This window comes from Bos indicus, chromosome 9 (genome assembly GCF_029378745.1).
Source record: "Bos indicus isolate NIAB-ARS_2022 breed Sahiwal x Tharparkar chromosome 9, NIAB-ARS_B.indTharparkar_mat_pri_1.0, whole genome shotgun sequence".
NCBI lineage: Eukaryota > Metazoa > Chordata > Mammalia > Artiodactyla > Bovidae > Bos > Bos indicus.
In genome coordinates, this window is record NC_091768.1 from 94391187 (window position 1) to 94903149 (window position 511963).

Below are 511963 nucleotides of genomic sequence, written 5' to 3' on the forward strand. Positions count from 1 at the left end.
GTGCTCTGGTATTACCATCTCTTTAAGAATTTTCCATTGTTTGTCGTGATCCACACAATCAAAGACTTTAATGTAGTCAGTGAAGCAGAAGTAGATGTTTTTCTGGAATTCCCTTGCTTTTTCTATGATCCAACAGATGTTGGCGATTTGATCCGTGGTTCCTCTGCCTTTTCTAAATTCAGCTTGTACAACTGGAATTTCTTGGTTCATGTGCTGTTGAAGCCTAGCTTGAAGGGTTTTCAGCATTACCTTACTAGCATGTGAAATGAGCTCAATTGTGCAGTAGTTTGAACATTCTTTGGCATTGCGTTTCTTTGGGATTGGAAGGAAAACTGACATTTTCCAGTCCTGTGGCCACTGCTGAGTTTTCTGAATTTGCTGACATACTGAGTGCTGCACTTTCACAGAATCATCTTTTAAGATTTGAAATAGCTCAGCTGGAATTCCATCACCTCCACTAGCTTTGTTCATAGTGATGCTTCCTAAGGCCCACTTGACTTCACACCCCAGGAAGTCTGGTTCTAGGAGAGTGATCACAGCATCATGGTTATCCGGGTCATTAAGACTTTGTTTGAGGGGGGAGGGTAGGGGCACCCACAGTGGGGATGAGGGGGTGCCCTGGGGGCTTGGGGGGCAGAGGGAGCCTGCAGATAAGGAATGGGAGCACGCCGGGGTGCACGGGTTCTGGATGCAGCTGGAGGCCTGGTCCTGGGGAAGAAGACCCTACACGACTTTGAGGACCACGCCTTCGGGGACTGTCAGCCGCCTGGGATGGGGTGGGGGTGGGGGCGCGCGTGTGACCATGTGGCTCTGGCCACGCGTCTAGGACGCGGGTCTGAGCCGGGCCGCCTGGGTCCCGGAGGCCCAATGGCCCAGGGTCAGGGAGTCGACGCAGAAGGGGAGGAGGAAGCAGCAGTTGGGGACCGAGCAAGCGAGGGAGGCCCGGGGACACGAGGTGGGCTGGTGCCCGTCCTCCAGGTAGAACGAGCCCGAGTCCTGGTCACCGTGTCCCGAGATGAGAGTCTCAGCTCCGCCGCCCCACCCTGCGCGGGCCGGGCCCCCCGACAGCGCCGGGGTGTCCCCGCGGCCGGTCCCCGCGCCCGCAGACCTCGCGGCGGCGGCGGGGCCGGAGCTCGGCCGCCCTCTGCTGGGAGAAGTGTGAAGTGCAGCCTCAGGTCGGGAGGGCCCCTCCCCACGGTCCCATCCAGCTTGCAATCTGCGCGGAGTCACTGAAAACACAAACGCGGCAAGACTGGGACAGGGGGTGTAGGCGGGTCTTCGGAGGAATGGCCCTCGTGGGAGAGCGGGAGAGCGGGAGAAGCTGAGATATCCTGAGACGGGGACGTTTGTCCAGTATGTGCAGCGTGCTGGGTGCAGGGAGGGCGTGGGAGGCAGAGGAGCAGACGTGGGCCCGGCTCCCCTAGGAGCCGACGCATCCTGAGATGCGACCAGGGAGGCCGCAAGCCTGGGGTGGGAGCAGCCCGGTGGGATGGGGACGGTAGCGCATGGGGCTTCAGGCTATGGGACGCGTGTCAGTGCGGAGCATACAGGCCTTGTATCTGTTTCTGGCGTCAGCTTCGAACGAAAGAAATTTATTCTCTCAGAGGAAATTTATTCTGGAGGCCAGAAGTTCAAAATCCAGGTGTCCGGAGTGTCACTAGGCTCCTTCTGAAGGCTTCGGGGGAGAATCTGCCTCCTAGGCTCTGGGGTTCCCTGAAATCTTTGGCGTCTTGACTTGTAGAGACATGGCTCCAATCTCTGCCCCCACCCCCCACCCCCCGCAAATCTGGTCACATGGCCATCTTCCCCACATCTGTGTCCCTTCTCCTAGTCTTATAAGGACACAAGTCATATTTGATTATATCTACAAAGTTGCTGTTTTCAAATAAAGTCACCTTCATGGGTACTGAGGTTAGGACTTGGATTTACCTTGGGGGCAGGGGTTACTGTACCTGATTCATCCACATGGGGCATATCAGGCAGGCAGGAGGGAGCCTGGGCTGCACTGCAGAGGCAGAGAGGATGTGGGGAGATCTAATCTAATCCTAGAGGTGCTGGGCAGGCAGGAGCCAGGCTTGAAGACAGGCTTTGGGAGGTGGGGGCTCTGATTCTAGAAAGGGCATCAGGGCATTTCTGCTTCCCCTCCTGGGAACTGGACTGGAGAACTTTCGGGGGGTTTGATCAACCTATTTATTTTTAATTGATTGATTGCTTTACAATATTCATTTCTGCCAGACATCAACATGAATTAGCCGTAGGTGTATATATGTCCCCTCCCTCCCACCTCCCGCCCGTTCCCACGCCTCTGGGTTGTTGCAGAGCCCTGGTTTAAGTTCCCAGAGTCATACAGCAAATTCCCACTGGCTGCCTATTTTCCGTGTGGTAGTGTACATGCTTCCACGCTCCTTCTCCATTCATCTCACCGCCTCCTTCCTCGCCCCCACCCTAGTCTGTTCTCTGGGTCTGCGTCTCCAGTGCTGCCCTGCGAATAGGTTCACAGGGCAACGTTTTTTTATTCTCAGTACTTTTTTTTTTTTTTAAAGCTCCACTTTTGATCTAGTTAGAAGAGTAATTCACGGTCACTGGGGAAAAAAAAAATCAGTGCTGTATAGGGTAAAAAAGATTTTCAAAATCACAGGAACCTCAGCACCCAGTAAGAACTGCATGTAAATAGATGCATATGTTTGTATGTAAATACTTGTGATGACGTTGTTTATGGTGAGACTCATGCCACATAGCCGACCTTTCTGCAGCTGAGACTTCTGCCAGCACTTTATAAATTTTAGTGCTATAGATTCTTTTTAAGAAGGCTATTCCTAGCTCAAACTTTGATCCACAGTTAGCATCAGTGTTGCCCCTGCAAGTGGCAGGTGCTTTGCTTACGTGCCCCCGAAGATGAGGAAGGTCCCATCTCACCAGGGGAGCCCAGGTGGGTGTTGGGGGAGGCCACAGAGAGGAGACCCAACGAGGCCAAATAAGAAGAACCATTCCTGGAAGGAACCTGTGGCTCAGGGAGGGGGTGATATTAATACTTCAAGTGCAATGTGCCTAGAGAGACAGGGATATTCAGGCTAGCTAAGAATAATCCCCCGATTTCAGATTTGGGTGAGGTGCTGCACGCAGTCAATACAGGAAGTAATGATGCTTACAAACCAGTTTCTCTTGAAAAGTTCCCAGTTGTGAGTCCAGGATTATAGCAGCCCAGGGTCTTTCATAGAAATAGAAATTTTAGAACTTGTCAGTGCACCAGACATCTTCCGTTGAATTTATCACAGACTCCAAGTCAGGCCTTCAGATAGTCCAGAAATAAGAAAGCAACAATGGGAAGATTTCAGCAATGTTAATTTTTATAACTTACATCCTATCGGCTTCTGAAAAGGGTTTGAGGCTGCTCCCAATAAAAGACATGGAAGCACAATAAGGTCGCTAAGATGGAAATAGAAAGCTGGAAACTCATGCAGGAGGAAGAAGGTGATAACATTGCTATGACTCAAGGTTGAACTTGGTGCCGAGCATCCGGGCAGCTAAAGCAAAGATGGAAACACGCAGCCTGGCGGAAGTTTCATTGTCTGGGTGGAGAAAATAAAGTCGCAGTTGGTGTATTAGTTCTCAAAGGGACACAAGAGCATCTCCAGTCCTGTGTTCATTTGGTGACAGCGACAAGGGCCTCTGCAGCCTGAGGGCAGAGGGTGACTTCAGCGCTCGGCTCCAGGAGGGCCTGGCTTGGAGGGGGGCCCACCTGGCCCTGGGTCGTTCTCTGGGTCTTCCCAGAGAAGCCTGCCCCACAGGTATTCATGCCCCTGGGGCTAGTAGGGTGCCGGGTGTCGTCTGGTTGTCCACACACGTGTGCAAGCAAGGCCCTGGCAGTGCAAGGTGAGGCCAGGGCTGAGCGGAGAGCAGGAGCCGCCCTGGGTCAGGCCAAGGTCTCTTCCTCCATCCATCCTCCATGGTCGAAAGAGCCATCTCCTCCACCACCACCCGCCCCCCAAGTAAACCGGCAGTACTCAAAGGCGGGGCTCTTTATTTAATCACCATCGTGTCCCCCAGGACCTACCAGGCACTTAATGATTGTGCTTCATGTGAACGAACGATTGAAAGGAAATGCCAGTTTCAGAACGTCCCAAACTCCGAAAACCCCACAGACACCCCATTGCTTAGAGGTGGTATCCCAGCTTCTCAGGGGTCAGCCAAGGCCTTTTATAAGCAGACTTACTTCCCTCTCGGCCAGGCCTTCCCCAAGTCCGCCTTCCTGGGTCCTCCTTACCCAGCTTACAGCACCCCCCACCCCTTCCAGGCTGTTCTCCCAGGTCTGTGGGGGAAGGACTCAGGTCAGGCTGACATTACTGTGACCTTGTCTCCCTCTCCAGGAAACAGCTTGGGGGCTGAGATGGGTCAGACATGTCCAGGTGCCCACTGTCCATTTCTGAAGGACTCCCTTGCGTTTGTGGGGGTCTGTGTCCCCCGGGGGCAGGGAGCGGAGGTGCCCGTCCCACGCCTGCTGCCTGGGCGAGAGCCAAGGTCCTGCCTGGGAAGTGAATCGGTGGTGACGAGAGAGGCGGGGAGACACAGGGTGGGCCTCGGATGGTGACTGCCCAGGTGACGGGTTTTTTTCAGTCGGGTGAAAGCTGAGTCAGGGGTGCCCGAGAAGGTTGTTTAGCAAAGATGCTCTCCTGTGACAGACACCTTTTGTCCCCAGCGCCATCCTCAGAGGTAGACACTAACAGGGCCATGGTTCTCAGGTGGTGGTCCCCGAACCAGTGGGGTCAGCGACCCCGGGAACTTGTTAGAAAAGGCAGATTCTCGGCCCACCCCGCACCAGCCATGGACACCCAACCTGTGGTTTCTCAGTGATCGGGTGCTTCTCGTGCGGGGCTGATGGAGGTTTGAGAACCAGGGTGCCCGCAGAGCTCTGAGGGGCAGGAGCCCTCCTTTCCGCAGGGTCCCTGGGGTGAACCTGGGGTGTCGCGTCTCCTCTGTCCCCCGCTTAGAGGCCTGGTGGTCTGAGCGCTCAGGGATGCGCCGGGGTGAAGGGGACCATCCCCTGCAGTGTCTGGCTCACCAGCAGGTGTGGCCTCCAAAGGCCAGGCCCGAGGGGCCCCACGAGGTGCACAGGGTCAGGAGGCCCAGGGCTCGGGAGCAGCCTGCATATGGTGGGGTGCAGAGGGGTGCGTGGGGAGCGGGGAGGCGGAGCTCACAACTGACACAGATCTTCTGGCTGCCTCCACAGCACGGGCGGGGTGCTCCAGGCCGGATCGCCGCCTCAAGCATTTAACCCTCCCAACATGGACGGGGGAGTTTCTCTACCCGCTTTAGAGGTGGAGACAGCGGGCCTCGGCGTGTCATTTGCTTACAGTCATCCCAGCTGTCAGTGGAGGGCCTGGGTTTGGGGTTAAGGCCAGGGAGGCTAGGGGAGCCTGGGAGGGTGGGGAGGAGAAGGAAGGGACTCAGACCTCCCCTTCCCGCTCCGAGTGCGATGTGAAGACATCTATAAAGGTTTATAATGAGGTTTGCTGCAGAGATGTTCGCTGGCCCGTCACGGTACTGCAGACACGCTCCCTAACTGACCCTGCACAGGGACTTGGGTTGGGAACTGATCCCCCAGGCCAGGAAGGCCGCTCGCAGCTGGGGAAAGAGCACTGGGCTGAGCTCATGGCCTTGCCAGGGTCAAGGGCACAGGCCTTAGGAGAGCAGGCCGCTGAGGACAAATCAAGCCCTCTTCAGACAGAAGAGAAGGTGCTGGCAGACTGTTACAGGAGCCACTTGAGAAGAGGTGACAACCGAGCAGATCCCTGGGCCACAGGTCCTTGTTCAGGGAGAGGAAAGGGCTAGGGCTGGGGCTGGCGTGAGGCGCCTGGGAAGCTCGCCGAGTCTCCCAGGGAGAACCCGGCTGCTCCCGGACTGAAGCACCCAGAGAAACTTCCTCAGAACCCCCAGAACTAGGGACACCCACCCCCAGCCTTGACCTTCTGCCAGCCACGAGGTCAGGAGGACTCCCCCGGTTGGAGTGAGTGCTCCTCCAGTTTTGGGGAGGAGGACCTGGAAGGCCAGCAGCTGGAGAAGGTGTTGGGGCATCAGAAGACGGAGGCCAAGAGGGACTGGGGGAGGAGAAGGGCGGCTTGGGCGCTGCTGCGGAGCTGGAGGCGCTTCGTCTTTATCGGGAGCACCTCACGTTACCAGGTGCTGTTTAGGAACGTCTCCCGCGGCAGACCACACACACACGGGCGCTCAGAGCTCCCTGCCTCCTCCTCCTGTTTGTTCGCTTTCGGCTGCACTGGGCCTGAGTTGCTTGGCTCAGGCTTTCTCTAGTGGTATATTTGAACAAATGAATATATGACCAAGATGTGCTGGTCATATATTGTGCTGGTGAATGCTTTTCTCTCGTGAAAAAGTGCCCTGTTCTGTAGTGCTGACTGATACTTGTGATATTAATACTCTCAGCATGGCTGATTTCAGCTACCAGTCTGATGGTAATTAAACTTTGGAGTTAGAGAGACATACCCACCGGCCTCACTTTGCAGGCCAGCTCCAGCAGAGCACTGATGGGTAATTTCACAACCCAGTTCGTTAAATTTATTGGTTATTAGGTGATTGTATGCAGTATTTGAAGAGCCTTTGTGTTGTTAACTTAGCATTTGAACACTAGTTTACTTAGGGCTTCCCTGGTGGCTCAGACAGTAAAGAAGCCACCTGCAATGCGGGAGACCTGGGTTCAATCCCTGGGTGGGGAAGATCCTCTGGAGAAGGGCATGGCAACCCACTCCAGCACTCTTGCCTAGAGAATCCCATAGCCAGGGGAACCTGGCCATCTACAGTCCATGGGGTCACAAAGAGTCGGACACGACTGAACGACTAAACGTAATCTCTAGTTGCAGGGAGCGGGAGCTGCTCTCTAGTTCCTGCGTGCGGGCTTTTCACTGCAGTGACTTCTTTTGTTTTGGGGCATGAGCTCTGGGTGAGTGGGCTCAGTAGTTGTGGCACACAGGCTTAGTTACTCCGAGGCATGTGGGATCTTCCCGGACCAGGGATCGAACCCATGTTGCCGGCGTTGGCAGGCGGGTTCTTAACCACTGAACCACCAGGGAAACCTTGCCTCCACTTAGCTCAGGGATGCTGCCACCCAGCCCTGGGCCTGCCCTGTCACTGATCACCACTGGATGTGACCGATGACCAGAGCGGGTGGCATAGTTCCTGGGGTACTAAGAGCAGGTGATTTAGAAGTTTGGAACCACAGAGAATAATGTCATTGCATGCGGCCAGAACAGTTCAGGGCCCGTAATACTGTCAGCCTGTGGTGGATTTGAGAGAATGGTTTTTAATCTTAGTCCTTAAAGCCCAGGCACGGAGTGCGACATGACACGCTGATGCCGGAAGGGCTGATATTAACCTGCCAGCCCGAACCTGTCTAACATGCCCCGCACCTCTGTCACACACAACCCAGGGAGACCAGCTGACCCGCGGGCTTGCCATGCTGGCTAATTAGCGTGTGATGGCCCACGGCTCAGAACGATTTAGCGACAAGTGTAAAAGTCAGGTGAACTGCCGAAGCTTACATCAGAGGCGCAAGTTGGGTGGATTAGGGAGAATTACTGGACCCCTTTCCAGGGCACACCAGGCTCACAGGGAGATGGGCGGTGGGCTGGTTTCTGCCCAGCTGCTTCAGTGGGCAGTGCTGCGCTTGTGTCCAAGCCCACGTTGCTCTGTGCCCTTCCTGCTCTCAGGACTCTCAGAACTTGCCCTCGGGCTCTGGCTGCAAAATAAAATTCTCTGCCCCAGACAGGAGGAAGGCGCCTTGTTTCTAGATGACGTTGCCAGCGAACGGGAAGAGTGAGGCTTCTAAAGTGAAGTGAGAAGTCACAGGGATCTTTTTGCTTTTGAGATGGTTTGTCTTCAGGGAGAATGCTCCCCAGTCACACCTCTGGGAGCCTGACCAGGTGCTACCCAGCCAGACTGGACACGAGGTCACCCCGAGTGACACTTGGGCTTCCAGGCCTTTCTTCCTCTGTCCCTTCCTGCAATTCAGAGCTGGTGAAGACATTAGTATCTTGCTTTTTAATTTTTCATCTCTGGACTGTCTCGTCCTAGGACTGGGAGTTGGAAACCCCAGCAAGGGCCCAGGATCTGCTTCAGAAACTGGTTGGTCGTCAGTTTCTGAGGTGCTCGTCTTTTCTCATGTTGGTGGCTGAGTAAATGTGGATGAGAAGGCAGGTGTCCGCTTCTTCGGGAGCTGGACCTGTAGGCCCTGGACTCGTGGGCCCCCTTCCGGGCGAGGAAGGCCTCCTCCTCCCCGCCTCTCTCTCTGCTTCATCCCGGCCTCCGTCTTTCCCCTACTTCCTTCCTCTTTGCTTCCTGCCTTTGCTTCCTTTCTCCCACTTCCTCCTTCCCTCACATCCTATATTCACTAAGGGCTTAAGAAACTCCACAAGGATGAATACATGCCTTGCTATCAGGGATATAAATGTCTCTCCAGTGTCCCCTGACCCTGTGTTTTTTAACTAGCCTTTCCCTCCCTGCTCCTTCGGTCATAACCTGGACCGTTGAGAAGTTGAAGCAGATGCTCCCCTGTAAAGATTCTGGACGCTACCCACAACTCATTATCAGTAGACGTATCAGAGACATCACACCTGGACAGGTCCCATTCTCTGCACAAGGTATGTGTGGAGGCACAGGGGAACCTGGGCTCTGTTGAGTTAGAGCCCGACCTGCAGGGCGACGTGCCACCCGCCTCCAACTCGAGATGAGCCCGGATAAAACTTGTGGGGTGCTTCCTTCTAGATTCACAAAAACATGGCCTTTGGTAATTAATCCTGGTGACGCCAACACAGGGATCCCGCCTGCCCTGCATTCTTAGCCCCCATGGTGGAGCCTGTCTCATCCTTTAGTGTCGAAGAAAAGTCTCCCTTTAAACAGGGAGTTGGAAGACTTGCTAAAGTGCTGTTTCTACAGATATTTTACTACCATCATGCGTAGTGAGACTATGAAAAAGAGAATCACGGCTGGCGTAAGAGAAGCTCAGAGTGCAGGGTTTCCTCACTTATTTTTTGACAAGGTCTGATTTTACCTTTGTATGAGATTTACTACTAGAATTTGGGCTTCCCTAGTGGCTCAGATGGCAGAGAATCTGCTTGCAAGGCAGGAGGTCCGGGTTTGACCCCTGATCAGGAAGATCCCCTGGAGAAGGAAATGGCAACCCACTCCAGTATTCTTACCTGGAGAATTCCATGGATAGAGGAGCCTGGTGGACTACAGTCCATAGGGTTATAATTCTTATTTTTGTGACAAGGTCTTATTTTTCCCTTTGCATGAGATTTACTACTAGAATTTAGTTTTTTAACCTCTATCCCAGCCGAAGGATCTCTAATTAGCTGTGGCCACTGCGACTGAAGGGCAATGAAAGGATACAGGGAAAGGTGGTGGCGGCGGTGCTGGCCTGTCACTGCTCAGTAGTGTCCCGGTGGTCCAGGTGAGGCTGTCCACCCTTCGGGTTTCCCTCAGCGTAGCAAGCAGAGGCAAACAGACCCGACAAGGACAGCTGGAGAAGGCAACGGTAGGAATAGAAGGAAACACCTCCCATCACCCAGGTTGGCAGAGCCAAGGGGACTCTGCAGAGTTTGGCAGAGCACGTTAAACCCAAGCTTTCACGCTAGTTTTGTCCACTTGTTCTTCTCACGCGGTGGGCCCTCGTGCCGGAGCTCCCGGCAGCGCCCCGGCTGTGTCCTCTGGCGTTGTGTTCTCTGTCAGGCTGCAGACCTACATTCCCCTTCAGCCCCAGTGTCGGGCGGCATGAAGGTGAATTTGGAGGGTTTTCAGGTAAGCGGGTAGAAGGTGTTCTACAACATGTTAAGCTTCCTCAGTCTGCCTGATGTAGGTTCTTAGAGGAGTCTTATTGAAAATGGCTTTTACCCTTCTGTCAAAGAACATTTATATAGAATTTTTTTTTTTTTTTTTACTATGGTTTTCTTTTTTAGTTAAGTGATCTTGCCTCACCAAAGGCAAAAGGTGTCACCTAGCTTATGTAAAAATAGAAATTAAGGTCCTGAATCACTCCGATACTTGGGCAGAAAAGTTGAACTCTGTGTGCGTCCTGGTAACTGTACTATTATAATTTTCTCCAAAACTGAGTTATCTGCCCGCAGATGAAATCTGCCATCAGCCTCACTCGCTGTTACAGATTAATGTCACTGCTTGTGGGAGACGCTGCCTTCCCTTCCAGATTCACAGAAGCACAGCTTTGATAATTAATCCTGATAACACCAATACAGAGACCGACATACCTGACATCGTACTCAAGTGACTCGCAGAAAGGAAAAACGTCTCACTTGAACATGGTAAAATACTATGAAAATGTATATTTTGCTAGCTTTCATGGGAGAAAATTTGTATTTTCCCTGGCTGATTTTCATTTGGACTTAAGTGTTTGTTTTGAAGGCCATACAGAAGTGAACCTGGGAGAGATTAAATTTTGCCCCCAGTGAAGTCACTAAATTCAGTGGATTTTAATTACTTCTGTCCCCCTGGGCTTTCCCCACCCCACTTCATTTCTCAGACGTTCCCTGTAGGTTGCAAGGATTAATTTGCAAGCCGGGTCCCACACTATCCATGAGACGAAGCAGAATGTACGACAGGCGAGGTGATCGGGGGCCGCCCTTTGAGCGCCTGAGGTAGGTTTTTCCCCATGCCAGCCTGTGTTGGTGCAGATGGAGTGGGGTCACCCGCGGCCACGCCTCAGCTCCGCGGGGCCCAGGCGGCGGCGGCTCACTCGCTCTGCTGTTTCTTATAGAACCCAGCCGCTGGGCAGCCTGTGAGGCAGGGCCTGTGACCCATTTTTCATTCCCAGTTTGTTCACAAACCACATTTTCTTGACTCTGAAAACAACAGCAGCCCATGGATATGTCTTTACAAGGCAGCTAGAACTTACCAGAATACGTGTTTTTTTTTTATCCTGGCACGAATCCCGAGGTCTTGGAAGCCGCCCCTCCCTGCCTGTCGCATTTTCCTCTGTATGTTCTGCACTGCTTTCTCTAATAGCTCTTTTGGCGCGCAGGGTCTAAATGTAAAGCTTAACGCTCAAGCAGGGTGCGCAGCACTCTTAACGGGAGCCGCCTTAACGCTGGCTTGCACGTGAAATGGAAATGGCTGGTGTTACCCACCCTTTACAGAGTTTCTAGTGCTCAGCCTCCATGAAATGGATTGCTTATGGGGAGATAATGTCTGTTCTATTCCTTTTTAAGTCTGTGAAAAATGTCATCCTGGTTAATAGGGTGATTAAAACTCTTTATGCTCCGGGAGATAAATGTGATTATGTTTGTCATACTCTACCCGAGACACAGACAGCAGAGGAGGCACACTTGAAATTCCATAACATTTCCTCTCTTCCATATCCAGGAACATTCAGAACTCAGTACACAGATGGTACTTCACATAAAGAATAACATTATCTGTTAAACATTTTTCCTTTCCATTAACCAATTTAACAATATGCCTCTGGTATAAATGGAATAGACAAATGACTACATCTTCTGATATCTGAGTTCTGACTGCAGGAGAAAACCACTTTACTCATACTGCTTCCTTTTAACTTTCGTCTCTGTTACTTTATTTTTACTTTGAAGATGCAGCTGGAGCCTCTTGGTGCCTGTCCCCATCAGCCTCTCTGCAGCAGGTGATTCACCATCACCTATGGGAGTCCCCCGCTACCTCTCGTATGGGAAGGGCTGTGTAAACGCAGGCATGTAAATGTTGGTTCCTTTAGGCCTCCGCGCGCGCCCACCAGCCACCCAGGCTGAGACTCTCAAAAGGGACAAAACCTGCTCAGTTTTCCTCCCGTCTTTGCTTCCTTCATTTCATTCAAAGACTAGAGGTATTTTGTTGCAGAGATTTAGTTAAAAATGAAAGGTGGGTGAAGAGTTTTTGCTACTTTACATACCCTGATAAATTTCACAATCCTTTTTAAAAAAGTCTTGGATTTTAAACAGGTTACATATGAATCCCAGACGCTGATTACACCTGTTTAATTAACAATACTGCAATTTTAACAGGGTAAGATAGTCCAGAGAAAAATGTTAATTATGTACTTGACATTTAAACTTTTTCTTAAAACTAAAGGTTTCATTATAAGAGATAAATTTCAAATGTACTTTATTAAACTGATTGCTAATTAGAGCCTAAGCAATTATAAAGAAAATACACAATGATATTCAACCAGAGGTTATTTTTCTGGACATACTGACATAGTAAACGTTTCTTTAAAAAATTTTAATTCACCTGGAGACTCAATACTCAGGCAGGTACATTTCTGGTTAAAAATAGTTGTTAAGATAGGTTATAATTGGTCTATTTTAATATTGACAACTGAGATAAAACTACAAACTGCCAGGCAGTGTTTAGGGGCCCAGAATCAACTTGTCAAAAAAGGACATTTTATACACAGAGTATCATTGTTTTTGCATGATTATCCTTTCAGGTTATCACAATCTGTTACTGGCGGCTTATCTAAGAAGGTACAGGTTTACAGGGCCTTAAAGTGATACCTAGCGCACACACCACAGCGCGCGTTCAGGGCAGCAGCGCCACGCCACTGCCTGAAGGGCGGGACTCTTCCAGGAGCGAGTCCTCCGCGCTCTGACAGCCACATGCTGACAAGCAAGTCTGCTAAAACTTATTAACTAGACACACTGAGGTACCACTTTCTGTTTATAAAGATTTTCCATCATACATAATTATTTTCTTCAGGTAGAAAACGTGGCTTTCAACTTTTACAGGCATGGAAGTATTTCCCCTGGGATTTCCTTCACCTAGAGAAGGTACCCATGTGGTTATTTTTAAAGAGTCTTCCTAACTTTTCAAACTTTGCTAACCCTAACCCCCTCCCCCTCCTGTGAACATAACCAGATCAGCTGTAAAGGAGCAGCACCCAGTCATGACGGCAGGCTTCTGTGAGGACGCTGAACGCCGTCCATCCCAGAGGCTCAGTCAGCAACTGCGTGTTCCTGAGGAGAGCTGACTCAAGTCCCTTCGGGGCTGCGGCAGCTCCAAAGCCAGCCTTCCCCGAAGCACTCGTCCAGACTTCATCCACCATGCTCCTCTCATTTGGATCTCAGTGCTTCCTCCCACTCAACGGCCGACTCAGAGTTCTTGGGAATTGCTGGAAATATCGACTGCATTTTATTTCGAAAGTCTTTCATCTGAAAGATGAAAACAAATCAGTCATCAAATGTTAAAAGATGGGGAAAAGAGCAAAAATTAGAGATGGACCCCGTTGCTGACTGACTGATACGCCATTGCTGTGGGTACCAAGCAAAAGAAGACCAACAAAAGGAAAGACTGTCCTTGCTGCCTTGGAAGACAGCGAGACAGACCTCATTTCTTCCTAGTATAAGTCTGCTGCTGCTGCTAAGTCGCTTCAGTCGTGTCTGACTCTGTGCGACCCCATCCAGGCTCCCCCGTCCCTGGATTCTCCAGGCAAGAACACTGGAGCGGGTTGCCATTTCCTCCTCCAATGCATGAAAGTGAAAAGTCAAAGTGAAGTCGCTCAGTCGTGTCGGACTCTTAGCGACCCCATGGACTGCAGCCTACCAGGCTCCTCCATCCACGGGATTTTCCAGGCGAGAGTACTGGAGTGGGGTGCCAAGTCTACTGGGACTTAAATAACAAAACTCTAAGTCTGAAAGGTAACATGCTCTCTATCATCAACCCTCAATGACATTTACTTCCTACCAGAAGACAGCCTATGTTGTTGACCTTCATATGTAAAGATGCACTTGAGAATGGGATGTCCATCTAAATACATGAATCTACTGAGGCTATGCAAACCTAGAAGAATTTGGGGGTCAGAAGGAAGGAGTGGGGAGAGGAAACTTCAGTCGCTCAGTCGTTTCTGACTTTGCAACCCCATGAATCGCAGCATGCCAGGCCTCCCTGTCCATCACCAACTCCCAGAGTTCACCCAAACTCACGTCTGTCGAGTCAGTGATGCCATCCAGCCATCTCATCCTCTGTCGTCTCCTTCTCCTCCTGCCCCCAATCCCTCCCAGCGTCAGGGTCTTTTCCAATGAATCAACGCTTCGCATGAGGTGGCCAAAGTATTGGAGTTTCAGCTTTAGCATCAGTCCTTCCAGTGAACACCCAGGACTGATCTCCTTTAGGATGGACTGGTTGGATCTCCTTGCAGTCCAAGGGACTCTCAAGAGTCTTCTCCAACACCACAGTTCAAAAGCATCAATTCTTCGGCGCTCAGCTTTCTTCACAGTCGAATTCTCACATCCATACGTGACCACTGGAAAAAGCATAGCCTTGACTAGACTTGACTAGATGGACCTTTGTTGGCAAAGTAACGTCTCTGCTTTTGAATATGCTATCTAGGTTGGTCATAACTTTCCTTCCAAGGAGTAAGCGTCTTTTAATTTCATGGCTGCAGTCACCATTTGCAGTGATTTTGGAGCCCAAAAAAATAAAGTCTGACACTGTTTCCATGTTTCCCCATCTATTTCCCATGAAGTGGTGGGACCAGATGCCATGATCTTAGTTTTCTGAATGTTGAGCTTTAAGCCTTTTTCACTCTTACTTTCTTCAAGAGGCTCCTTAGTTCCTCTTCACTTTCTGCCATAAGGGTTAAGGAGGAATCAATGAACGGCAGATAGAGTAGAATGTTCTTATGCACCAACAGTGTTGAGGAATCTACGTAAAGGTGTTCCCGGCAGACAGTAACCTGGAATCGCACACCTGGAGCAGGAGTTTGGGGGATCCTGACATGCAGGGTCAAGTCCACCTCTGCACACGGCCCGAGGGCAGGGACACTAATTTACAGGAGGTGGGTAGTCTTTACCATAGGTGACGCTAGCTCCACACCTATTCATTCTTCACACCTAGCTGGTCCTGTTCTGAAGACACTACTCCAGAAGCACGGGAGCACAGAGCTGCAGTCTTCCTGTCAGCCACACCCCAACTGGGCTTCCCCAGTGGCTAGGCAGCAAAGATCCTGTTTGCAATGCAAGAGACTCTAGTTCGATTCCTGGGTCAGGAAGATCCCCTGGAGAAGAAAACGGCTATCCACTCCAGTATTCTTGCCTGGAGGACCCCATGGACAGAGGAGCCTGGCGTGCTACAGTCCATGGGGTCACAAAGAGTCAGACACGGCTGAGCAACTGAACAACAACTCAACCATTATTTCTCGAGGATACAGATCTCCTCAAACTGAAGCAGCCTGGATTCACAGCAACATGTGAGTCATTTCTTGGAGTGACTGTTTGAGAGTCAGCTAGTATTTTTTTCCGTTAATGTTGATGCTTACTTAATTTCAATCAGAAGCTGAACCCTTGTGCTGTTTCCCAATTCAGGAGGTGCATCCCCTTCGGGACTTGTCAATTCCAAGGCATTTACTCCAGTCATGGTAGCACCGCCGTTAGCACAGACCCTGGTATCAAGTAGACCTCTCTGTTCAAAGCCCAACTCACCTGCTTGGGGAGCCTGCTTACTCTCGCTAAGGGGCAGATTTCATGTGTGCAGGATGGAGATACTCGCCGGCTTACAGAGTTGAGAGGACTGAGGTAACGCACAGAAAGGCACAGCTGGTGGTGCTCAGTGTACCTTAGCTGTTGTCACTGCAGCAGCTTCAAAATACGGTGTTCCAGGAACAGAGCTCATGTGGATGTAAGCATTATGGTATGTTTGTCAAAAGCATTAATTTACAGTCACATCATGGTTTAAGTATTCTGATACCTGAAGACACATAAGGTTATCTATCATAAGAGGTCTGTAGGTCCAGGACCGCCCTCTCCACGTCTGGGTCCCAGACACCAGTCTTGACACACACACCCCATGGTATTTATGTCTCCCCCCAACCCCCTCTTCCATGCAGCTCTCTAGTTTGTACTGTGATGAACCCTGCATGAAAGGTTTCCAGCTAAAGGCAGTACTCTGTCCCTGGGCGTCGGGGGGACGACTGGAAGAAGTTCTCTAAATAGAGAGTCCTGACAGTCGGGCCGTCAGAGTCACAGGGGATCACCGTTGGGCTGGGGGCAGGGATGCTAAATGTCTAGGGTGGCCCACAAAAAGAGCTGCTTTGTCCAGAACGCCCAAGAGTGCCCCCTTGAAGGGCCTTGCAGACTTTCTCGGTGGAAAGGCACCTCTGGCCAGGGTTTGCAATGTGCTGCTTGGTTTTTTCCTGTCGCCTCTCTCGTGGAACATCTGTTACAGCCAAGCGTAATGACAGGGTTTTTTGGTGGGGTATCAGCCACCAAGACATGAACAGAATCATCTACCGTCCCGCCTTCTCGGGGAGATGGAAGGAGGTCAGTCGCTGCGAAGGCGGAGGCAGGAATGTGGTTAGGGTTAGGTTGTGCTCCCATTTCCTCTTCTTGGCCCATTCTTTTTTCTTTGATCTGATTTCCCAAGGATGATTTACTTGTTCCCAGGATCGTAAGTGAGTAACTGAACCATTAGAAGGAATCATATCTGAAAAACAGCCAACTAGGAACAGACAGGCTTCCAAGCCCAGTGAAGGGAGGGAGACAAGTGGGATACAGAGCACCATGTGGCCCTGTATTTACAGCCGTGGAGGAGTCCAGCCAACACAGCGGAGCAGAAAGACCTGAGCACACCTCCCAGGAGCACACCAGTGTCACAACTACCTCCAGAACCAGCACCGATGAAAAGACTGGAACTGCCAGAGAAGACCTGTTACCACAAAAGACGTGAAGAAGGGCCCACAACAGGACGCGGGGGAATGGTGGACCGGTAATACAGTTAAGCCTCACATCCCCAGGTGGGTGACCCACAGAACCAATACTCTGCACAGGCTCTCCCAGAGAAGCGGGAGTTCTGGCCCCATGCCAGGTTCTGTAGCCTGGGGGTCCTTCACCAGAAGGCAAGTCCCCAGGGAATCTGGCTTTGAAGGCCAGTGGGGCTTCATTTCAGGCATCCCAGAGGACTGGGGAAATAGAGACTTCATTCCTAAAGGATGTACACAGCATCTCACAGACTCCAGGATCCAGGACAAAAGCAGTCATTTGACAGGAGCCTGGTCAGCCTAGCTGCTGGTCTTGGAGCATCCCCTGGAGAGCTAGGAGGCCACTGCGGCTCACAGTGGGGCACAGACACGGGGCAGCCATTCTTGGGAGCTCCCTCTACCACTAGACACTGGTACTGGTGGTGCCAGCGTGGGACCCTCCCTGTAGCTCCGCAGCGCCAAGACCTGACCCACTGCTGGGATACCTCAGGCCAGGCGAGCCCCAACCCCCGGCAGGCAGGCTGCCTTAAGACCTCTGGAGCCCAGTCGCCTCATTTAGACACAGCCCTGTCTACCAGAGGGTCCAGGACCCCGCTCCACCCATCAGTGGGCAGGCACCGGCCCCTGAGTCCCCTGGACCCGGCCCTGCCGTCCAGGAAGCCTGATCTTGCCTCCAGACCAGCCGCCTCCACCAGGGGCAGGCACCAGATGCAGGAACACTACAGTCGCGCAGCCTGTGGAGCCCGTCTCCCCAGCACTAGGCCAGCCCAACTGAGTCAGGAACCGTCTCCCCTGCCTCCCCAACCCGCCCAGGGACCCAACAGCAGCCCTGAGACCCATAATCAGACCCAGGGCCAGTTCCGCCTGCCAGCAGAGCAAGCACTGAGTCAGGAACCGTCTCCCCTGCCTCCCCCACCCCACCAGGGGTCTGACAGCAGCCCTGAGACCCTCGGCCCTGTAACCAGACTCCAGGGCTGGCTCCGCCTGCCAGCAGAGCGAGCACTGAGTCAGGAACCGTCTCCCCTGCCTCCCCGACCCCACCAGGGGTCTGACAGCAGCCCTGAGACCCCCGCCTGCCGGCAGAGCGAGCACTAAGTCCAGGACCTGGTTTCACCCTGCAATGGGCAGACAGCAGCCCCAGAATCTTCTAGACTCTGACTCCACACGCCAGTACTAGCCCCAGGGCCCCCTGAGGTTCTGCAGTCAGCTGCCTCGTGACCCGGCCCAGCAGCTGGCAGCTTCCACACAAGGGTCTGGCAACCAACTGGACCGGAGGCCAACCAAAACAGTACAGTACTGACACAAAAACAGACACGCAGATACTGGGACAGAAGAGCCTAGAGAGACACCCATGCAACGGTCACTCAATCTGCAACACAGGAGGCGAAAACAGAATGGAGAAAAGACAGCCTCTTCAGTAAGTGCTGCTGGGAAAAACCGGACAAGTGAAAGAATGAAATTAGAACATTCTCTAACACCATACACAAAAACTTAAAAATGGGTTAAAGACCTAAATGTAAGATTGGAAACTATAAAACTCCTAGAGGAAAACATAAGCAGAACATTCTTTGACATAAATCACAGCAATACATTTTTAAACCTGTCTCCTAAAGCAAAGGAAATGAAAGCAAAAATAAATGAGACCTAATTAAACTTAAAAGGTTTTGTACAACAAAGGAAACAATCAACAAATAAAAAGACAACCTACTGAATGGGAGAAATGATATGACTGACGCAGGGTTAATATCCAACAAATATAAACAGCTCATACAGCTCATAATTTACAAAATCAAACAACCCAATTAAACATGGACAGACGACATGAATAGACATTTTTTCAGAGAGGACATGCAGATGGCCAACAGGCTCATGAAAAGATGCTCAAGACCCCTGATCATCAGGGAAATGCAGATCAAAACTACACTGAGGTAACAACTCAGACCTGTCAGAATGGCTGTCTTCAAAAAGAACAGACATAACCAATGTTGGCGAGAATGTGGAGGAAAGGGAACAGCTGTACACTGCTGGTGTAATCCGGCAAACTGGGGTAGGCACTGGGGTAGGCACTGAGGTAGGCACTGTGGGACACAGTATGGAGGCTCCTCAGAAAACTGAGAACAGAACTACTGTCGACTCAGCAACTCCACTCCTGGGAATGTATCCAAAAAGCACTAATTCAAACATACAGACAGCCCAGTGCTCGTTTAGCAGCATTATTTACGATTGCCAAGATATGGAAGCAACCTAAGTCTCCATCAACAGATGATCGGATGAAGACAATGTGGTATGTATACACTGTGATCAGCCGTAAAAAGGAATGAAAGTTTGCCACTTGCAACAACGTGGACGGACTTGGGGGGTCTTATGCTAAGTGAAATAAATCGAACAGGGAAAGACAAATACTGTACAATCTCACTTACGTGTGGAATCTAAAAATATACAACAGACTAGTGAATATAACAACAACAAAAGAAAACAGACTCAAAGATACAGAGAACAAACCAGCGGTTACCACTGGGATAAGGGAAGAGGGAGGGGCAATATAAGGGTAAGGGATTAAGACATACAAACTACTGGTATAAAATAAGCTACAAGGATATACTGTACAACATGGTATTTGGTCAGTATTTTATAACTATAAATGGAGTATAACCTTTCAAATTATGAGCCACTATTTTGTACTCCTGTTACTTATATAATAGGGTGTATCACCTACACTTCACTGAAAAAGCCTTTTAAATTTTAACAGCTGTGGAAATGGAAACCCAGCATCTCCTTATAATCAGGGCCTCAAGTCACTTTCAGCAGAAAGGCTCACAGAAAGTTTCTAAGCTTGTACTATTCAACTATTTAACTATGGATAGTTAAATGAAGACCTTTAGTTTTTTCCGCCTGTTTCAATTTCTGATATGCAGATCAGAGGTGTCGGTCCTCTCTGTGATACTCTATCACAGGTCAACAGAACATTCCTCTGCTTAAAAATGTGCTTGACAAAAGACTTAGGGACTGAGTACATTTAAGCAAATTATAAAGTAAATATACTGAGTTCCAAGATAATAATTACAGCTATTGCCACAAAACCATCTCCTACCCTAACACCAGAGAAGTCTGGCGAAGGCAGGGCATGTTGGGGACCTGAGTGTCCATCCAGCAACTCAGTCTCACTCCGAAGCATTTTCTAGACTCTGGGATTCTTCCTGCAGTCCTCCTTATCCCTCTTCCTCTCTGACCAAGAATAATTTCTCTCTGGTTACAGACCACAAGCCTACCCTTCTAAACAGGGCCACACTGCATACTGCCCAACTCCAGGATGCTCTCCTCAAAGACTGGGACACGAATGGCACTGCTGGGCAGTGAGCCCACTCCTCCAAGAACCTCATCCTTGAGTCCCAGTGTTTGTGTCCAACAGTGCTAGGCTGTAATATCATCAGAAAGTAGCAATCTCTTCAACAGTACGTGAACTGTGAACTTCTAGATGTTCAAGCTAGATTTAGAAAAGGCAGAGGAACCAGAGATCAAATTGCCAACATCTGTTGGATCATGGAAAAAGCAAGAGAGTTCCAGAAAAATGTTTACTTCTGCTTTATTAACTATGCCAAAGCCTTTGACTGTATGGACCACAACAAACTCTGGAAAATTCTTAAAGAGACGGGAATACCAGACCACCTGACCTGCCTCCTGAAAAATCTGTATGCAGGTCAGGAAGCAAAAGTTAGAACTGGACATGGAACAATAGACTGGTTCCAAATAGGGAAAAGAGTACATCAAGGCTGTATATTGTCACCCTGCTTATTTAACTTATATGCAGAGTATATCATGAGAAATGCTGGGCTGGAAGAAGCACAAGCTGGAATCAAGATCGCTGGAGAAATATCAATAACCTCAGATATCCAGATGACACCACCCTTATGGCAGAAAGTGAAGAAGAACTGAAGAGCCTCTTGATGAAAGTCAAAGAGGGGAGTGAAAAAGCTGACTTAAAACTCAACATTCAGAAAACTAAGATCATGGCATCTGGTCCCATCACTTCATGGCAAATAGATGGGGAAACAGTGGCAGACTTTATTTTGGGGGGCTCCAAAATAACTGCAGATTGTGACTGCAGCCATGAAATTAAAAGATGCTTGTTTCTTGGAAGAAAAGCTATGACCAACCTAGACAGAATATTAAAAAGCAGAGACATTACTTTGCCAACAAAGGTCTATCTAGTCAAATCTACAGTTTTTCCAGTAGTCATGTATGGATGTGAGAGTTGGATTATAAAGAAAGCTGAGCACCAAAGAACTGATGCTTTTGAACTATGGTGCTGGAGAAGACTCTTGAGAGTCCCTTGGACTGCAAGGAGATCCAACCAGTCCATCCTAAAGGAGATCAGTCCTGAATATTCATTGGAAGGACTGATGCTGAAGCTGAAACTCCAATACTCTGGCCACCTGATGTGAACAACTGACTCATTGAAAAAGACCTTGATGCTGGGAAAGACTGAAGGCGGGAGGAGAAGAGGACAATAGAGGACAAGATGGTTGGATGGTATCACTGACTCAATGGACATGAGTTTAAGTAAACTCCAGAAGTTGGTGATGGACAGGGAGGCCTGGCGTGCTGCAGTCCATGGGGTTGCAAAGACTCGGACATGACTAAGCGACTGAATTGAGTAGTCTTTAAGGCAGCAGTTCTCAGAGTATTATGACAATAGGAAAATGATTACAAGGAATTTGTCACTAATATGGATTTTCTGATTGATATTCTAGGTTTAGAATAGATTCAAGATTATGCCTCCAATAATGTTACTACTCACACTCACACTGCAACAGCTTTTTGGAAGGGCGATGTAGCCAGTATGCCAGGAATGAACCATGGGATATTACTACACATTTACCGTGTCTGTCTTGGCAAGGAAAAGAACAACATGAAAACTTTTGGTGTTACATATAGTGTGCTGAAAAATTACTTAAAAGCTGAGGCTATGTCCCCAATTTAATGAATCTGAGAAAACCCTTACAGCATCTAATAAATAGATAGCTAGTGGAATTAAGCGCTCCAAGTTCTAAAATGTCTTTGCCACTGTATAGCTCATTTAGCTTCAATTTTCTCACTTGCAGGTACAGGATGGCTGCCAGCCTCGGTGCTAAGGTTAAAATAATGAAGCTTTATAGGACCAACTGATGAGAAAGCCTTTGGATATATCAATAATTACAGTGCCAACAGGAATTCTGAAGAACCTGGAAATTCAGCTTCTTCATAAAACCAAGTAAGACTATAAATGTTGCCTGAACAACAATAATGTCTGCCATTCAAGATCACCTATGTGCCAGACTCACCAAGCAGGAGGCTTTTATGTAGCCTTCACAATTCTGGCAGAAATGAAGACCACCACTTTATATATGAGAAACCAGAGGTCAAAGAGGTTAACCCACCCATGGTGATCTGATTTGTAAGTACAACTGCCTCACTGACATCCAGGCTCTTTCCCCATACCACTCTAGTTCTGCGACCTGGAAAGACCTCTACAACTTCTACTCATGTGCCCGCTTTCCCTAAAAATGACTTAGCTTGAAATATGTACTTCTTGCAGTGGTGACCATGTTATACAGAATGCTAAGATGATGCTGTGAAAGTGCTGCACTCGATATGCCAGCAAATTTGGAAAACTCAGCACTGGTCACAGGACTGGAAAAGGTCAGTTTTTATTCCAATCCCAAAGAAGGGCAATACCAAAGAATGCTCAAACTACCACACAATTGCATTCATTTTACATGCTAGCAAGGTAATGCTCAAAATCCGTCAAACTAGGCTTCAGCAGTACATGGACTAAGAACTTCAAGATGTACAAGCTGGATTTAAAAGTGCAGAGAACTGGATGGGAGGGGAGTATGGGGGAAACTGGATACATGTGTATGTATGGCTAAGTCCCTTCACTGTTCACCTGAAATTATCACAACATTGTTAATTGGCTATACCCCAATACATAATGTTTTTGGTGTTAATAATAATAAAAATTCCCGTGGCATTTTTCAAAAAAGAAAAAAAGAGCAGAGGAACCAGAGATCAAATTGCCAACATCCGCTGGATCATAGAAAAAACAAAGGAATTCCAGAAAAACATTTACTTCTGCTTCATTGATTACACTAAAGCCTTTGACTCTGTTGGATCACAACAAACTGTGGAAAATTCTTAAAGAGATGGGAATACCAGATCGCCTTACCTACCTCGTGAAAAACCTGTATGCAGGTCAAGAACCAACAGTCAGAACCAGACATGAACAATGGACTGGTTCAAAATTGGGAAAGGAGTATATCAAGGCTGTATATTGTCACCCTGCTTGTTTAACTTACACGTAGAGTACATCATTCAAAATGCTGGGATGGATGAATCACAAGCTGAAAGGAATCAAGATTGCTGGGAGAAATATTAGTAACCTCAGATATGCAGATGATACCACCCTAATGACAGAATATGAAGAGGAACTAAAGAGCCTCATGATGGAAGTGAAGGAGGAGAGTGAAAAAGCTGGCTTAAAACTCAACATTCAAAACACTAAGATCATGCGTGGCATCTGGTCCCATCACTTCATGGCAAATAGGTGAGGAAACAGTGGCAGACTTTTTTTGGGGGAGGCTCCAACATCACTGCAGGTGGTCACTGCAGCCGTGAAATTAAAAGACGCTTGCTCCTTGGAAAAAAAGGCTATGATAAACCTAGACACCATATTAAAAAGCAGAGACATCACTTTGCTGACAAAGGTCTGTCGTCAAAGCTATGGTTTTTCCAGTAGTCATGTATGGATGTGAGAGTAGGGCCATAAAGAAAGCTGAGCACTGAAGAATTGATGCTTTTGAACTGTGGTGCTGCAGAAGACTCTTGAGAGTCCCTTGGACAGCAAGGAGATCAAACCAGTCAATCCTAAAGGAAATCAATCCTGAATATTCATTGGAAGGACTGAAGCTGAAGCTCCAATACTGTGACCACTTGATGGGAAGAGCCAACTCACTGGAAAAGACCCTGATGCTGGGAAAGGTTGAGGGCAGGAAAAGAGGTCAACAGAGGATGAGAATGGCTAGACGGCATCACCAACTCAATGGACATGAGTTTGAGCAAATTTTGGGAGATAGTGAAGGACAGGGAAGCCTGGCGTGCTGCAGTCTCTGCAGTCTCAAAGAGTCAGACATGACTGAGTGAGTGAATAATACTTCTCTACCCTCTTGAAGTTAGGCAACTATGTGACTCATTCTGGCTAATGAAATATGAGTAAAAGAAATCTGGGCCACTTCCAAGGTGAAGCATATTATTTCAAGTGTTCCAGCCTCCCGGCCTCTCTTCCTTTTCCATAGCAATCAGGGAACCTGTGTGCTGCAGTGGTGCCTCAAGATGAAAGAAACTTGAGGTATGAAGCCATCCTGTGGAGGACAGGTTCCCTAGAGAGTTGCATAAACCCAGTGAATTTTAGGAAAGAAATAAACCTTGAAGCCACACAGTTGGGGATTATTCTTTTACTGTAGTATAACCCAGCCTATCCTGACTGACATAGCTGGTGAAGAGAAATCACAGAACAGACCTAAGGCAGGCTCTGATGTCCTTCACTATTATGTTAAATTTGGCTTAAACATGGGAGAATAAAAACTTAAGGGTTGGACAAAGGGAAAGAGAAACCTGGTGTTAATTAAGCTTAAATAGGTTTTACAATCACCTGGAAAAACCAAACCACCACTCTTCCCTTCAGAGAGCTCAGCACATTGGTTAATCCCATTATATGACACACCTTCTGAGGAAATCAGAACATTTTGATATTTTCAATGAACTAGTGTGGGAGTTCTGATCAGCTTGGTTAAGTGAAGAGTTAGTTTTTTGGGGGTGGATTATAGTCCTATGTCTACTTAATAAAACTGGACTAAGCAGGACTAGGCTTAATTTAGAGAGTAGCTGCTGGTATATTTCAATTTTTGATTAGGCCTGTTGATACCCATATAAATCTGAGAATGTCTGAACATACCATGTAAAATTACATGGTATGTTCAATATTCAAAATGAATTCAATATTCATTTGCATTAGGAAGGCTAAGATTCTCGTTTTCTAAGTTATTAGTCCCATTATTTAGGTAAAGGTCAGACAAGCATCTTTCTCCTAAACCTTCACCGTATCACATCCATATAGTCTAAAATTTGTAGTAAAGTCAATTGATTTAGAAATAAAAAGTGAACATGTAACTTTCTGAGCAATACAATCCCTGAAGTACTCATTAAAAAATGGTCAATTATTATGACAATGATTAACAACAGGGCACAATTCAAAAGCAAAAGCTTTCTGTTAATGTGCAGTAAACTGAGCAACAGGGATGACCCTAGAGTGTCTTAGGGCCAGGGCATGCTCTGCAGCTAAGACTCAGCCCAATAAGAACAATTTATAACATGCTTCTTGATTTAAGGTGCTAACAGGTCAGGTTCTCAGCAGCAGTTCTAAAACTATTTCAATCAGGCTTTATTTTTAGTAACTGAACCACCTTTGACTGTCAGGCCTCTTCCTAAAAGCTTTATATTTTACTGCACTAAATAATAAAAAAATTATGACATTTTGACTCCACTTGTTTGACTTCATATGACTAGAATGCTAGATTTCTAATTTTAAAAGATATGCAGCAAGCAACAAAGATTTATTGTATAGTACAGGGAACTATAGTATCTTGTAATAACCTATAACAGAAAATCTGAATAACATATATATATATATATATAAAACTGAATGACCTTGCTGTATACCTGAAACACTGTCAACTATACTTCAATTATATATATATATATATATATATATATTAAGAAATACTTTATAATAGTTACCAACCAAATCACTACCATTTTCACATTTTACCTAATGATCCTGCTTCACTGGCACACATAGATGAGCATGCACAAACACAGAACACATAGGACCTGCTTGCACTCCCACTTTATGATGCTTTTTTTTTAAAGCCTGGGTGATAGATTGTCATAGGGGAATGAAGATACTGATGGCTCAATAACAGAGCTTCCATGTATACGTTTATTTTCACACTGCATAGGAAGTTACTTATAAGTGAACATAGGTATAAGGCACTCAGAACAAAAGAATGAACATGTACTTAAAAGAATCAGAATTTCTGTAACACAACAAACACCTGCATCCCACATTTTTTTTTTTTTAACAATTGGCAACTCTACATGCACACACACACATAAAGCAAGGACTGGTAAATCACTGGTATAATGACTGGTACAGTTGGTACAATCATTAGCACCTTATTTGATGCTGTCACTTAGGAACTGTTAAGTATAACCTAGCATCTGGATGCTAAATAAAAGTGGGGGAGGGGGGAGGCTAAATAGGGGAGTCACTCTACCCGTTTCCAAATTTTAGGAATTCAAGTTTATTCAAAAACTAGAATACACAAGACCATAACCACTATCTTTCTTCAGTAACTTCAGAATGGTAGGTAGTTTTAAACAACTTTAAAACTTAAGCTCCTTTTGAATATCCCAAAGTGTTTTTGCACTCTTCTGCAGACGAGCCTCTTCTTCAGGGGCCAACTTTACTTTTATAAGGTCAGTAATACCACTCTCCCCCAGGATACAAGGAACACTGAGGAATACTTCTTCATTTATTCCATAGAGACCCTTAATTCTGGTGGAAACTGGATGCACTCTCCTAAGATTCTTCAAAATACTTTCTGTTAGGTCAGCTACAGACAGGCCAATGGCCCAAGAAGTATAACCTTTCATTTTAATAATCTCATAGGCACTAGCAACCACATCTTTGTGAACATTTTTCCACTGCTCCGGATCTTTATCAGTTCCTATATCTAAGTTCAGTTCCTTCAGAGGGACACCTGCGATGTTCACTCCACTCCACACAGGAACACTTGAGTCTCCGTGCTCTCCAAGGATCCACCCATGACAGCTTTCAGAATGGATACTAAGCCTTTGCCCAATCAAGAAACGGAAACGGGCAGTGTCCAGATTACAACCACTTCCAATAACACGGTTTTGGGGAAAGGCACTCAACTTCCAGGCTACGTACGTCAAGATATCCACCGGATTGGAAACCACAATCAGTTTGCAGCGCGGACTGTACTGAACAATACTGGACATCATTAATTTAAAGATGGCCACATTTCGCTGGACTAAATTAAGGCGTGTTTCTCCTTTTTCCTGGCGTGCACCTGCCGTGATAATCACGAGGTTGGAGTTTGCAGTGACAACGTAATCTCTGCTGGAAACAATGTTTGGCATTTTCACGAAAAGGCTGCCATGCTGAAGATCCATTGTCTCACCCTTCAGTCGGCCTTCATCAACATCCACCAGGGCGAGTTCATCGCTCAAGCCTTTTAACAGGATGCTGACGGCACAGGCCATGCCAACCGATCCGGTTCCTACGATAGAGATCTTACTGTTGCGAACAGGCTCCTCTGAGGTGAAATTCTTCATCAGCTCACACTTGACCGTCGCCATCTTGGACGCGGGGGCCACGGCCCAGGCGCCCCCGAGGGGGGTGGCTGCCGGCGGGCAGGGGCTTGGGGCCATTCCCAGGCACAGGAAATTCGCCCTCACAGTGCCCGCTCTCTGGCTGGCCCGCAGGATTCCCACAGTCCAGCTCATGGCTATTCACTTGAGAAGTGAAGGCAGAAAGCAGCAGGTGCCCTTAGAAGCTCCAAAGGAGAGAGCTGTGACCGTTGGCCAGTTCTCAGCCCGCTATGCGGCTGCGCAAAGCCGAGGCCTCGCGACAGCCCCTCCAGCTCGCTACTGCGGCTGCGCAAGGCGGGCTCAGCGCGCGTGGCCTCTAAAGGGCCTCTATAAAATATCAAGAGGGGAGGCTATTTCTAGCAAATGAATTCTGGAGTTAGAAGTTTTAGAAACCCATCAATTCTCTAATGCATTGGAGATAGAATTACACATACTTAGTATGTGTAATGAGCCAACCCAGATCCTTGGGATTACTTTTCTGTTTTTACGACATATTCCAATAAAAATATTTCCATTAAATACACATGAAAATACAGTTAAATGTTCTTAACGATATTCCTGCCAAGGATCAACCAGGTGCGAATCCTTTGTCTCCCAATGGCCTCCTGCACCATTTTCCTGCATCTGCGGGAAAAGCAGGCCTTCTGTTTCCCGTTGTACCCATTTCAAGAACCTTCTATTTGGAAAGACTTCCGCTGCCCTTATGCCTATTAGGACCATAACTGTGGGGGAGTCACAAGATCCTGACGACAGAGGGAAGGAGCCCACTGTGAGCCAAACAGTAAGAACTCGGAGGGTTACTTATCTCTCATGAAAAGGAAAGCTCCTGGTCAAGAGTCCCGATGACAAATGACTTCTCAAGTAAAAAGATGATGCTGCAGCTGCTAAGTCGCTTCAGTCATGTCTGACTCTGTGTGACCCCATAGATGGCAGCCCACCAGGCTCCCCTGTCCCTGGGCTTCTCCAGGCAAGAACACTGGAGTGGGTTGCCATTTCCTTCTCCAATGCATGAAAGTGAAAAGTGAAAGTGAAGTCGCCCAGTCGTGTCGGACTCTTAGCAACCCCATGGACTGCAGCCTACCAGGCTCCTCCACCCATGGGATTTTCCAGGCAAGAGTACTGGAGTGGGGTGCCAAAGATGATGATAATATATCTTAAATGTCTTTAAAATGGCAAATTTTGACCCAGGCACAAATCAAATTGTGGATTAAAGTAGTTAGTGCAACATGGCATCAGTATATCTTACATTCCTCTGCATATCTCTGGTCAGTCTTATGAACTTCCTTTCACATTTCTAACAAAATAAAAAATTTACATTTGATGAAACAGTGTACATATATTTGTATACACATACATACACACACACCCTTAAGCCCAATAAACTATGTAAATCCAAACAAAAATAATGGTACTTTCTCCTCACTTATATAAACAAAAGTCTGACCATGTAATGATTTCTCAAAGCTTTCCTGTCATATAAGAAAGTGGTATGCTCTCCCCTAATGGAGCTCTTGGGCTTCCCTGGTGGCTCAGTGGTAAAGAATCCACCTGCCAAGCAGGAGATGTGGGTTCAGTCCCTGGGTCGGGAAGACTCTCTCTCGAGGAAATGGCAACCCCCTCAAGTATTCTTTGCCTGGGAAATCCCATGGACAGAGGAGCCTGGCGGGTTGCTGTCCACGGGGTCACAGAAGAGTTGGACACATGGAGCAACTAAAGAGCAACGACAAATGGAGCTCTTGGATATGCAGGCTCCTCACAGGGGAGAAAAACCACCTGTGTGTATGTACAGAAAAATACCGTGTTTGATGACATGGCTCGATGGCATCACCGACTCGATGGACATGAGTTTGAGTGAACTCCGGGAGTTGGTGATGGACAGGGAGGCCTGGCGTGCTGCGATTCATGGGGTTGCAAAGAGTCGGACACGACTGAACAACTGAACTAAACTGATACATACATACATTCCATTTTAGAATACTAAATCTTGAAAAAATGAGTATTTTATATTCAGACTTGAAAACCTATTCTCACTCTTCCTGCCACTGAGCTGCAGTCCAGGAAGAGAGGAACAACAAGCAAAGGAGTTGCTGCTGCTGCTGCTAAGTCGCTTCAGTCACGTCCGACTCTGCGCGACCCCACAGACGGCAGCCCACCAGGCTCCCCCGGCCCTGGGAGTCGGTGAGGGGTGAGAAAAGTGTGGTAATTAGCAGAGCTCCTGCATCATATTTCAGGATGACTTGCTGGCACCCTGTTTAGACAGTACAGCATAAGCTTCATGATACACAAAATGGTAACAGCACCACATATATGAATTCTCTTCACCCTGGTGGTCAGATATATGGTAACCATTTGTCAAATTAAAAAGCGGAATCCTTTAAATGATCTTCATTTAACGGTGGCTGACATCTTAAAGGAATCCTCTTAAAACACCAACTTCTGATACCTACTGTTTCTTTTATCTGAGTCATAGCTTAAAATGTTTTAATCTAATGCCTGCTCCCACCTTCTCCCTACAATGACTCCTTTCACCAGTCATTTTCCTTATAAGTGTTCTTGAGGATGAAATTCAAGGACATAAAGACTTAGTTAGATGGCTTCTTCTATATTAATTTTCTTCCTAGAATTTGAACCTGTGTAGAAATACAATCACTATGACAGCTGCCTCTTCAGTTTTTCCCCTTAGCCACAACTAAATCAATTTTGAAAAAAAATAACACTCTATAAAAGTATCTCAAATGCAGCCATTTATAATAAGTCTTGAGATAAGAAGGAAAGAACTAAAAAAGATGAGATGACTTCAGTTCAGTCACTCAGTCGTGTCCGACTCTTTGCAACCCCATGAATTGCAGCATGCCAGGCCTCCCTGTCCACCACCAACTCCCGGAGTTCACTCAAACTCATGTCCATCAAGTTGGTGATGCCATCCAGCCATCTCATCCTCTGTCGTCCCCTTCTCCTCCGGCCCCCAATCCCTCCCAGCATCAGAGTCTTTTCCAATGAGTCAACTCTTAGCATGAGGTGGCCGAAGTATTGGAGTTTCAGCTTTAGCATCAGTCCTTCCAATGAACACCCAGGACTGACTTCCTTTAGAATGGACTGGCTGGATCTCCTTGCAGTCCAAGGGACGGACTCCCCAAAAATGGAGAAAGTCAGCTACAGTTAACCAGCTCCCTAATGACCTTCTATCTTAGGTGGCTCATTATTCCTTTTGAATGGAAAATCTAACTCAAATTATCTATTCCAAATTCACTTTAATATTACAGCTGATGGCAGGATTATGCCATAATACTATTGGTTACAGCACTTAGGAGGGAGGAAGCAGGAAATAAAGATGACCAGCGAGCAGCTGAACCAAGAATGGTTGTAAACTAAGTCACCTGGACTTTCATCCCTAGCTCTCGATGCCCTTTTTCTCTCTAGGAATCCAGTTCAAATATTCTACCCTCTCCTAAGTCTTTTACAGTCTCCCAGGAAGTAACTTTTTAAAAATCTGCCACCACTGTGTACCTCTCTCCATTACAGGATTTATCACACACAAACGTAATTACTTATGAAATTGTCACTCGTCAAAGGGAACACCTTTTATTTAACAGCATATCTTTATCCTCTAGCACAGAGCTTGGTACATGAACAGGGATTTAGTCACTGTTCATGGTAGAAAAGAATGAGGAAATAACTACAGAACTGAGGCAAGTAAGGCTCTGGGGGCTAACAGGTGAGAATAAGATGGAAAGGCAGGGCTGGAGAATCCACCTGGTGTGGAGTTTTGAATAAAGGGGTAAGGAAAATGGTGCCTATTTGGGGTTTTTTAGCAAGGTTGATACAATAAGTTTCAGATAAAGCTATGAGTAAACTAAAAGATTTCTTAATCCCTTTCAAAACTAGTATCTACCTTTACCAAATTAGAACATAAAATTAAAAAAGAGTCTACAGTGCTAGAAACACAGTAAAATAAATATGCAATGGCAGAAGGAATATTTTTATCCTTTGAAGTTATTTAAAATATTCTGTTCTGTGGAAAGTTTTAAAAAAATAATCCATGTGCAAATGGATTTGAAAAAGAAAAAAAAGATGCAACGAGGCTTGTGTTAATTTTACAAGCTACAAACTCACCAGCATGCAAGCGGAGCGTTATATAAACACAATTATTTTTTAAAATCTTGTGATTTAAAAATCCTAACAGGCAAATTGTAGTTTTTAAAAAATTAGTGGGCTGTGATTCTATTGCTCATAAATAACTTTGTAATCCTCATGTGGGGGTCTTTACAAACCACAGAACCTGAAAGTGTTTTCTTTCATCAGCAATAGTGGGACGGCTCGGGGAAGGACAAAAGCAGGGCCACAAAGCTCTGTCCCATGAATAGAACAAAGGTAGAATGTCAATTCAAAAAAACCCAGGGACCAACTTCCTACTTATGGTATTCAGATACCGTAATATCAACTGGCAAGCTGCTCGTATTAATCATTAAAAAGGACAACATGAAAACATGGCACAAAGAAACTAAAATTCATTAATGTGTGTTTAAACACACTAAATCATATCTAAAAAGTGAGAAAGAGCCCATGGTCAAAAAATTAAACCGCATAGGTGCTGTTTACTAAGTCAGCTCATTTATTCTCTGCAATTGGACTAACAATACACATAATACTGTAGTCCTCAGTAACAATAGCTTTACCCATCCCCCCAAAAAAAAAGACAGACACAAGAATGTTTGTGTATGGAAGTTACTTTCAATTTGAGGTAGAAACTTAAGTTATCTTTATAAAAAAACTCCAAACTGCCAAAACAAATTTAATTTCATGTTGTAAAGGTTAAAGCTTAATTTGCCTCCATCAAGGCCATGAACAGGGTCAACAGCAGCTGGGAACAGTAAAGAGGGGAAGGGGTGTTCCAGGTGGGCAATTAGCAAGGACAAGGCTCAAGAACATGACCTTTCAGCAGGCGTAGACCTCTGACCATGACAAAGGATAAGAGGAACAGCTAGACTCTCAACTGTGGCACTCCTGACATTTCGGACTAGACTATTCTTTGTGGCCTGTCCTATGCACTGTGGGATGTTTAGCAGCAGCCTGCAACGCAGGAGATGGGGGTTCGATCCCTGGGTCGGGAAGATCCCCTGGAAGAGGAAATGGCACCCCACTCCGGTATTCTTGTCTGAGAAATCCCATGGACAGAGGAGCCTGGCAGGTACAGTCCATGGGGTCCCAAGAGTCGGACAGGACTTGCAACTAAACCACCACTGACCTCCATCAGTTATGATGGCCGAAAGGACCTCCAGACACTGCCAGCTCTCTCTCATGGCTGGGGGTGGGACCCAGCAAAACTGCCACCCACACCTCCCCCACCCCCAGCTGAGACTCAACGGGTTAAAGCATAAGCAGGGGCCGGGTCAGAGAGGGACTCATAAATCGCATCAGGGAACCTGGAACGTACTCTCAAGGGAAGAGGGAGCCACTGAAACAACAAGGCGGCGTGGTCAGATTCCCCCCCGCAGGGCACCTCCTCCACACAAGGCTCTGGTGGGTGCCGAGGACACAGCAGGGAACAAGGGAAATGAGGGTGCCACCCTCTTAGAATTTAGGGGTTTTTTTGCAAAGACAGAAACAGTTTTTAAGTGGTTAGTGTTACTTCATTTTGCAACAAGCATTATGAGGAAAAGAAAATAGGGCAACACCAGAGAGGAACTGAGTGGAGGGAGTGAAGAGGCTCTTGCATTTGGACAATTAATTAGATAGTCTGGGGAAGCATCTCTGAGGAGGGGAAATAAATCTGGGTTGAAACCCTGGATGGCCACGTGGAACCAGCCGTGCAAAGACCCAGGGAAGGAGTGTCCTGGGCAAAGCCAGAAAGGCTCTATGCAGAAACAGGCTGGTGTGCTGAAGGAACAAGAAGGCCCAGGGCCAGGTGAGTGTAGGGCATGGGAGGGGTCCTTGTGGGGGCTCAGGTGAGGTCAGCGAGGTTGGTGGGGCTACATCCTATAAGATTTCCTCAACAGGAGATGCTGAAGGGTTTCTAGATAAGTGAGTGACATGATTTGACTTACATGCGGGAAAAAATTCTAGGGAAAGTGAAGCTGAGATACGAGATAAGAAACCATTTCAATATACCAGGCAAAAATGGAGGTGGAGAGAGATGAAAGAGCTGGGCTATGTTTAGCAGCAGAGCTAACAAACACTCATGGTTTAGATGAAGGGAAAAGATGGGAAATGAGAAAATCTAAGATGATTCTCTGCTGGGTTTTTGGCTTGAACTACTGGGGAGATGGGAGTGGCACTCACTGAAATGGAAGAGACTGAGGGAGGAGCAAGTTGGGGAGAAGGTGAGGAAACCCAAGAGTTCTGGTTAGGACCTGGGGCTTTGACATGCCGTGAGACACAAGAGATGGACCACGTGTGGTTTCAAGGCCAATCTGAAGGTCAGGCTGAACTGTATATGTGGACACTGTCAAACTGTAGATTGCTTTTAATCACCAGCACCAAGGGCTGAGTTCAGATGGAGAACAGGGGCCCAAGTACGAAGCCACCGGACACGCCAATGCTTCAGGGTCTGCAGGGGAGGAGCCGGCAAAGGAGACACACACAGGGCGAAGTGAAAGGCGCAGAAGCCGAGAGACAGCGTCCACGGAGGGGAGAAGGCTCACTTGTGTCAAATGTTGCTGAGAGATCAAGTAACAGAAGAGTAAAGACAAGACCTGGACCCGGCAACACACAGGGCACCGGAGCCCTGACACCAGCAGTTTCAGGGGTGCCAGGAAGGAAACTGGACTGAGGATAAACGGGGCAGGAAGTGGAGACAGGGATCACAGGCAACTCTTTCAGGAAATCTCTTCTATGACAGGAAGCAGGCAAATGGGCTGGTAGCCAGAGGAGAAGAGAAGAGTTTTAGATGGGAGAGACTAGAACGCGTCTCTACACACTGCAGCAGAGAGAAAGCCGTTGATCAGCAAAGGTTGGGGATAATTACGGGAGCGAGATCCTTGGGCAGAGGCAGGTGGGAGGAGGTCGAATGCCCTCGTGGGGGTGGGGCTTTGCAGCAGCATCTCTTGGGTCTCACAGGCATGTCAAAAGGCCCACCATACCCATGGAGAGAGATGAAAGAGCTGGGCTATGTTTAGCAGCAGAGCTAACAAGCACTCATGGTTTAGATGAGGGGAAAGATGGGAAATGAGAAAATCTAAGATGATTCTCTGCTGGGTTTACATCCAGGTCTTGTCTTTACTCTTCTGTCACTTGATCTCTCAGCAACATTTGACACAAGTGAGCCTTCTCCCCTCCGTGGACGCTGTCTCTCGGCTTCTGTGCCTTTCATGGTACGGCTATAGGCGGAGGTGACTGGTGCAGCCTACCTCAGCTGCAGGCAGGTGTGGGGAAGATGAAGCCCAGCATGTCCTAGCCGCATGTGGAGAAACACCATGGCAGGGCCAGTTGGGAGGCAGGCAGAACCACCGTTAGCTATAAGACGTGTAGGGCAGGAAGGTGCCCCCAACCCCAGGACTGTGGGGGTGGAGTAGCAGCAAGACTTGGTGACACATCAGTCTGAGGGGGGAGAAAGAGTGTGGTCATGAATGAAATCCAGCTTTTCAGTCTAGGCAGCACTGCTGGATGATGGACGCTGCTGCCATTCACCAGGAGTGATGCTGGGAGTAGGCTGGAGGGTGAAATGGGAAGTAAAGGACAGTTCGAGGGGAACTACACCTGACCCCAGCGGACGTCCAAGATCAGTGTCCAGTCAAATGCGCCCACGAGCTAGGAGTTCAGGGCTCTGGCTGGAGATGCAGTCCTGGCAGCTGTCTGCATGTGGAGGAAGCCACTGGGATGACCAGAACCATGGAGAAAATACAAGGGCAAAGGAGGAAACAACAGGAAACAGGATGGTGGGAAGTGGAAAACAACAGCCCAAGCAGGACCATGAACAAGTACAAAAAGAACAAGAGCTCTGAAAGCCCCAAGAGTCTTGTCACAGCTAACACTGGTTAAAATTGTTCGAAGTATTTCAGTCAGGAAAACTAGAGAGAATATTTCATATTCTGATCGATGAACTGAAAGTCAAAGTGTTAGTCGCTCAGTCGTGTCCAACTCTTTGTGACCCCATGGACGACAGCCCGCCAGCCTCCTCTATCCATGGCATTTTCCAGGCAAGGACACTGGAGCAGGTTGCCATTTCCTTCTCCAGGGGATCTCCCCAACCCAGGGATCAAACTCGGGTCTCCTGCATTGCAGGCAGATTCTTTACTGTCTGAGTCACCAGTGAAGCCCAATTGATATATTTTTTTTCATAGTTTTAGATATTTGTAAGTGACTAACCAATAATAGGTTGGAGTAGGAAACGGCAACCCACTCCAGTATTCCTGCCTGGAGAATCCCATGGACAGAGCAGCCTGGTGGGCTACAGCCCATGGGGTCGCCGAGAGTCAGAGGTGACTGAACACAGCATAGCAGTCAGGAGTAGGTACCTCTGAAAAGAAAGCTTAAGGGGCAAGCGTGCGCTCTCAGGTCTTCACTCCACAGGCTCTGGCTAGAGATCAGCTCACGTGAGCCCAGTTTTCCACGCTCAGTGTAAGAAGTAAGGACAAAGGAAAAGACAACATGTGACATCAAGGCTGCCAGACCTCCAGTGGCATTAAGACTGAGAATGTTCTTGAGATAATTAGGCCTGATTTGTGTCAGGCGTGGAACAAGAAGGCTTCTAAGGCAGGGCTTATCTTCCCTGGTAACTGTTGCACATTCTTACTGTATAAAATGCTGGGGGCCCTATTTTACTTATAAAAGGAAACTGATGGGTTTTTAAAAGAAGAATCTTGGCAATATGCCAAAACAGCTGAATCCCTTCTTCCCTCCTCCCTTGGCTTTAAAAAAGAAAAAGAAAAAAGAAAGTACATCAGTCATTATCTCCCATTTTAAGCTGAGCAAGCCCCTTTGACTCGGTCTCCCTGTCACCAAACTGCTTCTCCACGTTCACAGAGTGCTTCTCACCACCAGGAGGCCAAGCCCATTAGAGCTGCACTGGGGATGGGAAGTAAGGCGTACAGAGATGTTCTTGTCACCTCAGACCGGAGTTTAACCCGTGCCAGTGCCACTTCCAATTAATTTAAAAATTATTCCAGGAAAAACATTCCTCAATACTTAAGCTGTTTGAAGGCCCGAGAGCGTGACAGATGGAGTCATTTCTGCAAGGTCATGATGACGTGTTCTAAGTGGTCAAGGAGGTACCATCAGGAAGAGGAAGCCATGATGGGGCTGCTGACAGGCGGTAAGCAGAATAAGAAACTGAAGCTCTCTTCCTGGAGGCAGAAGCTGGTAGAAATCTCTGGAAGCACTGAAACTAGATCAGGCGAGGACGTAGAAAAATGTTTTAGCCTCTTTTCAGACTTCCCCTGCAGACCACTCAGAAGTGGCTACCAAGAAACCATTTGCCAGAAGACTCCGATTTGTTTTTAATCTTTGACCTAAACCAATGAATAGTATAGAGCATGAAGGCTGCTTCCTTCTTAGATATCTTAGAAGTGGAAAACCCTAAAGCTTTCCCTTAGTTTTATTTTACGTATGGCGGTGGAGCATTCACCCTACAATGCTGCTTTCATCTGAAATAAGTGAACATAGTGCAAGAACAAATGCACTTAATACGAGATACACCAGAATGCTGGTAAAAACTGAAATTAGCAGAGTCGAGAGATTTGACTGTAATTAACAAAAGCCCTCAAGTTGGTCATAAGGTAATTAAGAAGTGGGCCTAAATATTAATATAAAAGTATTCCTAACAACAGCTACCAAAAAGAGACTGGAGAAAATAAGTTTTATTTGCGTACACCCAATATTGTCCCAGGGATGAGGTGTTATAGTCCTTCCTGTAAAAGATCTTTCTTAGAATACATTCAGATGGCCAACAGGCACATGAAAAGATGCTCACCACCACTCATTACTAAAGAAACACAAATTAAAACTACAATGAGGTACTACCTCACACCAGTCAGAAAGGCCATCATCAAAAAGTCTACAAATAACAAATGCTGGAAAGGGTGTGGAGAAAAGGGAACTCTCCCACAGTGCTGGTGGCAATGTAAATTGGTCCAGCCACTATGGAGAACAGTATGGAGGGTCCTCAGAAAACTAAAAAACAGAGTTGCCATTACGATCCAGTAATCCCACTCCTGGGAATATATTAACAGAAAACTGTAGTTCAGAAAGAGACACGCACCCCTGTATTCACAACAGCACTATTTACAACAACCAAGACATGGAGACAACCTAAACACCCAGCAACAGATGAGTGCATAAAGATACGGTGCACACGTGCACAACACACTATTACTCAGCCAGAAAAAAGGACAAAACAGTGCCACTGGCAGCAACACGGACAGACCTCAGTCAGTTCAGTTCAGTCGCTCAGTCGTGTCCGACTCTTTGCGACCCCATGAATTACAGCACGCCAGGCCTCCCTGTCCATCACCAACTCCCGGAGTTCACCCAAACTCACGTCCATCGAGTCGGTGATGCCATTCAGCCATCTCATCCTCTGTCGTCCCCTTCTCCTCCTGCCCCCAATCCCTCCCAGCATCAGAGTCTTTTCCAATGAGTCAACTCTTCACATCAGGTGGCCAAAGTACTGGAGTTTCAGCTTTAGCATCAGTCCTTCCAAAGAACATCCAGGACTGATTTCCTTTAGGATGGACTGGTTGGATCTCCTTGCAGTCCAAGGGACTCTCAAGAGTCTTCTCCAACACCACAGCTCAAAAGCATCAATTCTTCGGCACTCAGCTTTCTTCATAGTCCAACTTTCACATCCATATGTGATCACTGGAAAAACCATAGCCTTGACTAGATGGACCTTTGTTGGCAAAGTAATGTCTCTGCTTTTGAATATGCTATCTACATTGGTCATAACTTTCCTTCCAAGGAGTAAGCGTTTTAGACATAGAGGTTATCATATTAATACTAAATGAAGGAAGTCAGAAAGACAAATACCAAAGGATATCGCTTATATGTGGAATCTAAACTATGACACACATGAACTTATCTACAAATTAGACAAAGGGAGCCGACTTGCAGTTGCAGGGGGCAGGGAGGGCTGGCTTGGGAATCTGGGACTAGCAGGTGCAAACTAATATACAGAGAATGGATAGACAAGGTCCTACTGTAGAGCACAGGGAACTACATTCAATATCCTGTAATAAGCCATAATGGAAAAGAACTTTTAAATAAGATCTTCCTTAGAACAGGAAAGGGCTGCCCTGATAGCTCAGTTGGTAAAGAATCCGTCTGCAATGCAGGAGACCCTGGTTCGATTCCTGGGTCGGGAAGATCCCCTGGAGAAGAGATAGGCTACCCACTCCAGTATTCCTGGGCTTTCCTGGTGGCTCAGCTGATAAAGAACCCACCCGCAACGCGGGAGACCTGGGTTCAATCCCTGGATTGGAAAGATCCCCTGCTGAAGAGAAAGGCAACCCTCTCCAGTATTCTGGTCTGGAGAATCCCATGGACTATAATAATCCATGGGGTCGCAAAGAGTTGGACACGACTGAGCGATTTTCACTTTCACTTAGAACAGGAAAAATCAAATGACAACTTTTAGAGAGATGTTTAAAATATGTTTGTTTTAACATGTTTAACTTTTAGTTTTTTAAAGAAAAAGAGGTCTGGGCTTTTGAGAAAAAAGCAACCTATATTAAATAAGGAGGAAGACTGGGGCTGTAGAGTATGCACGACCCCAATCACAGATTATTCCCATAAAGGCCTGTACAGCAGCAGGGTCTTCAGAGAGACAGGTAAAGGAAGACATTTTCCATATGTCAGACTGGCAAAAATTTCAGAGTAACAAAAGCTACTAATGGCAAGGATGCTAGGAAACTTGTATACATTGTTGATATCTTCTAAATTTTATATATTTTCCTGGGGGGACATTTAACAACAGATATCAAAAACATTTTTTAAAAAATACACTTCGATTCAACAATAACATCTTGTCTTTAGAACACATTTCTTGACGAAACACAGTACAAAAAGATGTATGCCTACAGAGGTTTACCATGGTGTCTGACAGTAAAAAATTACAGTCTAAATGCTGCTGCTAATTAAGTAAATTATAACTTACAATTGAGCCCCACATAGCCATTAAAGTAATGGAGAGTCACATACTCTACTATGCAAAGATGTTCCTATGACTATTCAGTGAAAAAAAGTTCTAGAGTAGTACAACAGAAAAATATTTTACAATTATATGAACATGCCTATACAAGGTCTAAATGGATGTTTCTACTATAACAAGTGATTACAACTCAGAGATTTCTGGTGATTTTTTTTTTTAACTTTTCTACAATGACTTTTTAAGCAATGTGTACATATTTTTTTTACAAAACACAAAACCATCTTTGTTTAAAAAAAGATAGGCCCTAAATATTTTTCTTTAAAAATAAATACCAATATATATAAATAAAAACAAATACTTCTTATTCCATGGTTAATAAAAAACTCCATTTATAAGTTGATTTTTAAAATAAAATCTTGGGACAACTTAAAGTATTTCACAATAAATGAAAATGTTTCCATTCATGGTTTTATTACTATCAAGGTTTTAGCTCCTGTGAAGACAACTGCAATTGACTTGTAAATTTTAACTATACCAAGTACCATGAATATATTCTATACAAACTACAATAAATGTTAGCAGTGGGTGATTCTGACCAGTATTTTGAGATAACCTCACCTCAAATAAATGTAGAACACAGGTCCATTAGGCATGAAAAGCTATAACGATTTCGATCATATTAATCTGGAATTTTTTATACACCTAATGCTTTTCTTTCAAAGGGAAGAAAAAAAAAAAAAACCAAGACAGTCTAACCACAAATATGCTCAACCTCTCAGTCTATACCGACTATAAACAATAAAGGTAAAAAAGTTAACATTTAAATAACTGCAGGTGGCATGGTTTTTCTTTTGACAATTGAGGGGTCACCAGTTAGTATCACTAATGCCCTTATTTACTGCCTGAAAAGCATTTAATCTCCACAAGTCTCTAAACTTAACATGAACCCATACTAAATGTTCATTCTTTTCACAGTTCAGATGCTGTGATAAAATAATCACATGATAAAATACCATAATTCAAAGTAAATGATGAGCCCATTCTGAGCAATCAGGCCATGCCCACAGCTGGTGAGCAGGGTGGAATTGGTGTGGTGATGCCAGGCTGGACCTGCACTGATTCTGACTTGAAGGTAGGCAGGGGCCCCACTTTAAACCCTGGACACCCTGATCTGCTTCAGCTGGCTGACAAGATAGCTTCCACTAGCTCTCTCCTTTTTTAGAATCTCTTCTTAAATGATCTACCATTGTGTAAATTAAAATTTTTTCTTTATATCTGATACATTAAACATGTTCCTCGTGAAATGAACTTCTACACTAACTCTGAATAAACAACGAGTAAATCAAAAATGTTTCTAAGAAACTGAAGAGCTTTGCTTTAGGGCTTCCCTGGCCACTCAGTGGTAAAGAATCACCTGCCAATGCAGGAGACACCGGGTTCGACCCCAGACCCAGGAAGATCCCACAGGCTGTGGAGTAATTAAGCCCGTGGGCCACAACTATTGAGCCCACCTGCCCAAACCACCGAGTCCATGTGCCGCAACTACTGAGGTTTTCATGTCCTAGAGGCCGAGCTCCCCACTAGAGAAGCCACCACAATGAGAAGCCTCTGTGCCGGGAAGGCAGTGCACCACAGAGAGTAGCACCCGCTCACCGAAACCACAGAAAGGCCCACGCAGCAACCAAGACCAGCACAGCCAAAAATAAAAATCAGTAAATAAAAATTTTTAAAAAGCTTTGCTTTAAGCATTTTCAACATGGTCCCTTTAAGGCCAGCAGATGGAGCTGTGAATTACAACAGGGAACGCGAGCTACTCTAGGTCAGCCACTAGAGGGCACCCTTTTTTATGGAACTGGTTTATACCAGAGATTTATTTACAATTTAACTATCTGAAGCAGGAATTGATTCTGATTTATATGTGTTTATCTAGAATGACCATCTCAATACTAAGTAAATGCAAAGGCTGGGACCATTTTTGCTCAACGTTTTTTGACTAAAACTTTTCCTTCCTCACAGAAGAATATTTCCTAGTTCAGTTCAATCACTGTCGTATCCGACTCTTTGTGACCCCATGAATTGCAACACCCCAGGCCTCCCTGTCCATAACCAACTCCTGGAGTTCACCCAAACTCATGTCCATCAAGTCGGTGATGCCATCCAGCCATCTCATCCTCTGTCGTCCCCTTCTCCTCTTGCCCCCAATCCCTCCCAGCATCAGGGTCTTTTCCGATGAGTCAACTCTTCACATCAGGTGGCCAAAGTACTGGAGTTTCAGCCTCAGCATCATTCCTTCCAAAGAAATCCCAGGGCTGATCTCCTTTAGAATGGACTGGTTGGATCTCCTTGCAGTCCGAGGGACTCTCAAGAGTCTTCTCCAACACCACAGTTCAAAAGCATTGATTCTTCGGTGCTCAGCTTTCTTCACAGTCCAACTCTCACATCCATACATGACCACTGGAAAAGCCATAGCCTTGACTAGACGGACCTTTGTTGGCAAAGTAATGTCTCTGCTTTTTAATATGCTATCTAGGTTGGTCATAATTTCCTAGTAAGAGGCAGTAAATAGTAATAAAAGTTCATCCCTGGAATCAGGGCAACCTCACAGTTATCATCAAAACTCTCTAAATGCAGAACTGAAATATACCATACTGCTCTCCATAAGCCTCAGAGCAGAGCCATCCAACAAGAATTTCCTTGGAAAATCACCCATACTGTCTACAGGGGAGCTCTGTCTTAGCTCAGTGCCAGGCTGAGGGAAGGCCCACATTTGTCTTTTGAATAAACAAATTAATAAACACCGTGGCTTTTAAGAGATGTATCCTAAAAAATTACCAGTGGGTTCACTTTTCTGTGAGACTTCTCAGACACGGCAAAAGTGCCCATCTAAAGAATCAATAGTGCCAATCAGAAAAGAATTCTGCCCCTCAGATATTTTATTTGGGTAATAATCTCTCATCAGTGCCATAAAACAAAGTCCACATTCTAGACACTAAATAGCACAGCTGGGGGACACGTGTGCCCCTGCGGCTGAGTCATGTCAATGTATGGCAAAGCAACACAATACTGTAATTAGCCTCCAATTAAAATAAGTAAATAAATTTTTAAAAATAGCACAGTCTAGCCCATAAAGCCCAAGTTCTCAAGCATATAATGTAGAGCCTAATTTTGTTGGTCTATGAAAATCTGGATTGATTCTTTATGACTCTTCTAAACCAGACTGTTCATATTTTTAAATACCTTAAAACTTCACTACTTGATTTATGACCTACGCTGCACTCTAGAAACATTATCAGTTCCATGCACTCAATGTGATGGCTAACAGACTGCCATTTTCGTAGAAATCAAAAACTTAATAACGACTCTTATTTGCATCCCCCCCGCCACACACACAGAGTTCATGTGTGGTCAAGGAGGCTTTGTGAACTCCCCAGCAGTTGTGCTTTATAGTCAGCATAAATTAATAAAACCTAGGACTATTTTTTAAAAGCAGTATTACTGTTAAAGCAATACATATTTAAGAGTTACAAAGAAAAGTAAAATAAGAAATCGACCCACACACCCATAATTCATTCACATATTATCACCAGACATATTTCCTCCCAATCTTTTCCATTTGTTTTCAAATAACGGCTCTCATATTATAGGAGGAAAGAACGGCCCGTCCTATACCAGACTGAGGTCAATTATAATGTTAGGAGATGAGGTTCACATTGAAGATACCCAGTAAAATCTGTCAAGTTATCAAGACTGTGGATCACGCCACAATCAAAAACTAAATTCACTCCCTCCGTCCCCTGCCCTGGCCCCTCTGACCTCCTCCTTTATTGTCCATCTTAGCTAAGGGAGGTAAAACTGGAAACGGGCTAGGTTCTGCAGACCATCGGATATGCCTTCAAATCTTGACTCTGCCAATTACAAGCTGTGTAATCTTGGGCAAGTGACTGACCTGAGTCCTCATTTCCTAATTTATAACATGGGAGATATTAATACCTGCTTCATAGTTACTGAGAGGATTAAATAATCTGCTATGTCTGAAATGTCTGGTACAATGCCTGAAATGAAGAGATTTTATACTGATCAAAAGGAAAACTGAGGTGTCTAAAAATCATCAAAAAATCTTCCATCACAAGTTCTCTAACTTTTTCAATCAATCCCTATTTTATTGGTATAATGACTACTGATTGAGCAGTTACTTTAAATATAAAGATTAGCCTAGGAAAAAAGCAATGTCTATTTGCTAACGTCTATTTGTCTATCAGTATATTTTAAGTCAAAAGTACACTAATGCCTATGTAGTTATGATTAAACCAAATGTGAACAATTTAACAATAACACCTGTTACTCCAACAACTCCCGCACAACCCTTGCATTAATTTCTCCATGCCTATCAGCACACACTATTGTCAACCCGCAATCTGGGAGACCTGGGTTCGATCCCTGGGTCGGAAAGATCCCCTGGAGAAGGAAATGGCAACCCACTCCAGTACTCTTGCCTAGAAAATTCCATGGATGGAGGAGCCTGGTAGGCTACAGTCCATGGGGTCACAGAGAGTCAGACACGACTGAGTGACTTCACTTTATCAGCACACACACATGCTGTTAATTCAACCAATTTAAAAAACAAACACTCTCTTGATCCCATCCCCCCTTATAGCTACGACTCCATTTCTTCCTTTCCCTTTCGAGCCAAACTCAAGACTTGCCCATACTTGGCCTCCAATCTCTCTCCTCCATTCTCCTTCGCATCCACTCCACTCAGGTTTACCCACCAACGACGCCACATCGCCAACTCAGCAAATGATCAGTTCTCATCTAATGTGAAGTGTACCCGGCATCCACCTTTTTTCACCTGGATCCAGGTCGCCATTCTCCTGGGTTTCTCTACCTCTTTGGTAGCGAAACCTCCTCAATATTCCTCAACCGCTAAACCTTAGAAACGCCCAGGAGCTCCTTCCTCAGACCTTTTCTCTTTCTGCTCTGCATTCACTGCCTTTGTGAGCTTATGTGATCTCTTGTTACAGAAAAATCCCAACGAACTTTTTGGCCAACTCAATACTAGCCACATACTGATGAGTCTTTAATTTATACCTTCACCTTGACCTCTCCCCTGAATTCTATATCTAACTGCTTACTTGACTCTCCACCTGGCTCCTGGCTATCTAAAAGCTCTCCCAAACTCACAAGCTCCAGACTGGGCTCCTCACATGATCCTCTAGCATCTGTTCCACTCACACTGGTCCCGTCCGTTTCCTAGTTGCTCAGACCAAACCCTGGAGACATCCTTGACTTGACTTTCACCTCCAACATTCAATTTATAACAAATCCTTATTGCCCCTACCTTTGAAACACTGATATATCTGGAACTTCTTTTCATTAACTCTGCTGCGGGCACCCATTCTAAACCACAACCAACTCTCATCTGTCATAAAGAGCCTGGTCCATAGAACTTCCCATTATTCTGAATGTACAGCTCTTTAGCTTGGAGTATAAATTACACACACACAGGCACTAAGTCTTTTTCCAATAATGTGTAAACACATTAATAATTGAAATAACAATTTTAAAATGCTTTAACTATTCTACAACGATGTTTATAAATATGGATGTCAAACAGCATAGAAAGCTATTCCAAATTAAATAATTTTCCTGAACAAGTAGCTCTCGCCAATTTATACAGAACGACCATTTGCTATGAATTAGTCATTACTTTAATTATATTTGAAGCTTTACCACCTTCAAATATTTAAATTATTTATATGATTTACTAGTAATGACAAGCTGCCTAGTTATTAGCAAGAATTGAGGCGATTCTGTCATCACTTCCCAAGACAGTAAATAAACTATATATAAATTTGAAAATCTGGATGATTTAGGCAGGACAAAATAGAATCAACATTCCAGATACCAACTATAAGATTGTAGTTACTTACACTGTGCACTCCTAAAGCCTTCCAGACTGCGAAGCTGATCACACCGACCCCACACCAGGCATAAAGTGAGCCCCATCCCAGGGCTCGCAAGGCCAGGGAAGACCCGCTCTCTGGTAAGGCAGCTGTGGCCATACTTCCCTGCAATGAAGACAGAAAGGTTGAGGTAAAAATCATCACTTTGAAAGAATAAATATTTGGAGAGTGTTTGAAATTAATGACTCTCTGGTAAGCACCATGATCACTGGGACACTGGACCAATCCAAGTTCAAATTCCAGCTCTGCTACTTAGTAACTGCATAACTTAAATCACAATTTCTCTGACAAACATCTGAGTGTGCAAGGCACCGTGCCAGAAGTCAAGCTAGGTACACAGAGCAACTTCTCTCTGACGAAACACTTCGGTCCCGGGTGGGGCTGGGGGAGCAGCCACCTAGAAGTTATGACCGAAACGGAGAGGGCAACAGCAGCACTGCGTGTACGAGCAGGGCGCTACGGATCCAGAGGCGGCGGCCACCAATCCACCTGTGGGAAAGGGAAGTCCTACTGAGTGTGGTTAGCTACTCCCAGATCTCCTGTTTTATGAATAAGCTGCACAAGTGGTATTCATACACTAAACGTTTCTTTTCACTACTGATACCAATGATTAAATCAGACTGATCAGAAGGACCAAAGCCACATTTTTCCTTATACCGTTAAATGACCGTGAATCCTATTTCTAAATGAGATTAATTTTCTATAAGATTGCAGGACTGCAATCTCCCAGGGATCCTGTATTTCCAAATACTACATAACAGTTAACAATTATATATGAAAAGAAAAGTGAAAAGTGTTAGTTGCTCAGTTGTCTCTGACTCTTTGCAACTTCATGGACTATAGCCCGCCACAGTCCTGTCCATGGAATTCTCCAGGCAAGAATGTTGGAATGGGTTGCCATTCCCTTCTCCAGGGGATCTTGCTGACTCAGGGATCGAACCCAGGTCTCTTGCACTGCATCAGATTCTTTGCCATCTGAGCCACCAGGAAAGCCCCAACAATTATATATAGCTTTATATATATATATAGACAGGTAGATATATGTATATATGGCTTATATTGCTCCCTTACTATATGACAAGCACTGTTTAAAGCATTTTGCATGTATTAATTCACTCAGCCTCACTTACTATGATCCTCATTTCACTAAAGACCAAACTAAGGCAGAGAGAGATTACATAACTTGTTCAAGGTTTCACAGCTTATAAAAGCTAGAGCACTTCAGCAGTCTGGCTTTATAGACTAACAGGAATTTGCCATTCAGTCATTTCTCACTTCTGATTCTAAATACAACACAACACAAAATGTAAATGAAAGTATCTTTTTAAGTGGAAACAAATCCACAGTGTAAATTAGAATAAAAACTATCATTACTTAGGGTAATTTAAATATTCACACTGCTGAAATAGACAAAGATGTGATGATACTTATGGGTCTACTTGAAACCAACTATGGCACATTCCCACAGTTTGAACTGAATATGAAATACAATTTATCCTTTGAAAAAATCTTAAAGGAAACGGTAGAATTTAGGAAATATTAAGAATTTATTATTTTTCTCCATGCGCCTGTCTGCTAAAACACATTAAACGTCAACAAACAAAAATAAAAATTTTAACTTCCTCAAAAGCTGAATCTTACTTTTTTCTGATTATATAATCACTGAGGAAAATTTGGTATGTATAAAAAATAGGATGAATAAAAAAAACTTCCATCTTATTATCCAGTAAACTATGGTAAATATTTTGACATTTTAAAAACAACTTAACACCACTAAAATGTTTTTAATCTTCAACTTTCATCTTCTCATAGTGTCAAGAACTCAAATATTTTTAAAGATTACACCGCACTGACACCATAATTTACTTAGCCATCAATTATTAATATATACTAGTTTCAGGTTTTTATATTAATTTTTTTGTATTAAAAACTTCCTTGTGCCTAAACACTTATCTACATTTCTGATAAAGTCCTTGGGGAAAATTCCTCAAAACAGAATTACTAAGTGGGGGAAGCATGAATATTTTATAAGCTGATAGACATACAAAGTATTTTTCAAAAGGTTGTACTAAGTTACAATGCTGTTTCACGAGGACCATTTCAAGCTAGCCAGCATCAGATGGTCTCAGGAAGACTAAAAACACAAAAAAGAAAGACTATTTATATTTCTATTGTTACTGAGAATGAGTATTTGTCCAAGTTATGAGCCAACGTTTATGCCTTATGAATTGTATATTCATGTTATATACTTAAAGTCTTCTAATTTGTATATTCTTTCTATATTAATGTACTCAGAAGCCCTATCATATGTGCTGTAATATTTCCCTAGTTTGTTTTTTTTAATGATGGGCTCTTACTTTCTTGACCAAGGATGGAACCCACACCCCCTGCAGTGGAAGCGCAGTCTTAACCACTGGACTATCAGGGAAGTCCCGGGTTAGTTTAATCTTTTTATTTTGCTTGTTTGTTTTTGGTCAAAGATGCATTCTAAAGATTTTAAGCTAACTGGCCTCATCCAAGTGACAGTCATTTCTCTTTCCTTTTAGCTATACTTTTGTTTAAAAAACTTCTTTACCCCCAGCTTTTTCGTTCATCTGATATTTACTTTAGTCCTGTTGGAAGCTGGTAACTAAAGGGAGTTCACTTCCCCAACAGTTTAGCAACTACCCCAGCACCATTCTATGAATTAATCCTTCTCCTCTTAAACTTTTTTGAGAAAATTACATACAGAGGTTTGTTTCTAAGCTATTTTCATACTATGAATTTTATACCAGAATCACATAGATGTAATTACAGAATCAGAAAAAGTCTGAATATTCAGAAAGTGTTTACATCATGCACATTACTTTTTGTCAAGTATTTCTTAAGTTTTTACCTATTCATTCTTCCAGAAAAACCCTAGAACATTTTGTCAAGAGTCCTTCCAACTCCCACTCACCTCATTCACTGACATTTTCATTAGAATGACATCAAACATTAGCTAACTGGTAAGAGAAAATCTGTAACATCCTTTCATCTGGAAATATATTTTCATTTATTCAAGTCTTTTTTTTTTTAGAAAATTGTCTTTATATTGCTCAACCCATTTATTTTTTATTCAATCCATTCTTAAAGGTTTTGTATTTTTTTAGGCATCTATTTATGATTGAGAATGCTATTCACAGTACATAGAAACATTTTGTTTATCTGTATCCCTATGCCTAAAACCTAACAGATTCTATCTAAAGACATACTTTTTGCAGAAATAGCCTTGTCCCAACCAGATTCTCAAGAGATTTTCCTTAGCCATTTTCTATGATGAAAACAATATACTCTCTTATCTTATTCCTTTTCTCAGGCTGCTATAATTTCAGTGGTTCCCTAGACACTACAGACCTCACATAAATACACCAACTTCTAACTGGCTTATTTCCATCCAGAAGCAGTATCATTAACCAAATATTATTACACCAGGCTCAGTTTAGGTGCTCTGGCTTAAGTTTTATTTTTGAAACTTAAATTAAAAATTTTGTATTTCCCTGAGGACAAAAACTATATATGTTATAGATATACATAAATCTTTTTTAAAGTCTACATAAATCCACATGTTTTGCTAAGTAAAAAAGGTAACGATGGGTTATAAACACAACCCTTAATAACACAGCAATACTTCCAACAAAATCTTAGGTTTGCTAAACTTTCAGATTTTTTAAAAGGTACATGCTCTATTTGTCTGTCAGTCTCAGAAACTGACTGTGAGGGAAGTGAATTATTATCAGCTACTGTCTATATACTCTAAAACTAATTTTAGTTGAAGTGATGTTAAAAATTGATTTGTTCTTAAGTTTTTAAAGCTCTAGTCACCAAGCTTTACCCACTGGAGTTACATGTCACATGGCCTTCATACAGCCTGCTCAGAGTTTTAAAAATGATCACTCACTGACTGGCAGCAGCAAAGACTGACTTGCCAAAAAATGATGTTGCTCTTTAGATATAACTACATGCGCTAGTCACATATGTATAAATCAAAGCTGTATTTTTCTTCAGTGCCACGTTGTTTATTCTTTTCATTTAACTTAAAATGAAGGCGTGTACGCATGGAAGTTGATTTTAGCAAATCACAATGCAGTTACGATCCTTAAAACCTAAAATAGAAGAACTGTTTTCTATTATTTTGTATATTTATAATACCTCTTATGCTTAAATGCACGGTGCCTTTTATATTCTATGTATTCTTAAGAAGATTTAATCTATTATTCACAGATACAGAAACTATCAAGAACAAATCGTTCAGTTGGTCAGAAAGTCAACTGCTTCCCTAAGAATAAGGTTCATGTTTTTGGTTTTTTTCTTTTTCAGTTTAATCTTGGGATGAATCTGATATAAATCAAATTCTGATATTTAAAAAGAATGTTCAATCTAGCTATTTCTCCCGCAGAGCATTCTTAGCTGATATATTTTGCTATATTCTTTACATCATAGAAAGAGCTGTGTTGCATTATACCAAAGTAAACATTTGTTCTTACAATTTCTCAGAAGTTATAGCTGTATCAGAAAGATGATGACTCACCCTTTCTGTCTGTTCATTACCTAAATGGGTCTTGAAATAACTCAGTTATTTGAAGAATATTTAACTTCCAAAAGAGGATGTGCTCAAATTTCCTGATCTCAGGATCCATTTATACTTGGATTCCAAAGATTTCTGATTATGTGAATTAAAATAACCATCCTACAAAACATTTAGCACAAAAAGAGGCAATGTTTTACATTTTTGCTAATCTTTTAAATGTCTGGTTTAACAAAAGAGCTTTATTTTCACACATGCATCTATCTATATTCAATCTGTTGAAATGTTTTTTGGTTGAAGTACACAAATACTCAAGGTGGTAAAGAATCCGCCTGCAATCTAGGAGACCCAGGTTCAATCCTCAGGTTGGGAAGATCCCCTGGAGAAGGGAATGGCTACCCCCTCCAATCTTCTTGCCTGGAGAATTCCACGGACAGAGGAGCTTGGTCGGGTACAGTCCATGGGGTCACAAAGAGTTGGACACAACTGAGCGACTAACACTTTCACTTTTTTTTTTATACAAATAGAATCTATCCTCACACAAGTATGTGGTTGGAAAAAGGAGTATCTTAATAGCCTTTCTTTGATATATACCCAAACTTGACAAATAGTTTCTTAAAAATGATCTGCAATATGGAATAAAAAATCGTATCAATAAATTGTTGTACTTTGTTACATTAAAATCCATTGGTCTATTTTGCATTTTGAATGGAACTTTCATTCACGCATCATGATCACTGAGAAAATAACTGACTTGCCAGAAGAAGTTATCTTTCAAACTCCTGACATCATTTATTAAATATTAAAATCACATCATTAATATCACTACCAATCTCAGAAAAAAGCTTCAAGTGTTTAAGCAGCTGGCAAGTTCACAATGGCAGATATAAGTTTTCTAAATACAATTTTTACCTATAAAGGGTAGAATTTTATTAGTGGTGATACATACTAACAATTGCTCGCTTGAAGAGAAGGTTCATTTTGAAGAAACGTCTACCTACTTCTGAATAACTACAGTTTGTCAGTTGCTCTTTCAAGTGAAAACAATATATCATGAAAAAAAGTGGCTAGTTCAGACTGTAACTCAATCACACAAGTGCTTTATTTGAGAAAAACATATTACTTTGGTATAATGCAAAGTGCTTTATGTGTACTTCCCATTTCTTCACACAGACCTTACAAAGAGGTTATGTTCAAGGGTCAAGATAGTAAAAATAATTTTACTGCTTCAACAAGGATATTCTTCTGCAAAGATGGCATTAACCACAGGTGCGCAAAAGGAAGACCACACTGCCTGCCAGTACACCTGGGGCCACTGCCTCAACTACAGCACGGCACAGCACTTCTATCCTTTACTGCTTCTGTACCATTGGCGCAAGTGTCTTAACAGGACCACAACAGTAACTGACTTTACAGACCCCCCAAAGGGTCTCAAGAATCCCCAGGGTGCTGTGGGCCTCAGTTTGAAAATCACTGTGTTAGATCATAAAGGCCATATCAAGATATTTGATATCAAAGGTATTAAATCTTAGAACTGCAAAACAGAATGCAAAGTTGTGAACATGTGTTGTTTTTTTTGTTTTTTTTTTTTGAGAGAGAGAATTGCTAGCTTTCATCAGATTCTCAAAAGATCTGTGAACCAAAGGTTATCATGTTAACTTGGATTTAGAAATCAACCAAAACTCCACTATTAAAGCATCATTATCACTCAGGTTTCACTGATTTCTGCCTCAAGATACATATTTCTGCTCGGAAAATATTCTGTAACATAGGGAGGAAATGACCATGAAGTTCCTAACAGTGATTTGGAAAACTCCCTATGAACCCTGAGAATATTCAGAGGAGAAACCAAATGCACTTATAATGTGGTCTCCCACCATTCTTAGGGCTTAAATATAATTATAAGATTATTAAAGATAAATACAAGTCAAAAAGGAATTCAACTGGTTTATGATTTTTCACATAGCACTTTTTCCAAAGAAAATATCAAATTGTAATTATAGTTACTTGTGTGATTATTTATATAACATCTGTCTCCCACACCAGACCTAGCTTCCTGAGGGGTACATGTTCTGTTCATTTTTGTATCTCTTATACCTAGCTAGCACAGTGCCTGCACATAAAAGATCCCAAATAAACATTTATTTTATTTATTAAACATTTAAATTTATTGAAGAAATAAGTTAATGGATAAATAAACCATAAGATGTAGGTAGGGTAGAGACAGGACAATGCAGAAAAACAACCACAATGGGAAGAAAATTACTCAACTTGTCCATGACAGGTGACTGCTCAAATTCGCTCACGGAATTAGGGTCTTCTGCCCTCAGTTGGTTATACTCATTCAACCAAAATTTATTGAACACATACTACGGGCTAAGGGCTTCCCTGGTGGCTCAGTGGTAAAGAATCCACCTGCCAACGCAGAAGTGGGTTCGATCCCTGGGCGGGGCAGATCTGTGAAGGAAGAAATGGCAATGCACTCTAGTATTCTTGCCTGGGAAATCCAATGGATAGAGGAGCCTGATGGGCTACAGTCCACGGGGTGGCAAAAGAGCTGCACACAACTTAAGTGACTCAACAACAACTACACAACAGACAACTTTCTAGGGAGCGGGGCTGCTGTACTGCACAAACGTGCATGGTGTCCAGGTTCAAAGAGCCGGCCTGTTTCTCACCTATACCAAGATGCACTATATTCCAACATTTTAACATCTCTGAGCCAGAAATAACTACTGTAGTGCTGTCTCAAGAATAATATTGGCGCTTTTTTGGGTGTGTGTGCTACATACAATATGGGGCCTCTTACAACCGAGAACAATTTACCTAGATTTAGCTTTAAGGTCATGTTGTGAATAGGAAATGTATTGGATGAGCTTTCAAAGTCTTGCTCTGCTAACAGTTTAAAAAGCACATAATTACTTCTTTTAAATGAAAATAAAGACAGTTGATTAATCTGTACCCTTCTTGAATCTACGAAGTCCACACTGGTTTACTTCTTAAAGTAATACGAAAGGCCATCAACACTTTCTATTCAAAACAGCTGCCACTGATTTGTAAACAGTAATTGTGCTACCAACGGATTTTTATGTCACAAACCTTATTGAACCACTCAGGACTTTTCTTTTTAGCCAAAGACAATGTTGTGGCAAATCCAGCTAGCATTCCTGCTGCAGCAGCAGAACCAAGGAAAATTCCACCTGTCAAGAGTTTTGGCGGCAGGAAGAAAAAACAAAACACCTGAAGTTAAAAAGATGGACACAAATAAGTTTCAGATACTATTTAAAAATCAATTTCGAAATTCGAGAAACGATAGCTAAGAAGCTCCTGGCAAAGGTAAATGATAGCGGCTGTGAAACCTGCGTGGCCGCACGACCCCTGGTTCCTGAGGCCATTCTAGTGTAAGTGTCCCAAGAGTACAGAATAGGCACAGGGTCTCTTACCCTCTTTCTCCCGAGGACGAAAAAAGAGACATTGGGAGTTAGAAAGGGGAGGTGCTGTGGGCGGGGGGGAGACATGAGAGAAACTACAGAGGGAACGGGGTAAATGCAGCCTATACAGAACAGCCACTAAACTCAGGGCACTCAAACCAAGGTCTCCCCCGGCAGCGTGTGCGTGGGAACGCCCGCTCCAGCGCAGGCTAGCGCCCCGGGTGAGCCTGACCTGACACCCGCACCTCGCCACACCACACCTTTAACCAGGAAAAGCCGGTCATCGGCAGACACCGAGGCCTCCGGCTGAGAGGACGGTTCAGCCGGCCCTGCGTCCCCCGCCTCCATGTTTCTGAGCTTTCGCTACTGCGTCCGCCGCCAACTGGACCCGGGTAGAAACGAGCGCGAGATCGAAAAGAAAGGTTCCGCTGCCACCTCCCTCTGTGCAACCCGAATACCGGTCCGGAGAACGACCTCTGCACGCAAACCTTCTCTGCTGCCCTCGGGGCCCGGGCGAAGATGCTGTAGCTTGCACCCTGGGGGGCAGTGTCTTCCACGACTGTCTAACCCGGGAGGATCATTTGCCCGCTCCAAGGTGATGATCGCTGCGCTTCAATACCGTACCTACTTGAAACACTGCTAGGCTCTGACTCTAGGAGGCAGTGAGGGGTCGCAGATTGCGCCAGGAGCCTAGTCTCAGCCTGGTTAGAGACCCCGCAGCTCGGTTTCACGATCGGCTTCACACTGTATCCAGGGAGTTGGCTCAGTCTTTCCTCCGTACTTTGCTGGGAAATTTCGTAACCGTAAAGCTGTCACTTTAGATGTAAGTGACAGGGTGAATATATGCTTTCATTTCTTTGGGGGAAATACCTAGAGGTGGAATTGCTGAGTCAGAGAACAGACATATACTTAGTTTTATAAGAACTGACTCATTTGAAAAGACCCTGATGCTGGGAAAGGTTGAGGGCAGAAGGAGAAGGGGACGGCAGAGGATGAGATGGCTGGATGGCATCAACGACTCAATTGACATGAGTTTGAATAAACTCCGGAAGTTGGTGATGGACAGGGAGGCCTGGTGTGCTGCAGTCCATGGGGTCGCAAAGAGTCGGACATGGCTGAGCAACTGAACTGATAGGTTTTATGCTTGTAAGACTGCCAGCCAGCCCGGTAGAGATGCGCTTCCTACCCCCAAGGTTTGATTGATCGGCCATCCGAGGGGATTGGATGCTAACTGAAGTGAATGGCATAACCCCCGCGGGGAGAGCAAAGGACCACCCTAAGGAGTTGCTAACTCGGAACTTCAAGGCAGCCCTAGAACGCTCACCATCTGCGGCCAGCAGACAGACCTGATCTTCAGACTCCGGGGCTTGTTTGCAGACACTGGTGGATTCATTAAATGGCCACTGAGAGGAGGAAGCTGGAAGCCATGGAAAATCTTTTCAACCTCTCAAACACAGACACCTGACGTCATCCTTGGAAAAATGAGGCAATCTGTCATTCTTGTTAGTTCTGAGCAACAACAAAAGCCATGAACTTCTTGAGGATGGGAATGGAGATCTCTGTTCATTTTTACATGCCCCGGGTCTTAGGGTATTACCTGGTCATGTAAAATAAATTTGGGGTGAATGAGTAAGGGAATGCATCAGTTAAAATGCAACTAATAGCCCAAACCTGGGCTTAGGTCCTCAATTGCTTCTAAGCTCTGTGAACTTGATTGAGTCTCAGGTACCTCAGTTTCCCCACCTGCAAAATACAGAAACCGATAGTACCCACCTCACAGTATTGCTGTAAGAATTAGATGAAGCAAGGTAAGTAAAGTGCCTGGCCCAGACACTCAGCGTATCTCAGGTCTAATTATTATCCCCCTCAATTCCAGTAGCTGTTTGCAGCATTGATGCCCAGGTCCTATCACTGAAGATGGCGGCTCTGAAGGTCCAAGCAGGACAGATTACAAGCTCAACAGGGCTTCTGACAACGAGCCAGGTTGAGCACTCCTGCTCTGTTTAAGTTTCTGACTGGGAGAAATCTCAAAGAATTTAAACTTTGGATTCTTTGGAAGCACAGCGTCAGCATCTGAAAGAGCTCTTTAAGTTGGCAAATGCTAAGCTAATTTGTTTAAGGTCAAAAACTCTGGGATTGGGGACTAGCAATTGGCTGTCAACAAACCCACACAGAAGAAGGGCTTCCCCTTATACACAGTGACCATAGCAGCTACTAATAACATTTATTTAGTGTTTTCTGTGCCTCTGACATTGCCCTAAGTGCCTCAAATGAATTATCTCATTTGATCTTCTCCATTGTGGACCCCCCAAAAAATATTGCCTGGTGTTTCAGTAAACAAAGAATATTGCCCTCCATCCAGCCATCAGCCACTGCAACTGCCCCAACGGTGCACCCTGAGGTGAATTCGGATGGAGAAAAACAGGATACTAGCCTGAGATAGTTAAGGTGCATATCAAAGGAATGATTTCAATGAGCCAGTCTCTTGCGTCTTCTCATACAAAGAAAAGCACTAAAATCAACTTGAGATGTCTTGTTTTTTTGTGATTACCAGTAATCTTTTGATGTTCCACTACTTATTTGTTTTTCAGCAAAAGCTCCTCAATATCCTGGCTCCTCCCTTACTTCTTTTGTAACAGTTCCTCAGAGCTATCTAAAAGGCTGACTTCCAGGCTATTTAGTCCTTAGTAAGGTCCTTAAGAGAAGGCAATGGCAACCCACTCCAGTACTCTTGCCTGGAAAATCCAATGGACAGAGGAGCCTAGTAGGCTGCAGTCCATGTGGTCACTAAGAGTCGGACACGACTGAGCGACTTCACTTTCACTTTTCACTTTAATGCATTGGAGGAGGAAATGGCAACCCGATCCGGTGTTCTTGCCTGGAGAATCCCAGGGACGGGGAGCCTGGTGGGCTGCCGTCTATGGGGTCGCACAGAGTCGAACACGACTGAAGTGACTTAGTAGCAGCAGTAGCAGCAAGGTCCTTAAGACATAATTCAACTTTTCGGTTATGTGTTTTCAGTCAACACCATAAACTTTGAAAAACTAACTTGCTCAACACATATAGCTGTTAAGCAGCAGAGCCAGGATTTTAAAGCAGCCCCACCAAGTCTTTATCCACTGCCGAGGGGCCCTCAAGCTTGGGGTTGATAACTGGAAGCACCTGGAAGGGCTTGCTGGGCTGTACTCAGTCGCTCAGTTGCATTGGACTCTTTGCGACCCCATGGAATGTAGCCCACCAGGTTCCTCTGTCCATGGAATTTTCCAGGCAAGAATACTGGAATAGGCTGTCATTTCCTGCATTAGGGGATCTTCCTAATCTAGGGATTTTCAAACCTGCGTCTCTTTCATCTCTTGCATTGGCAGGTGGATTCTTCACCACTGGCCTCACCTAGGAAGCCCTATCTCTGCCTTACTTACAGTTCACATCTTTAAAATCCATATGAACAGACCATTGAACAGTACTGAAATTGATTCAGAAATTTTAAAACTCCCAACAAACAAAAATGCAGGACTGCTTTAACACTTGAAATTCTCTTCTCGCAAAACTAGAGAGGAAAAATGCTGGTTCCTCAACTCTCCCCATTCTTTGATGTCCCCTGACCAAAAGCATAGACATTTTTTTATTTTAAGGATTATATTACTATTTACCATAAGAAACGGAAGAGAGGTAAAACATCTTTAAAAGTTACAGCGTCCGGGGCTCTGGAGCCTGTGTCTATTTTGAGATGGCAACCTCAGACCCTGTGGGCATCTGTCTGTCCTGATTCCTGAGGACGCGGTTCACAAACTCCTCCCTTCTTTCTAACTCCTAAACGTAGAGGACAACTTTCCTCCTTCCTACATGAAAGCTCGTTTTCCTGGTAAAGAGAAGGTGGAGGGGCAATTCAAGCAAACAGCCAGATACTCTGCCTTAGAGAGCAATTTGCATTTTGAGGATTCTTGTCAGACACACACTTTGGAGAGGAGGGACCGAGACCTACTTGGACAAGGCGAGCTTTCGAGGGAATTACAACCCCATTCCTCACTGGCCCCAGCTTCCTGTGCCTTGTTCTCTCCCAGGCCTGGCAAACATGCCTGATACAAGGGTGGAGAGTCCCTGGCCCAGAGATTAGGCATCCCAGGCACCACAAGTTAGAAAGCTTAAAGACTGTTACCCAAGGTCTCATATTTTTACAGGGCCCACAATTGGGTATTTCAGGTGCAATCTGAATAATTGGTCTGTTCTAGGATCCCTGAAATCTCATCTAGACTGGTTTCTATGGAAATGCTGGATACAAGCTCCAAACAGGAGACTTGCAAACATCTGGAGCATAGTGTGTTTATAAGACAGGGACTCTAGTTCTAAAAGAGCCAGACAGAGCATTTCCAAGTGGAAACCAGTGATCAGAAAGTTCCTAAATGGTGCACCATGCAATTCAAGCGGGGCTGCCTTTTCAACGGAAGTATGAGTCCCTTTCAGAAAAATGTAATAGAACGGTCTGGCAAGCAAAAGAGGCTGCTGGGAAAACAAGTTCATCCAAGACAGACTCTGTTGCTATTTTGGTGTTAGTTTTTAGTCAGCTCAGAGTCCATACCAGTGATGCCTCTCATCACATTCTTATTTCAAACCTCTTGGCCCCTGTAGGTTCTATTTCAAATTTTGACATCTAGGAACCTGTTAGCATTGCAGTTCCCAGAATTTGGGTAGCCCTAGCTCCAGCTAGTTCCAAACACTGATGGGCTTTCCCCTCCAGCTATTTAAAAAAAATATTTCTTGAGAACTTCAGTTTTGCCCTATTTAAAGTATGAGGTTGAATTCTTTTTAAAATCTGATAAGGATCACATATTGGCCATGCTTCTTGCTGCTTCTTGATTTAAGGTAGCTGTCAAAAATGTAGTGCAGAGATCTTTAAAAATTATTGCCTAAGTAAGTGTCTGCATTCCCAGGTGGCACAGTGGTAAAGAACCTGCCTGCCAATGCAGAAGATACAAGAGATGCAGGTTTAATCCCTGCATGGGGAAGATCCCCTGAAGTAGGAAATGGCCATCTACTCCAGTATTCTTGCCTGGAAAATTTCATGGTCAGAGCAGTCTGGTAGACTACAGTCTATGGGGTCACAAAGTCACTCAGGCACAACCGAGTGACTGAACACAGCACACAGAAGAAAAGATCCATTGGATCTTACACAAATCTATTAATGGAGGTCACCTTGAGGAAAGGGCGGGGTGAAAATTTTTTAATTGTATGTCTTTTACTTTCTACCTTAATAAGTAAAATGACTAAAGTAAAAGTGAAAGTCGCTCAGTCATGTTCGATTCTTTGCAACCCCAAGCACTATAGCCTGCCAGGCTTTTCTATCCATGGAATTCTCTGGGCAAGAATACTGGAGTGGGAAGCCATTCTCTTCTCCAGGGGATCTTCCCAACCCAGGGATTGAACCCAGGTCTCCCGTCTTGCAGGCGGATTCTTTACCGTCTGAGCCACCAGGGAAGCCCCAGGGAATCAACATTTTTATGTATTTCTATAATGTTAAATCATTTTCAACAAGGGACTTGTTACTTTTATGTAAAGGGGGAAAAAGGAAAGAAAACAGTAAAAACGTTTTAAAACATATCACCTATTTAAAAGACGAATTTTCTATTTAAGTAGAAATATTATGTAGGTTTCCAGAATAACTCACCAGACTCTGCAGTGGGCTATCAAGTGACAACTCTTGGAAATCATGGAAGCAAGAGTGAGAAGCATGTGTCAGAAGGAGACTCTAGGCTAGTTGGGAACCCTGCCTAGAATCTGCATCCTACAATAAACTACCAGAGCCTCTTAAACTCTTCCCAGTACCTGCTCTGGATTCCCAAAATTACAGCTATTTGGAAGGGCACGGCAATCAATATCATGCAATCTAAATGATAAGTATGGTAATAATTCCTCTTCAATGAGCTGAAACTAGACTTCCAAAGTTTGAGTCTCATTACTCACTTTGGGCATCTCATTCCTTCGTCTCAGAATTGTAGTCTATAACCACAGTTCGTAACTGTTGAATAATATGTCTGTCTTCATCAGGATAAATGAAAGTTGCCATTATAGGTTCTTTCCTTTCATTGTTTCTTTATTACAGAGAGTATCCTATCTATCTTTTCTCTATGCTATCAGTTGAGTTGTTATTGTTAATGATAGACCAGAAATCTTTTTGAAAGCTCTTATATTTCACTCTCCACTAGATATTTTCCTATGAAAGAGTCATGCGCATGATTTCTTTAACTATGTTCCTCGACTTCCTTGTGAGGATCAAATATGATCACATTTGTTCAAGCATTTTGTAAATTGTCAAGTAGTCTGGCAACATGAAGCAGGATTATTTTTAGTCCCGTGTGTGTATCCCAGTCATAGAAAACCCTCTAACATTGCCAAAAGTAAAATAGCTTTCCATTTATGCCAGCATTATTCACTGCTTCACAACCCATTTTGAACTAGAATAAGAAAAATGCTCGAATTTGCTTTTTGTCTAACATCATTTCCATAGTTGAAGACAAATGTAAACAGCAAGTAACGTCATTAGCAAAAAAATAAATAAATAAAGTGAGAAATGTGCAGCAGAATGTGTTCCAGTATCAAACGCAAAGTTCAGCAATGCCAAACGGCAATTACTTTTGCACCAACCTAATATTTCGCATACGGCCCCACGTTTCCTTCATGTTTACTAAGATCCATGATATCAACCACCAGTGTCATTGTAAGGTCCTCAAATAAGACAGAATTCAACTTTTAGGTTAGGCGTTTTTTCAGTTGACACCATAAACACTGAGAAACTAAGTTTCTCAACGCACACAGCTGTTAAGGGACAGAGCCAGGATTTTAAAGCAGCTTCATCAAGTCCTTATCCACTGCGGAGGGATCCTCAAGCTTGAGGCTGATAACTGGAATCACCTGGAAGGGCTTGTTGACAACCAATTGCTGTGCTGTGCTCAGTCCCTGCAGAGAAGGCGATGGCACCCCACTCCAGTACTCTTGCCTGGAAAATCCCATGCACGGAGGAGCCTGGTGGGCTGCAGTCCATGGGGTCCTTAAGAGTCAGACACAACTGAGTGACTTCACTTTCACTTTTCACTTTCATACATTGGAGAAGGAAATGGCAACGCACTCCAGTATTCTTGCCTGGAGAATCCCAGGGATGGGGGAGCCTGGTAGGCTGCCGTCTATGGGGTCGCACAGAGTTGGACACGACTGAAGCGACTTAGCAGCAGCAGCAGCTCAGTCACTCAGTGGTCTCTGACTCTTTGCAACCCCATGGACTATAGCCCCCCAGGCTCCTATGTCCATGGAATTTTCCAGGCAAGAATACTGGAGTGGGTTTCCACTTCCTCCTCCAGGGGAACTTTGTGACCCAAGGATCCGACCTGCGTTTCCTGCATTGGTAGATGGATTCTTTACCACGGAGCCACCTGGGCAGCCCAACTAGTATCATTTGTGCTTATTATGTGTATTGTGTTTATTTTTATTAACTATCCCTCTTATTCTGATGTATTAAAGATAATTAACTACAAAATGACTGAAAAACAAGTTCTCACATGTATGATAAAAGAGTGACTATATGAACTAGAACAAGAAAACTTTCTGGACTAAGTGAGATGTTTAGATTGATTTTAGTTTCACTCATTCAGCAAGTATTATGAGCACCTATTATGGTCTTGGCCCTGGCTTTACTGTGGTGGAGTCAAAAGGCACAACCTTTGGTTTATTGGAGCTTGTAGTTCCCTGGCCCTCACTTTTCTAAGTGAGAATTTCATCAAAGCACTTTTTTGCTTCAACCTTTGTGATTGATTTTCTTTCTAGCTGTATTTTTTCTATGTTATGCCTCAAAAAGTAAAATATGGACTGAAGGGAAATTTTTATTTCTTGCTTTTGAAATCCACACTGCTCAAAATCACCCCTCTAAATAGTAACTATCATTGCACACGTGGTTATAGAGAGCCTAGAAGATCGGTCACCATCTGTCCTGGACTGTGCGAGCGTGCATCCTAAGTCACTTCAGTCGTGTCCAGCTCTTTGTGACCCTGTGAACTGTAGCCTGCCAGGCTCCTCTGTCCATGGGATTCTCCAGGCAAGAATACTGGATTAAATACTGGTTGCATGCTCTCCTCCAGGGTATCTTCCCTACTCAGGGACTGAACCTGTGTCTCTTATGTCTTCCGCATTGGCAGGCAGGTTTTGCTACTAAGCCTGTGCTGGGATCTTGGAATTCAGAGCAGGGCTTGTGGAGAATGGGCTGCCTCCTAGAAATATGCTCAGCAACTAAGACCCCAACAAATGATTCAGTAGCAAGCAGGCTTGTTCTGGGGGACAAAGCACATGCCTAAGGAGTCATAGGAAGAAAGGCCTTCACTCCAGGTGGTCTAGTTGTGAGATGAAGCAGGAGGAATTCTAAGTCATTAGTATGGCATCATGAGATGCAGGGCAGGGGAGAGAGTCAGAAGTTCAGACAGGAAGGTTGGCATCAACAAGACACCTGCTCATGGAGAAGTCCTGACCTTGGGCAGAACGAAAGACCCAGAGATGGTGACTGATCATTGCAAGGCACAGATCCAGTTAAAAGAGCAAGGGCATTTTTAAAAAGAGCCCGTGGTCAGGAGCCCTGTTGTCAGATCCTGAGCCCTGAGCATCAGCAGGACTCTGTAAGTCACAGGATGAGTTGAGAGGCCCATAGTGTGTAGACAGAACCTGATCAGGTCAGGGTGAAGGCCTGGGTGGTCAGGTCAGGTCAGATCAGGCGTGGAGGGCTGGAGGAGAGGAAGGGAAGCAGAAAAGACCTTTGCTTTGTTCAACTTGTTCATTTTCAGGAGGGCCTCCATCCAGGGGTCAGGTGAGACTGGAGTTCAGTCTGCAGTTCACTCACCAAGACTGGTGCCCTCGTGCAGGGGCACAGTTGCTCTCGGGAAGGGGCGCTTTCTCTGGTTCATGAAACAGTATCACAGGAGTCAGGACTGGCTTTGGAAACATATTTGAAAACTTGATTTTCAGAAGCTAGGAACCAATTTAAAATATCCCTCCTGATTGGGGTATATCCCTTACCTGAAGTGTGTGTGTGCGAGGTAAGTCATTTCAGTCGTGTCAGACTCTTTGCAACCCCATGCACTGTAGCCTTCCAGGCTTCTCTGTCCATGGGATTTCCCAAACAAGAATACTGGAGTGGGTTGCCATTTACTTCTCTAGTGGATCTTCCTGACCCAGGGATGGAATCTGTGTCTCTGCATTGGCAGGTGTGTTCTTTACCACTAGTGCCAGTTGGGAAGCTCTACCTTAAGTGTCAGTTCAGTCGCTCAGTCGTGTCTGACTCTTTTGACCCCATGGACTGCAGCACGCCAGGCCTCCCTGTCCATCACCAACTCCCAGAGCTTACTCAAACTCACGTCCATCGAGTCGGTAATGCCATCCAACCATCTCATCCTCTGTCGTCCCCTTCTGCCTTCAATCTTTCCCAGCATCAGGGTCTTTTCCAATGAGTCAGTTCTTTGCATCAGGTGGCCAAAGTATTGGAGTTTCAGCTTTAGCATCAGCCCTTTCAATGAATATTCAGGACTGATCTCCTTTAGAATGGACTGGTTGGATCTCCTTGCAGTCCAAGGGACTCTCAAGAGTCTTCTCCAACACTACAGTTCAAAAGTATCAGTTCTTCGGTGCTCAGCTTTCTTTATAGTCCAGCTCTCACATCCATACATGACTACTGGAAAAACCATAGCTTTGACTAGATCGACTTTTGTTGGTAAAGAAGAGAAGCCTGGTGGGCTACACTCCATGGGGTCCCAAAGAGTTGGACATGACTAAGTGACTAACATGCATGCCAGAAATGACAAATGCCTTAAGTGTATTTAGGCAGAATAAAAAAAAAATCTTAAGAAAGATTTCAAAGTATCTAGAACTAGATCGCATAAATAATTGCATGACTCGAGAAGTGCTAAAATGCATATAGATTCACAAAGTGTCCAGAGGTGAAGTCTGGTGGGGGGGTGTTGTTCTTGTTTTTCAAAACTTCCCAGATAACTCTGATCAGCCTGGTTTGGAGACCATTGCTGGAGAATGAGGTGAAGATGCAGAGACCCATTCCTTCCCTATGAAACAATTCTGGGCTTCTGTCATCTCTGTTAGTTCTCCAGGTGATTTTGACAAACACCAAACTTTGAAAACCACTGTCTTAAGAGAGATCAGAAGCCAAATATCAGAACCTTCGGTGGGTTGTTTGATTTTAATGAGGATTGCTATCGATTTTGCACGATCTTTTGAGACCTTCGAGTTCTCTTTTGTATTACTCTTGCCAGGTAAGGTTTTCATCACAATGATTCTGAAAATAATAGTAGAATATCAAGTTCTCTGTGAAAAGAAAACTGATTTTTATTCACTGGTTTGAACCCCTGCAAAAATCACAAATAAATAGGAAATAAGTATTGTAAAAAAAAATGCATATAAATTCAAAATGCATTTTCAGAAAGTAAGTCAGAAAAATGTTGCTTCCAAAGAATGCTCAAACTACTTGAATTTGCACAATTTGAAAAAATATACATGTGACCTTTGGACAACTTTTTATAATTTTGGTTCACCAACTATTGCACTCTGTATTTAAAAGAACAGTCTATGATTACTTCTCACTGGGCCATATGTTTTCATTTTCGTGACATATTTTATTGAGATGTCTTTCTGATTTACTCTTTTATTTAAATTAATAACCTTCTAGAATGGGATTATATAGCATGATAAAATATTTCACTATATAGTAAATTATATGCAATTTAAAAGAGAATGTTTTATCCAGGTCAGCTGTACAAGGCCCAATGCCCTTTTAGAAACATTCAGCACATTTGATGGATTCATTGCTGAGTGCACTATAAATAAATACCGCCTCAAATTCCAGACAATGAAAATGTACTAGGGGATACATCAAAGCTACCACCATTAATGACACTTCTTTCAAGGTGAGAGAAAGAGCCTGGACTAGTTGTCTGGAAGCCAGGTCAATTTCCCATCCCTGCCAGGCATGGGGGATGACTGTCTCTATGTCTCTTCATTCGGGCCTCATTGTCCTCTGTAAAATGAGGAAAGGAGTGAATAGATCAGCACTATTTAAAGTGTGTTCCATGTCATGTCAGTTCCCAAAGCTGTTACTTTCTATCTAGACAAAAAGGGGGAATGTGTTCAGATAAGACTGGCAAACAAAATGTAACCGATTGCTTTGCTTTAGGGATTCCCAGAGTCTCCAAGTCTTCAAGAATTGATGCTTTTGAACTGTGGTGTTGGTACTCTTGCCTGGAAAATCCACGGACGGAGGAGCCTGGTAGGCTGCAGTCCATGGGGCTGCTAAGAGTCGGACAGGACTGAGCGACTTCACTTTCACTTTTTACTTTCATGCATTGGAGAAGGAAATGGCAACCCACTCCAGTGTTCTTGCCTGGAGAATCCCAGGGACAGAGGAGCCTAATGGGCTGCTGTCTATGGTGTCTAACAGAGTCGGACACGACTGGAGCGACTTAGCAGCAGCAGCAGCAACTGTGGTGTTGGAGAAGACTCTTGAGAGTCCCTTGGACTGCAAGGAGATCCAACCAGTCCATTCTAAAGGAAATCAGTCCTGGGTGTTCATTGGAAGCACTGATGCTAAAGCTGCAACTCCAATACTTTGGCCACCTCATGCGAAGAGTTGGCTCATTGGAAAAGACTCTGATGCTGGGAGGGATTGGGGGCTGGAGGAGAAAGGGACGACAGAGGATGAGATGGCTGGATGGCATCACCGACTTGATGGACATGAGTCTGAGTGAACTCTGGGAGTTGGTGATGGACAGGAAGGCCTGGCATGCTGCAATTCATGGGATCGCAAAGAGTCAGATACGACTGAGCGACTGATCTGATCTGAACTGAGAGTCTCCAAGTAGAGAAGGCAGTAGGCAGACATTGTGTAGGGAGCCTGACCACAGAACCCTTTGTTTGGGAGCATCATGTACACTATAGTTTGAGAAACTGTGAACTAATTGATCACTAGGATTGTTTCTGCTGTCTCCCTCCGAACTTTATGATTGTAGTAAGGTTTGGAGACATGAGGCTATTCCATTTAGGGAGCAGAGAGCAATGCTTCCCCTTCTTACAGCTCAAGGTCAGATCTAAAATGTAATGTGTCCACCCTTCAATTAGTCTGAACCCAAAGGGTGGTTGGGTTAGTAAAGACCAGATTTCACTCAGGAGTGGAAGTTTTAATTCTACTTGAGCCAAAAATAATATCTCACTTTCCCATGTCAAGTTTAGAGCTATGCTTCACATTCTAAGAGAGAAGAAATAGAACTGTTTGTTGGAGGGGTCAGGGGAAGGGGAAATCCAAAAAGGTCATGAATAATCTTATCATTCCAATCAATTAGGAAGAAAAATGCAGTCCCCAAAGCACATTCTGAATTCGTACAGTTGAGAAACCAAAATAGACTGACTTACAGTAGAATTAGATTTACTATTTCAAGCCCTGCTATATATTTATCCTTATTTGGTTGCATTTCATGGAGTTTCATGACTATGAAAATAAGAGTGACCTTATGAGATCATGGGGTGGACTATCTTATATCCAGGAAGGATTTTACTGAAATTCTCCTAATTACAGCTGCAGGTCCATCTTGACTCCTGGTTGTAGAGCAACCAGTTGGCTCAGACCCATTCTACATTCTACATAATTTCTCTTAAAGGATTACCATGTGCTGCAGTTATAGGAGTGGCACATACTGGAAAAATCCAATGGTGTGTTGTTATAGGCTGATCACAGCCTCAGCTTCTGGGGGACACTTGCAGAGGTTTATAGGTTTCCTGTCGCACAATCATGTGACCCAGTTGCCCTGGCCAAAGCAAACTGGGCCAGGATCACCACCAGACCCAAAGACCACGTCATCTGTAGGCCAGCAACTCTGCCCCACAGGAGCCCCGTTTATTGCATGGTTCCCTGGATCTGCAACACATACGAAAGCCGTGATCCGACTACTCCCCACTCCTGAAACCCTGCGGGTCTCTGTCCTCAAGTCCTGAAGCTGTCCCCCAAGGTCTCCTATTCAGCTCCTCTTCCTCTGGCATCCACCATGTGCTGGCATGCTTATGTGTGACGCTGTCCCTAGCCCTTATGGCCTCGTGGCTAAAATTGGGAAAACTAACTCCTCTCTAACATAAAATTCTTTTGCATCAGTAGATCATTGAAGAGCTGCACACCTGTGCCCCACACTTCCCCACTCAACACACCCTCTGGAAGCCAGGGCCCACCCAGCTGCCAGGAGCTGAGCGGCTTGCTGTGTTTCCGATTATTACCAGCAGTGGGTTCTCGTACCCCACACTCCACCTTCAGTCCATCATGCGTGTCCCTCCAGGAGTCACATCTTATTCCAGGCGCTGGCTTTCTCCTTGTGTGCTGTGTTCCACTGAAGCACATCACGGATGGGTCAAAGGGGATCATTAATCACTGTGGATTACTAGTATACTGTTTTATTTCTGTAGACTTTTGACAAAGTCCTTTCTTTCATAACTCTATCAATAAGATGGCTTGTATTTTTAAATTTTTTTGTGTTTGTATTTTACTTGGCTGTGTTGATCTCAGTTGTGCCACTTAGGACCTTCGGGCTTCGTTGCAGCATGTGGGATCTTCAGTTGCGGCAGGTGGGATCTAGTTCCCTGACCAGGGGTCGAACCTGGGGCCCTCTGCATTGGGAGCATGGAGTCTTAGCCACTGACCACTAGAGAAGTCCCAGTCAGGTTGGTCATATTTGAAGCTGGTGAGCACCGATTCCCAGAGAGTACTGATTTATGTCCCACTTGGAAGGAAACAGGGCTTCCCTAGTAGCTCAGTTGGTAAAGAATCTGCCTACAATGCAGGAGACCTGGGTTTGTTTCCTGGGTCAGGAAGATCCCCTGGAGAAGGGAATGGCAACCCACTGCAGTACTCTCGCTTGGAGAATTCCATGGACAGAGGACTTGGTGTGCTACAGTCCATGGGATCGCAAAGAGTCAGACACTATGCGACTAACTTTCCTTTCCTTTCCTTTTCCTGGAAGGAAACACCTGAAGCCATGCTGTGGATCTCTCTCCTCAGCTCTGGCTGTTTCAATGTATTTGTAGATAACTTGAGCCTAGACCTAAAGGGCATGCTTGTTACATTTTACAGAACGCACACAACAGGGGTGCACCTGCTTGCGAGGGGTCTGCCAGTCAGCTCTGGCATCTCTGATCCATCTCTATGGGAACATCCTCAGAGAGTAGGGCAGATGCAGGGGATGTAACTGGGATGAAGGGAAAGCTTAACCATGTCATCTAAGAAAAGAGTTCAGGGAAAGTGCTAAAGGAGGAAGGGGACTATCCCAGAAAACATGGGGAAAAGGGTGAGCACGTAGATTAGGTTTCATCACTGTAAGTAAGAACCTTCTGAAAATGTGAAACGTCCCCTAAATGGATTTAAGAGCCTTGAATTTTACTGTTTCCTTGTCCCTAGGGCTTTCTGAGCAGAAGTAGGATTAATATCTGATGGCAACGAGCTAGAAGAAATTCTTGCCCTCGTGACAGGTTAGAATATCCCAGAAGGCTTATGTCACAGGACACGGGCCAGCTCAGCTCTGCTCGTCTCTGCAACTTGGTTTTGTCAGCAGAGCAAGAACAGATTTGTCTCTCAGGGAAGAATCACATTAATCAGGCTCATGAGTCCAAATGCCAACTTAATACTGTATAATGAGAAATATAGTAAGAACCATAACAGGAAGGCAGATAACAATCAGAAGCTTGTGTTGACACCGCCGCCCGCCCCCCGCCACCCCGCCGACTTTTTCAGGCTGTGGCAGATCAAGGAGCCAAAAAACAAGGTAAGGAAAACTTGTAGAAAGAAATGAGGGTTCAGTAAGGTGGACGGCTGTAAAATCAATCTTAGAAAAATCTTTCATCTTTCCTATATATTAGGTACAGCTGATTAAAATACAAGCCAGAGAAAAAAGATCCCACTCTGTGTTGATCACAAAACTTTACTAACACACGAGAAACTTGGAATATACCATAGCTCTGGTTCAAAAAACTTAACCTGTAACGAGCTGTCAATTCTTAAAACTTGACAAAATGATTCAAAATTCATCTCAATAATAAACATTCAAGAAGGGCCAAGAAATTTTTGAAAAAGCAATATCACCAGGGAACTTTCCCTGAAATGTTAGAATGCATGGTAATAAATTTAAACTACCAACAATACAGGGGTGACTAACTAGATCTGTGGAACTAAATAGAGTGTATTAATAGCTTACTAAACAATGAAGATATTTCACATCAGTGGAGAAAGTCCAAAAAATGGTTTTGGGACAACTGTCTGATTATCTGGGGGGAAAAAAAAAGTTTAATTTCTATTGCATGTTACAATGAAACTATAAAAGTAAGGAAAGAAAATATAGATGACTATCTACTGGAATGCAGCTTTGAGTTGGAGAAGAACTTTCTAAGTGTGAAACCAAAGAAATAGATATAGACCAATTTGACTATTTGTGTCTTAAAACTGCTCTATAGTAGAGAGTGCAAACATGCCTGCTTAATCCCATCTCCCCTTTGTTTTTGCTGCTGGCAGTACCCATGGGACCACTTCTGTCCAACGGGCATAAGTAAGAGTCAGCTGGTATTGTCTCTTCCTCTACTCTTTTTCCTCTGCTTGAAACAGAAACTTGACGACAATGACACCCCACTCCAGTACTCTTGCCTGGAAAATCCCATGCACGGAGGAGCCTGGAAGGCTGCAGTCCATGGGGTCGCTAAGAGTCAGACAGGACTGAGCGACTTCACTTTCACTTTTCACTTTCATGCATTGGAGAAGGAAATGGCAACCCACTCCAGTGTTCTTGCCTGGAGAATCCCAGGGACAGGGGAGCCTGGTGGGCTGCTGTCTATGGTATCGCACAGAGTCGGACACAACTGAAGCAACTCAGCAGCAGCAGCAGCAGCTGCAGCAGCCATTTAGTAACCATAAGATGACAAGCAGGAGGAGGCCAAAAGAGGGCAAAGATGTGAGCCGTCACATTGTCAACCCTTTGAACCAGTTCCAACAGCTTGCTGTCTATACGGTGCTTGTTGTGTGAGAGAATAAGTCTTTGTTTAAGCCAGTGGAGTTGGTTTCTTTGCTACTTAAAATTCATTCCTGAGTCTGAGCTTAAGGCAAAATATCATATTTCAGTAAAAGTCAAATAACAAACTGGGAAAAGTATCTGTAATATATGTCTAAAAGTTAATATTCCTATTGCTATAAAGAGCTCTATAATAAATGAGATAAATGAAAAATGGGAAAGAAAATGAAAAGGGGCGTTAAAAAGTTCAAATGTCTAATAAATGAATGAAAAATTCAACTTCACTAGTAATCAGAAAAATATGTTAAAATAGTAACCTAATCTATAAAAATTGGTGAACACTGGAACAATTATAATATTTTTTGGAAAGCAATCTGGCAAAATATATCAAATGTCTTGGAGTGTCCATGCCCTTTGGGAAACTGCAGAGAAATGGCTCAAGAGGCCCAAAGATGTGCTGTGTTTGCTGCAGTTCTGTTGCTAATTGCAAAATGATGGAAATGGCAAAACTGTGCAATAACACAGCTCTGGATAAGTAAATTATAGAATTGCCCATCTTAAAAATTATGTATCCATATAATCTGCTGTATTAGAGGTATATTTGTTGACACACAAAAATGTTCACTATTCATTATTAAGTGAAGAGGAAGATGAAAAACACCTCAATAAGGATGAAAGATTTCTAAGTTTATCAATATGTATGTTTGTGTATTTATGTGTGTGAAAACGGCATGGAGGAAAATGTATTGAGACATTAGCATTATCCCTGGGCTTGGCCCACATTTTCAGATTATTTCCCTAATAAACATGTATTGCTTTTAAAATAAGAAAATCATTACTGTAAGAATATTTCTTGGTGAGTGCAGAGTTGAAACACAGGGAATTAGGATTGATTATTTAATGGTATCTGGCTGAGATTAACTGAGGTGTTTGTCTCATTATAAGGCTATCAGAACATTTTGAGTTATTCAAGCTTTTTCCCCTGCAAAGTAATTCGTTGGACACAGCTGAAGCTTTTGAACTGTGGTGTTGGAGAAGACTCTTGAAAGTCCCTTGAACTGTAAGGAGATCCAACCAGTCCATCCTAAAGGAGATCAGTCCTGGGTGTTCATTGGAAAGACTGATGTTGAGGCTGAAACTCCAATACTTTGGCCACCTGATTCGAAGAGCTGACTCAATGGAAAAGATCCTGATGCTGGGGAAGATTGAGGGCAGGAGGAGAAGGGGACGACAGAGGATGAGATGGTTGGATGGCATCACCAACTCGATGCACGAGTTTAGATAAACTCCAGGAGTTGGTGATGGACCAGGGAGGCCTGAAAAGCTGCGATTCATGGGGTCGCAAAGAGTCGAACACGACTGAGTGACTGAACTGAACTGATGTTTGTTTCTGTGATTCTCCTTTGACTGACCATATGCTGGCTTTAGATCGTTTAATGTTTCCAGGCCAGCTAAGCTAAGCCGTATAGGTCTAAGGGTCCTTCTGCTTTTATTTTTTTATTTTTTATTTTTCTCTCTCATTATCACTCTGCACCAGGATGTTTCTCCCTACTCTGGGGACCCCTCACCCTTAGTGTGGGAGTTATGTTTAATTGCTATTAAAGCAGCTACCTATATATCTTAGTAGCTAATATGTTGTTCACCATGTCACATAAGCAAAATGAATTTGTAGGGCTTCTCTGGTGGCTCAGTGGAGAAAGAATCTGCCTGCCAATGCAGGAGACTTGGGTTCGATCCCTGGTCTAGGCAGATCCCACAGGCCACAGAACAACTAAGCCCATGCCCCATAACTATTGGAGCCACAATTACTGAGCCCACGTGCTGTAACTACTGAAGCCCGTGGACACTACAGCCTGTGCTCCTCAACAGCAGAAGCCACTACGATGAGAAGCCCACGCACCACAACTAGAGAGGAGCTCCCCGCTCACCGCAATAGAGAGGAGCTCCTGCTCACCACAATAGAGAGGAGCTCCCGCTCACCGCAATAGAGAGGAGCTCCCGCTCACCGAAATAGAGAGGAGCTCCCGCTCACCGCAATAGAGAGGAGCTCCTGCTCACCATAATAGAGAAAAGCCCGTGCATCAGCGAAGACCCAGAGCAGCCAAAAGCAAATAATTGAAAAAAAAAGTATTTGTGAAAGAAGAGCCTAAGGGTCTTTCTGCTTTTAAAGGAACTTCATTTCTCTGTTCTGACCCAATCCAAGGGAGTTAAAGTTGAATTCTTTGATATGCAGAGTCTAAAAAGAAATGATACAAATGAACTTATTTACAAAACAGAAACAGACTTAGAGAGTGAACTTGTGGTTGTCTTGGGGGAAGGTTGGAGGTTAGATAGGGAGTTTTGCATCAACACGTACACACTGCTATATTTAAAATGGATAACCAACAAGGACCTACTGTGTAGCACACGGAACTCTGCTCAGTGTTATGTGGCAGCCTGGATGGGAGGGTGGATACATGTATGTTTATGACTGAGTCCCTTTGTTCTCCATCTGGAACTATCACCACATTGTTAATCAGCTGTACCCCAATATAAAATTAAACTTTTTTTTTTTAAATTGAACTCTCTGAAAGTAATCTTATTTCCCTGGTTTTCAAGATTTGGGGGAAGGGAAATGAGGGTAAGCTTCATGGGGTAGCCCCTAAATATTATCTGAGGGGCAGATATTGGAATCCTATACAAAGATAATTAGTACTTTGCCTTAAAGTGGGAACGCAAATGAGAAATGATCAAATGATCTTTTGATAACTCAATTCTGTGAATTCCTGTTCCGACATCTAATTTCCCATTTATCACATTTCTTAAGACATCAAGCCATGAGCATAGATGGTATTTCCTTGACTGCATTTCTCAATCTCGTTTCCAAGCAATACTAAAAATGACTATTTCCCTTAAGGCAATTATTATTATGACCTTGCAAAAGCTGCATGTGCCAGTTGGAGATTCTCCAGAATTTCTTTTTTAATGATGGAAAATATTTTATTAAACTAAGAGCATGACTGATAGGGAAGTAGGTTGCATGGGAAAATATTGAAATGTATTATAATTGCATATATCAACCAGGGTCCCAGAGGAGATAGAAAACTTCTCAGGTGGTTCAACAGAAGATTCCTTAACGAAGGGACTGGACAGTGGAGTGGGCAGGGTAAGAGAGTTCGGAGCACCAGAAATGAAAACAGCGGGAAGCTGTGATAGACGCTGGCCTGGTAGGAAGTGGAGGGCCCGGTGAGAGCTGGACTCAGACAGGAGGTGCTCGCGCTGGCAGAAGGTGTGTCACGGGGACACGTTGCCACTTGCTGAGCCAGACAATGAAGCGTGAAGGGAACAGGGGAACACTGCCTGCTTCCTGCCTCCATTGCCCTCTGCTGCCAGATCCTATCAGTTCAGTTCAGTTCAGTCGATCACTCGTGTCCGAATCTTTGCAACCCCATGAACCACAGCACGCCAGGCCTCCCTGTCCATCACTAACTCCCGGAGTCTACCCAAATTCATGTCCATCGAGTCGGTGAAGCCATCCTGTCAGAAACCCACCAAAAGGGATCCCATGAGAGCTCCTCGGAGCATGGAGAAAGGCAGGGAGGGTGAGGAAGGGATCAGAGGGCACAAGTAGAGAAGGACCCTCTCCCACTTAAAGGACATTCTGTTCTTTGCAGGAGATAACGCTTCAAGGACAACTTTGGCCATGCTCAGCTATGCTTCCTCAAGTTTTATCTAGGTATGTTTTAAAAAATGTGTCATTTGCAAGAGATTCTTAAAAAATAATCCAGCCCACCAGAGTCTCAGACAAATACACTGTTATGGACTGTAAGTTTGTATCCCCCTTCCCTCCCCACCGCTCAAATTCATAGCTTGGAATCCTAACCTCCTGCGTGAGGCTACTTAGAGGTGAAGCTTCTGGGAGGTCATTAGGTTTGGAAGAGATCATGAGAACGGGACTCATGGGACTAATGTCCTTGTAAGAAGAGGTGGAGACCTAAACTCACTCTCTCTCTCTCTCCACGTGGGGAGAGGGTGGCTGTCTGCAAGCCAGGGAGAGAGTCCACATCAGAACCCAACCAGGCTGGCACTTTGATCTGAGACCTCCAGATCCCCAGAACCATGAGAGTTAAGTTTCTGATGTTAAACCATGGCATTCTATCATAGCAACCTGAGCTAAGGAAGACACATATCTAAAATGAAAAACACAAATATTGAAGATGGTGGTTGCTTGTTCAATCGTGTTGAACTCTTTTGTGACCCCATGGACTGCCCCCACCAGACAAACTCCTCTGTCCTTGGGGTTTCCTAGCAAGAATACCAGAGTGAGTTGCCATTTCCTCCTCCACGGGATCTTCCCAACCCGGGGACTGAACCCACGTCTCTTACATTGGCAGGCAGATTCTTTACTGCTGAGCCACCAGGCAAGCACTGAAGATAGTGATAGCTATCGTTTATCAAGCACATGCTCAGTGCCAGGCACTGCCAAGTGCTTTGCCTGAATGAGCTCCTTTAATCCCCATTTGACATAGGAGGAAACTGTTGTCTAAGGAATTTCTCCTCTCTTGCTCCAGATCACGCAGCTAGCCAGAGTGGAAGCTTCTATCACTGGAGGGCAGACTTGTTGGAACCAGAGCAGGTGCTGCCAAAAAACAGCAGACAGGAGGTGCCAAAGTGCCCAGGATGCAGGGATGGGTGTAGTGGTTCTCAGCCACAGGAAGCTGTGTGCATCTGAGGGACCACTGGGGAGTTCTGGTAGGGTCGGTCCATCACCAGCTGCACGCTCCCCAGCACACCGTGGTGGGTGGTTTAGTCGCTCAGTGGTGTCCGACTCCTTTCGACCCCATGGACTGTAGCCCACCAGACTCCTCTGCCCATGGGATTTCCCAAGCAAGAATACTGGAGTGGGTTCGCATTTCCATCTCCAGGGGATCTTCCTGACCCAGGGAATGAACCTGGGTCTCCTTCCTTACAGACAGATTCGTTACCGACTGAGCCACCAGGGAAGCCCTCGAGCACACAATAGCTGCTCTAATGAATTTAATACATGACCAGCACCTGAATGAATCGTGACATTCTTTCACTCAGTCACCTCGTGGTCCCTTTAATCAACAGGAAGTCTACCTAAATGTTTTTAGATCAGTGGTTTGGAGGTGTGTCTGAACACAGAGAAAGGTTGCCACTTTGGGTCTGGATTACTCAGGTCAGTAGCCCACTAGATGGCCCCACCAGAACAAGGTGCAGCTGGGCCAGTATCGTTAGCCTGATAACAGAGTCAGGTTTAGATCAGTGGTTTGGAGGTGTGTCTGAACACAGAGAAAGGTTGCCACTTTGGGTCTGGATTACTCAGGTCAGTAGCCCACTAGATGGCCCCACCAGAACAAGGTGCAGCTGGGCCAGTATCGTTAGCCTGATAACAGAGTCAGGTGGCGGCAGGACTTCAGCAAAACCAACCAGACGTAATTTCAATGTCTGGAAGAGGTGTGGCCTGGCCACAGCGGGGAATCAAAAGAATTCAAATTCCAACAGGCAGTGAGGAGTTAGAGAAGGTTAACTGAAACCTTAACGCAGACGCAGGTTTCCATCACCCCATCAGGCAGTCGTGCTGAACGAAGATTTGGAAGATTAGGTCATGCTACCCCTCAAGCCCAGGCTGGCCAGATCTTCAAGATCAACATCGCCTGTGAATAAAGGACTTGAAGTCCCTCAGTGTCTGACTACAAAAGCTCACAGGTCCACCATGGCTGCAGGTATGATTGTCTCGGTTAAATGCAGGCTCTGACAAATGTAGGCTCCTCTGGGACTCGCTGCCAGGACAATAGCTGCTGTGTAGTTAGTTGCTCAGTCGTATCTGACTCTTTGTGACCCTATGGACTGTAGCCCAACAGGCTCCTCTGTTCATGGAATTCTCCAGGCAAGAGTACTGGAATGAGTTGCTGTTTCCTTCTCCAGTGGATCTTCCTGACCCAGGGATTGAACACAGGTCTCCTGCACTGGCAGGTGAATTTTTTTTTTTTTTACTGCTGAGCCACCAGGAAAGAGAATAAGTGATTTCAACACCTTGAGAAGACAACCCAGGTTTTGGGGAATGATGAAATTGTTCCCTCAATGGGTAAACTGTATTTCTAGTCCTAGGAAAGTTTAGAATTAAGCATGGAATTGTTAAAGTCAATCAAAACATCATATTCATACTTTTTTTGTAGTTTAGGAATACATTTAAAATCCCTGAGGAACTCTCCTTGTGCCTGGCTTTGACTGTAATGAGGGGATTGGATGTGTGAGCACAAAGACAGGCTAGCCTTGTGACTTCAATTTTAAATGTGTAATTAAGTAATTGACTTTAGACTTGTGATTTAAATTAAGTACAAAAATTTGATTAAATTTATAAACAGTATTGGAATGTTTAAGTGAACTGAGAATCACACTATTTATAGGTTTAATTTATTAGATTTATTACAGTTGTTTTAAGTACTTGGAAAGGCTTTGCTGTTTAGGATAGGCATTTGAAGCAGTTCAAAAGAAAATGGAATACATTAAATTTATAACTGCAGTTTTACATATTTGAAGGAATTTAATTAACCAAGATGTAGATGAGAGTGATTTCTAAAAGTTTAGTCTCTTTAACTTAATATAATTGGTCATCAGTGAAAGAAAAAGTGAAATTAATTATTCTTGTTTTACCAGATGTATAAATAGCCCAAGAGTTGTAATTTGAACTTGGAGGTGCAAGGAAAACTCAGTGTGAAATTCGGGCATGGCTTCCTCCTTTCCAAGCCCCTTACATCTTTGTCCAAGAGGCTCGGGGTCCCTGTGGCTTTATGAGGCTTTATGAGATTAGTGGAGAGGCTGCCCAGGCAGGGAAATGTGCAGTCACCTCTCCTGAAGGGACGGGGGACTTAAACTGCTTACAACGTCAGAAGGAGATCTGGCTTTGTCTCTGGGGAAAGCCCAGTTACTGTTCCTAAAAGAAATCTCAGAGACAGGGGCCAGCACGGGATACAGCCAGACTACCCCTGAGAGAGCTCAGGACACCTCACCCACCCAACACGTACCCACTTTACACTTCTAAAAAATATATATTTATTTGACTGTGGCGGGTCTTAGCTGCAGCATGTGGGATCTAGTTCCCTAACCAGGGATCGAACCCAGGCTCCCTGCATTGGGAGCCTGGAGCCTTAGTCACTGGTCCACCAGGGAAGTCCATACTTTACACTTTTGCCTAGATCAGAACTCTAGTCCTCGAGAAATATTAGCTACTACTATTTGTCCAGACACTGTCGCCGCTTACCTCTGCCTCAAGTTCATTTGGTAGCTGGTCTAAAGGAATTATAATTTGTATTTTAAAGACAATGAATACTACTCAGCTTTTAATAAGGCATGGATCTGTGGCCTGACACGATATAGCAGAAGGTACACTCATCTAACTGGCGAGAATTAGAAATGGAGTGACGTATTTTGAGCCAAGAAATTAAACAGCCCCCAAAGGAAAGAGTTGGTACTGTAAGACTGACACACCAGTTATATCTGAGTCATTCACTGGAATCTCCAGCTAACACTCACACCTGGGTGCATAAATATACAGCATCATCCCCAAATATACACCATGAGTCACAGAAGGACAAGGATGACGTCAATGTGACGGGTACCAGATAAACACCTATTGACAAGGCTGGACACACAGGGGTTACATCTAGGGTCTCATAGCTGGTTATGATAAAGCAAGTTTCGGTTAAGATAAAATCTAAATTATGTGGATTCCAGTTAAATGGGACAGGGACTTAGTAAAAGATACGTTTCTCCACCAACAGTAAAGGTACTTTTCTCCTCCAACACTGATAGTTTATTTTAGACCCCAAATTGAAGTGGTATAATTAATATGCATCTGCATAGACTTACTAAGACATGCTAACATCCTTTAGAAGCACCACCTTGCTGTAACTGATATAGAACATATCTGTAATTTTCCAAGGCAATCAAAGGATTTCCAGTTGTTAGCTTACTTTCTTAAAAATGTACTGACAGTAAAAAAAAAAAGAATCTATTGGTAAGACCAGCTTTTCCATCTATCAGTTAGATGCATTTTCCTTGATCAGAAAGTGAAATGGGGGCCATCTCTTCCATGTTGGCTGTTGCTGCTGGCAAACAAAGTTATGCATAGATTTAGTTTATTCTGAAATGTCCAGTCACTAGTGTTACAAGTTTTGAGTGTTTTTGTGAGATGGCTGGCTGGCTTCCGGATATCTGGACTGCCACTGTGATGGGATATTTCTGAACTCAGCACTTTCTTGATGGCCTCCTGCAGCCTACTTGCCTGATCGTGGCTGAAGTAGAACTCTCCAGGAGACCCACTTTGTTGGTCTTGCTGTGGGGAGGGTCATTCCTGGAGGGTCATTCCTGGAGGTCAGCCTGAAGAAAGCTCCTCCATCCTTTCAATAATTCTTTTGTTTTTTAAAATTATTTGGCCACACCGTGGGGCATGTGGGATCTTAGTTCCCTGACCCGGGATCAAACCCGTATCTCCTGCATTGAAAGTGTAGAGTTTTAAGCACTGCACCACCAAGGAAGCCTTACCTCTCAACAACTCTTTAAGTCTGAGTTCCTTGTATCGCATCCTTTTCTGCCGAAGATAACTGGAGTGGTTTCTGTCTCCTGGCTCTGAACTCCGACACAGTGGAAAGGAGAAAAGGAGACAATTGGAGGAAAATCCAAAGAAATTATTGATGGGACTTGACGAGAAGTGGAGACAAGGCAAAGAGAGGTGCCTGAGAAGGTACTTGGAAATGAGGAGCACTGTGAACCCACATATATGGGGGAGGTGAGGCTCGTTCCATCTTAGACTCTGCATTTGTCACGTTAATGGACCAGGAAGGACAGATGGCTACAGAAGGACTGGAGAGTGACAGGCCCTGGGGACAGAGATTTAAGTTATCAGCAAAAATCCAGTAACTGAAAGTGTGTAACGAAACTCTTTGCAGAAAACATTGTAGAGAAAAGAACCAAGAATAATTCTTTATAGTTTTATATTTTCATACTTTTAAAATAGGGCATCCCTTGGTGGTCCAGTGAGCAGGACTTGACGCTTTCACTGCTACAGCACAGGTTCGATCCTTAGTTCAATCTTTGGTCAGGGAACTAAGACCCTGCACGGTGTGTGGCATGGTCAAAAAAAAAAGTTTGCTTAACATAGAAGTATAACAAAAAAGCACACATCTTGGGTACTCAATTCAAGGAATTTTCACAGAGTAAACAAAATTGAGCAAATAAAGATATAAACCATTACTGTCACCCAGAAACCTCCCTTGTGCTTCCTGCCAGCCCAAAATCCTTCCAAAGGTAATCGTTATTCTGATTGCTATCACTGCATATTTTTTCCTAGCTTCTGAGTTTTATAAATGAAATCATGCAGTATGTAGCTTCCCTGGTGGCTCAGGCGTAAAGAATCTTCCTGCAAACCAGGAGACCGGATTCGATCTCTGGGTTGGGAAGATCCCTTGGAGAAGGAAATAGCAACCCACTTCAGTATTCTTGCCTGGAAAAATCCCAAGGAGATGGAGGAGCCTGGTGGACTACAGTCCATGGGGTCGATTGCAAGGAGTCGAACATGACTGTGACTAACACTTTCATATAGTGTGTATTCTCTTGTATCTGCATTTGTTTTTGTTTTTGTTTTAACTCAACATAATATTTGTGGGATTCATCCATGCTGAACATTTACCAATAGTCTGTTAATTTTTGTTGCCATGTTGTATTCCATTGCATGCCTATCCCATAATATAGTTATGCATTCTACTCTTGCTGGATGTTTGTGTTATTTTCAGTTTGGGCTATTGTGAATAGTGTTACAAAAAACATTCTTCTTGTACACGTCTTTTGATGCATTTCTGTTGGGTATGTAACTAGGAGTGGAAATGTTGAGGAGCAGGGTATTCTGCCAAACGATTTTCCAATATGGCTTTTTTAGTTAACTTTTACTGCATCACAGACCACCTGGAAATGTAATGACTTAATAGCTCATTGTTCTTTTGCATCAGTGTAATGGAATGAACTCATCCGAGATAGCTTGTTCTGTGTGTGTCTTCTGGACACGGTACTGCATTAGCAGTCAGCTGGTGGCCTCAGACCCCTCTCTGGCAGTTGGCTGGTTGTCTGTGGGAGGGGCGGAGCTAACTGGACAGCGAGTCACCCGTCATACAGCAAGCCACCCTGGGCTCATTCATTGGCGGGTGGTAGCAGAGTTGCCGGAGAAGGCAATGGCACCCCACTCCAGTACTCCTGCCTGGAAAATCCCATGGACGGAGGAGCCTAGTAGGCTGTAGTCCATGGGGTTGCTGCGAGTCGGATACGACTGAGCAACTTCACTTTCACTTTTCACTTTCCTGCATTGGAGAAGGAAATGGCAACCCACTCTAGTGTTCTTGCCTGGAGAATCCCAGGGACGGGGGAGCCTGGTGGGCTGCCGTCTATGGGGTCACACAGAGTCGGACACGACTGAAGTGACTTAGCAGCAGCAGCAGCAGTAGCAGAGTTGCCAAGAGCAGCAGAAGAGAGCAAACTCCAACACACTAGCTCTTTTCAAGCCTCTCCAGGTATCACATTTGGTAATGTCCCATCAGCCAAAGCATGTCCCACAGCCAGGCCCCATTTCAAGGAACCTTCATAGACCTTTTGGAGGCATAAACAGCAAAGTCAGTTGCAAATTGTATGTGTCGATTGCAAATGCACACACAGATGGGAAGGATTTGTGGCCATTTAAAAATCTGCGAAAGGATTTGTTCCAATTTACACCCCTAACCAGCAGTGATCAGAGGTCAATTACCCATGTCCTCACCAATCCTGGGTTTTACCAATCTTTTTCATTTTAGCCATTCTGCTGGGTGGGTGGTAGCACCTTATTGTGTTTTTAATTTCCACTTTCCTGGTGACAAAGGCTATCAAACACTTTTCATGTGCTGATTATCTACTTGAATATACTTTTTTGGGAAGAGCCTATTCAAGTCTTTGGTCCATTTTTAATGGAATTATCTGTCTTCTCAACTATTTATAGGACTCACACATATACAGACATATATATTCATGATTTATGTATTCTCACAGCTTGTTGCTTGCCTTTTCATTATTTTAATGGTACTTCTGATAAATAGTTCTTTCCAATTTTCATCTCCTACTTTACATTTAGTGTTTGGGATTCCTATTTAAGAACTCTTTGCGTAACCAAGCGATGAGGATATTGTTATTTTCTAGAAGCTGTATTGTTTTGCCTTTCCCAGTTAGATCTATGATCCATCTGGAATTGATTTGGGGGTACATGCAGAGGATTAGGGTTAATCTTTTCCCATATTGATCCACCACCATTTGTTGAAAAGACTACCTTATTTTTTTCTGAGCTCTCTGGTTTATTCCAGTGACCTATTTTATTTCCTTTCACCAATACCACAGTTATTGAATTCAGCTTTCTAATAAATCTTGATGTCTGGTAGTGGAAGGTTTCCAAGTTTTCTTTCTTCATCAACATTGTTTCCACTTTTCTTGGTCCTTTGCATTTCCACATAAATTTTAAAATCAATTTGTCAATTTCCAACTTCTCAGTCACCTACAGGCATTTTTTGGGGTGGGCGGGGGAGGGGGGGGTGGGTTGCAATGATTGATTGCAATACTGATTGCTTTGGATAGAATTAACCCTTAAAAATGAGTCTTCTAATCTTTGAATTTGGTATATTCTTTCATTTATTTAGGTCTATTTACAATTCTCTTAGGAATGTTTTGTAGTGTTCAGTGAAGAAACCTTGTGCATTTGATTTATTTCTATCAATTTGATGATTTTGCTGTTAAAAGGGCATTGTTTGTTAAAGTCCTTTTTTTTTTTTTTCTGTCATAAAGAAATAGTGTTTCCTCAAAGCTGTTTTATTGCTGCTTCTTTGTATTTTTTCCCTCTATTTTCTCTATTTAGGATTTTTTCTCTTTCAACTCCAGCAATCTTACTATGACATGCCTAAGTGTGGTTTGCTTTTGTATTTTCTGGCTTAGAGGTCACAGAACTTCTTGAATCTGTGGCTTGATGTCTTTTGTCAGTTAAGGGAAATAGTTTCTGCCCCATTCCTTCCCCTCTCCTGGAATTTTAATTACATGTATGTCAGAATTTTCCACCATGTCCCATGCATCTCTCACACTCTATTCACTATTTTCCTGTCTTTTTTTCCCTTCTCTGTGCTTCAGTCTGGATTTTTGAACTGACCTATCTGCCAGTTTGTGAATTCTTTCTTCTGCTTTTAATCTATAATTAAATCTAATTTTTGAATTCTCAATTAAGTTACTGTATTTTTCAATTCTAGAACTGCCATTTAATACTTTTTAAATAGACTCCAGTTCTTGGTGAAACTCTGTATTTTTAATAAGTTTCCATGACTATTTCAATCATAGTTATTTTCAAGCCTGGGTCTGAGAACCTCAATGTCTGGATCACACGTGATTCTCTATTGTTTTTTTCTTTTTTCTCTTGAATTTTGCTTATTCATCATATTTTCTGGCATGCCTGGTCATTTGGATTGAATGATGAACATTTTGTATAAACAACATAGAGACTCAAGATGCGGATTACCTTCCCACAGAGAAGATTTACTTTAAGTTGACAAGCACATCACCTTGGTCTGGTCTGAGCTGACCAGAGGTGAGTTTTAGGTTTTGTAAGAGCTGTTTTCATCTCTGAGTTACCATACCCTTCCTCTCCGGGTAGGACTCTTCAGGGGTCTGAACTGAAAGTTTATAGAGTATGTGCCTTCGTTTTTGGAAGGTTCTGAACTGCAAGTCTTGTCTTCCTAGCACCAGCAAACCACTTAGACCATGATGATTCTTTTAGCCTGAGAAGCTGCCTGTTGGGTGGTTGCTTGGGTTTTTCCTTCTTGGACTGTGCCTGCTTTGTTTGGGAATAGGTCAAAGCCTGAGGGAAAATGCAAAGGGAAGGAGGAGAGCATTTCTCTAGAATGCTGTCTCCTCAAATCCTTTCAGTTTGATAGCCCTGACTTTCACTTTTTGTCTCCCCAGCCCAGTGAGGCTCCTGCAGCACGAGATTATCTATCTATTCTCTGCTGCTGCTGCTAAGTCACTTCAGTTGTGTCCGACTCTGTGTGACCCCATAGACGGCAGCCCACCAGGCTCCCCCGTCCCTGGGATTCTCCAGGCAAGAACACTGGAGTGGGTTGCCATTTCCTTCTCCAGTGCATGAAAGTGAAAAGTGAAAGTGAAGTCGCTCGGTCATGTCCGACTCTTAGCGACCCCATGGACTGCAGCCCACCAGGCTCCTCTATCCATGGGATTTTCCAGGCAAGAGTACTGGAGTGGTGTGCCATTGCCTTTTCCACACCTCAGCAAATTCCCTGAGGAAAAGCATAGTGACAACCATCTGACTCACCACAATGTTCTTTTTTTTTCTCTCTCCAAGATGACGCTTATTCCTTGGAAGGAATGTTATGACCAACCTAGACAGCATATTAAAAAGCAGAGACATTACTTTGCCAACAAAGGTCCGTCTAGTCAAAGCTATGGTTTTTCCAGTGGTCATGTATGGATGTGAGAGTTGGACCATAAAGAAAGCTGCTGCTGCTGCTGCTAAGTCACTTGATGCTTTTGAACTGTGGTGTTGGAGAAGACTCTAGAGAGTCCCTTGGACTGCAAGGAGATCAAACCAGTCAATCTGAAAGGAATCAATCCTGAATATTTATTGGAAGGACTGATGCTGAAGCTGAAGCTCCAATACTTTGGCTACCTGATGTGAAGAGCTGACTCACTGGAAAAGACCCTGATGCTGGGAAAGATTGAGGGCAGGAGAAGGGGACGACAGAGGATGAGATGGTTGGATGGCATCACTGATTCAATGAAAATGAGTTTGAGTAGGCTCCGGGAGTTGGTGATGGACAGAGAGGCCTGGCATGCTGTGGTCCATGGGATTGGGAAGAGTTGGACACGACTGAGCGACTGAACTGAACTGAAGATATTGACCTTTTCAGTTCTGGCAAGCTTTGGTTATTCTCTGTTGTTTTAAGTTTGTTTTTATTTGGAGGGTGTGTTTTTTATAGCTGCTTTAATGAGAGAGTTGGACTTTCCAGGGGGCACAGTGGTAAAGAATCTACCTGCCAGTGCAGAAGACGTGGGTTCGATTTCTGGACTAGGAAGATCCCCTGCAGAAGGAAATGGCAATCCACTCCAGTATTCTTGTTGGAAGATCCCATGCACAGAGGAGCCTATCGGGCTACAGGCCATGGGGTCGCAAGAGTTGGATAGGACTGAGCTACTGAGCAAGCGTGTGTGCGTACACACACACACACACACACACACACACAATGGAGAGCTAGCTTGTTACAAGCTACTCATTTATAGATGTGATAAGCTTCTCATTTCTTAATGTTTAAAAAAGAGTATTATGCAAAGGGAAACTTATGTTGCCCTTGTGCAAACATCACTCAGTTCTTTCGCTCCCGTGTGAGCCTTCTTGACATGCTTCTGTGTCTTCTGAGCCTGATTGCATTATTTGACATTTGGCCTCAAGCAGATCTGGAAGAGTTCTGACAATTTGGTCACAGCTTTTGTAAATTTCCATTAGCCGCTGGGGACCTGAAGTTCCCCAAACTGATCTCCAGGGAGCAGACTGGCTTCCGTGGCTGGGAGAGTGACTCTGGAAAGTTAGACGTTTCTTCAAGAGTGGGTAGGGGTGGTCCTTGCAAAATCTATGGGGATAAAATATGGGTTCATGTCACCCAAAATTTAACAAGGGCAACTGGCTTAAATAAATAATTCCCTATTAAGATATGGCTGTTGCTGTGTTGAGGGAAACGGTTTCCATAGGAAACAATAATAAAAATAGCATTATTTTTAAACTGAGAAGAAATGACACTTTGGCATCCAGATTTTAAAATAACACAGAAAAACAGAGGAAATGTTTGAAGATTAAGCTATTTTGGTTTTACAGCATCCTTGCTGTACTCTTTAGATTACATTACCTGGAACCACAAATTGGATGGTAATCCAGGATTCATGTAATGAATTCTGGGGATGCTGGAAACAAGGGTTGTGAGGGGGTGGTGGTCTACCCCACTCTTAGGGACAATTAAAGTTGCAATCATTTTAATGTCTTATTTTATAATCATAATTTAGAAATAAGGATTTTTTTCAAATTATGTAATCTTCACTGTTTTCAAAATTAAATTCCTCTGAAGAGATGGAGAAGAGGTCATCCTTATAACAAGGAATATGCTTGAAAGAGGTATTGAAACATCTTCAGCCTTTCCTGCAGGTCAAAAATATAAAACTGACCCTAGAATCAAGGGGTCAGGGAACTAAGATCCTGCACGCCCTGCAGCTTGGCCAGAAAAAAAAGAAAATCTTTGTGCACTCTTTGAGACTTCCTTGATAGTCCAGCGGCTAAGACTCTGTGCTCCTAGTACATGGAGCTCAGGTTCAGTTCCTGATTGGGGAACTAGATCCCACATGCCGCCACTAAGAGTTAGCATGCAACTGAAGAAAGATCCTGTATGCTGCAACTGGGATGTGGTGCAGCCAAATAAAATTTAATTAAATTAAAAAAAAGAATAAATGAGCTCACTTTGTGCCCTTTGGAGATCCAGAAATGACCTTAAATCAAGTAATCTGTGTAATCTCAAGCAAATAACATAGCTTTTCTTCATCTCAGTTTTCTCTGATATTAGTTATCCCTAATAAAAAGGGAAATTAAGTACTCACCTGACTGAAATTTGGGGATTGCATAAAAATTAAATAAAAAATTAAGTAATGTGTGTAATATGCTTCTTGGCGCATGATTCTCAGATACATGTATTGTTTTATATGTATTATGTTATATATGTAATCAAACATATATGATTGCCATGCATTGATGATATGCCATTCCAGGGCCACCTGGAATGAAAGGAGAAAGAGCCGTGCCTCACACACTTTCTAAACACATACCCTCTCCCTCTATCTCTCTCTTTCTCTTTTAGTCTATTTAGCTGTTTTTTTAATTAATAAGCTTTACTTTAAAAAATAATTTTATTTCTATATTTATTAGTTTTGGCTGTGCTGGGCCTTCACCACCGTAAGGATTTTTCTCTAGTTGCAGCGAGCAGGGGCCTCTCTCGAGTTGTGGTGCTCGGGCTTCTCATTGTAGTGGCTTCTCTTGTTGCAGAGCATGGGCTCGAGGACTTCAGCAGTTTCGGTATGTGGGCTCCAGGCACAGGCCCAATAGTTGTGGTTCAAGGGCTTAGTGGCTGCAGAGCATGTAGGATCTTCCCAGAACACGGATCAAACCTGTATCTCCTGCACTGGCAGGTGGATTCTTCACCACTGAGCCATCAGGGAAACCCCGGTCTATTGAGTTTAATTGTGTCTTCATCCCAAGGGAACCTGGCTAATAGGTAGGGAAACTAGACAAGAAAGCATGTCCCTTGGTAGTCACGTAAGCTTATAAACACTTTCCTGTGACATCATGGAGCCTTTCTAATAACAGACCTTGCTGCTTGCTGTCAGCCCCTGTGCCATTCTAGAGAGGCTACAAAGTGATCTCATTGTCAAGGCCTTTGGGTTATAGAAACACCTTTCCCATTCATCAGAGAGTACAGGCTAACTGACAATACACACGAGAATGGGTCCCTAAACATCTCAGGTGCCATGCAGGATAGAGAGGTTTGGTACATGTTGCTAAGGTACTCTTCTCTGGGTTTCTAGGGTAACAGGCATCTCAACATCCCCAGGTTTGGATTCAGGCTGTTCCTAGTATGATGATGATGACAGTCTGCTGCAGTACCTGAAGATCTGTAATTTTTAATACCTCTTCACACTTTGCTGTGTTCCTTCCTCACTGCCCATTCTTTCCACAAACTGGCCCCACCACTTCTTCAAAGCGTTCTCAGAAGCCAGAGTGACGTCCTAATTTCCACGTGCAACATCCTCCTGCTAGACTGGGCAGCCTTTCTCTGTGACATTTCACACGGGGTAGTGCCCTGTTCCTTCTAGAAGTCTGCCCTTCATTGGCTTCTTCAGAATTATCCTCCAAGACTTTTTCCTCTCTGGATAAGCTTTCTTTGTTGCCTTGCTCGCTCTCATCTTCTGTCCCTTAAATATCAGCATTCCCCAAGGTTCTGCCCTGTGCTACATTCTCTCCTTGCTCTATATATTTATTCCCACATGAATCCATCACTCACATGCTTATTAAAATAATGAACCAGTGCAGAAAAGCCTAATGGAGAAAGTAAAAAAAAAAAAATCACACAAAACTTTAGAGACAACATTTGTCACCTGTCAAACTATATTTAAGCATTATAGTGCAGTATTTTTATCAGAATTGGATCACTCTATGCATGTGTTCCATAGCCTGCTTTTTCAAACTAGATACTGTGGTTTGATATCATTGGTCAACACAGGATTTTTGCCATAATTTTAAGTGTACCATATTGTATCAGTTGTTTGGTAGGGCGGACATGACAAAGTATCACAGACCAGGGGACTTAAACAATAGACATTTACTTCCCCACAAACCTGGAAGCTAGAAGCCTGAGGTCAAGGTGTCAGCAGGGTTGGTTTCTTAGAAGCCTGAGGTCAAGGTGTCAGCAGGGTTGGTTTCTTCTGAGGGCTCTCTCCTTGGCTTGCAGATGCATCTTCTCTCTGTGCCATCCCGTGATCCTCTTCTGTGTGTGTTTCTGAAGAAGGATCAGGGCCCAGCATCTTTAAAGTCTGCATCTCCAAATACAGTCATGTTTTGAGGAACTGCTGAGGAGGGTTTCAACTATGAATTTGGGTGGGAGGGGACACACTTCAGACCAGAGCACGTAATAGTTTTTTGAAAATAATTCTTCATTCATACCATTGTTTTCCCCAAGTATTTAAACAATGAGAGTTGTCTCTTTTTTGTCATTGCTATTCAGTTGCTAAGTATGTTGACTCTCTGCAACCCCACGGGCTGCAGCACAGCAGGCTCCTTTGTCCACCTCTACTCCAAGAGTTTGCTCAAATTTGTGTCATTTGGTTGAGCTGGTGAATCTATCTAACCATCTTATCCTCTGCTGCCCACTTCTCCTCTTGCTTTCAATTTTTGCCAGCATCAGGGTCTTTTCCAATGAGCTGGCTCTTCGCATCAGGTGGCCAAAATATTGGATCTTCAGCTTCAACATCAGTCCTTCCAATGAATATTCAGGGTTGGTTTCCTTTAGGATTGACTGGTTGAAACTCCTTGCAGTCCAAGGGACTCTCAAGAGTCTTCCCCAGCACCGCAGTTCAAGAACATCAATTCTTTGGTGCTCAGTCTTCCTTATGGTTCACATCCATACATGACCACTGGAAAAGCCACAGCTTTGACTATATGCACCTTTGTCAGCAAAGTGATATCCCTGCTTTTTAATACACTGTCTAGTTTTTTCATATTAATAGCTTTCCTTCCATGGAGCAAGTGTCTTGGAATTCTGTGGCTACAGCCACTGTCTGCAGTGATCTTGAAGCACAAGAAAGTGAAATATGTCACTGCTTCCACTTTTTTATTTTATTGATAAATAAAATTGCATATATTTAAAGTGAACAATGTGATGATTTGATAAATGTATACACTGTAAGATGATTACCAAAACCAACCTAATTAAACCATCCATGACTTCATATACTTGCCATTTTAGGGTTGATAATGATCCTGAGTAAATTTCAAGTATTAACACAGTATTGTTAGCTTATAGTATAATCATAGTGGTGTGGAAGAGATCTCCAGAATTTACATCTTAATTGAAGATGTACACCTGATACCTCTTCACAAACAGGAAATGCTGGTTTTAATCTCAGAACCAGTCCTTTTCCCCAACCAGGAAGGGAAGAGTCCTGGATTCTGGGTCCCCCTGCCCCAACTTCAGTATCTCCCGGAGCTCCCTGTGACTGAGCTCTTTCTGCAAGTGGTGTAGCTGTGCCTTTCCTGTGCCCTTCACAGCATTAATTTAAGGGCACCTGAGGTCACGCAGGAGAAGGTGGGTTTGTGGTGACGGCACGTGTAGCGCAAGGAGAGTTGTCTTTCTTCCTTGATTTTGGAATTTTCTTTTCTTGCCTTTGATTCAGGGTGAGTACAGGTCCAGATCGAATGTCAGATCCCGTGTGAGTCACGGTATCCACCTGTGGCCCCTCGCTCCATCGTGTGCACCATCACTGTTGAGAGTGTCCTGAGTTGCCTTCCGGATGCGACATTTAATGCCAGAAACTCGTTCTCACCTGTCTCTGCAGTCCCATAGTCTGCAGCACATGCTTGGGACTCTGATGGGTAAGACACAGTTCAACAACATCACTCAAATTTATCTTGGGAACCCAAAGTTTTTAAAGTTCAGGCCTTAAATTCTTCATATCAGTTAGACTCCTCTTGTCTCCTTTTTCTTCTCCATTCTCCTCTTCTATAGTCTTTTTTTCTTTTTTTAGCCTACAAGAGATTTTTCAAAGCGTTGCTATAAGCTCACTGAATATCTGCGAGATATCAAAGCTTAACAAAATGGAACTTTTGTTACCTACTTTCCCATTTGCCAGAAGGATGATAAATGTTTATCAGACAAAAGCTTGTTGAGATCATGGTAAGCTTTTCTTGTGCTGATGGATTTACACGTGGACAGAGTTATCATGGGGGCTTGACAATATTCACGTTCAACTTAGCACTTTAACCTATTTCCATTTTTCTACTAAACTAAATATATCTGGAAAAGACTCTGATGCTGGGAGGGATTGGGGGCAAGAGGAGAAGGGGACAACAGAGGATGAGATGGCTGGATGGCATCACTGACTCGATGGACGTGAGTCTCAGTGAACTCCGGGAGTTGGTGATGGACAGAGAGGCCTGGCGTGCTGCGATTCATGGGGTCGCAAAGAGTCGGACACGACTGAGCGACTGATCTGATCTGAAACATATCTTTCTTCTGTTTCAGGTATTCCTTCTTACAAAACGCCCATATTTTGCCTAAACATCAGCAATCAACCTTGCTAATAAAGCGTTGCTCTGTATCTGAGTATCTGGATGTCCCTCATCAGTAGAGGACAAAGCCAGAAAGAGACTCACTAATAACAGAATAGGAAATGTCAAAAGAGAAAGTCCCTTACCTTTGGTGGTTTCTGGAGGATAGATTTTTAACTGAAAAACATATTGTTTGCAAATTCTTGTATTCATTGCAAAACAAATTGGGGTATAGAAATACAAAGGTAATCTCTGTTCTTCCAAAAAATATTAAGAAATACTGCAGGAATACAAAAAGGTTAGATAATAATATATTAAAGATATAAAAACTCCCTCTTATAATCATACAGGTTTCCTAGGTGGCTCAGTGGAAAAGAATCCACATACAATGCAGGAGACGTGGGATCTATCGATGCATTGGGAAGATTCCCTGAAGGAGGAAATGGCAACCCTTTCCAGTATTCTTGACGGGGAAATTCCATGGACAGAGGAGCCTGGGGGGCTACAGTCCATGGGGTTGCAAGGAGTCAGACAGGACTGAGCAATGAACACTTTGACTTTCTACTAGTGGACGTACAGTTCTTCTAAGTTTTAATTTTTTTTTTACTATTAACAGCAACAACAACGTTTCAGTGAAACAGGACAATGCTGGTGAGGAAATAAAAGGTGAAAAACAATCCTAGTTTATTAAAACACACACACACACAAACACAAAAACCTTGGAACCTATGTCATTCCAGAGAGGATGTAAGATAAACTTAACAGTTTGAAATAATTTTAAACCCAGAAATAAGCCTGTACTAGAATAAATTAAACTGTTTCTGAAGGTGAAATATAACTATAGGAACAATATAAAGTTATAAAAATGAAAACTTCCTGAAAATATATTAGAACAGCTATAAGTAAGAATTGGAGAAGGAAATGGCAACCCACTCCAGTGTTCTTGCCTGGAGAATCCCAGGGACTGGGGAGCCTGGTGGGCTGCCGTCTCTGGGGTCACACAGAGTCGGACACGACTGAAGCGACTTAGCATGAGTAAGAATATTCTGGATATTTTATACCCAAAGCAGGGATAACCTTTAGATTTCATTAGTGTACAGTTATGCACGTGTCTGTAGAAGAATAAGGACCCACTGGTTTTCTGAATTAGCAATCAGGTTAATGACCCCCCAAAGAAATCCTTCCGAGTGAGCGGACATGTGTATATAATTCTCAACTTCCTTTTGAAAGAAAATGATAGAAATAGTGAAAACTAATGAGAGAAGGAAAAATAATAAGAATACAAGTAATACCTGCTTGTGAACTCACTATTGATGAGCACTTTCACATGTTTGTTTGATCTCACAACCAACACTTGAGGTGGGCTGAGTTCAGTTATTCATTCCGATGAGGTTTTTATTTCCCACAAATGCCAAGGATGCCAAGAAAAGTTTGTTCTTGGACTTGGTTTCCATGTATTCAGAAAATAAATAGAAGTCAAACAAGCCGTTTTACTGACTAGCTTTAGTTCAGAAATAGCATTAAACATTTCTCAAAAGCCATTCTTTACAGAGGAGACAAGACATTTTTGAAATCCACTTTGGATTCTTTTGAAATTCTTTCTAAGTAGCATTTCTAGTTAAGAGAGTGTTTCTTTGTTCTGCTCACATCCTTTGAGGAGCAAATGGGTATCGACTGTCCAGATGTAGGTGTTTTGAAAACCAGGCTGTGCTCTCACCATTGTAACCAGAGTTGCAGAACTCAAGAGCTTTAGTCATCCGTGTCTTCCTGCGAGGGTTAAATCTGAGGCGTGGTAGAACTGTTTCTCATTGCCCTGAGGAAGCTTCTTTTTTCCCCATTTTATTACTGGTTACTGTTCTTTTGCATATTTTATAAGTAACCAACAAAATTGTTTTGGAACCTTTGTACTTCATAATTTTTTTGCTTCTTTAAAATGCTGAGCCCATACATTTTTGCTTCTCAGTTCATAAGTGCCTGTACTTTGGGGTGTCAGTTTAGCCTTGGGCTGGAGGCACATCTGGCTTTATCCTGCACCTGCAGCTGAAAGCAGCATGAACATGTTTCTTTGAAATTCTGTGAGGAACTGCAGGCCCAGAAGCAGCAGCAGGTGTCACCCAGACAGATATCTTGTAGTTTCTGCAACATCACCTTCATGCCCATGGCTGAAATCTGATGAGAGCCCCGACGTGGATTATACTGTGAAGAAACACCAGACAAACCCCAAATGGACTGACATCGTACAAAATTAGTGGTCTGGTTGTGGTTTAGTTGCTAAGTCATGTCTCACTCTTTGCGATCCTATGGACTGTAGCCCACCAGGCTCCTACGTCCATGGTATTTCTCAGGCAAGAATACTGGAGTGGGTTGCCATTTACTTCTCCAGGGGAGCTTCCCGACCCAGGAATTGAACCCAGGTCTACCTACATTGCAGGCAAATTCTTTACCGACTGAGCTACGAGGGAATCCCAAAACGTCAAGATCAAGAAATTAAAAGGAGGTGAAATTGTTTCATATTGAAGGAGTAACTGCTAGATATGAACCTGGGCTGGATCTCGAACTAGGGAAGATCAACTATAAAGAGCATCATTCAGACATTTGATGAAATTGGATTATGGTCTGCATATACATGTGCATGCATGTGTGCATGCTATGTCGATTCGGTCGTGTCCGACTCTGTGAGACTCTATGGACTGCAGCCCGCCAGGCTCCTCTGTCCATGGGATTCTCCAGGCAAGATTACAGGAGTGGGTTGCCATGCCCTCCTCCAGATCTTCCTGACCCAGGGATTGAACCCACATCTCTTAACGCCTACCTGCATTGGCAGGCAGGTTCTTTACCACTAGAGCCACTTGGGAAGCCCCATATATGTTTGCCTATAATTATATGAACCTCAGGAAAGATATATACTAAGTTGTTAACATTGGTTACTTGGGAAAGAGTGGGGATTGAGGATGAAAGGGAAAAATACCACACTTCAAAAAAGCAGAAAGGATGAATAGCACGCGTGACTTGATTCCATTTTTGTTAAGTAATAGATATGTGTATGTGTGTGCATAAAATGAATTTCATGAGGATGGTCAACAAAGCCTTAATGACTGTTATCTTAAGGTGATCAGAATTTGAGCAACTTTTACATTTTTCATATTTATGTGTAAGATAATGTTTTTTAACACAATGGTTTCCAATGCATGTTTATTGCTTTTATTAAAATCTGAAAAAGTAATTTTCTTAGCATTCGAAGAGCCAAGAAACAGTCACTGGGGAAATTATAAGAACATTTTGGATTAAATTTTTTCTGCCTCATCCAATTTTCTCTTGCAGTGCTGAGTTTATTACTTTAAACATCTTACATGTTTTGACATAAGATGTTCCCAGATGTGTGGAGTACATGTAAAAATCCGAGCAAACTCTCTGGCTTGGAAGGAAATAGGTTGCCTGATTGATGTTCTGAGGAATTTTGTTTGGTATAGGAGCTTCAGCAATCACTTCCTAAGCTAAATATCAGTTGCTCAGTTGTGTCTGACTCTTTGTGACCCCATGGACTGTAGCCTGCCAGGCTCCTCTGTCCATGGGATTCTCCAGGCAAGAATGTTAGAGTGGGTTGCTATTTTCTTCTCCAGGGGATCTTCCTGACCCAGGGGAGAGATCTTCTCGAACCCAGATCTCCTGCACTGCAGGCAGATTCTTTACCATCTGAGCCACCAATTACTTCCTGCCATCCCTGAACTCTCGGAAGAAATCCTCTGGCATTCTCAAAGTTCTTCAAGGACCTGGTCCCTTTGACTTGGGCACTTCCACCACCCAGGTGCACTCCTCCTGTCCTCCAAAGGTATACAAATCATTGCTGGGGGATCCCAATGTCCTCCCTCTTCACTGTGGAGACCACACCTTCTCCTGACTGGAGGGATTCTAAGAATGACTGACGTGGGTTTGTGGACTGCTTTGAACAGGACTGGCCACCCACTCCAGTATGCTTGCCTGGAAAGTTCCACGAATAGAGGAGCTGGGCAGGCTACAGTGCATGGGGTTGCCAAGAGCCGGACACGACTGAGCAACTAACACACTTTGAGCTGCTCAGATGAAAGTAACAAAGCTCTAATTTTGTGAGTAACATAACCTGTGTTGTCAGTAGACTCACTGAGGCAGATGAGACAAGGGAAAGACCTGCCGGAATTAAAGATGCACTAGCATTCCAGGGAGGGCCAGCTTGGAGCTCTCTGGGCTCAGGGTGGTGATGGCCATGGTAGCTCTAGGAGGGCGGTCCCGTGTAACCAAGATGAAGAGTGAATGTCCCTGGGAGTTCTCAGCTAATAACAAAGCTCAGCTTCCTCTCCCCTCAGGAGGGGAAACAGAAGGGCAGGTTCTGTGCCACTTCCCACAGTGGCTTGGAGGGTCTGAGCTCCAGCTGCCCACAGTGGGAGCTTCTCGGGGCGAGCCTCACAGGCTCCTCCTTCCCTAGCTCACTTCCCGATTATCTCAGCAGTGTTTTCTGGAATCTTCTCCCAAGTAAACTACTTGCCCTTGAATCCTTGTCGATTTCACTCTAATTGGAAACATCGTGTGTTTTCCCACCCTTCCCATTTCCTTGAGAGCCTAACCCCTTTCAGATCAGACTCTTTGTGACCCCATGAATCGCAGCACACCAGGCTTCCCTGTCCATCACCAACTCCCGGAGTTCACTGAGACTCACGTCCATCAAGTCAGTGATGCCATCAAGCCATCTCATCCTCTGTCGTCCCCTTTTCCTCTTGCCCCCAATCCCTCCCAGCATCAGAGTCTTTTCCAATGAGTCAACTCTTCGAATGAGGTGGCCAAAGTACTGGAGTTTCAGCTTCAGCATCATTCCCTCCAAAGAAATCCCAGGGCTGATCTCCTTCAGAATGGACTGCTTGGATCTCCTTGCAGTCCAAGGGACTCTCAAGAGTCTTCTCCAACACCACAGTTCAAAAGCATCAATTCTTTGGCGCTCAGCCTTCTTCACAGTCCAACTCTCACATCCATACATGACCACAGGAAAAACCATAGCCTTGACTGGACGAAACTTCGTTGGCAAAGTAATGTCTCTGCTTTTGAATATGCTATCTAGGTTGGTCATAACTTTCCTTCCAAGGAGTAAGCGTCTTTTAATTTCATGGCTGCAGTCACCATCTGCAGTGATTTTGGAGCCCAGAAAAATAAAGTCTGACACTGTTTCCGCTGTTTCCCCATCTACTTCTCCTAACCCCTTTAGTCCTATCAAATTCTGAGTCCCGGAGTCCCACTTTGCTACAGTCTAGGTCTCAGAGATCTCTCTTTTGGCTGAAATCAAGATATTCTTCCCTCCTCAGTTGGCAGTCAGCCACGTATACTCTTCCATTGTGCAGTGGAATCAGACATGCAAACCTAGCCACCAATCCTGACTCTGTTACTTACCAGCTGTGAAACCTTGGACCAATGACCTAACTTCTCTGATCTTTGGTATTATCCTCCGGGAAAGAAGATAATAATCCTTACCTCATCAGGTTGAAAGTGAAACTCGCTCAGTCGTGTCCGACTCTTTGCGACCCTATGGATTATACAGTCCATGGAATTATCCAGGCCAGAATACTGGAGAGGGTAGCCTTTCCCTTCTCCAGAGGATCTTCCCAATCCAGGGATCGAACCCAGGTCTGCCACATTGCGGGCAGATTCTTTACCAGCTGAACCACCAGGGAAGCCCAAGAACCCTGGAGTGGGTAGCCTATCCCTTCTCCAGCAGGTCTTCCTGACCCAGAAATCAAACCGGGGTCTCCTGCATTGCAGGCGGATTCTTTACCAACTGAGCTGAGGGAATTGCCTCTTGATTTGATAAGCTAAATGTATAGCGAACCAGGACACTGCCTAATACAAGAAGGTATTCCAGAAATAATAGTGATCTTATTATGTAATTTTCTTTCATTATTTACTTTCTCATGTGTCTCCATCTTGTTTTCCCAACCAGACTATAGCTTCTCTGCCCTATTCAGCTTCTTTTATCATACTGCTTGCAAGTGACAGGCACTAAATAATCACTAGTTATCAGTTTTCTAAAGCTTTAAATCAAATAACACACTCTTTCAATTCAAGGTTCGTTTATAAATTGCTATTCTGAGGCATTTTCAAGGAATTTTTTGCAGGTAACACCTTTTCTGGACCTCAATCTTCTCACACACAAAACAAATGTTTGGTCTCTAATTTCAGACGTACTGGGTCTTTATAGCATTAAAATATGGAATCTATATTTTTTAAAATTTATTATATTGAAGCATAGTTGATTTAGCCTTCAGAACCGTAAGATGTTACATTTGTGTGTGGGTGCTAAGCAGCTTCAGTCATGTTGGACTCTTTCTGACCCTATGGACTGTAGCTCATCAGGCTCCTTTGTCCATGGGATTCTCCAGGCAAGAGTATTGGAAGGGGTTGCCATGCCCTTCTCCAGGGAATCTTCCTGACCCAGGGTTGGAACCCTCTTTTCTGTGTCTCCTGCATTGGCAGGAGTTCTTTACCACTAGCGCCACCTGGGAAGATAATTGATATACAATGCTGTAGTAATTTCTACTGTACAGCAAAGTGATTCAGTTATACATTCTTTTTCATATTTTTTATTTATTAATTGGGGGAAAACTGCTTTACAATGTTGTGTTGGTTTCTGCCATACAACAATGCAAATTAACCATAATTATACATACATCACCTACTTTTTGAGCCTCCCTCCCCTTCCCCCAACCCACCTTAGTAGCTAGGCTCCTGGACAGGGGCCTCTCCACGTGCCTGCCTACCTCCCTGCCCCACCCTCAGCCCCGACCCTGACCTGGCTTTGCAGCAAAGGTGGGGAATTTGGGGTCCCCCATCACGTGAAAGGAAAGGGTGTGCTGTGAGTGTTAGGTTGCTTCAGTCATGTCCAATTCTTTGTGACCCCACAGACTGTATGCAGCCTGCCAGGCTCTTCTGTCCATGGGATTCTCCAGGCAAGACTACTGGAGTGGACTGTCATGCCCTCCTCCAGGGATGGAACCCAAGGCTCCTGTCACCTGCATTGGCAGGAGGGTTCGTTAGCACCAATGCCACCTGGGAAGACCAGTTAATAGCCATGGTGGTGGTTTAGCCGCCATTGTTGTTATTCAGTCACTCAGTTGTGTCTGATTCTTTGCGACCCCATGGACTGCAGCACACAAGGCTTCTCTATCCTTTACTGTCTCCTGGAGTTTGCTCAAACTCATGTCCATTGAAACCCTGATACCATCCAACCATCTCATCCTCTGGGTCCCCTTCTTTTCCTGCCTTCAATCTATCCCGTAAGTTTGAGCAAATATGGAATAGGAAGAAGCAAGGAATTCCTAGGAAGACAACTGCAAACAATCATATCAACTTATCTAGAAACTTGCTTGCAATGGGAAATTTAGAGATAATTTTTAAAGAGAGAGTTTGTTATCCTCCAACTAAAAAATAACTAAAATAAAAAATAAAAGTATAACCAAGACTCCAAAAAAAATTAGATCTTAATTGAGAACAAGAATAGTCATCTTTTTTTAAAGCCACAAAGTCAATGGATTTAGTATATTAACTGGACACCTGGAGAAAATGTGTTTGCAATAAGTCAGATAACATCCCATTGATCCCATGAGCTAAAGGAAAGGAAAGCATGGGAGAGTTTTCATTTGAAATGTCTGAGGCTTGCCATGTTTCTCTAAAATAGTACAGCCAGAGTACTTCTCTCTTTAATGTGCTCATTGGTCAAACCAGTCGAACCTATTTCTAACCAAGATCCTACCCATCCTCCAATATGCTTCAGAATGGACCCTTGTAAATATTTTTTATTCATGACTCCTAATTTCATTTCATATTCTAATTGCCATTCCCGCCACTTTTTCCTCATTACAGGAAGCTCTTCCAACTGGCCCCAGTTCTTTTTCTCTCTTGATTAAACCAAATCTCATCTCCCTTTGAAAACTGCTCACCTAGGCAGTGTTTAAGGGAAATTCTCTGGGCTCTGGGTTCGATCCCATCTCTGCCACCCGGCGCTTCGAGACTTCTGGCAAGTAGCTGCGCGTTCTCTTAAGCCGGATACAACAGTGTCTCGCAGGGTTGTCGTGAAGATTAGATAAAGAACGTGTGTCATGCGGAAAGCGCCCCAGCACAGGAAAGGGGCAGCCATCCACACCGTTCCCTTTGTTGGTTTCCATCTCCAACGGAGAGCACCGGCACGCTCTGTACCGCGCCTCTCCCGCCCTCGTTGCGGAGCATGCAGGGATTTGTAGTTTTTTGGTCCCCTAGTTGCGGTTTCTCTCGGAGCAGCGGCGCGAGAGGAAGAACTACACGTCCCACTGGGCCGTGAAAGGAAAGTGGGGCGCGGAAAACCGAGCGTCCCCGCCCGGCAGGCTTCGCTCCTGCGGCCCACCGGCTATGCCTGCGGCGGGAGGGCTCAGACCCCGCGGCAAACCTGGGGCCGAGCGCCGGCGCCGATCCGCGGGGACCGCCCGGCTGGGGCGGGAGACCAGAACTGGCCCTGCCACCGTGGGAGCGCGCGGGGGTCAGGGGGAGAGAAATAAAGCGAGCAAATTGTGGGCGCCCATGGGGGAGAAGAAGTGAGAAAGGGCAGGGGAGGCAGCAACCCACGCAGAACCGGCTGCCACCGGGGGCTCGTCCTCCGGAAGGGAGTCGAGGGCCGGAGGGGGACCGAGACCGATTTCGCTGCCCCCTCCTCCCCGTGGAAACCTGGAAACCCTGCTTGGAAGCCGGCGGGGAGGCGGAGATCCCCCCGCCCTCAGCTCCCATCCTGGATTCTGGCCCGCCTTGGCACGCCCCTACCCACCCTGTCGCCCGGGCGCCCCCATCGCCTTCCCGGGCAGCATTAGAGACCCCCCCTCCCCCGCTTCCCAACACCGCGACCGGACCACGCGCCCCGCCGGGGAGGGTCACGCCTCCGCGCCGGTTCCTCGGGCCCCCGGGACTCGCAAGAATGGGTTTGCGTGTTGCTGCGTAAATGTGTGTCCCCGAGGCGGCTGCGACCGCGGGAATAAACCGGGAGGAGAAGCGGGGAAGCGGACAGAAATCTGTGGGAGAGCGATCAGCGGGTATCCGGCTGGAGCGGCCCTGGGGCGATGGTGGAGGGAGCCCAGTGCCCACCCCTGCCCCGACACTGGCCTCGCCGGGCCCGCTGGTGGGGACCGGGGCGGGGGCGCGGCAGTGCCCGTGCGGACTTCGCGGGGCGAGAAGGAGGGGCCGGAGGAGGAGCCCGGCGGGCGAGGCGCGGGCCACCGCCCACCGGGCGGGGAGGAGAAGGCGGACCCGTTCGGAGCTCGGCGCGCGCGCCGGGGCTCAGCCTTGCAAACAAGTGTCTGTGGCGCTCGCCCCGCGGCCCGGACACAAGCGCTTCGCCGCCCCCCGGCGGCCCTCCTTGTGCCGGGCCTGGCTCCTATGGGGCAGGACCGACCCAGCCAGCCCCTGGGCGCGCAGTCCTCCACCCGCCGCCGCCGCCGCGACCCTCGGGCCGGGCGGCCCCGGCAGCTTCAAGCGGGGGCCGCGGACTCCGCTCGGCTGCCAGGCGCGCCGGCGCGGGGTCGCCGCGCGATCAGCGGCGCCCAGGCTGTCGCCGAGCCCGCTCCCGACAGAATAACGTGCTTGGTTTCCCCACCCACCCCTGGGAGGGGTTGCTGGGGCCGCGAGCGGCCTCCCAGTTTCCATCGCTCTCTCCTGGGGAGGATCCGCCGCCGGGAGGAAGGATTAGAATAAACCTGAACCGCGGCGCAGAAGTGGCTCCCGGGGAAGCCGGCGCCGGGGCCGCCGCCTCGTGTCCCCTCGGGGCGCAGCGCTCGGGGGTCGGCGGGCCGGAGCCCAGGCGCGGCCCGCGGGCCGGGGGCAGCGGGACCGAGCGAGCGGCCGCGCGAGGGGGCGGGCGCGCGGCCCACCGGGGGGCGGCCGGGCAGCCCCCTGCACCCCGCGGGGGCCCCGAGCCCCGGCACGCGGGCTGGACGCGAGCGAGGACCGCCGCCGCGGGCTGCGGGCGAGCCCCGTCCCTCTCGGCAGGGGATCGGGCTATGACAGCTGGGCGCCCCAAAGGGTTAACCTGGGTGTCCTCGGCAAAGTTGTCGCCGAGCCGGGAGCCCGCGTAGGGGCCGCGGCACCAAGGCTCGGGGGGCGGCCGGGCGGCCGGCGGCGGTCGTGGCTCGGCGGGGCCCGCGCGGCCGGGGGGCTGCTGGGGGTGTGCGCCCCCAGCCGGCTGCCCTCGTGGATGCCTCCCGGCGGCGGCGGGCCCATGAAAGACTGCGAGTACAGTCAGATCAGCACCCACAGCTCCTCCCCCATGGAGTCGCCCCACAAGAAGAAGAAAATCGCGGCCCGGAGGAAATGGGAGGTTTTCCCGGGAAGAAACAAGTTCTTCTGCAACGGGAGGATCATGATGGCCCGGCAGACGGGCGTCTTCTACCTGACCCTCGTCCTCATCCTGGTCACTAGCGGACTCTTCTTCGCCTTCGAGTAAGTGGCGGCGAAAGCTTCCCCGACGCCTGCACCCCCTCGATCCCTGACCCTCCCCTCGATACTTTCGTTTTCTAGAAGCCTTATCTGTTGTATATCGTTATATAATACAGACACCCCCCCACCACCACCTTTTTTTTTTTCTTTTCTTTTCTTTCAAAGGTCTGTTTGCTGGTCCGTCCCTAGAGATAATGTAGCTCTGGCTCGGGCTCTAGAAGTGGAGGACAGGGCAGAGGGGGACACTTGGAAGGTGTATCTGCCTTGTTGCTCCCGAGGGTTGAGTGGCACTTTGGCAGGTGGCTGATTCTTGGCGCTAGCCCGATTCCTGGAGTTTGGGGAATAGCAGTCCAGCCCAGATGTAGCCTTCTGTAGGAAGCGGGAAGGAGGTAGATCCATAGAGGGGATCCACAGAGTTGGCTTCCGTTCCTATTCAAGAGCTGTAAGGGCATCATGTTAAACTCGGCTTCCTAAATCTTCTAAACGTCTTTGCTGAATATCGAGAAATCTTGGTTGGTTGAGGTCTCAGAGTGTAGGCCACCCCATGTGGCCTGGAAGGATAATTTCATTTTTCATTCCCCTTTAGATGTTCACTCTTGGTCAACAGTTTCTGATTTACTATCAGGTTTCTAAACGCTTCACTGTTTTTAAAAAAGTTTCAATAAAAAAATGTTCCAAGCAAACATTTTTCCCACCCCTTCCTGATATTTGCAAACAGGTTAAAAAGGAGACTGTAGGCCTGTTTTCAGGAAGAGTATGACACTGCATGGTAACTTCTGACTCCAGAAACAACACTTGGGGACTTTAGAGCTTTAACTGGAAAAAAAAAAAAAAAAAAGTACATGCATGTCTTCTCTGTTTTCAGGAAAATCAGATTGGCTGGTAGCAACTATCCTCCTGCCAACTAATGAGGGATCTTCTTACTTATTAATAGTATTAGATAAAGTAGTTTAACCACATTCCAGAATCAATTTCAGTTGCTCTTATTGGGTCCAACATTTGCAATGCAACTTCTTATGTAATTCTTGGTATCTGATGTTCAATGAAACTTGTAGCTACTACTCCCCACCACCATTTAAAAAAAAGCAATATATTTATTGGGGGTTCTTTGCTTTTGCTGTATCCTGGTTATTATGGGGCATGATAATGCTTCCTGCTTCTGTTGGGTAGGGTTCATTAAAACTTTCTGTGTGTATTTACTTTTGTCTCTGATAAGTATTAATAGGCTCTGATTTTTTGCCTGATGTTTGATATTCCAAATGCTGTCTCAGTCAGAAATGGATGACAGTGTAATACTATTCACTTAAAGCCCTCTGACTCTGAGGGGAAGCATTTTGCATCTGAACATTGAGCCACGATGAACAATTTTAACAGGATTGAGTTAGAACAGGTGAGGAGAGAGAGCTCAGATGTAAGCCTCCGCCTCCCCCAGCCTTTCTTTCAGACAGCCCCTCCATTTCTGACTATGCAAAATGCTCAGGTCTCTCCCAGAGGTTTTAACTTTGGTGCACCTTTGAGACTAGCTGGTGGAGTCTGTCGAGGGGACAGAGGGCTGGAAGGTCAGGGTGTGGAGAGGCTTTCCGAATGACCCGAGAAATGCCCTGTTGTTGCTGCTTCTGTTCTCCTTGCCTTCATCCAGAGTCATCCTCTGGTCCTTACAGACCTGGGCAACTGGAGCGAGGGACCATAGTTTGCAGCAGAGTCGTAACACATTTCGGCACTGACTTGATGATTCCATATGGCTGAACAGAAACGCCATTCTTCTAATGGCGGCTTTCATTACAGGGGGTCCCCTAGACAGTGTTCACTGTGTTCCTAATGTTAACAAAGTTTTCAGTGGATCTGTATTGCCATCTTTGCTCTTTTTAGTAAGGTTAAGAGTGCAGAAAGTGGATGAACTTTGTGATTGCATTGCACAGCTTCAGCCACAAGTGTGTTACATGTAGAATCATGAATATTTCATCTTCTCTAACACAAATCCCCACAGGATGGTTAGGGGTCCCCTCCAGTTATTACTCACCATCTTTTATTTTCTTCTTTTCACACACTGCTTTTTACTAAACCATCATAAATTCATTTCTACTTCTTCATCTCTCTGTGTGTTTCTTCCAAGAGTTCCCCAAAGTCCTCACTAGCAGGTTGTTAGGGATTTTTTTTTCTGCGTCAGTGTTAATGGATGGCTGTAGGAATAAACATGTGCACTGGGATTTTGTTAGCTACTGTCAGCAGCTTCATTTTTAGATTGGCTCTACGTGTATGTGTATCTTTGGTGTCCATGAGCGTCACTTCAATTAGGTGATTTCAGATTTCAAGGAAAGAAGGCTCATCGCAGCACGAAACCTCGGTTGCGAAAAATCATAGGGCCATTCAAACTATAGAATATTATGCTTTGGCAAGAATATTTGTCCCTGTATTGCTTTTAAGTTCATTACCGTTGGTAATGCCAGAGTGAAATTAATTGACAGAGTCTCAGAGAACCAATTAGTCACATGCTTGGGAAATGAAATGCCAGTAGACTAACAGAGATCAAGACAGAATGCCAGTTTTGTTTTGCTCATTGTCTGCCCTCCTTCTGCCGTTCCTCAGTTATTTATTGAGCATATACTATGTGGTTGCCTGTTTTGGTGAATTTCATGTCTGGATAACTTTAATATTAGCAGAGTTCCATTTTTAAACATTAGACTCTGTGCTTCTCCATTCTGTCACACGAAGGCAAATATGAAATTTGAAAATAAGACATATAACTTCTAAACTCAGTTTTAGACCTCCTTTTCCTGCAACTCTTCTCCACCCCACCTCTCCTTTCTAACCTTTAGCAGATGGACAGGGAAGTGGACTTCCTGGAATGCAGCAATAGGTATTGATACTGTCTTCAACCCTGGAAGAAAGGCCGGGTAGAATGTTATTCCCAACTTGACGATGAAGTGACAGAGGCTTGGAAAGCAACTGCCTAAGGTCACACACTAATTAGTGGTGGGGCTTCAGGCAGCAAAGCCTGTGACCCTTCTGATGGTCTGGGCTGCTCCTCTTCCATGTGTAGAATAGTGGTTACAGGTGTGTGTGCATATTGGCCAGACAGATCCCAAGATTCTGCCCAGAAGTATGACCCTAGACACATAATTTGACTCTCCTAAGCCTTAGTTTCCCAGTCTGTTAAATGGGATTAATAATATCGACCGTTAAATGTTGTGAAGATTAAAAGAAGTATATTTAGTACAGCATCTGATATGTACCATCTACTCATTAGATGGTACCTATTATTAGAGAAGGGCTTCCCAGGTGACATTAGTGGTAAAGAACCCACCTGCCAATTCAGGAGACGTAAGAGATGTTGGTTTGATCCCTGGGGAAGATCCCCTGGAGGAAGACATGGCAATCCACTCCAGTATTCTTGCCTGGAGAATCCCATGGACAGAGGATCCTGGTGGGCTATAGTCCATAGATTCAGAAAGAGTCTGACATGACTGAAGCAACTTAGCATGCATTATTAGAGCAATAGCCTCCCAGGGACACTGGTCCCCCTTTCTGAGAACCTGTGAAGGAAGAAGTATGGGGGTTATGAAGCAAGCATGACAGGGATAGCATATTAGGGCTGAAAAAATGTGGAACCATGCAGCCTGCGGTTGAAACAGAGGAGCAGCTTTGCCCCCGCCCCTTTTATCCAGACCCTGAGCAAGAACAGGGGAAACCTCCAAGAAGCAGGGACTGGATTTCATTTCCATTTTTGGAGCTACCATCTCAGAATGGAGAAGACAGAAAGAAAGCAACTAGAAGTCCACCTAAAGCAGCTCTCCAGTCTTTGCCAGTTAGGGCAGGGCTGTTTACCTTTGGGCATCTTTTATTTGACTTATAGAGGGCTGGTCCAAAGTGACAGCATTCCATGGGTGTTTAAGAGGGAAGGGAGGAGGTTGGTTGCAGTGCTATTGAGATGTCTCTCTATTCCTTGCACTTATTGAGGGCTGGCTCATCAGAGACTCTCTGCAGCGTCCTCAGACTCACACCCCCAGAATAGTCATTTGAAAAGATCAGTGAACATTATCAATTTCTTTCTCTCTGACATACACACACAGAGCCCACTTTAGACTTGAAAATTTGAAGGGAAAAAAAGCAAAAGTCTTTGGTCCTAAAGTATTGACCTTTCATAGTCTCTTGATCACCAGGGCAGAAAGGAGGAGATGAACTGGGGTGCACATGATGTTCTTGTTTCCAGGAGCACCCCTTGAGACCAGGGGAGCAATGCTCAGATCTTGGAGTTGACCGTCCCCTGCTCCTGTGCTGTCACCACGGACAGTTTGGAGATGTTACTAGAGCTGAAGCTGAGGTTGCGTTAGCGTTCTTAAATTTCTCCTCACTGAGAAGTCTGTTGTTGATTCTTTAAAAAAAAGTCATGTTTTCTTCTCTCTTGTCGTCCCCTTGCCTTCCTTCCCTTCGTTACTTCCTCTTCCTCCTTCTCCTCCTTTTTTTCTTTCTTTGGCTCCTCCCCTCTGAAATAACTGGTAAATAATTGGTAGTCATTGGAACTGGAGTCCTGTTTGCCTTGAGGATGGAACAAGAGACTGTCCCCCATAAACAAAAGTGTGATTTCCAATAATAATGTCTCCCTTTTAGATTGGAAATCCTTTATTATCTAGTAGAGGGTACTGCCTTATAATATCTAAAGATAACCCATTCATTTTGCGTGATTAACACGTGGAGAAGGAAATGGCAACGCGCTCCAGTACTGTTGCCTGGAGAATCCCATGGACGGAGGAGCCTGGCGGGCCATGGTCCGTGGGGTCGCAGAGAGTGGGACACGACTGAAGTGACTGAGCACGCACGCGACACATAAATTCCGTGGGGATAGGGACTCTGTCTTGTTCACTCGTACTCCCCCAGAATTTATAGTAGCACCTTGTGCATAGCAGGCTCTCAGTAAATATTTATCATTTAATGAAATAATGGTAAAATTGAAACACACTGAAAAACAACTTCTGTGTGCTTTGGTTTTTCATTTTGTAAAGTTGGGAACTTTAATAAAATGTAGAATTAATAATATCTTATAGAACATTTGCCTCAGAAACATTGATTATAATGTAATTCAGAATCAAATATCATCCTTTTTCAAATGCATCAGTTGAAACAGAAGAAATCAAAGATTTTCTTGGTTACTTAGAAACTAATGACAGAGTTGGGATGTTCTCTTCACTAACCAAGATTTCTATTTTTTTTTTTCTGTAGGTTTTAACTAAACGCTTTAAACAAACAAAGCACTCTGTGATATATATGAAGGTTACCCAACAACCAGCAGCACCTAGAATAATTTTACGTTTTACAGGGTCTTGACTTTGGATACTTGAATTTATATAATAGGATTCTTAAGAATTCTATCGCCTCCTTATATTTCACTGTTTTCTCTTAGCTAGTGACACCACGTTATGCAAAAAGGACTCCTGTAGGTTCCTATGATAGGGTGATGATCGTCAGTTATTTAATGGGCTGTATCTACATGCATGCTTGCTTGCTCAGTTGTGAACGACTCCTGTGACCCCGTGGACGGTAGCCCACCAGGCTCCTCTGTCCATGGGATTCTCCAGGCAAGAATACTGGAGTGGGTTGTTGTTTTCCTCCTTCAGGAGATCTTCCCAACCCAGGGATCAAACCCACGGCATCTCCTGTGTCTCCTGCATTGCAAGTGGATCCTTTACTCCGCTGAGTCATCAGGGAAGCCTGTGTCTACATAACCTGGAGACTTTTCTTTTGCAGTACAATGCTGCTCATAATTTATTCAAAGCAGAGTTATTATTTCTTAGCAAGGGAACTTAAATTCAGGGTTTCAAGGAAATGTGCTCCTTGTTTTGTAGATGAGGTTGTTAGGAAAGGGAAAATGGTGGTGGTCAATAGATGCTTATGGTCTTCCCAGTGGCTCAGTGGTAAAGAATCCACCTGGCAATGCAGGAGACACAGGAGGTTCGGGTTCGATCCCTGGGTCAGGAAGATGCACTGGAGGAAGAAATGGCAACCCATTCCAGAATTCTTGCCTGGAAAATCCTATGGACAGAGGAGCCTCGTGGGTTATAGTTCATCGCATTACAAAGGGTTGGACATGACTGAGCCCCAAATCAATAGATGCTTTAATTAGATACACCCAGAAATTTGAATCTGATAAAATGTCAGTTGGTTCAAGTAAGAGCTGGGGACCTTCTTAATGCTTTTATTTAGTTCTTCACTAAATATAAAAGTTGGTCCCAATTCAAACTAATTTTTATAAACTGGATGGTCTTTCTTCTGTTTACCCCCTGTTTAAAAAATGTAGTATTAGATTGATACAGAAGATTGTATGTAACACACCTGCAAATTTGAAATAAAATATTATAAAGAGCACCCATGAAACTGCCACTCACTCAAGAACCACATTAATATCAGGGCTTCTGAGTATTACATCCTCTGGGTTTCAGCCCAGGGCCATAAATTCCCTGAGGTCATCAGTACCTGAGCTAGTCATTATTAATGCCTTGCCTTTTTACCCTCAAGCTTGTTGAATGTATGCATTCCCCAATAATAGATTGTTTCAGTTCAGTTCAGTTCAGTTCAGTCGCTCAGTCGTGTCCGACTCTTTGTGACCCCATGAATTGCAGCACATCAGGCCTCCCTGTCCATCACCAACTCCCGGAGTTCACCCAGACCCACGTCCATCGAGTCAGTGATGCCATCCAGCCATCTCATCCTCTGTCGTCCCCTTCTCCTCCTGCCCCCAATCCCTCCCAGCCTCAGAGTCTTTTCCAATGAGTCAACTCTTCGCATGAGGTGGCCAAAGTACTGGAGTTTCAGCTTTAGCATCATTCCTTCCAAATAACACCGAGGACTGATTTCCTTTAGGATGGACTGGTTGGATCTCCTTGCAGTCCAAGGGACTCTCAAGAGTCTTCTCCAACACCACAGGTCAAAAGCATCAATTCTTCAGCACTCAGCTTTCTTCACAGTCCAACTCTCACATCCATACATGACTACTGGAAAAACCATAGCCTTGACTAGACGGACCTTTGTTGGCAAAGTAATGTCTCTGCTTTTGAATATGCTCCCTAGGTTGGTCATAACTTTACTTCCAAGGAGTAAGCGTGTTTTAATTTCATGGCTGCAGTCACCATCTGCAGTGATTTTGGAGCCCCAAAAAATAAAGTCTGACTGTTTCCACTGTTTCCCCATTTATTTCCCATGAAGTGATGGGACCAGATGCCATGATCTTCATTTTCTGAATGTTGAGCTTTAAGCCATCTTTTTCACTCTCCTCTTTCACCTTCATCAAGAGGCTTTTTAGTTCCTCTTCACTTTCTGCCATAAGGGTGGTGTCATCTGCATATCTGAGGTTATTGATATTTCTCCCGGCAATCTTGATTCCAGCTTGTGCTTCTTCCAGCCCAGCATTTCTCATGATGTACTCTGCATATAAGTTAAATAAGCAGGGTGACAATATACAGTCATGACGTAATCCTTTTCCTATTTGGAACCAGTCTGTTGTTCCATGTCCAGTTCTAACTGTTGCTTCCTGACCTGCATTTAGTTTGGCTTATTTTTCTATATAAAAATTTTGAAGGGACTCCCCTGGTGGTCTGGTGGCTAAGGCTCCATGGTCCCAATGCAGCGGGCTCAGGTTCAGTCTCTGAATAGGGAACTAGATTTGCATGTTGCAACTTAGAGTTAGCCTGCTACAACTAAAGATCCTGAATGCTGCAACTAAGACCTGAGACAGCCAAATAAATAAACATAAATATTTAAAAAATGCATATAAATAAAATTTTCTTATATATAGAAAAGTAATGAAAATCTTTTATTTAAAAAAACTCTCCCTCCCTCCTCTCTCCTTCCCTTTTCTGACCTGTTGAAGAGTAAGTTTCAGATGTCATGCTTTTTATATCCATATTTTTCTGCATGTAATTCTTACAAGAAAGGATATTCTCTTATACACACACAGTATTAGTATCCATTTCAGGAAATTTAATATGGGTATGATAGTCTACATTCAAACTTTGCCTCTATCCTAGGACCAGTGGTTAAAGTTTATCATCGTGATATTTGTTTTCTATTTATCTGTTTTTTTCTCTTTTCTTCCTTCTTGCCTCCTTTTAGATGAATTGCCTATTTTTAGCATTCTATTTTATTTCCTTTAAAAAATGTGGGCTGTATTTCTTTGTATTTTTTTTTAGTCGTTGTTTGAGAAATTAGAATATGCATCTTTACTCTTTAATAGTCTGCCTCCAAATAGTAATGTTGAACTTCAAAACTAATATGCGAAACTTATTATAGTTCCACTTCTTTCACCCTTTGACTCTTATTCTCATATAGTTTATATCTGTGTATGATACAAACCCAATAATGTGATTATTTAAAAGCGGTCAGTAGTATTTAAAAGAAACATAAATGTAAATAAATATATATATATAAAATGAATAGACTTTAAAACAAAACCTGTACACGTATATAAAATCTAAAAGACACATACACTTGTACATATATGAAAAAGCGAGAATTTTAAGTAGAATTTTGTATTTATTCTCACATATGTACCATTTCTGGTACTGTTTATTTCTTTAAATGCATTATTTCTCTTGGGCCAAAGCGCGTTTTAGCAGTTCTTGTGTGCAGGTCTGCTGGTGACAAGTTCTCTTAGCTTTTGTTTTGACGGTGGTTCTGCCTTCATTTTGAAAGGATGTTTTCACTGGATGTAGAATTCTAGTTTGACAGTTTCTTTTTTTCCTACCAGGACTTTGAAGATGTTAGCCCATTTTCTTCTGGCCTCTTTAATTTCTAAGATAAGTTAGTTTTTATATTTTCTATTTCCCCCTGTATGTAATGGGTGATTTTTTTTTTTTTCCAGCTGACTTTCTTTTTTCTTTTTTCAACAGTTGAATGAAGACATACTGAGGTGTGGTTTTTCTTATAGGGATCCTGCTTTAGATTTACTAAAGTTTCTTGGATCTGTAGATTGATATCTTTAAGTTTTGGTAACTTTCCGTCCATTGTTTCTTCAAAAATTTTTTGTCCTATTCTCTCTCCTTGCCTGGATCTTCGTTAATTTATGCATGATACCATATTATATAGTCCCATACATCTTGGATTTTTATAATTGTTTTACTTTTTTTTTCTCTTTGTGTTTCAGTTTGAATAATTCCTGCTGGTCTGTCTTCAAGTTTACTGATGTTTTTCTCTGCTGTGTCCTGTCTATGATGAGCCCTCTTTGATACCTTACTTTTTGTTCTGAGCATTTCTGTGTTTGAAAAACTAGTTTTTAAACACGAGTTAAGAAGAACAGTTTCCATTCTTCTGCTAAAAATTTCTGTTTGTGTCCATAATTTCTACTGGATCCTTTAACACATTTTTTGTTTTTTGGTAGTTATTTTAGAGTCCTTGCCTTACGATGCAGTATATCATCTCTGGATCCACTTCTTTTGGCTGTTTCTTCTCTTGACTGGGGCTTACAGTTTCTCCCTTCTTTGTGTTCCTCATAATTTTTGATTGCATGCTAGATATTTTGTGTAAAAGAATTGCAGAGGCTTCAGTAACTTAAAAGGGCATGGACTTCTTTCAGGCCAGCAGTGTGTGGGCTGAGTCAGTCTCATTTGTAATTGAAATGGGTGTGACCTTTGGTGAAGCTTTAGTTACATTCATGTAATCACTGACTTCAGATATTTTGAGGGAAGAATAAGAACTTTCCCTTTAGCAGGGACTGGGATCTGAATCCTGATAAAAACTCTTAATGCTCCACAGCTCAGCACCAGCTTACTGAGCTGTGGGAGATTTGTTTTTCAGGCAAAATGCCAGCTTTTTGGGTTACTGGAGAGCTTTCTTTGTAGTCCTGTCCCTGCGTCTGTACCTAGGACATCTCTTTCTGCCCAGCTGTTTGCTCTCAGCTTTTGAGTGGCTGCTACAGTGCCCTGGGTAAAGGCGTGAAGTGCCTGAGAGAAATTCTTCTCATTTTTCTACGCTCTGACCCCTGCCCTATCCTTGGGAAAGGTCCCATAAGTGTCAGGGCAGATCTTTCGTAAGTGTCCTGCCCCATCCCAAGCTTTTGGTGTAGTCTTGCCTGTATTCGGTGATGATCCACAGGGAAGAGTTGGCTGGTGGTACAGACCTACTCTGTGGCTGAGTCTCCTTGGAATTCGAATCCATATAGCAGTCCACATGTGGCCATTAGCCTGGTTAAAATTTTGCTGGTTTTTCCTTAACTCCTGTTTATGGTGGATTCCTGTTCTCCCTGCCATTTGGTAGGAATGAAAGCTACTCTTGGCCTTTTTTTTCTTTGGGGATGGGCTTGACACATTTATACTTCTTTGCATCCTCAGCTCCCTGATATATTTTAAAAACTGTGCTTTTGTAGCTAATCTGGCTTACTCTCATTGACAGAGTGGGAGTGATTGCTCTTACAACTTTCAACTTGTGATTTTTTTTTTAACGTAATGTTGTGTTTCTCAGATTCATTTATGTTGTTGTACATCTATGTAATTAGTTTTTATTGCTTAAATATTTGGTTTGTATACATATGCTCAATTTATTCATCATACTCTTTCTAATATTTCTTTGACTTCTCACTGGTTCTTGGCATTTACTTTCACTTTATAGAATATGCAAGACTGCCTCCGCATAGGCTTTGATTTCTTCTGAAGGGTGTCCTGGCACTGCCTGTGATATCTAGACCCAAATGTTTAGGTCTGGGTAACAGAGAGTTTAGCATGGGGTGCATTCTGTTATGCTTCTACATGATGATATTAATAAAATATTTATAAAAGTGATAAATCATGACTATCAATTAACCATTGAAGTTGTATACAATTAAGAGCAAGGTTTAAAGAAATAGACATCCTTACTATTTGACCTAAGTAGTGCAGTGGTAAAGAATCTGCCTGCTAATGCAGGAGACACAAAAGAGGTGGGTTCAATCCCTGGGCTGGGAAGATCCCCTATTGTAGGAGATGGCTACCCAGTATTTTTGCCTGGAAAATTCCATGGACAGAGGAGCCTGGTGGGCTGCAGTCCATGGGGTTGCAAAGAGTCAGATATGATTGAGTATACAGGTATATGATGAGTGAGGTACTTTATCACAGATTTTATCTTCATCATAGTTTGATGCTAGTTTTTAATAGATTTCAAGAGAAAGCTTTAGGTTTTCCCCCCTCATTTACAACACTCTAGGTTTGGAAGCTCTTCCCTGATCTCATGCCTGACTTAGACACAGCCCCTCAGAGGACTTGTAGTTAAGATTCTGTTATTGACCTCTTCTCATGTAGCTGCTTTTCTTTGACAGTCCTGATAGAAGGATTTCTGACTGAACCTGCCAGCCCTCCCTGCTCTTATAGACTCTTTGGTCTCCCTGCTCTACTTGAAAGAGAAAAGTCTTTTCCCCTTTCGTGATCGGCCCAGAATGAAGGGAAACGTGATGGCTGTGTGTGTGTGTGTGTGTGTGTGTGTCTCCTTTTCTCTGGACTCCATTTCTCCAGGCGGTAGAGGTTGTCCTCTCCTTCATTTAGGCTTGTTTTGATCCCTTCCTCCTTTACCCTTCCTCTGAGAGCTGTCCTGCCATTCAAATGGACTTCCCCGTGGCCCCTAGAGAGTTTGGAAGTCGACTTGCTTTCAAGGGAGACTGTTTTATTTTAGAACATTTTAAACATGTTTGACCAGAACCAACTATTAAGAAATGTGAATTTCCATACATCTTCAAACTGGGCTTTCAGAACTTCTGACTTCAGAGGCCAACTGCCTGGTCTTTCTTCTGAGAACCATCAGAAGGTGACCAGGCTGGGCAGGGTGGCTGATAGAGGAGGGTGTAGCCAACGGTCTCGGGGGCTGGATGTGGTCTGCCTGGAGATAGTCTTATCAGTGGGGGAGTGGCTGGCTGTCCCTCTCATTTGGGAAAGAGCTTAAGCTTTAGAGTCTGCTCTCTTTTGGTAGCTTTCAGGTGCTTCTGATGAAAACAGAGGAATAGCTTATTTTAACACAAAACACTGGAGTCTGTGAGAGGCGTTAGTTCCACTTGCTGTGATGGAAAATTACTGCGTCTCCTTGTACAGATAGCAGAAATAGGTTGGGTCCCCACAGTGTGTGTTCCTGGCTATTTCCTTGACAAAATCCAGTGTCCTTCCTCCCCGCGCCACCCTCCCCCCTCCCCCGCCGGCCAGTTTTTCTTTTTCTTTTTCTCTCAGTGGTATAAGAGTGTGTGACTATTTTTTTTTTCTCTCTCTCCTTTTTTTTTTTAAAAAACTTTTATTTATTTATTTTTGGCTGGGCTGGGTCTGCATGCTGCGTGGGCTTTGCTCTAACTGCGGTACGTGGGTTTCCCATCGCAGCAGTTCTCTTACTGTGAAGCACAGGCGTGTCTCGGGCGTGCAGGCTTCAGCAGTTGCAGCTCCTGGACTCTGGAGAGCAGCCTCAATAGTTATGGCGTGAGGGCTCCGTTGGCATGTGGCATCTTCCCGGATCAGGTATTGAATCCGTGTCTCCCGCATTGGCAGGCGAATTCTTTACCACTGAGCCACCAGGGAAGCCCAGTGATCTGATCTTTCAGCTTATATAATCAATGGCACTTGTTGTCTTGAATGGTACTGTTTTGGGGTTTTTAATGCTGTGAATTTCCCATCCATCCCTTCTTGATGGCAGATAAGGGCATACTTGAACATATAAGCCAAAGTGAGGTTAAATTCTGCAGCTCTATATAGTCTGTTGGTCTTTCTACCCAGGGAGAAGAATTCTGTACTCAGGTTGTCTCACACCTATCAACTTGATATAAATTTCCCTGCTCCTTTTTAAGATAGTGAGCCATGCAAATTAAACTCCAGAATGGTCCCAACACACACATTCAAATGATGATTTCTACTCTGTTCAGGAGAGCTGCTGAGTTCATGTTTATGTACCTATTCCATTAGCTTTAAGCATATTTTGCATAGAATATTTCAAAAGGTATGCTCTTGTCTTTTAAAAAATAAATAGATACTGAAAGACAACTCTGTCACAAAATTATTATTTAGTCAGGATTAACACTGAATAACATTGTGTAACAAGAACCTCTTTGGCTCAAAATAAAAAAATGGTAAAAACTATTACTTAGAATTATTAATTATGCCTTTATGGAAATAGGAAGCTATTATATTATATATTTATATATATATTTTTTAATGTGGGCCATTTTTAAAGTTTTTATTGAATTTGTCACAATATTGCTTCTGTTGTTTATGTTCTGGTTTTTTGACCTTGAAGCATGTGGGACCCTACCTCCTCCACCAAGCGACTGAAAACACCCCCCCTGCATTCTATTTTCATTTAGAAGTTGAAGTGACAGCCAAACAGAGTCCCACTCATTTATAACTAAACTCTTCCGCCTCTTGGCTGTGGATAGTTAGGATTGATCGATCGGGCTAATGTCGTCTCCTAGAACGTGAGAATAATATTCTCCTTTCTAAAGAAGGTGTGAAGTTGTTGATTTTAGACTGTTGTATGGGTTTGTTCCTGCCACCCAGTGTTGACCCTAGTTATTTTCAAGAAAAATACGAAACGTTCCTGAGTGGGAGCCTGAATCAGCACACAGGGGAGAGCTGCAGCTTGGAAACAAGTGAAGACGCCTTTTCCTTTCTCCTGAGTCTCTCTTTCTCCCGTATGAGTTTTCTCTTGCTGTCGCAGCAAATCACCAGACACTCAGTGGCTTAAAATGACCCAGATTTATTATCCAACAATTTTGTAGGTTAGAAGTCCAACACGGGTCCCCCTGGACTGAAGCCTAAGTGTCCGCAGGGCATTCTCTTCTGAAAGTCCTTGGGTGGTGTCCACGCTGGCGCCTTTTCTAGCTTCTGAAGCTAATGTGCAAGCCCCTCTCTGCCTGTAGAGCCATCAGTGTCCCCTCTCTGGCTGCTTTCCTTCTGTAATCACACCTCCCTCTGACCACAGCCAGGAAAGGCCCTCCACTCTTACGAGCAGACTTCCCTGGTGGTCCAGTGGCTGAGTCTCTGTGCTCCCAGTGCAGGAGACCTGGCTTTGATCCCTGGTCCGGTAACTAGATCTCACGTGCTGCAACTAAAAGATCCCCCATACCACAGTAAAGATCTGATACAGCCAATTAATTAATTAATTAATAATAAAAAGAAGAACTCATGTGATTAGATTGGGCCTATACCCAGTATAATGCCCCAACTCAAAGCCTTTAATCACAGCAGCAGTCTCTTTGGTGATGTTAGGTAACACATTCACAAGTACCAGGGTTAAGACTTGAAGGTCTTTGCTGCTGCTGCTGCCAGGTCGCTTCAGTCGTGTCCAACTCTGTGTGACCCCACGGACTGCAGCCTACCAGGCTTCTCCATCCATGGGATTCTCTAGGCAAGGTCTTTGGGTGGCTGTAATTCTGTCTGCTACACCCCCAACCCTTATCATTTCCATATTAAACTGGACTTGAAATGCTGAAGACTTTTATACAGCCTCAAAGAAGGGCTTGTTAATTAGACATCATAAAATGGGTACACAAAGTGGGCCCCTTGATTATTTGCAGAATTCCACAGAATTCCAAATGAGATGAGGCAGAGTATCTCAGGGACGGACTGAAATTGACTCACCTGGTTAACATCACAGGTAGGGTCCCCAGGGAAGCCGACTCTAGGACAGATTTGCCTGTAGAGCATTTAGCAGGGAGCACTCTCGGATCAGCACCTGTAAGGGGGCAAAGGGAGCTGCACCGGGTAGACAAAGTCACTGTCAAGTCTGTGGCCCATCTTTCTGGCCGAGGGAACAGACTTTTATACCCCTGCATTGAAGGCAGGAGGAGAAGGGGACGGCAGAGGATGAGATGGTGGGATGGCATCACTGACTCAATGGACATGAGTTTGAGCAAACTCTGGGAGATAGTGAAGGACAGGGAAGCCTGGCCTGCTGCAGTCCATGGGGTCTCAAAGAGTTGGACACGACTGAGTGACTGAACAACAACAATTAACCAGTGTTAGATGTTGACTGCCCCAGGAAGGGGACACGACCTCCGGTGGTTTCTGAGATAGACTGTCTTGAAGCTGGCATATGCCAACATCCCCAGCAGCTGGGGGCATGGGTGCTTCTTTCCTGAAAGAATAGGTGGTGGGGTGGGAGCGGGAGGGGAGGACGATTATCTGTCTGCCTGATGACAGCATCCACTACAGTTAGGCACAACTGAGTCCTGCAGGTAGCTCAGCCGCCCGGAGGGATGACCCAGGCTTTGTGGACAAACCAGCCGCAGGGAGAAAGAGGGAATCCAGCCTAACAGGCGGAGAAGGCGATGGCAACCCGCTCCAGTACTCTTGCCTGGAAAATCCCATGGACAGAGGAGCCTGGTAGGCTGCAGTCCATGGGGTCGCTAAGAGTTGGACACAACTGAGCGACTTCACTTTCACTTTTCACTTTCATGCACTGGGGAAGGAAATGGCAATCCACTCCAGTGTTCTTGCCTGGAGAATCCCAGGGACGGGGAGCCTGGTGGGCTGCCGTCTATTGGGTTGCACAGAGTCGGACAGAACTGAAGTGACTTAGCAGCAGCAGCAGCCCAACAGGCAGCAGGCAGGATCAGGGTGGCCCAGAGATTCAATCTTGTTTGGAGACAGAGAGGTGTGTCAGTGGAGGGCAGGGTCTTAGGCTCAAAGGCTGAGGTTCAGTAAGAAGTTTGATGCCCGGGGGGCTGGATGGGGCTCTAAGTGCCAGGAGAGGCTCTTGTTCTTGAGGATTCGAGAACAGAGAACCTGACAAGACCAAGGTGGGGATGTGTTTCTAGGACTGGACATGGTGTCAGAGTAGAGTCGCAGCCTCCTGGCAGAGGGAAGCGCCCCCAAAGGCGGGGCTTCTCTGGGTTTGCGTCTAAGGGCCAGCCTGGGTTTGGGGATAGAAAAGAGTAATGATGCTAGAAACCAGGCTGAACTTATAACTCAGTTTCTTTCTGAGTGCATCAAAGACCTGTCTCCCCCAAAGAAGATTTTTAAATATTCCATTGTTTTCCTCCCCTCGGTCTACCTAAGACAGGATAATGGAAGTAATTAGTGATGCTCTAGAAAAAGACTGGGAAGAAGTACTGTCTGTTCTGAGTCAGGAAGACTGGAATTTTTTATAGGAACACAGTACATTGTATCCAGTGAAACTATTTCTTCTTTAGAACAAATATCGCCATTCTTATTTAGTTTCCATTTTTTTCTATTTGTTTAGAGAAAGGCATTTTGTAGTTAGAGTGATTCCATTGTCAATAAGGCCGCTGTTTGCATCTCCATGGACCAGCACAAGGGAAGAGAGGCAGAGCTTTGCCTGTGTATCTGTGTGATTAACATAAAGTTTGACAAATAGCCTGCTCACTTTCTCAGTAGCCACAGGTTAATTCAGGCTCCAGAGAAAAAAATGGCTTTACTTGAAGTGTCTGGTCTAAAACACTGATCAACATAATGACACTTAAGGAACCTGTATGATTTTCTGGAGAGAGCCTCGTCCTGGAGAGTGGTGGGGCGGAGCCCGACACAGCACAGCCCTGCAGGCCTCCCTGGGCTCCCCAGCTCCTTGTCTTCTGTTCTGCTGCCCCCCGCCGTGCGCCCACCCACCGCGGTGGTGGGGGTGGGGGCCTGAGTGTTCCCTCTGCACCCAACATTCCAAACTGCGGCTTTTTCAGTCTTTAGGAGGGTGACCTACACCGAACACTACATCCCTGATATCCAGGACACAGTCCCAAGAAGAGATGAAAATTGTACAAAGCTGCCCTTCTCTAACCGTGCGCAGGGAGCCTTATTCTATTCTACCCTATTGTTTTATTCTAGGATATTTCACATAAAAATGCCTCTTGAGCCACTGAATAGATTTCATGACCCGTAGCCTAGCACCCTCCACATGCTGTCCCCAGGCCTCCTGTCTTCACCCCCAACTGTACTCTCCATCTGACCTCCTCCCACTTGCAACCTTGCCCGGGTGAGGCCACCCGCAACCCATCTTTCCTGCTCTTACTCCTGCCCACGTGCCTCCCCAGGCCTTCCCGACGCCCCGGATGGTGATTCTTCCCGCGTGTCTGGCAGGCAAGGTGCTCCCTTCCTCTCCGAGGACCGTGGGCTGGATGAGCACTCAACCTGGCCCGATGGCAGTCCCTCTGTTCCCGTGCCTCTGGACTGCTGGGAGGCACAGGCAGGCACCAAGTCAGTGCCTCCGGAGCTGCATGAAAACGATAATGTCCTTGGGTGACGGGCCAGCTGAAACCTGCCTTTCCAAGGTTCTGACATCTGTTTCCAGGTTCCCATCCAGGCGTGGAGTGTTGGCGTCAAACGCCTTCATTATTGATGTGTCAGATGCTGAAGACTTTCTGCAAGAGGCACTGCAGGAACACCAATAACCCAGCATTTAGACGTAGAGGTCAAAGATAGAAAGCTGGTGTTTCAAGTAATGGACTTCTAAAAACTATTTTTAGAAGCACAGAAATATGTAAACACAAGTAGTTATCAAAATAATGCTTTTCCCATGATTCATGTTGACTCTGGTCAATCTCTTGGCAAACCGTGTTCTAGAATTTTACTCGCTGCATCTGGGAATCCTTTTCTTTTACTTCTGATTTTGTAATAGTAGAACTGTTTTTGTTTTTTTTTTTTTAATCTCCCCATTTTGCAGATGAGAAAACTAAGGCCTGGGAGACTAGATGACTCATTCAAGGTAACACAGAGGCCTAACAGCAGAGGCAGGGTGAGAATGTATGTCTTCTGATTGCCAACCTAGGCCTCCCCTGCCCATCATCCCTTCTTGAGGTAAGGGAGGTAGTGAGAGGAAGTGTGATTTTTCTCCATCCTTGTAACTGTCAACAGATCTTGTCTTCAAGATGAAATCCTTTTGAAAATTAAAACAATTTTTTTTTATGTGGACCATTTTTTAAAGTCTTTATTTAATTTATTACAATATCGCTGGTGTTTTTGGCCATGAGGCATGTGGGAATCTTAGCTCCCTGACTGGGGTGCGAACCTGCACTCCCTGCATTGGAAGGAGAAGTCTTAACCACTGGATCGCCAGTGAAGTCCTGAAAATTTCTTGCTTTAAGCTTGTATTTCTTCCTTGGGAAAAGTGATGAGTGAGCCACTATTTCATCCCTCATTCTCAGACTGGTACATACTATTGCATTCTGAACTGTATCTGTTGCATTTCACAATAAAGAATTACGTTCATCTTCACCTGAGTTCATAGAGTTGGCTGTATTTTATAGCACCTGCTTTCATTAAAGTCTAAGCACATGCAAGAAAATGCAAATACAGTTCCTAATAAGCGCTCTTGGATGGGAGAGGGGTTTTTAACAAAATTTCTTTGTCTTGTCCCTTCCAGCAAATATCATTTTGCTGTTTCACCATCTATGATGAAAGTAAATAACCTTCTAGGTAATGAACAAAAGACTACATTTTGTGAAACTTGTGGTCATTTAATTGGATTAGAATGAAATAGTCACCGGCGTTCCTTTATTTTTTTCTTCCACTTTTTGAAACCTTATCAGCCTGTGAAGGAAATGGCAACCCACTCCAGTATTCTTGCCTGGAGAATCCTGTGGACAGAGGAACTGTAGGGTCGCACAGAGTCGGACACGACTGAGCGACTTCACTTTCACTTTTCACTTTCATGCACTGGAGAAAGAAATGGCAACCCACTCCAGTATTCTTGCCTGGAGAATCCCAGGGACAGAGGAGCCTGGTGGGCTGCCGTCTATGGAGTTGCACAGAGTCAGATACCACTGAAGCGACTTAGCAGCAGCAGCCTATGAAGGGGCCTTCCAGGTGGCACTAGTGGTAAAGAACCCGCCTGCCAGTGCAGGAGACCCAGGAAACGTGGGTGCGATCCCTGGGTCAGGAAGATCCCCTGGAGCAGGGCATGGCAGCCCACTCCAGTATTCTTGCCTGGAGAATTCCCATGGACAGAGGAGCCTGGCGAGCTACACTCTAGGGTCTCAAAGAGTCGGACATGACTGAAGCCATGTGGCACACACGCAGCCTGTGAAGAAGCCAGTTTCTTTCTTCCCTGACCCACGGACTCAAGGCTTCTAGGACCCCAAACTCCTGCACTATTGCTCCCTTAAGCATTCCAAAGGCATGGCCCGAGAACCCTGCCTTCATTTATCATGTTATTTCTCTGGGAGAACACATTCCCACTTTCAAACTCCCGACGTAGGAATTAGCTTTGGGTGCTGCCTATTCACCAGAAAAGAAAGCTCATTTCTCAGGAGCTGATTAGCTAAGCAGAGCTCATTAGCTTAGCTTAGTTTAGCAAGTATGATCTCATTAGCTAACGTGATATCATAACACACATGCTCGCAGTGGGTCGGGGAGAAGGCGAGGCGGCCAAGGGAGGCAGCTGGCCCGCTGCGGGGCTGCGGGCCCCAGGGCTCCTGCTAGACCAGTGGCAACCTGCGCCCAGACGGTGCCTGGTGCAGGGGGCACTGCCAGGTGCACAGCCCGAGACTGGTACCCAGTGTGGCACGGGGGCGCTGCCTGTCAGTGCCAGGTGCCTGTGAAGGGCTTTCGTGCTTTATCTTGCTTGATCCTCACACGACCCGGACGCTTGCTGCTGTTATCAGTCCTATTTTACAGATGAGAAAACAGATTGAGTCACCGGTCATTGGAGCCTGTTGTCCATAAAACAGCGTTTGCTAAAAGTGGCAGATGCCTGTTTTGGGCCGAGGTGTAGGGCCGGGGAGTTTGTGTCCTACTCTGCTTTAGTCCAGCAATGATTCAATATTCTTTGCTCTCTGGAGACATCCTGCTACTGACAGTAGACGGTGAGTAGATACTGTGAGTTGCTTTATGGAGAGTCTCTCTCTGCATTTCTCTCCAAAGTGCAGCTGTGTGGGACTTCCCTGGTGGTTCAGTGGTTAAGACTCTGCACTGTCAGCACAGGGGATGAGGGTTCAATCCCTGGTGGTGGAACTAAGATCCCACAGGTGCTGCCCAATGATGAAAAAAAAAAAAAGGCACAGCTGTCTGAAACCTCAGGTTTTTCCTCTAAACGTGATATAGTAATAGCCTCTGGCGGTGATTGGCGGAGAAAACATTTCTGGAGCTTTTAAGCACTGTGCTTAACTCACTGCCACAGATGACTTGTTTTAAAATAAACTTTTAATTTTAGTGTGTTTTTAGACCTACAGAAAAATTGTGAAAATAGGTAGCTTTTTAATTTGCTTGTTCGTATTTCGCCTCTTCCTCGTATGCTCTTTAGCCATTGATAGATTTTTTCTCCTTGGGTGTTAAGAGCTCATGAGTAAATTCTTTATGCACTACTGGCATTTCAGGAAAAAAGATATACACAAGTACATTAGAAACAGTGGGTGAAAAAAACATTTCTCCCAAGTCAGCCTGTGCTGTACATTCTTCCCTACATGCCTTCAGAGGTGGTGGAGTTCAACTTTGGTGTGTGAAGAGCAGCAAAGCTTTCTCTCCTCTGTTTCCTTTATTTTCCTGGTTAATTAAAAATATACATATATATTCCAAGTAGCTCAGGAACATTTTATCTCAAGGTCTGACTCCGGAAATGTGAAACAAGGAGAGACACCCATCTGGGAACATTTTTGTATCTCCAAGATCCTGTGCGACACCTAAGTAGGTTCAAAAAAGGTTTTCAATATTCTTTCCTCATCAGTTCAGTTCAATCGCTCAGTCGTGTCCAACTCTTTGCGACCCCATGAATCGCAGCATGCCAGGCCTCCCTGTCCATCACCAACTCCTGGAGTTCACTCAGACTCATGTCCATCAACTCGGTGATGCCATCCAGCCATCTCATCCTCTGTCGTCCCCTTCTCCTCCTGCCCCCAATCCCTCCCAGCATCAGACTCTTTTCCAATGAGCCAACTCTTCGCATGAGGTGGCCAAAGTACTGGAGTTTCAGCTTCATCATCAGTCCTTCCAAAGAAATCCCAGGGCTGATCTCCTTCAGTATGGACTGGTTGGATCTCCTTGCAGTCCAAGGGACTCTCAAGAGTCTTCTCCAACACCACAGTTCAAAAGCATCAATTCTTCGGTGCTCAGCTTTCTTCACAGTCCAACTCTCACATCCATACATGACCACAGGAAAAACCATAGCCTTGACTAGACGGACCTTTGTTGGCAAAGTAATGTTTCTGCTTTTGAATATGCTATCTAGGTTGGTCATAACTTTCCTTCCGAGGAGTAAGCGTCTTTTAATTTCATGGCAGCAGTCGCCATCTGCAGTGATTTTGGAGCCTAAAAAAATAAAGTCTGACTGTTTCCACTGTTTTCCCATCTATTTCCCATGAAGTGATGGGACCGGATGCCATGATCTTTGTTTTCTGAATGTTGAGCTTTAAGCCATCTTTTTCACTCTCCACTTCCACTTTCATCAAAAGGCTTTTGAGTTCCTCTTCATTTTCTGCCATAAGGGTGGTGTCATCTGCATATCTGACGTTATTGATATTTCTCCCGGCAATCTTGATTCCAGCTTGTGCTTCTTCCAGCCCAATAAATTTGACCAATAAACCTGACCAAGTGTATGTATGATGATGATTTAGAAAGTATGTTGTGTTTCTAATAACTCCACTACATATTTGCATAAGGAACTGAATTTGGAGCAACGATTTACTCAAATAGAAATATTTTTTTTTATCATAACAGCCTAGCAATGGTTTCACTTTACAAGTGAGGCTGTGGTTCAGTGTTTAGACATACTGATTGATCTGAAAAAAAAATAAAGCATTATTAAAAGAAACTTTGTCATGATTTTGTAATAATTCAGTATGGGGTATCAGCTGAGAATTCTGGGTAATTATTCCCCAGCCCCACCCCGCTGTGACCTGTCTTTTCCTCTTTGTTCCCTTTTCTATTTGGAATATGCCACCCTTGGCATCATTTGTTGAATTAAGTCTTGTCCTTTTGAGGGAACACTCTTTTAAATATTAATTCCCAAGGGGAGAGGTAATACGTTAAGTTTGTATTATGCCACCTCCAGAGTGTGTGTTCACTTGTCTCTTTCTTACCAGGCCTGGGGCTGTGAATAGGAAGCTACTTTGGGGGATGGTAGGGATGGTGTGGTTTGACTCAGAAGGGAGGGGCCCTGAGAAGCACAAAGGAAGAGGAAGTAGGTTGAAAGGATTCCAGCCAGAGTCACAGGGTCCCGTGTGTCTGGCCATTCTGACCCTGTGATGGGTTCACAGGTTTTGCTGTAAGTGGGGTCATGATTATTATGTTGAGTTTATGATGCTGATAGACCAGGACATTGAATTGATATGCCTTTGGTTGAGTATGATTTCAGAAAAGTTTAGCTCCAGAAATTGGATGGAATTTGGCTTGTTGAGTTAGTAGAGGACATAGTCCTAGACTCAGAAGGAATATCCGTTTAAGCCCGAGGTTTCCCAAAGAGCATCCTGATTGCTCCGTCACTTATATGGTACCTTTGTGTAAATTGGAGAAAGTCATTCCTTCAAGGTGGTTTGTTTCCACCTGTCAGTAAATTATCACTGTGTAAATATTTTTTATTAAAACAAAGACATTTCTATGCTGGAAAATTATTAAAGCTATAACTCTGTGATGTCTACAGTGTAAATGCTGCTGCTGCTGCTAAGTCGCTTCAGTCGTGTCTGACTCTGTGCGACCCCATGGACTGCAGCCTACCAGGCTTCTCTGTCCATGGGATTCTCCAGGCAAGAACATTGGAGTGGGTTGCCATTTCCTTCTCCAATGCATGAAAGTGGAAAGTGAAAGTGGAAAGTGAAAGTGAAGTTGCTCAGTCGTGTCTGCCTCTTAGCAACCCCATGGACTGCAGCCTACCAGCCTCCTCCATCCATGGGATTTTCCGGGCAACAGTACTGGAGTGGGGTGCCATTGCCTTCTCCACAGTGTAAATAGTGCCCCTTAATTGTAATGCTTTTGTTTAGTGCCCAAGCTGTACAACTGAACAGGCAGCCCTCCTTCTTTTTCTCTAGTCTTCCTCTTCTTCCATTTCTTCGGCAATGATGAGTCCTCACTGACCTACCAGCCTGAAGTGCAGAAAAGCCTGTGCCTATCTGCAGGTCAGAAAAGGAGGCAGGGAAAAGGAAGATAGAGTCCTGCTTGTCGAACATCCAGGTATCCGCCATTAGTGTATGCATTGGCTTTTCATTTAAGCAGCACCATTTTCAAACCTTGGATTGGGAATGCCCTGGATATATAATAATATTTCCATAAATATAAGGGGTACCCATGATGGGCCAGGAATTTGGATGTGTGCACGCTCAGTTGCTAAGTCGAGTACAAGCAGCATCCCAGAGGTGACGTCTGGATGGGGAGCCCTCCACCCCACGGTACGGTTGTCATTTGGGTGAAGGTCCTAGGCATGTCATATTCTCCCAAGGTTTTGCTGGCCTGATTTCCCTTTGTTCAGCAAAAATTTATTGGCTGCAAGAAAACTTCCCATCTATCCCTTAGAAGGAAAACACACTCTTAATGTTCTTCCCATTATGAAATTAAATTCTCCAAATAATTGTCTTAGACTGCTTAGACCAAGCTATTTTTCATTGGAGAGGACACAGAAGCTATCTCAGGCTCAAAGTAAAAGCAAAAAAAAAAAAAAAAGAACTCGGGTGCTTTGGCCGCATGATTATAATAAAATTGGTGTACTTTCAAAAAGGGCAGACCTGGGTGCCTAAGTGTTCATTTAATTAGTCTGATGGGACAAGCACTTCTTGTTTGCCTGGCTCCATGTTCTGTATTTATTTCGAGTTGATTAGGATGGCATGTGAACTTGGAAGTAAATAAATTTTGATTGGGTGGATTGCTTGGCTAAGTAAACTCACCATCTACTTCTCAGAAATCAAATAATCAGGAAGCAGGTTGTTTTTCTGTGAGTGCTCTGTGCTCTTGTAAGTACTGTTGTCATGTGGCTAGGAAATATGAGAGTCTTTCCTCAAGAAATGATAAAGGTCAAAGGTAGAACTGGGCCCAAGAAGGAGCCAGATATATTAATGATGATAAATCTTTAAGGGGTCATTTTGTTGGCTGGATCTGATATGAAGGGGATATGTCTGTTTTATACATCCATTTTCAGCTAGGATTAGGCTTGTTGTGGATAATAAAAAAAAACACCCCCCAAGTAACTGACTTGAGATAAACGTTTATTTTTCTCCCATATAAAATGTTAGAGGTCAGCAGTGCAGGCCAGGCAGCTCTGTCCCACAAGGTCTGCGGAGACCCAGGCTCCTCCCTCTTATCCTTTCCTTATTTCCTGGGATGTCACCTTTGTTCCTGTGATCAAGATGGCAGCCAGGGCTCCAGCAATTGCATCTGAGTTCCAAGCACCAGGATGGAAAAGAGAAGCAGAAGAAGGGGCCAAGAGGGACCCCAACTGACTCCTTTAGAGCTGCTGCATGGCCTCCCCCCTTGCATTCCATCTGCCATGTCCCGATCATCAGGTCCTACCTACCTGCAAAGGCGATTGGGAAATGAGTCAGATCTGAGCTTCTGCGTGCCTGCTTGACCTTCTATGACAGAGGAAGAAGGGGCAAACTGTTCTTCCTGCCTCTGTGTCTGGGGAAGTGGCTGTGTTGAATTCACAGGGTGGCAGTGGATGGCACCTTCTGAGGCCAGACTGGGTGGGACAGGAGGCGGGCCTTCCGGGGCACTGATGCCGGAGCTCCTCAGCCTTCTGGTTTTGGAAGCTCTGATTGGATGCTGCCTCCGGGGGGCCAGGTCACCCTCCCCTGTGGCTGCCCTCCGCTCTTCCCAGCATGGACAGTGCAGGTCCTGTGCTCCCAGGTGACCTTCTCTCTTCCGTCGAGGAGTTCGTGGGGGGCCCGGCCACTCTTTTAGTAAATGCCTTCCTCCATGGATGCTAATGGAGCAGCTACACAAGCCCAGCGCTAGAACACAGCAGGTGACAGAAGACACCATGCCTCTGGCTAGTGGGGAGACTCCAGAATCCACGGAAGTGGTCAAACAAGTGAATTACCCTCAGCCTGCTTGTTTCTTCTTTCTCTTCACTGCCACTATCATCCTAGGAGAGTGTTCTGTGGTTCCTGATGCCTCCACGGGTGTGGTGGCCTCCCGGTGGACAGGTTTTCTCCTCCTCGCTTGGCCGCTGTCCTAAGAGGTGGCCAGTGCCTCCTGGGAGCAGGCCTGGCTTGTCAGCATGTCCCCAGCGGCTTCTGTTTGTGGCTGGGAGCCTGCCCAGCCCTATGGCATCTGGTTTTCATTTCTAGTTTGGGATCCTCTGGGTCCCAAAGGTCAGCCAAGCTGCAGTCAGGAAATATGTCGTGCTTATGGTGTAATCACTTCCCACTGAAGGTGGGAAAACTCTAAGGGTAGAGTGTACCACGTCATTTTAGTGTTATTCGGGCGTGGGGAATACTTGTCTAGGGAAACTGGCTGGTTTTGTTACAGCGTATTAAAAAAAAATGATTTCTGAGTAAAAAAGTAAGAATTTATGTATTAAAGTTTGCAGACTTTGGAGCTAAAAATAATTTTAAAAATCTCATCGCAAACTCAATTATGAGACACCTTAGAAAGGCTTCCCTGGTGGCTCAGATGGTAAAGAATCTGCCTTCAGTGTGGAAGACCCAGGTTCGATGCCTGTGTCAGGACGATCCCCTGGAGAAGGAAATGGCAACCCACTCCAGTATTCTAGCCTGGAGAATTCCGTGGACAGAGGAGCCTGGCGGGCAACAGTCCATGGGGTCGAAGAGTCAGACACTTTTACTTTCACTTCACTTTACAAAGAACAGGCTCTGAAGAAACAGTTAAGGAAGTAGTCCATCAGACGAGTCCAGTTCTCTTGGAAGCGCTGTGTAGTGTGACAGGTGAAGGAAGCCGTAGTGAAGGAAGCGATGGATGAAATGTTACCTGCCTTAGCAGGATACTTGACTCCTTCTTTAACACTATGAGCAGCGAGAAATGGCCCAGGCCTGTGGCTCATGGAACCACAGTTGATAAAAATTCCTGGGAAACTTTTTTTTCTTCTGTATTTTCCACTTATATTTTTGACCACGCCTTTTCAGCTTTCTTCAGAGATAGTCTTTATCCAGGAGAAACTTAAATGTTTATTTTCTCTTAGATTTTGACTTGGGAATCCTGGTGAATTTCATTTTTATCTACTAAAAATCTGTTTTCCCTCCTGGGAGAGGATTATATTTTGTGACACCTCCGAAGTCAGAACTTAAGACTTGTTTTGACCATGGGAATGTGAGCAGTGTTTGTTCTTTTTTAGAAATTAATTTTTATTGGAGTATAGTTGATTTACAGTGTTATGTTAGTTTCAGGTGTACAACAAAGTGATTTAGTTATATGTAGGAGAGAGGAGCCTGGTGGGCTACAGTCCACAGAGTCAAACTCGATTGAAGTGACTTAGGACGCATGCTCATACATAGATATGCTCTTTTTTAGATTCTTTTCCCATGTAGATCATTACAGAGTATTGAATGGAGTTCCCTGTGCCATACAGTAGGTCTTTATTAGTTGTCTATTTTATATTTGTGTGTTAGTTACTCAGGCTTGTCCAACTCTTTGTGACCCCATGGACTGTGGCCCACTAGGCTCTTCTGTCCATGGGATTCTCCAGGCAAGACTACTGGAGTGGGTTGCCATTTCCTCCTCTAATTTTATATGTAGTATTGTGTATATGGGAAGCTTTTAAAATGCCAACTTTTGCCTCTTGTCTTAGACCTAGTGAATCAGTGTCCTAGGGCTTGGGTTGATGTAGTGAGAACAGTGATAAAACTCGGGAGATGTTATTTATTCAAAGCTATCAGTAGGTAGAAGAATTATTTCCAAAGTCTCAAGAGGTTGTTTATAGTGTAAGATGCCATTTCCATAACATTCTTGAAATGACAGCATGTAGAGATGGGGGTTAGGGACGGGGTGGGAGGCAGTGACTGAGACAGGCCATAGCAGGGGTTTCCTTGTGTTGCCAGGACACTTCTGTATCTTGGTATATTATACATGTGATAAAATGTCATAAAATTATATGCAAAGACACACCAAATAAATGAGTGCATGCAAAAATGGTGCAGTCTGAGTAGAGCTGTACTCCAGTTCACAGTGCTGTGCCCACCACCCTCCTTCAGCCCTGTAAGATGTCACTAACGGGGCAGGTGGGGTGATGGGTACTTTCTTACATAGAAAACATGATCTGAGAGAAGCAGCTTAGGAGAACAAGAAGAGGAAGGAGAGAAATGAAGAGGTTGAGTACTCTGCACTATTTTTACAACCTCTTGTGAGTCTATAACTATTTCAAAATCAGAAGTTAAGAACTTTCCAGGTGCCTGTGATGTGCAACCGCTGGTTGAGGGCCCACAGTCATTGGATGTGCGTGCCGTTGTTGGCTGTGGGTGGATTCGGGTGAAAGTGACGGGGGCAGGAAGATCAGCCTTGGAGCTGAAGTTTGTTGACTGTGTTGTCAATGGCTGCTTGATGGGATACACTTTGCAGTGGGAATTGTCTTAGCTTGAAGTGATCATTGTGTTCGAAATTCAGGTGAAAGTGATGATACAACTAAGTGATTTTGGTCAACTAGAGAATGAAGGGTCATAAGAACAAGATCACCTGTGAGGGGAAAGAGTCCAGTGCATAACACAGGTTGGAATCTAAACAGAATCATGAAGCTCTAGGAGTCAGTTTGAAGGAGAGCAGCAGTGAGCATAAAGACTTGGAAAGGAAGGTCTTGGAAAAAAGGTACCAAAATGAGATTTTTTTTTTTTTTTGCCCCAGAGGTTACAGATACGACAGCTTCTAGATCTATGTGCTTTAGAGCGCCAGCGGGTTAGCTGTTTGGGATTGTCAGTAAAGTGAAAAGGTTAGTTGACACTTCTGAGCGACAGATTGAAGTGTGGCTTCAGGAATAAAGTCTTGGAAGTGAGGGAGAGAGTGCGTGAGGGAGGGAGAGAACCCCCTTCTGTGAAAACGTTTAAATGCCAAGGGTGGCATCCAGCATAGAGTGAGACTCAGTAAGGCTTTGTAGAAGTGATGGCTATGGGATCCCACTGGGAGGGGAGAGGCAGCCAGGTAACTGCCCGTCAGGTCAGGACTTTGTCCTCACGACATCTAACACCTGGGAGACACCTCTCTAAAATACAGAGATGAGAAGCTGCCAAAGATGTATGTGCAGAGAGAGCATGGATGGACACCCTTCCCTTCATATCCCATCACCTGTGTCTCATGGGTGCTTTGTTGCTATTGTTAAGTCGCTCAGTCGTGTCTGACTCTTTGCAATCCCATGGACTGCAGCACGCCAGGCTTCCCTGTCCTTCACTGTCTCCTGGAGCTTGCTCACAGTCATGTCCATTGAGTCAGTGATGCCAGCCAACCATCTCAACCTCTGTCACTCCCTTCTCCTGCCCTCAGTCTTTCCCAGCATTAGGGTCTTTTCCAGTGAGTCAGCTCTTCACATAAGGTGGCCAAATTATTGGAGCTCCAGCTTCAGCATCAGTCCTTTCAATTAATATTCAAGTTCCTTTAGGATTGACGTGGGTGCTTGCAGTTACAGTTTCTCTAATTCAATGTTATCAGTAACGGCACCCCACTCCAGTACTTTTGCCTGGAAAATCCCATGGTTGGAGGAGCTTGGTAGGCTGCAGTCCATGGGGTCGCTAAGAGTCGGACACGACTGAGCGACTTCACTTTCACTTTTCACGCTCATGCATTGGAGAAGGAAGTGGCAACCCACTCCAGTGTTCTTGCCAGGAGAATCCCAGGGACGGGGGAGCCTGGTAGGCTGCCGTCTATGGGGTCGCACAGAGTCGGATACGACTGAAGTGACTTAGCAGCAGCAGCAGTACTCACTGGTGTGAAGTCACTGCCTTAGACACTTGGCCTGAGGAGGGAGAGTTCTTATTTCATAGCTTTAAAATTACCTGAAATGGGCAATGTTCTTTCAGAATGATGTTTTTAAAAAAATTCTTCTTAAGGTATCTCTCTTTTGGAGCATTTCTTTAAAGTCAGAAGACAGCCAAAAAACTTCTCACATTCAGATACTTAGTGGGAAGGATGTGTGGGTGATGGAGCGCCTTCTACACCACATTTTCTAAAATGTCCTTTTCTGGCTAAAGCACGTCTCCATGGAACCTCAGAACTCTTCTCTACCCAGAAATCATTCTTTTCTTTCTCCAGAAATGTGCCTGAATCCTGGGTGCCACCAGTGGTGGCTTCTTACGGACAGTCCACTCACTCTGGGTTATAAGTTTTCTGTCTATTAGATGCCATTGTATGCCTTGCCCTCAGGAAAGGCGAAGGGGTGCCAGAGCGTGGAAGACACTGTGGAGGTTTCCCAATGCATTTCTTTCTGCGCTTCTCTACTGTTGGTAGAGATTCATGCACCACTCCCATTGCCATGAGACAGACGGACTGGGTTCCATTCCAGGTGATGTGGGAACTTGCCCTGCCCCAGTGACTGCCTTGCAGATTTATTCAGTGTTTTATGTAGATACATGTGGCACTAAGTCAAGGGAATACAGTCAACAAGTGGTTTTGGATGCTTGTGTTCTAGGAACCCCCACATATATGTGTTTTACGCATGCAGTATGTATTATGGCATGTGTTAGTTGCTCAGTCGTGTCCGACTCTTTGCAACCCCACGGACTCCTCTGTCCACAGGATTCTCAAGGCAAGAACGCTGGAGTGGGTTGCCATTTCCTTCTCCAGTTATTACATGAGGCATTGGAAATTAACTAGCAACTGAGACAGGCAAGGTTCTTATACTCGTGGGGCTTGCAGTTCGATATTGTGTTAGTCTGCGTCCTTGGAGAAGTGGAGGCAAAGGGATCACCGGTGCCTGATTTTATTAGGAGAAATGCCCTAATTGGGGGCAGGGGCGGGAAACAGGGAAGAAGCCAGAAATGTGGGAGAGTCTTTGGACCTGCAGGTCTGACCCCAGTGAAGGCGACAAGGAGAGAAACTTGTGTAGAAGCATCCTGTGTGGTCTAGAGAGCTTTGGCAAAGCTACTGGAGAGTCTTTGAGTCAAAATCAGAAGACAGGGGATCTCAGGTCTCCCAGGAAATGGTGTGTCTTAGTATTTCCTCTGCTGTCAGTCACTGATTGGGGCAGTCCCTGGGAGCCGTGGCCCCAGCATGCGCACCCCGCAATGGATGTCCAAGGGCAGCAGCTGAGGCTCTCCTTAGTCCATGACACTCCTTCTCAAGGCTGCCGTGGAAAGGGCAAAGATATTAGCAAAAACACACAAAAAAATGTAACATTAGAGCCGTAATGAACTCCGACAAAAGCCAAGCATACAGTGTCAGGAGAGTGTCATGGGGCTGTCTAACCTGTTGGGAAGGGGGGCTAGGGAAAGGGAACCAGGCCAGGGCAGGCTTCCCCAGGGAGCTGAGGTCTGAAGAATCTGGAGGAGTTAACTAGGAAAGTTGGGGAGGAGGCAGCTCTTCTTGGGGCACTTTGCAATGATGGCTCTGGTCTGAGTGTGGGAGTTGCTGAGAGGAGCAGGGGTGGGCGAGGGAGAGAGTTAGAAGGCTGTCAAGGAAAACCTGGTGGGGCATGAACCAGGTGGGGCAGAGAAGATGGCAAGGGGTGAGGACCCCTTGGAGAAGGGAGAGTGGGCTGTGCTTAGATTGGATGTGGGGGTGGGGGTCATGAATGATTCCCAGGTTCCTGCTTTGCAGCATTGGGTGCATAGGGAGGGGTCAGGGGGCCGGGCGAGAGATGGAGAGGGAGTGTTTGGACTTGTTGAGCTTGGGATGCTCTTGTCTAACCTGTGAGTCACCTGTGTCTCGCAGGTAGTGATGTATCTAGGGAGAAAGTTTAAAATGAGGGCGAGGCCCCCTAGGATTTGAGAGGTCGAGCTGGGGAGGATGTCACAGTTACTGAGAAGTGGCAGAGAGGGAGGCGGAGGATGGGAGGGGCTGGCGTGGGACAGGAGTCGGGGAGGAGAGTGTTTTGAAGAGGGGGTGGTCAGCAGAATTGAATGCCGTGCTGAAAAGGATCGCCGCCTTGGGTAGTACAGAGGTGACCTTCACAAGGACTGCTGTGATGGACAGATGGTCCAGACTGGAGTGGGCTGAGGAATTAGTAGGAAGCAGGGAGCAACCATCTCTTTAAAAGTTTGGCCATGAAGGGAAGACCAGCAGTAGATCTGCAGCTTCCTTGGGAAATGGGCTTCCCTGGTGGCTCAGTGGTAGAGAACCCACCTGCCAATGCAGGAGACAGAGGTTCCATCCCTGGGTCGGGAAGATCCCCTGGAGAAGGAAATGGCCACCCACACCAATATTCTTGCCAGAGAAACCCCACGTTCAGAAGAACCTGGCAAGCTACAGTCCACGAGGTTGCAATAAGAGTTGGATGCGACTGAGCAACTAAACAACAAAAACAAGAGCAGCTGAAAGAGGGATGAGGCTGAGAGGCTTTTTCTCCTTCTTTTTTAAACAGTAGAGACTGAAGTTCATTTACAAGAACCCAATTAAGTCTCAGAGGAAGGGTCGGTTTACTTGGCAGTGCGGGGTTTCCCGAGAGGGCAGGACAGGTGGGGTCAAAGCCCAGGTGGAGGGCTTGGTCTTGGGAAGAGGGACACTTCTCTCTGTAGTCAGAGAGAGGAGACTCGGAGGAAGACAGATTCTAAATATGGAGCTGGCAGTGGCCAAAGGTTTACTTTAAAAACCCCATGATGTTCTCATGTGCGTCCCTGACCCGGCACATTTGCCTTGGACTTTAGCCTGAATGATGATAACAGTGTTTCATATTTAGTACCTAGACCCAACTACATATGAGGAAGTTGTCCTGCGCTTTTTGCGGCAGTATTTCCTGTAGCTTTTAACATTGGTGATGATGTGGTGGACAAAATTAAACTCTACAGCTATACCTTTAGTACTAAATGCTAATAGTGCTTACCAAGGAAGGGGCGGGGGGGTAAGAAAAAAAAGAAGAATGTGGTGGACCATTTCAGACTGAGCAGAGCAGAGAGCAGAAACATGCTAAACACGTCCGTTTTCACTCAATGGGTTTTTTAACTCAGTTGCCCACCAGCCCGGTTTAGGTGGTAGGGGTCGGGGTGAGGGTCACTTTAAATGAACCTGGGGCCATAGCTGAATGGCCCTCACACCTGCTGGAAGCTTCTGTGGTGACTGAATTCCCTGCAGGTTCTGCAGAGAGGCAGCTAGCCAACCCTAAATGCTTTGGGCAAGGGTCTTCTTAGTGGAACCTGAGCCAGTTCTCTTGTTTGCATGGGCTGACTTGGCCAGGTAAGGAAAAGTCATCACCTGGGATAGAAACTTCCAGCCACCTTGATCAGCCCATCCATTTCCAGGAACCGAGGACCTGGGCTCCTTAACGTGACAGAAGTTTGAGCTGTGCTTCTTGTTCTTCTTTCAAAAGGGAGGGTGATCATCTCTAGTTGCACCCGTGTTGCTGCAGAAACAGACTCAGGCGCAAAACAGACTTGTGGGTGCCAGGAGCGGGGAGGGAAGGGAGGGATGGAGCCGGAGTTGGGGGTTAGTAGATGCAGACTATTCCATTTAGAAAGGATAAGCACAAGGTCCTACTGAAGAGCACAGGGAACCATATTCAGTCTTCCGAGATAAACCATAACGGGAAGGAATATGAAAAAGAATATACATGTAGGTGTATAACTGAGTCACTGCCGTACAGCAGAAAATTAGCATGACGTTGTAAATCAACTATACTTTAATAAGAAGATAAAGGAAAAGGCCTAGAGATTGCTTCATAAGTTGGGATGTCAGGTGCTTGGCAGGGAACGTTGAGTGTTGAGCTTGTTTCTCTAAGAATACAATCTAAAGCGACCTTAGACACTCGATGATAAGAAACCATAAGAGGTTCACAGAGACAGTGCTGGGTTCCAGCTGTGTGCCCATGGCCAGCTCCCTTCCCGTCTCTGGGCTTTGCCTTCTTCCTCTGGAAAAATGACTGAATGGCCTCCACTGTTGTCTAGACAAATTATTGATATTGTCTTTATTGCCAGTTTATCAAAGAACCTTGCAAGAGATAGGAAAGTATTAAAAAAAACCACCACTCAGATGAATTTATAGAGGCGGGAAGGGAAGGAGAGTGGTAAATAAAGAATGAACAGATCCCTGCAATGAATACCGGAGTGGGTAGCCTATCCCTTCTCCAGGGGATCATCCCGACCCAAGAATCGAACCAGGGTCTCCTGCATTGCAGGCGGATTCTTTACCAACTGAGCTATCAGGAAAGCCCTGCTTATGGAATAAAGAGTGGTAACTGGGTCATATTAGGGCTTTTATAGAACAGGTAGGATGGGCTTCATGGGAGAAAAGCTTATCAGAAAAGAACTTGTCAGAAATCTGACATCCATTTTGTAAAATCCTGAAAGACTTTAGAAAGATGGATTAGAGGTTGGTGGTCAAAAGACCTCCACAGGAGGTATAATTTTCTAACCTGAAAAAATACCAAAGACAACATGTCAGTCCCTTGGTGATTCTGATGATGAGCCAGGACAGTTGGCAGCCCTGGGTCTCAGGAGATGGAGCCTTGAGTGCAGGGCTCCTAAAAGCAGATGACATGAAGTTTTAAAAAAACTACATTTTGCTATTTCTTTTCACTCTGCAATTCCTCTTCCCGTCTGAAACATTCAAACGAGGCTTGTTTCCTTGGGAGATTTTTTTTTTTCCTTTGCATGTAATCAGGCACACATTTTCAGTGTTTCCAAACTGTTTATTTTTCTTGGATCCTTCAAAGGTACAGCAAGGAGGCAGGTCAGCTCTTTGTACGGTGAACCTATATAAAGCCGTAAAGTAGGTCACACTTGCATATCGGGTATGGCTCTGCCTGCCTCTTCTCCTCTGTGGGAATAATTGATCTGGAAGCACCCGGGTGGAGTTCTCAAGGACTGTTTCTTCTATTCCTAAGATCCTATGTAACATGTGCGCTTCAGTCGCTTCAGTATGTCTGACTCTTTGGGACCCTCTGGACTGTAGCCCTCCAGGCTCCTCTGTCCATGAGATTCTCTAGGCAAGAATACTGGAGTGGATTGCCATGCCCTCCTCCAGGGGATCTTCCCAACCCAGGGATGGAACCTGCGTCTCCTGTGTATCCTGCATTGCAGGAGGACATTAAATAATTTCACTTGGGTGGAAGTTGATGTGATAGGAAAAGGGAGGGGTTCGCGGGAAAGATGTCCTTCAGCTTTTGAATGAGTTTCTTCAAGGCTGGAGCACAATTCTTCGATGAAGGCTAGAGAAAAGTTCTTGCCAGCCAGGATTTTAAGTGTAAAACTGATGAAAGAGAAGCCAAACACTGTTGAAGACACACTGCTCTAGTCTGCTGAGACTAGAGCTCTGCACACATCCACGTGTTTGGCATTCAGTGCGGATGGACAGTGAGTCCGAGTTACCTTCACGTGGCCAGGACTGTCTAAGAAATCTTCAGCCTGAACTTCGAGTTGATGTGATGGAACCGCTGGCTGAGGTGGGATAGTTGAGCCCAGCTGTGCAAGATAACAAGGCCCTTCAGGCCAGTTTATTCGCCAGGCAGCTGTTTTTATCTTCGTGATTGCCTTTAGCACTGCTGCCACCACCCTGGGGACCAACTGTGAATAATACATAATGACTTCCCTTTGGCATGTAGGCCACACTAGCTCAGAGTCACCAAGGAGCTCCTGCAAAGTCATCTGGGGGCTTCCCTGGCAGCTCAGTGGTAAATAAGTAGATAAAATTATCTTTAAAAAAAACCACTTGGTTTTGTGGGGGCTGGGCTCAGAATCTCATCACGGATTTGTGTCTGCAAAATGCCAGGCTCAAGTGGGGTTCTGGGGACACCCCGGGGAACAGAAGGAGGCCCGGCCCCCAGTGGAGCAGTGTTGGGGGGTAGGGTGGGTGGGGGCGGGGGCACAGTGGAGGAGGGGTGTGGCGGTGAAGACACAGGAACAGTGAGAGCTCAGCTGGGGGGGGGGGGGTCGGGGGAGGGGCTCCTGGGAGACGGTAACGCCCCAGGAAAGGCATCAGAGAGAGTCAGAGGAGAGAGGGGAATTCTCCTGGGGTTGATGAGAAAGCTCCCTGCAAAGTGGGGACCACAGCCCTCCTGAATGTTACTATGTGTTGGGACAGAGCCAGTCTTTTTGGTGGGGAGGTAAACCTCTGTGTTTCTTTTTAATAACCCCACTGGAGCATGATTCAAAATTGGTATCTGTGCCGAGTGAAGGTAGTTTATAAATGCCCAGTAGATAAGCTGGGCCCTAAGAATGAATCTTTTTTTTTTTTTGGAGGGGGGTGTTAGTTCTAAAAGGTCTTGTAGGTCTTCACAGAACCGTTCAACTTCAGCTTCTTCAGCATTACTGGTCAGGGCATAGACTTGGATTCCCGTGATATTGAATGGTTTGCTTTGGAAATGAACAGAGATCATGTCACCCTGCTTAGTTAACTTATATGCAGAGTACATCATGAGAAACGCTGGGCTGGAGGAAGCACAAGCTAGAATCAAGATTGCCAGAAGAAATATCAGTAACCTCAGATATGCAGATGACACCACCCTTATGGCAGAAAGTGAAGAAGAACTAAAGAGCCTCTTGATGAAAGTGAAGGAGTAGAGTGAAAAAGTTGGCTTAAAGCTCAACATTCAGAAAACTAAGATCCCGTCCCATCACTTCATGGGAAATAGATGGGGAAACATGGAAACAGTGTCAGACTTTATTTTTTTGGGCTCCAAAATCACTGCAGATGGTGACTGCAGCCATGCAATTAAAAGATGCTTACTCCTTGGAAAGAAAGTTATAACCAACCTAGATAGTATATTCAAAAGCAGAGACATTACTTTGCCAACAAAGGCCCGTCTAGTCAAAGCTATGGTTTTTCCAGTAGTCATGCATGGATGTGAGAGTTGGACTGTGAAGAAAGCTGGGCGCCGAAGAATTGATGCTTTTGAAGTGTGGTGTTGGAGAAGACTCTTGAGAGTCCCTTGGACTGCAAGGAGATACAACCAGTCCATCCTAAAAGAGAGCAGTCCTGGGTGTTCACTGGAAGGACTGATTCAATAATTTGGCCACCTGATGTGAAGAGCTGACTTATTGGAAAAGACCCTGATGCTGGGAAAGATTGAGGGCAGGAGGAGAAGGGGACAACAGAGGATGAGATGGTTGGATGCCATCACCGACTCAATGGACATGAGTTTGGGTAAACTCCGGGAGTTGGTGATGGACAGGGAGGCCTAGCGTGCTGCGGTTCATGGGTCGCAAAGAGACACAACTGAGCAACTGAACTGAAGAGTGAATCTGGAAAACTACATAAAACCTGGATTATCTTAAAATTATTCTTAAAGTATTGGCAGCTCTAGTTTCTCAGAGGGTAACAGTGGTGTGGATCATTGGTAAAAGTTTTGTTTGATTTTGGACTTTGTGTGCATTTGGACTGTGTCTTTTAAGTTTTGTTCTGGGTAGGCAAGGTGAAAATTAGCTTGTTCCCCGATTCACACTGACAGCAGGTAGCTAGAAAGATGATAAGGTTTTTGAGGACAGGGAGTGAAAAGAACTAAAAAAAAATGAACACTTTCTTGTGGCTAACCTTAGAATGTGTACATAAAGTCTCACGTGGATGAACTTCTAGGCACTGTTTTTTTGTATGTATATTTTCCATGTGAGTTTCTGTGGATTGCTGAAATCCTTTGGCCTTAATGAAGGCACTTTTCATCTTGATTTAAGAAGTTGTTATAAGTACTTCCTACATTAAAAAAGTCAGATAGTCCAGAGGCTATCAAATGAAAGCTAGTTCACCTCCTCTTTGGTGCTTCTCCTCTATTTGTAACTCCTAGCAGTTTTATAGTGTCCTTCCAGAAATGCACATGGAAGTGTGTGTATGTGTGTGCATGTGTATAAAAGCATATATGTGTATGTGTATATATGTTTGGGGATTTCCCTGGTGGCTCAGATGGTAAAGAATCTGCCTGCAATGCGGGAGACCTGGATTTGATCCCTAGCTCAGGAAGATCCCCTGGAGAAGGGAATGACTACCCACTCCAGTATTCTTGCCTGGAATAGTCTATGGACAGAGTATATGCATATACTATGCAAATGGTTTTTGTCAGCTAATCACATATCTTGGGTATCTTTCCCTATCACCATATATAGAGCCTCTATCTCTTTTTAGGGTCTGCATAGCATCCTATAGTAGAGATGGACCACAATTTACTTAGCCAGAAAGGATTTCTAGGTTTTCAAGTTTTTAAGGCTATTGTTAAGTAGGCTGCAGTAAACATCCCTGTACATACACAATGGCACATACATGTGACTTTATCTATGGGACTGAATAAAAGGATGTTAACTGTTACAGAAAATGATGACTTGAACTGATGTAAAGTGGTGAGACCACTGCTTCCAGTGTGTCCTTCCCAGGATGAGGAAGCCTTTCCTAGAAGACCACTCAGTCATGTCTGACTCTTTGCAACCCCATGGATTGTAGCCTGGCAGACTCCTCTGTCCTTGGAATTTCCCAGGCAAGACTACTGGAGCCAGTATTGCCATTTCCTACTCCAGGGGGTCTTCTGAACCCAGGGATCGAACCTGCCTCTCTTGCATCTCCTCCTGTGGCAAGCGGATTCTTTACCACTGCACCCCCTGGGAAGCCCCAGCTGGTCCCATTATCCAATCTTATACCTCTCACCAACTTCTGAAGGAAATGCATGTTGAGAAGTCAACTTTTATTCTCGTTAAAAAGATAAAGTCCCACAAGTGGGATTACCGGGTTAGCAATTTTAATGCTAAATTTAAACATTTCCTAGACTGCTTTAGGAAGATGTGGCCCCAATTTATACTTCTGTAGGCATAAATCAGGGTTAGGCAGTTGTTCAGGAAGCGATCTATGGACCTGAGATTGTTGAACTTTGCTTTTGGAGCCTGTCTAGGAAACGTGACATGTTTTTATTTAACTGTTCATTGTCAGGTGTGTGCGCCCTTTAGAAAGGATGGCAAAAGCATGGGGGAAAATGACGCGTTAAAAACTGTAGGATTGGACACGCGGGTGGACAAGACCTGTTCGTACTTCAAGGCCAGAAAGAGGCCTTTAAATTATTGATAGATGAAATACCCCACGGCTTTGAGTCCTTTTGTAATGCACAATGAAAAACAGACTCCTCCACCCGTCCTGCTCTCCTCCCCTTGCTCCAACTCCACTCAGTATTCCAGAAACACAGTAGTGGGGTCTTCAAAGATAGACGTTTTGAATAATTCACCAAGCGTTTGTTGCCCTGTCAATCGGAGCCCCACATGTGTGCTCTGAGATAAGAGCACTGAATTGAGTAGGGAGTGTGGTGGGGGGGCGGTGCGGAGGGGCTAGTGAGGGCACTTTAGTGATTAGATCACTGCACTGGACTGTTGAAGAGTCAGAGTGATTGAACTCTGAAATTCTAGAATGCCATCCTTGTACTCAATTTAAAATGCTCTCAAGGGCTGGGAGCCCATCTTGTGGGACTTGAAATAGGGCTGGCAGTTCATGAGGCGTGGGCTCCCCAGATGGGCAAAAATGAGCTTAAATTTTCTGGCTTCTTCCTCTTGGGTTGTCCCTCCAGTCTGGTCTATGACAATGATAGTGCAGTACATTTATTACGATGAATCACCTGATCAACCTATACTGATACATTAACTGAAGTCCATAGTTTATATTAGGGTTCTTCTTTGTGTTGAAGTGTGGTATGGGTTTTGATAAATGTATAATGTTCAAGCACCTTCAGTTCTAGTATCAATCTATTATCAGTGTTGCTGGTATTGTGGAGCCTGGAAGAGAAGTTAAGAAGACTTTTTATAAAGAACTTGGAGTCTAGAAGTTTTCTATAAACCAAGGTACCAGCACATTGCCTGCTCAGTAGATTGTGGATTATTGGAATATTATGAGCTTTGAGAGCTTGATAGAAAAGTGTTAAAAAAGAAAAATGACAACTCACATTTGGGTTGTATTTTGCATAATTATCTCACCCGAAAACTCATGCATTCATGCAGCATTTCCTGAAGCCCTTCTAGGTTTCAGGAGAGCCTTTTAGCAGCTCCCCAGATGGGGGGTAATTTATTTCCACTGTGCAGGTGAGAAAATGGATGAGGTGGAGGAGTAACTTGAACCCAGGCATCTGGTTCTCAGTACAGAGCCCTTTTCACCGGGCCACACTGCAGCCTGGTGGGAAAAGCCGTTTTTCAGGCAGCTGGAGACATTTCTCAGGATGCTCTTAGCTCAGCGATCTTAATTAAGGGGATCGCAGTAGCAGAGGAGAGTGGGTTGAGGGCAGAATGTCAGAAAACTCCCCATGTCATTAAGATGAACATGGACATCTGTCCAAGTGTTACTGTTGGAGAAGCAATGCCAACTCTTTTTTCTTTAGACATTTCCCATACCTGTCTAGTGCATGTTCCAGAATTTATTTAAAAAAAAGAAAAAAACAAACCTGCATCTCCACTTCTGGATTTTGCACCTCCATCCCACCCTTCCCAGGTTTAAGTGAATAGCAGGAGACCAGTTCACTCCTGTGAACTCAGCCTCTGGCGTGGTGTTACCAAGGGAAGCAATTAGCTCTGATTATATGGTGGGAAGGTGTTCAGTGGAAGGTTACTAGTCTTAATAAAACCCAACTTAATTAAAAACTTCTCATAGGTCATTATTATTTGAGCATACTGTGTGGTCTATTTTTATTTAATGATTTTAGAGGGGTCTCATGTTTTTAAGCACTACTCCCCCCGCCCCCTTTATCAGAGCAGGTACGGTAAACTGTGATGACCAGGAGGAAGAAGAGCTAGTATGTGTGAGGCATTTGCATAGACCTATTCTGTGCTTTTTTTTGAGTTTGGATTTTTATATTTTGTACCTTTTTATTCTTTTGCACATTTCTTTGTGAAATAGAGTGACTCTTTCATAATCTGACTACCCTGGTGGCCTTTTGTCTGCAGGAGTAAGGATCTGTGTAGTTTTCAGAAAAAAGCAAAACAGCTTAAATGTATGCATTTCAGTTACTTCACTTCCCTCTTTTTAAAAAGCAGTTGATTTACTTTCTTAGGCATTCCCCTTTTCGGTTGATAAGGAAATGTTTCTGTTTCTCAAGGCCAGACAACTAGACTGTGAGATTGTTTGTCAAGAGACACACATACCTTCCCTCAAGACAGCTGGTACTTGAGTGGGTAGAATTTAATGCCATTGGCATTTGTTAGCTTAATAAGGTCCTGAAAATAGTATTGACCTTGGATTCTAGTCATCTCTCCTGTGACAATAGGCCTTAGTTTTTCCACCTCAAAAACGGGTAAAATGAAGCCAATGGACAGGTTTCTAATGAAGGAACTGACACTGATATTTATGTGTTAGAGTCTTTTTATTTTATATGCAGGAGCACTTTTGAAATTCTATTTCCTTTTATTTAGAATTTGTGATAATTCATGCAACACCTGGAAAGGCTATTTTACTTTTTTGTAGATTGTAAATGAAATAGGACAAACATCCAGAGGGAGATATATGAAATATTTAAAAGAGCAAACTGTTTTTCCAACTCCTGAAGTTTGTTTACCCCTTGAAATTGAAAGTAAGAAGTCTGACTGTATTTTTAAAATACTGAATTGAAGCCTCTCTTTAATTCAAGTGGGTGAGGCTTTGCTGAGTATTGCAGGATTTCCTGAATATGATTCTTTTTAGCAAATATAACATCTAGGTTAGATTGGGATTGAGTATTCTGACTTGTAGATATTGGTGGAAGTCTGAAGAGACTTTAAAGTGTTCACTTGTTATATCTGAGGTTCTTTGACATAGGAGAGTGGTAAAGTCTCCATTATGTAAATTGGGAGAATGACTTCCAATCAGCAGGTTAACTTTTTTTCCTTAAAGTTAAAAAAAAAAAATTTTTTTTTTTGGCCTCACAGCATTTGGGATCCTAGTTCTCTGACCAAGGATCTAACCTGCGCCCCCTGTGTTATAAGCTCGGAATCTTAACCACTGACTGCCAGGGGAGTCCTCGAGGTTAACTTTTGAGAAATACAGCTTCTAAGTTGCTGAATCGGGTTTCAGAGTGCTGGCCTAGACACCCCATCAGTGCCCTATGTCTACTCGGAAGCAAGCTGACCTGCTGACCTTTGAGGTCAGCTGGGTTTAAACTTGTCTTCTCCAAGGCACAAGCTGCTTTCACCTGCGTTTTAACAGACACATGCCTTGTGCTGAAAACAAATACAATCCTCCTTCCTATCAAGCAACACATTCACTGAAATGATTTCCGTAGGTGCTTGAGAGGCAACCACTGTGTGATATATTTAAACTCACTTTGTTCTGTTTGAAAATGTGTTGGAGAGTTATGAACAGGGGGAAAAAGCAAACCGTCAAGGCAGACTGCTGCTGACAGAATGACAGACAGTGGAAATGAGGACTTTTGTTGAAGATTAAGGATTTATTGTTTATTAAGCAGAAAGAGTAGAGATCTCGTGGTGATGGTGTACAGCCCCAGCAAAAGTCAACATTGAGTCTGATGAGGTCAAACTCGAGCATAATCACTGCCCTATTTTTTTTTTTTTTTTCCTAGCACAATTTTGAATTACAAGGGGAAAAAGGCAGACAGAGAACAAACAAGATCAGCAGGTTTTCTGAGGCTGAAACCATTCTGTCCACTCATGATCGACGCCGAATGCCTAATTAACAGAGTCAGAAAACAAAATTAGTGCTTCACTTTACTGTGGACAAACAACCAGTTACAAAGCCTTTCTTCGGGGCCTTGTTAAGTCTGTTCTAGGCCCGAGGCCCAGAAATACTGCCACAGTGATTTTAGTGAAGAGGTGGTACATTTGTAAGAGATTTGGTTAATTATTAAATATACAAACCCCGAATCAGGAGTCATCATTGGCCATCTCTCTTGTACCTCCCATGTCTAATCGATCACCATGTCCTGTGAATTTCACCAAGTACTGATAAATATCTCCTAGATACATGCCTTCTCTGCGTTCCGTGGGCCCAGGCCCAGCTCTCTGCAGCTCTCACTGGGACCACTACAAGGTCGAGCTCACCCCCATCCACCCCACCCACACCCTCCACCCCACTCTTTAAGGTCCAGCCACGCTAGCCAGAAGCTTCCCAGGTGGTGCAGTGGTAAAGAATCTGCCTGAGATTCTCCTGCAGGAGATGCAGGAGACGTGGGTTTGATCCCTGGGTTGGGAAGATCCCCTGGAGGAGGAAATGGCAACCCACTCCAGTATTCTTGCCTGGAGAATCCCATGGACAGAGGAGCCTAGTGGGCTACAGTCCAACGGATCATAAAGACTTGGATACAAGTGAGCAACTGAGCACATGTGCACACACACTAGCCAGAGGGATCTTTTCATATAAACTCCAAAATCACATTGTTCTAATTTTAAAAAAAGAAAGTGTTATTTTTATTGGGATTGCATTTTACATTTCTAGATTAATTTAGGAAGAATCAACATAGCTATGTTACTGAATCTTTCGTTCTAGGAATAGACTTTTTGTCTTCTTTTGTGTCTTCCAGGTTAATTTAAATTTATAGATCTTGTCCAATCTTGTTACATTTATTCTTAAGAATTTCCCTCTTTTGTTCCTATTATAAACGGAGGCCTGTGATTTCAATACCTCTTCAAACTGGTCATTGTTTGTATACAAAGTTTTGCTCTTCCTGAACTCTCTCATGGTTAGCATAGTTACTTAGTGGATTCTTTTGGGGTTTTTAGCTATACCAGAATATCACATGCACATAGTGATAATCTTAGCTCTTTTTTCTCAATCTTTAAATCTCTGATTTCTTTCACTCAGGTGTGTTGGCCAGCTCCTCAGAGACCAATGATAGAGGACATTCTGTCTTATTCCTGAGTAGTGAAATGCTGTTAGTGTTCCCATGCTAGCTGCTGACTTTCAGACCAAGATAGCTGAATTTTATCATGTTAGGGAATTAGCCATCATTTCTTCATTACCGATGCTGGGAAAGACTGAAGGCAGGAGGAGAAGGGAACGACAGAGGATGAGATGGTCGGATGGCATCACTGACTCAATGGACATGCTGCTGCTGCTGCTGCTAAGTCGCTTCAGTCGTGTCCGACTCTGTGCGACCCCATAGACAGCAGCCCACCAGGCTCCACCGTCCCTGGGATTCTCCAGGCAAAAATACTGGAGTGGGTTGCCATTTCCTTCTCCAGTGCATGAAAGTGAAAAGTGAAAGTGAAGTCGCTCGGTCGTGTCCGACTCCTAGCAACCCCATGGACTGCAGCCTACCAGGCTCCTCTGACCATGGGATTTTCCAGGCAAGAGTACTGGAGTGGGGTGCCATTGCCTTCTCCGCAATGGACATGAGTTTGAGTAAACTCCAGGAGTTGGTGATGGACAGGGAGGCCTGGCATGCTGCAGTCCATGGGGTTGCAAAGAGTTGAATGTGACCGAGCTACTGAACTGAACCTTCTTTACTGAAGCATTTTTACTGAGCGATTTAAAAAATTCTGACCTGATTGCATCACTCTGGTGCCTTTCGTGGCTCTGCAGAGGAAGCTTTCTCACCTGTGTTCAGCGCCTGGTCCTCCCGAGCCTCATCCGATGCTTCTAGGGAATGCTGGGCCTCTTCTAAAGTTAGGACCCTTGGACACCTGTTTCCTCTGCTGTAAGGGTTACCACTCTGCCTCCCACCCCAGGGTCTTTGCTTGAACAGCTCCCACCATCTTTCTGAGCTTGTCTAAGACTGGATTCCCACCTAGTAGAGAGCCAGAGTCAGGTCACGAGGGGCCTGGTGCGGTGAGTCCCAGATGGCCAGACCAGGGGCTGGGAGGTCGGGAGAAGGCCCTCAAGCTGGTTCAAGTTCTGATGATGAGAGCGGAGCATCAAGCAGTGGTCCTGGGCTGGGAAGGAGGGACCGACATGGGAGGTATTTTGGAGATAAATCCTCTACAGCTCGTCCACTGAATTCAGGCAGAGATGGGGGACAGGAAAGGGACATCTAGGGTGCCCTGAGGTCACCTCTCGTGTGATTTGATGATGCCATGTGCTGAGATGGGGATTTCACAAAGAGGAGCAGGTTTGAGAGAAAAGGGGGTGAATTCGGTTCAGACAGTCATCCAGCGATCATGGACGGTCTGGCTTTGGTGTGCTGGGCGCTGCACCAGGCTCTCTGTTTTCTAAGTGTGACGTGACCCACAGACACAGAGCTGTGGGCCTGCTGGGTTGGAGGGGCCTGGAGGGCACCCAAGGGGAGGAGAACGCCAGGTCCCGGGATCTGTGGGTCTGGAGCTGAGGGAGGGGCAGGACTGGGGACTCGTCTGCGGTGGATTAGGATGGGGACTGCTCCCACTCTCTGCAGTGCAGGGCCTGGCCAGTTCTTCTGTTATGGGAATCTACCCAGGAGAGGGGGCTGGCTTTGCAGAGCAGGGTAGTGTTTTCTAAACCAATGATCTGTGAACTGGTATCCATCTAAAATTAGCCTGCGAAAAGATAAGCTTTAGCATGTGTCATTAGGTGGAATGACAAGTAATTGAGGGTGAAATTTTCCACTAAAAAAAAAAAAAATCTCTATGCATATCAGGCCCGCTTACGTAAAAGAAGAGTGGGGGGACTTTCCCAGCTGCTCTTTCCAGCAGGCGCCCTGAAGCTGCAGGCTGGCGGGCACCCAGTGGGGGAGCACCAGGGAGGGGGCCCTTGTTTCTCCTGCCACCTTCAGCTGAGGCCTGGGAGGATGTGGACGGAGAGTGGATCTGTGGCGTGTTCATTGGTGCCTTCCCGCCAGTGCTGGGAGCTTCCAGAAGTTAACCATAGCACGCCTTTCGTCATTCAGGGTTCTGGCAAACATGCCATGTTTCTCCCTGCGTCACGTCCCATCCCCTGGCCTTGATGGGCCTTGATGGGCCTTGGCGCCCTTGGGTCGCGGCAGCCTGAGGTCTCTGTGCCCAGCGCTGGCGCTGTTTGTCATTGTTCCTGCCCCTCGCTTCGATCGCGCTTGAGTGATGTTCATGGTCATGTCCCTGGGTGACAGGAACAGTGAGTCACGGTTTCCCACACCCAGGACCTTTACTTCCTCCCCTTCAGGGGTGACGAGATTGTGTGTGCGGGCGGGGAGAGGTGGATGACGGCCACAGTCCAGTGACTGGGATCCAGGCGGGGGTCTGAGTCATCCCGCCCGAGGTGGGCGGTGGTGGGCAGGGAGGGGGGTGGGCTGGGGTGGAGGCCTGGAGGAGCTTTCTGAGGCTGCCTTGCCTGCGTCTGGATACAGGGCACCTGGATACTGGTATCAAGACTTCTGGGTCACGCTCTTCCAGCTGAGAGGTGGAATCCCAAACTGGGTCATGAAATCAATTTAATAGGTTGCTGGTCAGAATTAAGAGTGGAATAGAACAGAACAGAAGATGGTACAGATGACCCTATTCGCAGGGCAGGAATAGAGATGCAGACGTAGAGAAGAGATGTGCGGACACGGGTGTGAAGAGGGGGTGGGGTGAACTGGGAGATTGGGATTGTCATATATACAGGACCGTATGTAAAAAAGATACCTAGTGGGAAGCTACTGGATAGCACAGGGAGCTTAGCTTGGTGCTCTGTGATGACCTAGAGGGGTGGGATGGGGAGTGGGGGGGAGGCTCAAGAGGGAGGGGATGTATTTATGCATATAGCTGATCCACTGGAGAAGGCGATGGCAGCCCACTCCAGTACTCTTACCTGGAAAATCCCATGGACGGAGGAGCCTGGTAGGCTGCAGTCTTTGGGGTCGCTAGGAGTCAGACATGACTGAACGACTTCACTTTCACTTTTCACTTTCATGCATTAGAGAAGGAAATGGCAACCCATTCCAGTGTTCTTGCCTGGAGAATCCCAGGGACGGGGGAGCCTGGTGGGCTGCCGTCTATGGGGTCGCACAGAGTTGGACACGACTGAAGTGACTTAGCAGCAGCAGCAGCTGATCCACTTCGTTGTATGCCAGAAGCTAACACAACACTGTAAAGCAGCTATATCCCAATTTTTGTTTAAAAAAGAATAGAAAATAGAGTACATCTCCTTACTCTTACCCTTGGTAAGGGTAAGAATTATTTCGTAAAATTTTATTTCAGTTTGTATGTGTATGTGTTTTAGACTATGATATAAAAATGCATTTATTGCTATGGGTAATGGGCCCTAAAGTGTAAAAGGCACTGCTCTGGATGGATGGTTGTCTTTAATGAGCTCTTTGGATAAGGATTGAGGATTATTTCTTCATTTTTGTATTCCCTTGCCTCTAGCTACATGTAGCATATATTAGGTACCTCTGTAGATAGCTACTTGTGAGTGAAAGAAAGGGAGGAAAGAAGGGAAGAGAAGAAAAGGGAAGAAAGGAAGACAGGAAGAACAATGAGGAGAGGAGAGAAAGCTCTGACTTCATAGCCCCGAAGGGCTGGAATAAGGGGTGGGCCTATGGATCAGACTTTCATTCTTCAAGCTTCTGCCGGGATCTCAGCAACCAGCTCTTTTCCTTTTTCAAAACAACTTCCTGGGTGATCTGAAAGGTGACTCAGGGAAGGCTCTCATAAGGATGGGTAGGGAGAACCAGCTCCAAACCAAACAGCCGAAGGTCAGGATCATCAGGGACCAAGGAAATGTCTCAGAAAAAGTTCCTGGAGTTCGTGTAATCTCTGCTCAAGGGACCTTGATTGGGTAAACGGTCCGTTAAGTTTCTATTGCTGCTGGAACAAACTTCCACAAATTTAGTGACTTAAAACAGCACACATTTATCATCTTATAGTTCTAGAGGTTGGAAGTCCATAGAGGTCGGAAGTCCAAAGTGGGTCTTACTGGGCTACAGTCAAGGTGTCAGCAGACTGCATGCCTCCTGAATGTCTGAGACAGAATCGCTGTTTCTCTGCTTTTTCCAAGGTCTACAGGCCACCACATTCCTTGGCTCGTGGCTCCTGCCTCTCGGACTGAATTCTTCTCATGCTGCCTCCTCTGCTGTGTTCTGTCCCAATTTTCTCTTCCACTTTTAAAGACCCCGAGTTTATATCTACAATAGAACTAGACACGCTTATCTCCCTATCTTAATATCAGCTGATTGGCAGCCTTCATTCCACCTGCAGCCTTAATTGCGCTTTGCCTTGTAATCTAATATATTCACACGTTTCTGGCATTAGCACGGAGACATCTTGTAGGGGCCATCATTGTGCCTGCTGCGTGTGGTCCATTCTAAGATTGCCAATCAGTGGTGGCCCCTGCCAAAGCCTTTGTGTTTATGTGGCGCACGGTCAGGCTGGGCATATGTGCCATGAGCATGTCATGAATGTGATAAATAGCTCCATTCATACAGAGCAGGGTAGCTGTCCCAGAGGAAAGGCTGATCTGACAGCTGGCTGTGTTAATCGTACAGCCAGGTTTTGGGATGCTCTCGTGTGGTACTTTTACAGAGCTGTTGTATTGCTGATCCACTTGGTGAGGCTGACTGTAAATAGCAACCGTGTTCATCTGGCTCACCTACTCCCATCTGCCAGATTGTGCGTGGAACACATGGTGAAAGGGGTGTGAGTACGGGTAGTAGTGGCTGAGTGCCCATGACAGGCTCTGGGCAGTGTTACTTGACTTCAGAACAGCTGTCTTGGGGTTGGTGCATTACTCTGCCTATCTAGACAAGAGGCAGGCAGGGCTCAGGAGGATGAGTAGTTCATCCAGTAGGTGACTCAGCTGGTTTAAGTGGCAGGGCTGGATTCCAACTCTAACATTCTCCTCTTGGGAACCATCAAGAGGGCAGATGAGTGCCCGGCTCCTGGCCCTGGACAGGAATGTTTCTTTGTTGGGTCAGCTGTGTACGGAGGTCTCCCCCTCTAGAGAGGGGATGACAGTACCAGCATCCATATCCAGTACAAGGTGATGTCAATGATGGGAAAGCTGCTGTGGATGAGAATTCTGCTTCGATGGCTAAGGATTAGTGACCTTAGTATATCTGATGAGGGTTAAGGAGCAAGTTTCTACATCAGTACTAGTATGGCTGATGTTGAAATCTCTTAACTGTTGAGAGTATCCAGGGTTACTTCACCTCCTTAGGAAATTTAATCTGAACTGGGGGTCACAACAAACCAAACAAGTTACCTGACATTCCCTTTTGGCTTTTTAAAGAAATGGTCCTTTAGGGACTTCTCTAGCAGCATTTAAAGCTCCATGCTTACAATGCAGGGAGTGCAGGTTCGATCCCTGGTTGGGGAACTAAGATCTGGCATGCTGCACGGTGTGACCAAAACAGAAGGGGGAAAAATGAAACGTTCCTTTAGTTTTCCCCCCTTGAAAATGCCCAGCCAATCACAGTCTACCGAAGGGGCTCACTGGTTGGCCTCTCAGGAAGCCACGGGAAGAAGCAGAGTTCACTTGCAGTTTCTGTTTGTGGCGAAATTTGTGTTAAGGTGCAGTTTGAGACTTCTTGTGCTTGTATATATTTGATTTTTTTAAATAAATAAAAAACAGTTCAGGCAAACAAAAGAACTTTGGCTTACTCATCTCTGTACCTCCAGTACTTGTCAGAATGGATGCTCGACAACTGTGTTGAATGAATGGTCATATTATTCATTGCTTTCTTGATAAAATATCATGTGAATAAGAGGCTGTGGGGGACAAAGGAGAACAGGGTGGAGGCCTCACTTCAAGGTGCTTCCTGTCTCACAGATGCGTGTGCCCAGTGCTTTTTCTAGGAACCTTAGTTGTATAGAAGGTGGAAAGCTTATGATGGCAGAGTTCATAAGTCAACTGAGTTTGTATGCACTGCTGCTTTCCTGAACAATTTATTTTCTTTGTTGGGTAGCCTTCCAAAAGGAGGTGGTTTCTTGGATAATTTCCATTATAATTTAACTTAAAATTTGACTTTCTTTGCGATAGAATAAATGGGTTTCCCAGGTGGCGCAGTGGTAAAAAATCCAGGAGACCCAAGAGATGTGGGTTCGATCCCTGGGTCTGGAAGATCCCCTGGATGAGGGCAACCCACTCCAGTATTCTTGCCTGGAAAATCCCATGAACAGAGAGGAGCCCGATGGGCTACTGTCCATGGGGTCACAAAGAGTCGGACATGACTGAGCACGCACATCATGTCATGTCATGTCAAATCACAAGGTAGGATAAAGAAGGTTTAAAATTGCATGGAGGCAGACCTGTTTTGTACTAGAAATCTAACTAAAGCTGTTTCTGCATAATTTGTGAGTGGCAAAATGGCTTTCATGCCACTTAAGCCACTGACATGAGCCAAGTGTTTCCACCTATGGTGGCTGCTAAATTAATGTAGAAAATGTAATAGGAAAAGCATCTTTTCCATGCTTCTTAATGTTGCCACATACTCTTGACATTTAAGCATGTGTAATTTTCTGGGACCATTTTTGTGTTTCTGAATCCAGATGGTTGTTCCAAAAGGAGCACTGTCCCTGCTGATCAAGTGGGAAGCAAAGAAAAAAGTTTCCTTGTGCATGAAAATCTACTTGGAGGGCAGTCCTGCTGTTGTCAAGGGACTGCAGCGCCTCACCTCCCAACATGCAGTGGGTCTGTTTCTAATGAAGATTTTCAATGGCCTACGGTCACTTTTCTTTGAAAACCTTGTCCTGTGCCTCAGCAGATGGCAAGTTTGCATTCGGGCTTGAAATCTAGCACATTGCTGGCACGGTCGCTCTATTTCTTGAGACTTATTTGGGTAATAAGAATTTAGAATTGAATTAAGTTGGCCCTTATACCTAATTATTTTAATTTCATGTGGGCACACGTTTGCAAGCTAAATGCCAATGCCACTGTGTGGCTTTCCTGATCATGAAAAGAGGGTACTTTCCTTTGAGTAATTATAGCCTCTTCTTGAATAATGATTTTTATTTGCCTGAATGTAGAAACTCATAAATATTCTCTAAATAATGGAAGAAAAAAATTGCAAAAGTCGTGACTAAGACAAAACCAGAGACTTAGGGCACTCTGAGGCTGGCCTGGGGGGAGATATTCAAGAACAGGTGTCTAACTACAGCTAACTTCCTTTAAAAAAAAAAAAATTATTTATTTTTAATTGGAGGATAAATGCTTTACAATGTGTTGGTTTCTGCCATGCATCAACATGAATCAGCCATAGGTTTATACGTGTCCCCTCCCTGTGAACCTCCCCCTCACCTCCCACTGTATCCCACCCCTCTAGTTGTCACAGAGTACCAGGTTGAGCTCCCCGTGTTGAACAGCAACTTCCCATCACCTTTCTCTTTTACATATGGTAATATGTATATTTCAATGCTACTCTCTCAATTCATCCCACCCTCTCCTGCCCCTGCTGTGTGCATAAGTCTGTTCTCTGCGTCTGAGTCTCAATTCCTGCCCTGTAAACAGGTTCATCAGCACCACTTTGCTGGACAAACCACTTAGCCTCCATGGCACTGTTTTGCCCGGCTTAACAGTGGCGGTGGGGTAGACACAGGGTCTCTTATGGTTCTGATGACTCTCAGGTTGTATAACTGGGCTGCTGCGAAGGGCGGCTTTTGGTACCAACAGCAGGACAGAGTGGCGTGTGCAAACACGTGCACAGATGCACCCGCTCGTGATTCAGTGGCCTTGACCAGTGTCCTTTCGGATGGAGACATTAACGAGCCGTGACATGACATGTGCCATAAAAATGGAGGATGCTTTGATGTCTTCCAGTTGGCTGGCTTGCATCTTTCCTGAGGGAACACTGGACTTGTGGGGAAAAGAAGTAGCAGCGACCAGGAGGGGAAAAAAACAGAAAAGAAGAGGTCCATTCCCTCCACACTCTTACTCGGTTCCCGGTTATCCTATCAGTGTGTGACTGCACCAGGTGAACACATCATCAACAGTGTCAAGCCCGCGTGATGTCGGAGACGGAGCCTCAGGATGGGATTTTTGACACTGTCTAGAGATGTGCTAAAGGATTTTGGAAAAATCCACCTCCAAGATTAGAGAACCTCCAACCACAAAAAGAAGCTAAGAAAGGAAAGCATAATTGCATGCCGATCATTTCAATGTTAAGAGAAGCTAGCTTTTAAAATGTATACTTATATCTGATAGCTCTGTTATATTTTGAGTTCAGGTCATGAACTATTCCAATGCTCTGAAAAGACTGATGTTGGGGGAGTACAGAGTCTTTTTCCTACCCACCCAGGTGAGGACCCCGCCGGAAGCTGAGGCCCACTTACACTGGGCCGGTTCTAATCAGCCCAAACCATGGCCAGAGGACAAGAAGGTATTCTTCTTTCTTCTGCTCCGTAAGTCCGCAAGAGGACTCTACCTGATTAAATGATTTCAGCTTGGTGGCCACTTCCCGTCCACTCATCTGGTGATGACCCATCATACGTGGGTCTCTGAAAGTACACTTCTGTGAATCATCCAGGCCACCGAAATAGCTGCCACAGGGCCTTCTTTTCCTATCCCCTGGGTACTTTCCAGTGGATCTTTCACCAAGTTTTATTCAGTTCCTCAAATTTTGGTCCCTGTGGGTCAAGCCTCATGAAGATGCATGTTCAACAAGCTTACCAAGAAAAAAAATGAAAGAAAAAAAAGGCAGATCTGGCCTTTTCCCTTCATTTATAGTCCCGTGGAGCCATTTGCTTAATGAAACTGGACCCGTTCCACAACGGAGAGAACCCTTGTGCCACGCAGGGCTGGCTGCAGTCTCGGGAGAGGGCGCCTGCTCTGGGTTTCCATTCCTGTCTGCCCGCAGAGCTCTCAGAGCGTGAGCTGCCTGGGTCTCTCCTGTGGCTTATTTGTACTGACCTTGGCTCAAGGACATGATGCAGTTGTTCTGCCATCACTGAACCAAGGCTGTCTGCCCTGGTGCTTGTAGAAGTTGGTGCATTGCCCTGTTAGGTCCTCCAGGTGGTACATACGTTCATCCCTCTTCATTCTCATACCAACGGTAAGAGCCTCACAGATGGGGAAACTGAGGATCCATGATGGCGCCAGGTGGTAAGGTCTAGCGTGTGACCTGGTCTCCAGGGAGATTATGTACATATGTAAATCGATGAAAAAAATGCTAGCACGTGTGGAGATGTGAGAGAGTGTGAGAGGGGGTGTTCTGGAAAGCTCTCACGGTGTCGGTGACATTGGGATGAAACATGAGGAAAGGCAGGCATGTAGACAGGTCTGTGCTTTCTTGGCCAGCGTGTGTGTCTCTGGCATTAGACTATGAGCTCAGTAGGGACCTCCCCCCCCAATTCTTTTTTTTCTCTGTGTTGTATCTCAAGGCCTGGCAGAGTTGGGGAGAGCCCAGCACACGTGGGTGTGTGTGGTCCGTGTGCAACTGAGCAGTTGGAATGGATGTGAATGTGGAGGGTGTCTCGGGGAGAAGAGCATGGGTGTGAAGAACTGGACACGGTCTGGTTTGTTTTTCTTGATCTCCTGGGCAAGGAGAGGGTGCGAGGAGTTGCTGATGAGATAGGCCAAGTGGGTGGACGTCACACTGGGGGAGGCCTTTGGAAGTCTGGTTAAGGGCTCTTTCGAGGCTGGTCCCCAGAGTCCTGCCAGGGGTCAGCTGTGAAAGAAGTCCTCTGCTTCTTCCTTAGTCGTAAAATGGAGACACTGAAGGTGGAACCTCTTGAGATTGAAAGATTAGTCATGTAAGTTCTGGCAAGTGTTTAGCACATACTGACCCATGATAAGTACCTGCTTGACAGCAGTGGGCTATGACTGCTATTCTTCACTCACAAGCCATCAGGGAAGTGTTGCTTTCTTGGAGGAAGAGATGTGATTGGGCTTTTGCTGCTGCTGCTGTTGCTGCTAAGTCGCTTCAGTCATGTCCAACTCTGTGCGACCCAATGGACGGCAGCCCACCAGGCTCCCCCATCCCTGGGATTCTCCAGGCAAGAACACTGGAGTGGGTTGCCATTTCCTTCTCCAGTGCATGAAAGTGAAAAGTGAAAGTGAAGTCGCTCAGTCGTGTCCGACTCTTCGCGACCCCACGGACTACAGCCTACCAGGCTCCTCTCTCCATGGGATTTTCTAGGCAAGAGTACTGGAGTGGGGTGCCATTGCCTTCTCCGGATTGGGCTTTTAGGTAGATTAATCTGGCAGCAATCAAGGTAGGAGACACGGGTTTGATCCCTGGGTTGGAGAGATCCCATGAGAAGGAAATGGCAACCCACTCCAGTATTCTTGCCTGGAAAATCCCATGAACCTAGGAGCCTGGCAGGCTACAGTCCACAGGGTCACAAAGACTCGGATGCCACTGAGTGACTGAGCACGAGCGCGCCATCTGGCAGCAGCAGTAGGAAGGTCTGGAGTGGAGGCAGAGACCTCACAGGAGTCAAAGATGAGTAGTAGGCGTTTGAGTAGCAGGTCCCTGTGAGGAGTCACAAGAACTTGAATTGGAGGTTCTGGGAAGAATGTAGTGGTGGGTGCAGGGGCCAGAGATCTCACCGAGGCTGAGTCTGTAGGACCTGGTGACTCACTCAAAGGAAGGTGAAGGTTGGACCCTGAGTCCCCAGGGGAGTAACGATCCTGTTCATGACAAGAAGAGCTCCAAGCGGGTGCACTTTGGAAAGCTGATGTGCTGTTTGGGTTGTGTTGGCTCCATGGTACCCATGGGATTCCCAGATCTAGAGGTTCTGGTGAGTTAAGAGATCCTTTCTAGAACTCTGGAGCAAGGTCGGGCAAGTGAGTCCATGGGGAGGTCATCTGTACAGACCACCAGATAGAGGAGCTGAGGACAGGCCTGAGCTACTGAGAAGGGGCTGGAGAGGCAGATGGCAGGGTATCCGAAGAAGCTGAAAAGGGGTGGAGGGGTGTGGTCCTGCGTGTGACATGATGACAACAATGAGCCCTGCTTACCTGGCCCTAACCTATGTCCACCAGTCTCTGCAACACACCTCAGGCCTCTCCCATAATCCATGTGGCCTAAACGAGGGCTGGGGGCCTGGGGTGCTGCATCGGGGACCCCCCAGTTGCCTTTTGCCGCAAGGTCATTATTTTCTGGTCATATGAGGCTTCACACTGGACAGCACATTTTCACATTCACATGGCACCCACATCGGCCATGCGGGACACCAAACTAGGTTAATGGATGTGTCCTTCTTCCTTAAGGAGGCCGTGTCCCCCAAGAGGATACCCAGATTCCCTTTATAGAGGCGTTGCGTGTACTGAGCAACGCTCGTGGGCCTCCTTACCCCAGGCTGGAATGGGTTTGTTTTGCAGTGAGATTCAGGTTCTTAATATTTTTTAAAAGGAAGTAATGAGCCCCCTCCTGCCCTGAAAAATTCCTGTTTGTGCCTCTGTACAGCACTTGGGTCAATCCAGGGTCTCACGGATCCCCTGGAGACCCCAGTTTAAGAATCGTTCCCCGGGCTTCCCTGGTGACTCAGGGATAAAAAATCTGTCTGCCAGTGCAAGAGACACAGGTTCAATCCCTGGTCCAGAAAGATCCCACATGTCATGGAGCAGCTAAGTCCATGTGCTGCAACTACTGGGCTTGTGCTCTAGAGCCCAGGAGCTGAAACTACCGAAGCCCAACGCTCTAGAGCCTGTGTTCTGCAACAAGAGAAGCCATCACGAGAAGCCTGAACACTGCATCCAGAGAGTAGCCCTGCTCTCTGCACCTAGAGAAAAGTCCATGCATCAGTGAAGACCCAGCACAGCCAAATAAATAAATTAAAAAAAAAAAAATCTTTCCCTTAAAGACCCCGTCTCAGCATTTCCTTGTTGCTACTAAAGACCTTCTATGTCAGGACATGTGTCTGTGTGCTTTGTCCCTCAGTCGTGTCCGACTCTTTGAGCCCGCCAGGCTCCTCTGTCCATGGGATTCTCCAGCAAGAGTACTGGAGTGGGTTGCCAAGCCCTCCTTCAGAGGATCTTCCCAACCCAGGGATCCAACCCAGGTCTTCCACATTGCAGGGAGATTCTTTATCAGCTGATCCACCAGGGAAGCCCAAGAATACTGGAGTGGGTAGCCTGTCCCTTCTCCAGTGGATCTTCCCAACCCAGGGATCCAACCCAGGTCTCCCACATTGCAGGGGGATTCTTTATCAGCTGACCCACCAGGGAAGCCTGAGAATACTGGAGTGGGTAGCCTATCCCTTCTCCAGCGGATCTTCCTGACCCAGGAATTGAACCGGGGTCTCCTGCATTGCAGACGGATCCTTTACCAGCTGAGCCATCAGGGAAGCCCGTGATAGGTTAAGATGCACTCAGATATGCATTATTGAAGGCTACTGGCTCTTCCAGACATCTGTATTGTTGACTTGTGCTCGGTTGTGCCCCACTCTGCGTCTCCATGGACTGCACCCCAGTAGGCTGTGCTCTCCATGGGATTTCCCAGGCAAGAATAGGGGAGTGGGTTGCTATTGCCTTCTCTAAGGGATCTTCCTGACCCAGGAATCTAACCCCAGTCTCCTGCGTCCCCTGCTTTGGCAGGCGGATTCTTTACCAGTGAATCCCACCTGGGAATCCCATATTGTTGACTATAGTAGGATAATAAATTTGCATATTGAAAACTGGGAAAAATAGTCCTGTGAATGCTATGATTCATCCTTCCTCATGTGAAATTATGGGGTCGTGAAGGCCAGATTTCTGCAGAACAAAGAAAGAGCAAGTTGGCCAAATTAATAGACCTCAGTGTTTCTATGGAATGGTGGGGTAAAAAATAACAGCCAGGTTGACTTTCTCTTTATTTTATAAATTATTTGATTTTCTGAATATGGATTAAGCTACTTAGAAGTTATATGTACTGAACTATTGTGTAATTTTTTATTGAAGTAGAATATATATAACATAAAATTGACTATTTTAGCCATTTTAAAGTATACAGTTCAGAAGGGTCATGTACAATTATAATTAATTTCTAAATCTCTGAAAAGGTATGAAAAAGTGGAAAAGAGTGTAGGAAAATATTTGCCCAGAAAAATATATTTTTTCCTGTTAAATGTATTTGGCTGCACCGGGTCTCAGTCGCAGTATACAAGATCTAGTTCCCTGAGCAGGGTTTGAACCCCCAGGTCCCCTGCACTGGGAGCACGGAGTCTTAACCACTGCACCACCAGGGAAGTCTTGGAAAAATACACTTCCTGAACTGAATGCTAAGGTGTCACAAGTTTAGGCTTCCCTGAGCAAGAAGAAAGCAAACAATTAAGATAAAAAAATGCTTAATGAGACTTCTCAGATTCCTGAGGTTGGATTTTTTTATATGTAATGATTATTTTTATTTTGCAAGTGGAGTAAGGAAATCTCTAAGGTGTCCAAATGAAGAGAATTTTAGAGATTATAAAATTAAAGTCTGGACTTTGAGTTGCTTTTGGAAGTATGGAAGATCAGTGAGACTCTTGAAAATAAATGTCAACTATAGAGAAATATCTGTATTTTTCATCAGCTGAAGTTAACAAGTTATCTTCACATTTTTCCACAGTACAGCACAATGCTAAAATCCCATGTAGATTTGCAAATGTGAGGATCACCATAGTAACATCTATATTAAACTTTACATTTTAACGTTGTTAGTAAAAGATGCTGTGCCTTTATGAAAGGGCTTTCTCAGGGAATAAAATAATATTTTCCCTTTGACCCTACCTCAGGATAGTTTCCCTTCTCCCAGGCTTTGTTTTTGAAATCCCAAAGTCTGAATGTCATGTTAGAAGCAACCAAAAGATTGGTGTTGGTATCCAGAAGCTGGGATCTTATTTCCAATAGCAGTTCGAGCCAAAATTATGGAATTTGTGGATGTGTTTGGCCAAGGCGGAGAGTAGGGAAAGCTTTGGACAAATGTGTTTTCTGTGATAAATTCAAGATATTTTCCAGTCTGTGGTGAGTTCCAGGAGCTGAATTCATCTAGAACTGGGCATTCATGCTGAGTAAGCTGCTTTACCGCTCAAAGAATTGTATTGCCAACAGAGAGTCTTCATTGCAGTAAATTGTGAGGGTCATGGAATGACTTTTCCTTAACACCCTGTCGCGTTGAGTTGGCACAGTTCCTCATCTAAAGAAATTGTCATTTCCCCCCATTTTAGTGTAGGCATTTACATTCTTAGTTTCCTATTTTTCCTTTCTTCATTCAAAAAACATCTTAGAGCCCTTAAGAAAATGGCAACTACAGTCGCAGAGTACTAGAAATTATTTTTAAGAAATTGTAGGAGATACGTGAAGTATTGTAAAGATTGGAGAAGGACAGATTCTAAGTATCTCTTTCTAACAAGAAAAGAACTCTTCATGGGGCTTGATTTATGGTTTAACTTTACTGGTTGTTGCTGTTGTTGTTTAGTCACTAAATCATGTCCAATACTGTGACCCTATGGACCGTAGCCCTCCAGGATCCTCTGTCCATGGCATTTTCCAGGCAAGAATACTAGAGTGGGATGCCATTTGCTTCTCCAGGGGAACTTCCTGACCCAGGGATGGAACCCGGGTCTCCTGTATTGGCAGGCAGGTTATTTACCACTGAGCCACCTGGGAAGCCCCTAACTTTACATACGTGTACAAATTAGATGTGTAAGCCATCTGCAAACAGGTGCTGAGAAGTCCCAGGGTCCTGAGACTCACCACCTGGACTCCAGGAAGAGGAGAGGGTGCCAGCCTAACCCACTGTCTCTGTAGGAGAGACATGGGGAGGTTCCCCACTCCGAAAGTGCTCCTCACTGGACTAGACCTGTGGAAGGGACAGGGAAAGCAGGAGACTTTCCTAGTCCACACACAGAGAAGTTTTAGAAGACAAGGTAATTGTGCATGAACAATAGAATTATTGTTGTAGTTCAGTCGATCATTCAGTTCAGTTCAGTTGCTCAGTCGTGTCCGACTCTTTGCGACCCATGAATCGCAGCACGCCAGGCCTCCCTGTCCATCACCAACTCCCGGAGTTCACCCAGACTCACGTCCATCGAGTCTGTGATGCCATCCAGCCATCTCATCCTCTGTCGTCCCCTTCTCCTCCTGCCCCCAATCCCTCCCAGCATCAGAGTTTTTTCCAATGAGTCAACACTTCGCATGAGGTGGCCAAAGTACTAGAGTTTCAGCTTCAGCATCATTCCCTCCAAAGAAATCCCAGGGCTGATCTCCTTCAGAATGGACTGGTTGGATCTCCTTGCAGTCCAAGGGACTCTCAAGAGTCTTCTCCAACACCATACTTCTAAAGCATCAATTCTTTGGCGCTCAGCCTTCTTCACAGTCCAACTCTCACATCCATACATGACCATAGGAAAAACCATAGCCTTGACTAGACGGACCTTCGTTGGCAAAGTAATGTCTCTGCTTTTGAATATGCTATCTAGGTTAGTCAGCAAGAGAGTTCCAGAAGAACATCTATTTCTGCTTTATTGACTATGCCAAAGCCTTTGACTGTGTGGATCACAATAAACTATGGAAAATTCTTCAAGAGATGGGAATACCAGACCACCTGATCTGCCTCTTGAGAAATCTGTATGCAGGTCAGGAAGCAACAGTTAGAACTAGACATGGAACAACAGACTGGTTCCAAATGGAAAAAAGGAGTTCGTCAAGGCTATATATTGTCACCCTGTTTATTTAACTTATATGCAGAGTACATCATGAGAAACGCTGGACTGGAAGAAGCACAAGCTGGAATCAAGATTGCTGGGAGAAATATCAATAACCTCAGATATGCAGATGACACCACCCTTATAGGCAGAAAGTGAAGAGGAACTCAAAAGCCTCTTGATGAAAGTGAAAGTGGAGAGTGAAAAAATTGGCTTAAAGCTCAACATTCAGAAAACGAAGATCATGGCATCCGGTCCCACCACTACATGGGAAATAGATGGGGAAACAGTGGAAACAGTGTCAGACTTTATTTTTCTGGGCTCCAAAATCACTACAGATGGTGACTGCAGCCATGAAATTAAAAGACGCTTACTCCTTGGAAGGAAAGTTATGACCAACCTAGATAGCATATTCAAAAGCAGAAACATTACTTTGCCAACAAAGGCCCGTCTAGTCAAGGCTATGGTTTTTCCTGTGGTCATGTATGGATGTGAGAGTTGGACTGTGAAGAAGGCTGAGCGCCAAAGAATTGATGCTTTTGAACTGTGGTGTTGGAGAAGACTCTTGAGAGTCCCTTGGACTGCAAGGAGATCCAACCAGTTGTGCTGCAATTCATGGGGTCGCAAAGAGTCAGACACGACTGAGCGACTGATCTGATCTGATCTGATCTAGGTTAGTCATAACTTTCCTTCCAAGGAGTAAGTGTCTTTTAATTTCATGGCTGCAGTCACCATCTGCAGTGATTTTGGAGCCCAGAAAAATAAAGTCTGACACTGTTTCCATTGTTTCCCCATCTATTTCCCATGAAGTGGTGGGACCGGATGCCATGATCTTCGTTTTCTGAATGTTGAGCTTTAAGCCAACTTTTTCACTCTCCACTTTCACTTTCATCAAGAGGCTTTTGAGTTCCTCTTCACTTTCTGCCTATAAGGGTGGTGTCATCTGCATATCTGAGGTTATTGATATTTCTCCCAGCAATCTTGATTCCAGCTTGTGTTTCTCCCAGTCCAGCGTTTCTCATGATGTACTCTGCATATAAGTTAAATAAACAGGGTGACAATATACAGCCTTGACGAACTCCTTTTCCTGTTTGGAACCAGTCTGTTGTTCCATGTCCAGTTCTAACTGTTGCTTCCTGACCTGCATACAGATTTCTCAGGAGGCAGATCAGGTGGTCTGGTATTCCCATCTCTTGAAGAATTTTCCACAGTTTATTGTGATCCACACAGTCAAAGGCTTTGGCATAGTCAATAAAGCAGAAATAGATGTTTTTCTGGAACTCTCTTGTTTTTTTGATGATCCAGCGGATGTTGGCAATTTGATCTCTGGTTCCTCTGCCTTTTCTAAAACCAGCTTGAACATCAGCAAGTTCACGGTTCACGTATTGCTGAAGCCTGGCTTGTAGAATTTTAGCATTACTTTACTAGCATGTGAGATGAGTGCAATTGTGCGGTAATTTGAGCATTCTTTGGCATTGCCTTTCTTTGGGATTGGAATGAAAACTGACCTTTTCCAGTCCTGTGGCCACTGCTGAGTTTTCCAAATTTGCTGGCATATTGAGTGCAGCGCTTTCACAGCATCATCTTTCAGGATTTGGAATAGCTCAACTGGAATTCCATCAATTCCACTAGCTTTGTTCATGGTGATGCTTTCTAAGGCCCACTTGACTTCACATTCCAGGATGTCTGGCTCTAGTTCAGTGATCACACCATCGTGATTATCTGGGTCGTGAAGATCTTTTTTGTACAGTTCTTCTGTGTATTCTTGCCACCTCTTATTAATATCTTCTGCTTCTGTTAGGTCCATACCATTTCTGTCCTTTATCGAGCCCATCTTTACATGAAATGTTCCCTTGGTATCTCTAATTTTTTGAAGAGATCTCTAGTCTTTCCCATTCTGTTGTTTTCCTCTATTTCTTTGCACTGATCGCCGAGGAAGGCTTTCTTATCTCGTCTTGCTGTTCTTTGGAACTCTGCATTCAGATGCTTATATCTTCCCTTTTTTCCTTTGCTTTTCGCTTCTCTTCTTTTCACAGCTATTTGTAAGGCCTCCCCAGACAGCCATTTTGCTTTTTTGCATTTCTTTTCCATGGGGATGGTCTTGATCCCTGTCTCCTGTACAATGTCATGAACCTCATTCCATAGTTCATCAGGCACTCTATCTATCAGATCTAGGCCCTTAAATCTATTTCTCAATTCCACTGTATAATCATAAGGGATTTGATTTAGGTCATACCTGAATGGTAATGGTTTTCCCAACTTTCTTCAATTTAAGTCTGAATTTGGCAATAAGGAGTTCATGATCTGAGCCACAGTCAGCTCCTGGTCTTGTTTTTGTTGACTGTATAGAGCTTCTCCATCTTTGGCTGCAAAGAATATAATCAATCTGATTTTGGTGTTGACCATCTGGTGATGTCCATGTGTAGAGTCTTCTCGTGTGTTGTTGGAAGAAGGTGTTTGCTATGACCAGTGCATTTTCTTGGCAAAACTCTGTTAATCTTTTCCCTGCTTCATTCTGTATTCCAAGGCCAAATTTGCCCGTTACTCCAGGTGTTTCTTGACTTCCTACTTTTGCATTCCAGTCCCCTATAATGAAAAGGACATCTTTTTTGGGTGTTAGTTCTAAAGGGTCTTGTAGGTCTTCATAGAACCATTCAACTTCAGCTTCTTCAGTGTTACTGGTTGGGGCATAGACTTGGATTACTGTGATATTGAATGGTTTGCCTTGGAAACAGAGATCATTTTGTCGTTTTTGAGATTGCATCCAAGTACTGCATTTCAGACTCTTTTGTTGACCACGATGGTTACTCCATTTCTTCTGAGGGATTCCTGCCCGCAGTAGTAGATATAATGGTCATCTGAGTTTAATTCACCCATTCCAGTCCATTTCAGTTCACTGTTTCTTAGAATGTCGACATTCACTCTTGCCATCTCTTGTTTGACCACTTCCAATTTGCCTTGATTCATGGACCTGACATTCCAGGTTCCTATGCAATATTGCTCTTTACAGCGTCGGACCTTGCTTCTATCACCAGTCACATCCACAGCTGGGTATTGTTTTTGCTTTGGCTCCATCCCTTCATTCTTTCTGGAGTTATTTCTCCACTGATCTCCAGTAGCATATTGGGCACCTAGTGACCTGGGGAGTTCCTCTTTCAGTATCCTATCATTTTGCCTTTTCATACTGTTCATGGGGTTCTCAAGGCAAGAATACTGAAGTGGTTTGCCATTCCCTTCTCCAGTGGACCACATTCTGTCAGATCTCTCCACCATGACCCGCCCATCTTGGGTTGCCCCACGGCCATGGCTTAGTTTCATTGAGTTAGACAAGGCTGTGGTCTTAGTGTGATTAGAGTGACTAATTTTCTGTGAGTATGGTTTCAGTGTGTCTGCCCTCTGATGCCCTCTTGCAAGACCTACCATCTTACTTGAGTTTCTCTTACCTTGGGCGTGGGGTATCTCTTCATGGCTGCTCCAGCAAGCGCAGCCGCTGCTCCTTACCTTGGAGGGTAAATGTAAAGTGTCTGGTTTACAGTATGTGGTATGTAAATATTTGCTATGTTATAGTTACTCTGTAACCTCATTGTGTTCTTCATGAAAGCCTGATCCTGCCTAGGGCCCCTATTGCTAGGGGTGGGTTTAGCTTGATCTGTGGCGTCTGGGTGCTTCTCCCAAGGAACCTCTGCAAAGCTTGTGCCAAGTGGAACGAAGGGCCCTAAGAGAATGGCGACCGCTCTGAGGGTTCTGAAATTTCAACATGAGTATTTACAGAGGATTCACCCTCCTCAAATGGCGCATTTGCCAAATCTTGATTATTTTATTTCCTGAGGGATAGCTCCCCATTCCTCATATTTGCACGAAGGAGGAGCTTGTCTGAGCAGTTAGTCAGGGAGACGGGCTCCATCCCTTCCTCACCCACAGGCCATGTGATGTGCTGTGTGGGTCAGCCTTGTTTCTAGCATTTTCCTGATTAACAGCTGTGTGACCCAGGGCACGTTATCTGACTTCCCTAAGCCTTGGTTTCCTTATCTGCGAAGGGGGCTGATAATGATGTTTACCTCATAAAAGTTGAGAAAACCTTCCGTAAGATGTTACCTTTGGGGGAAGCTGGGTAAAGAGGACCTGGGACCTCGGTGGACTGTTTGTGCAACTTCCTAGGAATCTGTTTCGAAATAAAAACAAAAAATAGAAAAGCACGCGAAGCATTGCTCTTGGTCCACAAGTGCAAAGAAATTTATTGCGTATACATATTAATTTACTGAGCTCAGATGTACTCTGCTAAATATTTTGTATGTATTCACTTATTTCATCCTCTGATCACCCCAATATGTAGGTCCTGGGGTTACCCCCATTTTGCACAGAGGGAATCTGAGTCAAGGGAAGAGTGGGTCACTTCCCTTGGACCACTTCCTAGGTCCCCTTGAAATGAGTGGCAGAGCTGGTGGTTGGCTGGGAGCCTGGCTTATGCTCCCATGCTGCATGCCTCTCCCGTCTTCTGTTGGTAGTGGAGCCCTGGGAGCCCTCTGTCTCAGAAGCTATGGGCGCCTCTTTTGTCTGTGATTCATGCAGGGGAAGAGAGTCCTCGGATTTGAAAGTGCACTCGTGGCTAGTGTTACTTAATATATTTTTGGTAACCTGGATAAAGTGAAGGTGAACATGTTTATGGATTAGTCACTCAGTCATGTCGCCTCTTTTGTGACCCCATTGACTATAGCCCACCAGGCTCCTCTGTCTGTGGGATTCTCCAGGCAAGAGTACTGGAGTGGGTTGCCATTTCCTTCTCCAGGGGATCTTCCCAACTCAGGGATCGAACCTGGCTCTCATGCATTGCAGGCAGATTCTTTACCAACCGAGCCATCAGGGAAGCTTGAGCAAGTTTATAACACTTACATATATCACCATGGTGGATTTGTTAGCATCATGAAAGATGAGAATAGAGTTCACAGCAGCCTTGAAAACAATGTATTAGGAAATAGCCATCAAAATAGCAGAGGCTTGACCGAGACCAGTTGAAATACAATTGCTCCATGGGAAGAGAGAGACTGGCACGGTCATAGATACGCTCCAAGAGGGTTGGCCATCTCCCTGGATGCCACTGGGGCGCTGCGGGGTTTCCTTGAAACAAACGTCCTCAGTATATTAATAGCAGCACGACAAGGCCAGCTCTGGGAGTTATCTTCCCTCCGGCATTAACAGTCTCTTATCAGAATACGATGTTCAGTTTCGTTGCTCAGTTTCAAGGGTAGCATGAAATTGTCTGGAGAAGAGCAGTAAAAGCCACTGGGGTCGCCATGGCAACGGGGAAACTAAGAGACAGTGACCCAGGGGCCTGCTCCTACTCAGGGTGTGTGAGGGTGTCTTCTTTTCAGGTTAGTGGCTCCAGCTTTACTTTAAAGAGCATCTTACTGCTGAGTCACAATCACCTTGAAGTTTGTACTAGAAAGAGCCCGCTCGATTCTCAGCTGTTCAGCAGGCTTCCCTGTGTGTGGGCTACGTGGGTCGTCTTAGGGAGTCTTCTCTAGTGGCCTCCCTGGTGTTCATCACTGTCTACAGTCATCATCAGATCTGATCACTGTTGTTCTGCCCGTGTTTTATATTATAAATGTGGATACGGGATCTCAGGCACTCTCCAGGCAGACTCCCCTTCTCCACGCAGTAATTAAACACTGAGACACCCCCCATTCCCGACCCAGGGCATGATGACCCTCGGCAGTCCCCCCATGGCTTTCATGCTCCTTCATCCTGCGTTGGAGAAGGTGCAGGTGACGCGACTGGACGTCATCACCACCTCCACTGCTGCCTTGCACCCAGCACCGCCCACCCCCGCGCCCCCACCCCACATCCTTACGTCCTGAAGGTCTCCCCAATCTCTCAACATCAACTCCAACCCTGTTCTCAACACAGCGACAGGAGTGGTCTTAAACAGAAGTCTGATCCTGCCTCGCCTCTGCTCAGAACCGCCAGAGCCCTTCCGTGGCCGGGAAGTCTCCGCGAGCTTGCCTGTTTGAATTGCCCTGGGCAGCCTCACCCCCACGGGCTCCAGCCACCTGGCTTCCAGGCTGCCCCCCGCCGCCCCCATCACCCCTCCCCTGTCTCTCCGGGTCCACACCCTTGCTATTTCTTCCTTTGGGAAGTCTTTCCCCTCAGATGCACACATGGCTTACTCCCTGTCTTCCTTCAGGGGTTCAGTCAACCTCCTCTTGCCTACCTGCTTTTACTTCAATTTTTTTTCCCAAAGAGATCAGATAGGGTGCACCTCCTATTGCACCCCCCACCCCTTAGCTGCCCTACCTGGAGTGGGAAACCCCCCTATACTTCTTAGCTCCCTTCCTTACTTATTTTGATTCCTTTGTTCTGATTGCTAATATAATATATGCCTTACTTTTTTTTTTAATCTTGTTTATGACCTCTTCCATTAAAATGTATGCTTCTCGAGGGCAGTTTTAAAAATCTCTTTTAGTCTCTACTGAATTTTCAGTATCAAGAATAGGGCCCCGATACTGTAGATGCTCAATAGATATTTGTTGAAGAAATAGTGAATAATATGGTTCATAATCAGTGTAAGTCCCCTGAAAGCAGCTTCATGGATAATTAATGATATGCACCCATTTTTGTATCCCCTTCAGGACTTGACATGATGCCTGGCACGTGGTATGCCCTCAATAAGTATTAGGTACCTTCAACCTGCCTGGTGGGGTACAGTCCATGGGGTCACAAAGAGTCAGACACGACTGAGCAACTAACACTTTCCCCTTCAACCTGCAAACAGGGCAGAGAGTCTCCAGGTTGGGAAGCTGACCTGTTTGCAGGGAGAGAATTGGGCCATCGACTTATGGGAGTCTTATCTTGTTCCAGGGTCTTTGACCATTTCAGTGCCAGCCCAGAGTGAACCTATCAGCCCCCTGTTTCTGGCCCTCTTTTGTGTCTGTAATAATTCTGTGTCTTTAAATAAGTTTTTAGGGGAAGCTGGAAAGAGGGGTCTAGTGACCTTTTAGGAGATGGAGACCATGGCAGAGGTGGAAAAATAGATGTAACATTTTGTCTGAAAAGATCGCTTGTGGCTCGAATCTTTCTGGGCTTTGCAAATCCCGTATTCAGTCCCAGCAGGTTTCTGATCTTTGAGAAGAGAGCTCTTCAGCTGGAAGTTTCCAGGCAGACACCAAATACTTGTTCTTATTTCCAAATCTCGGTTAATTTGGTTATTATTTGTTCTCTGAGGCTGTAGCCTCCCCATCGCTTACTGCTTCTTGCAAGTGTTAGATTGGCAGATGTGCCGTGTGGGAGGAAGGAAGGAAAATTTCCTATGTTAATTTCTCTTCGACAAACACGTGTGCAAATCTAGACACAGCCTCTGGTATAAAAAAGTAAAGAAGAAAAGAAGAAAAAAAGAGAAAAGTTTCCAGTCTTGTATCTGTTATTTCCATACAGAAAAGATCCCATATTTTATGGAAACCTATGTTCAAAACATGTATGCACTTCTTTCTCATATGCAGGATTTAACCAGGAGAAAAAGTCCCTCAATATCTCAGCTACAGTGGTTTATTAATGGAGAACACTGGGAGAAGTAAAATTGTTAAGCGAAAAAGAATAAGAAAAAGCAGCTCTACTTGAGGACCATTGGTACAGAATTAGTCAGTATTATGTGTTGAATTCTTATTCAGTGCCAGGATCCCTGCCTGGCAATTTATATGCTTTTCTTATTTATTCATCACAAAAAGCCAGTGAGGTAGATGCTCTTACAAATGTGGAAAGTGAGGCTTGGAGAGGTTTTTGTTCAAGATCATTCAGCCCCTGAGTAGCAGCCCCACAAGTTCAAAGCTGGTCTCTGACTTCAGAGCCTGTGTTTGTACTTCTTGCCCTACTCTGCTTCCCTGGAACCCAGGGAAAGGGACATGGTGATGTGAAAAGTATTCTGCACTTAACACCTCTGGCATACAATGGTGCCTAGTAAATACTTACGGGATGAATCTTGGCATGAACAAGCTTCAGTAATGGTGAACACCAGAAGGTCGAGATTGAACAAGAAAGGCAGTTTAGATAATTCAGTTCTCCTTAGTGCAAACTGGCCCAAGCAGTCCAGCATCGCACCTGTAAGGAATTTTTCAAATCCAGCTGTTTAATACTCAGTGCCATCAGTTACTGATGATCATTTGTTCTGGTGACCATGCAGTTTTCTGTGTGACTGAAGATAGTTCAAGCATATCACTGTTGGTTCTCTGGGCTCTTCTAGTGAGCCAAAGCAGGATACGAGCGAGGTAGATGAAGATCAAACTCACGAGTCGTGTGGCTCTGATGACTTAGGCCAACGTATGTATGTATGTATGTATGTTTTATTTTGGCTGTGCTGGGTATTTGTTGCTGCACGTGGGCTTTCTCTAGTTGCAGTATGCAGGCTTTTCATTGCGGTGGCTTCTCTTGTTTCGGCACAAGCTCTAGAGTGTGGGGACTTTCCTTGTAGCTCAGTTGGTGAAGACTCTGCCTGCAGTGCAGGAGACCTGGGTTCGGTTCTTGGGTCAGGAACATCCCCTGGAGTAGGAAATGGCAACCCACTGCAGTATTCTTGCCTGGCGAATCCCATGGACAGAGGAGCCTGGAGGGCTGCAGTCCATGGGGTCGCAAGAGTTGGACACAACTTAGCAACTAGCCACGCCTCCCCACAACCAGAGTGTGGACTCTGTATTAACTGTTGTGCACACGGGCTTACTTGCTTGCACGGCATGTGGAATCTTCCCGGACCAGGGATCATACCCGCGTCCCCTTCACTGGCAGGCGGATTCCCAACCATTGGACCACCAGGAAGTCTGGGCCAATGTATTAGTCAGCTTTGCTACTGTAACACACGGTTCCAAAAGGTCACTGGCTTTCAGGAGCGAATGTTCATTTCTTGTTCATGTCACACATGGCTGCCCTTCAGACTGCAGGTTCCTGCATGGGTTTTCTCATTCCAGGAGCAGCATTTGTCTGGATAGACTGTTTTTATGGCCTAGGCAGAAGCAGGGTGCTGCAAGGACCCCTGGCATTGACTTTAAAGCTTTTCCTCTAAGGTGGCTGGTGTCACGTTTGCATTCAGTCTGCTGCAACAAGTTCCATGGCTAGTCTGGAGAGTGGAGCTGGAGGTATAGTCTGGCAATGAGGATGCATTGCAGGTCATGTGACACAGGCTTGTGGTGTGCAGTCTTCTTGGGGATGGAGACAGTGGGAGACATGGTCTATGCTGGAGAAGCTGGCAGTCGGCACCTTGTCTCTGCCCGTGTCAGGGGGAAGTCTGCGTGCCGTCACCATTGTGGTTTAGGTAATCAATCTTGATTTATAAATATGCTCAGGGCAACTAAGTTCACAGTTCATTGCTCTCACTTCCAGTATCTGAACTCTTTTTGGGAACTGCTTTGGGAATGGTAGGAAAGAGCAGGGTGATGGATTCTCCAGTCTCTGGTATAAGAAGCTCGGTCTTGAGACGTGTGACCATGGCTTTCAGAATACTTGCGGCCCAAGCTTCGGTTTTGTTTTTTGTTTGTTTGTTTTTTGGCTGCTGGACACAGCATGCAGGATCTGAGCTCCCTGCCTAGGGATTGAACCCGCGCCCCCTGGCAGTGGAAGCACAGAGTCTTAACTGCTGTACTGCCATGGAAGTCCCAGGATCCAAGTGTTTGGATAAGTGTGTGCTCACAACATGCTGAGGCATCACGTGGCCCTGGACTAAGAGAGCCAGTGCCTGGGAAGGGAGGCGGCGGTGGGTCAGTGGGACTCTGGGTGCTGGCCTGGAGGGCGGCTGGTGGCTGCAGAGCCCGTGACAGGTCACAGTCAGGGTACTGGAGTTAATAAGGTTAATAAGGTCAGGTAGTAGCCTGAGGGTTCAGTAGGGAGGGTGGAAAGTGAACTCGTGCTGGAAATTGCAGCTTTGGTGTATGGATCTGGGATGCAGACTTCTTTGGGAATAAAGCCATAAAGCACATTCCTGTTTAACCTCAGATAAATTTTTCAGAGCTTTCTGGAGTCAACTTCTTATTTTAAAAAATAAATAGCATTATTAATTCATTTATTCACAATGTTCAGAAATCAAAAATGGACAAAAGAATTTTCCTTGTAAAGTCTCTCCCTGTCTCCCAACTTCCTTCAGTTCCACTCATTCGTGAAGCCATTATTGGTTTCTTATGTATCTGTCCTTCCCAGAGGCCCTTTGTGTGTGTACATAAGACATATTCTTTGTTGCGAAGAAAACTTCCTACAGAACAAAAATTACATTAGAAATGAATTGTGCTACGTATATGATGTTGGATCTTTCAACAGGTGTTACCTCTGAACCTGATTGTTTCTCAGTATAAAGATTTTATTACTCAATATACTATAGGAAGGCCTTCCCAGGTGGTACTAGTGGTAAGAAACCTGCCTGCCAGTGCAGGAGACATAAGAGACTTGAGTTTGATCTCTGGGTCAGGAAGATCCCCTGGAGGAGGACATGGCAACCCACTCCGGTATTCTTGCCTGGGGAATCCCATGGACAGAGGAGCCTGGTGGGCTGCAGTCCATGGGGTCACAAAGAGTCGGAGACGACGGAAGTGACTTAGCATGCACGCACGCACTATAGGAAAAGTATTTTGTGCCAATATAAGCCTTTGCTCTCCAGTTAAATAATGTAAGAAAACAACGTTTATAAAAAGAGATAACACCTGTCCCAGCCCCGAGGATGCTTGAGTTTAGCATCAGCATTACAGTTAACTCGGGACACAAATCCTTTATCCTCTGGGTGCCTTGGCTTTGATTTTTATCGTTCAGTTTCCCAGTCATGTCCGACTCTCTGCGACCCCATGGACTGCAGTGCCCTAGGCCTCCCTGTCCCTTACCATCTCCTGGAGTTCACCCAAGTTCATGTCCATTGAGTCGGTGATGCCATTCAACCTAAAGCCTCAGCTTTAGTAACTACAGAATTGATGGAGTAATACTTTTTATCCAGCCTCAGAAGACTAGAAGCCATGCTGTGTTGAAGGCATGCATGATATGCATGAAGTTACTGGAAAAACGTCCCCATGCTACATTCATTACTGTAGGAACTATGGCTGTTATCAGAGAATTCGTTTGGTAGAAGGAAGATGAGTAGATAGAAATGGAACATAACAGCCCTCTTCCCCCTGCCTTCAAAGCTCCTCACAGGTCCCTAAGCCTATTTCTCCAGCTTGCCTGTTTGTTGATGGCCAAGTAAATATTATTTCCATTAACTAAAAAGAAAACAAAGAATGTTTGCAATACATCATTTCCCTGGCATTTTGCCCAGGGCTCTTTTATGCAGATGTAGAAAGCGTTCCCTGGCGGGCACCAAGTAATACGCCTTTGCTGCCCCTGCAGAGATGCCTGCAGTCGCCCAGCCCCAGCCCTCTGGTCAGGTGCAGTCGGCGGGGAGACCTTCGCTCCCCCTCTGGCTGGTCCTCAGCAGCTGCTCTCTTAGAGGCATCCACCGCCCCTGGCAAGGCTCGTTGGTTTTTTTTTTTAAAGCAACAATTCTAAGACTTTTTCAAGGAGGATTGACCCAGAACTTGGTCAAAAAACATCATTGGGCAAACGTGAAGGAGTCATTTACCCTATTACTAGTTTGAGGCCAACTTAGGTAACTGTCTACAGGTCAGACGGGTTAGGGTACCCCTGCGGAGTGAGGGGGAGCCCTGTGGAGCCTGTGCCTCACCCCCACCCCTCCCCGGCTCCTCTCCTGCCCCTCCAGTCTCAACCTCGGCATTTATGTGAGGGAGAGGAACACGGACTTAAAAGAAACCAGGCTGTGGGACTTCCCTGGTAGTCCAGTGGCTAAGACTCCACACTCCTGATACGGGGGGTCCCGGGGTTCCATCCCTGGTCAGGGAACTAGATCCCACACGCTGCAATGAAGACCCAGCGCAGCCCAATAAATAAATATTTAAACAAAAAGAAATCAGGTTGTGGACTTTGAGCAAGATCAGAACAGCAGCAAGGGAACCGCTGGGACTGTTAACTGACCCGCAATGGCTGCTCCCAGTGATGGTGAAACCATCCATGTGGAGAGGAGCCACCCACACCCAGCTTTGCCATGAATGATTGACTTTTCCAACCCAACCAGGCAGGTGAATGAGCTGCTTGTGGTTATTTATGGCTCCTGATGATCTCATAACACTCTGCCCAGATGGCTAGTGTTAGAAACCAAGTTCTCTTCTTACTGGCTATGTGACTGACTGGGTAACACCCTGACCTTTCTGGGTCTCAAGTTTTTCTTCTAATCAATATAAAGTGCAGATATCTGCCTTTTTGGGTTATGTTAGAAATTAAATGTCTTAACACAGGTAAAACTTTCAGAAGAGTGCCTGGCATATTAGACACACCGAGTGAACCCATGCATGCATGAATAAATAAATATTATTTTATTATGTTTTGGAGTCAGCTAACATTGATGAACGTCTTCTGTGTGCCAGGCTTTGTGCAGTCTTTACATATTACATATTATTCCTCCCAATGATCTCATGAACTTAATTTTTTTATATAAGTGAAGAAAATGAGAATCAGGAGATCAAGGAACTGGCCCAAAGTCAAACAGTGAATAAGTGGCAGAGGGAAAGTTTTAATTTGTCTTTCTGACTCCACATTCCATGCTGGAATCCCAGAATATGATTTTATGGGCAGTCTCTACATCCACAGTGAAACGCTTAGCGAGCACGACCTGGCTGCCAGCAGCGTCTCAGGATGTGAGTCTCCATATCCATATTTGTAATGGGATGGGCTTCCCAGGTACCACGAGTGGTAAAGAAGCCACCTGCCAGTTCAGGAGATGTAAGAGACACAGGTTCGATCTCTGGGTCGGGAAGATGCCCTGGTGGAGGAAATGGAAACCCACTCCAGTATTCTTGCCTGGAGAATCCCATGGACAGGGAAGCCTGGTGGGCTACGGTCCGTGGGGTTGCACACGAGTCAGACACAAATGAAACGACTTAGCACACACGCACACAATGGGATGGGAGATTTGGTATGGCCACTGGGAACCAGTGTCTAGTCGAGCAGTTCTGAGGATGAAAAAGGCTCTGAGATAAATAACATTACAGTTAGAGGACATGCTGCTTGCCAAATCCAGGAGAGTCAGTGAGTATTTTCCCACCTCAATTGCAGAAGACATTTTGGGGGCAGCCTTTGGTAAAAAGGCCTTCGTGGGCCAGCATTTCCCCACTGAGGGTTTTTCTCCAGCATCTGGAAGGTCCTACAAGGACGGGACCAAACAGGTGGAGGAGCGGCTGGTGGTCAGGGATGGGCCGGTGGTCAGGGATGGGCCGGGCAGGAGGACCAGTGCAACGACCTAGGCAAATCTGAAGGGAACAGGGAGCCGGAAGTCAGAGTCAACACTTGTCAGGAGCAAGGAGCCCAGTGAGAAGGGTCCCTATGGAAGCGGGAGTTGGGGGCAGTGATTCTGAGCAGATTGACAGAGGTTGGGCCTGGGGCAGGGACCAGGGAATACCCCCAGCGACTCCTAGCAAAGGGAGCACACGTGTGCATACACACAGAGCTTATATATATATAGTTTGTGTGTGTTAGTCACTCAGTCGTGTCCAGCTCTTTGCAATCACATGGACCATAGCCCTCCAGGCTACTCTGCCCATGGGATTTTCCAGGCAAGAATTCTGGAGTGGGTTGCGATTTCCTTCTCCAGCAGATCTTCCCAACCCAGGGACGGAACCCAGGTCTCCTGCACTGTAGGCAGATTCTTTACTGTCTGAGCCACCAGGAAAGCCCCTATGTATCGTTTATATACACCTAAAACCATTGAAAACAATGGCTCTGAATTACTGGAGAGAAGTTGCCCAGAGGGATGAGAGATTCTGAGTTACTTTAGCCTCTGCCAGCTTCTTGCAGCATTTTTGATTAGACAAGGCCATCACAGTTTATTAAAAATAAACAAAATCAAGTTGGGCTAGAAATAGACAAAACCTTGGTTCCTTCGTCTTGCTCCGTCTTCTTCCTGTGACATCTCCACTTCATGCGGTTGTCTGGCCAGAACAGTTTCTATTTTTAAAGCAGCAGAGGATGCTTTGGGGCTTGGGTTGGAGAGGCCAGCGTGGCTGTGCTTGGGGTACAGCGTCTGGCTTTGGGCCAGTGTCCTTTCTCAGATTCTACCACCTTGGGGTAAACAGGCCACATGAGCGCAAGGCACCAGGTGTGGGGTGGAGGCGAGTTCTTTTAAGCCTGACGTCCTAGAGAAATTATTTGGGAAGTCTATTAAAAAGAGTCTGGTCTGAAAGTGAAACATCCCTCTTCTACTTTTGATCCCAACCCTTTAATTTTTTTTTTTAAACTGTATTTAGATGCGGAAAAAACAATTAACTGAGGCAAGATGGTTTTAGTTTGGAAAAATCCTGGTTAAGAGGGGTTGGGGGTGGGGTTAGGGTGTAAGACTAAAAGCTTCCAAATGCCTAGAGTTAAGTAGTTATGAAAGTAAGACGTCAAACTTAATCTCCTTCTCCCAGCAATTACTCCAGCACGAAGCCATCTCTGGGGCCCATGCCCCTTCCCCAGCTCCACTGACTCCATGTACAGTGCTGACCCAAAAAGACTGAGTCAGTGGGTGGCGTGGAATTCATGAGGACCATTGCATGTCTTAGCGATTACCTTTCAACTTGCTCATACATCTCTGTTTATAACCTTACTCCAGAAACAATTTGGAGTGGCCATACTTCTTCCCTTTGATTTCCTGAAACCAAGTCTGAATGTGGTCATATCCATCATGTTAGGAATGCTTGGCACCCATCTGAGCCCTTATCAGGATCCAGGTACTGGGTCATCTAGATTCCAACTCCAGAAAGCTATCCTTTATTCCCTAATGCACACGCTGTGTTCACACTCAGCTTTGCAGTTACCACTAACACACTCCAGCCTGTCCACAGCCACATTCTCTCCATTCCTAAAACTCAGTTCAGGCCCTCTGCTATGCTACACTGAGTCACTTCTGTTGTGTCCAACTCTTTATGACTATGGACTACAGCCTTCCAGGTTCCTCTGTCCGTGGAATTCTCCAGGCAAGAATACTGGAGTGGGTTGCCATGCCCTCCTCCAGGGGATCTTCCCAACCCAGGGATCGAACCCGCAGCTCCTGTACCTTCTGCATTTCAGGGAGATTCTTTACCACTGAGCCACCTGGGCGGAGAAGGCAATGGCACCCCACTCCAGTACTCTTGCCTGGAAAATCCCATGGATGGAGGAGCCTGGTAGGCTGCAGTCCATGGGGTCGTTAAGAGTCAGATGCGACTGAGTGACTTCACTTTCACTTTTCACTTTCATGCATTGGAGAAGGAAGTGGCAACCCACTCCAGTGTTCTTGCCTGGAGAATCCCAGGGATGGAGGAGCCTGGTGGGCTGCCGTCTATGGGGTCGCACAGAGTTGGACACTACTGAAGTGACTTAGTGGCTTAGCAGAGCCACCTGGGAAGCCAGTTCAATCCCTCAGCTCAGCTCAGTTCAGTTCAATCACTTAGTCGTGTCCAACTCTTTGCGACCCCATGAGCTGCAGCACGCCAGGCCTCCCTGTCCAACACTAACTCCCGGAGTCCACCCAAACTCATGTCCATTGAGTCAATGATGCCATCCAACCATCTCATCCTCTGTCGTCCCCTTCTCCCCCTGCCCTCAATCTTTCCCAGCATCAGGGTCTTTTCCAATGAGTCAGCTCTTCGCATGAAGTGGCCAAAGTATTGGAGTTTCAGCTTCAACATCAGACGTTTCAATGAACACCCAAGACTGATCTCCTTTATAATGGACTGGTTGGATCTCCTTGCAGTCCAAGGGACTCTCAAGAGTCTTCTCCAACACCACAGTTCAAAAGCATCAATTCTTCGGCTCTCAGCTTTCTTTATAGTCCAACTCTCACATCCATACATGACCACTGGAAAAACCATCACCTTGACTAGATGGACCTTTGTTGGCAAAGTAACGTCTCTGCTTTTTAATATGCTGTCTAGGTTGGTCATAACTTTCCTTCCAAGGAGTAAGTGTCTTTTAATTTCATGGCTGCAATCACTATCTGCAGTGATTTTGGAGGCCAAAAATAAAATCTCTCACTGTTTGCACTGTTTCCCTATCTCATCCCAAATGTTTTTCTTGACCCTTCAGTTGACACACAGCTCTTCCTTTTCTAACTCCCTGATGTATTGTCTGCATCACGTGACTTGCTTTATCAGAATTATATACTGATATAATTATGTGTGTGTAGGCTTCCCTGGTGGCTCAGTGGTAAAGAATCCACCTGTCAAGTAGGAGACATGGGTTTGATCTCAGTTGTAAAGATCCCCTGGAGGAGGAAATGGCAACTTGATACAGTGTCTTTGCCTGTGAAATCCCATGAACAAAGGAGCCTGGCATGCTACAGTCCATGGGGTCATAAAGAGTCAGACACAGCAACTAAACAACAACAATATATTAATAATACACACATGTAGAGCATATAGATACATAGATATAGACATACATAAATATATAGTCTGAATTAATACTGTTTTATCTGCTGAAGGTTTTATTTGTGTATTAAGTCTTCAGAAGCCTCTGTTCTGGGATGAGGGGGTCTCCACTCAGGTCTTTCTGTTGCTGTGTGTCTCTCCATGGGGTCAGGAGCCCCAGGGCCAGATGGATACCCCTCCCGCTACTTATAGACCATGCTCTGGGTACTCAGGACCTGGAATTCCTTATCCAAGTGACCTTGAACCCACTTTCAGAGGCCAAGCAGGCTCTTCTCCATGCTCAGGAGCGTCACTGTGGAACCAGGGGGTGCAGGGTAGCTCTGGGGGAGGTTGGGAGGGTCAGTGGCGCTTGGACATGTAGGTGGGCTGTCGCCATGCAAGGGACAGGGAACGGGGGCATGGGGTGGGCTGGGGTAGGAAGGCCAGGCTGGGAGCTGGGCCAGGAACGCTCAGGAGTCAAAGCATCGTGAATCGGAACTCGGCCTTCTGGGTTCACGTGGAGGACGTTTGTCATGAAAGGAGGATGCTCCCATTTCATTCGTGTTTTTACCTTGATTCGTAACGTTTGCATATTAGGTACGGGGCGAATGGGTCCCGTGTACTTATCTCTGACACCACAGATGTTGGGGCTTTCCTCCACTAAGCCACACTTAGAAGCTCCTTCCAGCAATGCTGAAAAATATTTTTATCTTATTTTTTTTAATTGTGGTGCTTAGTTCTGACTTGGAGTATCTGGAAGGCAATATTTGGGATAATTGCAGAGGGAAACTTTGTCCTACCATGAAGCTTATCTTTCTACCAACTGAGGGTTCTTTCCTGTCTGGAGTAAATGTGGTGAGGAGATAAAATTTACTGTCTATTCAATGACTGTGTTGAATATAGCAACTTCACAAATAATCATAAAAAATCATTTTGCTCAATATATAATATATCTATACTTCAACAAACACTGTTTTTTCCATCTCTGTTGCATTCACCTCTACTGACATATACTGATCCTATCCTTCCCCCTCCTATTATCATCCTTTATTGTTAATTGCACAGGAAATGATGAAGCTGAAACTCCAGTACTTTGGCCACCTCATGCGAAGAGTTGACTCATTGGAAAAGACTCTGATGGTGGGAGGGATTGGGGGCAGGAGGGGAAGGGAACGCCAGAGGATGAGATGGCTGGATGGCATCACTGACTCGATGGACGTGAGTCTGAGTGAACTCCAGGAGTTGATGATGGACAGGGAGGCCTGGCGTGCTGCGATTCATGGGGTCGCAAAGAGTTGGACACGACTGAGCGACTGAACTGAACTGAATACAGGAATCGTGACCTGAATACAGGCTAGTGAACAATACACAGGGTCCCTCTCAGATTCTAGTCCTGTGCTTGGAACAGTGAAAGATAAGAAATTTAATAAAACTTTAGATTTTTGTGGCTTCCGACTGTTGGCACTGTCGTGGAGTGTCAGTTTCTTAAAGAGATTACCTTCCTATTTTTTTTAATGTAAGAACTGATTTACATATTAAAATAGTAAAAACGAAAGGGCTTTTATTTATAATTAGCTGATTGCATTCTCATAAACCCTTAAAGGGAGACACTGTTACCTCCATTTTATAAAAGAGAAAATTTAGACACCGAGAAGTTGGGTGACTTGACCAAGGTCACACAGCTATGAGTCAAGAGTGAAAGTCATCTGACTTTGAGTGCAGGCTTCTTTGCAAGTACTTGGCATCTCCCAGGCACCCAGGATTGCAATCTTATAAACAAGCACAAACGTGTCAGAGAAAGATAAATTTCCTGTGGGGTGGTTAGGTTCATAAAGAAATGGAAGCTTCAAACCCTGAAAGACTTCAGTTCTTCAAATGTATTCAAGACTTTCCTACCAAATGTAGGTTTAATTGAAGATTAGATTTAAAAGGGATAATATATATATATATATATAGTATATCATGTGAATATTATTCAATTTCCTTTTAGGCCTGCTTTAAAATAATCAGATTTGAGGTATCATTTACATAAAATAAAATTCACACATTTAAGTGTACTGTTAGATGAGTTGGACAAATAGGTTCAGTCGTGAAAGCATCCCACATAATAATGGAGGTTCATCCATCTGGCGTCTCCGGTGCTGTTTTGAAGTCAGTCCCTCCCCTGGCCCCTGGCAACCACAGATTCACTACAGCTTTCCTTTTCTAGAATGTCCTGTAAATGGAATCATACCAGATGTAGTCTTTTGCGTCTGGCTTCTTTTACTTTCTTTGGGCCCACTTTTCATTGTTTATACTTTTACTCTTCATCCTTGGGGCACATGACCTATGCTTTACTCTCCTGAGGAATCGAAAAGCCCCTAGATGCCTTCTGATTTCTTATTGATGGGAAAATTAATTCTGAAGCTTCAGGGACCCCGGGCAAACCTCTGCTCTGAATTTTCTCATGTACACTGACGGACTTTGTCGTCAGGCAGATTTATGGTTTGAACTGCAGCTTTTCCACTTTGTAACCATGGTATCTTGAGCAGGTTTAATTTCTCTGGGCCGTGGTGTTTTCACCTCTAAAGTGGGGATAATAACAGTATATACTGCAGAGGATTGTTTTGAGAACACAATGAGATTCCATGTGTAAAACACTTAGCAGAATGTGGCACATCATAAGAATTAACACATAACAATGAGCATTTGGACAGAGCCTTTACATCTGCTTTTTGTCTCATCAGAGGCCTCTGATGAGGTGAGGTTAAGGAAATGACCCGTTTACAGTATTTCTCAAGCCAAACGAATTTGCAGACTTTTCCATAACTGATCGTGAGCCTTATCTGATGATGTTTTCAAGATACATGGTAACAACTTCAATAAATATTTATAAATGTTAGCAAATAAAATCATTTGAAGAGTAATAGTTCTGAGTCCATGAAGTGCACTGAGTTCAGAACGAAAGGAAGAAGTAAATCACCGACTTGTTTCATGAACTTCAGGAATTCCTGAACTCTCCATAGTCTCCTCCTTTCATTTTTTTGTAGACAGTTTTCTTTGTAAACTGAAGGGCCTGAAACTAACCAGCCCATGAATGGACCAACTTTATTACTTCAAGAGATAAATTAAAAAACCAAACCAGTTTCTTAAGAAGTCATATATTTACTGCAAATCTGTTTGTGCCTCTTGATCAATTGGATTTCAACACCCCCTCCTCGCGTCTGACTCAGGTCAGCTAATGCAGGTGTGCAGATAGCAATATAGTAGAAGGCAGCTGTGCTCCCATAAATATTATCCATGAAGATTCTTGAGTCACGTTTCCTCAAGGCACGTGTCTGTGATCAGCACTTAATTTTACCCAGATTTTGACTTCTTACAATATTATGGATCTCTACATGCCCAAACCTGCTAGTGTTTTTATTTCATAATTATTGTCAACTGTAGGAGGGACTTTGATGTCAAAAATCTTGTCTTCCATTTTGCGTGTCTCCGGAGGCTGATCCTGCCCTTCTTTCCCGTGTGATCTGACCTCCCATCAGGATGGAATTTTGAGATGATGAACTGCAATGCCTATGCTTATGATTTCCAAAGAAACCAATTAACCTTTGCTGTGATCTTGACCTTCATCAGAGCTTGCAAATGCTAATCCTTGGAGCATCTTCCTTTGATAAATTTAGCACAAATCAATATCAGAAATAACAATTTCTGAGGTATTTGGAGAAGTAGCCGATGGAAGAACAATGACCTTGTCCATTTCCCCTGTCACGTGTTGTCTGGATGAAGAAAGCTGAAGTTCACACCTGCTCCTGAGCAGAAAGCAGAGTCATTCTATAAGCTGGACTGTGAGCGCCACAAGGGCAGTGTATCTGTAAGTCCCCACACCATGCCTGGCACATAGTAGGCTCTCTATTCCATAAACATTGTTCTGATAAATATGTCTTCCTTCGGTGAGCATTTACTAATAAAGGAATGCATGGAACAATGAACTAATAAATTTATCTATTGCTGTACTGGGCTTCTCCACTCAGCAGCATGGAATCTGCCTGCCATGCAGGAGACACGGGTTCAATCCCTGGGTAGGTAAGATAACCTGGAGAAGGAAATGGCAACCTACTCCAGTGTTCTTACCTGAAGAATCCCATGGACAGAGGAGCCTGGAGGGCTACAGTCCATGGGGTTGTAAGAGTCAGACAGGACTTAGCGACTAAACCACCACCACCATGTTGCTGGACTACAGTTAAAAAAAATATGTAAGAGAGCATTTGGTTCAGGTTAAACCAAGATCATTTCTTTATTGTAATGGAAGAAGCATTTCAGAGAAATTAAACAAAGAATTCTAATACTCAGATTATTTTCCGGAAGCCTTGGTTCTTGGCTCTATGTTATTGAAGATGGCATATACTTTTGAAGAGAAGTGAGAAAGCAGAGTAAGGGAACAGAAGGTGTCTGCTGGAGTCCCCAGGGGTGAATGGGGTCTCCAGAACCGTGGGGGCCACAGAGGATCTGACGGTTCTTGGGTCCTGGGAACTCTTGTAAGTGGTCCAGAAAGTTGGATGCCCTTGGTGGTGCTGGCTAAGTCAGCGCTATAATGATCCCTGGTCATTGTGTTGTGAGGCTGCGGTCATGGCCCTCCATGAGCCCCTCCCTGCACCCGCATCTGACCTTGGACTGGACAGACTACCAGCCTCTGACTTATGTTTTACTGATATTTCTAAACTGCCTACCTACCACCTGTGCTACTAATTTCCTAATGCTCTTAGTATTTTCCTATAAATGGACTCACTGGAAAGGACTTAAGTTTGTCCAAGAATCACTTAAACCATCTGCTTTATGAGTCACACTTTGGGAAACATTGGCTTACTCAGCCTCAACCTGAAATACACCACCTTTGCTGAAACTCCTTTGTCTCTAAGCAATATCTCTGATGTAGGATTCTTTTGTGTGTGTGTATGTTGCATATGCTCTCATATGCTGCTGCTGCTGCTAAGTTGCTTCAGTCGTGTCCATCTCTGCGATCCCATAAATGGCAGCCCACCAAGCTCCTCCATCCATGGGATTCTCCAGGCAAGAGTACTGGAGTTGCTTGCCATTTCCTTCTCCAATGATCTCCTATGGAACTTGCCTAACACAATTATGGATTTTATTTTTTTTAAGATTCAGGGTCTTATGCTCATTTTAAAATACAGTACCCCCATGCTCTAAATGCTATAATTTCAGTCTTTGCTTTTCATAGAGCTTATGATTTCTTAATTTTATGTACTGTCAAGGAAATAGACTTAGATTTTACAACCTAAGTTAGAAAGATGTTTAACAAATCTCGTGAAAAATTGCTAAAACATAGGAAGTGTTCTTTTGAATACAGAAATTGCAGTTGATCCTTAGAGGAGGGTAAGAAACTCAGTATCCTTGTTCTCCTTGCCCCTGCCCTGTTACCTATTATAATTAGCTTTTTTATGGGATAGAAATCTTCCGTTCTTTGGAGTTTCTCTTATAAGCTGGCTTTATTTAGGATAACAGCAGATGTTGTTGATCTTGGTTATCTCCAGCTTCTGAGGGGCATTTTCTTGAGGCAAGAATTCCAAAGGGATCTGTGCTTCTCATCTGTGTTCTTGAGATTCAGACAGACACTGTCTGAGTGTTGATCCTTTATTTCTAAGCTTTATGAAATCAGAATCACAGTGTATCCATACATAGAAACCCTGACGATTCTGGATTTACTATTCTCAGATCCCTCAGAATAAAGCTGTAAATTCTTACTACCTGTTAACTTTATTTTCTCTTGACACTCTGTGGTGACTCTTGAACCATTGAAGGGCTTTGATTCTAAGGCACATTTTTACACAAAATTGAGAGTTTGATGTTTTATTATTTTGTTCTGTACTGAAAGGGATATTCTAACAATTGGCCCCCTGAGCTTAGATTTTGGATCGACTAACTATCCTTGGTTTCAGCTTCATTCTTTCAGTAGGTATTTATCGAGCACCTACTGTGTCCCAGACATAGTGTTAGATTGTAGAGGTGCAGCGTCTTTCCTTCAAAGACCAGATGGGAGACTGGCCAGCCCACCTGAACTTCTACTAGATTTCATTCAAAGGCCTCTGTGTTTTTTCGTTTGTTTGCTTTATTTTGGTTTTGAACAGTTGTTGATCCACATATTTGCCATTTACTTCTGGTGGCCAATGTGTTCTTTTCAATTCTGGCTCAGGAAATAACCTTCCTTATTAGTTGACGGTTGTTGTTCCAAACTTTATGCTTATCTCAAGGGTTTTAAGTATGGGATGTATAACTTAGGTTGAGAGTTGTGAACAGTAGGAAAAATGTCATTTGCTTTGCAAAGTCCTCAAGGCCACAGATTCCTTGTTGCTAGCTGTATCTGGCTTTCATTTCCAAGATTCCCTCCTAGTGCAAGATAGTTACTTCAGCTCCAGTCAATACGTCTGCATTTTAGCCACCCAAAAGGTGAAGAGTCAAAGAAATAAGGTTAAAATGTATGCATAAGCCATATTCCCTGCCACATTCTCAATCTTTGCTACTTGTGAATGTACTTTTCTTCTAATATCAAAGTCATCTCTCTAAATCCTGTAACAGGTCACACTCTTTAACACCAGAAGATCCTTGGATATGAGATATGTTTATCCAAAGAAGAAAGAAAAATGCAACATAATATTATTAATTTTTAAATGTTTCTAATGTATCTTTAAACAGGAGCTAACAAAACTGAAAGTAAATACTAGAAATGACTGCTCCCATTTTTCTTCCAGCATATTAAAATGTCTCCAAAAGTTTTGATAGTTTTCTCCATATTATTCAAAGAGTTATTTGATGGCAACTGCAGGCCAAGCTGGTGTTTTCTTTTGCTAATGCTGTAGTTGATACTGACATCAGGTTTAAATGCTCTCTAAACCACAGCATAAGCACAGTATTGATTTCAGTCGGATCAGAAAGCATCCTTTCGTGAGTGTCTTTGACAGCCCTGGAAACAAGGCCGTCGGGCTGAAAACAACCCTCAGTTTCGGTGTCAGCCATCTCAACAGTCTCATTTATCGCAAATTGAAGAGCTTTGCCCAGGCCGTCTTTCTTACTACACCTCTGTTGCCTAATGTTTCCTGGGAGACGATGCCAGGCCACTCTGAAAGGCAGCGGAAAGCTTTTAGAAGCGAAGTGAGCTGGGTATTCACCACAGTACCACTTTCTTCCGAAGTTCTCGAAGGCTTTCACAGTCTGAGCTGGCAGGTTGCAGGAGGGCTGCAGGAGTTCTGATGCCCCTTGATGCAGACGCTGTGGATCTATTTGAAGATGCACCATCTACGCGGGCAGCAGAGGCGTGCCGGAGACTTTGTAGACAGGGCAGGGTGACCTGTGCCTATGTCTAAGGGGAGGATCACTCAGGAACAAAAAGGAACGAAGGCAAGGAAGCAGGCATCTGGGCCTTGGGGGGTTGTGGGGGCAAGAGAGGTTCATGTTGAGCTGTCATCCCTTTTTATCACCGCCCTGCACCCCTAAATGAAGCAGAAGAATCACGTGGAATCCCTACGAAGCTTCTTGTAGAGACTGGTTTTCCTCAAAGGCTGCTTCTCAATCCAGAGGCCCCCGTGATTCTGGCTTTTGTTTGTTTTGGGTTTGTTTTTTCAGCAGGTAGGATGGTGGCGTCCTGGGCAGGGGACCCTGCCCCTGGCTGCCCCGCTGGCCAGCTGTGCTCATCTTCAGGACTTGGGCCACCACGTACCGACCATTGTGATTTTCTTCGTGAGGAACAGAATGTAATCTTTCTTATAGTCAGCTGGGGATACAAGCGGCTCTTGTTAGAAGGAAAATGACTGTGGAACACAGCCTTTTCGCTCAGATAAAGCAGTTAGTTTTAGACGGGGAATCAGAGAAACATGCTGGCCCGTTATGCGTCTGAGCGGAGCTCTCCCCGGCGCTTAGCTCAGTGTCAGATGACATTCTTTGATAGCTACTGGGTACCAGTCCCCATCCCCTTAATCTGACTCTGCGAGGAGGGTGGGGGAGGGCTGAGAAGAGAATTAACTGCAGGCCTGAGAGAAGAAACAGAGGAAATGGGAGTTTTGCTGTCTTGGCGATGCCTGGGTTTCACGAGGGCTCATTGATGTTTGCAGATTGCTGCCGCTGTTGTGAAATCACATTCTCTTCTGCTTCAGGAGGGGGCCTGCTGCTGCTGGCGGGCAGCTTTTCCTGCTTTCTGCGTCCCGAGGAAGCCTCACAGGCCTGTAGCCCTAGATTCTGAATGGAGGTGCCAGGTTAGGGCTTGAGCAAAGACCGGTCCAGTCATGTGCTGATGCTGGTAGACTTTTGAGTTTGCAATCTATCTCGAGGGCCTAAAAGTACTCTATTGATGTTCTCAGCTGATTCGCTTTAATGCAGGTGCCGTGTTTGCAGTTTGTGGTCCAGGCGGCCCTCTGCTCGCTCATTGTTGTAATTGAAAGCACTGGGTGGGGCAGTGAGACCTGGCCAGAGGCCTGGGCTCTCTGAGTTGGGGCCGGGTAACTGTGGGTGAGTCCCCTAACCCATGGAAGTTGGTTTCTGCAAAGTGGGAAGGATGACGGGTGCCTAGTGCAGCACCTGGTGTTGCTGGGGGCATGACGTAACTTGTCTGAGAGAACTTTTGAAATCGTCAAGAATTAAAGAGAGGGAAAGCATGGTCATCCCCACCTCAACCATGTGCGCTTCTTTGGAGTGCAGGCGTGGAGAGAGGAAGGAACGCGTCCAGTCCTCCTGCTCTTTAATCACTTGCAGAAATTTATTTAGTTTTGATGTGGACCATTTTTAAAGACTTCATTGAATTTGTTAAAATATAGCCTCTATATTTTTGTTTTTTTGGCCACAAGGCATGTGGGAGTCTTAGGTCCCCAACCAGGGGTTGAACCCAGGACATCCTGCATTGGAAGGTGAGATCTTAACAACTGGACTGCCAGGGAAGCCCCTCACTTTTTTTTTAAGTTTGAAAATGTGCCAAGGAAGAAGGAGGGTTAGGAAGAGTTGCCTTTTTTTTTTTTTTTTACCATTATTTGGAGAATTCATTTAACCCTTTTGGTTCTGTCCACCTCTGCTTAAAGTTACTGTGAAATGTTGTGACATTGTTGTGAGTAATCTGTTACACATGCTGGTAAAAAAAAACAAAAAACAAAAAACAAAACCAACTGAGTTGTCATCGTCATTTGGTTGGCAGCTGAGTTGGCCACCTGAGTGGTCACGGTGTCCAGTGGTGGAGGGGCTAGCCCCAGGCTTCTTGGACCACATGGAACATAAAGGGAATTCAGGCCGTTCTTGGAGCTCAGAGCAGGAATATTAGTTGGTGTCATAAAATCTGTTTTGTAGTTTGGGTTGGTCAAGGTCATTTGGGAAGGATATTTCTATAATCAGAATATGACCTTAGCAATTTGCTTTAAGATTCTAGAGGAGAACTTTGTCCTATAGTGTTTTAAACCAGAAATAAAATTTGCACTGTTCTCTCTTTAGCCTTTGTCTTTGTCAGCAGGCAAGAATACGAGGAATCAAGTAAAGATAGCACAGTATTCAGCGGGAATCCTTACCAATCCTTGACATGCTATGTCTTGCTTTTTTAAAAAATAAACCTGAAATTATAGAAATGCGATTTTTCTAGAAACTGCTAGTAGGTGATAGTCACATCAAAGATTGTCCTGGAAATGAATCGCCCATGGCCCTGGGATCCCTTTGGGGTCTGATCCATGTAGGTTCTGTGCTCTCCATTTTAGTTGCTTTGAGGGGGTCTCATCCAGGGTCCCCGCTACCTGGCCCCACCTGCACCCTCCCAGCCAAATGCACCATTGAGGAAGGGACCCAGTGACAGAGCTTGAACCTCCATGTGGAGGTTTTACAGTTGGGGACTTGGGGTTGTCTCTGTCATGCAGACAGAGAAGGGCAAATTTGAACACGTTAAAACACAAGACCAAAGAAACCAAGTCACAGAACACTCACGAGCACATCTGCTTAGACTGGCTCTGCAGGAAGGATGAAGAAACAGCTGGTGTCTGTCTCCCCGCCGCCCCCCATCACCTGGGGCTGTTTCTCCTCTTTCCATAGTCAGTGTGTATGAGAGTCTGGTTATTGACATTTATTTATGTTTAAGCCTAGGAGTGTTTTTGTAGGGGATAGATGGAAGGAGTATTATTCAGGGTAATTCTGTGAGATTGCTAACAAAAGTCTTTTTTCCTCATAGTTCCCATGGTGATTTTTTTTGTTCAGTGCAGCATTGATCTTCTGGGTTTTAATTAGATTTTAATAGTCCCTAGGAGCAGAGTGTTGTGATTTGTTAGTATCTTATTTTATTTAATATTTGTTGGCAGTTACATAAAATGGTAGGAAATCTATTCTGTTGATATCTGTTATGTTGCTTAATATCATAACAAAAATTGGAGGGTGCCATGAAAGGGAAAAAAATTAATAGTAAATGATTTTGCTTCTTTTCCTCTTGAAAATGTCAATCCAGAATTCCTTTAGGATCAGCTAGTAAAATTCTGGGTTTTGGAATTCCTAAAAATAGATAGGTCACAGAGGTTCTCAGTCTATAGCTCTTAGCTGGGCGAGGCTTGGAACGGTGGGGTTACTGCAAGGAGAAAAGATCCCGTGTTGGCTGTAAGCAATACTTAGATACCATATGTATGGATGTGTGCTATTATATATTTTCAAGTGCATGTAGAGCCTATTGTGACTAAGAAAGCAAATTCAAGTTAAAAGCATTAATAGATTGAAGACAGCCCTCTATAATCATGTATTTTCTTAATAATAAAAAAATATAAAATACAACTGCTACCATATGGAGGTACATAATTTTTTAACATTAAAAAACAGTCCCTATCCTTGAAATGGTCAGGAACCCCTATTCTGAGCTATTTACCAGAGTAGCATAAATCCATATGTGAACTTAGAGATATATAGGATAAAGATATTTCTCCAAAAGTGTCTATGGAAAGAACTTTCTGGAAAATAAATAGTTGCCATTCATTATAATGTAGAAAGAGGAGGGCATGGTAACCCAGTCCAGTATTCTTGCCTGGAGAATCCCATGGACCGAGGAGCCTCCTGGTGGGCTGCAGTCCAAAAGAGACTCGGACACGACTGAAGCAACTTAGCACCCACGCACGCATAATGCAGAGAAGGTGCTGTACAGCCCCTGCCATTCTGGCAGCACTCTGCGTTAGCGCTCGATGGCGGCCCGAGCCTTAGAAACAGATTGAGTTGGTCCCTCCTTGGCTTCTCCCTGTTTCCCCTTCCCTACAGGCTTTAAGGTTTTCCCAAGTGTTAGGAGGGAGACAGGTCTTCGTTTCCACTTCACTGAAGGGGCAGTGGGGATTACAGGAGAATAAGAAGCATGGACTATGTTTACATACAGATCCAGTTTAAGTCACGTTATTTTCTGCCTCTGTGTGACTCACGTGTGCGAGTAACAACTGGCACTGTTGATTCCAGTTGATCTAGAGCTCAAGATTCCAGAGCTCTAGGAAGGTTCCAGGCTTCTAGGAAGCAACTTAGCACCCATGCTTGACCAGGCTTCCGCCATGTCTGGGAGTCACTTGCTAAGGAACACTGCCCGTGATATGGGAGGGGTTGACGTTTGTGGGGAGACTGAGGCAGAGGTAACTGGAGGGAAGCTTGGTGTGGGACTCTCCAGAATGAGCACACCTGAGAGTCTTGCAGGGAGGGTGGCCCGTGTGCCCCTAAATGGGGTGCCCCTAAATGGTGGCCAGGAGTGGGGCACAGTTAATGGGCGAGGCCCCCACTTCATCATTCCTCTGCGTCAATCTGTCAACGCAGAGCTGTGATGTCTTTTAAAAAGACATCTTCTGGTGTCTGCTTCTCCAAAGGTCACTGTCAACACCCACGCAGCTATTCACAAATTCCTATGATGAAGCTTGCTGCTTGAGGAATAGAAAAAAAAACTCTGAATCGGGAAGGCATCAACATCATTCGATCTAATTTCCCTCCCTGTGCAGAAATGCTTCTATACCAAGGCTCCCTAGAAGCCTGGAACCTTCCTAGAGGTCTGGAATCTTGAGTTCTGGATCAACTGGAATCAAGAGTGCCAGTTGTTACTTGCACATTTGAGTCACACAAAGGCAGAAAAAAACGTGACTTACACTGGATCTGTATGTAAACATATTCCACTTGCTTATGACTGGAGAGGCGTCAGAAAAGCTGAGTGGGAAAGGGTTTTAAAGAAGAGTGACCCGTGTACACGGTATCGCAGAGAAGTGGCCATGTGCCTTCAGACCATGGTTTTCTGCTCAGTTTTGTTTCTCTGTTAGCCAGAGATTGGTAACAACAGGAGGTAGGCGAGTATTTCCTGTATCTATTTTTTCCTGTTTGGACAATGAATAAAATGTGCATGTGCTCAAGAAAGCTACTTTTCCTGATTACCAGCCACAGCGATTGGCTTAGCAAGGAGCCAAGTTAAGGGCCAGCTAAAAGGCACATGCAGTTGGAAGTGGAGAACGTGATGTCATGGCTGTGCACTTGTGTTTTTGGAGTCTGAAATAACACACTCATTCCAGGGCCTGGGAAATTCCCAGGTGGCCACCGCCCTAAACACTCTCCCATTGAATCTCATTAGGCTGTGGTAGTGGGTCCAGCTTCTCACCTACATGGGGACTATCTGGGGAAAGATGCCAGCAGTGGACAGAGTCTTCTGGGCCTCTGTGAATACATTTGATATGAATTTCTCTTCCTCCTTGTTGAATAATGACTATTACTAAAAATATCCTTAAAAGTGACCTCAGGGTACATCAGCAAAACGGGAATCAGGTAGATCACTGCAGGTCTTGAAACTTTGCTTCCCTGAACTCAAGGTACATACATTTTATTACTAGCCGCCAGTCTCATGGCTCACAGCATCCCCAAAGGCAGAGGCATTTGAATTGATAAAAACATGTTCCCTAGTCATGCTTCCTGCGTGCGTGCTAAGTCACTTCAGTCATGTCTGACTCTGTGATGCTATGGTCGCCAGGCTCCTCTGTCCATGGGATTCTCCAGGCAAGAATACTGGAGTGGGTTGCCATTCCCTTTTCCAGGGGATCTTCCCAAATCAGGGATCTTTTTACATCTCCTTCAAGTGGATTCTTTACTGCTAGCACCACCTGGGAAGCCCCAGTCATGCCTCCTGATTTCCAGTTATTAAGCAGCTATATTTTGGCTAAGGATCTTCAAATCAGAAGCCCCCTTCCTCACCCTTACAGAGACATTTTCCTTCTGTATGAAATAAGAATGCAGAGTTATCTGTTGTAGTTTGGGAATGTGAGTACCGATGGCCATGCTTTCCCAAGATCTGACAGCAGAGCATGGAGATACTGACCACAGCTGGACACCTCCCTGGTGGATAAGGAGAGAAGAGGGAAAAGAATAATTTGGGGTAATTTAGGATAATTAGGATAATTTTCATGCTTTAGAAAAAAATTTAAAAGCCCTGTTGTGTTAGATCCTGGTCTAGCAGGTGACATGGCACCAAGGGCAGTTTTGGGGGTGGGGTGGCCCGTGGGCGGCCCACTTTCCCTTGGTATAACACCCACCTTCATCACAGCACTGCTTACAGTTGCTGAGACCTGGACACAACCTAAATGCACACCGATGGATGAATGAATTTTTAAATGTGATATATACACATGATGGAATATTATTCAGCCTTAAAGAAGGAACTCCTGCCATATGCAACACCATGGATGAACCTGGAAGACATTTATGCTAAGTGAAATAAGCCAGACACAGAAGGAGAAACATCGCAGGATTCCAACTGTATGAGAAATAACTCATAGAAGCAGTGGTTGCCAGGAGCTGGGAGGAGGTGGAAATGGGCATAAAACTTTATATGCATTGCTGTGAAGTTTCAGTTATGTAAGATGAATAAATTGTGGAGCTCTACTGGACAACATTGTGCTGTATTATACTCTGAATCATACATTTAAAATGTGTTAAGAGAATAGGTCTCATGTTAGTGTTCTTGCCACAATTTAAAAAAAATAACAAAAGCAAAAACACAAACCAGTTAAAAAGATACAACTTATTGTAAACCCATGATTTTTTTTTTTGGTTGTACTAGACAGCTTGTATGGTCTTAGTTTTCTGACCAGGGGTTTAACCTGTGCCATGACCGTGAAAGTGCCAAGTCCCGACCACTGGGTCACCCGGGAATTCCTGATCCATGATTTTAAATCTTCTCTGAGCAAAGAGTTGACTCATTGGAAAAGACTGATGCTGGGAGGGATTGGGGGCAAGAGGAGAAGGGGATGACAGAGGATGAGATGGCTGGATGGCATCACCGACTCGATGGACATGAGTTTGAGTGAACTCCGGGAGTTGGTGATGGACAGGGAGGCCTGGCGTGCTGCGATTCATGGGGTCGCAAAGAGTCAGACACGACTGAGAGAGTAACACTTTGACTTCCAGCCACTGTGAGATGCCAGATGTGTGCTGTGCATTACAGATTTGGTTGTTTAATTGTGACCCTCACACAATTACTAAGAAGAAAAGGTTCAATTTCCTTCCTAATAAAATTTCCTGAAATCCTGTGACAACAGTTGGTGCCAAGTAGCAGTGTCTTTTTCAGAGCAAGTCATGTGGAAGCTGAGTTCTAGTAGTTGGATGCACACGACACAGAGAACATTATTGTATTAGTCATTAGATATGCAGACACACAGGAGCATGTGGAATCTCTGGAAACTAGGTCCTTCGGTGGGAAATGCTCAATTTGGCATTGGATACCTGAGATGAGAATAAAATAGAAAATGTCACAGTATTTTGTTGTCTCTTTGGTGTTTGGAATATGGCATTAAGTAGGAATGTCAACCACTGAAAATTGTTTGTCAAGCCCACAACCTTGATCTTATACTGCTAAATGTTAGTAGTGTGTATATGTGTGTGTGTTAGTCACTCAATTGTGTTCAACTCTTTGTGACCCTTTGGACTGTAGCCCACCAGGCTCCTCTGTCCATGGAAATCTCAGGCATGAATTGGGTTGGAGTGCCATACCCTTCTCCAGGGGATCTTCCCGACCCAGGGATTGAACCCAGACTTCCTGCATTGTGGGCAGATTCTTTACGTCTGAGGCACCAGGGGATACTGATAGTGATGTTTTACTAAATTGTCCTCCTAACTCCTACCTAACATCTCACCAGGAGACATAGTTATTGAACCTAGAGGGAGAATCATTCAAAAAGAAAATAACCCAATGGATCCATCAGTCTTCCAGCTCTAGATTCTTCCAGATGAAGACAGCTATTTGGATCGATAGACTCTTAGATGTAAAATAATTCTCAAGCCGAGCAGACATTGCTGGAGCTTTGTCTTCTCCCCCAACCCACTACTGATCAGATCAAAAAAAAAATTACACTGAAGATAAAATGTTAAAAATCACAGTAAACAAAGATTTTTTTTCAAAGCAGTAATAGAAATTCAGTCCATGCTTAAATATTTCATCATTACAGCCACACACATATGTTGAAAATCTTTCCTTCTTCTGGAAGTTCTGAACTTTTTAGAGGTTGATTGGAATCATTCCCAGCTCTTGAGAAGACTGTACAGGCATGCATGCTCAGTCGTGTCTGACTCTTTTGTGACCCCATGGTCTGCAGCCCGCCAGGCTACTCTGTCCTTGAGATTTTCCAGGCAAGAATACTGTGGTTGCCATTTCCACCTCCAGGGGATCTTCCCAACCCAGGGACTGAACCGAGGTCTCCTGCATTGCAGGCAGATTGTTTACCATCTGAGCCACCAGGGAATTCACTTATAGGTGTATACATATTTCAAACTTACCAAATTGTTTATGCTAAATATGTACAGCTTTGTGTATGTCAATCATACCTCAATAAATTGATTTTTTTTTTTTAAAGAAAAAAGTAACATACTGAGATATTCTATCCCCGAGGGCAGGCCAGCTTCTGTTCCTCAGTATTTCTCCAAAAGTCTGAGTTGGGCACGCAGGCTTGTTCTGCCCTAACGTGGTCCATAGCCGCCTCTGAGCCCACTCACAGCTCTCTGAGGGAGATCTGGGAAGGGCCTTCTGCAGCCTCTGGGCTGCCGGCTCCCGTCTACCTACCGGAACGTGTCTGCCAGCGATTGTTGTTCAGTTGCTCAGTCTTTGCGGACATGTGTCTGACTTCGTGTCCAACTCTTTCCCATCCGCCTACAGGAATGTGTCTACCAGTGATACTGGTTCTCATGACAACCCAGGGCCTCAGTTTGCCAGGCATCTGCTCCATGGTAGCATTGTCCCCATACACAGAGAACCCATTCCTTAAGGTCCCAGCCCGGGTACATTCCTGGCCCTGTGCCTGGCACACGTTAGCCATCCAGGCAGCATTTGCTTAATAAGCAGCAAAAGGCAGAAGTCACATCTGTGGCTTTTAAAAATATTGAATCAGTTACAAAAATCAAAATACAAAAAATTTCAACTAAAACTCAAGATTGGCTTTTTCTGAAAAAAACCTGAAAACCTGGCCACACTGGGCCTGTTGGGCAATAATTGGTGAGAGCGGTGCAGTGGCTATTACAGACAGAAAAACTTTGGGAAAGCATCCTAAATACATTTATTGAGCCACTGGGAAATTATTAAGAGAATTTAAATTGAAAGTAAGATATGCTGATACCGCAAGTAGACTGGTGCTACATAGGTTATCACCTGTTAATGAGCCCAGGGAAGAAAGTGGGCCAGAAATAAAAGAAAATGCTTCTAGGAAGCAAAAACAACAGAGCTCTGTGTGTGCATAGATTATGATGGCTTCCAAATGTGAGTAGGGCTAGTGAAGTGTTGCTACCTGAAACATTCTTTAGGGGGAAAGCTTTTCAGACCTTGCCTGGGGAGCTGGGTTAGCAGGCATCACTCAGTTCAGTTCAGTTCAGTTGCTCAGTCGTGTCCAGCTCTTTGCGACCCCATGGACTGCAGCACGCCAGGCCTCCCTGTCTATCACCAACTCCTGGACTTCACTCAAACTCATGTCCATTGAGTCTGTGATGCCATCCAGCCATCTCATCCTCTGTTGTCCCCTTCTCTTCCTGCCTTCAATCTTTTCCAGCATCAGAGTTTTTTTCATATGAGTCAGCTCTTCGCATCAGGTGGCCAAAATATTAGAGTTTCAGCTTCAACATCAGTCCTTCCAATGAATATTCAGGACTGATTTCCTTTAGGATGGACTGGTTGGATGTCCTTGCGGTCCAAGGGACTCTCAAGAGTCTTCTCCAACACCACAGTTCAAAAGCATCAATTCTTCGGTGCTCAGCTTTCTTTATATTCCAACTCTCACATCCATACATGATTGCTGGAAAAGCCATAGTCTTGACTAGACAACCAAAGGCATCACTAGCCTTTGGTAATTATCATTGAGTCATCATGTGGGTCTCCCCCAGAGACACGAAAGCCTCATGTGTGTGAGAAATGTGTCCTTTTCATTTCTGTGCTTCTCGGGTCTGTTCCGGCCCCTGCCACAGGCTAGCTCTATAGTCCTCACAGGCTCCCAGGATCTAATTTAAAGCTTAGATCTGTGTGTCCCCACACCCAGAATTCTGACTTGGAAAGTCTGCAGTGGGGTCTGGGAACCTGATTCTGTGCTTTCTGTAGCTTATATACAGCAGGAAGTCCTCTATGATATGTTGCTAAGATGAGCAAACTAGTAAGACTTGTGAGGAATTTAGCTTTTTTTTTTTTTCTGGGCTGCACTGAGTCTTCCTTGCAGGGTACAGTCTTGTCTTGTAGTAGCTCGTGGGCTTTCTCTAGTAGCAGCTCATGGGCTTAGCTGCTCCATGGCATGTAGGGATCTTAGTTCCCTGACCAGGGATCGAACCCAAGTCCCCTGCACTGGAAGGCGGATGCTTAACCTCGACCACCAGGGAAGTCCCAGGAATTTAGCTTTTAAATACAGTCTGCGGGTCTATGGTTCTTGCATTTTCCTGGTGATTTCTGTGTCTGCTGGGCCACTGGCCTCCAAGCCCCCTCCTCCTGCGGAACCCCCTCCAAGCACACCTGCTTCTCCCCTGGGGATCCCAGGGGACACAGGGTTTATTTACACTGTGCAACCGGCCCCCACAGAGGGATTCCAGCAGATGCACAGAGGTGGGTTTGTGCTGGTTAAAACCGTCTCATATGAGAAGGGAGAGATTATCCCAGGAGGGAGCTATTCAAAATTAAGAGTTTGAGGACTTGAAATAGCTGGGAAAATGGCTGCTTTTGTGCAGGAAGCTGAACCTGTTTTGTTGAGCCCAGTGGTTATAAAGCACCTGGGGGGAGCCGATGGTCTTGGAAGTCGTAGGACAGGGAAGGAAACAAAAGTTTAATCATTTCAGCCTTGGAAACTAGCCCTCGGAGCCAGCGCCATGCCCATTTGCTGGTCAGACACAGAAGAGCTATCTCAGAGGTGCTCAGAGGTCATGTGTGTCTGTTTCCTCATCTGTAAAATGGACCTTGGGCTTCCCAGGTGGCTCAGTGGCAAAGAATCCACCTCTAGTGCAGGATACATTGGGTCGGGAAGATCCCCTGCAGAAGGAATGGCAGCCCACCCCAGTCTTCTTGCCTGGAGAATCCCATGGACAGAGGAGCCTGGTGGGCTACAGTCTATGGGGACACAAAGAGTTGGACATGACTGAGCGACTAAACAACAACAAAACAAAAATGGGCCTTTCTGGGGCCTTCCTCCTGGGTCAATGAAAGGCTATGGCACCACCATGCTATTTCACCACCGTTTCGTGGTGACGAAGGCCACCACGCTGCTGTTATTTTTCTGATTGGAGGACACAAGTGGGATTCCTGCAGGTGCAGACCGTCTGGTGAAGGGGCTAATGGGAGAGGCACTTCCGTGGTCCTTACAGGTGTATAAAAGGGCAGCTTTGCTCCTAGGGACTGCTCAAGTTTTCCAGCATTTATTGAACCAGGTGCAGACAAACAAGTGCCAGGTTTACAGTAGCGTTGATCAGAGGTGCTGTGCCGGACCTTGGCATATGGAGTTGCTTTTCTGAATTAAAATGAACATTTTGTGCTTTGAAAAGCAAAGACAATGAGACCATTCATGGCTTTTGAAAATCTGTGGCTCATCTTAAGGTTTGTATTCATTTTTGATTTCTCAATATATCTCAAGAACTCATAAATGTAGGCACTCCCCCAGGCTATGTGTTTTCTTTTCTTTGGTCTCCACTGGGGAAATTTGTTATAGTTTTTCAATACATATGTTTTTTTCTTTCAAATTTGTAAGAAAAAACTCTTTTGGCTCACTGGTCCATATTAGGCAGATGCTGGCAAAGATGGATTAGAGTAAAGATAAAATTCCAAATAATTTGTTTGACTTTTTTCCCTCTATTTTTAGCCTGTCTGAACCATGGCATAGCTCTGGATCGCAAAGCCGAATTGTTTATTTACTTTTAGAAAGTTGTGACACTGTCTTGCCGCTCTGGGATCTTTGTCATTTCTTTATGTTGCTCTTACAAAATAAGAAGAAGAAGGGCTTTTCCCACTCTCTTCATTAATGTGTTAGGGGTTTTATTAAATTGTTCTACAAATGATGTTAAATTTCCTTTGACACAGGGAAAATAATTAGCAGTTCCTATTGTGTTTTAATGCTGTGACTTTTATCCTCCTAGACTTTAATTAAATACCCTTTGCTGTTCAGTTAATATATCTGTCTATTTACATCAATTTGACTGTAACGCAGAGCACCTAGGTAATTAAATCAGTTCAGTGCCACATCCTGGATTAATGAAAGGGTCCTAGTTTAGGAGCACATCATCGGACTTTGGATAGAATTTGGAGAACTTTGCTTCAGTTCAGATCAGATCAGATCAGTTGCTCAGTCGTGTCCGACTCTTTGCGACCCCATGAATCGCAGCACGCCAGGCCTCCCTGTCCCTCACCAACTCCCAGAGTTCACTCAGATTCACGTCCATCAAGTCAGTGATGCCATCCAGCCATCTCATCCTCTGTCGTCCCCTTCTCCTCTTGCCCCCAATCCCTCCCAGCATCAGAGTCTTTTCCAATGAGTCAACTCTTCACATGAGGTGGCCAAAGTACTGGAGTTTCAGCTTTAGCATCATTCCTTCCAAAGAAATCCCAGGGCTGATCTCCTTCAGAATGGACTGGTTGGATCTCCTTGCAGTCCAAGGGACTCTCAAGAGTCTTCTCCAACACCACAGTTCAAAAGCATCAATTCTTCGGCACTCAGCCTTCTTCACAGTCCAACTCTCACATCCATACATGACCACAGGAAAAACCATAGCCTTGACTAGACGAACGTTTGTTGGCAAAGTAATGTCTCTGCTTTTGAATATGCTATCTAGGTTGGTCATAACTTTCCTTCCAAGGAGTAAGCGTCTTTTAATTTCATGGCTGCAGTCACCATCTGTAGTGATTTTGGAGCGCAGAAAAATAAAGTCTGACACTGTTTCCACTGTTTCCCCATCTATTTCCCATGAAGTGGTGGGACCGGATGCCATGATCTTCGTTTTCTGAATGTTGAGCTTTAAGCCAACTTTTTCACTCTCCACTTTCACTTTCATCAAGAGGTTTTTGAGTTCCTCTTCACTTTCTGCTATAAGCGTGGTGTCATCTGCTTGCAATATATTAAGTCTTTGTAGCAAGCATGATTCAAATCACAGAGGTTTTTTAAAATTATTATTATGTATCATTTGATAGCATATATGTAAGTTATGAAGCCAAGAAATAAAATGAACACTCACAAGTCCACCATCTGGTCTACCACCATGCTGTGCTTCTCTTAAAACAATCTCACAACCTTAGATTCTTAACTTTGCCCAGAGGTTAACACAAGGCTAATTTTATCTTATTTTTTTAAAAGAAGGAAATTGTAGATTCAAATTTGAGACCTGTTTTCACTTCTCCTTCTGAATCATTTTACTGAAGGTGACTTTCCATGAAGTGGATGATACACACCTTGATCATGGGTTTTTACTATCGTTGTACACACATGAGATGGACAAAGAATGGTACCCTAACTATTTCTAGAGAGTTTCCATGAAGCACACTATTTGTCCAGATTGTAGTGAAGTTCCTATTTCTTAAATCTGCTGTTAGTAACTCTCTGAGTATCAGAAGCACTAGAAAATTTATCTTTGTATCCCTAACACTTAGAATAGTGTCTGGGACTTAGTAAAGACTCAGCAAATGTCCATTGTATTTGATAATTTAATAAATGGTCATAGAAAAAATTTAGGTAGAAGACTGTTTCAATACCATTTCATGTAAGATCAGTTTGGGCATGTGAAGTCAAATGCATATAACTGTTGTCACTGCTGTTAGTCGCTGAGTTATGTCTGACTCTTTGCAATCTCATGGACCATAGCCCACCAAGCTCCTCTGTCCATAGGATTTCCCAGGCAAGAATACTGGAGCGGGTTGCCGTTTCCTTCTCCAAGGGATCTTCCTGACCCAGGGATGGAACCTGTATCTCCTGATTGGCAGGTGGATTCTTTACCACTGAGCCACCAAGGAAGCCCATATATACTGTATATATGTGTTGTTTTTTTTTTAAACGGGCTTCCCTGTGGCTCAGCTGATAAAGAATCCGCCTGCAATGCAGGAGACCTGGGTTCGATCCCTGGGTTGGGAAGATCCCCTGGAGAAGGGAAAGGCTGCCCACTCCAGTATTCTGGCCTGGAGAATTCCATGGACTATGCAGTCCACGGAGTCACAAAGAGTCCGACAGGACTGAGCGCCTTGCACTTTCACGCGTTTTTATAAACTGTGGATTGTGAAGGGTCCACGAGTGAGTCAAGCCCATCCCTCTTTAAACCAGTGGCACCAGGGAGTGGTCCGTGGCGAGACTGCCTTGAGGTGCAGCCCTCTCCTCCTGCAATCACTCTCTAGTCCATCGACCAGAAAGGCAGCGTGGTGACGGGATTAGAACCCTGGAGTCCAGATTCCTGCGTTCAGGGTCCTAGCTCAGTCGCTCATCAGCTCTGTGACCGTGGGTAAGTTACTTAACTTCTCTGTGCCTCCATTTTCCTCTATGGGAGACGGGGCTATAGTACTGACCTCATAGGGATGTTTGGGGATTAAATGAGTACAGTTTCATACAGCTCTTAGAACTGCGATGGATACATCATAAGTGCAGTGTAAGGATTTGCTATTACTTTCTGGGCCTAGAGATGTCTATGGTGTTCAAAGTGTTCGCTGGCCATCACCTGTCTTTGGGAAGTTGGTTCCTCACAGCAGGGGGAGTGGAGGGGTTCTTCCTCTTGGGTACCCCTAGTGGCCTTGCTCAGGGACCCAGGAGGGCCCTCCCGCTGGACTCCAGGCCTTGGCATTTGCCTGTCTCTTCCCCTGCCCTTTCAAAGTGTCCCTCAGGCCCTTTCACAGAAGAGTCTCTCAGAGCTTAAATAGATTTTTAGCCACTGCCTTTGCCTGAGGCTTCTGAGATCACAGGAGTTTGGTTTTCTTTCTTGAAGGTGTAAACAGAAGTGGCTGGGAGATGTTTACCTTTGAACCTGAGCAAGTTATTATGAGGACGGATATGTCTAGGAGAGACCACTCAGTCCCAAACGTGTGTTAAGCAGGGTTACACTCGTGTGTTCTTGCTCGTGCTCAGTCGCTCAGTCGTGTCCGACTCTTTGCGACCCCCTGGACTGCAGCCCACCAGCTTCCTCTGTCCATGGGATCTTCCAGGCAAGAATACTGGAGTGGGTTGCCGTGTTCCCAACCCAGGGATTAAACCTGCATCTCTTGTGTTGCAGATGGTTTCTTTACCCACTGCATCGGGGTTGCACTGGGCAGCCTCATGAGACACTTTAATGTCCCCTCCCTATCACAGAGGGGCCCTGCAATCTCAAGGAGTAGTTTCTGTGATTTCAACATGAATCTGATAAAGCACAGGCTTTCTACCTCTAGGAGTCGAAGTAGACAGACCGTTATCAAGTTAGACGGTGCTCACAAAAGGAGAAGCAGCCAGTATATTCTCCAGGGGCCGAGGAGGGGGCTTGGTTCACTGACAGATGCAGAGGGCCAGGTGCACAGGAGCAGCGTGAATCCTGGGGGCAGGGAGCAGTGGCAGGGGGAAGGCCGCCCAGAGTGGGCACTGACTCTGCTGGTCCCCTTGCTCCTGGGAGCATGGCTGCACTTGACCTCAGAAAGGTCAAGTGCACTTTCAGCACCGAGGCGTGAAAAGTCAGGGCAGGAGCCTCCTACACTCACTTTGGAATCTGGAGGAAGCATTCTGTAGCTGATGCTTCCCAGGTGGTGCAGTGGTAAAAAAAAAAAAAAAAGTCTGCCTGCCAATGCAGGAAGACTCAAGAAATGCAGGTTGGATTCCTGGGTTGGCAAGATCCCCTGGAGGAGGAAATGGCAACCCACTCCAGTATTCTTGCCTGGAGGATCCCATGGACAGAGGAGCCTGGCGGTCTACAGTCCATGCGATTGCACGGAGTCGGACTCGACTGAGCATGCATGCAGGCCCAGACAGAGACAGACGCTTCATCAACAGGAGGTTCATCTGATGATTCCTTTTCTGCCTCTGGCACAGGCGCTGCTGGAATAGCAGATGAACTATTTTAAGAGCAATGGGCTGTTGGGTTCCGTGTGTCGCAGCTGTGGGCTTGGAGTGGTCCTGAGGCTGGGGAGAATTTTGTCACTGATGCTCTTTCAAATCATCTGCCTGTGGCGGCGCCAGGCAGCAGAGATTGACCTTGGATTCCTCGTTGATGGTGAGCCTGCTATGGCTACGCCAGGCTCACTGCTTCTACTCTGCTACCCGAAGTTTCTCTGGATCAGATGCTCTTGAACGGCAGACTCAGATGGTAAAGAATCTGCCTGCGGTAGAGGAGACCCGAGTTGGATCCCTAGGTCAGGAAGATCCCCTGGAGAAGGAATCGGCTACTCACTCCAGAATTCTTGCCTGGAGTATTCCATGGACAGAGGAGTCTGGCAACCCACTGATCATGGGGTCGCAAAGAGTCGGACCCAACTGAGCAACTAATACTTCAACTTCCTGAGGAAAATGGTTTTAAGAAAAACCCTCTCTGGGGCTTCCCTTGTAGCTCAGTTGGTAAAGAATCTGCCTGCAAGGCAAGAGACCTGGGTTCGATTCCTGGGTCAGGACGATCCCCTGGAGAAGGAAATGGCAACCCACTCCAGTATTCTTGCCTGGAGAATCCCATGGGCAGAGGAGCCTGGCAGGCTACAGTCCGTGGGGTCACAAGAGTTGGACACGATTTAGCGGCTGCACCACCACCACCCTCTCGGAGGGTAGTTGTACTGTCACTGGGCACATTAGACCTCTTCACTGTGTTGTAGTTGTTCAGTCGCCAAGTCCTGTCCGTCTCTTTGCGACCCCATGGACTGCAGCACACTAGGCTTCCCTGTCCTTTACCATCTCCCTGAGTTTGCTCAAATTCATGTCCATTGAGTCAGTGATGCCATCCAGCCATCTCATCCTCTGTTGCCCCCATCTTCTCTTGCCGTAAATCTTTCTGAGCATCAGGATCTTTTCCAATGAGTTGGCTCTTTGCAGCAGGTGGCCAAAAAATTGAGCTTCAGCTTCAGCATCAGTCTTTCCAATGAATATTTGGGGTTGATTTCCTTTAGGATTGACTAGTTTGATCTCCTTGCAGACCAAGGGACTCTCAAAAGTCTTCTCCAGTACCGCACTTCAAAAGCACCAATTCTTCAGCGCTCAGCCTCCTCAGCCTTCTTCAGAGTGTAAATAGCACTCGCTTGCTGTTCCTAACTCTATGTTAGATGCTCAGGTGCAGATGTCACATGTTTGAACAGGCTTCCATCATTTTTATATGATAAAATAGACAATTTTCATATTATAAGCAGAAAGGTGTAAGTATTATTACATACTCCTTATTCTCCAACCTTGAAAATAATTTTATAGGAGTTTGAAATAAAATTTGCTTTGCAGTGTTTATTTTTATGTTATTTTGTTATGAGGGAGTCATAAGATTGTCTGTGTAGGCTGAAACAGGCTGGTGAAAACCTCTGACAGCGGACTATTCAATTGAAAGCTTGGTTTTCTGTTCTAGCCTGGAGCTAACCTCTGTCAGCTACAGAGTCCTCTCAGCGCTAAGATTTTGTGTATACGTTTCAACACTCCCACCAATTTTTCCCATGTGAAATGCGGAATGGAGAGAGAGTTGATGTTTTATTGTATTTCATCTCAATAATCTCTAGAAATGTGAGGTAATACTTTCTGTAGATGAGCAACTTGGTAGTGTTTTTATCTTATTCTTTTCTTCCTTTTCTCTAAAAGTCTACACAGAAAATGGACAACTAACTAAGGAGAGGTTGAGGAGTCATGAGAATGCAGATTGCTGCCACGTGCAGGAACCAGCTGTACAGTGAAGTGCTGTCAACAGCAGGTCTCCTGCCCATCATCCTGGCCTCGCCTCCCACACCCCACAGACCCTCTGCTTGGAGGAGCTGCTCTAGTCACCAAGCAGTGGACACTGGCACCTTCCCTCGTAGTTAGCATTGTTCCTATACCTAGAATCATTTCCCCTTTCAATTTCCTTTCCTCTTCTGCCCAAACCCCACCACATGCACTTGTAGAAATTTCCCTCTAGTAATTATACCTAACACAAAAATGTCACTTCCTCCAGGAAGTCTTCCCTTCTTACTCCAAAGGGAATTGAGTATTAATTCTCGATACTCCTTCATTACCTGTTTTTGGCACCATTCCTAGTGTTGATGGTACCCATGCTTGGAATTGCTGTAATCAATCTATCGTCTGTCTACATCTATCAATTAGCTATCTATCGATCAAACCTCAACTATCTATCATTTATCTAACATACTATCTATCTATCTATCTATCTATCATTACTCTCTTTCTTGTTAGATCTTAAGCAACTCAAGGTACACAGTGTGGTCCTAAAGACAGATGTCCTTGATTCAAGAGTAGAGCTGAGGTTAGAAGGTGGGGCTGAGACTGGGCTGTGGCCAGAGGTAGGCATGCAGTCTGGATGTCTGGAGGCAGTTGCTTTGGCTTATAGTCCTCAGTAAAAGCATCGGAGTCTGTAGCTACCCTGGAGACAGGCAGACAGAGCCCACAGTCCACAGGGAGGGGGGCTAGCCGGGCTGTGTTGGGAGCTGCACTCAGGGGGAGGAAGGAGCCAGGTTGAGTGGTGTGTTCCCAGCCACTATCACCCTCAGTAGCTTTTCAGCTGGGGCAGGTCAGGTTGCAGATTCCTCTGCACGCCAGCCAGGGCCCTCCTCCACCCACAGGCCTGTCTCTCAGCTACCAGGGGGCTGCTTCTGCTGTGGGCAAGGGGATGGGCTCCTGGCCTTGGCCTCCAGCTCTTTGCTCTCCAGAGTGGCTGGGCTTTCCAGAGCTCAGGAGCATGGTTCCTGGTGACTGGCAGGATCCCAGCTAGTCTCAGCTCCACTGTTACATGTGTTCAGCTGGACAGGCATATTCATTTCTGAGATATGTCTTAGGTTCCCATGACTATGACTCATCATCACCAGGATACCTGACTAGTCCTCAGGTTGTAGATACAGCCCTGAGTCACCTTGTCAAGGAAGAAACAGATTTTTTTTTTTAGTTTCTAATGATTTTTATTTTTTCAGCTTTATTTTAGGCATATATCAACATATCCATATATGCATTTATAGATGAGTCAGTCAGTCAGTTCAGTCTCTCAGTTGTGCCTGACTCTTTGTGACCCCATGGACTGCAGCACGCCAGGCCTCCCTGTCCATCACAACTCCCAGAGCTTGCTCAAACTCATGTTCATTGAGTCAGTGATGCCATCCAACCATCTCATCCTCTGTCATCCCCTTCTCCTCCTGCCTTCAATCTTTCCCAGCATCAGGGTCTTTTCAAATGAGTTAGTTCATTGTATCAAGTGGCCAAAGTATTGGAGTTTCAGCTTCAGCATCAGTCCTTCGAATGAATATTCAGGACTGATTTCCTTTAGCATTGACTGGTTTGATCTTGTAGTCCAAGGGACTCTCAAGAGTCTTCTCCAATACCACAGTTCAAAAGGATCAGTTCTTCGGTGCTCAGCTTTCTTTATGGTCCAACTCTCACATCCATACATGACTACTGGAAAAACCATAGCTATGACTAGATGGGCCTTTGTTGGCAGAGTAATGTCTCTGCTTTTTAATATGCTGTCTAAGTTGGTCATAGCTTTTCTTCCAAGGAGCAAGCATCTTTTAATCTCATGGCTGCAGTCACCATCTGCAGTGATTTTGGGCACAAGGAAATAGTCTGTTACTATTTCCATTGTTTCCTCACCTATTTGCCATAAAGTGACAGGACTGAATACCATGATCTTAGTTTTTTTGAATGTTGAGGTTTAAGCCAACTTTTGCACTCTCCTCTTTCACTTTCATCAAGAGGCTCTTTAGTTCTTCTTCATTTTCTGCCACAAGGGTGGTGTCATCAGCACATCTGAGGTTGTTGATATTTCTCCCAGCAATCTTGATTCCAGCTTATGTTTCATCCAGCCCAACATTTTGCATGATGTACTCTGCGTATAAGTTAAATAAACAAGGTGACGATATACAGTCTTGACGTACTCCTTTCCCAATTTGGAACCAGTCCATTGTTTTATGTCCGGCTCTAACTGTTGCTTCTTGACCTGCATACACATTTCTCAGGAGGCAGGTAAGGTGGTCTGGTATTCCCAACTCTTTAAGAATGTTCCACAATTTGTTGTGATCCACACAGTCAAAGGCTTTGGCATAGTCCATGAAGCAGAAGTAGATGTTTTTCTGGAATTCCCTTGCTTTTTCTATGATCCAACAGATGTTGGCAATTTGACCTCTGGTTCCTCTGCCTTTTCTAAATCCAGCTTGAACATTTGGAAATTCCCGGTTCACGTACTGTTGAAGCCTAGCTTGAAGAATTTTGAGCATTACTTTGCTGGCGTGTGAGATGACTGCAATTGTGTGGTAGTCTGAACATTCTTTGGCATTGCCTTTCTTTGGGATTGGGATGAAAACGGACCTTTTTCAGCCCTGTGGACCTTTTTCAGTCCACTGCTGAGTTTTCCAAATTTGCTGGCATATTGAGTGCAGCACTTTCACAGAATCATCTTTTAGGATTTGAAATAGCTCAACTGGAATCCCATCACCTCCACTAGCTTTGTTCATAGTGATGCTTCCTAAGGCCCACTTGACTTCACATTCCAGGATGTCTGGCTCTAGGTGAGTGATCACACCATCGTGGTTATCTGGGTCATGAATATCTTTTGTATAGTTCTTCTGTGTATTTTTGCCACCTCTTCTTGATATTTTCTGCTTCTGTTAAGTCCATACTGTTTCTGTCCTTTATTGTGCCCATCTTTGCATGAAATGTTCCCTTGGTATCTCTAATTTTCTTGAAGAGATCTCTAGTCTTTCCCATTCTATTGTTTTCCTCTATTTCTTTGCATTGATCACTGGGGAAGGCTATCTTATCTCTCCTTGCTATTTGTTGGAATCTGCATTCATATAGGTTTATCTTTCCTTTTCTCTTTTGCCTTTAGCTTCTGTTCTTTTCTCAGCTATTTGTAAGGCCTCCTCAGACACACATTTTGATTTTTTGCATTTCTTTTTCTTGAGGATGGTTTTGATCATGGCCTCCTGTACACTGTCACAAACCTCCATCCATAGTTCTCATAAAAGTCACCAAGGGGATTTCCCTGGTGGTCCAGTGGTTAAGACTCCACTTTCCCAATGCAGGGAGCTCAAGTTTGATCTCGGGTCCGAGAACTAAGATCCCGAATGTCAAGTGGAGTGGCCAAGAGAAGAAGAAGAAATAGTCACTGAGAAGCGTAATAAGACGCTGTAAGAGAACGTCTTGGGTGACAGGGCCCTACAGTCTCTGAAGCCCTCCTGGAGAGGTGATGTCCTTTAACCTGGGCTGTGAAGGAGGAGAGGAGCTGAGAGTGTGGAGGCAGGGGGTGTTTCAGGCAAGGGATGGCTGCACGTGCCCTGGACAGGCGGGGATGAGAGGGACCGTGGCTGGAGCACAGAGCCCTGGGGTGGCCCCGGGAGAAGGTGCCCACAGGGAAGGCCTCGTGGGCTGTGCTGGGGAGCGTGGATTTTATCTTAAGATGGATGAAAAGCCACCTGATGTTCTGAGAGGACCATTATGGCTCCTGTGGGGAACAAATCCACAGGCGGGTGTGCTGGCCATTTTCTGTCTGTCTCTCCAGAGTTGCACTGACTCTGGTCCACTGTGCTGGCCTCTGTGACTATGTCACCAGGCCTATCAGTCCTTTAAGCGGAGGATGGGCTGTGGGAAGCACCGCTAGTCCACTGGACACGGGAAGAAAGAGAACCCGGGGCCGTTATTTCTGCGTCCCGTCCCGTGGGCAGCAGCTGGGTGGTGGTTGAGCATCTGCCACGGTCCCAGCCTGACAGGTGGCCCTTCGTGGGTCTGCTTTCCTTCCAGCCCAGGGCTGGGAATGACTGCTTCTTATTGTCAGCCCTGGGGCCCCTCACCTTCTCTAGTTGGTTCCCTAATTCTGCCGACACGCTGGTTAAGAGCCCCTTTGTTAAACTGTCCCCAGAACCCCTTTCTGAGTGCCAGATGCTTCCTCTTGGGACCCTGAGCCATGGACAAGGACAGGAGAGGTGGAAAGGAAATCAGGTTTCGAAATCCCAGGTGGGAGATGTTGGCAGCTTGGGGCAGGGTAGGGACAGTGGAGATGCAGTGAGAGAAGCTGGGTTTGGGGTACATTCTGAAGCCTGATTGTGACTTGTTGTGGAATGACAGTGGCCACCAGCACAGAGTGACTGTGTCTCCAGGACAGGCAGTGGGACTTTGGGACTTTGTATAGTTTCCTGATCTTGAGTTCCAGCGGAGCCACCTCCTTTTATGCTGTATCACGGCACATGTCTCTCCATTTTGGGAGTTCTCTGCCCTTGAGCTTGGTGCCAGGGTTCCCTAGAGGACCACACACCTCTGAAGGCCCCGAAGCTCTTTGTTATGTTGATGTGTCTTTCAGCATGGTATTGTCTTGATGGAGCCATTCAAGCTGCTTTAAATTTATCTCATTGTTTAGGAATCAGAGTGAAAAGAATTATGTTTATGGTTCTGCCTCAGGTATGTGTGACTTGTACAAGTTAGAATGGCCATGTCAAGGTGCTGTCTTCCTGCTTTTAAATTTCACCTTGCAGACATTAGTTATCCTCAATAATTCCCATCTTTATAATTGAAATAATCCAATGACTCTAGGTTCATTGCTTATTTCTCAGAGCCTGTGAGGGCAAAGACCTTTTCTGTCATTGCTTCAATGCCAGCTCTTAGAACTGTGCCCGACACGTTGTTGGGGCTCAATCAACACTAACAGATTAAATGTACACGTGTTGGCCAAGAGCATTTTCCTAATGGGAGTCTGTCTTCTTTCCTGTCATGCTCGCACCGTCAGACTGTGGTGAAGGTTTCGTCCGGTGGGGGTGCTGGCCGTGGAGGGCATCAGGGAAACCGCATTTGGTAGTGACTCCTACATTTCCACCACACCGTCACCAGTGCCCCTTGATCAGGTATTAGGATGTGTACGGGCAGAGAAGATGAGTTCAGAGAATGAACTGATGAAGCGAGGCCTTTTGTGTTTCGTAGCTTGATCAGTTCTTGGCAGGTGACCTTCCCACGGATACTATTTCACATAGAGAACACTCACCCAAAAAAGTGATTTCACCATCTTTGTATTCTGGGAGTTGAAGCTTTCTGGGAAATAATGCCGAAATATAAACTTGGCTTCTGATCGTAGCTGGTTGGAAATGTTTGGCTCGAACGCCTGAAGCAGGGTGAGGGCACTTCACAAGCCTGTAGAACATTCTAATGTCCACGTTTCACGTGCTGTTTACCCTATCCCCCCAGATACTCTACCTGCGTTCAAGCTAATCAACGCTCTCTTCACAGCCCATCGGCGCCCGGACTTAATTGGCCTGAATTGTTGCTCTCAGTGTGAATGGTGTGCTCCATTCTCAAGTCTGGATTTGATGACATCTAATGGTCCTCAAAGCTCATCCAGGCAGGATGGAGCAGAGTGTGAGTGAACTGCTGCTGTCAGCGTGCTGATTGCATTTGCAGTCACATTCTTTGCTCCAGCAGCCCTTCCAGCCGCATCCTCTCGCAGGGCATCCAGACTGTCCCGAAACTGTGTGTTTTGCACAGAAGCAAAGGCAAACCCCACCATCCCAGCCCTTCCTTAATCAACTCCATTTTAGAAATTTGGGTTTCCTACCTGCTGACGCTCGGTAAGCATTTCAGTACTAGCCTTGTTCTTTGCAGGGGGTTATGCCTAACAAAACAGCAGTTCTGGTACAAGGAGTCTGACTGGGAGCCTTGAGTGGTGCATTATTTGTCTGTGAAGTTCATCTTTGTAAGAGAACAGCCGTTAATATTGGATGAATTGGCGAGTGAATTTCTTTTATACAAAATCACAGCGGGAAGACGTCCAAGTGATGTGGGCTCACAGGAATAATATTAATAGTAATGACTAGCCTCGACTGGGATGTAATACTGTCCCCTAACCGTTTCATGATCATCAGCAACTAATTCCTAGAATCCCTACTGTGGGAGGGTGGTGATTACTATTCCTGCTTGAAGTATAGGAGGAGCAGGTCAGGGAGGCGGGCTGTGGATGGGGCTCTGTGCACCCAGCTTCGCTTCCCCAAGGTGTGTGTGTGGACACACTCACTCCACAGAGGAGGGCATGTGTGCGAGCTCACTCAGTCATGTCCCACTCTTTGTGACCCCATGGACTGTAGCCCATCAGACTCCTCTATCTAGGGAATTCTCCAGACAAGAATACTGGAGTGGGTTTGCCATTTCCTCCCTCCAGGAGATCGTCCCAACCCAGGGATTGAACCTGCGTCTCCTGCTGCATTGGCAGGCAGGTTCTTTACTACTGAGCCACCTGGGAAGCCAGAGGAGGGCAGGCTGCGTTATTTGGAGACCTTTGAGATACTGTCTTTGCGTGCATGCTAAATCTGCTTCAGTCATGTCTGACTGTCTGCCCACCAGGCTCCTCTGTCCATGGGGATTCTCCAGTCGAGAATACTGGAGTGGGTTGCCATGCCTCAGTGTCCTCTTTATTATTTGCTAAAAATCTTCCTGTGTGATGAAAAATGCAAAGATATCTAAGGATTTGGAGGGCACAGACACAGTGGAACAAAACTGCAGCCAGGAATCCTCCCTTTGAAAATTCCTCATGGTGTTATAATCAGAGATAGTGAAGTTGATAGAAATGGAAAGATTTGCTCCTTAAAAAATAATACTGATGTTAGAGTATAGACCCTCAGACCTAGAAATGAACTTGAGCCTACCCCCAACCCCACCCTCCCTGTTAGGACTCCTTTGACAGGTGGGGAGGTTTAGACCTGGGGCAGAGTGTGGTGCTGGAGTATTGCTGCAGCAAGATCTGCTTTCTTTGGGGCGGGGGCGGGGGGCTTCACTTACCCGTAAAACTCCCCAGACCCACCCGAGGGAGGCAGTTTTGTTTGTAGAAAGGTTTCTACGAGAAAGTATAGAAGCAAGAAAGTTTATAACATCATTTCCCTTGTCCTACCGGTATCTGTTCTTGTATTTAAAATGTTCCTTCCTGAGCCTTAGCCAAAATGTTATTTCTTTTAGACTATTCCCATTTGTTTATGTGGTTGGGCTTTGTTTTTGTTTTTTGTTCTGCTTTTCTGGCTCTCCTTGGGTTGTTCTGGGCCGAAAGACATAATTTTCCCACACCGATTTTGTGCGTCTTGTCTGTGATGTGCAGAGTTCCAGTGGCTAAATCTTAAAAAAGCTAAACCTGTAATTTAAAATCCATATCTGTATCTCCTCAATTTTTTTTTTTCTGTCTTGACACTTAGGAAGTGAGGTGATTGCACTTGTTTTCCAGCCGGTGGTATTTATCGTTTGACGCTGTCAGTTACGTAACTGCATGACTGTCCCCCAACGTGTCCTGGGGGCTCCTCTCTTGTGTAGGAGCCATTGTGTCATCACAGCCAGTGATGTCAGTAAGTGTATCCTCCTAAGCCTGTCACGGGGTGATACTCAGCTGGTACTGGAGTACTCTTGCCGGGTCGAGCACCTCCTACCTTTATTATCTTGCGAAGCTGGCAAACTAGTTGACTAAGCTTCCCATAAAATGAAAATCCTGGACAGGATGAATGTGTGTATTCCTTCCAGCTGTGAGATTCGACCATCCTGATTCTTTCTGTGCATTTAGTTCTCCAAGTAAGATCTTGAACCGTTTATATAAATTTTCCATCTCATTTCAACAAGCACATAAAGAGTGCCCACGAAATGCTAGGAAAACTGGGGTCCAAGGGCAGGAGATGCCATTGTGCTCTCAAGGAACACAGTCCAGTGGAGGAGACAGGAACAAAACCAGCCTCTGGGCCTGGAAGGAAACCCTTTCCAGAGGATGTGGTTCTGCTGGGGAATCTTGAAAAAGAAATACGATTGAACCAGGTAGAGAAGTAGGGCCGGATGGAATGGATGGATGAGGCTCAGGAAAGAGGATGTGGACTGGGGTGCTGCCCTTCCACGTCAGGATGAGGTGACCTTGGGAGCATAGCAGGAGTAGGGCTGGGCATCAGCGTGACAGTGTGCTGGTTACTGTGTGCCTCGGCTCAGTTAAACAGGCCAGGTGAACATCATTTTGCAAATGAAGATGCTGAGACTTAGAAAGGTTGAGGAACTTCCAGAAGGACACATACATTGTGGTTAAAAGAGCAGAATCTGAATTTGGGTCTTTGTAAGACCAAACCTCAACCCCTTTCCTGCAGGTGGGCATCTCTCTGTCCCCCACCCCACCCCTCTGTCTCTGATGGGGGAAATCATCAGAGATGATGATAACCCCTCTTTGCCCCTGGCCCTGACTGCCCTGCTGGGAAGGTGGGTTTCACCCTGGATCTCAGAAGGACTTCAGGAAGGAGGATGGGGACACAACAGAGTAGAAAGGTTGGTGGGAAAGTGGCGGGTGATCTGGGTCAGCTGGCCCGTCCTGCCAGAGTGGACTCCGTTCCAGCAATGCTCTAATGCTCTGGAGAGAGCGTGAGTGGTGTTTAGGGTTCCAAAGATCTGGTCTTCTGTCTCCCGCCCACCATCAGCCTTTCTCGTGACCTCGGACCTCAGTTTCTTTGCGACCTGTGAGGGTGAACAAAAATCTAAAGGAATGAAAAAATATTAGTAATATCAACTGTTAGTTATTGAGCCTTTGCTGAGAATTATGCCAATTAGTCCTCATAACAGCCCTATGAGATAGAAATGATGAGTATCCCCAGCATATAGACACTGACTTGCCCAAGACCACACAGTGTGTAAATGCTGGAGCTGGGATTAAACCTGGATGAGAACCTAGACAGCATACTAAAAAGCAGAGACATTACTTTGCCAACAAAGGTCCATCTAGTCAAGGCTATGGTTTTTCCAGTGGTCATGTATGGATGTGAGAGTTGGACTATAAAGAAAGCTGAGTACAGAAGAATTGATGCTTTTGAACTGTGGTGTTGGAGAAGACTCTTGAGAGTCCCTTGGACAGCAAGGAGATCCAACCAGTCCTTCCGAAAGGAAATCAGTCCTGAGTGTTCATTGGAAGGACTGATGCTGAAGCTTAAACTCCAATACTTTGGGCACCTGATGTGAAGAGCTGACTCATTTGAAAGGACCCTGATGCTGGGAAAGATTGAGGGCAGGAGGAGAAGGGGATGACAGAGGATGAGGTGGTCAGATGACATCACCGATTCAATGGACATGAATTTTGGTAAACTCCAGGAGTTGGTGATGGACAGGGAGGCCTGGTGTGCTGCAGTCCATGGGGTCACAAAGAGTCGGACATGACTGAGTGACTGAACTGAACTGAACTAGACTGAGAGCCTTTAACCTCCATGCCTACTGCCTTCTAAAAGGATGGGGTCTGGTGCATGGTTGAGAGTTAGAGCTTCTATCAGTATGATCCGAGTTGTTTATTATGATTCATTATTATTAGACAGAGATGGAGAACCAGGCAAGAGCTGAAGGGAGAGGGTGGAACCCAGGCTGGCAGCCTCATCATGGCCAGCCAGGGGCTTTCTCTTCCCCTGGGTCCCTCTCCCACCCCAGACGGGCATGCCGGGGCAGCTTTCTCCCCCTCGCATCCAGGCCTCAGAGGCTCCCTCAGCCTTTCCTCTGTCCTTGCAGCTACAAGACGCCTTGGGGGCTGGGGCTGCCTGCTGGAGAAGCGTCCCCCAGCCTCCTGCCTTAAGTGGATGTATCAGGAGCGGGCTGTCCCCACTCACAGCCCGCGTGGGGTCCAAGGCCCACACCACCCCTTCCCGGGGGACCACCACCAGCGCCCCTGCAATGCTCCCCTGCCCTCCCCTCCACCACCTCCTGGACATCCTCAACACACGGTTCCTTCTTCCTGGTCAGCCCTCACCTGGCCTTTGGCAGCTGACTTGCATCTTCATTTCTGAGGAGAGGAGTGTGAAGGAGGGTTTGGTTTGGAGAAAGTGTTTGCTGTTCTTTCCTCCTCTGTGACCGGGGTTCAGGCCCGGAGAAACCTCTCCCTTGGAGCCCAGGGAGCCAGGCCGCTCCTTGACGGGCTCAGGCATTTCAGGGTGTTCTCTCTGTTGGGGGGAGGGTGTCTTGGCATCTTAAGTCCACTTCCCCTGTGCCCCCCACCCCAGCTCTGAATTGGGGGTAGGTTCTAGGAGACGTTGTGGAACTCATGTTTATTTAGTAGGTGTGGTCATCTCGTAGAGAACGTCGGAAACTTGAACCTGCAACTCATACCTGTTTTGGGGGTATTTACGACATGGGTTTGGGTGGACTCCGGCAGTTGGTGATGGACAGGGAGGCCTGGTGTGCTGCGGTTCATGGGGTCGCAAAGAGTCGGACACTACTGAGCGACTAAACTAAACTGAACGAGCTTACGTGTCACATCCCAAGCAGTCACTTCTTCCATTGCAGAGTGTAGCCTGGCTTTGCAGGGGAGAACCACGTCTTCCCGGGCCCTCCTCCTGTGAAGGGCCCCGGGGTCACGCCATGTCACTGCAGCATTCACTGCTGTGTAGTAGTTATCCGTCTTCGGGTCGGTAGAGCATAGCTGTCCACAAGGCTGAAGACCTGGTAAAACGTCCTGGCGTTTCTTTCCTTATGTGGGTTGTGCTTTAAGAACAGCACAGGCATTGGGCTGGACAGACATGGCTGCCAGGCCCAGGGCAGCCTCTCCCCTCCCAGGAGTTTGCATTCTGAGCAGTGGTCATGCCACCTTTTTAATTTCCATAAATGAGTGGAGCATGTGTGTCTCGTGAGCTTGAGAAAGAGTTGTTACTCATTTTAATGGATTTGCAGGCTAACCTGACACTGTGCTGTGTTTGTTTACAATCGTCGCTTGATGGTGTTCGGTACAAGTCCATGGGCGGGGGGTGGTGGGGGCTGGCCGTCAGCTGAAGTCCATCTCCTGAAGAGTAAAAGCAGCCTGCCTCATCTGGTTCACAGCTAATTCTGAAAACGGAGAGGGACTCTCAGGTTGCTCATTTTAGTTTTATTATTGCTTTTCTCAAGGAAGACTGTTTAGAGTTGAAATTTTTTAGCAAACGAAAACATCGCTGGAGACTTAAATTGTCATGTTAACCTGATATACAGGCAAACTCACGTGTAGCTGCTTTCTTCATGAAAGTTGTAATACCTTAAAGGGAAAGTGTTAGTCGCTCAGTCATGTCCGACTCTTTGTGACCCCATGGACTGTAGCCTTCCAGGCTCCTCTGTCCCTGGGGATTCTCCAGGCAAGAATATTGGAGTGGGTTGCCATGCCCTCCTCCAGGGGCTTCCTGACCCAGGGATTGATCCCGGGTCTCCTGCATTGCAGGCGGATTCTTTACAATCTGAGCTACCAGGGAATCTGCTGTAATACCCTAAAGTGGCACCAAAGAAAATCCCCTGATGGGGAATGTTAGTTTCTAAAATTTTCAAGAAAAGAATGGACAGGTGTTTTTAAACACATTTTTTTCCATTGTTGTCATTGAATGCTATAATAATGTTGGAACATTATTTTCATTGCTTAGACATCTTAAATTTTATTTTAGTTGGTTGCATTGGGTCTTCGTTGGGGCACGTGGGATCTAGTTCCCTGACCAAGGATCGAACCTGTGTCCCTTCATTGGAAGGCAGATTCTTAACCATTGGACCACCAGGGAGGTCCCTAGATGTTTTAAATGTTAAAAGTGTGTTGAGGGTAGAATGTAAATCTTGCCAAGATATTCTGATGTTGGTGGCACCTAAATTTGGACATGGGGATGGTGGTTATTCTTGGGGAAGGGGCTGGATTTGGTAGAACTAGAACCCAAAGCCCCGCCTGAGCTGCACTAGACCCAGGCCGGCACACGGGGGCAAGTCTGAAAATGCCCAGGATCAGGACAGAACACCCTGCCTTTTTAAGGCCACATGTATTTGAAAACAGTTTTTGCTCAGTCCTACGACATCCTTGGGAGGTGGTCAGAGTAGGTCCTCTGTTTCTGTGTGTGAATCTGCATCTCCAAGTGGCCAGCTGGTTTTCTCAAGCCTCCGAATCCCATCAGTCACGGGGCTTGCATGGGCCTGTGCTCTTACATTCATTCCACAAAGGTTCATTGAGCATTTTATGCTCCGGGACCTATGCCTGGAAAGAAAGTGGGCCTGAGGAGCCTGGCTGTCTCAATGTCTTGCGAGTTTCCCTGATCCATGAGAAGGAGCTTTCACAACTTGGGCATCTTCATACACACAACTGAGATTTACTGACTGCTTCCTGGGGGGTTAATAGGAACAAGACCCCCATGACCCAATCCCCCATGGAGCTCACAGTCCAAAGAGAAACAGATGGAAGCAAGACAACACTTACTTGTTGAGGCTGTGAGAGAAGGAAGCCCACGTGGCTCTGAGATGAAGACAAATATTTCAGGGTGGGATGCAGAGTGACCTCAAGTAATCGATAGGAAAGGCCTGCAGGAGGAGCTGGGGCCAGCAAGGTGGTGACTGGGGCGGCAACGTGGTTGGGGCTGGGGCCGGCGTGCAGAGCTCAGGATGTGGGATTTCCTCCTAGGGGATGGGAAGCCACTGTTTCTATGAGTGATAAGGTCGGTGGTGTTGCTTTGAAAGCTCGTTCTGGCTGTTGGGTGAGGAGCAGGTTGGGTGGAAAGAGGGGCCAGAAGGGGATGTTACCAAGTTGCTGTAATCGTCAAGGGAGGGCTGACACAGACCTAAACCTGAACGGGATGCTGGCAGGGAAGTGAGTGAATAGAAGAGGACAGATTGAACCTGTCTTCAGACTTCAGTGGGATGGATGGCAGTGAAAGAAAAGCAGGGATCAAGGGTGTCTCGTAGGTTTCAAAATAGAGGAACAGAGCGGGTAGTTGTGCCATTTACTGAAATGAGGAAGTCGGTGGAGGAACAAAAAGAGATCATTTATGGGTGCAGTGGCGGGGGGAGATGAAGGCTTATGAGGGTCTCATAAATTACTTTCCGTGTCTATACGGACAGAGGTCATTGTGTACTCATGGTTTTCCAATTCTGCTTTACATGCTTGAATTTGAATTAGGAAGATTACTTAGGTCCTTTTATCCACTTAATAAATGTAAAAAGTAATTAAACTTTTGTGTCTTCTCATCTGGATGCACAGCCCTGTTCAAGGCCCAGGGTCTATGAGCAGTCAAGAAGCAGCAGATGTGATCCTTGGCCTTAGAAAGCTTTTAATCTAATTAGAAAGGATACATGAAAACCAACAGGTAATTACCACTTGTAATTACCTAGAAAGTTCTAAAGATAGCATGTGATCAAGTGCATGGTGTAGGACGGATTGGATATGATGTTGAGAGAACACACACACACAGATTCTGGGACACGTTTATTAAGTCAACAAGGGGCTCTTGGAGCAGTTGAGTCATGAGCTGGACTTCAAAGGTCATGTTGGCTGTTGTCTTGTATGGTGGACAAGGAAGTTAAGACTCTTGGTGAGGTGTGTGGAGGGTGGGGGGAAGTGCCTGAATAAAGCCACAGAGGAGGGGAACAGCAATGAGAATGATAGTAATAACTATCAGTTAGTTCAGTTCAGTCATGCCTGACTCTTTGCAACCCCATGGACTGCAGCACGCCAGACCTCCCTGTCCATCACCAAATCCCGGAATTTACTCAAATTCATGTCCACTGAGTTGGTGATGCCATCCAACCATCTCATCCTCTGTCGTCCCCTTCTCCTCCTGCCCTCAATCTTTCCCAGCATCAGGGTCTTTTCAAATGAGTCAGCTCGTTGCATCAGATGGCCAAAGTATTGGAGTTTCAGCTTCAGCATCCGTCCTTCCAATGAATATTCAGGACTGATTTCCTTTAGGATGGACTGGTTGAATCTCCTTGCTGTCCAAGGGACTTTCAAGAGTCTTCTCCAACACCACAGTTCAAAAGCATCAATTCTTCAGGGCTCAGCTTTCTTTATAGTCCAACTCTCACATCCATATACGACTACTAGAAAAACCATAGCCTTGACTAGTTAGTGAGTACCCTCAAATACCAAGCATTTTGGTGGGAGCTATAGAATGATCTCATTTAAATCTTAAAGTAATACTGCAACATATGTCCCTCTTTTACACGTAAGAAAAACAAGGCTTCAAGATATAAATTGCATGGGGTTGTGTAATTGGTGATTTGTACAGCGAGGATTCTAGCCTTACTCCTTTGGGATTTCATTCCTTCCTGATGAGAAGTGGGGCCATGGTGGATGTGCAAGGAGGAGATTAATGTGGTACCCTTGCACGAGGATGGGGCAACAGGCCCATCAACAGGCTCCCTAAGAGCCAGTTGGAGGAGATTTGAGTTTGAAGTCAATTCATCGAGTAGTTCAAGTACTCCGGTTTCTAAATCAGCACAATAAACCAAATAATCCCATGGCCAATACCATCCATATAGATAAAAGTGGTAAAAATACAGGCTGGATGATCACACTGGTCATCATAGAATGTCGAAACACTCTCAGGGAAGTTAAGGGTAAGACAAGGATGTTCCCTCGAGTGCTGTCATTTAATGCTGTTCTGGAAGAGATTGCCAATTCGATTAGATAAAGAAATAAAAGGTATAACGTAGGGGAAAGAAAGAGCAAAATTATCATTATTTGCCAAGGATGATCTTTTTTGCCAGGAAGAGAATGAAAACTCAAGAGAACCAAAGCTGTTAGAAATGATATAAGAGATACCTCAGATGGCTAGTTACAGACTTTTAAAAAATGCTCCCTTAATACATGACCAATGAAAAATATAAAAATCTTTCAAAAATTTAACCCAATTTCTACCTAGGAAAAACATTAGTTCAGTACTTCTAGGGAAAAAAAAAGTATAAAACCTACTGAGGGATATAAATGCATATTTAAATAAATGAAGAATTATTTTAAGTATCTAGATAGAACGTTGAATATGGCAAAGATGTCAATTCTCCCCCCAAATTAATTTATGCATTTTAAAGAATTCTAGTTGAATTAGAGCATGATTTTGACTGCTCAGATGCTCAGTGGTGTCCAGCTCTTTGCGACCCCATGGACTATAGCCCTCCAGGGTCCGCTGTCCATGGGACTGATTCTTCTGGCAATAATACTGGAGTGAGTTGCCCTTTCCTCCTCCGGGGGATCTTCCTGACCCTGGGATCAAGCCTCTTATGTCTCCTGCATTGACAAGCAGATTCTTTAACCTAGCGCAAGTGGATTCTAGTGCCACCAATGGTTGGGGGAGAATTTAAAAAGTAATTCTTGAGTTCATCTGAAAGAAAGAAAAACTGAGCATATATGGAATGATTCTGAAAAGTAAATAATGATGGATGGAGAATGTGGGCATTTTTTGTTTTAAAATAATTAAATTATTAATTTAATTCTAATTAAAGCTGTATGTATCTGCTTTCAGGAGCGTCAGAAAAGTAGCACAGAATAAGACCTAAGAATATGTAAGAACTTAATTTGTTATAAACTCAGATAGGTTTATGATAAACTTTACATCAATTTGAGACAGATTAAAATTTTTTTAAAGAAATGAGACCATATATAAATGCAGTAGAAAATAGCAATGACTATTTATATAATATTGGGTCCAGGTAGTACAGTGGTAAAGAACTCACCTGCCAATGCAAGAGACATAGGAGATGCAGGTTCGATCCCTAAGCTGGGAAGATCCCCGGGAGAAGGAAATGGCAATCTCCTCCAGTACTCTTGCCTGGGAAATCTCATGGACAGAGGAGCCTGGCAGGCTATAGTCCATAGGGTTGCAAAGAGTCAGACTTGACTTAGCGACCGAGCACGCAGGGATGTGAAGAAGGCAAGTATTCCATGAAAGCCAGAAAAGTTCGGTAAATTTTACTACAGGAAGTTTAAAATTTCTGTAAAAACAAACCCTCTTAAGTTTAAGGACAACAAAGCTGGAAAAGTATTTGCAAGATATTCGTTACACAAAAGACTAATATCCTGAGACCAATAAGACAAAAGCATTCACTTAGTAAGACCTGGGTTCGATCCCTGAGTTGGGAAGGTCCCCTGGAGGAGGGCATGGCAACCCACTCCAGTGTTCTTGCCTGTAGAATCGCATCGACAGAGGAGCCTGGCAGGCTACAGTCGACTCATGGGGTCTTAAAGAGTCAGACGCGAGTGAGCGAGTAAGCACAGCGCAGCAGTAAGAAAATAGGTATGCATGACTATGCACAGGCCAGTGCACACACAAAAGAGGCACAAATGACTAATAAACATGAGAGAAACGGATTAACCTCTTTAGTAATAAAAAACATGAAAAGCAGAGTCCATCTTTCACAGGTGGCCCTTTAATGGCAACCACAGTGGACGGGGAGTGGGGGGGCGGGGGGTGGGACATGGGTGCTGGTCCTGGGTAGATTCATTGTGCAGCTGTTTTGGTGAGCATGCAGCAATGTCTATCAACAGGTCAAAGAAAGAGACGGATATCCTTGACCCTGATGTCCCATTCTAGGGATTTATCCCAAGAAAATTCTGTATTTCAGGTAAGCATGAGATATGGATGAGGCTTTTCACGGAAGTATTATTTATACCCCTATTGTTTATAATAGTGAAAGTGAAAGTCGCTCAGTCGTATCCGACTCTTTGCAGCCCCATGTACTATACAGTCCATGGAATTCTCCAGGCCAGAATACTGGAGTGGGTAGCCTTTCCCTTCTCTTGGGGATCTTCCCAACCCAGGGATGGAACCCAGGTCTCCTGCATTGCAGGCAGATTCTTTACCGGCTGAGCCACAAGGGAAGCATTGTTTGTAATAGAAATGCCCAAACATTCTGAATGCCTGGCCAGCATTGAAAGCATCAGTTCCTTAGCAGCACAGACAGCGTGGACCCCTTCTTGGTCTCATCCACTGTTCTTACCGTGTCTGCCGGGTGCCTACAGGGCTATGCCCGCCTGCCCTCCTGTCCTCAGCCTCCAGCACGGATCCTGCATGCGGCAGTGCTCTGTAATGTCACCCCGCTTTTGCCAGATCCTTCAGGGCCCACAAAGTGTAGCCTACTTCCCTGAAGCCATGTCCATGCTGCTGGCCTGCAAGGGCTGCTTCTCCTCTCTCCCACCTGAACCCCCTCCCTGCCATCCACCTCCCTAGAACCTGCCCTGAACCTGGGAAAGGGGGGCCCATGCCCTACTTCCCTAAGGTCTTTCACCACTTCCTGCCTGAACCTGCCTTGTGAAAAGATGGATGGGGTGGCAGAAGCCAGGGATGTGTGAGGTCAGTAGGTCCCTGAGTGGTCAAAGCTGGGGGCAGCGCGTGCGGAAGGAGGAGCAGAGTAATGGGGAGCCGGGGAGGGGGCAGAGCCCCCCAAGGGCGTGCCCTGAGGGTCCAGGGGCCGTGGCCACAGCTGTGGTCCTGATGAGGGGCCGCCTCCCTCTCTGCACGTCATCAGCAGGCCACACCCCCACCTGCCACCTCGGGCTACACGGCCACCCTCAGGGGTGTGTGCCCGCCTGCAGCGGGGGTGGGGGGTGGGGGCAGATATGAGGAGGTCCCATCACTTTCTCTTCTGGTTGGGGTTTTACCTGTTGGTGGAGCTAGAGCCTACACTTGGAGCTTTTTTCTGTGTTTTCTCAGTCAGGGCAGGAGCCACGTTTGCTCTTCGCTTCTGTCGCCCCAGCACCTGGCGCACCACCTTGCGAGCCGTGTGTGCTAAGTCTTGCCCGGCTCTTGGCGGCCCCACGGACTGTAGCCCGCCAAGCGCCTCTGTCTATGGGATTCTCCAGGCAAGGATACTGGGGTGGGTTGCCATTTCCTCCTCCAGGGGATCTTCCCCACCCAGGGATTGAACCCGTGTCTCTTCTGTCTCCTGCAGTGGCAGGTGGGTTCTATACCACTACCGCCAAAGGGGAGCCCTTGCAGCTAGTGGGTACTCAATAAATATTTATGGAGTGATTGATCAGACTAGGTCAGTGTCCCTGGAAATGGAAAGAAAGGAGAGGATGGTAAGGCTTTATAAATGGAAAAACCGTGGGACTTGATGACTGCATTTACTTTTTTAAACCGACTTCTGTGAATGAGCGGGATGTGAATTTCTGTATTATAATATAATCTGCTTAACTCACAAATCGAAGGCACAAATCAGCCATTTGGGTGGGGAGTCCCCAGGCCTTGGGTCCCTCCGTCTGGCTCAAGTCTAAAACCAGGCAGGCGCTTTATTGACAGGTGGCCTTGGCTGTCACCCCTCCTGAGAGCTCTGGCTCCACAAACCCGCAAATGAAAGGGGATTGGAATGGACGTGGGCTCGGAGGAGAGCGACTGTAATGATTGCATCTGTAAGTGGCAAGCGCCTCCATTGTAATCCTGTAATCATTATTTTGATTATCACATTAGCCCTCGGGCTGATTTGCCATTTTCAGAAGCGCTCAGAGCTCACCCACTTCACCAACTGCATGGGCTCCCCAGTTTCTATCACAGGGGTTGGCTCACAGAAGCCAAGCCACCCCTCCCTGCCAGCACCATCTTCCCCTTAACTGTAATAGCAACCGCCGGCTGTGACAGCTCTGCAGTGAGTGTCTCCTCATTTATTCCAGGCAGCAGCCTTCCAGGCAGGCTCCACTTCACAGGGGAAGAAAGCCAGCCCCTCGCTTATCTCTTCTCCCAGCACCGTAGTCTAAAACCACCAGCACCTCCTTACATACAGGTCTCCCCACCTCCACTCTGGAGCCAGGTGAGTCCTTCCATAGTCACACCTCCTCTGTCACCTCCCTGCTCAGAACTAGTGCGAGTGGCTCCTTCATGGCAAGTACTGGGTCCCATCTGGATGGCTCCTCTGCTTCATCCTGCCTCCCACTGCCCTCCCTCTTGAGTTCCAGCCATGCTTGTTGTTCAATTGCTCAGTTGTATCCAACTCTTGGCGACCCCATGGACTGCAGCATACCGGGCTCCCCTGTCCTTCACTATCTCCCAGAGTTTGCTCAAATTCGTGTCTACTGAGTCGGTGACACCAGCCAACCATCTCATCCTCTGTTACTCCCTTCTCCTCTTGCCCTCAATCTTTCCCAGAATCAGGCGCTTTTCCAATGAGTCATCTCTTCGCGTCAGGTTGCCAAAGATTTGGAGCTTCAGCTTCAGCGTCAGTCCTTCCAGTGAATACTCACAGTTGGTTTCCTGTAGGATGGACTGGTTTGATCTCCTTGCAGTCCAAAGGACTCTCAAGAGTCTTCTCCAACACTGCAGTTCTAAAGCAATAATTCTTCAGCGCTCAGCTTTCTTTATGGTCCAGCTCTCACACCCGTACATGACTACTGGAAAACCATAGCTTTAACTATACAGACGTTTGTCAGCAAAGTGATATCTCTGCTTTTTAATATGCTGTCTAGGTTTGTCATGGCTTTTCTCCCCAGGAGGAAGCATTTGTTAATTTCGTGGCTGAAGTCACAGTCTGCAGTGCTTTTGGAGTCACCAAAAATCAAGTCTTTCACTGTTTCCATTTTTCCCCATCTATTTGCCATGAGGTGATGGGACCAGATGCCGTGATCTTAGTTTTTTGAATGTTGAGTTTTAAGCCAGCTTTTTCACTGTGCAGCCACCCTGCCTGTCTCTTATTCCAGAAACCTTGGTGCTGCTCCCCACCCTGGGGTTCCGACTGCCTGTACACCTGTTACCTGCCCTGTCCCCAGCCCACCCTTCCCGAGGAGGCACAGCCAGTTCTAGAATGGGTGGTGGTGGTGGGGTAGCCTTGAGGGCAGACTCTGCCCTTGTGTGTCTTGGGCTGATGCATGGAGGGAAGTGCTGTTCTTCGCCCGTTTAAGTCCTGTGCTGACTGTGACATGTCAGTCCCTGCTCTAGCTGCTGGGAATGTCACCGTGAACCCAGCGAAGACCTTCTCATGCACCTTACAGCCTAGGACAACTGAGAAATAAATTCAGGACAGGACAGGCAGGTTCCGAGAGCGAGAGAACATTAAGCAGGTGAGGTGCGTTTGAGCAGGGGGTCAGGAGAGGGGCATTTTTGCCAAGATGGCCTTGAGAAGACCTGGAGGAGGCCTTGCATAGGGGCCCCTGTGGAATGAGGGGGGCAAGGCAAACAGCCAAGGCCGGCCGTGCTCTTGAAGCGGTGAGAAGGTAGAAGGGGGCAGTGAAAGGACACAGGACATGATGACAGGATAGTGTCCTGGGGGTCAGACTTGGTTTTATTCTGGGTAGGATGGGAAGCCAATGGAGGGTTTTAAGCAGAGGAGTTGCCTTGTAGGTTTTCAAGTTTCCCCTGGCCCTTGCAAGCGCAGAGGCAGGCAGGTGCTACTGCAATGGTCCAGGCAAAGATGGCGGAGCTCGGACAAGGCCCCTTTGGGGGACACTGTCCCATGTGAGATGTGGCTTGAGGTCGAGCCACAGGCTTTGCTGAGGGATTGGATGTGGGTGTGAAAGGAGTCAAGGACGAGAGTGACTCCAGATCACTGATGATTCGATGGGACATTTACTCGGGGCCTTTCCTTGTGATCTTTCACCTGTGAAATGTGCCTCCGTAGAGAAGATGCTCAGCCGTGTACCTCCAGTCTGGGTCCCTCCCTTGGTTTCACACTGAAACACCCCTTTCCTCAGGCCCTTAGCTCATCTGCTAATTAGTGTGACAGCTCTGCCAAGTCTCTGCAAAGCCAGCCGAGCTGCTGCCTGCCGCCCCCTGCCCATCCCATTCTGTCCCTTCCCCCTCTTCTCCGCACTGCTCCCCCCCACATCCTCTCCCCCTTCCTCCCCTCCCCCTCCTCCCCTCTTCCTCCTTTTTTCAATATTTATTTTTTAAATTGATTGATGATTACTTTCCAATATTGGCTTGACTTCTGACACACATCAGCATGAATTAACCATAAATGTACATGTCCCCTCCCTCTTGAATCTCCTTTCCACCTCCTACTCTTTCCCACCCCTCTAAGTTGTTACAGAGCCCCAGTTTGAGTTCCCTGCGTCATAGAACAAATTCCCATTGGCAATATATTTACATCCATTCAATCAGTTCAGTCGCTCAGTCGTGTCCGACTCTTTGCGACCCCATGGACTGCAGCACGCCAGGCTTCCCTGTCCATCACCAACTCTTGAAGTTTACTCAGACTCTTGTCCATCGAGTCGGTGATGCCATCCAACCATGTCATCTCTGTCATCCCCTTCTCCTCCCACCTTCAATCTTTCCCAGCATCACGGGCTTTTCCAATGGATCAGCTCTTTGTATCAGGTGGCCAAAGTACTGAAGCTTCAGCTTCAGCATCAGTCCTTCCAATGAATATTCAGGACTGATTTCCTTTAGGATAGACTGGTTGGATCTCCTTGCAGTCCAAGGGACTCTCAAGAGTCTTCTCCAACATTACAGTTCAAACGCATCAATTCTTTGGCGCTCAGCTTTCTTTATGGTCCAACTCTCGCATCAGTACATGACTACTGGAAAAATCAAAACTTAAACTATACGGACCTTTGTTGGCAAAGTAATGTCTCTGCTTTTTAGTATACTGTTGGTCATAGCTTTTCTTTCAAGGAGGAAGCATCTTTTAATCTCATGGCTGCAGTCACCATCTGCAGTGATTTTGGAGCCCAAGAAAATAAAGTCTGTCACTGTTTTCATTGTTTCCCTATATACTTGCCATGAAGTGATGGGACCAGATGCCAAGATCTTAATTTTTTGAATGTTGAATTTTAAGCCAGCTTTTTCAGTCTCCTCTTTCACTTTCATCAAGAGGCTCTTTAGTTCCTCTTCACGTTCTGCCATAAGGATGGTGTCATCTGCATATCTGAGGTTATTGATATTTCTCCCGGAAGTCTTGATTCCAGCTTGTGCTTCATCCGGCCCAGCATGTCGCATGATGCACTCTGCATAGAAGTTAAATAAGCAGGTGTAGGAACCCACGCTAGCCTATCCTTTCATCCCACCCCTCCCTCTTCTCCCTAGCCTGGGTCCATAGGTCTGCCCTCTGTGTCTGCGTCTCCACTGCCGCCCTGCAAACAGACTCGTCAGTGCCATCCTTCTAGATTCTGTGTATATGGTTAGCATGCTCTCTTCCTCCCCCTCCTCCTCCTCCCCCTCCTCCCCCTCCTCCCCTTTCACCCCCCCTCCCCCTCCAACTCCCCCATCCCCTTCCTCCACCCCACCCCATCCCTCCTCCTTGTCCCCCTTCCCCCTCAGTGCCCAGCTTTATATCTCTGGAGCCTGGCACAGGGTTTGGTACATAGTAGGCTTGCAACAAATGCTTGACTGAATGAATAGATGAAAGGGGCTTAGAGAGGTTCAGAAACTTGCCCACATCACGTCGGTGGTGAGCGTCCTTTGACACCACTGTTCTCCCCAAAGACCTCTTGTCCCTGACTTCACGCGCCCTCCATGGCTTCAGGGGCAGCATGGCAGTGAGATTTCCAAATGCGCGGGTGTGAGTTGGCCTCTGCTGCTTGCTGTGGATCCTCTCGCCAGCGTGAGCACCTGTTCTGTGTCCCCCTCCCCTCTCCTCTCCCTCTCTCCTTCCCTTCTGGCTCCCCCCACCCTCAAGTGTTACTTTCTGGAGCACCTAGTGACTCCTCTGATGGGTCTGTTTGTTGTCATATGTCACCCTGTGATGTGTGACTGTTCCCTTGGTTGAGGAAATATGCCGAATGCGCCCTGTGTCCCTTCGGGGCTACAGCCTGAATTAGACCCTCCAGCTGTGTTTGGGTTTCGGACACACTTCCGGAAACTTCTGTTCCCTTTACTCTGTTCTCTCCGAGCAGCCACCAGGTCGAGGACAGAAGGTGGTCTTCCTGAGGCCTCGGTGCAGTGGCGTCTCCTCTTTCTCCTCCTCCAGTGACCCCTTGGTGGAAATAGACGCCACTGTCCATGAGGGTCCCGTGGAAGGTGGTCGGCAGGCAGGGGGCTCAGGGTCAGGTTACAGCCCCACAGGGGAGGTCACCCCACGAGAGACAGGGAGACGGGCAGGCGGGTACCCGGCCCTGGGGTGAGGACCAGTGTGATGCCAAGTAACTATGTCCACCTCCAACCGGGGGACCTGGGGCCCCGAGGGGCCTGCTCAGGTCAAGAGAGAAAGGAAGTCGGGCCCGAGAGCCTGGAATTCGGTCCTGCAGCAGCCACCGGGACACACAGAAGAGGGAGCTTTGTTCCCTTGCATTAGTGACTCCTCCCTCTCCTGCAGCTGATGGATTCAGAACTCCCTGCAGTGTGCCGATCAAACGTGTTTTCTGGGGAGAATAAGGAAAAAGGAAAGTGAAGTCGCTCAGTCATGTCTGACTCTTTGCGACCCCATGGACTGTAGCCTACCAGGCTCCTCTGTCCATGGGATTTTCCAGGCAAGAATACTGGAGGGGTTGCCATTTCCTTCTCCAGGGGATCTTCCTGACCCAGGGATCAAACCCGGGCAGACGCTTTACCATCTGAGCCACCAGGGAAGCCCCCCTGGGGAGAATTGTCACCCATATAAAAGCCCTTCCTGCATGGACCGGCTGCTGTAAGAGAAAGGTTGAGCTTGGATGTGACCCTGGGGCCCGGGGCACCCCCAGGAGGAGTTCTGAGCTGGCACAACTGTGGAGACTTGTGGGGTTCTGCCGGGGAGCTGCCTGTCCTGTTCAGTGATGCTGTGCCAGGGGTCCTGGAAGTTTGGGGTGCAGAAGCCTCTCCTGAGAGGTGTCCCCTTGGTGTCTGGAGGTCTGGGCGACGGGCTGGCCACGGTAAGATGCCTAGACCTGAGCTTTGGAAGCTGTCCCGCCCCCGGGCGACTTCCGCGCCTGCTCCTATTCAAGCGCAGCCCCCTGTTCTGATCTTCAAACTGTGGCAGCAGCACGCTTAGGTTTCAAACCATCAGTGCCTGAGAAAGAGCAGAACCAGGCAGTGTGTTTTCACCTGGTCCTGCGTGCTCTTGTTTGTAAAGCTGTGTGGTCTCCACCAGAGCCCGGCGGGTGCTGCCTCTTCAGAGGCTGTGGACATTCCCCCCAGTTGCTCAGCTGTAACACAAGTCTGTTGGGCCTCATCATTTCTAAGGTACCTTTGTGTGTGTGTGCTAAGTTGTTTCAGTCATGTCCGACTTATTGGGACTCCATGGACTGTAGCCCACCAGGCTCCTCTGTCCCCAGGACTCTCCAGGCAAGAATACTGGAATGGGTTGCTGTGCCCTCCTCCAGGGGATCTTCCCGACCCAGGGATCGAACCTGCACCTCTTAGACCCCTGCGTTGACAGGCAAATTCTTTACCATAGTGGTCCCTGGGAAGGAACTTTATAAAGTCCCTTAATTTTGAAGGGCCAGAGACCGAGAGGTCACCATCATGCTCTCTGTGAAGTGCTGGGCTCTGCCTACCAACTGTTGCCCAGAAGGCAGGAGACACAAGGTCCCAGGATGTCTGTCCCTTCCCTGGCCTCTCCTGAGCCCTCTCCCCCCGCCACCCTCTGGCCCCACCCCCCTTGGAGGCTCTGCAGGCCTCCGTGCAGACATCCGATGGCAGTGACGACAATAATATCCATCCTCTATGAATCTTTCAATCCAGAGGGACAGGCAGGGCATTTGTTATTATTTCCATTTGAAAGATGATGACGTGAAGTTGAGAGAGGGCAGCCAGGAAACAACACGTGGACTTTAATCCCGGGCTTCTGAAGTTCTTCCCAAATCCATGCAAGAGGTCTGCTACTGGAGGCAAATCTTTGTAAAGAGGAACATAACTTATTTTCCTTGTAGATCTCAGCCCCTTTGGGAACACTTATTCCCGTAAAATCTCTCATTGCAATGCAGTTTGCTTTGTTTCATTAAGGAAGTTCAAAAGGAAATAACTTTTTTTAAAAATCCAATAAATTTGAAGAGAGAGAATGTTGAATTGCATTCTGTCAGCTCTAGGGCCTCAAATATATTTCATTTCCTGAATGCACAATCTCAAATGTGTTTTATATTCTGACTACATATCCTGCTTTTAAATAATAACCAGGGACAGCCAAGCCGATAGGCAAGTGATAATATGCTCATTGACAACTTGAAAGGTTCTTCCTGCCCACAAAAAGACTGTGTTTTCCTATTTCATGTTTCCCTAGAAATAACATAAGTTGGAACTGGTATCTCAGCTTTTCTCTCTAGTTGTATTACATGATTAAATAAGGCTAGGGCCTCGTAGAAGGCCTCTTCGGGTTTGTTTTTCTTTCCTTTGAAAAATGGATGTGGGAGGGATTTCCCTGGTGGTCCAGTGGCTAAGACTCTGCCTGCCAATTTAGGGTGCCTGGGTTCGACCCCTGGTCAGGGAACTAGATCCCACATGCTGCAACTAAAAAGAGTTTGCTTGCTGCTACTAGGGCTTAGTCCAGCCAAATAAACTAATTTTAAAAAATGCCTGTGGGAAAAGTGTACCCCACAGAGATTGAAAGTTTTTGCAACCCCACCACCACCACCCTGTGCAAACTTCCATTTGTAGATTTCTTGCCAAACACCAAAGAGATGCAGTCTTATATATTTTGCAGTATTAAAATAGCTCTAATTTTGTTGTCATAGGTAACTATGATTTTTTTTTTCTAAAATTGGAATACAATAGAAGTTTTCTCCTGTTTCATTTGCTTAACAGATATTTGTGATGCACTGAGGTGTTTGGAGAAGGAGTTGTAGTGGAGGTGCCCTTTGGGGGATGCAGGATTTTATCAGGAGAAAGAGGCAGGAAAGAATGGCATTAATAAAGGCATAGGAGGACAGTGCAGGCATTTGGGGGAAATGTTGAAGAGTCTAGGTTAATGATTGTAGCTTAGTTATGGGGGATAATCCTGGAAAGCAGGTTGGGGTATAAGGGAAGCCAAGGTGTCTGTGCTTTACCTGACAGCAGGGAGCAGTTGGAGGTTTTAGAATAATATTTGCGTGCACACTCAGTTTTGTCGACTCTTTGCAGCCCCATGGACTGTAGCCTGCCATGCTCCTCTGTCCATGGAATTTTCCAGGCAAGAACATTGGAGTCGGTTGCCATGCCCTCCTCCAGAGGATCTGCCCAACTCAGGAATCAAACCTGAGTGTCCTACGTCTCCTGCATTGGCTGGTGGTTTCTTTACGACCGAGCCACCTGGGAATCCCAATAGGGGAATAACATCCAGTGTGCATGTTGCTCTGAAGCCTGAACTTTGCCCAGGCCATGAGTTCTCTGCTGCCTGGAGCAGCCCCGAGGGAGAGGGAGAGGGGCTGTGGGACTCGGCTGACCCAGCTAGCAGGGGCTGCTGAGCTTCGGCAACGAGGAGTGTGGTTGAGAAGAGATGAGATGAGGGAGGGGAAATGTGGACAAGGAGGGGATGCGAGGGTTGGTGAGCAGCAGGGCTGCAAGGTCGGGGGAGCAGGGAGGACACTGCAAGGCACAAGCCTGGTCCAGCATGCAGACTCGAGGCTGTAGATGTCAACAGTGTGTTCACTAACCCGCGGGCCTCCTAGGATAGGGGCCGCCTTCGGGCCGCTGGGCCCTGCTCCCACACTTGCCCACGGGGGCACTGGGCTCCCAGCGTTGCATCCAGCTTGCTTCTGATTCAATGCTTGGTGCATCTGCAGAGGGGGAGTGCAGGCAGTGTGGAGGCTCCGGTGGGGGTGGGTGGACAGGGAGCACCTCCCAAGGTGCTGGCCTCTAGCACCATCCTCCTTATGTTGTGTCTCAGTCTGATCAGGCTGCTATAACAAAAATATTGTTGAATGTGTTAGTCGCTCAATCGTGTCCGACCCTTCGCAACCCCATGGACTATAGCCTGCCAGGTTCCTCTGTCTGTGGAATTCTCCAGGCAAGAATACTGGAGTAGGTTGCCATTCCCTTCCCCAGGGGATCTTCCTGACCCAGGGGTGGATCCTGGGTCTCCCGCATTGCAGGCAGATTCTTTACCGTCTGAGCCGTACCATAGAATGGGAACTTAGAAACAACAGAAATCTATTGCTTACAGTTCTGAAGGCTAAGTAACGCAAGATCAAGGCTCCAGCAGATTTGGTGTCTGGCCAGCATCCGCTTCCTGGTTCTTTTTGCTCTGACCTCACACAGCAAAAGAGGTGAGAGCTGTCTGGATTCTCTTTTATAAAGGCACTGATCCCATTTGTGAGGGCTCCATCCTCATGACTTAATCACCTCCCAAAGGCTCCAGATACCATCACACTGGGGGTTAGGTTTCAACACATTTACTTTGAAGGCAGATAGACATGCAGTCTACAGCATGTTCGGTGGTGGATGGGCTTATGGATTGCTAAACTAGATAAGCTTTTCTGAAAACAGCATTCTATAATTTTAAAGCAGTGTTTTCACTAGGGGGAAAAACAAAAACAAAGGCAGTTTCAACACAAAACACAAACAAAAAGAGAAGCCTGAATCCTTCCTATTCATTATGCACCATGTACTCAAAAATGCCTCTAATGATGATGAGTTAGACTTCTACATTTTCTCATCCTAAAGCTCAAAATACATCTTGAATTAAATTTAAAATGCTCAAGTTCTCCATAGTCATTTTTGTAGACGTGCTTGCAGGGAGTCAACATTTTGTGTGTCGCTGCTGTGTGTGTGTTAACTCTGAAATGTCCTCAGACAAGTATAAGCTAATGTTTCTTTCCACTGTTATTCTTAAAGGAGGGATCAGAGAACCTTTAAAAATGTTTTTCTCAGGGTGAGCTCTAAGTTTGCATTATTGTTATAAACATTCTGTAGTAACCCACTAGTGTTTACATGGTTTCATTTTTATTTGAGTGTGACAGGTGGGTGTGCAATAGATGTTTACTGAACATCTTAATATGAGATTTGCTTTAAGAACAAATTGCATTTATCAACATTATTCAGCAAACTTGTGTGGACTCAGAAAATACACTAACATTCTTTTTATTTAACATCTATAACATTCTTATGCCAGTAAAGGTTGTCCTTTGAGAAGACAAAACAAGTTTGGGCTTTCATCTTGCCTTCTTTTTTTCTCTCTCTTCACTCTCTCAGTACAAGATAAAAGAATGAAATGCCTGATGGCTTCTCACCAGTCAGGCAGCGTGTGGGTGGAGGGTGTTTTAAACATTCCCACTCACGACAGAGAGCGCCTGTGAGAGGGAAGAAAGTGCACGGATCACCATGATGCTTACTGAATTGGGGCTGGTGTAGTCAGGAGGGGCTGCGACAAACACTTCTACCAGCCCAAAGACAAGGCCACATCAAAAAGTGTCTGTGGTCTTCTTGCTCCCAAAGCACCTCTCTGTGTCTCCATTCTATCAAGTCTATACCTTTCATGGGGCTTCCCTGGTGGCTTAGTGGTAGAGAATCCACCTACCAATGCAGGAGATGTGGGTTCAATGCCTGGAGAAGGAAATGGCTTCCCATTCCAGTATTCTTGTCTGGGAAATTGCATGGACAGAGGAACCTGGCGGGCTACAGTCCATGAGGCTGCAAAAGAGTCAGACACGACTTAGTGACTTAACGACAGTAGCTGCTTCACAAACTTGTGTTAGTTTCTACTGCACAGCAAAATGGATCAGCCATAAACATACGCACATCCCCTCCCTTTTGGACTGTTTCCTGTGCGATACAGCATGTTCTCATTAGTTATCTATTTTGCATATAGTATCAGTAGTATTTATCTATGTGTCAGTCCCAATCTCCCAACTCCTCCCACCCCAGATAATACATTTCTGATGTTTTAAGTCACCTGGGTTGTTGTACTTCCTTATGGAAACCCTAGGAAATGAATACACCTGCCAACTTGCACAAGCCTTCAAAGGGCTTCTTTGACACAGATCACAGACACCAGACGCATTATCGTCTTTATCTGCCCTTCTTGTGAACACAGTGACATAAAACGTTTTGTGGGTATAGAAGTAGGGCGGTCTAGCCAAGCAGAAACCCATGGTTATTCTCCCTGCTGTGGGTAGGCTGGGCTACGGTAAGTGGAGAAGAGTTGCTGGGAGCCTGCCGCCATAACAGAGACCAGGCACCGGGGGCCTTGGAGGGTCAGGGTCAGGCCAAGTAGGCATGGAAAGAAGCCAGAGTCTGCTCAGAATAGACTTGGAGAGAGAAGGAGTTATTGTTTAGTCACTAAGTCGTGTCCGACTCTTTGTGATCTTATGGACTGTAGCCCGCCAGGCTCCTCTGTCTATGGGATTTCCCAGGCAAGAATACTGGAGTGGGTTGCCATTTCCTTCTCTAGGAAATCTTCCCGGCCCAGGGATCTAACCCGTGTTTCCTGCCTTGCAGGCGGTTTCTTTACTGCTGAGTCATCACGGAAGCCCATTAAGAAAGAGACTGAGGGCAAAATACAGAATAACTTTATGACTTTGAACTTCAAGACTCTCTGGCTTTGAAAAATGATTCCTGGCTCTGGAGAGGGAGTATGATGACAGTAATGAGAAAAGTGGGAAGGAATTTCCATTTTAGGAACAATTGTGAGTTCTGTTGCCAACGTCATTAACTTCAGGAATTGGAAAGGGCGGAGTTCTTAGGTCTCGGGAAGTTCAGTAGTTGTAGAGAGCCTGAAAGGTGTGGATTTGAGAAGATGATGGGATTTAGGCATTCATAGATTATGAATGAGTTTTTACCACCCTGTGAGGATTCCCCAAAAAATATCTATTAATAGACTAACTGGTGATGGGTCTGTTACCACTCCCTCACGTGTGGTATGGTCAGTATTATGGGCGTAATTCACGTTGTGCACGTGAATCCCAGGAGGGAGAAGTCGGAGGATTAGGTTCCAGTGGGCCCAGGGAAGCCTCCATCACATTTACAGGAGTTCTTGAATTTGGGGATTTGACCATTTGAGATTTGTGAGGCTGTCCTGATAGCACTGCCAGAAGGCCTCAGCCAAAGACAAGCAGAGTCTGTGAGCATGTGGCTCATGAATTATGGGATCAGAGAGTCAGTGCCAGCTTTCAGCATTCCCCCTCATTTGGGCAGATGAGGAATCTGTGTCTTGGTGTCTTGCCACCAGTTATACTGGTGATAGTGAGTCAGAATCAGAATCCAGTTTTCATGGCTCTTTCCACCATCCCAGTCAACAAACGTTTTAAAGTAATTGCCATGTGGCCAGCACTGGGAGACATACTTTCTTCTTTTCCTAGCCTAGAACCTCATCAAAGGAACAAAGCCAGTCTTCCAGAGTTTGTGTGGTGAAGACAAACTCAAGAGCAGCGCAATAGAAGGCAAGTGACCCCTTACATCAGAAACCTCAGGAAGCTTGCCTATTTCCTATCTATATCCTGGAATCATAATATTTGTCTTGTGTCCCGAGCTAGTGATATGAGAAAGCTTTGAGAGCTATAAAATGCACTGTTATTGGAGAAGTATTATTAGCAATGAGTGTTCAGAGAAGTGAGGAACTGGTGTAGACTTGAAGAGGCAGACTGAATGCAGCATTTGTAATGGGTATTGTTTTGACTGAAGACATTTGTGACTGAGGAGGGTGCCGAGGATGAAGGACCACGAACAGAGTTTGAAAAGTGTGAACTGGGGAGTATTTGGATCGTTCATCAGTCTGACTGGGATAGGGAGTCACCATGCCCCTTCCAGCCAGTAGTTAAGGTCAAGTTTAAGTCAAAGCCACTTGAGGGACTTGAGGTGGAAAAGCACCATTATAGATATCACCATTGCATAGATGATTATTTTTTATTTCTGCTAGGTCTTTAAGGCACATTATCTCTGGAATCTCTTAACAAATGTCTGCCCCACTGAGCATGGAGAAAAAACATGTTACTGAAACAGATGTTAGCACTTTATCCATCCTCCTTCTTGTCCTCCTTTGTTTATCTCTTTTGCATGTATAAAACATCAAAATAAAAAGTAGAAGATTCAAATAAAGGTGGTAGTATATGCAAAAAATAGTGCCAGAACATCTGTTAATTTAAACCTAGGATTTTATTAATAGATTAAAGGTACCCATCGTTTTTATCTGTGTTTACTTTGAGTTGACTTCAAGGCTCTTAGGCAGGGACAGCTGGCCGGGCAGGTTTTGACCCCATCCGCTCAATGTTAATTCGATTTGTGTGGGGTCTTAACTGCTTTGCTAAAATGGAACTGTGTGTGACTCTGTTTTTGTCTGTGGCTAGAGGATGTATTCAGTTCTGAAAACTTGAAGAAAAAAAAAACAAAACAAAACAGAAAATGCTGACAACCTGCCCAGTTTTAATCCCGTTTGCCCTCCTGCTCCTCATTGAAAGAAAAAAAAAAAGCTCTTGCAGCTAAACTTTCCCTGGGGATCAAAAACATGGTGTGTGGGCACTGCTACGGGATCCTTGGCCAAAGAGCATTTAGTCACTAAATGCTTTCCCTGGGGATCAAAAACATGGTGTGCAGGCACTGCTACGGGATCCTTGGCCAAAGAGCATTTAGTCACTAAATGCTTTCCCTGGGGATCAAAAACATGGTGTGCGGGCACTGCTACGGGATCCTTGGCCAAAGAGTATTTAGTCAGTCAGGGCTGAGCTCACCAGACGCTTGGGTTACTGATGTTCCTTATGGGGGTCTTGAGGGAGGCTCAGGGGATAAGAGCGGCATAAAATGCTGTGTGCCATGTTGCATGATGGACTGGCTTTTCCTCACAGATCATCCTAAGCATACAAGTGACCACCTGCTTATGATGTTGGTATGATATAATATTGAAGAAATACAGATTTATTTGAATTTTGCAACTCTTAAGTCTGCGGTTTTTAGGACACCAGTAGCTTCATTTACGGGCTTTCCAGGTGGCTCAGTGGTAAAGAATCCACTTGCCAATACAGGAGACATTGGAAACACAGGTTCAACCCTTGGATTGGGAAGCTTCCACGGAGAAGGAAATGGCAACTCACTCCAGTATTCTTGCCTAGAAATCCCATGGATGGAGGAGCCTGGTGGGTTAGAGTCCATGGGGTTGCCGAGTTGGGTGCAACTGAGCACACGCACGCATGCACGCACACACACAGATTCATTTATTCCTTTGACAAGTATTCAGTGAGGACTGGGCTTTGTTCTAGGACCACGTGCTAGCAATGAAGATGACACAGTCTGCTTTCAGTGGACTTAAGGTCTAGTAGGGGTCACAGCGGAAAAGGCGATGGCACCCCACTCCAGTACTCTTGCCTGGAAAATCCCATGGATGGAGGAGCCTGTTGGGCTGCAGTCCATGGGGTCGTTACGAGTCAGACGCGATTGAGCGACTTCCCTTTCACTTTTCACTTTCATGCATTGGAGAAGGAAATGGTAACCCACTCCAGTGTTCTTGCCTGGAGAATCCCAGGGACAGGGGAGCCTGGTGGGCTGCCGTCTATGGGGCCGCATAGAGTTGGACACGACTGAAGCGACTTAGCAGCAGCAGCAGCAGCAGCAGCAGCAGGGGTCACAGACCGCACGTCCACAAATAGAGGTGTAAGGCAATATCACGACTGTTGGGAGAAAATTCCAGAGGGGAAGACAACAGACCATGACTTGGGGCAGATTAGGCTGTTTTGGAGAAATAGTTGGGGAAAGCATCTTTGAAGAGGTGACACTGAGCAGAAATAGGGAAGTGCGGGATTCAGACTTGAGTATGTGGGGGAAGGGCATCCTAGGGAGAGGGGACAGGGAGAACAAAGACCCTGAGTGGGATGAACTTGGCCTGTTTGGGGAATAGAAGAAGGTCATTGTGATCAGAGTGCTTTGAATGAAAGGGAAAGTGATAAAGATGAGGCCGGAGTGATAACCAGAGGCCAGATCAGGGAGAGCCTTATGGACCGTGGTGAGGATATTAGGTTTTGTTCTGAGTATAATGGGAAGTCATTAAAAAGAAATCACCCTAGCAGCTGCATGGAGAGTGGAGTGTAGGGGAGCAGGAGGGAAAACAGGGAAATGCAGAAGCTATTGCAAGATTCCGGAGGACAGAGGAGGGTGGACTTGACGGGGGCTGGCAATGGAGGAGATGAGGGGTAGTTGGGATGAGGAGTATTTCGATGGTTGACAAGATTTATTGGTGGAGGAATGTGGGGTGCGGTTACCTGGGAAACGGCTTTACTGGTATTCTCCAATTAGTGATACCCACAGGCCACAGTCACTAGCCCCCACCCCAGCCGCCCCCGCCATCACCCTAGAGTGACTATGATCCCTGGTAGCTGAGCCCATGGCCCCTACATGAAGCTGAAGAATGATCAAGCCTTAAATGGCTTTTGAAATTTTAAATAAAAGTTTACATTTTAAATATGTTTTCGGTGAAGAATAGAATAAAAACTTTGCTTGCTTTGTATCACCTTTTTAAAAAACCTTTCCTTAGCAACCTTTCAAAACCACAGCAGATGTTTCTTAGAAAAATAAAGTAAATTGCAGTTTCCAGGAAGAAGAGACCCATTATGGTGGGCTCATTAAGAAGTTCATTATTTAGTGTATTGGGAAGGCTGAGTTTAATTTACAGTTTCTTCTGCTGGGTAAGAATCCTAGACAGAATCAGGACAGCTAATGGTGAAAAGAAAGCAAATAATGAAAATTCAGATTTTTCTTTCCTCAATTCTGGCATTTGAAATTTTAAATCTCAACTCAGTGTTGGGTGGACTCATTTTGGATTTCCTGTTTCCTTTTGTTCTGTTGTTATTCCTTCCTTCCTCCAAGGCTGATTATCAGATGTTTTTTCCCACTGCGAAAAATAATTCAACATACATTATATGCTTTCCAAATATTTCTGAGATAACTATGTTATTGCTTTAGGATACTTTTGTAAAAAAAAAAATGTGTAAAATTGAAATAATGTGATTTGGGAGGTATTAACCATTTCTTGACCTTTTTCTGAATAAATAATCATCCTGGGAATCTATTCTACTCTAAATTAGCTGTATCCTTGAATATTTTTTGTTCTTTAAGATTTCATTGATAGCCTGTAATTAGATACACTTCATTGCACTAATGAAATGCAATATTTATATATATATTTTTTATTTTTTTAAGATTTTTTTGATGTGGACTGTTTTTAAAGTCTCTATTGAGTTTGTTATAGTATTGCTTCTTTGATGTGTTTTGTTTGGCTAGAGGCATGTGTAAGGATTGAAACTGTACCCCTTGCTTTGGAGGGTGAAGTCTTAACCACTGGACTGCCAGTGAAATGCAGTCTTTAAGTGCTGATATTAAACCTGTGTCAGCTCTTGTTCTGGATCCACAAACACATGAAGTTAGAAAGAGTGTGTTCATGTTCAGAGTGCTCCTCGGTGCCCAAAGCCAATATTGTTTTACCTGGAGATGCACAGTCAAGACCACCTCTGTGACTGGTTTCCTCATCTGTAGATCATGGAACAGCTATGAACCAGCTGTTCACTGGTTCGTGGCACTGGTCGCAGTCTATCAGTGGTTGGTTTTATGATGAATCTGATTTGATAACAAGATTGTTGTGGTTCTTTGGCTTACATATGTTGCTCAGAGTCTCCTCGGTTGATGAGAATATCATTTAATGAGGCTTTACTTTTCTCAAAGAGGAAAAGTATTTCCAGACTCCTTAGGGACACAGGACTCTATTCTGGACTGGAAGGAATTCTGAGACTAAGACTCAGCTGTCGACCACACATGTTCATGAACATGGGCACTTATCAGTATCAGTCATTAACAACAGTGGCTCTCGTTCATTGACCATTTAGTATGTGATGCTGTAAATCCACCCAACAGTCTTACAATATTCTTCTGGTGGCAGGAAGAGAAACTGAGACTCCCAGAGAATGAATGGCTCTCTCAGGGCCCATGGGAATTGTCAGCAGGACCAGAGTCCACACTGGGTGGAAAGGAGACTGCAGAGTTGAAGCCAGCGTAATGCTTTCCTTTAGGAGATATATACCCTGGAAGGGAAGACCAAGAAGGGAATTGTGTGAAGCTTCAAGAAGACAAGCCTATGTAAGCCAGGGCCCCATGACTGTGAGTTGCCCACTTCACCTGAGTGCTGAGAGAGGATAAGGGAGCCATCAGACTTTGTTGACACTAGTCAGCTCTTCCAGGAGATACCTCGAGTGGAGTTTAGTTGATAACAACTATTCTGAATGGTCCTTTTTCGGAGGTTTCAAAGCTTGTGCTCTGCAATCGCAGGTTGCTGACTATAATCCCTGCACCTGGTCCCCCCCTCCCATCAGTCACCAGTCCACTAATGTGGTGACAGTCGGGGGTACCAGTTCATCCACACGACTCCACCTTTTGCTCTTGGCCTGCTCGCTACAAGTGCCAGAAATGCCATTCGTGGCTCATCGAGTTTTGTTGGTTTTGTTTGTTCGTTTTAAACCACGTAACTCGTATCGGGGTTCTTTTAGTTAAGGTAGTAGAAAGCCAGGTTTGAATTGGCTTAAGCAGCAGGGAAGCGCATTGGCTCCTAAAGATAGAGTGATTCAGTGTTGATTCATCTGGCAGTTTCAGCAATGCTATCAAAGACCCAGGTTTTTTCCATCTGTCTGCTCTGCTTCCACACAGACAACTTTATTCTTGATTGGTTCTCCTTGTGAGCGCAGGATGGCTGCTGGAAGCAGGTGGGTTTTCCCAGAAGTCTCCAGTAGTCCTTTCTTTGTGTCTCCTTAGACAGACTAGTTTCTTGTCTCCATTCCTGAACCGATCAATTCAAGAGGGGTGGGAGTCCCATAGATGATGCGTGGCTACCTTTTGAGCTGAGCTTAAATCTCGAAGACACAGACTGCTGCTAACCAAGCAGCAGTAAGTTGACTGACTGCCGCGTCAGCAACAGGGTCCATTACACAAAGACTCCGAGCCTCCAGAGCTTTCTGATGTGTCCTATTTCTCATCCTTCCAGGCAAGACTTGGGGATGATGAATAGTTTGATAGGCACTGCTACAAAATGCATTGCCTCAAATTATTAGGAGCCAGGTGGTAGACAAAAACATCAAAACTTGCTCAGCCTCATTAGCAATCCAGGAAATGTAAATTAGGATCACAGTGACATACTCCTTTACTCCCACGAGAACGTGGAGTGTTGGCGGTGATGTGTGTGTGGGAACAGGGCCCCTCATGTCCTCCTGGTGAAGTGTCATCTGGTACCATCATCACTCTGGGAGAGGAGATTGTACTGTCTTGTAAAGTGGAACACGCATATACCCTTTAACTTAACAAAGGTAAATACACATTTATAGGTGTATATACCAGGAAAAAATGTGCAATTCCTCCAAGAGACACGTTTGAGAATGTTCATTACAATACTGGCTGTAATAGAAAAAAAAAAAACAAAAACAAACTTGAAACCAATCTCAGTGTCCCAGAACAGAACAACAAAATGCAACTGTGGCATGTTCACACAAAGGACGATTACACAGCAGTGGAAAATGAAGAAACTCCAGCTGCATTTAGCAACATGGATATATCTTAAAAACTTAATATTTAATTTAAAAAAGCAAGTTGCCAAAGATTACCTACAGTGAAATACCATGCTTATAAAGCTCAAAAGCAAGTAGATTTAAGCAGTACATTGTTAGGACACATCCATATGTGGTGAAACTATGTTTAAAAGCAAGGGTTGCTCTCTAAGGAGGGGTAGTTGTGAAGGTGAGATGCAGGCGGAACACAAAGTTAACCTCCAGCAGCATTGACGATGAGATCTGATCTTTAGTCTATTGATAGAAACTGGGGTGTTTTATTTGTGGCTTCATAACTTAAAATTATTTTTTATTGAGATATAGCTGATTTACAATGTTGTTAGCTTCAGGTGTATAGGAAAGTGATTCGTTTTTAGATATCTATTCTTTTTTAGATTCTTTTCCATTATAGGTTATTACAAGATATTACATATAGTTCCCTGGGCTATATAGTTAGGTCTTTGTTGGTTATCTCATAACTTTCTTTCTATCCATCTCTCTATATTTCTACATGTCAACTACTACATAATAATTTTAAACATGCAGGCTCCTGAGCGCTTAAGCAAATGTGATTGGTTGCAGAAGGGTGACAAAGTAACATGGTTCTTGCAAAAGGAGGCCACATCTGATGAGTCAATCAATGTTCCATGAAGGAACAAGCCGTCGCCGTCGTGTGGCTGGGGAAACCAGCAGCTGTCATCTATTTGGAAAAGCCTTTGGTTAAAGACTATCATAAGTCAAGGTATATAAAGACCGTCTATCTTGAGTTATTGAAACCCTACATCGTTTTAGGTTGGGGAAATATTTACTCACGGTTAGGGAGGCAGGGGTCAGAAGTGAAAAATAAGTAAAGACATTTTTTTAAAAAGGAGGATTAAACGAGCCTTCCTCTAAAAGTGTAAGCTTTTCATTTCTGTGGTGGCCAGTCAACCTTTGCCATATAAGACTTTTTTTTGGCCGTGTCAGATGGTATGTGGGATCTTGGTTTCCTGACCTGAGATCGAACCTGCATCCCTTGCATAAGAAGCGTGGAACCTTGACCACCGGACAGCCAGGGAAGTCCCGCTTTGTGAGATATTTTTAACGAATGATTTGAAGGAGTGATGCACAGGCAGGAGAATCCTTTGGATAGAGCAGGTACTGAGTGCAGCCTGGGAAAACCCTGAGTGCGAAATTTAAACTCAAGACTAGGGCCTGTGTGGCTCCAAAATAGAGCAGGTGAGCTTTCGTGCGCACAGCTCATTTCCGCTCCTCGTTCAGTTCTCCCCGGGGTGTCAATGTTTGGTGAGAAGACACTGTCGCTCTTGTGGTGAATTGCTTTTGCCAACTTAGCCTCTCAGAGAATATCCTGTCCTAGACTCTCTCAATGGTTAAATAACAGGTTCTGTTTCTCACGAGGGTGGGCCTTTTGATGTCATTCACTTGATTCAGTGCAATCTTTCCATCTCCCTCTAGAAACTGTCTTCGTCTCCCTCAACACAAAGTCTAGCCACGAGTGTCTCCATTGGACAAGTGTGTTTTTTTTCAACCTTTCTCTCGATGTCCCCATGAGTAAAAGGAAAAGGTTGAACTAGATGTCTTTTTTTCTTAGGAGAAAAAAATTGAAGTTTAATAACGTGTAAATGGAGAGACCAAGAAAAACTGAGAAACTCCTGAACTTAGATGAGTTCTGAGGTCACTTGGAAATTCAAGCTTCTGTGACTCTGGGAATCTCTGTGTCAAGGGCCACATGTCCCCAATGCCCCGCCTCTCCCAGAGTCAACAGTAGGCTGATGTCACTCGTTCTGCCCCCGCCGCTTGTGCTTCCGATAATGCAGACCTCTGTCACTCCCTGCAAGCATTATTTCTCATTCGTCTTAGTTAATATTCCAGGTCCCTCTCCCTGAACCACGCGATGATAGTAAACTCAGCAACGACAAGATGGACCTTTGCAAAATCTTTTCCAGATTTATATTAGATATAGAACTTAGATGGAGGCGTGAGCAAGCCCATCAAGTTTAGGGAGCCTTCATCTGCTCCCTTATGCTGAACTTATCAGTGGATGAGTTCTCTTGGGGTCCAGGGGAAATGTTAGTTTGAGCCACTGTGGGCAGCAAAGGAAAACAACCTGTCTAGGTATCGGGTAGTAGACACCACTGTGCCCCCAGACAGCTGTCTGTCCACCAGAGGGAATGAGGCAGAGGGCAGCAGAGGGCTGGCTTGTCCTGAGCTTCCTGTCCTCGGTGTCCAAAGTCCCCCAGACTCAAGGCGTGGATAGCCACACCAGCTCGTGTCAGCTCGCTGGTGAGCTCGCTTCCTTCACCCACGTGTAACTTGGCCCCTCAGTGCTTGACAATCTCACCTCTTCCGGAACTTTCTCCTCTAGGCTTTCCACTACTGCTGTTCTCTCGGATTCTTCTTTTATTTTCTGAACGCTCTTTCATAGTCACTGTTCCTTTTTTGGCCTGTCTTCCAAAGTTCGCTGTTTCCAGGACTCTGCCACTGGCCTGCTCTGCAGTCTGCCGAAGAAGAAGCACATGTGGACAGATGGGTATAGCAGGAAGCAGAGGGTCACGGGGACAACGGGCTTGTGCAGACCGCAGCGGGCACAGCCGCTGTGTGACCCAGTGCCCTGCCCGGCAACCACATACGGCCCTCAGGCCCCAGTTTCCAGCAGCGTCCCTCCTCCTCGGAAACCACGAGCCCTTCATTGGCTTTAGCTTTACGTGTGCCGCCTATGATTCTGCCATTTCCCTTTTGATTTTCCCCCCCTCTTTTTAGGATTAAAAAATTAATGATATAAATGATTTTAAAAATGTAATCAGAGCTTATCTTTGTGATTTAGAAATCAAGTCGTGGAAAGTAACTGGCTGCAACTCCACCCTTGCCAACCCCAGTCTTCATCTCAGAGCCGAGGCCTCAGTGTCATCTAAATCTACTTGTAACATTCAGATCTTTTTTCTGAGTGAGTCCCAGAGTCACACTGTGGGGACAAAACAGCCTTGATTGCTCACCTCACATTTCTATCTGGATGGTGGTTCCCTTTACTGCTGAGGTCGGATGGAATTTTAAGGTATAAAGTAAAAAAGACGAATCACCCTGGGCCAGGTATTTCTCTCTCAATATATTTGCTTCCTGGTGTCATTTTCTATGATACAGAGCGAATCATTCTGCTTGGAATGGAGTGGTGGGGTAGAGCAAAATAAATGGTTAGTGAGTAGAAAGCAAAAGTTGCTCAGTCTTGTCTGATTCTTTTTTATCCCACATACTAACACAGTCCATGGAATTCTCCAGGCCAGAATACTGGAGTGGGTAGCCTATCCCTTCTCCAATGGATCTTCCCAACCCAGGAATCGAACCGGGGTCTCCTGCATTGCAGGTGGATTCTTTACCAACCGAGCTATCAGGGAAGCCCTAGTGAGTAGAGGAGAAGAGAAATTTCATGTGACAGGACATCCACTAGCAAGTACGGTAAATGTCCATACAGGATTTAGCACAGTTACCCTGCTGGTTCAGTGGTAAAGAACCCGCCTGCCAATGCAGAAGACACAGGTTTGATCCCTGAGTTGGGAAGATCCCCTGGAGAAGGAAATGGAAACCCACTCCGGTATTCTCAGGTGGGAAATCCCATGGACAGAGGAGCCTGGCGGGCTGTGGTCCATGGGGTTGCAAAGAGTCAGGCGTGACTGAGTGACCAAACACCACCACCCCAAACCAGGGTCCACACCCCTGGCCGCCCGGCCGCCAGGGGGCTCCCTGCCAGGCTGACTTGCCCACCCAAGAGCCCCTCCTTAGCCTGTGGCCGCCTGGACCTGTGGAGCCTCGCAGTTCCGCTCTGGGTTTTGGCCGTTTCCTCAGGATTTTTACAGTTCATCCTGGCACGACATTTCTGTACCACGTAGAAGACAGTCTGTGGCTTCAAACACATTCAGACACACATCGTGGGCTGCTTTCGAGAAAGAGCAGTAATAAATACATCGCTTATTTTGATGTGGGTGAACTTGTTGGGACAGATCAAAAATACATCTGTCTTTCAGCATGCGTATTTTCTAATTTCTGCACTCATCAGAATACAGGGTTCGGGAATTCCCTGGGAGTCCAGTAGTTAGGACTCTGTGCTTCCACTGCAGGGGACACAGTTTCAATGTCATGGAATTAAGATCCTGCAAGCCTAGAGGCAAAAAAAAACAAAACAGAGAATAGAGGATTCAACAACGCTAAATATTCTTCAAGCCATATTGTCGTCATTATTGAGGAGTTACGTATTTTACATATTACAGTTAAATACTTGTCCTAACCCCAGGAAATGCCTGTGTTTCTGCCTTTATATACAGTTAGTATTTCACCGTCAAGACAAAAAGCTCAAAAGAACCCAGAAGAGAGACAAAATCCTAGTATTCGGCACACTGAACAAGGCATGTGTGTAACTGTCATAACACTGATGTTTTATTTTCTGAAATAAAGCTTATACAGCCCGTCATTAAATAATGTATCCGCTTCTAAATCAGGCATAGTTGATGCTGTTATTCTTAAGGAGATTCTTTAGTGGAGGACACCAGGGGAGCTGGCCCCCCTTGTCTGTTACATCTTGCTGTTAAGCACAGATTGCTCTTAATAGCTTACTGCTCTCTGTAAGATGAAAACAAAATTGACTATTCAGCACCATTCGCCTTCTCTTAGTCACTGCCATTAGCTTCTGTGAACGTGCACTAAAATCTCAGGAACTGCCTATAGAAAAGATGTTTCACAGCTGCCAGTAAAGCCAGCGTCGGTCATTTAAAGAGTCAGGGTCAGATCTGATGGTAATTCAGCCCTTTCTGAACGTTCACACCATTACCTTAGCTGTTATTGCTCCCAATTACAATCTGTGTCCCATTTGAGATTCTGTCAGTGAAGCACTCGCGGCCCGTTTTGCCTTTTGCTATTTATTATTTAGTGGCTTCCCAGGTGGCGCTGCTGGTTAAGAACCCATCTATCTGCCAGTGCAGGAGACGTAAGAGATTGCAGGTTTTATCCCTGGGTCAAGAAGACCCCCTGGAGAAGGGCATGGCAACCCACTCCAGTATTCTTGCCTGGAGAATCCCATAGACAGAGGAGCCTGGCGGGCTACAATCCACAGTGTCGCAGAGACTTGGACACAACTGAAGTGACTTAGCAGGCACGTTTATTATTTACACTGTGCTGGGTATCTCACTAAACGCCATACATATTGACTTCATCCAGTCTTCATTATTACTATTGTAGCATTATAGTATTTGTACATTATATACTGTGTTATCATTATATATAATCCCTATTGCTTTTGTTTTACAAATTAAGAAACTGAGGTTCAGAGAGGTTAGGCAACTTGCATGAGTCACACAGCTAGTGATGGAATCAGAGCTCAGAATCTAGGCCTCCTCTGATCTGAAATTGGCTCCTTACCCATCCATCATGTATCTGGAAGAGAACTCAGAAGCATCAGCTTCCAGCCCCTCATTTTATGGACAAGCACTCATGGCTCAGAGAAAAGTGATGTGCCCAGGGTCTTGCTCGTGTAAGTGTTCTAAGACCCCACGCCCTTCCCACTGTGTCACTTGATGTCACAGTCCTTGCCCTTGGCTGATGACTCCCATCAGTCTTCCTGACTGAGTTTGCTTCACCAGAACTGGCTGTGTCTGTAGGAACAAAAGGAGTTGAGTTTTCATTGGGAAGTGCAGAAAATATAGTTTCAGAGATTAAAAGAAAACAACAACAACAACAACAACTGGGATGTGGCCTATTGAAGGCAAGCGAGTGTAAGTGGATTCTGGGCTCTTCCTCTGGGAGCCCATGGCTGTTACGCTGGCACTGGCTGTGGCTGCCCTCCCCTCTCGGGGTCCAGCGGGGAGTCACTGCCCCTGTGCAAGGAGGTCCCCCTGCTCCCTCTATGGGGGTTTCCATCTCCATGGTCAGAATGCTGGCATCACGTGACTTTCCTCTTTCCACACCCATGGTCACTTTCACCTGTACATACAGTGAGCTGTGCAAACAGCAGACCCTGGATTCTCTGCTGTGGCTGCTGTGGCTTTGGTCTTCATGGAGGGGGAGGCAGGGATGGAAGGGCTTTGTTTTATGGGACAGGGCAGCTCTGTATAATCAAAGTTATGGTTTTTCCAGTAATCATGTACAGATGTGAGAGTTGGATCATAAAGTATTGATGCTTTCAAACTGTGATGCTGGAGAAGACTGTTGAGAGTCCCTTGGACTGCAAGGAGGTCAATCCTAAAGGAAATCAACCCTGAATATTCATTGGAAGAACTTGTTGCTGAAACTGAAGCTCCAATACTTTGGCCACCTGATCCAAAGAGCCAACTCATTGTTGATGCTGGGAAAGATTGAAGGCAAGAGGAGAAGGGGACAACAGAGGATGAGATGGTTGGATGGCATTACTTACTCAATAGACGTAAATTTGAGCAAGCTCCAGGAGATAGTGGAGGACAGAGGAGCCTGGCATGCTGCCGTCCACGGGGTTGCAAAGAGTTGGACACGACTTAGTGACCAAACAACAATGACAACACAGCAGAAATATCCTTGGATGAGCCTGTTGTTTAATATTCATATCTCACTGAGAGGTTGGACTGGAAAGGATGCCAGGACCATGCCAGGACCCCAGTGTGATACTTAGTCTCTCTGTGTGTTAGCGGATAGGGGAACCAAGGAGTGATCTATGACAAATGTTACACTACTCAAAGGAACCCCTGAGGCAAGGGACAGACCTCTGACTCTGGCTGTTTGAGTCCTGAAGCCTCTTGACCACTGAAAAGTCTCACTGGACCTGACCTTGGGAAGGCTGACCAGCCTCTGCTCCCGAGGGGCAGTGGGGAGTGGCCACCTAGGATACAAGCACCGGAAACACGCCGTGAGTCACCAGTTCCAGGAGGATGGGAGTGTCTGGGGCGGGGGCTCTGTGCTCTGGTGACGTCTCCACTGTCCAGGGTCTGGTTCTTGAGCCCCGCAGGTCCAGGAGCTCCCGTTTGTCACTGTTTTCAGCAGTGTTTGCATCCGGGGCCTCTCAGTTGTCTGTGGCATCAGAAAGATGCCTGTCGATTTAGTGTGACCGTTTTATAGGGACAGAATGTCCTTCTCACCTCTCCAGTGTGTCCCAGGCTAGGGACACTGAACGGATGGTTGGAAGGCAGTTGGGCAAGTGGGCAGTGAGAGCGAAGGAAGAGATGACCTTACTTGACACGTCATCCGAGAATGGCGAGGCCCGATGACCCCCTCCTTTGCACACAGCTCTGCTGACCAGATATATTGATGGCCTCCTGATGGACCCAGAGGAGCAAACACTGCAAACTTCCTCTCCGCATCTCTTTCACTGTTTTTTTGCGCCAAGCACTGAGTGCACTCTGGCTGGCGTGATTATAATCTCAGTTAGGCTTTCTTTTCTGAGCTCAGGCCAAATCACACACAGTGAACGGAGAGCACCCCAAGCTTCTTAGCTGTCCTTTTTCAGACGGTCTCTCGTGTGACTTCCAGAGCTGCTTGCTAGCACCAACTGCGTGTACGAATAGATGTGCATATGAAGTAAACATCTGATCAAAATACAGGCAAGAAAGTGTACAAAATTATAAGCACAGCTCAATAAAAGTTATGGGTCATAGAGCAGCACTCAGAGCAAGAAGAATACTGTCGGCATCCCACAAGCCCCCTTCCTGTCCCCCTAAGCCACTGTGTTCTCAAGAGGGACTGCTGTTCTGCGGGTGCGCTATGTCGCTTCAGTCTTGTCTGACTCTTTGCGACCATGGACTGCAGCCCACCAGGCTCCTCTGTCCATGAGATTCTCCAGGCAAGAGTACTGGAGTGGGTAGCCATTTCCTTCTCCAACAACTGTCCTGCCCTCTAATAAATCATAGGTTTAATTTTGCTTGTTTTGAGCTTCATATAAAGGAAACTCCCAGTGTATTCTTTTTGATCAACATCATATTGTAATTATGTCTCTGTGTTGCAGTGGGTACATTGATATCCTTACTGTACAGTGATATATAACTTATGAATACATCCTGCTATCAATGTGCTTGTAGTGTTGCTGTGAACATTTTGTGCAGGCTTTTGGCATAGATCAACGGTATTTTGAATCTATCTAAGTTTGCTCTTAAAATAATTTTGTCCGAGTTCTGGGAGCATGTTCCCATCACCCCCGTGGACAGGCGACAGTACCCTGAGTGCCCTTCTCTGCCATACCATGGTGCCAAATGTGGGCCTGGCCTCTCTTCTCCTCCCAGACTATTAATCCGTGTACTAAGTAATTTGTAATTATTAAAAAAATTTTTTTTGTTTTATGATGTGAAAAGGCAGAGGAACCAGAGACCAAATTGCCAACATCCGCTGGATCATGGAAAAAGCAAGAGAGTTCCAGAAAAACATCTATTTCTGCTTTATTGACTATGCCAAAGCCTTTGACTGTGTGGATCACAATAAACTGTGGAAAATTCTGAAAGAGATGGGAGTACCAGAACACCTGATCTGCCTCTTGAGAAATTCGTATGCAGGTCAGGAAGCAACAGTTAGAACTAGACATGGAACAACAGACTGGTTCCAAATAGGAAAAGGAGTAAGTCAAGGCTGTATATTGTCACCCTGTTTATTTAACTTATATGCAGAGTACATCATGAGAAACGCTGGACTGGAAGAAACACAAGCTGGAATCAAGATTGCTGGGAGAAATATCAATAACCTCAGATATGCAGATGACACCACCCTTATGGCAGAAAGTGAAGAGGAACTCAAAAGCCTCCTGATGAAAGTGAAAGTGGAGAGTGAAAAAGTTGGCTTAAAGCTCAACATTCAGAAAACGAAGATCATGGCATCCGGTCCCACCACTTCATGGGAAATAGATGGGGAAACAGTGGAAACAGTGTCAGACTTTATTTTTCTGCGCTCCAAAATCACTGCAGATGGTGACTGCAGCCATGAAATTAAAAGACGCTTACTCCTTGGAAGGAAAGTTATGACCAACCTAGATAGCATATTCAAAAGCAGAGACATTGCTTTGCCAACAAAAGTTCGTCTAGTCAAGGCTATGGTTTTTCCTGTGGTCATGTATGGATGTGAGAGTTGGACTGTGAAGAAGGCTGAGTGCCGAAGAATTGATGCTTTTGAACTGTGGTGTTGGAGAAGACTCTTGAGAGTCCCTTGGACTGCAAGGAGATCCAACCAGTCCATTCTGAAGGAGATCAGCCCTGGGATTTCTTTGGAAGGAATGATGCTAAAGCTGAAACTCCAGTACTTTGGCCACCTCATGCGAAGAGTTGACTCATTGGAAAAAACTCTGATGCTGGGAGGGATTGGGGGCAGGAGGAGAAGGGGATGACAGAGGATGAGATGGCTGGATGGCATCACTGACTCAATGGACGTGAGTCTGGGTGAACTCCAGGAGTTGGTGATGGACAGGGAGGCCTGGCGTGCTGCGATTCATGGGGTCGCAAAGAGTTGGACACGACTGAGCGACTGATCTGATCTGATGTGATTTTGTTTGTTTTAATTGCTTTTTTGGCTGTGTTGTGTGACATGCAGGATCTTAGTTCCCCAACCAGGGATGGAACCCTTACCGTCTGCATTGGAAGGTAGAGAGAGTCTTAACCACTGGACCACCAGGGAAGCCCCAATCCATAATTATTAGTTAAATGAATGTTTTGATGAGAGAATGGGACCTAAAATATTGGGCTGCCATAAAAAATGAAAATGAAGGCTTTGGCCTTCCCTGGTGGCTCAGACGGCAAAGAATCCGCCTGCAATGCAGGAAACCTGGGTTTGATCCCTGAGTTCAATCCCTGGATTGGAAAGATCCCCTGAAGGAGGGCATGGCAACCCACTCCAGTATTCTTGCCTGGAGAATCCCATGGACAGAGGAGCCTGGCAGGCTACAGTCCATGGGGCCACAAAGAGTCAGACATGACTGAGCGATCAACACGTTTGTGTTTGGCCACTGCCACATTCCACCAGCAACAGGAATGGTGTAAGAAAGGCCGAATCAGGGAGAAAGAAGGTCAGGTCTGAAGTGCAGTAGAGCAAGAGGACTGAGAGGCTAGCAGATGCAGGGGCACTATGGGCCGTCCTGGGAGCGTGTGAGTCACCAGACACAGGGAGATGCGTGGAGCTGATAAATGTCTCAAGCCCTGCAGGTGCAACATCATCTTCCAGAAGAAACCTGCGCCCCACGCCCACCCCATCTGCCCAACACAGACCACAAGATGGTGGTGCTGGGCAGGAGAGGGGGTGGCAGGGCTTCCTTTGCTTTCCTTTCTGAAAGCTCCAGCAACGTTGTGAGACTGCACACCCACAGGCCCGTGTGGAGGGCACAGGGGTCATTTGCAGCCAGGAAGCAGTGGTCCCCAGTCACCTGGCCATGGCACCGTGACCGTGGGGCCCAGGTCACGAGTGAGATCCCTCACTCATCACAGGGATCTTCGTCGCCTTGAACACCATGTCACTGAGCCCTTCCTCAGGAAACCGTGAGCCAAGAACCGTTACCCCAAAGCCAGGAACTGGTGGCTTTCCAGCCAATGTGATAGGGGAGGGTTGCGCCCCAAAGGCCCATCTCCCCCTAAAGGACCCCCAGAGCAGTCAGTCGTATGGTGCATCTTGAAACGCCAGATACGCCAAAGCAGTGACCTCTGACCCTAAGGACATCAGCCTGGCTCAGACCTGAACCAAGAGCCCATTGGCGGGCGGGGGGACACCTGTGGTACCTCACCCCACATCGTTCAGCCACAGAGCCGCCTACGGCCTCGGCACTTAGTATATTTCAGAAGCAGTGCTGGCATTTGCTTTTCCTTTTTTATTTTCCAAGAAGATAATGTCATCACCTCGAGAGGAGAGAATTTTTTTTTAAGGGCTGCTGTGAGCAATGCCTGTGTTTGTCATCAAAGACCCCATGCTGGCCACAGCGTGAGCTGACAGCTGAGCACCAGCGGGTCAGTACGAAAAGCCGTCGCCTGTGACGACTTGGAAAGGTGTCCGTGTACGTGTGTGTGTGCACACATGCATGTGCGTGTGTGCGCGTGTATATGCATGTGTAGCACACCCGAGCACTCATGGTTGTGGACACACGTCTGCAGGAAGCTGTAGGGTGGGCGGGGGTCAGTGACCTTGCTGGCTTCCGCACACACAGCAGGCTGCTTGCAGCTTTGTTTATTTTCCTGGAGTTTGAGGTTCCCTTGCCAGGTGGGAGGCCTGCTAGAACAAAGACCACCCACCTGCCATTGCTTTTCTTTCCTTTTTCATCTCCACCGCGGCCCTGAGTCTAGTCCTGCTTGGGTGAAAGAATTGGCTCCTGCTTGACCTTCCTCAAGCCAAGGCATAGGTTTCCACGAGCATGTGGGATTCCAGCAAGTGGTACCTAACTGCAGTCACTTATGGGCACCAGAGGGGCTCTGTGTATGGCCGGCCAGCTCCTCCTGTTCCCAGACCTCCATTCTGTCCCTCCCACTCAGTCTTTTTGCAGCTTCGGTTTTTCAGAAGCCATCTCAAAATGCGTCTTCTGGAACCTGGATTTAAGCCAAGAGCCCTTGTGTTTGTAGACCTCTCCCTACCTCCGCGTCCTGGTCCAGGGGATGATTTGCACACTGAATTGTTCACAGGGCTGGAGATCAGCATAGTGTTGGCACTGTGTGATTTGTGGTTTGGGGGAGACACAGAGCAGGAGGAGGGCTACACGCCGCCCAACAGCCGGTGTGAGCACGTCTGCATGTGACAGAAGCTACGTGAGCATCACCCCGTCATTGTTCCCTGCTGAGCCCCAGTGCCCAGCACCTCCCCTGAGTTAACCAGTGTTCTGTGGGCTGACTCATGATGAACCGGCTCTGCTAGGCGACAGGAGCCCCAGCGGCTCAGGCACGTGGGCGGAGGTGGAGTTCTCTCCTTTTCCCTGAAGTTTGTGGGCAAATGAGCAACTAAGCTTCAGCCCTATTTTCTATGTTGTGTTTTTCCATTCCTGATATTAAAACCATGGTAATGTCTCTACCTCTAATTAGAAGCAGAGAGACAAATTTTGCTTTGAAACAATCATAGGAAACAATGTCTGATTTTAAGAAACACCAAGACAAGTAGGACATTGCAAGGAAAAAAGAGACTGAGTCCTTACGTTAAGTGCTAAGTAAGCGTGTGTCAAGGAGTTTTTATCTGCTTGGCCAGAGGGATGGGCTCTTTGAGAAGAGAGAATTTTCTCCAAGGCCCTATCTTGGTTGCTCTAGAGAGATTAATTGCCTTTGCATCAGTTCTGGAGATGACTTAAACTGATCAAGTGAAGGTTCAGAACCATCACGCCCCAGGTGACCAGCAGGTGAAGGTCTTGGAGCCAGGAGATCTGGGATCAGTCTCAGCTCCCATCTTTGGCAACCATGTGGTCCAGGAACGGCCCTCTTCTCTCAAATCTTCCTCTGTAAATGGAAAGGATTCTGCTCTTTGATTGATCAGACATCTACAGGACACCCACCCGAGCCTGTCTCTTTGCTAGACCGTGGGGATGAAAAGCTAACCAACTGGTCCCTACCTCCAGGGAACTCAGGGGCTCTGATGAGAAAGGAAATAAGAAAATCAGCACTTAGGGCGCACTGGGGATGTTGATGGTCCGGGGTGGACACTGGGGAGCTGAGAGTGTCGCTCAGAAAAGACTTCTTCGAGTGGGCAACTCTTCAGCTGATTTGAAGGGAAGGGCATTCAGGACAAGGTGATTTCCAATCTGAAATGTTGAGTCTGACTGAGGTGTTGGGTCTCCAGGGTTCCATCCCAGCCCTCTCCTGGTCTGGTTAGTTCAAGCACTTAAACAGGTTTGGGGCAGGAGTGGAACAGCTGACAGTTCACTTCCTGCCAACCTTGCAGTGATACAGCTCTTGTCTGCTTATCTGGCTGTGCTGGGTGTTCATTGCATCCTGTGGGCTCTTGTTCCCCAACAGGGATCAAACCAGGCCTCCTGCGTTGGGAGCATGGCATTGTCACCACTGGCCCGCCAGGGAAGTCCCCCAAATGATATGGCTTTTGACAATTTTGTTTTAATTTAGAGGAATTTGGATTTTCACACATAAAATGAAACTTTATTATAAACCCCTTTACAGTCATACACCTATCAAATTCACGTCAATTTTAAAACCTCATAAAATGTACTGTTTGCCAGTAGGTAACTGAACTGGGGAAGAAGGGAAAGACAAAATGTACATGCAGATATATATTTGCAGCCGTAGAATGTTGAGACTCAAGGGCTCACGGCGGGGGCAGTCTGTCCAACTCCATTCACAGATGAGCCGGGGGGACCCACACGGTGAGTCAGTTCTTTCTCATTTTGCTTCACGGTGTGGAGTCAGGCATGTTAGCAAAGTTTGAAGATCTAGTAATCCAGCAGCATTCCTGTTACAGAGTATGGGCTCAGGAAATTCTGCAGAGCAGCCTTGAGTAAGGGGTTCCTATGGTTTCCACTCTGAACCTTAAGCTTTAGGGCAGGAGAGGTCTTGGCTGTGGGGACAGTCTCCTCTGTTTCCTGGAATGAAGAGGAAGGAGGCGCTGACCGTGAATCCCTGGTTGGACCATTGGCCACACATCTCCCCTACTGGGAGCACAGAGAGCGACTGTGATTCCTCCACTGACAGTTGACTGATTGAGGCTTCCCCTCTATATCGAGGAATGCTTGGTTTAGAAACTAAGGGCACATCATAAAGGGAAACCATTTGTGATGGTTGCATTAACCTAATTACCTGAAAATTGCTGGAGTGTGTGTTGATAATAAATTGTATTTTTTTTTTTGAAGTCACAAAGTGGGGCTTCCCAGCTTTGGCATGAAGTGGCCCTGGAGTTGCCCTTTTCACCTCTACCTGGGTGGCCTTTGACAGTGTGCTTAGGTACTGTTTAGTCATCAACACAACACCCACTCATAGGATGCTGTGAAAATTAAATGCCGTCTTTGTTTCAGGTCCCTAGGCCTATTCGTTAAAAATGTGTTCCTGCCTTTATAAACACAAATATTATGTCAAATGCCAAACAGATAAAATGGCTTTGACAACTAAAATTGAGAAATTCTACCATCAGATAATTAGAGTTTAGACTTGATGCCCAATTTCCAATTAAATTCAGATGTTGGTGAGAAGCTGATAAATCTGTTCATGAACAGGAATGGACTTGACACCATGTCACTGGTTTTCATATCAGCTCTTTCATTAAGTATGGGGCACACGATCTTGTTTGGGGCCCTCTTGTGTTGTTTTTTACCATTTTCTGCTTCTGTGATCTTAGAGAAATAACTAATTTAGGAAACATAGGCTTAGAAAAGGAAATTCAGTATTATTTTTAATGCTATGGATTTTAAGAAAATTATTTCTTTTCTGATCTCAAAAAGCTACCAAGACCATTTTTAATATTTTTTTCTTATATAAAAAGTAATTTTTAAGTAATTTAAAAATGATTTATAGGAGTCTACGCTCTGTAATTTTTCTCTTCTCTTTCTCTCCACCACCCTCCCATCCCGCTTCCTTCTTTCCACAAAGAAAGGGTTTAAAAAAGATGAGGCCTTAAACGGTCAGGTTCTGGGCTCTTATTTCCAGACTGCCCTCTAAGAAGTCAGCCTCGCTGTCCACACTGCCGCACACTCTCTTTGTCTGCCACCAGCTTCCTCCTTTTCTGAAGCCTTAGGGGCATTTGTCAATGGGAGTCTACAAATATTATTTCTAATTTCCATTTCTTGGATTACTAGGGAGGTTGATGCCCATTTCAATTTCTCCTTCTGAGTTAAGGTCCTTTCCTGCCCTTGGGTCGGGGGTGGAGGGGGGGGGGCATCTGCTTTGTCCTATTTTATAGCTTCTGGACTTTGAGACGTGTGATCCAAACACGCCTTTCTCAGCTTCCTGCACATCCTCTCCCACCACCACCACATCAACCGTGTATTAACGGAAACCCCCTGGACTTTGGCCTGTGGTGTACTCTTATCTTCGGCCTTCCTTGCTATTGACATTTTTTTCTTTCTGTGTCATCATGAGGGTTCTAATGGGAGGCTGGGAAGAAAATATCAGACTTGTTTAGCCCACTCCTATGCAAGGCCCACCATGAAGACTCAGCTTTTTAATGCCACTCACGACAACTTCAAACCCCGGGGCATAAAAGTTGGCATTGCCTGATTCCAGAAAGACTGTTCAGTTAAGTCATTAAAAGACAAAGGCTCACTGGATGTTTCTTTCTTAGTATTTTGTATAAAAGATGGAAATATTTTCTTGGGAAATTAAGAGGGGAGGAAATTACATGTTTGGTGGTATCTAGCACAGGATTAAAGAACTACTGTGGGGAAATAAAGAGATTTAAGACTATCTTTAGGAAATGCCAGAATGATTTACTGATGTTCACTTCATTATTAACTTCACTTCTATTTGCAGTGTTTTAATAGGCAGTGTTTTCTAGCTCCCCAGTTTAATTTTAACGGCTCTTCTGTGGCTTATGGTTGTACATAAACTGTTTTCTTTTTCCATATTAGTTCCTTATATGTATGTATCTTTTTTTACACGTGAAGAAATTGCATTTTCTGGTCATTGTTTCTGTATGATTCTCACGTCTCCTTGAGCACAGTCTTTAGACCATGGAGAAGTAACTGAAGTTTCAGTTAAGTAGTAACAGAACCCAAACAAATAATTCATAAGTTTTCCTTTCAGCCAGAAGAATCTCTGTATACCACTTTTTTAGTTGGGGGAAGTCACAGGTAGAAAGAATGTTCAGGATTTATTTCATTCATTGTTCTTCTCTATGACTGTAGAAAGAAGAATATTCCATTTTATTTGGCATAGGTAACTTCCAAATCTAGTTTGTGCCTGACAGACCCATGTGTGTTCGTGAGCTAGTGCTGTGTAACAAACGACCCCAGAATTTAGTAGCTTAAAACAACAGACATTTATTATCTTACGGTTTCTGAGTCGGAAATCCAGTGCAGCTTAGCTGTATCCTCTGGGGCAGGACTGGAGCTGCCTTTGTCTCCACGCTGCCTGGGGGGAGTGTCTGCTCCCAGACTCACTGTGTGCTTCTTGGCCAACGGCCACCCTCATGACCTTGACCCCATGAGCCTCTCCATGGGACGGCTCATAGCATGACTCCAGGCCTCCCTCAGAGAGAGTCAGCAAGAGAGTCAGTGAGCAAGCAGGGGAGTTGCTGTCTGTTTTGTAATTTCGTCTTGAAAGTGATACGCCACCACTTGTTATTTTCCAGAAGCCACTGTGGCCACCCCCAAGTCAAGGGGAGCGTGAATACGAGAGGCAGGGATCTCCGGAGCCCTCCCGGGGGCTACCTCCGTGCCGTGTAAGGACTTCTTTCTGTGGAGTTTCAATTACGATTCTGGGCATCAGAAGGCATGAAAATATTGCCCCCTCTAGTCGAACTGCTGTTGCTGGATGTGGAGGAAGGGACTTTCCTGCCAGTTAAAGCCACAGGGTCGGTGACTACTTTCAGGCTGTCCCCACACACATCTCTGTCTCACAGACTCCTCAGGAACTGGCCAACTGACCCACTTACCCACACTTGCAATGGTCACCAGTCACTTCTCTGTTTGAATTCCTCTCTGAGCTTGGAAGCCCCAACCTTCTTCTTCCCAGCCCCACCGGCCTCTGAAGCAAATGGACAGCTGTCAGGGGCTTTTACTGTAAACTGTGTGGAAGCCAGCTGGACTAAACCAAAATGAGGAACAGCGGAAAAGTGTGGAAAATTACAGAAATCCACACAAGGGCAAGGCTAGCTCTCCTAGGAAGAAGGGGGTAATATTGAGGGAGAGGTCAAGAATCTGCCTGCCATGCAGGAGACTCAAGAGACGCCGGTTTGATGCCTGGGTTGGGAAGATCCCCTGGAGGAGGAAATGGCAACCTACTCCAGTATTCTTACCTGGAAAAATTCCATGGACAGCGGAGCCTGGTGGGATATAGTCATTGGGGTCGCAGAGTTGGACACAACTGAAGTGACTTAGCATGCATACACGCACAGTATTAACCCGGAGGCTCTGCTAAGGACCTTCCACACAGTGACTCCTCCTCTCTCAAACAAGCGCCACCTTGGGCTGTCATCCCCTGTCGTTTTCATTATTCCAGTTTAACCCCTAAGGAAACTGAGACCCCAGAGAAGAAGTCCCTCACTCAGGTTGACACAGTAACTGCCAGACTTAGGAGCAGAAGCCAGTCGGTCCAATTCCAGGCCCAAGGCCTTCCCACAACCCCACGGGACTTTTCCTGGCGGCCCTCTGGACCTGACTCCTGGTTCTGAGGTGGAAGTGAGTGGGTCACAGTCTTGTCTGAACTGTCAGTCTGCTCGGTCTCACCAAGGTGAAGTTCTCAGACTCCAGGCAAGGCTGTGGGGAGGGGATGGTGCCCTCCTCAGTTTCTTCCAGAACCTTCTTCGCTCTTTCAGGTTCACCTCAGGGCTCTTTTCCTTCTTCACACACAGGAGGCCTTTCAACATCCAGGCGTCTTGCCCACCCTCAGGCTCAGCATGGACGAGGAAGGGGCTTCATGCCTGCCCCTCCCTCAGGATTCTGTGAGCCCAGCCTGGGGCTGGACCCATGTGTGTGCACAGGGCTCCATTGAGGAGGCTGGTTCCACTTCCTAAGACCTGTGGGCAGAGCTCACGGCCAACAACCGCTGGAGGCCCCAGCCTGGCAGGCGTTCACTTTGTTTGCTGGCTGGGGTGTGCACTCCTGTGTAAGGAGATGGGTGCACGCGTACCTCCCTCCTGAAGAGGAGCAGAGCCATTCATAAGACTTTGGGGTCACGAATCCTTTGAAGAATCTATGGCCCGAGTAAAGGCTCAGCCTCTTCTTCCGCTGCTGGGCACCTGGGCTGAGCGTCAATCCCCATCACCAGGGCAGCTGCCTGGGGCCCCCACCTCCTCCCTGACCCCCACGCTGCTCCCCCCACCCAGGAGGGGCTGACCTATCAGCTCGTTGGCAGAACAGCCTCAACGGAGATTCCTTTGCTCACTTTACCTGTTTGCCTAGTTTCATCCCAGACATCTATTCAAGAACACAGCATCTTGGCAAAGCCTGCTATTGCATTTAGACCACATTAAGATCCTTCCGTGTTGCTCAGTGCAGCCACTCACATCCCACTCAGGGAAGAAGAGGAGGCAAACGCCATATTGACGGAAACTTCTCTTTTAAAAAATCTTTCAAGAAACGGGCCAGAATAAGCCGACTGCTGGGAGATTTTTTGTCCCCGGACACTCAGGCACAGCCAGAGCGTCTAGGCTCCTCTTTTCCATGTCCCTGCTCGGGGAGCTCTGCTATTCGACGTCATAAAGTCTCAGGGGAGCTTAAGGCGTGAAGCGATGGCTTTCTTTTTGGCAGTCACGTACAGACAGCCCTGTCAGGCGGGTGTCTCTGGAAATCTAGAAGACCATCCCCAGAACCTGACACTTCTTTTGGGCTCCGCTAATTCTACTGACAAGTTTAACCCCCCTGGACGATGTAGGGCCCAAAGTCTGTAGGATGAGGACCTGGTCCAGTGGGAGATGTTGGCTTCTGATCTTTTCCCCTCCCCGTGTCTCACTCTCCATCTCCCCAGTTGACCCTCCAGCTTTGCCATCTGCTGGGCAAAAAAAAAACTCAAGGAATGCAGCCGCCGTCACTTAATTTATTGTACCGTTCATGACAGTAAACATCTTCCAAAAATTCCATCAGGAGAGCCAGGCATGGTTTCCTTTGCCTGAATTCCTGTTAGGGACTCTTTTATTAAACACTCTTTTCCCAGATGTGTCTCCGCCGTCTCCCTTAAGGTTGTTTCCACGATTTCCCCCAGAACTAATGAACTTCTGCCTTTTGACCCCCTCTTTTAAAAAATTATCTAATAGGCATGTTTGCCCCTGGGCAGTCCTCAGGAACCTGTTCTATTTTAAAATGAACTGAAAAGATTTTTATCTCAGAAGTGCATGGCTTAAAAGAAAACAAGAGACAACATGAAAGTCTAACCCCAAAAGAGTGTCATTGGAAAGGCACAGTTAGATGAATGGGGTGGTGGTTAAGGCATTAGCTGGCCAACAGCAACATGGTATTTTTCTGTTTGGGTTTTTTTTTCCCCCCAGTGAGTTCAAAGAGTTTCAGAAAAAGTGCATCATGGGACTTAGTAGTAGGCAGACTTCCAGGTGTTACCTGGCACCTGCATCTTCTGAGGTCCTCTGTCTCACTGTCTTGACAGGAGTGTGTGTCACAGTATGTTCACTTCCACACTGGGCTTCTTGTAAGTGGGGGGCTTTGGGCTTTCTGCACCCCACCCTCTTCTCATAGGAAGCAAGTTACTTCTTGAGCATAACCTGGCAATTTTAGGAAGATTCTTTTTTTCATAAATGAAAATTTAGCTTTAGCATTATATCTGTCAGAATCCATCCCCCGCCATGATATATAATGGATATATCCATTATATCCATGCAAAATCCACAATTTTACACAATATTGAAGCAAAACTAACTAGTACTATCTCTGTGTGGCATAAGGGTATTTTGAAATAGCCAGAACAGTCTTAAGGATTTGCTGTCAAAGCTTGATTAACAGAAACTCTGGGAACACAAGCTCTGGTCTGTGTAGAAACTATGGAGCTGGCTATTTAGCAACTGGAATTGGGAAGCAGAGCCTGGGTTCTTGACCTTGGGGCGCTAAGGTATTAGTCTCCCATTGGTTTCACTGAAGCTCAGGGAGTGTCTTGAGCCGTGTAGGGCCCTGTGAGTGCCTGGAGGCGCAGAAACCAAAAGGTGGGCTATGGCCCCTGGCCTTGTGTCCTGCACATTCGTGAACCTGGCCCCACGCCCCTCTCAGCCGCCCACACCTCTCCTTGGATAGAGTGGCCGCTTCCCACTGCTCACGCCCCACGTGTTGGGGCTCCATCCTCTGCTCACAGCAGTCAGGATCCTGTACTTAGCTATCTTTTTGGCAGGACAGCGAATCGTTTCCGTTCCTGCCCATCTGCTGACAATCCATCAAGGACAGGTGCCATTGCCCATGACTCCTGAGCCTCCATTCACCCCAAACTGGGCAGGGCACCTTCCAGCTGAATCAAGTTTCAGGTTTTCTAGGCATCTTAATTTTACAGAATGAGGGTAACTGAGATCATTATAAAAAGGTTGGAATCTTTTAAAAACTGTATTCCCTTATGGCTTAGATGGTAAAGAATCCACCTGCAATGCAGGAGACCTGAGTTCAGTCCCTGGGTTAGGAAGATCCCCTGGCGAAGGGAATGGCAACCCACTCCAGTGTTCTTGCCTGGAGAATGCCATGGACAGAGGAGCCTGGTAGTTTACAGTCCATGAGATTGCAGAGTCGGACATGACTGAGTGACTAACACTTTCACTACCAAGAAAATGTGGAGGGTACAAATCAGAGATACAGACCTCATTGGGGGTTAATTGAGATGATGGGCTGTCATGCACAGGATTTAAAGACAGCGACATCTGATTTGAATGCTGGTTCTGAAACTTCAGTTGTGTGTATATGTGTGTGTGTGCACGCTCAGTAGTGTCCAGATATTTTGCAACCCCACAAACTGTAGCCTGCCAGGATGCTCTGACCATGGAATTCTCCAGGCAAGAATATTGGAGTGGGTTGCTATTCCCTTCTCCAGGGGATCTTCCTGACCCAGGGATTGAACCTGTGTTTCCTCCATTGGCAGGCGGACTCTTTACCACTGCACCATTTGGGATGCTCCTAGCTGGGTGGCCTGGGTAAAATTAGTGATGCTCTTAGGGCTTAGTTTCCTCATCTGTAAAATGGTCTCAGTAATACCAAGGTCAGAGTCTTTTTTCAGAGTGTACACGAAATTTAAAGTGAAGCTTTTTGAAGTGTAGATACTTGATCAAAAAAGGTAAATTTTCATCCTCTCCCTGCAGTCTCCTTGTCCGGCTGCTTGTTACTGTAAAAGCTGTGCAACCACGTCTGTGTTTCTAGCAAGAGCGGACCTTCCGACTTTATCAGTCTGTTCTGACCTTGTCTTCTGATGGGCAGGATAATTACATGGTGGGAGTCCTCCCCACCACTGGGGAAGAGACATGCATTTTTTTTTTTCTTTTAGTGCAAAAGCATTTTCTTTACAAAGGAGCATAGTCAATACTGCAGGCAGCATTTTGGTGGCGGAAACAGGCGTTGTCTGTCAATGAACATGAAGTGCTGCCCCTTTAGACCAGGGGAAGATTAAATCTGCAGCCCCCAATAGTAACCCCATATCCAAAAACTCCCAGTGAATGCCACATTGCTCTCTTTCCTACTAAACATGCGCACCTAAAGCTGTCTCTGCCTGATGGCCCCCAGCTTGGTGTCAAAAGGTTCATGGGCTTGCTAGTATGTTCACCTTATTTTGTGTTCATTTCTCTTCTTCCGTTGGGGGGAACTTTTTTTCTTAAACACATATGCCGCATTTTGCTTCTCCAGTCAAAAGAACCGTATTTCCATTTTATAGAAGTATTATGTACTATTTTTCAAATTATGGTTCCTCTACCATTGAAAATGGCATTATTTTTTGAGTTTATGAGTGAAATAGCTTAACCATCCAAACTCACACGCATCTCTCTCTAAATGGTTGGCTGCTTCTAACCTGTATTTATCCTCTATTATCTGCTTCTAAGAGGTTTGTGATGATGGGTATGTTAAAAACCACTCTTTGGTTCCTCTGCAACCTTAGGAAAATATTAAAAAGGAAGATTTACTTGGTAATTCATCTTCCTTTGCAAAAGGAGGAAGGTACCCTCTTTCTGTTCTGGTGATGGGGGGAAATTAACCATGACATCTGGGTGAAGAGAGCTTTAGCAGAGGAGGAGTGGGAGCATGCGGAAATGAGTGCCTGCTCGGCTCCATGTAAGATTTCTTTAACTTTTCAACCGCACAGCAATCTGCTACAGATTGCCTTGCAGTTCACCACCCACAGCATGGATCCAGGTCTCTCGGGTCTGCTCTGATGACTATATCAAATTCAACTCAGCAAATGTTTGCAGAGTGGCTGCTCTGCAGCAACAAGTGTCTGGAGGCTGGGGATACAGCAGTGGCTAAACAACCTGCAAAGACCCCTCCTGCGGGGTTGCCCCTGTAATGGGGTCCAGTCTGGGCAGATCTGAGAAGGCTTCACCTCACCCCTTGTCAGTCAGCCATTTTCAATTTAGTTGCTTCGTGCTTGGTCATGTCTGACTCTTTGCGACCCCATGGACAGCAGGCTCCTCTGTGCATGGAATTTTTCAGGCTCGAGTGGGTTGCCATTTCCTGTTCCTGGGAATCCTACCAACCCGGAGATCAAACCTGTGTCTCTTGTACCTCCTGTATTGTGGGGTGGATTCTTTACAGCTGAGCCACTAGGGAAGCCCATGAAAGGCCTGGAAACTATAAATACAGTGAAGGGTTTGGGGGCTCCATGTCCTTGTTGATGTCCTTCCTATTTGGCAATCTAACTCCTACTTAGCCATCAACACCCCATCCAGAAAACCTTCTCCGAGTCTATCCAGGCCCACTGCACTGGTCCCCTTCACTTTCCCTTGTGTGCTCTGTTTATCTCTCACCTAACTTGCTGTTTTGTTTGTAGTTAACTCACTTGGGGTCTGTCTCTCTTACTGGAGAGTGAGCAGCTTGAGATCAGGGCTCTTGTCTTGATCTGTATCCATTCCAGGCATTTGGTCCAGAGTGTTGGCGTGTAGTGGGTCCTCAATAAAAATGTGTGAAGTGACTGAGTGAAGGAATGAATAATGCTCAGAGACATGGGATACCCACAGTATCCATGGTACTTGCTTTCTATCTTTTTTTAAATTAATTTGTTTTTTAATTGAAGGATAATTGCTTTACAGAATTGTGTTGGTTTCTGCCAAACATCAACATTTCTGCCAAACATCAGTACTCTCTTTCTTTGTAGATAGCTTCCCCAGTGGCGCTAGTGGTAAAGAATCTGTCTGCTAATGCAGGAGGCATAAGAGACATGGGTTCAATCCCTGGGTCAGGAAGATCCCCTGGAGGAGGGCATGGTAACCCACTCTAGAATTCTTACCTGGAAAATCCTTTGGACAGAGGAGCCGCAGGGCTACCATCCATGGAGTCACCAAGAGTCGGGCACGACTGAAGCAACATAGCACACACACACATCTTTGTAGAAACTTTCCAAAACTCACACAAAGGCCAAGGTATTCTGAGTTAGTACTTCTTTATAACACCCAAGACCATTTTCCACAACAGTAACTTCTGGACACTGGAGGGAGAGGACTTGGCCCAGCGTGACGGTCATGACAGAGGCCTCAGGAATGTATAAAACCTTGTTCTCTGCTTTACCAAACCTGGGAGGGCAACCGATGCCCTAGGGGTGGAGCTACTCAGAGCTGAAGCCCTGGGAATAGCAGGGCTATTCCCTGCTAGTAGGACGGAGGAGAAAACAGGCTGCACAAACAGCAATGATATGCCGAGTGGTACCCGCAGCGTCACACCCGAGGCATCCCTGGCCCACATCCCAGGAGAGTGCCTGATGCCCCGAGGGTCTCAGGACAGGAGGAAAAGGCTCTCTAATGTTCACCGTGCAGTCTCAAAAAAGGACAGGGCTTCTTCATCCCACATAGGTTTCCTTGAACACATGATGATTAAACTACTTTGAATTTAGTTGAAAATGTTCCTATGTTGAATTATCCGTTCCCCAATAATGCTTATAACTGAGATATCCAGCCTTTGGATGCAACTCCAAGAATATTGCCAGTGTTTGGGGACTGAATTTTCATAGCTTTTCAACCCTTCTCCTTCCCGAAGACCCCCTTCCCCTTCCTGCTCCCCTTGGACCCACCCCCGATCCAAGGAAAGAGAAAGGGAAAAGCCTTCGCTGAGTCTGAAGCTCTGGATCTGCAGAGGGTTTGCTGGGTGCCTGTGTTCCTGCCTCTCAGGCTTCTCTCAACTGCCTCTCTGAGGTCATTTTTCTTCTTGTTCCTGTGACATAGGAACACCAGGGTGCAGTGTCTCTTCCTTTCATCTGTAAATGCGCAGTGTAAGGTAGAAATCTACAAGGATGGTGGAAGAACTTCGCAGTCACACTCCTGTGAGAAACAGCCTACAGACTAGGGCTGAGTCGGGAGGTAACTTGAGTTTCATATTCTTGAATGTACGATACCCCATACCTCACAACACACCTATCTGACGAGAGGCAACCTGCAGAAATCAAGGACTTTAGCCTTTTGAGGCTTTGATCTAACCTAGACCATGCCTTATTGTTGAGCATCTTTTCTGTTGATCATTGGTTTTCTTAAAATCACAGATAGATTTTAATATTTTGTTAAACCTCCCATTCTTTTTCAGTTCCATGAGTATTTATACACTTACATTTTTTAAAAACAATTTTTTGGTTGCCCTGGGTCTTCACTGCTACAAGAACTTTTCTCTAGTTGCGGTGAGCGGGGACCACTCTTGGTTGCAATGCTCAGGCTTCCGATTGCAGTGGCTTCTCTTGTGGAGCACAGGCTCCCAGGGCCACGGGCTTCGGTAGTTGCAGCACATGGGCTCAGTAGTTGTGGCTCCCGGGCTCTAGAGCACAGGCTCAATAGTTGTGATACACACAGCTTAGTTGCTTCACAGCATGTGGGATCTTCTCGGATCAGGGATCGAACCTGTGTCTCCGCATTGGCAGGTAGATTTTTTTTTTAACCACTGAGCCACTAGGGAAGCCCTATCCACTTGCTTTGAATCATACATTTTTCCACTGCAAAAACAAGCCATGTTTGATTAAGAAATTTAAATTTCTTGGTCACAAGAGAAGCCACTGCATTGAGGAGCCTGCACACCACAGCTAGAGAGTAGCCCCTGCTCACCGCAACTAGAGAAAGCCCAAAGATGTAACCTATGGTTTCCTGGAGTTGGGTCCAGCACATAGTCTCTGAATAAATATCTGTTGAATGAACTGAAAACACAGGATAATAGGAAGTAGACTCGGGATGATCCTATTTTTGTTTCAAGCATACATTTATATTCATAATTGGAAGAATATACCCTAAAGTATGACCTTGTTTTCCACGGGGAAAAGTATGAGGGTGTTGAACCTGTGTCCCCTGAATCGGCAAGCAGATTCCTAACCACTGGCCCACCAGGGAAGTTCCTGACCTGCTGATTTCTTATGGGTTCTGGGAAGCACCGAAAACAAGATGATGGCGTTACTGTGGACATACTCCCTCTGAAAATGACACAAACAACCACATGAGTGAGGACTGTAGCGGATGTATGGCTGCCGTGCCTAGGTGATCCCGTTAGGTCATTAAAGAACCAGTTTGGGGAAAGAGATACTGACTTTCCTCCCCGTGATCCACACGGAAGCCTTTGGCTTCCCAGAATTTTGAATCAAATGCAAAATCATTTAACTGAAAAAGTTTGAAACACCACGATTTTCCCTAACCATCTCTTGTACATTCTCCATAGTAGATGGGAAAGGGGGCTGTTCACACACTGGGATTCGAAGCCTGTATTTTTAAACTAGGGCTCCCCCGGGTTCTGTGTCTATAAATAGACCTGTCTGGGTGGTCTGCGAGGCCCTGAATTAAGAATAATGACACTGCTTTTGTCACATGGGCACTCCACAGGCTTCAGGCGAGACTGTGCTGTACAGAACCTTGCCTGTTGGAACCACATATGGCCGGGAGGCCTGGGGAGAAAGCAGAGTCCTTAGTGACTGTCCTCTCCTCGGGAGAGAGAGCTTTACCACCTCTTCCCTTAATGAGCCTGGAAACCACTGCTCCTGATGAGAAGGCAGACGCAGCCTAATATAGAGATGATCCACGAGTCTCTGATGACACCGGGAGTCATCCTCGCATTTCTACCTGGAGTTCTCCTCTCCCCATTCTTCCTCTCTGGGTTTAAGCTTTCCCTTCCAATCTCTTTGGTTTCTATTTTTTCCCTTTGGTCCCACGTCCATTTATTTCAACTCCCTCCTTCGTATAGCATTGGTAGATTCAGCACTACATGCAGTAGGTAAGAAGGGGCCTTCAAACAATGGGTGCAGCTGTGGGGTGTCTTGAAGGGGGTTGTTGTTGTTTTTCAGTCTCGACCGACTCTTTCGACCCCAGGGACTGCAGCACGCCAGGCTCCTCTGTCCTCCACTATCTCCTGGAGTTTGCTCAAACTCCCGTCCTTTGAGTCAGGGATGCTATCTAACCATCTCATCCTTGGCCTTCCCCTTCTCCTTTTGACTTCAATCTTTCCCAGCATCAGGATCTTTTGCACTGTATAAAATCATCTCTTTTTTTCCATTCTAGGCTTGTGAATGGATGTTATTTCTGAGTCCACTTCTTTTCTCTGTTTCCAACTAATGCGCTTATCTTTGCCCTGTAGTGCTACATTTATTTCTAAATACATGATTAAGGAACAAATCATAAAAGTAATGGTGTTTATGTCCCTGCCTATAAATGAAAAATAACATTTATTTTAGAATGACTCATATGAAAAGGAAAAAGATCGTTTTTATTACTACCCTCATAATGCTACTCTGTTATTATTTCAGACATCTGAGTCATTGGCTCAGATTATTTCATTTTATGATCATTTGCCTTAGCTATTTATTACTGAAATGCATTGCAATCAAAAGTCTGACATTTAAAATAATAGCTGAACTTTGTGATTTCTAAAATATGGAGACTTCCTTCATTAGAATGCAACATCAATAAAGCAAGGCCACATCCTCCTTGGTATCAGTTTTAATTGTGTGCCTCATTTCTGTGTATCAGTTCAGTTCAGTTCAGTTTCAGTCGCTCAGTCGTGTCTGACTCTTTGCAACCCCATGAATCGCAGCATGCCAGGCCTCCCTGTCCATCACCAACTCCCAGAGTTCACTCAGACTCACGTCCATCGAGACGATGATGCCATCCAGCCATCTCATCCTCTGTCGTCCCCTTCTCCTCCTGCCCCCAATCTCTCCCAGCATCAGAGTATTTTCCAATGAGTCAACTCTTTGCATGAGGTGGCCCAAGTATTGGAGTTTCAGCTTCAGCATCAGTCCTTCCAATGAACACCCAGGACTGATCTCCTTTAGGATGGACTTGTTGGATCTCCTTCTAGTCCAAGGGACTCTCAAGAGTCTTCTCCAACACCACAGTTCAAAAGCATCAATTCTTCGGCGCTCAGCTTTCTTCACAGTCCAACTCTCACATCCATACATAACCACTGGAAAAACCATAGCCTTGACTAGACGGACCTTTGTTGGCAAAGTAATGTCTCTGCTTTTCAAAGTGCTATCTAGATTGGTCATAACTTTCCTTCCAAGGAGTAAGCATCTTTTAATTTCATGACTGCAATCTCCATCTGCAGTGATTTTGGAGCCCAGAAAAATAAAGTCTGACACTGTTTCCACTGTTTCCCCATCTATTTCCCATGAAGTGATAGGACCAGATACCCTCATCTTAGTTTTCTAAATGTTGAGCTTTAAGCCAACTTTTTCACTCTCCACTTTCACTTTCATCAAGAGGCTCTTTAGTTCCTCTTCACTTTCTGCCATAAGGGTGGTGTCATCTGCATATCTGAAGTTATTGATATTTTTCCCGGCAATCTTGATTCCAGCTTGTGCTTCTTCCAGCCCAGCGTTTCTCATGATGTACTCTGCATATAAGTTAAATAAGCAGGGTGACAATATACAGCCTTGACATACTTCTTTTCCTATTTGGAACCAGTCTGTTGTTCCATGTCCAGTTCTAACTGTTGCTTCCTGATCTGCATATAGGTTTCTCAAGAGGCAAGAATAGTTATTCTTGTGTTTATGCTTTCATATGTACAGGACAGAACAAAAATGTCAAACGTAGGTCGTGTTGTAGTCAGGGGTCATGACCTACAGTAATGGGAATTTTTTTTTGTATGCGTATCCATTTGCCAGCAAAATATTAAAAGATGACTCAAATTGTTTTGCTATGGGAAAACATTCTCTACTTTTTTGTTGTTATTGTTATGTAACATTATTAATATTATATGTTTATTGTGTCTTTCTGCTCACCTTCCCATATTTCAAAGGGCCATTCACATTGACAGGTAGGTTCTACATCTATTATCAATTGCAAAAGATTTTCTTTGTTCCAAAGGCCACATGATCTTAATGTCTCTGTTACATCTTGTTAATATTGTTTCACTTTGTTTTATTTTTGTTTTCAAGTAAAGCTAATCTCCCAAAGAATGTCCTATGAGGAAACAGAGAGCCCTAAACACCCAATAATGAACTCCAGATTTCTTATGTGAAATGTTTAAGACATTAGTTTAGTTCCAGGATTTTAACACAAAGTATCAATTTTAACCACCAGTAAATTCTAACCTGAGAGCCATTCTCTAAATAGAAGTATAGAATTAATGAGACTATTGATTCTGGAAAGGTCAGTATCTGTTTGATGGTAAAATAATTTTGTCATGTGTGCTAAGTCGCTTCAGTCATGTTGAACTCTCCACGACCTCTATGGGATTCTCCAAGCAAGAATACTGGAGTGGCTTGCCATGCCCTTCTCTAGGGCATCTTCCCTACCCAGAGATCAAACCCAGGTCTCCTGCATTGCAGGCAGATTCTTTACCATCTGAGCCAGTAGAGAATACATTAATTGCATAGTCTCAGATAATATAGCACCTAGAAAATGGCTGTATCCTTCATGTATAGACATCAAATACAAATAATTCTTTTTCTTAAAGATTTGAGAAGATTGCTATTAGAACTGAAAAAATTCCCTGTAATCTTTTTTCAGTGCTATATGGTCTAATTATTACCTGGAAGGACCTTTCTTTACCTCTGTTGTAGAGTGAGTTGACAGTTTGTAGTAGATATTTAATCATCATGTCTAAAGGCAAACAGCTCACTGATGTATATCATAGGAGCGAGATTATTATACAAACTTTTCATCATGATAGCCTTTGTTTTGTCTGGTGCTAAATTAACTCATTTCTTTTATGTTATGAAAATGCATGCTTTCAGATTCTTTTTTTTCCCCTCCTGCCACTTTCTCATTGAGCTTTATGAAGACAAAGATGTTTGTAGCCGGTTACCCACCCAGCTCTGGGTTGTATGTAGGTCACAATTCTTCAGACCGAGAGAGAGGACTCCATTTGGCGTTTATATCTTTGGCAGCTGCACCCTCGTCTTGTATCCGATCCAGGCCCTCGGGGGAAGGCGTCTTCCTCATCACAGATGGCTCTCAGAATTGGAGAGCCCAGCCACGGTTGCTCAGAAATGTGAAGAGCCGTTTTCAAGTTGTCTGAGCTCGAGCTAAGGATTTTCTTTGCCTCTCACAGTGCTTCAGCTATTAGGTCGCGCCAGCGGCTATGGGTTGGCTGAGATTTTCCCATCGGTCTTAGCTCCTCCTGGGGGTTTGGTGATCACCGTCCTGAGCTGGGTCTGCTTATTCCTGAGTCTGCACCAGCAGGACTGCAGATGCTCTCGGCTTTTTCTGAACAGCAGCTTGAAGGTGTCAGTGTAGCCCTGATCTCCTTGTTTGCTTGGGGATCTGAATTCTTTTATACAAAGCCATGCCCAAGACTTCAGTGAGTAACCGAACGTTGTCCTTTGAAATACAGAGAGCGCCTGCTACCAACATATGGTGCTTCATCTGCTAGAACTTTAGAGAGTGTTGCACAGACTCAGCTCAGGTGCAGTCCTGTCTTTTCTTATGGGCAGAAGCATCCTAGACAGGACAGATCCTTAGCACCCGTTTGAAGGAGGTTCTAACAAGCTTAGAAGAGAGAGAAGCAAGTTCTGGACACAGAGTACATTGTGATCTTGATGGTATGGCTGACTTGACTTCCCTGCAATTTTCTCTATAACTATAAAATTCAGTGAATAGGTCCCATTCATTCAACTACTCAACAAATACTTGTCAAATACCTACCCTATGTGAGGCATCATGCCCAGTGCTATGAAGGACACACGCTGACCAGGGCCCAGTCCACCCTCGGGAATTCCAGTCCAGTGAGGTTCATGACGCATGTCCACAAACAGGCACAAGTACCCCATCGCGAGAAACAAACAAAGATACTAGGGAAGTTTACAAAAAGAAACCAGTTCTTTGGCTTGGGGGTAAGCCAAGAAAATCTTGTCACCAGGTCTTTATGGAAACTTGAAAGTTGGGGAGGCTTTAACACGGTGAGATGGGGGTGGGGGTGCTCCAGACACCAGGGCTGGGTCACAGGCCCATCTGGGAAGGTGGAGACGACAGGAGGCCTCCAGAGTCATCAACCTGGAGACATGGCTGGGTGGCCCTGCATACAGTGCCCTTGGGACAAGAAACCATTTAGGACATGGCTTACTCACTAACAGGGCTTCCCTGGTGGCTCAGCGGTAAAACTACCTGCAGTGCAGGACACCCAGATTCGATCCTGGATTGGGAAGAGCCTCTGGAGGAGGAAATGGCAACCCACTCCAGTATTCTGGCCTGGAAAATCCCATGGACAGAGGAGCCTGGCGGGCTACAGTCCATGGGATCGCAAAGAGTTGGACACGACTCAGCGACTAACATGTTGACTTTGACTTGACTTACTCGTTAATGACATCTTGCTCTGGGAAGGCATACCTTTACAACTATGAACAGGCAACCTCTGAGGTCAACCAAGTTACATTTCAGAACCAAAAGGGAAAAACAAAAATACTGAAGATCCACTAAATCTCCTTCACGGGAGGGTTCTGACAGCACTCAAGTCTCCATCCTTGGAGAGGCCAATGGAGCTAAATAAACTCCATCCCTAAAAGCTCAAGGTGGGTCCCATCCTGTGGACTGGTCATCCAGGTCACATTGCCCAGCTATGACCTGGGTGCAGCTGCTGAACAACTGTTCCGGTTGCTTCTTATTCAAACTCATCAATAATGAGAAAGAGGAGAAGGTTGGGCTGTTGTATTCTCTGCCCTTATTCAAACAGCCATTCATTTGTTGAATTCTGAATTTAAATTCTAGAAAAATCCTCTCAACACAATTGATCATTTTTATAACCATTTTATTAAAAAAAAAAAAGAGGTATACCTAGAGTAGGTTCTTTTAGACTAAAAATATTTTTGACTAATCTATATAAACCGAAATGTATTAGTATCAGGGGTCAGTTTTATGCCTTCAGTAACGGACTGTGTTTATTTCTTTTCTAAAAAAAATCCTTTTATTCTATATTGCTGGATAGCCAGCAATTAATAATAATTAATAATCTTGTGATAGTTTCAGGTGAACAGCAAAGGGACTCAGCCATGCATATACATGTCTCCATTCTCCCCCAAACTCCCCTCCTTGAACTGTGTTGATTTCTGATTGTGGTACACTAGCCTGGTGGGCTGCCGTCTATGGGGTCGCACAGAGTTGGACACGACTGAAGCAACTTAGCAGCAGCAGCAGCAGCACATTTTCAAGGCTTAACACAACTTCAGGTGGCTTTTTATATGACAATAAGAGGAACAAAGATAAAGCCATATTTATGACACAAATGCTTTTTAATGATCTTTAGAGCCTGAGTTCCTTGCTATTAACTTGATTGACATCACAGTCAGAGATTTAATCAATAGCCTTGCAGCAATTGATATTTATCACCAGCTCTTCACAGACGCTCCATGTCAGAGTCTGCACATGCTCCATTTACCGTAATGGACATGCCCTGAGAAGGTGTTTATTTCTGTAGCCCACGGCACTGCACCATATCCCAGAGCTGGGCCACAGTCCGGTGTGAAGATTTCAGTGCAGTATTAAATGATTGTCACTTTATATTTAATCTCTGAAGGGGAGATGGTCATTTCATGACAGTCCCCTGGGACTGAGACCCATGCTCCTCTCTTAAGCAAAGCTTTCCAACCCTTTCTCTTCTAGCTCCCTCTCTTTGTTTGGGGTTGAGTGTCTGAAGAGCCTCCCCTGGTGAGGCAGACCATCTAGGAGGCACTTTGCACTCTGGGTGTTACGACTCTGTGAGTCCGTGAGGTGTTCCTTGATGCCACGGTGTTCCTAAATGTGGTGACAACAGACTGACCATGGTCCCTGCGGGGCTCATCCTTCACTGGGCTCCAGGCACCAGGCTGGTCTTCACTCTGCCTCTCAACACCTCCATGGAGTCAAGGGTCAATGACGGTGGGTCAGGGCAGTGCTTAAAGCTGCCTTGGCTCCTGGGTCCCTGGAGCTGGCTGGCATAGATGTCCGTCTGTCGCAAGGGCACCTCTCCCCAACTCATCAAGACCCTGCTGCGTGTCAGTGCATTCACTGGGGACAGTGAAGGGGGCTTGAGAGTCAACTTGGGCCCTGTTTATCCATTGGTAGCTCATCTTCTTCTGGAAGGGCATGTTCAGTTCAGTTCATTTGCTCAGTCGTGTCCAACTCTGCGACCCTATGGACTGCAGTTCACCAGGCCTCCCTGTCCATCACCAGCTCCTGGAGTTTACCCAAAGTCATGTCCATTGAGTTGGTGATGCCATCCAACCATCTCATCCTCTGTCATCCCCTTCTCCTCCTATTTTCAATCTTTCCCAGCATCAGGGTCTTTTCTAGTGAGTCAGTTCTTCGAATCACATGGCCAAAGTATTGGGGTTTCAGCTTCAGCATCAGTCCTTCCAATGAACACCCAGAACTGATCTCCTTTAGGATGGACTGGTTGGATCTCCTTCCAGTCCAAGGGACTCTCAAGAGTCTTCTCCAACACCACAGTTCAAAAGCATCAATTCTTCGGTGCTCAGCATTCTTTATGGTCCAACTCTCACATCCATACATGACTACTGGAAAAACCATAGCTTTGACTAGATGGACCTTTGTTGGCAAAGTAATGTCTCTGCTTTGTAATATGCTGTCTAGGTTGGTCATAGCTTTCTGCCCGCCTACATCCTTTTAGTCCTTTTGGGAAACTGGTCCACCAGTACGTTTCCATATCTCATTAACGTCTTTTGGATAGATTAGGTCCAAAATGTTGAAAAAATACTTTCTTGTCTTTTGAGGGTGGCTTGCAGTTCTCTGCATTCTGTGCCCTAAGCTGTCTGACCCAGAGAGGAAAGACCGGGTCTGATGAAAATTGGTTCTAAGCCAGTGTCTCCTGTGTTAACACGATTCCAGGACTGGGTGGAGAATCATGTAATTCATGTGCCATGTTTCCAACACAAAGGGTGCAAGCTCTGTGCATCTTACATCGATTATACAAGCAGGATTATTTTCATTTTTCTGCCAGTGTTTTTCCGAGCAGCCAAGGGTTATCTTAGCTGAGAAGGGAGGGTTAAACTGTCCACGAGAGAGAACTGCAGACCTCCCCAAATGTAGATATTTAACACAGATGAATTTTTAATGGAAATCAATTTTGCTTCTCAAAAAAAAAAAAAGCCTATAGGTTCTTGGAAAACACAGACTGCTTACTGTTGATTACTGACATTGTATTTCCTCTCTTTCTCCCCTCCCTTTCTGCTTCCCCCACCTGTTGGCAGCTGCCCGTACCTAGCAGTGAAAATCACTCCCGCCATCCCGGTGGTCGGTGGCATCTTGTTCTTCTTTGTGATGGGGACCCTGCTGCGCACCAGCTTCAGTGACCCTGGCGTCCTTCCACGAGCCACGCCTGATGAAGCCGCCGACCTGGAAAGGCAAATAGGTAACCCTGAAGGTCCGCCCTTAGCCTGTCTGTGGTCACTGCCCACCTGTGCTCAGCCCCAGTGCGGGAGGATGGGTGAGGAGCCCTTGCAGGAGGGGCTGAGTCCCTGGGGAGGAGTCCCGATGTCTTCATTCACTTGGCCCGAGGATGACCTGAGTAGGAGGTGGGATGGAAAGTGGTTGGAGGTAAGGCCGAGGGACTGGTGCGCTGGAGTTGGGCTGGTGGTACCGGCAGGCAGGCCACCACCAGCCAGGCTCTCTGAAATCCGAGTGTCTGAGTCCGCTCTGAGAAGGCGCCTGCAGAAGGCACTGCTGTGAAAGCTGTGGTTCTTGGTGGCTGCTCTTTCCTCTGCTTTCTAGAATATCAAGCGGGAAAGGTTACACCTTAGACTCTGTCCTATTTATCCAGCCTGGGCTCCAGGATTTCTTTATTAAGGTTTGACAAAGATAATATATTTCTGATATATATTGAGATGAATGGCTTTATTTTTCCTTAGATATTGGAAAGCCCGGGATTAAAAACTTACAGCAATCCATTTTAAAGATATTAAAAAACCAATCCCTATCCCTCATACAAAGAACCCTTAAAATCTCTTTTTTAATTAAAAAGAGAGCTCCCGCTTGCTCTTAAAAGTTTGCCTTTGTGAATGTGTAGCTTTGCCGTGGTGCAGCAATCATTTGGCAAGCGTGGCAGGGGCAGTGTGGTGTCTCAGTGTGAATGTGAAGGTTAGGTGTGAAAAATCACTCGACAGAAATAGTTCTCTCCCAGTGGGCGTCCCTTCCCAGCCCACTTGGCTGAAAGACCCTCACTTTCCATCGTGTAAAGTGGTACAATTAGGGTCTTGAAAAACAGTGCCTCTCTGGTTCACTTCCCCAAATGCTGAAGCACAGTCATGGCCTTCTCTGAGCATCTGCCTTCATCCTTCATCCTTGGGAGTGGAGCAGTAGAGGGGTCAATAATGGGAGTGTGTGTGAGTTTTCTGCTGGGCTGCAGACAGCTTCTTCTGTCCTGGGGTAGTAAAGTAGGGAGACAATCTCTTTCTTAGCCACCACGTATTGAGATTTGAATACAGGGCAATAATCTATAGTGTAAAGCCTTTGGAGCCCAAGAAGATAAAATCTGTCACTGCTTCCACTTTTTCCACTTCTATTAATATTTGCCATGACATGATGGGAGTGGGTGCCATGATCTTAGTTTTTGTAATGTTGAATTTCAGGCCAGGTTTTTCACTCTCCTTTTTCACCCTCATCAAGAGGCTGCATTTATATAGCTCATCAATAATTTGTAAAGGCCACCCATGATGATCATTGAATTTGATCACATCCCGGAAATTTTGTGAGGAAGACTTTATTATTACACCCATTTTACAAATAAGAAAACAAAACCCCAAGGAGTTAGATGGAAGAAGATAGCAGAGCCAGACCCTTCAACCCAGGTCCCTTGGATCTCAATCCTAGTTCTTTAGTTCATGTCATAAGGAAGAGAGAGAGGCCAGGGCCCAGTTTCCTGCAGGGACTAGGCTGGAGCCTGTAGACAGTGCTTAGTCTATGCCTGTGTCACTTCTGCATGAGCTTAAAACTGCTACTGATGCAGTAGGCAGAGAGCCCAGCTCCCACACTGGCCGTTAAGCATTTTCCTGCTGTGATCCTGTTTTCTCTCCCACCTCCCCATTAGTGCTGGGAGCATCTGAAGAAGCAGCAAGATCAGGATTTTTTTTTTTTTTTTTTTTTTTGTCTTTCTTACAAAGCATATAATAAAGAGTGCCATCAAAATTCTCTATTATAAATGCAGATTCTAAGAGACATTGAGTTTCCATTATTAATATTGAAGAAGTTGAATGATTCATTAAAATGCAATTTTCTTGTTGTTTCGTTTTCTTAAAGTTGATAACCTCAGAGCAGTATTTTTCAACATACTTTTCCATATAAGCCATTTTTAAAACCCAGCTCTGGCCGCATGCCCCTTCCCCCCAGAAACACAGATTGTGTGAGAGATGAAACCAGATTTCGTTTCCTGTGAAGGAGAGAAAAGGAGCTTTAGAGACAAGCTTTGGAGTGGCAGAAATCAGTAGCCCGATACATCCTTCCCCAAAGGCAATTAGATGAAACATTATAGATAAGATGAGACAAAGTAGTCAGAAATAGTCATTTCATGGCTCTGGAATCCAGCTGTATTAAGGAGCAGTTATTCATGAAAAACTGATGAACTTCGGGGCAGAACAGTGGGAGTCTGTGACAGTCCCTCTGGGACCACTGTCATCCCCAGCCTGCGTTCCGAAGGTGAGGAAGCTCCATGTGGATACCACGCACCCTGCCGTGTCCTTATCTGAGGGGCTGACTCGTGTGAATTTCCAGGTGGCGCTAGTGGTAAAGAACCCGCCTGCCGGAGCAGGAGATGTAAGAGACTTGGGTTCAATCCTGGGTAGGAAAGATCCCACGGAAGAGGAAATGACAACCCACTCCAGTATTCTCTCCTGGAGAATCCCATGGACAGAGGAGCTTAGCAGGTTACAGTCAATGGGGTCACAAAGAGTTGGACACACTGAGGCGACTTAGCACGAGGCATGCATGGAAAAAACCTAGAAACTGAAACTTTCACCTTAAGAACTAGAAAAGGCAGAGCAAACTGAACTCAAAGCAATTAGTAGGAAGGAAATGGTAACGTTGAGAGTGGAAATCAGTGAAATAGAACAGGCAAAACAACAGAGGAAATCAGTGAGCCCCAAAATTAGTCCTTTGAGAAGATCAACAAAATTGACAAAACTTCAGCTACTCCCCTGACTCCCCCTCCAAAAAGAAGACAAGGAGAAAGAGAGAAGATACAAATTACCAAAATTAGCAATAAAAAGCAGAGGTGTCACCATTAAACCTAGAAAAATTAAGAGGATTTTGATTTTATGCTACAAATTTAGACAATTTAGATGAATGGACAAATTCTTAGAAAGCCACAGTTACCAAAAAAAAAAAAAAAATGCTCAAGAAATAAAAAATCTGAAAAAAACACCACATAGCAAGTAAAGAAACTGGTTGTCCATATTTGGATTCATTTGAATCCAAGGATTAATTTGAATCCTTCCTTTAGGCCATACACAAAATTTTAATTTAAAATGGATAATAGACCTAAATATAAGAGCTAAAATGATAAAACTTCTGAAGGAAATGCAGAGAAAATTTTCCTGACCTTGTATTAGGCAGAGTGCTTAGATAGGACACCAAAAGCAGGATCTGTAATTTTTAAAAGGTGATAAATTGAATTTCATCAAATTTAAAAGTTTTGTGTTTCAAAAGATACCATTAAGAAAATGAAAAGACAAGCTACAGATTGGGAGAAAATAGTCATGAATCCTATATCTGATAAAATATCTTATACTGTATCTAGAACATATTAAGATCTCTTACAACACAATAAGCAGACAAACAACCCATATACAAATGGGTAAAGAATCCAACAGACATTTTTCCAAAGAAGATGTATGAATGACCAATAAGTACATGAAAACATCCTCAGCATCTTTAATTATTCAGTTCATTTCAGTTCAGTCGCTCAGTCATGTCCGACTCTTTGCGACCCCGTGAATCGCAGCACGCCAGGCCTCCCTGTCCATCACCAACTCCCGGAGTTCACTCAGACTCACGTCCATCGAGTCAGTGATGCCATCCAGCCATCTCATCCTCTGCCGTCCCCTTCTCCTCCTGCCCCCAATCCCTCCCAGCATCAGAGTCTTTTCCAATGAGTCAGCTCTTCGCGTGAGGTGGCCAAAGTACTGGAGTTTCAGCTTTAATTATTAGGGAAATGCAAATCAAAGCCATAAAGACATACCACTTGGCACCCGCTAAAATGGTTCCAACCAAAAGAGACTGACAATGTTGGTGAGGATATGGAGAAATTGGAACCCTCATGCATTACAGGTTGGGGTGTGAAATGGTGCCACCACTTTGGAAAATACTTCCTCAAAATTCCTCAAGAAGTTAAAGTCACCATATGACCCAGCAGTTCTATCCTACGTATATATCCAAGAGAAATGAAACACGTGTCCTTGTATGTGCCTTATATCTAGTAGCCTAAACCTGGAAATAACCCAAATGTCCGTTGGCAGGTAAACTCATGAGCAATATGAGGTCAGTCCACATAATAGAATGTTATTAAGCGGTGAAATAGAGCAAAGTGTCGACACAGGCTCCGACTTGGATAAACCTTAAAAATACTATGACAGTAAGGGAAAGAAACCAAATCCGAAGACTGTAGATTGTGTGATTCCAGTTAGATGAAGTGTCCAGAAAGGGCAAACTTTTAGAGACAGCAGATCAGGGATTGCCCAGGCTGGGGATAGGACTGAGGGCTGACCACACACGGACTTGAGAGAATTTGTCGGGGGAGGATGAAAATGGTCCAGAACTGGATTGTGGTGATGGTTGCATAATCTAATAAACTGACTAATGATTATTGTATTGTACATTTACAATGGGTAACTGTAACGTAAGCTAGCTTATACCGCAATAAGGCTGTCTAAAATAAAAGGGAAGAAGAGAGGAAAGGAGAGAGGAGGAGGGTGGAGGGAAAGGAAGAAGGCTCTCCCATCCTCTGGGTGTGTGACTTTAGGCTAGTTGTACACTTTTTAAATCTCATCCTACCATATTCTTAACTTTAACATGGAAATGTTAAATGTTAGTTGCTCAGTCGAGTCCAACTCTTTGCTACCCCATGAACTGTAGCCCACCAGGCTCCTCTGTCCATGGAATTCTCCATACAAGAATACTGGAGTGGGTTGCCATTCCCTTCTCCAGCGAATCTTTCTGACCCAGGGATCAAACCTGTGTCTCTTATGTCTCCTGCATTGGCAGGCAGGTTCTTTACCACTTAGTGCCACCTGGGAAGCCCCTTAAGATGGGAATAAGAACCCATAGCCTGTGAGGTTCTTGTCAGGATTGGCTCATGAAATGCTAGAATCTTTCAAGAAAAATTGTCCTCTTTCCCCACTCGGATCTCTCGTCACCTTCTACAAACATAGATTCTCATAAAAAACGAGCTGCTTTGTGATGGAAATAAACAGCAGAGCTAGGCTAATGCTTTGTAAGAATTCCTCCCATATATCACATGGCTGTGGAAAATAAGATGATGTTTCAATGAAATCTTAGCACATTTATTTCATGCTCTCTAAAGAAGCAAAACACGAGATTTGGAAACTTTTTATTATTAGAGCTATTGATTCCAATTATCCATTGTATTCCTCTGAGTGTAGAAGCCCAGAATAGACCCTTGAAACCAGCCGTCTGAGGAACTGATTGAAGATTTGCCAAAAATCTGAACAACATTCCCCGTCCTCAGATTTCTGGAGGGGAGTGGGTGGCGAGGCAGAGGCTGTGTGTCTCAGTCTGTTCCAAGTCTGAGGAAATGCCTTACACTTCTTTCTTCTGAAAGAGCTTTCCCAATAACTCATGCTGCCCCTGAAAAGACAGTGAAGAATGGCATTGGGGTCCAGGCAGTGGGGTCATTGAAGTCCTGCTTGGCAGCTTTACAGTTTGGGAAACTCTGTTCTTTGATTCCACTCAGGATTGACCATATACTAAGCAACTGATTTGGGGGCTAGAAAAAAATTATGATACCACATGCACAGGCTCCAAGCCTTTCATTTCAATTACCTTTCCAGGGATTAAAAATAGGGGGAAGGGGCTGCTCTCCCTCCCGTCTTCCATTCCACGTGCATCTCGCCCCGTCCCCTCCAGCATCCTGAGGATCAGGGGAGGCAGTCATGAACTCAAACGTGCAGTCCTCCCGTTGGGCTCCAAAAACAAGGCTAGTTATTGAGGTAACTCTCGCCCTGTGTCATGGTAACCCTGACATCAGTAAGTGATATCATGGCGGCTTGCTGAGGGTGGAATGAGATCAAAGGAAGCTGGCTGGCCCTTAAAATCACCTGGGCTGCAGTAGAATCTTAAGATTTATTGCCTCCACTCTGAACCTTTGACTGGGAGGCTAGAATGTCCGCTGGGCAGCACCCATTTGCGTGCCTCCCTTCTGTCTGCTCTGACTCCCCGAGTTTCTTTCCCTCCCCTCCTTCCCTCTCTCCTCCTCCTCCCTCTTCCTCCTCCCTTCCCTCATCCTCCCCTCCTCTCTTCCCCTCCCCTTCCTCCTCCCCTCTCTCTCCTCCTCCTCCCCCTCTCCTCCTCCCACCTCCCCTTTCTATCCTCCTTCTCCCCCTCCCCTCCTTCCTCCTCCCTTCCTTCCTCACCCTCTCTCCTCCTCCCCCTCCTCCCCCCTCCTCCCTCCTCCCCCCTCCTCCCTCCTCCCCCCTCCTCCCTCCTCCCCCCTCCTCCCCTCTCTTCCCTCTTCCCCTTTCTTCCCTCCCCCTCTCCTCCTCCCCTTCCTCCTCTTCCCTCCTCCTTCCCCTCCTTCTTTCCTCTTCTTTCTCTCTCTCTCTCTTCCACACTCTTGGTCAAATTCTCATCATCCAAGAGTTTTCCTTGTAGTACACAGAACCAGTCACCTTTTCCAAGACAGGAGTCTGTCTTTCATTTCCTCCTAAAGTACCCTTGGGCCAGGAATCGTCTAGAGGAGCCATCTAGGAAGCAGGCAGGCAGCATCTTGCCCCTGTGGAGGCACTGGCCTTGTCAGCAGCCTGGGTCTACACCATCCCAGGGAGTGCGATTCCTGGGAAGTGTTCTATGGAAACAAGATATGTTCACCATCTATTTGACTTGCTAGTTGTTTTTTTTTTCCCCAAAGACATCTTAATTCTTTGCAACTCCATGGACTGTAGCCCACCAGGCTCCTCTGTCCATGGGATTCTCCAGGCAAGAATACTGGAATGGGTTGCCATGCCCTCCTCCAGGGGATGTTCCCCACCCTGGGACTAAACTCAGGTCTCCTGCTTTGCAGGTGGAATCTTTACCATCTGAGCCACCAGGGAAGCCCTGTGTTTAAGTGTAGAAACATTTTATTTAGTTCTTCAGAAAGTTCATTTGGGTTTCCATTACCTCTTACAGAAAAACCTGAACAAACTTTGGGGCCAACCCAATAACTGGAATTTAAATAACACTGGTGGATTTTCACTGAACAAAATACTTTCTGAGGAGGACATTCTTAAGCCAGTTTAAGACCTTAATCAATATTCTCTATTGTAAAGCTACACTATTTCCAATTTTTCCCATTTCCATTTTTATTCTGCCAAAATTATTTTTATTGGAGTGATTTCTGCATAAAATTTATAACTAAGATTTTTTATTGATTGGTTTTTATATTATGAAAGTTGCCATTATGAATTTTATTATAGAACCATTATTCCAACATGACAGATTTTCCCTGTGATTTAATGTTTTACCATGTGAAATTTTTAAGCCATGATTGGCTTATTTTCGTGTTAGTTATTTCTACTGGTAATATTCACCATAAAATTGCTTTTTAAGGTGATAGTTTCTTTTTTTGCTCTATAATTAATGAGTCTCCTAGCTGTGACTAGTCTGTGACGGCCTCTCACACAGACTTTGCAGTCGCTTTGTGTGCTCCATACTAGACAGCCACCCTTGAAAACGCAAGAAAAAAAGGCATCAAAACGGGTTGATTTGACTGGTTTTGCCAGTTTTCTTTTCAGAAGGTGACATTTTCTGATTGTTTCTCCAGTTCCTTCAATTTGTTTCTTTTTAACTGGAGGATAAATGTTGTACAGTGTTGTGTTGGTTTCTGCCATACGTCAACGTGAATCGGCCATAGGTTGTATGTATGTCCCCTCCCTCTTGAACTTCCTTCCCACCTCCCACCCTATCCCAGCCCTCTAGGTTACTTGCATCTCCCTCCTCACGTCTAAGGCTTCCCTGGTGGCTCAGTGGTAAAGAATCTGCCTGCTGATGCAGCAGACATGTATTTGATCCCTGGGTCAGGAAGATCCCCTGGAGGAGGAAAGGGTGACCCACTCTAGTATCCTTGCCTGGGAAATCCCGTGGACAGAGGAGCCTGGTGGGCTACGGTCCATGGGGTAGCAGACAGTCTCACCTCCAAAATCACCACAGTTTATCCTCTGTGTAACTCTTATTTAGTGTGGTCATTTCAGGACCTCAGGAGCATTCTGCTAGACCAAGAACTCTGTCCAGAATTGAACCGCACCCGCCTCTGTGGGGGTCCTTCCTGCCTTTACTGTTCCCTGCCCCCTGCCACCTGCTTTCTGCCCTGTTTGTGCCAGGGTTATGATACGACTTCAGTAGCTGTCGGACTCTCTTTTAAGTACCAACTTCAGCATTTACCTGTGTCCACTGAACTAAAACAGTCTCTGCCCTGTCCTGTGAAGTAATTGGCTTATTGGTCTGAGATGACAGGCAGGACAGTACTAATAGCTATTTTCATTAAGTGCTTCTCTTGTGCCAGGCATTATGCTGAGCTCTTTCTACGTATGATCTCATTTAAGACTCACAACTCCGTAACGTTTAGATGCTATTCTTGTTCCTATTTTATGTCGGAGAAAGCCAGTACTCAGAAAAGAAGATGATTTGCTGAAGATCGTTTGACCATGCCTTAAGTGTTAGTCGCTCAGTCATGTCCAACTCTTTGTGACCCCATGGACTGTAACCCATCAGGCTCCTCTGTCCATGGGATTTCCCAGGCAAGAATACTGGAGTGGGTTGCCATTCCCTTCTCCAGGGGATCTTTCCAACCCAGGGATTGAACCCGGGGCTCTTGCATTGCAGGCAGATTCTTTACTGTGTGAGCCATCAGAGCTGGGAGTCAAATGCAGGTTCATCTGCCATGACACCCTATGCTCTTAACCCCTGCTTGCTACTGTCCACCTGCTGGCCCGAGGGGAGATTTCTGGGACCCCTGGAGTGGGTAGCACATCCCTTCTCTGTAAGTTACATTCTCTGTCCAGATTGTCAGCATCATCTGGCCCTCCAACTTCCCCGTCCCATTGGCTGGGTCTCCCCATCATTGCCCTGGCTCAGAAAGAGAGAGCCGTGTCCAGTCCACTGTGGCTAGTGGGCCCAGGTCTCACATCCTAAGCCCAAGTGGGAGGAGAAGAAGGACTACAGGGAAACACCAGACAATCGGACAGCCTGTTGTAGCTGCCTCACTGAAGTCTAGATGTTTCCTGCTGCTAGTGGAGGACTTATGTGAAGAGAGGGCAGGGTGCCCTACTGCATCTGAAATAACTTTCAAAAGAGGAAGAGATGAAGGCTTGTGAAGAAAACGACATCCTAGTAATAAAAAAAGCAGATTCCTTGTTTGGGGGAAAGTACCAGAATCATCAAGTGTGTGCTCATGCCAGGGGAAGGGAAGGCAGTAAGAAACTCAGGGTGGGTGCTTACGATGCCAGAATTCCTGACTGTCTCTTTAAAAGCAAGTCCCAGCCTGGGAGAGCTGGGAACCAGATGTTACAATTCAGAATCTTGGTATTTGAGGAAATACCACAAGGTTCTGAAGGCTCTGGGTCTGAGGGAAGGAAGGAGCTGGAGATTTTGTTTGTCCCAAGGTTTTGGAAGGATGGCTGTGTTTCATCCAGGATGTTCAGTGAGGCCTAGGTTATTTCTTCTTCCTGTAGAAATCCAAACTTCGGGGAATGTACTATGCTGGAACTGAGGCCGGTTTCTGATGCAAACCTGTTTCCTTGTTTGTGAGTTAGGACATTTTACTGTGTGATGGTTGTTGTGAAGAATTATCATCCCCTCTTCTGGTGGAGACCCTGTACAGAATTGTCTTCAATGTCCTCCCAATATTGTGTGTGGAAAGTGGGTTTTTTTTTCTTCTTATAGGAAAAGAAATTGAGGCAAGGCTAGGGGGGCTGCTGTTTAATTTGTTGAGATCACACTCATGCCCCGACCACACTCAGTCTAAATTCCTAAATCTACATAGGTATTTTAGTGACCTCCCTCTGTATTCCCTATCCTGAATCTAGAGGGTGTCTCTTAATACAGTGAAGATTCAGCTTATATATATGTACATATGTTGGGCTTCTCTGGTGGCTCAACTGGTAAAGAATCCACCTGCAATATGGGACGCCTGAGTTCTATCCCTGGGTTAGGACGATCCCCTGGAGAAGGGAACGGCTACCCACTCCAGTATTCTGGCCTGGAGAATTCCATGGACTGAACAGTTCGTGGGGTCGCAAAGAGTTGGACACGACTGAGCAACTAACACTTTCACTTTACCTTCACGTTCACATATGTAGATTGGAAGCTGTTCTGTAGAATTGATGAGCGCCCTAAAAGCAGTGCTATCACTTCATTTCAGATAAGGGTAAATCTCTCTCTCTCCCTGTCTCTCACTGTGTCACAGTCTTTAAAGAGTTTGTGTTAAATCAGCAAAATGGGGACGTCTCTGGTGGTCCAGTGGTTAAAACTTTGCCTTCCAATGCCTGGGGTGCAGGTTCGATCCCTGGTCAGGGAGCTATGATCCCACATGCCTCATGACCAATGTAAAACAGAAACAGTATTGTAACAAATTCAGTAAAGACTTTAAAAATGGTTCACATTAAAAAAAAAAAAAAAAAGAATCTTTTTAAATCAGCAAAGTGATGGCATAGGGCAAATATTGACACGCTTTACTTAAAAAAAAAAAAGAAAGTACTGTAATTGTAATCATTTCTCATATGCTGCTGCTGCTAAGTCACTTCAGTCGTGTCCGACTCTGTGCAACCCCAGAGATGGCAGCCCACCAGGCTCCTCCGTCCATGGGATTCTCCAGGCAAGTACACTGGAGTGGGTTGCCATTTCCTTCTCCAATGCATGAAAGTGAAAAGTGAAAGTGAAGTCGCTCAGTCATGTCCGACTCCTAGCGACCCCGTGGACTGCAGCCCACCAGGCTCCCCTGTCCATGGGATTTTCCAGGCAAGAGTACTGGAGTGGGGTGCCATTTCCTTCTCCGCATTCCTCATATAGAAGGCCATAAAAGGGGAAAGGATGATGAAAGAACCAGGGCGAGGAAAAAGTCATCTTCAAGGGAGCAGAGGAAGCCAGATGCTGCAAGGAGGGGAAGTGAAGGATCAAGTGGCATGAAAGGGATGGGAAAATTGGGACCACGTGGTTCAAGACTATAGCCGAAGGAAAGACCAGGGGTCTGGAGCGTGCTAAAGGGAATTAGAGACCCCCTCTCTTCCAGCCGCGGGCACTAAGGAAACTGCTGACTCATGGATCTCGGGCTCTAATACAAGAGCTTCTGAACCCACCTCCCTGACTACAGGTAGGCTGGCGTGCTGCAATGCTCTGAGTCATAGGACACCCCCTCTGAAAGGGACCTCAGCAATTGTGGAAACCATCCAGAACAACTGCCCTGGTTTACCAAGATGAGTAAACCCAAGCCCAGAGAGAGAGAGGTACAACTCCGCCCATGCTCGCACAGCGCAGCAGACCCGGGACTCCAGCCCTGGGGTCCTGGTGCCACGGCCAGATACTATATCTCCTCTTTGACATTTTTGCTTCTGCAACTACATCCCTAAATCCTTGCTACTCAAAGTAGATCCGTGGAAGAGCAACATCAACATCACCTAGGAGCTGCATAGACCCTAGGACCTCAGCCCCGAGCTCACCCACTGAAGCAGAATCTGGTTTAAGGCAGACACAGGTGATTCACACGGAAGCGCAATAGCACCACCCTAAAGCCTTCCACTGCCCACCCTGTGACCAGTGCCCAATCCCATGACCATCTCTCCAGCAGTCAGCGTTTGCTTCCTCTCCTGATAAGCTCTCCAAGCCATCGTATTTTCAGGTGTTTGGCTCACTCAGCTTCATTTACCTTGAGTGTTCATTGTGATCACCCTGCTCTGTAGCCTTTCTGAGTAGGTGGCTTCACATTCTCTAATATTACTTGTTAATAACAACTAGTACACCCATGGCTGATTCATGTGAATGTATGGCAAAACCACCACAATATTGTAATTAGCCTCCAATTAAAATTTTTAAAAAGGTATTAAAAAATATTACTTGTTAATAACAACTATATCAATGGCTCAGAAAGTCAAGAATCTGCCTGCAATGCAGGAGACCTGGGTTCAATCCTTGGGTCAGGAAGATCCCCTGGGGGAGGAAATGGCAACCCACTCCAGTGTTCTTGCCTGAAAAATCCCATGGGCAGAGGAGCCTGGCAGGCTACAGTCTATAGGGTCACAAAAAGTCAGACACGACTGAACAACTAACATACATATCAATAAATACTTTCTCTTTAGATAGTGCTTTGTAGAGTTCAAAGTCCCTCAATGTTTTCATCATCAATAAACCATTAGGAGCCCCAGGCTCTGTCACTAAGTTGACTGAGCCCCTAACCCAGCTGTTCCACTTGATGTATAACCCTGAGAAGTGTTTTAACTTCTCTGGGTCTTCATTTTGATCCGTATAAAATAGATACACTACGTGCAAAGTCCCATTCTAGTGTTGTTATTCCGTGGTTCTTAAAATAAACCCTTCCTCCTCCTTCGTTTGACCATGAAAATCTGGGGACCTAGATGCTTTAGAAGGTTATGAAGCTTATTCAATGACTTAAACAGGAGTTGACATATTCTGTTAATAATTTTAGAATCCAAAGCTACACGCACACCCATGTAAATCCAGCAAGTAAACTGTAGTTGCTGCGAAGTGAGATATTTATGTGACTCACTGGAATATTACTATCATTATTACTTTAACTGGTATGCTTGGGGGAGGATAAAGCAAGATGATGAAACAGTAGCTCTTGAGAGTGAAGGAATGAGTCAGCCAGTCACTAGGTTTTAGTGGGAAATCAAAGCTATGGCTGGAGGAGGAAATGGCAACCCACTCCGGTATTCTTGCCTAGAGAAGCCTGTGGACGGAGGAGCCTGGTGGGCTGCTGTCCGTGGGGTTGTACAGAGTCGGACATGACTGAAGCGACTTAGCATGCATGCATGCATTGGAGAAGGAAATGGTGACCCACTCCAGTGTTCTTGCCTGGAGAATCCCAGTGACAGAGGAGCCTGGTGGGCTGCCGTCTATGGGGTTGCACAGAGTCAGACATGACTGAAGCGATTAGCAGCAGCAGCAGCAAAGCTAAGGCACTTCTGCAGGCAGGGCCTTTTGGGCAGAATGGGCTCTGAAGCAGGGGTCTGGCCGCACCAGTGCGTGTGCTGGGCAGGAGGAGGAGGAAGGTAAGAACAGCCTTTCAGGAGAGAGATTTCCCCCGCCAAAGGAGGAGGTTAATCAGAAGAGTGGGCAGGCTCTTTGTGCTGGGGAGTGGGAGGCATTTTCTTATTACAAGTGTAGAGCAGCATGAAAGGCAGTGAGGAATAAAAGGAAACAAAAGCCCTGGCAGAAGAGAGGAAATGGATGGGCGAGGAGGTGGGGCAGGGGCTTAGCTAGGAGGAGACCGAGAGGCCAAACAGGTGCAGGTCCCGGAAGGATTACCCGCCACGCTGAGCAGCAGAGATGATTTAGGGGAACAAGCGCTGTGGTCAGAAAAGCAAGAGGTCTGCCTTGAAGTTTTCTTGGGAGGAGCTTTTTTATTTCTTCTTTTAAAAACCCAGGGAATCAGCCCACATGTTGCTTAGTAACATCTGCACGTTTTGTGGCTGGAGTCTAAACTTAGTATGAAAGTCACTCAGTCGTGTCCGAGTCTTTATGACCCCATGGACTGTAGTCCACCAGGCTCCTCTGTCCATGGGGATTCTTCAGGCCAGGATACTGGCGTGGGTAGCCATTTCCTTCTCCAGGGGATCTTCCCAACTCAGGGATCAAACCCAGATCTCCTGCATTGCAGGCAGATTCTTTACCATCTGAGCCACCAGGGAAGCCCTAAACTTAGGGATCCAGCTTAACTGAGGGCCACTTGTCAGGCAGCCACTTCTTTAATGTCTATGCTTATCCCTCACCTGCCAGATGCCCGTGCATCATTTATGCTCTCCCATGGACTTTCCTGGTGGCTCAGATAGTGAAGGATCCGCCTGCTATGCTGGATACCCAGGTATTATCCCTGGGTTGGGAAGATCCCCTGGAAAAGGGAATGGCTACCTACTTCAGTATTCTTGCCTGGAAAATCCCATGGACAGAGGAGCCTGTCAGGCTACAGTCCATGGGGTTGCAAAGAATCGACATGACTGAGCGACTAACACTTTCACTTTTTTTATACTCTGGGAAAGTTGAACTTTGTTGACATGTTACCTTGGCAGGGGCCAGGGGTGGAGAGAGGTCAATGAAACTATGTCACAGTCATCACGCTCTGAAATTTTGATATAACCCACCCAACTCACTGTTGTTTTCCAAGTGAAATTTCTTCCTCCTTCTTTGGAATTTAAAACTGCAATGTAGGGATTTACAGCTGGTTTGAGGAGGGGAAGTAATATCTCTCTTCCTTCCTGTGTTCTCGAAAACTCAAATCTAAGTTATGAGAGATAGATCAACTGTTGGGTTTCTTGCTGTTGAGTTCGGAGGCTAAGATCTGTTGCCTAGGAGTATGAGTAGACTCCTGGCTGCTCTGTAGTCCAGATTTGTGATGGACATTAGCACTCAGAGGCTGCACGGCATGTGAAAGAGGGCAGAGAAGGTGTGAGATGGTTCTGTCTGGAGGAACAGTGGGGTCCTTCGGTGCGGGCTCTTCCTGCCACCATGGTAGGAGGTAAGGAGAAAATCCCTCACATTTTTCATGTATCTGAATTTATCTTTCAAGGCTCCTGTAGGAAAAAAAAAAATTTTAGCTTACGTAGGTGGTCAGAAGTGAAGACCATTTATTTGGACACTGTAGATTAACACTTGCTAAGAAAAAACAGAAACCCGAGTGGATGAATGCCATCAGAACCTGGAGTGTGTGCTTGACAAGATCTCTTTATTTTCCTTTAAGAGTGGAAACTTGAAGTCCAAGGGTCCTTAAGTGAGTGAATGGATTGGGTTACTCCTTGCACTCTATAGAAATCAACAGGACAGAAATAGGCTAAAACCTCCTGTGGCCCTCACGAAGCTAAATGTAACATACTTGGAGTGATAGCAAGTTCGGTAGAGAGATCCTGGCCCTCTGTTCTCTGGTCATCACTTTGCAGGGTACTAAGAGTAATGTAAGAATGCCTGCCTGTGGTTGTTCCAGCTGTCCTCAGCGTCTTCACCTTGCACGGAAGTGGGCTTAAGGGCTTGCTGACTTGTGCTCTCTGCAAGCCCTCATCCAGTTATGGTGCTGCCACCAGGGGAGCAAGTGATGGTCTCTTCTGCTCCATTATCATCTCTGTGGCAAACCAGGAGACAGTGACCGGGTGTATAATTTCCCTGCGTGCCGTTCACCTGTGCCTTAATCCGCTCGACATCAGATTTAGCTGGAGACAACTTCCCCCATCGCCTCCGCTGCTCTGCAAAAAAGAAAGACACATCTCTCTTAGATGCAGATGAGGTTTTGCTGTCATATATGATATTTATTGCAGGAATGCCAACAAAAAAGGTCAAATTCTAAATGAAGAACTCAGAAATGAAAGTGGTCGAGAACAGGTCATGTGTGTGACTATGGCCGGGGGTTGAGAAGCTGTTTGTCGTTGGACAGACTTCCGCAAGGTGACGACAGAGACGACTGCATTTTTCTCTCCATGGGCACAGGATGCTTCAAACATTTATGTGACTATTTTTTATCTTGTGATGACATACCCCAGACACTTAATGAAAAATATTCCTGCTTGGCTGTTTAGTTAGAAAATGAATCATTATCAGTTCATCTATTTTAAGCACATCAGTATCTTAAGTACTATGGAAGAATCAAAAGAAGTCTAGCTGAAAACACTGAAAAGTGAAAGTGAAGTCACTCATTCGTGACCGACTCTTTGCGACCCCATGGCATACCAGACTCCTCTGTCCATGGGATTTTCCAGGCAAGAAGATTGGTGGGTTGCCATTTCCTTCTCCAGGAGATCTTCCCGACTCAGGGATTGAACATTGTAGGCAGACACTTTACCGTCTGAGCCACCAGGGAAGTTCACTGAAAACACTGAAAAGCTTTTAAAAAAAAAAATGCATTTTTTTCACAGTTCCAGAGACTAGAAGTCCCAGATCAAGGTGTTGGCAGGTTTGGTTTCTCCTGAGGCATCTCTCCTGGGCTGAGAAGGCTTTTTAAAACAAGCAAACAAAAAGAACGTCATCAAGGGCAGGTGGTCATAATGCAGGGTCTACAGTCCGCCCTGTGGACCACTCGAGGCAGAGACTCTTTGTGGTGGGGGCCACCCTGTGCAGCAGCGACCTCCCCTCTACCCCCCAGATGCGTACCCCACCCCCAGCCATGACAAGAGAAGTGTCTCTTGACAGTGCCCACTATCCCCTGGGTGGTAGAATCACCCTGGACTGAGAAATTAAATTTGTGGGACCCGAGGGAACCACGAACCAAGAGAATTTATTGGGGGGGGGGGGCGGATTGTTGGAAGAAAGCAGATCCGAGCTGGCTCTCAAAAGACAAGGGGATGAGAATTGCCCAAGGCGGTGTTCCTAGGGGTGGAGGGGGGCAGAGAACAGGAGAAAGGGGACACTTTTAGAAAGCAGGGACTGAAAAGGGCGGTCTAGGCACCCGAACGACATTTCTCTTCTAGCACGGGTGGCATGTAAGAGTAAGGGGTAACAGCTCACGGATCTGGCTGGCGTGTGAGGCGGATCACAGCCACTCGGTGCAGATTTCAACAGGCAAGAAAACAGAACCAGGCACGGATGCGAAAGACTCATGGCTGACAGCAAAACAGAACCAGGCACGGATGCGGAAGACTCACGATCTGACAGCACACGCTGCAGGCTGGGCTCTGTCTTCCTGTGTCAAGGATGTTCACCTCATCCTCTCAGCCCCTCGAGGAGGCAGGTGCTGCTGTTATTCCTGCTTTACAGCTGGAGAAACTGAGGCATGGAAAGGATGAGTCACCTCCAAAAGTCTCAACCAGTACACGGCAGAGCCCTGGACTTACCCCACCATCCGGACGCTAAGCAGGGGTTAGGACGTCAAGGCAGGGGTTAGTCCAGGCGGTTTCCCAGGTTCTGGTATTATCAACAAGAGCCAGGATGGAACCCAGACGGACAAGCAGGGGTTGAAAGGAATAAAAAAAACTCTACCTTAGTTTACAAAAACGTCAGGAATGTGTTGGAAGAGTCAAATAGACGCTCAGACTGTAGAGGAAAGCGAGGGAAGAGGGGTCGAATGGACAGCTCAGATCTGTCAGCCTAGGAATCAGGAGGAGGGTGGAAGGCGAACCCTGGAGCTGGGGCTTTGAGCAGGAAAGACGGGAGGCCTGGGCTTGGGAGAGGGTGGTGGGCAGGCCACAAATGGGCACAGGTGGGTCTCAGCTGAGCTGAGGCAGAGTTTGGACTCTGCTGCTGAAGCAAACCTGGAGAAGGCAATGGCACCCCACTCCAGTACTCCTGCCTGGAAAATCCCATGGATGGAGGAGCCTGGTAGGCTGCAGTCCATGGGGTCGCTAGGAGTCGGGCAGGACTGAGCAACTTCACTTTCACTTTTCACTTTCATGCATTGGAAAAGGAAATGGCAACCCACTCCAGTGTTCTTGCCTGGAGAATCCTAGGGACGGGGGAGCCTGGTGGGCTGCTGTCTATGGGGTTGCACAGAGTCAGACATGACTGAAGCAACTTAGCAGCAGCAGCAGCTGAAGCAAGCCAGAGGTGGGGGTAACCAGAAGGGAAGGTTGGGGCAGACGGAGGTGGGCCTGGAGCTGAGGCTGGGCCTGCTGGGGGGAACACAGGTGCAGAGGGACGCTCTGTGAGACAGGCCACATGGTGGAAAGGCCACAGGTGGAAGGAGGCAGCTTGGACCCTAGTGGCTCTGTTCGTGGCTGTGATCTGGGCCCTTTGCTCAGCCCTCCAACCTGGGGGCCTGGTGTAGGGGGTGCTGTCCTCTTAAACCTGTCTCTTAGGTCATTGGAACAGTTGAATGAGATACTGTACACGTGAGGCCTAATACAGATCCACATGGGCATGCGTGTTAAGTCACATCAGTCGTGTCTGATTCTTTGTCACCGCATGGACTGTATCGAACCAGGCTCCTCTGTCCATGGGGATTCTCCAGGCAGGATTACTGGTGTGGGTTGCCACGCCCTCCAGGGGATTTCCCCAACCCAGGGATTGAGCCCACTTGTCTTGTATCTCCAGCCTTGACAGGAGGGTTCTTTTTTTTTAAAAAAAAAAAAGAAAAAAGATTTAATTGAAGAAGACTCTTGAGAGTCCCTTGGACTGAAAGGAGATCCAACCAGTCCATTTAAAGGAAATCAGCCCTGAATATTCATTGGAAGGACTGATGCTGAAGCCGAAACTCCAGTACTTTGGCCACCTGATGCGAAGAACTGACTGATGCTGGGAAAGATTGAGGGCAGGAGGAGAAGGGGACAACAGAGGACGAGATGGTTGGATGGCATCACTGACTTGATGGACATGAGTTTGAGCAAGCTCCGGGGGTTGGTGATGGACAGGGAGGCCTGGTGCGCTGCAGTCCATGGGGTCGCTAAAAGTCGGACACAACTGAGTGAACTGAACTGAATTGCTTTACAGAATTTTGTGGTTTTCTGTCGTACATCAACAAGAATCAGCCATAGGTACAGGGTGATTCTTTACGGCTGAGCCACCAGGGAAGCCCACATACAACCAGCAGAGGGAGGTGCCCTAAGGATGATGTCAGCTGGAGGGGGAAAAGCCCGAGGGCGCCATCAAGTGGCAATAATGGGGGGAGGCTCTGATGGGGGCAGCGGCTCTGGGGGAGAAATGTGGGGCTGTTGGAGTTTGCAGGTGCCGTTCTGATAGGAGAGGAAAAACTTGGCTTCCACCGTGTTGGGTTTCTTTTCTCCCATGGCTCATCCAGTCCGTAATGGTCTTTATCTAAATGGACAGAAACTGAGCCTCAGTGAAGGGCTGATGTTCACGCTTGGTGGAGGCACCTGGTTGGGTGGTTCTGTGCAGTGTTGTGTTAGGTTGAAGAATGAGATCAAAGCGGATTTTTATTCCAGGGGCAGGACTTCGGTTGTTCTCATTTGTGAATTTAGTTCTAAAAAGAACTTCAGCCTGCAGACCCTTCAAAGGGCTTGTGGTGCCTCTTGTGAGCCGGGCACATCCCCGTCTGCAGACTTCCCAATTTCATTCCCTCACCACTGAGAAAACAGTGTGAACAGCAGATGACTCCGCGGGCTGACAGGAGAAGAGCTGAAAGCCGTGCCCCAGCATGAGGCCTCGTGCCATTTCGTGCAGACCTGGGCAGAGTATCACCGAATGCCCTCCCCATTGACACCTAAAAATAAATATAAATAGAGATTTTTCACTGATTTCCAAAGAATTTTTAAAAAAAAATTTTTTGCCACACCACATAGCCTGTGGGATCTTAGTTGCCCAACCAGGGATCGAACCCACACCCCCTACGTTGGCAGCATGAAGTCTTAGCTACTGGACCTCCAAGGAAGTCCCTCCAGTGAATGTTTAAACTGCCTCTAAACCAGCACTGTCCAATGGAACTATACTGTGAGCTGCAAATGCAAGCCCACAGGTGTCATTTAAAATTCTCTGGTAGCCACTTTATAAAGTGGTAAAAAGAAACAGGTGAGATTAATTTTAGCAATATATTCTATTTCAGTCAATTCTTCACCGTATTATCATATGAACTGGGAATCAACATTTAGAGAGCATTGAGATATTCTTTCACCCTAAATCTTCCAAATTGAGGATGTTTTACACATCTCAGTGAGACGAGCCACACTTTTAGTGCCCAACGGCCAGCGCGCTGGAAAGCGAGGCCCACACTCCCCAGCTGCACGCTGCCTTTCCAGAAACAGGCTGGTGATCAACTCTGAGCTTGGTGACATCAGCGTCACCCTGGCTCCCATTTGACTGGTGCCTGTGTACAGGAGTGCAGGTTTGTGGTTCATTTCCCACCTCATCTAGTTTGCATCGCCAGAGGGAAACGGTGTCAGAGCCATCCACCCACTCCGAGCGCCCCAGATGGGCCGTTTAGTGGCACAGGCGGCCCATCCAGGCCATTACCAACTCCAGAGAAAAACAAAACTAGTAACTTCGGTGCCAAAATGGAACGCAAGCTTGTGAGAAGGAGGAATTCCTAGTATAAGAAAGGCAACAGCCCATCAATAAAGAAAGGTTGCTTTCAGCCCAAGGCAATGGAATTGTGTCTCTGGTTTCCTTTGTCCTGCCTGAGATCCTCCTTCCAGATCCTTGTGATTCCATTTTTCCGCTCTACGGTACACAGGGCAGTTCTAGGGAAGTCAATACTAAAATAATAATTACTGGTTTGACATTTCACAAAAATCACCAAGAGAACTTTGGGGGTATAAAACAAGATAACAGCGCAAAGCATGTGGAATGGGGATTTCTCTTCCCCGCGGGAGGCTCGTTTTTCTTTCCTGGCACAGAGAGGAGGGAGGAGGAGCTGGCTGCAAGAGAAAACATCTGGAAATGTGACCTGCAGAGAGGGAGAGGGCGGCCCAGCCTCCCGCCCTCCGGAGCCCGGGTTCCCCTCCAGCTCTCAGCAAGAAAGCAGAGGGAGCCCTTCTGACTAGACTGTACTTCAGTCACTGCTGCTCAAAACACACAGTGTGACGAGTGAGCACTTCCCAGGGCTTCCTATAAAGCGCTCTTGAGATAAAAGCCATGAACAACTGCTCTTCCGGGCTGATAAACGGCTGTTGGTTTTCTCTCATCAATATTTGAATACCTATTTGCACAGTTGGGCAATTACAGACTCAGAGAGGCTGATGGTGATCACAGAAGCAGATCTCGGAGGTGATTCACTGAACACACTTGGCCGTCAGAAGTGACAAGCAGGGTTCAGCCCCGGCTCCTGGCTGCCTGGCCACCGCCTGGAGCCGCGGTGCCCATGGCGTCGGCGCAGAGCGGTTAGCTGGCCTCCTCCCCGCTCGGATGCTCTCTGCTCTTGGAAGAAAAGTGCTGTCGTCTCCACGAATGCTTCTCATTTCTCAGTGTGTGTGCTCAGGCGCTCGGTCCCGTCCAGCTCTTGCCGACTCCATGGACTGTAGCCCACCAGGCTTTGTCCGTGGGATTTTCCAGGCAGGAATACTGTCGTGGGTTGCCTGTCCTCCTCCAGGGGATCTTCCCAACCCAGGGATCGAACCCGTGTCTCCTGTGTCTCCTCCCTTGGCAGGCGGATTCTTTATCACTAGCACCACCTGGGAAGCCCCTCTCAATTCTCAAAGTAATATTCAGATCACTAATTTCACTGTTCTCTGTTCCCTCATTTCAAGCCGCAGGTCCTCCTCACGTGAGTACTATTTTGCAGGCTACCAGTTATACAAGTTTTACCCAGAAAGGAGTCTAGAAGAAAGGTTTTCAAAGGCCTGGAATTCATAGAAGCATTCAGAGGTGTCTTTCCTCATTGTTAAAGGTTTTAGAGATGAATGTGAGAACCAAAATAACAAGATGATAGAAGGGATACAATCTGAAAGGAAATTGAAATACAGCCCACTTCATGGAACTTCAGGGAGCAAAATTTAAACCTTACATGAAAAATAAATCTGAGGATACTCACTGTAGAGTTATTTATAACAGTGTAAAGAATTAGGCTTCCCTGGTGGCTCAGTGGTGAGGAATCCACCTGCCAATGCAGGAAACTTGGGTTCGATCCCTGGGTTGGGAAGATCCCCTGGAGAAGGAAATGGCAACCCACTCCAGTATTCTTGCCTGGAAAATCCCAAGGACAGAGGAACCTGTCGGGCTACAGTCCATGGGGTCACAACGAGCTGGACAGGACTGAGCGACTAAACAACAAAAAGCATTGGGAGCTTAAATGTGCACCAGTAACAAAATGGATAAATGAATTACTGTATGCTTCTGTGATGACTGTTACGAAGTCATTAAAACACTAATTTCAAAAGTATATAATGACTATGGAAAAGATCCCAATACAATGTAAAATTAAGATACACAAAATATAAAATTGTATGTCCTGTGTAATGTTAATATGTACATAAGCATAGCAAAATGGTAAGAAATATAAACAGGAGTTTTTGCAGTTGGATTGACCTCTATTTTTTTAAAAAAAGATACTTACCTTTACCTTGGATTAGACTATTTTTTTTTCTATTTTTTTATTTTTGGCCTTTCTGTGTGGTGTGCAGAATCTTTGTTCTCCAACCAGGGATTGAACCCAGGCCCCCTGCATTGGGAGCTCAGAGTCTTAATCATAAACCAAGGAAGTCCCCCTTTTTCTTTTCTTGGCCACATTGAGCAACTTGCGGGATCTTAGTTCCTGACCAGGGATTGAACCCAGGCCCTTGGCAATGATAGCACAGAGTCCTAATCAATGGACAGCCCAGGAATCCCAAATTCCCCAAAATTATCTTAAATTAAGTTTTCATTTTTTTTTCTTCATGTATTTCTGATATTCCAAATTCTCTATGATGAGCATATACTACTTTCATAATCAGGAAAAAAAAAAGTAAACATCATTACATAAACTCTAGCTGGTGTCATTGCAACCAATATTTACTAGACTCGTTGCCTGACCTTGGCACATCACACACAGTGGGAGAGGGGAGTCTGAGCTGCTGTCTGTCACCCTGAGTCTGCACAACCCCCTGGGTGTCTCACCTAAACTGCTCATTAGAATGCAGATTCCCAGGCCTCCTCCTGAGCCCACAGAGCAGAGCATCTAGGAGATTATGGCCTGGGGGTCTGCTGCTAGCACATCCCCCAGGCGAGCCTTTTATGAAGTAATGCTTGAGGCCCACTGCCTTTGCGTGCTTGCGTGCCAAGTCACTTTCAGTTCAGTTCAGTTCAGTTCAGTTGCTCAGTCGTGTCTGACTCTTTGCGACCCCATGAATCGCAGCACGCCAGGCCTCCCTGTCCATCACCAACTCCCGGAGTTCACTCAGACTCATGTCCATCGAGTTGGTGATGCCATCCAGCCATCTCATCCTCTGTCGTCCCCTTCTCCTCCTGCCCCCAATCCCTCCCAGCATCAGAGTCTTTTCCAGTGAGTCAACTCTTCCCATGAGGTGGCCAAAGTACTGGAGTTTCAGCTTTAGCATCATTCCTTCCAAAGTCACTTTAGTCATGTCCAATTCTTTGTGACTCTATGGACTGTAGCCCTCCAGGCTCCTCTGTCCATGGGATTCTCCAGGCAAGAATACTGGAGTGGGTTGCCATGCCCTCCTCCAGGGGAATCTTCCCAAGCCAGGGATCGAACCTGCGTCTCTTAACGTCTCCTGTACTAGCAGGCGGGTTATTTACAGCTAGTGCCACCAGGGTGTCCAGTGTCACTGCCTTTAAGTATCATCAGTGCGTATGGAGCATCTCACACGTGTGAGGCTCAGACAGCACTGGGGGACGTGATGCTGATCTCAGAGGATGGAGGACACATAAGCCAGGAAGCCATTGAGTGAGGACCCCATTCATCGTCCCCTCACCACCTCCTACCTCCCCCTACACTCCACACCTCTCAAGTCAGGGAAGAGACCAGGACCCCTCAGAAACTGCTCCGTTCCTGGCAGGTGGCTGCCCAGAAGGTGAAAGAGAGAGAGGCAGGCTGGCTGATGCCTGGACCACTCAGACATGGGCGTCTGTCATCTCAGGACCCACAGAGTGTCTGCCAGATACCAGGTACTGGAGCACACCCTGGGATTTCTAGGAGAGTAGGATAGAGTGCTTGCCCCAGATATAAGTCTGGAGTCTGGAAGGGAAGGAGAGAGCTGACCCAAGGCCTGGACAGAGGAACGCCTGACCCGCAGAGAATGACATGGCAGCATCCGGGAGTAGTTACTGGAAAGACCTTACCCCGGCTCAGCTGGGCTGGGAAGGAACCTGCCTCTTCCCCCAGCTCCACGCTGGAAGAGGAGCCAGGGCAGGTCTGGGTGAGAGCACCCACAAGTGGTGGGCTCTTCCATTGCCCCGCTCTGACCACGTGGATGGGAGAGGAAGTGTCCTCGCCACCCCCCACCCCCAGCAGAACTTCTTCTGCATAAAGGGAGAACGTGTGCTCTTGCCTTATTTCCAGTTCCTGGTTCTTGAGAAATGCCTAGTAGACAGACACCCTGCGAGGAATTGTACAGGCCAGGCAGCTCCATTTATTAACATTGTTCGTGTGTGCATGCTGAGTCACTTCAGTCAGGTCTGACTCTTTGTGACCCTATGGGCTCTAGCCCTCCAGGCTCCTCTGTCCTTGGGATGCTCCAGGCAAGAATACTGGAGTGGGTTGCCACGCCCTCCTCCAGGGGATCTTCGCGACCCAGGGATCAAACCTGCGTCTCTTATGTCTCCTATATTAGCAGGTGGGTTATTTACCACTGGCGCCACCTGGGTGTCCAGAATGAATTTGGCCATTTCTTTTCATTGGATGCAAAAAAGATGGAAGCGGGCAGGGACTGCCTGGCTGGCCTGTCCAGGACTGAGTGCTGAGGGAGCCAGAGACTCAGCCTGGTGTTTCTGTGGTCCAGCTGTGCAGGAACTGGTATGGGCAGCAAATGAGGGGTGGGGACCCCCTCTGTTTCAAAGACAAGCAGCTGAGGGCCTCTGAAAGCCAAACTTCTGAGCTCTTCCAGTTTGTGGGGCTGTACTGCAATTCTGGGACTTTTCTAGAAGCCTGATTAAAATTGAAACACAAGGCACTCTGGTCAGCTAAGGGGCTCCAGGTGTGCAGTCACCCTGAGGGGCCCTTCTGAGCATCTCTGTCCCGGGGAGGAGTCCTCAGTATCCAGGCCAGCTCGAGGGCACAGAACAGACCGGGCCATGCTTCCCTCTGGGACCGTCACGGCCCCCGCAGAAATGAAATTGGGCTGAACCTCGAAGAATTTCTCTGTCCTATTTTTTTTCCAGTTGACAAAAGAATTAAGAAATTCCTACCCTGCTCACCAGATAATTTAAAAAAATATATCAAGCATCACATTCTTCAGAGTTAAAACTGTTGTTTGGCGGTGGTCTTGCTGGTGTCTGCTTACTGTTGGGAAATGGGGACAGGGCTTCCCTTGGATAATCAGAGGCAAAAGGCATTACGTGTCAGATTCTAACTCACTCTTCATGCCAGCCAAGCTGGGGACCTGAGCGAGTCACATGATATGCCAGAGGGAGGGAAAAAACATCATCACATTCAGAGGCGTTGATATGTCTGTGTGGCTGGAAAATTGTAGGCCTCTAGAAACTTTTATAGGGTGCATGTGTATTTTTAAAATAATATATATTTTATTATTGACTGACTGCTGCTACTGCTAAGTCACTTCAGTCGTGTCCGACTCTGTGCGACCCCATAGATGGCAACCCACCAGGCTCCCCCATCCCTGGGATTCTCCAGGCAAGGACACTGGAGTGGGTTGCCATTTCCTGACTGACTAGTACATGCTAATCTTTAGAACTGTATGCTGAATTCCCTTCTTGTCCAAAAGATGTTCAGTGAGCTGCTGACTTTGACTGCAAGTCACGTTGTGAACTTCGGAAAGAAAACAAAGAAAAATGACATCGCTGGTTTTCTTTTTGTCAAAGTCTAGACTATGCTGCCATCGACTGCAAAGTGCTTACTCATAAATAAATTACCTGAATTCTGTTCCACTCACACATTTTTATTTCACGGTGCTTATAGTCCTTTGTTGGCTTCCCCAGTGGCTCAGCGGTAAAGAAACTGCCTGCCATGCAGGAGACACAGGTTGGATCCCTGGGTCAGGAAGATCCCCTGGAGGAGGGCGTGGAAACTCACTCCAGTATTCTTGCCTGGATAATCCCACGGACAGAGAAACCTGGTGGGCTACATAGTCCATAGGGTCACAGAGAGACGGACACGACTACAGTGGCTTAGCACGCACACGTGCATAGTTCTTTATTGAAGTCACGTTGAGCACCAGTAAGGGCAGACAAAGTCACTACTGCTAATCTTAGGGGCACAGGTAGATGCAGCTCTTGCCTGATTTCCCATGGCCTCGATCATTTTTCAGACCTGACCCTGGAGAACTCAGAGGTTTGGGCCTTTGAGGACTGCTGTGGGCCCATCCTGGTGAGCGTGAGAGGCTAGAGATAGGTGGGCAAGCTCTTGGTGCTGCTATTTTTAGTAAAGGAATCACATCGCGTCCTCAGGGACACAACCCAGAGTAAGAAGATTTGAATAATTTTATTTTAATCGCGGTAAGTGGAAAGGTGGTGATTTGAGATTATTGGCTTAATAGTGATCCAGATGAACACGCATTTATTAAGTGCTTACCTATGGTGTGCCTTCAACCCATTTACCATCTGCTTGTGGGACTAAAGCAGGAATACGAGAAGTGAGTCCACGGAGAACACAGGCAAGTTATTTAGCGTTATTCAAACTTCAGATCAGATCAGATCAGATCAGTTGCTCAGTCCAGATCAGTCGCTCAGTCGTGTCTGACTCTTTGCGACCCCATGAATCGCAGCACGCCAGGCCTCCCTGTCCATCACCAACTTCTGGAGTTCACCCAGACTCATGTCCATCAAGTCAGTGATGCCATCCAGCCATCTCATCCTCTGTCGTCCCCTTCTCCTCCTGCCCCCAATCCCTCCCAGCATCAGAGTCTTTTCCAGTGAGTCAACTCTTCCCATGAGGTGGCCAAAGTACTGGAGTTTCAGCTTTAGCATCATTCCTTCCAAAGAAATCCCAGGGCTGATCTCCTTCAGAATGGACTGGGTGGATCTCCTTGCAGTCCAAGGGACTCTCAAGAGTCTTCTCCAACACACAGTTCAAAAGCATCAATTCTTTGGCGCTCAGCCTTCTTCACAGTCCAACTCTCACATCCATACATGACCACAGGAAAAACCATAGCCTTGAATAGACAAACTTTTCTTGGCAAAGTAATGTCTCTGCTTTTGAATATGCTATCTAGGTTGGTCATAACTTTCCTTCCAAGGAGTAAGCGTCTTTTAATTTCATAGCTGCAGTCACCATCTGTAGTGATTTTGGAGCTCAGAAAAATAAAGTCTGACACTGTTAGTCACATGTGTTTGGAAAAGCACAAAGCAAAGTGGAATCAGAAAGTTGGGGACTGTGAGCCCTATACCTCAAAACAGTTAGGAAACTCACTGGTCATCTCTCCAGTCCCCTGTTATACAGACCGGAGTAACCCAGGAGAGTTAAGTCACTCGGTGATGGCAGGCATGGAAAGTGTAACTTGGTCTCTCGACTCCCAGGAAAAAGCACTTTTCCCCCTTGCTTCCTCATGGCGCAAATCTGGACAGTTATTTTGGCATCTGAAAGAATGCTTTGCCCAGTAGCATGAGATAAATGTTATGCTGAGATAATCTATGTTAAGTAAGTGAGCTAATTTTGTGGCTTGGCCCCATGTCGCAGTCTGTGGCTGCCAGAAGATCAGAAGGAGAATTAAAATTCTATGAGCTACACATGGCCCCCGATGAGTCAAATAACCTCCTTCTACAGAGTTTCAGGAATGAGGGAAAAAATCTAAAAAATATCTCACAACCCATCTTTAGAAGAGGTAGAGAGGACATCTTTTTTAAATTACTGAATAAATTTATGAATTCATAATGGTTTTTCAAAGCAGCATATACATCCATTGACATCTCATTTTATGACACATAGGGAGCCAAAGTCTTCTCAACCTCCTCACAAATATTCTATGCCTCTTTCCAAACTCTGTTTTAAAAGTAAAATTTTTTTTCTTCACAAAGTAATAATATATGTTGATTGTGGAAACCTTGATAAGCACAAAAGGAAAAATAGATTTTAACTTACATAGATTTAAATGTATTTCATTCATCCTACGAATTGAGTATACCCATGGTTAAGATCTGATGTTTCCTAGTTTTGTTTCTTGGAGTAATGTATTTTTACACAAACACGGGCTCACATTGTGCATTACTATTTAGAAACAGATCTTTTTCTCCCTCTTAATGTGCTGTGAACCATTCGCCTCCATCTATAATGGGGGTATAGTTGTCCACTGTGTGATCCTATGTCGTAATTCTTTTAACCAATGTCCTCTATTGACATTTAAGTTGTTCTCAGTTTTTAATAATAAAAAGCAGTGATGCAATCAATATTCCTAAAAGTTTCCCTTAGGTCAAAAGGCCTAAGACTGCTGGGCCAAAGAATATATTACATTGTTAAGGTTTTGAGATATGTAGCCAACTTATTCCTCAGGAGGTAATATTAATTTATATTCACACAAAAAGTAATGAGATGTCTGTTCTCCTTTCTCTCACTGATGCTAAATGTTATCATTTAAAACTAACTTCTGGGTACTTGTCTGGTTGTTTGGTGGTTAAGACTCTGTACCCCTAGTCCAGGGGACCAGGTTCAATTCCTGGTCAGGGAGCTAAATCTCTCATGTCTCAACTAAAGAGCCCACACAAGGCAGAGAAGATCAGTAAGACCCCGGTGCAGACAAATTAAAATACATGAAACTAAACTTTGACTTCGTTTGAAACTGGGAGGAGCAAACTACGAACTTCTTAAATGTATTTACTGCCCCTTTTCCTTCTTTGTGTGTGTGTGTTGCCTGTTCATTCTTTTTGCCCATTTTTTTAAGTGGAATATTTGCCTTTTTCCTAATCATTTGCAAGAGCTCTTTAAAGATACTACCCTTTGTTACATATGAAAACAAATATATTTGTAATTTATAATTTGCACTTTATGGAGTTTTTTGACATACAGATTTTAAAACTTTAATCACAACATCTTTTCCTTATGTATGCTACCTTGTCATATATTTAGAAAGGGTTTCCCCAACCCCCAAATCTTAAGTGTATGTATATTTTTCTAGTTCTTGTATCTTTTTATTTTTTACATTTAAATCCTCGGTATAAGATTTGAGGTATGGCTCCAACTTTAGAGTTTTTCCCCCCCCAAAAGATTGTTTATCCTGATTCCATTTATTGGCTAATCCATGCTTACCCTACTGATTTGAAATTCTGTATCAGATACGGAATCTCATAGAATTTGCATCTATTTGGGAATGCTCTGTTTCAGTGTTTTCATTCCCGCCCGCCCCCCAGGACAATTCTTTCCCCTCATTATTTTACTTCTGCAAATATTGTCACCTGTGTATTCTTCCAGATGGAACTTAGAATCATTTTTTTCCAGGTTGTCAAAATTTCCCCAAATTATATTGAGACTTTGCTTGGCAGTGTAATAGATACGTGAAGTAAACTAGGCAGAGAATGTCTCTCCATGTTTTTAAAAATCTCCTTCAAGTCTCTATATTTGTTTTATAGTTCTCTTCATGAGATCTCCCTCTTATTTTGGGGAGTTAGGTTTATTCCTAGAATTTTGTGACTGTTTTTTTCTGTTGTAAATAGGATTATATCCCCCTTATAGTTTCCAAATGGTTGTTGCTAATATGATATATTCTGAATCTTCTGAAATGTGTTGATAGATAGATAGGTTTATAATTGTCAGCTTACTCGAGATTCTTATTCATTTTAACCATCCTGTGTTGACTAAAAAGAAGAGAGTATATGATCATAGTGGATGAGCATTTTTTATTAACGTATAGTATATTTGTAAGAGGTATCCACTAGTTCTGTGCTTCCATCCTTAATTTTCTTTTCCTCGGTGCTGAAGATAGAATCTTATCATTGTACAGAATGAGATATAAGCTGCTTCTTGCATCCCTGCTACTGCCCTTGAATTAATGCCATTCAAATTTCAATAAGAGCTGATCAGATTTTCCTGGTGATAATGGTGACGCCCTGCCCTCGCATGGTTTCTAGTGCCCTGGTTTTACCTTTGTTCTCATCTCCTTGTCTTATGATATTGCAAACACTGACAACCCAAATCGATCTCTATCATTGTACAATATTTAGTAGCTTCTGACAATGCAGAAACTGCGCCCCATGGAGTAGAAACACACACAAATATTTCTCGCTCTGGCCTTCAGTAGAAGAATTGATTTTCATTTATGCAGCACAGCAGTTTTCTGTGTGTGTTCAGAGAACTTTGACCAAATTTGAGGGAAATTAAAACTTTGCAAGGACAAAGTCATCTTTATTTTGTTTTTGTTTAAGGGTAAGTCTTTGCCATCCATGCGGGAAAAGAAACAGTGTGGCAAAAAAAAAAAAGATAGTCATTAATTTTCATTTTGCTTTGAGCATGTTTTGAATTAACTCAGTTTAAAAAGATCATAGCTACTAAGCACTTTCTTTTTCTCCTTTCTTTAATTGTGCTAAGTAGTGATGTGTATGTGTGTGTGTGTAGATAGATAGATAGATTAGGTAGAGATAATTTTGCCCTATAGGATTTGGACAGACCCTCCAAAAAGAAATTTTGATAATTATCAACATCATAGCATTTGACAGTTCAGGGTCTTTCCATGAATTACAATGCCCTTGAACTACAGGCACCCAAATTGTCATAGTTTCAATGTGGAGAAACTAAGGCCTATTTTCTCCATTGGATCCAAAAAAAAAAAAAAGACTCTCTTCATCGGTGCCATTCAATGTTCCTATTTTCAGGAATGTATGCTTTCAGAACTATCTTTAAGGATATTGGATTTATACGCATGGAAGTATTTTTGCAATAGAACAAAGGCTGATGTTTGCCACTCACAGTCACGAGGCTCATCCTCATAGGCATCTCCTGTATGAGAGCACACACGGGACCAAGCCTCCCCTTTAATGAAGTTTAATTTAATGGGCCTTCCTTACCTGAACTTGGCTTCCACTGCAGACCACAGCTATTATCTCTCATGGTATTTTTCTACCTGTGCTTCCTGGAACCACAACACAAGACAAGTAGGTTGAGAATCGCTGCTCTAGGTGATCTTGATCATCAGCCAAGTTTAAGATCTATTATTAAAAGTTATTTGTTTTTTTTTTGGTTGATCTTTTTTAAAATATTTATTTATCTGGCTGTCCTGGGTCTTAGTTGCAGTACACAGGATCTTGGATCATCGCTGTGGCATGCTGGATCTTAATTGCGGCATAGGGAATCTAGTTCCCTGACCAGGGATCAAATAGGAAAAGGAGTACGTCAAGGCTGTGTATTGTCACCCTGCTTATTTAACTTATATGCAGAGTACATCATGAGAAATGCTGGGCTGGAGGAAGCACAAGCTGGAATCAAGATTGCCAGGAGAAATATCAATAACCTCAGATGTGCAGATGACCCACCCTTATGGCAGAAAGTGAAGAAGAACTAAAAAGCCTCTTGATGAAAGTTAAAGAGGAGAGTGAAAAAGATGGCTTAAAGCTCAACATTCAGAAAACTAAGATCATGGCATCCAGTCCCATCACTTCATGGCAAATAGATGGGGAAACAGTGGCTGACTTTATTTTTCTGGGCTCCAAAATCACTGCAGATGGTGATTGCAGCCATGCAATTAAAAGACACTTACTCCTTGGAAGGAAAGTTATGACCAACCTAGACAGCATATTAAAAAGCAGAGACATTACTTTGTCAACAAAGGTCCATCTAGTCAAGGCTATGGTTTTTCCTGTGGTCATGTATGGATGCGAGAGTTGGATTATAAAGAAAGCTGAGCACCGAAGAATTGATGCTTTTGAACTGTGGTGTTGGAAAAGACTCTTGAGAGTCCCTTGGTCTGCAAGGAGATCCAACCAGTCCATCCTAAAGGAGATCAGTCCTGGGTGTTCATTGGAAGGACTGATGTTGAAGCTGAAACTCCAATACTTTGGCCACCTGATGTAAAGAGCTGACTCATTTGATAAGACCCTGATGCTGGGAAAGATTGAAGGCAGGAGGAGAAGGGGACGACAGAGAATGAGATGGTTGGATGGCATCACCTACTGAATGCACATGGGTTTGGGTGGAGTCCAGGAGTTGGTGATGGACAGGGAGGCCTGGCGTGCTGTGATTCACGGGATTGCAAAGAGTCGGACACGACTGAGCAACTGAACTGAACTGAACTGAACTGAACTGAAGTACCTAATACATATTCAAATGAGTGAATAAATGAACCAGCACTGAGTAGCACCTTGAGCTCATTCTTTGAGGCTACCTTTTCTGTTTTCTATGAAGTAGACAGAAAAAGGTTGCTTTGCCCTGCTGCTGCTGCTGCTAAGTCGCTTCAGTCGTGTCCGACTCTGTGCGACCCCAGAGACGGCAGCCCACCAGGCTCCCCTGTCCCTGGGATTCTCCAGCCAATTCTCTACAAATACTTCTATTGTGTTTTTCTCAATCTCTTGTTAAAGTCCTAAGTAGTCAAGTCCTCATGGGGCTAAGAAATGCCTATTAAAATTCTCATCTGACAAATGTTCTTTTCTTGGCAAAGTTCTCCCCGAAAGGAGATCCAGCCCACAAGCCTTCTGATGACCAGGTCTAGAAGAAGCCCCGCTCCTCGGCGGTTTCTAAGTGCAATTACCTCCTGCAACTCAAAACCGCGTGCAGGGGAGGCAAGGTCAAGCCCGAGCCTCTTTATGAAATGTGGATTTGCCCTTTATGCTCATCATTTCCCCCTTCTTTGCCTGTCGGAGCTCACAATGTAAGCATTCCCACCACTCCTGACTTCTCAATTTATGCAGGTGAGGGGCTTGGCGTCCCTCCCTCTCAGAGCCAGAGAGCATGGCTCCTGCCCTGTTCAGTTCTGATCGCTGAGGACTTCCTAGGCAGCCACCGTCCCCACAGCCAGCTTTGCTGGCCCTGCTGTGCTCCTGAAGGTGGACCACCAGAACAGGTTTGAGCCTCAGTGGAATAAAGTTGGTACCCAGCACCACCATCACCCGTGCCTCCAGCAGGCAGGCCAGTCTCTTTTATGGAAGATGCCGGGTCCCCTTGCAGCTCCCCATCCCCAGGAATTTGTTGTAGGTACCTTCATCCCTGCTTGGGAATTCCTCTCTAGATCTCTGCATCTTTAGATGACTCTTCTCCATTTGAGGGCAAGTCTATGGTCTCTTATGGTGGCCAGCCCCAGGCTCTTGCCATCTCCATGCACGTGGGCATGATGGTTAATCCCCTCTCACCAGCCGGCAGTCTGGTTTGTTTCCAGGGCTCTCGGTCCAGCCCCAAGGGGGTGCAGTTGCTTCCCGCTCCACCCTGGCATCCACTTGTCTCTCACAACCTCTCCCTCTGTTTCCTAAGGTCCCCACCAGCTCCCATCTCTTGCATTTCATTTCCTCTGCTGGTGTGCCACACGACACATCGGCTCCCTGCCCCGCACTGCAGAACAGGGGTGTCCTCGGATGGCAGGAGAGCTAAGAACGCTGGGGAAAGCCTGGGCTTCCTCTCCAGTGTCTTTGCTGTGCTGATGCTCAGTCAGTCTCCCGAAGGGAACCCAGTATTCGGGTTTTCCTGAGAGCGGATGGCTCACGCTAAGGGACGTAGCCACACTGTGCCCTCCTTCCATCTGCTGGGCACTCCTTGCTTTCAAACATAGGTGTGGGAACCTCAAGGCTCAGCCCTCGGCCCTCTCGCCTTCCCACACCTTCTGCCGTCACCTTCTCCGCTGTGTCACTGTCAGACATGTATCTCCAGCCTTGGCCCTTCCTCTGAGGTCCCGGTCTGTACACATACCTGCCCGTATGGTGATTCCTCCCGCTTAATACCGGGAGGTGATCTCCCACCCTCACTGTACGTTCCCGCAAGCCCTGAAGCTCATCCTGGTCACTTGTTTACCACATCCGTTAATAATTAATGTTCAGTTCAGTTCAGTCGCTCAGTCGTGTCCGACTCTGTGACCCCATGGACTGCAGCACACTAGGCTTCTCTGTCCATCACCAACTCCTGGAGCTTGCTCAAACTCATGTCCATTGAGTCAGTGATGCCATCCAACCATCTCATCCTCTGTTGTCCCCTTCTCCTCCTGTCTTCAATCTTTCCCAGCATTAGGGTCTTTTCTAATGAGTCAGTTCTTCGCATCAGGTGGCCAAAGTATTGGAGTTTCAGCTTCAGCATTAGTCCTTCCAATGAATATTCAGGACTGATTTCCTGTAGGATTGACTGCTTTGATCTCCTTGCAAGGAGATAACTGATGTTACCATTTCAATATTTCTTTAATCCATTTATTTCTCTCCATCGTCACAGCACCACCGTGTTGCAGACTGATTTCATCTCTAGCTTGTATTTCAAATCCCTTCTAACTGGTCCTAAATCCATCTTGCTTCTCCCTCCCTCTCACCCAATCCGTCTTTGAAACTGCATTCAGTGTGATATTTTTAATTCCTACACAGCATAGAACTCTTCTTGGCTTCTATGTTAGGATTCTCTGTCTGGAGAAAAAGAACCAACAGGAGCTATAGATAACAGGAGTTATAGAAAAATAAATCCATAGATTTATTTTTAAGGAATTGGCTCATGCACTTGTGGGGGCTGGCAAGTGAAATTTGTTGGGTAAGCTGAAAAGTCAGGCAAGAGTTGTTGTAGTCTTCAGTCCAAATTACTCCGGGCAGCAGGCTGGAGACCCAGAGGGGGTTTCTTACTTTGCCGTCTCGAGGAGAATTTCTTCTGCCTTGGAGAACCTCCATCTTTGTTCTTAAGGCCTGCAACTGATTGGCTGAGGCCCACAATCCACTTTACTTGAAGTCTACCAATTTAAATGCTCATCTCACCTAAAATTACCTGCAAAGTGACACCTAGACTGGTGTTTGATGAACATCTGAGCACAGAGCTTAGCCAAGCTGACATGAAACTAACAATCAAGCTTCCTTTTGCATTTAGGCTGAAGGCCAACACCCCAAACCTGACTACAGGGCTCTGGGCCATCTAGCCCCAGCCTCCTCCCCCACAGCTGTTCCCTGTTCATTCTGATCCTGGTCACACTGGCCTCCCTTGGGTTCCAGATGTACCACCTGCCTCCAGTCTCAGGACTAGGAACAAGTTACTTACTCTCTCACCCAGAATGCCCTGCTCCCACTCTCAGTGTGCATGCACACTCATACACACATGCATACACACACAACCAAGTAGCCTCCCACCCCACCACGACACACACACGCATGCACTCATACACACATACATACACACACAACCAAGTAGCCCCCCACCCCACCACGACACACACACGTTGCCTAGGGAAGCCCAACTCAGTGGTCCTTCAGATCCTGGTTCCAATGCCACCTCTTATGGGAAGAGGCCCCACACCAGGCAGCCTTCCCTGCTACTCTGACTCATCTGTGCATGACGAGCATTCAGTCGTGTGATTATAATTCATATCTGTCTCCTCCACTAGACTGCAAACTCTTTGAAGGCAGGGACCAGGTCTCCTTGACGGTCTGTGTTGCCCGCCAGGGTGCCTCCAACTCTCGTGGGTGTTGAGAGAGTGAGTGAACTCTCTGGAAAGCGTACCTGGCCTTGGATGTCACATGTCTTCCATTCCTTGCAGCACTCATTCCGGCGACGCAGGGCCTGCCCTTGCCTCTGGCCCCCCACATCGGCTTCCCTTGTTCTCTCAGTCTGGCTCTGCAGACACTGTTTGCCTCTCCTTGGGATGAGCCCCCCTAAGGAGAGGACACCCTTACTGCTGACTGCCCGACATGTGGTTCAGCTTTGAAACTCTGCCTGCCTGAGCCTTAACTCAGCCATCAGCTTCAGTCCTTGAAGGCAAACATTTAAGACAAAGTGACTTACAAAGCTTTTATTTTTTTAAAACTTTTATTTCGTATTGGGGTATAGCCGATTAACAAACCATGTTGTGGTGGTTTTAAGCAAACAGCGAAGGGACTCAGCCATACATTCATGTATCCATTCTCCCCCAAACCCCCCACCCATCCAGGCTGGACTTGCCAAAGCTTTTAACTGGAGGAAGAGGACTGTCACCCTCCATGAACCCTCGTATGCATTTTTGTATTTAAATATTTGTAGAAGCAAAGATGCTGCCACCCAAAATACTTGTGAGAAAAAGTCCACATTTTTACTCTCTCGAGTGGAAACCTAACCAACTATCTGTAGACAGAGCAGCATTTCTCCTGCCTTTTCTCCCAAGCACTTAAAATAATAGAGGTTGGGTTGTCTGACATCGTCATTGTTAATATTTTTCTGTAAACTTGGAAGTTTACAAACTGTTAGCTAAGAGATTGCTTTAAATGGCTCCAAAAATAGCCATCTTGTGATAGATCAACCACTCCAAGGTTGGGTGGTTTGTGTCCCAGACGCTTCAGAGCGTCAATGAAATGAGCCTTATGGAAACTGCAGGTTCGTTAGATCCAACAGCTGTCCTCCAGCACGTGCAGTTGGTGTAGTCATGGAGGCTTGGGTGGGAAGCAGATCATACGGTTCCTGTGACTGTATCCTAATGCAGAGATGCTTTATCTTCATTCTTCCCGGTCTGGCAGACAGGTTGTCAGCTAGTGAATGGTCTATAAAACACCCGTACATCAGGGTGTGATGCTGTTCTGCATCTTTTTGATAAAGGAAAAGAATCTTAATCTACATTTTTTTGCAAATTGGGATTTCTTTTCCCCATATGCATTTTTCAAAAGTGGAGTTTCAGGGACTGCCCTGGTGGTCCAGTGGTTAAGATTCCATGCTTCCGTTGTAGGGGGCATGGATTCAATCCCTAGTCAGGGAACTAGACGCCACATGCTGCCCAGTGTGGGCCCCCCAAAAAAGTGGAGTTGCATTACTTTTCATGGTGGATTTCAGCAACTTTTAAAGCTCATCCATTTTCCCCCTGAATTTGGGGCGGGATTAAATCAGATGGCAGACAAATGGGTCTCTCAGCGTGTTAGCACTCTGATTCCTCCCAAGAAAAGATGGCTTGCTTTTTGGAGAGTGGCTTTGAAATAGGCATATATTAACAAACAACTTACTTAAGACCTCTGGAAGCCCAGGATTTCTCTGTGAGTGAAAAGCTTAGTGAGCAGGCCATTTTGTGTCCCTGAACACACCAGCCTCCCATCCCCTCTCCCCAGCTCTCCTAATTCTTTGCCTGTAAGCTGCCTGCAAGGTTAATACTAGACAGAAATTCTGTGACTGTTTCTGCCCCTGTGCCAACAACTCCGAGCCATTTGGAGGGGTGGTGGGGGCAAGGACAATGAAGCAGAAGACCATTTCAACCTTTTAAATTTTTTTTCAAAATGCTAGTGTATAAAAACGTCCTTGAAAAATACTGGCTCATATAAACTTGCAGAACTGTTAGAGGTTCCCCCCCCCCAAATTCTAGTGTTCTTTACCCATTAGCTATTGCAGACTTTGACTATTCTTTTTCAACAGCTGCATTGTAAACCACAAAGAGCAGGTCTAAGAAGCAGAGGCACCACTGTGGTCAACAGCAAAAGCCAAAACCCAAACCACAAAATAACTGAGGATTAGATCGGGAACTCCCCCACTGGGCCCTGAGATGAAGCCCCGGGTGTTCGTCATCCTTCCCGCTGAGGAGCAGGTCATGACCGGCCACTGCTGCCAGTCTGAATGTCGAAGGGGCATGGATTTTGTCCTCAGGTGGGTGTTTGAAGCCTTGGGTTTCAAGGCTCCATTATCCCATCTGCCCTTTATTTGGGCATGCTAGGAAGCCATTGGTCTGGGGCAACAGTTGAATGTATTATGTGAAAGAAACAACAATTTGGAGGTACCCTGAAATACAATGAGAAGAAGAACTAAAGAGACTCTTGATGAAAGTGAAAGAGAAGAGTGAAAAAATTGGCTTAAAGCTCAACATTCAGAAAAGTAAGATCACGGCATTCAGTCCCATCACTTCATGGCAAATAGATGGGGAAAGAATGGAAACAGTGACAGACTTTATTTTGGGGGGCTCCAAAATCACTGCAGATGGTGGCTGCAGTCATGAAATTAAAAGACGCTTACTCCTTGGAAGGAAAGCTGTGACCAACCTAGACAGCATATTAAAAAGCAGAGATGTCATTTTGCCAACAAAGGTCCATCTAGTCAAAGCTATGGTTTTTCCAGTAGTCATGTAGGGATATGAGAGTTGGACTATAAAGAAAGCTGAGCACCGAAGAATTAATGCTTTTGAACTGTGGTATTGGAGAAAACTCTTGCAAGTCCCTTGGACAGCAAGGAGATCCAACCAGTCCATCCTAAATGAAATCAGTCCTGAATCTTCATTGGAAGGACTGATGCTGAAGCAGAAGCTCCAGTACTTTGTCCACTTGATGCAAAGAACGGACTCACTGGAAAAGACCCTGATGCTGGGAAAGATTGAAGGCAGGAGGAGAAGGGGATGACAGAGGATGAGATGGTTGGATGGCATCACCGACTCGGTGGACATGAGTTTGAGTGAACTCCGGGAGTTGGTGATGGATGGGGAAGCCTGGTGTGCTGCAGTCCATGGGGTCTCGAAGAGTTGGACATGAGAGACTGAACTGAGACACACAGCTACCCATGTTGCCCGCACCTTCCAGGTGGCGATGACTAAATGGGTCTCTGGACCAGCAAATGATGTAAGGAGGACATGTAAAGGGACTTCCCTGGTGGTCCAGTTGTTAAGAATCTGCCTTGCAATGCAGGGAATGTAGGTTCAATCCTTGGCTGGGGAATTATGATCCCACATGCCTCGGAGAAACTAGAGAAATCCTGCATGCCACAATTAAGACCTGAAGCAGTCAAATGTTTTTAGAAAGAGAGAGAGAGGACCAGTAAAAAGGAGCAACAGCCTCAAAAGGCCTTGAGAGAGGAGCTCCTGGGGCGGGGCAAGTCCCTGAGCTGTGTGACTCTGACTGGGGGGCGTGCAGGACCAGGGACACGGACCCTGTGCTTCCTGCATCCTTCCTCCAGACTGGCCAGGACAACCGACCTTCCATTTGGCAGGCAGTTCCTGGGGCCCTACTGTGTGCTGGACCCTCTGCAGGACAGCGGGAACAAGAAATCGGTCAGGCCTCGTCCCCCTCCCGGCCTGACATCTGGGGGAAGACTCGGAGATAAACCCTTATGGTCACTTCCCTGGTAGAGGGTCTCCCCTCGGGCCTGTGAGCCTCTCCAGCTGTTAAGTTCCTGCAACATCCCCAGCTCCCAGCACCCGGCTGGCACCTACGAGCACGACACAGATCTGTTGGCTGGATAAACACGCAGTCAAGTGCAGTGAGAGTCCAAGGAAGCAAGTGCCCTCAGCGCGTTTGCACAGGAGAGGCTTGAAGTGGAATTTCTAGGACGAGGCACATCCAGAGGACAGGACGGCCGGAGCAGAGAAGAGATGCTGGGAGCCTGAACAGCGGGGCCTGCCTGTTCTGGAGCCCAAGGAGCCACAGCCCCCGACTCGGGTGAGATTGTGCGGCAGGAAGAGAAGGACCAGCCCGCACAGACGACCTTGGTGCCTCACCAGAGGCTGTGGGGTCTCCATAGCCAGATGTGCACTTAGGAAGTAGGCTCTGAAGGCTGGGAGGACAGCAGATCAAGGGTGGCTGGGGACTCACGGCTCATCAAACAGTCCAGCAGGACCCCCCGCTCACTGCTGCTCACGCAACATCTCTGTTGTTTATGGGTCCTCCATTGCCTCTGGTGCGGTATTTTGCATATATTAAATAGGGAATCATTTATAAAGGTAAACCATTCAGCTTCCCAGGTGGCGCCAGTGGTAAAGAACCCACCTGCCAGTGCAGCAGACTTGTGAAATGCAGGTTCCATCCCTGGGTAGGGAAAACCCCCTGGAGAAGGGAATGGCAACCCACTTCAGTGTTCTTTCCTGGAGAATCCCATGGACAGAGGAGCCTGGAGGGCTGCACTCCATGGGCTAGCAAAGATTCAGACACAACTGAAGAGATTTAGCACACTCGCTACTTAAAACTGGGTTTTTTTAGGAGTCATTCTAGTGTGAATAAGTTTGTCATCCCTGCTTCTTAAAATATTTTTCTTGGCAAAGCAGTTTTTAAACTTTTCTGGGTAAAGTAACACAAGTGTTATTGACTGGGTTATTGTTACTTTTAAACCTCTATCTGACTCTCTGGTTTTCCTAGTTTTCTATGTTTGCAAGAGCTAAAGAGATATAGTAGATTTCACAGCTGACACAAGGCTAGTGAGGCAAAGTCATAATTAATTTAGACCTCAGTGGCATTCCGTTGGCACTGGAAGAGCTCTGACCTTATCTTCGATGTGTTCAAAGCCAGTTATTTTTACCCTGATGCTCCAGGAAGTACACAGCCACATTGCCTCTTTGTTTTCTCATCACAGAATCAGTTGGGATGCCACCCTCTTCCCAGTATACATGCTTTGGAAGCTGGTGCTTCTCTGGTGCCTGCTGAACTCTGTCGTTTCATGGGGCAGCCACCTGGGGTGCCAGGCAGGTGGCGGATATGCCAAGAGAGGGTGTCCTGCCTGGCAAGGCCACCCAGAGTCCTTGGTTTATAATAACAGTCCCACTGTTTCATTATTCCAAGTAGAATGACTGTTCTCAGTGGAGAGGTAAAGTAGAAGGGCTGTTCCTCACTCTCTCCCTGTCCCTGCTCTGTGCCATTTACCCATTCACTATAAGAATTAAAAAAAAAAAAAAAATTTTTTAAGAATTGTCTAAGATTCAAAGAGATCAAGGAGATCAAGCCAGGCAGTCCTAAAGGAAATCAGTCCTGAGTATTCATTGGAAGTATTGATGCTGAAGTTCCAATACTTTGGCCACCTGATGCAAAGCAGTGACTCATTGGAAAAGACCCTGATGCTGGGAAAGATTGAAGGCGGGAGGAGAAGGGGACGACAGAGGATGAGATGGTTGGATGGCATCACCAACTCAATGGACATGAGTTTGGGTAACTCTGGGAGTTGGTGGTGGACAGGGAGGCCTGGCGTGCTGCAGTTCGTGGGGTCTCAAAGAATTGGACACGACTGAGCAACTGAACTAAACTGAAGATGCAAAGAGCACGATAAGGTCTTGGATAGTTAGGACGGGGGATTAAAAAAAAGATTGCGGTAAATGGGCACCTCCTGAAATCATGACTTGTGAATTCTGTGAGTGAGAGCAGCTGGAGGCACCGAGGGTGTCGCTCTGCAGAGACCATTGGCTGTTCCCGGTCACCAGGTTCTCCGTGTGAAAATGCTCGGGGGGCTGACTGTGCTGTGTGAAGCGGCCCCCTCCCGCCCACAAAGTTTTTCTAGGTTTCTGTGTCCTGTAAGTTTAGCTCTCTACCATGTACATGAGTGTATAGGGGTACAAAACAGAGGCACATGAGGTTAAGAGGCGCACGTGATGTGTGGATGGGCAGTGTTTTCAGGCATCCAGGAGCTAGGTTCTCAAACTTCCAGATGTGTGACACCCTCCCCCCGGTGGGCAGGGGGCACAGTGACCTCGATAGCTATGGGCGGGACTGAGAGAGAGCTCACATCTCTGACAAACTCTCAGTCAGTGTGAATTCTGCATGGACCGCAGTGACCAGGCCCTGCAATGGTGGTTCTCAGCTTTGGCTGAAAATTTCCATACATGAGGAGCTCTTGAAACCTCTGATGACAGGCTGCACCCCTCCAAGGACATCAGAATATACATATGTGTGTGTGTGTGTGTGTGTGTGTGTGTGTGTGTGTGTGTGTGTGTATAAGGGTGGGTCAGTAGCATCAGTAGCTTTGAAAGCTCTCCATTCAATTCCTGCCCAGGTTGAGTTTGTGGAGTGAGGGGTGGGGGAGAGCTGAGTGGATCGTGGGACTCTTTCCTATCACTTTGGAAATTTACCAAAAGTATATTGCAGCTGTCACTGTCTGACAGTTTCTGAGTTAAATGAACAGCTACCTTTAGTGTTTCCATCTCTGTTTTTGAAGAACACCGTGAAGTTTCCCAAGATTCCCTCCACCCACCAGGCTCTGCTCCACCTGTTTATCAGCTGCGGAGTCTCAGCTGAATCCCTCACGGATATTCTCACTCTTCTCCATTGACCCGTGGCCTCCTGTTTCCACTGCTAGCTGCCCTCAATTCTTTACGGCTGTGAGGGGTCTATATGAAAAGAGTGTTTTATCTTCCTGTGGAGCAGGGGCTCTCAGCCCTACAGCACATTACAGTCACCAGGGGCGATTCTGGTTTATTGGATCTGGGGCAGGTCTCTGCGCTAGGGGAGTTTGAGAAGCTTCCTGGGTGATTCTCATGTGAACTCAGGGAGGTTATAAGATTATAAGTTTACAAGATTAAAAGAAACTTTAAAAAACAGTATTTTCTTCAACATTTTGAAAACTGGTTCTAAAAAAATTAAAGATGCCGGTCAGACAATAAACTACATAAATTATTATTTTTTTAATGTACATTGAACGATTTAGTTGGGGCTTTCCAGGTGGCGCTAAGTAGTAAAGAACCTGCCTGCCAATGCAGGTGGAGAAGGAAATGGCAACCCACTCCAGTACTCTTGCCTGGAATATCCCATGGATGGAGGAGCCTGGTAGGCTACAATCCATGGGGTCACAAAGAGTCGGACACAACTGAGCGACTTCACTTTCACTTTTCACTTTCATGCACTGGAGAAGGAAATGGCAACCCACTCCAGTGTCCTTGCCTGGAGAATCCCAGGGATGGGGAAGCCTGGTGGGCTGCTGTCTATGGGGTCGCACAGAGTTGGACACGACTGAAGCGACTTAGCAGCAGCAGCAGCAGCCAACGCAGGAGATGTATGAGATGTGAGTTCAGTCCCTAGGTCGGGAAGATCCCGGGGACGAGGACATGGCAACTCACTCCAGTATTCTTCCCTAGAGAATCCCATGGACAGAGGAGCCTGGTAGGCTATAGTCCATGGGGTCTCAAAGAGTTGGAGACTTAGGGACTGAAAGTGTGTTAGTCACTCAGTCATGTCCAACTCTTTGTGACCCCATGCATTGTAGACCACCAGGCACCTCTGTCCATGAAATTCTCCAAGCAAGAATACTGGAGTGGGTTGCCATTTCCTTCTCCAGGGAAGGGACTGAGCAACAACGTTAATTAGGACAACGCTAACTGGGGAAGGATTTTGGTGCACAAGTAACAGTATGATCCAGTGAGGCAGTCACAGGGGCATAGTCATTCAGGGCCCCCAGGTTGAATCTCCACGGTGACCTGGGATGGGTGGGGGAAGAGTGGGTGTGGCTCAGGGGAGGCGCCCATTGGCTGGGCGGGGCCACATGTGCAGCACCCCATTGGCCAGAGCTCAGTCACGTGGTCTCTCCCACGTGCCTGGATTCCTAAAAGCGGTCCCGGGCTCCAAAGGAGCGTAAAGGCTGTGGGACGGCCGTTGGTCTGTGTCCTCCCGCATTTCTGTGTCAGGGGTCAGGTGCCTGTGGGCCTTGCACTTGGAAATGCAGACTCCAGGCCGCCTGGGGGCAGGATCCTTCAGAGTTCACGTGCTGTGTTAAGCGCCTGTGCTCTTTTTTTTCTTTTCTCCACAGATATCGCAAATGGCACCAGTTCAGGGGGGTACCGCCCACCTCCCAGAACCAAAGAAGTCATCATCAATGGCCAGACTGTGAAACTTAAATATTGTTTCACCTGCAAGATTTTCCGGCCCCCTCGTGCCTCTCACTGTAGCCTTTGCGATAACTGCGTAGGTGAGTCAAAGCCAGAATTGCCTCTGTTCCAACTTTAAGGCTGTGCTAAAATGTCTGCAGCTGATGGAGTAGCCTGATTTCATTTGACCAGAGACCTTGTGCTTAGAGAGAGCCAGCATGTGTGTCTCTTTAATCCTTCAAAACTAAGCAACTGGGTAATAGTTACTTCAGTTCTGTTGCCTCTGATCTGATCAACGGTCTGCCGCTGATCCCGTTCACCAAGCCTAGCATCGCCAGATCTCTTTTTCCTTCTTACATCCTGCAGCACATCCCTAGGACAGCACAATGCCCCAGGTCTTCTCCTCCCAGGGACCACACATGCCAGAGTGGGGGTTCTTGTTCCCTGGAGGTTCCAGATCAGCAGACACTTGAAATAAAACCATGACACCTGTAGACCCTCCATTGCCAGAGGAGCTGGCCACGTGTGTAGCCGGATTCTCCCAGCTCTTCAGAAGGCATTCTGCTTGGGGAGCTGGAGGCCATGGAAGCCCAAGGAGAAGAAAAGGGGCAAAGGCTCAGAGACTGCTGGGCCCACAGTTATGTTGTTAGGTGGCCCCAGAGACCACCAAGACCTGCCCTCGCTGTCAGCTTGCCTCCAGGACAGGCTAGGAAACGGGCAGGGGAAACACAGTGGAGCACAGAGGGCCTTGGCTGTAAGGCTTAGCCCTGCTGCTCGGTCGCCAGCACCGCAGCACAGCATTTCTGCCTCTATGTGGGTCCCAGCCCCTGGGGATTACTTGGCAAGCTCATCCCATCACACCGAGAGATGTTACCCACACTTGCAGACCATTACTCTGCCCCAGGATGGAGCGTGTCAGACATGAGTTCGGCAAGGAGACGGTGGAAGCCCCAAGTGACAGGAAGGGTAATGAGAAAGGGACCACAGCTTTGCCACGTGGGGGAAGACCCACATTTGTTCAGTCCCATAGTCTGCCTCTAACAGAAATAACCAGGGACTTCCCTGGGAAAACAAGTATGGAAAGCCTGTTAACCTCACACCTGAAAAGACAGAACACCTCAGAACACACCTTGTTCCCCTTAGTAACACATAGCCAACTGCTAACATTTTCCAAGCCTATTAGAATTTGTGGTCTTGATTCTTCTTCAGAAAAAAAAAATTATATCATGTGTTTCCTGCTGTGCAAAGCTTTTTTGTTTATTGGCCTGAATTTTACTATAATGTTAATCTACAATTTGGTAGGGAGTCCATGTTTTCCCTCTCAGACCTTTTCTTTGTTTTACTCACTTGGAAAAATTACTGTTAGCCTTTGCCTCCCCAGCAAAACATCATGGAATTTTGTTGTCTTTCTTGTGTAGTAAGAACCAGTTAAAAGCCTGAAATCTGGCACCCGATGACCTGGGTACAAATACTAGGTTCATGATTTAGGCATGCAACCTCAACTCTGTATGCCTTGGTTTTCTCATCTTTATAATGAGGTCAGTAGCGGTGCCTACCTCACGGGATGATTGAGAGAGCAGAGTTAAAGTGTGCAAAGCACTCAGCCTCGTGCCTGGCTTTTGGTAAATTCTCTGTGGTTGTTAGCTGTTCCTCTGTTATTACTACTGCTCCCTTGACACTTCTGATTGGCATTCTCTGACCAATGTCTTGGTCTACTGTGGCCCTCTGCAGGTATGATGACCAAACCTGTCCCTGGTCCTCTATGTGAGGACACACACCAGGGTTTACAAGGTCATGAGACAGCCTTTGTGTGATTTCTGATACCCTTCCGGGTGACTCCAACCCCAGTGACCATCCCATGCCCATCTTGAGGACACGCAAGCCAAAGCAGCCCAGTGGCTTAAATATCTTCAGGAAAACAATCCATAGGGATTCACAGGATCCTTTCTTGGGTTGTAATTTTGAGATTACATGATGGAATATTATATGATGGGATAATATGTAACTTACACTCTTTCACCTAAAAATCTTCTGTTATTTTGAGTATCTTCTCCTGGAGGTCTAATGACTTGTTCCAGTTGGCATTTACAGGGAGGGAGTGGTTACCTGCAGACCTGAAGAGTTTACGGGACACCTCTTTTTTTTTTTATCATTTATAAATGTATTTACCCATTGCTAGATAGCTGACTGTTTCTATTTGTTCATTTATATTCCATCTATAGGGTGGATTCATAATCATGATAAAACGTTCCTTTCTGTCTCCTAGTGTTTTAAAATTCTCTTTGGTTATATCATAAAACACTTTCTGAAAGTTCATCAGATTCTCTCATTTGTTCCCTCCACCATAGGTTTAAGAACCCTTAAAGAACCCTGGAGAAGGAAATGGTAACCCACTCCAGTATTCTTACCTGGAGAATCCCATGGACGGAGAAGCCTGGTAGGCTACAGTCCATTGGGTCGCAAAGAGTTGGACACGACTGAGCGACTTCACCTTTCTTCCTTCAAAGAACCCTGATGTATTAGATGTAAAATCCTCTTACCAGAATTACTCATCTAGTTAATGGTACACTTCTATGGTGGTTTAGTTGCTAAATCATGTCCGACTCTTGAGACCCCATGGACAATAGCCTGACAAACTCCTCTGTCCATGGGATTCTTCAGGGAAGAATACTGGAGTGGGTTGCCATTTCCTTTTCCAGCGATCTTCCCAATCCAGGAATCGAACCTGGGTCTCCAGCATTGCAGGCAGATTCTTTACCACTTGAGCTGCTAGAAACTCCCAGTGAGACAATAAGAGCCATCAGTCTGTAGTGTCCAGGAGCCCTTCTGATAGGTTCTGAGCAACCTTTTTGGTAACTCCAAGTCACCATGGTAACCCAGAACTCCACAAGCAAGCCTGATGCTATCCTGTAATGGGAGGATGAAGAGCTGCAAACGGAAAGGAGCAGAAGGGGGAAGGTTTGGGGTGGGCTGCAGTCCATGGGGTCGCCAGGAGTTGGACACGACTGAGCGACTTTACTTTCACTTTTCACTTTCATGCATTGGAGAAGGAAATGGCAACCCACTCCAGTGTTCTCACCTGGAGAATCCCAGGGATAGGGGAGCCTGGTGGGCTGCTGTCTATGGGGTCGCACAGGGTCGGACATGACTGAAGTGACTTAGCAGCAGCAGCAGCAGAGGAGGGAACTAGACAAGGAGCACGTTGCCAGTAGCTGCCTCTAAGCTTCATTTGACGGTCCTTGGGCTGAAAGTGGGCAAACGGTAATCAGGGCCCCGCTCTGTGGGGCACAGGTGAGAGGAATAGCACACAGCTGACGGAAAGTAAATGTACTTGCTGCACTCGGGGAACAACCACACAGCAACTCAGACCTGCATCATTTTGGCTTTCGAGTTCATTACACTGCATTTGGGCCTTGGGTGTGACCCATTAGCTGACCAACAAATTGGACTTTGTCCATTTTGGAAAATAGAGTGGAAAGCAGTTGTCTCCAATGGAGAAGTATAATTGCAGAGTTTGCCACTACTTTATTTTTAGATGGCAAGTTTTTATTGAAAGAATTCTACTTTCTGCAGCCAGGGGAAAAAAGTACAATGATGTGCTGAAAGCCAGTGTTCGAACATGTGGCTTCCCTTCCATGGTAATGAATGGGCTCAGGTTGGTCCTTCCTAGGCATGCAAATCAATGTCACTTTGCACTGGGAGAGGAGAGAGGAAAATGCAGCTTCCTAAAGCGTATTTTTCTTTGTTAAGTAAGTAATGAGAGCAAAGTTGTAGGGGCTCTGTAGCTGAAGTCGAGGGCTGAGGGAAAAGCTTTTTGGGGAGCACACTCTGTTGCTAACGTAGAACAGGTTAGCAGAGCCAGGGGGTTGGGACACGGCTCTAAGGATAGATGCCCAGGACTGGGTCCTGGTCCTGCCCTTGGATAATATTGGAACCTGGGCAGGTTACCCTCACTGTTTCCACATCTGTAAGATGGGATGATCCCAGTACTGCCTTGTAGGTTTATCCTGAGGATGAAGCGAGACAGTGCCCAGCACACATGGACCTGGTGCATGCCGAGGGCTCACAAAGAGCCTGCCAGTGAAGTGTTGGGACCGTGCATGATGGGGGCAGGCCTGCCACAGTGCTCCCAGGGAGCTGTAGAATGAGACTGTCATCACAGAGCGATGGGAGCCCCCTTGTCTTCCTGTGATCTGGGAGGCTTTCCATGAGCTGCAACTGCAGGAGTAAATACATTCTCTCTCTCTCTCTGACTTTGTCTCTTTTTATCTCTGTTTCTCTCCCATTGTCTCTTTGTGTTGCCATCAAATTGCTTCTGCACATTTGAAACAGAGTGTTTGGGGTTGTTTGTTCATCCAGGCAATTTTTGATGTTATAAAACATTTTTATTCAACTGACAGCTGGGGCTAAGGGGTCATCTCTGTTTGCTCAGACCCCTAGGAGCCCTCAGGTCATTTAAAGAATAACAGAAGGAGTTGGAAAGCAAAAACTTCCCTGGGGAGGTCTTCTCAGACTCACTCTGTACGTTCCAGCCCCAAGTGAGCCCCCTCCACCTCCCCGCCACCCCCCTGTCGGCCAGGGTGGACCCTTTCAGGGAAGTCTGCCCTTTGGTGGACTCTGGGCCAGTGTCGGAGTAGCCAGCAGCTTCCCCTGGAATTGGGTATTTTTTTCTTAACACAACCTAAACCTGTAATAAAAAAAAAAGGACTTACTTGAAAGTAATTTATTCATACACTGTGAACTAAATTCAGAGAAGGCAATGACAACCCACTCCAGTACTCTTGCCTGGAAATTCCATGGACGGAGGAGCCTGGTAGGCTTCAGTCCATGGGGTCGCTAAGAGCCGGACACGACTGAGCGACTTCACTTTCACTTTTCACTTTCATGCATTGGAGGAGGAAATGGCAACCCACTCCAGTGTTCTTGCCTGGAGAATCCCAGGGATGGGGGAGCCTGGTGGGCTGCCGTCTACGGGGTCGCACAGAGTCTGACACGACTGAAGTGACTTAGCAGCAGCAGCAGCAGAACTAAATTAAGTTTGCCAAACACCAGGAAGGAGCATTGCAAGCGTTTGCAAGCCTCTACTAGAGCCTGTCTGATTTTGACCAGCTCAGCATGAAAGCAGCAGAACCTGGATCCCCAACTTTCGCCTCCTCTGGACAGATGGGAGCCCATCTTTCTCCAAGACGCCACATCTGGAGGTGCCATGAGGCCAGAGGAGGTGGTGCAGGAAGCCCTCGCGTCGTCAGCCCTGCAGGCCTCTTCCCTCGCACACCAAATGCCCTGGCCCCTTTTTCTCCCGTCCCCTACTGTCCCTTCTGGTGTGGATAGCACAGAGAGCCTCCAGACATCCTCTGCTGGGGCTCCTGCCCAGCAATTTTTGTTTTGGAAGGGTTTAATTGTTCTCGCTTTTTTTTTTAAGGTGTTTTTTTGGTGTGGACCATTTTTAAAGTCTTTATTGAGTTTGTTACAATATTTCTTCTGTTTGTTTGTTTGTTTTTTTTGCTTTTGCCTTTTGACCAAGAGGCAGATAGAATCCCATCTTCCAGGCCAAATATGGAACCCGCACCCCCTACATTGGAAGGCAGTCTTAACCAGTGGACCACCAGGGAAGCGCCTTAATGGCCGTCTTTAAATGCTCGCTCTTTCTCCCGTGGGCTCTCTGCTCTCCCTTCTGCCCTGCAGTGTCCCCCTCCCGTCCGTCCAGATGCTTCCTCTGTGATGAGGTCTCTGAGCCCGAACTGCAGATGTCTTGTCTGCTCTGCACACTCTGCTGAGCCCAGTCACTGCTTCACAGCTGTACTCAATGTTAGAGGTCTGGTATATTTGAGATCTAGAATCCTAGCTACCTTCTGGTGTAGGGCAGCACTCTGGAACTTCTTTTTAACTATTTGGGTATGCTGAGAGGGTATTCTTTTTCCGTAGGAAAGCAGATCATTTGAAGAGAATGCAGCAAGCTAGCATTTTTATCTTCTTAGGGGCCAAAAGAACCCAGGGATTTATGGTGCCCTTCCTGGCTTCCAGTATCCTCGCTGTTTACTGACATGTAATGAGCTTCTATGCATCAGGCGCTGTACTAGGATCCAGAGGCTTCAAAATAAAATACAGTCCCCAAGACTCACTATTAAGAACAAAGAGAATTCAGCACAGAAGGTATTGTGTTTATCATATTACATAGATCAAAAGGAGTAATTTTACACGCGTGAAGAGTTTCTTTAAAAATTCAGTCATCAGCGTATATATGTCAAAAAATATTGCATCAACATACCTAAGGTAAACATTGTTAGAAAATGCAAGGAAAGTTTGGTATAAACATCATGCTAGTGAGAAACAATACCTCTGATTTTGTTGGCTCAGGTAAGCAAAATAAGAAAATAAAAGGTATCAATATACAGTTAATAAATACATGTTGAACTGTTTTGGCAAAGTATGCTGCTGTTTTTTAACTGATTGTGGAACGTTAGCAAAATTAATTAGAGTAGCTGCACAGAGGTTCCTAACCTCCTGAAAGCGACTAGGTACTTCCCAGTGTGTCGTCTAATGACACAACAGTAGAAACCAACCACAAAAGATATGAGTACACAAACCTGACCAATTGCAATGGCTTTTTCAGGAGTGATTTTTATCTGTTTATCTGACTGCATTGAGTCTTGGTCGTGACAAGTGGGATCTTTTGTTGTAGTTTTGTTGCGGGTTCTGTAGTTTAGGCACATGGGATCGGTTGCCCCCACAACACGTGGGATCTTAGTTCCCCAGCCAGGAATTGAACCCACATTCCCTGCATTGCAAGGCAGGTTCCGAACCACTGGACCGCCAGGGAAGTCCCAAATTGCAGTGTTTGTTTTTTTTTAAGGACCTTTTCGTTAGCTCGTGGGTGACAGAGATTCCCAAATGGCAATGGTGGAATAGTTGGAAAGCGACAATAAGAACAATGCAAAATAGAACTCCACGAGAAGGAACGGTTTGGAAAGCTATCAGGTAGCTTGTTGAAGTTGGAGGCTGCAGAACCAGGCGTGGCAGCCCGGAGGAGTTGGGGAGCCTGGGTGGCTGAGCGCAGCGAGTCACACCTGAGGTAGGATGTCCCAGGAGGCGCAGGCACTACAAGCAGGATGGCTGCGGAGCCACCACTGAGTCTGACTCTGCTGCTGCCATCTACTTGGAGCCGCGACACTTGTCTGCAGCGAGCGTGGGCTCTGGAGGCAGAGATCGGGGTGGGAGGGAGCGCCTGGACCTGATTCATTTCCACACCCGGGTGATCACCTGTTTCATTTCCACACTCAGGTGACCAGTGAGGGGAGGAGGTAGCTGCTCCACCCCACCAGGGGTGGGGCCCACCTCCCATCTATTCTGGGATTCTCTACAAACAGGAAGTTTACTTGGATGTTGGATAGCCAATGAAATGAAAAGTTTAGAAAAGTCTAGTACAAAAAACAAAAACAAAACTGGATTTAGAAGCCAGTAAAGGAACAAAGCGGCCATCAAAACAAACTTTAGAAAAACAGGAAGGAAACCATTAATGACCTAGAGAACAGAAAAATAAAAACGGTACCAGATCTAATTCTTTGGCAAATAAACAGCCAAAAGATAGACTTCTGGTATGATTGAAAGAGGGAAAGCAATGAAGTGGAAAAAACAGATTCAAATGAGACATTCTCTCCACAAACTTAGGTATAAATTAAATGCAGTTTGAGGCAGGAGACAAGATAAAACATGTCCAATTTGATTACCAATACCATTTTGGAAAAAGTTGTTTAGTCAGTCAGTCGTGTCTGACTCTTTGCAATCCCATGAACTGCAGCACACCAGGCTTCCCTGTCCTTCACCATCTCCTGGAGTTTGCTCAGACGCATGTCCATTGAGTCGATGATGCCATCCAACCATCTCATCTCCTCCTCCTGCCTGATTATTGGAAACTGTGTAATCTTTACAGTTCACGTGGGGGCTGCCCCTAAGCTTTCTTTAGTGGCACATGGGTTATGTTCTGTTCCTGAGGGTTTCCTGTCCCTTTGTGTTAACCTTTATTTCAGTATCTTTTTTCCTAGGGTCTGGAGTTTTATCCTTTTTGGTTTAAGCAACAGGTCCTGTAACTAAAAAGTATATCAAGCAACCTAATTAGTGCTTTCTTTAAAAAATTGGGGGATAATTGTTTTACAATGTTGTGTTGATTTCTGCTGTACAACAGTGTGAATCAATCATAATTGTATATGTATATACATATCCCCTCCCTTTTGAGCCCACTTCCCTCCTCCATCCCACCCCTCTGTGTCATTCACAGAGTGTGAGACTGGGCTCCCTATGTTATATAGCAGCTTCCCACTAGCTGTCTATTTTACATATGATTTTTGTTTATATGTTAATGCTACTTTCTCAATTCGGCTTACCCTCTTCTTCCCCCACAAGTCCGTTCTCTGCGTCTGCATCTCTATTCCTGCCCTGCAAATAGATTCATCAGTACCATTTTTCTAGATTCCATATATATGCATTAATGATATTTATTTTTCTTTCTGACTTACTTCACTCTGTATAACAGGCTCTAAGTTCGTCCACCTTAATTAGTACTTTTGGATTCAAGTCATTAATCATGTTTTCACCCTCTCCCATCCACTGACCTCTCTGGAGAGCTTCATTTGCCACTAATCGTGTCTCCAACTCTTAACTTGAAATGAGTAAACTTGATGTGAGAGTAACTTGATGAGAGATCTTTTAGCTGAAAACAAGCTAGGAGGTTTTTCTTTTCACGGATAATCTATTGCAGTGTACTAAGGGCTTAATGAAACTTGCAAGGTGACAGATAACTTCAAGGCACATTACCATCATTGTCATGTAACTCACACTGTGTAAGAGTGTAGCGAAACCGGAATTCATTTCATGGCTGTGGGGAAGACTGCCATTTGTTCATAAAAGGTCTTATTCGTTGGTAGACGGAAATGCAGAGCCAGATGTAGCCAGCTCTGAACAATGTAAATGAAACTTTGGGGGGTGTATTTTGGGTATTAACTTATTCCTGGTTTTCTTATGAGCAACTCAAGTCCTTCTCAGAAAGTGAGGAGCTTTAATTAAGTCATTTATTATCAGTGATTCATTGTTATAGCTCAAGTAACAGATGGCAGAATTCCAAGTAACCTTCCTAACTCACTTGCCCATAAGATGACATTCTTTCCTGGAAGACTTTTCATCTCCTCTTATGTCAGATTAAGACTGTTCCTGGTTGTCAGTATGTTGGGTTTTTCCTGTCTCTTCTGACCAGTTCACATTTCCTGTATTTCCCTGTTGGTTCCCATCTCGTGGGAGCCAGTAGCTCTTCTGTTGGCTCCTCCGTAACCTCTTCCCAGCCATCCCCCCAGTTCTTCTCTTGGCTCCCCTCATCCTCCATGGAGTCTTCCTACTGTAGCTGGAGACGCTCTTTCGTTGCATCCAGACAAGCTGGTCCCTTCTCTGGCCATCTCGTTCTTGACATGCCTTTCCTACAATAGGATCCACTGTATTCTGCCACCAAGAGTTTCTTCCAAAAAAATTAAAATTGAGAAAGCATGGAGGTATATTTGAAGCAATAACCAAAATAAAATAAAATTCTACAAAGTCTCTTAGCTTTCAGAAGTTCCTTCATAACATGTTTGTTAAGGATGTAAGAATATGTAAGTAGATGTAAATTCCTCAAGATGGAGTACCCAGGCCTGGGGAGTAGAAGGAGGTGGGGAAAGTACGCACGGGCAAGGTTGAGAGCCATGGGAACAGACTCTCGCTGACTCTCCCTGGGTTCTACCACTGAGGTTAGGCCACCTGAGTGTTCTGGGAATTGCTTGTCTCTTGCAAGATCAGCGGCCAACAGTGAGGCCTCCCATGGGAGGCGTGGCTGACTTGCAACCTTGAAAAACCAGTGTTAGTAAAATATCTACCATCTTTTGAGGCCTATTGGAAGCCATGCTTTGTAAGTATAATTTTACAGATGAAAATTCATCAGTGTTAGTATTTCTTCTCTAATTCACCTTGGGGCCATAGTCCTCGGGGTGTCTGAGGTGGACACTGACATGGTCTGACAGCATGGGTGGAAGTCCACCAAGCTCAGTGGCCGGAGCAGGGCCCAGGGGTGGATGTTGAGAGTCAAGAGGCGGAATCAGGCCATGTCTGCAGAAGGCTTTGTAAAGTAAGCGTTTGCAACTAATCCAAAAGGATTTCTTCATTGGCTGCTATGTGTAAGTAGAATGCAAATAAGTGTATGGTGGGCTTCCTGCCATTGATGAGTTTTCTACCGACTCACAACAAGTGAACTAACACCATAAAGAAATATTTGAAGGAATTCCCTGGTGGCCTCGTGGTTAGGATTCCAGGCTTTCACTTTCATGGCCCAGGTTCAATCCCAGCTCAGAAACTGAGATCCCACACAATGTGGCCAAAAAAAAAAAAAAAAAAGAAAGAAAAAATTGACCAGTTTCTAGCACTCAGAATATCTGATCTGACTTTAGGAGGGAGAAATGGGGGGAAAGGCTGGAAGAATTCAGAGGCAGCCACTCTGAAGCCCTTGGATACCTGTGGAGAAAGAGGGTCTAGACCAAGCTCCTGTGTGCCAGGCTTGGGCATGACCCTGCGACAGTCTGATCTCACACATCAGTGTAAAGCGGATTGCAGAGATGTCTTAGTTGACTCTTAGCCAGTGATGCAGTATAACAAACACCCTCCAGAATCCCAGTGGCTTTGAACCAGCAGCGTTTCTTTTCCTCGCGTGTCTGTAGATCAGTTCTGGGTTTAGCTCTGGGCATTGCTCAGGTTCATCTTCTCACATTTGATTCCAGGACCCTGGTGGAAGGGACTGTAGCTGCCAGGCATGTTCTCCTCATGGGGAATCACTGGACTACATGATGGGGGAGAAAATAAGCAGTATCTCTTACAGCTTCTGCTTGCAGTACATCTGCCAAGCCTCTGTTAGCCTAACAAGGCACATGACCATGACCGTGCCCGTGACCATCAATGGGGCAGGGAAGGATACGCCCCCTCAGGAAGGGGAGCAGTGCGTATTTGCTGAAATAACCCAGTCTGTCACATGCAGGGAGACTTGAAGATCAAAGATCAATTGCCTTCTAAGCAGCAGTTGTGTGTCTTAATTCATCGCTTTAAAGCAGATGGTGCCTTCCAATAGATGCCCAACAATCAGCTGTTTACTTGAGTTGCCTGGACTTGAAACTGGCCTCCAGCAACAGATTTGGGAGTTAGGAAGGTTAAGGATGAAGTATACTTTACCAGCCCTGAAGTTTCTTCTTCCAAGATATTTGTGGAAGCAGCTGATCCAGCTGCTCTCTGTTGGGTGTTAAACAATAAATGTTTCACCAAATTCCACCCACTGTCTGTGGGAGTTGGGCAGGACTGAACTGTTAAAAGGCTGGAGGATGAATAGTGAAAAATAACCTGTGTGCCTTAGTTTTGAAAGCTTAATACATGTTTGGACATTGTTTTTAAAAAGCTATAAAAATAATTTGGTTTGTTGGAACAGATTAAGTTTTATTTTTTTAAAGGTTGAAAATATTTTAAATAAAGGACTAATTGAAATTGGAATAAAGGGAGAAGAATCATTTACTTCCTAGTACCTTATTGTTCAGTCAGTAAGTCATGCCTGACTCTTTGCGACCCCATGGACTACAGCACGCCAGGCTCCTCTGTCCTCCACTATCTCCCAGAGTTTGCTCAAGTTCATGTCTATTTAGATGATGCTATCTAACCATCTCATCCTCTGCCACCACCTTCTCCTTTTGCCTTCAATCTTTCCAGCACCAGGGTCTTTTCCAATGAGTCGGCTCTTTGCATCAGGTGGCCAAAGTATTGGGGCTTCAGCTTCAGCATCAGTCCTTCCAGTGAATATTTAGGGTTGGTTTGCTTTAGGGTTGACTGGTTTCATCTCCTTGCAGTCCAAGGGACTCTCAAGAGTCTTCTCCAGCACCACAGTTCAAAAGCATCAATTCTTCAGCACTCAGCCTTCTTTATGGTACAACTCTCACATCCATACATGACTTCTGGAAAAATCATAGCTTTGACTATATGAACTTGGTCAGCAAAGTGGTATCTCTGCTTTTTAATATGCTGTCAAGATTTGTAATAGCTTATCTTCCAAGGAGCGAGTGTCTTTTAATTTCGTGGCTGCAGTTACCATCTGCAGTGATTTTAGAGCCCAAGAAAATAGAATCTATCACTGCTTCCACTTTTCCGCTTCTATTTGCTATGAAGTGATGGCAAAGTGATGGGACTGGGTGCTATGATCTTGGTTTTTTGAATGTTGAGTTTTAATCTAGCTTTTTTTCACTCTCCTCTTTCACCCTCATCAAGAGGCTCTTTAGTTTCTCTTCACTTTCTGGCATTAGAGTGGTATCAATCTAGTACCTATGAAAACGTAATTATCTTTTTTGATTAAAGAAGTGAATGGACCCATAGAAACAATTATACTAAAATAACTTGCATTTTATGATGCCATGATGTGTTTATGTTGGGTTTTTGACTTTTGGAGGAAGTTCTATGTGTACTACGTTATCTCACTCTCTGCTCACAACCAGCCTAGGCCTCCGTCAAGTGAGAAAGTATCACCCCCATTTGCGACAGAACTCAAATTCACAGAGGGCAGGAACTGTCCATGATCACACAGCAAGACTCTAGCAGCTGGAACCAGAAGGCAGCCTCCCGACCCTTGTGTGAAAGTTCATAAACCAGACGTAGAGCAGAGAGAAACCCAGCTGGGCCTGAAAGTCCACAGCAAGTGGACAAGTAAGACCTAAACAGGTGAGAAAAGGTAATCATTTCTGCGCCAGCCTGGGAGCAACGCTGATCATCCAACAGTTCATGTCGACCAGGAGTGAGGCTCTGTGGATCCAGGGCTGGGGCCTCTTGCAGGGTGAAGGGAAGGCAAGCATCTGGCACAACCTCATTGGGCCTGAGCAAAATCATAAGTAAGCTCCGCATGCCAGTTGCTTCCTGGGATTATCGGGTTATCAGGACAAGATACGTGCAGAAGTACTATAGATTTTTAAAAACCTCTCAGGTGTATATGAAGATTATACTCTCTTCCCACAATTTTACCACCTGAGTATCCTAGTTTTTATATGACAGAGGCTCTTTGTGCCTCCAGTTGGGCCTTCTCCCCAGGGTTCCTGTGAGTCCTTTAGGATCCAGGGGGAGAGTTTAATAGATCATCAGATAAAGCAAAGCTGATGGGAACACAACTTGAGCAGAAGCAGTGAGCCCCAAACCTGAGGAGAGTGCACTGATCTACCCGGGGCCTGGACAGAACAGGTTCCCTGAAAGGCCCCGAGTGGGGCCCCGAGTGAGATGCCCTGAGGACAGACAGCGAGACTGTGGCCTTATGCAGAAGTGCAGCCACTTGCTGGACCCGACTCCTTCCAAGGACGGACCTGAGCAGTGGCTGAGACCCTTGATTCTCCAGGTACTTAGAGCAGAGATCCCAGCTCTGGGCACTATGGACGGGACTCCGGGGGTCCACGAGCTTGGATGGAGAAACACTGACATCTTCCATTTCACTGAGCTCTAAAGGAGCTCTACCATTTCCTCCTGTTACGAACACAGGCATAACCAACCACACTAGTCGTGTTAGTCACCTCTAGAAGCCACAGACATTTTCACATGACACTACAGACCCTGAAGACAGATCATTCACATTTGCTCCTACTTTGAAACCACAGTCGTTGATAAACTGTAGCTCTTGTTATTTGATATCGGAATAAACAAGCATGTATTCTACTATGTCACAACTTTTAAACTGTTTTGAAAATGCTGTTTATTACTGGTTTCTTTTGTTACCCTATGTATTCCATCAACATTCTGAGACGGGCCCATGGCTTCATGAGATGCTGACAGGGTTCATGGTGCACAAGCTAAGTTAAGAATCTAGGTTAAATCTTGTTTAGATTCTGCAGTTGTTAGAAAACAGACTCCTTCAGGTGGCAGGTAGTATCTCCCCACCCCAGAGGATTGCTGTTGATTTTTCTCAAGTAATAGGCAGCAACATTTATTTCAAGAATGCTGTGTTTCCCCCAATATTTATTTATTCATTTGACTGGACCCGGTCTTAGATGCGGCATGTGGAATCTTTAGTTGCCACACATGGGATCTAGCTCCCTGACCAGAGATAGAACCCAGGATCCCTGCGTTGGGAGCGTGGAGTCCCCGCCACCGGACCACCAGGGAAGTCCAGTGAATGCCATTCTGGAAGTCCCACCATTTTTAAAAGCTGCTTTAAAAAAAAAGAAAAACTATACTGGGCTTGTTCTTCCTTCCTCTCTTTCTTCCTCTTTCGCTCTCAACCCAAACCCAGGTGTGTAGCACACACACACGCACGCACACACACACACGCACACACACACAGAGCTTCCTGCACTGTGCAGGCAGGCCTGGGCCACCCACCCAGGGTTCCTGCCAGCCCTGGTGTCCTGCCTGCTCTAGAATATTGGTTGTTTTTTGAGGACATCTATGTCACCCTTTTGTTACAAAGTGGAGAACGGAGAGGTCGGGCAGGACAAGGGCTGTGCCACTGACCCCCGCCCCCCTGGACCCTTCCTGCCCATCTCTGTGCTCTCAGGCCAATAGATCCCTTCCTTAAAATTGTTGAGAATTTATTCCTTCCATTGTTCTTGCCTCAAGCCTTTTATGCTACTGAGAAATAGTGGGAAGATAAGAACCCTTGGTATAGTTAAAGAAATTTAAATTTTCCCACAAAAGATAATATAATATTGTCTTAAAACTTGAAGCCAAGATTGTTTCTAAGTCCCACAAGGGTTTTGTCATGGTTTGGATCGCATGCCTTTTCATTGGAAGTTAGCAAAAATAAGATAAGTGTTACAGAGTTGACTCTTGGCTCTTACACACTGAATTCGCAACATCACAGTAGCAGGGCATGCCCTTGTGCCCTTTATCCTGTGATAGAAGTAACCAGTTTTCTAACCAAGCTGTTTGTGCCTAAAAAACTATCGGCTATTACTAACTGATTTATGGGTTTGTTTTTAAGTCCGATGAATTGAACCAAAAATGCATTTTTCCATCTTTAATCATGCTGAATATTTGCTGGAGGACAGGAAATCACCAGCATGTGTGCCTGGAATGACTATAATGCTGTGCTTGGGGAAGCAGGGAACTTCTAGGCTAATGGTCCTTCAGGGCTGTACACATGCCATGCCAGCACTTCCTTCACTCTCCTGTGTAAGGAACATCTTTTGACTGTTGCTGGCGTGCCAGGCTTTGTCTAGGCAGGCTCTGGGGAGACGATGGTGACAGTGATCAGCCCAGTCCTGCCTGCAGAGCTTCCCTACCGGGGAACCCGGGCAGATTCACAAACACCTGTGGTACACGGTCATGCCTGCACACCTGTGGGAGCATCAGAGGCTCCTCCCATCTGATGGACATGTCAGAAGAGGACGACCTGTGTGGAGATCCAGAGCGGCAGGAGGCAGGCAGACTAGAGGGACTAGAGAAGGTGGAGACTGCAGGCGGAGGGGCAGGACGTGAGCACTTGCCTTCCAAGTCATGCTGAGGAATTCAATCTTATCCCAAGGGCAAGGAACAGTGGAGTGGGTGTGTCAACCACGTGTTTCAGAAAGTGCCTTCTGTCTGCATTGCAGAGAGTGAACTGGTTGGTGATAACTCGAGGCCAAGGACAGGTGTGAGGGCTGCTGCTACCCTATCACGAGGGTCATAGTCATGGATGGATTCCAGGAATATTGGAAAAAGCCACGGGACTCAGTGCTTCATTAAATTCATGGAGTTGGGGCAAAGAAGAGTGTTTGATCCTCTGTCTCCTGAGTACATTATTATTTCCCCATGTTAGAAAATTAATGCTTTGAAAGAAAAATCGAGTTCACGTATTTTCAGGGAATCATGACACAGTGACCTGAGTCTATAAAGAACTTTGTTACTGTTGTTGCTGCTGCTGTTTAGTCGCTAAGTTGTGTCCAACTCTTTGTGACCCCATGGACTCCAACAAGTTTCCGTGTCCTTCAGCAATTTGGTCAAACTCATGTCCATTGAGTCGGTGATGCCATCTAACCATCTCATCCTCTGTCACCCCCTTCTCCTCCCACCTTCAATCTTTCCCAGCATCAAGGGCTTTTCCAGTGAATTGGCTCTTCACGTCAGACGGCCAAATTATTGGAGCTTCAGCTTCAGCGTCAGTTCTTCCAGTGAATATTCAGGGTTGATTTCCTTTTGGATTGACTGATTTGATCTCCTTGCAGACCAAGGGACTCTCAGGAGTCTTCTCCAACACCACAGTTCAAAAGCATAAGTTCTTCAGTGCTCAACCTTCTTTATGATCCAACTCATACATCTGTACATGACTACTGGAAAAGCCATAGCTTCGACTATACAGACCTTTGTCGGCAAAGCGATGTCTCTGCCTTTTAATATGCTTTCTAGGTTTGTCATAGCTTTTCTTTCAAGGAGTGCATAACTCACTTTAAGCACCAGAACCCTCTGGCTCTCGATCCAGAACGGGATCTGCAGAAACTTAAACACAAGGGCCCAGAGTCAGCAACGTTGGCCTCAGGGAACTGGGCACCGTGTGTGTCCAGGTGTGAATGGTTGGCTGGTGTCTGAAGTCAGACACAGAGAAGTAAAAAAAGGGGGGGTTGGGAGAAGGAGAAAAAGAAGTGCTAGAAAGTAGTAGGAAGAGAAATACAAAAGGGAGGGGGCAAGAGAGGCAAACGTGAAGAGGAAGTGAAACCTCAAGAGATGGATGTGGCGATGAAGGTGCTGAATCAGAGCCGTCCATCTGGGGCGGAGATGCAGGAGGGAGATGTCCCTCACCTCTCACAGGGCTGCCCCAGAGCTGCCAGGGCTGCCCGCTGTGCCCACAGGGCAGACTCAGCCCTGTCATCTATAACGCCCCCCGCTGCCACAGTGACCACTCCTCCCTTCTGTCCAGCTGTCTACACAGTGATGTCGTGAAGAGCAGCGCGAGCTTTGTGGTGTGTGAGGTTTGATCTCCTGCTCATAAGTCCATTGTCAATCCTGCTCTAAGCAGAAAGTGTCTCCTCCCCTATCCTGGGGCCTCAGGACAGAGAACAGAGGGGTGGAAGCAGTGTTGAGAAGAAGCAGCAAGCCCTGCAAGAGCCCACAGATAACAAAACAAGGGACATCCGTGGACAAACTGGGCTTGGGGCGAGTGCTTTAGCAAACCTGGAGGAAGGAGAGCCTCATCTCAAGGTGTCAGGGAACGAGCAAGGGGACCCCAGAGGTGCATCCAGGCTGGGCTGGTCCAGTCTTCTCGAGTGGCTGGCTGAAAGTTTTCAGCATTTCCTTGGAGAGAAAGATTCACAGATAACATCCTAACAGGCGTGTGTGGGAGTCTTGCCCATGACCTGGTAGGGTGAGTCCTCAAGTGCTCATACCAGAGGAGGCTTCAGACATTCCCCACAGAGTCCTTCCCTGGCGTCACAGAGGCCCAAGGCAGTACCCCGCCCGCCTCTGCAGTGCTGTTGTTCGCAGGCAGCTGACCTGGGTGGATCCTGCCTGCGTCAAGAATCCAGACCTCGAGTGGACGCCGTCAAGTAAACTGCCTACCCCGTGAGGTTCTCTGAGCCTCGTTTTGTTCACGCCCGTCACCATGGGAACCTCATAACCAGCCCCAGGAGGCAGGGATGGGGAGAAGGTTCGCAGACACAAAGGAGGAAAAGTGGGCAAGGCTGGCTCACACCCTGGCAAGCAGGGACCGCCCCAGAGCCGTCGCAGAGCAGCCCTGCTCTTTGCAGGCTTGGGTCCTGGCTTGCTGGCCCCTCAGGTTCAGAGCCAGCCTTTGGGAAAGGCTCCATTAGCCAAGCTCTCACTCTGAACCTGCGAAGCGAGGCTGCCCACGTGTTCATCTTCGGCACATGACTCTGTGACTGGTCAGACGACAGAGGCAGCCAGGTCATAGTCAGAGGCTAATTTATACCTGTAGGATGAGAAATATAACCCTCATGGGAAGTAGAACCTGCAGGGCCAGTCCTGGGGGTGCTTTCTGGGTATTTGGGTCAGGTTCTCTCCAGTAAGTCCATGTGTACTTTAGAAAAACGCTTTGCTAGAAGACTCTAATAATGTTAAATAACGCTGCTGCTGCTGCTAAGTTGCTTCAGTCGTGTCTGACTCTCTGCGACCCCATAGACAGCAGCCCACCAGGTTCCCCCGTCCCTGGGATTCTCCAGGCAAGAACACTGGAGTGGGTTGCCATTTCCTTCTCCGATGCATGAAAGTGAAAAGTGAAAGTGAAGTCGCTCAGTCATGTCCGGCTCTTAGTGACCCCATGGACTGCAGCCTACCAGGCTCCACCGTCCATGGGATTTTCCAGGCAAGAGTACTGGAGTGGGGTGCCATTGCCTTCTCCGATTAAATAATGCATTTAAAAGTAAATCTTAAAACATGTCTTTTCTTATTCTGTGCATTTATTTATATGCATTTAAAAACTGTTTTCAACAAAAGAAAGAGACTCTATGTCCGCTGCCATGTTTTGGAAAATGTGTCCTTCACCAACAGGCAGGTCTCAGCAGCAGGCCCTCTGGGGTGCCCGGGCGTATTTTTAGCCTGTCCTGGGTCCCTGCCATGGAATTCAACCACAGGGCCTGTGAGCGGCACCCAGGTCTACTTCTAATGCAAAGGTAAACTGGACCTAACCCAGAGGAGAGGATCTTGGGCCATGTTTTATTTTTATCTGACCAAGAATGCTCACCTCATTTCTGCCCGTAATGTCAAACTGCAACTCGGCTTTAAAAATACTTTCCTTCAATACCCGGAAAAGCCACAAGCAGTTACTCAGGGCAAGTCTGTTCCTGTTGGTCTCGCTCTCCCCATACATGTGCCTACGAGCCCCTTTGTGTGCGGCTCCCGGCTTCGTGTCTCTGGGGGTCCGTGTGCTCATCTCTGACCTCGCTTTCACTGCCTTTTGCCTTCCTGAAGTCTGTGTCTTGCTCTCAGGTCCCCAGCTCAGACTTCTCTTCAGAGCCTCAGACTTGCAGATGCATCTCTTTTCCAGGCACTTGGGGAGCTTAAAGACACCCCAGATGAGCATCCCCCAGGACCCCCACCTCGCTGAGTCCCTACACTGCCGTTGGTTGTACAAGGCAAACACACCCTATGTTTCTTCCTAGGTGGATGCACCTCCACTGGTAGGGCCAAGCGCAAGGTACCATCACCTCTCACCTTGCTCGGACAGGGGTCTCCTAGTGGACCCCCACCATCCATTCCTCTCACTATCCAATCCACCTGCTCCCGTCCCCAGCAGAAGCTGATCACACCACCTCTCTCCTTAAAAGAGCCACTGCTGGTGGCTCATAGGCAGGAAGCCAACATCCCTTTTATCTGGTCCACAGATCCGAGCCTGCCCGCCTCATGCCTCGTGGCCTGGTCTCCAGCCCAAGGGCCTCCTCTCAGTTCCTGGAAAAAGCCACATCCTCTCTGTGGACTCCTGGCCACCCCTCAAGGTGGGCTTGGGGTGGTTCCCAGGGAGGCACACTCCTCCCTGGGCTTTCTTTGCTCCTTCACAGCACTCATCAGTTATTTATGATGGTCTCTGCCCCCAGGAGAAGGAAATGGGAACCCACTCCAGTACTCTTGCTTGGAAAATCCCATGGACGGAGGAGCCTGGTTGACTACAGTCCATGGGGTCGCAAAGAGTTGGACCCAACTGAGCGACTTCACTTCTTCACTTCTGCCCCCAGGGGATGAGTAAGCTCCCTAAGGGCAACTTTTGTCTGTTCCCCACCAAGAGTTCTCAGCGACCCGTGTCTCCCTGGCCTGCGGCTGCTCAGTTAACATTTGCTGGAGGAAGGAGTTCTCAAGACAAGAATATTAAAGTGGGTTGCCATTCCCTTCTCCAATTTTACATAGGAACAATATTGCATAGGAACCTGGAATGTTAGGTCCTGAATCAAGGTAAAATGAAGTGGTCAAACAGCCAATGGCAAGAATGAACATTGACATTTTAGGAATCAGTGAACTAAAATGGATCGGTGATTAATTGATTAATCCATTAATTAATGGGTGAATTTAATTCAAATGACCATTATATCTGCTACTGTGGGCAAGAATCCTTAGAAGAAATGGAGTAGCTCTCATAATCAACGAAAAAGTCCAAAATGCAGTACTTGAATGCAATCTCAAAAACGACAGCATGATCTCTGTTTATTTCCAAGGCAGACCATTCAATATCACAGTAATTGAAGTCTATGCCCCAACCACTTATGCCAAAGAAGCTGAAGTTGAACAGTTCTATAAAGACCTAACTAACACCAAAAAATATGTCCTTTTCATCATAGGGGACTGGAATGCTAAAGTAGGAAGTCAGGAGATACTTGGAGTAACAGGCAAGTTTGGCCTTGGAGTACAAAATAAAGCAGGTCAAAGGCTAAGAGTTTTGTCAAGAGAACACACTGGTCATAGCAAACACCCTCTTCCAACAACACAAGAGATGACTGCACATGGACATCACCAGATGGTCAACACCGAAATCAGATTGATTATATTCTTTGCAGCCAAAGATGGAGAAGCTCTATATAGTCAGCAAAAATAAGACCAGGAGCTGACTGTGGCTCAGATCATAAACTCCTTATTGCCAAATTCAGACTGAAATTGAAGAAAGTAGGGAAAACCACTAGACCATTCAAAGAAAGCGAAAGTGAAGTCGCTCAGTCGTGTCCCACTCTTTGCAACCCCATAGACTGTAGCCTACCAGGCTCCTCATGCCTTGCGGCCTGAGGCTCCTCTGTCCATGGGATTTTCCAGGCAATAGTACTGGAGTGGGTTGCCATTTCCTTCTCCAGGGGATCTTCCCAACCCAGGGCTAGAACCCGGGTGTCCCGCATTGTAGACAGACGCTTTACCGTCTGAGCCACCAGGGAAGTCTGCAGACCATTCAGGTATGACCTAAATGAAATCCCTTACAATGGATGTGACAAATAGGTTCAAGGGATTAGATCTGATAGACAGAGTGCCTGAAGAACTATGGATGGAGGTTTGTGATATTGTACAGAAGGTGGTGATTAAAACTACCTCCAAGAAAAAGAAATGCAAAAAGGCAAAATGGTTGTCTGAAGAGGCCTTACAAATAGCTGTGAAAAGAAGAGAGGCAAAAGGCAAAGGAGAAAAGGAAAGATAAATCCATCTGAATGCAGAGTTCCAAAGAATAGCAAGGAGAGATAAGAAAGCCTTCCTCAGTGATCAATGCAAAGAAATAGAGGAAAACAATAGAATGGGAAAGATCTCTTCAAGAAAATTAGGGATACCAAGGGAAATTTTCATGCAAAGATGGGCACAATAAAGGACAGAAATGATATGGACCTAAGAGAAGCAGAAGATATTAAGAAGAGGTGGCAAGAATACACAGAAGAACTGTACAAAAAAGATCTTCATGACCCAGATAATCATGATGGTGTGCTCACTCACCTAGAGCCAGACATCCTGGAATGTGAAGTCAAGTGGGCCTTAGAAAGCATCACTACGAACAAAGCTAGTGGAGGTGATGGAATTCCAGCTGAGCTATTTCAAATCCTAAAAGATGATGCTGTGAAAGTGCTGCACTCAGTATGCCAGCAAATTTGGAAAACTCAGCAGTGGCCACAAGATTGAAAAAGGTCAGTTTTTATTCCAACCCCAAAGAAAGGCAGTGACAAAGAATGTTCAAACTACCACACAATTGCACTCATCTCACATGCCAGCAAAGTAATGCTCAAAATTCTCTAAGCTAGGCTTCAACAGTACATGAACCCAGAACTTCTCGATGTTCAATATGGATTTAGAAAAGGCAGAGGAACCAGAGATCAAATTGCCAGCATCTATTAGATCATAGAAAAAGCAAGAGAGTTCCAGAAAAACACCTACTTCTGCTTTATTGACTAGGCCAAAGCCTTTTACTGTTTGAATCACAACAAACTGTGGAACATTCTTAAAGAGATGGGAATACCAGACCACCTTACCTGCCTCCTTTGAAACCTGTGTGCAGATCAAGAAGCAACAGTTAGAACCAAACATGGAACAAGGACTGGTTCCAAATTGGGAAAGGAGTACAACAAGGCTGTGTATTGTCACCCTGCTTATTTAACTTATATGCAGAGTACATCATGAGAAACGCTGGGCTGGATAAAGCACAAGCTGGAATCAAGATTGCTGGGAGGAATATCAATAACCTTAGATATGCAAATGACACCACCCTTATGGCAGAAAGTGAAGAAGAACTAAAGAGCCTCTTGATGAAGCTGAAAGAGGAGACTGAAAAAGCTGGCTTCAAACTCAACATTCAAAAAACGAAGATCATGGAATCCAGTCCTGTCACTTCATGGCAAATAGATGGGGAAACAGTGTAAACAGTGTCAGACTTTATTTTCTTGGGCTCCAAAATCACTGCAGATGGTAACTGCAGCCATGAAATTAAAAGACACATGTTCCTTGGAAGAAAAGCTATGACCAACCTAGATAGCATATTAACAAGCAGAGACATTACTTTGCCAACAAAGTCAACTATAGTTTTTCCGCTAGTCATGTATGGATGTGAGAGTTGGACCATAAAGAAAGCTGAGCACCAAAGAATTGATGCTTTTGAACTGGTGTTGAATAAAACTCTTCAGAATCCCTTGGACTGCAAGGAGATCCAACCAGTCCATCCTAGAGGAAATCAGTCCTGAATGTTCATTGGAAGGACTGATGCTCAAGCTGAAGCTCCAATCCTTTGCCACCTGATGCAAATAACTGACTCATTTGAAAACACCCTGATGCTGGGAAAGATTGAAGGCAGGAGAAGGGGACAACAGAGGATGAGATGGTTGGATGGCATCACCAACTTGATGGACATGAATGTGAGCAAGCTCTGAGAGTTGGTGATGGACAGAGAAGCCTGGTGTGCTGCAGTCCATGGGGTCACAAAGAGTCACTCATGACTGAGGGACTGAACTGAGTTGAACTGAACTGAAGGAAGGAGGGAAGGATAAAAGGGATGGAGGAAGGAGAAAAGGAAAGCTGGATACTCCCCTGCCTGTATCTGCTTCACCTCTCCACAGTACCATTATCTCTTTAAAAAGAGAAAAGCCTGTCACTTTTTTAGCTCAATGACTAGGCTACTGTTCTTCACTAAAACAAGAAAGTTTCCTTCGCCAAGTCTAAGATAAACAAAACTCACTTCTTATACCGTCAGACCTCCCAGCAGTACAAATGAAAATTTTTAATTGCCAAGAAGAAAGAGATTTAAGTGTGATCAGGGACCCTGATACAGCTCTGGGAGGGTGGAAATGACAGTTTTAAATAACTCATGATGTATTTAGGCTCTGTTATAGGTATATGAAGTGAAGTGAAAGGCATCCAGTCATGTCTGACTCTCTGCGACCCCATGGACTCTACAGTCCATAGAATTCTCCAGGCCAGAATTCTCCATATTTCCCAACTCAGGAATCAAACTCAGGTCTCCCACATTGCAACTGAGCCACAAAGGGAAGTGGTATAATATATATATGTGTGTGTGTTTATTTACTCAACAAATGTTTGAGGGCCTGTTATGTGCCAGCTACAAATTTGAATAAATCAATAGCTTTCAAACTTGTTACCCCCCTGCAACTCACAGTAAGGAATGAATTTTACATGGGAACTCAATGTACACAAATACTCAGATAGTTTAATGAAACAGAACTTGAGTATATGAAATGCCTTGGTATTTTCTGTTTTATTCTTTTTTCAATGCCAAAAAAGTTAATTTAGACCAACTGCATTAATGTTATGACCCACTACTTGATCACAGACCTTAGCTTGGAAAACCCCGAATAAACATAGGCCCTTCCTGTATGTAAAGCAGCTCTTGACCTGTGCCTGATGACCTGTGGTGGTTATCTGGGGCGAGCTGAGTGCCATCCCCAAGCGGGCTGGGGTTTGGGGTGTGTCCCTTCAGGGCCTGAGAATGGCACTTTTAGCAAAGCCAGTCAAAGGTAGGCACCTGCCTGTCCGCCTTCTTAGAACAACTGAACTTGGAAAATCGATTGTCGAAATGAGTCACTTCAGTTTCAGCAAACTAAACCAACAGGTCCACTATTAACTAAGAATAGGCTGCAGGAAGTTGTATGTAAAAGGCTGGGTGTGAGTGCATGAGGGTAGCAGGGACCCTGGTTTTCATTAGATTTTTCAAAGCTTTAGGAAATTAAAAAAAGAATTGGTGCTCTCGAGGTTAAAAACAGAGCTCCTGATATTTGTGAAAGACAGCACATGTGAGGATGGGCAGGGTTAACATTTGCTGCTCTGCATCACGTGTTCTCCTTCACATGGTCCCCCTTCATCAAACTCATCACACCTCCCCTGGGCTGGCAGAACCCTGTGAGCCACCTCCCCGCCCCACCAGGGGATGGGAGCTTGGTAGCTCTAGCAAGTATCAGCCAGGAGGCTTTTGCTACTTGCTCCCACGTTTCTCTATGTGAAACAGAGATATTCGCCTATTGTTAAGCTTGAGTCCTAATTTAAAAAAATTTTTTATTTTATTTTTGCCTGTGCTGCATCTTCATTCATGCACGCAGGTTTTCTCTAGTTGCAGGAAGTAGGGGCTGCTCTTCCATTTGTGGTGCTTGGGCTTCTCATTGCGGTGGCTGCTCTTGTTGGGCTTCCCTGGTAGCTCAGACGGTAAGGTGTCTGCTTGCAGTGCAGGAGACCTGGGTCCGATCCCTGGGTTGGGAAGAGCCCCTGGAGAAGGACATGGCAACCCACTCCAGTACTCTTGCCTGGAAAATCACATGGATGGAGGAGCCTGGTAGGCTACAGTCCATGGGGTCGCAAAGAGTCAGCCACGACTGAGCGACTTCACTTCCTCAATTTCTTTCTTGCTCTTCTCTCTTGTTGGGGAGCACAGGCTCTGTGTGTGCAGGCTCAGTGGTTGTGGCACATGGGCCCACGTGGGAGCTTCCTGGAGCAGGGATGGAACCTGTGTCCCCTGCACTGGCAGGCGGATTCTTAACCAGTGGACCACCGGGGAAGTCCATTAACTCCTCATTAATCACAACTTCCTCCCTGAACTTTGCTCTTAGCAGCCCTCTGTAAGTCCTTTCAGGCAACCCAGTGGAATCTCTAGACAGTCATCTGTCACAAATTAGAGAAACCACATTTCCAAGCCATAAATATTAATAGTTAACAGGTTGGTATGGGGATCCAAAGCGGATTTCATGTTCTGCTCTTGCCATCTTGAAATTCTGAGTAATTTTTCAACAAAATGCCTTATAGTTCCTATCGCAGTGGACCCCCACGGCCGGTCCTGACAGTTAGACTCTGACCTGTTCTTTTGCGTGCCTGTATTTAGAAAGGTAGTTAAGGACCCGCTGACTAGGCCGTGGTGACTCAGTAGAGTGCTGGCATGGTTTGTACAAACAACTGCAACAAACAAGAAAACAGCACACTATATTTAGAGTCTAAGAAGTCTGCTGACCCAGTTCTAGTGGTGGGAGTGTTTATGTGGTACTCCAAAGTCTCGGAGTGCTTTAGGGTCACGGGTCAGCTGTGGGCCTAAGCTGGGTCTATAAGAGGGCCAGTTCTTATGAATTACGTGTAGAGTTTCTATTGCAGAGGCCTGCCAGCGTGTCCTAATTTTGTGTAGAGTGGGCACAACTGACTTCAGTTCTTGACAGGTTTTATTTAACCACACAACCCTAATATTTGAGTGGAAAAGAACCTTTAATGGCATATCCAATGGCAGAGGCCCAGAAACCTGCCTGGGTTGCATCACTCGATAGGCAGTTAGTATCAGGATTTCAGATCCATTAGCTTAAGAATCCCATGTCCTTTCCACAGCACACTACCAACAGCGCAATACCATGACGATTGGAATACAGTATCAGGAATATTGGAAACTTAATTGGGACTGCTTAGAACAACTCAGTAACCATTTGCTAGCTGATTGCTAGCTGATTGTTACTTTTTTTTTTTTTAGTGGTTGTAAATAGTGGATCATTTTAGAAAATGGAGGACTTCCCTGGGGGTCCTGTGGCTCCCAATACAGGGTGCCCAGGTTCAATCCCTGGTCAGGGAACTAAGATCTCACATGCCGCAACTAAGACCCAGTGCAGCCAAATAAATAAATAATAAATAAACATTTTAACAGGGCACTCAAAGCCAGTGCACTGGCACAAACCAGAGGGATGGGATGGGGAGGGAGGTGGGAGGGGGTTCAGGATGGGAGACACATGTACACCCATGGCTGATTCATGTCAATATATGGCAGAAACCACCACAATAAAGTAATCGGCCTCCAATTAAAATAAATAAATAAAATTTAAAAAGGAGAATAGAATATAATGAGGAAACCAATACAAAAAGCAGATACGATACAGGTCTGTCTGCTCTAGTTGAAGGGGAAGGAAAGGTGGACCTCCCAGCACCCAGGCGCTGAATTAGGAGATGCGTCAGTCCCGCAGACATCGTGGCTGGGGCTGCAGGAGCCGCCCGGGCACACAGGCAGAGGGCTGCCCTGGTCTTATTTGCTTGGCAGTCCCTCCAGCAGCAGCGTGGAGGACAGACACATGGGGAGACCCAGGAAGGTTTCACAGTGGCTCATGAAAGAGGCGACGGGGCCTACGGCTGCAGTGACCTTCAGAGTCAGGGAGCAGAAGCACAGAAAACATGGCAGGAGTAACGCGATAAAATGAACTATCTCGTTGACCAGCCAGACGCGAGGGGAGCGAGCCAAGGGCAGAAATGAATGCATTGTCTACCTTGGGCGGCTGGATGCATGGGGGCGCCGTTTACTAAGAAAAGGCGGGTTAGCGAGGAGCAGGGAGGCTTAATGAACACAGCTGAGGGCCCGCTGAGTGAGAGGTGCCTACGGACGGTTAGGTGGAAACGTCCAGCAGGCAGCTGGAAAGAGGGCGTGAACTCACCCACGGAAAATATGTCAGTGAGAAGCGTAAAGGCCCCAGGGAGCACTTCAGCTAGTGCCCGTGTGCTCGAGGGGAAGGACTGGGGTTTATCCACTCCCAGCGGCGTCCTGCCACACTTGGATGTTTGCAGCGGACCACCAAAACTTGAACCGAAGGGACACGGGGATTGAGGAATCCCAGAACCATGTCCCGAATTGCCACCCAGGCAGCTGGAGAAGCAGGTATTCCAGAGGGTGGAAGGCCTGGGCAGAGTCAGCATGCTCCGAGGGGTTGGGTAAGCCCTACGGATGACTTCTGAGCGTCACACTCCCCTTCTGCCCGTCTGCATCTAGCTCTGCTTCTGTTCTGTATCCACAGTGGAGAAGCCAGAGCTTGTCCACAGAAAGCCAGCCTGAGCCTCAGGAATCCCTGACTCTGGGAGGTCTGGGCACCTGAGGGTCTTCTGATCAGCAGATCTATCTCAGGGTGTAAGTTGCTTCAAAATGCATCTCCCATGCCTGCTTGTCTCTCCTCCTAGAAGCCCAGAATTTCCTCAACACTGGAAGCAGGAGTTGAAAACACATGTTAAACAAACCTAGACATTTTGAGGAAACAAATGTATAAAGTTGCCCTTTTGAGGCATTGTCTGTTGGTCAAGCCCCCTCTTTTGATGCCCAAGGATGCTCAGCACTGTGCCAGGTTGTGGCAAAGCCAGGGCGGAGGCAAATGAAACCATGTGGGTGGGGGTGGGGTGGGGGTACAGTCCAAGGTTATGTTAAATTGTAAAGGTTACAACAATTCTGCATTTACTAACTGGTTTTACACTGAAAAGTTAGAGTTTTTTTTTTTTTTTTTTTTTTAACAAATGGAGCTAAAAGCTGCAGAATCTTAATTTGTGGGACATTGGTAAGGACTCAGGACCGAAGAATCCATATAGATACAGATAAAACACAGTCCCTTTACATTTAATTTTACATCTCAAAGGGGTCTTGAAGCTTATTTCATCCAACTTTTTACATGTAAAGAAACTTAAGTCCTCATGCACAAGAGATGTGTTAATACATTCAGCCCACAGAGTTAGTTAATAAAATTTTTTTTCATTTGCTTGTTTTTTAGTTTTTACAATGTCGTGTTGCTTTCTGCTGTACGACAGCTCAAATCAGCCATAATTATACTTATATCCCCTCCCTCATGAGGCTCCCTTCATCCACCTCTCTAGGCCATCACAGAGGCCAGGGAAGGCACGGAGATGCAGGTGTAGAGAGTGGACTTGCGGACACAGTGGGAGAGGGAAAGAGCGGGACAGATGAAGGCAGTCGCACCCGCACGTGCACACTACCTCGTGTAAGATGGGTGGGGCTTCCTGGGGGTGCTAGTGGGAGAGAATCCGCATGCCAAAGCAGGAGCCCAAAGAGACTCGGGTTAGATCCCTGGGTTGGGACGATCCCCTGAGGAGGGCACTCCAGCATTCATGCCTGGAGAATCCCATAGACAGAGGAGCCTGGTGGGCTGCACTCCATAGGGTTGCCAAGAGTTGAACAGAACTGAAGTGACTGAGCGTGCGTGTGTATAATGGATAGCTGGTGAGAAGGTGCAGCTAGTATGATTCCTTGGTTTTATTCCTCTATAAAGTTAAACACATAGAACTCGTTTTCAGGAAAGAGACTGAGAAGCAGTGAGAGGGAAGGAGGTAAGAAACCCTCCCTGATATATCCCTTTGCCCCAGATAGCACCCAAGTGCTGCTGCTATTGCTAAGTCACTTCAGTCATGTCCAACTCTGTGCAACCCCATAGATGGCAGCTCACCGGGCTCCCCCGTCCCCCATCTCAATAAACAGTGTTTGCCAAGTAGGTGTGTCAAATCTGGACATCTCCATAAGAAGTTCAGTTCTTCTGATGTTCAATTTGCTGAGAATGAGGTCTTTTTTCACACGTTAGAGCATTTCTCGTTTGAGGTTGGGCCCCCCCAGATATGAGCTAGGTCTTCTCCATGTCCCCCAAAGTGTAGATGCCCTGAACCAGAAGAAGCCCACGGGGCCACTGGCACAACTACCAGTCCTGGCATGGCCGCGCTCCACTCGTGTTCCCATTCCTGCCGATGTGCGGAGCCTGGAGCTGCAGGGGCCCAAGTGGGCTGCCCCAGGAGGAAGGGGCCGGGTCCTCAGGGCCCACCTGGCACAGTGACCCGCAAGGAACTGGCATGGGAGGCAGGAACAGGTGGTTAAGTGTTCACCTGGGTTCCCAGGCCAGCTCCTCCGTCTGCACGTTCCTCTTCTGTACCACGGGCACAATAGTACTGACCTAACCAGGTTTTGTGAGAATTAAGTGATGCTATTCATGAGAAATACTTAACACAGTGCCTGGCAGGTAGCAAGGACTCAAGAAAGTTTGGATAAAAGTTAGAGGAGGAGGAGGAGATGGGGTAAGCAGGTGAGGTTGCTTTCCAGAAATCTCACCAGTCATTAAACACAGTGGCGAGGTATTATTACTTAGATTTTACCAAAAGATTTAGAACAGCGTGAATTATTTAGTGTCTAAGAATATATTCCTCTAATACTTTGGCTAGCTTCATATTTAAGTGTTTCTATTATATAATTCTTTGAATTACCTGGGAACCATAAAGGCCTCGTAATAATATGTACCACTGGATCTCAGCATTCATCATGCTAAAAGAGCAAAAAGATACCTCATGAGACAACATTTTTCTAATTTTGGAGGGAAAAGAAAAATCCTAGGTTTCAAGGAAAAGTAATTTTCCACTTCATACTTTTAAAAACATTTAACTTAATTTAAATGTAATTAACATTTACATGCGGAGAAGGCAATAGCAACCCACTCCAGTACTCTTGCCTGGAGAATCCCAAGGATGGAGGAGCCTGTAGGCTGCAGTCCATGGGGTCGCTAAGAGTCTGCAGGACTGAGCAACTTTACTTTCACTTTTCAGTTTCACGCATTGGAGAAGGAAGTGGCAACCCACTCCAGTGTTCTTGCCTGGAGGATCCCAGGGACAGGGGAGCCTAGTGGCTGCCGTCTATGGGGGTCGCACAGAGTTGGACATGACTGAAGTGACTTAGCAGCTTAGCAGCAACATTTAAATGAGAAGTTTTACATCGCCGTTTTCACATGATTCTCAAGACATCCTCAGAGAGAGAAGTTGGGAGGACTATTCCCGAGATGCAGTCCATGGAGCCCAGGACCACTACTATGGAAAACTCAGAATTGCTTGGCCTGAGGATATGACTTTATTTATCTCTTGGGGGCCTGACTTCTGGGAGATTTCAAGTTCTTAACATTTTCAAACACTTTTATGCCTTTTACTGGCAACCTTCAAACACAGCTTTTACAAATATGCTTCCTTAATGCTTTCCTTAATACTTCAGTGCATTTTTCTACCTCTGTCTAGTTTTAATATGTCTTCATTTCTCCTTCTTTTTAAGGCCTCTTTTCCATATTCCATCTCTTTGGAAAATCAAATCTTCCTTTAGTCTGAGTGGCCTAGTCCCTCAGCTCAGCCTCTGCTGGTCCTCCGTTGGCTCAATAGCGCCCTCCTCTGAAAAATGTGGGGATAGCACCTACCTCGTGGGGCTGGATAAGTGAATGGCCCTCAGTGAATGGTAGGGTTAATCATCATTGATAATGTCCTGTTCATTAGTATTTAGAGTTTGGGGTTCCCAAGATAATTCCACCTGAGCTATGTTCCCACTGGCCATTTTAATGGAATCTCCTTTCTCCACTTAGGATCTGGTGACTCTGAAGTTGCCTGGAATTCCTCCTGATTTAGAATTCTAGCTGAAGCCTTGGGGTCTCCCAATAGCCCCAAGCACCCTACAGAGGTTTTTAATAAACTCACCTCTGCTTCCCACCATTGCCAGACCGGACAGAGCCTGCTTCTCTGAGAGCTGATTCACACTAATAACCGTCCCCTCAGCTCTTTTCTACTTCTATCAACATCTTCCAACTCTCAGCCTTCTCTGAACATCTTCAGATTTCCTAGTCCCCTGCCCTTTCCTGTGCCTGTGTGCATGTATGCTCAGCCGTGTCCAACTCTTTGTGACCCCATGGACTGTAGCCCTGCAGGCTCTCTGTCCATGGGATTCTCCAGGCAAGAATACTGGAGAGGGTTGCCATTCCCTTCTCCAGGGGATCTTTCCCACCCAGGGATCAAACTTGGGTCTCCTGAGGCTCCTGCATTGGCAGGTGGATTCTCACCACCTGGAAATCTCATCTTTCATCAGAATATTCCAGTCTCTCCACCTGGCGGGCAGAAATAGCAATCACAGAGGAAACTGCCAAAGGCAGTTAAAGGCATTTCTTCCTGTGCTCAGTGCGTATCTGTCGGGCGTGTGCTTCATGCCAGGCACTGGGGCTGTTAGGGGACTCAACGTGGCTTCTCACCTCAAGGCCTCACCTGGGGAAGGAGAAGAAAGAAGACCACAAACCACAACAGGGAGCGTGATGCCCACCAAGGTGTGCGCAGGGTGCTCCAGCTGGCTGACTCCAACTTCACATTATTTTAGAGAAATTTCTGGGTTGATCGCCCCCTGCCACCCTGTGCTCCATGTTCCATTCCTCTTGCCCTCAGGCTCTGTCCCTCCATTCAGCACAGCTGAGCACAGAACCCCCCCTCAAAGAGCCTGGCTTCGGGAAGGGCTCCTCATTCGATTAAAGGAACCCTCCAGAGAGGCTGCAAGGGCAGAAACCACACCCTTCTGGCAGGATTCAGATCTCAGAGTAACAAGTCTAAAGCGGTTTTTTTTTTTTGTTTTTTTTTTGTTTTTTTTTTGTTTTTTTAAAAGAGCCTTCATCTCATCCACGGAGCTGCCCTGGTGGCTCGTGGGTAAAGAATCCACCTGCCAGTGTTGTTGACGAAGGAGATGCGAGTTCAATCCCTGGGTGGGGAAGATCCCCTGGAGAAGGGCATGGCAACCCACTCCTCTATTCTTACCTGGGAAATCCCATGGACAGAGGAGCCTGGCGGGCCACAGTCCATGGGGTCGCAAAGAGTCAGACACGATGGGTTAGGACATCACACACACCCACCTCACCGCTAGGGCATGGGACACCAGTCAGTCTTCCCACACGGAAAATGGCAGACTGCCCTCTAATGATGGTTGCTTGAAGGGTCTCAGATGCTGTGGCTGCACGCCACCACGTTGCCAGCAGTGCCCCCTCCGCAGGTGTTCTCGCCCGGCCAGCCCCTGCCTCACTCAGTCCCTGGGAGGCACGCGTGTGTCGGCTCACCCAGGCTGAGCTCCTGCCGCTCCATTTCTCGCCTTCAACCCTCCAGGAAGGATGCTGTGTGCGGCCAGCGTCGCAAGCAGACAGAAATCACTGTATTCGATGTCCCTCTGTTAGACGCTCGTTCTTGGTGTCTGGATGCTGAAGTGTCCTCACCAATGAGACAAGGAACCCCTGGAAGCCAGGGGGTGTTGGATACACTGTTGTAGGTCGTCTCAGTGGTCCCGGCGCCTGATGCAGTGCGGGGCTCGCGGGGACACTTCCCCCTGGCAGTGGGGGCTGGTGGGCGAGGCTTCTGGAGGCAGCTAGAGCCAGCCAGCCTGGCTGCCGGTAGCCCTGCCACTCTGGGCAATGTGCTTGCTCATGGGGACGTCCTTGGGGTAGCATGAGGGCTTAGTCCTCGACAAACATTTATTAAAGGCTTGGAGTAGAGTCAGCAGACAAAAGCAAGTAAAAATAAATAAGGTGATTTTTAGATAAGGTGGGGGAAGGCGGCAGCGGCTGTTCTGACATCATCAGTGTAGAGCTGACATTTGAACCTGGGTCCCCCGGGTTCAATAATAATAATAATAATAAAGAGATTATTGGGTGAGACAGAGAGTCTGCAAGAAAAGAAGAGGCACAGGCATAGCCTGGGGTGAGCGAGGCTATGACACACCCTGACACCCTAGAAATCAAGAGGAGAGAGGAGGGCACCAGAGTTCGGGGTTAGAGGAGACTGGGAGGTGGCCCTGGGCTCTGAGCATCCTTCTTCCACAGAGATGCACACCCAGCTCTCAGGCTCATTTGTACACTGTGTGTGTGTGTGTGTGTTAGTCACTCAGTCGTGTCTGACTCTTTGTGACCCCATGCACTGTAGCCCACCAGGCTCCTCTGTCCGTGGAATTCTCCAGGCAAGAACACTGGAGTGGGTTGCCATTTCCTCCTCCAGAGGATCTTCCCGACCCAGGGATGGAACCCGCGTCTCCCACTTTGCAGGCAGACGCATTACTGACTGACCCACCAGGCTCGTTTACCACCAAGTATCCAACAGTCACAAAGGAGACCATGAAAACCATTAAGTCAAAGTCTTTCTCAGGAAGCCTACACTGTTAGCGGGATTTTGTCAGCCAAGAAAAGAGTTTTCAATAAGGCAAATTTCCAAATGGAAATTGCTTCCACTCAGGGCTGCCGGAGAGCCAGGCGTTCACACCCACCCTGAGAGACTGCTCGTCTCCAAAGCCCCCAGACCCTGTGCCCAGGGGTTTCGTGTGCATCATCTGTTGCTTTCCTTCCCTAGAAGCTCTGCCTCCCTCAGGAAAGTGCATTAGCTTAGCTCACGGTGAGCTTTCTAAGCTAAGAATACACCTACCCCCTGACCCCATAGAAATGATCACGGTGCCCCATTAAGACCTTGGTACTTAGAGTGGGGGCATCCATCGTGTTAATTCTGCCTCCCCAGCTCTGATGTCTCCTCTGCTGGTGGGCAACTCTCGCTATAGTGGGCAGGCTCGCCCCCCACGCACTTGGCATCTGGAGATCAGCTTTCACAGCTGGAACCAGAGGTCCCACCCTGACCTGGCCTTCTGTGTCCCCAGCCTCCATGTCTCATTTTCATCTTCCATAGGCGTGTGTTAAGCAGAAAAGAGGTTTCTCAAATGACAGCCTCAGACTCTTAGGAAAATTTGGTTGATCCCAATTTCTTTTCTCTTTGTACATGTTCCCTATAGACTTTTCCAGTGCACCCCCATGCAGATCACTGACTTGGGGAAATGAGGTTGTTTTACGCAAGGATTAATGTGTTAGGGCTTCCCTTGTGGTTCAGCTGGTAAAGAATCCACCTTCAATGCGGAAGACCTGGGTTTGATCCCTGGGTTGGGAAGATCCCCTGGAGAAGGGAAAGGCTGCCCATTCCTGTTTTCTGTCCTGGAGAATTCCATGGACCATATATACTTCATGGGGTTGCAAAGAGTCGGACATGATTGAGCGACTTTCACTTTTCACTATAACTTTTCCAGCTGTGTGGCGTTGGTAACATGTTGAACTGTAACTCACACAGACACACCATAGGAGTTGCTTTCCTTTCAGTGTCAGCATCTTACAGGCCATTGAGTTGTCACCAGGCTGGTGAGCTCTGAGATTTCTCTAGGGGTGACCAGCTGCTGCTTGCTTTTGTCGCTCGCAGACAACGATGACTCTTACAGTTCCTCTGCCACCATGGTCTCCAGGCATCTTCATGACCTTTTCAAGAAATAAGCTTGCACTGGGCTTCCCACAGGTGGCGCAGCAGTAAAGAATCTGCCTGCAGTGCAGGAGACCCAGGAGTGATCCCTCTGTTCGGAAGATCCCCTGGAGAAGGGGACGGCAACCCACTCCACTATTCTTGCCTGGGAAATCCTACGGACAGACAGTCCGTGGGGTTGCAAAGAGTCAGACAGGACTGAGTGACTAACATACACACAGGCTTGCACTGAATATAAAATATGAGATGAGTGATTTATGATAGGTGACCGGAAAGGAAGGAAACACTGCCTCGCATAACTTTATAATGTTAATTTACATAGTCCCACCTCACAGCCTTCTCTGTATCTTTTCAAAGCACACAGAGAGAGATGTGAGATTTGGGTAAAAGCTAAGCTTGGATAAGAGTCCAAGTGCAAAGCTTAGCATTTTTCCCGTGGCAGGTGGTCTGCTGTGAGTGGCTGCATCAGACACCTCGGATAGGCCTTTTGAGTAGAAGGTCAGCTGAAAAGTAGAGCAGCACTTAGCCATTATTCAGAAGAGGAAGAGCGAATCACAAACGCCTTACAGACTCTGGTGAAATCCCCAGGGTGGGAGGACAGAGTTTGGGATAACAGGATAAAAACGCCCAAAGCCAGCGCTCTGTCTTTTCCAAATGCTCGAGGCAGCCTATGCATGGGCAAGACGGACGAGCCCTGAGAAAGACCTGACCTCAACCCCAGTTCCACTGCCTCTGAGCCGTACGGGCCCTGCAGGCAGCTTCCCTCCTGAACCACAGTTCGCTCATCTGTAAAATAGGGTAGCAGCATCATTATCCTCATGAGAATGTTTCAAGGTCAAATGGATGGGCGTATGTGACATCTCTTCACAAGCTATAAAGCACCACATGCTGGTTTTTTAAAAAAACGCTTTCCCAGAGAGTATTTGGCCCCACGGGACTCTATATGGTATCCTTGTTTGACAGGTAAGGAAGCTGAGAGTTGTGGACTACAAGATCAGGTGTATTACATTATTTGAAGATCAGAGATCACTAAAAAATGATATAAATTCTTTTATGACTACTGAAATGGCAGGGACATTTCTTGGAAAACAGCAGTAACTGGAATGGGAGAACCGGGATTGTCCCTGTGTCCTGTCCTAGGCTCCTAGAGACCTCTCTCTTGGCCACTTACTATGAGAGACGGTCGCTCAGCACCACACACCCGTGAACGGCAGAGCCCCAGCCCCGCCCAGCCCGGCAGTTACCATCAGAAGTGTTGTTACCATCTTAAGGGAAGATTATTCTATGAACCAAAGAGCTTTCTTGTACAAAAGAGGGAAATCTTTGAGTTTCTATTGTAATAAGAATAGAATGCACATCCTTTGTTTTTTCAAAACAGCTAAGTTCTGTCGAATTATTGCATTCTTCATGTGTCTTAATGTTGTGCGTTTCTCTGAGTGGTGCATTTGGAAATACAAACAGAATGTTTTATTATGTTATCAGAGAATGGGAGGGGGAGCTCCCTCAAGTAAAAAAGCATTTTATTAATTGATTTTCCTTTTTTTTTCTTTCTACCTCTCATTTCAGAACGATTTGATCACCACTGTCCCTGGGTAGGCAACTGTGTGGGGAAACGAAACTACAGATTTTTTTATATGTTTATTTTATCTCTGTCTTTTCTGACAGTCTTTATATTTGCATTCGTTATCACCCACGTCATCCTTCGTAAGTATGCTGGCGAAATCAGATTACGTATGTAACCATTTGCCTGACTTCAGTTTTCTGATTTAATTTTGATTTAAGATTTTGGTCATTCTGGGCTCTCTTCTCTTTCTCCTTCTCCCTGCCCCCTCCTCACTTCCAGCTGCCCCCGCTTTCTGTTTCTCCCCTCCCTCCCCTTCCCTCCCACCCCCATCTTCCGACAGCAGCTGCCAGGGGTGCCCCTGGATGAGACTCTTTCACTTACAAGACTTTCTCCTTGACACGTGGTCCCTGTTCCAACCTTGTGACTTCACTTTCTCTTCTGCTTAAGGGATCCCCAGGAGGAATCATCCCTACATTTTCCCAGAGGATAATGTGTTGTCATGATACCCATTGAAAAACAGAAAATTTTAAAAAATGTGAATCTACTTAAGCAAGAATTGTCACCCTCCCTAAAAAAAAAAAAAAATTGGGGATAAAGACTGAGCTTTCTTACACACAAATCTATAAATGTGAGATACACATTTGATAAGATGTTTAATTATCTGCCAGGACATTGGCAAGCTATGAAGGAGGCAACTTTATTAAAAATGAAATTGGGATATAAGTGATTTTAATATATATTTGCCTAAACGGCATTTTTCACTCCCCTTTCGAAAGTCATAACTTTGAACTCACTTTCCTATAATAGTGATGTGATGAGAAGGAAGCCACTTGGCTTTGACCTGTAAAGGTGAGCCTTTAAACTTCCTTTACAGCTCCATTAGCAACATTAAAGACCAGCATCACCTCTGTCCATATTCCTGAAGTACAATCATCTATTAGCAAGTCCAGAACCTCTCTCTGGAATGTTTCTAGAAGTATCTAGACACACACCTCACTTTCTTCCCTGAAGCAGGGATTAGACCGCAGCGTGCTAAGACCAAATTTAGACACGCACATTCTCCACTTGCTCTCTCGGTGGGGTTTGAATGGGGCTGGGGGAAGCGGGTGGTATTGGAAGTTTCATGTTAGTTCTTTTTACTTTGGACCTTCGTGGACTATTCCAAATTTTCACAGGCATTTTAAATCCTAGTTTCCATTCATTCTTTCCCAATCTTTTCATCTAAATGTAACACAAATTTGTAATACATGCATGAGAGCCATAACTTGCTGGGACAGCAGGAAGAGGATTATCACAGGTCAGAGATCCCCTTACCCTTCCACACCACCTGGGAAGGATGGCCCAAGGGCTCTCCGGGGCATCTGTTCTATTTTCAGAGTCTCAAAGTGGCAACAATTAACTAGGGTCCTCAGTTCAGTTCAGTTCAGTTGCTCAGTCATGTCCAACTCTTTGCAACCCATGGACTGCAGCATGCCAGGCCTCCTTGTCCATCAGCAACTCCCAGAGCTTGCTCAAACTCATGTCCATCGAGTCGGTGATGCCATCCAACCATCTCATCCTCTGTTGTCCCCTTCTCCTCCTGCCTTCAATCTTTCCCAGCATCAGGGTCTTTTCCAGTGAGTCCGTTCTTCACATCAGGTGGCCAAAGTATTGGAGTTTCAGCTTCAGCATCAGTCCTTCCAAAGAATATGTATGTATTAATAGACAGAAGAAGCAGTTGTTTACACAACTAGAGAAGAAAGAAGTACTGAAATTCCAACATATTTATGACACTGAAAAATAGTCTTTAAATATTACCTCTTATATCATCTTTAGCAACTTCAAAATGCCTACACATATATATAATCACACTGTATTTATGGCCTTGCCCCTACATTCTGGGTATCAGGCAGTTTTTACCCCACACATTAACTCTGGTAATACACACGCACTCTTTCACACACTGTGAAGCCTGTCACTTGCCAGCACAGTGGCATTTTCATCTCTGCTGCAGTCCATGGGGTCACAAAAGAGTCATACACGACTAAACAACAAAGTTTTGCTCATTCTGGTTTCAGCAAAATGGAGTTTGCTCTAGCTTATTCTGATATATTGTTAACCCAATCTTCCACCACCCCCTCACCCCGCCAAAAAAAAAGCCTGCAAGTTACTGCAATGTTTTGGACAAAAGCAAATAGAGGTTTTCCTCTCCCGGTTCTGCACCCCCCACCACAACCCCCACTAAACAACCCCACCCCAACCCCTGATTTGTGCTCAAGAAGGGCAGAGGCTTTTCATGACTCCGTGATCCCCCCTACGATTCTGGAAGCCATAGCAAAGGCATAGAGCTGTTTGAGAGCAGCTGGGGACCATGTCCCGAGTCCTCCCTGCCAGGAAGTGGGCTCTGAGAGGGGACACCGGATAGCCAGGGGTGGCCGGGGAGGAAGCCTGTCATCCAGAGATCACCAGGAAGGTGACGTCTGGATTTCCTCTTAGAGGAAGCAGAGCTTGAGAAAGCGATATGGTCTGGGTCCACCGGGGAAAGAGAAATTGTCTCTTCTTGTCCGTCCGTGTGCCTCAGGATTGCGTTTGCTCTGAGATCTGCAGCACGTCCACGCCCCCCTGGCCTAGCAGGGAGGACGGGAACACCTCAAGCTTTCCTCATCAGTTCTTCAATCAGTTGGCATCCTTAGAGCACATGGCACATTCTTGGGCCTCCAAGGTGGCCAGTGGGCAAGAGGGGGTGGGAACTTGGGGAAGCACTGGAGCCATCTCACTGTTAGCCTCCCCCCAGCCAGCCTGGCTTCCGGTTCCACCGAGGGTCTGGAACAGACAACGCCACGGAGATGCGCTAGAACCAGTCCATGGGGTCTGTCCTGTTCGCTCATTTCACTGCCATGCCAAGGCCAGTTTATGTCCCCAGAAGATGGGGACCCAGCCTTGCCAACCCAAGGTAGGGCCACTAAAAGCTCCTCCATATGGGCTTTTCTTTCTCAAAAGCCTCTAACGCCAATACACAAAATAAAACCCGCTTTTTGTCAGATGCATCGTCACTCCGGCCCCTGAAGAAATGTTTTCTTGCATAGACAGTCTGTATTCACATGTCTCAAACCCCAAAGCAGTCAGCAATATAGACTTCGGGTTTATGAGTCTGTTTCCTCTGGGTGCAGAGAAAGGCGTCTTTGATACTTAGTCTAGCTTACAGGACGCCCAGGGTCAAACGTTAACCAACTTCGGGGAAATAGTCTTTTGTAAAAGACGAGAGAAAATAGCAGGTAGTATTCTATTTTCCTATTAAGATGAGGAAAACAAAGGAGTAATCAGAACTGTAACTTATGGGAAAGTGTGCAGACACCCATCTGCTTTCACTGGACAGATATCCTCCAATGTTGGGTCTACTTATGAATCTGCCATTTTCTTGTTGAATAACTTTGGTGGAATCTCACTGTCCAATCAGTATCGGAGCTCTTCCAAATGTAATTTTATTGATCTCGAGACACCGATTATTTTTCTATAGATGAGAGAGCTTTCAGCATGAAGGCTGTTTCTTGGAAGTGACGTCTGATTACTAAATTCTGTTTCATTCCCCCAGGTTCACAGCAGGCGGGATTCCTCAACGCTCTTAAGGACAGTCCTGCAAGATATCCTTTCCAGGCTGTAGTTTTTCCCCATGTTAACGTGTGAAGTATTGGACTGGCCTTCTCCTCAGTTACTTCATCTTGGGCCTTGGCTTTCCTTCTCATAAATCATATTCCTTCTCCTTCTGTGAAGCATCCAGAGAGCTTCTTGATATTCACCTGCATGAGTAACAGCCTGTGAATTGCTTAAACCTCAAAGTGACTCATTTAGCCTCATTGAAACTGCAGTGCTCTTTCGCTGGAAAACTAAGTGTGAATTCTTGCCCACCTCCAGAAACCCACACTGATTTGCATTAAGTCCAATTGGTTTATGGAGAAGCCAGGCTGAGTTCCAGCTGACTTCAATTTGATCAGCAGGTGGTCCCTACAAAATATTTATGGGCGTCCCTGTGTGGGACCCTTCTTGTTGCAGTCACATGGCGATTCTCTGACCCTCTGTGTAGGTTCCGTCTAGGGGTTCAGTTTGGTGTCTGGGCAGTATGGATAACCTGATTATTTCTCAAAACTGAACATCTGCGTATAGCCCTGAGTAGAGATGGTCAGTCTCAAGTCATTTGGATTCATCCCATCCTCCCAGACAGTGTACATAGGCATGTAGCATAGTAGTTTGAACTTCTTGAAAGAAAAACATTCACCCATGAAGTGCTTGAATGGTCCTCCGCACCCTCCCCTGCCCTCCTGGGTTTGACACTAATTGGTGTAGAGTCAGCCAGCTGGACACACTGACCCGGCTCCATCTGAGACCCAGCTGTCTGTCTTTTTCATATAACCAGTTAGACTGCATTTGGGCCTCCCTGGCGGCTCAGATGGTGAAGGATCTGCCTGCAATATGGGAGACCTGTACAATCCCTGGGTTGGGAAAGTCCTCTGGAGAAGAGAATGGCAACCCACTCCAGTATTCTTGCCGGGATAATCTCCTGGACAGAGGAGCCTGGCAGGCTATAGTCATGGGGTCGCAAAGAGTCGGACGGGACTGAGAAGCTACCCCTGGGAGTAAGCTTCATCTTGTGGCAGGGAATTCTTAAAGAATGAAGAATTCTGCTAAAATGTACATGTCATGACCATCATTTAGCTGTTAAGGTGAACCTGCTTGTGTGCCTAGAAGCTGGTTGTGTGCCTGTGTGTGTGTAGTAATAGTAGTGGTGGTGGTGGTGGTATTTAGTTAGATCTATGTGTCCTCTGTGTGTGTGTGTGTGTGTGTGTGTACTAAGATGGTACAAAGTGTCTCCTTTCTGGCACCTCTGTGTTTATGGGCAGCGCAGAATGTTGGCAGTGAGCGCAGATTCTATAGTCAGTTGCTAATCTTTTAGAAAGGAGACAGGGACATATGAAGATATATGAAGGCTCTTGGCGAGTACATCTCACAGGTTTGTCCTGTCTTCTGTTAATGATCTGAGAAGCTAGAGTTAGCTAGAAGTTGGCCAGAAGTCAAGGTTTTGCTTAGAATGAAATTCTCGGCCTCTGTGGCTGCTAAAAGCAGGTCCTTTGGGAAATGCCATCTTTGTTGGGCGAGCATCCTCCTCCATCATCACCTCTCTGTGTCCTTTGTTTTCAAGGCACATTGCTTTGGCATATCTCATAGCCAGGCCTTGACTTTTCTTTCCTGAAGAAGAGGCTTGTCTCGGTCTTTCAGGAAATCAGTTCCATTATGAAAATGTGCTTCTCTTGTTAAGTTTAATAAATGCAACTCAGAACTGGCCTTGAGGTCTTAGGCTGCCAGCTGGAATGCTTCCTGAAGCCTCAGGAGTGTGGCAGCTTCAGCCACCTCCCCTCCCCTGTCCCCGGGCACCTGCATCTCTCCTGAGACCGTGGGTCTGTGCTGGATGCCCAGGAAACATTTCAGACCATGGCAGTGGTCAGTGAAGGGACTCCTCTCCACGGGGTTTCCCTCATGGCTCAGATGGTAAAGAATCTGCCTGCAATGCAGGAGACCTGGGTTCGATCCCTGGGTCAGGAAGATTCCCTGGAGAAGGAAATGGCCACACACTCCAGTATTCTTGTCTGGAAAATCCCATGGACAGAGGAGCCTGGCGGGCTACGGTCCATGCAGGGTTGCAAAGAGTCGGACAAGACTGAGTGACTAACACTTTCCCTTTCTCAGCAGGGAGGGTGGAGAAGGGCTGACCTGAGCCTGGGGCATTTCAGCTGTTGGTTCTCCTTTGGGTCCCGAAATTCCCGCTGGAGCAGAGAGAGCTGGGTGATTGGGTTTGTTGTTGCTGGGTCTTCCTGGTATCTGCTCCAGACCTCCTCACTCGAATCGTAATCCCAGAGAAGGCGTCACAAAGAAGGACAGGCAGCGAGTCCTCGTCTAGAGTAAGAGCCTTTTAATTTCCACTCTGCCACAATTAATAAGGTCTGGGGTCCTTTCTTTTAACTCTTCTGTATCTCAATTGTTTGACCTGTAATTGTGAACTGCCCCGAACTTGACAATGCTAAGCTGACAAATTCAAGGACATGGAACATAAGGGAGAATGCTGGATGCCAGAGCAGTGCTTCTGTGCAAGACAGAAGTGATTTCAGAGAGGCTTCTTTTTGTGGCACTATCTGCAATGGGCAGGCTCTGCTGGAACGTCCTCCTAGAGCACACACGTCTGCTTGTTCTCATGGTTGACTGTGCCTGTCGTCTATGTCATCAAAAGCACCGTGTTCCCCAGCAAGGGGAGCAGACAAATGGTGCTGGGAGAAGGAGCGACAGTGTATCTGAGTGGCATGCTGTTCGTATGGAAAGGGGAGGAAGGAGAGAAATGGGCTTATTTGGTTTAGAGCAAGTTTTAGCTGATTTTCCTTTGAAATATCATTCTCAGGTAGAGGTAAAGAGTTTCTCCTGTGGCCCAGTTCTTGAAAACTCATGAAAATCTCCACCACTGACTTTCCAAACAGCATTGCCATATACAGGGCTGACCCTCTCCAGCAACAACCTGGCGTTTTCCCCTTTTGTGGGTGCTCCCCAGGCGTGTCCTCCACATTCGGGAGCTTGGCAGTCACAGCTGTAATAGCACAAGGGCTCCGAGTGCATGACTGGCCCCTTCCGGCCTCCAGACACACCTCCAAGGCTCCCTGGCACATCCAAGCCGGGGCCTGCTCTTGGAGTGCCAGCTGTATCAGCTCCCAGCTACTGTGTAGCAAATAGCCACAAATGTAGCGACTTAAAGCAAATGGAAATTTACCATCGCCCAGTTCTGCAGATCAGAAGTCCAGTAGGCTTGGCTGATTGCTACCCTAGATCCAAGGCTGAAACCACGGTGAGTCCCGCAGGAGAGCATCCTCTTCTGGCTCGTTTAGGTACTTGACTAAAATCATGGGGTGTAGGACTGAGGTTCCTTTCCTGGCTCTGTCCCCTGATTCCACACTCCCTCTGTCTTCAAGCCCAGTACCGTGGGAGCTCACACTCTGCGTCTCTCCTGCCTCGTCTGCTCGCGTCTCTGACCTCAGCCAGAAAGACACTCTGCTTTTAAGGAGAGGACTCACCCAGAACCTTCAGGAAAATCTCCCTGTCTCTAGGGTCAGGACCTTCAGTCTACAAACTCCCCTTTGCCATGTGCATAAAGTATTCACAGATACCAGGGATTAGGGCATCTTTTGGGAGGCCACTATCCTGTCTACCCCACAAGCCCTCAGGTAAGGGGTACCCCAGGAATCAGGCGCTCATGTGCAGGTGGGTTTGAGAGGACTTTTCTCTGAACCCATTTGGGAAGCTCACTAGAAGTCACCGGGTCACTTTTTTTTTTTTTAATATTTGTTTATTTAATTGCTCCAAGTCTTAGCTGCAGCATGTGGAATCTTTAGATGTGGCATGCGAACTCTTAGCTGTGGCAGGTGGGACCTTGGTTCCCCAACCAGGGATTGAACCTGGGCACCCTGCATTGGTCCAGAGTCCTCGCCACTGGACCACCAGGCAAGTCCCCACCAGGTCACTTCTGTGTCTTCCTTCCCTACCTTTTCTGTCCTTCTGTTAATCTAGGAGAGAGGGGATGGGAGACAAAAAATGGATGGGCTTTTGAAAATGTATATATATATATATAATATATATATAAATACACATTTATACATATGTATATCTATACTCACTATATGCACATATGTGTACATATGTGTATATGTGAGGGAAGCCAGGTGGCGCTAGAGGTAAAGAACCCATCTGCCAATGCAGGAGACATAAGAGATTCGGGTTCCATCCCTGGGTCAGGAAGATCCCCTGTAAGAGGGCATGGCAACCCACTCCAGTACTCTTGCCTGGAGAATCCTGGCGAGGATCCTGGCAGGCTCTGGTCCATGGGGTCGCAGAGTCAGACACGACTGAAATGACTTAACACACATATACACACCTGTGTATATATGTGCATGTGTATGTGTCTACACACACATAGAAGAATACACACACACACACACACACACACACACACACACACATGTATCTCCACCCTGAGTTCAGGTTGAAAATGTTAGTAGAATGCCTCAGGAGGTCCTTGTTGAATTAGCCAGCCCTTCACAGGGTGTGGGGACCATTATTATCTAACTTGACTCCTGCTGACTTGGTCCCCACTTGGTTTTGTGGGACCTCCTGATCTACTGTCGCTCTGGGCTCCTACCTGGAGAAAGATGCCCTAAAGCTGGAGCCTGAATATCCCAGGGAGCTGCCCAGCCAAGCTACAGACCCTCCGATCAAACCACTCCATTTCTCTCTCAGGGAAAAGCAGAACCAAGAGCAAGGTTGAGGAGGAATGCGACGCAAAGCTGCCCAGTAGGAGGTGAGCAGCAGGGAGGGGACGTGGCGGCCTGGGCAACGCTCCCAGCCCGGATCTTCTTTATTTTTTTCAGAAGTAGTGGAGCATTTGGGGAATGTCAGACATATCCATACATCAAAGTGAGGTGTTTCTTCTTTACAAAGCACAGACACTTTTTAGGTGTGCCTTTCACACTCCTCCCCAAGCAATGCTCTGTCCTGACCAGGTACTTGCTGTTTGAAATACATGTTTTGGTGGAGAGTTCCTCTAGTTGAGTGAGTCTCTTAAGAAGTGCTGAGTTCTGATGTTTTATCATAAATTCATATTCCAGAAGAAAAAGTATGCTTTGGGTCCTACTGGGTTATAATGTATTTTTGAAAAACAAAACAAAACAAAACATTAACTTCTGGTTATAAGGGATAACTGTCTTCCCTGGTGGCTCAGAAGTAAAGAATCCACCTGCCAATGCAGGAGATGTGAATCAATCCCTGGGTCAGGAAGATCCCCTGGAGGAGGGCATGGCAATCCACTCCAGTAATCTGGCCTGGAGAATCCCATGGACAGAGGAGCCTGGCGGGCTATAGTCCATGGGGTCACAAAGAGTCAGACACAACTTAGCAACTGAACAACATGAGTAATAAGTAAGGCTGGAGCCCCTCAGGTTGCTTGTTCAGTATTTCTGGCTCCTGCCATTCCTCCAGACACCTGTATGACTTTGGAAGCGGCCTGGAGGTGGCTGGGTGGAAGCTTGTAAGGGCAGCTTTTAGTGCAGAGAAAGGTGCGTGAACCACCAGGGCTGCTCAGGAATGGCAGGCCTGGGGAGGACAGGTCACAGGGACAGAGGTCCTCAAAAAGAGGATTCATCCTGCTGATCAGGGTGCTTGGAGATTCCAGCATCAGATAGCTGTTAAACTCCGTCGCTCTAGCTCCCTCCCTCTGCCGAGGCGCTAGAAGTTTGGGAGTCTCTTTTGAGGTGGTTGATTTATGATGGATGAGACTGATGTGTGAAGTTTAACACTCATAGAAGCTGTCTTCTGATGACAGCAGCACAGCCCACGGCGTGTCCTCACCAGACCTGCAGTCGGTGTGCGAACAAGAATTTGCAAAGCACCGAGTTCTTAAACAAGAGGAGGTTTTCTGGCTAAATTGCCCGAACCCAGGAGTGTCCAGGGCAGCCTTTGCAAGTGACCCCTGCAGAAGTGATCTCAGGCAAGAATTTAAAACATTTCAGTAGCCTCCGGTCTGATCTCCTGACCATGATACAAACCAGGCAAATGTTTCTCACTGTGGATGTCATCTGCAAAATATCCAACTCAAAACAGCGCCGTTGATGAGAGAGAGAGATTAGAAACCAAAACGGCGAAGTAGCCGGGACTCAAAAAATACTGCTATGAATAACGGGAACGTGGATAAACTAAAAGCTTGTCATCAGGCCCACGTGGAGCCAGCCAGGCCTTTGGGAGAAGAGCATCAGCCAGCTTGTTCAGGAAGTGTCCGGAGGGTGGGGTCTGGTTCCAGTGCAGGTGAGGAGGCGGGCAGGGGATGCAGGTGGGAAACAGAGGCAAGGAGAGAGGGAGCGTCATCAGTGGCTGGGGTGAGAATGCCTGGCTCTGACTCGTTGGCCAGCACTGCACAGGCCCTTCCCCGGCTGCACTTTGCCCTGCCAGTGTGGAGGGAGGGACCACCAGAATCACCCTTGATTCTGGTGCACAGGAGCACACCCAGCCTGGAGCATTCCCTTTCCTCTTCCTCCTCCCTCTCCACCTCCCATTGCCTGTCCTGGCTCCCTGTGACCGCTTTCTCCCTTTGGTCTCTGCATCAGAGAAGCACAGGCATGTGGCGGCTTCCTGGACTTTCAGCGCCCCCTTCCCCGCCTCCCCTGGGGGAAGAGACGAAAGGAGAATCTCCTCCAGGGCAGCAGTCTTCAGTCCCCCCAGCCAGGTGGGTCCGGCAAAGGAGGCCCTCCCTGTATCTGCTTACTTCCCAGTCATTGTACTGAACACCCACCACGTGCAACACCTGCCAGGGTGATAAAGCCTGGAACAATCCGACAGCCCTGAGCTTCGAAGCACATCGACCAGAGGCCAGAGCAGCCACGGGCGGCAGGGTGACTCATTCTTCTCAATGAACGTCTGCGGATGCCAAGATCTGAGCTCTGACTCTGGTTTCTGAAAAGCAGAGTAAGTCTTCAGTGGCATAAAAATGCCACAGTGTGCCCAGAGGAGGGGGCAGTTCCAGAAGGAGCCTGCACCTCCTGCAGGAAAGTCAAGAGGCTTCGGCAGATGGCATGTGCACAGGGCTGCAGTTCTAACCGGGATGAGTGTGGGGTGAGTAGGGGAGGCAGGAGGCTGTCTGCAGGGCTGGAGCCGGGCTTGGGTTCACTCCTTCACTTGGCACGGTTAGCAAAGCGAGCACTGGGAGCCCTAATAGTGTCAGCACCCAGATGCTGTTACAAATGGACACACACACACACACACACACACACGGTGCAGGGCTGGGAGAGGGCACCGTGATGGCTGAGCCCTGCCTGGGGGCCCAGATTGCACTTATTTCACAGCACTGTCTGACAGGCACCCATGGCCTGATGGACACCATTCTATTTTAGTGGAATTTGGTGGAAGGCTTGGAGTTGGCCCAGGGGCTGTCAGAAAGGGGGCACCTAGGGCCAATGGAAAATTCGTGAAGACAGGACAGTTCAGTTCAGTCGCTGTCGTGTCTGACTCTTTGCGACCCCATGGACTGCAGCACGCCAGGCTTCCCTGACCATCACCAACTCCAGGAGCTTACTCAAAGTCATGTCCATTGAGTTGGTGATGCCATCCAACCATCTCATCCTCTGTTGTCCCCTTTTCCTCCTGCCTTCAATCTTTCCCAGCTTCAGGATTTTTTCCAATAAGGCAGTTCTTTGCATCAGGTGGCCAAAGTATTGGAGTTTCAGCTTCAGCATCAGTCCTTCCAATGAATGTTCAGGACTGATTTCCTTTAGGATGGACTGGTTGGATCTCCTTGCAGTCCAAGGGACTCTCAAGAGTCTTCTCCAACACCACAGTTCAAAAGCATCAATTCTTCAGTGCTCAGCTTTCTTTATGATCCAGCTCTCACATCCCTACATGACTACTGGAAAAATCATAGCTTTGACTAGATGGACCTTTGAAGGCAGGACAGGTCTTCACTCACCCAGCTCTCAGGGCCCATCCATCCTAGGGTCTGATGATGCTCAGGGGGCCCAGGAAAAGATAGGACAGGTGCCTGAGGTCTCCCAGCAGGATCTCACAGGGAGGTTAATGACCTCCATTTAAGCTCAGCGGCATTTCCAGAACTAGAGCTCAGCCCCCTCCACCCAGGAAACTGAGACTCTCCCCTGCTGCCCTGACCAGGCGGATGAAGAAGCAAATTATGTCTCAGAAGATTGCAGAGGGGGCATGAAGTTTGGGGTTTTTTAAATCACCCAACTGATACAGGAACATATTCTCACAGAATGAATTTTAGTCATCAGGATAAAAAGGAAGTTTTGCCCTTATCATTCTGTAGACTCCTTGTGGGGTTTTGTGAGTCTTCCCATACAATCTTCTCAGAGTTCAAATACGTATCCCGTATGTGTGTATTCATACACAGCAGATGGGGGGACTGCTTTACCTAAAGGGAATCATACATACCCTTTGAATTGTTCTACAATTTGATTTTCAAATATTTTCTGAAGGCGTGTCAACACATAGATGTCATTCTTCTTTCAACTGTTTAGTAGAATTCCAGAGTATAGATGAACCATAATGTACTCTTCTATAAATGGCTGTTTAGACTTATTTTTTTTTTTTACTACTCAGAAAATGAGGTAGTGGGTTTTCTTGTATGTATCTCTTTGTGCACAAGCGTTAGTGTTTCTCTAGGGTTGACAACTAGATGTAGAGTCACTGAGTTAGACGCTAACATAGTTTAAATACTGATTGTGGTGGTGGCTTAGTCGCTCAGTCATGGCCAACTCTTTGTGACTCCATGGACTGTGGCCCGCCAGGCTCCTCAGTCCATGGGATTTTTCCAGGCAAGAATACTGGAGTGGGTTGCCATTTCCCTCTCCAGGGGATTTTCCTGACCCAGGAATCAAACCTGGGTCTGCTGCACTGCAGGCAGATTCTTTACCGACTGAGCCACTGGGGAATATTGTCCCCTGAATCGAGTGTGCCAGCCCATGCTCCATTTCTCCCCACCTTCACCCATGTCAGTGACAATCTCGTCAGGACTGTGATTTTGCCAATTTGATGGGGAGGGGAAAAAAATAGTTGTTTTAATTTCTGTTTTCTGGATAATAATCAGCTTGTACATATTTCCATGACTGTTGACCCTTTTTCTCACCTCAGTGCCAGTTCAAACTCTTTGAACGTTTTTCCGTTGGGTTGTTTGTTCTTTTCCTATTAACATGTTTTTTGTATATTCTCAGTAATAATTTTATAACTAGCTTTTTCCAGTATTTTTTTCCCAACCTGTCACTTGCCTTTTAACTTAACTTTTTAACCAAAAAGTGTAATTTATTAACAAGTTCTATCTATAAATCTCATCCTACATGGCTCCTGGGCTTCCCTGGTGACTCAGTGGCAAAGAACCCATCTGCCAGTGCAGGGACTTGAGCTCGATCCCTGGGTTGGGAAGACCCCCTGGAGGAGGGCATGGCGACCCACTCCAGTATTCTTGCCTGGAAAATTCCATGGACAGAGGAGCCTGGTGGTCTGCAGTCCATGGGGTTGCTAAGAGTCAGACACGACTGAGTGACTTCACTTTCACTTTTCACTTTCATGCATTAGAAAAGGAAATGGCAACCCACTCCAGTGTTCTTGCTTGGAGAATCCCAGGGACGGGGGAGCCTGGTGGGCTGCTGTCTATGGGGTCGCACAGAGTCAGACACGACTTGACTTGACTTCGCAGCAGCAGCAGCAGCATGCACCTCTATGGAGAAGGAAATGGCAACCCTCTCCAGTATTCTTGCCTGGAGAATCTCATGGGTGGAGGAGCCTGGTGGGCTGCAGTCCATGGGGTCACAAGGAGTCAGACACGACTGAGTGACTTCACTTTCACTTTTACATACCTCTATATAAAAAGGTGAAAGTGGAGAGTGAAAAAGTTGGCTTAAAGCTCAACATTCAGAAAACGAAGATCATGGCATCCAGTCCCATCACTTCATGGGAAATAGATGGGGAAACAGTGGAAACAGTGTCAGACTTTATTTTTCTGGGCTCCAAAATCACTGCAGATGGTGACTGCAGCCATGAAATTGAAAGACGCTTGCTCCTTGGAAGGAAAGTTATGACCAACTTAGATAGCATATTCAAAAGCAGAGACATTACTTTGCCAACAAAAGTTCATCTAGTCAAGGCTATGGTTTTTCCTGTGGTCATGTATGGATGTGAGAGTTGGACTGTGAAGAAGGCTGAGCGCTGAAGAATTGATGCCTTTGAACTGTGGTGTTGGAGAAGACTCTTGAGAGTCCCTTGGACTGCAAGGAGATCCAACCAGTCCATTCTGAAGGAGATCAGCCCTGGAATTTCTTTGGAAGGAATGATGCTAAAGCTGAAACTCCAGTACTTTGGCCACCTCATGCGAAGAGTTGACTCATTGGAAAAGACTCTGAGGCTGGGAGGGATTGGGGGCAAGAGGAGAAGGGGACGACAGAGGATGAGATGGCTGGATGGCATCACTGACTCGATGGACGTGAGTCTCAGTGAACTCCGGGAGTTGGTGATGGACAGGGAGGCCTGGCGTGCTGCGATTCATGGGGTCGCAAAGAGTCAGACTCGACTGAGCGACTGATCTGATCTGATCTGATATAAGCATTTCAGAGAAGGCAATGGTACCCCACTCCAGTACTCTTGCCTGGGGAATCCCAGGGATGGGGGAGCCTGGTGGGCTGCCGTCTATGGGGTTGCACAGAGTCGGACACAACTGACGAGACTTAGCAGTGGCAGCAGCAGCAGCATATAAGCATTTAAGAGAAAGGATTGGAAAGATTGAAAGACGATGGCCCAGTGATCCAGTCTGAAGGTTCCTGGTAACTTGATCTTCAATGTGTCTGTCGTGTAAATCATCAGAAAGTCGGCACCCCCAACACCAGACTCAGTGACGGGCCCTCAAGTGACAGGAACACAAGCTATAGTTTCTTATTTCTGTCTAAGGATTAGAGAGTCACCAAATTGATGAGAAAAATAGGCTGACAAGTTCCTGAACCTAAATATCTAAGAGTATTAAAGGCTGATGTAGACATTCCATGTGGAGAACAAAGGGGTCTGTTGTTGACGTCTGCTCATCCATCAGAGCCCTTCCTGTAAGTGAGCATGGCCTATCTTACCATCATTTTTAGAAAAACTAAAGGACAAAAAGATTACCCATATCATCTGTTCCTTGTATTTTAAGTATCAGAACCTCAGACAGAGACCTGAAGCAGAAAAAGATGCAGGAAGACCCAGGGGTGGGTGGCCGGTGCCCACCGAGAAAGGCCGCCTGGCACCAAGTCGCACCCCAGTCACGTACGGAAAGGGTGCTCAGAGCGGAAAGGGTCCAAGGCAAGCATCCCCTGGCCGTTCTAGAATCTGGGGATCTTGGTCAACGAGGAAATTCACATGAAATACAGACTTTTCAAAATAAACCGTTATCTGGATTTGGCACTTGGCAAAAAAATATCCTGTGGCCAGCCTGGCGGCTGGAATGTGGGAAGCTGGGCCATGACATGTCAGCAGAGACAAGTTCTTCCCCCGGGGCAGTGCTGAGGCTGTGGGACTGGTGAACGGGGTGTGATGTCGTGGGCAGTCTCAGCCGTGCTGTCGGAGCTCTGAGGCCTCAGAGTTAGGGCCTGTCGTGGGACGCTCCATGGCCTGGGGCCTCGGGAAGCTCTTTCTCTCCTGCAAGTCTGGAGACCATGTTCTGTTCTGCTGTGAATTGCTGTCTGAGTTTTTATAAGTGGCTTGACTTCTCTGGGCCTTAGCTCTTCATTTTACAAATAAGTATTTTGTCAAATGAAAGGATTAGGATAAATCAGGACATCTTTAGTTAGAGTTCATGACTATCCACGGAGAGGCATCAGGGGCGTTTTTAAGCCTCCTGAAATTTTAAGAAAAAAAAAGTGTCTGTGTGAACGTTGTTTTACTTTGCCAACAAAGATCTGTCTAATCAAAGCTAGGGTTTTTCCAGTAGTCATGTATGGATGTGAGAGTCGGACCATAAAGAAAGCTGAGTGCCAAAGAACTGATGCTTCTGAACTGTGGTGTTGGAGAAGACTCTTGAGAGTCCCTTGGACTGCAAGGAGATCCAACCAGTCCATCCTAAAGGAGATCAGTCCTGAATATTCATTGGAAGGACTGATGCTGAAGCTGAAACTCCAACACTCTGGCCACCAGATGTAAACAATGACTCATTTGAAAAGACCCTGATGCTGAGAAACGGTGAAGGCAGAAGGAGAAGGGGATGACAGAGGATGAGATGGTTGGATGGCATCACCAACTCAATGGACATGAGATTGAGTGAGTTCTGGGAGTTGGAGATGGACAGGGAGGCCTGGTGTGCTGCAGTCCATAGGGTCTCAAAGAGTTGGACATGACTGAGTAACTGAACTGAACTGAAATGAAGGTTAAAAATCTTTGGTTCCATGACCTCTCACCTTTTACAATTCCCCAAATACTGAGGTGCCCTCATCATTGTGCCCGGCAGTATTTCTGCATCTTTGCCAGACCATCTCTTCTTGCTTACTTTCCCATGGGCAATCCTGAGGGTGGGGAGCTTACCTTCCCCCACTGTCCTGAGTGCAGGGCTGGGTGCCCCAAAAGGCACAGAGCAGGCATTTCTGGGATCGTGTGGAAGCCGGAGGAGGGACACCCACCCACCGGCACTTTTAGTCTTTTTCAATTCCCTAGCCATCTAGCGAGCACCTCGGCGTGCAGCAGGTTGAGCTGGGGTCTAGGGGCATTTGAAGCCATACTCTTGGCCACGGAGGAGGCTCTTGTCTTCTTGGGGGCTGGGGAAGACACATGGAGGCTGGCAGAGGTCACTGCTGTGCTTTGAAACATCTTTGAGGCAGTAAACATCCAGCTGCTTATTAAATTGGCTCCTGCTGCTGTTGGCCTATTTCCACTCATGTCTTTTTTTTTTTTTTTAATCAGTAAATGGGTTTTGATACATTAAAGCAGAATTTATGTTTCTTAATCTTATTATGGTGTAGATGTTTTCAGCATGAAGCTGTCGGGTCAGTGAGAGGATGCATTCTTCAGATATTCAGTCTGAGTGAATTTGAGGGGGGTGCAGTCTTTAAGGTGCCATGGGTTTGAGAATCCCTGATAAAAAGGGTCCCCATCTCCCCCAGCTGAGGTTGGGAACAGCCTAGAGCTGCCTGTCCCTCAGCAAGAATCAGGAAAGGACCCGGCCTTCCACACTTTAAAGGTTCAAATCCCTGCTCTGCTGTTTCCTATGTAAATCACGTAACTGCTTCCTGCCTTGGTTTCCCTACAGGTCCAGTAGGAATCAGACTTCTCACTGCGTTGCTCTCAGGATTGAGTGAGTTATTGCACATGAAGCCTTTGGAGCAGGGCCTGACACACAGCCAGTGATGCCAGCATTGTTAGGAATGGCGATGACTGTTCCTCCAGACGTCCTGTGGGCGATGGGGCAGCTGTGGGCAGGGAGTTGGAGGGGGCTGCATCTCACATCCTACCTGGAATCCATGTCGTTTTGACCCAGCTATGAGCTAACAGTGGAGCTGCATTCTGTTATTTATAAAATGTTTCCAAAGCACATGAGATACTAATATAGAACACTGCATATTTGTGGGGGGAGGGGTGGCTATAAACCTTTAAAATGCCACATCTGCTGGTAACAATGCCTCCTTTTGGAGGTAATCCCGTCAGTGGCATTGCAAAAGGAACAGCAGGTGCGAGGCGAGCCGTAGCCACGCTAGATGCTATGACCCCCCTCCACCTTCACATGCTAGCTCTCATATGTTCACGGATGGATATTACATATGTTTGACAGGCCCATCGTTCTGCCTGGATTGTAAACTGTTCATGACACATAAGTATTTCTGAGACCGTAGATGGGCTCTTCGTGTGTGTGTGTGTGTGTGTGTGTTAGTCGTTCAGTAGTTTCCGACTCTGCGATCCCATGGACTGCAGCTCACGAGGCTCCTCTGTCCGTGCAATACTCCAGGCAAGAAGACTGGAGTGGGGCGCCAGTCCGGGCTCTTCGTGTGTGATTCAGTAAATAAATCTTTTGGTTCATTCTTCATTCTCTTTCCTAGCCTGTTTCCATTCCGTTTGTCACTTCCTCTTTGACCTCTCTGCCCTCTTGATTTTCCCTTCTGGCCTGCGCAAGCTCCTTGCCAGCGTCAGCTTTTCTCACACCACCCAGTTCTCCCGACTCAGGCTTCCTTGTCAGTTGCCCTGGGCTGCACTTCGCCTCTGCTTCCCAGCCGGTGCGGGCAGGGCTCCCGTGTCGCCGCCTCCCCCCATCTGTGCCCTTTTGGGTGGGGAGATGAGGCTGGGAGGAGGGGCGTCTGTGAGCCCTGACCTGCGGGCAGGCAGTTGAGGACAGGATCATCTGCTATCTGAGCCACCGTCCCCGTGTCCCATGTGCAGCGAGACCTCCGCCGTAACCGTTTGTCTCCCTGGGTAACCCTGGCAGAAATCGAAGGGTTGCCCAGGCTGGTGGCAGGGCTCTGCTTCTCTCCATCTCTCTCTTCCCCGTCCGATCCTCCCTACCGCTCTGTCCTTACCCACTTTTCCAGAATCCACCATAGACCCTCTTCTTGGGATGTGCGGCTCCTCCTCCACCCCGTTCACCTCCCTCCTCCGTGAGGACCGGGTGGACGCCCGGAGCACTGCCTGTTGGATCTGTAAGACCCCCACTGCTCAGGCTGTTGGCATCTTGGCCAGCTGGGCATCATTCTCTTGAAATGTGCTTTTAATTTCTGAGTATGGCTCTTCGGAGACCTTGCAATTTCTAGAAATTTAAACCTTAGAAAGAAAGGCAAAGCACGTCTCCACTTTTCCAAGAGCAGACCCAGTGGTTTATTCTGACGTTGAAAGTCAGTCAGCAGGCGGGAGCCCATTCATGCTCCTGTTTTGTGTGCAGCCGGACAGTGGCATTTGTTAATCGTGATGTGGCAGATGGTGGCATTGCCCCAGCTGATATATTCGTTTCTCTGGTCCAAAGAAATTATATCCAAACCTGAAAAAAATAAATGGGGATATATTACAGCATGATCTACAGCTTCCATCCTTGGAAGCATGAGGCAAGCACAAGTATTTTCCTTTCTCTGGCCTGTCATTTATCAATGGCAAATGCGTGATGTATATTTAAACTCCCAGACCTCTGACAATTGTTGGTTTTTTTTCCCCTGAGATCCATCTGTATCTTGTAAATAGAATCTTATCAATATTTGTGGGACAGAAAACTTCTCTAGTCTTTTCAAATGGCCACACTCTTGGTTGATTTATCTCATCTGTTGAAGAATGCAAGGCTTTTTTTCCCCTTTGGTTTTAGCATATCTTGCGGAACTCACAGCTCCCCATCACTCAATGTCTGGTGTGGATCCAAGTTTCCTAGTTGCCTGTCAAATAGCTGAGGACAGCCCTATGTGTCAGGGCTGGCTGAGGGGCTGGGATAAGGTCCCCTAAAAAAAAACCCCACTCACCCTGATGCCACACTGAGAAATGCCCCTGCAGGGTCAGAAGCCCATCCGCAATGGGAGTGGGCATCCCATGGGGGAAAGGGCCATCCAGGGAGGGAGACAGCCAGGAAGATAAACTCTGCCCGGGTTCCAGTCACCCGCGGTCAGCCCTGCAAGTGGCTGTCACAGCCTCAAATCAGGTCAGTAGAGAAACTTAGTGCTCCAGCCCAGCTTTCAGAAGCCAAGGGTAGAGGTCGCGATTGAAGTGAGATTCAATATTGAGTCCATTCAGCAAAGACCCAGGCCGCTGCCCATGCCAACCAGCATGCTCCCTGGTTTTGCTGCCACTGCCTGTGGCTGCACAGTGGGTCACGAGGAAGGTGCCAAGGTCAGGCGGGGAGGACAGTCAGGAACTGCCGACCGTGAGAAAGGAACGAGGCCTGTTCAGCGAGCCCACCAGTCCCCTGCTGGGCATAAACGCTGCACCGTGAAGGAGGATGTGGTCTTGTTCCTGCCCCGGAGGGTCTTCCCTGGCTGGGAGACCACCGATGCCAGGCTAGGTGGACGCCAAGGCCTGAGTGAGGGCCTGTGGGTGGCTCCTGTCCAAATCTCATTCACCCGCTCCCCTGGGGCCCTGAGAACGTCACGTCCTGCCAGTTCACCTCCTTGACTCCAGATACTGTGCTGGAGGCCGTGGTCTGCTTCTTCTCTGTCTGGTCCATCGTGGGGCTCTCGGGTTTCCACACGTACCTGATAAGCTCCAACCAGACCACGAATGAAGACGTAAGTTCCTGTGGGGTGGGGCATGGGCATGTTCTTTGGTGGGAAATAGAGAAAGAAGAGGTGGGGGCCGCCAGGTCTTTCGAGTTCCCTTTCCAGATGTGAGCCTCTGGAAGCAAAGAGCCTGCGGGAGAAGTATTTTCTGACACCCATCTCCAATTTCTCTATCGCAAATCATCACATTGTCCTGACCACACCACTTAGCTACTCAGATCGGCTGGCTGCCCCCTAATTCCGAGGCCTGAGGTGGGCTTCTGCTCTGTTCCTTTGTAATGTTTTGGGAGCAACTTGCCACCCTGCCCCACTGAAGAGACAGTGCAGGCTGGCTTCTCACAGATAATGATTCCATCATATTTTGGGAGGTGACTGCCCTGACCCAAAATTTAAACTTTTGTCTAGGATTATCTGCCTGTATTTAATGATGACAGAGAGGAGATATAAAACCAGAAAATCTAATGTTGGAAAATGTTTTGTCATGACCCTGGTCCCTTCTGCTCTGAATATTTGGATTCTGAGAGAAGTTTCTGCCAGTACATGAACTAAATGTCTCAGAATTAGTCAGATTGCCTTAAAGACTTGAAAAATTAGTGCTGATGAGATGCATGAGTTCAGAGACTGTTAAGACAATTACATGTGGTTGGTAACTAAGAACATCAGAAATGCTCTGCAGGAGTATTTAGGAGCTGAATCCAGGCTATCAATGAGCAATTGGAGGAGGCACGTTCCCCCATTATTTCCATTACTATTTATCACACTAAATGTAACATGAAAACAGCCTCCACTGGTGGGACATCCCTGGTGGTCCAGTGGCTAGGACTTCACCTTCCAAAGCAAGGGATGCGGGTTCAAACCCTGCTCAGGGAGCTGAGATCCCACAAGCCTCATGGCCAAAAAAAGCAAAACATAAAACAGAAGCACTATTGTAAAGACTTTAAAAATGGTGTTTAAAAAAAAAAAAAAAGATCTCCACTGGCTTATGTGAACTGGCCTTTAAGTACCAGGTTGTGGAAATAAGAGATTATTCTCCCCAGAGAATGCTACTTCTCCCCCTGGTCTGACCTGCTGTTTGGGGACATTTCCAAGTTTAGAGTAAATGCCAGTTGTCCTTGAGAAAAGTACCTCGGTTTCTCCTGCTGAAGAAATGAGTAAAGACCATCGCATTTTTTATGGACTTCTCATGGTCTGATTGACCCAACCTGGGGCATTGGTGCGAGGCAGACTGTGTCACTGACTGTCCTTTTCTTTCAGATTAAAGGATCTTGGTCAAATAAAAGAGGTAAAGAAAATTACAACCCCTACAGCTACGGAAACATCTTTACAAACTGCTGCGTTGCGCTGTGTGGACCAATCTCTCCAAGGTAAGATTCAGACAGCTTTTGTTGTTGTTCAGTCATTCAGTCGTGTCCGACTCTTTGCAACCCCCGTGGACTTCAGCACTCCGGGCTTCCCTGTCCTTCACCATCTCCCAGAGCTTGCTCAAACTTATGTGCTTCCCTGATGGCTCAGCTGGTAAAGAATCCACCTGCAATGTGGGAGATCTGGGTTCAGTCCCTGGGTTGGGAAGATTCCCCTGGAGAAGGGAATGACTACCCACTCCAGTATTCTGTCCTGAAGAATCCCATGGACTGTATAATCCATGGGGTCACAAAGAGTCAGACACGACTAAGCGACTTTCACTTCCACTGTGTCCACTGTGTCTGTGATGCCATCCAGCCATCTCATCCTCTGTCATCCCCTTGTCCTCCTGCCTTCAGTCTTTCCCAGCATCAGGGTTGACCCAGGGAAGTGCACAAACTTGTGTGTTAGCAGAGGCCTCAGGCGGCCACTGTGGAAACCGCCGGCCAGGTCAGCTCTCTGCTCATGCTTCAGAGACACAGCCTTAAAGAAATAGAGATGTGACTTGTGTTATGCTTGGCATAACATTCCACTGAATTTGTGTCAAGTTTGGGGAAAATCCCCTGAGGATCAAAATAGGGAAACTGAGGCACGGGACCCCCCCCAACCCCCACCATGAATTACTAGAAGATGCTGAATGTCTGTGATGCGTAGGGGGCTGTAGAGCGGGACCTGGGACACAGTGGAGGAAGTGATTAGAAAGCCTGTAGAGGTAAGTGGTGAGAGCTGAGTCGTACAGAAGAGAACATTCGAGAAGAGTTCAGAGGGAGCGATCCGCGCGGCCTGAGGGAGCTGAGACTGGTGATGGTGAGACGGCAGTCTATTAATAACGGCTGTGGCTGACGTTTGTAGGACAGCATTACACTCTGTTCCAAGTGCTCTACGTGGATGAACTTTTAAAACCTCACCCTGTACTTGTGTGCTAAGTCGCTTCAGTTGTGTCTGACTCTTTGCAACCCCGTAGCCCCCCAGGCTCCTCTGTCCAAGGGATTCTCCAGGCTAGAGTACTAGAGTTGGTTGCCATTTCCCTCTCCAGGGGATCTTCCCAACCCAGGGATGGAAGCGGTGTCTCCTGCATTGGCAGGCAAGTTCTTTATCCTCCCTCGGAAGCCCTTCTGTACTTATGAGGTACTATTACATCCCATTATATGTATTACATCCCATTATATGTAACATGCCCAAGATCACACAGCTAGTAAGTGCTGCCTTGTCAGGACCCAGACCTCGGCATGTGACATCAGAACCCGTCTGTGTTAGCTAGTACCTGCTGCCTCCAAGTCAGGACTATGCAGAACACAGTCAGCTCTAGACTTTTTGTGAGTTACGCTCATGTATATAGACTATTTCCAACTGATAGGCCAAACAATCATCAACAGTATTAACTGAGCACGTTTTCCAGGTTTCTAGGGTGAGTTTCCAAGCCTTCCTCTCTTTTGACTTCTAACTGTGTAAATGGAGAGACACCACAAAGCCGCTGGTTTGTCTCAACTTTGGGCTTCCCTGATAGCTCAGTTGGTAAAGAATGCACCTGCAATGCAGGAGACCCTGGTTCGATTCCTGGGTCAGGAAGATCTGCTGGAGAAGGGATAGGCTACCTACTCCAGTGTTCTTGGAGTTCCCTTGTGGCTCAGCTGGTAAAGAATCTGCCTGCAATATGGGAGACCTGGGTTGGAAAGATCCCCTGGAGAAGGGAAAGGCTACCGACTCCAGTATTCTGGCCTGGAGAAGTCCATGACTGTATGGCCCAGGGATTGCAGAGTCAGACACAACTGAGTGACTTTCACTTTCACTTTTCTCTATAGCTCCATGGCCAGTCATCACTGACACGTGCTCATGGATTGCAAACTGGGTTTGATTGTCAGGGAAACTTCATTGGGGAAGGAAGAATGATCCTCACCCCACCCCACCCCCCAAAGAATATCAAGCATATATTCCAAGGCCACTTGGTAACTGACAGTACCTTATGTTCCCGGTGTCATTGGGTAATTGGAAACTGACCATTTTCCAGTTTGTGTCTAGAAAGCTGAGAGCCCAGTTTGCCACACTTGTCCTGAATTTGGGGATGTTAGGGGGCCCCCCAACCTGTCCCTCCGAGGCCTCCTCTGGGGAGTGACAGCACAAGGAACAGCCAAGGGCTCAGATGGAAGGGCCACCCCAGGCCAGAGAGTCAGGCATGCCCGGAGGGCACCCTCTCCAAGGAAACACTAGACTCACCCAGGAATCCCTCTTGGAGCTCTCCAGGCCAGAAAAACCCTCCGGAGATGCTTGGATTTTCACAGTTAAACTATGTTTCCTCCTGGTGTGTGTTTATTTGTGGACACTGGGGATAGGCCTTGAAACACAGGGTAGAAGAGACGAAAGAGACCTGGACAAGCATCTTTGTCGTCTCTAAAGCAGACATCCGAATCTAGGGAAAGAACTCAAGTCTCACGTTTCATCCAGATCTCTTCTTGTTCCCGAGTCTTTGATTTGCACTTGGCAGGCACTGCTTTTGTCGTCTCTAAAGCAGACATCCGAATCTAGGAAAAGAACTCAAGTCTCACGTTTCATCCAGATCTCCTTTCTGGTTCCCGAGTCTTTGATTTGAACTTGGCAGGCACTGCTTTGTATTGTTTACAGACCAAATCTTGTCGTAGCTGAAATTATTACTCCCACAACTGGATTAAATTTGCTGGTTTGGCCGAGTTGGGACTGTATTCTTTCCACAATCCAAGTCCCTCTGGAGCGGGGAACTTCTCAGCACTGGCCCTCCACTCAGAAGAGCTTGGCCGCTCCAGGGTCTATGCAGAAAGCTGGGTGCTGCCCTCTGTCCCAGGTCCCTGGGCTCCCAGAGCTGGCACTGATGAAAGGAGGGGGTGCTGCTTGTCTTCACTGCTCCCTCCAGTGGTCCTTGCTTCTCTCTGCCCTGCCTCACCCAAGCCTGGGCCCCGAAGAGTGCCAGGGCATCTCACTGGCGTCTCAGAGAAGCCTGTAGAATGAGCAGTATCCCTCACCCCAGACAGGGGCCAAGGACCCCCCTGTGTGCCCAGCATCCTTCCCTTAGACAGGGGCCAAGGACCCCCGTGTGCCCAGCATCCTCACCTCAGACAGGGGCCAAGGACCCCCCATGTGCCTAGCATCCTTCCCTCAGACAGGAGCCAAGGACCCCCGTGTGCCCAGCATCCTCGCCTCAGACAGGGGCTCAGGACCCCCCGTGTGCCCAGCATCCTCGCCCCAGACAGGGGCTCAGGACCCCCCGTGTGCCCAGCATCCTCGCCTCAGACAGGGGCTCAGGACCCCCCATGTGCCCAGCATCCTCGCCTCAGACAGGGGCTCAGGACCCCCGTCTGCCCAGCATCCTCGTCTCAGACAGGGGCTCGGGACCACCCGTGTGCCCAGCATCGTGTGCCCCAGACAGACGTCTCTAAAGCGTTCTCAGCGCAACAGTGTGCTCACAAGGGAGAAAGAGAGTGTCTTCAAGTTTCCCCACAAGAGCCAGAGACCACGAGGGCAAAGACCCACCATCTGCTCCTTGCAGAGCCTCCAGGGGGGTGGGGGCAGCAGGATGGAGGCAGCCAGGTCTGGGGGAGGGGATTCTCATAACAGCAGGAAGAATGGAAGATTGGAAAAGCAGAAAGTCCCAAGATGTGGTCAGGGTGAGGCCCTACGGGCTGGTGCTGTGGGTCAGTTGGTCGTAAGAATTCTCTTGGCCACTGTTTCTGGGCTGGGGATGCCGTCTAGAGAATGTCAACATAAAGTCCATCAGGGACAAGTCTGAGCAGCGGGAGGGGCTGTGATGGGGTCGGGGTGCAGGCCTCATGGGAAATCTGGGAGGGCTTCCCAGAGGAGGGGGTGTAAGGTGCGAACCAAAGGAGCAGGAGGAGCTGGGGGAAAGGAATCACGGGAGGAGAGCAGGGACGGCATGTGCAAAGGCCCACAGGTGAGGGGAGAGCCCCGCTTGTCAGAGGAGGAACTGGGGGAGTGATGGGGGGTGGGGGGCGGTCCCGGGGGGCAAGCAAGGCCAGAGATGAGATGAGGGACTTCCCTGGTGGTCCAGTGGTTAAGAGTCCTCCTGCCAATGCAGGGAGCATAAGTTCCATCTCTGGTCCTGGTCTGGGAAGATTCCCACATTCCAGGAGCAGCTAAGCCCGAGCACCGCGCCTACTACTGAAGCCCCTGCTGCTGCTGCTGCTAAGTCACTTCAGTCGTGTCCGACTCTGTGCACACTACCCAAAGAGTAGCCCCCGCTTGCCTCAACTAGAGGACGCCCCCCGCGGCAACGAAGACCCAGCACAGCCAAAAATAAATAAATAAAATAAACTTTTAGAAAAGAGAGAGATGAGATGAGCTTAGGAAAGCTCTCAGGGCTTTCTGAGGCCCAGGAGGAGACTTGCGGGGTGGGGGCGGACAGTGTCACAGTCCTGGGGGCATGGCTGGCCCTTGAAACAGGCTGAACACACAGGAGGGGGGCCCAGAACCACTTTTTCTATAGTCCCTCCCGTCCCTTCTGACTCTCTTGGTGACCTAGTTCTTTTTCTTCTCCTGGATGAAATCTCCTGCATGTCCTTTAATTTCTCCTGTCAGTTGGGGGAAAAAAAAAAAGGACTCAGGGCACTTTCATTTCCTCCAAAATAGTGTCATTTCAGTGAATCAGAACTTCAAAGTTCCCTGAGAGTTAACACTTTCCACCCCTTCCTCCCTACCAGAGCTAGCTAGATTCCAACATATCTTTTGGGGGGCAGACAATTTGACCCCTGACACGCCCCTTCCAGCCGCCTCCCACCAGCTCTCCCCCAGGAGCCGTGCCCAGCCCCCGCCCTCACCTCGCCAGCCTCTGCCCTGGATCTCATCACTGGCAGGAGCTGGGGACCCCTCTCCCCAAGATGCCTTTCTGTGCCCTTTCACCTTTGATCTTTGATACCCTTGAAGGCGGCTGCACACTTGCTAAGAGCCCCCTCTGACGGTCCTGCGTGGGGTCCAGCACCTCTCTTTTGGCAGATGGAGGTTCTTGTCTCTTGTTTTTTTTCCTAAACCTTCCAGGGATTTGACCGAAACTGAGTCAGAGTCCCACTTGAGATCCTATCACAAGTGTCTTTTAAGGGCTTATTAGTCTGTCACTTGAAGACCTGAGGTGGCGGCTGTGACAATAACCCCTGTCTTCTGAGAGTGGACCTGACACCTGGAGCAGCTTTCAGCCGCCCAGCCCCTACCCCACGAAGGGGAGTAGGTGGGCACCTGGGTGTGCTCGGGACGTCTCTCAGAGGCTGCCGGGAGTGTGCCCCTCCCACGGTGGGCGGCCTCGGCGGGAGCCCCACTTACTGGCCAAACTGCCTGTCGCCCTTGGCAGTTCTGCCCTTAGACCCAAGGTCATCTTGGAGTCTTCAGTCAGGGAGGGAAACAGGCAACCCTTTTGATGGCAAAGTAACCTTCACCCTTACCTCCCACCTGGGCAACTGGGCCGTAGCGTAAAGACAGAGATTGCCCAGGAAACTTGTCTGCGGGAGACTGAGGACCTGGTGTGATTTGTTCAATCAGCAAGTGTCTGCTCGGTACTGGTGGCAGAGCCACCACTCCATGACAGGCGCACGTGGGCACAGGCAGACCCAGCATGTGGTGATATGATGCCCAGGGTGCCCGAGGCTGTGGGAGAGGGGCCGATGCTCCGGGGCGGGCGCCCTGGGGCAGACGAGATGAAGCCTGCCCTCCCTCAGGAGTTGCAGGCTGCTCGATGGAGAAGACGTGGGTTGAGATCACTGTGACCCCAGCCAACAGTGACGTGGGCCATCGGGAGGGTCACAGGCAGGATTGAGAGGAGCCGAGGAGGGAAGAAAGCAGATGAAGCGTCAGGAGCAGAGGCTGGGGGCCTCTAAAGACCAACAGCAGATGGGCAGGGCAGTGGAGGGTCTGGGCAGTTAAAAGCCAGAGGCTACACAAAAAAATACAGAGACAGAGAAGCAGACAGCGCACAGCGGATGTGTGGTTTCCGGGCCACACGGGCACAGCCGGTGCTCAGACGCACTGCTGATGGAATGACGCTGGGAATGCGGCGAGCGATAAGATCTGGGTTTGAGCCTGGGGAAGAAGGCTGGGGACAGGTTGTGGGCGGCTCTGCTGGCAGGTGATGGAGGCCATGCAGCGAGGAGGGGTGATGAGATCAGGATGGGACTGGACAGTGGGAAGGGGACGGGGTTGGGGGGGTCATAGCAGGTGGCAGGGAGGGGTCAGATGCTCCAGGCGTTTTTAAGGACAGAAGTCTCCGACTCTGGAGGCTGACCATACGTGAAGGCGAGCAGAGGTATTTTCTGAGCTGCTCAGGGTTGGGGGGACATCACAGAAAGGGGGACCCCCTGGGGATGGAAATTAGAAGAGTTTTGTTGGCGTTTTCAGCTTTTGATTCACTCGTCTCCTGCATTGTTCTGTGTTCTCTTGTAGCCTCATCGACCGAAGAGGGTACATTCAGCCCGACACCCCGCAGCCAGCCGCGCCCTCCAACGGGATGGCCACATACGGTGCCACACAGTCCCAGAGTGACATGGTAGGACCCGGGGTGCCCCACAAGGGCTCCTCTCCCGCATCGGTGTTCACTGACCCGTAACAACCGATCGCCTAGCTTCCTAGGACACACATGGCTCAGGGAGGAAAGGAAGCTTGAAGTGAAGGCAATGCCCATTGAAGGGTTAGCCCACCTGCAACAGGGGTGGGTGGTGGGTCGGTTTGTTCAGGGCTGTGTGGGAGGAGTACTCACACAACATTGCCTCCAGAAACATCTTGGACTGGAAAGCCCCCTCACCCAGAACCAGGCTGCTGTCCAGAGCGAGACAGAGCTGCCCAAGCAGGATGGGCCTCTGGAGAGTCCCCGAGTCCCCTGCTGTCCCCTTGCCACAGTCTGTACCCACTCCCCCACCCCCTCTTTAAGTGTGCAGCTGGCGGGGGGAACTCGGCCACCAGTTCTCCCCACTTGCAGCCCAAATCTTAATCAGCCCTGCACGCCTTAGTGCAGAGAATCAGACAAGCTGTTCGGGCATTGACAGCAAAAAACGGACTGGGCTGGTCTCCGGAGAGGTCCCCGTGTCACGCATCTGTGAAGGCGGGGACGGGTGCTTTGTTTTCACTCTGTACCTGGGAGGTGGGGCTGGGGCAGGTCTTTCCACGGGCACCTGAACTCACAGCCTGCTGGCCTGGACCCTCAGGGCCTTCACACTCCTCCGTGGTCTGGCAGGCACGGCCCCGCCATCAAGAGCAAATCTCTCTAAAGAAGTCTTTCTTGAAGCGACCCAGTGTGGCCCCAGCGCTGTCTGTAGACCTGAATCACCCACAACAGAGGCCATGGCAAACAGACTGGGACACAGATACGTGTTCAGAAAAGAGGCAGTGACCCTGCAGGACTTGGGCGTGGAGTCTATGCGGAGGCCCGGGAGCGGGGAGCCAGGAATGTCCCCTGCCTGTCAGCTTGGGGACAAGATGACCACACAAATCACCAGTGGGAAATATCAAAGGAGGTGCCAGTTAGGGAAAATCTGATGTCAGTATGTGGACTTGGGGTCCCCTTGGATGCTTAGGGGTGGGGGGCTGTCCCGCAGGCATCTGTATAGAAAGCTCGGGGGAGGTCTGCTCGCCCATACTTATGAAGACATGACGTGGTTTGTAGAAATTCACTTTGAAGTAGTGGAAATGTGAATCAACTTTATTTATTTTATTTTATTTATCCTAGAAGTACTCCATCTGACATTTAAAAAGAAAAAATAATTATAATGTGTCCATGTTTATCATCGGGCTATTAATCTGATTTCATCTCACAGACTGGAAGATTATTTTTTTAAATCAACATTTATTATCCTTTGCTAACTTTCTCTCTATCTGCCCCTGCCAATTCTGCCCCCACCAGATCAAATCAAGTTTCTTGATCTAATAGAGCAAGGGAATAGTTTCCCAGAAACCAACACAATATTGCAAAAACAGTTATCCTTCAATTAAAAAATAAATAAATTTAATTATAAAAAATAACCACTGAGGGGGAAAAAGATAATAGAACAGGGTGATTCTGAAAGACAGTGGAAGGAAAAACTTTGCAAACAGGCAGATTTAAGTAATACTGGACACGGCGGGGAAAGACAAGAGGGTGGGGTGTAGGATCAGAGAGCCCGGGGGTCACAGTGACTGACTCAGGGCTGCGTGATGTCACCAAGTCGATTTGTCCAGAGAGCCTTAAGTTAGTAAACCATACAATGAAGAAGGGGTTAACCATGTTCACCTCCCTCCTATCACCACTTTATAACAAAGGGCCTGGCACGCAGTAGGTTGGGGCTGGTTAAACATTCCCCTGCAGGGGCTTGCTTAAGGGAAGTTCTAAACAAATATTTAGTTTCTTCCTGTCTTCTTTTCCTCATTCCTTCCTTCCCCCGATTCCATCATATCTAGAAAAGGCTCCGCCCAGAATGTGGAAGCAGGAACTAACAGAAAAGGAGTTCTCTTTGGTGCCGTGACATGGCAACACGGCTTCATGCAGTGATGGCCTCAGTAGGCTCAAATTAACCCACAGGGCCAAGAGACAGGACACGTGCATTTTGCCCACTAGACACTGAGGACTATGAAAAGTTTTAAGACCTGAAGAAAGAACTTATAAGCTCCGAAACACAAAAACAGCAAAATCAAAATTAATAAATGTTTAATGTCTGCGAGACCCATGAATATGTCAACTTCATTAATTGTTAAATCTAGCTTTCATTAAAATTTCATTACCGCTTAGAAATGATTTGTAGGTTGGGTTTTTCTCACTTCATAAGAATTCCCCAGCACACATGTAATTACAGAGAAATCATTACCAATTATAAAGCGAGTTGCTCATAGACAGATACATTTAAATATTAACTGCCTTGGGGCCCCCTGCACTTCCTGTCTCGCCATGGCGCCTGTGTTCGGAGAAACCCAGGGTTCCACTGGGCTTAAGGCTGGGAGGTCTTTGTGGCCCCTAAGGCTCCTACCCACTGCAGGGAGTGCCCCCAATATGTCAGAACATGTTCAGGGGGAGGCTGGATCTGAAAGGTCTTTAAGGGACTAAGATGAGACATGCTGTTCATGGCCCCACAGGTCGGAAACCGGAACCGGAAGGTGGGCCAGGAGGCAACCTGTGCTCAGCCCAAGAGGGAAATGCTCAACACCCAGAGCTCCCAGCGGGTGGGAGCCCCCACCCCAGAGGCGCTCAGGCGGGGGGAGACAGCACCCCCCCGCGATGGGAGACAGAGGACTCAGCGTTGGCGGAAGGGCTCAGGGTTCCTTCCGGTGCAGAGCCTGTCACCAGGCTGCAGCGACATCACTGTGCCAGATAACCTTCCATTCCTCTGTGCATTTATAGGCCATTCAGGCACTACAGCATGAGTCTTTTTATTATTTCTGTTGTTCTTTACGGCTTCTGTGGCGTGTAGACCGTGTTAACGGGAGTAAGGGGAGAGGAGACAGCTCTGAATGGGCAAGGCTGGCACCAAGCAGAACACGAAGGCTGACGTGTCTCTGCCCCACCCTCCTCCCTCCAGTTCCTTCTTCACACAGCATAGTGTGTACTGAACCCCACACCTCAGCAGCAGGGAGCATTACCACGCGCCCTTCCAAGGCTTTCAAATAACTCACACCGGCCCTCTGAGCCTACTACTGATTTTATCCCCATTTTACAGACTAATAAACAGAGGCACAGAGGACTTTGGTAGACTTGCCCAATTCAGACGCCACACTTTGACCCCAACAGTTCATACTCTCAAGCCTACACTTGGCTACGCTGTGGCCGTCAGTCCTGACTGTGTGCAGGGTGACTTTCTCCCATATGCTTACCGTCTCCACATCCCATCACCCTCAACCTGTCTCCTCTGTCAATATCTACTCCTAGGAAAAGATCTGTTTTCAATCATCTATGCATCGAAGGGAATTTAAGTCAAATTTCAGGAATATATGAATTTTAATTGTGGATGAAAGATTTTGTCCTCTATTAAAAGCATTTTAATAGACTTCCCTGGTGGCTCAGACAGTAAAGAATCTGCCTGCGGGAGACCCAGCTTTGATCCCTGGGTCAAGAAGATCCCCTGGAGAAGGAAATGGCAACCCACTCCAGTATTCTTGCCTGGAGAATTCCACGGACAGAGGAACCTGGCAGGCTACCATTCATGGGATCGCAAAAAGTCGGACACGACTGAGCAACAAACACTAAAAGCATTTCAAGCAATAATAATAATAACTGAGTAGTAACTGTTTGTTCAGTGCTATATCCCCATTGTCTAGACTAGTTCCTGTGGTAGTTGAATTCAGAAGTGTTGGTTAAATGAGAGAAGGAAAGAGAGAGAGCGATGGATTGCTATGTGCCAGGCACCGGGTCAAGTGCTTCGCATGCATTATCGTCTCATTGAATCCTTATAGAACCACCTGATGTGAGTGTTCTAATCACCCCTTTGAAGAGACTGAGATTCAGGGATGCTAAGTTCGTGAAATAGCTAACCAGTGGCTAAGCTACTATTTCGTCCTTAGAAGTCCGACTCTAAGGAAAGTACTCTTCTTAACTATGCTCCAAAGTATCCCAGGTGCATGGTCTTCTTATGGGACAGAGTGACATGAAGTCTTCTCCCAGGGCAGGGAAACCACTCCTCCCAGGCCTTCCATTGCAGAAGGATGATAAATCTGCTGTGGTCGGTCACAAAACCAGCGGGGGACTGAAGGCAGCCTCTCCACAATCTAACCTGCAACTTGACTAAGCAAAAATCTATGAAGCTGCAGCCTCTCCTCTGTTACAAATGACAGTCTTAACCAATGACACGTTAGCTATTTTTTCCCTCTTCACTTGCTCCCCTAAGCACGAACCATTTTACAGCACTTTAGTCTAAGTGTTGACGGTTCGTCCAGGTAGAAGCATCAGTACCAAATGAGTTATTGACCTAGTCCAAGGGTGATCTCCACTGTTAAACTGCTCAGAGTTCATTCAGTTTCTTGGGTCTGAAAGTTACCATTTTTCATCAAACCGGGACATTTTGCCTATTATGTCTTCAATTTATTAATTTATTTATTTTTCCTTATCTCATTTTCTCTCCTCCTGGGACGCCAATTACTCATATGTTAAACCATTTGATGACATTGCCCCAAAGGATAAGTCCCTGAGGCTCTGTGCATTTTTCTTCAAACTTTCTCAGTTCTTCAAATTAGATAACTTCTTTTGATCTATCTTCATGTTCACTGATTCTTTCTCCTGCCCCCTCCAACTACTGTTAAGTGAATGCAGAGAATTATTCACTTTGGTTATTATACTTTTTAGTTCTAGAATTTTCTTTTGGTTCTTTTAATTTCTCTGTTGGACTTTATTTCTGTACTGAGATTCCTTATCTGTTTATTCATTGAAGCCATATTTTTGTATAGTATTTGAACATTATTATACTGCTTAAAGTCTGTATCTACTAAACATATCTGGGTTACCTTGGGTTTGGTGTCCACTTTTTCCCTTAACTCTAGATTACATTTTTCTATTTATTTATATGTGTATTGGTATTTTATTGACTACATTTTGGATAGTATATTTGTAGAGACTAGATTTTGTTATCTCCTAAAGAGTGTTGATCCTTGTTTTAGCAGGCAGTTCAATTAGTGGCTAATCATCTTGAACTTGTACAGGTGTGATTTATATTTTGTTAATGCAGATTTATGGGCAGTCCAAGATGTTTCTCAGGCCCTCTAGTTTGAGGGAGCTCAGCCTCCAAATTCTGTCTCTTCCAAATACCTGGCCAAATACCTGGTCAGGGTTTGACTTGTCCATCATTAGGGGTGGTCCTGGGTCTCTGTTTAGGGTATGAGTCTTTCTCCTAAGGTTCAGCCTTCTGAATGCCCTAGCTGGATGCCAGGCATGTTAACAAGGTTTGGGGGATGTTAATGTGATCAGTGGTCCCTGACATTCTTCTTCTCAACTTCCACTGTCTGTGGGCCTCTCTCAGCCTTATTACAGCTGCCGTTTCACTGGCTTCAGGGGAAAGGGGACAGGAGAGGGGACTCATGCTGCACATGGGCAGCACAGTTGTTGGCTACAGACTTGGGGGGTGGCCCTCACTGGCATCTCTGGCCCCCTTCTCTGCACAGCATCCTCTTCAGCGATGCCCTGCCCTACAGATCCAGCCGCTTAAGCTTCTGACCCTCTGATCTCTGCTTTCTCTGTATTCTGTTCAGCCTATACCATGGTGGGGAAATTCTCCCCAAGGAAAGGGCTGCTTGACTGTGGGGCTCGCCTGTGAGTTTCTTCCCTTTCAGGGATCGCGGCCTTGTACTGTCTGTTGTGCCCTATTGAAAAATGTTTGCCTCACATATTTTGGCCAGTTTTATATATGTCCTGTACACAGAGGGAATACTAGCCCAGTAGAGGTTACCATTCCTGGGAATAGAAGCCTTATCTCTGTGATCAGAGGACACTTTGCAACCAGCACTGCCATATTCCCCAGACACACAGTTTTGCTGCCTACTCCATCAACAGTAAACACCGATTTAGCTGTGGGACATGATTCCTCTGACCTAGAAGTATTTCTAGTGCTCACCTAGAAAGGAGGAACATTTGGAGACTTTATATTTAGCACCAGACTTGGCATGTTCCTTTGCAGAGAGATTCTAGGTATCTCAGGCCAAATTTTTGCCAGCTGTTTTATTATTAAAGTCTAGATCAGAAAGGCATTTCGCAAATGATAGGAAAAGTGCTCCTAGGGAAATTGCACTATTTCAGAAGGTGAAGGTAAAGGCTCTATCTAAGTCTTAGAAAAACATACTGATATTGCAGGGCCGGAGAATCAGGTAAATATTGATAGATAGCTGTCATCAAAGTGCCCACTGAGGTCTTACTTAGCATCTCAAAAATGGGACAGTTCACTGTTAACTTACCATCTCACATAATTGGGGAATGGAACTTCCCTCTACTACAGATTCCCAAGGAATAAAACATCACAGAAGTAATAAAGTGACATCAAAAGTATTAAAATGATGTGTGACCCAAGTATAGCCCTTGTCATGTGAATACCTATGAATTTCTGAGGAGCCCACGCTAGAATTTCGTGCACATAACCCCAGGGCCTACTGAAGATCGTATTTTCATTATTCCTACTTTCCTTATTATTGGCATTTGTTATTACCTTATTTTACTATGCATACCTCATTTGATTGTCAAATGATTTAAGTTCTGTGTTACATCAGGGTCATAGCTTGTTTAAAGCTGGCACTTGTAGCTACAAAGATCCTTTCAGATCATGTGCTAAACACAAAGATAGTAACAGTACATAACTGTTGGGCTATTTTTTTTTTAATCATTTGCTATATTTACTTAAACTCATTTTTATTTTTTTATAAATTTATTTTTTAATTGAAGGATAATTTCTTTACAGAATTTTGTGTTTTTCTGTCAAACCTCAACATGAATCAGCCATAATTAACCCCATTGTTAAATCCCCTCCATCCAATATCAAAACAAATTAAAGCTGGCAGTTGCAAGATTTATTAAACTGGTCTCACAGGAGTCCTCTCCATGCATAGTCTGAAAGTTCAAATATGATAGAGAAAAATAACTTGAGCGAACTTAAATGATAATGTTTTAAAAGAGAATAAAAACGAAGAACTCCTTCTAACCTACATTTTAGGTGAATTTTAGAAACTGATAGTGTTTTTATTAAAGTAAATGAGCATTCATAAGACCCCAGAACACAGTGTCACAGCCAAGCAGAGATAACCAGTGCCTGATGCTAATACTTTTGACAGAATTGGAGCAAAAGAAGTAAATATTTCCTTTATTCTTAATTTGTATAGGAAACCATCTAGAAAACTTCTAGCTTTGGGTTTGGCAGCATTTAATCTGTTTGCTAGGTTTATTTCAGACAAGAAGTCAGCCAGAGTAAAATAATATGTATGCCAGCAAGAGCAATTTTATTTGAAAATCTGCAGAAACAAAAATAATTTATCTCTATGGTATTTTAAACTGTAACATTAAGTGATAATGTGTGTGACATCTGAACATCTGAAATGATACAGTTCTTTGCAAGTTAAATGCCAGCGCTTCGTTTAGACAGTAAATCAGCCAGCTGTCGGGGACTTCCTGCAACCACAGCAAATGTTCCAGCACTCCAGACAGGATTAGTTTTATGCTGTGGACAGAGAGGTCTGCCCATAGACATTCTCACAAGCAGTCAGGTTTCTATTCTATTAGTAGTCAGCGTTTGGATGATTTTTGGCCTAAAATAAAAAGGCAATTTCATAGGGTTCAACCTAGTATTTCACAAACGTTGTTTTGGAATGAAAACAGGAGTTTCTCAATTTTCTCTTCTTGGTGATGGATGGTCACTGTCCGATCTCTGGCTGCTTGGTTATTTTTCCTTAAGATTATATAACTGGTTAGATACACTGAAGTATACCTCATGGCTTCTTGGTGTTAATGCTGGACTATCAGCCCTTCTCCAAGGAGTGAGAGAAAAAAGTGAGCAGGAATGGCTCCCTCTACTGGTTGAGGATAAGAGTCCTCAGATAAACAGCCAGCAAGGCGGGTTGGTGGCTTAAAAAGGTCAGAGAAGAGTTGTTGAGTTCAGTCGCTCAGTCGTGTCTGACTCTTTGCAACCCCATGGACTGCAGCACACCAGGCCTCCCTGTCCATCGCCAACTCCCGGAGTTTACTCAAACTCATGTCCAGTGAGTTGGTGATGCCGGAGGGAGGGGAAGAAAAACAGAAGAAAGAGAGAAGAGGGGGAATAAAGTGGGAGGGAAGTCAACAAAGGAAAAGATGGAGAAGGAAAGAGAAGGAAGAGAGTTGGTGAAATCAGAGAGAAAGAAAATTAAATAGAAAAATCAACAAGAAATGGGCCAATAAGGATTAGAAACAAAGGTAAAAAAAAGGCAGAGGTGTAAGGACATTTTTTCATGGGTCATCTTCACAGTAACCCTAAAAATATTGGCCATTTTCTCCCTGGAAGTTCTCACACAGGAATTATAGCCAGGAAGGTTTACCAGCCCACTCTCCTTGGAATTCTGGCAGTGTGCAAAATGAGGAAAAGGCTGGACTTTTTCTTTTTTAAATCAGCTATCTCCTGGTCATCGAGTTTCTTCTAAGAAGATGCTTGAAACATGCAAAGTTAATATGAGAATTATGAATTCCACTGTGGAGAGGCATCACGCTCTCCTTGGTTGGAACCCACATTAGTATCCTGTTCCATGCTGGTAGGAAATTTATACAGACAATATCCTGTGGAAGAAAGCCTGGTCCCTGGGCACCCCCAGATGGGAACTGGTCTTCTAAACAGAAATCAGTTTGAATGTGGCAAACGGTTTTCAAAGTCATGGGTTACAGCAGGATTTAGACACTGAGGTTCAAGCTGGTCCCAGCAATGAGTGTGTGTGCTCACTGATAGAAGCTGGCCGCAAGGGAAACTGGGGGAGGGGTGAGAGGGTAAGTTCATCATTAACATGAAAGCAGTCCCCAAAGCAAGGGAAATAGCCACAACCAGGCTCCGAGAGACAGTCATCTTTTAAAATATTTAAACAAATCCCTGTAGAAGAGGTGATCATGTCAGATAATATGTCAGCATTCAAAATAGTCATTTTGAAAAGACTTGTGACATTTCGATTTTTGAAAAAACTTAAATGGTTTAGGCTACATGTTTTCTTTCACATATTTAAGTCCTTAAGCTTCACCCCTGGAAAATCAGAGAGCACTTTCAGCAGGAGGCTGAGCACAGATTGGCTACAGTTCGAGCATGTTGTGGGTTTGGCCACAGGAAAGCATCAATAGACATATGCAGGAAGGACCCAGGTTTGGAGGTACCTGAGTCATTCAATCTGAAGCTCTTTTGAAGAAAAAGAAACCAACTTGCAAAAGAAAACAAGTAAGGCCTTGGAAAACAAGCAAACAAGAGGCCCTGAACTTAAGCTCATAGCTTCAGAGAAAACCACCTCCAGGCGTTGCCTAGCAAGGGATTGCTGCCCAAGGTACAAAAGAAGCCAAGACTGTGGCACCGGTTTTTGAAGAGAGAAAGAACTTTATTGAAAGGTTGACCCTCAAGGAGACAGGACTCAGCTGTTGCCTCCATCCAGTTTTGGGGCGAAAATGAAAGGGGTTGGGGGAATTTCAAACTTGGAAGCTGGTCGACTGGTCTTAAGTCAGCCCATACAAGCCACAAGTGCTGCCAGAAACCAGGTTTTTCTTACTGAAGGACTTCTCGATTCCTACAGGGCTCCAGTGGCAACACTTCTGTGGGTTCCATAAACTGAAGATTCCTGGTTCCAGGGTCACTCTGGAGACATGGATTCCTATCTTGCATATGCACAGTGCTGTCTCTCTAAATATTTTCTTTGATTAAATCAACAATCTATTTAAGCAGGCAAAACCAGTTTAAGTTGGTGTTGTTTCGCAGGTATCTCATCTAAGTCAGCACAGGGTGCTTTAGGTGAACTCTCAGAGGACCCCTCAAACTTCACATCAACTTCCCAGTGAATATGAACTCTCCAGAACTTAACAGACCACGGTTGGCCCCCTTTCATCCCAGGGTTTTGGGATGGATGTCCATGAGCTCTGCTGCACAGCATGGCTGGAAAGGCATGACCAGGAAAGGGAAAAGGCGCCTGACAGGAGACAGGAAGGAAGAGATAAAGAGATTGGGGGGCCCGCCTCTCCCCTTGTGCCGCTTGACCTTGGGAATTTCCTCCAGCTTAGACCTCTGACATATTTTCCTGTGAGTCTGGAAGAGGTAGTCACAAGTACTTGGGCCGACCCCTAAAACAGAATTTGCCTATCAGTTTTCAATGTTTTAACAAAAGGCTTTCTTCAGGTCTGCAGAGACGAGCAAATCTAGTCGGAATTTCATCTTTCTCAAGATCTGGGGATGTTGTGGAGACAGAGATTTTAGGATGAATGAGGGCTTTCCAGAAAGAAAACTTGAGAACCAGATTCCATCATCCAGAAAGTGGCCTGACTCGAGCAGCATCTCAGCCCTGGGGTCGCAGGCCAGCTCAGAGGCTGAGTTTGAGCTCTAGGAAACGGAGGCGGCACGAAAGTTGAGCCATCACCATCAGCCAGGACACTAATGGGATTTTCATAACATGTTCTTTGCAAAGCACAATATATCCAGAACCCTGGCATAGTTTCCAGGAGATGAACATTTAATCAGGAAGGTTGCCCTTCCCCACCTCTGTTCTGTCAAGATTGAGCCCATGTGCTGAACAGAACTGACAGCGTTGGAGACCGTGAGGGGCCCTGAGCTGCCTGCCTCCCCCAACAGCCCCACGGCTCAGCACCCCCCAGTGGCCAGGGTCCCTGCCCCGAGCTGCAGCTCCCTGCAGGAGCAGAGAAAGCTGCACGCACGGCTTAAGCACTGCTGTGGCAAAATGTTCAGGAGATGACTGGGGAAATGCAGACACTAAAGGACTCAAAGCCTGATAGCCCCTTTCTAGCACTTTTTAGTGGCATTTCTGTCTCATCCGAGTGGCCCCTCCACCCCTCTTCTTGAAGTTCCCTTGGCTGGGATGAAGCCGTGATAGAAAAGCCAGGATCTTCCCTGAGATTTGCTTTCCCTTCTTAAAGCTCCATTGTGAGCCCTATTCTTGTCTGGAAGCGAGGTCTTTGAACTTCTGAAACCTGAAAATTCTATAGTGATTGCGTCTCTTCTATCCCCCTCACGGAGGGTGGGGGGCCGGCTCAGGGATGGCCCACTACTCGTGATTTTAGAAAGAATCCCATTTGGCTAGGAAGGACACACACACCCCGGAGCAAAAGAATAAAAGAACTGTGACTTCGGGAGAAACTGTTTTTCCCCCTGAAGCCTGTGTTTTGCCTGATCTGAGTGGCTTCTGTGCACGGAGGCTGAGTGAGTGATGGCAGTTCTAGTCGTGTCTCTGGGCAGGAAGAAAGGGAAGCTCCTCTTTCACAAAGCTGCGAGTATGTGGTTCGACAGTAACTCTGGAGTTCAAACGAAGGGAATGGGGATGATAGACAAGCAATATTTATTAAGCACCTGCTAGCTGTCAAGTGTGCAGTGGTGAAAAGGGGCTTGCAGTCAGACAATGCCGGTCCCAAATCCCGACCCATTGCCTACTTTTATCTGTAAAGTTTTGAAGAAGGCGCCCACTCACACGAGATGTATATGTAAAGAGGAGAAATGTGTTTAAGAGCTTCCGCAGAAACAGAATGGAGCGCCTAGCTTCTTACTTGAAACGTTATCAGGATATGCTCCCCTAATAGCCACACTTGCTCCTGAAACTCACTGAATCACCACACAGATTCAAGTTCAAGAACTCCAGTCATGAGAAGTCTCTTCTAGTTACTCTGAAATTTGCCCACAGCTCAAGGGAAGGGGTATCAGAGACCCACGTTCCCCTTGCTAGAAATGTGTTCCCACTATTTCCTTTGCTCAACAAGATTAAGATTTAAGAACACTTAAAAGAAAAGCAAATAGTTTTGTAAAATGCTGGCATTCTCTTTCAGAGTTAAGAAAACAAAAACCACAGCTCAGTTAATGGTTCTTGAAGCTGATAAAAACTTAGCAGTGAGGAATTTTCAGGCTTTTACAAATAGTGTGATCAGGCCCTCAGGCACTTCTGTTGCCCCTGTGTTTTTCTTTTTGTGTGTGTGGCACAATATACATACGTAAAATGTACCATTTTAACCATGTTTAAGTGTGCAATTCAATGGCATTAAGCACATTCACATTGTTATCCAACCCTCTGCTGCTGCTTCTGCTAAGTTGCGTCAGTTGTGTCCGACTCTGTGCGACCCCATAGACAGCAGCCCACCAGGCTCCCCCGTCCCTGGGATTCTCCAGACTAGAACACTGGAGTGGGTTGCCATTTCCTTTTCCAATGCATGAAAGTGAACAGTGAAAGTGAAGTCGCTCAGTTGTGTCCAACTCTTAGCGACCCCATGGACTGCAGCCTACCAGGCTCCTCCCACTATTGGAAAATCCATGGGATTTTCCAGGCGAGTACTGGAGTAGGGTGCCATTGCCTTCTCCGTATCCAACCCTCACTACCATTCATCTCCAGAACGCTTTTCTTCTTGCAAAGCAACACTCCATACATCAAAGGGTAACTCCCCAACCCTTTCCCTTTCCCAGAAGCCCCCATCCTACTAGACTCCTCGAGGTGCCTCCTATAAGTGGATTCATACAGTAGTTTTCCTTTGTGTCTGGCTTATGTCACTGAGCATGATGTCTTCAAGGTTCATCCATGTCACAGCATGTGTCAGGATGTCCTTCCTTTTTACAGATAAATGTCTCAGTCGGTCAGTCAATTCAGTCGCTCAGTCATGTCCAACTCTGCGACCCCAAGGACTGCAGCACACCAGGCTTCCCTGTCCATCACCAATTCCCAGAGCTTACTCAAACTCATGTCCATCTAGTCGGTGATGCCATTCAACCATCTCATCCTCTGTCATCCCCTTCTCCTGCCTTCAGTCTTTCCCAGCATCAGGGTCTTTTCCAATGAGTCAGTTCTTTGCATCAGGTGACCAAAGGATTGGAGTTTCAGCTTCAGCATCAGTCCTTCCAATGAATGTTCAGGACTGATTTCCTTTAGGATGGACTGATTGGATCTCCTTGCAGTCCAAGGGACTCTCAAGAGTCTTCTCCAGCACCACAGTTCAAAAGCATCAATTCTTCAGTGCTCAGCTTTCTTTATAGTCCAACTCTCACATTCATACATGACTACTGGAAAAACTATAGCTCTGACTAGATGGACCTTTGTTGGCAAAGTAATGTCTCTGCTTTTTAATATGCTGTCTAGGTTGGTTATAGCTTTTCTTCCAAGGAGCAAGCATCTTTTCATTTCATGGCTGCAGTCACCATCTGCAGTGATTTTGGAGCCTCCCAAAATAAAGTCTCTCGCTGTTTCCCCATCTATTTGCCATGAAGTGATGGGACCGGATGCCATGATCTTAATTTTCTGAATGTTGAGCTTTAAGCCAACTTTTTCACTCTCCCCTTTCACTTTCATCATGTCTGCATAGACCACATCTTGTTTATCCATGGATGCTTACTTCCACCTTTTGACTACTGTGAATAATGCTGCTGGGCACACGGGTGTACAGGCCCCAGGGGAAGGTGGGGTTGTTGTTTGTTTGGTTTTTTGTTTTTGTTTTTTTAACTGTTGTGTTTTGGTGTTTTATTTTTTTATTTTTTTTATTTTTTTTGCTGTGCTGGGGTTTAGTTGCAGCATGTGGGATCTAGTTACCTGACCAGGGATAGAACCTAGGCCCACCTACACTGTGAGCGAACACAGAGTCTTAACCACTGGACCACGAGGGAAGTCCCAGGTGCCTGTATTTGTAAAAGAATGTGGGTAAAGTGGTTTTCAGCATAGGAGCCACATCGACCTCAGCCCAGGGCAGGTGCCAAAGCCTGTGCCTCTTTCCCCGGGGTTGTTTTTAAGTTAAGGCCTGTCTGCAAACAGGGGCCGGAGCATCCAGCCTACTGCAGCTGGGACCCTCCACCCCAGGTCCCCATGGGTGACTGTTACTTTGAGCAGCTATTCAGACTCCAGGTGTCTCCAAGTGGAGCTGGGCTACAGCGCATGCTCTCCGCCCTGTCTGACCCAGATGTCACTAACTGGTTTCTCTCTCTCTCGCATCCCGCCCCCTCCTGCCCTCTATGTCCCCTTTCCTACCCACCCCCCACCCCCCTTGCCATCTCTCGTCTCCTCTTTGCTGGCTCCCTGCCGCTCTCCAGTGCGACCAAGACCAGTGCATTCAGAGCACCAAATTCGTTTTGCAGGCCGCGGCCACGCCCCTGCTGCAGAGCGAGCCCAGCCTCACCAGCGACGAGCTGCACCTGCCCGGGAAGCCGGGCCTGGGCACGCCCTGCGCCAGCCTGACACTCGGGCCGCCCACGCCGCCCTCCTCCATGCCCAACCTCGCCGCCGAGGCCGCGCTCACGGACATCCTGCCCCTGAAAGACGAGCACGTGGGCCACCAGTTCCTGACCCCGGACGAGGCGCCCTCGCCGCCCACAATGCTGGCGGGCAGCCCGCTGGCTCACAGCCGCACCATGCACGTGCTGGGCCTCGCCAGCCAGGACTCCCTGCACGAGGACTCGGTGCGCGGCCTGGTGAAGCTCAGCTCCGTGTGATCGCGTGGCCCCGGCCCGCCCAGGGGATGCTGCCCACCGTGGGAGCGGCAGGCGCGGCGCCCTCACCGCGATCCCCCACCGTGTGACCCAGTGCGCGGGTGGCCAGCACAGCTCTAAGCCCTGGGGTAGGAAGACCCCTTCTTGGGAGAGAAATCGGAGGGCCCAGACGGGCAGGACCTCAAAGGCTGACAGCTTGGTTTCATTTGAATTTTCTGCCCCACCCTGACCGGCTTCGCTAACAATGAAAATAGAGACCTATTTTCAGGTGTTTGGAATATGAAGGGTGGGCCTTGGGGGAGGGAGACAGCCGCGGGAGGCGCCCCCCAGCAGAGTCTGGGGGGCTCCTCTTGCTGCTCTGGACCAGGTAACAGAAGGTTTAGGACCCTTGTGGCCGGACTGAGGTTGCACTTAAGTGTTATGCTACTAATATTTGAAATAGACATGCCATTCCATTTGTTAATTTAAAAAAGGGAAAAAAAAACCCGACCAGATGTGGACTGCATGCCACGCTCCAGTCTGTGCACGGTGGTGACGGTATTGGAAAGGAACTGCTGCTGCTTTTCTTTCTTCTTCTTTTTTTTTTTTAATTTCGTGAATTCTCAAGTGCTGTTTTATGGGAAGACGGTGCAACAGACCAAGGCTAATGGACCTTGCCATCCTCGCCAGCTTCTTCAGCTTAATTCTACACAAGTAGGTGGCGCCTGGGCTGCGGAGGGGCGGGTTTTATCCTATCCAGTATCAGTTAACCTTCTGTTTAGTAGTTAACCTGAGGTGTTGTGTTGCACACACACAGCACTGCAATCTTCACCTCCTTGTGTGACCAAATTCCTGTGGACAGCCAATAAAATGACGTCCTCTGTTATTTCGGATCTGTGTACAGTTATCCTTCTCAGCTGACATGACACCACCACCACCCAGATGGCCTGCAGAGAGTTCGGTTTTATTGAAGCAGCTCTAGTGAGGAATGGTCCCCAGTCAAAAAACCAGCTCTTTGAATTGTGGGGGATTCATGGGATGATGGGGCTTCCCTGGTGGCTCAGACAGTAAAGAATCTGCCTGCAATGCGGGAGACCTGGGTTTGATCCCTGGGTTGAGAAGATCCCCTGGAGGAGGAAATGACAACCCACTCCAGTATTCTTGCCTGGAGAATTCCATGGACAGAGGAGCCAGGTGGGCTACAGTTGTTGGGGTCACAAAGAGTTGGACACGACTGAGTGACTATGGCTGTGGTGGAATTTGTTCCCTTTTTACAGATTGGGCCATGATTACGGATCTATGGCCAGTTGTGGGGAGAGGGCTCAGGGAGAAGCTGGGCTGGGGGCGTCTGCTCTGCTTTGGGCTGTGTTTGAGTGTTGCCAGAGCTCAAGGGTAACTTGAGATCCTGGTAAAAGTGTCAACAGAGAGGAGGAGAAACTGGCTTATTTTAGGCGGGGATCATGTCGATTGTCATTCTTATCCAGACACTAATCAGAATGGAATTAAGAAAATTACCACTTCACTCAGGGTTATGTATCATCTAGAAGGGAACCCACCAGCTCTGCATTTAGGAGGGAAGCCACTTGGAAGGCAGCTGCAGGGACTAAACAGCCTTCTGTCCTTTCCAGACGATAAACCCAGCAAGCAAACCCACTCAAGTTCAAAGTTGGGCGCTTGCTCCTCACAGCCACATGAAAGCAAGGTGCACTGATCGGTGACACCAGAAGCCCTGGATGATTTGCACTGATGGAAAAGGGCTGTTTCTCCTGAGGAAGAGTTCCCCTCATATAGAAGAAAAGCAGAAAAGAGGAAAGAAATAGAGAAGCACAGTTCAAGTCTTCTTTGGAATAAGGTCATTTGTTCATAGGTAAAAAAATAATCTGTGCTGAAAATAGCTGCAGTCAGTGAGTTCCCTTCTAGATGATACATGAGCCCGAATGAAGCAGTAATTTTCTGCAGCAAATCTTTGAACCATCCTTATGTTTCATACTCTGTACATGAATAGAAAGTGGGAAAGGTAAATTATGTGGCCATTTTTTATTTTCTGGGCTGCTTCACAACCTGTGGATTTATACTTCACACTTGGAATTTACACTCACAGGGACAGAGTCCTTCCTTACGCAGCCACACACACCCACTGTCATATACACAATTCTCCTTGCAGACGCTGCTTATGAGCAAAAAGTGACAGCCCCTCAGTGTGTCTTCCTTGACTTCCCAAATTCTCTCTGTTCTTTGCCTCCTTCCGTCTGCTCCCCAGAGACCCGGGAGAGAGTTGGACCTGGTGAGAAGAGAAAGGTGGCTCAGTTCTCACTGCTCCCTGTGTGGACAAGTCCATTCCTGACTTCTTCACCTGGAGGAAAAGACAACGGCCTCTCCATCTCTAACATCCTCTGATTCAGTGATTGCAATTTCCCATGACCAGTCCTCTTCCCACCTCACTGGGAAAAAGTCCACGGAGCAAGGATCGTTACTCACTTTTCTCTACATGAGGCATGTTTGCTTAATATTTAATGTCAGTCCTCCATCCCACCTCTAAGTCCGTCCCCTGTATACACTTGATACCACTTATCAAAGAGGGGATTGGGGGTATTGGTGACACCCAGCTAGGATCTTCAGGGTCCAAGAGGAAGATGAACTTGAGTGGGCTGATTTGCTAAGACAATTAACCTCTTAAAACCCCCAAACCAGAGGGATCCCCGTAGTCCTTCGCTCTGTGGCTTGAAAAAGAATGCAGTGTCTGTAGGTTGACCAGTTGTGCTCCCAGGAGCTGCCTTCTTCCCTGTGGGTGAAGGGTTGATCTTTAGCAGACTGATTTCCCCGGTTATGGGTCTGCATTTCCCATCACCTGATTGCATATAAATCTATTTAATATTGAGTAGTTCCATCTAGTTGTGGCTGAATAGACCTTGATCTTTCTACATTCTGTCAGTGGGTTATGGATTGATTGCATACTAGCTATAAAATATAGGATAAATATTTTACCATGCTATTAAAGCTTGGACCGTTCTCAAACACACTCACGTACACACTCATTTTGTTGTTTAAAAATTCATCTGCCTCCATCCTTCCAGGAGGGCTCGGGTGCTTCAGGCTTCTCAGGCACGTGAAGGCTGTATTTAGCCTGAACGCCCAGGTTCCCAGGAAGGCCGTGGATGGAATACCAGAGCAGCTGACAGCCTGCCACTGAAAGGGCATGGCGACCTGTCGCTCTGCGCCTGGGGAGAGTCAGCCCAGCGCTTGTGCTGTGCTTGCTCAAAAATGCTCATTCCAGCTTTCAGATGTAATCATTTCAGCCTATGAGAAGGACGGCACCTTCTCACCCTGAGCCAGCAAAAGAGCCAGATACCTGTTCTGGTCCGGAATAGCACCAAGGAAGGATGTTCTCGGAGCTCTTCCCCGCTCCTCCGAGTGCACTGCCATCTTCCCCTGCTGCGTTTAGGATGCTGACTGGGGTTCAAAACGAGAAGCAAACCCCATGTCAGGAGGCCTGAGTGGGTCAAGCGCTTTCTGTGGCTTTGAAAGCCCCTTCACTCTTCATGCCCTGATTCAACCCCAAGAAAGATGGGATTGCCAACACAGGCAGTGGTGCCCTTGATGCCGAGGTGTGTGACGGCATCTCCAGGGAAGTACTGGAACTCAAGCTACTTGGGATCCCTGGAGCAGCCTTTTGGGGGTACAGAGCCAGTGACCAGCCCCTCTGTGGGTCTCAGAGCCTCCCAGCCCTGCACCCCACAAATGATTCTCTGTAACATCACTGCCCCGTTCCAGAGCTCTGCCCACAAACCACCCTCTTCACCTGGAACCCTGTGTTTCTCTGCCTTGGCTTACAGTTTTTGAAGTTAGCTGAAAGGCATCAGGGGTTTCGGCTAATAGTATACAGAATATTTCCAAAGTTAGTTGCCTTTCATTTATCCACACTGGTTAGCCCACTTAGTTCTTGACAGGTAAGAAATAGAGGATAAAGGGAATAAATGTTAAAAATACTTTTCTGATTAATGCCTTACCACTGTTTTGAAGCTGAGCCTAAATCAAATCAATGTTTACATTTTTTATTAAGTACCTATGTGTCTTGCATGTGTCAAATGAGAGAGCCTTTCAAATGAATTCTTAATCCTTCTGGTCCCTGCACCTGCCCTGGAGACGTGCATGTGTCACTGAATATTGTTTTCCATGTTACCTCGTTAAAAAAAAAACAAAACTGCCTCTCATTTGTTCTCTTGAAATGTGTCTTGCTCTGTCTTACAAGATTAAGTTATCATTGAAATATTAAATAAGCTGAAGCGCCATTTTCTTGCAAATAAATGTCAAAGATGCTAACAGTTTCATAAATCAGTAAATCCTGTCTACTTGCCCTTTGTATGTGGTCTTGATAATAGAGCCAAGATGGATTTTCAAATACAAGTAGTTAGTACATTAATCCAGACATTCAAAATAATAGGGAGGTCAGAGATTGGATTGTTTCTGGAGCAACCAAATTTGCAGCTGCCACAAAACTAGATAAACAGCCTCCACTGAAATTATTTTTTCAATCTCATAAACCCCAGGAATTACATACAGAATGGATTGGAAATGAGCATCTTGTGCTAATACAAAGACTTTTCCTCCATCAATTGCTGATTTTTTAAAAAGATAACTTGGTATTGCTTCTGAAGATGTAAATGAAAAACTCTAATTGCCCTTGGTCTTTTAAGGTGGATTGTTGAAACAAGAGGCTGTATGGCATATCCAGAGATCTATTTTCTAGGTTTAAATGAATGGAGGTAGTTTTTGCCTGCAGCTAAAAAAAAAAAGAGAAAAATGTTGAAGCCTTGCTGACTGTTTGTCCAGGGCATCCTGGGTTAGTATTTCACAATAGTCAAACATTTTGGCATAGAAGGGGAAAAAAGCATTTTAAACTTAAGTGGATTCAAAGCCCTAAATCTGAACCATGGTGATTAAAGAACACATAACATGGCATGTTTTCAGAGAAATTATGCTTATTTATATGCCTTTCATGTTTTAATCAATGTTTGCAGAATTGATCTTAAATCTGAAATGAATTAAGAAAGTATTTTTTCCTTCTTTAATAAAAAATGCTAATGGTATCAAATATAAACCTCAGTCTTCATAGGCTAGACACTGGGTAATTCAAAAGGTGTACAGGGGCTTTCCTAGTGGCTCAGTGATAAAGAATCCAATTCAGGAGACACGGGTTTGATCCCTGATCCAGGAAGATCACACATGCCATGGAGCAACTAAGCCCGTGCACCACAACTCAGCCTGTGTTCCAGAGCCTGGGAGCTGCGACTACGGAAGCCTGTGGGCCCTAGAGACCGTGTTCTGCAACAAAAGAAGCCGCTGCAATGAGAAGCCCGAGCACCATAACTAGAGAAAAGCCCGAGCAGCAGCAAAGACCCAGCATTGTCAAAAATAAATAAATAGAATGATATTCTTTAAAAAGTGTACAGGAGAAGAGAAGTGACTTGCAGTACTGAATTTGCACTGTGGAGATACCCATCTGGATAATAATGGGGTTTTCCGATCATGGGTAGCCTGACTGGTTCCTTGCTGCTTTGATTCTTAACTTTTTATGTTTACTAATGACTTTAGAGCTTCCTTGGTGGCTCAGATGGTAAAGAAGTGGGAAGGAGAAGTATTAGTCACTCAGTCATGTCCGATTCTATGTGACCCCCATGGAACACAGCCTGCCAGGCTCCTCTGTCCATGGAATTCTCCAGGCAAGAATACTGGAGTGGGTTGCCACGCCCTCCTCCAGGGGATCTTCCTGACCCAGGGATCGATCCCTAGCACTGACAGGCAGACTGTTTACCATTAGCGCCACCTGGGAAGCCCTGCCTGCGATGCGGGAGACTTTAGAACAACGCAGAACTTCAAACCCCTCTAATCCACTTGTTCTGTGTTCCACTTTCTAACACACACACACACCAGCTTGAAATCTCACCATATAGGAATCGTGTTTGGCTACTAGGACCAACACTCCCCACCCTCCCCCCCCCCCAAAAAAAAGTGGCTTAGACCAAAGGATGTCTTTGCTGTCATGCAAAGTAAGTCCAGAGACAGGCAATCCAGAGTCCACAAGGTCATCAGTGTCCAGACTTCTTTCTCTTTCTGTATTGCCATTCCTAGCACCGGCTTTCATCCTCAAGGTCACCTCATGGTCAGAATTTCTGCTGCAGCTCCAGTCATCAATGCTGGAAAGGAGAGAGCGGGAGGAGTAAAATGGACACAGGAGACTTTAGATGGCTCCTTTTAGAGAACTTTACTAGAAACTCACTCTGATTTCTTCATGGCCAAAGTTGAGTCAAATGACCATCCCTGGGTGCAAAAGAGGCTGGGGAATGCAGTGTTTCAGCGGGGTGCATTGCTGCCCCAAATAATATCGGGGTTCTGTTGGTATGGAAGAAGGTGAAATGAGTATTTGCTAAATAACCACAATAGATAACTTCACCTCCTTCTTATGAGCTCTCTCAACCCTTCTCTTCTCCACCCCGCCCCCCCCCCCCAAAAAAACCAAAGCTCTGTCTTTATCCACTTTGCTCTCCCTTTAGAAAGTTCCTATTTCCTAAGGTAGGCTTGACCCCTCTCTCCCATGACCTCTAGGATCCAGGCCCTTCTGTCTTGCATCTTCAATTTTTCTCTTTCCGTTAGTTGCTCTTTCTATGCCATCAAATAATCTCCTTAAAAAAAAAAAAAACCATCTCCTTTTTAAAATAAACAAAAACACCCAAGAAGCTCTTCCTTGTCCCTCATCCCCAGGTTCCCTGCCTGGCACATTTCTGGGATGGTCTCTCCAGGGTCTCCAGTGGTCAAACCCAGTGACCTCAGTTTGCGTTCTTCTCTAACACCTCAGAGGCCCCTGAACTGTGGTGCGGCCATCAGTGGGATGAACTGCAGGAGAAAGGCAGGCACACGGGGTCCGGGGGTGGGTGCAGTCCTGAGGGTCCTTCTCTTACAAGCTCTCTGTGCTTTTTCAAGGGGCTCCCACCCTTTGGCTTGAGACAGCCAAGCCAAAGCCAGCAGGACTGTCTTTATTTCAGTTGGCATCTCCTTGCTCTCTGCTTTCTTCGCGTGTCCCCTATGCGAGGACACGTGGCAAGGCTCGGTCCTTGCCCTCTGCCCTTTGCTCTTCTCTTGTCATCCCCCTGCAAAACCTTCCCTACTCCCACGTCTTCCATTCTCACCTCTCCTGTGGATTCGAACTCCTTGTCTCTGCTCACCTCCCCAAGCACTAGCCCTACATCTGACAGCTGCCTGGTAGGAGGAAGAGTTTCAGAACCCAAGATTCTGGCTCCAGCTTGTCTACAGCATGCTCTGTAACCTCAGGCAAGGGTGAGAGTCTCTGCACCCAGTTTCTGTACCTGTAAATGAGCTGCTTCTGGGGTCATCACGTCACTACTGGCTCAGTGTCCTCTTAACGTCCCATCATCACCCCTAACCCAGCATGCCTAAGGTTGAATTCAACATCCTTCCCCCAAACCAGTGCTTACTTTAGTTGCTGCTCTCCTAGTGGGGTCCTAAGCTGAAGACTCTAGAGTGGCCTTTGAGCCTTCTTCTCCATCCAGTCAGGTATCAAGTCCTGTTGGCTCTTCCTTTACAGTATCCATCAGATCTTTTTTTTTTCCCCCCACTGCATTGCTGCCTTTGCTGACTACCTCCAGAATGTTGTGATGGCTGTCAAGTTCTCCTCCTCTTAAATTTTTTCCTATGCTTGTCCATCCCATACAACCCAGGGAAATTAATCTTCCCAAGCCATTGCTAGGCATGTGTCAGATCCCAGGTGTAAGATTACCAAGGCTTTTCTGGTCCATATGCTGCTTGAACTCTGTAATCTAGCCCCAACTGGTATTCCTGCCTCCTCTCCCTCCCTTCCTGGGCGTCCCTCTCTGACCACCTGGCCTCGTCCTCTTCTAGCAGGATCCATGTGCTTCCACCCACCCCACCTTCATTCTGCTCCTCCTGAATCTCTCCTTTTCCCTCACTCCTTCCTAACTTTCAAGGCTGCGCTCAGGGGCCAACACCTCCATGAGATAGCTGGCCGCTGGAGGGACCCCCTTCTTTCCTAAATCCCTCTGTATTCCTCAAATCCTAGGTCTGTCACATATTTTCTTTAACTGAGATGCAACTCACATACCCTGAATTTATCCTTTGATGAATTCATGTGGGGGTCTCAAGTATACTTGGAAGTACATTTGCTACCAACACCATGAATTCCACATTTCCATCACTTATTCAATCCTCCTTCCGGACCTCCTGGTATTTCTACTTTCACGTGAATGTCCTCTCTCCCAGCAAAACATGAGGGCCTTTCCAGGCAGGATACCCCAGCCCGAGGTGACACTCAAAGGCTCGGGAAGGCAGAGGCGGAAACGATGAGGACACGTGACAACCGTTCAAGAAATGAAGAGCAAACTCATAAGGGGACCCCTAACCCGAGACGTGAGGGCCTCAGAGAAAAGCCCTTTCGCCTTTTTACCCTCTTATGTGTCCCACTGGTAAGGAAATGAATTGTTGGAAAATGCAAGTCCTGCTGGGTGCTCAGAAGACCACTAGCTCCCCTCCACAAGTCCACTCAAGGCCCCTACTTCACATCTTGTGGCAAGGCATTCATTCTAATTCGGGATAAAATTGGTGCCTTAAGTCAATTGTCTCAAATAATTCCAACAGAAAAAAATTAAAAAACTTTGAAAATATAAAATCTGTGATCAATAGGAAAATAATTTGGATTATTTGTGGATTGCATGATTTCTAAAAAATGTTTTAAAATAAAAATCCATGAACCAGTTCTATTGACAAACACTTGCTGGACACAAAACACAGTGTAAGGCATTGAATAGTGCTCATCACTTTCTGTCCCGTGATGTTCAGTGGCTGCTCATCACTTTCTGTCCCATGATGTTCAGTGGCTGCTCATCACTTTCTGTCCCGTGATGTTCAGTGGCTGCTCATCACTTTCTGTGCCGTGATGGTCAGTGACTCAGTTGTGTCTGACTCTGCCACTCTGTGGACTGCAGCATGCCTCCCCTGTCCTCCACTATCTCCCAGAGGTTGCTCAAACTCATATCCATTGAGTTGGTGATGCCATCCAACTATCAATACCCGCTTCTCCTCCTGCCCTCAGTCTTTCCAGCATCAGGGTCTTTTCCAGTGAATTGGCTCTTCACATCAGGTGGCCAAAGTATTGAAGTTTCAGTTTCAGCATCAGTCCTTCCAATGAATAATCATGGTTGATTTCCTTTAGGACTCACTGGTTTGATCTTCTTGATGTCCAAGGGACTCTCAAGAGTCTTCTCCAGCACCACAGTTCAAAAGCATCAATTCTTCAGTGCTCAGCCTCATTTATGCTTTCACATACGTACATGACTACTGGAAAAGTCATAGCTTTGACTAGATGGACCTTTGTTGGCCAAGTGATGTCTCTGCTTTTAAATACACTGTCTAAGCTACTGCATTTTGGTGTATACTACTTTTCTTATAATACATATCATATACACTTTTTACAATAGAGTAAAAAGTCATTCCATAAGTTGGCTTGAAACTCCGAATATATTTTCTCATGGAAACAAAATTTTAAAAGAGTATTAAAAAAAAAAAAAAGAGTATTTAGGCCCCTAGTCAGTCCACAAAACACTCCATAATTGATCTGAAGTCATACCAATGACTATCCTTGAGTCTAATCGCCCCGAGGCACTCATGAACCCCAAACTTCTCTAAGTTCTGGCCCCTGAGCCTGGCTCCACAACCCTGGGAACCCTGCCTGCCCTTGGAGAGTGGACTCCCCCTCTGCTGCTCTTTCTACCTCACCACCAAGTAGATCCAAGTCCATTTTAAGAAACACACAGAACTCGCTGGATTTCTTTAAAATTACAACTCAAACCTAAAAAACTGGAAGAAATCCTTAAGTTTTCTATTTCCAGAGATTCAAAAAAGTTAAATTCACCTTCTCAAATTATGCATCAAGGTATCTTTTGAAAATAAGCTTTTTCTTTTTCTTCAAAGCCTTCAGGAATTTCAGCTGAGATGATTTTCTGGCAAAAATTCTAGCTAAATCCAACTTGACCAAACATGGACAACTCACAGAGATTGAGAATTTGTTTTTTTTGCTGATACCCTGAATCAAAACATACAATGTTCTTTGAGGAATCTCTAGCTGACACTGAAATCATGTTTAAAAAGACATTATTTTGTAAAACCTTTTAAAAAGGTTTCCTTGACCTGATCAACACACTCTGGAAAGGTACAAAGGAGATGTAACAGTTCTTCCTAACGTCCTTTTTGGAGAAATCTGGCCAGAAAACATATCTGTTGGCAGCATCTGTGTTTTCTGATTGATATCTAGTCTGAAGATTAAATGTAATTAATTTGTTAGGTCAGTCTGGAAGCTTCACTGGAAAACACAATTTCTGGGGATAATGAAAACAGATGGCTTCAGAGCCCAAACCCACTGTTCTCATGGAAATGCCAAAAGGGGTTCTCCATGTCCCTAAATACAGCCTTGGATCAGCTGAATTGAGGCCACAGCAAGGGCCTGTGCCCTGCTGCTCTGTTATTTCCTGAAATCCTGGATGTCTTGCCTGAGGCAAGTCAGCTTTCTAAGACCTCAGTAAAAATTAACTTCCTACTGTAAAACTTAAATTCAAACCTGATAGAAGGTAACTAGAAATCTAAGATCCTTCCATCTCACTCTTTGTCTAAATTGTTTTTGTTTTAATTTTTTATTATTATTATTTTTTGCCACATGGCATGTGGGATCTTAGTTCCCTGATCTGGGATCGAATCTGTACCCCCTGCAGTGGAAGCTCAGAATCTTAACTGCTGGACCACCAAGAAAGTCCCCTCCCACTCTTGGGGTCAGTGTTATGGACGCCAATGACCTTCTGAAAGTTTAGTTTTGTAGTTTCTTTCATGATCAAGCTACAGGCTAGGCATACACTGGTCTCCAATTTTACCACTCTCAGTTTGTCTAGGCTGGAGATTTGAAGTTGAAAAGACACTCAAGGGAGAGCCCATTTATGAAACCCAGAACCACTGCAACTTTACCTGTTGCAGGTAAAGTTACCTGGTTGAAGCTCCCCACATGCCCCCTCCTCTTCACAAGGACACCCACTTGAATCTGTCACGTATAGGATATAAACTAGGGGCCTCATAAAACGGACCTGGTCACCTCTGGACACACCAGCTCCCTGTGATTTGGCCCCTCCTTGTGGCCAGTGAACCTCTATCATTTTCAGGAATTCACCTGTAAACTTCTATCTTCTGTAACTGATCATTTTTAGGTTCCATATCATCAAAGGAAGGGGCTGGTATTTGTTTCTGCCAAACATGCCCTTATCTGTTCGGTATCAGGTGGTACCTGTTGCTGAGAAAAATTCCTTAAACCCTTTTCTGAGCACCATTTCCCTGCCCGGAAAGAGACCCAAGCACTTCGAGCTGAGTAGAAGAGCCGTGCTTTATTCTAAAAGGAGAGCAGATCTGTTTCTTTTCTAAAACTTAAAAAAAGACAAGACCCACAGAGTCTATGTTTTTGTAACCCACAGTAACCAGATGAACTACATTCAATTCTCAGTGTTTTATAGAAAATCCATTGAGCATACACACAATCCACAGGAAGACATCAGAAGCCATTTGACAGTAGACTCGATTCTGATCCGCAGTGGTGGGAACGGAAGAAAACGCATTGGAGGGGACTGGGTTACCCACGAAGCAAGGACTGGGCCTCAAGTCATCCCAAGCTGAAAACCCTTTTCTAAGTGAGACTCGGGTGCACACTTGGAGAGAATCAAGTGTTGACAGTTCCTCTCGATTCACAGAACTGGGACGTCCCTGACATGCATACCATGGCGATAAGCAGTGAAACTCTTATGTGAATATCTTGGGTTTTTAACTTTTTGTTCTAATGTAAGGCATAAAGGAAAAAGATGCCCAAGCAGTGTGGTCATAGAGTGCTTGTAATTGGCTATGAGCATCTTAGTCCTCAGAACTTCCCAGCCGCGCCCCAGGAAGCCCCTTCTTGCTTCTCGGCTCACTCGGTCCCAGGCTCAGACTCAGGGGAATCTTGTTCAAGGGTCCTGTGGTGGCAGGAAGTCACTTTAAAGGCCACCTAACACAGTGTTTCTCACCGCAGGTTGGGGTCCACGAGCAGGTCATGGAATAAGTTTAGTGGACCTGAAACTGTGGGTAAGCCTCAGGAAAATCCATTCTAACTGTATCCTGCCTGCACTGATCAAGGTCACTTTAATTGTTGCTACAAAAGATGTGCTTGCATGTTCTTCAAGTAGCACGTGGCCCCAAACAACATAATGTTTGCCTGAGTCCTTTCCCAGTTTCTTGGTGTCAGCTGCATCTCGTTTGAGCTGGGCTGGTTAGGATTGGTTAGGACCACCCAGCCTCCAACTGGGCATGCGCGAGTGACTCCTGGATAACCTTGTGATGTCAGAGGTCCCGTAGCTTGGTTACACCTGCACAGGATGACAATTACTGCATGTTTTTCCAATCACCTTTCCCCATGCTCCCCACCTTCCCCACGCCTCAGACCACCCTGCTGCTTTATGCTCCATCGCATAAATATCCCCGTCCCTTTGCCTTCAGAGACATTCATCTGAGGTCTGTTCCCTGTCTCTGCACTTGGCTGCCTTTTGAATAAACCCTCTTTGTCGCAAACCTTGGCATCTCAGGGGTTTAGCTTGCTGTGGGTGGGGCAAAACAAACCTGGTTCCATAAGAGATCCAGACTCAGATTCTTTTTAGGTGAAACAGACGAGTCTAGAAGGGTAGACTAGGAAGTGTCAAATTGCTTTGCCTGTAACAAGAATAGATGCTGTACGGGATCTGGGTCTATACATTGATACAAATATTTTCTTACCATTGGCTCCATAAAGACTCCACAAACCTACCACGTCTCCCACTTGCAGGTCACATCACCTAAAAGTCTGTGTTGCCGACACTGAAGGCCTTTCTCATGGAGCAAACGTATTAAAATTATGACCATGATAGGGATCACAAACATTTTAGCAAACCTTTTATTAAATTATGTTAACTGGCAAAGAACAAGATGCTGAGGGCAAGTAAGTTTTAGTCAGAAAAACCTGGCAGGATAAGCTGTTTGGGGACGTTTAGGGATTTGGGAGTTTTCAGAAGGAAAACATTTAAAAAATAAATCTGGAGCAAATGTAAATAACATAATGCTGACTCTACAAGCCTTTATACAGCTAGGCTAATTTGTTAGCTTAAAAAACATGCACAAAAACATTACATATACCTTGGTTTGCTCTTAATAACTGTCAAGCTTAACATATTTAGAAATAAGGGGCCTTGTTCACCGAAACTTGGTCTCCCCATGTCGCTCTCTCTCCCAAATTCTGGCTGAGTCTCCATCTGGAGCGTGGAACCCGCCATGCTTGCTAATTATGCCTGGGCTTCTAAGATCCGACTGGGGAGGCCTCAGTGTCTCCTCTCCTTCGGGAGAACGGAAGGACGCCTGCAGCCTACAGTACATCATGAGAAACACTGAGCTGGAAGAAGCACAAGCTGGAATCAAGATTTCTGGGAGAAATATCAATAACCTCAGGTATGCAGATGAGACCCCCCTTATGGCAGAAAGTGAAGAGGAACTAAAAAGCCTCTTGATGAGAGTGAAAGAGGAGAGTGAAAAGTTGGCTTAAAGCTCAACATTCAGAAAACTAAGATCATGGCATCTGGTCCCATCACTTCATGGCAAATGGATGGGGAAACAGTGTGAGACTTTATTTTTTGGGGCTCCAAAATCACTGCAGATGGTGATTGCAGCCATGAAATTAAAAGATATTTACTCTTTGGAAGGAAAGTTGTGACCAACCTAGATAGCATATTCAAAAGCAGAGACATTACTTTGTCAACAAAGTCAAGGCTATGGTTTTTCCAGTGGTCATGTATGGATGTGAGAGTTGGATTGTGAAGGAAGCTGAGTGCTGAAGAATTGATGCTTTTGAACTGTCGTGTTGGAGAAGACTCTTGAGAGTCCCTTGGACTGCAAGGAGATCCAACCAGTCCATTCTAAAGGAGATCGGTCCTGAGTGTTCATTGGAAGGAATGATGCTAAAGCTGAAACTCCAGTACTTTGGCCACCTTATGCGAAGAGTTGACTCATTGGAAAAGACCCTGATGCTGGGAGGGATTGGGGGCAGAAGAGAAGGGGATGACAGAGGATGAGATGGCTGGATGGCGTCACCAACTTGATGGACATGAGTTTGAGTAAACTCTGGGAGTTGGTGCTGGACAGGGAGGCCTGGTGTGCTGTGATTCATTGGGTGGCAAAGAGTCAGACACGACTGAGCAATTGAACTGAACTGAACTGTGTATATTATAAACATAAATTTATTACCAGAAAAATTTCAAAAATGACATACCATGAAAATTTTCATTTCTAAAAGATCTGCCCAGAAAGATTCACCTTGTTGAGTATAAGATAAAATAATACAAAAACAATAATAATTAAAAAAAAGGAAATAATACCCACAGGACTTTAAAAAAATGTTGCCAGATAGTGTAGAGTCTGCTCTTTCAGAGAAAAGTGCAGTGAAACATGGTGTATTTATAATAGGTGTTCTGTCCCCTGCACAGAGGTGTCTGCTAATGGCCTGCCACACTCTAATGAAATACCAGAATGCTTTAATAAGACACATACAAAGTCTCAAATAAATACATTAAGTGCAAAAAAAAAAAAAGAAAGAAATAAAAAAGATAAGGGGAGATAAAGGCAGTAATTTGGGGTTTTTTTCCTCCCAGTTTACTAAAGTAAATGATAAAAATCCTTTTAAAAAATTGTTGCTTAAAATATCAAGAGGTGTTGCAGGCCTTGGTGTTTTAAGATGTCAGCCGAGACGAAGAAGCAGAAGGGCCTGGATCCGGGCAGACCCCGAGCTTGGGCAGAGGGAGGTGTCTCTGCAGCCGTGAGCCAAGGGCCCCATGTCGATTCCCTTGATGCCGTGTTTTGAGAATCACACCTGTCTTCCTCCTGTTGCTGAAACATGGCGGCTTGCTTGGCTGTAAACTGATGGCTGGGCTGCACTCAGTAGATGACGACTCAGAACCTCGCAGGGCGCACGTGGAGAAGTCCTACGTGTCACCTGTGCAGTCTGCTCATATAGGGGACTGCTCTAATTTTGTAGATCGCCTTTGAGAACTGAAAACTGTCATAAAGATGGCACTGCCAACAACAAGGAACAGGAGACACACAGAGTGTAAAGGCAGGTGAGGCAGGAATGCACCGGGCATTTTCAGAACTCCCCACGAAGAAGAGGAAGTGGCTTCCTTCCGCTTGGTTCAGTATAACCACCTCCCGTCATCCCTCTGCCCAATGCTAATGGCAGCCAGCCGAGCCGGAGGTGCTGCTGCTGTTGCTCAGTCGCTCAGCTGTGTCCAACTCCCTGCAACTCCATGGACTGCAGCACACCAGGTTTCCCTGCCCTTCACTATCTTCCAGAATTTGCTCAAACTCGTGTCCACTGAGTCAGTGATGCCATCCAACCATCTCATCCTCTATCATCCCCTTCTCCTCCTGGCCTCAATCTTTCCCAGCATCAGGGTCTTTTCCAATGAGTCGGCTTTGCACAGTCCAGTATTGGAGCTTCAGCATCAGTCCTGCCAATGAATATTCAGGGTTGATTTCCTTTAGGATTGACTGGTTTGATGTCCTTGCTGTCCAAGGGACTCTCAAGAATCTTCTCCAGCACCACAGTTCAAAAACATCAATTCTTTGGCGCTCAGACTTCTTCATGGTCTAGGTGCTCGAGCCCTTTTAAAGAGGCATATCTCAAATTTCAGGGAGCACTAGAGTCACCTGGAGGGCTGGGCAGAACACAGCTTGCTGGGCTCAACCGCAGAGTTTCCGACTCACTGGGCCTGGTGTGGGGCCGGAGGCTGTGCATTTCCAGTAAATTTCCAGGTGATGCTGATGCCCTGACTCAGGATCACACTTTTAGAACCATGATGGAAAAATCTGGCTGGCTGGTCTGTTTCTGGGGAAGGGGAGAGGGATGCCAGGAATCAGAGTGATGGAGAGTCCACAGGAGAGAAGGAACCAAAGACGCTGGGCTCCTACGGCACTCACAGCCACCGCCAATGCAATTTCCAGCAAGGTGCCACTTTGCTGAGATGGTGTCTTCACGGATCAGGCATCAACAGGTGCTGGGTGAGCAGGACTTACACTTCGAAGTCACGTCTTTGTGCCCCAGTCATTCCGGAAAGAATTCATAGCCACATCAAAGATGATCTACAGGGTGGAAAACAAAGTGGTTTCCTGCTGATTCTTTGTTGTGCCAGCGCCCTCCAAACCTTGAGTCCGTGGCCCCTTGAGGGGGTCCTGGAAGAGCCCAGAAGACAGAAGTCAGTCCTTACCCTGGAGCTTCTACACAGACTTTGGTAAGGCCATGCAGAGACAATCACTTGAAAAAAAAGACCCTTTGAGTCTGGGTGTAAACAAAGGTTTGGGAGGATAGCAACTGGCTATTTTCCTCCACAATGAAAAGAGTTTAGAATTCTGTCTGGACTGAAGGCAGGAGATTTTTGAGCAGTGGAGGACAACCCTTGGTGGGGTCTCAGCATGGAAAGCTTGCCTCCGCCCGTGGCTTTTGGGGGAAATCTGAGGGCAGAGGTGACCGAGACCTTGCTCCTTGGGTCATATCTAAGGGGAGAGTTGGTCTCTGCCAGCCGGCATTAGAGCAGCGAGCAGAAATCCCAGTTCATTTCAATCACTCAGGTGTGTCTGACTCTTTGCGACCCCATGGACTGCAGCACGCCAGGCCTCCCTGTCCATCACCAACTTCCAGAGCTTTCTCAGACTCATGTCCATCGCCTTGGTGATGCCATCTGACCATCTCATCCTCTGTCATCCCCTTCTCCTCCCACCTTCAATCTTTCCCAGCATCATGGTCTTTTTCTAATGAGTTGGTTTTTCGCATCAGGCGGCCAAAGTATTGGAGTTTCAGCTTCAGCAGTGGGTCTGTAAAAGCAGCAAGATAGAGAGATGCCCATCCCCTCACCCCACAGGCCCACAGGAGCAGACTGGATTGGCCAGGTGTGTCCAGCGCTCCCAGCCAGGTGGAACACCTGTGCATGGATGAGCGAAAGGACCTCAAGACCCATGACTTCCATCTGTTGGGGAAATTCCTGAGAACCTGGGTATCATAGGAGGACAGTGCTTTACCACCATAAGCCACAGATTTTTCTAAGCAAACACACAGATCTGTCACGTTTATGGTGTCACTCCACTAGGCAGGAGTGGTGCTCCATGGAGTCAGGTGGATGGCCGTGAGTGGATGCAGCTGGACGCCAGAGCTGCAGCCTTACTGCTGCTGATGGAGACCCAGAAGACGCGTCAAGTGTGGGTCACATCTCCTCAGAGGCATGATCCGGGACCAGAAGCTTGGTCCCAAAGGACACCTCGACTGAAACCAGCAGGCTGTAGAGAAGACCCAGGTGCTTTTAGTTTTGTAGCTGGTGGCGGGGCTTAAAGTCAGAAATTCACTCTTTCACACCCTGGTGTGTGACTGTGGCTTTTGTACCACCACAGACAGGTGCTTGGGTTCCCACCCATGTGGAGTGTCTGCCTCACTGGTCTCCAGGACAACCCAGGGAGGAACTGTCTGCCTATCTGCACCCGCTGCCTCCTGGTCATTTTCTGTGACTCCAGTCTCTCCCCTTCACACACGCTGTCTCCCAAGCTTGGTCCCTGGGCTCCAATAGCTCGAATCACTGTCTCTAAAACACTCACCCCCTCCATCCACCTCCAGCCCCTTAGCCTACTATTTAAATTTTTCATTGCTGCTTTTGCTTCCTGAAATTGCATTATATGTGATGTTGAAGTTGTTTATATCCTGTTTCCCTCAATAGAACATAAATTCCATAAAAACAGGCTTCCCAGGTGGCTCAGTGGTAAAGAACCTGCTTGCAAGGCAGAAGACACAGGAGACGCAGGTTTGATCCCTGAGTTGGGAAGATCCCTTGGAAGAGGAAATGGCAACCCACTCCAGTATCCTTGCCTGGAAAATCGCATGGGCAGAGGAGCCTGGTGGGCTACAGTCCATGGGGTCGCAAGGAGTCGGACACGACTGAGCAACTGAGCGTGCACTGTCTTGCCCATTACTGTGTACCTACTGCCTGGAGTACTGCCTAATGCATAGTAGGCACTTGGTGTTTTTAAATGGATGAAGGGTCTTCACGCAGAGGAAATTCCACGTCACAGCCACAGGAGCACACCCCACCCCCAAAAGCCTGTCCTTCAGAGGCTGCACTCGCTGTGTTTGTCCTGCAGGCCTTTGCTCTGACTTCAGAAGATGTGTAATTCCCCTACTGACTTCAGGTGAGTTCAAGAAATACCAATATCCTGCATTTGTGGAAAAGATTTTACATTTCTCTCCTTTATGGATTTTTAGCACAGTTGTCCTAATTGGTGGGATTAATGGTGTGTGAGTGCTGCTGGTTTGAGTTTAAAAGACAAAAACAAGGAGGCTGTGGGGGCCATCTCCCATCCTAAAGCAGGACGAAGCTTCCCCCATCGTCCCTGCCTCCCAGTTGGTGACCCTTGCACAGACACTCACGGAGATGCTGAGTTGGGAGATGCTCTGCGGTTAGGGTGGGCAGGGGAGGGAGCCGGGGGTGATAACAGCTGTCTTCAAGGGACTCAAGGGCAGTGGCAGCACGTGTGGGTCCCTCCTGACGTCTGCTTATGGCCATTTCATGACTCATTGAGCCTCCACCTGAGCGTGAGTCAAGGAGAGGGGAATCAATAACCTGAACCCAGCCTCTTCAAAATAGCTTGTCAGCAGCTCTGGGCCCCGCTCTGAGGAGTAGAGGAGAGATCTAAACTCTCCCTAAAGCCAGGGTTTGGATAGTTTGCTGCTAGACCGGAGGCCCTGCCAGGGCAGGGACCACTGCTTCGTAAGCATTTGGAGCAGGAACACCGGCCAGGGGGGATCTGCAGACCCCACCTCCACATCGGCAGTTCCCTGCCTGCTGTCTCGGGAAAAGCAGACCCCGTCGCGTCCCTTGCCTGTTTGCTTCCTCATCCTCGAAGCGGAAACTCCAACAGCCCTGAAATAGCAAACTGCAACCTCTAGCCTCTAACCCCCACCCTCTGATGAGGCTCTGGATCTCCTTCTGGGCTGGCATGCCCGTCCCCTCCCCATCTTGGCTTGCAGCCCCATTTCGAGGCTTCCCTCCAGCACAGTACCCTCTGCCACATACCCCTCAAGTGCTAATTGTCACTCCATTCTGGTCTTTCTACCCCACTGGGCTGTGAGCTCCTTGAGGACCCAGAAAGGATCCTTTATTTGAGGATTCCCATGCCGAAAACAGGCAGAGACTCAGAGAACAAACATATGGACACCAAGGGGAGAAGGGGACCCTGGGATGAACTGGGATCTGGAGATTGACATACATGCACTTCTATGTATAAAAAAGACGAGCTCTATAAAATATGAGAACCTGCTCGATAGCACGGGGAACTCAGGACTCTGCGATGACCTAAATGGGAAGAAAACCCAAAAAAGGGAATATGTGTATATGTGTAGCTGATTCGCTTTGATGTACAGCCAAAAATAGCATTATAAAGCAACTATACTGCAATAAAAAATTTTTTTAAAGAATGATTTTAGTAACATCTATACAGTAAAAATTGTGGTGCTGAAGAAGACCCTTGAGAATCCCTTGGACAGCAAGGAGATCAAACCAGTCAATCCTAAAGGAAATCAGACCTGAATATTCACTGCAAAGACTGAGGCTGAAGCTGAATCTCCAATACTTTGCCACATAAAGTGAAGAGCTGACTCTTTGGAAAAGGCCCTGATGCTGGGAAAGATTGAAAGCAAAAGGAGAAGGGACGCCAGAGGATGAGTTGGTTGGATGGCCTCACTGATTCAATGGACATGAATCTGAGCAAACTTAGGGAGATAGTGAAGGACAGGCAAGCCTGGCGTGCTGCACTGCATGGGGTCACAAAGAGTCGGACAAGACTTAGGGTCTGAAAAGCAACAACACCTATGGTGAAAAACAAACAGAAAAAAACCAACATCAACAAAAAACTCCCACATTTGAGTAGTAAGTGAATGAAGAATATCTGAGTTGGTTCTCTTACACTTTTACTCAAGAGGATCTAACTACAGCCTCCAAAGTCAGAACTTGAAATATCGCCCAAAATGTATCTAAGAGGAAACACTGGCTTCCCCTTCATACCTATTAAGATGGCCAATATCCAAAACACTGAGAACAACAAGGGCTGGAAAGGGTGTGGAACAATAGGAACTCTTGCTCATCGCTGATAGAAAGCAAAATGGTACAGTCACTCTGGGAGACAGTCTGGTGATTTCTTACAAAACTAAACATACTCTTACCATGGGATTTCAGCAACTATGCTCCTCGGGATTTATCCAAATGAATTTAAAACTTACGTCCACAGAAAAACCTGTACACATACATTGATAGCATCTTTATCCACAATTGCCAAATTATTATTTGGCACTAAAAACACACAAGCTCTCAAGCCATGAAAAGACAAAAAGGAAATTTCAGTGCACATTAAGCCAAAGAAGCTAACCTGAAAAGGCTGTATGATTTCAACTACATGATGTTCTGGAAAAGGCAAAACTATGGAGACAAAAAAAGAATCAGTGATTGTCAAGGGTCTGAGAGAGGAAGGGATAAACAGGTAGAACACAGAGGATTTTTTTTTTTAATTTTTCTGAATTTTTATGTGTTTATCATTGGCTGTGCTGAGTTTTCGCTGCTGTGTGCAGGCTTTCTTCAGTTGCAATAGGCAGGGGCTACTCTCCAATTGTGGGGCGCAGGGTTCTCATTATGCTGTCTTCTCTTGTTGGGGAACACAGCCTCTAGAGCGCAGGTTTCAGGAGTTGTGGTACATGGGCTTAGTTATACCCAGACATGTGGGATATTCCCAGGCCAAGGATTGAACTTGTGTGGCAGGTGGATTCTTAACCCCTGGACAACCAAGGAAGTCCCCACAGAGGATTCCTAGGACAGTGAAAATACTCTGTACAATATTATAATGATGGATTCGTGACATTATACATTTGTACAAACCCACAGGATACAACACAAAGAATGAACCCTAAGGTAACTTATGGATTTTGGATGTTAATAATTACTGGGTGGCAGAGAGGTAAAGAACCTGCCTGCCAAAGCAGGAGATGCAGGAGACGAAGGTTTGATCTCTGGGTCAGGAACATCCCCTGGAGAAGGAAATGGCAGCTCACTCCAGTATTCATTGCCTGGAGAATTCCATGGATAGAGGAATCTGGCGGGATACAGTCCATGGGGTCACAAAGAGTCAGACTTGACTGAGCTCTCAGGCACACAATGTGTTGGCGAGGTTCATCTGCTGTAACAGAGGTACCACGTGGTGCCAGCTGTTGGTAGTGGGGAGGGGAGAGGGAGGGATGCAAGAACTCTTGGTATTTTCTGCTCGGTTGGGCTATGAATTGAAAAGCCCTCTAAAAATTAGTCTAGCAATTAAAAACAAACACACACACGCAAAGGATAAACACTGACCACATCTTCAAGGAAATGATAGAATCCTAATGATCAAAGAAAATATACGCATAGTGGATAAATCATGAAATCAACAGGACATTCCCAAGTGTCCCTCCAGACAAGGTCACAGCAGGTACGAGGGTCCCATGAGATGCCCTTGGTGCCAGTACCACCAGGCTCTCTTTTGCATGGATTAGCCCCTCCTCCCTGGCCGGGATGCTGGATGGGATGTTGAAGTCCGTCTGTCTCTCTGGGAAGCTGGGCGTGTTCTCAGTAAAAGCGGCAGTCAGGAGAATCAGCTCAGGATTTCCCTGGTTAAGGCTATTTTAGGCTCCCTCTCTGGCACTTGGTTTCCTTTGCAGAGTAAAAGCTCTGTTCAGCCCTGCACACGTCCACCTGCCTGATCTTAAGGGCATCCCAAGAGGAAATGTGTGAAAAAACAGAATGATTCTACTGATGCGAGAGGAAGAAGGAACTTAGCCGAGGCTTCAGCCATGTGTGTGCTGACCTCCAAAGACTTCGAGGAAATAAGGGCCTTCCTGCCCCTTGGCTATTTTCACCTCCTTACGAGAGTCTTTCTAGAACCCGTGTAGTTACCAACATGCATTCTCTTCTACAAACGACTGGATTTTCCCAAGACCCTGGCAAGGGAGAAAGACTTCCTAGGGTGCTCTGGGGTCCCCACATCGTGACCTAAAAGTCCCTGCTTCTGAGAGGCAGAGGCAGGGTGAAAAGACCATGCCCGGAGCGGGGCTTGGGCACCGGGTTCCGGCCCTGCGTTCACCACCACCCACAGGTGTGGAAGGATGTTCATTCTGTGTGCCTCAATTTCCAATTCAGTGTCTCTGACTTCAAAAGAAGATTAAATGATTGTGCAGAGTAACAGAAAAATTATGAGGAAGAAACAAGGCCTCAACAAGGTGAACTGTCATTCCAGCAAATTCCTTCAGGTGGACCCTTCCTTCCCCAGGGCTGGGCAGGAGACAACCAGAGGGATGGGAAAGAACCTGAAAGAGCATTCTGGAGCCCCATGTCTCCAGAATGTTCATTTCCTTCCTTCAGTTATGAGTACAAGTACCCAGCAAGGTAGCCCATTAACCAAGACGTTAAAACTCATTAGTTGCAAATGACAGAAACCCAAGTCAAAGTTTCTTAAGCAAAATGAAAAGCTTTACTGCCTCACAAGGATTATTTAGCATCACCCCAGCTTGATCTGAGGGCCCTGTTTACATCATGTGTGGTTCAGTCGGTCAGTCATCTCTGACTCTTTTCGACCCCATGGACTGCAGCACGCCAGGCTTCCCTGTCCTTCACTATCTCCCAGAGTTTGCTCAGACTCATGTCCATTGAGTCAGTGATGCCATCAAACCATCTCATCCTCTGCTGCCCTTTTCTCCTTTTGCCTTTGATCTTTCCCATCATCAGAGTCTTTTCCAATGAGACAGCTCTTCCCATCAGGTGGCAAAAGTATTGGAGCTTCAGCATCAGTCCTTCTAATGAAAACTCAGGGTTGATTTCCTTTAGGATTGACAGGTTTGACCTCCTTGCAGTCCAAGGGACTCTCAAGAGTCTTCTCCAGCACCACAGTTTGAAACCATCAATTCTTCAGCACTCAGCTTTGAAGGGCAGAGTCAGTACTTGGAGAGTGAGAGGTGGTGTGTACACCAGACCTTGAGCCCAGATGTGACTGACTGCCCATGGCAGGCATGAGGACTGTGTGCAGGGCTCACATGGGTTCTTTACATGCCTTGGGTTTAGATCAATCTGAACAGTGTAGCAACAGAATATTATATATTTAAATCATATTTAGTAACTAAAGAGCAAACGTGCCCTCAATCCAGCAGTACAATATTGCTAGCAAATGTCTGGGGAAAGGTACACAAAACTACTGAGCAGTTTCAGCAAGGGTACCTCACCTGTTCACCCACTAAGACTGCTTTTCTTAATTTTCTCTCCAGGGATCCTATGGGGATCCATAATGAGATAATAATTATTTCATGTTCCTATTATAAATCAAGGACGTGTATATCTACAGATCTCACTTCCAGAATTAAGCAGTGTTTCCACAGTGAGTTTGTTTAATTCCAGCCAAAAACAAAACACATGTTAACATGTGTGCGTCATTGTGAGCAAGTGGGTAATTTCCCACAAACTTTGTGATATGTTGAAAATAAGCCATGGCCTCCTGCGGATTTACACACATGATGCCCTAGAGTCAAGAAATACGTACTTGGGAACCAATGGACTACGCTGGAAAGACCCAGAGCAATTCAACCCAAACATCCCTTGACCAATAAAAAAATACCACCCTCTTAAGGACAATATCATATCCTTACGTGTTCCATCCGTCATGATAAGCATTTTCTATGCATTTTTCTCAGTGAAATATCATAGCCATCATATGAAACAGGCTCATGGAAGTACAGTGAAACCCAGGTCCCTGCTAAATAGGAAGCCAAGGTGAAGCTTAGACACCCTGACTTCAGAGCCTGTGCTCTATCCCCAGCACTGTGTTGGAATGTAGGTTTTGAGGGGCTCTAAAGAAAACTGCCGGAGAAGGAAATGGCAACCCACTCGAGTGTTCTTGCCTGGAGCATCCCAGGGACGGGGGAGCCTGGCGGGCTGCTGTCTATGGGGTCGCACAGAGTCGGACACGACTGAAGCGACTTAGCATAGCATAGCATAAAGAAAACTGCATTAGTCTGCTCAGGCTGCCGTGCCAACATGCTACAGGCTGGGCAGCCTGAACAGATACTTCTTTTCTCAGAGTTCTGGAGGCTAGAAGTCTAAGATCAAGGCGGCACTTGGGTTGGTTTCTGGTAAGGTCTCTTTGCCTGGCTTGTAGATGGCTGCTTTCTTGCTGTGTCTTCACATGGCCTCTTCTGTGTGTGTGCAAAGTTGTGAAAGACAGACAGACAGGAACTAGCTGGTATCTTTCTCTCTTCTTCTAAGGACACCAGTCCTACAGGTTTAAGACCCACCGTGATGACCTCATTTAACCTTGATTACCTCCTTCAAGTTTCTTTCTCCAAATGTTATCATATTGGGGTTTGGGGCTTCAACATATGAATCTGAAGAACACAATTAAGTTCATAGCAAAAATCATTGCACTTTTCGTGCATCCTCTTGAAAGCTACCACCTGGGGGCAGGTGAAGCATCCAGGCTTTATGTGTCTCCTTCTAGGTAGAATCACACTTACCTGAGCAGTCCAGGCATTTGATGTTCACGCTTATCAGTAGAGAAAGGTGATTTCATAAGGAGGTGGACTGCCAGGTGTGGAAGGAACTAAAGCCTGGTCCCAGGGAATGCTGTAGGGTTTCAGGCTAGAGAGGAGGCCCAGCACGCCTGGTCCACAGCCACTCTGAGCTGGCATCTCCTAGCCCCTGTGGATGGTGTCCTCTCCAACAGAGGACCCTCATCCTGAGATTCCTGATCATAGACTCAGATTAGGTCAACAAGACTACTCACTGACTTTCCCTTTCATGGTAAGTTTTCCCTTTTGTGATTAGTATGTTTCCCTCGGTGGGAAGATGGAAATTTCCAGCATCGTAATGTCCCTTTGCTGATTCCTCACCAGAGAACAAGCAGTTGTGCATGAGGTGTAACCCAAGTAAGGAGGTGTTTCTCTTACTCAGTCCTTCTCGACCTCTGCTGGGCTCCACAATTTCTCCTTAATGCCTTTAGATTTAAAAAACTCTAAAGAAACCTCTGGAGAAGGCAATGGCACCCCACTCCAGTACTCTTGCCTGGAAAATCCCATGGACAGAGGAGCCTGGTAGGCTGCAGTCCATGGGGTCGCTAAGAGTCAGACACGACTGAGCGACTTCCCTTTCACTTTTCACTTTCATGCATTGGAGAAGGAAATGGCAACCCACTCCAGTGTTCTTGCCTGGAGAATCCCAAGGATGGGGGAGCCTGATGGGCTGCCGTCTATGGGGTTGCACAGAGTTGGACACGACTGAAGCGACTTAGCAGTAGCAGCAAAGAAACCTCTGGGGTTTCCCAGGTGGTGCTAATGGTAAAGAACCCGTCTGCCAATGTGGGAGACATGAGATGCAGGTTTGATCCCTGGGTCAGGAAGATCCCCTGGAGGGAAGACATGACAACCCACTCCAGTATTCTTGCCTGGAGAATCCCACCAGAGGAGTCTGGTGGGCTATAGTCCATCGGGTCCCAAAGAGTTGGACATGACTGAAGCAACTTAGCACGTGCACATGCAAAGGAGCTTCTGAGACCTTGAGACTAGGTTAGAGCATGAGAGGGTAACAGGCAGGAAGGCCAGGGGTCTCCAAAAGGAGGAAATAGCCCGCAAGTGTCAGACATTTTTATCTCTCTTAAGCGGCAGGAGGAAACAAACTAGCGATATTTTTTTCTTCTCTATACAAATTTAAAAGGAGGTTTCTCTTAAAATACTGTGTTGCCATAATGACACCTGGTTTCACCTGAAGTTAACTATTCTCAAACCTTGAGATAACCAATGCCTTTTTCTTATGGAAATGTTTGTCTTAAGCTATGCTAATATGCTATGCATTTACCCCAAACTCTGTCTTCAAGTCGGTTCCGCCTAATGGCTCAGAACCTACTTGACAAACCAGTATGTTATACTCAGATATTGTTTCCCTAATCTATGTAAACAAAACTATTTGTATGGTAATCTGTCCTTCTAAAAGATTCAAGTTAATCATTTTATGGCCCAGGATGAATCGTTTGGTGCCAAGATTATCCCAAAATGCATCTTATGTGTGAGGGGCCTGGTACCATTCTGAGTTTTAAGACATTCCTTTCTTTCATTAACAGACTGTTAGTGACTATATAACATCTAACTGAAGGCTAGCAGGGGGGTACTCTTTCTGCTCCCTTCTGATGCCTATGTCAGAAGCTTTCTCTATCTCCTTTATGCTTTAATAAAACTTTATTACACAAAAGCTTTGAGAGATCAAGCCTCGTCTCTGGCCCTGGATTGAATTCTCCTCTGGAGGCCAAGAATCCCGGCGTCTTTTCGTTCAGCAACAACCATTCAAGCAGGGGTTGCCCATACCAAGGCAACCAGAAAGAGATTGTCTAGTGGCCATTTCTTGCTCATCGATGGAGAGGGAAAGAAAGACAAAGCAAGTATGAAGCATATTGGGGAAAACGCGCTCAAAATAGCTCACCCCAAATTCCAAAAAATCATCTACTTCTGCTCTATTGACTATGCCAAAGCTTTTGACTGTGTGGATCGCCACAAACTGTGGAAAATTCAAGAGATGGGTATACCAGACCACCTTACCTGCTTCCTGAGAAATCTGTATGCAGGTCAGGAAGCAGAAGTTTGAACTGGACATGGAACAAGACTGGTTTCAAATTGGAAAAGGAGTACATCAAGGCTGTATATTTTCACCCTGCTTATTTAACTTCTATGCAGAGTACATCATGAGAAACACTGGGCTGGATGAAGCACAGGCTGGAATCAAGATTGCCAGGAGAAATATCAATAATCTCAGATATGCAGATGATACCATCTGCAGAAAGCAAAGAGGAGAGTGAAAAGCTGGCTTAAAACTCAACATTCAAAAAACTAAGATCATGGCATCCAGTACTGTCACTTCATGGCAAATAGATGGGGAGACAATGGAAACAGTGACAGACTTTATTTTCTTGGGCTCCAAAATCGCTGCAGATGGTGACTGCAGCCAAGAAATTAAAAGATGCTTCCTCCTTGGAAGAAAAGCTCTGACCAACCTAGCCAGCATATTAAAAAGCAGAGACATTACTTTGCCAGCAAAGGTCCATCTAGTCAAAGCTATGGTTTTTCTGGTAGTGATGTATAGATGTGAGAGTTGGACCATGAAGAAAGCTGTGTGCCGAAGAATTGATGTTTTTGAACTAAAGTGTTGGAGAAGACTCTTGAGAGTCCCTTGGACTGGAAGGAGACCAAACCAGTCAATCCTAGAGGATATCAGTCCTGAATGTTCATGAGAAGAACTGATGCCCAAGCTCCAATATTTTGGGCAACTGATGTGAAAAACTGACTCATTGGAAAAGACCCTGATGCTGGGGAAGATTGAGGGCAGGACGAAAAGGGGCTGATAGAGAATAAGATGGCTGGATGGCATCACCAACTCAATGGAAATGAGTTTGAGCAAGCTTTGGGAGTTGGTAATGGACAGGAAAGCCTGGCATGCTGCAGTCGATGGGGTTGGACATGGCTGAGCAACTGAACTGAACTGAAACCATCCCTTCCCTAGAGGAGCATCAGACTGGATGGTGCACCCTGATTGGCTTAATGGATTGATAAAACCAATCACTGACAAGCAGCTGGAGTTACCATGATTGGTTAGGCCTATCAAAATCCTCCTCTAAGGCAGGATTCTGTTAAGAAGGAGGGCGGGATCCTGGCTGCTGGGCAGGTTAAATGACAGTGTCTGTCACCCAATCAAGGAAGCCACTTCAAAGCTGAAGGGAGTTGCCTGCCACGGGCAGGGGTTGTAGTGTCCAGAAGGGACCCCTTGTGCTAGGGTGGTCTGTATGCAGGAGAAGTGCAATCAGGTCCGGGTTATTTGTACTCATGTTGGAGAATGCAATGTCAAGGTCAGGAACTGGTTTGGCAGGCTCTTGGGACTAAGCCCATTGTCACCTACACTGTGCAAATCCTTACTGTACCGGGAGGAGCAGAGAACCAGATGTGCCCTGCACCTGCTCATCTTTCCCTCTCATCCTCGAGGCCCCCTTCAACCTCCTCTTTACCTCTTACTGCTTTCGATAGCTCAGCCCTAGAAGAGAACTTCTGCCTGCCAAGGGCTCCATCAGATCACACTCAATCTAAAAGAAGGTGCCAGGGGACAGAGGTGTCCAAATGTGGGGGCCCTAAACTACCATCATCCCAAATGACAGCAGATGCCTGCTTCCTACCTGAACGAGCCTTGCTTTGATCACATTATCTTTGGAATTATAGTGGCCTAACTAATTGGGAATACATAACTTCAGAAAACAATTTCATTGACTCATCTCTCTCAAATGGTTTTCTGGGTCAACTGCTATGTGAGAAGCAGCCGATGGTTTATGTTTTGGAAGAGAATAGGTCATTGTCTACCCTAAGGTAGCTGAAACATCTCATCAATCCAGACTCACATGATGGTCTGACCTTCAGGATGGTGACTAAAACTCACCCCTGATGTCTACATGTAAAGATTGTTGATGACAGTCCAGAGCATTGGGTTGAGAAGGATGCTGAGGCTGCACAAGAAAGAGGGCTGCGTGCCGCGAGCAAAGCAGAAGAACAATGCATTTACCACGAGCCTGATGTGGCTAGTCTAGCCTGCCACCTTCAGTGGGCGTCCACCTTGCATTTTAAGGGAAAGGAAATAGGTGATCCTGTCATAGCTGGATGGAAGCTTCCACTGAAACCTCTCTGGCCCCAGCTGAAGGAACTGGGACGGTGGAGAGAAGTTTTCTTTTCTCATACTTTGCTATGCTTTTCTCATGCTCAGTGTCTGCGTCGAGTGCTTTTCTGCATTAAACCTCTTTCTAAGCCCTAAGGTACGACTGCCATATAAAACAACCCTGTCTCTGTCTGTTTTTATTATCCTCCTTTGTCAAGATTATGGGATAAATGACCCACAAACAGGAAAAAAAAAAAAGATAGTCTGAAAAACAAGCCTCCTGGCTGGTTTTGGTCAACTCTTTTGTGTTCTAGCCATGTGACTCATCTGGGAGAAAAACTCCAATTACATTAAATTTATGAGCAACTTGATGGTGTGCGACCAAGGAATGAAGAAATTTGGCAACATAGCTTTGTTTTCCAGAGTTGAGTTTCCAAACTGTGAATTAGAACCACCCTCATGACCAAACTGGCCCAGGCCCTGGAATCCTGGCTGACCTGCCCCCAGGCACTTGGGGGAGAACGCTGGGCTCCAGGCAGCAAAGGGCTGACCTCTGCTGTCTCAGCCCCGACCCGTAGCCCCACCCAGCAGGGGGAACAGGCAGCTATTCCCAAAAAAGGAGGCTGGACTGCTAGGAACCCATCCCCTGTCCAAAGCTTAACTGAAACCAGAGCTGGGTGGACCCCACCCACCAGGAATATCTCCTCAAATGACAGGAAGTCATCATGTGTCTCGTTATTTAATGAAGCAGAGACATTCCCTCATGGGTTTTGCCCCTCTCACAGAAAGGAGGGAAGGCTAGGTGAGAAGAAGACAGCATGTCCACCCCGTTATCTCAGCCAGATCAGGGAAGCAGCAGGTAAGGAAACAGGGAAACTAAATGTAAAAACAACTCTTGGGGCTGCCCTGGCGGCTCAGTGGTAAAGAATCCTCTCGCCAATGCGGGAGACACAGGCTCGATCCCTGGTGCGGAAAGATCCCACGTGCAGAGGCACAACTAAGCCTCTGTAGCACAACTACTGAGCCTGTGCTCTAGAGCCCAGGAACTGCAACGACTGAGCCCACGCGCCACATACTGAAGACTGTGTGCCCTAGAGCCTGCGCTCCACAGCGGGATCAACCACTGCAATGAGAAGCCCGCACACTGAACCTAGAGAAAGCCACGCACAGCAACGAAGATCCCAGCACAGCCAAAAATAAATACATAAAATTACGAAAATTACAAAAATTTAAAACAACCATCATGGCAGGGAAGGAGGAGATAACCATCAGAAAATATTCAGAAACTCCCCCGGAAGAGAAAAAATAAGCTTGGTGCTTTGACGAAATTGATCAAATCAACAAATTACCAAACAGCTGGTCAGTAATCACATTATTGCCCTAAAATGTTATTTTTCTCCTTGACACCTATACATCTTTTGATCTCAAGGCAAAAACAAGTACTACGTGTAAAAACTGGGAAAAAAACAAACTGGCTTCTAAACTCCTGAATTTTGCCTAAAGAACAGCATAGTAGTACTTTGCTTTTTTCTAGAGTTCATTATTGCAAAAGAAAACACATAAGCTGTAGAAGTATTGTTTGTTCGTTTCCTACTAAATGTACTTTCAAGAGTAAATTGTTCACAGGCAAAGGTAAGAGTAAACAGGTTATTTACTATCCAAAAAAACACCCCACAACCATCATGCTTGTAGGGTAAAGGAGTTAGACAAGGCGAGGATTGGAAAAAGAACGAGACCAGCACTTTAGAGGAACAGGTCACTTTTAATGAGGTGAGAAGGGGAAGCAGTCAGATTAGTGAGCTGCTGCTCTAACCCAAGAAAAGAGGAAGTATATATAGGCATATATGTGGAAATCTACTGTATTAAGGGGGCCTGTTCTCCAAGATCGGAGTAGTTATCTCTTAAACGGCTGGGGCAAGGAATTCTGGAGATCAGCCAGAGGCTGGACCAGCTGGGAGCTGGGTGTAATCAACCTTAAAGTCCATTTTTTTTCTTTGGGTGAGAGAGTTCATTGTTTTGCATAGAATGGTGGGGAGGACCTGGAGGGGAGTTTTAACTCCAGGCTATTTTGCACCTTGTAACTTTCCTACAATGCTGGCTGTCAAGTTTTCAGGCAAGGGCTGTCTTAAGTCCTTTGTAATGTTTTCTCATTTATAATCACAATTGCCCTGTACTTGTCCATTGAACAGATGAGAAAACTGAGGCTCCTTGATTGGTATTATTTGCCTGAGGTCCCACAGCCAGGGGGACAGAGCTGGGTCCAAGTGTGTCCTTTCCGCCACACTTGGAAGTGAGCTCTGCATCTGGTGGAGAGGCCAGCCAGCCTCTCAAGGCTCCCTGACAAGAAGGAAGGAGAGCTTTCACCTTGGAGCATTTTGCTTCAAAAATGTTCAAGCTTGTGCACTTTGCAGGAGGGATTTCCCTGGCTGATGTATTACCTTTTCAACTCAATGCCCTAGAAGATCCTGCAGAGACAGGACGAAATCCATTAGGCTTGTTGATTTATAGCTTTTCAGCATTTAGAAGGAGCGGCTTTCAATGTGAAATTGGTTGTGTGCTGCAGCCCATTTTAGAAATTTGTCTCGTTTTGCCCGTAAGTGATTTATGCCATGCTTCCATTATTGCCTCTTTGTGGAAGGAGAGAAGAAAAGAACATCAACACAAAGCTCATTCACTGTCCACTATCTTTGTGATTTTGCTTAGCACTCCCATGGCCCATCTGTGTGTTTTTATTGACTGAACAGTAATAGCCATGGCATCGGGTACACGGTCAACCACCTGCTTTTTTGCCAGCAATGACAAGGCCCTCGCTTCAGAGATTCTAGGTGAGGATGGGCAGGGCTGACTCTCTCCCCATCCTGCCTGCCTTGCCCGTCTTCTTCCAATGTGCTGTGAAGGGAAGGAAGCAGAGGTGCCATCGTGCCCCTCCCAACCCACCTTAACTGGCAGTGCCACTGGGTGACACTGCTCCCTCTGTCCTTAGGGCCTCCTCACCCGCAGCCCCGTGGGGGGGGGGGGCACTCAGAGCCCACCCCCAGGGCACATCCTGGAGCCTCCAGCTTTGGGGAGCAACAGCAAAAGGGCTCATGTCTGGCTGCCTCTCCCCTGGTATCCTCTGACCCAACAAAAATGCTCACCTACTGGCTAGAGAGCAGTGACCCCATTGCTGACCTCTCCTCCAGCCATTCATGTCAGGTGGGCATGGCTGGAAGGATAAGACCTGACTTTCCAGAAGTGGCTCCAGGATCAAGAAAAAAAGATCAACTTCACTCTTCTCCAAGCTCAGGGTAAAATCATCTAATTCTTCCCCCAGATTATGAGGTTAGCTACTGTATCAATGCACAAAAGCCAAAAGTCAGAAAATACAAAATAATGGTCAGTTTTAAAGTGCTTACATTTTAATTTAAAGATTTGAATTAAGGATTCCAAGTCAGAGGTAAACACATTCAAATGCTGATTCCAGTTTGTCTTTTCCTGACCCAGTCTCAGTGTCTCCTGGGACTCAGAAAAAGTAATTCGTGGAAGATAAAGTTGTGAAGGCTGAGTCAGTACTAGGGACACAGTATATAATATACCATGTCAGGAGCTCAGTGACCCCAAAACAAATAGAAAGGAAAACCCAGAAGTGAATTTCAGCTTCCAAAATGAGTCTGAAAGAGTCAGTTCTTAAGTCTCCTGGTTCTTGGATGTTCTTGAATTCTCTTGAGTGTGTCTGGTCGCAGATTTGCTAATGAGGTATGTCGTGAGGAATTTTGTCCCTTAAAGGCAAAGGGCTCTCCCCTTCCAAAAGGCTACAGTGGTTGGAGGGTGATCTGACCACATCTGCTACCCTGTTGGTCGCCAGGCTTGGGTCCCCTGAACTGGCTGGTTAGCAGATCCCCTCCCGCACTGCTCCAGGTGCTTCCTCCTGAGGCTGAGCGCTCAGTCGAAGAAGACAATCTTCCCCCAAAGAGGGGGACCATCCTTTAGTCCAGGGTATATGCTAGAGCTGCCAAACAGCTCCCCCAAACCCCTCACAACAGAAGGATCCTCCTGTCCTCGCGTCCTGTGTGGTCCACCCTCGTTGACCGCATCTGGAATCCATCCTCCCTTGTTGCTTTCCCAAAGGAATTCAGATTTTCGCCTAAGTCCCCTCCCCTACCTCATGCAGCCCATGGACTTTGGGGGGAGGTGGACCCCCAGATCAGGAGGGCCTGGACCAGTCTAAGAAAAGGGGCGAATTCTGTCTCGTGCCCTGCAGTTGTGGTTCAGGCGCAGAATGGCATTCAGCCAACCATGGTGTCAGGTCAGTGGTGGCCTGTGACCCAGTCTGGGCAAATGAGACATGAGCAGAGACTTGCTGGAAGAGAACATCTCTCTGCATGGTGTGAAGCCAGGCTGTGGACGGGGCAGACACCCTGGGAGGCCGAGTAGAGAACAAGACTGGTGAAGATACCGTGGACCAGATAAGCAGCCAACCCTGAGGCTGCCCTCACTCTGGCCTCTCTCAGAAGAACAGTCAGGTATCACCCTTGCCCGCAAGCCAGTCTGTTGGGTGTTCTGTAACAGTGAGTAAAGAGCAAGAGCAAGCATATAATTTGTTGCCCAAACTCAGCCACTTTTGAGTGTGAATGGGCACTATTAATAATCATATCAGGACCATAGATCTAAATGATGGCTGCTCCAGGCAAACTGGGATGCAGCGTCATTGTAACCTTAACTAATCCAAGCTGTAGCATTATCCACATAAATCACCTAAGCTTGAAGAAGTAAAATAAGAGTTATTCAAAGGAATAAAGCAACTTGACTCAGGCTCTTCTCTAATTCATCCTCCAAGTTAATCACTCAGTCGTGTCTTACTCTTCGTGACCCCATGGACTGTACCCAGCCAGACTCCTCTGTCCATGGAATTCTCCAGGCAAGAATACTGAAGTGGGTTGCCATTCCCTCCTCCACGGGATCTTCCCGACCCAGGGATCGAACCCAGGTCTCCTGCACTGCAGGCAGATTTGTTACCATCTGAGCCACCAGACCTTAGTCAAAGTGATCATTTCAATGCTCTTCCCGACTTACAACATAATTACAGTGTCCCATTCCTCTTGGGATGAAGCCTTAGAGCCTTGTGGGGCCTCTTTCAGCTCCATCCTCTGCTCTGCAGGAAGTGCCATCCCTCCCTCCCTTACCTGCCCTTGACTTACCAGCCACCCTCCTGCTCCAGCGCCTCATCCCTGGGGCAGTCTGCCCATCACCCTCCAGCCTCCGCCCCAGCCCAGCCAGTTCAGGTTCCTCTGTTGTAGACCCTGGCGGACACCGTTCTTGCCCTTTCTAGTGCCTCTCTTGGCTCTTCGCTTCATTACAGAGAGCAGGGATGTGTCTGTTCTTGTTCTTGGTGTGATGCAAGCCCCTTGAGCGATGGCTGGCCTCAGAGAGCTACTCAAAACACACATGTTGATTGAATTAAGGAGTCCTACGAATGCAAAGCAGAGAAGGCGATGGCACCCCACTCCAGTACTCTTGCCTGGAAAATCCCATGGACGGAGGAGCCTGTTGGGCTGCAGTCCACAGGGTCTCGAAGAGTCGGACATGACTGAGCGACTTCACTCTCACTTTTCACTTTCATGCATTGGAGAAGGAAATGGCAACCCACTCCAGTGTTCTTGCCTGGAGAATCCCAGGGATGGGGGAGCCTGGTGGGCTGCCATCTATGGGGTCACACAGAGTTGGACACGACTGAAGCGACTTAGCAGCAGCAGCAGCAGCAGCAGGAATGCAAAGACTGAGGCACTGGCAGAAATCCTGAAAGACTCACCTTCAGAGTTCAGAGTGGTCCCTGCCCTGGTCAGCGGAGCCCTTCCGAGTTCTCCAGGAGGACAGACCAGCTCTCCCCGATCACGGCTGTGACTCTGGGCAGTAAGATTTGCAGGCTGTCTCCCAGGAAGCAGTGCCCACAAGCGCACACTTTCAAAGCCTCACCTGCAATGAACAGGGTGCTGGTGGAAATCCTTTACAACCATCCAAACTGAGGCGATGCTTGAGGCTCAAGAGTTAAAGTATCGTGATGTTTTCTTCCTATAACCTAAGCTGAAAAGAGGCAATTTTTTCTTCTACCTTTTGTTATCCAAAGGTCAAATCTCTTTCTCCAATAATTACCTCTATTTTTGGCTGGTGTAACTGAAGGTAAAATCATTTCTTTTGTTACCTCCATTGGCTAATGAGCTCCCTAACCAGGATTCCTTTAGAGAAATCAGCGTTGGTGCTCTAGACAAAAGACTCTGAAGCCTTGCCTGAGTCTGGGGTCGCCATTTTAAATCAGTATTCTTTGAGTAACAGGGTTTCACATCCTCTATAATTATTTTTGTTGCAAATTCACTCTTCTCTTCTTGTTCTCTTAACTCCAGTGGTTACCGGCAGCTCCTCCTGTGGCCCCCTTTTTTCTCTTTTTGCTCTCATCCAGCAATTTTAGCAAAGGCTTTCTCTTTGCCTTTAGTTACCTAGTGAGATTGGCAGGCAGGGGGAGTGCATAAAACCTCAGAGAAGGCAAGAATCTGGTCATCCTGCAAATGAATACCAAGGCTTACTCAAGTTTTCTTAGTCTTTTCTTTTTATTGTTGCTTTTATACTGCTGCTGCTGCTGCTCAGTCGCTCAGTCGTGTCCGACTCTGTGCAACTCCATGGACTGCAGCCCGCCAGGCTCCTCTGTCCATGGGATTCTCTAGGCAAGAATACTGGAGTGGGTTGTAATGCCCTCCTCCAGGGGATCTTCCCAACCCAGGGACCAAACCCAGGTCTCCTGCCTTGCAAGCAGATTCTTTACTGCTGAGCCACCAGGGAAGCCCTGTTGGTTTTATACCTTTTACCAAATCACTGCAAAGGAATTATTCAAGTTACTCTCCAGTGCCCCTCCTATGAGGAATAATGGGCTTCCCGGGTGGTGCCGGTGGTAAAGAACCCGCCTTCCAATGCAGGAGATGTAAGAGATGCCAGTTCGATCCCTGGTTCTGGAAGATCCCCTGGAGGAGGAAATGGCACCCTACTCCCCGTTCTTGACTGGGAAACCCCATGGACAGAGGAGTGTGGTGGGCTACAGTCTATGGGGTCACAAAGAGTCAGATGCGACCCAAGTGACTTAGCACACACACGCACATATGTGAAGAAAACCTCAGAAAAATTCAGTACCTGGAAAAATACCCATCTCTCTAGAAGGTTTTCTCTAACCAGGCTACATAAACTGCACAACCTGTCATGACCACCTTTATGTCCTAAATTAGAAGCTTCTAGAACAAGCACTAAATTTATCCACGTCGCCCTTAGCCCCTGGTTTCTGAGCTGCTTCTTATCTCTACTTCCACTGCCCTACTTTACACTGGCTTTAATATTTTAAGCCACCTCAAAAAACCCTTTTTAAAGTCGACAGGGCATAAATGATAAAAATTCTTTTTTCCCTTAATATTAAAAGTTTCCTTAATCTTACGAAACCACATTCTCTTAAAAGAGTGGTTCAGAATCACATTTTCACAAAATCCCCAGGAGAGTGAAACTCTCCCTGTGAGCTCCTAACTTCAGGTCCCTGTGCAGCAAACCTGGTTTCTTGTCATTTCATTTCCTCACACTCTGGATTCCCACCCCTGAGCCTCATCTTTCATTCAGTTCAGCCTGGGAGGTGTCCTCCAGGAACCGAGAAAACCAGCCTCTCAGAGGCTGCCGGGAGCCAGGCAGGCTTTTCCTGTTTGGGTTTGAATGAATATTTCATACAAAACCTCTGAGCATCTTATATACACTGAGCCCAAGGACTTAAAGTCAACAGAGAAAGGAGATTTAACTCCCAATACAACCCAATAGCAAGGACTTCTGTGGCCTTCAGGAGGCTCAGACTTCATTAGGGACAAGTGCCCGTTGGACATCTCCCTTGGGGACAGGGTCCAGGTCCCTGACAGGCTGATCAGAGCCCTGAGGGGGTGGGGGTGAAGCCTGCCAGGATGCTGACAGTCTCCAGCTGGTCTTAATACCATACTCATTGCATCCCATCAATTCTCAGCAGCGCTGCCTCAAATTTTTTAATCAGTAATTGGATAATCATGCAACAGGGGCAAAAGAAGTTAGGGCACATGCAGCCAGAGCTTGTTATCATCCAACTTTAAACTGATGATACAGTACTGCGATGTATAATGATTGTTACGCTTCTGGTCCCCCTGGACTGTAAGCTTTATGAAGACAAGTTTCATCTCTTATTGTTCACAGCGACATGCTATTCCTGGCCCTACCTCACTGTTTAACTACCATATTTAAAAAAATATAACACAGGAGGTAAGTAAAATTCAGAAATACCATGAAGTTGCTCTCACCAGGAATTGTCCATGTATCCAAAATAAAACAATATTTACCCACTAACACCAGAGTTCTGCTCAGAAAAACAGGAACTGCCTTTGTTTTAAAAAATACTTTGATAGGTTTCTCTAGTTGGGAAGTGAGGTTTCAGTTGTTTGTCTGGAAGAGGCAGTGTAAAGAAACAGCCAAATGCTGTGTATAAGAGGTTAGGGAAAATTTGGGTAAAGTGGAGAGTGGAGACGCTTTACCGTCTGAGCCACCAGGGAAGTCCGGAGAGAATTGAATTGAGCACAGAGATAAGGTCAGGGAGGGCTTCCCAGGTAGCTCAGTGGTAAAGAACCCACCTTCAATGCAGGAGACACCGGAGATGTGTGTTTGATCCCTGGGTCGGGAAGATCCTCTGGAGGAGGAAATGGGAACCCAGTGCAGTGTTCTTGCCTGGGAAATCCCATGGGCAGAGGAGCCTGGCGGCCCATGGGGTTGCAAAAGAGTCAGACACGACTTCGTGACTAAGCAACAACAGAAGGTCAGAAAGGGGTGAGGGCGCAGAAGTGGGGAGAAACATGGGTGGTAAGACAGCCTGTAGAGCTCCTGATGAAACAAACAAAATACAAGCACTGGGATGTCCAATATTTAGTTCTAGATTTAATTCAGATTTGACTTCAGACTTAGATTCAGATGCTGATATAAAACCCTCAAGGCTGATATAAACCTCTCAATGACCTCAAACTGTCAGCAAAAGTCAGCTACACACACAGCCTTGATCAATGGCATTTTGGAAAACAAAATTGCCCAAATCATGGCCAGTTAAGGCAGTGAGGTGCAAGTTGGAATGAAGAGATGTTTCATAAACTGAATTGATTTTGTGGAATTGAGATTTCAAAGTTGGAGGGTGACCAGGGAAAATGTAATACTTACAGCCCTCACCCTCTGAATTCCTCAAAAAAGCCTGAAAGGATTACTAGGTCTCCAAGGACATGTGAGATGGAACCAAGTCAATTTCACGCAAATCCTTAAGGACAAAGTCATTTCCAGTTGACCTGTAAGTTAAACATAATTAATTCTCAAATTACTGGCATCAACAAGGAGTGGTCAGAGCTCAAAGCAGAGTCTGTCACGGTGACATAGTCTGGCTGCCTGAATCTCTATCTGAACTACATTCTTTGCCTTTGCTTCTGCCCTGAGAATAACTGTTTTTCAGCATTCACAGTATATAAATTCATGATGTTATCTGTTCTGCACAGCAAATATGATATCTGCTCAGCAATATTACCTTTTCCCCCTCAAGGTCAGATTGTTCCTGTGATTCCTCACTCCAATCCGACTCTCGGATTTGCTGAGAATGTTGCATGGCTGTTTATAGAAGGCAGAATGGTTTCTTCTAAAAGGGATCTATCTTCCTTATCTTCTTCACAGCCCCTTGCTCTAAGGAAGACAGCTGATACGGGGCTTCAGGCAGGTTTTAAGGACCTTCCTGCCTGTTATTCAGTGATCTTGGGAACACACTTTCAACTGTGCCCTTGGTTATTTTCCCTGGTAAAGATGAAGGGTGTTGAGGCTGTCTCCTCTTGCCTACTAACCTTCACACCTCTTCTGAAGGTGATTTCTTTAAAAGGCTCTATAAGAGGCCTGAGGTTAAAATGTTCAGTTACCCCAGTGTTCACTGAGCCTTGAGAAATCTACAAAGTCAAGGGCAGCTGTACCTCTCCCCACCTTAATGCTGAAGTAGGACATAGTTTCCAGTCCCAGCACAGAAGACACAATGCAAAATCCTCCCCTGCTTCTAAGTGTAAGGTTTTACTCCATCTATTATTAAATTCTAGAAAGGATATCCTTCGCTCACAGAGATTATTTGCTTCCTTTCCCCACTGTTTACCTGGGCCCTTCTGGCTGGGAGGCCAACTAGGTTTCCTAGTGGAAACATCGGTCCTGTGGGTGGAAATCTAATCAGCTGTGATCCTTATCCTCACGGAACTCATGGTGTGGTGAAGACAGCAGGTTAGGGAGGCAGGAACCCAATCACTAAAAACCGCAATCGCCAAAGGGAACATGTGGACATCATTCTTTGTCAACCAGACTATAAGGGCCCGGCCAAAGGGCCTCAGGCAGAGACATCCTGTTTATGTTTGAAAAGACCTCCTTGACTCCTGAGTAGAGTTGGATTGGTGTCAGGTGAGCCTGGAGGCAAGGGAGGGCAGGGAGAGAAGGAGGTCACTTAGAAGTTCCAGCACTGAGGTCACATTGCTATGAAAACAACACATTCTCACCAGCTGAAGGTCGCCAGTTCCTTTCTGCAGCAATTTTAGCACCTTCCAAGATTCTGTGTGTGTGTGCTCAGTCGCTTCAGTCGTGTCTTGACTCTTTGCGACCCCATGGACTGTAGCCCACCAGGCTCCTCTGTCCACGGGATTCTCCAGGAAAGAATGCAGGAGTGGGTTGCCATGCCTTCTTCCGAGGGATCTTTCCGATGCAGGGATTGAACTGGCGTCTCCTGAGTCTCCTGCACTTCAGGCAGACTCTTTACCACCGAGCCACCTGGGAAGCCCCCAAGATTCTATACTGGACTGTCTTTACAGCGCTCTCCATGGCTGAGGCCTGCGCCACCTGCTTTCCTGAGGCTCTCACTTCCTAGAGGAGGGGGTCAGGGCCTTGCTGCCCAAATGGGGTGCTGACGACCTAGAGGGGTGGGGTGCAGGGGGAGGTGGGAGGGAGGTTTAGGAGGGACGGGACATGATTCATGTTGATGTATGGCAGAAATCATCACAATATTGGAAAGCAATTATCCTCCAATTAAAAAACAAAAATTTTTTAAATTCCAGGACTTAAAAAATTCTGAGGTTGGGCAAGTGGGCAATGCCCTCTCTCTGCCTTGTTCAGCTCCAGCCCTGTGTGGCCCCCTGAGGGGACTTAGGAAGTTTCCAAAGACAAAGTTGTCTTCAGACAGCCTCCGTGCACCTTTGCGGGCAATGGCTGCTCCCAGGCTTCTAAGTTGACTTGGAAAAATATTTGAAGGCTCTGCCAAAGGGTAATATTCCTTATGCCATGCTTATTTAGTAAAAAATAAACATGCTCAGGGCACCCCCTCCAAAGCTTCGGCAGCAGGTCCACTGCATTTAGGAAATTTGTGTTGGGAAGATCTGTTCCAAGTTCAGTTCAGTTCAGTTGCTCAGTCATGTCCGACTTTTGTGACCCCATGAACCACAGCACGCCAGGCCTCCCTGTCCCTCACCAACTCCCAGAGTCCACCCAAACCCATGTCTATTGAGTTGATGATGCCATCCAGCCATCTCATCCTCTGTCATCCCCTTCTCCTCCTGCCCTCAATCTTTCCCAGCATCAGGGTTTTTTTAAATGAGTCAGCTCTTCGCATCAGGTGGCCAAAGTACTGGAGTTTCAGCTTCAACATCAGTCCTACCAATGAACACCCAGGACTGATCTCCTTTAGGATGGACTGGTTGGATCTCCTTGCAGTCCAAGGGACTCTCAAGAGTCTTCTCCAACACCACAGTTCAAAAGCATCAGTTCTTCGGTGCTCAGCTTTCTTTACAGTCCAACTCTCACATCCATACATGACTACTGGAAAAACCATAGCCTTGACTAGATGGATCTTTGTTGACAAAGTAATGTCTCTGCGTTTTAGAGGCCCTCACTTTGGCTTGTAGGCCTGCATATTCTCTTTTATAATTTTATTTATCTATTTCTGGCTTCACTGGGTCTTCACCGTTGCACACAGGCTTTCTCTAGTTGCAACGAGCGGCCCTCTCAGTGTGGTGGCTCCTCTTGTTGTGGAGCACCGGCTCTAGGGTGCTCGGGCTTCTGTAGTTGCGGCCCGTGGGCTCAGGAGTTGCAGTTCCTGGCTCAAGAGCACAGCCTCAATAGCTGCGGTATATGGGCCTGGTTGCTCCGCAGCGTGTGGGATCTTCTTGGACCAGGGATGGAACCTGTGTCTCCTGCATTGGCAGGTGGATTCTTTACCACTGAGCCACGAGGGAGGCCCTGCGTATTCTGTTAAATTAAAAAAAAAAAAAAAAAATTCAACTGAGTAAAATTGAAGCTCTAATTGGCTTTATTAGGGTGATTCATGAATCGATTGGGCGTCATTCCATCTAGCAACTAGAAGGCTCTCCAAGGGATTGTACGAAATGGAAGGTTTTTATGGGAAGAAGGGAGGAGCAGGGGAGCTGTTAGTGAAAGAAAAGGATTGTTTTTAGCTCAGGATGGCGGGGAGCGGAGGGGATTGGTGGGAACATAGAGGATTTTACCATATACCTACCTCTTCTCCCTCTATCGGTGCTGACCAGAAAATTCCAGACCAGTTGATTAAAATGACATTTCTGGTGACGGTCAAAACTGCAGTTGGGTTAGATATTAAATCTAGGTTTGGTTTCGTGGGTTTTAGCACAGGTGATACCATTTGGGGCCTGTTTTCTGTTGTTGTTTGACAATACAGTAGCTAGGATCATGAAGAAAGTTGGGGGGCGCTTCTAAATTTTGTTCATAGGTTCAGGAAGGGACAGAGCATCCACCAATTCTCTTCTGCAAGCACGAGATAGTCCCTGTCTCCAGAGGGACCTGGAATATTTGAGGCATCTCAGCCTTCAAAGAGACACCAGCCAGTACAGCGACATGTAGCTACATCTTAGGTGAACCCTCCTAGTCATCTTCGTTAAATCAGATACCAATTTGGCACAGAGAAACTGCCTAATGTGGCATAACAACAACTTTACAACAAGAACAACAATAATAAAAATAATGATGAATAACAGCAATAATAGTCATATGATCATCATGACGTAGGTGGTAACAGTTTTAACGGTGATAAAATATTAAACTGAGGAGATGGAAAATAAATGAACACTCAGCCGCCCTCCCCTCCGGGTGTCAAGATTACTTCGGTTGGGGATTTGCTTTGCAGTGTGTGACCTCTTTGATGATCTGCTTGTTCTCTGCACTGAGCGTGTGTAATTGCACTCATGGGAGAGGAAGTCTGTATTTTTAAAAACCACTGAAACATGTTTGCTCCATTGTACAATGTTCAAGGAAAACAACCAGCATCTTGCAGAAGAATTTCTACCATGGATTCAAGCTGAGCAGTTTGGCAGAGGCCTGCCAGGAAGTGGAGGGTCAGGGATCAGGGAAGGTTCTCGAAGTGGAGGGACAGAGACTAGCAGAACTCCGGTCAGACCAGGAAGTTTCTAGACAGACAAGCATCCTGAGGAAGCGGACAATTAAAGGCCCAGGGGAAATGAAAGTGCAGAGCTGTGGCTTTGCAAGACCGGGGGTGGGGGTGGGGATGGGAGTGGGGTGGGGGGTGGGACTGGGGGCTGGCGGGAGCCGAGTTCGCTGCCAGCAGGGGCTCGGTTACCTGGGCCCCGCCCCTCCCTTGGGGCCTTGCAGCTGCAACTGCTCCACTCTGGGCAGCCAAGGTCCCTCCTGATCAATCCTCCCGAAGATTCCAAACCTACGAGGTTTATCCTCTCAGGAGAGCTTCAGGGTAAATTAACTTCAATTCAGTTCAGCCGCTCAGTCCTGTCCAACTCTTTGCGACCCCATGGACTGCAGCATGCCAGGCTTCCCTGTCTATCACCAGCTCCAGGAGCTTGCTCAGACTCATGTCCATCGCATCAGTGACGCCATCCAACCATTTCATCCTCTGTCGTCCCCTTCTCCTCCTGCCTTCAATCTTTTCCAGCATCAGGGTCTTTTCCAATGAGTCGGTTCTTCGCATCAGGTGGCCAAAGTATTGGAGTTTCAGCTTCAGCATCAGTCCTTCCAATGAACATTCAGGACTGATCTCCTTTAGGATGAACTGGTTGGACTAACCAGGACTAAACTAACTACAGGAGGCTGCAGAATCGGGCTTTTGTTAAATAAAGAGAGCAGCAGAGTTTCACTAGAAAGCCTGTTGACTGTGCCTACGCAGTTCAGCGTTTCCAAATCTGTTTTCGGTTGGTGCTAACAAGTAAACCTGGGGCTGGCAGTACCAGGCGGTGCCCTGGTCCAGGAAAACCCACTCTCCGTGCACAGCCAAGCCGCCCGACTCCGGGGGTGGGGTGAGGGGCGCCCTTCCCTGCCTTTCAGCCTCAACAGTAGTAGCCTTCCCACCTTCCCGAGGGGCTCTGTCCACCTAGAAGCCTGTGTGCTGGCACCCCCTAGCATTGTGCAACAGCCCAGCCTCTTCCAATGGAGCTGCTGGGACTGCTTTTGGCAAGGGAACCCCCAGAAACCCCTCTCAGGAACCTGCCGGGGGCGTTTCTCTCTCTCATCAACAAGAGCTGGGTCACTTGCCCACGGCTGAATCGCTGACAAGTAGGATGGCATTCCCAGTATAATTGAGCTAATTAGGAGTCACACACCCGGAGGGTGGCAGGACCCAGTGCCTCTGGCCGGCACACAGTCCCCCGGCCCTGGGAGGGGAGCAGATGGGGATTGGGTGGTTCCCAACCGCCTCTCACACCATTGCTTCTCATCAGAATTTTCTAAAAGATGGGTGCCGGGGTCAGCTAAAGTGTCCTGTCCAGTAGGGAGGATGGACTCCCCAGAAGTGCGAGACCCTCCCCCATAGTTAAAAGGAGGATAAAGACAAAATAATATAAGGGAGAGGTCACAATTGCCATCCACCTCCCACAAAGGTAGGAGGCTCTCCTGCCCCTATTCCCTACTGTCTCCATGATGACATATGGGCATCTTCCCAGGTCTGGCCGCCCTGAGACCTCTGTCAGAATGTGGGGGCAATTTGCAAAGGGGACAGAAATTTAGAATTAGGTGGACCTGGATTTGAATCCTGGCCTTGCCATTTACTAGCTATGTGATCTTAGAGATGTTATTCAATTTTCCAAGCTTTGGTTTTGTCAACTACAAATTGGCACTTGCCAAGATGGTTGCCGCCGACTGAACAACAAGGGCATTTGTCATCTGCCTCTGCGGAGACTAAACCCTTCACTGTGGAAGCTGTTGACCTTCAACAGCCGCTGAGGGATTTCAGGGTGGAGTAAGGCACTCTGTGCTTCAGGCAATCTGGTGAGACAGGTCTTTAGATAGATGTTTTCAGTTCAGTTCAGTTCAGTCGCTCAGTCGTGTCCGACTCTTTGTGACCCCATGAATCACAGCACATCAGGCCTCCCTGTCCATCACCAACTCCCGGAGTTCACTCAAACTCATGTCCATTGAGTCGGTGATGCCATCCAGCCATCTCATCCTCTGTCATCCCCTTGTCCTCCGGCCCCCAATCCCTCCCAGCATCAGGGTCTTTTCCAATGAGTCAACTCTTCGCATGAGGTGGCCAAAGTATTGGAGTTTCAGCTTTAGCATCATTCCTTCCAATGAACACCCAGGACTAATCTCCTTTAGGATGGACTGGTTGGATCTCCTTGCAGTCCAAGGGACTCTCAAGAGTCTTCTCCAACACCACAGTTCAAAGGTATCAATTCTTCGGCACTCAGCCTTCTTCACAGTCCAACTCTCACATCCATACATGACCACAGGAAAAACCATAGCTTTGACTAGACGGACCTTTGTTGACAAAGTAATGTCTCTGCTTTTGAATATGCTGTCTAGGTTGGTCATAACTTTCCTTCCGAGGAGTAAGCATCTTTTAGTTTCATGGCTGCGGTCACTATCTGCAGTGACTTTGGAGCCAAAAAAAATAAAGTCTGACACTGTTTCCACCGTTTCCCCATCTATTTCCCAAGAAGTGATGTTGATAGGTGTTTTAGGAACAGATTTTATGATCCCAGTCCTTGCATCTCCTCATATCTAGAAAAGCACTAAATCCCTTCATGGTGACATCAGGTCCTGTGACTAGCAACACACTTTTTGTAAAATGAATGCTTAATGGCATTGAACTCCTCTTTCACCAAAACCTTATATACTGACTCTCCCCCACTGCCACTTTGGAGCAGTGTCTCAGAGCTATCTGAGATGCTGCCTCCCAGGCTGCAGTCCTCATTTTGCCCCAAATAAAACTTAACTCATAACTCTCAAGTTGTACATCTTTTTTTAGTCGACAGTTTAAAAGCAGAAATGATAATATCTACCTTATAAGGCTATGGTTTTTCCTGTGGTCATATATGGGTGTGAGAATTGGACTATAAAAAAAGCTGAGCGCTGAAGGATTGATGCTTTTGAACTGTGGTGTTGGAGAAGACTCTTGAGAGTCCCTTGGACTGCAAGGAGATCCAACCATTCCATCCTAACGAAGATCAGTCCTGGGTGTTCATTGGCAGGACTGATGTTGAAGCTGAAACTCCAAAACTTTGGCCACCTGATGCGAAGAGCTGACTCATTTGAAAAAACCCTGATGCTGGGAAAGATTGAAGGCAGGAGGAGAAGGGGACAACAGAGGATGAGATGGTTGGATGGCATCACCGACTCAGTGGACGTGGGTTTGGGTGGACTCTGGGAGTTGGTGATGGACAGGGAGGCCTGGCGTGCTGCAGTTCATGGGGTCGCAAAGAGTCGGACACGACTGAGCGACTGAACTGAACTGAGCCTTATAAGATGGTTGAGAAAATTTTTTTCTAGTAAGATAATGTCTCCAGCCCATAATAGATACTCATTAAAGGCCTCTTTGGAATTCTTTTTTTTTTTTTTTCCAAGATTTTCTTTTTTATGTAGACTGTTTTTAAAGTTTTTTATTGAATCTGTTACAACACTGCTTTGATTTTTAGGCCATGCAGCAAGTGGGATCTTAGCTGCCAGACCAGGGATCAAACCCACACCTCCTGCATTGGAAGGTGAAGTCTTAATCACTGGACTGCCAGAGAAGTCCCTGCAATTCTTAAGGGTCACCTGAAAATCTATCTCATCATGCAGATTCCTGGGCCTCACACCCCAGATATTCGTACTTCAGGCACCTGGGCCCGGGAATCTGCATTTTCAGCAACCCACCGCCCCCTCCCCCGAGGTGGAGGGGATTCTGATGTAAATGAATCACTGGCACACAGCAGTTGCTAGTGGTGTTATTTGCACAGATATAAGGCAAAATCTGAGCGTGCGGAGGAGCTCATGCAATAAGAAAATTTATCTTAATTTTAATTATCTATCTATACCTCCATTAAATTAGCTGCATCCCATTAAAAATAATTAAATCTGCAGTTTTTGAGGTATGCCCTGGGGCTGTAGGTAAATGCTGAATAATTCCGGTGGTGTTCTTGCACAAATCAACCTTTAGCAAGGACCTGAAGGGCGGAAGGCCTCTCCCAGGGGAGAAGGGCAACCACCTCGACCTTTGCAGCCAAAATAAAACTCTTACTAAAATTACCAAGCATCACATTTCCAGCAGACAACCTCCTTCCAAACTCCGGTCTGGATTAGTAGAGTCAGGCCCCACCCGGCTCTAAAATTCTGTTGTCCTATTCACTTCTTGCCCCAGGAAGGGGAAAATCCTGGTAAGGGCGAAGGTCAACCTCTCCCTCCTTCTCTTCCCATCCCCGCACCCCCAGCAACTCTGGCTCTGCTGACCTCTCAGGATACACCACTGCCTCTTTCCTATTTCCACTCTCTTGACCTCCAGCAATAATAGAGCTCTTACCCTGAAGTCCCTGCTACTACTGCCCATTATTGCAAAATGAGAATAGAAAACATATTGCAGGGAAGAATAGAGACAGGCCAGCCAGCATCTGGAGTAGAGGAGGAAATTTAAGGACAGTGCACAGGATGAGATTTGGAGGGGGAAGGGCAAGTAGGGAAGTAAGTGCTTAGGGACTAGGAGGGCTTGAGATGAAAAAGGGCTGGAGACAAAGCCGTGTTTCACTGGGTCATGAATGGCCCTGGGCTCATCCTGCCTGGCTGAGAAAGACTTGGCAGCAGTCAAGTTCATGAAGAAATGTGGTCTAGATGAGAGCAATCAGCTGTTTTTTTCCAAAAGGGCAAACCTAGGACAAAACGAAATGAACTGAGATGGGGGAGGAACTCTGGTTAAAGTCCAGTCGTTCCCAAATCTGGTCTGTTAGAATTATCTGGAGTGCTGGTTAAAATGCCCATTCCCAGGCATCTCCCGGACTCCCTTCCAGTTTTGAATAATCGGGTAGATTTGAGAACCACCGGGTTAATGGCTCCCAGAGGTTCCTGGCTGGTGGACTTTGGGAGCAATGACATTTCTTCCGTAGATCTTTCCAGGTGGTAAATGCAGATGGTAAATGCGTGGTAAATGCAGATGGTAAATGTGTGCATGCTGAGTTGTGTGCAAGTTTTTGTGACCCTATGGACTGTACCTGCTCCCCCTACACCCCCACCCCCCAGGATCCTCTGTCCATGGGATTTTCCAGGCAAGAATATTGGAGTGGATTGCCATTTCCTGTTCCAGGGGATCTTCCCTACCCAGGGATCAAACTCATGTCTCTTGTATTTCCTAAATTGGCAGACGATTCTTGATCACTGAGCCACCTGGGAACCCTGTTCACTAAACACGTGTGTAAAGCCCTTAAACCTCACAACTCACATGATTTGAAGATCACCCTGGGTCCTCAGACTGAGTTTTGGAGCTTCCCGCATCATAGCAAACATACTGAAATGTACCCATAACTCACTTTAAATAGAATTTTATCATAGTAATTTAAAATCGCTCGCTTTGCTCAAGTTATATAATTTAGGGTCAGCAATCATTCCTTGGAGATCATCTAGATTCTCAGGAACTTTTGCAAAGTAAAAAAAAAAAAATTAACCCACAACTAATTTTCTAATGTAGTGAGAGCCTCAAAAACACTAAACTACTAAAAAAGTGGATCTAATGTTATATCTTTTTAGGTGTTTAGTTGTTTTCTTATTAAATTTGATTTTGAAGCTTTATTTTTACTATTTGGATCTAATTATCTGGGCCAGACAATTACTTTTGAGGGCCTCTGTATGAGTCCTAGGCCCTGTGCCAGTGGTGTCTAGTGAGCCAAACACAGCCAACAAAAACTCCGAGAGGTAGTACTGCTTTAGAGATGAGATAAACCACACAGTGACTTCTCTACAATCACATGGCCACTAAGCTAGGTCTTGTGATTCCGAACTCCGTACTCTTTCCATTGCCCGAGGAGGATACACTAGATGGCTTCTGAGCACACACACCTCCTTGGACAGCTATTACTTTCTATATTGTACAAGACTGCTTTCCTTATTGCACAAGACTCGGGGGAGTTGGTATCAGAGGCCTACAGCCTGGGCAAAAGATAGGCCTGAAAATGGAGAGAAGTCAAGACTCAGTGAAAGCAGCAACAGATGGAGCTCGCTGATCAAGTGGTTTTGGCCAGCATCTATTGATTCATTATATTTTCAAAGTGTATCATACAGTGTTCACAACAGGAATTGATTTCACGGGATCTGTAACTATTAGCATGTATGATTGAAGGTTTGTTAGAAATGGGAAACTTACTATCTAACCAAGACACACAGAAAGAATAAAATGAAAAATAAGGAAGAAAAAAACACGACTTGAGAGAGATATTGTTCCTTTCTTGGATAGGGATGAGATGCGGGTGGTAGGACTCTGGATGGGGGACCGTGTGAGGGCATTGTCAAATTCTCTGCAAGGGGGTCAGAAGAGACGTCAGACTCTACCTGGGCTGAGTCCTCCTGGGGGAAAGGGCATCCCCAGGCAGAAGGCAGCATGAGTTCTGAATATGTGACCTACTCATTAGCAGAACTGATGGTGAAACTGAAGCTTTGATACTTTGGCCACCTGATGCAAAGAACTCATTGGAAAAGACCCTGATGCTGGGAAAGATTGAGGGCAGGAAGAGAAGGGGATGACAGAGGATGAGATGGTTGGCTGGCATCACTGACTCAATGGACATGAGTTTGAGCAAGCTCCGGGAGATGGTGAAGGACAGGGAAGCCTGGCGTGCTGCAGTCCATGGGATCACAAAGAGTCAGAGTCAGACACGACTGAGCGACTAAACGACTTAGGTCCCAAGAGACAGCCTTGGAGAGATGTCCAGTAGACAGCAGGCTATTAGTACTGATCTCTTCTCTCCAGGGTCACGGACTCCATGCTCTTCTGGGTGGTGTCACAGAGAAAGCTGCATCCTAGCCTACCCTCTTAGAGTTTCTTTACTACCTGGTACCGATGGCACTCTCTGGGCACCATCTGGGCTCTGTCTCTGCAATAAGCAAATATGGAGCAGAAAATAGAAAGAGAACAAGTTTTGAGTCAAGCAGAGCTAAGGTCAAAGCCCAATTTCACTATTTACTGGGTATGTGACTTAGACAAGTTTCAAGCTTCTCCGACCCTCTGTCTCCTTCATCTATGAAATAAGGATAAGATTACCTTTCTTGCTGGGCTTCCCTTGTGGCTCAGCTGGTAAAGAATCCACCTGCAATGTGGGAGACTTGGGTTGGATCCCTGGGTTGGGAAGATAGATCCCCTGGAGAAGGTAAAGGCTACCCACTCCAGTATTCTGGCCTGGAGAATTTCATGGGGGCACAAAGAGTCGGACACGACTGAGCGACTTTCACTTTACCTTTTTTGCTGGGTTATTGTGAGGAGTCGAAATTATGTATGTCAAAAGCCTGGCATACAGGTAGTGCTCAGCTAATAGCAGCAGTTATTATAGCACAGCCAGATGAACGCTGTGGCACTAGAGGTAAAAAGGCCATTTTTGGCTAACCTGAAAATCCTGGATTTTTATATTTGGCTTTAGAAACTTTTCTTCCTTTTCTTCTCTCTCATGCAAACCTAGTAAACTCTGCAGGCAGAGACCCCTTGCCATTAAGTGGCATTGATGTTAATCCCTCTAGGATTTGCTGAGCCGAGAAAAGAGGACTTAATCCTTCACAGCCCCTTGATTTTAACTCTGGAAAAGTTACTTGCAAGTTTGGCATTTCCATTCTGCCTGTGGTGGTTTTAGCTGACGTTTTGCTTGCCTGAGCTGAGGAAGGGCAAGTCCTTGAGAGAGCACGTGTTTTTCTTCTTTTAAACAAGAATATGAAAGATTTACTTATAAGGAAGAGAGAGTAGGGGCAGCAAGTGTGTGAGAGAGAGCGTATCCCAGGTCGGATGCTTATCCCAGGTCAGATGCATATTTGGGGTGGATCGTAAGTAAGGCTTTTTACATTTTTTTTAAATTTTATTTTATTTTTAAACTTTACAATATTGTATTAGTTTTGCCAAATATCAAAATGATTCCGCCACAGGTATACCTGTGTTCCCCATCCTGAACCCTCCTCCCTCCTCCCTCCCCATACCCTCCCTCTGAACCATTACAACCTAACCAGTTTCTCAGCAGCAGTTACTGCTGCTGCTGCTGCTGCTCAGTCGCTTCAGTCATGTCCGACTCTGTGAGAGCCCATAGATGGAAGCCTACCAGGCTCCCTGTCCCTGGGATTCTCCAGGCAAGAATACTGGAGTGGGTTGCCATTTCCTTCTCCAGTGCATGAAAGTGAAAAGTGAAAGTGAAGTCGCTCAGTCATATCCAACTCCTAGCAACCCCATGGACTTCAGCCTACCAGGCTCCTCCATCCATGGGATTTTCCAGGCAAGAGCACTGGAGTGGGCTGCCATTTGCATCCAAAATTACCTTTTCTTTCTTCAACTATGCCTTTGAAAGCATAGAAACAGAAATCAATTTAGAGAAGAATTTTCAATCTTGCTGCTTAAATATACCACTACATGAATACTTTGTTATTCTTTGTGAAAACCCACTAGCCCTGGAATATTGGTTTTCCTGTACACATGAGCACAAAAACATAGATACAGAATTCCAAACAGGAGTCAATAAAAAATACACCAAATATCAGAATTAACAGATGGGATCCAGAAATTCAGTGTACCAGGAGTTACTTTTTAATTTGCAATTACTTGTGGGTTTGTTTGTTTGTTTGTTTCTGCATAAGCCTGTAAAACTCTGAAAGCTGTGAGGAGCATTTCACCTCAAATTGAAGTATTCTAAGATTGAACTTGTATGTATTTATGGCACAGGTTGTTTCTCTTTCTACAAGAAAGTATTAAAGATGCTAGTATATAAAACAGGTGATTTGTGGTAGTTGCCTGCGTACAGATTTCCGGCATAAACTAGTTAACAGTCACCCTTCTGGGCTTCTGTCTCCAGGCAGAATATTGTCCTCAAATATTGAATATCCAGGGGCTGTGTTCTGCCCACTGGGGTAACCTGTTTTCAGGAAGCTGCTCTTCCCGCCAAATGGAGAACAGCAAAACACCCTGCCATCCTGGTCCCAGAGGGAAACTCAAGAGTGAGACAAGGGAGCCTTGCCAGGTAGACCCCTAACAGTGGCAGACGTTTCTACAGAGCTTCTAGAGGGAACCAGAGCCTTCTTGGCGATCAGATAAAGACTGTCACTTGACATGTGAACTCTGAGAAAGCACATTCTCCAAAACACAAAATAAAGACCAACCTACAAGAAAGTGATGTCCCAGCACAGAACAGAAAATATCTGAGGGGACTGGACAAAACGCACACACGTATATACACATATGTTTACCTAACAAAAGCGGTCTATTTCTTAGCCATACCTGACCAAATACTGCGTTTTAGAAATAGTTCACATTTTTTTAAAAAGTGGTCAACAAATTGCGCCTTCATAAGCACAGGGTAGAATTCAGTGGTCGGTGCTCCTAACCTTGAAAGTAGCCAAGGGGTTTTTTTCATTCCACCTTCTTTTATCAGCTTGTGCTAAGTTCAAGAGTAATTAGCTAATAAAAAGTTTTTCATTCATTCATTTCAGCAATAATTATATTAACTACTCAGGTAAGGCAAATTTTAATACCGTCTGAGCCACCAGGGAAGCCCAACACAGCAGCAACTTTAGCTTATTTTCAAGTGACAAGGCTGTTTTATATTGTTATTGAGTGACACCTCATTAGCACTTGGAGAAGGCGATGGCACCCCACTCCAGTACTCTTGCATGGAAAATCCCATGGACGGAGGAGCCTGGTGGGCTGTAATCCATGGGGTCCTGAAGAGTCGGACACAACTGAGCGACTTCACTCTCACTTTTCACTTTCATGCATTGGAGAAGGAAATGGCAACCCACTCCAGTGTTCTTGCCGGGAGAATCCCAGGGACGGGGGAGCCCGCTGGGCTGCCATCTATGGGGTCGCACAGAATCGGACACAACTGAAGCGACTTAGCAGCAGCATTAGCACTTGCATCCAAGCGTCATTTGCTAACAAAGCTTGCTTGAATATCAGAGCTGATTATCTTGAATTTGAAAATAGTCTCAAAGTTATTAACTCTATACAAAGCACACTTATGGAAAATAGGAACCTCCTTAACTCGCATTAATGAAGTAAAACAAGTAACATTAGTAATAATAACAGCTAACATTTACTGAGCCCCTATTATTTACTAGGCACTGTGCTAAGTAATTGATTTACTGTTAGGGCCCAGTGCAGGCAGCCCCAAAATATGCCTCAATAGCATGTATTTGTCCCATGTGAAAGATGCCCTCCCTGTACCAGGAGGTAGAAAGACACCCTAATTAACAGATAGGGAATTTAAAGCCAAGAATGCTGTATAAACAAAACCTTGTTGCTTCTTTACTAATTTTCTACCCAAACCCAAACTTTTCTTAAATTCTTTACTAATTAAGCACCCAAACTCAGCTTCTTTGTCTGGTCAGATCCTCTCAAACTTACTGTTTCTTTGTCTAAAAATTATAAAAGCTGCCTGCTTTGGTCACTCCTGCAGTTCCATTCTGTGAGACCTCTGTGTGAGTAAATCCATTTGTTTCTTTTTCTCCTGTTATCTGTCTGATGTCTATTTTATTCTTAGTCTAACCACAAAACTCAAGAAGGATAGAGAGAGAAATTTCCCCTCCCCAACATTATCATCTCTCATCTTCACTAGACCTTTCTTCAGTTCAGTTCAGTTCAGTCGCTGAGTCGCGTCCGACTCTTTGCGACCCCATGGACTGCAGCACGCCAGGCCTCCCTGTCCATTACCAACTCCCAGAGTTTACTCAAACTCATGTCCATTGAGTCGGTGATGCCATCCAACCATCTCATCCTCTGTCATCCTCATGCCATCTTCTGTCGTCCCCTTCTCCTTTTGCCTTCAATCTTTCCCAATATCAGGGTCTTTTCCAATGAGTCAGTTCTTCGCATTAGGTGGCCAAAGTATTGGAGTTTCAGCTTCAGCATCAGTCCTTTCAATGAATATTCAGGACTGATTTCCTTTAGGATGGACTGGTTGTATCTCCTTGTAGTCCAAGGGACTCTCAAGAGTCTTCTCCAACACCATAGTTCAAAAGCATCAATTCTTCAGCGCTCAGCTTTCTTTATAGTCCAACTCTCACATCCATACATGACTACTGGAAAAAACACAACTTTGACTAGATGGACCTTTGCTGGCAAAGTAATGTCTCTGTTTTTTAATAAGCTGTCTAGGTTGGTCATAACTTTTCTTCCAAGGAGCAAGTGTTTTTTAATTTCATGGCTGCAGTCAACATCTGTAGTGATTTTGGAGCCCCCCAAAATAAAGTCTGTCACTGTTTTCACTGTTTCTCCATCTATTTGCCATAAAGTGATGGGACCAGATGCCATGATCTTAGTTTTCTGAATGTTGAGCTTTAAACCAACTTTTTCACTCTCCTCTTTCACTTTCATTAAGAGGCTCTTTAATTCTTCTTCACTTTCTGACATAAGGGTGGTGTCATCTGCATATCTGAGGTTATTGATATTTCTCCTGGCAATCTTAATTCTAGCTTCTGCTTCATCCAGCCCAGCGTTTTTCATGATGTACTCTGCATATAAGTTAAATAAGCAGGGTGACAATATACAGCTGCGACATACTCCTTTCCCGATTTGGAACCAGTCTGTTGTTGTTCCAGGCCCAGTTCTAACTGTTGCTTCTTGACCTGCATACAGATTTCTCAGGAGGCAGGTCAGGTGGTCTGGTATTCCCATCTCTTTCAGAATTTCCCACAGTTTATTGTGATCCACACAGTCAAAGGCTTTGGCATAGTCAATAAAGTAGATGTTTTTCTGGAACTATCTTACTTTTTTAATGATCCAATTGATGTTGGCAATTTGATCTCTGGTTCCTCTGCCTTTTCTAAATCCATCTTGACTATCTGGAAGTTCATAGTTCACGTACTGTTGAAGCCTGGCTTGGAGAATTTTGAGCATACTTTGCTGGTATGTGAGATGAGTGCAATTGTATGGTAGTTTGAGCATTCTTTGGCATTGCCTTTCTTTGGGATTGGAATGAAAACTGACCTTTTCCAGGCCTGTGGCCATTGCTGAGTTTTCCAAATTTGCTGACATATTGAGTGTAGCACTTTCACAGCATCATCTTTTAGGATTTGAAATAGCTCAACTGGAATTCCATCACCTCCACTAGCTTTGTTCATAGTGATGCTTCCTAAGGCCCACTTGACTTCACATTCCAGGATGTCTGGTTCTAGGTGAGTGATCACAGCATCATGATTATCTGGGTCATAGAGATCTTTTTTGTATAGTTATTCTATGTATTTTTGCCACCTCTTCTTGATAGCTTCTGCTTCTGTTAGGTCCATACCATTTCTGTCCTTTATTGAGCCCATCTATGCATGAAATGTTCCCTTGGTATCTCTAATTTTCTTGAAGAGATCTCTAGTCTTTCCCATGCTATTATTTTCCTTTATTTATTTGCACTGATCTCTGAAGAAGGCTTTCTTATCTCTTCTTGCTATTCTTTGGAACTCTGCATTCATGTGGGTATATCTTTCCTTTTCTCCTTTCCTGTTCACTCCTCTTCTTTTCATAGCTCTTTGTAAGGCCTCCTCAGACAACCATTTCGCCTTTTTGCATTTCTTTTTCTTGGGGATGGTCTTGATCACTGCCTCCTGTACAATGTCATGAACCCCCAATCCGTAGTTCGTCAGGCACTCTCTCTATCAGATCTAATCCCTTTAATCTATTTCTGACTTTCTCTGTATAATCATGAGGGATTTGACTTAGGTCATACCTGAATGGTCTAGTGGTTTTCCCTACTTTCTTCAATTTAAGTCTGAATTGGCAATAAGGAGTTCAGGATCTGAGCCACAGTCAGCTCCCAGTCTTGTTTTGGTTGACCGTATAGAGTCTCTCCATCTTTGGCTGCAAAGAATAGAATTTCTTTGGAAGGAATGATGCTAAAGCTGAAACTCCAGTACTTTGGCCACCTCATGCGAAGAGTGGACTCATTGGAAAAGACTCTGATGCTGGGAGGGATTGGGGGCAGGAGGAGAAGGGGACGACAGAGGATGAGATGGCTGGATGGCATCACTGACTCGATGGACGTGAGTCTGAGTGAACTCTGGGAGTTGGTGATGCACAGGGAGGCCTGGTGTGCTGCGATTCATGGGGTCGCCAAGAGTCGGACACGACTGAGCAACTGAACTGAACTGAACTGAATATAATCAATATGATTTCAGTATTGACCATCTGGTGATGTCCATGTGTAGAGTCTTCTCTCATGTTGTTGGAAAAGGGTGTTTGCTATTAACAGTGTGTTCTCTTGGCAAAACCCTGTTAGCCTTTGCCCTGCTTCATTCTGTACTCCAAGGCCAAATTTGGCTGTTATTCCAGGTATTTCTTGACTTCCTATTTTTGCATTCCAGTCCCCTATAATGAAAAGGACATCTTTTTGGGGTGTTAGTTCTATAAGGTCTTATAGGTCTTCATAGAACCATTCAACTTCAGCTTCTTCAGCATTACTGGTTGGGGCATAGACTTGGATTACTGTAATATGAATAGTTTACCTTAGAAATGAACAGAGATCATTCTGTCGTTTTTGAGACTGTATCCAAGAACTGCATTTCAAACTCTTTTGTTGACTATGATGGCTACTCCATTTCTTCTAAGGGATTCTTGCCCACAGTAGTAGATATAATGGTCACCTAAGTTAAATTCACCCATTCCAGTCCATTTTAGTTCGCTGATTGCTAAAATGTTGATGTTCACTCTTGCTTTCTCCTGTTTGACCACTTCCAATTTGCTTTGATTCATGGACTTAACATTCCAGGTTCCTATGCAATATTGCTCTTTACAGCATCGGACTTTACTTCTATCACCAGTCACATCCACAGCTGGGTGTTGTTTTTGCTCTTCATTCTTTCTGGAGTTATTTCTCCACTGTTCTCCAGTAGCATATTGGGCACCTACCTACCTGGGGAGCTCATCTTTCAGTGTTCTATCTTTTTGCCTTTTCATACTGTTCATGGGGTTCTCAAGGCAAGAATACTGAAGTGGCTTGCCATTCCCTTCTCTAGTGGACCATGTTTTGTCAGAACTCTCCACTATGACCCATCTGTCTTGGTGTGGCCCTACATGCCATGGCTCAAAATTTCATTGAATTAGACAAGGCTGTTGTCCATGTGATCAGATTGGTTAGTTTTCTGTGACTGTGGTTTTCAGTCTGTCTGCCCTCTGATGGAGAAGGATAAGAGGCTTATGGAAGCTTCCTGATGGGAGAGACTGACTTGGGGGGAAACTGGGTCTTTCTTAGATGACTGCTATTATCTCCATTTTTCTGTTAAGGGACAGAGTCCGAAGAGATTAAATAACTTGCCCAGAGTCACACAGCTGGTAAGAAGCAAAGTTGGGATTTTAACCCAGTCTGAGTCTAGAACCAGAACTCTGAAACTTCTAGAATCAAACAAGAGTTTTCCTTTGTCAAATCCAACTTCTTTTATTTCAACAAAACAACACTATCTGACTATTAAATGAATGTTATTAGTCTAAGTTTTTTGGTTTGGCCATTTTGTTTTTATCTAATTTGTAAATTTATCTGTTTTATAATTATATTAGATCTTCCAGTATAAGGACTCTGTACCTAGGTTTACTTTGCTCATATTTAAGTAACTTAATAAAAAATAATTTGTTGCCTGGAAAATCCCATGGACGGAGGAGCCTGGTAGGCTGCAGTCCATGGGGTTGCTAAGAGTCAGACGTGACTGAGCGACTTCACTTTCATCTTTCATTTTCATACATTGGAGAAGGAAATGGCAACCCACTCCAGTGTTCTTGCCTGGAGAATCCCAGGGACAGGGGAGCCTGGTGGGCTGCCGTCTATGGGGTCGCACAGAGTCGGACACGACTGAAGCAACTTAGCAGCAGTAGCAGCAGCAGGATATCTGTAAGAACTACTTCCTCTAAGAAAGGGTCCATCCTTTGCCTGTTTTACAAACGCCTCTGTACAATAGGAACAATGGCCCCTTCACACAAGCTCATCTTCTGTCCAGTGCAAAATCTTATACATTAAAGAATATTTGACCAGTAGCTGAAAATACATCTGCTTTCTCATTTTCATTTTCACAGAGCCTTTTCTCTTGAGAGTTTAAGGAGCCATATGGAAAATTTTCAACAAATTAAGATGTTCCATTACACTATGAATAGCCTAAGAGTTGGGAGGAGCTATTAAAATCCCATTAACAGTGGCCTGACTTTCCATAGTACTTTTCCTTTCAATATCACAAAATGATTTTAGATAAAATGTTATCACACTAATCTTCTCATATCCTGAGGAATAGGCAGTGGAAAGTCTCTGTCACAACCTCACAAATAGAGGCTCTAAATTACAGACAGGTTAAATAAAACTCACAAGAGAATGTGTGTCGAACAGTGAAGTTTACTCAGTTACCTTTAGAGTCTAATTAGATTTCATATCTCTTGGGGAACTTGTGTATTGATCTTAAGAAACCATTAGGTGCAGAGGTCCCTGCCCTAAGCAAGTCTGCTGTCCCCACAATTAGTGAGTGGGGAAGAGTTCAGAGTGATGGACTAGGATGTGGCCAGTCTGGTTTGACCCTTAACTTTGTTACTTACTAGCTTTGAGACCTTGAGAAAACTACTTAGCTTTTGTGACCTTCAGTTTTCAATCACATGAGAACAATTATAGTCCCTACCATGTTCCTACCCTACAGTTACTAACATGGAGCCCTTTCAATAATTATGATGGTGTGTACACACCCATGGCTGATTCATGTCAATGTATGGCAAAAACCACTACGATACTGAAAATAATTAGCCTCCAGTTAAAATTAATTAATTAATTTTAAAAAAAGATAGTGTGTACAAAGGGCTTGGCGCTGGCCTCACACCAAGAATATACTAAAGAAATGGGGATAGTTACCATCAGTGGCAATAACTGTGCCCATGTGTATTTCTGTTCTTCAGGGTGGGCTTCAGACATTGAGACCCTCCACATCTTAGATGAACTCCTGCTGAGATGGAGGGTGGAAGAACTGAGATGGGGCAGAGGGACACAGTAACCCGTGAGTAGAGACGAGACCAAGTTATGGATATTACATTAAGATGCTTTCAGATTTAGCTCAGTTTTGGTCTCAGCAAGGAGATACAGTCTCATATGACAAGAGGTTCAGAGGTAGAACTGCTTGGTTAATTCAGCAACTCAAAATTCTCAAGGATCCAAGTGACTTATATTTGAATATAAATTCATATCCAAATATAAATTTCATAGGTTCTGCCCTCAGGCTGGGTCCCTTTATCTTCACCAGATGATTACCGCATCCTAAGATTACAAAGAACCGATATGTGACAAAATTCAGAGGAGGATGAGAAGCCATCTCTTTCTATGACTGTTTTTTAAGAAACAAAGAAACATTTCCCAGAAGCCTCCAGATTTTCCCCCATGTCTCACTGGCCAGAAGTGGTCATAGAGTCACTCTAACCCAGTCACTGGGATCACTGCAGTTGTCCCAGAGTCATCAAGATTCTGCTTCTAGGGCTGGAAATGGGAAAAAAAGGACAGAGACCTGGACACATCAGAATTCTGTTGGCAAGGAGGAAGTCGGGTTGGCAGTTGGGTAGGATACTTAATAACAATGTCTGCACTTACTGGACGCCTTCTAAGACTTGAAGCCTAAAAATGCTTTCTTCTTCTTGTTGTTCAGTGGCTCAGTTGTGTCCAATTTTTTGCAACTCCATGGACTGCAGCATGCCAAGCCTCCCTGTCCTTAACCATCTCCTGGAGCCTGCTCAAAGTCATGTCCATTGAGTCGGTGAAGCCATCCAACCATCTCATCTTCTGTCATCCCCTTCTCCTCCTGGCTTGAATCTTTCCTAGCATCGGGGTACTTTCAAATGAGTCGGCTCTTCACATCAGGTGGCCAGAGTATTGGTGCTTCAGCTTCAGCTTCAGGCCTTCCAGTGAATATTCAGGATTGATTTCCTTTAGGCTGGACTGACTTGATCTCCTTGCAATCCAAGGGACTCTCAAGAGTCTTCTTCAACACCACAGTTCAAAAGCATTAAACCTTTGGTGCTCAGCATTCTTTATGGTCCAACTCTCACATTCATACATGACTACTGGGAAAACCATAGCTTTGACTATATGGACCTTTGTTGACAAAATAATGTCTCTGCTTTTTAGTATTCTGTCTATGTTGGTCATAGCTTTTCTTTTAATTTCATGGCTACAGTCACCATCTGCAATGATTTTGGAGCCCAAGAAAATAAAGTCTGTCACTATTTCCATTGTTTCCCCATTTATTTGCCATGAGGTGAGGGGATCAGATGCCATGATCTTCATTTTTTGAATGCTGAGTTTTAAGCCAACTTTTTCACTCTCCTCTTTCACTTTCATCAAGAGGCTCTTTAGTTCTTCTTTGCTTTCTGCCATAAGGATGGTGTCATCTGCATATCTGAGGTTATTGATATTTCTCCCAGCAATCTTGATTCCAGTTTGTGCTTCATCCAGCCTGCCATTTCACATGATGTACTCTGCATATAAGATAAATAAGCAGGATGACAATATACAGCCTTGACGTACTCCTTTCCCAGTCTGTTATTCCATGTCCAGTTCTAACTGTTGCTTCTTGACCTACATACAGGTTTCGAAGGAGGCAGGTAAGGTGGTCTGGTATTCCCATCTCTTTTAAGAATTTTCCACAGTTTGTTGTGCTCCACACAGTCAAAGGCTTTAGCATAATCAATGAAGCAGAAGTAGATGTTTTTCTGGAATGCTTTCTTGAAACAGGGCCTACATATACATAGCATTGTGTGAAATGGACATGCAAATACCTAGACATTAGCACATTGTAACTCTGCTCTATGCCTTTGAATTTCTGTAGCAAAATTTCGAAATGAGAACTCTGCCATCAGAACCTCAAAATTTCAAATGATATAGTCAGAACAAGAGTGCAAGGGGACAAACAGAGATACAGCCAACAGAGAGGGTAGACATACTGCTAGAGCCCTGTCTTAAAGGCTCGTCCCTTGATAGACTGAAACCCAAGACCAGCAGAACTGAAAGGATCCAGAGGCAAGACCCAGGGGGGTCTCTTCCCCATTTCCCAACTAGACTCCCGACAGGCCTCACTTTGACCCCCCACTGGTCTGACTGTTCTTTAGTTACAACTTCTGGAAAACTATTTCAGGAAGCTAAGGCATTTCCGGAAAGAGGAAAACTCTCAGGGAAAGGAAATGCTGTCCTAGGTCTGATTCTTCTGAACCACTGGGACCCTGCTGGTCTCAGGAGACAAATGGATCCTGGAGAAAACAAACTCCAATTGTCCTGCATTCGGTGGCTGCCCCTTGGAAAGTAAGGTCAAAAGGTTCGTTTTATCTATAAGGTGCTTCTGGTCCCACGTCAGAGGACTTTTATTTTGGCTAAAAGTAAATTGAAATCTGAGTTGAAGAAGTTATTTAGACAATGTCATTATTAATCCCAGGGGCCGCTCAGAAATCCAAAGAGGATCTTTCCCCTTCTCCAGGGGATTTTTTGGCCCAGGGATTGAACCTGGGTCTCCTGCACGGCAGGCAGACTCTTTTACCATCTGAGTCACCAGGGAGACCCCCAACCAAGACATGGCACAGCCTAAATAAATTTTTTTTTTTTCAGAATCCTGGCATTGAAGATTTTAGCCATGAGACCATGAATTGTCCACAAGTACATAACAGATGTGCCCTGCTCTTCAAATTTGGAGTACAAATGTAATCACGTCTCTTTTTTTGCTTTCACTTAATCACCAAAGACCTTCAAGCCCTCTGATCTGCCTAAAAACAAAAAACATCTGGTCTGGCTACCACTGTTTCCACACACAGTATCCAAAATGGTGGTTAACTTTCCAATATCCATTCTACTGCAAAAGAATTGTCCAAACTGCTCATGGTAAGCCATTTCCCCAGGCTACTGGGTGGTTTAGCAATAGACATGAGATAGACATATGACCCAGCCCTAACCACCGAGAGGTAAGGGAAGCTGGGAGTTCCAGGGAAAAAACTATTTCACAATATCCAAGGAAACATTCTATTTTCTCTCTTTCCTAGGGGCCTTTCTTGGCACCGTATTCCTGAATGTTAGTCACTCCTGGTAGGGAAGAGAGTGCATTTGAGATAGAAAAACACCAGCTCAGAGTTTGTAGAGCTTTCTCTTTGAATGTGTGGGGCACTAGAGACTACAGATAGACTGGCATAATTTTGGAGTTAGCCCTTTCTCATCCAAGATTAAAGGAAGAAACGGACCCTTTCCCATTATTCAATTTAACTCACTTAAATAGATAATAATGTGACAAACATCACTGTGATTTAAGCTTGAATGTGAAGAATTTAAAAGCACTTGCTTGAAAAAATTTGTGTCACATCTTAAAAAAAAAACAAAACACTTCAGGATGATCTTAATTTTTCATTCCTAGGGAAAAACAAAGTTAAATGCTATTCATCCTGAAAAAGCCCTTTTCATAACTTCTAGGATCTTGGTTGAAAAGCAGAAATTGAACACCACCCCCAGGAAACCTTTCCAGTAATTGCATCTGTCTATCCCACGCTTTGATCTTCTCAGAGTTTATTGGTAGAGCTGGGATAGAAAGATCAGGTGCTACTGAAAGATAACGCTGGTGAGTTATACTCATGGGATTTTTTTTTCCCTCTGAAACTAGACTTTGTTTCATGTGTGACCTTTGGGATGAGATATAACATCAGCTGATTGACAAGACAGTGGTCAGTAGCCATATCTGATGCCAACATGTCGGTCTACGATATTTTATCAATATCATCCTCATTGGTGTGGGTTGATGTGGGTTGACAGGTTTAAATGAGAAAATATATGCTGCAGTTCTTGTGATTCAGCTGGTAAAGAATCTGCCTGCAATGTGGGAGACCTGGGTTCAATCCCTGGATTGGGAAGATGCCCTGGAGAAGGGAACAGCTACCCACTCCAGTGTTCTGGCCTGGAGAATTCCATGGACTGTGTAGGCCATGGGGTCGCAAAGATTTGGACACGACTGAGAGACTCATTTTCACTTTGTTTTCTTTCACTTTTTCTGTTAATTACAAAGTTATACATAAATATGATTCCTTGTGTGGTTCATGCAATCTCTGACTTGGTACAATAACTTAATTGTATGGTAGGTTCTTTCAGTTTTCAGTCCTGATTTATGCTTTTCCAACGTTATCAGTTTCTAGCTCTCTGAACATGGACATCGTTCCTTAAAGACAGGATGGAATCCCCACAGGTTCTAACAGCGCACAGGTAGGAGATACTCCAGCCAGTGAGGAAATATTTATGGAAACTTTGACCTGATTCCTCCTGGCAATATAGTCAAATGCATTGAGAAGGTCTGGCTGCAGACAGCAGAGGGCAGTGGCAACGAAGCTGAGCATCTCAGCGAGTGGGGAACTGGTGCCAATATGCAAATGAGGCCAGGCTTCTAGCCCTAAAGCTTGGGAACAATCGGATCATTCAGGTGGTTTGACAGGATTTCCCTCGGATTTTAGCTATTGTGTGTGTTGGGGGTTGGGGCAGGGTGGGTGTGCAAGTGTGCTACGTTACCCCACACAAGATCCACAATCTTGGATCTTTTATACCCAATCACCCCTACACACACACACATCCCCACACCGCCATCCCATCCACATCCTGAGAGCCAGCAGTTAGAAATACCTATACTACCATCCATGCTTAGTCGGTTCCAACTCTCTGTGACCGTGTGAACTGTAGTCAGCCAGGCTCCTCTGTCCATGGGATTTTTTAGACAAGAACACTGGAGATCATTGCCCTTTCCTCCTCCAGGAGATCTTCCTGACCCAGGGATTGAAACTGCATCTCCTGCATTGTCAGGCAGATTCTTTATCACTGAGCCACCTGGGAAGCCCCCCAAGTACCTATACCATCAGAATTATGCCCCTTCCTAGTGACAATCAGGAAGATTAAGATAATAATAATCATGTTAACGAAGGGAGTTCAGAAAAGTAAACTGTGAAGCACAGCACAGAAACTACTTTAAGTGCCTAAAAATATTCAGTCGTTATCGTAGTTACCACTTATTACCTATGTGTGGAGAGCTTGGCCACTTCAGTCTCTAAGTCATGCACTCATGGTCCAAAGGAGCGACTTAGTGCAGCATGGTTGCCCCACGACTCTACATGGAGCCCCAGGGTTCACTTGGGGTCTGGTGCTCTTGGCCACCTCAGCTGGTCGCCACTGACATGATGGTTCATTCAATAAGAGTTTATTGACCGCTTTCTGGGGCCCTGCACACTCCTTGTGGTCAGGGATAAAAGACACAGTCTCCTCCTACAAGCTCGTTTTCCAAAGAAGCATGATTAATGCATACTTGTCAGTCGTGTCCAACTCTTTGTGACCCCACAGACTGTAGATAACCAGGCTCCTCTGTCCATGGGATTCTCCAGGCAAGAATACTGGAGTGGGTTGCCATTTCCTACGCCAGGGGATCTTCCTGAACCAGGAATCGAACCCATGTTTCTTGAGTCTCCTGCTTTGGCAGGCGGATTCTCTCTCAACTGCGCCACCTGGCTTGGAGACCGATAAACAGATGATTACTGTATCGCATGACACAGCTTTGACAACGAGACAAGTCACCAAGCGCAGCCTGGGAGGGCCAGTGACCACCTCCGGGAGGACGCGACAGGGACAGCCCTATGGCACAGCCACAGTGGCAGACTCGCATCAGCACGAGATTTTTTGGTTTGTTTTAAAGATGTTTTCATGTGGACCATTTTAAAAGCCTTCATTGAATTTGTTACAACGTTGCTTCTAGTTTATGCTTTGATTTTCGGCCCTGAAGCATGTGGGGTCTTAGTTTCCCAACCAGGGGATCAGACCTGCACCCCCTCCACTGGAAGGCAGGGTCTTAACCCCTGGACCACCAGGGAAGCCTCCGCATCAGGACAAGTTTTGAAGGATGAGTGGGAGGAGCAGACAGGCAAAGAAGGGAATGGGGATGGGGTAGTGCGGGCCAGTAGAGGGATTCTAGACAGAAGGAATCGCCTGAGAATACTCCCAAGACGAATGAGGACAAGCAGACCAAGAGGTGGACAGGGCCCAGATCACATAGAAGGTCTTTCCATGAAACCAAGGAGCATATGTTTTGTTCTGTAGACTAAGAGGGTGTCAGGGAGGATGTTATACAGGGCAATGGCTGTATCATAAATGTGGTTCCAGAAATACTGTTAGACCAGCATTGTAGAGAAAGGATTCCAATGCAGCGAGTCTCTGGATGGAAAGAGTGGAGGGCTTCCTGCATAATCCAGGAGAAAAATGATAAGGACCTGAGAAGACAGACATGGTGGGGGTGGAAGAGGAAGATAGGTTCCCGGCTTGTTTAGGAAGTAGAGGAGGACAAGTTTACTGACCAAATGATTATAAATAAGTCATGTGGGAGAGGCAGGGCTCAAAGATGACTCCAGGGTTCTGGCCTAGGTCACTGGGTTGATGGTGATGCCATTTCCTGTGAGTCAGTTCCACGAAGACTGTGGCTTAATTAGCACATGGCACGGTGACTAGGATGTCGTAGGTGTTCAGTAAATATTTATGGAACGAACGATGGCACGAATGCCTGGGTGAGGAATATAAAGGAAGAACAAGAGGTTGAGAGCAGGGTTGGAATGATGGTACATGTTGAGTGTGAGATGCTTATGAAATGGTCAGATAAAGATGTGCTAAAGACGGTCACACCTGTAGGTCTGGAGGTCAAAACAGAGATCTGAGCCAAAGTGGCTTTCCTGGTGGCTCAGACAGTAAAGAGTCTGCCTGCAATGTGGGAGACCTGGGTTTGATCCCTGGGTCAGGAAGATCCCCTGGAGAAGGAAATGGCTACCCACTCCGGTATTCTCGCCTGGACAATCCCATGGACAAAGGAGTCTGACAGGCTATATAGTCCATGAGGTCACCAAAGGTATGGATGTGGGAAACATTCACGTTCAAAAGAAGGAGATGGAAGACCAAAGAAACCATGGTCAGATCCTGGGGTGCATCCACAGTTAAAGGGCCAGCAGAGGAACAGGAGCCCTCAGAAAACGTTAAAAAATAAAGGCAGGGGACTTCTCTGGTGATCCAATGGCTAAGACTCCGAGCTCCCAATGCAGAGGGCCTGGGTTTGATTCCTGGTCAGGGAATTAGATCCCATATGCTGCAACGAAGAGTTCCCATGCCGAAACTAAAAATTTATTAAAAAAAATAATAATAATGGCAGAAGGGACTTTCCTGGTGGTCCCGTGGTTAAAACCCAGCTGTTCTACTGCAGGGGGCGCAGGTTCAATCCCTGGCTGGGGGACTGGGATCCCACATTGCACAGCCAAAAAGTAAAATAAAATAATGGCTAGAAAGGAAGGAATGGTGTTGCAGAGTTTCAAGATGGATGGGGTGTCATAAGCCCCTGGAAGGCCAAGGAGAATAAAGGCTAGAATTTATGCACTGAATTTAGCAACCAAGGGAACAGAAATCATACGGCCCTGGCTAGAAGGAGCACTGAGATCCTGCAGGCCACTGGCGGGGTGAAATGAAACACAGCTGAAGCCGTAGGAGGGTGGGGGCTGAGAGGTGTGCCAGGCAGGGCTGTGCCAGAGCCGGCCCCGGGGAGGAGCAGGTGAACCAACTGTTACACTTTCAGGAATTCTGAGAGCTGGTGTTAAACATAGCCATTATTAAACAATAAATTATTATATAAATGTGAAAATTTGAATAAATTATACAAAGAACAATAGTTATAAACACCTACAACTCATCACTTCCTAATTATGTACTTTTCAGCGTATCCTCATCTGTTAAGGTTGTTAACGTCTATTATCCCTCTCTGTGTGCAGAAATATTGTATAACCCTGTGCTACTGGGAATCTCTTCCCACCCCCACATCCAGGGCCATCGGGGTGATGGACTGAAACTGGCCACAGTGGGAATATTTATACCAGGTGCAAATGTTACATGTCAGGGCTCTTGTTTAGTCCCTAAGTCGAGTGACCCCATGGACTGCAGCACGCCAGGCCTCCCTGTCCTTCACCAACTTCCGGAGTTTACTCAAACTCATGTCCATTGAGTCGGTGATGCCATCCAACCATCTCATCCTCTGTCGTCCCCTTCTCCTCCTGCCCCCAATCCCTCCCAGCATCAGGGTCTTTTCAAATGAGCCAGCTCTTCCTATAGGTGGCCAAAGTATTGGAATTTCAGCTTCAACATCAGTCCTTCCATTGAACACCCAGGACTGATTTCCTTTAGGATGGACTGGTTGGATCTCCTTGCAGACCAAGGGACTCTCAAGAGCCTTCTCCAACACCATAGTTCAAAAGCATCAATTCTTTGGCGCTCAGCTTTCTTTATAGTCCAACACTTACATCCATACATGACCACTGGAAAAATCATAGCCTTCACTAGACAGACCTTTGTTGCCAAAGTAATGTCTCTGCTTTTGAATATACTGTCTAGATTGGTTATAACTTTTCTTCCAAGGAGTAAGGGTCTTTTAATTTCATGGCTGCAATCACCAACTGTAGTGATTTTGGAGCCCAAATAAATAAAGTCTGACACTGTTTCCACTGTTTCCCCATCTATTTGCCATGAAGTGATGGGACCAGATGCCATAATCTTCATTTTCTGAATGTTGAACTTTAAGCCAACTTTTTCACTCTCCTCTTTCACTTTCATCAAGAGGCTTTTGAGTTCCTCTTCACTTTCTGACATAAGGGTGGTGTCATCTGCATATCTGAGGTTATTGATATTTCTCCTGGCAATCTTGATTCCAGCTTGTGCTTCCTCCAGCCCAGTGTTTCTCATGATGTACTCTGCATAGAAGTTAAATAAGCAGGGTGACAATATACAGCCTTGACGTACTCCTTTTCCTGTTTGGAACCAGTCTGTTGTTCCATGTCCAGTTCTAACTGTTGCTTCCTGAGCTGCATACAGATTTCTCAGGAGGCAGGTCAGGTGGTCTGGTATTCCCATCTCTTGAAGAATCTTCCACAGTTTATTGTGATCCACAGTCAAAGCCTTTGGCATGGTCAATAAAGCAGAAATAGATGTTTTTCTGGAATTCTCTTGCTTTTTGGATGATCCAGCAGATGTTGGCAATTTGGTCTCTGGTTCCTCTGCCTTTTCTAAAACCAGCTTGAACATTTGGAAGTTCATGGTTCACGTATGGCTGAAGCCTGGCTTGGAGAATTTTGAGCATTACTTTACTAGTGTGTGAGATGAGTGCAATTGTACGTTAGTTTGAGCATTCTTTGGCATTGCCTTTCTTTGGGATTGGAATGAAAACTGACCTTTTCCAGTCCTGTGGCCACTGCTGAGTTTTCCAAATCTGCTGACATATTGAGTGCAGCACTTTCACAGCATCATCTTTTAGGATTTGAAATAGCTCAACTGGAATTCCATTGCTCCACTAGCTTTGTTCGTAGTGATACTTTCTAAGGCCCACTTGACTTCACATTCCAGGATGTCTGGCTCTAGGTGAGTGATCACACCATCACGATTATTTGGGTCATAAAGATCTTTTTTGTACAATTCTTCTGTGTATTCTTGCCACCTCTTCTTAGTATCTTCTGCTTCTGTTAGGTCCATACCATTTCTGTCATTTATTGAGCCCATCTTTCCATGAAATGTTCCCTTGGTATCTCTCATTTTCTTGAAGAGCTCTCTAGTCTTTCCCATGTTATTATTTTCCTCTATTTCTTTGCACTGATCACTGAGGAAGGCTTTCTTAACTCTCCTTGCTATTCTTTGGAACTCTGTCTTCAAATGGGTATATCTTTCCTTTTCTCCTTTGCTTTTCGCTTCTCTTCTTTTCACAACTATTTGTAAGGCCTCCTCAGACAGCCATTTTGCCTTTTTGCATTTCTTTTTCTTGAGGATAGTCTTGATCCCTGTCTCCTGTACAGTGTCATGAACCCCCGTCCATAGTTCATCAGGCACTCTGTTTATCAGATCTAGTCCCTTAAATCTATTTGTCACTTCCACTGTATAGTTGAAAGGGATTTGATTTAGGTCATAACTGAATGGTCTAGTGGTTTTCCCTACTTTCTTCAATTTAAGTCTGAATTTGGCAAAAGGAGATCATGATCTGAGCCACAGTCAGCTCCTGGTCTTGTTTTTCTGTATAGAGCTTCTCCATCTTTGGCTGCAAAGAATATAATCAATATGATTTTGGTGTTGGCTATCTAGTGATGTCCATGTGTAGAGTCTTCTCTTGTGTTGTTGGAAGAGTGTGTTTGCTATGACCAGTGCATTCTCTTGGCAAAATTCTGTTAGCCTTTGCCCTGCTTCATTCCGTATACCAAGGCCAAATTTGCCTGTTACTCCAGGTGTTTCTTAACTTCCTACTTTTGCATTCCAGTCCCCTATAATGAAAAGGGCATCTTTTTTGGGTGTTAGTTCTAGAAGGTCTTGTAGGTCTTCATAGAACCATTCAACTTCAGCTTCTTCAGCATTACTGGTTGGGGCATAGACTTGGATTACTGTGATATAGAATGATTTGACTTGGAAACGAACAAGATCATTCTGTCGTTTTTGAAACTGCATCCAAGTATTGCATTTCGGACTCTCTTGTTGACTATGATAGCTACTCCATTTCTTCTAAGGAATTCCTGCCCACAGTAGTAGATGTAATAGTCATCTGAGTTAAATCCACCCATTCCAGTCCATTTTAGTTCACTGATTCCTAGAATGTCAATGTTCACTCTTGCCATCTCCTGTTTGACCACTTCCAATTTGCCTTGACTCATAGACCTAACATTCCAGGTTCCTATACAATATTGCTCTTTACAGCATCGGACCTTGCTTCTATCACCAGTCACACCCACAACTAGGTATTGTTTTTGCTTTAGCTCCATCCCTTCATTCTTTTTGGAGTTATTTCTCCACTGATCTCCAGTGGCATATTGGGCACCTACCGTCCTGGGGAGTCCATCTTTCAGTGTCGTATCTTTTTGACTTTTCATACTGTTCATGGGTTTCTCAAGGCAAGAATACTGAAGTGGTTTGCCATTCTCTTCTCCAGTGGACCACATTCTGTCGGAACTCTCCACCATGACCCGTCTGTCTTGGGTGGCCCCACTTGGCATGGCTTAGTTTCATTGAGTTAGACAAGGCTGTGGTCCATGTGATCATATTGGCTAGTTTTCTGTGATTGTGGTTTCAGTCTGTCTGCCCTCTGATGCCCTCTCTCAGCACCTACTGTCTTAGTGGGGTTTCTCTTACCTTGGACGTGGGGTATCTCCTCACGGCCACTGCTCCTGACCTTGGATGTGGGGTATCTCTTCGTGGCTGCTCCAGCAAAGCACAGCCGCTGCTCCTGACCTTGGATGGGAGGTAGCTCCTCTCAGCCGCTGCTCCTGACCTTGGATGTGGGGTATCTGCTCTTGGCCTCTGGCTGCTCCAGCGCCACACAGCCACTGTGATCCAAGTGATCCAAGCACTGTGGTGTAGCAGAGGGGCTGACCGCGGAAGGATTAGACAAGGATAGTTCTTCGCTTCAGGGGGATGCTCAGGTCACTTTTCTAAAAAGCTCTCTCCAGGTTGATGATGTTGCTGTTTAGTCGCTCAGTCATGTCCAACTCTTTGCAACCCTTTGGACTGTAGCCCACCAGGCTCCTCTGCCCATGGGATTTCCCAGGCAAGAATACTGGAGTGGGTCACCATTTCCTCCTCCAGGGGATCTTCCCGACCCAGGGATCAAACCCATGTCTCCTGCATTGACAGATTCTTTACTGCTGAGCCACCAGGGAAGCCCCCAGGTTGATATCAGGGCCAGCCAGTGAGGATTCAGAGGATCTGGGGACAGGAAGGAAATAGGTGGCAGGAACAGGGACTGGGGTACCAGTGGCCTGGCTCGACACTCAGAGCTGGATTTCAGGGCAGAGGTCGACGTGGTCAACTGGTCACCACACTGTGGTCAAGTGCAGATGACCCCAGCCGCTAATCCCTAACTGGGGGGAAGGGGGTCATTGCCTCAGGCCTGGCTGACAAAAACCTGCAGGCAGCTGGGGCAAACCAGACCACGGAGGGCAGGATCTGTCCACCTAGCAGGGGGAAATGAGATTTATTTATTTAACAGAAAAAAAAAAAAAAAAGACCAATTAAAATAATTCCAAAACAATCTGATCTTATGGGTACAATGAATCACTGGTTACAGTTGGTGGTGTACTGGAAGATGGGGGCGTTGGAGCTGGGGTGCCCCGTCTGTAGAGAATTAACAAATAAAAGGGAAATAAGCTAATGAGCCCGCTTTTTATTATCACCGGATGTGGCATTTCTAAACCACAGCAGTGATAAAATACATCTCCTTCGGGGCAGACTCCTCTCACGGCCACCCTCCAGCACATGTGTATTTTTGAGAACATTCTAGGTAATCAGTTGATTGTATTAGAACAGCTGACACACACGTATTTAGTTCCTTTTTGCGCTGTTTGTTTCATAGAATCACTTATTTTTAGAGTACTGGGGGCATGTCTTGTTTTTCCATTCCTGTATCAAGGGTCCCTGAGGTGCTATCAGCTACAGTTGGAGTTTAAGAGCATCTGTAAAGATGTAATACATTCTTTGGAAGAATTGGTATACAAAACAAAAGCCTTGTATGTGCAATAAAATAAGTCAGAAGTTGGTTATGAATCACCACTTTCCTATTATTCTAGCACTGTGCTCTGTGGAGCAGAAAGAGGTTTTAAGCATCAGAAAGTTGTTTTTTTTTTAAAAAAGACTTAAGCACACAGGATGTGGAAGGTTTGGCCTAGAAGCAAGTTCTGTTGCATTTCAGTTGTGTGACCTTAGATGTATTCTACTCAATTGCCCTGAGTCTCAGTTTCCCCAACTGTAAAGACGATGGGGCTAACCACTTTCAACCAGCTTCTTCCTGGGACCAGTTCCTCAGAATCCAGGAAGAGGGGGGCACAGAGCTCAGAGCAAGGGAATTTGAGGAGGCGAAATGACATTTACACCCGGAACTTTGATTTCCACCGCAGACAGCGGTGTGCTCTGACATGTTTGGGGACATCAAAGTGAAATTGGAACTCAGAAACTGGGAAAACAGCTCAGTGGGGCAAGAAGCCAGGTCGGGGCTCTGCCAGAGTGGGGCTCACCTCAGGAAGCAAAGTGAAAAGGATCTGAGACAGCTGTGATCACGTGGCAGGTCAGCTCCCTCACCCACTCCGAGCTGTGATGTCCATTCTGGAAGGAAAAGCTGGTTCCAGAGGCGGCTCTGGCAGCAGTGCCATCACCATTTGCCAACTGGCAGGTCCAGCGTGAGCCAGAAGCCTCTTCTCTTCTCGTTGTCTTGGCTGCATTTTTGAAGAGTGAATGCTTCTTGTATAAAGGAGGATTATAGAAATCCTATGAACCCCACTGAATCACCCAAATCAAATGGAAAAGAAAACAAACAAAATGCCCATGGCCTCTTTTCAGCTCCTTCTACACAGATTCTGTGCTGCAAAGTAAACCACGGACTTTTTCTTTCCTGCCTGAAAATGGGTGGACAGTTACTTCCAGAGGGCGCTGATGTTGGCACGCCGATGACGGACGATGTACGGCCACTCCTCTCGGGTGCGATCCATCTGCCTTCTTTGATGCTGAGCAGGGACGGGGTCTTTAGTCACAGGGCAGGCAAGGAAGAGGGCTGGGGAAGCTGCCCAGGCTCCCAGATCAGACCGTCCCAACGTGAAAGAACTTTTCCACATGTAGTTCCAATACTTTCCTGTGGAATTTAAATAAGCAAAGGGAAAGATGGAAAAGGGCCTTCTCCCCCTTCTCATGCTCATGTTACGTGGTGTCTGACTCTTTTCAACTCCACGGACTATAGCCCGCCAGGCTTCTTTGTCCATGGAATTTTCCAGGCAAGGATACTGGAGTGGGTTGCTATTTCCTCCTCCAGGGGATCTTCCCGACTCAGGAATCGAACCCACATCTCCTGTGACTTCTGCATTGGCAGTCAGAGTCCTTACCACTGAGCCACCTGGGAAGCCCCTTGCTCCTTTGCCGGGGACCAGCCCCGGCTGATCCAGGGTATTCGAAGCGGGGACGGCGTCGGCGAGGATCAGGAAACAACTGCTTAATTAAACGTTAATTAAGGATATAAAGAGTAATAGAATGAGGATAGCTCAGTGAAGAAATTCAGTGGAGAAAAGAGGCTGAAATAAGGATAGCTCAGTGAGGAAATTCAGTGGAGAAAAGAGGCTGAATAATTCAGCCAGAAGGTAAGAGAAAGAACGACATGGTGAGACCAAGTTTCGGTGAACAAGGCCCACACTTTATTTTCCAAAGTAGTTTTTATACCTTAAGTTATGCATAGAGGATAATGGGGGAAGGGGTAGAGTCATGCAGTAAGCCAGGCTTTCTTCCTGCAAACTTATCATATGCAAAAGTTTAGGTGATTTGCATCATCTTCTGGCCCGGAGGCCTTTTTCTCTAAAGGTGATTATTCTAAAGTCAGGCGCCAGCCTCCAAAAAGCATTAGATAAAGTTGCATTCCTACAGAGCAAAGGTGTGGTGGGCTATAACAAGAAAAAGAATTAATTCAAGGGTCCCAGGTTACAAACATTAAAGCTACTATTTAAACCAATTATATTAATCAGTACACTGCCAGGGACACAGCAGGTAAGGGATATGGAGACTTAGCAGCAAACATTGGCCCAACAAGTGAAAATCCCTTCACCAATACAATTTCTAATCAATCTTTTGACTGCTCAAAGGAATCTGTATTTAGACAGTTTAGAACATCTCATGCCTCTCACAGTTTGGAGGCTCTGAGCAATCACATGTGGCCGGAAAAACCTATTCAGGCAGGCTAGAGGACTTCCAAGGGAGTTTGTAGGTTGAAACACTGTCACACCCAGGAATTATTAACTGGAGCTATAAGCTAACTCTTTTTTCAGAGAGGTAGTGGGGGACAGCCCCCCGTAAAGTCAGAGGTGTAGGTGAAAGCACAAAGCAGAAAGTAGGCAGACTCTGGTTTTGGGGGTAGATTGCTCGAGAATTTCTAGGGAGACTCCTGAGGCTTGATCCCGCCTTTGCGTATGCCAAGCCTCCTTCCTCATGACCTTTGCCAGAGGCGGAGCTCGCTCCCCGCACTCCTTCCTAAGGAGTGCTTAATAAACAGGGTGAGAAGGGAAGAGGACGAATCAGATTTGAAGAAACTAGCCTTTGAGATGGTCCTGAGGTTCAGATGGCTAACCCAGGAGCAAGGCAGGCAGGGAGCCATGAATCTAGTGTTGGGGTCCAGGGCAGGCAGCCCCAAAATGTGCCTCTGTGGCATATTGATTACTTAGAATTAAAGTTACTTAAGATGTGGCCAACCAAGAGGGGTGCTCTGGCTGTCCTTTCCTGTCGCCCTGAAAGCAGGAAATAAATCTCTCATGCAAAACGTGCTCTCCTTGCCTCTGGAGGTAGAGGACATCTTTCTCACCAAAGACCAGGAATCCAGCCAAGAAGCCTGTAGAGATAAGCCTGTTACTTCTTTAATTTACTACCCCAAACCCAAACTCTGTTTAGATCCTTGATTGAGCACCCCAAGCCCAAATTTCTTTGTCGTGTCAATTACTCACAAATTTATTGTTTGTCTGAAAAGTATGAGAGCTGCACACTGCCTGCTCCGGCTACTTCCTAGGCCCCGCTTCTTCTCTCTCCCTCACCCCAGCCCCGCCTTTTTGTGTGTTTGCTTGTTTTGCCTCGCTGCGTAGCTTGCAGGATCTTAGTTCCCTGACCAGGGATCGAACCCAGGCCCAGCCGTGAGAGCACCCAGTCTTAACCACCGGACTGCCAGGGAGTTCCCTTAGGTCTCATTTCTCTGAGACCTCCTTGTATGTGATTTAAATTATCTCCTTTTTCTCCTGTTAATCCTTCTTGTGTCAATTTTATTATTAGTCCAGCCACAAGAATTCAAGAGAGAAGAAGGGGCATTCCTCTCCCTGACACTAGTGACTCATTTTTCCTACCTTGAGAGACACTAGGTAAGCTTTCCTCCCCTGGGGAAGCTGCCTTCTCCATGAGTCACCCCCTCTTTCTGTACACCTGCCTGATGCCAGTGGCCCAACTCCCCGTGCCAATTAACAGCTTACATTCCCCACAGGCCTGACAATCTGTCTTACTGGCAATTCCTCAAAACACCGGGGTGAGTAGTATGAAATTTTATCCTGGGAAACTTAGACTAAGAAACATGATCAAGTATCCCAATTAATTACTAGCGAATCCAGATGAGCAGATGAGCAAATGCAAACCACCCAGCCATGCTGCTTCTTGTTCTCCAAATACAGTATCTGTGCAGCATGCCAGAATCTCACCAGGCAGGCTTTTTACAGCAGAGGATGAAGGCAAAGTAGATGTCAAGGGTCATTAACCTCACCCTAGTCCCTTGCTAAACACTGACACACTGGCGTGTCCAGCCTGCCTTTTAAAGCTCCGTGTGTGCATGATGCAAATTTACACTTGCTTTGTGTGTCCGTCTTGGGGTCTATTTCAGAGTCAGTTGCTTCACTGAATCAAGCTAGTTTTAATTCTGATATCCTGGATCAAACGTGGTCTGCGATGGTATTTCCCATCACTGGGTCCTCTTTGAATCAATTTCCTAACCATTATTTTGCTCACGCTCATTGGCTTTCAACGTTGGGATGGCCGGTGGATGGCAGAGAAACACAGCCTTCACATTTAACTGAGGCGAAGAAGGCCTTTTCCTGGGTAGTACCAAGGGGAAAGTATAAATTCCAGGAGCAGGAACCAGAAAACAGACCTTCTATCAGAGCCTGCTTCTCTCCCCCAGCCAGGTCCGAAAACCTTCTCTATGAATGTGTAGAGGAAGGAAGCTTTAACCACACTAAGGCTAAAAAAAACATGACACTGGTTTCTGTATGCGGCTTTTGTAAATCAGTTTAATTACGTCACATTTCCACCTCAAATGTGTGATAATAAGGTCAGGGTTCCCCAGCATCGGGGCAGAAAAAACCCCGATGTATCACCACATGGCACTTTCCTACACAGTCTGTTTTTCCCTTCGAGCTGACAGTGAATCATTTGTTGGCACTGGTGGGGCCATCGCGCGGCAGACACACAATGTGAATAAATGTGCCTGCAGAGCAGCGATGTTGCTGGAGTGGAGTGGCCCTGGCACCTCCTTGTGGAGGCCAAACGTGACTAAGGCTCTTTCTCTGTACTGTATGGAGTTAAATAACCATGTGTCCAAAAGCTACAGCTCCTGCCTTGCAACACTGAACTGTACAATGTGCTGGCAGGGCCTACTACCTCTTGCAAAATATAATTACAGATACCAATGCTTTCAGAGTTTGCATGGACGTGATCCAACTCAACTCAAAATAGTAACAAAGGCTGACTCTAAACCTGTGACAGAGATTCTCTGAAAGGGACCAAGAGTCAAGCCAAGAGCTAATAAGCCTTTTCGGATCTGAAGGAGACTGCCTGACTCTGACCCTGCTGTCCACAAAGGATTAGATCTGAAATCCTTAAGGGCAAGTATTTTTGCTCATATTCCTAGCCCCATCATTGCAGAAATGAACTGAGGTGCACAGCTACAATGAGGGGGAGGGGGACTTTGAGGTGTTTGTTTTTTTAATTTATTTGTTTTATCATTTGAATGTAGTTTGGTAATTTCCTGGAGGAAAAAGATCTGAGGTAGATAGTTCATAATCCACCATTAGAAGCCAAAAATTTCACATCTGTTAATCTTCCATCCTGATTCTCTTGCAAAAAGACCATAATATTTATTCACAAGGGAGATCTGGAAACAAGTCGGATATTATCAAGGGAGGTCTATGGTGCCAGATGCCTTTGTGCCCAGAAACGTACAAAGGTCCTGGGCCGTCATCGTAGTCAGCTGCCAGTACTTTCGCACATTTGCCCACTATGTTATCAATACACAAATGTTTGGAATTTTAGAAACAGCTCACAGCAACAATAAAGACGATATTTACGTTACATACATATTTTTAATATTTTTTGGAAGATTTGCATGAAATAAATAGTTGGTTAAGTATCTTTTCTCTAATTCAGGCACTGTTCAATGTGCCATGGTAATTATTTAGATGTCATTATAACGCTTCATCCTAACTTAGCTTGGATTCTGATACCTGGACACATACTGGATCACCCACCCAGCTTACAACGATGCCCGTTTCTCGTCCCCATCTTCCAAGGGGTTGGGCTGGCCCTGTTTGTCCTGTGTTCCCTGCCTCCTGTCCACAGCAGTGTGAGCAGGGGTACCCTCCCCACACAGGCTTACACACTCACTGGCCCTTCTGGAAAATGAAACAAAGAAATCTTTCCCATTAGCTGTACTTGAAAATGTACAGCTATATTAACTGTACTTTAGAATGTATTAAACAGATTTGCATATAAAACCTTACAGCATCTCACAGGCACTGGTACTGAGTTCTCTATGGAGAGGCTTCTAGCAACTTGGGTGTGAGGTCTGATCCTGTTCCCTCTAAGGATGTGAACTCAGCAAGTCTTTTAGCCTCAATGCATCTTAGTTTCGTCAACTGTAAAATGAGAGAACCCAACTAAAGATTGATATTGTGGTAAAACACAAAAACCCTGAACTTTGGGGTTGTTGCTGTTGAGTTGCTAAGTCATATCCAACTCCTTTGCAACCCCATGGACTGTAGCCCACCAGGATCCTCTGACAATGGGATTCCCCAGACAAGAATACTGGAGTGTGTTGCCATTTCCTTTCCAAGGGGATCTTCCCAACCCAGGGATTGAACCCACATCTCCTGAACTGGCATGTGGGATTCTTTACCACTGAGTCACCACGGAAGCCTCAAAATTTGGGGTTACTCTTGGATTAAAGTCCGAGATCGGTCACTTCTTGGAGCCTCGGTGTCCTCATTGGATTGTTTTAAAAGTTAGAAAAAAATTATGGTAAACACACCCGACGCGTTACAAGCCCTATGAAACAGGCACTTTTATTATTATCGCTATTACTGTTATTAGTGCTCCTGTTCTTCTTCCTCTTCCCAACAAATGTGAAAGTTCTCTGTAATCTACAAAAAACAATTCTCCAAAGAATGGATATACTTAGACAATCTTTCTTGAGAAATAAAAAGCAGTTCCTGACACGCTTTCATACTCAGCCAGTGGTGTTTAGCTCTCTGGCAACATAACTTCCGAGCTCTGATTGGTTGATCGAGCACGAGAACTAGAAAACAGGAAGAAAACATGCTTTCCCCTCTCAGGAAGAGGACCTTTGGCCTGGCAATAGTGGGAATACTGCTGACTCTGGATATAACCAAGCCTGGACACCTGTCCTTGGGCCGCTTAAGCCTGAGATTTTTCTCACTAGAGCCAGGATGACAATGTCGTCTACTCTTGGGACCCTGGAAACACTGGGAGGTAGTAGGTATGAAATGTTGCTTCACAAAAAAAAAAGAAAAGAAATGTTGCTTCACACAAATTATTTTTGGACAGTCCTCGCTTAGAACTTACCCAAACTTTCCTGTCTTCCACTCCCTGCAACAGAAGTGGAAGACAGGAGTATGACATTCTGACAGCCAATATGGATCCGTGTTGGGCAGGAACCCCCAAAGTGTTTTTCAGCAATTTTCCTACTGGGTCATCATTTTAGGAAAAGAGATGAATCAAACCTCCTTCCTTAAGATGTGTTGATTATTCGGATGTTTTAGGAACTGAAATTTGCATTCAGTGCAACTTAAAGGAAATGATTTTGACAGTTCAAATGTATCAGAATCCCAGTTCAGACCAGGATCCTGTTTTCTCTTTAATCACAAAACATTTTGAAACAAAGTTAAAGGGGTTTCATTCTAGAAAATAAAGAGTAAATGGCATGCTGCAGATCAAATTATGGTCTGGGTTGCCCACTTCCGGCCAGAGTTGATTCTCAAAAAGGCCTTGGGAAATGGCCATGCTCAGGTGGAGACTGGGGAGAAATGCTGAGCCGTGTGGCTTCATAGTGGGGACGTCATGCTGGGGACTGGGCCTAAGAGAGACCCTGCTGGAACCACAGACCATCAGATGGCAGGCTGGGTGATCAACTCACCCTGCTGTGTCCAGACCACCTCAGTTTTAATGCCAGGGCCAGATAACTCCTTAGTCCTGGGTAAGCCCATCAGGTGCTGCTCTGACCTGCCCCACATGCACCTAATCCTTAACCGTTCCTAGACTTTCTGATCCCTGCCTAATCGACTCCTTAGACTTTTTAAAATACATGTTCCTTTATCTACAGAGCAGAAGACAAACATAACAGGCTGGGGGGAAGTGTTTGAGGACAACTATCAGCGAGGCTATTAACCATTGCTTATACAGCCATGACCTTGGACTGGAAGGAAACTGCCCTCAATTTTCTGTCAGTTTAGGACCTCAGAAGCAGTAAGCACCATCCCTGGGGATCAGCACCACTCATGGTCCAGCTTTATGGCTGTGTTTGCTTTCTTCCTTCTAGATAACTTTGTTAAAAGAATATTGGGCTTCCCAGGTAAAGAACCCACCTGCCAATGCAGGAGACATAAGAGACGTGCGTTCGATCCCTGGGTCGGGAAGATCCCCTGGAGAAGGGCACAGCAACACACTCCTGTATTCTTGCCTGGAGAATCCCATGGACAGAGGAGCCTGGCGGGCTACAGTCCATAGGGTCGCAAAGAGTCAGACACGACTGAAATGACTTAGCATGCATGCACGTGTTAAAAGATTATTACTTGGCAGCATTGACACGAGCTAACTTCCTCTTCAGATTCTTTCTTTGGTGGTGTGTGGAGCAGAAGAGGAAGGATGTTTCCCCTTTCCAGCCAGAGGAAACATATTTGCAAAGAAAATGAACCCCCAAAGGAAATTCCTCTTGCCTGGTACTTTTTTTTTTTTTTTTTTTTTAAGCAAAATTTGCTAGGGAGGGTCTCCACCCCACTGCTTTTACACAGTAGCAGCAATCGCAAGCCCATTTCCCTCATGACGAAATGACAGTACACTGTCTTTCTCCTCCAGGATACTGAATCTGTGAGAGCCTTGAATCAACCAACCCATCCACCAACAAACACCTGTAAAGTTTCCACCACAGTGCAGGTACCCTGGGAACAAGGCTGGGGAGGACCCCTCCTTCATGGACAGAAAATGCACTCAGCAGGTGTAATGGGTTACACCACCTGGCAGAGAGCGTGCTGGGTGAGTGGGTTGCCAGGGGGTCTATGCTTATCTGAGAGGCAGGGAAAGCCTCCTAAGGAAGCTATGTGCAACCATGCTGTCACTTCAGTCATGTCTGACTCTTTGCGACCCCGTGGACTGTAGCCCGCCAGGCTCCTCCGTCCATGGGATTCTCCAGGCAAGAATCCTGGAGTGGGGAGGATGTGATACCTAAGCCAAAACCTGCTGATGGCTACAAGTGAGGCAGGTGCTGACACAGGAAGGAAGCAGAAGCTGCGTCCCAGGGGAAGGCCTGGAGGTGGGAGCATCCTCTTTGAAGGGCAGCAGAGAGAGGGTCAGGTGATGAAAATAGCCGGGGTCAGGGAGAGCGAGGCAGGAGCCAAGGATGCTGGGGAGGGTGCGGGGCACAGAAAGGGCATGGTCTGGAGGTCCCTGTTCTGGTCTGGGGGCTTCCACCAAGAGCCTTGAGAAGCTGCCCCAGGCTGGTCCACGGGCGCAGGACAAGACCCCTGCCATGAGCTGGGAGGGCGGCAGAGAGTAGGTCGGGGGTGGCGGGGGGGGCGGTGGGGGAGGGCACTGCGGAAGGGAGGAACTGGAGGGAAGAGGGAGATGGGAACATGGGTGTGTTTGCAAGGATCTAGGAGACAGGACCAGTGGAACTTGGTGACTGAATGAATGGTGGTGAGGGCCCCAGAGTGGTTGCAGAAGGAGGAGTCTGAAAGCTGGAAGGATGACCCCCAGGGCAGGGCCAGCTTCTAGGCATGGGGTCTGTGCAGTGACACAAGCCTGTGCTTGGAAGGGTCCAGGGCTTGGTTGAAGGCTCTGCTGTCACTGTCTTGAAATACTTAACCATTTTTGACCATGGGCCCCTGATTTTCCATCTTGAAAACTGTGTGAAAATCACTCAGTCCTGTCCAGCTCTTTGCGACCCCGTGGACTATACAGTCCATGGAATTCTCCAGGCCAGAATACTGGAGTGGGTAGCCTTGCCCTTCTCCAGGGGATCTTCCCAACCCAGGGATGGAACCCAGGTCTCCCGCATGGCAGGCGGATTCTTTACCAGCGGAACCGCAAGAGAAGCCCAAATTACATCCCCAGTAACATGCAACCGTCTGCTACATGTTTATGCAGAGACTTCGCTCAGTTAGTGATACTTGGACTCTATCCAGGGCCTTGTGATCCTCGATTTACCCTGTCAGGCAGGATGCGAGTCTAAAGAAGGCTGAGTGGGCTCTGGTCAGTGCAGTTTGTCTGTGAGTGCATCAAGGAAGGTCTGTGATTTAAGTTCCCGAGAGCAAGAAGAAGACATAAGATTTACAGTGTACGAGCCTTGGAGGCAGTCAGTAGATTGAGGGCATCTTAATAACATTAGCTCTAAGTTTGTTACTTGAGTAAAACAGGAATTCCCCCCACCCAAGTTTCGTTTAGTTTAGTAATTGGGTATCCCAGGTGGCGCTAGTGGTAAAGAACCCACCTGCCAATGCAAGTTTAAACATAAGAGATGTGGGTTCGATCCCTGGGTCAGAAGATTCCCTGGAGGAGGGCATGGTAACCCACTCCAGTATTCTTGCTGGAGAATCCCATGGACACAGGAGCCTGGCGGGCTACAGTCCATAGGGTTGCACAGAGTTGGACACGACTGAAGTAACTTAGCACAGCACACAAATGGGCATACCATTTGGCAGAAAATATATATTTTTTAATCAGTGGTTTATTATTTCATTTGGCTAAAAAAAATCTCAGGTTACACAAAATTTTCACTTGAAAGTAAATTATTATTGTAAGGATTTAAAAGAAAATTTGTGAAAACTCCTATGCTTGAACTTCAGGAAAAAGGAAAAGACTGCCCTTTACAAAAGCTAAGGTATAACAACACCTTTAACTGATTATTCAAGGAACCATCAACAAATAGAATTGTTACGCGGGTTTATAGGCTCAGGACAAAATAATAATTATTACTTTCACTATTAAATGAGAAAATAAACTATTAAGAATAACTGAGCTGCAGATCACCGTTATGAGCTTCTTATATCCGCTTACAGCAGCAAGCTTCTATAAAATACTAATATTGCAGGAAGAATAGGGAAAATTTGGCAAGCCCCTCCAAATGTTGACAAGGCTACATCTGTTGAAATCAAATTAGTTATGTGCTTAAAAGGAAGGGCTGGGAAGTCATATTGTTGTTATTGTGTTCAGTTGCTCAGCTGTGTCCAACCCTTTGTGACCCTATGGACCGTAGCCCGTCAGATAGTTTTGGTTTAAACCTCAGATGCATCTTGGGCAAGTTGTTTGAGCTTCTAGAGCCTCAGTTTCCCCAAATGTAAATGAAACTAATTCCTACTTGCTGTTTGTAATTTACATGTTGTAATCATTCAACAACATGTATTTTTTTAAGCAACTGCTAACAGAGGATTATCTGTGTGAGTCTTCATGTATTTCCTTAAAAACAGCCTTTATTTTTCTGATAAGTCACTCAAGTAACTCTGAGGACTGGGAGCTAAGGAGAGTTGGCTACACCGCCCTGCCTATGACCAAGATGAAAAGAAAGTGAAAGTGAAGTCGCTCAGTCGTGTCCGACTCTTCGAGACCCCATGGACTGTAACCTACCAGGCTCCTCTGTCCATGGGCTTTTCCAGGCAAGAATACTGGAGTGGGTTGCCATTTCCATCTCCAGGAGATCTTCCCAACCCAGGGATCGAACCCGGGTCTCCCGCATTGTAGGCAGATGCTTTACCATCTGAGGCACCAGGGAAGTAAGATGAAGGAACTGGTGTTTGCCCCTTGGAAGAAAAGAAGTTTAGAGAGGGACGGAGGTGGGGTGAGTGGGAAAGAGAGAGGAGTCAGTGAGCTGGGTCACGCTGAGGGGTTCACGTGGAGGAAGGAGCCCAGGACACATCCAGAGAAGCAGACTGCCCGTGGGTCTCTAGGGACCACTCTTTGATGTCAGCCAGCTTTTCCCTAAGTGTGCCCCCACAGATAAAGTGATACTATTGGTGTATGCTGCTCAGTTATATCTGACTCTTTGTGACCCATAGACAGTAGCCCACCAGGCTCCTCTGTCGACGGGATTCTCTAGGCAAGAATGCTGGCATGGGTTGCCATTCCCTTCTCCAGGGGATCTTCCAGGTCGAGGGGATCAAACTCCTGTTTCTGGCGTCTCCTGTATTGGCAGGCGGATTCTGTACCCCTGGGCCACCCGGGAAGCCCAGTACAGCATCTGTATTGGTGCCTTGGAGTTTCTGCAGCACAGGACCACAAACTACAGGCTGTACAGCAGCAGCAATGGATTTTTGCATGGTTCTGGAGGCCGGAAGGCTGCAGCCGGGGTAGCGGCAGAGTTGGATCTCTCTAGAGGCCCATGTCGCTCTCCCAGCTTCTGGTGCTTCTTGTGCTATAGATATACCCCTCCCATCCCGGCCTTCCTTGTCACACAGTCTTTCCCAGGGTGGGCCTTTCTCTCTGTGTCTTTGTGCAGCACCTTGGACATTTTTAAAACTCAGGACCCAGAGCAGGCTTTCCCTGGCCCTGTTCTTCCTCCTTCCAGGCCAGGCCGATGTCCTGAGGCTTGGGCCTGCTCCACTCTGAGTCTACACTCCGGGGGCCGATGCCCCATCTCCTCCAGAAGTAGGGGCTCCCAAGGCAGGCTCAAGGGGGGTTAGGAGCCGAGGAGGTGCTGATGGACCCAGCCATCAGGATCATACTCATGTTTCACCCCCAGTTCAGAGGTCTATTAATTAGAATTAGAAAATGGACTTTCCAGATGTAGTGTCTTTCCCAAAGTCACACGGTTGGGCAGTGGTAAATAAAGTTGGAATCCAGATCCAAGCGATACAAAAGCAATCTGGCTTGGCCGGATCCACTGCCCTGTGCTGGCACCTGGGAGGAACCAGCGGGGTGGAAGTGTGTGAAGGAAGGTTACAAGCGTTCGAAATAGCCTGGAGTTAAAACTCCCCTCTAGGTCCTCCCCACCATTCTATGCAAAACAAAGAACTCTCTCACCCAAAGAAAAAAAAATGGACTTTAAGGTTGATTATGCCTAGCTCCCAGCCTCTGGCCGATCTCCAGAAAATCTTGCCCCAGCTGTTTAAGAGATAACTAACCAGAACAACCTTGGAGAAGAACAGGCACCCTTAAGACAGTAGCTTTCCACATGTATGCCTATATATACTTCCTCTTTTCTTGGGTAAGTGCAGCAGCTCACTGGTCTGACTGCTGCCCCTTCTCACCTCATTAAAGGTGATCTGTTCCAGTAAAGTGCCGGTCTCGTTCTTTTTCGGAACATCACCTTCTCTAACTCCCTTACCCTACAGTGGGGAGGTGGTCAGGTGGGCATCCTGTGGGGCGGGAACACCACCTGTCTGGCCGGAATGGGCAGGTTCCTAAAGGGAAGGGAGGAAGGAGGCTTGGTGGGAGGGTCAGAGGAGAGTGGTGGGGGGATTCCACATCACACCCGGAGTCTCTAGAACAAGAGAGCCCTTAAAAGGGAATTTGCAGGGAGTCTTTTCCCCAACTGTCGTGGGACAGAGCATAGAAAACATATAAAGAAAAATGGGCATTAATCAAGTTGCAGATTAGGGATGATTGGTGTCATTTTCTCAGCCTTTTGCAAGGACATGGCAAGAGTTGAAAGACATGTTCTAGTCCCTCCTCTGGTCCTTATGATATCAGGAAAATCCCTTACTTCTGTTTGCTGATTTTGTGGGGAAACCTGCCAGGATAGTGTTTGGGGGAGCATTATTATAGAGCCTGGAGCCTTGGAACAACTCTCTGGGTGGCTGTGCCTGGCCCTTGTCCTGAAATTGCTTTAGAATTTGTGAGACAAACAGGCAAAATGTAATTTAAACAGTATTAGAAAAGACAATTTAATTAGATTTTGGGTGGGTCAGAAAAAAATGCTGATTTTTCCCCCCGTATCTGGGTGGAAAGATCTACCCAGAAAATGGTACATGTACTCCAGTCAGGCAAGACCTAGGCTTGAATCTCAGCCCCTCTACTTCACAGCAGTGTATGTCTCTAAAGGCTCTTAGGCCCTCTGAACCTAAACCTTCCCATCCATAAAGTGGGCTTCCCTGGTGGCTCAGATGGTAAAGAATCTGCCTGCAATGCAAGAGACCTAGTTTTGATCCCTGGGTCCAGAAGATCCCCTGGAGAAAGGAATGGCTCCCCACTCCAGTATTCTTGCCTGGAGAATTTCATGGATAGAGGAGTCTGGTGGGCTGCTGTCCATGGGATTGCAAAGAGGTGGACATGATTGAGCGAATAACACATCCATAAAGTGGGGACCAGAGAAGGCAATGGCACCCCACTCCAGTACTCTTGCCTGGAAAATCCCATGGATAGAGGAGCCTGGTAGGCTGCAGTCCATGGGGTTGCTAAGAGTCTGACACGACTGAGTGACTTCCCTTTCACTTTTCACTTTCATGCATTGGAGAAGGAAATGGCAACCCACTCCAGTGTTCTTGCCTGGAGAATCTCAGGGACAGGGGAGCCTGGTGGGCTGCCGTATATGGGGTCGCACAGAGTCGGACACGACTGAAGTGACTTAGCAGCAGCAGCAGCAAAATGGGGACATGCAGACTTGTTGCAAAGATTAAATTCGGTCAAATATGAAACTGCCCAATATAGGAGGTACTCAGTTAATGCCCATAGGTTTTACAGGTGGGACAATTTTGCTTCTCTTATGGTCTTTTTTCCAGGCACTGACAAGAGAATTCACAGTTGCTTGGGGAGAAACAAAGGGTCAGCAGACTATTCCTCCTCTAGGGGGAAAAAAATTCTGCCTTGGACAGTTCTCTTTATATATTTTTTTTGTTCTGGTCTGTTTTATTTAACAACAATAGGACTGTTTAGAATGTGGAATTTTCCTGGGTTTCAGAGCATCTACTTTATTCCTCTTCTCTGATTTTTTGGGGGCTTTCCTGTCGCTAGGGCCGGCCCTGGGCGAGCCTGTCTGAGAACCCACAGCTCGGGACTCCAGGCCCCCGCCTGAGCCTCTCCCGGCTGGCTGGGCTACCCTGTGAGTCAGCCACCTCTTCCTCTACCCCTGCTGACTTCATCGCAAAATGAGGACAGTAGCATTATCTACCAACTACAACAGGATGTTGTGGCAATTAACAAATGAATAATTATAGAGTGCACTCCTATATAAAGCTTCTGATAAAGCTAAATATTGTTTTCATAGGAGCTCTCAAAAGGAATGTTTTCTTTACTAGTGTCCAGCTGGTGACTCTCTGGGTGGCTCATGAACTTGGCCTCCCAGCTGGGTGTGCTTCTTCCTCCCAGGAACAGGACTGTGAACATCCAACTGGATACCAGTTTCCCAGAATTCTGTCCTCCTTGGCAGCACTGAATGAGGACCGTGGAGCTGGCAGTTAAATTTGCCAGGACTCCAGGTAGATTTAAATTTCAGGTCAATGGCAAATAACTTTCTTAGTATAAGTATGCTTCATGCAATAGTTGTGAGAGAAGCAAAACACTTATACTAAAAAAAAAAAGTATGTTTATTTGAAATTCAAATTTGACTGGGCAACTTATTTTAATTAATTTGTTTGTTTGTTTGTTTTGACTAAATATAGCTATAGACCCTAGGGTTCAGAGCGTTTTGGTAGCAACATCTCAGGACCATAATATTTAGACGTCATAGTCATCAACTCCTGCCTTCAAGGGATCACAGATATCTGTTATTGGGGTTCATGTTAATGTATAACATTATACAGATAGAAACATAGATATAGATAGATATGATCTTATGGGAAAACCTGAATAAACTGGCCAACCCAATAGATATCAGCAATAGAACAAAGTGTGTGTGTGTGTGTGTGTGTGTGCATGGTGTGCGTGTCTGTGTTCTAATTAATAAGTATATTTATAATGAGACATCAGGCTGGATTTGACCGCAGGCTGAAGTTCACCAACTTCTGTTGTAGAAAATGAGATTGAACATGCTTGCGAGTCATACTGCCTGGGTTCAAGTTCTAACATTGCCATTCACTAGCTGTGTGACCTAGAGCAAGTAACTTAGCCTCAGAGTGTTCTCTCATCCTAAGTTGAGAATAATAATAGTACTTGTATTGTTGGGCTGTCGCTCAGTTGTGTCTGACTCTTTGCAACCCCATGGACTGCAGCACACCAGGCTTCCCTGTCCTTCACCATCTCCTGGAGCTTGCTTCAAACTCATGTCCGTTGAGTCAGTGATGCCATCCAATAATAGTACTTCTTACAGGGTTGTTGTATTAAATGAGTTAATAAACCTAAACCTCTTAAAACCCTACCTGGAACAGACTAAGTATTCAAACAACGTAATCTGCTATTTTAACTTAAATCCAGTTACACCGCATATATCAGTTAGGCTTAGGTCTGAGTAACAGAAAACCCAAATTGGCAAAGGCTGGAATAAGAGAGACCTTATTTGGCCCTCAGGTCAGTTACTGTAGAGTCGCTAGAGGAGCTCCATTACTGGCAGGACCCCAGGCTCTTTTAATCTTATTGCTTCACCAGCATCAATATCCGGTCCCAGCTGGTGCTTGAGTTCTAGCATCTTGCCCATATTCCACATTCCCACCAGCAGAAGCATGAGGGCAGGGAGGAAGGGATGCTCTCTCCCGTTGAGATCCTCCTAAAAGTTGCTGCACAAACCTGCCATTTATTTCCCATTGACCAGGACTTAGTCACAGGGCCACAGGGAGCTGCAAGGGGTGCTGGGAAGTGTAGTCGTGACTCTGGGTTTCCCCTAGGAGTTCTATTACCAAGGAGAAAAAACAGATATGGGGAAAACCAGCGGTCTCTAAGACAGCAGTGCTTTCCAAAACCTGCTAAATTAAAATCAAAACACCTAATTTAGCAAAGTCTCCTAATAGCCATTGTAAAAGGGTGGCTGATAGAGAAAGATAGGGAAATTTGAAACAAGCAGAGCACGACCAATAAAGGAAGAATCAGAGTAAGGTCGCCCAGGTGGTTTCTTGGATTTCATTCATGTAAGTCTGCTCATTGTGCGGTTGACCCGGAGGGTCAGGGCCCAGGAGTCACGTCCAACAGCCTTCCTCCTCTGTTGCCATTTACTCAGGAGTGTGAAACACTGGCTTCTCCCCTGATCCCGGTTCTCTCTTCCCAACCTAAGCAGGGCAACAGAAGAAAAGCAGGGGTGAGTGTGGTCACAGGAGGAGACTCCGGGGACACACTGGAATCTCAGAGGACCAGGCTCGCGTTGCTTCCAATCCCTGCATCCATCGTGCACTTGGGGCTTGTCTCTGCAACCACACCCCACCCCCAGTCAATTATGCTACCTATCCCAGACGCCTTGCCCTCCCCCTCGTCCCTCTCCGCCAGCTTTTGGGGTGGGGCCTGGGGAGGAACCACAGCCTTTCTGACTCTCTCCCTACTCTCTAAGGGGCAGGCGCAGCAGCAGATTGCAGAGTCAGGTGCTTCAGAGGGTTGGATCGGTTTAAATTCTGCTGTTTCTAGCTCCTAATCCTTTTGATCAGAGAAGGCAATGGCAATCCACTCCAGTACTCTTGCCTGGAAAATCCTATGGGCGGAGGAGCCTGGTGGGCTACAGTCCATGGGGTCCGTAGGAGTTGGGCACGACTGAGTGACTTCACTTTCACTTTTCACTTTCATACATTGGAGAAGGAAATGGCAACCCACTCCAGTGTTCTTGCCTGGAGAATCCCAGGGACGGGGGAGCCTGGTGGGCTGCCATCTATGGGGTCGCACAGAGTCGGACACAACTGAAGCGACTTAGCAGCAGCAGCAGCAGCAGCAGCAGCAACCCTTTTGATAATCATTGTCGGATGCCTTTGGGAAACCATAAGTTGAAAATACACTTTATTTTACATTTTAGGCCTGTGATTATGGGGGTTTTAGTAAGTTTTTTTTTTTTTTTTGCTGTTTCATTTTGTTTTGTTTATAAAACTATTCGAGAGTGTTTAAGTGGGCATCTATCGGTTCTCGCTTATGCTGTTAAATTACTTTGACATCATCTGTAATTCTTCACCTACCCAAGCTGCATATGCAGGTTTATTCAATTAATTAATTAATTCAGTGAATTAAACTACTGGTGATAATCTTCTTTTCCTAGTGTCTGTTCTACAGAAAAGAAATGAGTCTTAATACATACAATGGTAATTAGTTTCCCCGGTCGTGAAGCAGAGAATAAATTTAGCCTCTGTCTTTGAATGTCAGCTGGTCCACTCTGGGACTGTCCGTCTCCTGTTTGGATTGACTGAGAACGCCTGAAATAACCATAAATTATAGCCCTTAGGCCTGGTCCCTGGTAGGTTTTCAATAACTTTTTGAGGAAATAAATGAGAATGATTATGCTTACTAGTGCTTTTGAAAAGCTGTGCCTGTCTTCCTCAAAAAATATTTCTCCAACACTTGGCAACTTAACACCTCTCCTCTAGGCACAAACTGTGGTGATACCTCATACCTCAGTAAGGTGACAAGCTGGGCATCAGTCCACAACCATCACTAATTAACCCACTTGAGGGGAGCACTTGATGTGACCGGCAGGACAAGCTCCTGCATTGCATAGGTGGTGATGGCTTTTCTCTTACTCGTTTCTTAGTTTGGAGTCAGCACCAAGTAAAATCAATAAGTAACTACTTACTGAAATTTCCAGTCAACATAAGAGATATTTATTGAGATGACTGTGAAGGAGTCATTTAACAGATGGTTTAGGAAAAAACAATCCAGCAAAAATCTAGCACCACTGAAAAAACCGAAACTAGGATATTTCATTTGGGTTAAATATTAACCCTTCAATGTCCCTGATTCGTAAAAGAGCATTTACTAATTTTTAAAAAAATTAATACTGACACACGACCCAGGTAATCATGATGGTGTGATCACTCACCTAGAGCCAGACATCCTGGAATGTGAAGTCAAATGGGCCTTAGAAAGCATCACTACGAACAAAGCTAGTGGAGGTGATGGAATTCCAGTTGAGCTATTTCAAATCCTAAAAGATGATGCTGTGAAAGTGCTGCACTCAATATGCCAGCAAATTGGGAAAACTCAGCAGTGGCCACAGGACTGGAAAAAGTCAGTTTTCATTCCAATCCCAAAGAAAGGCAATGCCAAAGAATGCTCAAACTACCGCACAATTGCACTCATCTCACACGCTAGTAAAGTAATGCTCAAAATTCTCCAAGCCAGGCTTCAGCAATACGTGAACTGTGAACTTCTTGATGTTTAAGCTGGTTTTAGAAAAGGCAGAGGAACCAGAAATCAAATTGCCAACATCCGCTGGATCATCAAAAAAAGAAGAGAGTTCCAGAAAAACATCTATTTCTGCTTTATTGACCATGCCAAAGCCTTTGACTATGTGGATCACAATAAACTGGAAAATTCTTCAAGAGATGGAATACCAGACCACCTGACCTGCCTCTTGAGAAACCTGTATGCAGGTTAGGAAGCAACAGTTAGAACTGGACATGGAACAACAGACTGGTTTCAAATAGGGAAAGGAGTACATCAAGGCTGTATATTGTCACCCTGCTTATTTAACTTCTATGCTGAGTACATCATGAGAAACGCTGGGCTGGAAGAAGCACAAGCTGGAATCAAGATTGCCAGGAGAAATGTCAATAACCTCAGATATGCAGATGACACCACCCATAAGGTGTAAAGTGGAGAAGAACTAAAGAGCCTCTTGATGAAAGTGAAAGAGGAGAGTGAAAATGTTGGCTTAAAGCTCAACATTCAGAAAACTAAGATCATGGCACCTAGTCCCATTACTTCTTGGCAAATAGGTGGGGAAACAGTGGAAACAGTGGCTGACTTTATTTTTCTGGGCTCCAAAATCACTGCAGATGGTGATTGCAGCCATGAAATTAAAAGACGCTTACTCCTTAGAAGGAAAGTTATGACCAACCTAGACAGCATGTTCAAAAGCAGAGACATTACTTTGTCAACAAAGGTCTGTCTAGTCAAAGCTATCGTTTTTCCAGTGATCATGTATGGATGTGAGAGTTGGACTACAAAGAAAGCTGAGGGCTGAAGAATTGATGCTTTTGAACTGTGGTGTTGGAGAAGACTCTTGAGAGTCCCTTGGACTGCAAGGAGATCCAACCAGTCCATCCTAAAGGAAATCAGTCCTGAATATTCATTGGAAGGACTGATGCTGAAGCTAAAACTCCAATACTTTGGCCACCTGAAGTGAAGAGCTGACTCATTTGAAAATACCCTGATGTTGGAAAAGAGTGAGGGCAAGAGGAGAAGGGGATGACAGAGGATGAGATGGTTGGATGGCATCACTGACTCAATGGATATGAGTCTGAGCAAACTCCGGGTGATGGTGAAGGACAGGGAGCCTGGCGTGCTGCAGTCCATGGGGTGCCAAAGAATCGGACTCAGCACCTGAACAACAACAGTTGAGTGTGAAATGTGTTTGTTTTGGTTTCAACCTTGCTAAAATGATGCTCTGAAGTTTTCAACTTCCAGCTGTTGTTCATGTCTCCACGCAGTGCTAAACTGATGACACTGGAATCACTTTTGATTAATATCAAAGAGTTACTATATCAGTCTCAAAATATAAGTGGTCTCCATACACCAAAGAGGTCTATTTCTCAAACCCACGGATCTTGGCTTTGGGGATATTAATGCTGTTATGGAGATAATTCCATTCCCCAAAGTTTTCATTTACTCCCTTTGATCGTTTTGTGCTTGCGTCTCCCCCAGCCCTCAAACCAGACGGCTGGTTACTTAACAGGCAGGAACTTTTATTCACCTTAGTCCCCACGCGTCCTTGGCAACTCCAGCACCCAGGTGAGCTCTTTGTGTAAGCAGCAAATCTGCAATAAATGTTCACTAAATAAAAGAGAAAATACAGCCATTAGGTTTTTGCTGTCATTCAGTCACTAAGTCATATCCAACTCTTTGCAACCCCATGGACTGTAGCACACCAGGCTCCCTGTCCTTCACTATCTCCTGAAGTTTGCTCAAATTCATGTCCATTGAGTCGGTGATGCCATCCAACCATCTCATCCTCTGCCGCCCACAATCTTTCCCAGCATCAGTATCTTTTCCAGTGAGCCAGCTCTTCGCATCAGGTGGCCAAAGTATTAGAGCTTCAGCTTCAGCATCAGTCCCTTCAATGAGTATTCAGTGTTGATTTCCTTTAGGATTGACTAGTTTGATCTCCTTGCTGACCAAGGACTCTCAGGAGTCTTCTCCAGAACCACAATTTAAAAGCATCAATTCTTTGGTGCTCAGCCTCCTCTATGGTCCAACTCACATCCATACATGACTGTTGGAAAAACCATATCTTTGACTAGATTGACATCTGTCAGCAAGGTAATGTCTCTGCTTTGTAATATGCTATCTAGGTTCGTCATAGCTTTTCTTCCAAGGAGCTTCTTTTTCTGACTCCAATGAATTTTGCAAACATGAAAAATGTTAATTATAAAATCGAAATGACAGTTTTATGAGAATTTGTTATTCTCTCTACTTTTACACATAAAATTGTTATAATAAGTTTTTATATGAATAATGTTTAAAAGCACATTAGATGAAGAAAATAGCCTTCCTAATTCAGCCTTAAATACTATTTCACCGTTGGGACAACTTTTGGTATTAGCATAACTGGAAAAATATCTTTGATGTGGGAGTCCTAAGCTACCTGGTTGCTGGACAAAAGTTGTACTTCTTACCTTCCTTTCAGTGGAAGAGACGTTAGAACTTAAAACAGCAACAACAAAAATAAAGCTATGAACAAAATCAGTATTTTCTTTAAAGAGGACATGTGATGCAGAGAATGGGTATTGTAGGAATAAAGGAAATTAGATCTGAAGTCACTCAGAAATGATTCACAGGAGATTCAAGGCAAGTAGCTTGTTGGTACACCTTGAATTTCAAGAATTTGGGTGCTCTTTTTTTTAGCCAACGTTTCTGTGTTCCTCAATGCTTCCTTTTTATTTGAATATCCTCATAACAGTGTCTCTACTACTATATCTCACAACTGACATTTGCTTACACTGACACCTCAATTGTGTTTGAACTATTTGTTGGGGATACAATATTTTTTTCTATTTAAATTGTATCTCTGCAGGGGCTGTGAGAGGGAGGCTCCAGATGGAGGAAATGTACGTACAATTATGGCTGAATCACATTGTTACATGGCAGAAACCAACACACTGTTGGAAAGCAATTATCCTCCAATTAAAAATAGATTAAAAAAATTTTGTTTAATTTGTAACTCTGAGACTAGGAAAGAGAGTTATAAGTCAGGATAGGCAAGGTTATGCTGCAGAAAAATTTCAGTGGCTTCAAAGCTTCATTTCTCACAAAAGATCTCCTGTGGGTCAGCAAAGCAGTTGGGGGGCAAAGGAGAGAGAGACTGGGAACCTGAACCTTTCCCACCTGGAAGCTGCGCCATCTGGAACTTGGCCTCTGCAAGATGAGAGTGACCAGTCACTTCTGCTCACATTGCTTTAACCAGAACTGGTCACGAGATTCCAAGGAGGCAGGAAAGGGTGGCTTTCTAGAGGTCCTCAAAGGGAAAGAGGCCATGTTTTGGTGAACACTGTTTCTGCCTCATTATCACTGAGTGCTTCGTAGACATAAATATAGTTCATCCACCCAGGTAAAAACTACTGCTTGAATACTTGGTATGTTCAGGCACCATGCTAGGCATTGGTGATTTCCAGAGACTTCATTAAATGACTGCACTCCAAAAGGAGCTCTGTTATCTTGAGAAGATCATAAACTCTGCTTTTTTTTTTTTTTTTATTGATACAAGAATATAAACTCAAAGAACAAAAATTTTAAAAAATGTGTTTCATGACATACCTAGAAGGTGTTATATATTGAAAATCCTTAACTTTTCACACATTAATATTGACGATGATCTTTGGAATACTGCACACCAGGTTCTCTCCTAGCAGTGCCGCCCACCATGAAACTCTCCAAGCCTCCAACATCTCCTTTGTAAAATGAATAAAAGAGTAATATCATGTACGCCAAAGAATGGTTGCAAGGATTAGATGAGCTGCTGCCTCTAAAGTACACACAGTATCTGGCACACAGCAGGTGCTCGGTAGTGTGAAGCACATAAGTAATTGCTAATTAAAGTGAAATAAGTTAAAATAATCAAAAGAATGGAATTTAAATTGTGAAGAAGCCTTCTTTCTGTTTGCTTCATTCCAGCTTTCCTTCCTGGATGACTTGGTTTGAAAGTCACTAAGTGGAGGTCCAGCAAGACAGCGCCCCCCACGTCCGGGACTGTGGGTGCAGGGTGTCGGAGCCCAGGAAAGACGAGGGCAGCAAGTGGGTCACTTACAGAGAACATGTGATAAGTCAACATCTTGAAGAAAATGGGAGCCAGGCTTCACACTGTCAGAGAAGGAAGTTACGAATATAGAAAATAAACTAGAATGAATTCTGGGTGTTGGATCTGGAATTGGAAGTATTCATATGAACTCATGATTTATATTGTATTTTTGTTGTTGTTGTTCAGTTGCCAAATCACATCCAACTCTTCTCAACCCCATGGCCTGCAGCATGCCAGGCTTCCGTGTCCCTTACCATCTCCCAGCTTTTGCCCAAGTTCACGTCCATAGAGTCGATGATGCCATCCAGCCATCTCATTCTCTGTTACCTCTTCTCCTTCTGCCCTCAATCTTTCGCAGCATCGGGGTCTTTTCCAATGAGTGGGCTCTTTGAATCAGGTGGCCAAAGTATTGGAGCTTCTGCTTCAGCATCAGTCCTTCAAAAGAGTATTCAGAGTTGAGTTCCTGTAAGATTGACTGGTTTGATCTCCTTGCTCTCAAAGAGACTCTCAAGAGTCTTCTCCAGCACCACAGTTGGAAAGCATAAATTCTTCAGTGCTCTGCCTTCTTTATTGTCCAGCTCTCACATCCATACGTGATTATTGGAAAGACCATAGCCTTGACTACACGGACCTTTGTCAGTAAAGTGATGTCTTTGCTTTTTAACATACTGTCTAGGTTTGTCATAGTTTTCCTACAAAGAACCAATTGTCTTCTAATTTCATGGCTGCAGTCACCATCCACAGTGTTTTTAGAGCCCAAGAAGAGGCAATCTGTGACTGCTTCCACCTTTTCCCCTTCTATTTGCCTTTTGTATTATCTAGGGACAAAGAAATTATCTCTAGGGGACGACAGAGGATGAGATGTTTGGATGGCATCAGTGACTCGATGGACGTGAGTCTGAGCGAACTCCAGGAGTTGGTGATGGATAGGGAGGCCTGGCGTGCTGTGATTCATGGGGTCGCAAAGAGTCGGACACGACTGAGCAACTGAACTGAACTGAAATTTCATTGTGAGGCAACCCCAGACAAACAAATTGAGGAACATTTTAGAAAGTAACTGGCTTGTAATCTGTGAAAATGTCAAGATCCCAGAAGTCAAAGATAAACTGAGAAACCGGATTGAGCAAGATTAAACAGACAGATGAGAAAGTTGCCCTTTCCTACGTTTTGGCACTATGTCCCAGGTCCATCTTGCACTTTCCCTGCCCAACTAACCACAGTGACTCATGCTAGGCTGGACCTTTTCCTTTAAAGGACATTATTGAAACCATTGGTGAAACCCGTGTGGGGTCCAAGGACTAGATGGTGGTACATTGTCAGTGTCAGTCTCCTGATTTTGATGGCTCTCCTTGGGCTATTTAGGAGAATGTCCTTGTTCTTTGGAATTTCATACCAAAATATTCAAGGGTAAGATATTATAGCAGCAACTTACTTAACTTACTCTTAAATGGTTCTGGAGAAAAAGTTCTTTGTGCTATTTTTACAACCTTTCTCTAAATTTAAATAAATTCCGAATATAAAAAGGCTAGAAGCCGAGTGGTGGTGGTGGTTGCATACTGTGAATGTCCTTAATGCCACTGAACTGTACACTCAAAACTGGTAAGTTTTCCAATATTTATTTATCGTATTTCTTTATTTGGCTGTGTCTGGTCTTCCTTGCAACACACAGGATCTTTAGTTGTGGCACATGGAATCTAGTTCCCCGACCAGGGACGGAATGTGGGCCCCCCTGCTTTGGGAGTGTCTTGGCCACTGGACCACCAGAGAAGTCCCCAAACTGGGGATTTTATGATACACTTTATGATACGTGTATTTTATGACATTTTTTTAAAAACTAGGAAAATGGAAAATAAAGAATAGAGAACGAAATGACTGCTCGGAACACACATTGGAAACTAGTTTGTCCTGCACACCAAAATTGCACCTGTGTGTGGAGAAGGCTTTGATCAGGCTGGCACTTCCTGTGTCCTGCAAAAGGAAATTAAATCAATTGCCCTACACAGTGGGCATCCTTGGGGCAGCATCAGCCTTGAGGGTCGTCTGGAATTTTGTGGGAACATTTTTCTTCTATTATCACTATTCCTGGGGAAGGGGTACACGACCAGAATTCAGGAGATGCATTCAGCTGCAGATGGTGGACTTCCTGCGTGTGGGGGCTGTACCTGGAGATAAAGAATTGCCCCCGTGTTGCCGTGTATCTCAGGTGTCTCACCAGATGTTCGCAAGGTGAAAAAAGCTTTTTATAACTCTCTCAGCCTAGAACTCCATTTGCACATAAATGCAAAGTACTTTTTCCCCACAGTTTCCGTATTCACTGAATTTTCCAAGAATGCAACTACCGTGTAAATTGAGAAGACTCTACTTTGTTTTATTTGAGACTTTACCAAGAAGCTGCTATTTGGGGAAAATGAGGTCACCTATGGCAAAGCCGCCTGCCTGTGGAACTGGAGTAGCCAATATACACACCTCCGTCACTCCACTTTTGCAATTTTCATATATTACACAACTATGTCACTGAGCTGGTGGAAGTCTTCTTTTAACTGCTTTACAACCCCCAAATTATCAAATTAGTGGAGAGAGATGAATACAAAGATCTAGTTTAATTTCTTTAAAATGATTCCTTTAAAATATTTCATGCGGGTGGAGGGGGAAAGGAGGCTCAAGAAGGAAGGGATATCTGTATACTTACAGCTGATTCACGCTGTAGCAGAGCAGAAACCAACACAACATTGTAAAGCAAGTATTCTCCAATTAAAAATAAATTTTAAGAACAAAATATTTCATATGATTGTTATCACATGTATACTGAATTTTTCACTCAGTGTTAAGAAACACATTGTGAATTTGCATGTTGAGATTATTTATTCTTTGTATCATGCTCAGTCACTCAGTGGTGCCAACTCCTTATGACCCCATGGACTGTAGCCCATCAGGCTCCTCTGTCCGTGGGATTTCACAGGCAAGACTATTGGAGTGAGTGGCCATTTTCTGCTCCAGGGGATCTTCCTGACCCAGGGATCGAACCTGGGTCTCCTGCATTGGCAGGCAGATGCTTTACCACTGTGCCACCTGGGAAGCCTATTATTTCTCAGTCTCCATCCCCAGCTGTCCCCAGAGGTCTCCTGCAGATCCTCTCTGCACCCTTCTGCTTCTCTTTCCAACCCAGTGTCCCCACCCATTCTCTACTGAAGCCCGAGTTCGCCAAGGTTCAGTTATGAAACAGTGAATTTTTATTGGAGTGGTGTTGATTTATAGCGTTGGGTTAGTTTCAGGTGTACAGTAAAGTGATTCAGTTACATCTATATATACATTCTTCATCAAGTTCTTTTCCATTATAGGCGATTACAAGATAGTGACTATTGTTCCCTGGGCTATACAGTAGGACCTTGTTGTTTATCTAATTTTTATAAAGAAGTAGGTATCTGTTAATCCCAAGCTCCGAATTATCCCTCCCCCACTCCTTTCCCCTTTAGTAACTATGATTTTCTTTCCTGTGTTCTCCAGAGTGAACTTAAGGAGATCAAAATAGGAGATATGTTTTCGGCAATTCACTGTCCCATGTCAAAAGGCAGCAAATTATTTTGAGAGTACCCCATATAGGCGAATTCACAGTTTGCCTGTGAGAATATCATACTTCCTCATTTTCATCCATTTATAATTTGAGGAACCAGAGATCAAATTGCCAACATCCGCTGGATCATGGAAAACGCAAGAGAATTCCAGAAAAACATCTATTTCTGCTTTATTGACTATGCCAAAGCCTTTGACTGTGTGGATCACAATAAACTGGAAAATTCTTCAAGAGATGGGAATACCAGACCACCTGACCTGCCTCTTGAGAAACCTGTATACAGGTCAGGAAGCAACAGTTAGAACTGGACATGGAACAACAGACTGGCTCCAAATAGGAAAAGGGTACATCAAGGCTGTATATTGTCACCCTGCTTATTTAACTTATATGCAGAGTACATCATGAGAAACGCTTGGCTGGAAAAATCACAAGCTGGAATCAAGCCAAGTAATTCTGGAGCCCCCCAAAATAAAGTCTGTCTCTGTTTCCCTTGTTTCCCCATCTATTTGCCATGAAGTGATGGGACTAACCAGTCCATTCTAAAGGAGATCAGCCCTGGGAGTTCTTTGGAAGGAATGATGCTAAAGCTGAAACTCCAGTACTTTGGCCACCTCATGCGAAGAGTTGACTCATTGGAAAAGACTCTGATGCTGGGAGGGATTGGGGGCCGGAGGAGAAGGGGACGACAGAGGATGAGATGGCTGGATGGCATCACCGACTTGATGGGCATGAGTTTGAGTGAACTCTGGGAGATGGTGATGGACAGGGAGCCCTGGCATGCTGCGATTCATGGGGTCGCAGAGATATGGACATGACTGAGCGACTGTCTCCGTGCAATCTTGATTCCATCTTGTGCTTCAGTCCAGTCTGGCATGGATTTTTCATGATATACTCTGCATGTAAGATAAACAGGATGACAATATACAGCCTTGACGGACTCCTTTCCCAATTTGGAACCAGTTCCATTGTTCCATGTCTGGTTCTAACAGCTGCTTCTTGACCTGCATACAGATTTCTCAGGAAGCAAATAAGGTGGTCTGGTATTCCCATCTCAAAGAATTTTCCACAGTTTGTCGTGATCCACACAGTCAAAGGCTTTGGCTAGTCAATAAAGCAGAAATAGATGTTTTTCTGGAATTTTCTTGCTTTTTCTATGATTCAACAGATGTTGGCAATTTGATCTCTGGTTCCTCTGCCATTTCTAAATCTAGCTTGAACATCTGGAAGTTCTCGGTTCACATACTGTTGAAGCCTAGCTTGGAGAATTTTGAGCATTACTTTGCTGGCATGTGAGATGAGTGCAGTTGTGCGGTAGTTTGAACATTCTTTGGCAGTTTTTTCTTTTGGTAGATCTAGTGCAGATGATTTTTAAAAAATATCTTTCTCCAAGAGCTTTCATAGCATAGACTAAATAATCAGCAGACATCAATGAATTCTATTAATCTTTATGAATCACTGCATCAAGAAATAGACTTCCCCGCTGGCTCAGGTGGTAAAGAATCCTCCTACCATGCAGGAGACCTGGGTTTGACCCCTGGGTTGGGAAGTTCCCCTGGAGGAGGGCATGGCAACCCAGTCCAGTATTCTTGCCTGGAGAATCCCCATGGACAGAGGAGCCTGGTGGGCTGCAGTCCATGGGGTCAAAAGAGTCGGACACAAACTGAGCAACTAAGAATCGCACAGCACAGCATCAAGAAACAGAGGTGAGAAATGCTGAGTCCTAAGAGCTCTTCACTTCCCTATTAAAGCCCACTTTCCCTTTTACTCTTGGGTTCCACGAAACTTTGCTGTATTCTGTGATAGTTACTTTTTCTATTTATGCTGTAATTTAGTTTCAGTTATCTGCAGCCAAAGAAGCTTGACTAATACAGATGAAGAAAGTCTAAGAACCTAAAATAGCCTCTGAAAATATGGCTAAGAAATTCAGAAGAGCTGACTAACACCCGGCCAGCACTGAGGGGCAATACAGAGGCAGATCCCAGTTCTCACTTGTGAGACCCCCTCTGAACTTCCCACTAGAACATTTATGAATAAGTAAGTACTCAAAAATATGTGAACTGACAACACCACTGGACACTGTGAGAGAAATCCAAGGCCAGAACGTAGGGGACTTTCCACTATCTTCCAAGTGAATGAGGTTGGGTTGAAAATTATCCTCTTGATCATACCTCTGTGTTCTCTAAACTAGCACAGTAATGAATGGCTGGGGAAAAGTTGAGAGGTCTGACTCAGCTCCATTAGGAGTTACCATTAAGTAGCTTGAGAACACCTCTCTGAGAAAGCCAGCTTTGCCATTCATCTGTGAAAATGACAAAGATGTTCTCAAGGCAAGGGCTCAGAAAACACACCATCGTATAGCTTCCTGTAAATGTCATTCAAAGACTAAGAACACCGTGCAGTAAGTATGGAAACTAAGGTGTGCGTGTGTGCTAAGTTGCTTCAGTCGTGTCCGGCTTTGTGACCCTATGAACCCTAAAGTAGCCCCCCAGGCTCCTCTGTCCATGGGATTCTCCAGGCAAGAATACTGGAATGGGTTGCCACTTCCTCCTCCAGGGGATCTTCCAAACCCAAGGATGGAACCCACATATCTTATGTCTCCTGCATTGGTAGGCTGGTTCTTTACCACTAGCACCATCTGGGAAATGCTTGAAACTAATTGAATGTACACTTAGTTTTTTGGAGCTGGTGGGGGATATGGTTTCAAAATTGACTAAGCAAAAAACAATTCTTTAAAAATTCTTAAAAAATGAGCAAATGCTTAACATATGTTATACTATAACACAAAAAAACAAGGAGGGGGGGCTGAAGAAAGGAGATCTGTACATAATAGCAAATGTTGTTCTTAACTTTAATAGCCATAGAAATTGATTTTAACCATGTGGCTCTTAAACCTATAACCTCAAACAGCTTTAAATGGGTTGTCTACTTCCAAATCACTTTAAGATATGAAAGCAAATAAAATACAGCATAGGTCCCAGATGACAAGAGTTGCAAACAAAGAACATAGGGGAGCATAAGGAACAGAAAGCATACATCAAGAGGACTGAAATAGCACAAAGAATATTGTTAATGTTGTTAATATCGTTAATATTAATATTGTTAAGATATCATTTAATGACATGTCAAAATGTTTTATAATAGAATGTTAAGGGAACAAACAGGCTAAAACACCACACACAAATAGATGCAACTGTGTAAAACATGTATAGAAAAATCTAGAAGGAAAATGAAAGAATGTTTAAATTAGTTGCATCAGGGTATTTTTGAATTTCTTCCATTTCTCTCTTCTTTTCTGGTGTTTGAGTTTGGGAACAACGGAAATGTATTACTATATTAGGCAAGGTTCATTATTGCAAGCAATAGAAATTGACTTTGGCTTTCTTCAATTTGGAGGGCAGGTAGGCAGCCTGGAAACCCAGGGAAATCTTGACATTGCAGCCAACAGAATTCTCTCTGCTTCAGAGGGACATCAATATTTTTTTTTTCCTCTCAAGGCTTTCAACTGATTACATGAGGCCCATCAACATTATGGAGATTAATCTGCTGTACACGAAGTCTGCTGATTTAAATGTTAATCTAACCTAAAAATACCTTCACAGCAACATCTAGACTAGTGTTTAACCAAATATCTGGGTACTGTGGCCTAGCCAAGTTGTTGTGGTTTAATTGCTAAGTCTTCTCCAACTCTTGGCAACCCCATGAACTATAGCCCACCAGGCTCCTCTGTCATGGAATTCCCCAGGCAAGAATATTGGAGTGGGTTGCCGTGTCCTTCTCCAGGGGATCTTCCTGACCCAGGGATCAAACCCACGTCTCCTGCTTTGGCAAGTGGATTCTTTACTGCTGAGCCACCAGGGAGGCCCCTAGCCAAGCTGACGTGTACAATTGACCATCATGGCATCCAACTGGTTGAACCCAGGCCGTGTACCAGAGTCCTGGCAGCCAGAGTGCGGGGAAGGAGGGAACTCAGGTTCACTGCTACAGTGAGAAGCAGTGCTCTGCGCCCCGCCAAAACGATCTATGGTGGGGGGTATCCCAGAAACAGGACAGGGAGCTAGGTGTTGCAAAGCACTTTTTTAAAAAGACAAACATTTGACGCAGTTATATTTATAAACGACAAATTTTTTTTTCCTTATGAACAAATTGCAAGTTCATCAGCAAATCCTTGGTGAGATTTAGAGACCATGAGTCATAGTAGTTGACTTCATTCAGTTGCCTGCGAGCTCTGCCCCAATTTCCCCACCCACCTCCCTCATGCTTTTCACTGCCTGTCTCGTCTATATCGGGGAGCCCACCTAATCACCCACACCAGGAAACTGGGCTTCATCCTTGACCGTCCTTCCATCTCACTCCATAGAACCAATCAGTCACCAAGTTCTACCATCTCAAATGTCCCTTCCCTCTGTCCCACTGGCTCCCATCCTGATGCAGGTGCTTATTGTCTCTCACTGGGACTGTTTCCTGATTCTCCCAGTGTGATCTGAATATTCACTTAAAGGACTAACGCTAAAGCTGAAGCTCCAATACTTCGGCCACTTGATGTGAAGAGCCGACTCATTGGAAAAGATCCTGATGCTGGGAAAGATTGAAGACAGGAGGAGAGGGGGACGACAGAGGAGGAGATGGTTGGATGGCATCACCGACTCAATGGACATGGAGCAAACTCCGGGAGATGATGAAGGACAGGAATGCCTGGCGTGCTGCTGTCCATAAGGTCGCAGAGTCAGACGTGACTTAGCTACTGAACAACAACAACCAATTGGTCTTGTCTCTCTTATTTTCTTTTCTACCCTCTCTAACCATGTTCACTGTGCCTTCAGAGTTGAGTTTCTAAAAACCAATATACACCTGCTGTTCTGAGCCTTGCCTCTCTTCCTGCCTTCATGTGGGTTCCCAGAGTGTGGAGACAGGAAGCACCTACTTCAACCTGGCAGACATATAAGGAGACTCTATTTTTGTAATAATATTTATTTATTTGTTTGTCTGCATCGGGTCTTGGTTGCACATGGGATCTTTATTTGCATTAGGTAGGAGCTTTAGTTGCAGCATGTGGGATCTAGTTCCCTGACCGGGGATTGAACTCAGGCCCTCTGTACTGGGAGCGTGGAGTCTTAACCCCTGACCACCGAGGAAGTCCTAGATGTGGGGGACTCTTCATACAATTTTTCTCATGGTTTATGAGAGATAGAGGTGCTAGAATACATTGTCTCCGACTACTCACAACAGAAGTTATGATACCAGTTGAAAGATGGAAACTACAGAATTTTCAATAAATCAGATTTTCTAACCTGATGAGGTAAGTGAAGCTTAGTTCACTCCACTTTACTCAAAGTGTTTCTCTGAATAAAATTTTTATTCAATTTACAGCCTCTGTAGTAGACCTTATTATCTAAATATATGTTCATGGGATCCTAGCTTACCTTTTCATGCACTCATTTATATATGCATTCAGTGGTTCAGCAAAGCCTTATTGAGTGTCTGCCTTCCACCAGGCTCCATGGCAAGTATGTAAGAAAAGTCCTATTTGTCCCATTGTAGCACCTACATCAGTTCTTCCTGGCTGTAGGCCTGGTATTGGGGTAATCCTATCAAGTGTCTGCAGTAAGAGACAGTCATTTCACTGGCGGCCTGTGAGTTGAAATTTGTGATTTGGACACTTTATTGGAACTCTACACACAGAAAACTAATAAAAAGGCATGTTTATGTCTTTCATCAGATTATGAAGACAGATAAGCAGCCAAAACACTATTGGCCTAAAACTGAGCTACTCTATAACTATTCATCATTTTCCAAAGAAAAAAAAACAAATGTCTCTTTCTCTTGGCTTCCTTTTCTGCTCAGTGTGGTAAATCCATCATCTAGAGATTTTTCTGTCTCTTTATTTTCATTTCTCCATTTCTGCATATGCCCTAGGTTACTGAGTCACTTATCTTCAACAGATGTAGCAGTTACTCAAACTCTCCAAAATATTTCATAATTGTGGCATGAAATGCAATTGTGAAACATTATTCCACGGGTATAATCTTGGCTATGTGACTCTTAGTGGGAAAAATAAAGAAAAACATCCTAAAGTTTCTGTCTAAACACCCACCAATCTCCCTTTTTGAACTATAAAGCGAATGAAACCACCAATCCTACGAAATAATCTTAAAATCAAGTGAAAAATGGTAGCTGGCAGCAACCACACCAACACGTTGTTTTGATGTAATCGGAAGTGGATGATTTGAATTATTACCAAACATTTATTTTCTTTCCGAAATTTAAACTTGGAATTGTCATGGCAACAGAACATTTGGATGATCTGAAAACTGGGACAGCTACATTTTTGGACCCAATTGCCTTCATATGTTAATCTAAACAAAACATCCTCTTTGGCTTCTGCACTGGCAAAGCCCAGTACAGTGTTTGCAAAAATGCTGTTAATAATCACCTACACATGAGAATATCTTTAGGGATTAAACAGCCTTTTCAATCGGGTTTCTTTACAGTTGTTCCAACTATGTTCCACTGTCCCACTTGCCTCCTTGTATGGTCAAGCCACTATGGAGAGCTGTTTTCTTGTTTTCTGTTCATCCCCCTGCTCGACCGGTGCCTGCTTCACTCACAGCCTACTCACATGACTAAACTTCTTACAAACTTGCTCCAGGCCCCAGCTAATGATTGTTCTAGCTTTGGATCAGAATATCTCCACTATGATAGCTTATCGAAGGTGAGAGGGGGGATAAGGGACTGGTTTCCCTGGTAAATAATGAGCCAGTGTGTCAGACTCTCAGTCGTGTCTGACTCTTTGTGACTCCATGGACTGTAGCCGGCCAGGCTTCTCTGTTCATGGAATTCTCCAGGCAAGAAACACTAGAGTGGATTGCCATTTCCTTCTCCTGGGGATCTTCCCAACCCAAGGATCCAACCCAGGTCTCCTGCATTATAGGCAGATTCTTTACCATCTGAGCCACCGGGGAAGCCACTAATGAGCCAACTTGATGTCCATTTCCCCTGTAACTGGTAACTTCCCCTCCTCCCATTCCCACCCCTCTTCAAAGACTGCTCACAGCCATGTCCTGCCTGCTGTGAGCTGCACACATTGGGATGTCACTCCAGGACTTTACTTCAAACACCTAAGATCCCCCATCCATTAGACCACTGACGTCTCTGTTGCTGACTCTGTACTCTTTCTTTGGTCTTGAAGCTGGGCAATCTTGATTCCAGCTTGTGCTTCATCCAGTCTGGCATTTTGCATGATGTACTCTGCATGTAAGTTAAATAAGCAGGGTGCAGCCTTGACATACTCCTTTCCCAATTTGGAACCAGTCTGTTGTTCCATGTCCAGTTCTTACTGTTGCTTCTTGACCTGCCTACAGATTTCTCAGGAGGCAGGTAAGGTGTTCTGGTATTCCCATCTCTTTAAGAATTTTCCACAGATTTTTGTGATCCACATAATCAAAGGCTTTAGCGTAGTCAATAAAGCAGAAGTAGACATTTTTCTGGAACTCTCTTGCTTTTTCTATGATTAAGCAGATGTTTCAATTTGATATGTGGTTCCTCTGCCTTTTCTAAATCCAGATTGAACATCTGGAAATTCACAGGTCACGTGCTGTTGAAGCCTGACTTGGAGAATTTTGAGCATTACTTTTCTGGCGTGTGAGATGAGTGTAATTGTGCGGTAGTTTGAACATTCTTGGCATTGCCTTTCTTTGGGACTGGAATAAAGACTGACCTTTTCCAGATTTGCTGGCATATTGAGTGCAGCACTTTAGCAACATCATCTTTTAATATTTGAAATAGCTCAAATGGAATTCCATCACCTCCACTAGCTTGTTTGTAGTGATGCTTTCTAAGGCCCACTTGACTTCACGTTCCAGGATGTCTGGCTCTAGGTGGGTTTTTAGATAGTTAGATATTTTCAGGAACTGATTTCATGATCCCAATCCTTGCATCTCTTCACATCTAGAAAGGGGCTAAATCCCTTCATGGTGACATCAGCTCCTCATGACTAGCAGAAAACGTTTTGTAAAGTCCGCGCTTGATTGCACTGAACTCCTTTTTCACCAAAATCTTCTATATTGACCTTCTCCCACTGCCTCTTTGGAGCAGTCTCTCAGCGCTCTCTGAGGTGCTGTCTCCTGGGCTGCAGCCCTCGTTTTACCCCAAATAAAACTCAACTCACGACTCTCATGTTGCGCATCTTTTTAGTCACCAATGTAAAAGCAGTCTGGGTCCCTGAGTCACACTTTGAGCAGATAAGCCTTAGAGAGCTGCTCAGTCAGAAGCTTCACACTGGGTTTTGTGTGAGCAATATATAAAGTTTTATTGTGGTAAATGCCTAAAATATTGGTGCTTATTTGTTATTAGAGCAGACCATAGGCTACCCTGGCAGATATAAATGTGAGAGGCAAAACTTTAAAACTGAGGTTATACAAATTATGACCTCAGAATAAGAAAGAATTCCTCAAACAAGACACAAAAATCATAAACTGTAAGTGAATAAAACAGTAATTGAAGCACATTAAAATTAAGAAATTTTATTCATCCATAGGTATGATAGAGAGAGACAAGCCCACCTTGGGAAGATATCTGTAATGTGTGTGGTTCACAAAGAGATGATTCCCAGAATAAAAAAATTCTCCTTTGAATCAGTCAGAAAAAAGCAAATATCCAAGCAGAAAAATGGGCAAAAGATATAAACAAGAATTTCGCAGAAAAGAAAATATGAACGGCCCCAAAACAAAACAAAACAAAAATGTTTATCCTGATTGGAACTAGGAAAAAATTAAAAGCAGGGTGATATATTATGTTATATCCTAAAGGAAATCAGTCCTGAGTATTCATTGGAAGGACTGATGCTGAAGCTGAAACTCCAATACTCTGACCACCTGATGTGAAGAACTGACTCTTGGAAAAGACCCTGATGCTGGGAAAGATTGAGGGCAGGAGGAGAAGGGGATGACAGAGGATGAGATGGTTGGATGGCATCACTGACTCAATGGACATGAGTTTGAGCAAGCTCTGGGAGTTGGTGATGGACAGGGAAGACTGGCGTGCTGCAGTCCATGGGGTTGCAGAGTAGGACCTGAACGAGTGACTGAACTGATACTGTATTATACCTATCAGACTGACAAAAATCAAGTAACTGGACAATACTAAGTGTCAGAAACAATAAGAACTCTTAATTCTTTGGGGGAAAAATTGATAGTTTCTGGTAAAATTGAAATATGAATATTCTGTGACCCAATAGTACCAGGCCTAAGCATATACATATACAACTTCAAAATAGTACTGCTTATTATCGCAAAAACTAGAGACAAACCTCATCCATTCACAGTAGAGTTAACAAGTACATTGCGGTGGATATTCCATGGAATACCACATAGTCGTGAAAATGAATAAGGTATAGCTATGACCGAATCTCCAAAACATGTTAAAAAACAAAGTCACATTAGAAAACATGTATTTCACTCATTTAAAATATAAAAATCAGGCAAAACTAAACAATATATTGCTTAGAGGTATCTACATAGGGTAAGACAGAAAAAGTACACCTGTGTTTACAAAATTGAGGAGAGTGATCACCCCAGAAACGGAAAGCAGAGGACATACTTGGGATGAAGCATGTAGCTTCAGAGGAGCTGCAAACCCTCTGTTCTTAAGCTGCATGGTGCCAGCTTTTAAACATTTTTTAATTTTCTTTTTTTTAATTGTGGTAAAATACACAAAACATAGGATTAGCTCTCTTAACCATTTTTTAAATATTTCTTTATTTGGCTGCACCAGGTCTTGGTTGCAGCACTGGGGATCTGTGTTGCTACGTGTGGGATTTTCATTGCTACATGTGGGATCTTAGTTCCCTGACCTAACCCAGGCCCCCTGGATTGGGAGCATGGAGTTTTAACCACTGAACCACCAGGGAAGTCTCTGTCTTAACCATTTTTAATTGTACAGTTCAGTGCTATTAAATGCATTTACGTTGTACAACCACCACCATCATCCTCCATTTCCATAACTCTTAAAGTTTTTAAAATATTTTCATTTAAAATGTGCATACATATTATATGCATTGTTTTGCATGCTGACACAGTTCGTTTTTTTAAAAGCCAAAAAAAAAATCCTTGTAGAACTATATTTATTGTTCTGCAACTGCATCCATTGTATATTCTAAATATAAAGTGGAATGATATGGTGGTATATACATACAATAAAATGTTATCCAACCATACAAAAGAATGAAATTCTGATACATACTATAACCTGGGAAGACCTCTAAAATATTATGATGAGTAATACAAGCCAATCACAAAAGGACAAATATTGTATAACTGCACTTATATAAAATATCTAGAAGAGCCAAATTTATAGAGACAGAAAGTAGATAAGCATTTACAAGGGACTGAAGGGAGAGGAAAATGTGGAGAGATTGCTTAATGGGTACAAAATTTCTATCTGGGCTTATGAAAGAGTTTTTTAAACAGAGGTGATTGTGGTACAGCATTGTGAATGTAATTGATGACACTGAATCGTACAAGTAAAAATAGTTAAAATGGAATTATTATAAGTATTGCTGCTGGGTACCGAATTCTGTTTAAACAGAAGCTTTCTTTACCACTCTAAAAATGGCACTCCACTGATACCTATCTTGTTTATATTGAGAACTTAGCTATCAGCCATTTTCTTGCTTACTTGCCCTCTGTAGTCTTTAAAGTCTTTCTTGTTATCTTTGGGTTTTAGACCATAATGTAGCTCATCACTGTTTCCAGTGTATTTACTTTGCTCAGGGGATGCTGAGTTACTTGAATCTATGGATTGATGGCTTTATCAATTTGGACCATGCTTGTGATTTTCACTTCTAATATCAATTGCTCTCCACGTTCTCTACTCTCTTTTTGATCACATCCCATTTATCTTTTAAATCTGTCCTGAATTTTCTGACATTATTCACCCTGTGCTTTTTTGAGATATCTACTCTCTTTTCAGCTTTATTTTTAAATTAAAAATATTATCCAGCTTTCAGTTCCGTTCAGTCACTCAGTCGTGTCCGACTCTTTGCAACCCCATGAATCGCAGCATGCCAGGCCTCCCTGTCCATCACCAACTCCCGGAGTTCACCCAGACTCATGCCCATCGAGTTGTTGATGCCATCAAGCCATCTCATCCTCTGGCGTCCCCTTCTCCTCCTGCCCCCAATCCCTCCCAGAATCAGAGTCTTTTCCAATGAGTCAACTCTTCGCATGAGGTGGCCAAAGTACTGGAGTTTCAGCTTTAGCATCATTCCTTCCAAAGAAATCCCAGGGCTGATTTCCTTCAGAATGGACTGGTTGGATCTCCTTGCAGTCTGAGGTGTAATTGACAAATAGAAATTATTTACATTTAGGATGTACAACATAATGATTTAGTATATGTACACACTATGTATTAACACTGTAAGTTAATTAACACATGACCCCACATAGTTGCCATTTTTGTGTGTGTAATCAGAATACTTATGATCTACTCTATTAGCAAATTTCAAATAAACAAAGCAGTATCATTAACTATAGTCACCATGCTGTACATTAGACCACCAGAACATATTCATCTTATAACTAAAACAGTTCCCAATTCTTCACCCTGCTGTCTCCTCAGCCCCCGGCAGCCACCATTCTACTCTCTACCATTCTATGAGCTCAGCTTTGTTAGATCCCACATGTGGTGAGATCACACAATATTTGTCTTTCTGTATCTGACATATTTTACATAGTATTGGATTTTACATAGTATTCATTCAGGTTTTTCTGTAACATCTTACAGTATCTTCCAAGTTCATCTGCACCGTTGCAAATGTCGGGGTTTCCTTCTTTTTATGGTTGAATAATATGCTATCTGGAGAAGGTAATGGCAACCCACTTCGGTATGCTTGCCTGGAGAATCCTGTGGACAGAGGAGCCTGGTGGGCTACAACAGTCCATGGGGTTGCAAGAGTCGGACACAACTTAGCAACTAAACCACCACCACCAATATGCCATCAGATAACATTTCACCTGTCAAAGAACTTTTAGCTTGTTTTCATATCTTGGCTATTTCAAAATGCCACAATGAACGTGGAAGTGCAGGTATTTCTTTGAGGTCATGATTTAATTTTCTTTGAATATATATTCAGAAGTGGGGCTGGGATCATGGCCCAAAAAATTTTAATTTTTTGAAGAGCTTCCATATTCAAAAAGTTTCATAATGAACTAATTTGTTCTCATCGACAGTGCACAAGAGTTCCATTTCTTCACACCTTCACCAAGGATTGTTATCTCTTATTTTTTTTTATAATAGCTGCCCTGAACAGTGTGTGGTGACATCTCATTGTGGTTTTGATTTGAATTTCCCTGATGGTGACCAATGTTGAATATCTTTTCGTATACCTGTTGACCATTTGAATGTGTTCTTTGGAAAAATGTCTATCTACATCCCCATCCATTTTAAAATCTGGTTATTTGGGGTTTTTTTGCAATTGTGTTACATGAGCTCCTTATATATTCTGGGTGTTACTCCTTATCAGATATATATAGCTTGCAAATACCCTCTCCCATTCCATAAGCTGCCTTTTTATTTTGTAATTTTGTTGATCATTTCCTTTGCTGTACAGAGCTTTTCGTTTGATATAATCCCTGTTCTTTATGCTGCTTATGCTTTTGATGTCATATCAAAAAAAAAAAAATCACTGCTAAGAAATGTCAAGGAGTTTTTTCCCCCTCTGTTTTCTTCTAGAAGTTTTATGGTTTCAGGTCTTACATTTAAGTCTTTATACTCCATTTTGAGTTAATTTTTGTATATGATATAAAATAAAGGTCTAATTTCATTCTTTTGAAATTTTTAATCACTTTTTTAAAAGATCGACTTATTTTATTCTAGTTTTGCCTGTGCTGGGTCTTTGTTGCTACACAAGGGCTTTCTCTAGTTGCAAAAAGTGGGAGCTAGTTACTCTTCATTGCAGTGCATAGTTTTCTCATTGCTGTGGCTCCTTTTTCCCAGAGCACAGGGTCTAGGCACTCGAGCTTCAGAGCTGCAGCGCGTGGGCTCAATAGTTGTGGCTCTCAGGCTCTAGAGTGCTGGCTCAGTAGTTGTGGTGCCCAGGGCTATGCAGCATGTGGGATCTTCCTGGACCAGGGATTGAACCTACCCACTCCAGCATTCTTGCCTGGGGAATTCCATGGACAGAGGAGTCTGGTGGGCTACAGTCCATGGGACTGCAGAGTTGGACATGACTGATGGACTAACAGATCTACATGGCAAGGCAGATTCTCAACCATTGGACGGCCAGAGAAGCCCCTTAATCATTTTTGAACATTTTCCTTTTGATCTTGGGCCTGTAAATTATTGAGAAAGAACTTGGATCCCTGTTTGAGGTGATCTAGTCCTACTCAGAGTACAGGTATCTGATTTCTAATACAGTTAGTATCTGCGTTACAAAAGTATTCACTTCCCCTTCATTTAAATGAATTCTATCTACTGAATATGTGTCAGGTTGGTTTTACACAAGTTACCAATAATTCCTTAATCCCCTCTCCTGCTGCTGCTGCTACTAAGTTGCTTCAGTCATGTCCGACTCTGTGCCCCACAGAGGGCAGCCCACCAGGCTTCCCCGTCCCTGGGATTCTCCAGACAAGAACACTGGAGTGGGTTGCCATTTCCTTCTCCGATGCATGAAAGTGAAAAGTGAAAGGGAAGTCCCTCAGTCGTGTCTGACTCTTCTCAACCCCATGGACTACAGCCCACCAGGCTCCTCCGTCCATGGGATTCTCCAAGCAAGAACACTGGAGTGGGTTGCCATCGCCTTCTCCAAATCCCCTCTCCAAAAAATTACATTTTCAAAAAATATGCTGAGTTAGTCTCATTGTCCCAGAGGGAGACAACTAAGGCAGGAGGCGATTGCAGAGCACACCAGCCTGGTGTGAGTGTGTTGGGGTTTGAGGTCAGAGCAGTGTGTTTTTGACTGACTCCCCTAAATTGTTCTGCTTTTCACAACTTCTCCCCTCTTTCTACTTCTGAAACCACAGGTTCTCTAAAACACAAGCATTTCTCCTAGTAGTTCCCATGGCAATCGCATGCAAGTTTTCTTTCTAGGAAGGAGTAAAGGACTTTTGTCAAGTAAGATCGAATAGACAGTCGGGACTGTATTAGGGCCTCAGAGTATGGTAGCATTTGCAGTATTTCTTGTGATGTATCCTTGTGGTATTTCAAATTCTAGGGGAGCACCAAATGCCTCTTTTCATGACTTCGAGCTTATCTACCATAGCTCTTTGGACAAAGCTCTCAATGAATGATTTGTGAATGAAATAAAAAGCAGCTAACAGACCAAACTAGCTCTAAAAAGAGCCACTGCTTCTTGAACACCTACTGTGTGCCACGCACTTGGTCAGGTCTCTTATGAGCATTACTCTAGTCAATGACCTGACAACTGTCCCCTGAAAACCACATCATTACTTTATAGATGTCGACATGGACGGGTAACAGGCAGATAGCGAGTTTATGAGAACTACATGTGTTTCTCAACAGTTCTTTATTTAATATTTAAAAATAATTAAGTTTGGAACACCTCCATTTCTACAAAGTATAACATTAAACTGGTTATTTATTTTGAAATTAATGCAGAGCTTATCTTTATAAGAATTGTGAGTTTCTGTGCATTTATTTACTTATAGAATATTTTGCACTTTGACATTTCCTGACTTAATCGAAGCTTTAATGATCTGAATAAGCAGAAAAATTGCTGAGGTGCCTGTGAAAATTTTGAGAAACTAGGGTAAAGATGCTAGACGCATTAGGGAAGAGATTCACTATATCACGTGACTAAATGAAACACAGTGAGGATGAAGAAAAAAGATGTTGAAGAAAGAGATGAATGACTAGGAGGGGAAAGGAGACAGAAATCCCAGAGGATTCAAAAAAAAAAAGGTACTAGTTGTGAACTATAAAATAGCTATAATCATTGTGGGCCAGCATTTTAGGAAATTTGTTGTAGATCTGAGAACTGCAATAAGAAACTTACACCTAGGAATGAAACTCACCAAGTGCATAGTTATTTATAACCATTTCACAGAATCTTCTAAGTAAGTCTCAGGGCAGTATCAGTATAAACGAGAAAATTCAGAATCAAGGTTATATAATCTGCTCAAATTCACACATCTAGTGAGCAGCAGAAATAAATTTCAATCCAAGGACTGTCCAAGCCCAGGGTCATCTGCTTACCATTCAGCCCTCAGCAGCAGGCAGTCTTCCTGATCAAAACGTGTCCTTAGAGAGGACAGAACTCTAAGGGACAGAGGCTGTAATTCACAGTACCCAACTCCAGATCAGAGCAGTAGTGGCAAATGTCTTGCACTTGTGCCTCACAACCACTGTCACTAGACTTGCCTTTCACAAGGAAGGAATATAGAAGTGTGTGTGTGTGCTAGCATGTTATGTGGGACTCAGTCTTTAAAAGTAACTGCATAGTCTTCGACTTGAGCAATGACACATGAACCAGCAAAATGTCCTTTGCCACACAACTGTTTCTTTCTTTTTTTAAAAAAGTTATTTATTTATTTGTTTGACCACGCCAGGTCTCAGCTGTGGATCTTCACATCTTCATCACAGCACGCAGGATCTTCAGTTACGGCACATGAACTCTCAGTTGTGGCATTTGTGGGATCTAGTTCCCTGACCAGGGAATGCCCCCCTGCATTGGGAGCTTGGAGTCTTAGCCACTGGATCACCAAGAAAGTCCCACCACCCAACTATTCCTACTCCCACTGCTGTCAACTTTGTGCCCGGTCACTGAGCATAAATACATGTCTGAGCATTCACATCCGAGTCTGTCCATAACAGGTCAGAAAATCAAGCGACATCCTAGGATAAAGTTTTAGGGGACACTGTGATCCTGGAGTTTGGGAACTCATTTGGGAAGCCAACTAGTTGGCCAACCTTACCATCACTACCCTGCCTTCAATCTCCTGTCCAAACCATCCTTCTGGGAGTCAGTTCAGTTCAGTTGCTCCGTCATGTCCAACTCTTTGTGACCCCATGGACCGCAGCACACCAGGCTTCCCTTCTATCACCAGCTCCCGGAGCTTACTCAAACTCATGTCCATTGAGTCGGTGAAACCATCCAACCATCTCATTCTCTGTCGTCCCCTTCTCCTGCCTTCAATCTTTCCCAGCATCAGGGTCTTTTCCAATGAGTCAGTTCTTCACATCAGGTGGCCAAAGTATTGGAGTTTCTGCTTCAGCATCAGTCCTTCCAAGGAATATTCAGGACTGAATTCCTTCAGGATGGACTGGTTGGATCTCCTTGCTGTCCAAGGGACTCTCAAGAGTCTTCTCCAACACCAAGTTCAAAAGCATCAATTCTTTGGCACTCAGCTTTCTTTATAGTCCAACTTTCACATCCAGTAGTCACATGTGACTACTGGAAAACCCATAGCTTTGACTAGCTGGACTTTTGTTGGCCAAGTAATATCTCTGCTTTTTAATATGCTGTCTAGGTTGTTCATGACTTTGCTTCCAAGGAGCAAGCATCTTTTAATTTCATGGCTGCCATCACCATCTGCAGTGATTTGGGAAACAGGGCTACCCAAACTGAGCCAACAGTCTTCTACAGGATCCAGAGCAAAGAGTCTCTGCTGTGACCCAACCCTGGTTGCTGGTGCCTCCCTTCTATCTGTGCAGCTTCACCAACCTCCAGCATCTTCCCACCTTTACCTCCCACTCCTTCCTGCCTGCTCAGATCCTAGGAATCAGATTCCTATTAAATCTTCAATTCTGGACACTATTCCTTTTATTATACATGGATTGTGTCTTCCAAACAGTGTCAAGAGAGAAATAACATAGTCACAATGAAACAAGAATTAAAACCAGCCAATTAGCCTACCAGCCAAAACAAATAAAAAACCCAAACATTTATATATATATATTGTCAGCTATCCTAACACCAAGAGCAGGAAATGGCAATCTACTCCAGTATTATTGCCTGGAAAATCCCATGGACAGAGGAGCCTGGTAGGCTACAGTCCATGGGGTTGCAAAGAGTCGGATACGACTGAGCGACTTCACGCACTTCACTTATCCTAACACCAAAGGAAAGCCTTCTTCTATAAAATAACCTCTCCCTCCTCTCTGTATACCCTTGTCTGGCTTGATTTCCCTTCAAGGACTTGCTAAAGCACCTGACTTGTATCCTTCTCTGTAGTTTTTCATTTCTTTCCTCCCTCTGCAGGTTGTAGTTCTAAGGGAGCAGGGACTTGTATCCTCAGTGCCCGTAACAGTGCCCAGTGCTGGGCACAAGATGAAGGCTTAATACGTTTATTGTGACTGGAAAAGCACCTGTTGAACCCCATTTTGCTGTTTATTTTCAAGGCCAGCTTTGAGGTTCACTTTAACCTCATTTAACTCATACAGTGGGAAAAGGTATACCCGTGTGCTGGGCCCAGGCTGACTCTGGGATCCATACTGTTCTCCACTCTTTCCATCCGCCAACATGTATGGTAGGTGACCATCATGTGTTTTTATCTTGTTCATGTTACTTTTGAGAGTTTCATATTCCCATATTAGCTTCACAGTAGTTGACTGCCAACTGAAGAAAAATGCACAACCAAAAAGTTGTGAGTTAAGTTTTATTGGGAGACCTTGCTGAGGACTATATAGCCTGGGAGACGGCCCAGATAGATAGATCCAAAGAATAGCTCCAAAGAGGTAAGGGAGGGGCCGGCATAGAACCAAACAGACCCCTGTGCTCCTCCCCCCCCAAAGTACAGAGGTCCTCCATGTCCCCTACCTCTTATTTATAGAAAAGCTGAAGACTCCCATCCTTCCTTGACTCACAAAAACGCAGGCTCAAGCAGTTAATGATTAAGATGATAGAGTCACAGACTCCGTGTCTGACACTCATTCCTGAGTTGTTTTACAGATCCTATAACTGCCACCACAGAGAAAAAACCAACTGCATGATAACCAGACTGCGTCCATGACATAAACTGCTCCATATTAAGCAGAACTGAGTCTATGGCTAGCACAATTCCAAGTGCTGGGCTTAAGAGAATGAGATTACCATTGTTGCTCATGATAATCTATATCTTTGTGAGCATCAAAATAATTATAGCTTGTTCTGCCCGTATATGTAAGCAAGCAGGCAGCTAAAACAAAGGTCAGCAAAGAGATGCTTCAAATCTATGTCTGTATCATTCACTCTATCTAAGACCTCAATGCCTTTTCTCAGCATGAAGAAATTACAGAAGACTGACTTTCCTCCCTAATTCCATAGAAACAGAATGATATCTGACAGAGGGGATTTGCAAGCAGCTTTTTGCAGGAAACTGCCCTCCATAGGAAGCCCTTTTCTTGTCACTTCAGCAACGCTATGAGAAATGGAGTATTTCCTGCCATATCAGTAAACAAGGATGTCACAGTCATTGGCAATTGCAAAATCACTGCAGATGGTGACTTCAGCCAAGAAATTAAAAGGTGCTTGCTCCTTGGAAGAAAAACTATGACCAACCTAGACAGCATATTAAAAAGCAGAGACATTACTTTGCCAACAAAGGTCCAGCTAGTCAAAGCTGTGGTTTTTCCAGTAGTCATGTATGGATGTGAGAGTTGGACTATAAAGAAAGCTGAGCGCTGAAGAATTGATGCTTTTGAACTGTGGTGTTGGAGAAGACTCTTGAGAGTCCCTTGGACTGCAAGGAGATCCAACCAGTCCATCCTAAAGGAAATCAGTCCTGAATATTCATTGGAAGGACTGATGCCGAAGCCACCTGATGTGAAGAACTGACTCATTGGAAAAGACCCTGATGCTGGGAAAGATTGAAGGCAGGAGGAGAAGGGGATGACAGAGGATGAGATGGTTTGATGGTATCACTGACTTGATGGACATGAGTTTGAATAAGCTCCAGATGGACAGGGAAGGCTGGCGTACTTCAGTACATGGGGTCACAAAGAGTCGGACACGACTGAGCAACTGAACTGAACTGAACTGAACTAAATATGAGCTGGTAAGCCCTCAGGGTACTCAGGAAGGAGAATACCTGCCATTTATCAGCCAGCAGACTGTAGCCACTCCCTATAGTGAGCCTCAAGGGAGCTCAGAATGTAAAAAACACAGGATACTGGCCCCGATACCTAAGATGTATATGAAATTTCAGTGAGCCTTGGCTCTTCCATCTCCCCTTACATAGGAAAGAGCTAAATTCCTTTACTTGGGATATCTGATATTTTTAATTGACAATAATATTTTGATGTTCAGACTACCGGCCTTTGTTGTAAAACTTCTGTATAACCTGACTCCTCCCCTTACCTCCTCAGAGTAGTAATAATCTCAAAGTCACTTGAGATGCTATCACCAGGGCTTGATGTCCTAAAACTTCCCAGTGAAACATAACTCTCAATGTTTAGGTTTTGAGTATTTTTTAAGTCGACAGCTATACTGTAACTAACCTTAAGCCAGGCACCCCTGGGCTCTGCTCATCTCTAGCCTAAACACACTTTTCAAATCTTTTGATCATACAATACTTGCCTAACCTGTTGGTTCCTTCTGTAGATCAAAGAAATAGAAATAAAGAATAAGTAATTAACAGATGACCAGTTCTCTCCCCTAGCTTCCCCTTCAGTAATCTCTCAGAAAGATTGTGGTAACAAGATAGCATCTAAAGATCATAAGTCCACAAGCTTGCATGCAGTGAGAGATGAGTACAATCATTTCACTTGATCCCCTACCTCGGTGATCAAGATTACTTCCCCTTTAAAAGGGCTTAAAAAGGGTTTCTCTGGTGACTCATGCAGTTCAGGAGACCCAGGTTCAATCCCTGAGTCGGGAAGATTCCCTGGAGAAGGAAATGGCAAGCCACTCGAGTATTCTTGCCTGGAGAATTCATGGACAGAGGAACCTGGTAGGCTATAGTTCACTGGGTCGCAAAGAGCCTGGCATAGCTGAGCAACTCACACCTTCACTTTCACTTCACTTTCCCCTTTAAAAACCTTCATGGCTCAGCAGAATCTTCAGAGTTGGTTTTGGGGGGATATGAGTCCGCCTTCTCCCCAGGTTGCCGGCTTTTTGATGAAAAAAAACTTTCCTTTCTCCCAACATTTGCCTCTCAAGTATTGATTTTTGAGTGGCAAGCAACTGGGCTTGAGTTTGGTAACAAGGATATATATGAGTTTTTGCTGGAAAAAGTGTAGTTAAACATCAAAAGATTACTGGGGCGGGGGGGCAGGGGCGGGGAAGATGACTGCTAATCACAAGTACCAGACATCTTAAGTTAATGAGTTTAGTGCTTTTCTATATATGGGAAAATGCATGAATCTGGTCTTGGACTTCCCTGGTGGCCCAGTGATTGAGAATCCGCCTGCCAACGCAGGGTTCATGGGTTTGATCCCTGGCCCAGGAAGATTTCACATGGCACAGAGCAACTAAGCCCAGGCACCACAACTACTGCAGTCCGAGCATCTAGAGCCCATGCTCTGCAAGAAGAGAAGCCACCGCAGTGAGAAGCCTGTACAGCACAACTAGAAAAGAGCCCACACAGCAGTGAAGACCCAGCCCAGCCATAAATAAATAAAAAGCCAGTCTGAGCTCATTGAAATTATTCCTTAGATATGTGTCTTAACTATCTTGGGTCAGTGTCCAGAGCATAGAATGCTTCCTTTTGTTCCCTATCCTGAATTCCCCTCAGGGTGCACCACTGAGTGGTGGGGAACAGCAGCTGCTGGCTTGATGGTGGCAACATTCCTCGTTCAGTGGAAGGGCAGGCAACATTCTCTTGCCACATGACCTATCTCTGAGCTACTGCAACATGAAGTCGCTTCAGTGTCTGAGTCTTTGCGATCCCACGGACTGTAGCCCGCCAGGCTCCTCCGTACTTGGGATTCTGCAGGCAAGAATATCAGAGTGGGTTGTCATGCCCTTCTCCAGGGGATCTTCCTGACCCAGGGATCAAACCCAGGTGTCTCACATTGCAGACAGATTCTTTACCAACTGAGCCACCAGGGGAGCCTATTGGAACATAAGGACAACCTCATTTTGACTAAAAAATGAAACAAGAAGAATTATACTAATATTTCCTGAGTGCTTATTCTGCTAAGTCCTACAAGCTCAGTTCAGTTCAGTTCAGTCGCTCAGTCGTGTCCGACTCTTTGTGACCCCATGAATCGCAGCACACCAGGCCTCCCTGTCCATCACCAACTCCCGGAGTTCACTCAGACTCACGTCCATCGAGTCAGTGATGCGATCCAGCCATCTCATCCTCTGGCGTCCCCTTCTCCTCCTGCCCCCAATCCCTCCCAGCATCAGAGTCTTTTCCAACGAGTCAACTCTTCGCATGAGGTGGCCAAAGTACTGGAGTTTCAGCTTTAGCATTATTCCTTCCAAACAAGCTCACTAACCAGTTTAACCCACACAACAAACCCATGCAGAGGGTACTATTATTATCCCCATTTTGCAGTTCAGGAAACTGGGGATGAGAGAAGTAAGATACTTAAAGTCACACAGTATGTAAGCAACAGAATCCAGATCTGTTGACAGCAAAATCTAGGCGCATTAGGCAAAAAGAAGGAAGAGGAGAGAATGGGGACATAGGGCCGGGACTGTGTGTTTTGCTGAGTCATCATAGTTGCATCTAAGACAATTCCAAGTTTTGTAAAGACAAATTTTAAAAACAATCATTTCACTGTGAGTAAATGAGTTTGAGAGTTTCTGAACTGCAACAAGGAAGTCAATATTAACTTCTGCAGTTAAAACAAAAGTGGTTTAATATCCTGAGAGTACAGACCGTTACTAAACAAACCCAGGGCAAGCATTAACGGCCATTCTTTTCCCATTGCCACCACCTGTGTCAGGAGCACAGCCTTCCCAGGAATCTTTATCGCTGCCTCTTCCTGGACCTGAAAAAGAGAGTGCAAAGCCCAAAGGGAGCATCTCTGTTGCTCTGCCTACAGCTCTTTTTTTCTTTTGAAAGTGGAAGCTAGTTATAACCAAAAGTATCTGCAGATGCAAATCAAATTTAACTAATCAATTGCGTTCTCATCAATAGGAATAAAGGAAATAACTGAACTTGGTATGTGTTAGGTTCAATGCCAGGGCTGTGGCATCTGAGGGCCAGGATGGGAGGAACCACCTCTAAGGAAGCTTGTCTAGGAAGGAGGGGGAAGGAAGGGAGGAAAGCGGGATGAATGGGTGATCAAGGAAAGCAGAAGAGGAAACCAGCTACTTTCCAACTCTGCCCAGAGCTGTTTAGAGTGAAGTCAACTTTCTAGTTTGGGAGACGCCCCTGTTCCACTGGGCAGCTGGACTCCATGAGACGAGAGGAAAGGACGTCATGCTTCCTCTGTCCTTCTCGTGTGGGTGGGTGGCTCCTAGCACAGTTCAGCACAGAAGCCCTTGTTCTGTTTTTAGTGGTAACTGTCTTTTTCTTTGGCAGGGGGTGGGAGGTGGCATTGGGAAGTGAACATCAGGGATCCAACCCAGTGCTCCCTGCCCTGGAAGCGTGGAGTCCTAACCACTGGACCGCCAGGGAATTCCCAAAGCTATGATTGTCTTGACCATCACCAAATGCCCTCGAAACTTCTTACCTAAAATATTTTTAATTTGAAAATGACACATTTTGGAGACTGTGATAAGAGAATTAGGCTCTAGCCTCTGCTCTGGCTTAATTCATGGCCATGGATAAGTCATTTAACTATGCTGGTTTCAGTTTTAAACCCATATATGAGAGGATTGCCATTTTATCATTTCACATATATGGTAATTATATCCAAGACAAATAAAAGCCAACCAATAACTAGAAAGTACATAGGAGATGTGCACTTCAATTTTAAGTCACACTAGGGACTTCCCTGGAGGTCCAGTGGTTAAGACTTCCACTGCAGGGGGCGCGGGTTCCATCCCTGGCCGGAAACTAAGATCCTGCATGCCTCTAGTCCTGGCTAACAAAAAAAGATGTCACACTAAACAGCATCTAAAGCATATTATCGTAAACATAATTATTCATTTATTGCATTTTTATTAATAAATTGGGTACTGCATTTCCAATAAATACTGCCAAGTTGAGCATTTTCATTTTCAATTATACCAGTGAAAAATCAACATTAACTCATAAAACACTGTCATAGAGGAATAACAGTTCTGAAGGGTATTTTTGCAAAAACTAAGATATTATTGATTAATAAAACATTCAAAAACTTTGTATTGTGCAATATGTCACATTAACTTACATGATGACAGAGATGGTGGGTTTTCAAACATGGTCCACAGAATTCTTTCAAGCAAGCAAACTCAGGCAAATGCCATTGAACACTGAATATATTGCTTAATTTGTATTTCCAAAACCTCTCATCCATTCATTTTATTCATTCATTTCACAAAGTATTCAGTTCAATTCAGTTCAGTTCAGTTGCTCAGTCGTGTCCAACTCTTTGCGACCCCATGAATCGCAGCACGCCAGGCCTCCCTGTCCATCACCATTTCCCTGAGTTCACTCAAACTCATGTCCATCGAGTCGGTGATGGCACCCAGCCATCTCATCCTCTGTCGTCCCCTTCTCCTCCTGCCCCTAATCCCTCCCAGCATCAGAGTCTTTTCCAATGAGTCAACTCTTCACATGAGGTGGCCAAAGTATTGGAGTTTCAGCTTTAGCATCAGTCCTTCCAAAGAGCACCCAGGGCTGACCTCTAGAATGGACTGGTTGGATCTCCTTACAGTCCAAGGGACTCTCAAGAGTCTTCTCCAACACCACACTTCAAAAGCATCAATTCTTCGGTGCTCAGCTTTCTTCACAGTCCAACTCTTGCATCCATTCATGACCACTGGAAAAACCATAGGCTTGACTAGACAGACCTTTGTTGGCAAAGTAATGCTTCTCAATATGCTATCTAGGTTGGTCATAACTTTTCTTCCAAGGAGTAAGCGTCTTTTAATTTCATGGCTACAATCATTAGCAGGGACTTATTCTGAGCTTGGCGTGATGCTAGAGGCAGGTGCAAGACAGGGGCACAGGGCTTCCTCTCCTGAACCAACAGTCTGATGAGAAAGGCAGGCAAATGAATGACAAGCTATTGTTTCCAAAGGCAAGGAAACCAGTACATGAAATTTTGTATCAACAGAACTTGACTTAGACTGGGGACAGGGAAGATATCTCCAACTAACTCTGTCTGTTGCAAGGGTTCTAGGCAGCTCTGAAGGATGAGTGGGAGGTTAGTGGGTGTTGGCGTGG

At 45.9% G+C, this 511963-nt stretch overlaps 3 protein-coding genes and 1 long non-coding RNA gene across 7 annotated transcripts; 2 read left to right on the forward strand and 2 right to left on the reverse strand.

Annotated features, from left to right (window-relative positions):
- The first annotated feature begins 1187 nt into the window (after positions 1 to 1187).
- LOC139184976 (uncharacterized) lies at positions 1188 to 14465 on the forward strand. The gene is made up of 3 exons (XR_011568551.1): positions 1188 to 1353; positions 10169 to 10325; positions 10557 to 14465. It is a non-coding gene; the product is annotated as an uncharacterized lncRNA (long non-coding RNA).
- TMEM242 (transmembrane protein 242) lies at positions 12119 to 53646 on the reverse strand. The gene is made up of 4 exons (XM_019967633.2): positions 53497 to 53646; positions 52905 to 53005; positions 45227 to 45364; positions 12119 to 13181 (listed from the first exon to the last, which is right to left on the reverse strand). Exons 1-4 carry the CDS (start codon positions 53582 to 53584, stop codon positions 13083 to 13085), a joined length of 426 nt encoding a protein of 141 aa, XP_019823192.2. The 5' UTR covers positions 53585 to 53646; the 3' UTR covers positions 12119 to 13082.
- On the reverse strand, positions 25468 to 33814 carry LDHAL6B (lactate dehydrogenase A like 6B). Its single transcript, XM_070796437.1, has one exon. It carries the CDS (start codon positions 27347 to 27349, stop codon positions 26204 to 26206), a length of 1146 nt encoding a protein of 381 aa, XP_070652538.1. The 5' UTR covers positions 27350 to 33814; the 3' UTR covers positions 25468 to 26203.
- Positions 53647 to 99444: 45798 nt separating the features above from the next.
- On the forward strand, positions 99445 to 391386 carry ZDHHC14 (zinc finger DHHC-type palmitoyltransferase 14). Of its 4 annotated transcripts, none has more exons than XM_019967634.2 (9): positions 99445 to 99697; positions 269218 to 269390; positions 312393 to 312551; positions 348301 to 348438; positions 351870 to 351918; positions 367959 to 368061; positions 369307 to 369416; positions 375865 to 375967; positions 390126 to 391386. In XM_019967634.2, the coding sequence occupies exons 1-9, from the start codon at positions 99453 to 99455 to the stop codon at positions 390522 to 390524; spliced, it is 1479 nt and encodes a 492-aa protein (XP_019823193.2). In that variant the 5' UTR covers positions 99445 to 99452; the 3' UTR covers positions 390525 to 391386. The 4 variants fall into 4 exon arrangements, with proteins under 4 accessions (XP_019823193.2, XP_019823196.2, XP_019823194.2 ...); XM_019967637.2 differs by having other exon boundaries at positions 390171 to 391386; XM_019967635.2 differs by having other exon boundaries at positions 269218 to 269378.
- The last annotated feature ends 120577 nt before the right edge of the window (positions 391387 to 511963 follow it).

Excerpts from the sequence above, each read along its gene's own strand:
- LDHAL6B (XM_070796437.1), bottom strand. The coding sequence starts at position 27,349 with ATGAGCTGGACTGTGGGAATCCTGCGGGCCAGCCAGAGAGCGGGCACT.
- TMEM242 (XM_019967633.2), bottom strand. The coding sequence starts at position 53,584 with ATGGAGGCGGGGGACGCAGGGCCGGCTGAACCGTCCTCTCAGCCGGAG. Across the intron at positions 45,365-52,904 it reads GTCCTGAGTGGTTCAATAAG|GGAAGTATGGCCACAGCTGC; the intron begins GTTTGTGACATA and ends TCTTCATTGCAG. Across the intron at positions 13,182-45,226 it reads AGGCTTTAGGAGTGCACAGT|ATGAAAGACTTTCGAAATAA; the intron begins GTAAGTAACTAC and ends TTCATCTTTCAG.
- ZDHHC14 (XM_019967634.2), top strand. The coding sequence starts at position 99,453 with ATGCCTCCCGGCGGCGGCGGGCCCATGAAAGACTGCGAGTACAGTCAG. Across the intron at positions 99,698-269,217 it reads GGACTCTTCTTCGCCTTCGA|CTGCCCGTACCTAGCAGTGA; the intron begins GTAAGTGGCGGC and ends ACCTGTTGGCAG. Across the intron at positions 368,062-369,306 it reads ACCAGACCACGAATGAAGAC|ATTAAAGGATCTTGGTCAAA; the intron begins GTAAGTTCCTGT and ends CTTTTCTTTCAG.